We start from the raw sequence: 576,716 nt of genomic DNA, 5'->3' as shown, positions 1-576,716 counted from the left end.
ATTTTTTAATGAATAGCTATACTGTATTTGGTTTTGACTGATTTTTACTGTTGTTAACTGCTTTAAGTACTTTGGTGGAGAGGCAGTATATTTTAAATAAACGAAACGCTGGACTAGGGAAAGCTTTCGTTTATTTCTTGTTCAGAGGATATCCTTTCCCTCACGAGTTCTCTGTTTGCTATCACCAAATTGTTGCAAGATATATATTGCAATCCTGCTCACAATTATAATGCTTAAATTCTATTAAATCCAATGTGTCAGTGCCCAGGATTACAGCTTTTGATAACAGGGCTTTTAAATCTTGGCCAGTCCCCTTACCAACCTCAAATTCAAAGGCAATTTTTTTAAAAAAAGTGATGTACAAGAAAATTCTATCTAGTAGAAACAGAGATGGGCTGCGTGGAAGTCTAATAGCACTCCTCTGTATTCTGAGAATGTCTTTGTTTTCTCAAAGCAGGCAAATAAGCAATTCATCTTGCGCATTACTCCGGTCAAAGCACTATTTTCGCTTGTTTCCTTAAGCCTGATAACTCCACTTTACACTGATTTGCTTCAAGGTCGTCCATGGCCCAGTAATTTCCACTACTATTTCACATGTTCTGAGGATAACATTCTCCTTGACAGTTTGAATTCATCAAAACTGTATACAGGAATTCAAAATATATTCTTAATTTACACTTCTCAGTTAAAAAAGAACTGCAGAAGTGTTCTTGTTGTTGTTCTTGTTGCTGTTTTCTATAGTGTATATATGGAGCTCTATAGAGTATAACTTCCCAGGTCTCTGTTACAAGCTGCTTACAATATAAAATTTGACATATGGGATATAACAATGGGAAGAGAGGGACATGGTCAGGTGGAGATGAGGACAAGCAGAGGAAGAATACATGCCCATTCCATTTATATTAGGGTTGCCAACCTCCAGGTACTAGCTGGAGACCTTCTGCTATTACAACTGAGCTGACAGAGATTAGTTCACCTGGAGAAAATGGCCGCTTTGGCAATTGGACTCTATGGCATTGAAGTCCCTCCCCTTCCCAAACCACACCCTCCTCAGGCTCCGCCCCAAAAACCTCCCGCCGCTGGTGAAGCGGGACCTGACAACCCTAATTTATGTGTCTTTAGGCTTTGTTGCAGAACAGGATAAATTGTAGGGGGTTGTGCTAAAGGGGGGTTCAGCAAAAATGAGCTTTGAGGAAGGATCTGATGGACATGATTGTGGTAGCAACATTCAGATGTTCCAAGTACTAGGTACGTGGGACAACAAAGATTCGGTGAAGTTGTCTGGGGATACAGGAAGCTTTCTGAACACTGAGAGGGGAACTGGAGGAAGAAATGCCCCTATATAGTCAGAGATTAAGGACAGGAAGACCATGAAGGGCTTTGAAGGGAGGTACAGGGCATTTGTGCTGCATCCAAGGAGCTCCAGGAAGTCACAGTTGGAATTTAAGAAAGGGAGTCACTTGGTGAGAATACTGGGAATGATGGAACAGTTTGGTGGCAACATGCTGGACAGTCAGAGAAGAAGAAGAAGAAGAAGAAGAAGAAGAAGAAGAAGAAGAAGAAGAAGAAGAAGAAGAAGAAGAAGAAGAAGAAGAAGAAGAAGAAGAAGAAGAAGAAGAAGAAGAAGAAGAAGTTTTTCCTCTGTTTCTCTTCTCCTACCCTGTGGGGCAGAGTGGTAAGCTGCAGTATTGCAGTCCAAAGCTTTGCTCACGACCTGAGCTCAATCCCAACGGAAGCTGGTTTCAGGTAGCCAGCTCAAGGTTGACTCAGCCTTCCATCCTTCCGAGGTCGGTAAAATGAGTAGCCAGATTGCTGGGGGTAAAGTGTAGATGACTGGGGAAGGCACTGGCAAACCACCCCATAAACAAAGTCTGCCTAGAAAATGTCGGGATGTGACATCACCCCATGGGTCAAGAATGACCTGGTGCTTGCACAGGGGACCTTTATGTTTTTTACCCATCCTTGCCTTCCATCCCAGACAGGGAAGGGGCCTTAAACATCAGCCAAAAATACCATCAGAAACTATATGTTGGGATCGAAAGTCACTGCACTGAAAACAAGTACAAAGTATTCACCAATTAAGAAATGAACTTCACATTGATCATAAAATATGTTATTTGAAAATAAAATTAAAGATACCCAATGTAGCATGGGAAGTTTAGAGTAGCTTTATGTGTAATAGTAAAAAAGAAGAAGAAGAAGTAAGCAGTCAATAAACAAGTCTGGGTTTATTTTTATAGTCATAATAGTTTCATGATTTCCATGAAATCCATCTTAATGGCATATACAGAAATCAGTTCCCCAAAAAAAGTCCCCCTTGGTGAGTCAGTTTAGTAATATAATTATCAGCTGTTTTATAAGTCTAGTGCATTTTTATTTGGTCCAGGCAGCTCAATGTGGCCTACACAGATGTCTGTTTTATACTCCAAAGCCTGTGATGTGGCCTGAGATGAGAGCATATGACTGGCCCAAGTTAAATGAGCTTAATGGAAGAAGGAGAGTTGAACCTTGGTTTCCCACTAGAGTTGCCAGCCCCCAGGTGGGATCTGGGGTTTCCCCGGAATTACAACTCATCATCAAACTACACAGATCAATTCCCCTGAAGAAAATGGCTGCTTTGGAGGATCGAATCTATGGCATTGTACCCCACCAAGGTCCCTATCCTCCCCAGGCTCCGCCTCCAAACCTCCAGGAATTTCCCAACCTGGAGCTGGCAACTCTACCCCCCACCTCCACCCCAACAGTGGCCAGAGGGGACCTGGCCACCCTATCTCCCACAGTTTAGTCCATAATTCTAACCACTATACAACGCTGCTCCCAAATGGTTCAATAGTAATCAACTGAGCAAACAATTTAAAGTAAATCAGATAATACCCAGTCAACTAGTTTTAAAACTGTTTCAGAATCTGGCAATGACCATAACCTAGTCACATTATTCACTTTAGAAATCCATCCTCGAGCTCTGTAAGTGAACTAAAGAGGCCATGAAATTTGGCCATAGTTTCAAAGATCAAACGTCCACATGCTGCCTACCTAATGGACTCAAAAATGTATTTTTGTACCCAGAAACTCAAGCTATTTGCTTCTAGTACGCATAAGAATCTCTGCCGTAGAGGCAGCTAAGCAAATTGCACACCAAAACAAGCAAACTTGTAAATAAGGAAGCGCTTGACAAATTGGGTGCACCAGGCTGATAAGACATCTGGCAGCCTCCATTAAGCAATCCTAATCTTTGGGCATCCTCTGGAGAAAGCCACTCTGTCATTTCTAGTGCTTATAGCAGGACTCTTCCTTCAGCTCCTTAGCAAGCAAGTCAGTAGAAATGTACATGCTTTTGACCTTCAGTTTCCATGCTTGACTGGTATCAGATTCCAAAACAGGAAGCTTCAACTGTTAAAGCAAATGACCCAGACAGATACAAACTACACAGACAACTTCATTGGAAGACAGGAAACCAAAGGTCACCTCCGAGACACAAACAGTGGTCATAATGTTTGTCTGTTGCAGTCACTTGATGGTGACAAAAGTCAAGGAGGAACAAAACGTTAAAAAGTCATGCACAAAAAACATTGAACAGATTCTCGGAAATGCACTAATTGTGGCTTCTTAGAAGAACAGTTAACGTTTGCAGTTATTTTTAAAAGCGTTAATAAAAAAAGAAGCACTTTTTAGATGATTGCACAAGTGTGACATGCCATAAGCGCTACCACTAGGGTTGCCAGGTCCCTCTTCACCACCGGCAGGAGATTTTTGGGGTGGAGCCTGAGGAGGGCGGGGTTTGGGGATGGGAGGGACCTCAATGCCATCGAGTCCAATTGCCACAGCGGCCATTTTCTCCAGGTGAACTGATCTCTATCGGCTGGAGATCAGTTGTAATAGCCAGAGATCTCCAGTTAATACCTGGAGGTTGGCAACCCTAGCTACCACTTAGGAGTGACTGGAATTGGCATGTGTGACCTTTGGAAGAGAAGCTCTGCTGCACCATAAGGGATGCTACGGAGGGAGCAAATATAATTCCTGGGGCAATAAGGAGCTCTGGGCCTCAGAGAGGTTCTGTCCATGCTCTTAGTTCATTGGCTCTGTGCAAAAGGAAGCACTGTAAAAGCACCAACGAATGCTGGGGGGAGCCTCCTGTTTGCTCAACAGCCTTAATGCTTTGTCTTGGTGTACAGATCTTTCCTTCCTGTCTTCCCACTTCTGACTTTGGCTTTCCTTGTGGCCTTGGCTCCTGTCTAACAATCTGGAGCATCTCGGACTGCTTTGGACTTCTTTGGGGTACTGACTCCTATTTGATGGTTTGGCATAATATTGGATTCTGCGCTCATGTGACTGGATCTCCTTTTGACCTTGTTCCTACTTAAGGTTGCCAGCTCCGGGTTGGGAAATACCTGGAGATTTTTGGGGCGGAGCCTGAGGAGGGCATGGTTTGAGGAGGGGAGGGACTTCAAGAGGAACCTGGCAATCCTACTTCTAACTATACTGCCATGTGCCCTATGAATCATGTCTTTACCTATTCCATCTTTAAGGTACACAGAACTAATTAATATATCATCTTAGCCATGAGGTTGTAACTTCATCAAAACTTGATCAGCAATGTGTGCTTGTTAATTATGAGGGGAGCTGGATTGCAAAAGACATGACTGCATGGATGCCATGCCACCTCACTCCAACGTTGTTGGCGCTCCCAAACTCCATGGAAGAAACACTTCTTGCCAAGCTCTAAAATTGCCCTGTGTCACAAATGGAAGCCGCAGTCTGCCTCTCTCGTATGATCTTGAACATACACAGTTTGTATCCTGCTTGGTAAATAACATCCTTGTACTTTAAATGAAATCGCAGGAGTGAAAGAATAGAAGCCCTCATCATTCCCTCTGGATCCTTTGCGTCCAAAGACAATACCTCTGCGCACTGCCTCATTTCACATAGACAAAGCATGTTACAAGATGATCTTTACAGTTACGCTTAATTAACTACTGATTGCTCAATGAAGTTCAGTTCAGTTGGCTTGTGGAAACAACTCTGATTTCTTCAGAGCTACAACCCACTTGCTCAAACATGAATGTAACTTAGTTCTTTGGTGTCCTTTAACAGCTATGTAAAAAAAAAGAAGACGAAGAAGCTGCATGTTGCAAGCGCTCAGTGAACACCCATGCATGACAAAGAGAAGGTTCTGATATACAGGGGAAGAAGAAACACCACAGGGAGAGAATTCAAGCAAGATCAAACTAGACAGCGGAAAAGATCAGGTAATCAAACAATGGCTGGTCCATGTCGTTGAACACATAGGAAAATTAGCTTTTCGAGGCCAAACTCCTTGACACCTACAATACTACATCTGAATTCAAAAAACAATGTTATTCCCATTACATTATGTATTTAATTTATTAAAATTTTCTTAAAGCATTTATATCCCACCTTTCTTAAAGCATTTATATCCCACCTTTCTTAAAACATTTATATCCCATGGTTTAAAGCAGCAACTGACTTTTGCAGACACCATGCAGGAATGGTAATTTCAGAAGGGGTCCATTTGTATGAAACATGACATGCTCTGGTTGACCACTGTGTGAGCAGACTGCTGGACTTGATGGGCCTTGGTCTGATCCAGCAGGGCTTTTCTCATGTTCTTATGCTCTCTTCCAGGAGAATGTTTGCAGTTTGTCCATTACAAAAAACAGCTTACTCAACCATATTTCTGATTCTGTAATTTCTACCAATCCCTCAACCAAATCTACTTCACAAAACTAATGTGAGGTGGGGCAAACATGAGATAACCACGTTCACCCTGGAGGAACAGTAGGAATAAATCAACAGAAGTGCCTGGGTATGACAAGTATTGCATTTTAAGTACTATGAAGCCTTTTTGGTGGTGTTTTACATTTATTTTTAGGTGCATACATACACTGACATTGTGCTTTGTTTTGCAGGTGATAGGCAGCTACCTTCCTGAGGCTGACAGGCAGACAAGAGTCTGCCCCAGTGGAACGAGAGCAATCTATGACACATGACTTGATTTCTCTAGCCTTGGATCTGACCTACACAAGCAGTAGGACAAGCAGTAGGATGGGCTGCACACTTCAGACCGTACATGTGTGAAGTGGGGAGTGTAGAACACTTGCTCAGCAAACAGCAGATATGGCAAGAACCATTCTTCCTAACTTGAAAAAAATCTTACAAAAAACCTTTTTTATCTAGGGTAGCAGCACTCCAAAAGGAGCTTGATGTGCCCCAGGCAACTCTATCACCGCATTCTACTTCCTGTGTAGATGAAGCCTCGATGACAGTACATTGGAAGACTGACTCTCAGTGTGTAAACTGAACTGACTCCACTTGAATGTGATGTCACACAAAAATTCTATTTGTCATGTTGTATTTCTGACAGCTCCTTGCACATGTGCATCATTCCTTTATCATGCAGTCACCAGTTTTGTTTCTTTTTGGCTTTGTACAAATTTCATTCTCCCCCCCCCCCCCGCATTTCCCACAGATTTCATTCTTTTTTTTCCATTCCTTTTTCCCATTTGAGTACTTGGTGCTAGCAATAATGAGTTGTCTTTGCTTTACCTTAGCCTAGAACCAGTGGAGCAAAGGCACTGGCTCCTTTGAGAGACCAAACGCTAGTTTAAAATGGTGCAGGCTGACAGTCTTCATTGAGTTCCAAGTGAAAATAAAATGAAGAGATGGTTTTGCAAGTTCATACTGACCTGGTCAGAATTTACAGTTCTTTAGAAGAAAGAATGGTCAGAGCACATTAATTAAATTCCATACGGGTAGGCCTTGCCCAGGGAAATAGCTGAAGGATCTTGTTATTTGAAATACAAGAAAGATAGATTCCAGTCCAGCAGCACCTTAGTGGCCAACAAGATTTTTGAACTATAAGCTTTCGAGAGTTAAAGCTTCCTTCATCAGATACAAGTAGGAATGGCAATCCCTGAGCCCTCATACCCATTAGAAGGTGGGAGGGGTGTTGCAAAGAAGGGGATGAAAGATGTAGACATATGACAGTCGGAAAGCCCCTCACCATCTCCAGTTCCACTTAGCTCCCCAAATAAGAACATAAGAAAAGTCTTGCTGGATCAGACCAAGGCCTATCAAGTCCAGCAGTCTGTTCACACAGTGGCCAACCAGGTGCTTCTAGGAAGCTCATAAACAAGACGACTGCAGCAGCCCCATCCTGCCTGTGTTCCACAGCACCTAATATAATAGGCATGCTCCTCTGATACTAGAGAGAATAGGTATGCATCATGACTAATATTCTTTTATAGACTAGTAGCCATGGATAGCCCTATCCTCCATGTCCGCTCCCCTCTTAAAGCCTTCCAAGTTGGCAGCCATCACCACATCCTAGGGCAGGGAGTTCCACAATTTAATTATGTGTTGTAAGCCTGACAGTAAGACACACACACACAAAAAAAAAAACAACCCTGTAGTGATTTGTGTCATTGAAGAAAAGATTCATTTAGAAAGCACGTGAGACAACTAGTCAGAATCCAACTGCATTGCATTGTTTGGTTTTACATTCTGTATATCACAACATCTACTTTGGAAATATAGAGGCAGCTTTTCTGTATTCAAAATACCCTGGTTGACCACAACTTCATAAGCTAAAGCTGGGATACAGAAAAAAGGATTAAGATCAGTGTCAAATTCCTGAAAGATATGCTTTATTCATGAATTTCTTTAAAAGATGCCAATCATGCAAACTTCCACAAACAGTTGTTTTGTTTGCTTTCTTCTTGATAACATCCTCTTTTACATCAATGTCAGATGACAGGATAGTAGTACCAAGTGTCTATCAGGGAAATCAATCAAGCAGAGCTCCGAAAGCAGGGCCAACATTTGGCAGACTTTCACAATCAACTGTTGGCAGTGAATTGTGGCTGATCTAATACTTTGGTTTACTACAGAGGAGGCTGTTGTTTCCCACAGAATGTGTCTTGATGGTTTTCTCTCCAAGGCCTCTTTTCACCTCATTTGCTTTCCAGTTTATTAAGTCTCCATCTTTTCTTCTGATGGCTCTCAAACCTTGTCAGAATAGTTTGCTTTTAGCATAGCTTCACAACAAAACATGTTGAACCTTTCCAAGTGTTGAGAATATATTGTGCTCCCCCCCCCTCCCTTTCTCTAAGCGATTATACGTTCAGGTTTTTCCTCACAGTGCCCATTTCTTAAGGTGGAGAAAGTGCTAGAGATTTTCAGAATGTATTTAAACTCAGAGGAATAGCCATGTACTGTGTCCATGTTAGGCCCCTGGTGATCCCCTGTGCCCTGCTGGCATTTCCAGCCTCCACTCAGAACAGCGACTGGATAAAATTAAAATTTAAAAAGGCCATTGGCCAATTTCCCCCAGAAATGATGCCCGTCCTCACTAGGAATCACCAAAAACTCTACAGTTAACTGTAGAGTTTCAGCCAATTCCTTGGGAGATGTGATGTCACTTGTGGGTTTCCCTAGAAATGACATCAGACCAAGGTCCACCATCCATGTCCCCCACCACCACCAAGTCTCCTGCTGGTTGCCAAACTGAGCCTGACAACCATAGTACAACAGTCTTATTATACATTGAAGACTAACAGATTTATTGTGGAATAAACCCGGTGCTTGCACAGGGGACCTTTACCTTTAAGCTTTTGTGGACCCAGTTCAGCAGATCCATGGAGTAAATCATCAGTTAGAAGATCACATATATATAGATCAGATTCAGTAGTAGGATCATGGAATGCCACAGGCACAATCTGTTACATTTCTATGCAAAGTTCAACTGCAAACAAAATAAATCACAGTATTTCCTCACAAGAGGTTGTGTTATCCCAATTAATGCTATTATGAATGGTCACACAGTCTCTTATGTGCTTTAACTTTGCATAGAGAGCTCACAGACTTGCATTTTGTGGCATTTTAGGCCTGCTATTTATAGCATTAGTTCTCTGCCCTTGTAGGTATTTGAACATTTCTGCCAATTGAGAAACACTGCATACTTATAGGGAATTATGCTCTAATCACAAAAATGTATGCCACAGTAGATACGCTACAGTGCCACAAGACACATTTTTTAAAAAAAAAAATTAATCATCTCAACTTGTAAATAAACCAAGTAGGCATAGAAGAAATGCAGCCGCAAATACGGCTCTTTCCACAGTAACATCAGTTGAAGACTTCAAAACCCCAGGGAGTATTAAACTGGAAAAGTCTTGCAGTCTTAATGGGGAGAGGGGGTAAAGTCCATACAGAGCATCTAGAGTCTGAAGCGCTTGTTTCAGGTATGTGGTCCGCAGGAAAACTGCTAACACTGTTCCAAAATGAGCTAACAGGACTCAGGGAAATGGGAAATGCTGTGATGAAAAACAGCAATCTTAGCGCCAACCAGTCCCCACCTGTCCTTCTTGATATATCTTCTTAAAGTACTTCCTCATTAGCACTAAGAGCACATGGGAAATCTTGAAACTTCCAGGTTTACAGTCTCTTGGTCTTATGTATCTTGGCAAAGGTTTTGAGTTTTTTTTTAAAGATCCTAAATTTAACAAGCCTACTTTAGTCAGAAGGGGATATGCTAGATGTGGTGTATTGCCATGGAAATACTGTGTGTGTGTGTGTGCATTTTATTTCTATATTTTAATGTGGAGTTTTAAGTGTATGTTGCTGTAATCTAAAATGTACGTCTGTAGATTAAGAAAGAGGGTGAATGGAGTATGTTATGATTGGATGGCAGCTGTACCCTCGGGGGCAGAGTTGACTGGGTGGTTCAGAGAGAGGGCTTTTGTGTGAGAGTAAGGGAGCGTGAAAAGGAGCTTGAACGAAGAACTGTGAAAGAAATCTGTGGTCTCTGTGTAGAAGTTAGTAGCCTAAGTAGCAAGTTATGAAGTTAAGCTTTATGCAAGTTATGAGCCTGGGTGGCACGTTGGGAAGTTAAGCGTTGAGAAAGTTACTGGCCTAAGTGGGAAATGAAAAACAACAACAGTGTGACTAGGTCTACTTATAGGCTTGCCAGGTCCCTCTTCGCCACCGGCAGGAGATTTTTGGGGCAGAGCCTGAGGAGAGTGGGGTTTGGGGAGGGACTTCAATGCCATAGAGTCCAATGGCCAAAGCGGCCGTTTTCTCCAGGGGAACTGATCTCTATCGGCTGGATATCAGTTGTAATAGCAGGAGATCTCCAGCTAGTACCTGGAGGTTAAACCCAAAAACTCATAGAAATTGACTCACATGCAAATAACCCAAAATATAATGGGAATCAAAATACAAAAGTACCATAGGTTCAACATCAAAATTCCAAAAATGGTGTTTCACTGTTACAATCAAAGATGTTGACAAGGTAAGTATGCATTCAATCATAGGTCCTTATATTAATGGCATTAAACAACTTTTAACTTTTTAAAAACTTTTTATAAACTTTTTTTACAGGAACAACATTTCTTGTATACAACACATGTCAGGTTGAAGGGAAAACTTGTCCGTTTCTGTTCTTATGTCTTCATCCGTCCCTCTTCAATTACATACATTCATGGAATATCATCAATGGCCTGCAACCTATAGGTTGGTACAGTCTCCTATTAGGTAGGTACTGATCCTACTGCCTTAAAAGGCTAGTTTCCTGCAATATACAGCATACTGGTTCCTGGCTATGGTACTTTTGTATTTTGTATTTTGATTCCCATTATATTTTGGGTTATTTGCATGTGAGTCAATTTCTGTGAGTTTTTGGGTTTAACTAGTTTGTACACAGAAGTGTCAATTTTGATAGTGCCTGGAGGTTGGCAACCCTATCTACTTAAGGAACCATTACACGTATGTATATATCTGAAACCATTACACTTATTATCCATTACTTATAAATAAACTCTATTTATGTTGAAGAAAAACAACTGTTTATTTTAGAGTAAAGGATCCCCTTTTACTTCAGAGTCACCCCTGCATGTTGACCGTTCGGTCATTCTACCATCTACAGCTAAGCCATCCTGTTCTTTGGGTCCAACTAAGAATTCTAAGGCGAGAGCCTTTGGTGGCAGCAAAAATATGGAAGGCAAAGAGGCAGCATAACACACATCACATCAACACTACAGAGATGTGCCTTTACAGAGCTCACTCAGAGGGGCCACATAGAAAAGAGCAAAAACACCACACTAGATCAAGTTCCCAGATATGTTATGAACAATAATAATCTAACTGCTGGTTCCTCTGCTCTGCCAGTGGAGTGGATCATCGTTGGATCAACATTGACATTTGCTCCTCAATTTTGCCACAGTATGGAATATCACACAAAGGTACTTGCAAAGCATTGATAGCACCAAGACATGGGAAAGAAAGAGGCAAGGCCGCTTGCTCAGTAGATTATAAGTATTTCTGGTTACTTAGGGTTGCCACAACCGGCGGGAGGTTTTTGGGGCGGAGCCTGAGGAGGGCGGGGTTTGGGGAGGGGTGGGACTTCACTGCCATAGGGTCCAATTGCCAAAGGCGGCCATTTTCTCCGGGTGAACTCATCTCTATCGGCTGGAGATTAGTTGTAATAGCAGGAGATCTCCAGCTAGTATCTGGAGATTAATCAACACAAGGCAATCACTATGGCTTCTTAAACAAAAACCAACGATATCAGTTATTATAAGCACAATTCCTTTAGTCTTTTGTTTCTTCACAAAGACGTATGAACATAAAGTACAAATATACCGACAAAAACTTCAAAACAACATCAAGACAGGCTTCCGGTAACTGTCCTGTTTCATAAATATTTTCATCAGTTGGTAAGTATTAATTGGTAAGTATCATAGTTCATAAAGATTAATCCTCTATTTTCTTCTTTTTTCAGATTTCTTGCTGAAGAAGTAATGAGGAATACTGGTGCTCAATGGCCATCCCACAATGCTTCTATTCTAATTAAAAAAAACATTTTTACAACATGGTATCATTGGGTACTCTTTAAATATTAATATAAGCATGCAGCATAACAAAATCACAAATATTCATATTACTTACTGACAACTTTCCACGTCTTACATATTAATCAGAACAACTCCATGAGTCTATATTTTATTCCATGATGGGATACAATGGGGAGAGCGGGTGCGACATTTAAAGAAAACGCTAGTACCAGACACTTAATTAAGATTCAAGTTACAGAAAGGCTGAGTAGTCGCATGCCGAGTTCAATCCATTAGGAGTCATTGTATTGAACATTGTAATGAAGTGAGCCTCTCTCTGGTACCTGGAGGTTGGCAACCTTATGGTTACTGGAGGCCGACAGAATTCTAGACCAGGAGTATAAAAGCACAAGGTTGGCCTGGCTAGAGCAAATCCAGACAGGTCTGCCTTATTTTCTGAGCTTAAGATTTTCGTTTGAGACATACAAATTGCTGAGTTAACGCAGCCATAAATTATAGCATTTCACTTTTGTAAGATGGAGATGTGTTTTTCTTTTGTTGTATCAAACCCTTATTTTCCTTCTGAAAATTCTCCTTCTGTTAATCAGTCTTCCTCCCCCTCTTCCTGTCTTCAAAGCGTCCTCATTTTACCTTTCCTGTGCTCAGACCTCCTACATAAAAGCCTCAACTCCCATTCCGACAGCCACGCTATTGAACTGGACTAGCCACTCACCACCGGAATTAGCACCCTTGGGGCAAGTTACCACTCACCCTCTGCTTGTATCAGATAGCACGCAGTTCATGGTAATTGAGACCACTGGGGTTTCCCCACTCAGGATATACAGCAATAGCATTTATCGCTGACGAAACTCATGGTAGTGAAGCCACAACTCACGTATTAAGTTGTACTAAATGATACAGAGCCAGTAAGTAGGCAACTTGGCAGAAGGCTACCAACCTCCACAGTGTGAGAAGTGCATGTGTGTGTAAAGTGCTGTCAAGTCGCAGCCGACTTATGGTGACCCCTTTTGGGGTTTTCATGGCAAGAGACTAACAGAGATGGTTTGCCAGTGCCTTCCTCTGCACAGCAACCCTGGTATTCCTTGGTGGTCTCCCATCCAAATACTAACCAGGGCTGACCCTGCTTAGCTTCTGAGATCTGACGAGATCAGGCTAGCCTGGGCCATCCAGGTCAAGGCATGAGCAGTGCATAGACCAGCCTTTATCCCCACTAAACGTTTTGAAGACTGACTGCATGCTCAGCGGCTCATTTTAATGATGTATATTTTTAGCAACTCTGATTTGAGTCACTTACTCTCACTTACTACCATACTGAAGTTCACATGCACTCCGGTGACCACGTAGAAGTCTCACAAGCAGAATGTCTACCACATTCATATGAGCCAGAGTGATGTCGCCGATGAGAGTATCAAACTAGGAATTGGGAGATCCAGGTTTGAATCACCTCTCTGCCATGGAAACTTGCTGGGTGACCTTGGGCCAGTCCCACAAGCTCAGCCTAACCTACCTCTCAGAGTTGTGGTGAGGATAAAATGGGGGAGAGGAGAATATTGTAAGCCACTTCAGGTCCCCACTAGGGAGAAGGGCGGGGTGTAAATGAAGAAAAAATATATATGAGAGGAAGGGACAATTTCGTAAAAGCATCCTTTGTGATCATGAGATACTCACCTGCACTGAACTGAATGGGGGAACTAGTTAGAAACTCAAGTGCAGTGCGTTTGCACTGTAATGCCTGCAAAGCTTTAGACTGGAGGCATTTTGTGACATTCTTTTCCAGTACAACTTGTTTTGTATGTAGGAGTCATAGCAATTTTTCATAGTTAAATTCCCTCTCCCCGACATTTTTACAGTTGATTTCAGCCTTGGTAATGACTCACTTGTATGTATAGTTGCCAGCTCCCTCTTCGCAACCGGCGGGAGGTTTTTGATGCGACACCTGAGGAGGGCGGGGTTTGGGGAGGGACTTCAATGTCATAGAGTCCAATAGCCACAGCAGACACTTTCTCCAGGGGAACGGATCTCTATCGGCTGGAGATCAGTTGTAATAGCAGCAGATCTCCAGCTAGTAACTGGAGGTTACAATCTAAATTACAGCACTGGGGCCATCAAGCCACACATGCAGTACTGAATGCCAAATCTTTAATATTAAAATACACAGTCACTATAACTACTAAGCTATCTAACTAACCTACATCTACAAAAATACGTGCAATCAATGTGAGACATAATACAAAAGACTGGAACATAACAACATAGGCAATGCCAAGGTAATGTGCATATAAACAGTATCTATACAAGTCCCGAGAAAAGCTGCAAGTAGCGACTCCCTTGGCGCAGCCGCTGCTGTGTGTGATTTAAAGAGGCAGCGCCTTCCGTTAAGAAAAGTTATCTGCGGCTTGATGCGCCAATGAAAATAGTCCGCTTTCAAACACGGTACATGAAGCAAAATAGGGACGGCTCCAGTGAGCCCATTTCGATGAAAAACGTCTTCAGTAACTGGAGGCTGGCAACCCTACTTGTATGTGAATTCTGAATGCATATGGACATTCTTATCAAATTTAATTGGTGGTGTACATCTCCACCTTCTTTCAAGAAGAAGAAGAGTTGGTTTTTTATACCCTGCTTTCCTCTAAGGAGCCTCAAAGCGGCTTACAATCGCCTTCCCTTCCCCACAACAGGCACCCAGTGAGGTAGGTGAGGCTGAGAGTGCTCTAAGAGAACTGTGACTAGCCCAAGATCACCCAGCAGGCTTCATGTGGAGGAGTGGGGAAACAAACCCATTTCTCCAGATTAGTCCACCCCTCTTAACCACTACACCACGCTGGCTCCTTAGATCAGTGCTTATCAACAGTGACTAGCAAATTTGTTTGAAACAAATTGAAAATGCTGTCATGCCTCAGCCACCCCTCGATTAAGCAAGAGGATATCTTTTGCTTTTTTATCTCCTTTGCCAAGTTAACTTTTTTTTAGGTCACTTTCATTAAAAACAACCAAAGGGGACGTTCCCTTCTGAGCCAACAGAATGATGAAACGTTCCGCCTCCTGTATTTTCTGCGTAAATTGCTAAAGGCATTTGCCTCATATCCTTACATTCCCTTTCAATGTTGTGAGGCCAAAATTTGAATCTGAATCTGAAAGTAATTGAGGTTCACAAAGTAGAAGCATTGCTCTTAATCTTTTTTGTTTTTTTGCTCCTTCCTTTGTCTTCCCAAACCCATTTCATTTTGTTTTGCCGCCTACATGGTGACACGGTAGTAGTTCTGGCGAAACGTCAGGAAAGAAAATACCAAGACCACGGTCACACAGCCCGGATAACCCACAAGAACCAATAACCCACAAGAACTCTGACCGTGAAAGCCTTCGACAATATTACAATTAGCCGTTTGCCTCTGCATCGCTGCTCCTGTCCACATCGCCGCATCTGCAAGTCTGAGGTCATGAGAAAGAAGGTTTTCCAAGAGTTCCTTCCCACAGTAGGGTTGGTCCTCCCAAGATTCTTCCCATTACGCCTCAGAATTACTAAGCAGTGAATGAAGTAGCCACTCTGCGGGAACTCCCATTGTTAAAGGAAACATCTAGACTTTAAGCACAAAACCCAATAAGAAACTGCTGAACTTAAATTAATTGTAATCAACTGAAAGCAATCAGCTTGAAGCACACCTATCTTCCAGAGCTTTGGCCAATGTGGGGCCAGTGAGTGCACTGCCCCACCTGAAGCTGCGATTTGCCACATCAAGTGTTTTTTTCGTAAATAGACTTTTCAATTTTAACGGGGTCTCCCATTTAAAGAATGAGACCGTATATTTAGAATAGCAATTTTTCTAATTAAACAAAGAACTGTTATTCAACTTGTATGCTTACGATGCTAACAATTCATAGTCCCCAAAACATACTCACATTTGGACTTGGCAACACTCTGACCTGAATCAATCTTAAATCAGTCAACAGTGGCAGTATTTACTCAGAAGTAAATCCCAGAGCACAATGGACCTTGCTCCTAAGTCAGTCCCATTAAATCGGCTTAATGTGCTTCTAAGTAAACATGTATAGGATCATGCTACAAGTCTCAGTGCAAACAACACGAAAAGTTATCTCATCGCTTTCTATGGGATTTAGTTAACTTTAATTGAATTGGAGCCTCTGCATTGTATTGAGGCCTAAATCTACACGCCTTTAACTTTTTCCACTGTTTTCATAAGCTTTGTAAATTTTAGTTGTGGATGTTGACAAATAAAGCTGAAAAATACGCTGCAGTTTTAATTCTAGAGCTAAATGGTGCATCATTGTGCTAATATACACATTTTTGTCAACAGTACCTCACTGTTGGGCAAAAAAACACGTATTTGTTTCATCGTGTTGGAATAAACATATATCACATGAATAAAATAAGTGCAGAAGCAGTGTAACTGACAAATATTCAAACAGCCCCGGTCTTATACCTGTATAACCAAATGTATGGGAAGATAAAGGTGTGTGCAAATTTCTATTCAAATAAATTAAAAACCATATTTTTTCATTTTTCTCCCATGGACTTTTTTTCCAGTCGAAAAACTGAAAATTTTGTATGACAAATTTTCTCTTTTGGGATGACTGCTATACATTCTGAGGAAACTCAAAATGTATAGAATGAAGGTTTGTATGCAAGGCAATCCTTAATTTAAATAATTATAATCCCTGTATATACTGTATATGTAAACATATATTCAAGGATGAATTTATTTAAATGTGACTATGCTTCCAAAATTAAAAAGTATAATGGGCATGTGATAATACACCATTGAAGAGTTCACAGTTTTGAGTGTTATAAAGTTAAACTCTGTAGGACCAAGCTCCGTGTTACCTGTGACACAAATTCAATCAGGGGAACTGTGTCCATTTTGCTGCTGAACACGATATTCCCAAACATACTGGGGACTGATTTGGCTCAGGAGAGGAGGGGCTTCAGACTTCCCTCCCATGCCATTTTCCCAAGCCTAAATGGCTGCAGCCCCACCTCAGGGCAAGGGGATATGCCCCTCCAAAGCTATTTGGCTTGAGTATATTCACAATTTTGCTTACAGAAAACTAATGCATTGATTTTTAAAAAATATTTCATAAATATGCCAAAAAGTATCATTTTTGTGCTACAATGATGCATTTTATGTCGTTAAAGGAGTGCAATAAGTTTAGGTTTGATTTTTTTTAACGTGTTTATTGAGGAGGGGCTGTGGCTCAGTGGAAGAGCCTCCGCTTTGCATGCAGAAGGTCCCAGGTTCGATCCCCGGCATCTCCAGTTAAAAGGACCAGGCGGTAAGTGGTGTGAAAGACCTCTGCCTGAGACCCTGGAAAGCCGCTGCCAGTCTGAATAGACAATATCGACTTGGATGGACCAAGGGTCTGATTCAGTATAAGGCAGCTTCATGTGTTCAAGTGATGCTTATATTAAATTTTTTCTGAAAATTCCAGGTCTTACACACACACACAGCTTAATTTTGAAACACTTGCAGAAGTGTTAGACCTCTAGTTCTGCACACATAGCCCGTTTTATTGAATAACAAAACTCTGAACAAAACACCCATTTAAGCATGTAGCTTCTCCTCACCCAGCTACATTTAGTATATGGAAGCCCTCTTCCACATGCATATAGCTTCTAACTGGATGTGGGTGAAACTTTTTTCGATATGTTAGGCTTTTCACTGAATTTTTGTTACAAAACAGCGCACACTTTTAGCTTGTCATCATCTGTTATGGATGAATGGACAAAATACAGGCTTTCTTCCCTCTGTGACAGTTTATGGCAACATATGCAGCTGCACAGTATTCTCCTTAGCGTGTTTATGGAGCCAAGCACACTTTGCAACTGCCTTTGAACATCTGTCTGCAACAATTGTGAACACAGACAAACCAGGCAGGAGTAAAAGATGGGGATCCTTTAAAGGGGACCTGAAAAAAAGTAACATAAGTATGTGAGCATATTTTCATGGAGAAACAAGCATCAGGTTTCCAGTTGGAGCTTCCATGGCCTATTAAATCTGAAGATGCACGCTCCTAATGAGAACAGAAGATTCTCAAGTGTGTCTGACTGACAAGTCTCTTCTTCTCGGTTCCATCCATCACAGGAAGAAGATTCCCCCCAGGAGAGACAAATGTTTTATATTGAGTAACAGGATCCCACATCTCCCAAAGGTGTCAGATAAACCAAAGAAGCCGAAGCAAGGTGACAACAGGGGATTGTTGCTGTTGTTTGAAAGGCACCAGAGACAGAGGTGAGATGTAAGTTTTTAAACTAACAAATTGTGCAATAAAATGAAGTCTCAGTCAACACTTAACGTCACATCCCAGTATTCACGTTCTTAGAAAACAAATAGGAAGCAAGGAGACAATGAGTTATTGTCAAGGTTACTGATATTCTTCTACGCAAGTGACAACAGTATGGTCTGTTAAATTACGTTAAGACTAGCAGCAGAGCTATGCTTTTTACATTAGATTTTGGATACCAAATTATTTTATAAGGGTTTCAAAATAATAATGAGAATGAGAATGATGATAACAACACATGTAGGACAATATACGAAGCCCATGTGTGGCTTATAATGTGTTTCTAAGCAAGCATGCATGGTATATGCACACTGGAAAGCTAAAGGTCATTTTCTAGGCAATGGGCCATATCCAACCAACTACAAGAAGAGCACTGCTTGAAATGTTCCTCTGATTCCACTGCAGCTTGCTGTACTCTTTGAAAAAATACTAGGCAAATATCAGTAGGGTTGCCAGATCCCTCTTCGCCACCAGCGGGAGATTTTGGGGGCGGAGCCTGAGGAGGGCGGGATTTGGGGAGGGGAGGGACTTCAATGCCATAGAGTTCAATTGCCAAAGCGGCCATTTTTCTCCAGGTGATCTGATCTCTATCGGCTGGAGATCAGTTGAATTAGCAGATCTCCTGCCACTACCTGGCAGTTGGCAACCCTACATATCAGCTGTCTGCTGTTGAATACAACACACTGGAGTTTTATACACATTTTCAAACAAAAGTAGGGAAACACTGAGTGCTGTTGAATAACTTGATATTGTGTGTGTATTCACCTCACCTCCCCTTGCTTATCTTGTCTTACCTTGTTTTAATTTTATTCAGGCTTCTCTTATTGATTTTAATCCTACTTGGCTTTCTACTAAATTGTAGGAAGTAAACTCTTAAATCCAAGCTATATATATTCTGCATCATTTCTGTTGTTGCTGTTGTTGCTTAGCAAAGTACCAGCAAAGTTTGAGAATTTAAAATATTAAACTTAATGGTTTTACATTTTAAATTCCCAAATTTTGCTGGTTTTAATTGTATTTTTGCTGATGCCTTTTTGGTCATTTATTGCTTTTGACCATAAATTGTTTGACTGTTTTTAATATGTTGCTATGAAAGCTGCAAGCTGAATGTATGGGGTATAAATACATAAAATAAATAGAATAGCAGAGGGAATAGCGTCCGCACAAGGAAAATGAGCCTTTATAAGATTACCTCTTTTTTAAAAAAAATACTACTTTTTAACAACAAAGAAACCTAATCTAACTGCAGAAATTACGTTTCAAACTTCAGGGGTTTTAAAATGCAAAGACATAGGCCGCAATAACAAGATTTCAATAATTTAATTAAACACACCAGGCCAAAAGGATTATTCATTTATCAGTTTCACTCCATTCTGCAACCCCCGACTCGTCAGGCCTCAGCTTGCTATTGATCACCTACAGAAAACCTTTTTTTTCCTGGGCATTTTTATTGAATAGAATGAAATATACAACTAATTTTATGCAAAATAATTACCAAAGCAGACACCCACAGCAGAAATATGAAATGATGAACTACCAAAACCAGGAGCAAAATGGTATAGTGATCTATATCGATCTATGGAATGAGTTTTGAACAAATGGAGCCTATAGGTTGTTCGCCCTAGAGCATTTATAATTATTTTCGGGAACTGAGCCTTTAAACAGATTAACAGTAGCAGACTCATCATTCTGCTTGTTTGTGTGGAAAGAATTCCAAATTCAAGATACCCAGTAAAGTAGCTGTTCAGGGCCCAGGAAAATAATATAAAATGCCAAATATTAGTGTGCACGTCACACGGACAGGTAATTTTCTGGGGTGATAATTCCCAAATAGTAAAGCAGAACCCGGTGATGCATCACAAAAGACTTATGGGTGAGTTGCCAAGGCTGTGTCATCACAGAAGGTAGAAAATAATTCAGAAGCCGCTTCTCAGTAGGGATCCCTTCCATGCCAGCAGCAGTAGAGGGCAATATATTGGCAGAGACAGAGGTTCACAGCTGTAGACAGAGACAAAATAAAGAAGTTAGAGAAAGCTGATGGTGATACTTAAAATTGGCTGGAGCAATGCAATGCTTACAAAGAAATTGGGCCTGTAGGGAATTGGAGGGAGTGGGGGACAACTGGAAACTCCCTTTCCCAGTGTGGTGTAGCGGTTAAGAGCAGTGGAGTCTGATCTGGAGAACCGGGTTTGATTCCCCACTCCTCCACATGAGCGGCGGAGGCTAATCGGGTGAACTGGATTGGTTTCCCCACTCCTACACACGAAGCCAGCTGGGTGACCTTGGGCCGATCATAGTTCTCTTAGAGCTCTCTCAGCCCCACCTACCTCACAGAGTGTCTGTTGCGGGGAGGGTAAGGGAAGGTGATTGTAAGCTGCTTTGAGTCCCCCTTAAGTGGTAGAGAAAGTTGGCATATAAAAACCAACTCTTCTTCTTCTTCTACCATATCGATAGCATGAGACTACAGTGCTCTGGAATATGGTTGCCAGGTCCCTCTTTGCTACCAGCAGAAGGTTTTTGGGGTGAAGCCTGAAGAGGGAAGGGTTTGGGGAGGGGAGGGACTTCAATGCCATATAGTCCAATGGCCAAAGCAGCTATATAGCCATATAGTCCAATGGCCAAAGCAGTTGTAATAGCAGGAGATCTCCTGCCACCACCTAAAGTTTGGCAACCCTACTCTGGAACCAGTCCTAGACCTTGGCAGGTGTAGCAGTGCCTCCATTTGTGCAATAGTACAGGAACAAGAAGCTGTTAACCAAGCCCAGAACCTTAGCAGAAAAATAATATTTTTACCTTTCCCTTCTCAGGGGGAGGGGACAGAAGAATTAGGTTTAGGCAGACATCCTTTGCCCCTAATTTCGAGCCCCATTCTAGGATATTATAAACTGCTAGAGCAGGGGTGGGGAACGTCAGGCCCGGGGGCCGTATAAGGCCCGCAAAATCATTTGGTCTGGCCCTTCGTGGGTCCTGGCAGATCTCTAGCTCAGATCTAGCTCTTGCAGAGGAGTCATTAGCTATGGAGCTGCTAGGACCGCCCAAGAAACTTTGTTAACCCTTTCCCACTCGGGCCGTGGAGAAACGTATTCCCTCTGTACTACAAGAGGGCTGGGGCCGGAAGTGGAGACAATGGAGGGGTTAAAGGGGGCAGGGCCAGAATGTGCGAGGGGGGGGAGTTCTTAGCCAGTGTGGCCTCATTTCATCCCTGCAGGCGGAGGTAGCAGGAGCCTGATGTGGAATCCGGCCCCAACCATGCAGAGCAGGAGCAACTCCGGCGTGCAGCTGGACGGCTACGCCCGGCTGGTGCAACAGACCATCCTGTGCCACCAGGTGGGCGAGTGTGCCACCGGTTGGATGCCTGCCTGCTTGCCCACTCGGGTGGGGGGTCAACTGGGCAGCTGCCTGGTTGGGGCTTGGTTGGTACCCCCTCTCCCTTCTGGTTCTTTCCCCTCTAAGTCCTGCAAAGACGCATAGGGTGGGAAAGTGCCAGATCAGGGCGTTACTGGACTGGGCTCCTTCACCTACAAGCCCTGAGCGGCTTGTCTCTCACTCTGTCTTGTGTTTGCTGCCCTGCCTGAATCTCTTGGCCCAGCTGGGGATGGCAGAGCTCAAAAGCGAGTCGCTCTATGTGGCAGACACTTGGAGCCATCTCCGGTCGTGCCTCTTGGCTAAATGTTTGACCAAATATAGCAGGCTAATTTTGTATGGCCCGCGAATGATGTTATAAATATCCAAATGGCCCTTGGCAGAAAAAAGGTTCCCCACCCCTGTGCTAGAGAATCAGCCCCATTCACAGCTCAAAAAATCCTTGGGGGTTGGAAAGATGGAGAGAGAAAATGGCGGAATATGCTGTGATGGCAAAGCTAACTCACTTGCTGAACAAAAGAGCTGTTGGGGAGTGGCAGAGGAAATGGAAACTCAACTATGATTATGTGTAAATGTAATTTCAATATTTTGTAGCAGAACAATTAGAAAGGGATTAAGTTAGAATATTGCGGTTAGAACACATATATGTTTTAGTAACAGGATTTTGTTATCTTAACTTTGATTAATTTCATGCTTATGGTATAGGGTTATAAAGTATAAAGAAATAATTTTGCAATAGTTATATATAATGTGCTGGTAAGGAAAAAAAGTTGAATACTTTTAAAAAGTGGGAGATTAGATGTGGGAGAGTAGTGAAATAAGTAATGCTATAGTTTATAAGGAGCCCCGTGGCACAGAGTGGTAAACTGCAGTACTGCAGTCAAAAGCTCTGCTCACGACCTGAGTTCGATCTCGAGGGCAGTCAGTTTCAGGTAGCCGGCCCAAGGTTGACTCAGCCTTCCATTCTTCCGAGGTCAGTAAAATGAGTACCCAGCTCGCTGGGGGTAAAGGGAAGATGACTGGGGAAGGCACTGGCAAACCACCCCATAAACACAGTCTGCCTAGGAAACGTCGGGATGTGACGTCACCCCATGGGTCAGGAATGACCCGGTGCTTGCACGGGGGACCTTTACCTTACCTTTTATAGTTTATAAGACAGCATAAAGAATCTGAAAAATATAATGGGATCCCTTGTGTTGGATATTTCTATTACCTTAGTAGATACAGAAGATAGGTAACAGACTGCTCCTTTAGGAAGATTTGATATACTGTATGCATGTTGTGTAAGTATGTTGTGTTTGATTTTGTAATTTCTTTTTTCTGTAATAAAATTATTTTTTAAAAAGTCCTTGGGGAAGGTGAGTATTAATTAAGATCAGACAAAGTAGTCAGCCTCTGATTCCATTACTTATCCCCAAACGTTTTAGTTTCAGTGTGGTAAGAGCATTTTTAAAGGTTGGGAGAAATTAGCCAGAGATTCCTACCTTTTGGCACCCACCTCAGAACCCTTGATCTCCCTCTCCAGATTTCATAAACTGTGAGGGATGATAGCAAGCCAGTTCCCTCTGCTCTTATCTCATTCCCCCCCATCCCCCAACAGAAGCTCGACTGCTCTTAACAGTCTGTGCTTCCTGGCTGTCAAAGTGCATGCTCAACCCTTTGTCGGGCTATTGGGGGGAGGTGGATTGAATTACATTAAAACGTTTTCTGCATGCCTGGAGAATCCATCAGGTATCTAGAAACTCCCCACCTTGTCTGTGGGTGTCCTCACTGCAACGCCCCCTTGATAAACATGAGACCACCATTTCACTTTTATACATGGGAATTAATATACAACAGGGTGACAAATGAAATATGAAAACTGCATGGCTCATGCTGGGGAAAGGAAGGAAATGGGTTAGCCTTTGATCTTTAGAAGAAAGGAAGGTGGGATCAAAGCTGGCATCATGCCACAATCAGAGGCAGGCATAGCTTTCCCCATTTAAAGTATCATGCCTCCCTCGGGGCATATTTCCCATTCACAGTGCCCTCCTACCCACACAATGACCAGCAGACAGCTAAACTGTTCACCAAAAGGCTGATATTTTTGGTTCCCATTCTTAAATTGGCCATAGGAATGGAGTTTTAAGCTGTCATGTTGGATGAATTATTACGGTATTATTGATTGAATTCAGTCTTAAAGTCTTGCCCAATGTAGGTAGTAACAATAGGCAGATTCACTGTTCGGATAATTGGTGAGCACCAGGCAGCATCACTATGGTAAAAAGAGATTTGTGACAGAAAGTGCTGTCCAATTGCAGATGACTTATGGCAACCCTATAGGGTTTTCAAGGCAAGAAATGAACAGAGGTAGTTTGCCATTGCCTGCCTCTGCGCAGCTACCCTGGACTTCCTTGGTGATCTCCCATCCAAGTACTAACTAGGGCCAACCCTGCTTAGCTTCTGAGATTTGACAAGATCGGGCTAGCCTGGAGCCTCTTGGTCAGGGTGAAATGAGCTTACCCAAATGAATCAGATGTGCATTGCCCTCACTCAAGGGGACGATATGTATGGAGTCCTCACCAAGTTATCCTCACAGCAATGCTGGTTTAGGTTGAGAAAGAGAAACTGACCTAGGGTCACCCAGTGAAATTTGCACTTGGATCTCCCCAATCTTAGTCTAACCCCTATACAACACTGGCAAACAGTTATTTAGGCTTGTTATCCATCTCAACAACAAGGCTGAAGAATTGAATATTGCCCCCACACAATTGGAATGAAGATTTGAGAAACAGAAATTGGGTTTAACTAAAGACTACAGTTTTATTATACATGTGGCCTGCATCACGCTTAACTAGTTTAAGTAAACTCTCCTAACTCAGCCTAGGTATAGAGAGATTGATTGACTTTAACCAAGGTCACCCAGCAGGCTTCATGTGGAGGAGTTGGGAAACACACCATGTTCACCAGATTAGAGTCTGCCGCTCATGTGGAAGAGTGGGGAATCAAACCCGGTTCTCCAGATTAGAGTCCACCGCTGTTAACCACTACATCATGCTGGCTCTCATGTGTCAGTTTTTATAGACACGTGCCTTCACTCTTGATGAATGATGCCTCTGTACTGCGCAGTTACAGTTTTCTTAAAAGGCAGGTATAAATATTTTAAATAAATACAAATAAATATTCAGGTATCCAAACAGGAATGCAAAAAGTAAACCAGATTTAGCCCAAACTGTGCTGGTGAAATGAACACAGTAATTACCTTTGCAATTTCTGGTACAACTATGTTGCTATTGTGGCATGGTCTGAATGGGTGGGGTAGCGATATCAAGTTATTTCTATTTTTGAGGAAATCAGTGGGGGGAGGCAATAGAGCTGGCTTACAGAAGTAAAAACTACTTCTATAGAGTTATTGTCCACCATAACAGAATGTGCACATTCTCTGTGGTTAAGGATGTTGTAACTTTCAATTTACCATGCAAACCACACACCCTAGGAACCTCCCATAAGCTTGCTCAATTATTCACAAGTACCATTTAGCTATTTAGCAATTACCATAATGGTATTCATAGATGTTCTCCAAAGGACTGACCACCGCCTCTTCTGAAGAAAGGAAAACTGTTTATTTTAAATTGTCTGGGTTGGATTTGGGGGTGGAGCTAGAGGAGGCAGGGTTTGGGGAAGAGAGGGACTTCAATGGAGTATAATGCCACAGAGTCCATCTTCCAAAGCAGCCACTTTCTCCAGGTGAACTGATCTCTGTCACCTGGAGATCAGTTGTAATACCAGGAGATCTCCAGCTGCCACCTGGGGCTGATAACCCTACTTAGACCCAGAAGAACATTCAGCAGCCATCTTACCAAACATTCTGCAGGTTCTTCTTCCTAGGCTTCAGTACATGACCTCTGCTCCAAACATTAATTTTTCATTAACCACATAATACTTTTGTACACTACTACCATTGCAATGAGAAATAGAAAATAAAACAATACACTGGGAGACGACACGCGCACACCCCACTCTGAGTAATGTGTAATAAAACTTTCTCCTAACCAAATATCACAGTTATCTGCATTTTACTAACCTCACAATTGGCTTCTACTGGCATGAGGCCAGGAAACAGGAAATACTGTGGTATCTATTAGCTGTTAAAATGAGGTAAAGGGGCTAAATTAGCATAAAATAGTTTAGGTCTGACATAAACTAGAGATAAGTTAGCTCTTGAAAAGTACCTTAGGCCATTTATTAGGAATCCAGGCATGATTTGGCATGTTTCCTCACCAAATGCTTTATTTTTCTATGTGTCTTTCTGTACAAAACAAAGATGCACAGTGTACAGAATTTCCATATCACTCATCATCAGTAGGCTTACCAGGTCCCTCTTCTGCTCCGGCGGGAGGGTTTTTGGGCGGTGGTGAGGTATGATCGTGCGCAGCCGCGCCAACGCGATCACGTCACTTCTGGTTTATACCCAGAAGTGCCGCATCGCAAGGGGCTTTTTACCACTCAAACTGAGAGTTTGAGTGGTAAACGGCCCCTTGCGATGCGGGGCTTCTGGGTGTAAACCGGAAGTGGCATAGCACCGTGGGTAGGCACACGTGCACGCATTGCCTGCTGACCTTCAGCTGGTCGGCGGGCAGCCAGGTGGATTGGCGGGGGCTTGCCTGCCACCACCTGGCACTTATGAACAAAACTTGGATTGCAGTTTATAGTTATTCAACAGTGAGCAATCACTATGGCTATGGTTCCTTCAATTACATAAAATAAACCAATGATATCCAAGACAGTATAAATGCAATACTGTATTAGTCTTTTGTTTCTTCACAAAGACATATAAACACAAAGTAAAAATATTTTCAGGACCATTCAAACAGACAGGCTTCCGGTAGTGATTGCTCACTGTTGAATAACCACCTGGCACTTGGCAACCCTAATCATCAGATATAACTGGTGAGCATCAAATGTCACAAGAACTCCTTTAAAACAGATGAGAGCTACGCCAGTGAAAAGACTGGGGCCTCATTTCCAAGTGCTTTCAAGGGAGATGCACCAAATTATACACAAACACGCCATCCATAACAGGCTGAAATGTGATCTAGTCATTCTTACATAGCCTAGTATAAAACGTACAATAAATACAAGAACAGAAGAGCCCTGCTGGATCAGACCAGTTGTTCATCTAGTCCAGCATCCTGTCTCACACAGAGGCCAACCAGTTCCTCTGGAGGGCTAACAACTGGGCATAGAGGCTGAGGCCTGATGTTGCCTCCTGGCACTGGGATTCAAAGGTTTACTGCCTCTGAACATGGAGGTTCCCTTTTTTCACCATGGCTAGTGGCCACTGATAGACCTACCATCTTTTAAAGCTGTCTACATCCTGTGGCAGCAAATTCCACATTTTAATCACTCTCTGTGTATAGAAGTATTTCCTTTTGTCCATTCTGAATATACTGCCCATCAGATTCACTGGATGCCCTCAAGCTCTAGTATTTTTGGAGAGGAATTCTCTCTACCCCATGTCAATTCTCTCTACCCCATGCATAATTTTATAAACCTCTATCATGTCCCTCCTTAGTGGTTTCTTTTCAAAATTGAAAAGTCCCAGACTCTTCCACCTTTGTTCATAGGGAAGGTGCTCCAACCCCTTAAATATTGTGGCTGCCCTCTTCTGTACTTTTCCCAGTTCTGTGATGTCCCGCCACCAGCGGAAGGTTTTTGGGGTGGAGCCTGAGGAGGGCGGGGTTTGAGGAGGGTTGGGACTTCAATGCCATAGAGTCCAATTGCCAAAGCGGCCATTTTCTCCAGGTGAACTGATCTCTATCGGCTGGAGATCAGTTGTAATAGCAGGAGATCTCCAGCTAGTACCTGGAGGTGGGCAACCGTATGTCCAAGGCATGAATAAATCCAGTTAGAATAAAAGGTTAATCTCTTTTTCCCTTTCATACTACTGTTAAAGGCACAAAAGCCCTGTCAGATGGCAACCGTGAGGCAAACCCAGTTCAGAGGAATTATCTTCCTTGGTCATAAGTCCTACCCTCAGCCTTTGTTTTATGCATTCTGGTGTTTTTATTAGAAGAAAACAAAATAAATTATCATTTTAATGAAGCTGAGGCAAGCCTGATACTTAATCATCCTTTAAAATAAGCAAGCATTTTTTGTGGTCATTGATACCCTTTAATAAATTGCATAAAAAATGTAATCTACAAAAAATATATTTGAAAAAAATAGTTTAACCCTACATCAGACACAAGCCACAACTATCTATATTTACAACATTCTGTTCTTACAGCAGCTAAGGAAGGCTATCTTTTCCTCTCTTGGGCCTGAATATTTTGCTATTCAGTTATTTAGACACTATACTACTAACAAACAATCCCTGTGCGGCATTTGCACCAAAGATAAAGGTAATCTCTTCTGGTATTATGTTTTTCCCCCCAGTAAAATGGTATTGTAACTACAAGAAGGGCATGTTTGATGACAGCTAAAGATGCCACAGGATAATATTGACAGTGGGGTGTTAATTGGAATCAGAGTGTCTGAAAAGAATAAGCCACTAATTAACTTCTTATCAGAAGTATGTGAGAGCAATTTTCTTTTATCCAACCTAATATATTTATGACATTCACAAATAGCCTTTTTTTAGTGCTACAAAAGTCAATGACCCATGTACGGTGAAAATGCTGTCAGAATAATTTCCTCAAGACTTAAACTCACGGGGCTGGCTGCAGGGTGATATGAGCTCTGGCAATAGACAAGAAGAAGAAGAAGAAGAAGAAGAAGAAGAAGAAGAAGAAGAAGAAGAAGAAGAAGAAGAAGAAGAAGAAGAAGAAGAAGAAGAAGAAGAAGAAGAAGAAGAAGAGTTGGTTTTTATATGCCACCTTTCTCTACCACTTAAGGGAGACTCAAACCGGCTTACAATCACCTTCCTTTCCCCTCCCCACAACAGACACCCTGTGAGGTAGTGGGACTGAGAGAATGTGACATGCCCAAGGTCACCCAGCGGGCTTCATGTGGAGGAGTGGGGAAACCAATCCGGTTCACCAGATTAGCCTCCGCCGCTCATGTGGAGGAGTGGGGAATCAACCCCCGTTCTCCAGATCAGACTCCACCGCTCCAACCATTGCTCTTAACCACTACACCACGTAGATCTTTTTTCTCCACCACTACACCATACACAACATACACAAATACATGAAATCTCTCTTTCAAGCATAGGTAGGACAAACAAATACCCAGAGACTCTCTCACACCCAAATGCACACATGCAAAGCACAGAGAATGAAGGCTGCAGTGGTAGGTGGAATCAGCCAACCATTCCCCCCTAACCACACACACACACAGTGTGTGTAGTGATTACCAAACAGGGAGCTGGGAGACCCAGGTTCGAATCCCCACACTGCCATGGGAGCTTGCTGGGTGACCTTGGGCAAATAGCGAGGTAGGACTCTCAGCATAACCTGCCTCACAGGGTTGTTGTGAGGATAACATGGAAGACGGGGAGAAAGCTGTTGCAAGCTGCTTTGGGTCCCCATTGGGGAGGAAAGCAGGGTGTAAAAGTCTCAACAAAATATGAGCTTTTGCTCTGACCATAGAGCTAGCTTTGCTCACACAAAGGAGGGGGGCAATTTCTTTTTGCAGTACCCAGACCTCAGGACCTATTGTGCCGGCACATCCCCCCACTCTCAGCATAATAGATGGGAAGGGGGTAAAAATAGCTTTCATTGATTTGCGCTGTTGATAGAAATGTAGATCCAATCTACTATGCTGGCAGCGGCACAACTGGGATGTTACCATTATTATGATTATGATTTATTTTATTAATAATAAAAGAAAGCCCCTGAAAATATTCACTTGTTTTGTCAAAACTTCTTTAACTTCCCTTGAAATGCCTCAGTCTGGCCTAGCAGGAATCTCCAAAGCTCCATCTCAAATTTTGTTTGTGTTGAGATCCAGTAGCAACCCATGGCTTTAGGAAATTACCCTGAAGTCTTTTGCTAGTCTTATGGAGAATCAACCCTTGCAAAAGCCTGTTCTCCTGAAGGGGAGAGAAAGCTGCTCAGCTGGCTGGATCTCCTTCCATCCAGCGTTCTTTTCTCTACTTCCCTAAAAGCATTCTCTCTGAATAGCCACCACCACAGACCATATCAAAGGAATTCCCTGTCGTTCTTCTGCTGCCTTTAGAGCCGTGTTGGCGAACCTATGGCACGCGTGCCGACTCTGGCACGCGTAGCCCTCTCTGCCGGCACGCGCCCGGCCGCCTCCACTCCCCCCCCCGGGGAAGCAGCCTTCCTTCCCCTTCCCTTCCCGGGCTGGAGGCGAGGGGTCGAGGCGCGGATTTGCCTGGCCCCGCGCCACGGGCGGTCCGCAGCGACTCCGGATTGGCTCCTCACCCCCGAGGTCGGACTGGGAGGCGCTTCAGAACGGGGGCGGGGACAGCGGGCGAGCTGGCAGCGGTCGCCCTCAGGGCCCGCCTGCCCGCCGGCCCGCTGCAAAAGGCCCCTGAAGGCCGGGCCACCACCTGCGGCGCCTCCCCCGCTCGGCCAAGAGGAGCCGCTGCCGCCGCCCCGGTTCTGCCCAGCGCGCAGCCCAGCCGAGCGGCCTGCGAAGCGGAGCCGGGGAGCGGCCCGTGCGGTGGGGGGGGGGGCGTGCTGCGGTGGTGGCCGGCGGGACTTGCGCCCAAGCAGCCCCCGCAGCCTCTGGGAGGAGGAGTAAGAAGGCTCCTGGCCCAGCCAGCGCAGCACGGCCCTCTCTGAAGCCGCAGCGTGCAGGAACGCTGCGGCCCCTTTAAACCCCCTCTCGCCATCAGCAAGAGGAGGCGGGAGGCGGGAGGGAGGAAGACGCTTCCCCCAAGCCGGGAAGGCGAAGCGTCCCTGCACGCCGGGCAGCACAGCGGTTGAAACCTCTCTCGGCCGCCGCGGAGGGAGGGAGGGAGGGGGGAAGAAAAGGAAAAAGCCAGTCGCTCCCTCCCGGGGCCGGAGCATCCGCGTGGGAGCCGATCAGGTGGAGGACTTTTGTGGACTTGGAGGTGGGGGGTGAGAGGTGGGAAGGCTGAAGCCCGGTCACAGGGAGCCGGCTGTGTGTGTGTGTGAAGGCTTTTCTCTCTTTTCTTCCTTTTTCTGTCACTCTCCTATTCTTTCTCTCCTCTTTTTCTGTCTCTTTCCCCCCCTCTTTTTCTCTCTCCTTTTCTTTCTTTCTTTCTTTCTCTCTCTCTCTTTCCTTCTTTCCATGCTTCCTTTCTTCTTTCTGTCCTTCATTCCTTCCTTCCTTCTTTCTGTCCTTCTTTCTTCCCTTCCTTCCTCCTTTCCTTCTTTCTGTCCTTCATTCCTTCCTTCCTTCTTTCCTTCCTTCTTTCTGTCCTTCATTCCTTCCTTCCTTCCTTCCTTCCTTACTTCTTTCTGTCCTTCATTCCTTCCTTCCTTCTTTCCTTCCTTCTTTCTGTCCTTCATTCCTTCCTTCCTTCCTTCTTTCTGTCCTTCCTTCCTTCTTTCCTTCCTTCCTTCTTTCCCCTGCAGATCGACCGCAGGCTGCAAGCTGCGCCCCCCTGGCACCTTGGTTGCCTGGGCCCACCGCTGGCTGCCCTCCCACCTGGGAGGAGGGGGAAGACCTGGGGGAGCTGAGGCACCCTCCAAGCCTTCTCTGCATAGCCTCCCCTAAGGTTGCCAACCTCCAGGTGGTGGCTGGAGATCTCCTGCTATTACAACTGATCTCCAGCCAATAGAGATCAGTTCCCCTGGAGAAAATGGCCACTTTGGCCATTGGGCTCTATGGCTGTGCAGTCTTCCTCCCCAAACCCCACCCTCCTCAGGCTTCACCCCCAAAACCTCCCGCCAATGGTGAAGAGGACCTGGCAACCCTAGCTTCCCCCCACACACACACACCAGGAAATCTACGCCCGGTATGGCCCCCGAACGATGTTATAAATATGCAAATGGCCCTTGGCAGAAAAAAGGTTCCCCACCCCTGTTCTAAACTAAAACCTCAGTATTCAAGTTAAATTGCTGCATTGGCACTCGGCGATAAATAAGTGGGTTTTGGGTTGCAGTTTGGGCACTCGGTCTCTAAAAGGTTCGCCATCACTGCTTTAGAGGATTTGCATGGGCACTTCCCTGCTTTCCTCACCTTGGCAATCCCAGGGACTAGCACCTTGACAAGAGGGATGAGGGGGTTAGCTGCTGCCCCCCTCCTTCTCTGGGTAAACATGATCTGTTGGGGCAATTGTTGGGTCACAGAGTTCACACTACAATATTCAAAGTAAAAGGAATTCATTAATGAAAAGAAAAGTGCAGATATGCTGTGGAGAAACACATTTTTCTTTGGAGGTCTGCACTGAGCAAAACCTTTGCCTTTAGTTTTTAAAAGTTTCCCTCACTCTTGGTAGAGAACAGGTGAGAGGGGAGTCAAGTCAATTGCTCTCCAGCTGCACCCAACTAGGCTTTAGAAATGCAAATAGAAGGCCTGGCTGGATACAATCAGATGGTTGTCACACACCCACACACCTCTAGTTAGAAAGATGACATCTAAAAGGGAACAGAGGTTCAGAGGTTGAAAACCCTACAGAAGCCTTTTCCTGGAGACTTCATGAAAAGCTTCTTTGATCTCACCTGCTCTGCCTAGGGGATGGGCAAAAAATATTAAAACTCCTTGGCACAAGGAGGAGACTCTCTTTTGTGCTGATTCCATTGAGGCAGACAGAGCTCCCCCATGGGGCATACTGAAGGCAGCCATTGCCATGTGGAGGATGACAGGCCTGAGCAGAGTCTCCAAAGCAATGGGAACCCTTTAGAACCACTGTAACTTTTAAGTTTAAAGCACCTGCCTTAGGTTAACGTCTGCTAGGACATGTATAGAGAGGGACAAAAGAATTTTGTATGTACACTTTTCTTTTAGATGCCTTGCTAAGACAGTTGCTGTGCTGAGAGTATAAAAAGGTAAAGGTACTCCCCCTGTGCAAGCCCCGGGTCATTACTGACCCATGGGGTGACATCACAGACTATGTTTTATGGGGTGGTTTGCCAGTGCCTTCCCCAGTCATCGTCCCTTTACCCTTAGCAAGCTGGGTACTCATTTTACCAACTTTGGAAGGACGGAAGGCTGAGTCAACCTTGAGCTGGGTATCTGAAATTGATTTCTGTCGGGATCAAACTCAGGGCATGACCAGAGCTTTGGCTGCAATACTGCAGCTTACCACTCTGAACTATGTGGCATTTTCTTCTTAATAAATGCTTGGTAGCTTTTAACACTGGTAGAGGTTTTCTGTACTACACAGACCTCCACCATTTCGGACACGCTGTTTTAAAATGAGTGTCAAAGGAAGGGGGGGCAATCAATTGACAAATTCCCCACCCCCTACACTATTCACCTCACACAAATACTTTCAAAAGGGAAAATTGACTATGTGGATAACATAAAATGTAATCGAGCTGCAAGTGCCAAATGTCTACCTCCTATGTCCAATTTATATGTGCAATACTTACCTCAAGCAGGCATGCACAGGAGTCTTAAAAGAAGCCATCAAGTGTCTGGCCTGATATCCCAAAAGGATATAACTTTCTTTGTATTTTTGGATTAGCACTATTTAACAATATCACATCTGAATGGAACATAAAGGGAAGGCAGCATAGGCCGATCTCATCAGATCTTGGAAGCTAAGCAGGGTCGGTACTTGGAAGGGAGACCCCAAGGAAGACTCTACAAAGGAAGGCCACAGCAAACAACCTCCGCTTCTCACTTGCCTTGAAAGCCCCTTGCTGGGGTCGCCATAAATAAGCTGTGACTTGAAGGCACTTTACACACACATAGAACATAATGGTCACAGCAGGTAAACCCCTGTCCTTAACCCCAATCCCCCTTGTCTCTAGGGTCTTTACAATAGAGATCAGGGGAAATTCATAGATCAGCACCCAAAAGTTACATAATATCTTCCCCAAACTCCATCCTCCCCAGACACCCAGTATCTGTGAGTACTTGCAGCCCTAGAACGGTCTCTGCTTACTTTGGAGGTATCTTTTACTGACAGAGTATTCCACATGTGGGCACTGCAACCCCCAAAAGAGGGTAACAGTTTATTTCTTCTGACTAGGCAGGAGGCAACTGGAAAATGGTGGGATGAGGTTGCTTATTAGCAGTAAGACAAGGTATGTGCTCCTTCATAGATACGTTGAGGTGAGGTGCAAATAGGTAAGGAGTTTTGAGGGACATATCACTAAACACATCAAAACCAACACTAAGAAATTCTTTAAGTACATTAGGAGAAGGAAATCAGCTAGGGAAGCAGTTGGGCCATTGGATGACAATGGGAGTAAAGGAACAACAAGGGAGGATAAAGCAATTGCTGAGAAACTAAATGAATTATTCTCATCTTTCTTCACTGTTGAAGATATAGGGCAGATACCTTCTCCTGAACAGAGGATTTGGGGAAGGGAGAATGAGGAACTGAGGCAAATAGTGGTAACAAGGCAGGGAGTCCTAGAATGTCTAAACAAACTGCAAACTAACAAGTCACAGGGACCAGACAGTATTCATCCTAGAGTTCTTCAAGAATTCAAATGGGAAATTAGCAATGACTTATAAGAAGATATCCCCGAAGTGTTGGAAGTGTTACAATGAAATAGGCTCATTTCATCATATGTGGTAGACATGTGATAAAGCAAAAAAATACTGGGACATGATTTACAATGAAATAGGTTAATTATACAAAACAATGTACCTAAAACACCTGAAATGATGTTACTAAGTATGATACCTGACTCTATTTTAACTCAGAGATCATTTTTGATATATGCCACCACAGCTGCGAGACTAGTATATGCAGCTAAATGGAAGACAATGGAAATTCCAGACAAAAAAGACTGGATACAAAAGATGTTAGAAATGGCAGAAATGGCAAAACTCACTGCATTGATAAACCAAAAAGACAATGTACTATTCATGAATGAATGGGAGGCATGGAGGGTTTACTGTGAAAATGAACTTCAACTGGGGAAACTTAAAGGTTACTCATTGATCTGATCCATCTCTCAAAGATATTGTTGAAGAAATGAGATATATTAATTTTGTTTTTAGTTTTTAAATAACTTTTTTTACTATTATATACAAGGTTTAATAATAAAATTTTATAATCGCTACATTATATTTGATATAAAATAATGAAATAAGCATCTTTGGTATGAAATATTTGGTAACCATAGTAGTACGGATATTGAGTAAACTGATTATAATTAGTTCTATAAAGCATATTGGGATTAGAATCTTTAATACAAAAGAATGAATAGATTTAACAAGATGGAGGAGGATGAAGGGGGAGTTTTTTTTCTTTTTCTTTATATTTATCTAATAATAAGACGTATTTTCAAGAATAATGTATTTTCTTGTTTGCTTTTATTGATAAATTGTACGCATTGTTGAAATGTCTGTTTATAATGTTATAGAAAAATAATAAAAATTGTTTAAAAAAACTAATCTTTTAAAAACTGAAGGACAGTGTCTCTCAGTGTCAAGGGTGTAGGAAGAGTAATATATAGTCAGAAAGGGGTTGGGTTTGAGCTGAGTATTGTCCTGCAAAAGTATTGTCCTGTAAGTATCAAGATAATGTGCTAATGAGGGTATGGTATGTTAATATGGAACCATTGTATCCTGAAGTGATCTGTTAATGTGTGTAATCCAAAGCTAATCTGTATGGCTATTGTTGAATGTTGTCTTTGTCTGGAGGTTTTTCAGGGCAGGAAGCCAAGCCTTATTCATTCTTAAACTCTCCTCTTTTCTGTTAAAGTTGTGCTGATGTTTATGAATTTCAATGGCTTCTCTGTGCAATCTGACAAAATAGTTGGTAGAATTGTCCAGTCTTTCAGTGTCTTGGAATAAGACCCTGTGTCCTGTTTGTGTCAGTCCATGTTCAGCCACTGCTGATTTCTCAGGTTGGCCAAGTCTGCAGTATCTTTCATGTTCTTTTATCCTTGTTTGTATGCTGCGTTTTGTGGTCCCGATGTAAATTTCTCCACAGCTGCAAGGTATACGATATACTCCTGCAGAGGTGAGGGGGTCTCTTTTGTCTTTTGCTGATCGTAGCATTTGTTGTATTTTCTTGGTGGGTTTAAACACTGTTTGTAGGTTATGTTTTTTCAAAAGTTTCTCCATCCTATCAGTGACTCCTTTAATAAATGGCAAGAATACCTTTCCTATGGGAGACTGTTTTTCTTGAGTTTTCTGATTTTTGTTTGGTTTAATGGACTTTCTAAACCATCTTAATAATATCCATCCAAACATTCAGTTTACCATGGAAAAGGAAATTGAGGGTAAACTCCCATTTCTTGATACCCTTGTCATCCGTAAATCAAACCTTCAGTTAGGTCACAAGGTCTACCGGAAACCAACTCACACAGATCGCTACTTACACAAAAACTCCAACCACCACCCCCGACAGAAAAGAGGAATAATCAAAACATTAATGGACCGTGCAAGACGGATCTGTGAACCACAGTTTCTCAAGGAAGAAACTAACCATCTAAATCACGCACTGCTAGCAAACGGCTACTCCAAGAATGAAATCAGAAGGGCAAAAATCAGAAAACTCAAGAAAAACAGTCTCCCATAGGAAAGGTATTCTTGCCATTTATTAAAGGAGTCACTGATAGGATGGAGAAACTTTTGAAAAAACATAACCTACAAACAGTGTTTAAACCCACCAAGAAAATACAACAAATGCTACGATCAGCAAAAGACAAAAGAGACCCCCTCACCTCTGCAGGAGTATATCGTATACCTTGCAGCTGTGGAGAAGTTTACATCGGGACCACAAAACGCAGCATACAAACAAGGATAAAAGAACATGAAAGATACTGCAGACTTGGCCAACCTGAGAAATCAGCAGTGGCTGAACATGGACTGACACAAACAGGACACAGGGTCTTATTCCAAGACACTGAAAGACTGGACAATTCTACCAACTATTTTGTCAGATTGCACAGAGAAGCCATTGAAATTCATAAACATCAGCACAACTTTAACAGAAAAGAGGAGAGTTTAAGAATGAATAAGGCTTGGCTTCCTGCCCTGAAAAACCTCCAGACAAAGACAACATTCAACAATAGCCATACAGATTAGCTTTGGATTACACACATTAACAGATCACTTCAGGATACAATGGTTCCATATTAACATACCATACCCTCATTAGCACATTATCTTGATACTTACAGGACAATACTTTTGCAGGACAATACTCAGCTCAAACCCAACCCCTTTCTGACTATATATTACTCTTCCTACACCCTTGACACTGAGAGACACTGTCCTTCGGTGTTACTACTCTGAAGATGCCTGCCACAGTTGCTGGCGAAACGTCAGGAAAGAAAATTCCAAGACCACGGTTACACAGCCCGGATAACCTACAAGAACCAATGAACTCTGACCGTGAAAGCCTTCGACAATATTTTAATCTTTTAAAGTTTTTTGAAAGTGTCAGTAAGCATGTGGACAGGAATGAGCCTGTAGACATTGTGTATTTGGATTTCCAAAAGGCTTTTGACAAAGTCTCCCGCCAAAGACTGCTAAGCAAACTTCATGGTCATGGGATAAGAGGACAAGCCCTCTTATGGATTGAGAGCTGGCTGAAAAATAGGAAGCAGGGAGTAGGAATCAATGGTCAGTTCTCCCAATGGAGGGATGTGAGCAGTGGGGTCCCTCAGGGATCTGTGTTGGGACCGGTGCTTTTCAACCTGTTCATCAATGACCTGGAGTTGGTGGTGAACAGCGAGGTGGCCAAGTTTGCATATGACACCAAAATATTTAGGGTGGTTAAAACAAAATTGGACTGTAAATAGCTCCAAAAGGATTTCTTCAAACTGGAGGAATGGGCATTAAAATGGCAAATGAGGTTCAATTTGAGCAAGTGCAAAGTGATGCATATTGGGGCAAAAAATCTCAACTTCGCATATACACTGATGGGATCTGTGCTGGCAGCGACAGACCATGAAAGGGATCTTGGGATGGTAGTGGATAGCTCAATGAAGATGTCAACCTAGCTTGTGGCTGATGTGAAGAAGGCAAATTCCATGCTGGCCATAATTAGACAAGGAATAGAGAATAAATCTGCTGATATCATACTGTCCTTGTACAAATCTATGGTGAGACCACACTTGGAATACTGTGTACATTTCTGGTCACCACACTTAAAAAAGGTATTGCAGAGCTTGAGAAGGTGCAGAAAAGAGCAACCAACATGATCAGGGGACTAGAGCAACTGCCTATGAGAAGCAGTTTAAAAGCTTAGGGCTGTTTAGCTTGGAAAGAAGGTTGTTAAGGGGAGACATGACAGAGGTCTATACAATTATGCATGATACGAAGAGAGTGGACAGGGAGAAGCTTTTCTCCCTCTCTCATAATACTAGAACGCACGGTCATCTCCTGAAGCTGGAGGGTGAGAGATTCAAAACAGACACAAGGAAGTATTTCTTCACACAACGCATAGTTAAATTGTGGAACTTCCTGTCCCAGGGTGTGGTGATGGCTGCCAACTTGGAAGGCTTTAAAAGGGGAGTGGACATGTTCATGGAGGAAAGGGGTATTCATGGCTACAAGTAAAAATGGACACTAGTCTTGATGCATACCTATTCTCTCCAGGATCAGAGGAGCATGCCTGTTACATTAGGTGCTGTGGAACACAGGCAGGACAATGCTGCTGCAGTCGTCTTGCTTGTGGGCTTCCTAGAGGCACCTGATTGGCCATTGTGTGAACAGACTGCTGGACCTTGGTCTGATCCAGCATGGCTTTTCTTATGTTCTTATCACAAGAAAAAGTCAGCCTTGAGATAGAATTTAAAAAGTTTTGATACCAATGAACCTACTCGATAACATCCAGTTTCCTTTAACTTACCGGTAATAGTTTATTTTTATCAACACTGAGAAACCGTAGACAGACTACTTTGTTAGAAAGGAAAATATAACAAATGCTTAACTAAAACTTTTCTGTTTCCTGTCTCAGCTCATTTAGGTGGTAGATTTGGGGTGCCATTAATGACTAGCTGTCAGCAGGTCTCTGAAGAGGCAGCATATAAATTCTATAAATTAAAAAAATGACTTTATCTTTTCTCCCTCTCAGGCCAAAACCTAGAGTAACCTAGAGGGGCCTTCACCTATGACTTTGTCTAGTATTTAGGATAAAACATCAGAAGAGTATGAATTTTTATTCAAAGCAATAAATGGGATGCAGGAAAGGAGATACGAGAGCTGAATTTCCAGCAGTTTCAGGATGCTGATTATGGACGGAAGTAATAAGTTTGCCACAGAGTACCCAAAACTAATACTGCTCTAGGGATTCCCATCGGTGTTAATATGGCCATGATTTTTTAAAAAAAACTTTGCTGTTTCCTTTCTGCTATAAATCATATTCATGGGAGCAAAACGATTGTTATCACTCCTTGAAGACTCACTGAAGCCAAGACTCATCAGCCCAATACAAATGGAATGGAGACTTGCGCCACTCAGAGCTCTTAACCATCACAGCTAGCTCCTCTGAAGATGCCGGCCACAGCTGCTGGCGAAACGTCAGGAAAGAAAAGACCAAGACCACGGTACACAGCCCGGATAACCTACGAGAACCAATGACTCCATAAACTTGCTTAGGAATGACTTCATTCCTAAGTAGTCCGTGCGCAGGTAAAAAGCAATGAATGTAATTGTCGTAGGCCACCCCAAGCTGCCCTCCTCCTCTGAGGAAGAGGAGGAGTGGGAACCTGGGCCCATTCCTCCAAGGACTGCACTGGAACAGCAGGAACAGGCATCGGAGCCACCAAGACCCCTGACAGGGGATGAGGGCTGCTCCTTCTGGCAGCAAACAGAACAGCAGCAAGAAGGACAGGACTCCTCGCCTGCAAGTTCTCCCAAGCCGGCTGAAAAGCAGAGAATCAGGTCCCGGCTTCAATTAAGGGAAAGAAGGCAAAATGCCAAGTGGGCCTTGAGAGAGAGAAAGAAGACTATTAAGCCTAATCAGGAAGGAGTGGAAGAAGCTGGAGCTGTTAGGCTGATAAAAGGCCTGGCAGTTTGCCAGAGTTCTTGTGGGTTCAACACATGTTGAAGGCCATTGACTGAGAGAAGCAAACAGAAGAACCAAGCAACTGAAGCTGTCTCAGTTAACCCCAGCATGCAAGCTGTAGTCTGATCTGGTAAACAAGGAGGTTGTGCCGGTAAGTGCCCTTACTCCTTTGTCTGCTAATTACCTTAGCCTAGCCCTGTCCCCGGGAGAGAAAAGCCTGCATCAGGCTCTGGTCAACGCAGCACTCCCATTGCTGTTGTTGAAACCAGAGGCCAAGCCTCCAGCCTGGTTCCTGCCTGCATGCTACACTCCTGCCCTAGAACGACAGTAATTCTATTTTCCTTCCCCCATTTCCCTATTTTTTTTGTATCCTGAAAATATCAATATATTTTTTTTAAAAAAAGGAATGACTTCAACATTTATTCCCAGTTTATCTGATCTTATTTTTAACATGACACTTGGGTCAAAAACGCATGGTCGCTTTAGCCTCCTTTATTCCCTGTTTCAGCCAGGATTCAGCCAGGATCGAACGCATGCATTTTCGCCTGAAGTGCGTTAGATCCCGGCTCAATCCTGGCTGAAACAGGGAATAAAGGAGGCTAAAGCGACCATGCGTTTTCGCCCTTGGAGTCTGTGATCACTCAGGTTTTGTCATCCCATTTCAACATTCTTCTGGAGTGGATGGGGAACATAGGCCGAAAACGACGGGCGCTTACTCCGGTTTCTTCCCAGTGTCCTCCATGTTCCAGCCAGGATCAGTTCAAACCGGGTGGGGGGACAATCTGTGCGCAGAACCTCTCTTGATCCGTGGCGAGTCAGCGTGTTGATCTGCCCGTCAAAACAGAAAACTCCGGAGACATGCACTTCCTGGCCGTTCAGCAAAGCACGCGCCCGGTGGTGATTGGCCGACTCACTGACCAATGACAGCCCTGCGCTCCCACTTTTCAAAAAATTTGGAAACAAAAGGGGGTGAGGTTGCGCAGGGAGGGGTTTGGAGGCGTGCAGGACGTCGTGACACCGGAAGAATAGGCTCCTGTTCATCTGAAGCGAGCCAGGGGTAACGGTTTGGGTCCTCAATCGCTAAGATGGGTTCTTTTTAGGTCGACACAATGCTCGGCCAGCAGCATCCGAGGTCTCGTCCGTTTGCGAGAATTTGGTCCGGCTTGAAAATGGAAAAAAGCAGGGAGGAGACTAGGCGGAGACAGGAGTAAGTACTCATGCATTTTCGGCCATAGGTAGCCAGATCAACATTTCATAAATATGGCAAAACTCACTTTCTGAAATAAGAAACACCCATTATGTGTTGGCTACAGTGTTCTGTAAGTGTTCAGAGCCCCGTGGTGCAGAGTGTTAAGCTGCAGTACTGCAGTCAAAAGCTCTGCTCACGACCTGAGTTCAATCCCGGTGGAAGTCGGTTTCAGGTAGCCGGCTCAAGGTTCACTCAGCCTTCCATCCTTCCGAGGTCGGTAAAATGAGGACCCAGCTTGCTGGGGGATAAATGGAAGATGACAGGGGAAGGCACTGGCAAACCACCCCGTAAACAAAGTCTGCCTAGGAAACGTTGGGATATGATGTCACCCCATGGGTCAGGAATGACCCGGTGCTTGCACAGGGGACCTTTACCTTTTTTACAGGGTTCTGGTTGATCCTTTGAACATCTGCTAACACTGGTGGGAGAGGTGGAGGGGCACACTTTGGGGCATAAAGCCCTAATTTAAAAAAAAAAAAGGAACCTCACTTTCTGCTTTCCTTGCTGGCCTGAGAATTTCTGTTTGGTTGTGAAACCCTATAGTGTAACATGATATTAAGATGATGGAAGATGCTTTTGTAACTTGCTTGGTATTTACTTCTGCAGTTTGCAATCAGTTTGCAAGGCCTAATTTCCAGAGTTGCTAAGCAACCACCATTCTTGTTGCCGCCATATTATTATTCCCATTCTGCCGTTGCTTCAGTGGTTTCCTATTAGGTAATGTGTTTCATTCTTGGGCCATCTCACTGTGTTTCCGACTGAAGAAAGAAATGGTTTGACGACAGCAAAGCTAATATATGTGGCATGCTTTGAGCACATAGGGAATGGTTTCTGGAAATACCAGTGCATTATTATGCATCGTAGCTGAATCCCACCCTTTCCCCAAGGAGCTCGGAGTGGCGCTTGCAGTGAATATCCCTACTTTCTCTAATGTTCCCTCTGCTCTTCTGTTTATTGTGCATTACTAGACCAAGGGGCCTTGCTCTGCTCTGTCCCTCTCAAGTTAATTTTCCCAGGGTCACGTGATGATTTTTTCACTATGGACACAGCATTTTCTGGAGAGGTATTTTCAGCAATAGCTGGCTTTTCTTTAGTAACGCTCATTACTTACAATGCCTGTGCCTGCCAGCCCAGGGCTTCTCCAAGCGGCTTTTATTGCTGCCCAGTCTGATCTTGTTGTCCTGCCTTAATCCCACCAAATAACAGGCCAAATAATTGGGGAATCAATCACAGATTTTCCCAGAGTAAAAATATCAAACACATCCCCTAATATTACCTCAAACAGCAGGTTTCCAGAGATGGTGCCAAAAAAAAAAGATTATCAAGCAAGGCGTTTTATGCTAGAGAAATTGTCTGAAATCCCGACTTTATACATTAAATCCTTTATATTTTAGGCTACCTCCGTGACCTTCAGCCTTTCCAGACCCAGGAGCCGCTAAGTTATGATCATGAAGGGAAGTCATGTAACATTAAGAGTCACAGGATGGAGTGGGGGAGCCAGATATCATCTCACTGCTGTTAGGGCCAGAACCAAAAGAAGTGTAGATAGAAAACACAAGCCAAGCAACAATGAACCATGGTGACGATGAGGAGTAAGCAACCGTTTACAACCATGGAGGAATCTTCTTTACAGAGTAACATTATCTCACCAGCTGTGGTGATCTTAGATACAACACTTCCTATAAATACTGCTGGGAGATGTAGTAGTCTAGGAGAGGGTTGCCAGGTCCCTCTTCGCCACCGGCGGAAGGTTTTGGGGACGGCGCCTGAGGAGGGCAGGGTTTGGGGAGGGGAGGGACTTCAATGCCATAGAGTCCAATTGTCAAAGCGGCCATTTTCTCCAGGTGAACTGATCTATTTCGGCTGGAGATCAGTTGTAATAGCAGGAGATCTCCAGCTAGTACTTGGAGGTTGGCAACCCTAGTCTAGGACAGGAAACAGGACGTAGAAACGTGAAGTTCTGGGCTGAGGCTAGGCTGCCTTATTGAATGATGCAGCAGTTGTTATGCCTGTATAAGGTTTACAATAAACCTTATTTGTAATCTAAATTGGACTCAGCTGCTTGATACAACACCAGCCTGCTTGCAAAGAGAGGCAGAAGGCTTGGCACCTTCACTCTATGCAGTAGCTCCAAAAATGACAGTTCTAAGGGGGCTCATGACCTAAGGGGGTTCACCTGAGGTTAGAAGCCAATGGGTGAGGGAGAATCCAGAAATACATGTTCATTGTTCAGTCGCTTCTGCATCAACACAATTTGCATGCGTGAAATAGTCATCACCGATAGGAAAAAGACCAGAGAGAGAAAAAGAGAGGTCATGCTATTATAATACTTCTATTCAGTGCCGTTCATACATCGATGGATAATCTATCTATACATGTGGATCTCAAGAGTCTCTTGCATCACAGGAAGGCTTCCTGCACCTTTCGGTGCTTCCTTTGGGTGACTCTCCCCACACAACCTGTCAGTTGCCCTACGATTTCTTCCTAACACATGAAGTTTGCTTCAGAAAAAAGAATGTGTAGGATCAGGTGATAGCAACAAAGCTGATATTAACTGGTGCTATATGTTACAATAGAAATATGCATGGAAAATCATCATGAAGACGTGGACAAACAACAAATATAATAAGTGGACCAGCCTTCTGCAAAACCTCTGGAGCAAAGAGACATTATGAACTTGCTTGAATGAACCACCTCTAAGTTACACTGCTACAAGTGAAACAAACCCATTCTCCAAAGTTTAACAAACACCAGCATTAACTTAAATGGGGGAAAGTAGGATTGTGCTCCATTACAGGCACTGATTGTGCTCCATTACAGGCACTGCCTATACTAATCAGGTATATGCCCAAATGTTAGCTGGGCAGACAGATTTATATTCCTATTAAAATATTTATTGAGAAAGACTACAAGAGAAAACTACTCTGCATCACTGCTATCATTACATGTAGTAAAACAAATTGAAATGTAAGTGTGTATTAGATATAGGAGCCGGCGTGGTGTAGTGGCTGAGGAGTCGGACTAAGATCTGAGAAACCCAGGTTAAAATCCTCACTCTGCCTTAGACCAGTCACACACTCTCAGCCCCGACCCAGGCTAGTATTTGGATGGGAAACCTCCAAGGAATACCAGGGGCATTATGTGGAGGCAGCCAATGGCAAGCCACCTCCCAATGTCTCTTGTCTTGAAAACCCTACGGTGTCGCCATAAATCAGCTGTGACGTGACAGCAAAAAAAAAATAGGTATAGGCATTTACACATTTATCTGTACATCACATGGATTTCCCCCCACTAAAAATCAAAGTTACGACACCATACACACAACTAAAATATGTGGAAAATTTCCATGTTCATCACAGATCCCCTTGCATATGAAGGGGGGAATAAAAATGCGCCCCAAATAATAAGGTATAGGGAGAGGCTGTGGCTCAGTAGTAGAGCCGCTACTTGGCATGCAGAAGGTCCCAGGTTCAATCCCCGGCGTCTCCAGTTAAATGGGCTAGGCAAGTAGATGATGTGAAAGACTTCAGCCTGAGACCCTGGACAGCCGCTGCTGGTGTGAGTAGACAATACGGGCTAATTCAGGGTCTAATTCAGTATAAGGCTGCTTCATGTGTTCAAGAGGCGTTTTCCATCTCTGCCTGACTGATCTCAGCAGGTACAGCCCTGACTATAGACTAGGCCTATGTCCGACCTGAATTCCCCTAGCATGCAAGATGACCCTAGCGCCCCAGGGAGCTGACAGCATCATCAACAGCCGCTGCCTCTGGCAACAGCAGAACAGCACTCTCAGTCTCTCTTACTACAGGGACTCAAGTGGAAGTGGCCCATAGCCAGGTCTCCAGGATGTGTCGTTTAAACAGGTGGTCCTCCAGGGACAGCAGCCATCTGTCAAAGGCCTAGCTTTCTCCATGCCTTGTTCCTTACAGACTCCCATGCTGAGATGGGAAAGGGAGGTGAAATCAGCTCCCAGGGTTGTCCAGAGCCTATGCGGTGTGGCAGGGCTTCCAGCCCAGCCAGACACACCTCTAGCCAGATCATCAGAATCACGCGGCCAGCAAGAGGCTCACAGCACAAAGCCAGACACTGTGCAATGTAAATAACCGTATATACACAGTGCAGGAATGCGACACATGGTTTTCCCTCTCTTCCTTGTTCAGCCTATTGTGAAGGTCAACCAATTGACTTAGAAATGCAAAATTTTAATTATGCTTTATAAGTTTGCAAGTCATGACATTTCTATTTATTTCCCTCGAGTATATTTTAACTCACACACTTGTTACATATGGTTTACTGTGGAAAGTACATCATATTTATCACAAGAGTGCCAAGTTGTTATGTATCTAGACCTTTCCATGTACTACTTATGCAGTGTGTTTTCTAGGAAAAGGGAGAATAAATATGCTTTTGGATACATTATTGAATGCACTTCTGGAAATGAACCTCACTTTCCATTGTTTCCCTTACTACATACAACTAGATGGCCCATTGTTTTTATTTTCACTTGAAAACAGGATGGAGAGATGGAGAAATGGGGAGATTAACCCTTTCCCCTGTACAAAATTTGCTGTTTGCTGTTCTGAGGAAAAACTACAGGTAATTTACACTGGAAAATATATAGATACTCAGATTGAGGAGAAAGCAGCACAATATATCCCGTTTCTATTTATTTCCCGAGTAATAATTAATCTGCTACTAGTTTCCATTAAGAAATTTCAAAGCTGGAACAATAAAACCAGTGTTTCATATTGTAGTTACTTCCTATACCTCAAGTACAGCCGCATAGCAAATGCCATTCCAATAATCCAATAGCTACACCCCCCCCCCCAATTTGGGAGACCAGCCCATAAATCAGACATCTCTATTGTAAAGGATTTATCCTTCATTTGACGCTGTGGCTGCTTCCACATGGCGACAATTGTCCATGTAGCTCTCATTGCCTTTGGGAATGCAATAGCACTTCCACATGGCAGTTTTTCCCGCACTGGCTTCACCTCAGCTCCCCGTGGCTGCCACCACCACCCCATACCGCTAAACAGTACGCTAAACAGCTCCCCGTGGCTGCCACCACCACCCCGTACCGCTAAACAGTTTTTTCAGGCTTAACAAAATCTGCACTTGCTGGATCACTCAGCTCACTAAAGGTAAAGGTAGTCCCCTGCGCAAGCACCGGGTCATTCCTGACCCATGGGGTGACGTCGCATCCCGACGTTTCCTAGGCAGACTTTGTTTACGGGGTGGTTTGCCAGTGCCTTCCCCAGTCATCTTTCCCTTTACCCCAGCAAGCTGGGTACTCATTTTACCAACCTCGGAAGGATGGAAGGCTGAGTCAACCTTGAGCCGGCTATCTGAAACCGACTTCTGTCGGGATCGAACTCAGGTCGTGAGCAGAGCTTTTGACTGCAGTACTGCAGCTTACCACTCTGCGCCACGGGGCTCCTCTCGGATCACAACAGCACCCTAATGTTATAACAAGTACATTGTCATGATCTAATAGCTCTTCTGAACTCCTAGCTTTCATTTAAAAAAGACTCTCTAGCCATTTTCATTGTGCCTTTCCCCTTATATCTGTGCACTTACTTTTTAAAATGAAAACTGGGGATTCAAAGGCACCAGTAGATCACGACAATAGATTATTGTGCTGTGGTGATCTGGAATTGCCAGTTTTTAAAAAGCCCCTAAAAGACCTCTGGTGGCATGTGGGGGAATGGTGGCCAAGGGGGAATAAGGCAAGTAAAATGTCACCAATGTGGCTGCCACCTTCCAGAATGTGAACCTTTCAGTCCTCACAGCATGCAAAGGTGCTTTGACTGAGATCTTTCCAAAACGATTGTATCAAATCTTGCAAAATATCACATCAAAGCCAGGGAAAACCCCAAAAAGAGGATAATTGGGAACAACGTTGTACAGGTGTTCCAAAAAACCCTGCTGCAGATTGGCTGCCAAACTGAAGCAAAACCTCCACGTGGAAGCCACGCATGGTTCCATGCAATGAAATAAGTGTTCCTTATTTCAGAAATGGATGCCCTGAACGGTCGCTTACTTAAGACGTTCCCATTCAGTAACACGCTACAACAATTGGTTGGGATGCAAATTGCCCCTGCACAACCCGTCTTAGATTCTGTGGAACTCTCTAAGGTTGCGCCAATAGGAAGCTTGAATAACACCACTTGCCGTGTGGTGCGGGAGAAATGGAAAACACAAACCATGTGCTCCTGAGATGTGGTTGTTACGAGGGTATTCGGCGGAACCTGATCCATCCACTTATTAATTTAATGGAATCAGAGGAAGAGGTAATGACACTTCTTCTTTGGGACGGGGACTCTTTTTGTCTCTCTCAAGTTGCCAAATTTTGCTCTGCTGCAATTAAGATCCGTACGGGAAAGGTAATCACTGGAACTGGCTGATTTTTATCTGCTAAATTATTGGTTTTAAATTGTGACATTTTAAACAGGAGAGATCTTAATCTCTCACAGGTTGTAGTTGGACTTTTATTCTGGCTTTTGTCGTAAATAAATGTATTTGGTTTGATTTGAATAACACCACTTTTGTATAGGGACCTCCAGTGGTGAGGGATGCATCCTGTCCAGCTGCTAGTTATTTAGCTGACAATAGGTTTTGGTCTATTAATGGAACGCACGGCAATGCTTTTGACCAAAGCGGATAAGGGCCTATTTAGCACTGCAGCCCCTAGAAGGGAATTTACAATGATAATGCCTCCAAGTGGGTATTCTGTGGGGCGGGTTAACCATTAACACAGGTTATACATGTAACCGCTGAGGTTGGTAACAGATGTAATAAAAACAGGGTTTACAAGAACACTCTTCGATTGTACTCCAAGCCTACCTTCGCAGTGGAACTTGCAGAAGATCGTAATAGCCATCGTGTCCTTTCTGTTCTGCTGTGAAGACGGTTTCAGAGCAGGTCAAAGGACAAACTGTGAGTCCTATTTTCTGTTAGGTCTTCCCGGCAAACTGTTCATATATAGCTGGTGCACACTGTTTGGCTAGGGTTGCCAACCTCCAGGCTGGAGATCTCCCGCTATTGCAACTGATCTCCAGGGGACAGAGATCAGTTCACCTGGAGAAAACGACCACTTTGGAAGGTGGATTCTATGGCATTATACCCCATTGACGTCCATCCCCTCCCCAAACCCCTCCCTCCTCAGGCTCTACCCCCAAAATCTCCAGGTATTTCCTAACCCGGAGTTGGCAACCCTATGTTTGGCTGAACAGCATGGTGTTGGACTGTGATCTGGGATATCTGACTTGAGTTCCCTCTCTGCCATAGAAGCTTGCTTGGTGACCTTGGGCCAGCCTCTCTCTCTTAGCCTAACCTACCACACCAGGTTGTTGTAGGGGGAAAGTGGTATAAATAAAAAATGAATAGTGGGTCACAAGCTGTGCAGACCTGTTGTAAGGAGGTAGATAAGTAGCCCCTACCCATGCTTCTTTATTCCACCATAATACTCTGCATTCAAACACATGCAAGTGAAAGAAAACTAGGTGTGAAATGTGAGCTTTGGGAAGAAGTTGATGGTGCAAGGCAGATGCACTTGAGTCAACACAAATCAAAATTAAAATGTAGACATGAAATTGGGCATTGCCAGCATGGCCGCTGTGGTCTTATGATATCTGGGATCATACTGTGATGTCTTCCAGGGTTTTGTCTCATCTTTTTGGAACTGACTGAATGACCAAAACCTGAATTTCTCAATGGGGTCATATGAGACAGTGAAAGGTAGGGGTGCCAGCCTCCAGGTGGGACCTGGGGGTCCCCTGGAATTACAACTCATCTCTGGACTATAGAGATCAGTTCCCCTGGAAAAAAATGGATGCTTTGGAGGGTGGACTCTATGGCATTGTACTAGGGTTGCCAGTAGGGTTTCCATCTGCCAGGTAGTAGCAGGAGAGCTCCTGCTAATTCAACTGATTTCCAGCCGATAGAGATCAGATCACCTGGAGAAAAATGGCCGCTTTGGCAGTTGAACTCTATGGCATTGAAGCCCCTCCCCAAACCCCGCCCTCTTCAGGCTCCGCCCCCAAAATCTCCCGTCGGTGGGGAAGAGGGACCTGGCAACCCCTGTCCATTGGCGGAGGAGGGGGATCTTTCCATGCTTAAAATGAGGCCTAGGCCTCAAGGTCAGCAGCGTACTGATGTCACTTCCAGAAGTGATGTCATCACACAGGTGACGATAGGGGGAGACACTCTGGTATTTGGGCAAAAACTCTATGGTAGGAGCTGTTTTTACCCTAGCGTTTTGTCCAAATACCAGAGTGTCCCCCTTGTCGTTGCCTGTGTGATGACGTCACTTCCGGAAGTGACATCACCATGCTGGTGACGTTGAGGCCGAGGCCTCATGTTAAGCATGGTAAGACCCCCACCAGCCAGCTGGATAGTGCCGGGGGGGAGGGGGCCCAAAGCAGGGGATCCCCCCCCCAAGTAGGGTCTGGCAACCCTACGTTGTGCAGGCAATGGTGAAACTTCTTCCGCGCCTAAATCTCTACAAAAGGAAAGCTGGACCAAAAATAAGTTTGGAACCAAGTTTTAAAAATCCTGTTTTACCAATGAGCTGAAAAAGTCTAAGACAAAACTGCAAGTTAAAATAAATTGGCCGGGGGAGGGGGGGGAGAACTTCGATTCCTCTTCTTCGCTGTTAAAGGAAGTGTTTTGGGTTTGTTTGTTTTTAATCATCCATTTCAAGAAGCTTACAACTTGACTGGCAAAATATCAGGCACAATAAGATAAAACAGTGCCGTGAAAGCCCAAGGGAACAGTAGACCTTTTGTGCTAAACTTGCTTGGGGACAACTTAGAAGTCCTGTGACGGGAAACGATGCCTCACTCAGAGCTCTTACAAGCTAAACACACTGTAAAGTTGCGGAATTGCTATTTTAACCATTCATGTTTGGATTTTCACTATGGGACTAACTGCTTAAATATCATGCCTTGCAGCTTGAAAATAAAAGCCTGCGTGAGACTCATTATCTGGGCTGTCCTTTGAGAACTAACAGCTTGTATAATGATAACTTACATAAAGGGTGTAGTAAATCCTGCAAAAATACTAATAACCCAGAAAATGAGGCATGTTTCTGCACATGTATTGCACCAGGGGTAGGCGGTATTCCTCTGCAAAGGCCAGCTTTTGGTTGTCATTATATGGCAACCTGGGGTTCCACAGCCTTAGAAAAACCTTGGGTGGGCAGGATAAAGTACACGCCTGCCTCTGTACAATGCAAACGAAGTGATGCGGCACAGAACCTATCAAGGCCTTAGACACATGCCCAGCCCAATTGTAGTGCAATCCTATGCAGAGTTACACCTTTCTAAGCCCATTGATTTGAAATGATTTAGGATTCTGGGCCAAGCGCTTATGAGGATTCCACTTCTAGCGACCTTTGACAAGCCATTAGTCCTTTGGCCTGGCTTCAGATAACAAGTCTTTGGTGATGTGTTATGGAACGTTTATGAACATTCCAACTTCTTGGAAGTTTAAACATTTGTGATACACAAGGCCAAAGATCAGATGGGGGGGTAGTGGGAAGGGGGTTAACTAGAGGAGAGTAAATGATCAGCACTATCCAGGTGTTGAACTGTTGAACGTGTATGAATGAGCAAAGAATAAATAATATTTCACGTAATGAGACCCATGAATTTACAAGGCTCTTTGCTTATTTTACCTAATTTTGCAAAACTCTTGAGATTGTGCTTCTCTCATTTAACAGAATGTGCAAAACAGAAATGTTCGGGAAGGCATTTTTATGAACTGTCATATAATGCAATGAAGTGCCTGTGATTATTATTATTATTTGAATGTATGCTTTTGTGTTCAGTTTGCATAATTGCTCTTATGGAAAAGCTAGGCCTAAAGTATAGGAGCTGGTTTGGAATACTGTGTATTCATACGCACACACATGGAAGCTTTGGGAAGTTGGCATCCAGGAGCCATGAACCAACAAATCATGGCCTCTGTGTCTTGCACCGCCTCGCACCAGCAGAGAGCTCTGGGTTACATTCATCTTCAGGAATGTGGTCTCTGCTTACCAAGCTCACAAGATCAGGCACTGACTAAGTGACGCCTTCAGCCAATATCTATAGGTTGTGCTGGTTGGAGTGGGGTGGACACTTAATGTGCATTGGTGCTTTTGTGTATCAATCTGCTTGTCAGCAGACATGGGCCTGCCCTATGCAAAGGCATAAATGATACTGACTTTCCTCTGTTTCTCGGGTAAGTAACTCTGCATCTTATTTGTGGGTTATTTCACCCCAGGGTCTTTACTTAGCTAAATAAAGAACTGTTCCGTTAACCTCCTCCTAGTTGTCTTCATTGGACTCTATGAGACCACTAGGCATTTCAGCAACAGCTCAGGAGGTCACTTCTATAAGGGAAAGGGGTTCTAGTCTATCGCAATGTTTTGTCTTCTACCATTGTTGTTACCCACTATCTGCATTATGGTATTCTGTGTCTTAGGCAGGTTTTTCTCCCCCCCCCCTTTTTAAAATCTGCATCATTTTATAAATCTGTAATCCAAGTCCTACTACACTGTTTATTCCATGACTTATGCTGTCTGATTGAATTGGTGTTTCCCCCCTTTTTTAAAACACTTCGAGTCTCAGCGAGACAGGCTATAAATGAAGTATATAAAACAAAATAAAATAATTTGATAATCTCAGATGTTGAGAGACTTCTACTGTATCCTCCAGAAACAACATAATCTTTTTGGGCCTGTTTGTAGTCTGTTTAAAAAAAAAAAATTGTGAGTGGAGGACCCTTTTTAAATATTTCCGTGTGTCTCTTTGTGTCGTATCACAGCTTCTCAAAAGTGTGAAAGCAATCTTTTACAACGGTATGTTCTATATTTAAAACAAAAAAACTTGCAAAATAGCTTATTTTCTTAATCCACATTGTGCTGTTCACGTTAGTAAACATCAGACTATTTTCGAAAGCACTGATGCAGGAGAGTTGCTCATGCGAATCATGAAAACAACCAAACCCAGCCACTCGCAGACAACGGGCTCTCTGGATTCACACACGCACCCCAAGTTCAAAAATAAACAAACCCAAAATGAACCACTCCCTCTTCAAGATACTGCCTAATAAGAGCCAGTTTAGCTTAATCTGGGAGACCCGGGTTCGAATCCCCTCTCTGGCATGGATGTTCTCTGGGTGACCTCAGGCCAGTTGCACACTCTCCAGCTAACCGACCTCACAGGGTTGTTGATGTGAAGATAAAGTGGAGGAGGAGGAGAGAACAATGGGGCGAGCCAGTTTGGGTTCCAATTGGGGAGAAAAGAGAGACATAAATAAAGAACACTTCTTCCCTTCTGTCTAGCTGCTTCAGTAAATGCCAACTGCTTTAACTCTGAAACAGAATACATCTTTTACAAGCCTCGCCCCCTCTTTTCTTGCCTTTATCCTTTCTCTTCGATGCATCTCCTAAACCTTACTTGGAAAGAAAATGGTCTTTTTGCAGCCCCCCGTTCACTCTTGCCGTTTTGCTTTCTTTCACATTTCTCCTATGGGGAGGTTGAAGTCTCTGAAGCATGGCCCTGCTTGGTGACTAACCGCTAACAAGAAGGAGGACGTGTGGACAAAAGGCAGAAGGAAGGAGTGTCCTCAGGAGGAAAAAAAATCAGCCACAGCTGAATGAAGCTGGAGCAGTGAGGTTTCTGCTGATCTGTGCTTCCCTCTCTGTATGTAGGAAAGGAAACTGATAATAAAAAAGGTTGGCACTAGTGAACAAATTGAGATTCCTGCGTTCAGACACCACAACAAAACATAACCGAACCACAGTTAACAAGCCAGGTTCAAACCATAGTTTAGCATGCCACTTTAGCACACACCAATGAACTAGTTTTGTTGAGCAGCCTGCATTCAGACATCACATTAAACCAGAGAATAATTAAATCACGGCTGATAAACTGTAGATTATCATGACATCTGAGTACAGCTGCAAGGAAGGCTATACAAGTATGTTTCTGTTTAAATGAATGTGGGTAGAAAATAATATTTTATAGGTCAGGGTGGGATGTGAGAGCCCAGATTATAGAGCATTGTTCGATGCACCAAATCCTTCTGCCTGGCCATTCTTGAAGCCCCAGATAAAAAGTTCAGTTGTGAATAGAATAGAATAGAATAGAATAGAATAGAATTGTCTACCATAAGAACAAAAACCTGTTTGGGAAGAAGCACTAATCCTTATGACATTCTTTGATCCATAAATCCCTCATGAGTCAGTATCACAAGTTGTGATGATGGAGACGAGGTTGCGTTGCTTTTTCAAAATGACGACAATTTGTGGAGATGGGAATGTGTGTGTGTGTGTTAAGTGCTGTCAAGTCGCTTCCGACTCATGGGGACCCTATGAATCAAAGTCCTTCAAAATGTCCTATCTTTGACAGCCTTGCTCAGGTCTTGCAAATTGAGGGCTGTGGCTTTCTTTATTGAGTCAATCCATCTCTTGTTGGGTCTTCCTCTTTTCCTGCTGCCCTCAACTTTTCCTAGCATGACTGTCTTTTCTAGTGACTCTTGCCTTCTCATAAGGAGATGGGAATAAGTTAGCTTAAATGCAACCTCCACATTCAGAGACATGGACCTCTGAACGCCTGGAGCTGGGTACAAACGCAAAGATCCAGAAGCACAGGGTTGATAACGCTTTAAAAAAACAACAACGCTAGATTAAACAGAATTGTCTGGTCACACAATGATGTTTAATGCTAACATTTTCTGGTTTTATGTTAGTTCAGTCTTAACAATCCCTTTACCTTCAAAGTTTTGACCATAGGTCTTCAGAGTATTCCATACTGAGGAACAAATATTTTCAAACACCCTAGTAATTCCTATAGTAATATTTCCATTTCTGCGTTCCAAACACAACATTCAACAATTACATATCTGAGGTGATGCAATGTGTATTTTGAAATGTCAGCATGGTCTTGAAGAAAACTAATGGTGATCCCCACAGAAATACAATTTTTGAAAATTGGCATTCAGAAAATAAAATGCGAAATTTCACTAGCAGGACTACACAATTTGTATATGACATCCCCAGAACTCACCTATTTCTCTAATTATTTGGACAGATTTCTAGTTCAAACAGAGGAGACAATTTAGTGAGCTTTCAGATGATGTCGTTTGGGTGGGTGTTTACTCTGGAATGGGTGTTGGTTCATCTTGGCCCAATAGCACCATTGATATTGCTTTGTAAAGGGTCATGAAATCCAAAGCATCAGAAAGGGAGGCGCTCCAAAGCCATGACTTCACTTTCTCATTAATGTATCCCAGCCACCAATTGCAGCTTTTGAGATGTTTCAAAAACTGTAGAGTCCTTCCAGCTGGTAATGGATAAAAGCTTTAGGAGGTTAAAGGCTGAGATACCGTCATGTTGTGTTTTGAAAAAAAGGTTAAACAGCCCTCTCAATTAACTCTTGCTTCAAAGCCTGGGGCTATAAAGGAACTTGATTGGGCCAGCAAACTTTCAAAGCCTGCATCCTGTCTTTCTTTCCTGCCCCGGGGATCCTTTGTGGGGAACTCATTGTTAAGCAATGCAGCTACTCCAGCAGAAAGGAGCCATTTTAACAATTCGAAAGATGATCGAGTGTTGATGTCTCTTAATTTGAAATATTTACGAGACACCCAGTTTATATTCCCATATTCATTAAAATTCTTTGTATGCTTTGCATGCAGCTCAAGATATTCCCTCTTGAATTGCTATACCTGATGGTGGTTAGCATTCAGTGTATATCAGTTCCAAGCAAATGAAGCATCAAAGTCACTAAGTGCTAATGTACACGTACGTTTATCACTCACTATCTCATCACCCAAGGTCTTACAACTGAAGCTGTCAGCTGCCTCCCCTGGGAAAGCATTATGCATCAGGTGATGTCGGGATATTCTACCTGTAGTGTTAGAGCTGTGTGTGTTTCCCACCTGCACGTCTACACCTGATCTGTCCGGTAATAGGAAATTTAATGTGTGAACCCACCCTGTACACTGGGGGGTTTCAAAGAAATTTCCCCCTATTTTGAATGTGTTGCAAAACAATGTCACAGCCTTGTTAGGATAAGACAGATGACCAAATGAAGCACCCATGTATATTTGTTCACTTGTCCTTCCATTCACGGTGTAGGGGTGAACTGGATCTCTTCTCTTATTGCTGGAAACAAAGGCGCTTTGGAAAATAGACAAGAAGGAGATGGCAACAAGTCTGTAATCTACAGAGGGCTCCAAGACATGGGAAGTTTAGGGCTGGTTGATCCAGATGGGCAACTGCAACGGAATGCCAAGACTGACAGTAAGAGAAAAGCGGATATGTGTTAACAGGTTGGCAGTGGTGGATATTGCAGCGCTGAGCTATATACTACTTATTGTGTATCGTTACAAGCTTGGGAAATATGGACAACCATGGTGTGCATCCAGAAGAGGCAATGGTTTGGATCCCCCAGATCATTTCCACTGACAGAAGGCTTTCCGTCAATGGAGCACGACTTCCTTCCCTCCTCCCGTTTCAGAATGCTGCTCCTAAGGGGCAGGACCCCCAGCAATACCATTTCAGGGGGCATTTTAGGCTGCAGTAGGCAGGGGTGTGTGTGTGTTTGTGAAAAGAAGTTGCGCTCCTCGAGCGGAATTCTTTCCATCCACAGAAATGCTCTGTAGGATGGGTTCCAAGGTACAGAATTAAAATGTCTTGGTTTTTAGAAGATTCACACTATTGGATTCATTTACACCAAATATGTGAGACAAGTAACATTGTAGTCTTCAGTAGCAAAAAATTTCCAGGCTATGGTAGTCTTTTAAGTCTAAGACATCTCAGACACAGGATGAGGACTTGGGCTGTTTTTACAAATCAGTAGTAGTGATTGGGTGTGATACAGCAAGAGTAGCAGGAGATGGGAGTGAATGTCATGTGGGGAGACCCCTTAGTAGGGTGAATAGTATGGGCTAACCATGTTTCATAAAGATATGCTACACCAACCTTAAGTTCATGAACTGGTTTGCCTCAAATCACAAAGCTGCCATATTTTCACAACACGCCGAGATCGAACCACACTGGAGAATATTTATTTAGCCTCCTGCAGTAGAAGAGAATGCCAGAGAGATCAAGAATAGCCCCAAAAGCTGATGTTGACAAGGAAGCATGGGCGTGTGAATTTTTACCACTCTCCGTTTTAGTTCAGCCTAGGGCTGTACAGATTCAAAGCAATGCCCTTCTGTTTGTTTATCTGGATTTCTTTCCCATTCTATCCCAAGGAATACCCTTTGGCTTGGAAGTCTTCAAGAGCAATGGTAGGGTCTGTTTTCTTTGTAAGATACAATACTGGTGAGGAATGATAGCACTGCAAAAATTTGCTGGTGTATACAAGAACAGGGTGAGAAATAATGACAGGAACAAGAACAAGTAGTGTCAATACCAAGGCATGATTAGTGCAGAGGCCAACGTACAATATACTCAGAATACACCAAACTGCTTCTTTCAAACCTCCCTTTCCAACGTTTAATAGAGAAGTTCAAAATTGGCTTTTTCTCCAGGATGGAATATTTGTTCTGGGGTAAATAGCAGTGCGATCAGTATAAATTGCATAATTTAAACAAATTTGTGAGTACCGTATTTCTTTATTCTGCTACCCAGGAAGACCACCAATGAGTTATATAGGACCACGAAGGTCAGCTGTCTGAGAACTGGAAAGCCTACTCAGACCCCCCACACACACCAGCTTTGGCATTGCTTACATCATTGACCTCCAAGTGGTTCCCCCAATATGTTTTTTTCTGGTGTCCTCTTTCTTCTTCCCCAAAGTAAAGAGCCAATCCTAGCTATCCTTCATTTCATTAGAGCAGGAAGTTCTTCAGAAGAGCACTGGAGACATCCTTTTTGTTTCTGCCTAGAGCACCCATTTGGAAACAGCCACCTCCACCACAGGAACTTGGAACAGCTCAACATTTTCTGATTGGCTTCAGTCCCCATGGCCGCCATTTTGCTGTGGAGCCTACCACCTGTTCTCAATTCCAAATTCCAAAAGTGCCCACAGGTTCAATAAGATTGGGGACTCCTCCTAGCTATACCATAGTTTGCAGCTTCCACCAAGCCAACTTGCGTATAGCCTGTAAGCAGTTGGACCCCTCCTCCTGTTAAGGGGTGCCATGGAGGCACGGGGGCCAAAGACTAGCCTGGCTGGACAATGTGTCTGTGTTAAGTGCCGTCAAGTCGCTTCTGACTCATGGCGGCCCTATGAATGAAAGTCCTCCAAAATGTCCTGTCTTTGACAGCCTTGCTCAGATCTTGCAAATTGAAGGCCGTGGCTTCCTTTATTGAGTCAATCGATCTCTTGTTGGGTTTTCCTCTTTTCCTGCTGCCCTCAACTTTTCCTAGCATGACTGTCTTTTCCAGTGACTCTTGTCGTCTCATGACGTGACCAAAATACGACAACCTCAGTTTAGTCATTTTAGCTTCTAGGGTCAGTTCAGGCTTGATTTGATTTATAACCCACTGATTTGTTTTTTTGGCAGTCCACAGTATCCGTAACCCTCTCCTCCAACACCACATTTCAAAGGAATCTATTTTCTTCCTATCACTTTCTTTACTGTCCAGCTTTCACACCCATACATAGTAATAGGGAATACGATGGCTGGACAATATGGCTAGGTAATCTCCATTACGTCACCATAAGGTGATTTAATCAGTGCAGCTTTCCCTGGACATCCCTTCAAGACTGGTAACTGTCCCCCTTCCCTGAAACCCTATCCAACTTCCTCCCTTTTTTCTTAGATGCTTTGCATGTGTATGTTCTGCTTCAAATATATTTCTTATTTTTCATTATTATTATTCTTTAATAAAACCCATTTTAATTATACATTTAAGAGTTCTCACCAGGGATGATCCTAGTGTTCACAGGTTTTCAATCTCAGTTACCCCCTCTCGTTCTGTCTCCAGCTAATTCCTCCAACTTAAGTGCAGACTGTTTCTTCAGTTCCACTTTGCTAGCAGAAACAGTTGATTTATTGAGTCCTGGCAATCCTCTAGATATGGCTAGCAGGCCATATTTGGTTTGGTGAGGAATGTTGTGCAGGGCTGGCCTATGGGCTCTCCGCTCCAGCTGTGCAGACATATGTGTTAAAATATAAAATACACTTCCTTTTGTTGAAAATCAAAAAAATTATTAAGATGCTGAACTGTGTATCTGATACCCGGTGTCATCCTTTTCAGAACTGCAAAATAAGCTCATACTACACATACTTTTATCCTCCGTTTATAACTTCTCTGTGTGTGTTAAGTGCCATCAAGTCTCTTCCAACCCATGGCGCCCCTATGAATTAGTGTCCTCCAAGATTTCCTATCTTTGACAGCCTTGCTCAGATCTTGCAAATTGAGGGCTGTGGCTTCCTTTATTGAGTCAATCTATCTCTTGTTGGGTCTTCCTCTTTCCGTGCTGCCCTCAACTTTCCCTAGCATGACTGTATTTTCTAGTGACTCTTGTCTTCTCATAATGTGACCAAAATACGATAGCCTCAGTTTAGTCATTTCAGCTTCTAGGGTCAGTTCAGGCTTGATTTGATCTAGAACCCACTGATTTGTTGTTGTTTTTTGGCAGTCCAGGGTACCCATAACACTCTCCTCCAACAACTCCTCCAACAACTTCTAGAAAACGTTTTTCAGATTTAATTAGACAAAATGGATTGAGAGGCTTATTATGGCAGAGAAACCCACTCCAAACAGATAGAGCTGGATTCTATTATGAGGGTCACTGAGTTGAACATTCTTGTCTTCCCTCTTCCACTGCAGCCTCCCATGTCCCTTCCCCTTGCTGTCCCCAAGGTTCAAGGAACCCCACCACCTACAACAGTACTGGACACAGTGTGAGAGTCTGCAATGCAAGAAAGAATCAATAAAAATTACCCCTTCTACCAGAAGTGCCATGGACTTGCAGAAATAGGCCTTGGGATTCACTCAAGCCTCCAAGGGAAATACTTTACTTTTTACTTTATTATTAAATACAGTCATTGCCCAGCATAACAATAAAAAGAAACAATCACAATAGTACACAATTAGCGAGCTGTTTCACATAACATCAGTGCTCTCCGAAATAGGGAAATAGGGATGCCAGCCTCCAGGTGGGACCTGGGGATCCCCAGAATTACAGCTCATCTCCAGACTACAGAGATGAGTTCCCCTTAGAGAAAATGGATGCTTTGGAGGGTGGACTCTGTGGCATTGTACTCCACTGAGGTCCCTCCCTCTCTAGGCTCCATCCACAAATCTCCAGGAGTTTCCCACCCTGGATCTGCCAACCCTACCCCCCCCCATCCCCCATTGGTGGCCGGGGAGACCTGACAACTCTAAAAAGAAAGGCATTTTCCCTGCAGTATTCACTGTAGATACACAGGGTTGCCAGCTCTGTATTGGGAAATACCTGGAGATTTTGGGGCGGAAGCTGAGAAAGACAGGGTTTGGGGAGGGAGGGACTTCAATGGGTCTCTATCACTTGGAGATCAGTTGTAATCCTAGGAGATTTCCAGCCACCAGCTGGAGATTGGCAACCACAGGCTACCTGGACATTAGAAAATCTGATTTTAATCCCTTAACATTTATGCAAGATGGTTCTACCCAAGAATTTCTGAAGTTTATCCAATTGCCTGAGAGTCTTAAGATCACTGAGCTGAGATTAAGAACCAACAAGAGGTTTTAACCCATATGAGACAAAAATGGGAAGGGAAGTCATACCTACACACCATCCATCTTGGTACTTATGGTCTAAAATTGCATTTGCGTTTCCACTCTAATCTCCAACACAATATATATATGGTTTTCACCATTGCCAAAGGTTACAGCAATACCATTCTGGGCCCATGGAAAATCATAAACAATGGAGGCTTTCAATGTTTACCTGAAACTTGGTCTGTGTGTCAGAGTCCGACAAGTTGCCAGCATATTGCATACATGTCTCTTCCCACAAGCAAATAAGCATATCTAAGAAGCATTTGAAGGTGGGAAAGGGGTGCAGTGAAAAGAGTTGCCTTCCCATTCCTTAATCTGAAGGCAAATTGGGACCCCTGCAGCTGCTGCTTATAAAAATAAAATGTCTTCCATGCATCTCCTACTGGTTCATCTAGTTTGGCTCTCACATATCATTTTATATATCTATGTTTAATCTAGGACACTGAAATTAATCCAAGATACTTCCCTCTGCTTGACTTTTCCTCATACTTTTTCTTAAAGCTTACCTAGCGATAACTGATTGATTCCTCATTTTGCATCCTAGGCCTTTTATGCATGGTCTCTAATTGCACAGTATTTGCAGTCGAATTCTCAAAACACTATGCACAGGGGCTTTCTGCCCCAAAGAAATTCCAGGAGTACCTTGTGATCAATTATGGATCTCCAGTAAAAATGTGGACCTTCTGAACCATATGTGCATCTCTCCCCCACCCCACCTTAAAATGCTGTTTGGTAATTGGCTGTGGTGTCTTTTTAAAAAACATGTTGCCAGCCTCCACCAGCCCTGCAGCAGGATTCTTTCATTTGATCTGAATGAAGTGGCCATTTTACAGCCAAAGCAGAGAAGGGTCCAGACAACCCCCCACACCACCAATTTGTTTCTGCATAACTCAATGCAGGGGTCATAAGAACATAAAAACACTCACATAGTCATTTGTAACATTCATCTTCCATCACAAGTCTTACACTCGCAAACACACACAAAAAAAGGCTTTCATGCCTATAAGAGGACACGTATAAGGGGAGGCCGGCAAATCAGCCCAGCTCTGTTCCATCCTGCCAAGAACTGAAACTGACCCACACTCGCTGTGAAATTGACCAAATAAGCAGCTGCATAGATCATTTGTGGAATTATTTCACCGTTCTCTCAACTGTTCGATCTGAAACTGACCCACACTCACTGTGAAACTGACCAAATAAGCAGCCTTATGGTATTCCAGCATTATTCTTTCGCCAGTGCTTTCAATAATGGCTTCAAGGGGAGGGGTTGGATGAGGGGGACAGACAGGTGGGAGAGAGAAGCGAGAATGGGAATGGGGAGAAAAACCCAAAGTGACAAGTATACAAAGGGCCGGCTTTTGATTTGGGATTTGGGTTAAACTCGGGATAAAACAGCATCCTGAAAACGTGGAGAAAATAGGAGGGGACAGCAAGGCAACGTCTGAAGGTCGGAACATAATGCATAATTAAAACAAAGCCCCGAATTAGTGAGGGGGCGACCGTGACAGGAACAACCCATGTATAAAAGGACCTAGCCTTTTACAGTTTTTCTACTTCTGCGTTGGCTCTACAATATGCCTGATGCGTACACAAAACTTCCTTGGATGTCAGCATGAGCTGCAGGGCTAGATCAAGGGCATGGTAAAATAATAGAAAAATGCTTAGAACATCAGTGACATCTTTCATTTGAAGATGTCAAAAGGCTGATACCAGTTCCAAAATTAAATCCTGCAGCACCTCTGTGAGGCAGACATTATGATCCTCTTCTTGCAGGCAGATTCACTAATATGGAGCATGGGTAAATGACTTGCCTAAAGTCAGGTGATCTTATGATAGCAAATCCCAGGAATCAAACCCTGCAGCACAGGCTGACAAATCTGACCTCCTAGTTACTTGATCACAGGCCTGCCTATGCCACAGGGCATTGCATCCTATTCTACAGAACCGTTTCTGGGATTTTCAGTACTCGGATTTCATTGCTTTTACCGACATTCAATGTCAGCGTTGGGACTCGAAGCGCGCACACCCCTTATCTTGTGATAGTTTGCTTTTTTAGACTGTGTCAACAAGCAACTATTTTTCTCTTCACTAGATCTTTCCACAAGTCCTCCATCGCACTTTACCAAAAAGGGGAAAATTTCTTGCTCTGGAACTTTGTCAATCACACCGAAACAGGAAGTGAAATTGAAAGGAATGGTTTTGGTTTTTTTAGGTAAATGCCTTGCTGTGGAGCTATGAGAAGTCAAAGTGATACAATTTGTGGTAGGGATATGGGGTCTGTTTCATAAGGAGGGGGGCTGAAATTCACAAGATTATCTCGGAGAGTCAAGGTCCAAGCTAAACATGCCTGACCTCTTCCTTTAAACCTGAATAGAGAGAGCCCTTTAGCAAAGGGGACACCAGTGAGCGTTGCCCTAAAGGAAAGTCATCTGGAAAGGCCCTTAGTACTCTGTATGAGAAAAGGCCATTTATGCAGAGTCAATTTTGATGCTCACTCAAAGCTCTTTTTTTAAATGTGACTTTAAAAATGCCTATTCACGGTCCTGACGCAAAGGCCTGCTCCTTCATTCCTGTTTGCATAGCCATTAGCATGAGCATAGCTAACGCACCACTGTTATTTTGCATGGTTCCTTGAGGGGATTCTTCAGGGCAAAAACCAAAGGTCGCGTTAAACGGGCTCTTAAGTAATGCGAAGCAGGTATGCACCGGCTTTGCAGTCACTTCCGAAATGACGGTTCAGAGTGCAAAATTTAAAAAACAAATGTGGGGCAATTCAACCTGGAACGCACTTCTAATTACCATGCATAAATGGCCAAAGAGTAGAGCTCAGAACCCCCTTCAAGGCGGATGTAGTAGTTTCTCCCGCTCTGATTTCTGTTTGTTTTGGTTGCCTGGGTATGTTGCAGTATTTTTGGTAGTTTGCTGAGGGTATGCATGTGTGAATATTTGCTTCCTTGACTGAGGAAGTGACCAAGCCAGTGTTCGTGGTTCATCGGTTCACTGAGTTCAACTGTCTTAGGGCCCTTTGATTGGCCACGAACAAGAGGCCGGTTGTGAACTCCCAGAAGTGTCAAACTGTAGAGCAAGCTTCAGGCAATGCTAGGATATTTTCGATGCTCGGAAGCCTGCACAAAGTGTGTTGCCTATCTTCCTGCTCCCATTTGGGCTTCTGATACTGCTCTCCTGCTTACAGTGATGTCCTATCTTTTTGGGGTCTACCAAAACAGGCACTCTGACACTACTGTTATTTCCCAAATCCTCCCAAACCACTTATCAGCCTGCACTAAAACTATGGCAAGTTGCGCAATATATGCAAATTTTAGCATATTATTATGTAGACATTCAACTTTTGGAACGTTGTCCTTTAATGAGTTCCGTAGTAAGAAAAGCAGGAAGTGTCAAATACCTTTCCTTTCCTTTCAAGTTCCCATGACCCACAGGTCTTGAGCAGTTAATGGGGAGGTATTTTTTTCCCTATTTCTTTAAGAAAAATATGGTGGAGAGATACTTGGCCGCTGTCAGTGTTATACTTGGATCTCTATCCACCAGCAAAAAGGGGACCATTTTATCACCTGTTACAGTGGAGGTGTCAAATACGGTCAGCTTTTACAGGACCGATAAGAGAATTTCAGCATTTACTCAACTAAACTTTTTCTAATGACTGGCTTTTCTGAGAACTGAAAGGGAAACTTACAAAGCCATTCAGTTCTAGGTCATGGGTTCAAACCTTCCAAAAGTTATTGAGTTGTGAACCTGATTAGCATACCAACAGCTGCGTCATACTTCATGCAAAATGAATCGGTGGCCTCATTCCAATTCCTGCCAGACAGTGGTCCTTTCCCTACAACTCACACGTGGTCATAACTGGCACTCTCACAAAGGACTCATGTTTCATGGATATTAAATTGTTCTTTGCTTTTATCAAGATCATTTTATGAGGGTGAGAGACTTGATAGACGGGTGAGTCAGCTAGGGGGTTTCTTTTCTTTTCCAAAGAGTGCTAAGATGGGTACTACGGCAGAGGGAAACTGTGGCCTATTAGCTTTCTGCCAAAAAGCTGAACTGAAAATTTGTAGTACGTTTACTTAAGGCAGGCCTGTGCAACATGTTACCTGTGTGTGTGTGTGTGTGTGTAAAGTGCCTTCAAGTTGCAACCGACTTATGGCGACCCCTTTGGGGGTTTTCATGGCAAGAGACTAACAGAGGTGGTTTGCCAGTGCCTTCCTCTGCACAGCAACCCTGGACTTCCTTGGTGGTCCCCCATCCAAATACTAACCAGGGCCGACCCTGCTTAGCTTCTAAAATCTGACGAGATCAGGCTAACCTGTTACCTATCAGCCTTTTATTTCATTCCGCCATGTGCTTGACAACTACTCCTGGTTTTTACAGGTCCAAGCAGACTGCAAAACAAGACGTTTCTTGAGCCCTTAACGGACTGTCATATATGGCTGGTGGACCATGTTCAGCTTGATCAGTGGTAACTTGCAGTCTTGACTGAGAGCTACCTTTGCCCTAAATTTTCTGAGGAAGTGTTACTTTTTCTCCGACGAGGAGAAACCTAATTTCCTAAGCTCACAAGCCTCACGATAGGGTTCACCGCTTGTAGCAACGAAGAGCCTTAGCTCCCTTACGAAGAATCATCCAAGCGCTGACGTCTAAGGACACTCTAATGGAACGGGTGGCATTTGGAAGATCGCATGTATGACACTTGTGCATTCATGTCCGACATATCTGGAAGTAAACACCAACAAAGAAGAAAATATGTGAAGAGTTGATATGAAAAAGTTAATGGAGATAAGTGAGGTGCTTGAGATAACTGCTGTAAACTCAGAATATCAGCCATTTGCTGCTATTGCTAGAGCAAGGCACTGGTTCTAGTCATTTATGGAAATAATCTGTACATCACTCCCTAACAGAAATATGTCTCTTTAAAAAAAATAAATGAGTAGCCTGTCTTGTTGAACAGAAAGACACTTACAATGTGCCCCTCTCCAGATAATGGCATAATTGAGGGAGATGATTGTTTAAAATAGCTAGGCAGTCAGTGAGAACAGATTTATTTTGTCTACTGTATTGTGTACCAGAAAAAATTACTCCACATTTCCTGACATAAGTAGCAGGCTTCACCCTAAACGCTTGAATCCAATTTTAATGGGCAGCCTGATTCACATTACTGGTTATGACGCAGAAGAGTAATCATGAGAAGACACGTCCTTTTAGTGTTCTCCTAGTAAGAGTCATGTGAACTGTGAAGACCTTCCCTCATCAGCACCACCCCTTGGCCTTCAGCCGTTGCGCGGCTTCACTTCCCCGGGGTCTCTCCAGGCCTCAGGATAGGAAAGGGTTTCACCACCCAAGTCCTCTCTCTCTTTCCTGGAGCAGCGTTCCTGCAGAGTGTGGCACACTCCTCCTCCCTGGCCTGGTTGTGGAGCCACCATTCATGTTTCCTCCCCATCTCCACAGATCAGCCACACCCCTACACCCCTGGCCCCATCCCTATGGCCTGAGCCATTATTTGGGCCAGCGGATGGAACCTCACTCCCCCCAGTCTCCTACTCCATCCTTGTTGGCGCTCCCACTTTCTCTCACTGGCTGTTTCTTGGGAGGCCTTCATCCAGGCCTTCCTTGCCTGGCTCCTCTCAGGTTCCTGCATGGCTGTGCTCCTTCCATGTCACACATGAACACATGAAGCTGCCTTATACTGAATCAAACCCTTGGTCCATCAAAGTCAGTTTTGTCTACTCAGACTGGCAGCGGCTCTCCAGGGTCTCAGGCAGAGGTCTTTCACATCACCTACTTGCCTAGTCCCTTTAACTGGAGATGCCAGGAATTGAACCTGGGACCTTCTGCATGCCAAGCAGATGCTCTACCACTGAACCACAGCCCCTCCCCTGCCCAAGCTATCATGGTTGGGCTTCTGCTGGCTGTCTCCACACTTGCTGCTGGCCTGATGGCCTCTGAGGCTAGCTCTTGCCCTGCATCTTCTTTGTTGTCCTGTTACCAGGAGGTGACATCAACAGCCAACACCTGAAGCTCTGGGGCCCAGGAGGGAGCTGGCAAGCCCCATGCCTAGTTGCTGCAGCTGCCTGCTGCCGCGGGTCCCATCCTTGAGTTCTGATCAAGCAAACAGTAGCTGTCTGAGGTATGAGGGAGGTGGGTGGGTCCCACTCAGCTCTTGCAGCTTGGGGATAGGATTGCCAGCTCTGGGTTGGGAAATACCTGGAGATTTTGGAGGTGGAGCCTGAGGACAGAGTTTGGGGAGGGGAGGAACTTCAATGGGGTATAATGTCATACAGTCTACCTTCCAAAGTGGCAATTTTCTCCAGGTGAACTGATCTTTCACATGGAGACCAGTTGTTATTATAAGAGATCTCCAGCTACCACTTGTAGGTTGGCAACCCTAGTTGGAGAAGTTCCCGGTCTTGACACAGGTGCCTTGGCTGGGGATACCATACCCATATGCAAAGACAGCACTTTTCCGCTCCTATTTTCCGGTTGCACTTTGATCATGCTAACAGCCCATTCCCACTTTATAATTCAAAAACAGAGGCAGAAAAAGTGCCTGATGGTTCTGCTTCAACCACGATTACGTGAATCTGCTCACGAATCCAACAAAAATGTATTGGCAAGGACTTAAAATATTAGCACACTGGCATTTCCTGAAAACCATAAATGGAATGTATGTGCTCTGTCTGCATCTGCTGCCATTGCTCCACTAGTTGGCATCATTCCTAGGCTGCAATGTCACCCTTCCATCCCTTGTTCCTGCCCTTCTGTGGCCTCGATGTCGCTCTTTCTTCCCCACTACCGTTTGCTTCTTATGGACTTTATTGTTCATCCTTGCTTGGCTCTATTTGTACTCTTTGCTTTTTCTGTTTGGTCTCGCTTACCCTACAGAGCCCCTCAAGACACACATCAAACTTCCTTTATTTCAAGGTGAGTTCTGAGCTCAGAACAATGGCGAGAACCAGCCTTTGTTCATTTCTAAACACTTTTTTCATGTTGTTGTTTTTTGGAGAAAAATCCAGGCACATGAGTCACATGGGCTTCTTGAAAGAGTGTACCTGTGCTGCTAGCATTTAAAATGGCTAATAAAATGACACTGACTTTCTTCTAAAATAGCATTGCAAGTTAGATGCTTTAACTGGATTCTTTCTTGTAGCACAATCCTTGTAAATACATTGTTAGCTCACAAAATAATGGGCACTGCCATTTCGTGAACTAACAGAATTTGAGCAGATAATATCCAAAAATGACTCTCACTTATTAGGAAAAATTTATAAGCTTCTTTTGAAATATGACACAGAAGAAGAACAAGTGAAAATCAATATGATAAAATGGATGAAAAACTTTGGAGAAATGATCAATATGGATTTATGGGAAAAACTTTGCACTTCTGAAATGAAATATACTGTGTGCCAAGAAGTGAAAGAAAATTGGTATAAGACATTTTATAGATGGTATTTGACTCCCAATATGCTTTCCCAGATGACCACTTCCGGAAAAAGAGGCGCCTGCTGGAAGTGTCAAGACACGGATGGCTCCTACTTTCATGTTTGGTGGACATGTCCGAAATTACAAATATATTGGAAAAGAATTCATCGTGAACTTCAGCTGATGTTAGATACCAAGATAACATTTGATTCTAAATTTTACTTACTTAGTATAGTGCCACCAAACCTGCCTTTGAAATTCCAGGACGTTTTCAAATATGCCACAACTGCAGCCAAAATAGTTCTGGCAAGAACTTGGAAACAAACTCACATACCCGAAATAGAAGTCTGGAAAGAAAAACTGTTGGAATATGCCAGTATGGCTAAGATGACTTTCGAGTTAAATTTAAAGTTTAGTGAATTTACAGAGCAATTTGATGATAAGTGGGCGTCATTCTATACTTATATGAATTGCAACTAATTGAATGAAGTATGCTGGCTTAACTTTTTATAATAGGCTATGCTTTATTTTATATGTCTTAACTAACTGTTAAGTAAATTCTGGATTTTCACATAATAGAACATTAATATGACACAAGTAGAATAACTGAATGATATTTTGCAATTATTTTTAACGTAGAAAATGTTTTATAACATATCACAAATGACCAATAATTTTTTGTTGTATACAACTGAGTTTATTTTTTAATGCTGAATTGTTTATATAACGTCTTACCCCTCCCTTTTTTTCCTGTACCCTTCCAACTATATAAATAAAAATCTTATAAAAATAAAAATAAAAAATAATAATGGGCACTGCAGAGAATATTTCCAGAAGTTCTTTCCTTCCCTTGATCTATTCTCTTTTCTTTCCTTTTCTTCCATATATTTCACAGAACGTAGTTTGGTTAGCTACAACATATTGTGGCCCTGATCCGAAGTAACTGGAGTGGAACTGTCCGGCTTCCCCTTTCCTGCTACAGCTCCCGGCCTTCCCTGAAATCCTGCCAACAGGGGTCAAGAGACAATCCCAAGAATAGTGCTGGGGACAACGTGGAGTTCTTCATCAAGAGAGGGGAAACTGGCAAAAATCCCCTCCTTCCTTCACTGGTGGAATTGCATTTCGGCCAGTGGATCCAAGGCGTTATTTCCATTGGCTGGGCCATCTCCTGAAATTAATCTGCATTTTACAAAAATTCCCTCTTGTTAAATACCCAAAGTTGATCCTGGTTTTTGCAAACATTTCACAAGGAAGAATTAAGGAACTATTAAAAGGTAAAGGTCCCCTGTGCAAGCACCGGTTCATTCCTGACCCTTGGGGTGAGGTGACGTCACATCCTGACGTTTCCTAGGCAGACTTTGTTTGTGGGGTGGTTTGCCAGTGCCTTCCCCAGTCATCTACACTTTACCCCCAGCAAGCTGGGTACTCATTTTGCCGACCTCGGAAGGATGGAAGGCTGAGTCAACCTTGAGCCGGCTACCTAAAACCGACTTCTGTCGGGATCGAACTCCGGTCGTGAGCAGAGCTTTGGACTGCAGTACTGCAGCTTACCACTCTGCGCCATGAGGCTCTTTAAGGAAGCGCCTGGAATAGCCCAGACTAACTTGAGCTTGTCAGAGTTTGTAAGCTAAGCAGGGGCTGGCCATGATTAGCTCTTCGATGGGAAGACCTGGGTTGCTATACAGAGCAAGGCAATGACAAAACACCACTGCTCACCCTTGTCTTGAAAACCCCATTTGTCAGTTGTGAGTTGCCAGCATTTAATTATTAATCATGGACATCTATCCATTTTCATTAACAACCATTTGTGTTGCTGAAGCATTGGACATGTACTCAGGGCAAAACATGATTGATCAGCCACCCGAGTCCCGGAGGTCCCTGACCTACTGATGTGCGGCAACAGCTGCAGGATTCCCCCCCCCCCCAAGATAATCCTGTCCACCCTCCCTTGAGACACCGGTGACTCTTCCTCTTCCGGCCAGCCAGCAGAACACCTGTGCACAAGCCAGACAGTTGGGGTCCAGTCCCACTGCTGCACCTGCCATTGCTGCCTAGAAGGGGGGAAGCAAGCTGTAAGCCCTAGCAGCAGCTATGCTTCCCACCAGCAGAATTGCAATCTCCATAGGACGGATCCTATAGGTAAGGTTGAGTGAAAGTGAATGTCTCAAGGTCACCCAGCGAGCTTTATTGAAGAGGAGGGATTTGAACCTGGGCCTCCTCACAACTACAGCAGTCTGGATTTTTCATGTTCTGTAAAGTGTTCTCTCTCTCTCTGTGTCTCTCTCTCTCAATAGACAGACGTGTGTGTAAAGTGCTATCACGTTGCAGCCAACTTACAGTGACCCTATAGGGTTTTCAAGGCAAGAGACTAACAGAGGTGGTTTGTCATTGCCTTCTTCTGCAAAGTGAACCTGGTATGCTGACCATGCTTAGCTTCTGAGATGAGATGAGATAAGGCTTTGAACACATGAAACTGCCTTATACTGAATCAGACCCTTGGTCCATCAGAGTCAGTACTGTCTACTCAGACTGGCAGCTGCTCTCCAGGGTCTCAGGCAGGGGTCTTTCACATCACCTACTTGCCTAGTCCATTTAGCTGGAGATGCCGGGGATTGAACCTGGGACCTTCTGCATGCCATGCAGATGCTCTACCATTGAGCCACGGCCCCTCCCCTAGGGTAGGGTACGGGAGAGAGAGAGAGAGGTGTCATTCTGTCTTTTTAAATGGATTATTTACAGCTTTTGCAAATTTTTAAGTGCAATAGCTTGTTTAATCATTCACAGGTGTTTGCAGCAAAAATGAAGTACATTTTGTCACACATCCAGATAGCCCGGGGTGTGCGGCTCTGAAAACAAAGGAGACAAAAAAGTTCTTCAGAACTCCCCTAGCTGCTATAGAATTGTATGTTTTCAAATATAAATTGTATGTTTTCAAATATAAATATATATGCTGAATTGTTAAGCGCTTTATAACAGTAAAGTATTACCGAGGCAGTTTCTTGGCTTGATTTTGATTGTACGCCAAGCCAGTTAATCCCTCCCTAGGGATACCCTTTTGATGGCGTAGTTGTTTTGGAGCAAATTTGTACTTTGCGTATCCTGCACCTAACCGCAAAAAAACCGTTGAAAAATACTACACCCAAGATATTCGAGAGTGTGTGATTACCTAATACGTAGACCCGTGGTTTTTTGAACTGGGAGTTGCGCCAAGTTTCATGCACTGGAACTGTAAAAAACAAACAAGCGAGCATGTCCATGGTTATGGTGATCTGCACTCAACAGCGACAGGGGACCTTTTTTGGAAGAAGAAAAGAGAAAGAGGCAGGTACCCGTCTAATCATTAGGGTCCTCAGATGAACCAGTATTTCTTCCTGTTTTGAGCAGGGTGGCAACAGGCACAAAGTGTCCTGAACACAATCTGTACCCAAGATATTTTTAGCACGCCAAACCCTGCTCTTCTTTTCAAACCTTTTGTTTAGTTCAGAACAAACCACCTCAGAAGTGCAGCAAAGTTCTGATAAAGGCTGAAGCGCCCAGATGCCAAATGATAGTTTCAGAAACTTGCCCTTCCATATCTCAGTCTCTTTTTGCTTTTCCCGTTAAAATAAAACATGGAACTAAGATCCTCTAAATCAGAGCTTTTCGCTTATCAAGCCAAATGTAGCCCATCAGCCATGTACAGCAACACACACACACAACAAACCTCCAGGGTTTTTTCTCTGCTGTTGGTATTGTAAAAAACAGGAGGGGGGGTTGTCTGTCAAGCACCTGTCAAGCCACAATACCTAGCTAGTGGGGTGCATTCTGCTTGGTGGGTCAGAGAAAAAGGAAATTGCCTGTTAGGGATTATTACGAACGGGACTGGAAATAATAGGGCCAGTATCAAAATGTCATTCTGTGCTGCCAGATTTGGCATACTGCATAGCTGGCTGGTCTTCCCCTATCTCAGAAAAGACTATCCCTGAGATAGACAGCCAAACTGGCCTAAGATTGTGTCTTTTGCTGAAGTGCTTGAGGAAATCACTATATCTTTCAGGAAAGGATGTGAGGATGTGATAGAGTTGTTTGTTTTTGTTTTTTGTAATGTTGAGCACTGTAGATAAAGTGGATAGGCTAGCAATGATTCTTCCCCCCCCCCCCCTCATAAAGAGACACCTAGGTGAAATGGATTGGCAGTAGATTTAGGACAGGAGAGGAAGTATTTCTTCATAGCACTTATGGGACTGCCTGCTGCAAGATGTGGTGATGGTCCCTTACCTAGGTAAAGGTAAAGGTCCCTTGTGCAAGCACCAGGTCATTCCTGACCCATGGGGTGACATCACATCCTGACGTTTACTAGGCAGACTTTGTTTATGGGATGGTTTGCCAGTGCCTTCCCCAGTCATCTTCCCTTTACCCCCAGCAAACTGGGTACTCATTTTACCAGCCACGGAAGGATGGAAGGCTGAGTCAACCTTGAGCCGGCTACCTGAAACCGACTTCCGTTGGGATCGAACTCAGGTCGTGAGCAGAGCTTGGACTGCAGTACTGCAGCTTACCACTCTGCGCCATGGGGCTCCTGGTCCCTTACCTAGCATGGCTAAGAACCTATATTCAGTGGATTTGTCTGATTGCTTTTTAAAGCCATCCAGGTCTTTTACCTGGATGGCTTTAAAAAGCAGTCAGACAAATTCACTGAGGATAGGTTCTTAGCCGTGACTGAATTACTCTGACAGTAGCCGCTGCTCCTGTGCTGCATTAAAACCTTCCAAAATATAATCAAGATCAAATGGCTATTAGCTTAGCTTTGCACCAAATAAATGCCCCCAAAAGTTAAGTGTCCAATCAGAAATTGCACAATTTGTAATCCAACATTCAAACAGAATGACATTTCACAGGGCTTTTTTTATAGTGCAGTTCTATAGAGATAGTCTGGTTACAAAATGATTTCAATGGGCTTAGACTGGAGTAACACTGCATAGGATTGATTTCTTTAAAAACCCACTATTTTATTTATTTGTTTAAAATTATTGATGGGGCCATAGATTGCTCGTAACTCATGCCCATCTTGGTTAGTAAACCAAGATCCTTACTGGATCCTTGCTCTTCAAGATGGAGTGAACACACACAGTCAATCACACATTATGTCCAGCTGGGTGTTTGACTCTCCTCGGGGGGGGGGGGTTCCCACATGTGTGGCAGAGAGATGAGGTTTATCAAGTCTGATGACCCACCATACATGATTAGTGGACTGGGTTTGGCATGTGCATCACAAGTTGGGCAAGCTGTTTTGCAGAGCCATCCTAAACAGAGTCACGCCCTGTATTTGGGTAACAACTCAGATTGGCAACCTCCAGGTGGGGCCTGGAGATCTAGAATTACAACTGGTCTCCAGATTACAGAGATCAGTTTCCCCAGAGCAATGTCTGCTTTGGAGGATGGACTCCATAGCATTATACCCTGCTGAGGTTCCATCCTTCCCCGAATCCTGCCCTTCCCAGTCTCTATCCCCAAATCTCCACCAATTTCCCAACCTCCCCCCAAACAACCCCCAAACATAACCACTGCCCAAGGGGAGAAAATAACAAGACCAGAGTCTACCTTCTTTTGGAAGAACTAAAAATAGAAGGGTTTCACTTTGTTTAGGATGGCACTGTAAGAGACTTGAAAGTCATGGCCACCCTTAAAAACAAATTTTATGGAATGAACAATTACATAAAATTGCACTAGCTGCCCATTTCTTTCCAGGCAAAAATCAAAGTGCTAATTCCTACCTTTAAACCCCTAAATGGCCTGGGGCAAGGGAACTTGAAGTACTGCCTTCTTCCATATTCTCCAGCCCACCTGTTAAGATCTATTTCACAAGCCCTGCTCTTGGTGTGTGTCCCCCCACCTTCGGGGCTTTTTTTCAGTAGTGACACCTCGCTTATGCAATCCTCTTCCCCTTGAGGCTGGCCTGGTGCCTACACGGCACTCTTTTAGGCACCAGGTCAAAATGTTCATCCAGGCTTTCAGCTAAGGGGTCTTTTAATACCAGTTTAATGTGCTTTTAGCCTGAAAGTGTTATTTTAAGCAGTTGAATGGTCCGGGTTTTCATACTGTGTCTGTAATGCTGGATCTTAACTAATAACTTTTTAAAGCTCTGTTTTTATTATGTTCTACTTTGCAAGCTGCCTTGGGCAGGGTCCATGGAGAGGTGGCATAAAACTTTGCTAAAAAAATGAATAAATAGAGTTTAAATAAATAGAGCTTTAGAGTGAGGATGAAAACACATATCACAATTGGTAACTTGGATAGAGTTTCGGAGCCTAGCTCTTCAAGGTGAAGTGATAACATCATTCGGGGAATAAGTCCCTCTATTTTGACTTTGCTTTCCTAATCCTGAACTGATGTCAGTTCTGGAAAAGTCCTGGAAGAAAAAAAAGACATCCTGGAATTCCCACCTATGTAATCCTCCTAGATGAACTGTCAGCTAGACCTGGGGCACAAATGGAGACATGTTTGCTAGGAGGATTAACTGAGTTCTTCAAAGCATCTTGTCAGGGTCAGTTCAGCCTAAACAAGCGGTAAGTTATCTCACAAGCAAGCAGGTTTCCTTCCCAAACATAAACACTGCCCAAGGGGAGAAAATGACAAGACCAGAGTCCACCTTCTTTTGGAAGAACTCAAAAATACAGCCCAGCCCTTTAATCACAGAGATCTGCAGACAGCAAATTAGCTCACACAACACTCCTCCGAGGCACTTAAGGCAGCATAATCCCATTTTGCAGATGGATGAGTTAAGGCATGGAGGTTAAGTGCTTTGCAGGCGGGGAAGGGGGCAAAGGGAGCAGGCCGCAGAGAATAAGTGTCCTTTCTGCTAGACCACACAGTACATGGCATGTGTATTGTGCATGCCATTAGGCACCAGTGACTCAGAAACGCTCTTTGGACGAAGGGGAAGGGAAAACTGGGTCACAAAAACAAGTATAGCCAGGGAGTCACAGTGGGCTGGGGGCAATGCCTTTCCTCAAAAGAGGGGTTAAAGTGTAAAGACTGAAGCGGGGGGTACATTTTGCTCTCATCTTAATACCATACTTTACTTTTTCCCATTTACTTCTATAAGAAAATACAGGACCTATCCCTGCAGCTCCGCGTGCCTGCCAATCGCTGCAACTGGCATTTGACTGATATTTTTGTAAGTACCAGTCCGTTCGTAGCCTTTTAACTCAGTGGTGATACGGTGCGCCAAAAAGATCTAGAGAAGGCGCCGACTTTTCCATCAGCGGAAGAGTCCAGATATGTAGCCGCTCTTGCCGCCTACCTCTCCCAATTAGAGATCTTCAGATATAGGAGAGCATTCACCCTTGCCAGATGCCAAGTTCTTCCCTCGGCAGTTGTGAATGGGAGATACAGAAAGGTTCCCCTGAAGGAGAGGGTTTGTCCCTGTGCTCTAAAGGAAATCGAAACAACAGAGCATGTCCTACTGCGCTGTCCACTATATCAAGAGGTTCATTCTAAGTTTATCTCTCCCTGGCTTAGTCGGCAATGCATTTCAGCCATACAGGTCAGGAGTAGACTAAAATGTTGCTTATAGACGAAAACCCACAGGTTACAGTTAGAACGGACAAGTTTTGTGCAGTGGCCTGTAGAATCCGTCAGCTGCTGCTGAGAACATCGGAAGGTCAATAATTTTAAATTGTAGTATTTATAGTTTGCAAAGAGTGCAAACGACTTTTTTATGATTTGTATAAACTTGTGGGTAGAGCTTAATACTAAGGGTTTTAGTGGTAAATTGTGCCCAGCCCTGTGCTGGTTTTTGACTGTTTTTATAAAGATTAGATTAGCTCAGTGGTGTGATTTTTTTCTTTTCTTTTTTTGGGGGGTGAAGTTTCGGATAAAGTTTGTTGTGCGGAAAACATGACATTGCTCCACAATTCCATCTGTTCTAATTTCCCTATCACCAGCTTCACTGGGACTGAATCTGAAGGGGGTTATATTCTGAAGAGGGTTAGTTCATACTACCAAGAATCCTCTCTCCTTGCCTTCACTTCCATATCTAGTTTCGTCATAGAGGGTAGCCATATGGTAAGTAGTAGGACAACTAGAGTCAAGTTCAGTAGCCCCTCAGAGACCAACAAGATTTCCAGGGTCAAAGCTCCCTTCATTGTATCTGATGAAGGAGCTTTGCCTCTTGAAAACGTATACCCTAAAAATCGAATCTAGTTATATCTAGTACAGTTCCATTATTCTAGGGCCACCACTTATGGGATTCTGTTTGGACCATCTTCTAAGGCAGTGGTTCTCAACCTGGGGCCATATGGCCCCCCGGGGGGGGCAGGATATTCCAACGGAGCCACGGGTGAAAATTGCATAAATGGGGGGCCACGGCACGAGACTAGGGGGCCACAGAGGGAAGTGAGAAGTGAAGAAAACAAAGAAGTGACCGAGAAAAGAAAACAGAAAAGAAAAAAGAAAACAGAGAAGTGAAGAAAATAGAAAACAGTGGTAGAGGCTTTGTTCTCCCTTGTATGTGAACACTGTTGTTTATTAGCGTGTTGTATTCCCTTTTTGTGGGGTATTTTTTTGTAAATTTCAGTTTCCCAATAAGAACTGCATGTGGAACTATGTATTTTTCAAAAGATAGTAAACAGTGTATTAGCAATGGATGTAATAGTGCTCTGTATGTGTTTTTGTATATTTTATGTTCCTTTTTTTTTTGTATTGGATTATGATTTTATTTTTGTTTAATTTTGCGTTTTTTGTGTTTAATTATAAAAGCAATAAAATTTGTATTAAAAAAAAGAACTGCATGTGTGCATTTTGTGTGGCTGTTTATGCTTCTTTGTTCCTTGGCTATTTACAAACAAACTTTTAAATAGCTACCTTTCTACCGGTAGGACGGGGGGGGGGGAGAACGAAACAAGATCGGAAGGGGGCCGCCGTCGGAAAAAGGTTAAGAACCACTGGTCTAAGGGATATTATAAATCTGGAAAAGATGCAGAAAGGCACAAACATTTGGGGTTAGAAAAAAAGATTAATAAGGGAACCTGATAGGGGTTTATAAAATTAGGTCTGGTGTAGGTAAATCAGGAGCAATTTTTCCTCCTCTTTTGGGATATTAGAATTCAGCAGGTCCTCCGATAAAACGGATTAGCAGCCTTAGAACAGACCAACGCTTCTCCATACAATGCATAGTGAACGTTGGAATTCGCTGCCACAGGATGCGGTGATAAAGCAGGAATCTAGTGGCACCTTCAAGACTTGCTCCAGCACAAGCTTTTGTGAGTCAGAGCCCACCTCAAGCATCTCAGGAAGTATAGTTTCACAAAAACTCATGCTGGAATAAATGTTGTTGGTCTTTAAGGTGGCACAGAGCTCCCGTTGCATTCTGCTGCTACAGGTGACCCATCTGGAATTAAGAGGTGGGTTGATGGTTTCTGGCTTATATGGTTTTACAAGGAGGCTTGGATGAAGGTTCTCGGGCTTCTCTCTGTACCTTTCCATTTCACCGTTTCATCAGCTTTTGCTGTCTGGATACCAATTCCCTAAATACATCTTCCACATTTGCCTAACATCACATATACTGCTACTACTTCCACAGTATTCTTAGTAATAACTGGCACTGCCATAGAAATATAGCATCTAGCCAGGTTTTATAATATTTATTTCACTCTTTTGAAGCTTCCCTTATAAGTACATCAACTAAATCTGATTACAGACACTTTATTTGTTAGTTGATTGATTGATTTGCTTAAAGCATTTCTATGGTGCCTTTCCGCCCAACTCAGGGTCCCCAAGGGGGGTGAACGTTTCAAATATTAAAACACTGTTTAAAATACAAATATATATATATCAAACGTTTAAAACAATTTAATAAAACATATACACACATAAACATACAGGCACACTTTGGTTTATGTTTTATAGCACATTTTCAAAAGTTACTTTTCCAATTCAACCGTTTAATTTATGAGCTACTTTGCTCATCAGAGAACGATATAATTGTGTAATTGTTTAACAAGAATGTGTTAATGATTCATAGGTCAACAATACAATACTACAAAGGCACTTCAGATTTCTCTCTGGACATGTCACAGATTTTCTGAGGGCGAGATCTTGATTTCCTTTGGCCAGCAAAACACTGAATCCAGAATGCAATCCTGACAGTTGCTGCTTGCTCCTTAAGGCTTGTGGGATCACCATATGCTTTTGCTGAAGTAGCTTCATCTTTTATTGCTTTGGGAATCATTAACTGAAACACCCCTGCTCCTTTACTTTTGACATGTGACGTGACTGTTTTTGCCTTGGGTTCAGAGTAACAAAAGAGACTATGGATATCCCCCCCCCCAAGTAAATTCATGGCCTGCAGTTATCAATACATATTTCCTCTAGGACTTGCTGACTTTCCAAGAGTCGTGCAGTCCAAAATCCACAAAGCCATTAACTCTGGAGGAAGCTGTTTGAGGGTTCCTGCCCAAAGCACCAGTATTAAACACATTCAGCGGCAAATAAGTGTCGCTTCAAATATCTCGCATTATTGTCTACACAGAAAACACATCCAGACAGTGGGAAAGCATAAGCACTGGGCATGGTCTGTCTCATGTTACAGTTGCCCAACATGCAGTGAAATAGATCTATGAGCACTTGTCACGTTTTTAAAGATACTGAACCTACTTTATTCAACCATCTGTATAATAAAATTAGATTGGAATGGCTCCTTCACTGTCAGCCCATTTATTGTACATCTTGTACTAGGATTGCCAGGTGCTTCTCCGCCACCGGCAGGAGATTTTTGGGGTGGAGCCTGAGGCGGCCAGGGTTTGGGGAGGGGAGGGACTTCAATGCCATAGAGTCCAATTGCCAAAGCGGCCATCTCCTTCCGGTGAACTGATCTCTATCAGCTGGAGATCAGTTGTAATAGCAGGAGATCTCCAGCTAGTACCTGGAGGTTGGCAACCCTAGGTATAATGCCATACAGTCCAATTTGCAAACCGGCCGTTCTCTCCAGGTGAACTGATTTCTATTGCGTGGAGATCAGTTGTAATAGTGGGAGATGGAGCTTGCCATAGCAACCCTATGGAGGGCTATCTCTTGCCTCCAGTCTCACTCCCAGGCTTGGGTTCCTATAACTTCATGCTAACTAGCCTTGTGAAGGCAGAAGGTATGTTACTGCTATACCTTGAAAAAATGGGCATTAGGAGATATTGTATTGTACACTTGATTATATTAATCAAGCATGTATTTATCTTGCTAATATAGGACTTGTTGCTACCCATGGAGAGTATGTATGTTTGGAGTGTATGAGACAAGAAACTAGTACCAACTGGAGAAATTAAGGTAGCTTTTGCTATAGTAATATAGACCAATTATTTTTAATAAGAAATAATGGAGAGTCAGGTGGGAGTTTATAGTAATATTTTAATTGATGATAGGTGTCAGAATAGGAACTAAAGAAGAACCAGAAACGGCCATCGTCCTCTTCTGTCTGACATCTGTGGAAAGAGACACATGGATTATTAATCCTGTTATAGAATATGATATAGGATAAGAACATATAGGTCAACATTGAGATTAAATAAATGACATGCTATTTTGACTGGAATTATACTTACCTGTGTTGAGACTGTTGGAACCAGATTTGGTGGTTAATATAATATTTCACTGGTTGGTGTATATTTGTAAATATATATATATATGTATGCTGGTTGAGAAACTGAGTATATATTTGATGAATGAATATTGTTTCTGTGTCTATTTGGATGTAACTATACTGTACACAGAAGTGTCTATTTCAGTAGTCCCCAGGTTTGCATAAAATATATATGTGTTGCATTTTTTCTTTTAAAACATGGGACTACCCACCCAACCCAAAGTATCTCTCCAAATAGCAAAAAAAGTTAATAATTATTATTACAACAACAAAAACAACAACATAGATTAGCCAAGGGAAGGGAGGAAACCACTGTGTCAGCAAGAAAAGCTGGAGGGGGAACAGGCACTATTAGGCAAATCAGTGCTGAGCAATGGGCTGTATTGCCTGGTCACTGTACACATTATTCAGAGGCAAACCCCAGATTTGCCACTGAGGCCATTAAGAGCTTCCTCTTCAAGCTCCCCTCGTACCTCGACTTCTCTCCTGGCCTCGCAACCCACCTGCAAGAGAGCTGTGGCCCACTTTTAGGTCCCACAGTTTGAAAACCACGGGCTTGGACTTCCTCCCTATGATAACAATGTATTACAGGGCAGCATCCATCCAAGAGACTTTGTGTTGCTGAGTTGTAAGTGGGGAGGGGCTGTGGCTCAGTGGTAGAGCCTCTGCTTGGCATGCAGAAGGTCCCAGGTTCAATCCCTGGCATCTCCAGTTAAAGGCACTAGGCAAGTAGGTGATGAGAAAGACCTCTGCCTGAGATCCTGGAAAGCCGCTGCCGGTCTGAGTAGACAATACTGACTCTGATGGACCGAGGGTCTGATTCAGTAGAAGGCAGCTTCATGTGTTTATGTGTTCACTAGGCTTGCCAACTCCAGGTTGGGAAATTCCTGAGGGTTTTGGGGGTGGAGGCTGGGGAGGGTGTGGTTTGGGAAGCGGAAGGACCTCAGCAGGCATTTTCGTAACGTTGGTATTGGTGTAACAGACCGCCAATGGGCATAGATCATAATGCCCTTGGGAGACCACCACTTCCAACATTTACAGAAATACCTTAATGAATACAAATACCAATACAAACCTAGGTTGATACCTGCACACATAGTATTTGAGACACTTATACAAACCACTATTACAACAAGAACCTATTATACCAGATGTTTGAGTAATTGAGAATAAAATTTACAACACTTCCAACATTTACAGAAATACCTTAATGAATACAAATACCAATACAAACCTAGGTTGATACCTGCACACATAGTATTTGAGACACTTATACAAACCACTATTACAACAAGAACCTATTATACCAGATGTTTGAGTAATTGAGAATAAAATTTACAACATATACATATGCCTGGTTGGGTTTGAATTGTTTGAATTGTTTGTATTGGTATTTGTATTCATTAATGTATTTCTGTAAATGTGTGCAGGTTTACAAAGGGTTTTAATTAACCACTGATGAAGTCCCCATAGGCCCAAAACGTGTTTGGTACGTGGTTATAGTTATCAACCTCAGGAAATGCCATTGTGCTTTTTTAATGCTTTTAAATAATTTTAATTTTTATATAGCGCTTCTAATAAATTATACTTTCAGTATTAATACATAGACTTATATATATTTTCCTTTCACCCAACCTTGGGTACCCAGCTTGAAATTCAGTGGACCAACAAAAAGCAGACATGTAGCACACAAGCAACTTGCAAAATTCTTCTCCAGAAGGTATGATGAAGACCATACCAAGGAGTTGCATGACTTGTGAATGCCATTACCCACCTATGCAATGCCCAGCATATGGAACGTACTCCAGTGAAAAAGGCACAACCATTTTACAAGAGTTTGCAACCAGGAGAAGCATGTGCAACCCAGCAAGCAGGAGCTGCACACTTTGCACAAAGATGCAGATGACTAAGCAATAAGGACTATGAAGAATTGCTCATGGAAATGATGTAAGAAGGAAAGAGGCTGGGCGTGCTCTCCCCAAAAACCAAACGGAATTAGTTCAGCTGGTTAGCCGTTATCGTATTTTTCTTCCCGGACATCCCGTTGCAGATCTAGAAATAATCATTTTCCTGCCCAAGAACTTCGGTGAAATGGCTGAACTGGGATTCATTAGCAGGTTTCACAAGACTTAGCCCACTGGCTTGATCAAAAAACTGGGATTTATTATTCATTCCATGTCTAACGGATTTAGCACGTCTAACTAATTTAGCAAAATCTGGGGTTCCCCAGGCATTCATTAGTATAACCAGTGAAGGGTCTCTGCACTTTTCTTGATTAGGTTTGAATTTTATAGTTACATTTTGCATTGATCCCCGTTTTATTTTATCCTCCTACACAAAACATTTACATAGAGAGCCAACGTGGTGCGGCAGTTAAGAGCAGCAGGCTCTAATCTGGAGAACCGGGTTTGACACCCCACTCCTCCACATGAAGCCTGCCGGTTGACCTTGGGCTAATCACAGTTCCCTCAGAACTCTCTCAGCCCCACCTACCTCACAAGGTATCTGTTGTGGGGAGGGAAAGGGAGGTTATTGTAAGCCAAGAGGGCGAAAACGCATGGGAGGTTTTGCCTTGGATTTGCCGCTCTCTAGATGCACATTCCCCCCCATCTGAATTCTCAAAACTCTGCATGGGGCTTACTTTTGAGTTCTGAGAATTTGGCTGGGGAAAATGTGCATTTAGAGAGTGGCAAATCCAAGACAAAACCTCCCATGCGTTTTTGCCCCAACTCTTCTTCATAGCAAGGCTTCATGTGTTGCATCTGAAGGCGTGAGCATTAGTCCAGGAAAGTTTATGATGTACTAAATTTGTTTAAGGGACTTTACACACAACTGTTTAGGACTCCACTAGAAGCACCACGGACTAAAGCAGAGCGTGATCTAATCCTGTGGGGCAATATTTAAAGGCTGTTTATGCATGGGAGGTTTTGCCTTGGACTTGCCCCACTCTAGATGTACATTTCCCCCATCCGAATTCTCAAAACTCTGCTTGGGGGGGGGGATTATTGTTGAGTTTTGAGCATTTAGATGGGGGGAAATGTGCATCTACAGAGTGGCAAATCCAAGCCCAAACCTCCCATGCACAAATGGCCAAAATCTTGCATTCCTCTGAACACTGGCGGGGGGGTGGGGGGTGGCGGCGATCTAACAATGTACTCACACCTGTGGCACGACTCAAAGGTAGAGTATCCAGGTCCCTCTTGGTCATTGGAGGGAGGTTTTTGGAGCGGAGCCTGAGGAGGGCGGGGTTTGGGGAAGGGAGGGATTTCAAGGCCATAGAGTCCAATGGCCAAAGCGGCCATTTTCTCCAGGTGAACTGATCTCTATCGTCTGGAGATCAGTTGTAATAGCAGATCTTCTGCTGTTACCTGAAGGTTATCTACAACATTAACATTCAGCTGTTCACTTGTAGTTAAACCAAAAAATACAGCATAAGGCTATTAATAAAGAATGTCATTACAATTTTGTATAAGCGAGGTATTTTTCTTGTTTATATCATAATAAAGAAATCTTAAACATACATTGTGTCTTATTCTTCTATAATGTATATAGACTTTAAAGCAATGCAATATTAATGAGCTGTGTTTAAAATTTCATTTGATTTGCACAAGATTACATGCCATGTAAAAACATTTTGGTTAAAAAATTGTAAAAACATATATACATCAAAATATTGTCGAAGGCTTTCACGGTCAGAGTTCATTGGTTCTTGTAGGTTATCCAAGACCACGGTTACACAGCCCGGATAACCTACAAGAACCAATATATACATCACATCCTGACCTGGATGGCCCAGGCTAGCCTGATCTCGTCAGATCTCCAGAAGCTAAGCAGGGTCAGCCCTGGTTAGTATTTGGATGGGAGACCACCAAGGAAGACCAGGGTTGCTGTGCAGAGGAAGGCACTGGCAAACCATCTCTGTTAGTCTCTTGCCATGAAAACCCCAAAAAGGGGTCGCCATAAGTCGGCTGCGACTTGACGGCACTTTACACACACAGAGAATAAGACACAATGCATGTTTAAGATTTCTTTATTATAATATAAACAAGAAAAATCCCATGCTTATACAAAATTATAATAACATTTTTTTTATTAATAGCCTTATGCTGTATTTTTTTGGGTTTTATTACCTGGAGGTTGGCCACCCTACTCAAAGGCCATTGACGCACGGGAGGTTTTGCCTTGGATTTGCCCCTCTTTCGATGCCCATGGTCCCCATCTGAATCCTCAAAACTCAACCATCTCCCCCCTGGAGAGTTTTGGAAACGTGCATCTAGAGAGCGGCCAATCCAAGGCAAAACCTCCCGTGCATGAATGCCCAAAGCCTTGCCAGGGACCCAAAACGGGGAGCCCCTCTCCCCGCGCCCCGCCGCTCCCACCCGCCAGCCTGGCGGCTCCCACGGCGCATGCTCAGGCGGAGAGGGTCCCTCTTCGGCTCGCTCTCCCCTTCCAGCCACCTCCCTCCGTCCCCCCCCCTTCTCCAGACTTGGGCGGAGCCGCCCGCAGGCTGCCTCCCAGGGGCAGGGCGAGCTTATAAGGAGGGGCGGGGGGCGGCGGCGCGAGTGTGTTTGTGTTTGGGGCTTCGGCGGGCAGCGCGGAGAGCGGCGGCGCGATGGAGCCCGGCGAGGACGTGAGTGCGGCCGCGGGCGGGCGGGCGGATGAGTGGCGGGCGGGGAGAGAGGCGGAGGGGCGCGTGCCGAAGGGCGCCCACGGCCCCGGGAGGCGTCCCGCCGCCGGCCATGTGCGCCGGGTTGAGCAAGGGGCGCGCGGGGTTTTGTGCGCGCGGGGTGGGCGCCCAACCCGGGAGGATCATCCTTGCGCTTTAGGGGATGGTCGGTTGCACGCTTGCCTGGCGGACGGGTGGGGGATAAAACGCTACCGGCTGTACATAAATAAGCAAATAAATATCGATAGATAGATAATCTATTATCTATTATATGCTTATGATAGATCGATTATTATTATATGTTTATATTATAATAAAGATAGATAATTTATTATCTATTATAATATATGCTTATGACAGATTATTATTATATGTTTATATTATAATAAAGATAGATAATCTATTATCTATTATATATGCTTATGATAGATCGATTATTATTATATGTTTATATTATAATAAAGATAGATAGATAATAGATAATTTATTATCTATTATAATATATGCTTATGACAGATTATTATTATATGTTTATATTATAATAAAGATAGATAATCTATTATCTATTATAATATATGCTTATGATAGATCGATTATTATTATATGTTTATATTATAATAAAGATAGATAATAGATAATCTATCTATCTTTATTATAATAGAAACATATAATAGATAATAATCTATGTTTATGATAGATAGATTACTATTATATGTTTATATTATAATAACGATAATCTATTATAATATAATAATGTAATAGAAACATATAATAGATAATCTATTATAATCTATGTTTATGATAGATAAATTATTATTATATGTTTATATTATAATAAAGATAGATAGAATATCGATATTTACTTACTTGCTTACTTATTTACTTAGAGGTATATAGATATGTGGTGCGAAAACGCACGGGAGGTTTTGCCTTGGATTGGCCGCTCTCTAGATGCACATTTTCCCCGTCTGGATTCTCAGAACTCTGCATGGGGGGGGGGGGGGGCTTATTGTTGAGTTTTGAGACTTTGGCTGGGGGGTGGGGGCATCTGCATCTAGAGAGGCGCAAACCCAAGGCGAGCCCTCCCGTGCGCTTTCGCCCGAGGAAAGGGAAAACAAGCAGATCTGCGTGGCACCTTGGGCCATTCATGCCTGGGCGGTTTTGCTGCCTGGGGTTGGCCGCTCTCGAGATGCGCCTTTTCCCCACCCGAACCCTCCAAACCCAACCATCAGCCCCCGTGCAGAGTTTGGAGAATCCGGGTGGGGAAAAGGCGCATCTCGAGAGCGGCCAACCCCAGGCAGCAAAACCGCCCAGGCATGAATGGCTTTGAATAATCGCGCTCTGGTGGTTGCTGCTGGGTGTGAGCGGGAGGCGCGCCGCTTTTGCATTGCACGAGCCTGATTTGGAGGAAAGGCGCCCAACTTAGGGGTGCGGGGTGGACCGGTCCCGATCCAGAGCACATTTTCCTGGAGAGGAAGAGTACAATGCAATCAGCCCGACTTTGGAGGAGGGGGGGGGAGGTTGGTGTTGGCTGCTAACTTGGAAGGCTTTAAGAGAGGAGTGGACAGTTTCATGGAGGAGAGGGGTATTCCTGGCTGCTGGTAAAAATAGGTACCTACGCATACCTATTCTCTCCAAGGATCAGAGGAGCATGCCTATTATATTAGGTGCTGTGGGACACAGGCAGGATGGTGCTTCTGCAGTCCTCTTGCTTGTGGGCTTCCAGGAGGCACCTGGTTGGCCACTGTGTGAGCAGACTGCTGGACTTGATGGGCCTTGGTCTGATCCAGCAGGGCTTTTCTGATGTTCTCTCCAGGATGAGAGGAGCATGCCTATTATCGTAGGTGCTTTGGAAAACACAGGCGGGATAATGTGGCTGCAGTCTTGCTTGTGGGCTCCCTAAAGGCACCTGGTTGGCCACTGTGTGAACCGACTGCTGGACTTGATGGACCTTGGTCTGATCCAGCGGGGCCTTTCTTATGTTCTTCCATGCTCAGACATGTTTGGCAGTAGAGGGTAGTTTCAGCATTAACCCATTATGTGTTGCTTTGGATTCTTTCGTGTTGGGGACAGGACAGTGAACTTTTGCTGTGATCCAGAAAGTTTTAATGTTTTTCTAAAGTTATGTCTGCTCTGTATTCAGGGCTGGTGCCAGGCATTTTTGCGCCTTAGGCATGGCTGACTACTTGTGCTCCCCCACCCCCATGGCTAACCGAATTTTCAAAAACAGATGTCTTGTAGAAAAAATAAAAGCACCAAACTTTTTTATAAGATGTTATAGTTAATTATATTACATAGCACTGTTGTGGTACTTATCTTAAAGTAAAAAAATATAAATTTTCAGTTGCTTTCCCCCCCAACACACTAATCTTAGCTAGTTCCCCTAATGGTCGCACCGGCCCTGTCTGTATTGAATGGGTCTGCAAGACCAGTTGGGGGGCACCATTAGCCCAGAGAAAATCTTAGGCTCCCAAGAGAACAGCTGGGGGGCCACTCCCTATGTTGAGTCTCCACCGCCTGCTCATTCAAACAGCCAGCCGGTGGTTTCCTGAGATGTTTCTCTCGTTCCGCTTCTTTCTTTCTTTTGCTGTTGGCGCGCACAATTGAAAAGTTAGTTTCCCTCCTCCTCCTTGAGAGCAGTCCCAAGCGAGAGCAGCCTGCAGAAGGCAGAAGTTTTTACTCACTGAGGGTTTCTCATCTTGCCTGTCTGCCAGAACCACTTTGACAGGCTCTGGCTGATCTCCGCAACTGGGTGGCGATGCGCTTTGGGTGGCTAGCCAAAGGTTTAGGCACTGTGGAGCTTCTCCTTACTGGCCTCTCCCCCCCCCCCCAGATGTGTGTGTGTGTGAAGTGCCGTCAAGTCGCAGCCGACTTATAGCGACCCCTTTTGAGGTTTTCAAGGCAAGAGACTAACAGAGGTGGTTTGCCAGTGCCTTCCTCTGCACTGCAACCCAGGTATTCCTTGGTGGTCTCCCATCCAAATACTAACCAGGGCTGACCCTGCTTAGCTTCTGAGATCTGACGAGATCAGGCTAGCCTGGGCCATCCAGGTCAGGGCCCCACCTAGATAGACCATCGGTATTTTCATAGTTACTGCAGAGGCATTGTGCAGGGTTGTAGTCACAGCTCCCAGCTGAAGCCTCATTGGATGGTGTTTGCAAATCCATTATCAACTTGACACGTTGGAAACTGCCTTTTAGCTTCCAGCGTCCAGAAGAGAGCTTGGAACTGTTGCTCTTGCTTGTGGCTATGCAAGACTTTCCTTCACAGATTGCACTTTCCTCTAGTAAAGCCCACAAAAGCCACAAATGGATTGCCAGAGTGTGTTCTTTCGCAACCTGTGTGCAAGTGCGCTGGAGAGCGGCAATTGGGCAAGTGAATGTACGCCATGAGCGCATGCAGCTAAAGAACATAAGAAAAGCCCTGCTGGATCAGACCAAGGCCCATCAAGTCCAGCAGTCTGTTCACACAGGGGCCAACCAGGTGCCTCTAGGAAGCCCCCAAACAAGACGACGGCAGCATTATCCTGCCTGTGTTCCACAGCACCTAATATATTAGGCATGCTCCTCTGATCCTGGAGATAATAGGTATGCAGCATGACTAGTATCCATTTTAACTAATAGCCATGAATACCCCTCTCCTCCATGAACATGTCCACTCCCCTCTTCAAGCGTTCCAAGTGGGCAGCCATCACCTCATCCTGGGGCAGGGAGTTCCACAATTTAACTATGCGCTGCGTAAAGAAATACTTCCTTTTATCAGTTTTGAATCTCTCACCCTCCAGCTTCAGCAGATGACCCCACGTTCTAGTATTATGAGAGAGGGAGAAAAGCTTCTCCCTGTCCACTCTCTCCTAACCATGCATAATTTTGTAGACCTCTATCCCGTCTCCCCTTAGCCGCCTTCTTTCCAAGCTAAACAGCCTTAAGTGTTTTAACCGCTCCTCATAGGATATGCAGAGTGGCCCCATTGGACCACCTGGGCTCAGTTTTGTCTTGTGTGAAGCACAGACCATGAGAAAAAGTCCTTATATGTGAAGCATCTTCTAGAAAGCTACAGTGGTGTGAGCAAAATCAAACCTTTTGACACTTTTCAACCCTTGTCGCTGTGCCCTTTGCCATCTTGAGATACCCAACTTGCCTTCCTAGTTTTCAGCCTGTCCACTATTATTGCTTTTTTATGTTTACAGAATTAGAAATTAAGCATGGAGCTGTAGCACTCGGTAATGAAGCGTTCCAGTGGCAAAGCGTCGACAATAAGGGATCCTCTCTTTTTGTCATAAAAACATGTAGTCGTGGCACAATTTCCAGAATTCTCATTTTCTTAAAGAACCTAGTGAAAAGAGGGCCAGCATGGTGTAGTGGTTAAGAGCGGTGGAGTCCGATCTGGAGAACCGGGGTTTGATTCCCCACTCCTCCACATGAGCAGCGGAGGCTAATCTGGTGAACTGGATTTGTTTCCCCACTCCTCCACACGAAGCCAGCTGGGTGACCTTGGGCGAGTCACGCTCTCTCAGCCCCACCTACCTCACAGGATGTCTGCTGTGGGGAAGGGAAGGTGATTGTAAGCCGGTTTGAGTCTCCCTTAAGTGGTAGAGAAAGTCGGCATATAAAAACCAACTCTTCTTCTTCTAATCTAAACTTGGACTTTACAGTTTATTTCAGCAGAACAGCTCTTTTGAGATCAGCATTTGTAATCACTATTCTCTTACAGCTAGGGAAACGGGATTTGAAAGTCGTTAGCTTGACACTGAGCCCTTTTGGAATTTGAGCCGTACCAAGTAGAATATCGATATCATTTTTTAAATCCTGCTGTTTCTTCTTTCAAGGAGCTCCTACGTGGGTGTTTCCTGTTTTACCCTGACCACATCCCTGGGTGGAAGGTAGACAGAGAGAAAGTAAGGCTCAGGGTTGCCTGGTGTGCTTCATAGCTTTCAGACTTGGGTCTTCCCAATCTAAACCCACTATACTTAACTAAAGAGGCACTTCTTAGACATTTTAAGCACAAGCCTTGGGCTCTTGTCTCTCCCTGTCATCTTCTAACTGTTTTCTTTTGTCTTTCGGTTCTAGATGTCTACCGGACTCTTCATTATTATGCCAGAAAACAGTACTGATGAGCCAGGATCTGGTGACGACAGGGACTACCAAGAGGTGTGCTGGGAGCAGAACAACGCTGATTTCAACCGGATTTTCTTGCCAACCATTTTCTCCATCATTTTCGTGATGGGGATCGTTGGCAATGGCTTGGTGATTGTCGTCATGGGCTACCAGAAGAAGCTCCGGAGCATGACCGACAAATACAGGCTACACCTCTCCGTGGCTGACCTTCTTTTTGTCATCACTTTGCCCTTCTGGTCTGTGGACGCCGTCATCGGCTGGTACTTTGGGAACGCCTTGTGCAAAGTGGTCCATATCATTTACACCGTCAACCTGTACAGCAGCGTCTTGATCTTGGCCTTCATCAGCTTAGACCGGTACCTGGCGATTGTGCATGCTACCAACAGCCAGAGGCCTAGGAAGTTGTTGGCTGAGAGAATTATCTACGTGGGCGTTTGGCTGCCAGCTGTGCTTCTGACTGTGCCTGATATGATCTTTGCTAGGACGAGCGATGACGGCGGGAAATTTGTGTGCCAGCGGTTTTATCCTCACAATGACTGGCTGATTTCTTTCCGGTTCCAACACATTTTAGTGGGGCTCATCTTGCCCGGCCTTATAATACTGACTTGCTACTGCATTATCATCACGAAGCTGTCGCACTCAAAAGGCCATCAGAAGCGCAAAGCTTTGAAGACCACCGTCATCCTTATTCTTGCCTTCTTTACCTGCTGGTTACCATACTACATTGGCATCAGCATAGATACCTTTATCCTGCTCGAAGTCATCAAGAATGGCTGTAGGTTTGAGACCATGGTGAACAAATGGATCTCTGTCACAGAAGCCCTAGCGTTTTTCCACTGTTGCTTGAATCCCATCCTTTATGCTTTTCTGGGCGCCAAATTCAAGACATCAGCCCAGAACGCTTTAACCTCCGTAAGCAGAGGATCAAGCTTGAAAATCCTTTCCAAAGGCAAACGGGGACACTCTTCGGTTTCAACAGAGTCTGAATCTTCTAGTTTCCATTCCAGCTAACAGAGTTTTTCTCCTACTATCTGTAAAGATTCGGGACTCTTTTTTAAATCCATTTGGCAAGATTTTGGCGGAGGAGAAACCCCTCCAAGTTTATGTACAAGTTTATTCCCAGTTGGAATTGTATATATTTGCTTATAGAGTTTTGTTGAATTTAATGAGTGTATTTATAAAAAATGGACATGTTGACCAGAGAGAGTGTCTAGGCAGGACCTGTGAGTAAGTGAGTAGGTGAGAAAGTTTTACTGCTTGTCTGTCAAGCAGTAAAGATGTTGGAACTAAAACACTTTTTAGAGCATAGCATAGCTGACTTGTCTTTGTAAATAAAGTATTTCCAACATACCCGTTTGAAAGAAGGCTTAATCTCTCTGGATGTTTAGGACTCTGTCCTACGTTGCATAAGCTGTTTTGGTTTACACTAGTTGAATTTCATTGGATTCAGTGGATGCAACCCACATCCCGCAATGGCAGTGGCAAAACACATTGGATTGGACGCAGCTGGCTTGCTCCCAGTGGCACTTACAGCCAAAGTCTTTTCTATCGATGCTTTTCCAGTAACAAACCGGCTTGTAAACCTCTGCCTTGTAAAATTGTAAATAAAAGCATGTGGTTAAATCTATTTCAAATGGCCTTTCTTTTTTTTTACTTTACCTGGCTTTCTTGGTTTCTGCTTTGGATTGCAGTTGCACACCAGTTCTCAGTGAGGTCAATGAGTTTATTTTTATTTTAATCCAATGGCAGCCCCTTGCATTTCCAAACTGACGGTTTAGGGGACCCCCCAGAGCAGCCCGCCGTATGGCACAGGAGGCTGCAGCAATCAGGGGAACTCGCGGGAATCTACCACCCTCTTGTCTGGGTAGACCTTGAAGTCCTGGATCTCTCTCTCTGCTTGCACAGGAGTGGGGGGCGGGGGGGATTCCTGCTAAGTTCCCCATCTTGTTTCAACACCCCATACTATGTGGTATACACTCTGGAGGGTCTCCTAATCCCCGACAGTGGCTTGGGGCGGGGGGACTGCTGCAAAACCAATAGGAATTGTTTCAGTGAACTTGTTCCATGAATGGACATACAGTATCCGGCCCTTTTGCCTTTTAAGATTTTTTTGATTTTTTTTTTACCAAAGGCTGAATCAGAAATTACACATTTTAGACACAAAGGTGTGCCCCCAGAGAATTTTTTGCACCGATGGATACCTTTGATGGCATGTAATGCATGTATTGTATATGCAACTTTCTTCCTGTGAGCGTGGTACCTCAGGAAAAAAAATCGATTCAGGAAAGCCGGTGCGGTTCATGAGCTTTACACAACTGAGTTTATATATCCTGCAGGGGAAACTGACATCAGAAACAGCCTGGAAAAACAACCACCCAAACCGAGATCCATATCCTGGTTTGAAAGCTGTGCTGATCAAACAGGGTGCTCTATAATATTATGAAGTAGTTATATGTCTTTGAAGCTGAAGTTATTCTCCTTGCCAGAGAGTCTTGAGGGAGGGTGCCCTGCTTAACTCAACAAGCCGCTCCCTGTTTTGAACGAGACGGATGGTACACTTTGCTGTTCCCATAACTTTGCAGCAGTACTGCAAAATCGAACATCCCCCACTACGTTTCCCACACCCCATCTCTGTTTTCTTCCACCCACCTCTATCTTCTTTCCATCCATGGTTCATTAGTTTTGGCAGTATCCGGACACACACAGTCCCAGGTCAGGAAGAACACAACAGTGTTCCTGAGCCAGGAAGAATACCATGGGGCTGTTATAGTTGCATTTACTTTCCCACCTGTCAAGAGCATGGTAACAATCAAGGGGATAAGAGACTGTCATTGATCTGGGAATAGACTTTGCTCACCCCAGTGAAAGTTCGCAGTTAGCTAATTGCACCTCTCCATTAACAGTGGAACATGTGTTTTTCTTGTAGCATTTACAGTAGCCGTCTCTGCTTCCGTTAAATCCAATTGTGTCAGCTGCTGGAAACTAAATGGAGTGGAAAGTTGTCTGTATTTGTAATAAACGTAAGAGTCAGAAAAATCTCCTTAAGCCCCATAACCTCCACAGTGATCTTCCTGAGATGAGAGTTTAATGATTTTTGAGCAAGCTCACTTCGGATGAGCATTTTTGCAGGTGCTGTCTAGTAGCTGAGTATAACAAGACTGGCAAGCAGGACTCTTTGGAAAGGAAACTTTAGAGCAAGATGTGGGTGCAGAGTTGTCTGGGTAGTAGAACACAGGGTTGCCCATTGACCCATTTCCAGTAAGCACAGGGAAAAGGAATTATTTTGCACAACACAAAGCTTGCTTGTGGAATTGCCTTCTACATTGTGTGATGGCCGTTAGGTTAGATGGTTAATATTCATTACTAAACAATGGGGAGGGGGGGATAAAAATACACCTGAATGAAACCTTCATGGGCAGAGATTCCTAAATACCAGGTGGAGGGGGAGACAAAACAGGAGAAGGGTATTACCTTCATGCTCAGCTTGTAAGCTTCTCAGCTGGCCACTGTTGAAACAGAATGCCGCGTTAGATAGAGCTTTGGTCCAATCTGGCAAATGTGCTCTTACAGTGTTAAGACAATGTGAAATCAATCCCCTTTGCACCTATAATAGAATAGCTGGACATGATGTCTGCAAATACAGTTAGAAAGCTAATCCTGAAATCTCTTGCTTCTTCCTACAAAATGTAACATTTGTTTTCTGAATCTTTCATAGACATCTGCCTTGCAGTTGAGCATGTTTAAGATATCTTTTACCCACTAAAAGTGGGAAGGGTCATGACATGTGAATCAAGAAACTATGACACACTTAGGTGGTTGATTGTAGCCACTGGACAATCTGGAAGAACCAGAAGCCTATATAGCTCCCCACTCTTGAGTTCCCTTTGCTCCAAGAACACTAAACCATGCATTAGGACCACCACCACCCACACACACGGAGTCCATAAGGAAACAGTTTTATGACATTAAAGGTATTTTTATTAGTCATTGTTCAGGAAACACTCAAAAAGTCATCAAGCACAATCCAAAGGCCATCCCTATGTCACTTTCATGAGAAGAGAAATATTGCTTATGTATAAGCTTTTTCTACTGGATACACCAAAACCTCCCTTCTTACAGAAGTGCATGAAATTCAGGGCTGGCTTTAGGTTTTGTTGTTGTTACACAGGGCATGATGGGTGTGCACAAACTGGGAATACACCACAAAGGAATCATGGAAGATCTTGGGATATAATCTCAAACCATGTGAGAAACTAGCCCTGTTGAAACACCCTGAGAATCCTGACTCACACTCCTTCAGGGGTGGCCAGCTCACTGTATGAACTGAGAGTGCATTCTGAAATCCACTGTGACATTGCAGAGGGTTCTGGTGCTTGGGAACTCCATGCAGGAAGAAGTGTGGAAGCCCTAATGCGTATGTTGTTTCTGGAATTCAGAGGACACCCTTGGAATCAAGTCTTCCTAAACACTTGACAGGCCTGCCCTAGATGAGAAGGAACTCTGGATTACAGCTGTTGAGTTTAATCTCTCCACTGATATAAGGAAAAAAATCTCTTAAGACTGACTTAACTTAGTGCAAGAAGGTGCCAAAAGAAACACAAATGATTAACCATTGATTTTTAATGCCTTTAGAATTACATATGAAAGTTGGAATTCTCATAGTTCCCCTGGGGTGAGGTGTGTCTTTAGGATTTCCATATGTGACAATTTGACAGTTGTCCAGAGGGCAGATGTATGAGTTATTCTGAGTCCATAATTTCAGAAGCATCAGTTGTGGAAACAATTCAAGCTGAGATTTTCCCATTTATAATTTACTAATCCTTCTGGGTCAAATAGTGCCTTTTGAACATGTACTGAGTGCCTTATACTGAGTCAGACCACTGGTCAATCTATCTGAGAACTGTCTGCTTAGACTGGCAGTGACTGTTCAAGATCCCTGGCAGAGAGAAGTCATTCCTGACCTCTACAACCCGATATCCTTTACGTCGAGATGCTGGAGTCTGAACGTGGAACCGTGCGTACAAAGCACACAGACACAGCCCCCACTCTGCTTTGTACATACACATTCCTCATTGACAGTATTTGGGCTAGTAACTTCATATTGCTGCCCACTATAGATTCCCTTTTTCTACTTACTGAATCTGAGGCCTTTTCAGTTGTAAGCGCCAATTTACTTCAACATGAGCTCCATTTATTATATGAGTCTGCTACTAAGACATGCTCACCTCTCCACCATGGAATATTCCCTAAATCTGGTGAAACTGCCACGTATTTATATCAACTGTATACTCCAGAAATGCGCAGGGCTTTTTCTCTAGCCAGACAATGTATTACCATCAGCCTTACTAACTGGCCGTTATACTGGTGTCCCCCTTCCCAACAGAATGTGTCCTTGCTCTATGGAAGAGACGGAAACTATTCAACATCTTCTTCTTCGGTGCCCTCTGTATCACAGATTACGATTAAAACTCTTAAATACTAGTCTGATTCAGTTGGAGGGATTTTCTAACTGTTCAAAGGTTCTCACCCTTTTTAATAACCAGGACCCTAAAATCATAGAAATTGTGGCTTTTTTTTGTTGGTGTGATGGCAATTTTCTCTTCCTTTTAATAAGTTATGTTATGTCCTTACTGTACTTGGATGAATGTTGGATATGCCAGTAAAGATCTGAACTGATATTGCTGCCCTCAGAGACTTGTTTAGACAAGAGAAACTTAGGTTTTTGTTAGGTTATGTGGCCCACCTTGGGCAAATTACTGTGTCTCAGCCTAACCTACCTCACAAGGTGGGATGTGAAGACGATCTGGCTGCGACATCTGCCACCCCATTGATCGCCAGGGTTGATTCAGCTGATCTGGCTGGCTAGGCGGGTGTCCCCTACCTCCCTCACCGCTCCATGTGCCTCCCTCCAGAAGCTGCCCACTCGGTGGAAGAGGACAACCATCCCAGACAGAAGGAGTGTACCGTTTGTCGGTCAAGGGTATACTTCGCAAGGTGGTTGTGAGGGCAAATGGCTTCCTTGGAAAAACACATCTGCAGTAAACAAATGTTCCAGAAAGAGCTAGGGAAACTGAATTTTAAAAGAGTTTTGTTTTAAACAATTAGTTTACAATTAACTCTCATCGGCATTTTATTCCAAGGCAAACAAAAGCTGCAGGTTGCTTCCTCCTCAACTGGAGCAGCTTGGTTCCCACACTCCTCCTTTGTAATATTTGCCTTATCTGAGTCAAGATTCAAACATGTAAGGCAATGTTGAGAAAGATCTAAATTCTGCCTGCCTCTGCAGTGAACTCGCTTATTGTTACTGGACTCATGTTTAAACCATTTTATTTGAAATGAGGCTCCTCAGAAGGTCAGCAAAATAGTTCCATTGGCACCGAAGTTACACACAAGCAATTCACCCTAAATCAGATGCACATTTCTAATAAGCTTGATTGTAATGTATTCAAAAACGAAATTAACAACACGGTCGGTTCCGTCGAATTAAAATAACAAAGGCAACAGTCTGGCTATTCCAATCAATCATGGGCGGTTTATATAGTTTGTCTTCAATGTAGGTGCCTTTTGGTTAACAATCACACGCTTGCATAAATGTTTTTAAACCATACACTCAACAGTAGGAAATAACAGGTATGCAACCAAGCAAATAGGCAAATGAACTAAACATTGCTTTGAGAATAAATATTGTGTTTCGAGAAGTGTACATTATTTTTAGGGGGGAAATTGGTGCTTGTTTAAACGTACAAACTAGACAAGATCAATGGCTTTTCATATTGTCCAAAGCAAGTGCTATTCGGGGGGGGGGGGGTCTGCTCATGTTTCAGTAGAAGGAAACCTGATGATGCAGGAACTGGCCCAACAGGTGTCTCAGAGAGGTTGCTATGGGGCATCCTTTCAAAGTTTGATCCTGTGGGCTATGATAGTTCATGCTTGCATTCCGGGATGAATAACCCTGCCATGCAAGGGCACGTGGGTTCTACTAACATATGCATGGATTGCAACTCCTCCGCTGTCTTATGGCTGCCCCACAGGCAAACCCATGCAGTTACAATCCTAAGGGTTTGCATTGGTGGGCCACCCCCCTGGGCCTTTTGCTGAAGCAGGGCAACATCATAATTTACAGTCTTGAAAGGGCCGCACGCTGATCTCCCGGGGGAGGGGGTGTGTGCGCACATTGCAATGGGGTTTGTCCCTTGTAACAAAACCAACTGAGACTCCTGTGCCATGAGAGAGAGAGAGAGAGTCGTGAGTCAGCCTGAACTCTCCTCGGAAGAAGAGGAGGAAGGAGTGGCAGAGCAGGGTGATGCACCGGTGGAAGTCTTACCAGGGCGACTGGACCATAGGTCTGAACCAGCAAAGACGACAGATGCAGAAGAAGGTGGTACATATTGGGAAGGAGCAGAGGAACAGAGAAGGTTATCACCTCCAGACCATCCCAGCCCAGTTAGCCGGCAAAGATCAAAGGTTCGGTAGGAGAGGCGTGGCAGCGCCAGATTGCAGGCAATTGGTCGTAAGTGTTTGCAGGAGCCGACACCAGCGAGTGATGCAGAACAGCTGGCCCGGGAAGGGAGTGAGGAGGAACAGCCATAAATCTTGGGCTGGCCAGTCAGTCAGGGTGGGAACAACTTTGCTAATTACTACAAGCTCTGCTGCTCGTGCTGAGATCTCTGCGCACAGTATTATCTTGCTTAGGTGCCAGCTACCAGCTCCTGCCTTTCTGGCGTCCCTGCAGAACCTGGGAGGACCGACCCTAGACCTTGACGCAAAGGAACTCGTACTGGTGAGTGAACCTGTTCCTTGTTTAGAGTGCTGCCTTGGTTACGCACTCAGTCCACCCACACTACCGGGAAGAGTAAACCGCGACAGGCTCTGCTCCCCCCAGTACTCTCTGTTGCTGGGAGTGGAGTCAGAGGCCAACACCTAAGCCTGGTCCCTGACTGTACGCAACAGAGAGAGAGAGAGAGAGAGGCATGCACACAAGATTAGGTGGAATGCAATTGATAGCCTCAGAAGGCCAGTAATGGGGGGCGGGGAATTATGTTTGTCAATTCAGCAATTAACAGGGATTTTAAAAAAAATGGCATCCCACTTTTTTACAAGTTAGTACAGATGAAAACTAATGAATGAGGGTCGGAATTAACATTAGCAGAAGCATAACCCCCAGGACCAGTTCAGCCCCACCCTGCAGCCTACAAGAGGGCAGTCATCCTTGCAAATGGAAGGATCCTTTGGGGAGGAATTGAGCTCAGAAGACATCCTATGTAGCCAATCCTGCTGCCCTGCAGTACTTTAAGCTGCAACAAGATAGTGGGACCGCAGAGCTGAGAAAGAGGATATTGAACTCTCCTCCCCTTGCCCCACACCCTATAGCGGGAATCAGCGGATGCTTTACTATTCCCATCATTTTGTTCCCCTTAAGAGATTTGTGGAGAGGGTTAGTTTCAATCAGAGAAATTGTGCAGGATAAAGAGTTAAAATGGCCCCAGTTCAGATGGAGCCCGAGTAGCAACTCCATTGTGAGGCCAAAGTACACATTCAGAGCCTGAACTACAGAACTCCAGGTCCACATGTGATCTGGCCTCAAGGATCAAGGCTGAACAAATGCAGATAGTTTCCCTTTGATAGTTTCCAGTTCTGGTCCACTGAGCTCTTGCATCTGAGCATTGCTTTATGTTGCCAACATATAAATAGGTTTCCTGCCCTTTGGGGAAAGAAAGGATTTTTTCACAAAGAAACATTGGTCTGGATACCTAGTGGGTCCCTTCTGTCTCTAGAGCAGGGGTGGGGAACACCAGGCCCGGGGGGCGTTTAAGGCCAGCAAAATCATTCGGTCTGGCCCTTTGTGGGTCCTAGCAGATCTCTAGCTCAGAAGGACCTAAGACTGGCGATCCGCCCCCTCCCGCAGACAGGAATAGCCTCTATTCAAGGCGGATGTGAGTTTGTTTTGCAGAAGAGTCGTTAGCTATGATATCAGTTGTAATAGCAGATCTCCAGCTAGTACCTGGAGGTTGGCAACCCTAAATATAACCCTGAAGTAGGCCTACAGGAATCAACTCAGCAGTAGCAGAGAACTAATTGCTTGAAGAGTGCTGACAGTTTGAGGAAAGTCCCCCCCCCAACCCTGCACAGGGAGCCAATTGCTGTTGGAATTACATTGACTTCCAGTCTTGTCAACAGAATCTGTGTGGTTAGTTCATCTTGACACAGAGCAAACTGGCTATCAGCTCGTTGCTGCATATCCAGGAAATGCTTGCAAGACTCGAATGATCGTTTGGGTCAGCTCTGCGGCCAAGTGACTTTTCTATTTCACAAGAAATGTATGCAAGAGAATATGTAGCAGAAGAGAAACAACCGGTTTGCCATTCACTTGAATGTAACAGTCAACCTGACCCCCTCAACAGGATTCCTGTATCAGAATCAGATAACCTTTATTGGTATAATATTGATGGTCAAGGATTCCTGTAAATAAGGTCTGTGGGATTAGGAACCATTTTTAATCAATGAGAGTTGTCAGAAACGGGAAGCTTCTTTCCAATAAAGGAAAATAAAGGATAAAATATTATTAAATTTTGTTCTGTAAAAGAAGTAAATAATATTGTATTGTGCAGGGGGTTGGACTAGATGAACCTGGTGGTCCCTTCCAACTCTATAATTCTATATATTATTTTCAGAGCGAATTCCAGAGACCTTTACTACATATACAGTGCAATCCTAAACAGAGGTACACCCTTCTAAGTCCATTGAAGTGAATGGGCCTAGAAGTGTGTAACTCTGCTTAGGACAGCACTAATAGTTTACTATGGGAAAATGTAATTAGAAAGTCTGGCCTACTCTTTTTTCTTACTTCAGGATACACGTCGAACAAATAGCCAAAAAAGCAAGTACCCAACAGGGCTGCCTCCAATATGAGGCATGAAAAACAAACAAGTCTCAGAGTTAACTGGATAATTGAGATAAAATTCCCTGCACTAATAATTTGCATTGCAAAATGATTTATCACCCCCCCCAAAAAAAAATTCAAAATCTACAAAAATAAGTGTTCAGTTTGTTTTGGCTTTATTTTTAATGCCGGCCAGCAATTTGGAGAAGCCGCTTCATATATTTGGCTTTCTTACAGATAGATTAATTTCTGTGACGGGATAAAAGCCCCTCATGTAGACATTCTGCGTTCTATAGCTGGGGTAGAGAAGGGGCCATGGTTGCTGAGGCAGGCCCAGTCCCTCTGCACATCTGATGTCCGCTCATGCTGTAGAACATATACAATGTGCACACAGGCCTACACACATAGAAACACACACACCCTCAGCATCCATAAGTGCTATTTATGTAGCTGTTCCACTGTATGAGTAAACACTGGCGTGTAGAAAGAATAGGAGTTGCCTCCACAATTGCAGTTCCTCTCTCCACCCGGACATGAATGCTGTTAAATACCTTCTACGTAGAACTGTATGGCCATTTATTCATGGATAGGGTTGCCAACCTCCAGGTAGTCTGTTGGAGAAGGCAGCATGTGGCTCAATAGTAAAACTAAAGTAAACCCAAATTGAGATATATGTATGAAAAGAACTGCAAGGGTGATCAATTCTAAACCAAAACAATATTAATACACCAACATCAAATAATTAGCATACATCAAATAATTTGGGTTTACTTTAGTTTTACTATTGAGCCACGTGCTGCCTTCTCCAACAGTCTCCACTAGTTCCAGCATAGGTTGACCTCCAGGTAGTAGCTGGAGATCTTCTGCTATTATAACTGATCTCCAGCCGATAGAGATCAGTTCCCCTGGAGAAAATGGCCGCTTTGTCCATTGGACTCTATGGGATTGAAGTCCCTCCCCTCCCCAAACCCCGCCCACCTCAGGCTCCACCCCCAAAACCTCCCGCTGGTTTTGAAGTGGGACCTGGCAACCCTATTCATGGAAGCTTTTGCATTGGATTTGCCACTGTATGGATGCACATTTTCCGCATCTGAATTCTCAAAACTCTGCCTGGGGGCTTGTTTTTGAGTTTTGAGAATATGGATGGGGGGAAAGTGCATCTAAAGAGTGGCAAATCCAAGGCAAAACCTCCCATGCATAAATGGCATATGTGAACAGCTGTAGACGAACATTCAAGTAAGAAGTCTTGTGTCTGGGCTTCACTGATATCGATGCACAGATGGGCAGGTGCCGCTGTATTCGCCTGGCTGAACAAATTCAATGCAACGTAAGACAGGCTTTGCCCTATACAAAGAGTAATCATTGTGCAGGGCAAGTAATATATGAGTTGGCCACTATATAATTACCTCACTAATGGATAGGTATTGATTAGGCATTCGAAAGACAAATGCGGCAAGGATTCACCCGGTGACGCTGATACTGGGGTTTATCAATTAACGAAATGGCCAGCCCCACACATTTGTTTGAAAAAACCATTTTTAAAACGTTGTTTGGGAAAGGAAATAACATGAGGGCAGAAGGATTTCCTCAAGCCAACATAAAGTACCTCAACAAGAGGGAATTCAGTTACAGCATGAAGCACTGAAACCTAGGAAATGGCCTCCGGTATTTCCTCATTTTGAAGAACCCCGTGGCGCAGAGTGGTAAGCTGCAGTACTGCAGTCCAAGCTCTGCTCACGACCTGAGTTCGATCCCAACGGAAGCTGGTTTCAGGTAGCCGGCTCAAGGTTGACTCAGCCTTCCATCCTTCCGAGGTCGGTAAAATGAGGACCCAGCTTGCTGGGGGTAAAGTGTAGACAACTGGGGAAGGCACTAGCAAACCATCCCATAAACAAAGTCTGCCTAGTAAACGTCGTGATGTGACGTCACCCCGTGGGTCAGGAATGACCCGGTGCTTGCACAGGGGACCTTTACCTTTTTATTTGCCATTTAAAGCATGCCACTCCCTCATTTTAATGCCCTGTGCATTCAATGGACCATTGGCATGAAGACACCAATGCAGCTTTCAAACAGTTGCTGGTAGAAACGTCAATCTTGTTTGAAGCAGACCCTGTCACCCCCCAGTCCTCTGTCATTTGATGTGGTAGTGGCACTGTTTCTCCCATAATGTATTTCTAGATGGATATAAGTTCTGTGTAGAAATCCCCATATTCTTTATGTATCTATTTGTCACATAAAGAGGCCATGAGAATAAGATGGCAACTGGTGCTGATATGAACATTATCAAAGCTTTACATGAATCAGGGTTGGTTTAATTATGATTTCCCCAAGGTAACGATTTTTTTAACACTCATTTCTCCACCATAGTCAGCTTTGTATGACTAAGGGATTAATCTGAATGTTATGCACTGCCTTTCAAGGACTCTTCATAGTGCCATAGCATAGCCAAAAAAATCCGAATATAAACATGAATGGGCCGTAAGTGAGGATGGGATGGCCTTGCTACACATTACGAAGTCCTTGTGTTTTTTGGAGGATGACATGAGGACTTTGTGTCAGACTGGGATGAGAGTTTTGGGGTTCCTCAGACGCATGCCAGTCCTGTTTTGCTGGTGACCACTCCTGTGTTGTTTTCATGTCATTAAACTGTTGACTCTGTTGTGAAAATTGTAGCCGCATAAGCAATGAGATCTTTGCAACAGAACCAATAGCAACTCCTGAGGGAAATTTGATGATGCAAAAACAGGTTGGGCGGGTGGAAGGCTGAAGCTGTTTCTCCCATGTATCATCATCGCGAGCAGAAAAGGGCACAGAACTCCCATCACACATTTGATGTCATCCTTCTGTCATCCCCCAACAAATATGAGGACTTTTTAACTTTGGCCATGACCTCATGGACCTTACATTATCACGTGACCCATCCAATCCTACTGAATAAAGGATTCCAACCCTGAAAACACTCCTTATACATGCTCTATAAGCATGCCATGCCAGTGAATTGGCACCGTGATCAATCAATCATCATGACCCGTGAACACGTCTTCTTATACTGCCCTCTCCATCACGAGTCTAGATCTAAGACTATTCAAGAAACTCTAAGAAATAATACAGGGCTACCTGATAAAATCTGTATCCAACGACTACTGGAAGATAGTAACACACAAACTTCGAGATGTGTGGCTGAATTCTGTGCTGCTATCTATAAGGCCCGAAAGGATGTAATGTACAAATAGGTACAATTTGATAGATAAACGTTTTAGAAGCTAGTTTGCTTACCTTTTTAGATATGGGATTTTATTGATATATTTTATTTTGTGGACTTTTTGATTGTCTGATATTGTCTTATTACAAATTTGTTTCTGTTGATTAGATGTTCTACTTTTGGTCAAATGACCGTAAAATAAAGATTGATTGATTGAATCAATAATCATTTATTGCGTTCAAAAGACCAGTTCAGCACAGACTTTGAAACTCTACAACATTCAGTTTTCCTACCCCCACATAAAACATACAAATTCAGTAATATTTAAAATTCACACACTATGTACAAACCAGCAGATATGAGTCCTAAAAGTAAACTAACTAATAATCTCATATGTCCCCGTCCTGCTCTGGGGTAAACGTATGGCTCATTTTGGCCTTCCTAGTGATACACACCAGTCTGCAAAACCTGGCCACCTATTTTGTTATCTCTGAATTGGCACCATGATGCTCCATGTACCAGTGACAAGGTGAGTCCCAATCCAATATACAAATTGTGGATGAGAGCAGACCACCAGAATTCCTGTGCATGGTGTGGGCTTCACCCTCTGAGGGCAACCACTTTTGCATGACACATTGAGAATGAAGAGAAATCAAAACAAGGACACCAAACTATGGATTTCATCATCCCAATCTTCATGAATAAAATGGATTAGAACAGAAACTGCTTACTATGCAATCTAATCATTGACTATGCCACTGGATGCTGGAAAATTGTTGCAATGGTGGCAGGAGTGAACTGACCTCTCCACTTTGTACAGTTAAGGTAAAAGTTAAAGGTCCCCTGGGCAAGCACCAGGTCATTCCTGACCCATGGGGTGACATCACATCCCGACGTTTACTAGGCAGACTTTGTTTATGGGGTGGTTTGCCAGTGCCTTCCCCAGTCATCTTCCCTTTACCCCCAGCAAGCTGGGTACTCATTTTACCGACCTCGGAAGGATGGAAGGCTGAGTCAACCTTGAACCGGCTACCCGAAACCGACTTCTGTTGGGATCAAACTCAGGTCATGAGCAGAGCTTGGACTGCAGTACTGCAGCTTACCACTCTGCGCCACGAGGCTCCTTTTTGTACAGTTATCAGGTGACAAATAAGAACATAAGAACATAAGAAAAACCCTGCTGGATCAGACCAAGGCCCATCAAGCCCAGCAGTCTGTTCACACAGTGGCCAACCAGGTGACAAATGCTGGATCAATGTCAGTAAACCAGGTGAGTGCTAAAGCAGACGTTGTTTCAGTGCTCTCCTGAAATGATTGCCTCTTCATACTCATATTTACAAAGATCATTTACTGGTTGGTATTTCCTCCCATTTAACTCACAGATTTTCAAACAGGGTGAGAAGATGATATGCAAGAATGAGCAGAGCTTGATAAGAACAAAGCGGCCGTCCCTTGTATCCTCTCACATGCCTTTCACAGGCACAGCTCTGTTTACCTGTGAACAGCAGGCAAATATACCTCACGTGGAAGGCATCCTTGTTTTATTTATTTATTTTATTTTTTCGAATTTATTACCACCACCCCCATCCCCAGCGAACCAGGCTCAGGGCAGCTAACAATAATTAAAACAAAAATACATCCAATATAGATCAAGTACATCCTTAAAACAATAATCATAAAAACCATTTAAAACCCTAAACAGCTGGCCGTAACTATAGAATAAAAATTCTCAAAAATTGGCTCTGCTCTCTCTGCACCGCAAGGCTGCTCGCTTCCAAGCGAGAATTTTTATTCTATAGCCAAGCAACTGCATATGAAATTCAAGACGAATGGAAGAAGCTGCTATCGCAGCAGCGAAAACGCGAGGGTCATCCGGGCCGCGTTCTTGTCTTGCGCTCACTCTCGAGATAATTTATGTATTAGTTCAAGTCAATTTTGACTGATTACAACACTTCTGTGATAATTCTTGTAGAACATTGAGCAGCCTTTTGGAGCTGTATTGTATGTGCATGTGTTGTTGTTCGTTTGTAAGAGTTTGCACTTTCACTTATTGCACAGTTTTGTATAACAGATGTTTGTTTGCATTGCAAGAGCCTAGTACTATTTATTTCCTCAACCTCCAGGTAGTAGCTGGAGATCTCCTGCTATTACAACTGATCTCCAGCAGATAGAGATCAGTTCCCCTGGAGAAAATGGTCACTTTGGCCATTGGACTCTATGGGATTGAAGTCCCTCCCCAAACCCCACCCTCCTCAGCTCCACCCCAGAAACCTCCCGCCTGCGGCGAAGAGGGATCTGGCAACCCTACCGTAACTATACCTAGGCGCCACAGCAATAAATGTCAGCAGATCAGCCCCCCAGATTTCAAAGTGGGGGGGAGGGATGGGGAGGCCAGTAAAGATGGATCCTCTTGCTGCTGTCCTTAGTTATAGGCCTGGCGGAATAGCTCCCTTTTACAGTCCCTGCGCAAGTCCTTAAGGTCCCGCAGCGCCCTGATGTTGCCAGGAAGGCTATTCCAGCAGGCCAGTGCCAAAAGCTCTCTGGGGGGCATACCAGGAGAGGTGGTCCCACAGGTATCTCTAGGTTGGTTGTTATTTGAAATGTTCTGAGGGAGAAAACACAGTCCAGCCCTGTTTGTTGCTGAGGTGGGCATGCAGCCCATGAGCTATCTTTTATTGTGTATAGCAAAAACAGCCGTAGCAAATTTGCTTTAATGTTGTGCTGCTGTTGTTTTGTTTTAATGGTTTTAAAATGTCACTTTATTATGTGTGTTTTAATTATGCATTATTATGTTTTATTATGCATGCTTTATTATGTGTTTTAATTTGTTAGCCGTGTTGATGGCCCTTGAAAGGGCAAAAAGGTGGGATATACATTCTGTAAAATAAAATATAAACTAACATTAGAAACAAGTTTTTTAAAGTACACTGTACAGTCTAATGGGGATAACTAATCCTGTTTAAACCGTGGGTGTATATGAAGTTTGCAGTGCAAAAAGAGAGACCATGAGAGAGAACATCCTTGCAAGCTGTTCTGCCTCTGCTTTCTGAGTTTCCCCCTCTCTTTCAAGCCGGTTCCCACGGTTGTCTCTGCACATCTTCCATGCTGTTCTTTACACTGAGATTCCTTTCCCTTCTCCTAGAGCACCAAAGATCACTTCAGTCAATTCCCTATTGAAAGCGCACTCCTTCTGGCAAGCTTGTTCCCATTAATCCGGCCACAGAGAGAAGTCTTGTTGTAATCAGTAACATCAGGCCAAATGGTGCCCTCCCTTACTCTGGTCTAATATTCTTCTACACTAAGGACAATGGATTTGGGTACCAAGGAAACCACAAGCAGAATCTCCGCGTATTTTCATTTTTAAAATGACTGTACAAGCAGACACATCCTGCTTCCTTGTCCGTTCTTTTGGACTTCTAAGCAGCGTTCAGTACCATCAATCACGGTGTCCTTTGGGAACGGATAGCTGGATTGGGAGGTGGGGGTCAAAGGGGCTCCAGTGCTTCCATTTAAAGCTCAAAGTGTGAGATAAAAGAAGAGGGATGGTTTTGTTTTTAATTAGACTCTATCTAGCCTATGGTCCCGTTCATCATCTTTAGCTATATAACTGCCCTGTGTTCGCTAACAAGTTTGAATTAGACAGTCACCCTTTGAAATCCTTACTGTCAGTCATCGATCATTACCAAAATAGAATTAATATACATGATGTCAAAACATTAATGAATGTGGTCAGATATTTAGCCATACTGGTATGACTCTGTTGCATCCTGGATGGTTTTCAAGTGGGATTGCTGCGATCTGCCTGAAAAGTGGGGTGACATCCTGCTCCGCTTTGAGCACCTGTTCTGCTTCAGCAGATGGTACGAGGAGATTCTTGTTTGGCCTTGTGGCTTTTTTGCTCTGGAGTTCTGCAAGGTCAACTCTCTCCTCCACATTCTTTATTATTTATATAAAGCTGCTGGGGAAGGTCATGCAGAATGATGGAATATTTTGTCAAGCCCTCAGGGCCAGGGGCCATTTCTCTACCTGGGCATTCCATCATTCTCATAAGAACATAAGTAAAGCCCTGCTGGATCAGACCAAGGCAGCATTATCCTGCCTGTGTTCCACAGCACCTAAGATAATAGGCATGCTCCTCTGATCCTGGAGATAATAGGTATGCATCATGACCAGTATCCATTTTAACTAGTAGCCATGAATACCCCTCTCCTCCATGAACATGTCCACTCCCCCCTTAAAGCCTTCCAAGTTGGCAGCCATCACCACATTTTGGGGCAGGGAGTTCCACAATGTGACTATGCATTGTGTGAAAAAATACTTCCTTTTATCTGTTTTGAATCTCTCACCCTCCAACTTCAGTATTAGTTTTAGTATTATGGGAAAAAGAGAAAATCTTCTCCCTGTCCACTCTCTCCAAACCATGCATAATTTTATAGACCTCTATCATGTTTCCCCTCAGCCGCCTTCTTTCCAAGCTAAACAGCCCTAAGAGTTTTAACCACTACTCATAGGGCAGTTGCTCTAGTCCCCTAATCATTTTGGTTGCTTTTTTCTGCACCTTCTCAAGCTCTGTAACATCATTTTTTAGGAGTGGTGACCAGAACTTTACACAGTATTCCAAGTGTGGTCTCACCATAGATTTTTACAAGGGCAGTATGATATCAGCAGTTTTATTCTCAATTCCTCGTCTAATTATGGCCAGCATGGAATTTGCCTTTTTTACTCCAGCCTCGACAATAAAAGGCAGACACCAGGGGATGGCTACAATTCTGGCCTATTGAGCACTGCGTCCAATGACAGGGTCCCAAGTTCAAATTGCAGGTTACAGCCTGAAGGGGTAGGGTTGTCAGCTCTGAGTGGAAATAACTGGAGGTTTGCGGGGTGGAGCCTGAGGGGGGTGGGGTTTGGGAAAGAGAGGAATTTCAAGGGGGTATAATTAGGGTTGCCTGCTGTTGTGCCTCTACTGCAGTCATCGCCCCTGTGCTTAGAAGGCTTCACTGCAATTCTAGAAGGTAGATATAAGAAGGTACCAAGATCAGAGAGACTCTGCCCCTGCAAGTCGGAAGAAATAGAAACAGTTGAACATGCTTTCTAGGGCTGTCAATTCGGTTCCATCCGACATGAAAAACAGCCAAATTTCCCCCGATTCGGCGGTTTCCAGTTCGGATAGAGCCAAAGTCAAAAAAGGCAGGAAAACGACGAGCTGAATTCGGCGAGTTTGGGCGGACGCCGAATAAATTCAGGCAAATTCGGCATCCCTGAATCAGCATTCTCCCACGGCCAATGGTGGCCAAGCTGGGTCTTCTTCTGGCCAATCAGAGCAGGGATTCTCCCGTTTGAATTGGCCAGGAGAAGAGTATAAAAACTCCTGTCCGGTCCCGAGTCTGTATTCATTTCCTTCCATTTTGGGGGTTGTGCTCCCGAGAAATCCTGCTTACTCGAATAGGATTGGATTCGATTTACTTCTCCTCACTGCTCCTGCTGGAAGACATCCACACAGTTTGATTTTTTGGGGTTTTGTGTGGGGGGGGAAAGCAGATTCTCTGTGTGTGTGGGGGGAAGCAGTTTCTGTAGGTGGGGGGAAGCCAAAGGGGGGGGTTTGCCTGTTTTGCTGGAGGGGGTGCCCGCTCACCTCTGCGGGAGTGTGAGTTCTGCCTTTTTCTGCCAGTTGCCACCCTCACCTGGAGTTGAGTCAGTGCAGCGGTGTGGCGTGAGTCTCCCTCCGCTCGGCACCCAGGCCTCCTCCTCCTTGGTTCGTTTGTTTGGGGTTGAGCTGAGCCTTACTGGTTGGGGGGGTTGCCTGTTCTGCTGGGGGGGGCACTCGCCTCTGCGGGAGTGTGCGTTCTGCCTTTTTTGCCCACTGCCACCCTCGCCTGGAGTTGAGTACAGCTGTGCAGCCGTTCCCATTGTTTCTAATGGGCTAGCCTGTCATTCGTTTTAGTACATCCCATGTCAGTGAGTCTCTCTCTGTCTGGCCCATTCTTCTCCTTTGTTTGGAATTTGCGTCTTCTGGTTGGGGGAGCTGAGGGAGGGGCTTGATTGCCTCTGTGGAGTGTGATTTGGGGGGGTTACCTGTCCTGGGGGGGCTGATTGCCTCTTTGCTAGTGTGATTGTTGCTGTGGAAGATTTGAATCCAGCAGCATGAAATCTATCAATACTGAAGATACGCAATTTGCGCAGGTCGCACTTATGCTAGTAGCGTTATAAGATGCACTTTGGCTGTGTTGAAATGAAAAGATACGTTACCCATGCTAGTTACGCTGTTTACTTACGCTTTGAACGTTCTAGGATGCACTTTCGGTGTAGTATGAAAACTTTTCATGCTTGTGTTACATCGGCTTTAGAAGCCACGGACTGGCTTCTGCTGTGTGGGGGGGGGGGAGCCAAAGGGGGGGTTTACCTTACCTGTCCTGGTGGGGGGGCTTGATCTCCTCTTTGCGAGTGTGATTGTTGCTGTTTTCATTGGTTTCATAGTGAGTCTCTCTCTAGATGAGTCTCTCTCTGGATGCCCCAGAAACAATGGGAGGTTTTGCCTTGGATTTGCCGCTCTCTAGATGCACATTAAGGATTGCCGGCTCCCATTCATTCCAATTGGCGGATGGGGGACCCCTTCCAGATCCCATAACTCGGAACCCCCTGACCCAATCTTCACCAAACTTGGGGTTTCTTGCAAGTAGGGTCCCTCCAAGCTACCCTGAAAGTTTGGGACCTCTGCCTCCAAAAATGCCCCCCCCCGAGCCGTGGAAAGCCTCGAATGTGCTTTAAATGGCTTTATTCGGCCGAATTTATTCGGGAATGCTGAATTTCATGCCAAATTCCACGGATCTAAATAGGGGGAGTTCGGACTTCGGCATTTACTGAATAAAAACGAGCCAAATTTTGCCAAATCTGAATTTTACCGAATTTTTTTTCAACAGCCCTAATGCTTTCCTTAAGTGTCCCTTTAATGAGGAAGCCAGACTAAAGTTCATAGCTCCCTTACTCAAAAAAAGTACTGCTAGCTCCGAAGAGGGAAAAACCAAGTACTTACTTTGGGAGGGGGATGCCCTAGCCATAAAGCAGGTTGCTAGATTTTGTGCATTTATTTGTAAGACTCGCCACTTAAGAGTGGGACTCAGAAACTTAAATGAACACTAATCTTTTAACCTCTCGCCATGCATGGAATTTTATATTGTCATAATAAGGTAGAATTTGTATAAGTATCCCAGGTGTCTTTTAATTTGCTGTTTTATAAGAGTTTATATATATATTGTTGTCTGGCTTGTGCTGTATTAATAAATATTCATTCATTCACTGGCTGCCTAGTCATTTTGAGACCCAATTCAAAGTGCTGATTTTAGCCTTTAACAGCCTGAGACGGTAAGCTCCTAGACAGTTCTGGCTAAGTGCTATATTCATCTTCATCAGCCATGTTCTCCTGCCTTCAGATGTAGGGAATATGACTATAAAATCCCCCCGTCCTTCGCAATCTGCCTGCCACCAAAGGCATTTTTATTTAATCAAGACTTCAAATCCATCATTGTCAATTTTTACCTAGTAAACTTTATTTGCCTGTTCTTTATCTGGGGATTAACTGGGATGCTGTTTTAACTGCTAGTTTAACTAGCATTTTAATCATTGTTTTATTTTCCGTCCTAACTGCCGTTTTAATTTCTGCTTTTACTACCCTTAACAGCAGCTTCTGCTGTTTTAAACACTGTTTTAATTTCCATTTTAATGTTTATATATTTTGTTGTGCTAATGTGGTTTAAACGGGGTTTTTTAACTATTGCATGAATTGTAGGTATTTTGCTGTAAACCATCTCATGTATAATAATGGGGCATCATGCTGAGAGGTCACCCAGCAAGCTTCCATGGCATACTGGGGATTTGAACCTGAGTCTTACAGCTCCTAGCCCAGCACTCTAACCACTACATCACATGGTCACACAGTGTCTCTGAAATATGCTGTTTAAATAGTATGAACTCAGGACCTGTAGTCCATTGTTAAACAATGCATTGATCCATAATGGCTTGTGTATATGACAAAAGGGTAGGAAGGAGTTATTATTATGACTGAAATTTTAAACAATTTCTCTCTATGGAGCTTATTTCATTTTTCAGGTCTCAGGAAAATAATCCACATTTTAAAAAAAAAATCAAATATAATTTCCAATTGTTTTTCTAAATGTCAGATGTGCCATATGTGACTGCGAAGCCCATCTCATTAGAAGATGATTAATGGTTAGAATATGAAAAAAGGCATTTCAAAGCCTCAAGGCAGTCATTCTATCGTAAAAATGTCACATTGAGGTCAAAATTACCCAGTTTCAATTGCCCAAAATACTGATGTTGCTTTTAAAACGCAACAGTTCCTTTTAATGTACAAGCAGGCAAGAATGACCATATTCCAACAAGGGAACCTCAAGGGGAGTCTGCTCCAGTGCCTTATCAGCTGCCAACATGCTCAATGTGGCATCAACAATACAGTTATCAACAGCTTCGGGATGGATGCCTTGGATTCAGGACTCAGGTTTCTACTTCAGCGAGAGCCGGCGTGGTGTAGTGGTTAAGAGCAGTGGTTTGGAGCGGTGGGCTCTGATCTGGAGAACCGGGTTTGATTCCCCACTCCTCCACGTGAGCGGCGGAGGCTAATCTGGTGAACTGGATTTGTTTCCCCACTCCTACACACAAAGCCAGCTGGGTGACCTTGGGCGAGTCACACTCTCTCAGCCTCACCTACCTCACAGGGTGTCTGTTGTGGGGAGGGGAAGGGGAGGTGATTGTAAGCCGGTTTGATTCCGCCTTAGGTGGTAGAGAAAGTCAGCATATAAAAACTAACTCTTCTTCTTCGATGTGGACTGCATCACTTAGTAGTTCATTGCTCTATCACCGTTTCCTAAAGAGAGAAAAATACTGGAGTAAGAGAGTAAATAAGCTCTGTCATTCATCAGCTCAATCATAAGATGCAGATAGGTAAAGCAAGCTTCCAAAGAAGTCTCTAAATCCTTTCAGGTTTACATTTCTGGTGATAATTTGTGCTCTGAACAAACAAGAACTTGAACAGGCAATGGAAGATGATGCAAAAAGAAATGCGGGTGATGTCTGTGTGGTTGATGTCATATTCTTGATCACATCTTTCAAACCTGTAACTAACATTCCAGGGTGTACTACCACACATGAACTCCCTTATTAGTGATTACTATACAGGACCAACAAAGATCCTGAAGATGGGCAGAGAATAAAGCACACCAATGCTTCTTCATAAGTGGTCCAAACTCTAGACCAAGATTCTTTTATGTATCGCCTTTATGTTCCTTCACTTTCCTGCTATGTAATTCCTGTGAAAATTTATATGATAAGAGTGTTCATGAATTCTGGGTCACACACAAAGTGAAAGAGAACAGTGGAAGACCCTAGCTAGTAAATTAACACAATCATGCAGCATACTCACAAAATCCGGCAAAAGTATTGATCACACTTGCAGCCATGAAACAAAATGATGAAGATATGCATATAGTAGTTAAGGCAGATTAAACTGGTATTCTCACTCCCCTGTATAATGAAATCTTATTCTCAGATTCCACATACGAATCACACAAGATTTGTGGATGTGATCTGTTTTATCAGAGGAGTCTTGTGCCCACAGCTTTCCACACTGACATGATACAGTTATGTACCAGAATTCAAAGGCAAGAGAAGGGTGTGACCTCTGAGAATAATTGGAAATAATACCGACTATATAGAAGCATTCAGAAGCCTGGGAGGTTCCATTCTGTTGAAAGAAATTGTGGCTGTCGATGGGAGCGTTAAAGGAGTCTTCCATGGACAGAAAGGAAACAGTGTGAGGACAGCTGGTTACAGGATATTTAACAACAGTTACAGAATGAATGGCAAACATACCTCCGTAGAAATCACCCAAGGAACAGAAACAAATTCCTGGCCATTATGCAAATATGTTCCAACAAAATATATACATCATGCTCATTAGATTTTATTGCTGTGAGAAAAATGCGCACAAACCAGAAATGAGATTATTGCATCCGAAGGACAATGGGTAATATTCTGAGGAGGAACAATAATAGCCAATGTGATTGACATGTGATCATTTATCAGTCTTAAGTGGCAATCAGTGCCATCATAAACAGGGCCATTCCATAAGCATTGGGAGTTAATGAACTAAGAAGGTTCTGAGTCTGGTTAGCATGGCACTGTGTTGGTCAGGTATAAATCTTAATTAAACATGGCAAAAATCCAGATGAAAACGTTGAGAATGATTGTGAGGTGGAAATTCACCAAACATATTTGTTTCATTTATTATCAATACAAATATTAATGAATGAAATATACCCTCTGCCTTATAAATCAATCAATCAATCAATCAATCAATAAATAAATAAATGATATTCATTAGAAACCTTCTGCTTTTCCTTATGTTCCTCATCATTGGCATCTTTGCCTCTCCTACAGATGGCAGTCTTCATAGTTCTTGGGCCAAGAAAGAAACCTAGCTGGCTTTCTGATATACATATGTCCATGGGTCTAAACATAGCATGGTTGCCAGGTCCCTCTTCACCATCGGTGAAAGGTTTTTGGGGAGGAGCCTGAGGAGGAAGGGCTTTGGGGAGGGGAGGGACTTCAATCCCATAGAGTCCAATTGCCAAAGCAGCCATTTTCTCCAGGGGAATTGATTTCTATCGGCTGGAGATCAGTTGTAATAGCAGGCGATCTCCAGCTAGTACATGGAGCTTGGCAAAACATGGCCCTTCAAGGCTTTGTCTGCCATATCAAAAAGGACATCTGCACAAGGCTGTAAAAAGGTAAATGAGCTCAGCCCACATGCCAAGAAGTGCCAAGAACAGCACCTTTCACTGTCCTTTCCATAAAGCATTGCAAAAGCAAAAGGCAATGGATAGCTAACGTTAACAAGTGCTGTAACCACGGTGACATTTCAATCCTGAATCAGCAAACCCTGGCAAAAGGAGCTCAGCTGCTGTAAATGAAATTATTTTCTAAAGAGTGGAGTTAATCTAAGCAAAGGTCAGTCAGCTCAGGCCATTAATGACAGGCCTCTACCTTCATGCTCCCATAATATCTATAGTTACCTAGGAGTCGTGTCATGGCTAATGCCTCCCTGTTGGATGAAGGCAACCACAAGTCCCCTTTAAATCAAATTAGTGCTGATGATTACATCACTAAATCACGGCAAAGGCTCTCCAAGCGCTCTCATTGGAAAGGCTAATTTCATTTGAACTGTGCTTCTCTCGAAATGGTCCTATTTGTCTCGGGGTACGACCGCCAATAAATATTCAGAGTTTTTCCCCCCCAGTGCAATGGGACAGAAACAGTTAATTCTTTATCGCTTAGAACTGGTAAGTACATTTGCTCCAGGAGTGGCTGCAAGGGTTCGTATGCATTTTATCTGCTACTGTTACACAGCGCCAAACCCAATATATTGCAGATCATTTCCACAAGTAAAGGAATTATTTTGAGGCTCAGAAGATAAAGTAGGAGCAAAGAGGTAATGTTCCCCCACTAGAAGCTGCTATAGTTTTTTTTGCAGGATACTGTATGATCTTTTTTTAGAAAAAGTGTTGGGGAGGGGAAATGTCTGAACTCCTCTCATTCCTTACCCCTACACCCCAGTCCTATGAATTCTAACACAGAGGCAAAAATAATGGAAATTACTTCCTAATGCTTTCAAAGGGGTAGCCATATAAGTCCGTATCAGAAAAGTCAAAAGTCTGGGATTCTGGTGGCCAGGTTTTACCACTTCTAATTCATCCACAATTACGATGTCTTTGGGAACAGTTTTTATCTGAAGGTTAATGGCGCTGCTATGGTTCTCTACACCATTCCACAGTTTCTTTGATAACATCTTCATAATTGATAACATCTTCAGATTGATTACATAATTGATAACATCTTCAGATTCTGTGATAACATCTTCATAATTTGTCCCTATGAAAGGAAGCCTTTGAGAAATACAGGCACTTCAGTTTCCACCCCATCATCTGCCTGAGCCTGGACCACTCTACCAGTAGTTTCACTTTGTGGACCTCACTGCACAACTTCCTAATGGATATAGAAGCACCTTCTGGTGGAAACTCATGAACCCCCTTATAACTACAGGCTTTCAGCTACTGTCCTGAGCCATCTGCATAATCCATTGCCTACCATCAAATTCTTCAATGCAATTGCACCTGCTCCTTGTGGTCACACGTGGAGGATGTATATCAGGCATTCTCAGTACCTCAAAATTTCTTTTTTGTTTTCCCTAACTATTTTCCTTAGGAGCCCCGTGGCGTAGAATGTTAAGCTGCAGTACTGCAGTCAAAAGCTCTGCTCACGACCTGAGTTCAATCCCAACGGAAGTCGGTTTCAGGTAGCCGGCTCAAGGTTGACTCAGCCTTCCATCCTTCTGAGGTCGGTGAAATGAGTACTTAGCTTGCTGGGGGTAAAGGGAAGATGACTGGGGAAGGCACTGGCAAACCACCCCGCAAACAAAGTCTACCTTGGAAATGTCGGGATGTGACGTCACCCCATGGGTCAGGAGTGACCTGGTGCTTGCACAGGGGACCTTTACTTTTTTAACTATTTTCCTTGCAAGATATTTTTCCTGTAAGATCATTGCAAAATTACTGTAAGATTTTTTTTTTTTTTTTACCAGCATCACCTCTAGAATATCTGACGGGTCATGCTACAATGAGACTGTTAATGCAGAATGTAAATATTTACAGTATTTACTAGGGTTTTTTTTTCCAGGTATGCCATCAAAAAAATAAAGGAGGTATTCTTACATTTGCATTCAAGTTACAGTTATGTTCAATAACAATTGCTTTTGTGTGTGTACAGTGTTTTGAGGGGGTCATCTTAAATTCATGGTCACATTTGAGTAAATGTGGTATTACATTTGTGTTATGCCTTTTCCCCAAGAAGCTCAGCAGTGTATAAAAAATCCACCCCTTCATTAGTACAAATTGTATTACATTTCAGCCTGCCTTTCCGTCAGTTTGCTCAGGCCAGCGCACTGAAGAGTTTCCCATTTCTTCCCCTACATAACCCTGTGATATCGGTTCGATTGAGACAAGAGGCTGATCTTCAGACACAAGCTGCTGTGTCTGACTGTCTGATTCTAAATGTGAGAAGTCAGTTGTTCTGGGATCAATAAGACTTACAAGCGTGAACCATAAAATGGCGGTGGCAGTCTTTATTTTTCCATATAGCAGGGAACAACAGAACTAAATCATAACTGCCAAATGCATATAATGGAAGAGACACAAGCGCCATGTTTCTTCCTTATAAGATAATTCGTTTGGCTGTGGTAATCTTAGAGCAGTTCCACATTTTATGCAGTAATTGTACTGGCAGCAGTTTTAGCAGTAGCATTCTGGCGTTTCCTGCATCAAACATGCAAACATGTAAAGGATGACTAATAAACATTCATCCTTCAACCTCTGTGAATACATGCATGGAAATTTTGCCTGTGTTTATCTCCCATTATATACACAGGGGTATATTGTTCAAGAGACTTAGCGTGGTGTAGTGGTTAAGGTGTTGGAATAGGACCTAGGAAACCCAGGTCCGAATCCCCCCTCTCCCGTGGAAACTTAAATTGGAAGTGACTTGATGGCATTTAACAGACACACGTGTCCTTATGTTTGATTTGAACATTTAACACACACCCCTCCCAAATCCTCTCTGTTAGTGGCTCTCAACCAGTGGTACATGCCCCTTCCTACTGGAATTATTATGCTTGTTTGTTTGTTTGTTTGTTTGAAAGCCATAGTGATGAACTTTACTCCCAACTTTACTACTACAACCCAGGAGCTGAAATGGCTGTACGGTTCCTAAAAACAGCATGGGGAGGGCAGGAGCCCCTCTTCTTCTCCCCCCTCTCCCAGTGCTATGGCCCATGGCAGCATTAGGTCCCTGCGGCAATGTAAAAGTTCTTTGAAAGACTTTAAAATTGCACCCCACCTCCATGGCCACCTCCATTCCCCAGTTCCATGGGGAAGCAGGACCATGTTGTTTGGCCCTTAGGCAAAGACTTCTACTTGGTGGCAGTGGCGAGCTGATCCACACAAGGGTGGAGAGCGTGAGAAATCGACTAACCCTTCCCACTAGTGGGGCGGGCTATACTATCACCTCCCTAGGTGTTGGTTCATTTTTAAGCTGAACAGATGTCTTCAATGAGCAATCCGCAAGGGACAATCTCATCAGGAGCTGAAAGATGTCTTCCAAGAATCATTACCCACCCACCTGAACATGAGACAAAGGTGAGCCTTCAGCAACCTGCCAAACAATGAACAGTGTTAATACAACCGTTCAGTATCCTCATTATTTGGCAACTTGTCCTTCTCAGAGTGAAGTGAGAGAGAAATGAGGAGGTCCCCCTGACACAGAATAAAGATCCGCTTATCTCCACCCATAACTTTTCCACCTCCTGAATGGAGAAAAAAAAATTAGTAACAAGATATATGTTTATGTTTTCTAAAACTACTCTTCTTTTCTCACATTTTTTCCTTCCCCTGTTGACTTAGGGCCTTTCCAGACAAGCGTTTTTCATACAATGCATGTACACAGTTGTTACTCATTTGGATACAGGCGTCTTTCCTCAAGGTCGGACTTCTATTCGACATCTAAGTAGTGAATCAAAATGTCACATGCCTCTGCGAAAAACATTGCTGTTTTTCTAGCACTGACAGGTAGAGAAATCTCAAGTGTCCCTGTAACCCAAAGTTTTCCATAGTTTCAAAGCCTGTTTGACCAGAGGTGACAATAGAAAGAAAGAAAAAAAAAAAGGCATCGGTATCATGAGAACTGAAAGCCATTTCCCACTCTGTGAAAAGTATTGTCTGTCTCCAGTCCATCTTAAGATATATCTTTCTGCAGTAGCCAGGAAGCGGTGGCAATCTTTACTTAGGCATTCGTTTTGGGGGTCTCTGCTTGTACAGGACATTCCCCAGTAGCACCAGTGGGTTCTCACTGGTTACCATTTGTATCTTCCTGTGCTTGGGGACCATGTTTCTGCACCCTGAAAACTACAGGGGTGTATTTTGTTTTCCAAATTTATACTGTTCTTCTCAGGGCCCCTTGTAGCAAAGACTAACGCCAGAGGTTGTTTTCAAAAAGGTTATTTTGGGGGGGAGACCAGACATTTTTCTTCAACTTCTGTTCCACACTCCACTTCCCAGTATGCAAACCACTTTTTTTTCTTTTTTCTTTTTTTGTTACTGGGGAAAACTATGATTGGTGCAGTATGAAGTATGGAAAGTCAAAAGCTCTTGGTGTATTTTATAGGCAGCTTCCTGAGTAAAAATATCCATATCACCAGGACACGTGGTGGTGCCTCTAAGCACGCAGTGATACGCAGACATGGGTCGTTTATGCATGGGAGTTTTACCTGAGGTTAGTTGCTTGCTGGACCCACACTTTCTCATTGGGAGTCTATGCACCAGCAGTCTCCAAGCTCAAATCAGGAAGTATTGGAATCCCCGCCCCTTGAAATGTTGCTTCATGATTGGCTTTAGTGAGATAAAAGTTCCCACCGCCCCCCAACCCAATTGCCACATAAAAATGCATTTTAAGAACAAAAAACAAAACCAGAGCAATCTGAAAAGGGGTGGGGAAGAAATCCAAGCCTCGGTTTTAAAAAGCCTTTCTTCTGTTCAGAAAGAGCTCCGAGGAAGCAGGAAGTATTTGAATCCCCGCCTCTGGACATGCTGCTTTGTAATTGGCTGTGAGCTAAACTAAGCTTGCATGTCCCACACTTTGCCTTGTGCACGGGGATTTCACTCAGGCTGAGCTCAGGGGAGATGGAAGAATTGGGTTAACAGAGGAACGGGAAGGTCCAGGATTTGTGAAGGCTGACAGCGAGGTCATCTCTAATGGAGGGAAAACTCATGCATAACTCGAAGGAACAACCGAGACAGAAGGGGGGGGGTGAACGTGAGTGATAGTACCCATGCATAAATGACATAATTTGTTTGGCAGATGAACATACTGTCTTCAGCTGCAGTGACTTGTGATCCAAGCCTCAGATATTCTTACTTTGCTGTTCTCCACAGCTTTATGGCTGTTCAGCAGCTGTAATGATAGACTTCCATTTCCTTCTACCTTGCAGCCACTTTTGCCTATGCACAGTATGTACAACTGATTGTACCTAAGGGTCATGGATAGACATGTAATTAAATGATGCAGGTGATGGAACTTTCCATAGGGCTGGGCTGTGCGAAAATGAGCATGTATGAAATTATGTCAATAAGACAGACTTAAATGAACAGCAAAGAGTAAGACTTGTAAAAACATGGCCTGACTGATTTACTCACTCTTTATTTAAATAACTGGTTGCATAACAGCGTGCAGCAGCAGAAGAAGAGTAGGTTTTTATACCCCGCTTTTCTCTACCTTAAGGAGTCTCAGAGTGGCTTACAAGCACTATCTCTTCTTCTCTCCACAACAGGCACCTTACAACCACAATCTCTTCCTCTCTCCACAACAGGCACCTTGTGCAGAAAGTGAGGCTGATAGAGTTCTGAGAGAACTGTGACTGGCCCAAGGTCACCCAGCTGGCTTCATGTGGAGGAGTGAGGAAAGAAACCCGGTTCTCCAGATTAGAGTCCGCTGCTCTTAACCATAGGGAGCCTGAGGAGGGGGGGCTTGGGGAGGGGAAGGACTTCAATACCATAGAGTCCAATTGCCAAAGTGGCCATTTTCTCCAGTTGAACTGATCTCTATCGGCTGGAGATCAGTTGTAACAGCAGGAGATCTCCAGCTAGTACCTGGAGGTTGGCAAGCCTACTTAACCACTACACCACGTTGTTCCTCAATAACCATTCTATTAGGAGGGAAATCTGGGAAGCCCATTGGTCTGTGTGAACACGCATGTATGAAACGCTACCAGTTGCCCTGCACTGTAGTGTTTGAACGTGCAGAATATAACCCTTTGAAAAGGCTCAAGCTGTAACTCTTGTCCTTCTCCACAAGCCAGTACTGTATTGGCCAACGTTACAGGACAGTACATTACAAGGATTGAGATAACGTCCAGAAAGCTCTTGAAGTGATGTGTGCAAATTTTAATTATCATAATGTAGGCAAGCTGCACAGTACTTGCAGCATATATGAACGATACAGACATGTGACTGATATATGTAGGCATAGGTCCACATATCATGGTAGAGATAGAACCTGCATCAGAACGGAGCTACGATTTCGTTTTTGCTTTTTTTTTGAGGGAATATCAGAAGTGGTCCCGTGGGTCTTGAGCATTGCTTTAACAGTGCTTCTTCCCACGACACAAACAAAATGTGAATGAAGATCTACAGGAAATCAGGAGGAGCAGATATGGACCGATTACATCAGGAGCTGCTGTTTCCCTGACTCTGCCCTAGGGTGACAGGCAGGCTGTGGAACCAGAGGAGACCTTGCTGTTTTCAGAGAAGCCCCAAAGCTCCTATCGCTCGAGATAAAATCCTTTCAGAGCATCCTGCATGTTTGCAAACATCTTCTGATGATGCCTGGCACGATTCTCATTTCCTAGTTATTCGCTGGCTTCTTTAAATGGGACTCTTTCATGATCGGTAGTTTAGCCTAAGGAAATCCTGAGAGAACAATGTGTGAATAAACTGCTTGTAGTCTCCCAACCAGTCTCAAGACCTTTCGGTGCCACCGATTATAGCAGGAAAGCCTTATATTTCAGACACGGACCAATTCAGCACTGAATCTGGCAGGCTTAAGGCCATGAAAATGAGTTGACACCACACACACACACACACACACACACACACACACACACACCTGATATGTCTGAAAGCCAACCAAAAATGCAATCTACCTTGGTGTTTTGGTTCTTTACTTCCGCTCTCCAGGAATATTACAGTGCATTCCTGAGATCTAAGGGCAAAAGCCCTTAGGAGGCCAGGAAGGCACCGCGACGGCATCCGGGCCCCCCGCATCAGCAACCGGGCAACTAATGCTGGTGTTAGTGGCCCGAACACCGGCGGGAAGGCCCGGATGCTAGTTGCGGGGCGCTGTGCCACCCTGGGATGCCAACGGGGCCTTCTGGCGGGGTCAGAACACCGTCAAAGGCTGCGCCGGCATCCCAGGAGGCGGTCCCAGGGTGTTACAGCACCAGGCTGCCTTTAGGCAGCCTCCAAAGCCCTTTCGGGCCAGGAACGCCCGTTTTTATTTTTGCCGAAATATGTCACCTTTTAGGTGGTGTATCTCCCATGCAGACCTATGAGGGTTGCACAGATTTTTAACACCACGTTGCCTCCAAAGACTAGCGCAGGCATTCCTCTCAGGTCCCTCTTCCCCACCGGTGGGAGGTTTTTGGGGCAGAGCCCAAGGAGGGCGGGGTTTGGGGAGGGGAGAGACTTCAATGCCATAGAGTCCAATTGCCAAAGCGGCCATTTTTCTCCAGGTGAACTGATCTCTGTCAGCTGGAGATCAGTTGAATTAGCAAGAGATCTCCTGCTACTACCTGGCAGTTGGCAACCCTAACTGTAAGTCTCAGCATCTCTTTGGGGCATCTATGCAGGAAAGAGAGAGAGAGTTACCCCATCTGTGGCTTGATCAAAACTTCATGGGAGTCAAGGGAAAGATTGCTGTTAGCTTGGATCTGACTTCTAAAGGAAGGCCTTCCCGTTCAACATCCTTCCAGTTTCTTTTAGCCTCAGCACAACTACCTGACGGACTTTGATTTGTGGCAGTTTTCAGAATACTGGGTCTTTTCAGAAGATGCCCTTCACGATGATCAGATGTGGAGTATCTGCCTTCAAAAAAAAAACACCCACACAGTAAGTTATTCAGAGAACCACTGCTGCAAAGTAGCATCCGTCCGTTTTTCTTCATGAACGCTTTCGAACGTGATTGCTTACATTTCAAAATATTATTTAGGCAGCCATTAGGACTCCAGAACCAACACGTCTCCAGCTAGCCCCTTTCTAGCTATAAAAGCCAATATTCATTCCCCAATCGGACTTTTTCTAAGCTCATCTTTGTTTTGGATCCAATAGCTGAGCCATTTGTCCGAAGGGAAAAGAAAATGGCATCTGTATGTAATTTCCATGCTAACTTGGCACCGCCACCCACTTCTGATCACAGCCTGTACTGTTTCCCAGGCCCCCTTCCCCTGCCTCCAGCTGCAGGGCCCAGATGTCAGGCTCGGGAGGGTAGGCTTTCCCCCCCGGCAGCAATATCTAGGCTTGCTGTTGGTGCCTTTGGCTACTGGGTAGGTTGCCCAAGATACAGTAAAGGAATCAACAGACAGCAAGCCAGCATTCTTATTTTGATTTTTAAGTCTCTTTTCCTGCTACTTTAGTTACACAAGAAAAGCAGTGAAAGGACAATTACACTGCAATTTCTTTTTAATTGGTCCATTCTCCCCTTGACAGTTCCTTATCTTTCTCGTTAGTATCTAAAACCAGAAATCTGTTTATGGCTGACAGGAGCGCTGGTTCAGCATTCGAGTTTGGATCCTGAGGCAGATCTCCACTGGTGGAGGGCATCTCCATCACCAGAGTGGGACTTCGTCACTTGTCCCTCCTACCGCGGCCCCAAATGCCTCCAAAATAGGGTTGCCAACCTCCAGTCGTCTCCGCTTGGAGGAAGTCCTTTGAATCCACGTTTCTTTGCTTTCTCGAGTGTGTGGAACAAGTCGCTGTTCCTGTGCTTCACTTTTTTCACTGTCTCAAGCCATTGAATAAGACTGACAGCATTCCAAAAGCAAGTAGAGGGTTACCGCACTTGTATTCTCAGCAATGTATTAAGAGTTTGAAAATGTAAAAAATACTGTTCGCACTTTCTATGTATTCCCAGAAATGTATTAAGAGTTTGAAAATGTTATAAAAATCCTGTTCGCACTTTGTTTGGCCCCTTTAGCTGTGAAGACGTCTTCCAACCATTTATAAGCCGTAGTATCCAAAAACCCTTTTAAAGCGATGTTTTTTACAACGTTTTCAAACTCTTAATACATCGCTGGGAATACAAAGTGCGGTAACCCTCAAGGACTAATTAAGCCACAGGCGGCATGTGATTTTTGTTCACGGTGCTCTAATATTGTAGTAGTATGTCTATGTGTTGGGGGGCTTAGTCGCTTTAGGTATATATTGTATAATTTTCAAGACAAGTGTGTATTGTAATTCTGAACATAGCATATGATGAAGATTTGAGCAAACAGTGTGTTGCATTTGTGTTTAAATATTGTATGCTTTGGTGTAATAATTTGAGCCAACGTGCTGTTCTTGTTCTCAACTTTGTTATATTCAGCATAGGTTTGCCAGTTTCTATAAACCTCCAGGCACTAGCTGGAGATCGCCTGGGGATACAACTGATCTCCAGCTGATAGAGCATCAGTAAGGTAAATTTTATATACACACTCAGAATACCAGATGCAGGGGGTAAACTGTGTATGTGTGTGTGTGTGTGTGTGTGTAAAGCGCCGTCAAGTTGCAGCTCCCTCAGAGAGTATGGGAGTCACACCGCTTCCTCAGGCTGCAGGGGTATTCCTGCTCCCCAGTCCACTGTTTAGAACCAGGTTGGAGTGCTTGGATGCACCCCAATTTAGAAGCGTTTCTTGGACTCCCTCGGGAAAGTCCTGAGGAACGTGGCGCTGAGACCAGCTCTCTACCAGAAGCTTCTGAGATCTCCAGCCAATAGAGATCAGTTCACCTGGCAGCTTGGGCAATTGAACTCTATGGCATTGAAGTCCCTCCCCTCCCCAAACCCCGACTTCCTCAGGCTCCGCCCCAAAAACCTCCCACCAGTGGCGAAGAGGGACCTAGAAAACCCTACTCCAAAAATGCTGGTCCCGGGGTGTAGGGGACACACACACACCCAGGAACAGCAGGAGAGGAGCTAGAAGTCTGCAGTAGGAATGGGAAACTGCTGGAAATCAGACCTCCTCCTGCCAATAGAAATTCTTTTCTGGATCCAACTCAGTATCTAGTCGCCAAAGAGCAGTTTGAATATCCATCTCCTGTGCAGGAAAATACACATTTATACTCTCACCCTGAACACGTTTATTTAGATCCTGGAAGAAGTCCCATTGGTTTCAATGAAACATAAAAGTATCAAATGCTTAGAATCTCAGCTGCATATTCTTTTAATGAATTCCAGAATATTTATGTCTGATAGCCATGTAGCTGTGAAAAAGGTGATTTGTCCTGCTTCGGCTGCATGACAATTCAAAGAATGGAAAACAGGGCAGAACCAGCCAGCTCTTCCCTACTTGACAAGCAATTCCTATCCACATTGTTCCTACCATGTATTGTCAGCCAGCATGCTTCCTAGCAGAACCTACCTGTTCAGAGAAAGGGGGCAAGCGCTGTTGCTAGCTACTGAGCCATCACATCAGATCCATGATCCTGAGATCCTACCTGTCAGGCTGAGCTCCTGCTAACTGAACAGTGTTACCTTGCGTGACCTTTTTGCACAAGGCGAGGTTTACATGTGACAGCAGGGAGAGGCATCAAGCTGCACTCAGTGTGATTCCCACCTGAAAGTTATGAAAAAGAGCATCAATAAGGTAGATTTTATATACACACTCAGAATAGCAGATGGAGGGGGCAAACAGTGTGTGTGTGTGTGTGTGTGTGTGTGTGTGTGTGTGTGTGTGTGTGTGTGTGTGTGTGTAAAGTGCCGTCAAGTTGCAGCTGACTTATGGCTAATGCAGCAAGGGGCTTTCAAGGCAAGCGAGAAGCAGAGGTGGCTTGCCACTGCCTTCTTCTGCAGAGTCTTCCTTGGAGGTCTCTCTTCCAAATACTGACCCAGCTTAGCTTCTGAGATCTGACAAGAACAGGCTGTACCATGCAGCCTTCCCTCCACCGGGCAAACAATAGGGAGAAACAATATTCTGCTTTGGGCATGCCAGGATGCATCTGGCTGGCTGCCTTTGGATTATGGGTTGTGGCCAGCCTTTTGGTTGCTCATCAGATGGGGACTTGCCATCACTGTGTCCCGCTCCAGTCTCAGTCCCGGCTGCCACTGATGGGGCATGCTGACTCAGAATATCATGGAAGCAGTCCATGTGGCAAGCCCTTCTAGATCTTATGTGTGTTTGTGTTAAGTGCCGTCAGTTCGCTTCCGACTCATGGTGACCCTATGAATCAAAGTCCTCTAGATCTTATAGCAGGGGGAATTTAGTTATTTAAAATATTTATATACCCACCTTTCTCCCCCCCCAAAAGGAATCCAAAGCAGGATAAAGAACTCTCCATGGGGGGTGGGAGATACATTTATTATGACATTCTTGTGGCAATCACAACATGCGTTCCTGTCATGAGTTCTTTATTTGCTTTGATAAAAGATCTGCAGTTCGTCTTGAAGTTGTGCAGAGTCTAGGGCTCATCCCAATTTGGGAGGGAATGATTTGGAGCAGGGAACCAAAAAAGGCAAAGAAGATTTTAAACAGTCTCCTCTTCAAATTGCCTCTCTCCCAGTAGATGCTATCAGGATTTTAAAGTACATATTTGCATGTAATGCAAAATTAGGCCCTTACTTAGCGTGCGCCTGTCTATCTGGTACTTCTACAGCTCATGCAGGGTTGTCTAGCTACAACTCCCTCCCCCTTCGCAAAAACTCATGGTGGTGAAGGATGAGTTTCTGCCTAAAATCCCCAAGACTCCTATGATTATATGAAATTAGTTTCTACCTGAAGTCAGACCACGGGTCCATCTAGTTCACTGTTGTTGACTGGCCATGGTTCTAGAAGGTTTCAGGAAAAGAAAGAAAACCCAACACCATCTACCTTAGATTGTTCAGTCAAAGATGGCTACTCAAGGAAGTTCAGGACTTGTTACAAATCTGACTACTAAATCCAGTGCTAGAGCTCTCTATCTCCCAGCAGCAGAGCTCCATACTCAAAAGAAGGTTCGCCTTCTTCCCCCTCCCCATTGAATCCTCCTGACCTGCATGGCTGTTAGTCCACGTGGGTCCACCATCCCCAAGAATAACCTTTCCTAGGGTCAGACAGTGCCAGATTTACGTATAAGCTAAACAAGCTATAGCTTAGGGCCCCACACTCTTGGGGCCCCCAAAAAAATTTAAAGGAAAAAAAAAACTGGATGTACATTTCCAAAATATAAGATAAAAAACAAATAAAATAAAACCTACATATAGCAACAGTGTTTTGTGTTGTGTAGGCTCCTATGATGTAAGTAATGGGCCCATTATAAAATTATTTTAGAAAAATATTCATTTTTATTATGTAGTAGTAGGCCTATATTATTATTTACTAGTACAGTTCCCTATTACCCCCACTTGCTACTATAATACTATATATAAATATTGTTGTTGATAAGGGACAGCTGGACATATAAAGGGCCCCATTACCTTCAATAGCTTAGTGTCTCATCAAACCTAAATCCGGCCCTGGTCAGAAAAGCCATCACATATTAGGATAAACTGGCAAAAATGGATTTTACTACTTTAATTAGTGAGTTTTAGAAACTAGTCTTAATATTTTTATATTTAACTGCTGATAGATATTTTTAAAACTGTTAGGACACTTCTTCGGAAGTCGGGTGATGGGTCACATTTTTAAGGTGGGTGGAGGGTCGAAGGGGTATCTTTTTGGTCTTAAAAACTTTGTAACTACGAATGTATTAATAAGTATATATAGATTCTCTTTTGTATTATCTTTTGTTATATTTTTGTATTATTTTTATTGTATTTGTTTGTTTTTTTGTTTTATGTTATAAAAATTAATAAAAATTAATAAAAAAAGAAAAAGAAAGGTCTGCTGGAGGAAGGTGAACATGAGTAAGATCCATGACTATCAGCACCTCCGGTTGATGGATCACTGAATCCAACCCAGTGTTTTCTGGAAAATGCTTTACTTATTTATTAGAAGGGTGTTTTTTTCTGTGTTAGATGCAGCATTTGGTTTTTCTAATGATGACAACTTGTTTGCCTTTTCAAAGGCTATGAATATACTATAAACTTATTAATCACACGATGTCTGGGGAAGTCTGAGTCAGTCATGCAGCTCCCTCTGACTAACTCCTCTGAACCACAAGATCCAGCACCTGCTCGCTTAGTCTCCCTCAGCCCCAGTGACTGTTTTCCTGTAAACAAGCTGCCACGAGAGCTCATATCAGGCTTCCTAAATGGTAGTAGGAACCTTATAGTACAAAGAGGGGCATTTTGAGATGTCTGCTTTGAAGTGGCCATCTCAAGCGTACAATGGGGTGAGCGGGCATAAAAAAAAAATCAATGCAAAGGAGGGGATGAAACCAGGAACACCCAAGATAGCTTATTAGGATCTGGGTTGAGTCTTTGGTCTTTTAATGCCTGGGTTGGATCTCCCTGCTTGGACCTGGGTTCATCGTACATTAAAGTAACCCGGGTTTGGGAAAACTGTATGCATTGGCTGGAATGATCAGGGACAAAACTGTGTGCTCATCGAACCATAAATACAGAAAAACAGTCTCCCAAGCTCAAATCAAGTCCTACCCCTTTAAATGCTGCTCTTTAATTGGCTTACCGTGAGAGAAGATTTCCTTCCCCCCCCCCAAACCCAACTGCCGCATAAAAAAGCATTTTAAGAACAAAAAACAAAAAATGGAGCAATCTGAAAGAAGGGGGGAAATCCGAGCCTTGTTTTTAAAAAACCTTTCTTTTGCTCAGAAAGAGCTCCAAGGTAGCAGGAAGCACTTGAATCCCCACCTCTTTCCCCACTGCTTGGTGATTGGCTGTGAGAGATGCTAGCTGAGATCCAATCTATTGTCTTTGCATATGCATGTTCTCAAAGCTCAGATAGTGTGGAGGGGGACACCTTGAAGGGAAGACTCAATGGACAGGAGAGAAGGATTCTTTAACCTGCAAACCCTAGTAAAGAAAGATGACAGTCAGATGAGCACGCACCCCATGGGGCTCAGAACAGGATAGGCTGGAGCAGATGAAGCAGTTATCCGAGAGCAACACATGAATCACTGAATGTTGACCCAAGATGGCGGTACTTTGGCCAAGTTCAATGGAGGACAGAAGCATGATGAAGGGGCTTGTCCTGTTTGCATGGCAGTAAACAGGGCCTTATAGTAACAAATGCTTTTCAACAGAAACAAAAGATGCAAAATAAGGAAGTGATGTTACCTAGAAAGAAGCTTTTGTAACATCAACAGGAAAACCGCTCCATTTCGTATCAAATGTTTTTTTAAAAAAAATTATTCACAGGTATGCCTTATGCCCTATTAGTCCTTCCCAAGCCAGGCTGGTCACCAGCCAAGTCGAAGGTAAATCCCTAAGATCCTGGAATTACCACTGGGGCTTGGCTTGCTCCAAGCATATCTGGCCAAGTACTCGTCTCTCACCTCCTATTTTGTTGCTGGTAGACTAATGTCTTTGCAAGTAGATGCTGCATTTTCTTTTGACACTTGTTCCAAAAGAATTTGCCTACTGCAGCTCTATAATTAAGAAACTTCTCTGCAAAAATAATATAGCATTCCTATTGTCTAAGCATGAAAAATAACTGTTGAGATCTTCAAAAATTATGATATCGATTTAGAATCCATGCAAGTTGGGGAGGGGGGACATTTAGCAAAACACATTTTATTTGCTGAGAGCAACTGCTTATCGGTATTCCAAAGCAAATTGCTGTCACCACTAACAAAGAGAGGGAACACTTGAGGGGGGTACGTTTTCTGGAGGAAACACTTTCCTGGCACTTGATCCATCACAATCTCTTTGAAGTTCCTCACAAGTGATATATTCCACTGGAAGGATATCAGACAACTTTTGTTATGAATGGAAAAAAAAGGAGTGAATATTGCCTAACATCTTCTGAACGGATTAGATAATGGCATTTTCAAAGGGAGAGGGGAGGGAGAGAAACAAAGAACAAACTATCCTTTTTTTATTTCTCGGACTCTAGCAGATGAAAACTTTTGGCACAGGCTTGTAAACAACATTAACAACGTGTGTTCTTGGTTTGTTTGTGGAACAAGCGAGGGGAACCGAATCAGTAGCCCTCTGCAAACAGGAGGAGGAAGATAGGGAACTCCAAAAAAAAGACCCCGTTCCAGTTAATGCAATTTGTTTTCAATGGAGCCGCTGCTGGGATTCACTTTCAAATGGAGCCTGGTTATCGCGATTAGGGACAATGCTATGCAAACTCTCTGAATGCGCCCCCGAGGCTCTTGGTTTTTTTTTTTTTAAGGAAAACATCACACTTTCATATGAAACAGTGAAGCAGAAAAGACCTAACAGAGCTGCTTAGCGTACAACCAGTGAAAGGGAGTCATTAAGGACAGCTAGTCTGTTAAGGAAGCTCCATGACTGAAAGGAAAGAAGCTGGGCCCTGATATAAGAACATAAGAAGGGCCCTGCTGGATCAGACCAAGGCCCATCAAGTCCAGCAGTCTGTTCACACAGCGGCCAACCAGGTGCCTCTAGGAAGCCCCCAAACAAGACGACTGCAGCAACACCATCCTGCCTGTGTTCCACAGCACCTAATATATTAGGCATGCTCCTCTGATCCTGGAGAGAATACGTATGCATCATGACTAGGGTTGCCAACTGCCAGGTAGTGATCTGCTACACAATGCATACTTACCCCAACGGGGACGTTGGAGGCAACCTACAATATATTGATGGAAATATAGGAATATAAGAAGACCATTGATTGAAGGACTAATGAAGAATTACCAGTTAAGAATTTGAAACAGCTGTATCCTCATCAGGTTTTTGGCTTCTGCAAGACTTCTTGAAATTTTCCTGACATGCATTGTACTCTTTAGAACTTGTTATTTCTATTTGCACTTGATCACTTGTCACTTTGTCATGTTGTAGATCATGTTTGTTCACTTTGATGTTGTTTTTTATGTATCAATTAGTAGCTTATAAAACTATTTTTGCACTTTGTTAAAAAATTATCTCGCTCCTGTGCTAATTTCTTAATCTATTGATACTGGTACAGTGGTGCCTTTTTTCTCCCCAACTGCCAGGTAGTAGCAGGAGATCTCCTGCTAATTCAACTGATCTCCAGCCGATAGAGATCAGATCACTAGGGAAAAAATGGCCGCTTTGCCAATTGAACTTTATGGCATTGAAGTCCCTCCCCTCCCCAAACCCCCCCTCTTCAGGCTCCGCCCCAAAATCTCCCACCGGTTGAGAAGAGGGACCTGGCAACCCTAATCATGACTAGTATCCATTTTATCTAGTAGCACTGAACATCCCTCTCCTCCATGAACATGTCCACTCCCCTCTTAAAGCCCTCCAAGTTGGCAGCCATCACCACATCCTGGGGCAGGGAGTTCCACAATTTAACTATAGCAGTGGAAGGAATTGGCTGTGCTGTCCCCTCTCCCCTCCCGCACCCAAAAGAAAAACATCCTGGCCCTTGCATCTTGCGCCACTCCATTTACAGGTGTCTCTCCTTTCAAATTGCCCATTTGCAGCACTGATAACCAGCTGCTGAAAACTAGATCAGGTGGCGGAGAAAAAACTAATAATGATATATTAAGAATGGCCCTATGCTACGCAAGTGGGCTTAGTGCGCATGTTGGCAGTGCCAGCAAGCAAGACTTGAGAAGTATTTGCCAGAGCAGTGTGATGGATGGATCCTGAGGAGGGGCCATGTGTGTGTGTGTGTAAAGTGCCGTCAAGTCACAGCCGACTCATGGCGACCCCTTATGGGGTTTTCATGGCAAGAGACTAACAGAGGTGGTTTGCCAGTGCCTTCCTCTGCATAGCAACCCTGGTATTCCTTGGTGGTCTCCCATCCAAATACTAACCAGGGCTGACCCTGCTTAGCTTCCGAGATCTGACGAGATCGGGCTGTACCATGCTGCCTTCCCTCCTAGGAGGGGCCATACAGATCAGTAATACATATGCTTTGAAGGCTCTGTAATGTCATCACTTGTCATCACTTGTGAGCACGTAGAGTGTGCTCACCTCTATACCTAGGTCTAAACTTGCAGCAATCCCTCCCAATGTATTTTGATTTTCTGATAATCCCACGATACAGGTGACTATTTATGTTGGCTAGATTATGTTGGCCATTCCATCAGAAAAATTAATAGGTCATTTAAATAGGGTACCATACTGCGAGAGAGTATGTCAATGTGGTTCTGGCCAAATAGACGCTCTTCAGCATGCTCTGTTTAGCTGTGACTTGCTCTGCGAGGCTAGAGACAGATGGATAAAGCCTTTTATCAAGGAATCAGTCTCCAAATTGGACAATTTGAGGGTTATTTTTAGCAGGGGTGGATTTTAATATTACATTGGCAGTCGCCAAATTTCTTTCCCAGACAATCAAGATTAAAAAATATTAATTTCTTTTTAGGCTAGTTAGACAGTTACTTTTTCTTTTGTCTTATTTTGATATCAGCATGACATTGTTCAGGGCCGAATTGGCCATGTGAACAATATCATTAAAGTAATTTTTTTTGTCACCCCTTGCATAAACCTGGTTTAAGATAGTGAGCTAGGAGCCCCATGGCGCAGAGTGTTAAGCTGCAGTACTTCAGTCAAAAGCTCTGCTCATGACCTGAGTTTGATCCCGACAGAAGTCAGTTTCAGGTAGCCCACTCAAGGTTGACTCAGCCTTCCATCCTTCCGAGGTCGGCCAAATGAGTACCCAGCTTGCTGGGGGTAAAGGGAAGATGACTGGAGAAGGCACTGGCAAAGCACCCCGTAAAACAAAGTCTGCCTAGTAAACGTCGGGATGTGACGTCGCCCCATGGGTCAGGAATAACCCAGCGCTTGCACAGGGGACCTTTACCTTTAAGATAGTGAGCAAGCAATTGGCCAGTGGTTAAATTTGCAAACAAAAAATGGGGGGGGGGGACAAGCTTACCACAATCAGGTTGTCCAATTGTCCAACAGCACGTAGTACCACAGATTGAATTAACACCCATAGATTTAACTTTATAGCCTTTCGAATCAAAATTGTTGGACCCGAACAGCTCTCTCTTTCCGTCTCGGCTTTCAGCACAAAGAGAAAGGCACCAATGCCACATCAACCCTTCTGGCTCCAAGGGCAAGACCCCATGCATCCAGCATGCTGGATTAATTTTCTCAAGTACCTCTCACAATACATTAATGTACCACTGTGCACAAGCTGGAAATGGGTGGCTTAAAGGATAGCCCAGTCTCTGCCAGACCTTTTCATATGCTTAATAAGCAAACTAACAGGTGCTGGAAAAATGAGGCTACCCTATCGGATGCATGTTGAATTGACTTAGTTAAACAGTTTCCAGACAGATTAAAAACCTGAGAAAGAAGGACCCACATAAAATATCCACATATTGTGATTATTCCATGAATCTAAATGCTAAATAATAAACAATGCAGTAGCATTGAGGACTCCAGCTCTGTATTTAAAGATAACATTGCACGAAGTTCGATAATCAGGGTTTGAATGATACAAAATATGCTCTCTGCCTCTAAGTCTGCCAACCCTTAATGTGTTTCTCCGCAGCAACATATGGTATAGTCATTATTTAAAGACTGGTTCTAAGCGGTATGCATCTTCCCCATTGAAGCCAGTGGGGGAATTAGAATAGAAGACCCATCTGCTTGCCTGTTTTGACTCCTCTACCAAACCTCCAATGCTCAGTTCACCGCTGCATTCTAAATATCACAGCCTTTCTCTCTTTTCGTGTGGGGTTTTTTTGGGGGGGGATCTCCAAGCAAACAACAGGAAGGTGATTTCACTTGATCCAAATCGATCTTCCAATTCTTGTGCCTGTGTGTGTGGGGGGAGAATCAAAGGGACAAACAGCTGTGCTCCGCGTCATTCACAGCACAATGATGGCGATGCGGTGTCACGCAAGCAGCTCCTTAACCGGCCTTTCCTTTCTTTGTTTAAGTAGGGCTCTATTCATAGCCCACACAAAAATTATACCTTTAAAAAAAAAAACTTAGCCCATTAAAATGTAGAGATGATCATTCTTATTAGCTTGCTCGCCCCCTCTCCCCGCACAAATACAAATAAACAGAACTCTTGGGGAATTTTTATTTCAGTTAGTTTAATCCAAGCGTGTAAGCTGTAAAGGGAGGCATCAAAGGGCTGCCCCGCATGGTGCCTCTTGGTAAAATAATCATCTTTGATGTTGTTCTTTTGATAGTCCAGAGATCTCTGAGTCTTGGGTAAGAAGCAGCTCCTTTGGATTTGCTGCCATTGGACACGGTCTGGCCAATTCAGGAAAATTTCCCTGCCCCACATCTGCAAAGATCTATTGCTATGTAGTGACATTTATTGAGCGTTCTGCTTTTAAACGCTTCCCAAACCTGCCCGATACTGAAAATCAGATGAAAATCAGATGGAACTTAATCAGATGGGAAAATAAGTGGAACTTAAAAGACAATGCAGTGCTGACATTAAAACAATTGTGGGGGGGGGGGGGGAATCAAATGGTCCAGTCTCTTACTAGGGACAATTCCCAGTTTACTTTCTTGTGGCCCTGTACACAGTCTCACCACGAGCCCCATGGCGCAGAGTGGTAAGCTGCAGTACTGCAGTCCAAGCTCTGCTCACGACCTGAGTTCGATCCCAACAGAAGTCGGTTTCAGGTAGCCGGCTCAAGGTTGACTCAGCCTTCCATCCTTCCGAGGTCGGTAAAATGAGTACCCAGCTTGCTGGGGGTAAAGGGAAGACGACTGGGGAAGGCACTGGCAAACCACCCTGTAAACAAAGTCTGCCTAGTAAATGTTGGGATGTGACATCACCCCATGGGTCAGGAATGACCCGGTGCTTGCACAGGGGATCTTTACCTTTTTTTTACACAGTCTCAAGTGCCGGTGTCTGCATCTGTTCTATTACTTTTAAGGCACCAGATTAAAAGGCATCTTTCCAGGTGCTCTGACACTTGGCTAGGTAGGTATTCCCTAAGAGAGGGGAACTAGGGGGACAAAATTCCAGGGGCACCAGTTGCCTGGGGTACATGAAGAACAAAAGAAAGTGCTAGTGGTAAGTAACTATAAATTCAGCAGCCACTTCATGGAGTACTGCACGATCTATCTCTTTATTTAGAACCACTGTGTTCCACTCTTCATCAAAAAAAAAAGTTCCTGGCCATGTGCATTATTCCCCCTCCTCCATTTCATTCCTCACAACAACCCTGTGAGGTAGGTTAGACTAAGAGAGAACGACTACACCAAGGTAAGCAGGTTAGCTTCATGACGGAGTGTGGATTTGAACCTGGGTCTCCCCGATCCTATCCTTACATTCTAAGGGAGTGTAACATGTGATAGTCACTCTTTGCTACTACTCATAGGGTGTCAGGATTTGACAAATCTCCAAGCCTGATGCAACCCATGTCAACATCTTGGACCCATCCTGCACCCAGGAGATAAGGGCACTCTTTAGCAGGGAATCTGAAATTACAGCTATGGAAACCCCTCAGATCCTACTGAATCCAGGAACCTCGAGACACACCCCTTGATCCAGGTCTGGATTGTTCTCCAGCCTGCATTCACTGGCTGGATAGACTCCATCCTTCGTTGGAGAAGTGCCATTTGGCACAACAACACCTCCTCTCTCTCAGACCAGCTATAGAAGATGAGATGCCTCCTGCAGGTTCCTCCATGAAGGGTTGAGGTGCCAGGCCACTATTCACTCGTCGTCCGGAAGCTGCTGACTAGCACTGTCCGAGCTTCCTACAGCCATGTGGACAGCTCCCCTGCCACTCAGCAATTGTGTTCTTGAACCTCGTCCAGTCCTAGGCTACCTTTTGCTGCTGGACAGCTCCCTGGTCTGGCTGGCTGCTCTGCTCCTGTGGTTGCAAGAACTAGACAAGGGTTGTTGAGAGGGACCAGGTACACTGCCCTGAGCTCCTAGGACACATCGTGGAATATAACTGTGAGGAAGGGAACGGGATAGAAAATGTATGAGGCACACAGGAAAAAAAAAACAATGACTAGCTTATTCATGCTAACAGAAAGTCATGTGGTTTGTTTTTATATGAAGTCTGGGTGGTGCGAAGTGGTTCCCAGAGGGAAATCTTTGTTTGAGGGCTTGCGGTGGCCTTTGGTGGCCCTAGGTAGCTACTGTGGCACATGCAATTGTATTTGCACAGAGATTAACACAACTAGGAGGAGAGGAGAAAGAACTTTTGAATATCAGGTCCCGATTGAAATTGCTATTTATTTTTTTTAAACACCTTGGCCTTGTTATGTGAAGCATGAGTGGAATAGAATTAAATGAAAAGGGAATGGGGCCCTTTGTGAGATATGTTACTCTTTTAAGAATGTTTTCTCTTTCGTTATTCGGGTTTATTTTGTTTTCTTTGATTTTCTCCCCAACCTACCATCTAATACATTATGTATTTTACTGTAGGTTAGATTACTGTAATGTCATGTGCTGCTTTGAAGACTGCTGAGAAGCTTCAATAGGCCCCAAATGCTCTCTGTAGGTTGCTGCCAGCAGCTCATCACAGTGAACATCTACATCCTCTTCTACACATTGTGAGTGCCAGTTTTGACCCTCAAAGCCCTAAACCATACTGGTTCCTGGCGTCGGAAGGAATGTCTGCTTACACTGAGATCTGCCTTGGAGGCCTTTCTCTTGGTTCACTTGCCACATAAAGTAAGGTGGATAATGGTCCCTATGAGATACATATTACACCTACGTTACTAATGTATTGGCATACAAAGATCTCTTTGTTCATGACATCTTGTTTTTTCCTTATTTTGTGTGTGTGTGTGGGTGTTAAATGTTTGTCCATCATGATTTATTTGCTGCTGGGTTTTTTGAGATGAATTTTAATTGTAATGTTTCAGCTTTGGTGTATTTTACTGTATATGAAAATGGGAGGGGATGCATCTTCTCCCATTCCCTGGATTCTGTGATTCTATCATTAAACATCCTTGAGAATAGTGGTATTCAGCTCTTGGTTCATGACCCCCAAAACCTCACCTGCAAGGGTGTAAACCTCTACAAAGCTACCATTTTGCTGCCCTTTGGAAGGACTTGCTGCTAGTGTACGTGTATTGAACAATGCCACTACATCACCTGCGTCCCCTTGCCCACATGCTGAGAGGCATGGCAGGACAGCAAAGGAAAGTTATGCAGTGGTGGGGTGGGTTTCTCTATGGATCTGACCATTGGCTTGATCCTCACTATGGTACACTATGTGTGAGTGTTAAGTACCGTCAAGTCGCTTCCGACTCACGGCGACCCTATGAATCAAAGTCCTCCAAAATGTCCTATCTTTGACAGCCTTGCTCAGGTCTTGCAAACTGAGGGCTGTGGCTTCCTTTATTGAGTCAAACCATCTCTTGTTGGGTCTTCCTCTTTTCCTGCTGCCCTCAACTTTTCCTAGCATGACTGTCTTTTCCAGTGACTCTTGTCGTCTCATGATGTGGCCAAAACACAATAGCCTCAGTTTAGTCATTTTAGCTTCTAGGGTCAGTTCAGGTTTGATTTGATCTATAACCCACTTATTTGGTTTTTTTGGGTGGGGGGAGTCCACAGTATCCGTAACACTCTCCTCCAACACCACATTTCAAAGGAATCTACTTTCTTCCTAACAGCTTTTTTCAATGTCCAGCTTTCACACCCATACATAGTAATAGGGAATACAATGGAATTAACCTAATCTTGGTGGCCAGTGACACATCCTGACACTTCAGAATCTTTTCGAGCTCCTTCATGGCTGCCCTTCCCAGTCTCAATCTCCTTCTGATTTCTTGGTACACTATGGTTGGCTTTTATTTCTTTTCCCTGTCTCTCTTGGTCTGTCACCCATAGTCCTGGCCATGACACTGGGGGTCATATAACTCTGTCCTCTTCCTGTCACATGACTAGGGTTACCCAGAATTGCAATTGATCTTCAGAATACAGAGATCAGTTCTCATGGAGGAAACGGCAGCTTTAGAGATCCCTCCCTCCCCAAACTCTGTCCTCCCCAGGCACCTCCCCCAAATCTCCAGGAATTACTGAAGCCAGTGCCAGCAACCCTACACATTACTATGATGTCATGTGATTTCCTGTCACATATTTGCAGCTCAGTGGGTCTGGAAAGACTGAAAATCATGGTTCTAGAAGATGTTCAAGCTACGTCTTTGGCAGATTTTTCCATTGAAAAGTTCCAAAGCTGCTCAGTAGCCACAGCAAATAATCCAGTGACCCAGTGGTTTGGGAAAACGTAAATCACACTAATGTGTGTGTGTAATGTGCCGTCAAGTCGCAGCCATCGTATGGCGACCCCAGCAAGTGGTTTTCAAGGCAAGTGAGAAGCAGAGGAGGTTTGCCATTGTCTCCCTCTGCAGAGTCTTCCACGATGGTTTCCCTTCCAAGTACTGACCCTGCTTAGCTTCCGAGAGCTGTCGAGATAGGGGTTATACCATGCTGCCTTCCCTCCCAGTCATGGTAATACCACCCTCTAATTCCACCCTTGTGTTGAAGCCACTGCAGCCAAATATTTCACCACAACCAAAATGATCAGGAAAAAGTAAAGCACTGCCAAGTGTTTGCTATAGTTTTTGCACATATGAGTAATTTCTACTGAATGGAGCATTGCCATGGATGGAAAGATTTCTGCCCATAAAGGACAGCTTTCTTACCTCTCCCTCCTGCAGCACCCCAAATTGCACCCCAACATGCTGCTCTCAGGTACAGCACTGGGGGGGCTGCAGCAGGAGGAGGGAGGTGAAAAAGTCACATTCGATGGGTAGAAATCCTTCCACCTGTGAAAATGTGCCGATGGATCCAAGCCGGTAGGATCACGGGACACTGATAAAGAACTTCGAGTACCACTATTGTTAATATCCTCCATACAGTTACTTAGAGAAATCTCACTGCAGTCAGTAAAGCTTACTTCCAAGGAAACCTGCTTAGAATCAGGCTGTAAGCCTTCTGTTCACACCACCCTGTTAAGCAAAAGCATGACTGAAGAGCTTTAATTCAGAATTTCCCTCTTTTGTGAATTCACACACTAGTCCTAGAGCTATTTTGACATTGTTTTGTGCATGTGGTATGCCTGGCCCAACTGATAAGAAAACTGTAAAGGTCACGCCAAGATTAGGAAAGTAAAATGCATTTCCTTTGGGGTAAGAATTGCTAGGGCACCCACCTATCCTGGGAATATCTGATAGACATTACCATAATAGTTTTAAAAAAAACTGTCAGCAGATTGATTTGTTTTCTTTCATCAAACCCGGAGATTATTTCTCGTGACTAGAGACTGAAAGGGAAAGCTGACCTTCAGGTGTGCTCTTCTCTGATGGACAACTTACGTGGCTCATTTCCCAGGCATTGCCAGGGAAACTGCTTTTTGCACATCCCACTGAACCGCAAAGAATTCAAATGGGATGCCTGATGAGTGCACCCATGAATAGCCTGGAAGTTTTAATCTGGTTTTGAGTTAAACTAGAATATGTCATACGTTTGGAGGGTCATTGGAGCCAAAAAAGGATTGGCTTCTCTGAGTTGCTTGATAGATTAGAGCTGCAACAATAGCGTTCTGTGGATAGCTCCTGTTCACCCAGGGAAATCTGGGTCTTTCGGGCAGGGGGGGGGGGGATAATGCAAAATAAAATGCTTTCAATCACCGACATTGCACATTTTCAATTTTAGGCGGTTCTTTCTGTTAGGCATGAGATTTCCATTCTGTTTGTGTGACCATCTGAATTCATCTCCATCAATCCAGGTTATAATTGCTCACCTCTCGTTATACCAAATGTACAAACACAGCATTCTAACTGCCTGATCCAGTATATATATATACTCTGAAGGAATTCTGTGTTCAGGGTCAATGGGACAGTCCCAGGCAAATAGGAATAGAACTGCAACCTTAGTATATAAGGAACAGAACTGCATCTAGGGCCATTTATGCATGGGAGGTTTTGCCTTGGATTTGCCTCTCTATAGATGCACATTTTCCCCGTCTGAGTTCTCAAAACTCAAAAATAAGCCCCCATGCAGAGTTCTGAGAAGTTGGATGAGAAAAATGCTCATCTACAGAGCGGCAAATCCAAGGCAAAACCTCCCGTGCATAAACGGGCCTAGGACCAAAGTCTTGATTAAATGCTTGAAAAGACCCATCCCATCTTTCTTCCAATGAGCGGAGGGCCGTGCGCGTGGTTCTCCCATCCTCCCTTTTATACTTAAGACCCATCCCATCTTTCTTCCAATGAGCGGAGGGCCGTGCGCGTGGTTCTCCCATCCTCCCTTTTATACTTACAACAATTCTGTGAGATAGATTAGGCTGCTCAAAAAGAGTGACTGGCCTAAGGTCACCCAGTAAATGTTATGACTGGGCGCCCATTTGAATTCTGCCTCTAGCCCAACGCTCTAACCAGTAGCAGGAGGGGACGTGCACATTACACTTTTGGTCAGATGACCGTAAAATAAAGATTGATTGATTGATTGACATGCACATTAAATTGTACAGTACGACCTATTCCTATGCCTGATTGTTTGTTTAGATCAGTGGTTCCCAACCTTTTTTTGACCAGGGACCACTAGGACTTTTTTGTTCGATGCAGGGACCCCAAGGTTCAAAATAAAAAATTCCGAGAATTTGAAAATAAACTTTAATCATAACTGTTAGTTAAACATTAAACTTAGAATAATATTTGAATATATATTTTTATAATAGAGAACTTTTAATTGAAAATATTAATTTATTATGGGTTTATAACTTTGTTTCGCGGACCTTAATTTAGTTCTCGCGGACCCCTGGGGGTCCACAGACCCCTGGTTGGGAACCAGTGGTGTAGATTGATATAACCTGCCCCTCCTGAAGGCACGACACGGGTAACAGTTTAAAGCAAAAAAACATCCATTGTGCTGTCACTCATTTGGTCACCCGTCCCACTTCTAAATCAGCCCACAAATTGCCTTCAGCCATTTCTTGGGAAAGTCTCTCTCTCTGGCACACACTCGCAAATGAATATCACACTCACACACACAGAGGCACGACCTTAAGGGTCATAGCCATCCCCATTTCTTCCTAGCTATCTGGCTCTCCCCTGAGAGAGCTTTCTCCCCACAAAGGCCATTTCCCCTCTTTATCCTCTCCTCTCACGAGGAGGGTTGTGGCTGCTCCCAGGCTTATATCCCCATCCCTCTCTACTCGAGGTCTCCCCCCAGTCAGCTTTAACACAATGCCCCCATTCGACTGACAGCCACGTACATCTACCCCGAGAACGAAAGCCGATGTCTGCATAGCTGCATTGCTAATCATCCACCATTCCCATTCAGCTTCTCCCCCCTTTCCTTCGTGCCAGACCCGTCTGAATTGGTGAGCTCATTCTCTCCTCCCCTCCCTCCCCTTTTCTCTCCCTCTGTTCCCCTCTTTGCCCCTCTGTTTGCTTCAATGGACTCCTGCAGTTACTCAGGCATCCCGTTGCCAGGCAACTCTCAGGAAAAGGGAGCAAATGCCACTGGCCGCCGAGATGGAGCTGGCCCGTCTGCTCCAGCGAGGCGGTGGCCTAATTTTTGTCCCCCCTGAATGAGGTGCAAAAGGAAACTTCTCCCACATGGCTGGTGAGGAGTGCTGAATTTATTATTATTATTATTATTATTATTATTATTATTATTATTATTTTGCACTTCTATTTTGTTGCTTGGCTTCCTCCCGAGTTACCTTTTGCATCCCTTTGGGAACGGTTGAACTCGTCGGTGCAACTATGTGTTTGATTTGATGCATCCTGGATTGGAACCTAATACTTGTCAGCAAACAAAAGTTGCGTCTTTCCTCCCTATGGGAGATTTAAGAATATTTAAATTTCTTGACATGGAAATGTGCATATGAAATGACTCCGGTTTAAAAGGGGGCTGAAGAAGGAAAGAAACGATCGCCTCCCTCATCACTCATCTGTGAAGACTTCTTTCCAGTTCTACTTATTTTGAACTTTGGAATACGTGGACCTCAGGGACTATTTAGATATAGTTGTACAATATATTATTGTTGTTTTTGTCTATAAGTCACCTTATGCACTTTAATATATCTTGTTTATCATAGAGCTACCTTTATTTATTTCAGCCGTTCCTGTGCTTACTTCCTAACCTGCGGTAATAGTACAGGGGTGTTAATTTTGGTTGCTTAGCCTCCAGGGACTAGCCGGAAACCTTCCGCTATTATAACTGATCTCCAGCATAAAGATCAGTTCCCCTGGAGAAAAGGGCCGCATTGGCAATTGGACTCTATGGCATTAAAGTCCCTCCCCGATTCCTGCCCTCCTCGGGCTCCGCCCCAAAAAACTGCCACTGGTGGAGAAACGCACACCGAATCCACTTGCCTGAGTCTGGAATTGCTCGCTGGACCTTGCAAATGAGTGCCAGTTTTTGGGTAACAGTTGCCTGAAGTGGCAGCACGTATCATTAGCCCTTCTGAAGAAGACTCAGCATGGAAATGATCATTTCTTTTGAATTTGTTTGTTTTAATTGCAACTCCTCCCCCCCAAAATCCTTTTCTGTTTTCCATCACTCACAGGGCAATCGTACGCAGTTACCCCATGGGCTTAGTCTGGAGTAGCTATGCATACGATTAGCCAGTGAGTAGACTTCCTGGAATAAAACCCTCTTTTCCTTTTGCAGACAATAGGCTTCCCCCCCCCTAGCCCCTAACCTTCCATTTTGAAATTGATTCCAATTTTGTAAAGTAAAAGGGATGAATTGCTGTTGATTTTCTGGTTTGAATACCACATCCAGTGAACCCTAGTTTTTTCCTTTGAGGCGGGAATCACAACATCGCAAGGCTTGAATTACCACCGATCTGCACAAATTATATCTTCGGTGCACAATTTCACCATGAGTAAATGCCGTGATCCGTATATTTAGTCTTTTGGAGACAGAAGGATAACAGGCACTTCTCTTAGACTGCAATTCAGCGCACGTTTACTTAGCTGGAAGGGCCAAGCTAGGTGAGGTGTAGCAGATGTGTGAGCAGTCTACAGGTGACAGCACATTTTTTTACTGGAATATAGCCAAGGAAACAGGGGTGACTGCAAATTCTGTTGGAGCGGTGGTGGGAAGGGGTGTATTTAGCTTTCTCCATGGGCCACTTTTTCTTTCTGCATCAAAACTGCCCTACTCAGCTGCTTTTCCACTCACATGAGAAAAGAGATGGGAGGTATGTATCTAGGGTTGCCAGGTCCCTCTTTGCCACCGGCGGGAGTTTTTTGGGGCGGAGCCTGAGGAGGGCAGGGTTTGAGGAGGGGAGGGACTTCAATGCCATAGAGTCCAATTGTCAAAGCAGCCATTTTCTCCATGTGAACTGATCTCTATCGGCTGGAGATCAGTTGTAATAGCAGGAGATCACCAACTAGTACCTGGAGGTTTAGCAAAAACAGACAGTACCAAGCTCAATACATTAGTGCAAATAATATATATTAGTCAAACAGTGCAAACAGACAAGCAAGCTAACAAACAAAATCTGATACAAGACAGTGCTACCATACAAGGCTTGCAGACAAAACACCATAACATACAATGCTATCAGCATGAGTACCTGGAGGTTGGCAACCCTATATGTTTCTTTAGTCCTACTCTTGCTGTTCGATCACAGCTACTTGGTTGGTATGTGGATTATAATTTTGTGTGTGGGGGGGGTTCTTATCTTAGCCTGTATGTTTACCGTTTGTATTATAACTTTCATATTTTGCTCGCTGCCTTGGGGGCAATATTTACCAAAAGAAGGGATAAAACTATTTTAACAGACAAATAAAGCTAACACTCCGTAACAGCAAAACACCTAGAGGAAGGAAAATATCAGTCTTGTTTGCAGTCCTCAAATGGATAACCCCACCTCACCGATATAATAGTTGCAGCTGGTGCTGCTGTCAAGATGTTTCGGTGCTTCTATAAGTAACGGTTTCATGCTAAGCTTGCATAGCAAAAACAGGGGTGGGGGGAGCTTTCAGAGCAGCACAATAGTCCCAGATCCCCCAGACAGATGCTCCAGCTGACCATATTATATATGCCAATGGCCTTCCTATTATTTTAAAGATGACGCTGCAAATTCAGCCTGCTGCCAGCCTGCAACAAGTGAAATAATAGTCCAGTGTACACAGCTGTCTTCAAAGGGAAATGGACTAATCCTAGTGCATTTCCTTTCCTCAACTGGTGTGTAAAGAAGAGCCTGGGGGGATTAGAGCAAAACTGGGCAGTGTTTGTTCATTTCCCTCCATCTCTGGGCCTCTCGCCGCTAGAAAAGGAAACCAGCTAAGAGGGCAGGATCCTCGTCAATTTCCTTCTGCCAATACGCCCGGGGGATAGATTCAGTCCTCGGTGACACCTGGCCATATTGCAAGCTTTAAGGATGTCGCCTTTGGAGCGCAAGGACATCAGCTTGGCTGTTTTCTGAGAAGGAAAAGTCAGTCAGGGGGGAAATGCTGCCAAATGTCATTCCACGGGACTTCATGATAGTCTGCTGCCGGCGCCCTGCAAAGGCAAACGGGGCCAGTGTCAGGGGTCAGCAGCCATAACCCCAGGGCTTTTGTGGGGGGGAGGCTCTGCCAACTCATGACTGATAGGCTTCAAGGGGCACAAAAGAGTCACACTCCACGGCTCTCTTGTGCGCTAACGCCACAGAAAAAGGGGGATCGTCCCTAAGGCTGCTCTGGCATGCGGTCCTTTGGAGCGTTCTTCCATTTTCTGTGGGAGAGGCCCGCGCGGAGCCTCAGGAGCATGACTTTAAGCCCGGCTTATACTGAGGAGGCTTAAAAGGACGCGGAAGAGCCACAGTCCACAGTTGTAGGAAACCCTGAGGTGGCAGCAAAGTACAGTTCTTTCATCCTCCTTTCGCCCTGTCGGTTGGGGTAGGGCTTACAGGAACGCAAAAGGTCCTACTTGGCCATGATTGCTTCCAGATTTCCTACCAGCGTGATGATACAGGAAGAGTGATGCACCAAACGGTCGTGCTCTATTTGTGGGGCTTGAACAAAATTAAAAAGATTGCATGCGCTTGCAGCAGCTTGTGTTCAAGGTGCTGAAAGACCTACACGGGTCATAGAATGATGTATAGCTTGTTCAATATGGCAAAGGTCACCTGATGGATAATATCAAGAGATGAGGTCACAGCAGAGAAGGGTAAGGGTACTTGGTTCATTTCCTTAAAACTATTTGTCTTTCTTTTCTTTTCCTTCCTTTCTTTCATGCTACCACTATAGCAACTGCACTAGTCAAAAAAGCACTGAAAAGCTTTGAGATTAAGAGCAAAGCATTAAGAGCAAAGCAGGTTCAGATTATGCAAGTTGAGTATACCAGACTGAATATGCCCACTTGACCTTGGAAACCATCACCTTGGTCCTCTTGAAGAAAATCTGTTGCTTGAAGCAATCTTGGAGTGATATGATTTCTCTGCTGTTCCTCCTCAGCCATGGCAGAAGGAAGTGAAAAAGCCCAGAGGTCAAACAGTGGGGCAAAAAGATATAACAGGCTATCTGCTCTCTCCTCTTTCACCTATTGAATATTTGGGTTTTGCAACCATTCTTGAGGAAAATACATCTCAGGGCAGCTCAAGCAAAGCCTAGAACTCATCTAGATTTGCCTCAAGAAATTGTTTAAATTTCAAGTGGGTATATCACAGACTTGAAGCATTTCATGCCAGGCAAAGTCACAAAGGACACTGGGACACGTTTCCACTCACATGGTGTTTTAACGGCACCCCTGCAAATATTGCCACCTAAAATAAACATGCAGTGAAGATGGCTCTAGGGAGCTATGAAATAGACACTGTGGCAGCCACCAAATACCCCAGATCCTCCTCTGCTGGCCCAGGACATGTTCAGGCAAACCATGCCAAGGCTTCTTGCCCGTGCTGTTTCTACTATCGCAATGAAAGTCTGAGAGGAAAATCAGTCAGGGAAAAGAACTAGGACAAAAAAAAAACCCGAACAAATCTCTTCTCCTATATCATTCTTCAAATGGAATATAATACTTCAAGAAAATATGTAACTGAAATTCAAGCTGAAAGTCTAACAATGCAATCCTAAGCAGAGTTACACTCCTATAAGCCCATTGGCTTCAATGGACTTAAAAGAGGGAGACTCTGCTTATGTATGCTACTTAAAATATATTATTAGATTGTCAAGTATTGCTAGACTCCTTGTGGCCCACGGGATTTCCATAGTGGGAATCAAAGCCCAGACATGGACATTCCATATCAAACCCGGATCTCTTGCAAATAGAATTGAACAACAGCTGTCCTTTCTGTCGAGGGCTCATGGCTCTAAGTTGGACGTAGACACTGTCAGACACTTTGGGTTTGCCATAAAGCCACACAGTCTGCTAAAGAAGCCCCGTGCCACTTTGAATAGGCCGAGAGATAAGGAAGGCAGGGTAAAGGCCAGAGAGTTATGTGTTCATTCTTCCTCAAAAGGCTCCAGGGCCCCAGCCCTTCCTTCTGCTGCAGCAAACAGGGCTTCTACAGGAAGGAATCGGTCAACACTTCTAGATAATATCGAAAAGCAAATAAACCCAAGAAACAAAGGCACCTTACAACTGAGATTTCCACAGAGTTATTAAGCCTCCCCCCCTTCCTCCACAGTAGGGCCCTAAATAGCATTTGGGTGCTTAAATTATACTACACTTGCTTCGTTCACGTTTTGCCATAATATTTTTAGGATGTGCTTTATTTCTTGCTAAAGGTTTGGCTTTCTCAGACACAAGCTATGTGTTACAGAATGATGCAGTTGAATTCCCTGGCGATACATAGTTGGGGGAAAGAATGATATGTCATTGCACTACCGTTGCCTTGCTTCTCATCCACCACCGCCCTTCCTAGCAGTAGTTAACATATCACGTATTTTCTGCTTTTGGTTAGCTGCAGTGGATCCTTTGCTGCTCCTTGATATCCTACCAATTTTGGCGAAACAGGGCTGTCAACAAAAGCAATTATAATAAAACTGACCACATATGTGACTTCACAATATCATTTTAGTACAGGGCATTCTCCCTGAAAGATTAGCATTCTGCTGCTATCACATAGCTGTGGCTTAGTGGTAGAGCATCTGCTTGGCATGCAGTAGGTCCCAGGTTCAATCCCCAGTATCTCCAGTTAAAGAGACTAGGCAAGTAGGTGATGTGAAAGACCTCTGCCTGAGACCCTGGAGAGCCGCTGCCAGTCAGAGTAGACAATACTGACTGTGATGGACCAAGGGTCTGATTCATTATAAGGCAGCTTCATGTGTTCATGTGTTCACATGCATTGCATACAAGGTGAACTCTTGATCAGATTAGCTGGGATGGTGGTGGCTAAAATGTGTCTCAAGCAATGTGTCAAGCAACTTTGCTCGTGTTTAGTAGATACAAGGCCAGGTCAAGCCTAGGTAATAGTAGCATGTGCCCAACCATGCAGTTGATCCAATCCAACCATGCAGTTGATCCAATTTACAAAAGAGGAACCCCAGGAACAAAATCTCAGAGGGTTTAGTGGGCTGCAGCAGGAAGGTGAATCCAATTCCTTGCAGTTCTTGGAAGGCTGAATACACGCCAGTAGCAAATAATAACCTTGACTAACTGTGTAATCCTGGTGGGAGTGGGCAGAGCTGCATAGGAACCGGCATGACCCCAGCACCGGCATCCATACCACCATAATAAGGCAAATCATCCAAAGGATTGGTACCATGACAGGAAAACCCCAAGAGTGGGCTAAGGATGATGAAACAGTCCTAAGAGAAGGCACAGCAAGCAAGACATGAAGGGAGGAGCATAGTTGGCACATGGTTCTATCCCAGAGAGGTCATCCTTCAGATACGTGAGTCATGGGCCAAGGAGAGCTTTAAAGCTAAGAACCAACAGTAGGTAAGACCAACACCAGAAAGTAAAATGCCACACACATTCACACCATATACACATATACACAAGATCACACCTTTGTACTTGTGTTTATTACTCTGGAATAACTTCCACTCCTTCCATCCATACCAGTAACTGCACAAAAGATTCAAATCCATGCTTTCCACTGAAATCCATGCTTTCCAGCTATCCTTTTCTCATCCTTATTTACTGGGCTAGTGGGTACAACTGGATGGTTAAAAGATAACTAACCAGTCCTGGGTGATCTTAGGCATATGCTCCTAGAAGCTACAGGTTTTAAAAAGAGATTTTTGAAGGGGGAAATGGCTAGCTGAAGGTATAATCATTCACAATCAGAACCATACAAAAGTAATTTGCACTAAAGCAGCACCTACCCAATTAAAGAATTTATGTCAATGGATGAATCAGATCCTTATTCTTGATTGTTCCATGTATGATCAGAGGAACAATTCTTTTTTTTAAAAAAAAGTGATTACATGGCAACAGATCAGAACAATCACACGGAGCATCATTTCTACGGCTATCTCAGCCACACATTTTTAAAGGCATAATGAGTTAAAGGTCACTGTTAAGAAAGGAAAAAAACAAAGCATTGAGTCCATTCCAAAGGCTAAAGGGATGGTTAGCAAAAGAAGTCTTTCAAATGACATTTCACCGGCCTTTGCGGTGTGGGAAAACAGAATGAGCAATACTCCTCATGTAGGTCAATGAATTACTGAACCTCGTTAAACTGGTTTGTGTTAAAAAAAAAATTTCGCCCTCAGGTTCAGGAAATACAAGATGATGTGGTCAGTCTCCGGTAAACTTTCAGTAATGCAACTCCTGCCAGCATGCAGAGACCTTACCTTCAGATGGTTCCAGACAGAGAGGTTTGCTTGAGTTAGCAAATCTGACACCAGCAAGCTACATGGGGAATGTGTAGAGGTGTGTGTGCTGGTGACTTCTGGCCCAAAGAGACTACCAGGGCCAGCATGGGTGTCAAGCAACAGCAGCACATAAGCAACATCGATAGCACATGTCATTGTACTGCTACCTCTTCCTTTGAATTACTTCCTGTTTTGGCAATGTTGCTATTAGGGAAGTTATCTCCTGGAAACATCCATACCTCAGAATTCTCTGAGAGGTAAAGGGTAAAACATTACAATCTTTAGTAAAGAGCGATTACAACAGGGGTGGGGAACATCAGGCCCGGGGGCTGTTTAAGGCCCACGAAATCATTTGGTCTGGCCCTTCGTGGGTCCTGGCAGATCTCTAGCTCAGAAGGATCTAAGACTGGCGATCCGCCCCCTCCCGTGGACAGGAATAGCCTCTTTTCAAGGCAGATGTGAGTTTGTTTTGCTGAGAAAAGGAACCTTTTCTCCCCCTTGCAGAAGAGTCATTAGCTATGGAGCTGCTAGGACCATCCCAGAAACTGTATTAACCCTTTCCCACCTGGGCCATGGAGAAATGTATTCCCTCTGTACTACAAGAGGGCTGGGGGAGGAAGTGGCAACAATGGAGGGGTTAAAGGGGGCAGGGCCAGAATGTACACGGGGGGGGGGGTGAGTGTGTCCAGTGTGTCCTCATTTCATCCCTGCAGGCGGAGGTAGCAGGAGCCAGCTGTAGAATCCGGCCCCGACCATGCGGAGCAGGAGCAACTCCGGCGTTTGCCCGGATGGCTACGCCCGGCTGGTGCAACAGACCATCCTGTGCCACCAGGCGAGCGAGTGCGCCACTGGTTGGATGCCTGCCTGCTTGCCTGCACCGGGGAGTGGGGCAGCTGGGGCAGCTGCCTGCTTGGGGCTTGGTCAGCTAATTTTTAAGTTGATAATTTTGTATGGCCCGCGATATCCAAATGGCCCTTGGCAGAAAAAAAACGGTTCCCCATCCCTGGATTACAATGTCAGACTAGAATCATCTGGGAAACCCAGGTTCAAATGTCTACTCTGTCGTGGAAGCTTGCTGGGTGACTTCAGGCTAGAGTCTCTCAGCATAGCCTACCTCTCAGGATTGTTGTTGTTGAGGATAAAATGGAGGAGAGGAGAACTGGGGTGTAAGCTGCTTTGAGTCCTCAGTGGGGAGAAAAGTTTGATTCACGTCCAGTAGCACCTTAGAGGTCAACAAGGTTTTCAGGGTATAAGCTTTCGAAAATCTTATTGGTTTCTAAGGTGCTACCGGACTCGAATCTAATCGTTCTACTGCAGACCAACAAGACTACTCTCTGAAACTATCTCAATGGGGAGAAAAGTGGAGTATAAACAAACAAGCACATAAATAAATAGCTCCTCCTATAATTTACTCAGCCAAATATTAATAGCCATATTGCTAGAAGAGCACCAGATCTGTTCGATTTCAGGATTTGTTTCTACAAATAATACCATAACAATACTGAAGTACTGATAGATTGTATGAATCCCACTGGTACATGGTACAATTTAGTAAAACAGATAGTTCTCTGGTATTTTTGATATTTTTCCTTTAAAAAATCCCAGCAAGTTATGCCTGAAGGATACATGGGAGAAAAATAATTCCAAAAGAGAAATTGTGCTAGTCTATAGCAGCAAGACGCACCAGCAACAGCTGGTGACACCTGGGAGATGTGCAGCCTGTTCTGTGCATGTTTGTTCAAAAATGAATGTTCTGAACCTAACAAGATAGACTCCCAAGATTCATAAGACAACAGTCTAAGTAATTTATTATGGCACGGTATTTTTTTTTTAAAGCCAAGACTTTTTCACCAGGTGCACGAAATGGATATTTATACTAGTGATGTCTGTATCAGGGCACACAGAAAGGATACGCCATTATTTTCCACTGCACCTCAACCCTTGTGTGGTTTTTGTTTAATGTTAATCTGCCTAACAAGGTTGTGAGCCTTGTAAAGTAATCACTATAATAAGACGTGCTACAGAAATAATTAATAAAAACCTTTATTATTGCTATCATTCCAAGGCAGTATTGCAGTAGAAGGGGTCTTCCTGCTGTTGTCCTCATCAGCTCTAAGCTAGTGGGGAGAGACATTGAATGCAGTCAAGGGCTTGGTTATCTCCACCTGCTTTGCTACAGCCCCTAGTTCTAGCCCTTTTAAAGAAGCTTTCCCCAACATTGCAGGAGGAACAGGAGAGAAGTTGGTAAAAAGAGACCTGTTTTTGAGGATGTTGATAAAAACATTGTATAATCTTATTTTTAGCCTGAGAAAGGTTTACAACTCATGTTAAGCTGCTCTACGTATGTCATGTTAGGCTCTGACTGGGTTTTTAATGCCTTGGTTTTAATTAAAAGGATATTTCATTTTGTAAGCCACCTTCAGGCAGGTTCCCCGGCGAGGCGACCTGGAAACTTTCAGAATAAAAACGTTAACGTTCAGTCGTGCTCAGTGTAGCATAAGGGTATTTTGCTCTTCTAAAAAGATTTCTCCATAGCCTCTCGGTCATCGCGTTGATCCATATCCCCAACACGTCATTTAAACCTTATAACTCGGATGCCTTTTATGTTGTGCCTAAAGCACAGGAATTCAGGACAATGTAACTCCTTCCTCTTAAAAATATCAACAGGGGTTGGGTTTTTTTGTTTTTTGTGTTCCCTGGCGGACATCGCCTCACAATGCAGCTGCCGGACAATGTTTCGTTCTCAGCTAACCTTCTCGGCCAACTCCTGTGCTGCTTAATAAAGTGCGTTTGCCGTTTCCTTGCGTTGTTTTTTCCCAAAAAAAAGCTTTCTTTGAGGAGTCCTGTTTATAATGCGACGGGAGGAAGAAACAAAGCAATTGTGAAGTTTGTTAAGAAGTACTCCGTCTGTTATTAAAAGTGACCTTGCCACTTCCACTTCTATTTATTCTCTTTCCTTCCTACCGTGGGCAAGATCATGTCAAGTGAAGTTTAAGCTTTGCAGTTCCAAACAGAAGCAGGACAGGCATGAAAGCACAGGTGGTTTACACTCAGGCTTCGTCCGCACATGCAGCTGAACGAGGTGGGGATGAGAAGAAGATGAAGAAGATGAAGAAGATGAAGACAAAGAAGAAGAAGAAGAAGAAGAAGAAGAAGAAGAAGAAGAAGAAGAAGAAGAAGAGTTGGTTTTTGCATGCCGACTTTCTCTACCACTTAAGGGAGACTCAAACCGGCTTTCATTCACCTTCTCTTCCCCTCCCCACAACAGACACCCTGTGAGGTAGGTGGGGCTGAGAGAGCTCTAAGAGAGCTGTGACTAGCCCAAGGTCACCCAGCTGGCTTCGTGCGTAGGAGTGGGGAAACAAATCCAGTTCACCAGATTAGCCTCCGCCGCTCACGTGGAGGAGTGGGGAATCAAACCTGGTTCTCCAGATCAGACTCCACCGCTCCAAACCACCGCTCTTAACCACTGCACCACACTGGCAGTGAACTGTTGAAGAGATGGACTGTACTGCACTGCGCTACTTTCACAAGGTGAAAGATCATACTTTTAAATGTTTCCTCATTTTAAAAAATCCCTATAAGTAGACAATTAGCACAACAGGGTGGCTAGAATTTCTCTCTCTATTGCATATGATCATGGCATGCAGGTAGGGTTGCCAGCTCCTGGTTGGGAAATACCTGAAGATTTTGGGGGTAGAGCTGAGGAGGGCAGGGCTTGGGGAGGGGAGGGACTTCAATGGGATATGATGCCATAGAGTTTTCCTCGCTAAAATGGCTAAGTGGCCATTTTCTCCAGATGAACTGACCTCTGTTGCCTGGAGATCAGTTGTAACAGCGGGAGATCTCCAACCGCCACCTGGAGGTTGGCAACCCGACATGCAGGAGCATTCTAAAATGGCATCCCTCACCAGAGGTCTGTAGACCTCTCTGCTGCATCAGCATTTTACCACCCAATTCTACAGCACGTGCACACGGATTGTCAACTCCAGCTTGGATAAGGTGGCAGCTCTGGGTTGAGAAAAAGCTGGATATTTTGGGGGTGCAGCCTGGGAAGTGGGGTTTGGCGAGGGGAGGGACCTTAGCCGGGTATAATGCCATAGAGTCCAACCTCCAAAGCAGCCATTTTCTCCAGGGGGAACTGCTCTTGGTCGTCTGGGTATCAGTTGACATTGTGGGAGTTCTCTAAGCGCCACCCTGAGGTTGGCAACCCTAAACTTGGAACATTCCTGGAGGTTTGGGGTACTGCATGGGAATGGCAGAGTAGGAAGATGGGAGGGAGCCCAGCGGGGGATGCAATTTCAGAGTTCACCCTCCAAAGCTACCATTTCTTCCAGGGGAACCAAGCTCCATAGTCTTGAGGTCAGATGTAATTCTGGAAGAACGCCAGGTCCTACCTGGAGGTTGGCAACCTTATCAGGCATCAGATACCAGTATGAAAGCAGATCCTTAGGCCCAACATCTCTCCCCAGATACAAACAGCAGCCTGTATGTTAACACTGCACTCATTAGAGCATCGGAAATAAGTTGAGTTTAATCCTGTTATGAGTAAACCTCAAGCGGCTTTTCACTCACCAGATTTGCATTGGGATTTTTTTTTAAGTGTGTTGTTGAGCATTTGGTTGGACTCCTCATTGTGGGTCGTCCTTTCAAGTCAGTGCATCTTTGAGGGTTCAACCGAGCAGTATCAATAATAAAGCAAAGCATAAAAGCAGAGGAGGCCTTGCAAGTTTAACCAGAGCCATGATTCTTTGCCTGCAGGTGTATGTCATACCAGTCCCTATGGTCTATGCAAGGTGACTGCTGCTGCTTCAGTGCCAGAGCACATGAGCACATGAAGCTGCCTTCTACTGAATCAGACCCTTGGTCCATCAAAGTCAGCATTGTCTACTCAGACCAGCAGCGGCTCTCCAGGGTCTCAGGCAGAGGTCCTTCACATCACCTACTTGCCTACTCTCTTTAACTGGAGATGCCGGGGGCTGAACCCGGGACACTCTGCATGCCAAGCAGATGCTCTACCACTGAGCCACGGCCCCTCCCAACAAGCTTTGAAGGCAGAGCAGGGATTCGAACCTGGGTCTCCCAGAGCCCAGTCAAACACTCTAACCACTACACCACACTGGCTCTTGGCAGGGAATGAACTTGGGACTTGCTCTGTACGAGGCATCTCCCAAACTTCCCAGGGACGTGTGCAGCTTGCCACCCTGGTCCGTCAAGCCAGGCAACTCGGCTTGCACGGGGTGGCAGGGCGGCCCAAACACTATTGGCTGATGCCCTGAGTGGAGCAGGCACGGCCCCTGGCACGCAGCTGATAATTCCCTGTGGCGAGGGAACGTTCCTCAGCCTCCAAATCAATACGGAGCAGCATTTCACAAGGGAAGGCCGCAACGCCTCAAAGGGGCAGTTAATAGTCAGAGTTCTCTCTGCAGAACCTTAATTCTATTTTACTCAAAAGGCATGTTAACAAAAGTCTTGAAGTAGATTTCAAAATGATATAAAAACACAAGAAAACCAATAAATCAATAAAATAGTCTTTGGAAGTTTTAATAAAGAACTCACAAACAACATAACAGAAGTCACCACAGGTTGAGTAGCCCTTATCCAGAAATCCCAAAACCGAAATGCTTCAAAACACAAATGTTTTTGAGCTGGCTGACTCAAATGGAAGCCCATTCAGGCTCCCAACCTCAATGGGCCCGGCAATGCCCTCCTGCCTCTGCCCGGCTTTGGTGGCCCTTGTGAGTTGAATGAGCCGCCTTTCACTGCAACGCGAAGGGTCCTCCTGCTGCCGTGCCCCACCGAGGATCACCGTGGCCTGCCTGGCGGGCGACCGAAGCGGTAGGGTTGCCCACCTCCAGGTAGTGGTATGAACTACTCACTCAAACTGTACAGTTAAGCTACAAAAATAAACAGTAGTTGGCTCTGCAAACTGTGATATATTGTAATAAAACATCAACCAGTCGTTTAAACGATGTAACAGAACACAGTGAAACAGTGAAAAAGTGACTGACGATGACAATGTTGTATAGAAGAATGGGCCAAAACAAGCAACAAGTACAAGACAAGTGAAGATGGCGCAAGCAAACAAATGCAACAGCGAAGAGTCACAATAATTTCAAAATGCTCATGATAAGGAACAATGTCCAATAAAGTCAGCTTGGCTCTTGGCTGGGTGCTTGCGCAGTCAGGCAACTCGGAGGAAACGCCTTTCCGGATACACAGCAGCGCTTTCGTCACCAAAAGTGACTTCTTCAGCCTGATTGTAAACTGCAAAATTAACTGTAGAAATTTCTTATGGACTGCTAAAAGTTATATACTGACATAAAATGTCATGTTACCTTTGAATATGCAATGTAGCTTACTGCTTCAAATTTCTCTGCTCCCAAACAGGGCTGCTAACTCATTCTGGTTTGATCTTGTAATGAGGAGGAGTGTAATGGCATGGAAGTCCCTCCCCTCCCCAAACCCCGCTCTCCTCAGGCTCCACCCCAAAAAACTCCCTCCTGTGTCGAAGAGGGACCTGGCAACCCTACCAAGTGGGCTTGGGGCTCGATGGGGTACAGCGCACTGCTGGCGGGGCAAGAGGACAACACGCAGGGCAGTAAGGACAACATGAGCTTCCAGCAGCTAGCTGTGATCATCATCCTGTACATGTTGTACAGGGCCACCGTCTTCTTAGCCATTGAGCTGACCCACAAGCAGGAGACCCAGCAGCGGCATTCCACTCAGGCCCAGCTGGAGAACTGCTCACAGAGGCACAACTAGGGTTGCCAACCTCCAGGTAGTGGCAGCACGGAGGCTCATAAAAAATAAAGCATAACTTGCAAACTGGGTTTGTTAGACATTCATTTCATGCTAACACACCAAAAACACCAGTGCATATATACAATAAACAAACAACAATGTGCAATGCAATATACAGTGAAGCACAACAACATCTATGAACAACAGAGGCAGTAAGCCTCCAGATACAGAAATATCACCCCACAAACGTGCCAATGGCAAAAATGCTATATTTGAAAAACCTCAATGAGGGGTTGGGGATAGAGTCTAGACGTGCCCGCAGGCAGGGTCCAATTAGTAGCAGCTGGAGTATGTGTGGCTAGTCATGGGTCCACGTTTCGAGTGAGTAGCTTCTTCAGCTCAATATGATATCCAGACGTCCCGGTACACTTAAAAATGAATTGTGAGCAGTGTTGCCGGTGAGGACCGTTGCGCTGTAACAAGTATACATTATAATCAAAGCATACCAAAAGATACAATTGTAAATATTCCATCATTCCCCGTCCTAAACTGAAATGGACATGGCTTCCCTAGGAAATGCGTCAAGAGAGCGTATTGCAGTTAGCGCATGAATTCCTTCAAGGAATTCATGTGCTACCTGCAATATGCTCTCTTGACACATTTCCTAGGGAAGCCATGTCCACATATAGGGTTTCCAACCTCCAAGTAGTAGCTGGAGACCTCCTGCTATTACAACTGATCTCCAGCCAATAGAGATCAGCTCACCTGGAGAAAATGGCTGCTTTGGCAACTGGACTCTATGGCACTGAAGGCCCGCCCCTCTTCAAACCACACCTTCCTCAGGCTCTGCCCCAAAACCTCCCGCTGGTGGCAAAGAGGGACTTGGCAACCCTAGGCACAACCACAGCCTGACCAACCTGTGGGAGTTCCCGTGGGACTACAAGGTGGCCTTTGTGGCTGGCGGGATGGGCGACTGCGTTGGGATTTCCTCGTGAGCCTTTCTGCCCCTTAAAGGCGAGGGCTAGGAGCTTTAGTGGCAAATATTCCAAAATCTGAAAAATTCCCTTATCCAAAACACTCCTGGTCCCAAGCATTTCAGGTAAGGGATGCTCAACCTGTATAGGCAGAGCAACGAAGATGAGACCGTTAAAAACCACAGCAGTGCTTGTGTCTGGAGAGGGACTCTTCAGAGGAGGTCTCACAACCACCCGCTTCAATGTGATCAGAACAAATTGTCCTTCAGGAAGCATTAATTAACTTCCAGACCCAACTGTTCTCTCTGCGTCCTGCAATAATACAATGAACTTTGTGATAATTGCCCAACAACATGACCGGACTACCTAACAAAGCAGCTTTTACTTGGTATTTAACCTTTTTGGGACCTTTTTTTCCCCCAACTGTTTCTTGCAAAGATTTTATTTGTTTATTGTCTTTATTCCAGATCCAAATCCATCTGTTGTTCCTGAACATGCTTGTTCTGGCAAGGTTCACTTTCTACCGGCTTATCACCCATCATGGCTGTTGATAGAAACGATCATCACAATAAACCATATGCGTACTGTTCCTTATGCATGCAAGTCTGCCATTATAAAGAACTCTCAAAAAACAAATGTGGTCTAAATGTTCGCCAAGAAGCTTATATTACCGAGGGTGTGCACAGAGAATTTTATTCCAGATCAGCTTCAGCTCGTTTTCATCACTGAAAGTTGTGTTTGAGTTCCTTGAAAGGATTGTGTCATGTGTGCCGTGTTGTTGAATTCAAGTGACACTGACATTTGTTTCCGTTGGAAACCTATTTCCACCTGTAACTTTCCCACACGTGCATTGAATTAGGATATATTCTCAGAGGTTTTAGCCCTCACCCAATGAATTCTCCCTACCAAATTGCAGAAAGAGAGGAGAAAGCATTGCTATTTTACAGGCCAATCAAATTATCCCTTGTATAGTAAGTACACAAAGGCATAGGGATGAGGGTGCTCTTTATCTTCTCACCAATGAGATCCTGAAGCAAGCAGTGGGTGAGGGCAATAAAACCTGCATATACACACAATAACCTTAAGTAAAGGTAAAGGTCCCCTGTGCAAGGACCGGGTCATTCCTGACCCATGGGGTGACGTCACATCCCGACGTTTACTAGAAAGACTTTGTTTACGGGGTGGTTTGCCAGTGCCTTCCCCAGTCATCTTTCCCTTTACCCCCAGCAAGCTGGGTACTCATTTTACCAACCTCGGAAGGATGGAAGGCTGAGTCAACCTTGAGCCGGCTACCTGAAACCAACTTCCGTTGGGATCGAACTCAGGTCGTGAGCAGAGCTTGGACTGCAGTACTGCAGCTTACCACTCTGCGCCATGGGGCTCTTACACAATAACCTTGGGCTGGCGTAATTAATTTCAGGATGTTTCTTCCAGCTTGTGTTTGGCTTAAGTTACTTTCCAGTAAGCCAATGCCTGGACAAAATGAAATGCTTCAAGGCTTAGGAGGGGGCAGACTTTAGCTCCCTTTGTCTGTATGTTTCATTTTTGTGGGGGGGAATACACCCCTCCCTATGCCACTTTTGTTTATGAACTGAAAGCTACTTTTAGGTGAAGAAATCTTCCACTGCCTCTGTGAGTGTGTATATGTACGGGCTTTCTTTTGTACTTTTGGCAGGCTGCAAATTTGCTAGCCTCCCTTCTGAAGAGCAGATCACCGCCTGAGTGAAAGAGGAACGTAAAGACAATGGCTTCCATTCCCCCACTCCGTTCAGCAAAGTTTGAAGCCTTCTTCCAGCCTCAGGCACCTTCCTCCCTTGGAAGTGACTCTTTGGCTGGACGGAGGCATCAGACTTTGCTGAGCAGAGTGGTAGGTTACAAGCCTACAAGCCGCTATGGGGATATCGAAACTGATGTCAGAACGCAGCTGCACTTCTTGGTACTGCCAGAAAAACAATCAGAACTGACCTAGTTGGTTCAGGTGTGAAAAATAGAGGAGAGTTCATTTGAATTAGTTACCCGTGCTCGTTTTTCGTTAGTTACTTTCTGAAAGCAAATTTAAGGTGTAAATGCTTTTGATTTTGCATTAGATACGATCGCGAGCCAGCGCGATGTAGCGGTTCGAGTGCCGGACTAGGATCTGGGAGGACCAGGTTGGAATCCCTACTTGTAAGCCGGTTGGGTGAGCTTCGGGTAGTTGTGGTGGTCTCTCAGCCTTAACCTACCTCACAGAGTTGTTTTTGTGAGGATAAAAGGGAGAAGGGGGAAAATTATACTGTAAGCCTCTTGGTGTCCCTATTGGGGAGGGAAATGGGGTATAAAATAAATTGTGTGTGTGTGTGCAGTACTGTCAAGTCGCAGCCGACTTATGGCGATCCCAGCAAGGGGCTTTCAAGGCAAATGAGAAGCAGAGGTGGTTTGCTATTGCCTCCCTCTGCAGGGACTTCCTTGGTGGTCTCCCTTCCAAGTACTGACCCTGCTTAGCTTTCAAGACCTGGCAAGATCGGGCTATACCGTGATGCCTTCCTTCCCAAAAATAAATAGTGGCTTCTTGTTTATCACTGGAGAATAGTGAGGCCAGTTAGGGCTTGTAATGACCACCCTAAAGCCATAAAAAAGAAACAATGAGGAGGGCTGCTCTTGCTTCCTGCCCATAGCACCAAATGTATCTCAGTCCACCAATGACTAAGCGTGCTTCCATACAGCATTCCATACCCCTCCTTCATAGTGAACTGTCTTTGCCACAGGAAGCTCAGAAGCTCAACCTCACAACCTGACAATTTCTCTAGGGATTATGAGGAAAGGTTGAAGGAGCTGGGTATGTTTACCCTGAAGAGGAGAAGACTGAGAGGAGATACGATAACCATGTTCAAGTACTTGGGGGCTGTCATATAGAGGATGGTGCAGAGTTGTTTTCTGTTGCTCAAGAAGGTCGGACCAGAACCAACGGGTTGAAATTAAATCAAGAGTTTCCGTCTAGACCTGTGGTTCCCAACCAGGGGTCCGTGGACCCCTAGGGATCCGCGAGAACTAAATTAAGGTCCGCAAAACAAAGTTATAAACCCATAATAAATTAATATTTTCAATTAAAAGTTTTCTATTATAAAAAACGTATTCAAATATTATTCTAAGTTTAATGTTTAACTAACAGTTATGATAAAAGTTTATTTTCAAATTCTCGGAATTTTTATTTTGAACCTTGGGGTCCCTGCACAGAACAAAAAAGTCCCAGTGGTCCCTGGTCAAAAAAAGGTTGGGAACCACTGGTCTAGACATTAGGAAGAATTTTCTAACAGAGTGGTTCCTCAGTGGAACGGACTTCCTCGGGAGGTGGTAAGTTCTCCTTCCATGGAGGTTTTTAAGAAGATGTTAGATAGCCATTTGTCAGCAATGCTGATTCTGTAACCTTAGGCAGATGATGAGAGGGATGGCATCTTGGCCATCTTCTAGTCACGGGGGGGTGGGTGGTGGGGAGGTAGCTGTGAATTTCCTGAATTGTGCAGTGGGTTGGACTTGATGACCCTGGTGGTCCCTTCCAACTCTATGATTCTATGATTATGTTTCTGATGTTTGCGCTGCAGCAGAATCAATACTGGTTGCACCACTATTATTTTCTGGACCTAACCAGGGCCATGTCAGCACTTACCATTTGTGGCGCCGGCTTCCATGGGCTTTCCTTGCATGTTCCCACTGCAACTCACCCGAAGGATTCCGAGGACGTCTCCAGAGCGCAATTTCGCCGCGTTAAGCGCATCTGCTTATACGGCGAATTAAAAAAAAAAAGTCCTCCACACCTGGTGCCTTACAGTGGGAACATGCAAACTGTGTTCGATCCATTTCCTGCTGCCAGCCCACTTCCTGCTGCCAGGCAACCCCGCATTCCCCTCGCCTCCCTTACTCATGCTAGACCAATCGCCGTCCTTGCTTGGAGAAGCCGACTGGGCATGCGCGGGAGCGTGCCGGTCTGGGCTTATCAAAAGCAGCGGACAAAGGCGGCGCGGTAGGAACAGAAATTTAAACTCATTTTGGATGCTTTCGTACTGGATGCGTGTAAATAGCGAGGTAAGTTGCTGGTGCATTCATGGTCCAGATGTGGCATTTCCATGTGTATATTTTACAGGTAGGGTCCATCTGGTTATGGTCACTCAAGACCAGTTCACAGATTACAAAGTCCTTGTGGCTGCCACAAGAACTTTCAACTTAGATGTGTTCTGGGAGTTCTTTGCTTCTCAGACAGAGTTCGAAATGGCACAGCGGGAAGGCCCAAGAACTTGCTCCCCATGATTGGTCCCAATCTGAACTTTGCCTGCGTGTGCTTAGAAATGACATGGTGAGCATAGAACTAGTAGCTCACTTCTGATTGAAAGTCCTCATGGCAACCACAAGGACTTTGTAATGTGGTAAATCAGCCCTGTCAGCTTGGAGGTTGTAGGTCCCACGTTTTCTTATCTCGATAGTCTGAAGTACTGAGCTAGGACTAGCAACCTGTCAAAACAAAGAAGCAAACTGTACTATCAAGTCATCTTTTTTGTACTTTTAGAATGAAAATAAACAAAAAGCTACAGCTCAAAGCCCATCTTGGGTCTGCCACCCCGGGAGACTCAATCATATCTGTATAAGTTTTACAAACTTCAGTTGGATTTATGTATAAGGAACTTTGTGCAGGACTGCTTCTCTATTTTTAAGAAGTAGAAGGTCTTTCTAATCCACCAATACTGACATTTTGTGTTGAAGAGTAGAAGTGTTAGGTGGGATATATTTTAAATTCAGCACTTATCAGCTTAGATAGTATATCTTATTCAGAACATGCATTTCAAGTTCACCAGACACAAAAGAGTCTGAAATATAACCACAGGAGCATATTTAGTGAAGAGTTATTCACCGGCTGACGATTTCATATCCTCTGCGGTTAAATCAGGAAACAGAACCAGGTAAGGGCATTTACCTGGCATATCCTCTATAAACAAAAAGGTTGCGTGTTAAAAAGCTAACAAGTGTCATCACATTTGCTGCAACCATGAATTTATATAAGCAGTGCTTTGGTCAGGAAATTAATATATTTATTTAGCCAGAAAAAGAAAAGAAAGAAAGAAAGAAAGAAAGAAAGAAAGAAAGAAAGAAAGAAAGAAAGAAAGAAAGAAAGAAAGAAAGAAAGAAAGAAAGAAAGAAAGAAAGAAAGAAAGAGATATGACCCATAAAACAAAACAAAAAAGAATGATGATCAGTCATCATTCTTATCTGTGCTTCTCTATTTTATTCTTTGTGTATGGCAGGGGAAGGGGGAAAGCCATCTGCTGTATCTCAAAACACACTAGAAATAAGAGACCTGTTTACATGATATTTATCTTACAAGAACAATCACTGATGTCACTTCACCTTAGAATGTGTTACAAAGTTCAAGTATAAGATAAATGTTGGTTGAAAACAAGGGGAATAGCCCCTAACTAATGAGGGTATCTTTCCTTGACCCTTCCTTCTTCCTGAGGTCGCAAACACAAATATTTACTCACTTGGGAGGAGAGGAATATCCTCAATAAACTGAAGGTTCATCGCTTCCATGGGGGCTTACAAACAGATGGCAGCTAAAAAACTGCAGGTAAGTAAATAAATTAAATTCTGACTGAATCCAGACTGAGCAAATTGATTTGGGATAAGAAGTAAATATTAAGCACTACAACCATCCTGTGAGGTAGGTTAGGCTGAGAGACTGTGTGACTGGCCCGCATTAGAGTGCAATTAAGCATTAGAAAACCAGAGAGCAGTGCTAGACATTATGACGAAGCTTTTCCTTGCAATGTTATTGTAGGGGCAACTGCATAAGGGTGAAATCAGAGTCTTTACTTTCCCCCCAAACTAGATTATTCCTTGCTCATACCCCATGTGTGTGTGTGTAAAGTGCCGTCAAGTCGCAGACGACTTATGGCGACCCCTTTTGGGGTTTTCATGGCAAGAGACTAACAGAGGTGGTTTGCCAGTGCCTTCCTCTGCACAGCAACCCTGGTATTCCTTGGTGGTCTCCCATCCAAATACTAACCAGGGCTGACCCTGCTTAGCTTCTGAGATCTGATGAGATCAGCCTAGTCTGGGCCATCCAGGTCAGGGCTCATACCCCATAGGATGTTTTTTTCTCGGGGATGATCTAAAACCAGGATTAAGCCACCAAAGGAAATATTGGCTGGAGGAATACACGCAGGGAAGAAACTGTGGGTGCATTCGAAATTAAACACCCCTTTCACCTTCCAGTGCTCAGGTTTAAATGCCCCCCAAGTAGGGTTGCCAACCTCCAGGTAGTAGCTGGAGATCTCCTGCTATTACAACTGATCTCCAGCTAGGTTTGCCAACCTCCAGGTTGTGGTTGGAGATCTCCTGCTATTACAACTGATCTCCAGCCGATAGAGATCAGTTCACCTGGAGAAATGGCCGCTTTGGCAATTGGATTCTATGGCATTGAAGTCCCTCCCCTCCCCAAACCCCACCCTCCTCAGGCTCCGCCCCAAAAACCTCCCACCTGTGGGAAAGAGGGATCTGGCAACCTACCCTCAAGTTTGAGTTGGGAACTGGGGTTTGCTGAGATCATTCATCCTGTAAATTGCAATCACTTGTCTCTTCATTTAAACTCACCTTGTCTGAAAACTCCTGCACGACATACATTTTTTGGTTTCTTTCCCTCTTTTCTAACCTTCAGGAGAGGAAGCTTGGAAACAACCTTTGGCCTGCTGAATGAGATCTGGGTTCAGCTTCTGTTCCTCTGCAGATATTTTGCCAGGGCAAGACATGTGGTATGAGTGGAAAGGCAGACCCAAAGAGCTTTTTGGCCTTACCCCATGGCTTCTTGCCACGGACACTGTGTGAGCCGGGCCAGCTGATCCAGGACAAGCCGAGGATGTGGGGTATTGTTTTGGTCCCCCCATGTGTGTTATTTAAATTGTATTATTGTCATTTTCAAGTTACTTGGAGTCTCCACTGGGGAGAAGAGGGAGTTAAAATGTTTAAACAAATAAAAAAAATCCACTTTTTGATGTATAACTAATAAATTAACAAAAAGCAAAAACAGGGTGAAAGGATGGAAGAGGAGAGAAATGGCCTTATGTAGAGAACCATGCAATAAAAAAAGAACCAAACTCCAAATAACAGTAACTTTCTTCTTAAAAACTGAAAACTATGTGGAAAATTGTATCATGTGTTATCTAAAAACAACATGAAGTATGGACTTGCTACAATTATTATCGTGATAATGCACAAATGTCAACTTTTCTCTATCGTAGAATGTTGAGGACAAAATGAGATAGCTAAAAATATTTTCAGGTGCAAATATACGATACAGTACAGTGGCAAAAAATGTGAGCTAGGAAGTCCTTGGTTCAAATCATATGTCAGCCATGAACTTATCATAAGGCTCCAAGACTGAGCCTCAATCCTCCCTTCTACAATATGTAGGGTTGTCAAGTCCCTCTTCACCACTGGTGGGAGGTTTTGGGGCACAGCCTGAAGAGGGCGGGGTTTGGGGAGGGGAGGGACTTCAATGCCATAGAGTCCAATTGCCAAAGCGACCATTTTCTCCAGGTGAACTGATCTCTGTCGGCTGGAGATCAGTTGAAATAGCAGGAGATGGCCTGCTAGAATCTGGAGGTTGGTAACCCTAACAATATGAGACAAATAACCAATGATTTACCTTACATGGCTGTTCCAAGGAATGCCTTTAATAATCTATGCAAAGTGCTGTGACTGTAATGCCTGAAATAATTATATTCTATGGGAAATGTATTAGAAATGGATTTCTTGATTTAAAATATATTCTTTGTAATCAATAAAGTATAATCTGCACTTATGAATATTCCAGACTCAGCATATAAGAGTTGGCATCCATTATAAAGTCACACCAAGCACACATATGTTAAAGGCCTTGAGTATAAGACGCCCAGGTTTGCTTGTTAGAAGTTAATTAGAGAAGCTATAGAAGATCTTAGTATGCTCTCATAAGCTGGGGCCCCCTTCCCTCTTCGGGCCAGCTAGGAACACTCCCTTAGTTAGCCTTGGCAAGTGCCAGGATCCAAGATAAGAACTTCAGTAGCTTAGGATCAAAACATAGCAGCACCTGACACTGAAAACTCTTCTTGCTCATTAGTGGACATGAGATCATAACTTTCTCTGCAACGCCTTCAGTGCTGTTATAGGCTATTCTAATTTAGAGGTCCCAAGTATTGGGCAGTTGTATTACGCCTCTGTAACTACTCATTATCGAAGTCTATATTCATGCTTGCAACCCTTTGATGTGTGGTGTGAATTGCCCTGCGCTTCAGGCAATTTTCACCAGGCTTTTTGTGTGTTGGCCAATAAACAAACTGCTTTGAATCTTCAACTTCCAACTGTTTTATTGTGATTGAATATTGATACAATAAGACAGGCTTATCATGACCACTAAAAAAGGCAGTATAAAAATATGAAGTATTATTTTAGCATTTCCCATTATGATAGAGCTAATGTGATACACACATGCAAATGGCACTCTGCAGTTCTACAGGAACCATGGGAAGCAGATCAGAAGCAGACTGTTCTGCAGTTTATACTTCTCAAATGAAGTCTCTTGAAGAATGTCTGTTTCGCCTGTTTTTCTAATTTTCTCCCACTTCCATTTCCACTCCCACAAAATTCCTCAAGCTGTTCAGATAATGAAGCTGGTATTATCATTTTTCCTGAGAATATGCAGTTCTTCATTCGAACAGTTGCTTGCATAACCTCTTTGCCCGCCAAAAGCTACACAGCTTCTTCCAAATCCTAATGGCCTAGAGAGCAATGAACTCAACACCACTAGAGGAACTGGAGACATCTCACAGGAAGAAGTCAGATCCTTCCTAGGGCAAAACCTCTAAACCTTTCACGGGCGGGGAGAATATATATTATGTATTGATGACTGCACAATGACCTTGGTAACACAGGCAAAGCTTAATTCCTGGATATTTGGATCACATAGTTCTATACACATTTTCTAATTTGAGTAATTCTATATTCCTGTTTGCATGTGAAAACCTAGGGCAGGTAAGCATACTAACCAGGTCCCTCTTTCCCACCTGCGGGAAGTTTTGGGGGCGGAGCCTGAGGAGGGCAGGGTTTGGGGATCGGAGGGACTTCAATGCCATAGAGTCCAATTGCCAAAGCAGCCATTTTCTCCAGGTGATCTGATCCCTATCAGCTGGAGATCAGTTGTAATACCAGGAGATCTCCGCCTGTTACGTGAAGGTTGGCAACCCTACCAGTTATCAATCAACCAGTTATAAATAAAATATATATTTAAGCTGATAAATAATGAGATCAGTTCCTTTTCTAGATAACTGTCGGGATGCCACAAAGTTACTTTAAATATAATGTATGTTATAAAATCAACATTAAGATGGTAATAGGAAGCTTTCAAGAGTCAAGAAATATGTACCGCAATGTGGTGGACATCTAACTGTCCTATCTAAAACATACTTTATTGGAAGTAATAGTTCACATTGCGATGAAATGACACCTCAGCCCAAGGTACAGATTTGGAAAGTAAATGTTTAATGAGTTGTCTGTTGACAACCTAATGCCATTGTCGAGGGCGGACAAACGGTTGCAAAACAAATCAGTGTTGCTGGACTTCAGTCAGTCTGGGTATGGAGAATTGCTTTACAGCTCGTTCCCCAACAGAACCAATGAGTTTAATTTGTGGCCTCGGGAATGATAAGGCAGGCCAAAAGGGGTTAGATGGCGCTGTCGTTTGTGAAGAAAGAAGACTTGGGCAGATTTTGAAACAGGAAAGCTAAGCGGGGAGAAAGGAATTTGACTTTTTAAATCTCAGGCATAGTTAAGAAAGAGGCCAAGTTATGGCTTGGATGATAAGAGAAAGCCTAGAGCAGACACGAGAAACAGAAATCTAGTAATTTATAAATTATTCTACTTACCTCGTAACAGCTTCATGAGAGGTATGTTTCAGACCTATGTGGAGCAATTTGCATTTATTGCTCTTTATTTTTCTCTTTGCTCAGTAGCTGATATATTTTTTTCCTTTGGCTCATTTTCTCCCTTTTGGTAATCCGTGACTGTGCATGCACATATACTTTTATTACCTTTCATGCATAATCTGCACCCACATAAAAGCCTAACTTCACCAAAGCACACCAAGATACAATGAGAAAGTGGAGGGGACTCCTGCCTGGATCTGAATTATTCAACAAGCCAGATTCCCAAGGCTTTTTGTAAATCTAGCATTAGGGTTGCCAGTAGAGTTGACAACCTCCAGGTACAGCAGGTGATCTCCTGCTATTACAACTGATCTCCAGCTGATAGAGATGAGTTCACCTGGAGAAAATGGCCGCTTTGGCAATTGGACTCTATGGCATTGAATCCCCTCCCCAAACCCCACCCTCCTCAGGCTCTGCCCCAAAAACCTCCCGCCGGTGGCAAAGAGGGACTTGGCAACCCTTGTTGCCAGGCCATCAACGGGGGATGGGGGATAAGGTTGCCAGAACTAAGCTGGGATCTTTGGGGATGGAGCCTGGAGAGGACAGGGACTTAAGTGGGGTATAATGCCATAGAGTCCACCCTTCAAAGCATCCATTTTCTCCAGGGGAATTGACCTCAGTAGTCTGAAGATGAGCTGTAATTCCTGGGGATCCCAGGTCCCACCTGGAGGCTGGCATCCCCGTCCCGGATGCCTTGGAATAAATGGACAGAAAAGCCTGAGTTTCTTAATGGTGAAGAAGAGTCAAAACAAAAATAGAGACTTCAGATTCTAGAATACTGAACTATTTCTTAAAATTAGTAGTAGAGGCAGTGGTAAAATGATTATTATTGGGGGGAAGGGGGGAACTAAGTGAACTCCTCATTAGAGTCTAGTGGCTTGAGATCAGGCCACCAAGTTAAATTCTGCCAAGTCGATGGAGGTTCCTGCAGGGCTCTCTTTGCTACTTAGGTGTGCACCTACGCTTTTAAATCTACTACTAAAATGCAATATGTGAATGTAACCAACGTGTGCTTGCAAACACCTGTATCATACATGCACACCAGGAGCAGGATTGACTGCATGCCTGCACAATCAGCCAAAAAAAAAATCCTCAGCCCAGGTTTGTAGTCATAAGTTCCACTGATCTCAAGAGGTTTTTCTTTCTAGAAAAGGGGTGTTGATCAGGGCTGATTCACTGTTTTTACCATGCATGTTGCTCTACTTGACTTCATCGGATGTCCCTCTAACCATATCTCATGTTCCGCTGCGGCTATGATCGTCTATCAACTTCCCACCGGTGTAGGCTGCAGAGCAACAAAAATTATGGCCAGCAAATAAAAACTTCTTCCAATAACGATACTCGCAGTACAATAACTTCAGCACATGTGCCCTGAAAGTAAAATTTACAGCAACGTTGGATTTGATGAATCTTGATGAGGCAGCCTGGGTAGAGTTTCAGAGGCACAGAGATATTAGCTTCTCGAATGTGATCCTCTACCGGTTAAGTATGAAGGGGCGGGGAGGGAATCTGTGCACCAATACAGAGTCAAAGCAGAGGAGAACCGCAACTGGATGACTATAAATCTTGCCGCACACCGGCCACCTGTTTTACAGCTTATTATGGCGGGAACATGCTGAGAGAAGGTTACTTTAAAGGTTGGTCACGTTCTCCTTTCTTTAAAATTAAGGAATTCTATATTAATTTGAAAGTTATGAAATATGTCTAAGTACTTTAGTCTGTATGTGGGCCTGTTATATGGAAAAGCCTCAACCATTTCATTGCTACCTGGGTCAGAACATTATATAGCTCCTGGAAAATCCTTTTTATATGCTCAGTTTGCGCTGAATTTGCACTGAACTGTCTGTCTTCAGTAATAATCTGTAATTATATCTATATTTAAAAAGTAATCTGTTATTATGTATTATTTTAGATCCCCTGACAAAGTAGTGTGTGAAACATGTAGAGATCTTTGTGTGGAATATGATGTTTTCCCCACTGCACCATTATTTTCCTTCTCTGATCATCGGCATCTGCCAGAAGCCATGTCAAATACCAACGCTACCCACCTACCCTGAACTTAGGGTTGCCAACTGCCAGGTAATAGCAGGAGATCTCCTGCTAATTCAGCTGATCTCCAGCAGATAGAGATCTGATCACCTGGAGAAAAACGGCCGCTTTGGCAATTGAACTCTATGCCATTGAAGTCCCTCCCTTCCCCAAACCCCACCCTCTTCAGGCTCCACTCCCAAAATCTCCCACCGGTTGCAAAGAGGGACCTGGCAACCCTACCTGAACTTTATCAACCTGTGGGCACCTTCACAATTTTGACACAGTGTGGTGGGCGCAGACACAAAACAGCTGCTGCAGGAGACAGAGCCAGCCACACAATGGCTGCCACAGTTTACCTTCAGTGTCACAGTGAAGACCCTCGTGCAATGTGCCGGGGACCCCTGGAATACACTTTAAGATGAGCATACATTTTGCTGTTCGTCAATGAACCCAGGACAGCCTTATGAAGTGTTCAGTGCAATCCTAAACAGAATGACACCATTCTAAGCCCATTGACCTCAATAGACTTAGAAGGGTATAACTTTGTTTAGGATTGCACTGGTGGTAACTTACAAGTCTCTTTCACGAAAAGACACTGAAAATGGTCTTCTGGCACCTTAAATACTAAAAGATTTATTGCAGTGTATGTTTTATTGACTTGGTGTATGTGTATATGTATACACACACAGGAAAAAATGTAAACAGGGAGCCAGAAAGCCTAGAACTCAATAGCTATGGTCTGTGATATTTTTATGCAAACTTCAACTGTATGCAAGATAAGCACAATGCCCTTTCATAACAGCAGCATCATTAGTAGGGTTGCCAACCTCCAGGTACTAGCTGGAGATCTCCTGCTATTACAACTGATCTCCAGCCAACAGAGATCAGTTCACCTGGAGAAAACGGCCACTTTGGCAATTGGATTCGATGGCACTGAAGTCCCTCCCCTCCCCAAACCCCACCCTCCCCAGGCTCCGCCCCAAAAATCTCTAGGTATTTCCCAACCCGTTGCTGGTAACCCTATACATTAGTCATTATTTTGCATTCTATTTTTACAGGATGCTAAACACTAATTCCTTACAGGTGCTCTATAGTAAGTGGATCACATCCACCTTTTACCAAAATAAAAGGAAAAGTGTGCATCATTACATGTAGACCCGTAGCAGTGAAAATAAAAATCCCATACACAAAAAGCAACTTTTTAATGTTTGTTGTCTCAGTCACTCAAAAAATTGCTCAGGAATTGAGATCAGTATAAAATTAATTTACAGTGTCACAAAACAAAATATTCTTTGCTGCGCTCTTACTGGGATTATATTCTCTGATGCTGGAGATCCCCAGAAACCATGAAAGAAATGGCTCATTCTGCCACATCTGAATTTGACATTGTCTACTTAACAGCTTCTGGCTTGAACATTACTACCACGAGGCAGGATGAAGAATGAGGACAAAATCCAATTGGTTAAATAGTTCCAGCCATTTCGTGTCACCGTAGGGTAACAGGGGCCAAACTCGAGCCCTTAAAAGAAATCAGCCTATAGCAGGTGCACGGAGCTGTCAGACCTTGAAAGTTGTTTTGAAACCAGCCACCTGTTAGGGTAATTGTGTAGCTGCTTTTCCTGGCTTATGGGATTTTGTTTCAGCTGTTGTTCTCATGCTAACGTTTATTTCCTCTAGGAATCACACTGTCCACTTGCTGTACGCTGCACATTTCTTGTGACAGTCATCCTGCATTCTGGTTCACTCTGATTCACACAGGACGGGTTCTCAACGTTTTCTTAATTAACAGTGGATTTCTCCCCCCTACCCACTAATTCCAGGATAGCATGTCAGCAATGATATCTTTCTTGCCTCTACACTTCATTATGGCTCCCTGTTTTAATATTCGATCCATACCAAACATATGTTTGCACATAGACACAATTCCTGTCCAGAAGCGGGGTCTGTTCAAGACATCTTGCTATTCCAAGCGGCCACGGGACATGACCTGGGAGGTGCGTTTCAGGATGCCTTTGAAAGTTACAAAGATTCTGTGTGCAGCTCATGCATGGCAGTTGCCGGCGAAGCAACCGTTGGGAACGTTTCTGCAACTCGGTTAGCCCTGCCCAGAGATGTACAACATGGCTTATTTATATAGGTATAATATTTCCGCTCTGCTTTTCGGCACAAAGCATCCAACCTGGCAAGGTTCACGAAGAAAGAAGTCTTGAGGCAGGGTACGAAATGTTTAATACGGTCCCAGACCAACAATAAAAAACTTTTACATAATAGAAACAGTAGCTATATACATCAATACATCGATAAATATATAATCAAACATTCGTAGGGGAACTATTAAAAACATAAGCGTAACTAGAACACAGTTAAAACTCATTCGTTGGGTTCGACCCATGCTCGTCTAGCCTTCATGATTCGTCATCCAAATTTGGCCATTTTAAAAGTTAGCTCAGAGTCTTTAACTGAGAGCAAGTTAGAAAGGCGAGTCGCTCTAGTGCTCCCTGAGTGGTCAGCTATTACAAGGGAAATGTCTTCTCTTATTTTATTATAAATTTTGCAGTCATAAATGGCATGTTCAAGGGTCTCTATGCTCCCATCAGGCAGGGCGTGGAGGAGAGGGGAGCGGCTTGATGAACTGGGAAGTGATCCAGGCATGGGGAGCAGTGCGGTGGAAAGCACAAAGGTGAAAAGAGAGGTCAGAAGCAGATGAACTTCATTAGAATTTGAAAGTTGATGTTTGCCATCTCAAGAAACTAGAGCAGAGGATAAAGGAATGCATTGATGTAGTCACAGAAACAAGAATAGCCTGAAGCCAGAAACTAATGTAATCTGTACCCTGCTCTCCCACCAATTCTATTTTACATCCAGTTACCCCAACCCTTCCTATTGTTATTTTATTCTCCTAACTAAAAGGACTGCTGTATGTTTAACACATCTCTGGATGTAAACTAAATACTACCGTGGAAGGGCAGATAGGGATTAGGTGGTGAGGAAAGCAGAGCCAAGGCCTCCTAAAGACCCCGCTGGGATTTTATAGCACTACGCTGCTTTCATCGGTCTGCTTTCTTTAAAGCCGTCATAAATGCAGCCGTGTCAGAATGTCCATGCATGATTCATCAGATCTAATAAAACCCCAGAGAAATATTGCCGGTGAAACCAAATATGACCCATTAAATAGTCTTGGAGGTTAAGATGGACTGGTGAAATTATTAGGGGAAAATCTTTCCAACATTTTACAAACAGGAAGCATGTCTTTATATGGCAGCAATATGGGAACGGCATTTCTGAAACATTTGAACTGATACATATATGTGGAGCATGAGACTGATCCATTCAATCCACACACACCCCAAAGCTGTGCTTGCTAGGTCTGAATCTGCTCCATCCAAGATTAGTTTTGTTTTTTTCTCCTTCACATTTCCAAAAAGACCTTGGGATTCATAGGAATGCTGAGGAGACTGGCTCTCTCCGATTTAAATGCACTGCTCATCACGGCTTAGCAAGGAGCAGGGCATCCTTCTTATCAGAATGGCCCTTCAGAACCTGGTTTTAAAACCCAGTTGTTATCAGCCTCTTAATTGAAAAAGGATGCCTCTTTGTGTGAAGTCCTTTTGGGGGGAAAAGACTTCTTTGCTTCTTATCATAAGCATGCACTTCCTCAGAGTTCCTGTTTGAGAAGTTATATTAATTGAAAATGCTGTTTGTCAGAGGAAAAGCCTCCGTACTGAAGCTGTAAAACAAAGAGAATGGCCTGAGCTTTTAATCCTTTGAATAAGGTTTTGTTTCCCCATTGACTAAAAACGTCCTAAAGGAAACAAATAAATGAAAATCCAGAATGGACTTGGATTTCCCTACAAGTTCCACAGGGATTTGGAAAACTTTGTTACTCTTCTACAGGAGGAAAAAACTAAACTGCTGGCAAATTACATTCCTGCCAATAGCTGGGAATATATAAACAGCTGAACTTTTGCTTCGAGTGACGAAACAAAATTAAATGGCATTATTTTAAAATCTCAAAAGGCAAGTGCCTTTTCCTTGTATTAATATTTAGGAGAATATTGAGGGTTGCTTAAAGATAAAAGCTGAAATTTGAAAAGTTTAATTTGAGGCATCCTTTGGGCACATGCAGATTGGCCAGCACAAAACACACATCTGCCATGCCTCTGCCGGTTAGGGTAGGGGATTGGGGATTTGATTAAAGAGGGCCACATTTCCTTCTTCTACAAACTGTGTTGCAGAAGGGTACTAGGAAGTTAATCCTGACAATCAAACCATTTTAACCAGGAGTAGCCCAGGCTAGCCTGATCTCATCAGATCTTGGAAGCTAAGCAGGGTCAGCTCTGGCTAGTATTTGGATGGGAGACCACCAAGGAAGTACAGGGTCACTACGCAGAGGCAGGCAATGCCAAACAACCTCTGAACATCTCTTGGCTTGAAAGCCCTACGGAGTCACCATAAATCAGTAGCGGCTTGAGAGCACTTTCAACTACCAACAGTCCTATTTTTTTTGCTACAGCAGAGTGACATTGCTACCCCTTAGAAATTATTGGCAAACTACTTGAAATCATGACCCACCATGCTGGTAAAAATTCATGATCCTGATTGCTGGCCTTCCCCAGAGTCCCAAAATCTGATTCCTGAAGCATGCCCCTTCACCCTGCCTAATTCTAACACCAACCAAATATGCAGCTTTCCTATAAGTAAAGGCTTAATAGTATGGGACTTTCCAGTTTAGAAAAGAGGAAATGGGTGTATGTTAGAGGTTCATTAAATTATGCACAGGCTAGAAAGTGTGGAAAGAACTTTTTTCTCCCTCTCCTAAAATGCTTGGATTTAGGGGGCATTCAGTGAAGGTGACAGGCAGTAAATTTAGGCCAGACAAAAGGAAATACTTCTTTACTCAATGCGTGATTAAAATGTGGGTTTTGCTGCCAGAGGATGTAGGGATGGCCACAGGAACAGACAGCTTTAAAAGGGGATTAGACAGATTCATGGAGGATAGGTTTATCTGGCTACTAGCCCTGGTGACTAAAAAGAACCTCCACGTTCAGAGGCAGTGCATCTCTGAATTCCAGTGCCAGGAGGCAACATCAGGGGAAGGCCTTAGCCTCTATGCCCAGTTGCTGGACCTCCAGAGGAACTGGTTGGTCGTTGTGTGGGACAGGATGCTGGAATAGATTGGACCACTGGTCTGATCCAGCAGGGCTATTCTGATGTTCTGCTTTTCTATTCATTAACCATCCTTCTTCACCTAATTTGCCATGTTTTCCTCACGTATAAGAGAGATTTCCCCCACACTTTAATATAGTATGCTGAGGTTTTCCTGGAGTCCCCTCAACCTATCCCCACAAGTTATTAAATGTGTCCACATCAGAGCTAGACGGGTCAATTTAACATAATCTATGTGCTGTGCCCCATACCGCAACAATGCTTGGTTGAACGCAAACGTAAAACCAACCTACTGGATCCAGAAAGCAGACCAATATGATCCTTGGTGCAATTGTTTTCCTAGGTTCTGCCTGGTTTCATGCTGTGGGCTTCTTCACGAATATATTGTCCATTATTTTTGAGGTACAAGTAACATACAGTTTTCTGCTTCATCCTGTACCAGAGCCAGCAGCAGCTGAAAGCCTTTGATATGTATAATTTATCCTAAGGTTAAGTGGCAAATTAACTTACGTTAAGTACTTTGCTTGAACTTTTTGAACAAGGGTTTCCCCAGGGGAAAACTATTCATTCTGATTCAGCCCTCACACTCTGCTTATTTTGCTTTGTAACACTACATTTGAATTTTACATGTATACCTAAAAGTTGTGAGAGAAACCAAAAGGACTGTCATAGCTTGTGTAAACATCTTGACTACACAACTGCCTCATAAATCAAAATGTCCCTTATCTAAAACATTCAAGATACTAGCTCCTCTACAGTGTTACCCATCATTTGATGGTTAAACCCCCAGGAGGCTGAAGTTGGTTCCTTATTCCCAGTTCGTTCCCTATTCCCAGTTCCTTATTCACATTTCCTAGTTCCTGAATGATTTTGAGGACATTTCAAAAGCTCTGCACCCCAAGATATGGATTGGACCACCACATATCATACACCCCCACATTCAGGGGACTGTGCCCTTCCAGATGGCATATGCTGGGTCCTGGTCCAAAGTCTGGTTCTTGTGCCAGCGGCTCCCAATTGAGGTGCCCCCAGGACCAAGGCACATGCAGACCCTGCACCCCAAAATAATCTTTGGACCACCCCAAATGACACATCCCCACACTCCAGAGACTGTCCCCTCCAAGAAGACATACAGCGGTGCCTGGTCCAAACAGCGGTTCTGGTGCCATTGGCTTCTTTTTGGGTCCCCCCAGAAACCTGTATTGCAAAGAGGTTTTGAATAAGGAACTGGAGCTCTGCACCCCAAAATATGGATTGGACCACCACATATCATACACTCCCACATTCAGGGGACTGTGCCCTTCCAGATGACGCATGCTGGGTCCTGGTCCAAAGTCGCGTTCTTGTCCCAACAGCTCCCAAGTGAGGTGCCCTCAGGACCAAGGCACATGCAGACACTGGGGCTCAGCTGCACCCTAAAATAATCTTTGGACCACCCCAAATGAAACATCCCCACACTCCAGAGACTGTCCCCTCCAAGAAGACATACAGCGGTGCCCTGTCCAAAAACTGGTTCTGGCACCAGTGGCTTCTTTTTGGTTCGTCCTTCCACCCCAAAACCTGTATTGCAAAGAAGTTTTGAATAGGGAACTACTGTCCCCTGCAAGAGGACATACAGTGGTGCTTGGTCCACACACTGGTTCTGGTACCACCTGTTTCTATTTGTGGTGGCCCCTGAAAATCTTGTATTGTGAAGAAATGTTTTGGACATTTGTGAGCCTTCTGCACCCCAAAATTATGTTTTGAGCACCACATATCATACACTCAGAGTACTGTAAACTTCAAGGGGGTACGTGCTGGGTCCTGGGACAAAGGCCAATTCTTCTGCCAGCTGCTCTTAAGTGTGGTGGCTCCAGGACAAATGAGAAGTTATCAGCTCCCTTAGCATATGTGTTAAAGGTCCACTTGCAAGTCACTTAGTAACTGACAGCAGTTACCTAAGTAATTACTATTCAGGGATCTTGGAATCATTCCTTCTTCCTGGGAAAACTCCACCCAAAACCATTTCACTCATCTGGAAATGTATAGCTAATACTTAACAGTACTTTTTTCGAATAGTCTGGGTTTTCTGTGTCTCTGTTTCTATCACCTGTCCTTTCTAACTAAATGTTCAAAAGTAATATAAAAGTTCATTGTCCCTGGCAATGTTTCGTTGCCAGTGAAGGTTGTGTTAGAACAGTTGCAATGTCTAGTGTGCAAAGCTCTATCTCTCAGCTTTCCTATCCTCAAATGTAGTTCCCTCAGTGGTCCAATGTGGTGGTCCAATTCATATTTTGGGGTGCAGAGCTCCAGTTCCTTATTCAAAACCTCTTTGCAATACAGGTTTCTGGGGGGGACCCAAAAAGAAGCCAATGGCACCAGAACTGTATGTCTTCTTGGAGGGGACAGTCTCTGGAGTGTGGGGATGTGTCATTTGGGGAGCTCCAAAGATTTTTTGGGGTGCAGTGTGTGTAAAGGCATCTGTCCTGGGTCACCCCACTTGGGAGCCGCTGGCACAAGAACCAGACTTTGGACCAGGACCCAGCATGTGCCATCCCGAAGGGCACAGTCCCCTGAATGTGGGGGTGTATGATATGTGGTGGTCCAATTCATATTTTGGGGTGCAGAGCTCCAGTTCCTTATTCAAAACCTCTTTGCAATACAGGTGTCTGGGGGGGGACCCAAAAAGCAGCAAATGGCACCAGAACCGCTGTTTGGACCGGGCACCGCTGTATGTCTTCTTAGAGGGGACAGTCTCTGGATTGTGGGGATGTGTCATTTGGGGTGATCCAAAGATTATTTTGGGGTGAAGGGTCTGTATGGGCAAATGTCCTGGGTCACCCCACTTGGGAGCCGCTGGCACAAGAACTGGACTTTGGACCAAGACCCAGAATATGTAATCTCGAAGGGCACAGTCCCCTGAATGTGGGGGTGTATGATATGTGGTGGTCCAATCCATATTTTGGGGTGCAGAGCTCCAGTTCCTTATTCAAAACCTCTTTGCAATACAGGTTTCTGGGGGGGACCCAAAAAGAAGCAAATGGCACTAGAACCGCTGTTTGGACCAGGCACCGCTGTATGTCTTCTTGGAGGGGACAGTCTCTGGAGTGTGGGGATGTGTCATTTGGGGTGGTCCAAAGATTATTTTGGGGTGCAGGGTCTGTATGGGCATCTGTCCTGGGGGCACCCCACTTGGGAGCCGCTGGCACAAGAACCGAAGTTTGGACCAGGACCCAGAATACACCATCTCGAAGGGCACGGCCCCCTGAATGTGGGGGTGTATGATATGTGGTGGTCCAATCCATATTTTGGGGTGCAGAGCTCCAGTTCCTTATTCAAAACCTCTTTGCAATACAGGTTTCTGGGGGGGGGACCCCAAAAGAAGCCAATGGCACCAGAACCGCTGTTTGGACCGGGCACCGCTGTATGTCTTCTTGGAGGGGACAGTCTCTGGAGTGTGGTGATGTATCATTTGGGGTGGTCCAAAGATTATTTTTGGGTGCAGGGTCTGTATGGGCATCTGTCCTGGGTCACCCCACTTGGGAGCCGCTGGCACAAGAACCAAAGTTTGGACCTTGACCCAGCATGTGCCATCTCGAAGGGCACAGTCCCCTGAATGTGGGGGTGTATGATATGTGGTGGTCCAATCCATATTTTGGGGTGCAGAGCTCCAGTTCCTTATTCAAAACCTCTTTGCAATACAGGTTTCTGGGGGGGGGACCCAAAAAGAAGCCAATGGCACCAGAACCGGTGTTTGGACCGGGCACCGCTGTATGTCTTCTTGGAGGGGACAGTCTCTGGAGTGTGGGGATGTGTCATTTGGGGTGGTCCAAAGATTATTTTGGGGTGCAGTGCCTGTATGGGCATCTGTCCTGGGGCACCCCACTTGGGAGCCGCTGGCACAAGAACCGAACTTTGAACCAGGACCTAGCATGCACCATCTCGAAGGGCACGGTCCCCTGAATGTGGGGGTGTATGATATGTGGTGGTCCAATCCATATTTTGGGGTGCAGAGCTCCAGTTCCTTATTCAAAACCTCTTTGCAATACAGGTTTCTGGGGGGGGACCCAAAAAGAAGCCAATGGCACCAGAACCGGTGTTTGGACCGGGCACCGCTATATGTCTTCTTGGAGGGGACAGTCTCTGGAGTGTGGGGATGTGTCATTTGGGGTGGTCCAAAGATTATTTTGGGGTGCAGGGTCTGCATGTGCCTTGGTCCTGGGGGCACCTCACTTGGGAGCCGCTGGCACAAGAACCGGACTTTGGACCAGGACCCAGCATATGCCATCTGGAAGGGCACAGTCCCCTGAATGTGGGGGTGTATGATATGTGGTGGTCCAATCCATATCTTGGGGTGCATAGCTTTTGAAATGTCCTCAAAATCATTCAGGAACTAGGAAATGTGAATAAGGAACTGGGAATAGGGAACGAACTGGGAATAAGGAACCAACTTCAGCCTCCTTAAACCCCCCCTCTTCTTGGAGACAAAATGTACAGTATATCATAGCTAAAGAACCTATTATTCCACTACCTCCACATTTTATATCCCCCATTTATTCCCCTCCCATTTGACCTCCACACACCTTCATGAATAGGGTTGCCAACTGCCAGGTAGTGGAGGAGGAAAAAAGACACCTTTGTACAAATATCCAGGGGATAAGAAAATCAGTACAGGAGCGAATATTATTAAAAATCAACAAATTCTTATTGTGACTACACACATATATATTCCAAAAATAGTCACGTTGACCATCAACATACAAAACGCAACATACATCAAACACAAAAGGTGAGTAATAAATAGGGTGAGTACACTTCAGTCAATAATCTTTCTATGTTTCTTTTTCAACAGGAGCAGGTTTGTATGGACAAAAGGATGTCAATGGACAAAAGTTCATCGTGAGGATACGATCGTTTCGAAGTCTCAAATTCAAGAAAAGATGTCTGACACACGTCAGAACATTACCAGTACTTTCTTAGAACTTATCGTACTTGTAACATCTGCCATTATGGTGCTTCTTTTCCTTTACTTACATATTTTTGAAATAAAGAACAAATCAATGGTTCCTTGAGATAAGGAACCAGGTGCAAACCTAATTCATGGGCTCTTGCCTGTAAATTATGCCTGACATTCGTTCAATGGGAGCCCAAAAATGAATGCACTTGTAAAGGTAGGAATCACCTTTCCCCGGTAAGTCGATTTAACTTGAATCTTGTCTTGCTGGATATATGTTGATCATGAGACCGTAGCCTACAGAAGTTGTCTCTGCTGATCACTTATGCCTTCAAAGAATGAGACAAAGTTCATTTAAAGACAAGAATGCTAATGAGCCATGCACATCAGAGGTATAATTTCAAAATATGGTTAAAACATAGTAAGGGCCTCCATTTGGCAGAATTTGTTAAACGTTTGCTAAAAGATATACCCACCGAGACTATAATCTGTAAATTCATTCACTTACCTTTTTTTTTACATTGTCGTCTTCTTTTTTCGGGGGGGGGGTTTAGTTTTGATTTAAATCACAAACTGCTAAAATGTGTTCAGTTTAGCTTTGAGGTTCGTTTCCAGTGTGCCTGAGGCATAAATTATTTAGCACGCACACATGGCCTGTCATGTCTTGTTACTTAAGTGCAATACAGCTTTCATCCATGTATACCCAAGGGGCCCATCCAATTGTCAACTGGTGATGTCATCTCCACTTGGTAATCCCTTCTGAAGAGGGGTAGGGGTAGGGTGGGGGAAACAGTCAAGGCTCACAGCGGTCTGTCTCCTAGTTTAACCGTACGCAACAGCTTTGTTTGGAACCTTCACTGCAGGATCACTGCAGGTAGCAGCCCTATTAATTGTTTTTTGATTGAAAAGAATATGGCTCAGAAGGTGGTAACTGTCTTCTCTCAGCAGAAGGCACAGCAGATGAACTGCGTCAACTCTGTCCATTTGTCCCCTAGACTGAGCTAGCTGGACCAAAGTAGTTTGCCAGCCCCATCACACAGACCGGAAAATTTGCTTACATCTTTAGATAGATTTTAAAATTGAATTTCTGATTGAAAGGAAAACAAATATGCATCCAGTAATGGAGAGTTGATATGAATACTTATTCGTGGGGTTGAGGTTTTTGTTTGTTTGCTTGCTTTTGTTCCTTGCTTTGGTTTTCATTTGGGTTGCGGTAAATTTTTACTGAAGTTCATGCCAAAATGCGTGTTGATTGAGGAGGGGAAATCTCAAAAAATATGGAACTTCGGCCTAGGTAACAGACTATGGAAACAGACCTGTTTTGATCTAAGAAATTGTGATACTCTAGAAAAAAACCAATCACTCCTTTTTAAATATGGATCATTTGGGAACCCATAACAAGTACTGTGTCAGGTAAGAAGGAAAGGTTAAAGTGATAAGGGCTGGGGAAAACCCAACACACTATAGACATTTAGACTGTGACAAAATGCTTCTTCTGTCCACATGAGTTCTATCTGTGAAACAGTATTTAAAATCTAAGAGATCAGTCCACTTGAAAACAGGCCATTTAAGGCTGTTTTCTATTAACTACTCACCATGATTGCTTCAAGCACATGTAAGCAAATGCGGGGGGATCTGGTTGTGGGGGAGGGAGAAAATGTGTGCTCCCACTAGCAAGGGGATGAAGGAAAACAGGGCTCCTGCAGAACTACATACTCACGAATGGTACCTACCACAAATACCTTTTTTCTTTGCTGTCAACTAACTTCTAACTTATGGTGACCCCATAGGGTTTTCAAAGCAAGAGATGTTCAGAGGTGGTTTGCCATTGCCTGCCTCCGCCTCATGAGGTCTTCCATCCAAATACTAGCCAGCGTTGACCCTGCTTTGCTTCTGAGATCTGATGAAGTCAAACTAGCCTGGGCTATCCAAGCCAGGGCCCCCAAATACTTAATTTAATTTACAATTCACTAGGAAGAGGGACAAATGTTGCAGGTCAGTTTGTACAGATTCACTAAGGGTTGAGGTGTGGGGGGACTGCTAACAATAAAACGGGGGTGGGGGGACCCTGTAGATGAAGACAATTATTTAACATTCTTTTGCCTTCTGCTTCAAGCCTCCTGAGAGAGATAGTACCAGGCAGAAATTTACAGTGCAGTCCTAAACTGAGTCGCACCTTCTAAGTACATTGTAGTCCATGGAAGGGTGTAAATTTGTTTAGGACTGCACTGTTAATTTATGCTGCTGTGATGGTGCTAGAAGAGGCTAATGCTCCAGTAACTAATGCAGTACCCTATCCAAGGCAAACTCCCATTCAAAGCTGTGTTAAGCAGTTAAACAGCTATTCAGAGCAGCAGTCTCCGAGAGAAGGGGCTTACCCAAAAGCCCTAAGGATGAGGTGGCCGCCCCTCTCTATCCGCCAAAAGGACTGTTGCACAGTAGGGCTGCTCTATCCAGCTTCCTAAGAGAACTGGGGTCCGCCTGAGCTTGCATCCCCACCATATCCTAAGGGTCATTGTTGCTCTGCAATGCACAACAGTTAAATCTAAAGAAGACTGAACAATTATAGAAAAGATTAGAGATTACCGATAACTGCAAAATGTGTGTGTGTGTAAAGTGCGGTTAAGTCGCAGCCGACTTATGGCAACCCCTTTTTGGGGTTTTCATGGCAAGAGACTAACAGAGGTGGTTTGCCAGTGCCTTCCTCTGCACAGCAACCCTGGTATTCCTTGGTGGTCTCCCATCCAAATACTAACCAGGGCTGACCCTGCTTAGCTTCCGAGATCTGACGAGATCAGGCTAGCCTGGGCCATCCAGGTCAGGGCAACTGCAAAATAGCAGACGCTAAAAAAAAATTCAGCTATATTTACACACTGCTTGGATCCAAAATGGCTGGCAGTATAACTCCAGAAAGAGATCAATGAGTTTCCCTGTTCAGTCCACTGCAGGCAACCAAATATGAATCAGAATTCTAGAGACAATAACTGGAATAGTAAAATAATGCAGGTATATATGTAAAATGCAACATTTGCATTCAGAGCACCATTCTGTTTGCTCCATCTCTAAAAAGTACACAGGGTTGGATCCCACTAGTCCACTCAGTTAGGTGAAGAGCCTGGCACAAGGAGCCATTCTCTGGAGGAAAAGCCTCTCCGCAGGGTGGAAAGATCCAACCCACAGCAACCAAAAGCTTTCTGTAACGGCACATAAAATAATATGAGAAGAATACAATTTTCTGCATATTGAAAGGCAGAATGGCCTTTAAAATCCAAGGAGAACGATTTAAAATAAATGGCAGTCCTACACATAATCTTCATTGACCTCAGATGGACGTACTTCCAAGTCTTTTCATTTTGGATTGTCTCATCATAGGGTTTTCAAGGTAAAGGTTGGTCAGAAGTGGTTTATCAGTGCCTTCTTCTGTGCAGTACTAACCAGGGTTAGCTGTAGTGGAACTGCCGTTGTCTACGAAAGATCCTCCACCAGTGTCACCTTACACTACTGCTGCTGCCCAGTAGCTAACCTTCAGGGATTCCTCTGCCCCCAACCCCATTGGAACTGCCTGTTCTTTTCTGCGGATGTGGCCATTGATCCCTTAAGGGGGTGGATGCATCTTTGTCTGGTGTCTCAGCTGTGACCATTCCGTCTTGAGTAACTCTGCTAGGAGTTTAGTCTCTTGAGAGTCTAGACCACTTATGGTATTGCTCTCAGTTTCCCTGACACACACAAACCCCCTCACCACGTTAAGGTGTGCATCCAGAAGGGTGTGAATAAAGTACATGTGAATAAAATTATGTTGTGTGGCTCCAATCTTATGCACACTTACTATGCAATAAATCCCACTTAACATGAAAAGCTTCACTTTTGAACAAACTTACTCCTACTGAATAACTATGAGATGGACGCTTTGTATTAGCACAGTGATCAATTTACAAGCCGGTACACTTATGCTAATACAGCAGGAGTAAAGAGCTCATTCCCTCACAAGAAGTTGTTGGCCTATAGCCAATTCTCAAATTCAAAGAGAAAGAGCGGAGGATGTTAATCATGATAATGAAGAAACTCATATCAATCAACTTCGACCGCATCCTTCCCTCATAATTAACATAATCTACCCAGGCTAGAAACGAATGACATTTACCCTTGAGAACTTATCCACTGAACTTATTTCTAAGTAGATGCACTTTTGAATGGGCTGCATACTCTCACTTGACCTTGGAGTCCTTTCCCTCACATGATGCCCTCTGATGCTTTCCACCCTCTACTGCAACCAAACTAGGTGGTCCGGTAGGGTTCCCAACTGCCTGGTGATGGCGGGCAATTGCTCGCCAACTCACCAACCTGCCTGCGGCCCCTCAGCTGGCTGTCGGGCAGAAGTAGGCCAGCCGAGGGGAGGGGCGAACCGCATGTGCGGTGCACAGTGTGTGATTCCAACACTTCCAGGTTAATCCTGGAAGTGCCAGCGAAGCTCTAGCACTCCTCCCAAAAACTCTCGAATCACTAGAGCGTCCCATGTGATCCTGGCACGCGTACGCAGAACACTCACCCACAAACCCAGGCAAAAAAGGTTCCCGTCGGAGGCCAGGTAGGACCTGGCAACTCTACGGTCCAGAAATTGTTTGCATATAAGCCACTTTTTAAAAAGAAGTCAATTATGGACACTTTGTACAAGTGTTACTAAGTGCTACTAAAGTGAGTCACATCTGGCAATTCCCAATGTGTGAAACTATCCCCAAAGGGGAAAATGTACAGCAACGCGACCACTAACAATTATTATATAAGATTCCACAGCCAAGCATACATATTGGCTTTTATGCATAAATTATTCAATCGCATACAGCATGTAAATATAGTATCGTACAGTTGACAATCAGTGCAGCGTGGAATCTTATATAATAATAGTTAGTGGTCGCGTTGCTGCACATTTTTCCCTTTGGGGATAGTTTCATACCATTTCCTATCAGTACGCTCCTTGTTTTGTTGTAATTCCCAATGTGTGGCAAACATGGTTACAAAGTAGAGACTTTAAAGGGCTCCAATACCTTTAAGAGTTGCATAGAAGGGAAAATTCTGCCCTTTGGACCTTCTGTCTAGTAAGGTTTACAGTTCTGTGTAGTTGTTACTTCAGGGTATGTGCATTCTATCTAGCGACTAAGAGAAGCGGTGAAGTTTATCATTCAGACATGTATATAGGGTGGCCAGCTCCCTCTTCGCCACTGGTGGGAGGTTTTTGGGGTGGAGCCTGAGGAGGGCGGGGTTTGGGGAGGGACTTCAATGCCATAGAGTCCAATTGCCAATGTGGCCATTTTCTCCAGGTGAACGGATCTCTAGCGGCTGGGGATCAGCTGTAATAGCAGGAGGTCTCCAGCTAGTACCCGGACATTGGCCACCCTACATGTGCAGGAACTGAGGAGACTCCGCAACTCATGTCTGACTGTCATATAGGACACAGGGTACAGGGATTCTGGACCCAACCCATGTACACCATAATGTGTAAAGAGACCGCCAGGCCTGGAATACTGCCATATTTATTCCGGACAAAAGATGTGTAACAAACAGAAATTAAACTAGCAACCCATTTGCCATCACCACATCTATATGGTGAGAAAAACTGAATTTCTGGCAGTTGGGCAGCTGTTATAAAGATGTCTGTCAGAAAAAAGTGATACCCCCGCACTGTCATTTTTCATACACTTAAAAAAAAATCCTTAAATCCTATGCTCTTCTTCTTTTAATAGCATTTGTTCCCAAACAGATGGCTACAACCAGCTGCTTATCATCATTACAGTTAGGCCATAATTTTCTTTCCTATATTTCAAGTTACGGAATGTGTTTGGCTAAGTAAACACATCTATTCAGTCCCAATTCACTCTGATTTGTTTCAGCCATAAGCCATAACAAAATGCAAAGTACCAAACACAACTAGCATTGAAACATGAGGCAAAAATTGCAATAAAAACAAGGATCAAAAACGCCAAGCCTTACAATACTAAAACGGTAGTAATCCAGTTTGCATTCCGCAACCATCCGCAATAACATTGACAAATGTTTGCTACAGCCAGGGCATAGCTGTCTATATTCTCTTATCTCCTCTTTCAGTTTCAGGTTGTCTATGGATCAAAACAACAAAAAATAAATGTAAACCATCTATAATAAAATTAATTAAAAAACCCAGTGTCCTGCCACTGACCTGCATTTCCCTTATTGATTTAAAGATGTATATGGCGCAGACCCCATTTCATTAAGTAGTTGGGGGGGGGGGAAACAGTTTACAAATCACAGAGAACTTCATTCATCCAAATGACAGTCAGTCATATGGATTTCAAAATCCAAGTGTCGGGGCTTTGTGAAATGTGGCTACCTCATTATCATTCATCAACAGGATTTGTTTTTGTTGCTGTTGCATAATGAAGCAATATGCTTTGATAAGTCGGAGGAGTTTTTTCACATGTACTGCCCCAGACACTCACAAACAGAACAGGACTCTTGTCCCGCGAGTGAAGGGTGGGAAACCATGAAAGCGGAAGGGTTTTCTTTGCAAGGCAAGGAGAACAGTGTCGTTACGAACGCAATTCTGAGCAGCGTTGGGCCCTTCCATTGAAGTTAATGGGCGTAGAAGAGTGCAACTGTTTAGGATTATATTATACAACAACGAAGTCCTAACTGCTCATTCACAACACACATCTCTGCCATCTCCCCAATGGCACATTAGGAGGGAGCAATGGGGTGGGGCACAGAAGACAGGGGGTTTGAGTGTCTAGGAGAAAGGGGCTCTCAGCCTCTTGTGTTGGGATTGTTTTTCTTCTATTTTCTCTGATAGGGCTCAGACAGCTATGTTGGCACCCCATGTGGAATGCTGGTGGGGCAGCCCTTAAGACTGGGCTGCTCTCCTTTAGCTGATTAATCTACCAGGTAAATCAATTAGAACTTTGTATCATAGGCTGGGATCCAGAGGAGATCCTGAAAGTACACAAGGGCCATTTATGCTTGGTTATTCACCGCGCGATCCCCACGGAACTGCCCCAGGTCCTTTTTGAGTTCTTCATGATTTTTCTGTCCTTCAGGGGTCACCGTGCAGCCACCCCACAGTAGTTCCGTGGTTTCAGGAAACTCTTTTATCACGAATTTAAAGGTTGCCTCAATCCCAAAGCGAAGGTAATCGAGGCAATAGTCTCTGCTTCAGGGTTTCTCTCCCACCCCCCACCCATTCTTGCTTGTCCCGCCATCATCTAAGATCTCCTAGAGAAGCCATTGTTTCAAGTAATGTAAAGATCTCGGGAAAGGAGCCAGCTTCCCCCCCCCCCCATAGAGGTCCTCTCTGGTCAGTTTTATCCTCACAACTATCCTAAGATAGGTTAGGCTGAGTGTCATAACCCCCTCCGACCAGCTCACTGACTCAGTCCTCAGGGGAGAAGCCTGAGGAGCCATGGTTGGTGGCTGAAGAGGGCCAGAGGGAACAAGGAGGGCCCAGGACTGCAGCGGCCTCTGCTGTCAATGAACAATGATAATCTTGGTCTGTATCAACAGAAGTATAGTGTCCAGATCACGCGACGTGATGGTATCGCTTTACTCTGCTCTGGTTAGACCTCATCTAGAGTATTGTGTTCAGTTTTGGGCACCCAATTTAAGAAGGATGTAGACCAGCTGGAATGTGTCCAGAGGAGGGCAACAAAGATGGTGAGGGGTCTGGAGACCAAGTCCTATGAGGAATGGTTGAAGGAGCTGGGTATGTTTAGCCTGAAGAGGAGAAAACGTAGAGGGGATATGATAACCATCTTCAAGTAGTTGAAAGGTTGTCATATAGAGAATGGTGTCGAGTTGTTTCGGGAGGGAAGGGACTTCTATGCCATAGAGTCCACTTGCCAAAGCAGCCATTTTCTCCTGGTGAACTGATCTTTATCGGCTGGAGATCAGTTGTAATAGCAGGAGATCTCCAGCCACAACCTGGAGGTTGGCAACCCTATATAACACGCATATAGCATAAGATTAAAATATACAATTAAAACCATAAAACTTGTTAGCCTTGCTGCAGGACTTTTGCTTTAAAAGGTAGTAGTAAAAGGTGGAATACGGATTTAATAAATATATAAGGATATTGATATATATCAATCCCCAGTATCTCCAGTTAAAGGGACCAGGCAAGCAGGTGATGTGAAAGACCTCTGCCTGAGACCCTGGAGAGGGGCTGTGGCTCAGTGGAAGGGCATCTGCTTGGCATGCAGAAGGTCCCAGGTTCAATCCCGGCATGTTTGGTTAAAGGGACTAGGCAAGTAGGTGATGTGAAAGACCTCCGCCTGAGACCCTGAAGAGCTGCCTGCCGGTCTGAGTAGACAATACTGACTTGGATGGACCAAGGGTCTGGTTCAGTAGAAGGCAGCTTCATATGTTCCTCTATCAGAGGCAGGGGGGATGTGTGTGTTAAGTGTCGTCAAGTCGCTGCTGACTCACGGCGCCCCTATGAATCAGTGTCCTCCAAGATGTCCTATCTTTGACAGCCTTGCTCAGGTCTTGCAAATTGAGGGCTGTGGCTTCCTTTATTGAGTCAATCCATCTCTTGTTGGGTCTTCCTCTTTTCCTGCTGCCCTCAGCTTTTCCTAGCATGACTGTCTTTTCCAGTAACTCTTGTCATCTCATGACGTGACCAAAATACGACAGCCTCAGTTTAGTCATTTTAGCTTCTAGGGTCAGTTCAGGCTTGATTTGATCTCTAACCCACTGATTTGTTTGTTTTGGCAGTCCACGGTATCCATAACACTCTCCTCCAACACCACATTTCAAAGGAATCTATTTTCTTCCTATCAGCTTTCTTCACTGTCCAGCTTTCACACCCATACATAGTAATAGGGAATATGATGGCATGAATTAATCTAGTCTTGGTGGCCAGTGACACATCCATTTGGCTGCCAAAAAAAAAGAACAAGGAGACACGAGGGCGAAAATCTTATCCCTCTATCTATCTATCTATCTATCTATCTATCTATCTATCTATCTATCTATCTATCTATCTATCTATCTATCTATCTATCTATCTATTTTCACCCTTGTGTCTATATATATATAGACTCTCGCTCTGATAGGCGCACTCCTTCCCCCCCCTTTCCATTCCCAAGCAGCATCGCGTGCGACTGGTTTATCGCGAGATTTACGGATATACATATAAAGATAATAAATAAATAAATAGTTCTTTCTTTGTTATATATATAAATATATGTGTGTGTTTATTTATTTTTCTTTATTTATTATATATATAATAAAGAAAAATAAATAAACACATATATATTATTTATATATATAATAAAGAACAATAAATAAATAAATAAATTGTTATATATTATTGTTCTTTATTTATTATATATATATAAATAATATGTGTGTGTGTGCTTATTTATTATATATATAGAGAGAGAGAGAAATAAACACACACACACACACACACACATATATATAGAAAAGTAAATAAACACACACACATATATATTATTTATATATATAATAAAGAACAATAAATAAATAAATAAATTGTTATATATTATTGTTCTTTATTTATTATATATATATATAAATAATATGTGTGTGTGTGCTTATTTATTATATATATATAGAGAGAGAGAAATAAATAAACACACACACACACACACATATATATATATAGAAAAGTAAATAAACACACACACATATATATTATTTATATATGTGTGTGTGTGTGTGTGTGTGTAAAATAAAGAACAATAAATAAATAAATAAATAAATAAATAATCTTGATATGTCTATCCGTAAATCTCGCGATAAACCAGTCGCTCGCGATGCTGCTCGGGAATTGAAAGGGCGGGGGAAGGAGTACGTCTGTCAGAGCGAGCGGCGTCCCTCTCGCGGTGACGTATCTCCCCATCGGTCCCTCCCGTGCGTGCTGTACGTGCCCGGAAGTAGCGGGGTCAGGCACGCGGAGAGCGCCTTCACAGAGAAGCCAGTGGGGCGCCTCTTGGGGGGGGGGGTGAGACTGGAAAGAAACCACCGGGGGAGAGGGGGGGGGAGAGCCTGTGCCGAGCGGTACGGAAGCCTCTGAGGGACAAACTTTATTTGTTTTTTGAAGAGCGCTGGCGAGCTTTGTCCCGGCGCCTGGCGGGATGCCCGGTGTTGCAGCTCCCAAGAACCGGGAACGGAACCGTGACAACGCCATGGACCCGCCGCCAGCTGATGTGGGTCTCTGGAGGGGGGAGGTGTTATGTTCTTGGGAGGGGGAGGCGAGCCCTGTGTTCGGGGAGGGGGCTGGGCTGCTAGTCTCCAAGGCCAGAGGCTTGGGGAGGGGGCCCTGCCCCTTCTCTCCTCTCCCCCCCCACTACATTCTTCCCTCTTCATACACCCCCCCCAGCACATTTCCATGCAAAACTCTAATGTGGTTTTGACATGGCTTGCAGTGTGGGCGGTTATTCCTTATGACTGTCCCTTGCCCCCATGTACCCCCTTTAGTGTCTTGTCACCAGTCTGCAGATTTGGTTAGAAATTCTCATTGAACAGTCAATGATCCAGCTTCCACCCCTCCCCCTCCCCATTTCTATGCTTTCAAGGCCAGAAACAAACGGTTGGGGGGGTTTTATTGAGAGGCTTGTAAGTAGTTTCAACAGAGATTTGCGTGGGGTCTGCAGTGTATTGTTTCATCCTACGGTGGCACGATTTTTTGAAAGAAGAGGCAACTCTGCCCCTTCCCCACCCCCAGCTTTCAGATATAAAAGTGTCCTGAGTATGTCCGTTATGAGCAGGTCCTTCTTTCAAGTTGCTGTCAGCTCTTCTCCTTGATACAAGAGCTCCGTAGGAAGATGGTTTACATTTGCAGGCATTAACTACACCTGACCCAGTGCAATTTTAGGTGCATGACTGCATCGCTCAAGATTGTGTATTCAGGTCCTGTCACGAAGACAAGAACTCCATAGGAAGATGGTTTACATTTGCAGGCATTAACTACACCTGACCCTGTGCAATTTTAGGTGCATGACTGTATCGCTCAAGGTTGTGTATTCAGGTCCTGTCACGAAGAAGCGGCTGAGGTGTCATCACTTCCTTTCTGTATGTTGCATGCAATAGAGAGAGGTCTCAGTTAGCTATTTCTACACAGTGATACAGAATAAATGGTCTGGCCTTTGATTAGAAGCCCTGCAATAGCTCAGTAACATTTGAACAATTTGGGTGCCTTCATTCTTCTTTTCCCGCCAACTTAATTCTCCCCCACCCCCAGGTGCTGTTATTCTATAAACATACTTTACCGGTTTTTTTAGTGGAGGGAAAAGTGCTCTTTTCCTTATGTAAGGAGTCCCACAATGACAGGACTTCTGTTTCACTCATTGAACCTTGTAGTAAAAGGTCATCTTGAAAGCCATACAAATTTATGACATGTGGGCGGTTTGTATTGTATGACAGATAATTGCATCATATATATTCATGCACAATCAAAAGGAAATTGTTTGACTATTTCCTTGTTCTACTGTTTGATAAACTATATTCAGTTCTGTTTGAAATTAACAAACAAGACTTGGGGCAAGTTCCTGTTTGCAGTTCTTCATATTGGGCAGACTGTATACTATCCAAGTTATCTTCAGTCACTCCATCATAGGTATCTAGTAATTCAATTTGCTTTCATTACATTTTGTAGCAAGAAAACAGTCCCCCAAACTGAATTTAATTCTTACTAATCCACACTTGGGTAATCTAAGTCAGGGTTTGATAAATCCCAGGCACCATGGCGCCTAGAAATTTTATTGTGGCACCTAGTATTTTCAGCAGTCATTTGTTGTAAGTGCCTCTTGGTGAGTCTTAGTAGGAGTTTGTTTAGGTGAGGAACAGAGGTTAAATTTTTGTTGTGATGACAGCCAGGATTACCCTATATTTATTTATATGCTATGACACTTTTGTTACAGTTTTTAAAAAATGACAAGAAACTGAAGAGGTTCGTGTTATGTTTTGTGGTAGTAATAATTAGAAAGTATGTTCATTAAAATATAAAACAGACTGAGAAATAAGTCTAGTTCCTAAATTTTTGGGATGGATCATAAAGGCAAAGAAAGTTTGTCAAGGCCCGATCTAAGGTTGGAGAGCCAGCATGGTGTAGTGGTTAAGAGCGGTGGTTTGGAGAGTTGGAGTCTGATCTGGAAAACCGGGTTTGATTCCCCACTCCTCCACATGAGCGGTGGAGGTTAATCTGGTGAACTAGATTTGTTTCCCCAGTCCTCCTCCTCCTCCACAGCTGTATATAGTCTAAATTGACTGTGTGGGGTTAATGTACAAGAAAAAATACTGAAGATGAAGCCAGTAAGTTTCAATAATTTGTCATCGAAAATAGCATTTTCCATTTTTAATTCAACAGATGGAGAAGTTGAGCTTCTACTGTCTCCTACAGGATGGGAGGGGGGAGTTGAACCCATGGCCTGATGGGCTCAAGTTGAAGTAAATAAAGCAAAGCATCTGGTATGTTGCCCTGATCTGGATGGCCCAGGCTAGCCTGATCTAGTCAGATCTCAGAAGCTAAGCAGGGTTGGATGGGAGACCACCAAGGAATACCAGGGTCATTATTCAGGGAAAGGCAATGGCAAAGCACCTCTGTTAATCTCTTGCCTTGAAAACCCTACTGGGTTGTCATAAGTCAGCTGTGCCTTGACGGTACTTTACACACACACACCTGGTATGTACAGGCAGACTTCTGTTGGCTGTAGATATCCCAGGACACAAACTTTAAGGAAATGTCTGGGGCTCAGTCACTGTACCATATTGGCAGGCTTCATCCTGCTTACATTTTCCCATCAGTTGTGGTAGTTCTGCACACGTAGTGGTCCGTTTATCTTTATTTCTGGATTTTCTACATATATTGATTCCAGTGACTCTATTATAAATGGGGTTTCTGCTTACATTTTCTCTGCGTACATTACCCATATTACTAAAGCGAACAACTGATGTATTTTAATTGCTTGTTACCCTCTGCTGTGGCCCAGAAGTGCATGTTGGATAACTCAAGAAGCCTTGGCTTAACATGGAAGAATGTTTTTCTTACAGTTTTAACTCAGTGCCTTTTAAAAACTCTACTCAGTGTTAATCGTTTCCCTCTGCACTCCCCGTAATTTCGCTTTGGTGCTTTATACCATCATAGCTCATGTCAGATAACTCTCCTTCTCTGTATGCTCCATTGTGCCCTCCTTTTCGCCTTACGCCTATGGCGAGTGCTCTTTTCTCTTGTTGCACCGTCTCTGGTCTGCACAACTATCTTTCGGTACCACCCCTCAGACTTCTATTCGCTGTCATTACACTTGCAGACTCCCCTCTGTTCACCACTACGGGTACTCCTGTGTCCATAACTGAGCCCCTTTTTAATCTTTGCATTCCAGCGGATCTGTCTGCATCTCCACTTATCAGTTTTTTTCCTAGACTGTCGGGCATTTTGCTAATTCTGTATTTTCCTCCTTTATTCTTCCACCCCAGATTTCTATGGCTTTTCACAAATATGGTACCTGCAGTATATATTGCTCCTAGCAATTCATCCAGAGGGAGGCTCTTTGGGGTGGTTGGCTGGCTGAAAAACTGGGGCTCCACACAGTAGAGGATCAATGGAGACCTAGTAATGTGGGTGTAATCCCATGCTCATTTTTGATGGACTTGGGCAGAAGTCACATTCTCTCACAAAGGAATGGGCAGGGATTGGAAGCAATGAGTATTTGAAATTCACCACGGAAGAGCTCCTGCGGTTGACCTGCAAGCTTTGTGTTATGCAGGCCTTTTCTAGACTGAAAGTACCTCCATTGGAGGGGAAATGCTATTTTTAGTATGCATAATAAAATTGTTGGTTGCAATCCTCCACGTGTATACTTGGGAGTAAGTCCCACTGAACCCAGTAAACATGCAGTGGATTGGGCTACCTGCTCTTAACATAAGAACATAAAGGCCCTGCTGGATCAGACCAAGGCTCATCAAGTCCAGCAGTCTGCTCACACAGTGGCCAACCAGGGGCCTGTAGGAAGCCACAAACAAGACGACTGCAGTAGCACCATCCTGCCCGTGTTCCACCGCACCCAAAATAATAGGCAACCTCCTCTGATACTAGAGAGAATAGGTATGCAGCATGACCAGCATCCATTCCAACTAATAGCTATGAATACCCCTTTCCTCCATGAACATATCCACTCCCCTCTTAAAGCCCTCCAAGCTGGCAGCCATCACCACATCCTGGGGCAGGGAGTTCCAAAATTTAACTATGCATTGTGTGAAAAAATACTTCCTTTTATCTGTTTTGAATCTCTCACCCTCCAGCTTTAGCAGATGACCCCATGTTCTAGTATTATGGGAGGGGGAGAAAAACGTCTCCCTGTCCACTGTCTCCAAACCATGCATAATTTTATAGACCTCTATCACGTCTCCCCTTAGCCGCCTTCTTTCCAAGCTAAACAGCCCTAATCGTCCTAACCGCTCCCCATAGGACAGTTGCTGTAGTCCCCTAATCTTCCAGACTGATTATCCGGATGCAGCTTGCAAAATAAGGTATTGAAAAGTAGCCCTAATTGTGAGGACACTTGCCTCCTTATATTAAAAAAATATATACCTTTGGTCCACCTGTCAGGCGCAAGGCTGAGTAAATAATGAATTGTACTCCTTGGCTTTCAGTCTGGCTCCAGCAGACCAACTGGGAAATTGAATGCCTGAGTGTGAGTCCTTCACAGAAAGTGTTCTGTTCTCATCGGTTTATAGCGAATTGCTGTAGTTGAGAGCAAGGGCTTATATCTGCTATCATGATGATGCATGGATATATCATGGTTATTTCACAGTTGTCAAGCCACAAATAATTCTGTGATAAAAGAGTAGTTGGGGAAAAGTTGATCTCTAGGTTGATGTCATTTACAAATAATTCTCTTTTCTTCCTTGTGTAGTGACTTGAGTGCCGTAGCTCACAGTACAGCATAGAATGCTGTTTCTCACAGCTCATGTATTTTAAAGTGAGAAATGCGTGTATACTATACTTGATGGGATATGAATTTATTCGGTACACAGATGTGTATACCAGACATTGGGTCCTTCTTTGGTGAATCATGTCTACAGTATCTTTTCCAGACAGTATCGTGTGCTTTTTAGCACTCAATATTGTGTGTACAGCATTATTGCCCCTTAAAAGCTGGCTGTGCTCTAATGATGACTGCCAAGTCATCTCTGCGTCCATGACTGTAGGTGTTTTTTTCCCCATTTGACTGTAATAGTGTCAAGGCTTCTGGCACAATAACTTTCCTCTCCCTTTTTTAGGACTATGCGAAGGAAAGATATGGCGTATTGCCGATGATACAGTCTCAGGAGAAACCAGGTTAGTTTCAAGATTCTGAATAGCCCACAGAAGTCAGTTAAGTTGTAAGTACCACGATATGTAAGATAGCACCAATTATTGCATCAGTTTGTATATAAAGATACCGTTTCTAGCTCCAGAGGAGCCAGTCTGTCTGAGAAAGAAAGTAAGAGATTGTTCACTTCAGGCTCATGGTTTGCTAAGGATTGTGGGATTGAAGCCAAATTCTCACACATGAGAGAAATTCTATTCTTTGACTCTTAACTTAGACAAGAGAAGAAGACCTGGCACAGATCAAGGTGAAAATTAGGTGTCTCTCTTTTTAATACTTGTGAAGGAATAACTAGTTCACCAGCTAGTCACTCTGGCCATATGTGCGGCTTGTTTATCTCTATTACCTGTGATCTCATGTAAGCAACATATTCAGATGGCTATGTATTCAAACCACTAACTTCAATCCAGTAATTTTCACTTGCTGTTCAAACCAACAACCAAGATTTTAAAGAAATTATTTATTTTCCATTTTATTGTTATAATCAATTATACAGAAGTTCAGTAAATTAAATATCTTAATAGATATGTATTGATGACAACCAACCCCCAACTATGCATGATTTGTCCTAAGGGCTTTACGTGGAGATTGAAAAGCATGGGGGTAGATTTGCACCCTGTGGAATTCCACAAGATAGGTCCCACACTAATGACAACTGGTTTCCAGCAGCAACCCTTTGAGTCCAATCCATGAGGAATTATTTGAACCAGTTCAATGCACATCCCCTGATACCTACTTCTGCCTCCAGGTGCCTCAACATGACATGATCTACTGTATCAAAGGCCGCATATAAATCCAATAAGAGTAACAGAGAGGCTTGGCCTTTTTCTACACTCAGAAGGAGGTCATCAACATCAACTAGAGCTAGCAGAGCCATCTCTGACCTGTAGCCTGCCCCGAAGCCAGACTGAAAAGAGTCTAATGAGTTATCCAAGAAGACTTGGGCTGTTAGCCCAACAGTAGTCACTGTGCCATACTGACTCTGCATCTCCTATGTATGTGTTGCAAAACACTGTGGCTAACAAAGGGAGTTACCGCACTTGTATTCCCAGCGATGTATTAAGAGTTGAGATGCCTTGTCTTAAATTTGAGGATATAATTATGTCCTTAATAAAGCTCATAATTCTTGTGAGGCCTTTTTCTAGCCCAATCTTAAATTTCCGAGAACCATATGCTGCTTCAAATTCTTTGGGTGTTAGTGGTATACACCTTGAAACTGGCATTCCTAATTATTGTTTGCAGAAATCCCATACTTTCATTAGGGCCAGGGGTATGCCACTGCTACCTGGGTCTAAACCAGGGGTTCTTAACCTGTGGTCCATGGATCCCTAGAGGGTGCACAAATGGGTTTCGGGAGGTCTGTGAATAGTGCAAAAATTATTTTTGTCTTTGATTTTCCTCCTGATACTATGAGAATTGTCTTTGAATTTTTTTTTTTAATGATGTGACATGAACTCAGCTCAAAGAGTCTTGGAGAATTTTGCTGTTTCTTGATACAAACTTACCCACGTTTGGCAAAATGAGTTATGAGAGCTGCGATTACTACATACCTCTGTGAGTTTTCAGCACTTGTTTTCATCATCCAAATGAAAAGTCAAAATTGATTGGATGTCAAGGATGACATGTGCATTGCCACAATTTCAACTTCTTATTCAAGCCAAACAGCAGCAGCCTTCTCACTGTAATGGACATCTGAGCAGAATTAAAGTTTGCTTTTTATTTTATTAACACAATTTGGATTTGAATTTCTTTTTTTGCAGTAGCCGTTAATTAAAATAAATCATATTCAAACTTTTATGTGTCTGTGTTGATGTGAATTTTTCTGGGGAGGGGTCCGTATCGGTCATTAGATTCTTAAATGGTTCTGTGACCCAAGAAAGAACCCCTGTCTAAATAGTCCTTTTTTAGCCCTCCATATCCAGTTACTCTTTCATAACTATCTCACTGTGCAATTTCCCAGATAGTTTTTGTATAGTTATTGTTGAACCTCTTGGTGAGTGCTGCTAATCCAGGGGTGTAGTAATCTCTAACAATATCTGAGGCTATCAGTTCACCATTGTCCCTTGTCATTTCTTTTCATTTCTTAGCCCTCTTATAATTCCTTATGAAGTTATTATACATATTCTGAACTTTAACCACATTTGATTCACAATTAATGGAAGGGCAATGAGGACGAAAAGATTTTTGGATAATATTTTCATTTTGATTACTGTGATGCAGCTATCCAAGACAAGTAGTTTTTAGAGCAGTTATGACACTCCTCTTGATTTCTGAGCAGTTGGGTCCAGTTTCTCTGAAAAAACAATATCCAAGGACAGAGCCAGATATACATGTCTTCCATATAGAGCCAGATATATAATCTTCATCTTCCATCTCTATTCGTAATTGAACTGATTTGACACGATTCACCTTATAACCTGAAATGTTGCCAAATCTGCATAATAACTGACATCACAATCCTAAATGGGGGGGGAGGGGTAGTTAGGGTGTGCCAGACCAAAAAAGGAAAGGGAAAATGTAATTTTGTAAAAAAAAAAAAAAAAATACAGTGAAACTCCTCCATAGAGTTTCACGGGCCTTTGCCTGCCTTTTTGCTGGCACAAGTTGCCGCCAACTAAAGGGGCATTCCCGGGGCAAAAGGGCTTAGGGAGTCGACTAAAGTCAGTTCGGTCCCCGGGAATGTCTCCTTTTGTGGCAGAACAAACCCTTGCACCAGGGAAACGCTGCCAGCAAGGCTGTGCCAGCACCCAAGCCTTGTGCTGATCCTTCGCTCCACGGAGTGGCGTAAGTGGCCCTGCGCCAGCATCTGTGCCAGTTTAGTCAGCGTAAGTGGCACTAACTCTGGCACAGGAGTCATGCCAGCTCCAAACCCCTTTTGTGCTCCCCCAATAGGAGTGCCCTGCCCATCAGATTGGCAATAGAAAATTTAGTCTTCTGCATCCCAAATACAACGTTTTCAGCACAGAGTAGCTATTTTGTGGTTGTTCATGAAAATTCCCTAAATATTATGCTGCTGTTTTGCCAGCGTCAATATTTCGATAGCCGAATTGAACAGCAGAAGAAAACAAGGACAGCACTGTCTCGTACCCTTGTGCGACCAAAAATAGGAAGAGTAATTGCCATTATTAATTTTCTTAGCTTGGAGGAATTTATGTAACATGTTAATCCATTTGCAAAATGACTGCCCCAAGCCAAAAGCTATCAAAACTTCCTGCAGCTATAACGAATCAATTCTGTGAAATGCTTTTTTAGCATTGACGAAATAAAGCCCAGTGGGTTTTTTGTTTTTAACTAAGTTAGGGTGCTTTCACACATGCCGAATAATGCACTTTCAATCCACTTTCAATGCACTTTTCAGCTGGATTTTCCTGAAACAACTAAATCCACTTGCAAATAATCATTAAAGTGCATTGAAAGTGGATTAAAAGTGCCCTAAATCAGATTAGTAAATTGTTTTACATTCCATGTTATCAACCTCGCTTTCAAAAGGCCTGTTTAGTCAATTTAAGTATAACTACCTAAACTCCTGTTTAAGTGTTTGACAATACTGATGTTAAACTCTTATAATTGCTATTTAGTAATTACATAGGTAAATAGGATGTAACATTCTGGGGTTTCCCCCTTCCTTTTGTATTAAAGTTATATTAATATCTGGTCCTGCTTCTGAAGGAATTTTTGTATTTTGCATATATCCATTAACCTTCTCCAGGCATGGAATTATACCATCCAAGCAGGTTTTGTAAAACTCATTTGTAGGCCCATCAGGATGTGGATATTTACATCCTTTTAGATTCCTGATTGATTCCTTTGTCTCCATTTAGGAGACTGGTTCATCTAAGAGATCACAATGTTCTGTTATCAGTTTTAAAATTGTGATATTATGCATAAATGCTCTTTCCTCCCCTAGTTTGTTTATTCTCCTTTAAGTTAATTAACAATTTCCAGCCCCTGTTTGTGTCTCTCTTTAACATAGCTTGCTTGAGCAATTAAAAAAAACCCCACAAACCGTCTAATGTTACAATTTAAATGAATCTCAAACCATATATCCAATATCCTGTGTAACATTTACCTTGAAAAAGGAATTAATCTCCACATATCTTAATTAGCTCTTTGTTTAATTTCCACTGTCTCCTCTGGTCATTTTCTTTAAAGTGAAATCCTAATATAACTCATATCAGCATATATCATAGGGCCTACTGAGACTTCGCTTTCTCCGTTCTTCATTTTTGAAGATACAAACACATAGTCTATTAGAAAGGGTGTTATGTCTATGATCTGACATATTTATTTCCTTTAGCCAATCTTCAAACTTTTCAGGAATTTTATTATAACCTAGGTTTTAATCAGATTCAAACCAGTAACTTTAAACGCCCCAGCAAGTCATTTCTTTTCGTAAAATGGTATGAATTAAATTGTTTACATATACATCTATTTCTGAATCAGTCATGGCTCTGTCATGCCATCCCAGACTTCCCCTCATCCACTGGTCTAATCCTTGACTGCCTTCATGGATATCCACACTGCGTTAGAACTTTAGTTCAACCTTGCAAATAAGACAAATAGTTTTAATAAGATTTTTTACCAGCCCATCTGCCTGAATATACCTATGTGTTCCCTTTTCACCTAGAAGAATCAACTTTTCTTAACGTTTTCCTGCCTGGTTTCTGAGCTGCTTCGATAAGCAACTATCTGCAAGCCTGCTTTAGTTGTAGGAGTAACTTACAGAAAGTAGGCATATGACCTAAACTCCATAGTATAGGGTTTCCTTGTGAGAAGATGGGTTCTGTGTGCAAGCAGGGAATGACCTATGAATGTATGTTTTGTGGTGTACATTGTACTGCATTTGCAAAATGGAGCTTTGAACGAGAAACAAGTAAAAAATGTGGTTATTTTCAGAAAGCGAAAGTAAGCAGAGATGGAGGCATAAATGAGAATAGAGAGGCTGTGTGACTTGTCAGGGAACGAAAAGAGTTTAAAAGAAACAAGTAACTGAAGAATGCCCTGACCTGGATGGCCCAGGCTAGCCTGATCTCGTCAGATCTCAGAAGCTAAGCAGGGTCAGCCCTGGTTAGTATTTGGATGGGATTCCACCAAGGAATACCAGGGTCGCTATGCAGAGGAAGGCAATGGCCAACCACATCTGTTAGTCTCTTGCCTTGACAACCCTTCTGGGTCACCTTAAGTCAGCTGCGACTTGATGACACTTTACACACACAGAGCAGAAGAATGATGCGATGGGGAGATGCTGTGGTTGAGAGGACTGAAAATATTGTTTAACCTGTAATGGGGGTTGCGGAACCAGAAAACCAGGTTTCTGTCCTTGGAGCAAAAAAACACCAAAAAACCCAACAACCCTTAATATTAATTAACACAAAACCCTAATATTAATATTATGCCATCCACTAATACTTTACAATGTTAGCTTTATAACGTTATATATAATGTTAGTTGAAAATGTTACTTGAAAAACAGCAGAATTGCTTCACCCAGTTGGCAAAAAAAGGTTCAGCACTTGCGGGCCCTTTATATGTACAGTGCGGTTGTTAAATATAATAATTTGGACTGCATTGAAATGATCGTGTACCTAAATGTGTTTGCCATCTGCCTTTAATGAGTACTGGCCTATTATATCTTTAGTTATTTTTTAAAAGTGAACCTAATTCAAGATGGGGGTGATAACTTGATCACTAGGGATTTATAAAAAGGGCGATTCTATCCTTTTTTTAAAAAAATGTCTGGAAAAATTTGTAGCTTTGTAATTGGTGAGGTAATTTTGTCTGAATTGGAAAATCCATTTTAGTTATTAATGCTTCTGGAATCTGGGCTGCTTTCAGACATCGTAAAGAAGAGGTTGGATCCAGTCATCTTTTCTGATTGAATCTTGTCCAGTTCACCGCTTTACTATAGATCCTGTTCCACCTAACCTTTGTAAATGGAGGTCCCATGATCCCTAGCATAGCCCTTTTTGGGGATAAAATGTGACCCATCGTTTTGTTTGTACTTACAGAAGCTTTAGTTGAGTTCAACCCAAGTCACAAGCAGAGTCGAGTTAGCAATATGCAAAATAATGTTTGCTTGTTCTCATCCTTAGCTGTTCAAAGTGTCCTTTCTTGTCAAAGCAGCTCTCCTTCCCCCCCACCCTGTGTGTGTGTATGAAATGATTAGGGTTGCCAACCTCCAGGTACTAGCTGGAGATCTGCTATTACAACAGATCTCTAGCCGATAGAGATCAGTTCACCTGGAGAAAATGGCTGCTTTGGCAATTGAACTCTGTGGCATTGAAGTCCCTCCCCTCCCCAAACCCTGCCCTCCTCAGGCTCCACCCCAAAAACCTCCCACTGGTGGCAAAGAGGGACCTGGCAACCCTAGAAATTATGGCACGGGGGGAGAGACCCATGCTGTGTGCCCTATCATCTGCTCATACTTACTTGGCATTCTGTCCTGCATCATGGCTGTGTAGCCGTAGTGGGAGGCAGGTGGGAAAGGATTTCTTTTTTAACTCAGTGGGAGTGTTAATGCTTATGCCAGCATTTATTTCCTGTAGTAATGTTACATGGTGTGGGCTGAACAGACTTGAAGTGGCATGACTGAACAGATTCCACCTAGTACTGTTGTGGTATTAAGCTGATGTATCTCCATGTTGCTCCATAGTCACCCGTTATAGAGTGGCCTTAGGATTGCTCTATGAGAAAGAGAAGGCAGCTTTTCTCCTTTATGGAAAAGAAATTATGGCTGTGTGTGTGTGTGTGTGTGTGTGTGTGGGTATGTATATATATCATTTTAAATCATTTTATCTATTTTAAAATCATTGATGAATTTGTAGAACTTAAAAATTGCTTCCAATGTCCATTCCATCTCAGTGTAATTATCTTTATATATATGGCTGTAATTATCTTTATAGGAGCCCCGTGGCGCAGAGTGGTAAGCTGCAGTACTGCAGTCCAAGCTCTGCTCACGACCTGAGTTAGATCCCGACGGAAGTCGGTTTCAGGTAGCTGGCTCAAAGTTGACTCAGCCTTCCATCTTTCCGAGGTCAGTAAAATGAGGACCCAGCTTGCTGGGGGTAAAGGGAAGTTGACTGGGGAAGGCACTAGCAAACCACCCCGTGAACAAAGTCTGCCTAGGAAACGTCGGGATGTGACGTCATCCCATGGGTCAGGAATGACCCAGTGCTTGCACAGGGGACCTTTACCTTTTTACCTAATTATCTTTATGTATTTATGTAACGGAATTATAGGGAGACACTTGGCATTTCTCAGATGGAACTTCCCTAATACCATTTTATCTATTTTAAAAATCATTTTATCCATTTTAAAATCGATGAATTTGTAGAACTTAAAAATTGCTTCCTATGTCCATTCCATCTCAGTGTATAATACAACAGTGGAGCAGCTTGTAAGATGGTCAGGTACCACCGAGGAGTGGGAGAACTTGGAGGAGGCAGGAATTAGAAGAGTATGAAGTAGCCTAAGTAACAGAAGTACAACTCTGAGTCAAAAGTGCTGAGTATCTAGCAGAAAGACCATTTGGATTGGCCCATCTTAGTGTGTTAATATTCTTGGATGCATAGGCAGCTGAGAAGATTAAATGTCTTCAAATGTGAGGAAGAAAAAAGAATATTCTGATGCGAAAGTTCACTTTTCTGGCAGGGAATGAACCCCTGCAGTTTTTTAAAAGGCAGAAATGATTATGGGATAATGTCACAAGATTCCCCTTCAAGAAATTTATCTATACAATCTTAAAAGTGATGAGTTTCTCTCCCTCGTTACTGTCTGGGGAATCTGTTTTGGAGTTTCATTGTATGGAATGTTGCGCTTTTCATCTTGCATTTTATTAAATAGTTTATGCAAGGGACAATAGACTTTACAGTAAACTCCTCTTGTTTTCAAAAAGTCCAAAAATTATGAATTCCCTTCTGTGTTGACCACCCTAAAAAAATTTAAACACAGACAATTGACTTCTTAAACATATTTGCAAGTATTAATGATGTTTATACACTCAGCTTTGCAAGGAATTTTCCATGAATCTGGTTTTTTATGTAAATGTGAACAAGATCTGTACTGTATCTTCTGCCCAATTGCAATTAGTGTTGCCTCCTTTTTGATGACTGTGATGAAATAGCTTCATATATTTTATACAGATCGAGTTCTAGTCCGAATAAAGGACTTGACAGGAGAGAAGGCTGATGAAGTTGTTTGGGTTCGTGGCAGGATTCATACCAGTAGAGCAAAAGGTAAGATGTTGGGACTGGACTGTGTCTGCATGTGTTCTGTGTTTTGTTTTGTTTTTGAATAAAAAGATGTGAGCATCCTCCTTATCATGTTGCCTTTCAAAGCTGCTCTTGATCATTTGCAATCCACCCCCCACACACACACAAAGAGCACTGCAAAAATTGCTTTCAAGTAAGCATTCCCATCTGCACCGTTAAGCAGCAGGTAAAACTGTACGCTTATAAGAAAATTGGCTGATGGGAAATGATCCAGTGGCTAGTTTAACATGGTAGGCTAGAACTGTCCTTGGCAAGAAGATGGACTGAAGAGTGGGTATCGAGTGTGTGAACATTTCTGAGCAGCAGATCTGCTCATGGATAAGTGCCCTCTGCTTCTTGAAATGGTGTTGTTTGGGAAGTTTACTCAAGGGGAGATTCCCCCAGCATGCCACTTCAAGTGTCAGCCATGGACACTCGTTGGGAGTAGGCTTCCCCACAGATAGGTGACACAGAATATTAGTTTGTTTTGTAAGCATACTCATTTATAGTTAGGCATTCCAGTTCGAATCTTTTTAAAAATTATTTTGATTCTTCTGGAAAGGTATTTAAGCTAGACAAAATATAAGAACCTTTTGTCGCTAATGCAAGGCATCTGTAATAAACTATTTGCAAGTTGTGTAATCCCCCCCCTCTCTCTCTATCTATCTCTATCGCTTTTCATGAGTATTATACAATTTAAATGCCTTTAAAGTACCATGTAGAAATAAAATTGAAGCCATGCAGAAGTGTCAGTCATCAGACATTCTAGAATTTCTTTATTCCAGTGGGATAATAAGAATATGGCTAACTTGCATTGCGTTATGTGTTCAAAAGGAAACAGAAAACGCTGGAACGAATCGTGCTTTCATGTTGACATGAACTAAATATTTCAGCTCATTCTTTTTTTTTAAAAATGGAATTGCTTTTACAGTGGCCTCAAAGAAAACTGTTCTCTGAGCTTTGAGCTCTGTGGTTCGACTCATTCACACAGAGCCACCTGTCAGTCATTTTTCTTCACTGTGGATATCCAAGTTCTCTGGGAGATCAATTTCCAGTACACAAACTTAAGCAGGTTTTGACCTCTTCAGGTGACATCAAAGACTGACAGCTGTTCTGTTGATTTGAACTTTACCCGCCTCACAGGCATACTGGTTTTCTCTGGAACATTTAAAAAATATCCTTGGAATAAAATGATATAACAGTAACTTGAGAAACTCTGCTCAGTCTCCAAAACATTTTCCCTTTAATGCACTTGACTGTACTACTTTAGTATGGGGGGTGGGGGCTATGCAGTTAGGGAGAAAAAGGACATTAACTAAATCCTTTGGCTGATTCAATTAGTATTTAATTTCAGCTTCATCTTGTTGCAGTCTGGGTTAGGAAGCTGCAAGTGAAGAACACTTTATACATATAAGTAAAATTGAAATTCAAATTAACAAGCTTTGTGAATCTCCAACGTCAGATACATGAAAGACCGTCATATGAATATGATTGTCAGCATTCATTTGTGAATATCTGAAAAATGAGGTTATTATCTAAGTTTCAGAATTCATGAAATACATTTGGGATTGTCAGCATTGAGATTAATTGTTAATAAATGAAATTTTGGACATTCAACGTAACATACATTTCCAATCAAGATGTCTTGTGGCTTAGATTTAATCATTACTTCTTAATACATACATTTTTGTGTTTTGAAAGGTACAAAACTCTATTGGTATTTTTTCAGGGTTTTTTTTTTTTTTTGTAAGATATGAACTGTAAAATTGTATCTGTACCCTGTCTATGAAATGATGCAGGCCACTTGTGAGCTGCTGAGAAGACAAAGTGACGGGGGAGTCATCAAGAATTAAAATGAAGACCATACTTGAATAAATAGCCTTGTCAACTTTGAGTAGAAAATCAAGTTCCAAACTTGTTTGATGAACTTGTCTCACAACATTGTGGAATGTTTGTTTCCAGGCACAATTCAAGGTGCAGGTCTTGACCTTCAAAGCCATATATGGTTTGGGACCAACATACCTAAAGGACTGCCTAGTCCCTTATGAACCTGCCTGATGTTACGGTCATCTTCAGAGGCCCTGCTTCAGGTGCCCCCACCTTCTGAGATTAGGCAGGTGGAAACCCAGGAGAGGGTCTTCTCGATCATGGCACCAAAGCTCTGGAACTCTCTTCCTAGGGAGATTAGTCTGTCCCCTTTTCTTGCTGTTTTCCACCAGTAGGTGAAGCCTTTTGTGTTTCATTTGGCATTCCCTCTGTGACCCCTCCTTCCTAACCAATATTTTATGTTTTGAATGTATTTTAACTCCACTTAACTCTTTTTAAAGTTGTTTATTTAATGGTTTTATAATTTATTATTTATCTTTTAAATTGTTAACCACCTTGGTGTTCCTTGTAGTCAAAAAGGGCAAGAGTCCTGTAGCACCTTAAAGACTAACAAAAATATTTTCACGAAAGCTCATACCCTACCAGAAAATATTTTTGTTAGTCTTTAAGGTGCTACTGGACTCTTGCCCTTTTTGACTACTGCAAACAGACTAACATGGCTACCCACTGTGAATTATCTTGGTGTTCCTTTAAGGGCAGAAAAGCCGGATAAAAATTTGGTTAATAATAATAATTGACAGGGGTTATTGTTTGTTTTTATAGAAGCCTGTATTTATAACTTTACTAAGTTCTTCCCACAGTCTTGAAGTGCTTTATTACTTGTGTAGAAAGTACTTTGTCATAAAAACCAGAACCGAACTGAATCAGTTACTGTTTGTAGAAGAGGTGTAATTGAGTAGGGAATTTAAAGGGTTAATCTACAGCTTTTCTTTAAGCAGCATGATACTTGGGCTGGGGTCCCACCTAGAATTTCCACAAGTTCAAGAAGGGGGTGCCGTTTTCACCAATTCCCCTTTCGTGCAACAGCTCCAAATACCTTCAGATGGGGGACCCCCATGAATAGCTTGGGAAGAATCAGTGTGCAATATTTAGATATTATATTAAATTATCTACGTGCCCATCTATTTCTGGGCATAACTCAAAGTGCTGGTTTGTAGCTTTAAGGCCCTAAATGGCTCGGGGCCAGGGTACCTGAAGGACTATCTCCTTCTCACACTCTCCAGCCTGCCAGTTAAGATCTGCCTCTCAAGTCCTGCTCTCTTTGACCCCCTCCTAAAGAGGCGAGGCAGGTGGTGACTACAGGCAGGGCATTTTCTGTGGTGGCACCTTGCCTTTGGCGTTGAGGCTTGCCTGGCGCCTACTTTACTTTCTTTTAGGTGCCAGGCTCAGGCACTTCTTTTACCTGGGCTTTTAATAAGGGGGTTTATCAGCATTTTAATGCTGCTTGTGTTTATACTGTGGATTTTGCTTGGAAGCTGTCTAGAGCAGGACTCTGAAGAGGCGGCCTAGAAAATAAATGCCAGTAGCTGATAGGAGAGTTATGCCCTCCTCTGTTCATAAAGATGTAACCTACAGATATTATTCACAGACCCACATTCTGAAAAGTCTCCTAGGTAGCCTATGTAGTGATTAAAGCATTCCAGATGTGAGAGTCCTTTTTGCTTCTGCTGCCTGGGCTGTGTAATGTCTGATCGGCCCACAGTAACTGGGTCAGATCTGCACTGCTTGGTTCGCATGTCGTTTGTGTAAAATGGTTTGCCTAATTCTAATAGAACTCAAAACGACCAAAAATAAACAGCCTTATAAAATCACTACATAAGATAACCACCAGCAACATATACATTTATTTATTTAGAAGAAATTGAGGGGTGGGGAATAAATGGAGTAAGTTCTTGTTGCACGGAGCCATCCACGTGACTTTTTGTTTTTCGTATTAGCTGCCACCGGTGCAACTTTATAGTGGACAATTTATACAAAGCCTCTTGGTTTCCATTCTTTTTCTCAGCTTGCTGCACATGCCAGTAAATCTGAAATTAGTTTTTAAAGGATGTTTTAAAGGTTGCACGTGCCCATCTGTGTTCTTTGCTGTGTGATTGTTTTAAGTGCAGGCTTCGATCACAAAAAAAAAAATCAACTTATTTTTGTGTTCATTCAGAAAGCGCCCCAAGTAATTTGCCCCGACTGCACCTGCATTGTTCCTTCCTCTTTCTTTTCAGGGAAACAGTGTTTCTTAGTTCTACGTCAGCAGCAGTTCAACGTCCAAGCTCTGGTGGCTGTGGGGGACCATGCAAGTAAACAGATGGTAAAGTTTGTTGCCAAGTAAGTAAGCAATTATATCCTGTTGTCACAGTAAACAATGGTGGGAACCCTTGCTCCCAGGGGGCCGAGGCCATTTTCACACATCAACATAATGCCGTGTTTGTTTTTAAAATGTAGTTATTTAAATTGTCACTTCACTACAGTGCTGAATGCCTGATACTTACAAAAGATCAAATGGAACACAGGCTTGAAATTCATTCTGTCTGCAGACCGCTTCCATTTACTTTCAGGCTGGCTAGCAAAAAGGTTGGCAGCCTGAACTTGGAGACATGATTTTGTTGCACGGGCTTGCGGGGGGTGGGTGGGTAAAAGCTCAACTATTTTTTCTTAAATATTGGGTCTTCATTGTGTAATGTTCTGACTGATGTAAATGCAAAAAAATATTTTAGAAAATCAGTATTGTAATTCTTTTTTTTTTCTTGGACTGAAAATTGGTAAAAACATAATTTGTCCTTAGTCTTGTGTGTGTGTTAAGTGCCGTCAAGTCGCTTCCGACTCATGGCGACCCTATGAATGAAAGTCCTCCAAAATGTCCTATCTTTGACAGCCTTGCTCAGATCTTGCAAATTGAAGGCTGTGGCTTCCTTTATTGAGTCAATCCATCTCTTGTTGGGTCTTCCTCTTTTCCTGCTGCCCTCAACTTTTCCTAGTATGACTGTCTTTTCCAGTGACTCTTGTCGTCTCATGACGTGACCAAAATACGATAGCCACAGTTTAGTCATTTTAGCTTCTAGGGTCAGTTCAGGCTTGATTTGATCTATAACCCATTGATTTGTTTTTTTGGCAGTCCACGGAATCCGTAACACTCTCCTCCAACACCACATTTCAAAGGAATCTGTTTTCTTCCTATCAGTAAGACCTTAGTCTTACTGCCACTAAAAAGTGTTTTGTGTTTTTTGTTTCTTCCTCCAACTTTTGCTTTTGTTTTAGCAAGAACGTGTTCAAAGCTGCTTGCTTAGTCAGTAATTTTACTGTTGTATTCAGTACCAATTAAAGGACTCCAAACAATTTTCACTTTTAAAAGGAGAGAATCTCATTGAAGGTAGACTCAGTATCACCCGGAACTATGGAATTGTCTACCAACAAAACCCCAATCTTATTTTGATTGAGTTGTCAGAGACAAGGGAAGAGTAGATTTTCACATATTCTGGTAACACATTACTCAGACTTTACCCAGTGGTTTCATGTAAAAGGGGGCGGGGACCACTGGAATGCAATGTCTCCTTACCTCAGTCCATCATGCGGACTGAAAGAATATCATGGAAGCCTCTGAGACCCAGAAGAATTAACTCCCTCTGTCTCTCTTTCAGTACAGGTTTGGGTAATCAAGACAGTTGCAATGAACCCAAGCCAGAAGCCATATTGAAATAGATCCAGATAACTAGTGCTTTCCAATAATGCCTGAAATTGTACTGCCTCCATCTGCTTAAGTTACTTGCCCCCAAATCAGAGTTTAGAGAACAGTTGTTAGTTACTACAGTCATCTGGGTCCAAGGAGGGTTTCCTCCAGAATGACTTTAGTATCATCTCCTTCAAGATGGCTGGAACCACTCCCTGTCACTATTAGGTATTTGCCATCTCCTAGAACCACCTGGTCACATGCTCTTTGATTGATGTCAAAGGCAAGGATCCAACTAGCAGACTGTTGTCCATGCTTCTGTCCCCATCAGCCTGCAATAACTGGAAGTCATCGAAGCAATTGCAACCAGATGGTTCCACGGGGACATATTGCACTTACACAACATCCAGAGTATAGTCTTAAACTGGATCCGATATGAGCCATTTTTATCAGCAGATATTTGGAAAATGCCCTGACCTGGATGGCCCAGGCTAACCCGATCTCAGTAGATATCGGAAGCTAAGCAGGATCACCACCAAGGAAGTCCACGATTGCTACACAGAGGCAGGCAATGACAAACAACCTCTGCTCATCTCTTGCCTTGAAAACCTTGGGGAGTCACCACAGATTAGCTGTAGCTTGAAGGCACTTCCCACCACTGTTTGGAGAATAAGCCAAAATTGTCTGTCAAGGGTTGCTGTTGATCGGCATGGTTGCCCACATTCTTTTTGTCACTCCCCCTTCTGTTTCTGCTCCTAAAGTGTTTCAAATTTGTTTTATCCATGTTGGAACTATTTATAGTTATGCTTTCTTCCTATTGTTAAGGTTAAATCAGTGAGGTTACTGGGCTACTTATTGTACTTTTTAAATATTCCCAATTGAATTTCAGTCCTGATTAACTTGATTCCTTGGATGCCCTGTGCGACAAGGTGGCATTCATGAATATTTATCAATTTTTTAGTATTTCCAGATTTTAAATGTGGGTGCCCCTCCATGGCAAGAGTGTGTTCAGTGTTACGCGCTTGAATACTGTTGTTCTGTCTCTAGAACAGCCTTCATGCCAGGAGAGCCCACCTGTATTCTAAGTCCTGGTCTAGATGAACATTGCAAGTGTGAGCATGGCGATATGAAGACGGAAGAGATGCATCGTTCTCGTTAGAAACATTCAGGTCCTCCCAAATATTTCTTCTGCTGTCATAAATTCAGGATTCTGGGAAGCAGCTCCCAATGCAGTAGCATTCAATGCTCAGACAATTTCTATAGAATGGCATTTACAGGTTTTAAAGTTGGTGTAAATTGCTCAGTTTGTTCTTTTAACAGCTTCAAGGTCTAGTTTTGCTGTAGCTCTCAGACAACTTAATTGGAGAAAAGGTGGCGTTTTCTCTTCAGTTTGCTCTACTTGGTGTCCTTAGTTCTTTGGCTTCTACTGTGTTGTGAGTCCTTGGCTGACCTTTCTAATGGCTTCAGCTTCTCTTTTCAACTTTTGTCATCTTCTGTATACCACAAATCTACTATTGTATCTCCTGTTCCAGTCTCTGTTCTGGGGTCTTTTCTAACAAAGCGGTGTATTTTGCTTCTAATTATTAACTTGTCATCTCTGTCTCTCTTACACAAGCACCATAGGCAATTTGTTTGGCTGGCTAACCATTTCTCAGTTATGTCCCACCCCCCATGCAAAATGTACTCTACTTAACACCATGCATACTTTGTAGGGGACTTTCACACTGGTGAAAACAAAAACTTACAGTAATTTTCAATAAATACCAAGATGATAGTTCTTGTTTTCAATATTAGAACCATTACTTCCTTTTTCCTTCCCACAGTTGCTAACATGGGTTAGAGTCTACTTTCTATATTTAACTCAACATGTAGATGAAACAGCTGTAGGCCTTGCAAAGTGACATCAAAAGTATTGACTTATGTCATTATCTGAATAGTTGGGACACAGTCATGCCATGGAAGCTCACTGGGTGACCTTGGGCCAGTCACACTCTCTCAGCCTAACCGACCTCACAAGATTGTTGTGAAGATAAAATGGACCAGAGAATGATGTAAGCTGCTTTGGGTCCCCATTGGTGACCAAGGCAAGGTATAAATGAAGTCTTCTTCATGAGCGGGGGCGCTAATCTGGTGAACCAGGTTGGTTTCCCCACTCCTACACACAAAGCCAGCTGGGTGACCTTGGGCTAGTGAAATCTCTCAGCCCCACCTACCTCACAGGGTGTCTGTTGTGGGGAGGGGAAGGGAAGATGATTGTAAGCCGGTTTGATTCTTCCTTAAGTGGTAGAGAAAGTCGGCATATAAGACCCAACTCTTCTTCTTCTAACTAAAATAACTACCGTGTTTCCCCGAAAATAAGACACTGTCTTATATTTATTTTTCCTCAAGAAGACACACTATGGCTTATTTTCAGGGGATGTCTTATTCCGAGGGAATCAGAACTGTCCTTCCTCTCGGCTCCCGTTCTCCCCTTACCACCCCCTTCTGGTCCCGCCCCCAGAGGCCCAGGCGCGCTGGTTGCCGGGCCTTTGAAGTGGCCGCGGGAGACTGCATCTGCTCAGCTGGGCTCCTCCTGTCTTCCCCGCCCCCAGAGGCCCGGGCAAGCTGGTTGCAGAGCCTTTGAAGCGGCTGCAGGAGACCGCCTCTGCTGAGCTGGGCTCCTCCTGGTCTTTTCCACCCCAGCCCCGGGCGCGCTGGTTGCCGGGCCTTTGTAGCAGCCGCGGGAGACTGCATCTGCTCAGCTGGGCTCCTCCTGGTCTTCTCCACACCAGCCCCGGGGTGCCTTATTTTCGGGGTATGGCTTATATTAAGCAAATGCTTAGAAATGCTGCTACGGCTTATTTTATGGGTATGTCTTATTTTCGGGGAAACACGGTATCTGGTGTATTATGCAGTTTTGTTCTGTATTCAGTATTTCTCCCTGTTAAATCCTGCCTTTCTTCTTGGCAGATAGTGGTTCTAAGGCCATCCAGTCCCAGACAGTTACCAGGTCTGGATCTGGTTAACTTCAGCAAAATTATTCTCTGGGGATTTTGTGCTACACTAATAGCTTGATACATTGCTGCAGTTTATGGCCAAACAACTAAATGTACTACTTTTTTGAAAGGGAAGAAATCTGCCTATTAACTTCCTTTATGTGCTCTAAATCTATGTACAAAAGTGGGTGCTTAAAACAAATCGGCAAATCCTTATGAAATGAATGTGTACCTATTGACCTGAAAGTAACTTACTTAAATGGCTTTTATTCCCAAGCCTCTGAGTAGCTTCTGCTGTCTGCGACCATAATCCTGACAGCTTCTCTACTTGTGTGTTTGTACTTGCGCGTACTCAGTAAGGCTTTGGCTTGGATTTCACTTGAAATGCCCACAGATGAAAGGATTTCTATTCATGGAGTACAACTTTCTCACCTCTTTTTCTGCTGGCAGCCCAAAATGCCCCCATATGGGAGACCCCTGGAATAGTTTGGGGGCTTTTTAATGGAATACATCCAAGAACAATTATGAACATCTGGTTATATGAAAAACACATCTGTGGTGTGTGGAAAGAACCTAAGAGCACCTGAGGTCACACCAACTCTTGCCACTTTTTTTTGTAAAAGTTCCCACAGTGGAAGAAAGAGTAGTTCCTCTTTTTAGTGTTGGCACATAACAAAAAAACTGACGTAACTTTTGTGAGGCCAGGATTGATGTGCAGTTAATGTGTTAAACTGAAAATTCTTCAGCTTCCATGTGAAAATATTGTGTGGATATGTTTTTGCTACACTTCAAGAAATGTTCTCATTGCACACACGAAAGAGCTGAGGGGAAGTCCTATTGAACACGGATCTTAAGGTAAAGGAACAAGGGGAAGAGGGAAAATAAGGGGGGAAAGAAAAAAAGACAAGATGGCAGGGACTCGGCTGGCTCGGGTGATCCCAGCCCGCTAACAGCTTCAGCTGGAGCCTGGCTCTCCGGTCCGGTGCCCAGCACTTTTGGGTCCCAGTCCGATGGGGGGAAGATCAGATTATCAATCCCGATCTTCCCGAGTCTCCCGGCCTTCCGGGGACCCTCCTAACTGTAAGGGGTTGCAGTCAGTCAGAAATGACTGTAGTGCCCGATGGCCATGTTGCCCCACCCCCCGCACACACACAAAAATTTAACAGGCAAATTTAATCGCTGAAGGGACTTCAAGGTAGAGTGCAGCCCATGCCAGTGGTTGCATATGGAAAAGTTCAGGATGATCAATGTATCAATCAAGAGGGTACCCAGTGAAGAAGGGGGTTCAGTCCAGAGTATTAAAATAAGTTCATGACGTTTTGGGGGGAGGGTACAAGCTATTGCTTGAATATATTGGCAGTTCATCTCTTGCATTGCCCATATGTTTTAATACATGCTTTATGCTCAATAGCAAGTTTCCATATCAAAATACTATATAATTACCCAACACTACAGTGCATTCTAGTGAGAGCCAGCATGGTGTAGTGGTTAAGATGTTGGACTAGGTTTCCCAGATCCAAATCCCCACTCGCGTCATGGAAGCTTGCTGGGTGACCTTGGGCCAGTCACACACAGTCGGCCCTGACCGTGGCTAATATTGGGATGGGAGACTGCCAAGGAATACCAGGTTTATGACACAGAGGCAGGCAATAGCAGACCACCTCTGAACGTCTCTTGCCTTGAAAACCCCAGTGGGTCACCAGAAGTCAGCTGTGATGGCAGCAAAAAAAACCACCCAAAACAGTGCATTCTCCATGCTGTGAAAGTGTAAAATATTGTGGACTTCACAGTTTCAAGTGATTTGCTTTGTAGATATTTATGTGCCTGGAGATGGTTTCGTTTCTTTCAGAGTGGGTAGCCGTGTTAGTCTGTCTGCAGTAGTAGCAAAGAGCAAGAGTCCCGTAGCACCTTAAAGACTAACAAAAATATTTTCTGGCAGGGTATGAGCTTTCTGAAGAAGTGAGTATCTGAAGAAGTGAGCTGTGGCTCACGAAAGCTCATACCCTGCCAGAAAATATTTTTGTTAGTCTTTAAGGTGCTACTGGACTCTTGCTAGTTTCGTTCAGTTCCCCTGGATCCATTTGCACTTCTGACTTTCATATCACAGGAGTCCATGTGGTCTATCTGATATCTAAAGTAGTTGGGCTTCTGGTGCTAAAATAATGCTACTGGTCAGATTTGCGTGCAGGCAGATCACTTTATGTTCTTTATGTTCTTTGGTCATGGCCTGTACACAAACACGGGGTGGCAAATGGTGAAATTAGCTGACTCAATCAATAAGATACTTGCTGAGAATAATAGGCTGAAATTTTTTAAGCCCGTTTCTCAACTGCTGTGTCTGTCCGTTTTAACAGAAGGCTTCTCCAGAGCTTCAAGTTCCTGTCAGTCAAGCTGAGTTTGTGTTGGTGACCATCAACCATGCTATACACAGCTGATTTTTCCCTCTACTAAATGTGAGGCAGTTAAAATGTTCAAGGCTTAGTGTAACCTTTCTAAGAGGTGACATCAATCGATTGCTCTCTTTGTTAGCCCTTCTGCTGAGTTACAGCAAATAAGATATTGAGCCAGTTCTGGGGAAAAGTACATAAGGATTTTCAGGTGTATCTCAATACTGAAGGCAGTAGGGACCTCTCTCAAGTAGTTGGAGGGTGTTGACATGTTCATTTAGCAGCAATTCGTTGCTTTTGGGGTTTTTTAAAGTAGCCTTTTGTTCCTTTTCCAGAGCAGTTGGTAATGGATAAACTGTTCTAAAGAAATTTTACTAGTTGTAATTCAGTTTGCCTGGGCCCTGGGCCCTGGGTCAGTATTCCTACACATAAAATAATAGCTTTATAATAAAGCACACTTCCAGCGCCATCCTACAATTACCAATATCTGTTGTCAAACTTATAACTAGCTGCATGCGTTTTTTGTTTTAAATCAGCAATACTTGATACCTACCAAACCATGATTGGCTACTATACAATGTGAGATGTCTTTGGATTGCCTAGTAAATATTCAGGCTTTTGAATGATAGAACAGGAGATAAAGGAGATATCCATAGCTATTAAACCTTTTATTATTGTGCATCGGGACATAAGAGAAGGAGAAGAGGAGGTTGAGGGGGCACATGATTGCTCTCTTTAAGTATTTGAAGGGCTATCACTTAGAGGAGGGCAGGGAGCTGTTCCTGTTGGCAGCAGAGGATAGGACTTGCAATAATGGGTTTAAATTGTGGAAGGAAATGTACCGGCTGAATATTGGGGGGGGGGATTTACAGTAAGAGTTGTTCAGCAGTGGAATCAGCTACCGAGGGAGGACGTAAGTTCCCCCTCACTGGCAGTCTTTAAGCAGAAGCTGGCCAAACACTTTTCAGGGATGCTCTAGGCTTATCCTGCATTAAGCGAGGGGTTGGACTAGATGGTCTGTATGGCCCCTTCCAACTTTGTGGTTCTATATAGTGACAAACCACTATCACCATTCACCCCATAAACAGAATAATAAATTATAATGTGCCTTGTAATACCTTTACTCAACCATCTCTGATGGCACTTGTTGAAGCCTGAGTAATGTAAAAAGTACTTCTCAGTTTAAATTTTCCCGGCTCCAATAAACCATTTTAGGCAGCATCAGATTGACAGGCAAGAAAATATTCTAAACAGATTATCTCAATCAATTACTATTTGGTTTGATGTTTGGCTGTGAAGCTGCTTCAGCATTTTTTACGTGTTTAACGTAACACGTGGTAGGTTAATTAGTCTGTGGGTTTAACTTCCATTTGAGCCAGTAATCTAACAGACTCATCTGAAACTTTCATTAGAAGTGCTAAAGTATTGATCTCTATTTGTTAACATGGCCGAAGGTGTCCAATAGCAGTTTTGAGTTTCTAGTTTTAGAAAAACCCTTGCTCATTTTTTTTAATATTATTAAACAATGTAAATAAATTGAAGGCACATTTTGTATTCCTGCAGATTTAAAACACACTGGAATTCTGGTTCTTATTCTCTTTTGCCTATATTTAAGCTGAAGGAAGTTGAAAATTCATCTGGCTGGCCTCAAGATGAGTTGTCCAAAAGCTTCAGTTGGTGAAGTAGATACTTGAAGAGCAGTATGACTTGACTTGTTCCAGCTTATGTCATTAGAGATGCCAGATATGAGTAATGGGCCTGTGCCCAAAATATTTTTTATCATAATTAATACACAGGGAACCTCAATCACAGTATTCTTTTAGAGCAGCTGTTAATTTCCTTGAGTAGGGAGAAGGATGAAGGCAGCCCATGCTAACAACAGTGGGAACCCTTGGGTTCATCTGGCTGAAAGATGGAAGGTACTTAGTGAGAATATAAAGAATATTTTCATGATGAGGTTGGTTAATGTGCGTTGATGGTCAGCGGGACTGATCTGAATCACTTGAAAGTATAACACAATATTGAAACTGACGTCATGAAGGCCTGCACAACCAACACGAGGCTTACAGGCTGATTATGGCCTTCTCTGTGGCAACATGCAGCCCCACAGTGGAATTCCAAGTAGCTGTTGTTTACGGCGGTTTCCAGTCATTTTGCAGGGAACATCAAAGGCCTTCCCAAGTGCGGCAGAAGTGCCACATCCCTGCCCCAAACTAGGAAGAGAGAGGAGAGAGAGAGAGAGAGAGAGAGAGAGAGAGAGAGAGAGAGAGAGAGAGAAACAAGGGAAGGAAGGGCAGTGGAAAAAGAGACAGAAGGGAGAAACGGTGGAATGCAAAGCAAGAGGGTGTCCTGGCGAGGACAGATCCGCAATGGTGCAGAGACAGATGTGGACACTTGCAGTGCCATGCAGAGGGGAGACAGCAAGCGCGTGTGCATGAGATGGGGAAAAGACAGAGCACACACAGGGAGAAAAAGAGGAAGAACTAAGAGTTTCACAGCGGGCAGAGTTGCATATTAGGGGGTGGAGAGTTAAAGACAGGATGGGTTGAAAAGCATTGTTAGGACAGATAAAGGTTAATTTCATTTATTGAGGTTTAAATGTGGTCCTCCAACTTGAATTGTCTACCCCTGTGGTAATGTGGTTATATTAAGGATTTTCTAGTACTTCTGCGTGTGTTGGTAATTTTCAGGAGACTTAAAAATAGTCCGTGTTAGTATTTTTGACGAATGACAATGTATTTTAAAAGCTGTATGTTTGGATCTTTTCATCTCTGGTATGAAATTGTTTGGCAATAAGAGCTGAAATGCCACGACTAATGTGGGCCAGGGGGTTTGGTGCTGTTGAGCTTTGGGTTCATGCACTGTCGGAACCACCCCACACTAACTTCAACGATAAATGGCGATTGTTACCAGTGCCATCAGATCAGTAAGCTAAAAAATCAGTAAGAAAACCAGAGTTTCTAACTACAATCAAGCATTGGCTTTGGCTTGAAGGAGAAGCTGAAACCATAGTTCTTGTGCTGGGGTTTGGTTTGCAAAAGTAGTAAGAGGATGAAATCTCAGTGCATGAGGGATGAACATATGGCAGAAGAGCCCAATGTTTGGTTTCATAGAATCAGAGTTGGAAGGGACCACCAGGGCCATCAAGTCCAACCCCCTGCACAATGCAGGAAATTCACAACTACCTCCCCACTCCACACCCCTAGTGACCAGAAGAACTACCTCCCTCTCATCATCTGTCTAAGGTTACAGAATCAGCATTGCTGACAGATGGCCATCTAACCTCTTCTTAAAAACCTCCAGGGAAGGAGAGCTTACCACCTCCCGAGGAAGCCTGTTCCACTGAGGAACTGCTCTAACTAGTTTAGGTAGTGACAGATCACAGCTTAGCATTGTGACAACTGAATCCCAGGGTTTGAAGTATTAGTCTCTTTGGCACTGAAGAAACTCACTGAACCCAGAAAGAAATATACTTAGAAAGCACTTGTAAGGAGAGAATACAGTGCAGAGTGGAATGATTAAAGAAAACTGTGTATAGCGGAGGAGGAAGTAAAATTTAATCCATTGCTGCATTTCATGCCAAAAACTGAACACCTGCATTACATACCACACACGGCCCACTTGTCTGGCCCCTACCATCTCAGCCAGTGCCAAATTTCACGAAGCAAATAGGAAGCCAACGCAAATGAACAGAATTTTCCGTTGAATCAGGTGGCCCAGTGATGTCCTAGTTGACTTTTTAAAAAATGTGAAAATCGTTTGGATGAGGGCTAATGGAAATAGCTTCATAAGCTTTTTGGAATCGAGGTCTCAGTCAAGGGACTTGAATGACAGTGATTCACTGCCAGACCGTGCCTGTGGGGTTGATCTTGCGATATGAAATTGGCGGTCAGTGTTTTTGTACTGATGTAGCCGAGGCTGTAGATGTGTGGTTAAAACAGAAAGTCCTGACTAATACTCAAATAGCAGAGTGTGAATTGAGTGTTTAGCAATCAGTAACTGAACTGTTGGCTTACAGAATATGAACATGATATGCATTTCCGCTGTTGTGAGTGCAAAGTGTAGGGGTGCACTATTTAAACTAATTGGGGGAGGGGCAGTGCCGGATTTACGTATAAGCTAAACAAGCTATAGCTTAGGGCCCCACTTTCTTGGGGGCCCCCAAAAAATTTAAAGGAAAAAAAAACGATGTACATTTCCAAAATATAAGATAAAAAACAAATAAAATAAAACCTACAAGCAGCAGCAGTGTTAATTGTATTTCTGTTCAACAATTACTTTGATAAAATACATGTTATGTGCAAATGGCTTTAGATACCTATTAGGTCCATAAATTACCATATAGCATATATTCAACACAAAAAACAGCGGCAATTTGTTGTTGACAAAGGACAGCTGGACATATAAAGGGCCCCATTACCTTCAATAGTTTAGGGCCTCATCAAACCTAAATCTGGCCCTGGGGAGGGGACTTGCAATACCGTGTTTCCTGAGTCCCTTTGTCCTGAACTTGGGTTGAGGCTCAGGTTTTAATTCCAGTAGTATCTTACTCTTCCCGTACCCCTCATCTTTTAAGGGCGACTTTATGTTTTAAAAGTACGCATCTACAGTTGGATGACGTGGTGGAAAGTGCTTTCAAGTCACAGCTGATTTATGGCAACTCCTGATGGGACTTTCAAGGCTAGAGATGTTTGGAGGTGGCATGCCGTTGCCTGCCTCTGTGTGGGCTAAGAGAGTTCTGAGAAAACTGTGACTGGCCCAAGGTCACCCAGCCAGTTTCATGTGGAGGAGTGGAGAATCGAACCTGCCATTCTTTACCACTACACTATGCTGGCTCTACAGTTGCATGATGTCTGATTCATGGCTACCCTATCAATCAATGCCCTCCAAAACATCCTGCCTTTAACAGCCTTGCTCAGATCTTGCAAATTGAGGGCTGTGGCTTCCTTTATTGAGTCAATCCATCTCTGGTTGGGTCTTCCTCTTTTCCTGTTGCCCTCAACTTTTCCTATCATGATTGTCTTTTCCAGTGACTCTTGCCTTCATAATTGTCTTTTCCAGTGACTCTTGCCTTCATAATGTGACCAAACTATGATAGCCTCACTTTAGTCATTTTAGTTCTAGGGTCAGTTCAAGCTTGATTTGATCTAGAACCCACTGTTGTTTTTTTGGCAGTCCAGTTGCATGATAGCTAGGAAAAAATAAAAACAGGAAGCAGGAAGCTCTGTTTGTAGGTGGAGTGGAATATCAAAGGCAGTCATGAAGTGAGGGACTGAACAGATATCACTGCCTTGTACCAAACCTGACCATTATAGCCTCCAACTCAGTATGTGGGGTCTGTATGTGAAGGATGTGCACTGAGCGGCAGCCCCAACTCAGATTTTATTTTTGTACAGGAGTGTCATGTGAAACTCCTGTAGATCATCATGGGGGATAACCAAGTATGCAAATGTCACACTTCTTCCCACACAAAATCCCTTTTTGTGTAATAATACACATAAAGGGATTTTGTGTGTTAATAGCAAAACAGATCCTTGGAGTTCTCAGATTTTGGGTGAATATCAAACATCTTGTGGAAGGAATGTGTTTCTGATTCAAACGGTGGTACCTGTTTCATCCTAAAATGCCATTCATAGTTCTGTGTAGCTCTGTGAAAGTCAGCAAACTATTGTGCTACAGAAGCAGAATTTTATACCACCTGTGGTTAGAAACACCTTGTGGTAGTTGTCTTCAGAGTGTTTATAAACAGCTATATCCTGTATAATAAGACCTTCTCCTCTGGCATATAGTCTCCTCATCTTGGCTTGTTAATTCTCCTTAAGAACATAAGAAAAGCCCTCCTGGATCAGACCAGTTGTCCATCTAGTCCAGCATCCTGTTGCCCTGGCAGGCCAATAAACAGGGCACATAGGTGAAGACCTTCCCTTATGTTGTCTTCTCACACTGGGTTTCAGAGGTTTACTGCTTCTAAGTATGGAGGTTCCCTTTACTAACCATGGCTTCTAGCCATTGATGAACCTATCCTCCAAGAATCTGTCTAAGCCCCCTTTTAAAGCCACCCATGCTTGTGGCCATCACTTACCTCCACTGGCAGTGTATTCCACAATTTAATGACTCATTGAGTAAAGAAGCATTTTCTTGTATCTGTCCTGTACCTATTGCCCATCAACTTCATTGAATAAATTAGCACTGGTTCCAATACCAAACCTTGTGGGACCCCACTTCTCATCCTGCTCAATCATGGGAACTCTCAGATGATTTCTACTCCCTGCTTCCTGTGGTTTAACCAATTTTAAACCATACTCTTGTTCAGAATTATAACCATTCTATCAATGCTATTTTCTGTTCTCTCAAAAGTACTAGATCATTAATGCCCCACATGTTGTTCAGTAAGGGAGCCAGCGTGGTATAGTGGTTAAGAGTGGTGGTTTGGAGCGGTGGACTCTGATCTGGAGAACTGGGTTTGATTCCCCACTCCTCCACATGAAGCTAGTTGGGTAACCTTGGGCTAGTCAACTCTCTCAGCCTCACCTACCTAACTGGGTGTCTGTAGTGGGGAGAGGAAGGGAAGGTGATTGTAAGCCGGTTTGTTTCTTCCTTAAGTGGTAGAGAAAGTTGGCATATAAAAACCGACTCTTCTTCTCTTTCTTTCCACCAGCAGGCAAAACAAAACTTCATCTCTCTCTCTCCTCTTCTTCCATCTATGAATACAGTGCTTAGATCTGTACATCTTCCATAAAAACTTTCATCCCCAAAGATTTTCTGCCTGAGATTAGTCCTAGGATAGCAGGTGGTACAAATGGGATAGGAAGGAGGGCAAAGATGGCACTTTGCCATGACAAGATTTTTCTTTAATTTTCTCTGAAGTGTTTGAAGAGTGTTTGAACCTGATCTTGGAAACTGCCAAGCTCAAAAAATACAGCTCTATGAAAAAGGCACCTTTGGAAGCTGAGACACCTGCATGAATGTTACAAAATGGCTATATCTGATATTTTTCAGTGTGCCACCTACAACCAGTCTCACTGTTATAAAATGGAGGAATGAGTGGGTGCAGAAAAGACTTGTGAATTAGTCAAAAAATAATGGAAGAGTTGACCATGTTCTCTTTTACTTTGACAGCCTTTTTTGTGGTATTAAAATAAGTTGTGCTTTGAAAAAAATCTACAGAGCAGTTTCAAGAAAACCTGGCAGGTCAAGAAATGACAGTATTTTTTTTAAGAGCCTTCATAGCAACCTTAAATTTACATGGGGTGATTTAATGATGAGACAGAGAACCCTGATTCAAATGTATTGTTCGTTTTTTGCTGAAATGCCACTGATTGCAATGTTATCTTTTAAGGCAGGAAGGTTGTGGTGTTTTTCAAGTTCTTCATCATTGCTTAGCAGACTTATGGGAGCATGTTCATTCTTTAATCTACTATTTGAGTATAATTCACAGGTAGCCTGGTATTAATCGGACCTTGACTTCCTTGCTGAGTCTGCTTTGCAGTCTGTTTTTTCCCCTAGGCTCACCCTCGTCACTGAATAAACTCTACTTATTTATTAATTAAAATACTTATATCCCTCTTTTCCCTCCATATAAGGAGGCTCAAAGCAGCTCACAACCCACATTCACCTAAAATAGGCACAGCACAAAATAGTAGTCGCAAATGTGTTAATGACTGCTGTCGGTTTTCCTTTCTGGAAGAAGAAGGATAATTACAACTATCCTTCCACTATAATATCATCTATACAGGGCTGTCCTTTGAGAAAGCTTTGGCTGGCGATACCATCTGCCATCTTACAGATGTAATGAGATAGGAACACATTCAGCTAGTGATAAGGTAAATTTCTTAGGTAACTTCTAGGCCTGCTTCAGGGTGATAGTCTTGATTGATAGACTGTCATAGCCTGTGTCTTACCTATATTGGTAACACAACAGATTTATCCATATTGTTCTATCCTACCACTGTCAAATAAGATTGACATGCTTCTAAGATCTACCAGTTATCTCCTTGGTGGTGTTGAGGAATAAAATATTTTCCTAAGTATTTGAACCAAGAATGTCAGGATATTTTGTTTCAGCTTTCTTTTGTTTGCAATGTCTTATTAAGCGGTTGCATTTTATGATTTGCAAGCTGCTTTGAGCACATCTTAAAAAATAAAATTCAGATGGATAGGCTGCATTGTGCCTATCATAACGTACATTTGATATTTGTGAATGCAGTTGACATTTAAAGTCTTTTCCTCAAGCTGACCAACACTAAGCAGGAGGTAATTTACTCTCTGTTGACAAGAATTTTGAAGAATGTTACTGCTTCTTACCTGTATGGTAATGTGTAGACTGATGGCAACTAGGGGAAAACAAATATCCCTCACATTAATATCAGTCATTTGAGGTGTGTGAAAAATCTGGGTTGAGAACCAGAGAAATCTACTGATGGAGTGCATAGGGGTTTGACTTTGGATGCGGAAAACCCAGTGTCAAATCCTTGCTCAACCATGAAGCTCACCAGGGGAGGTGGGCTAAAGCTGACTCCTGATCTGAACCTACTTTGCTGGATAACTGGGAGGGAAGGTGGAATGAACTGTAAAATGTCTTCTGTACATTGAAAAGTGCCTTAGAAATGACATGCCAAAAAATCATTGAGAGAAGCTCTGAGAAGACGGAAATGACAACAGGCCCTTCCCATACTAGTGTACCTTTTCTTCATTTCTTTTTAAGATGGGGGTTCTGACCTTCTTTTGCCTTGAGAGAAGGTACCTGCACACATCCTGAAGATAATCACATGACAAATAAGTTTTTTCAAACTCAATGTGTACATCACGTATTTTTCCTTAATGCTTTTCCATTCCTGAGCTAACAGAACGGCCAAAACATACAACTTCAGATTCACCCCTTGTCTAGGCTTTATCTGCACCTGGCTTTAAAAACTGTTGCTTAAAAACACACTTGATTATATAATAGCCCAGTGGCCTTTCTCACTGGCACATAGAGCATTACTTCTTATTTAACATTTCCCAGACTGATGAGGTAATAACTGACTCGGTAATACTGAAGAAATCTCTTTGCAGTTCCCTCTTTTCAGGCTTCCACCCTGGGTTAATTTATTATAGCTGAGAAATTATTTAGAAAAGACCTCTTTAGCCCTCCTTAATGATGTATTCTAAATACCTTTGACATTATGCTCCATTCTTTTGTGGTGGTTCAGCGTTTAAATTAAAAACCAGAGCTTTACGGCCGTCTTCATGGTCCTTCAGATTACAGATGAATACTTCCCATTGCGCTGAGATTATCAAAAGGACTATTTTTTATTGACAGTATTAACAAAGAGAGCATTGTGGACATTGAAGGTGTTGTGAGGAAAGTGCCACAAAAAATTGGAGGCTGCACTCAGCAAGATGTCGAGCTGCACGTTCAAAAGGTAACGGTTTTTAATAACAAAATTTAAAAGTGCCATGGCAGTTAGATTTTATTTTTGCCATTTCAAAGGAGGTATTCCCCAAGAGCAGTTCTACTTTGCAATACTACTCATGCAAGCGGGTTGAGACACATGCAAATACCGTGAATTGGATTAAAATGCAAACAGAAATAACCACGGATCAGTTCTTTTTTCAATGAGATAGAAAAAGGTGGCGAGAGATTCTTGTACCTTTTTTGTTGCCTTTTTAAACAGCTGGTTCTAGACTGTATTTTGAAATGTAAGACCTTTTTTCCTTTCAGAAGCCAAATATGCAGACCAAACAATTCAGAATTCACGTTTCTTGTTTATGATAACATTTTATACCTAAATTTTAGCCAACTTCCTGGCAAGCGAAGAAGGGTGGAATCATTTAACTCATGTAGATTATGGGCACAGTAACAAACATCGCACCACAATGTTTAAATATTGGCCTCGTGGTGATGGTGGTAATTGTAAGGGCAAGATGGTGAATGTTATTAAAAATGCTGGAAAAGGGAGGAAAGGGTAACCCACCTGAGACAGAGCACCTCTCTCATTGTTGTGTAGGAAAACATAGGTTGGGACTAGTGGGGGGTGTTGCTCTCGGCCGCGATCATAGCACTTCTGGTTTACACCCGGAAGTGCTGCATTGCAAGGGGCCTTTAACACTCAAACTCGAAGTTTAAGTGGTAAACGGCCCCTTGCGATTCAGCGCTTCCGGGTGAAAACTTGAAAGTGACACATTGCCCACTGACCCTCAGCTGGTTGGCAGTCAGCCAGCCAGGTGGATTGGCGGGGGTTTGCCCACCACCGCCTGGCACATGGTAACCCTAGTTGGGACACGTGGCTTTTTCGCTGCTATTCAACCAACTGCACCTGGAAAAAAAAAAAAAACTTCTATACAATTATGAAAAATAGAGATACCCTGCACTTCTTTGCACATTGTTGCCCTAAAGAGAAGAGAAGAAAAATGGGCATAAACAACAAATAAATAAATGGTGCACTTTGGGATTGAAAGTAGAACCTAGAGCTGAAAAGGTTAAAGACCATTGGGAGAGGCTGTTGAGAAGATCTCAGTTGCTTCCACAGACATTCTTCCATTGTGGTGTTAGTGTGTTAGCTTTCTTGTGCCTTTTCCCTCTCCTTTTAAAGTACCCTCTGGATGTTTAAAACCCTGGTATGAGACATCTGCCTCTCTATAGCATCTGTACTGCTACAACATGTATTGTTGGATTTTCCTTATTCGCTCTGGGGGTGGGGTCAGAAGTTAACTGTTCCTTCTGCAAATTCATTTCTGGCTCCTCTTCTTGTAACAATCACGTTGATTGAGCGCAAACTTCAGTTATTTCTAGTATTAAAAGATAAAACAAAACCAATGCTGTAGTAATATGTGCTCCTTTATTTCCTGACAGTAAATGATTATGCAAATGTTGTTTCATATTTCTGCCAAAACTATACCTCTGTAAATCATACACTAATTTTCTGCTGTGCTTTTATGCTTTTTGTGTGTGTGTGTTTCATTCAGATCTATGTGATCAGTTTGGCTGAGCCGCGACTGCCCTTACAGCTGGACGATGCTGTTCGCCCAGAGGTGGAAGGAGATGAGGTGAATTTTTGTTTTCAGTGTAAAACAGTGTGTGTTTTAAGGAAGTAGATGGTTAAGCAAGGAATTTAAATTTTAGAAGCTACTGCATTGCATACTTTGTTTATGGCTTTGAATTAATCTTTCTAGTATTGTCCAGAATGGCATGTTTTCCTGTTAGTATTTTCAGTACATAGATTCAGAAAATGGTGCATGAACACATCAGTATGCATAAAACTGCCTTGTACGGAGTCAGACCATCAGTCTGTCAAGATCGGTGCGCTGTTCTTTAGGGCCTCAGGTAGAGGTCTTTCACCATCACCTGTAGCCCGATTCTTTTTTTAAAAAATTGATGGTGGCAGGAGTTGAACCTGGAGCCTTTTGCATGCAAAGCACATGCTCTACCACTGAACCATGACCCCTACTTGATATTAGGGAACACCCAAGCATGGATTCAAAACAGGCAGGGGGAGGTAGGAATACCTTGTTTCATGAGTGGATTTGCTCGCGATAGTTAGGAGCCAAGCCATGCTGTTACCTGTACCCTTGACTAGTTTGAAAACGTTATGCATAAGTATTTAATGATTCATAGTGTTGAGGCTCCTATCTTCAAAGGAGGGTATGAATTCCCAGCTGTCATTCTATCTTTTGGTGGTATAGTGGTTTGGATAAAATTTCCCTATGTTCATTATGAATCAGTTAAAGGTGAACCACAGCTCCTAATAAGTGCTTTAGGTAAAGGAAGTCAGAGATTCCCAAACTTGGTTGTAGTGATCCTCCAGAAAGACCTGTTGCAGTTTTGCCAGACATAATCTTATACCAAAACCAAGCAGATAGAAGTTTCTCATTCTTAATCCACCTGCCTGGAGTCATGAATTAAAAAGGAAGAGAGGAAACAAAGTGAATGAAGTTCCAAGGGGCAGAAAGTCAATGATGATTGTCCCATCAGCCCTTGGAGCAAATAAAGAGTTGTGCCCATATTCTTAAGGAACCGTTTGGTCCATCCCAGTTGGCTAAGCTGGTCTCACACCTTTTGCAGTACTGCAAAGGAGGATGGTTGACTTATCTTACACTTGCCCGGTCTTTAAGTATCATAAGAACATAAGAAAAACCACGCTAGATCAGACCAAGGCCCATCAAGTCCAGCAGTCTTTCACACAGTGGCCAACCAGTTGCCTCTAGGAAGCCCACAAACAAGACAACTGCAGCAGCACCATCCTGCCTGTATTCCACAGCACCTAATATATTCGGCATGCTCCTCTGATCATGGAGAGGATAGGTATGCATCCTGACTAGCATCCATTTTAACTAGTAGCCATGAATACCCCTCTCCTCCATGAACATGTCCACTCCCCTCTTAAAGCCTTCCAAGTTGGCCGCCATTACCACATCGTGGGGCAGGAAGTTCCACAATTTAACTCTGCGTTGTGTGATGAAATACTTCCTTTTATCAGTTTTGAATCTCTCACCCACCAGCTTCAGCAGATGACCCCGTGTTCTAGTATTATGAGAGAGGGAGAAAAGCTTCTCCCTGTCCACTCTCTCCAAACCAGGCATACTTTTATAGACCTCTATCACGTCTCCCCTTAACAGTAGCACCTTGTACTGCAGATTTTGTGTTAAAGCATCAGACCTGGAGCCCAGAAAGCCCCTGTTCAGAAACACCCTTAGTGAAGACAACACAATGCACAGACCATATAGCATGCCCCCGCCTGCGTGCAGTCGAGTTGCTCTTTCAAACTGCAAGACACTTAGCAGGTGTCTGTGCCTCAGGCATCAAGCATCTTTGGTGTGGGCGGCAAACCAAATGCAACAAGGCACATGATTTCTTTTGCTACGTAAACATCATTTAAAAAAAATAAGTGTGGTTTTCATTGTTTGTTCTTTTGCAACTGTTCAGGAAGGAAGAGCTACAGTAAACCAGGATACGAGATTGGACAACAGAGTGATAGACTTGAGGGTAAGGAACTCACTAGGTTGGCTCTGAAATTGAACAGACAGTTGAAGAGTATGGCAAAAAGAGTGTTTGTAGCAATTCAGAATGCCAAAGGATGTGTTCACTTGTTTGCTATACATTTGCTTTACTCTATATGTAACTGCATGGTAACGAAATGTGTCTGCTTGATTTAAACTCCTTGGATATGTGACATGAAATGGCCTCCTCTTGTGGCAGAGTGTTGATCTGGATAGATAGATAGATTCTTACAGCCCATTCCTGAGGTTGGGAGCCAAATGGGCTTAGGAGGCGCCATGACCCCTACACCGGCGTCCGTGCCACTTGCGCCTTCTAAACTGGCACGGACGCCAGCATTGGGGCTCTTATGCTAGACTTCCTGGATTGCGGTGGCAGCACAACTCTCAGACGCTGGTTTGGCCTCCCGCTAGCATCCTCCCGGCACAAGTCCTCATGCTGGCATCCCAGGAGGCTTTCCCGGGGCATTCTGGGGAGTGGAGCTGCCATTAGGCAGCTTCCTAACCCCTTTCAGCCCGGTGTGTGTGTGTTAAGTACCATCAAGTCGCTTCCGACTCATGGTGACCCTATGAATGAAAGTCCTCCAAAATGTCCTATCTTTGACAGCCTTGCTCAGATCTTGCAAATTGAAGGCTGTGTCTTCCTTTATTGAGTCAATCCATCTCTTGTTGGGTCTTCCTCTTTTCCTGCTGCCCTCAACTTTTCCTAGCATGACTGTCTTTTCCAGTGACTCTTGTCTTCTCATAATGTGACCAAAATACGACAGCCTCAGTTTAGTCATTTTAGCTTCTAGCGTCAGTTCAGGCTTGATTTGATCTATAACCCACTGATTTGTTTTTTTGGCAGTCCACGGAATCCGTAACACTCTCCTCCAACACCCCATTTCAAAGGAATCTATTTTCTTCCTATCAGCTTTCTTCACTGTCCAGCTTTCACACCCATACATAGTAATAGGGAATACGATGGCATGAATTAATCTAGTCTTGGTGCCCAGTGACACATCCTTACACTTCAAAATCTTTTCTAGCTCCTTCATGGCTGCCCTTCCCAGTCTCAATCTCCTTCTGATTTCTTGGCTGCAGTCTCCCTTTTGGTTGATGGTGATGCCCCCTAAAGCTACAGTGGTACTGCACCACCTCTTTTCGGCGCAGCATCGCTGTTCTCTACGGGGCTCCCCCCCCCCCATTTTCCATGCTTTTTTAAATACCTGCTCCTCTCCTTATTTAAGATGTATTTATTTCACTACTAGTCAGAGGAAATACATTGAGTGGGATGCTGAGAATATCTGTTGCTGTAACTGAAAACGGAAGTTTAGGGTTAACAGGAGGTCGAGGTTAAGTATCCAAAATACACCTTGTGATGAGATACTGTTTTCACATATTTCTGTTCAGAAAAGTATTTTTAAAAGGTAAGACTTGAATGTTCTTCTGTTCAAAAGCTCTTCTACCAAGCCCTTCTACCAAGCATGGTTTTGATCAGGGCTGTTATCTTGATCAAAACCATACTTGTCCTTGATCACTGGGTTGTATTTTTGAGTCTTCATCTATTTATAAAACGAGCCTTGTGATTTCAGCGACTGCAAGCTGATGAGTTACCTGCCAGCAGGAAACAGCTGCGGCCTGTCTTTTCAGCCACTCTGCACTTCTTTCCAGACAAGTGCCCAATTAATAGGTGACCTTAAGGCACATTTTTGTTCTGGTGCTTGTCTTGAAATGGCTGTTCCTGGTGGTGGTCTATTTGCCTACAGTAGGCAATAGACGGGAAAGAATTGGCTAACTTCCACATTGGCTGGCCATCCGAATGGCACTAAGTCCCAAGCCTTCATTGGCTAAAGTGCCAAAGCAGCGCCATCTCCAAGACTTGCAAGGCTGTGTGTGAAGGAGGTGGTCAGGTGAGTAGGCTTCTGACAGTTCCCATCCTAGCATCTGTTGAGGAGTATCACTGTCCTACCATGTGGCTGGAGCTCCAGGGCCACCGTGTGGTAAATTTAGGCAGCCGCTACCCTGCAAATCAGGAGCCCCATGGCGCAGGGTGGTAAGCTGCAGTACTGCAGTCCAAGCTCTGCTCACGACCTGAGTTTGATCCCAACGGAAGTTGGTTTCAGGTAGACGGCTCAAGGTTGACTCAGCCTTCCATCCTTCCGAGGTCGGTAAAACGAGTACCCAGCTGGGGGTAAAGGGGAGATGACTGGGGAAGGCACTGGCAAACCACCCCGTGTCTGCCTAGTAAACGTCAGGATGTGAAGTCACCCCATAGGTCAGGAATGACCTGGTGCTTGCACAAGGGGACCTTTACCTTTTACCCTGCAAATGCTTGACTGCCTCCCACCCTGGGATCTAACAAATGTTGGGAGAACAATCAGCATTTGTTCAAACATTAAATCTCTGTTCCGAGGTTATGATTACCTTGTAGTGGTGGTGTCCTTCCAGCTTTTGCACTGCAGGCTTAGCCTGATTTTCTCAATTGCAACCCATCCTGCTCTGTCAATACCACAGTCAAGGTCATAAGCGAAGTCTGCAAGTGGAAGTGATCAAATGCTTATGAATGCCAATCCCTGAACCAGCAGCATAAGATACTGTAATACTGCAGTTCTTCCTGCTGCAAAGGTTCTATGTGGTTGAAACAGCTTTGTCTGATCAGCCTTATCAGTGATTGTTCCTTATCTTTCTGGAAGCAATCTTCTATTTGTCCCTTGCGTCGTTGTGTGTGCTATATGAATAAAATGCATCGGAAACTGCCAATGGTAGCAGTTTTCCTTTGTCGTTCTCTAAAAGACCAGTTCTCATTAAAATCGGTGAATCTTTTTCAATAAAAGAAATACAATTTTTTGTGAAAGGCCACCGGAAAAGCAGTCAGGCAAGTGGAGAGTGCTGGCTTTATTTATATTTTTATTTTAATGTTGTGACCCACTCTGAGGCTGGCTTGCTGGGAATGAGGGCAGGCTATAAATACAATAAATACATAAATAAATATTTTAAAATTCTTCTATCCAGGCAGGGAAATCTGCAGGATGATTATTTGGTTGAGTCCCCCATAAAAGTGAAAAGTTTTGCTTGTGTGTTAGCAGCAGCCTCGGGACACATTTGGGAGAGAATCCTCAAATTCCTTTGTCAATCAGTTCTATCTGATGTCATTTAAATACCCATTTAGAACAAAAGAGAGACTGCAACCATGAAATCAGAAGGAGATTGAGCCATGAAGGAGCTAGAAAAGATTCTTAAGCATAAGGCTGTGTCGCTGGCAACCGAGATCAAGTTAATTCATGCCATTGTATTCCCTATTACTATGTATGGTTGTGAAAGCTGGACAGTGAAGAAAGTTGACAGGAAGAAAGTAGATTCCTTTGAAATAGGGTGTTGGAAGAGAGTGTTACGGATACCGTGGACCACAAAAAAAACCTAATAAGTGGGTTCTAGATCAAATCAAGCCTGAACTAACCCTAGAAGCTAAAATGACTAAACTGAGGCTATCATACTTTGGTCACATTATGAGAAACAAGAGTCACTGGAAAAGACAATAATGCTAGGAAAAGTTGAAGACAGCAGGAAAAGAGGAAGACCCAACATGAGATGGATTGCCTCTATAAATTGCGAGATCTGAGCAAGGCTGTTAACGATAGGACATTTTGGAGGACACTGATTCATAGGGTCGCCATGAGTCGGAAGCAACTTACGGCACTTAACACACTCACATAGAACAAGAGGCTAGGTTCTGTGGATGAAGCCCAGTTATCCCCGGCTTTAAAAAAATCCTCGTCAAGAGAGAAGCGAAAGAGCCAGATTTCTAAGAGCAAAGCGATAAATTGATTGTGCATGAGAGAGGGAGAAGACTTCACAATGATATTTCTACATCTGGGGGAAAATACGCTGAATATTAGACAGTCTACTGAGTTCGTATGTGAGTAAAAACTGGTGGTGGCAAGAGAAAAGGAGGGCAGAAAGAAGAAGGAAAACATGTTTCTTATGCCTCACCCAGGCCTCATGGCTGTTTTGTACATCTCACTGTTGGGTTTCATACATGCTTTCGCAGCTGTATTAAAGATATTGCCTGTCACAATTTGGAACATCAAATCAAGCATGGGAAGTTTCATGAAGGAAGGAGAAACCTATTTCCCCCCCCCATCCTTGTTGTCTGCTCCAGCTTTCCCATGACCCCCCCACCCGCTCTCCCCTTCCAGTCCACCACAGCGTTCCTTCTCCCTATCCCTGTTGTTACCTTCTGCCTGCAACCAAAGTGTTTTGTGTACAATTCTGGGTTGTTACGGCAACCCAGAAAGTTGCCTGGACTCCAGAGGGTTTTTGTTTTGAAACATCTGCAATGCACAAAAGTTACTATTAAGGTTTTTTTTGGGGGGGGGTTCCTCCATAAATAAGGTGTTTTTTAAGTCAGGTTTTTCTATGAGCCTTGGGTTTGCAGAACCCTAAATTGCAGCCGTGAATGATTCTGTTGTGCATATTTACCTTTCTCTACAAATGATTGAAGAGCCCCGTGGCGCAGAGTGGTAAGCAGCAGTACTGCAGTCCAAGCTCTGCTCACTACCTGAGTTCGATCCCAATGGAAGTTGGTTTCAGGTAGCCGGCTCAAGGTTGACTCAGTCTTCCATCCTTCCGAGGTCAGTAAAACGCACACTGGCAAACCACCCCGTAAACAAAAGTCTGCCTGGTAAACGTCGTGATGTGACATCACCCCATGGGTCAGGAATGACCTGGTGCTTGCACAGGGGACTACCTTTACCTTTACAAATGATTAGGTACAGGGATTAATAGATGACCCAAAGCTTTAATCAGGAGCAAGTTTTAGGATTGCCCCGATTTCACGTACTTTTTTCAGATCATTCATACTTAGACTCGTAGAGATAGTAAACCTGAATCTGAGCCATGCTACTTCAGACTGCAAGTGGAGGTTGCGTGATGGAATGTCCTTCCCCATGAAAGCATTGTGTACACATAGAGAATAAGTCATTATGGAGTTCTTGTTAATGCCTAATTGTCTATGTCCAGTGTTGTTGTTGCTGTTTGCATGGAGGAGAATTCATTCTGAAGCGCTGCAGTCCAAAGGCGGGTTTGCCATCTTAGTGAGAAGTCGGCTTTAATGTGCGCATTGAACTCAGTGCATCGGCATTCAAATTACACAAAGATGTTGCAGAGTGCTCCTTAAGCTCTAACAAAGCACTTATTTCCACATGGATACCTGAGAATGCACACAGAAGAGATACACTTGAAAGGGAAGGTAAAATATTGCCTCTAGCATTCCAAAAGCAATATTCATTTTCGCATTTTATGAGCAATAGTATATAACACCGAGGCTGTAGTCTCACACGTTATTTAAGACTTGTTTTTGAAGCTTAAACTCCAGAGTGTTTTTAAGATATTCTTTATTGCTTAGTATAGTCTTGAATTCCTTACTGTACTGTTGTACGTATATTATAGAAAAATCTAAAACATTCAGAATAATACAAAATATTTCTCTAAAGTTTGTCTCATTGTTATGAAAACTTGACGATCAGTTAATTGGACATGGCAGCAAGAATAAATGCTTCCAAATGACTTTAATGAAATGTGGTTTTCGGGTCTCTGTTCTCTTGATGGAAAGTCAGGTGTTGGGCTGAGAATTGTAGAATTCCACACCTGGGATACAGGTCTTTAGCTCTCTTTTCCTTTACATTCAGGTGGCTGTTCTTATATAATAAACGTTCAGGGGATATTTTCAACAGGTTTGCACAGTTAATATCAATGCAGGAATGTCTAACTAGGGATTGTAGAATTCCACACCTGGGATACAGGTCTTTTGTTCTCTTTCCCTTTAGATTCAGGTTGCTGTTCTTGTGTAATAAATGTTCAGGTGATATTTTCAACAGGTTTGCAGAGTTAATAATCAGTGCAGTTATATCTAACTTGGACTTAAAATTCCAAATCCGCAGTGACAATGACTTGGATCCTATACCTTCCTTCTCCTTGTGTTCCTCTTTGAATATTGCGTAGGCAGTCCTTTGATGTGGAATGTGCTTCTGGTAGGTGTTTCTGTTCATGTAAGATGAATGTGTTTCAAGGAGCTGGAAGGTGCCTCCCACAAGGTGAACATGGTCTCTGATGGAGGACCACCTTCGTAACAGATGAAGAGAAGCACAAGCAGAAAAAATGTGTAGGACCCAGGGCAAGAGATTCTAAAGACACAACAGAGAGAGGTAGAATTTTGCAGGTGGTTTTTTGTTTAATATCTCTTGTGTCTGTGCCCATTCATGAGCCCCATGGCGCAGAGTGGTAAGCTGCAGTACTGCAGTCCAAGCTCTGCTCACGACCTGAGTTCGATCCCGATGGAAATTGGTTTCAGGTAGACGGCTCAAGGTTGATTCAGCCTTCCATCCTTCCGAGGTCGGTCAAATGAGTACCCAGCTTGCTGGGGGTAAAGGGAAGATGACTGGGGAAGGCACTGGCAAACCACCCCGTAAACAAAGTCTGCCTAGTAAACGTCGGGGTGCGACATCACCCCATGGGTCAGGAATGACCCGGTGCTTGCACGGGGGAACCTTTACCTATGCCCGTTCTTACATTCACTGTCATACACACCCTTCGTTGGTTGTATTCAGTGATTATGATGTAAAATTGTGTGCTTTTTGTTGACCTTTTAAAGCTGTATAATGGAATGGGAAAGGGAGTTGATTTCACACATTCATAATGGGTGTTCTGAAGTCTTGCATGTGTGTGCGAGGCTCACCTTGGTGTGAATGGAATTCTACAAGCGCATGAAGATCTGTCCTGCGCTGTAGCCAGCAGTGAAATGGCCTGGAAGATGGGGGCTGTTATGGGAAAAGCAGGAAAGTGTGTTGTGACCCTGGAAGATGGGGGCTGTTATGGGAAAAGCAGGAAAGTGTGTTGTGACCCTTTGTGTCAATAGGCCATGTAATTTGCCTCAGCGGAATTGGCATACATTTCCTCACACTTACTTAATTGAAATGAGAGATCCCAAGCAATAATAACCTTGAACCAAGAGGACAGGCGGGATATAAACGTTTTAGTAAATTTTAATAAATAAAATAAATTGGGCAATAGAAGTTCAGGAATTGTTTATCTCCATTTTGATAAACCGCGCCTCTCCTTTAAGGCTGAACTCCCTTAGGTTCCAGTTCCCGTCTTTTACAAGGAATCTTGTAATACATTTTCTTGAATGGCAAAAAAAAAAATTGTCTCTATCAAATTGGTTTTCTGCAGCAGAATAACTTTTATAGCTTTTCTTGAAAGGTGCCACAGCAAAGATGTATATAATTCTGACAGTTGTGCCTCTGGTATCCCTCAGCACATGTAGCATTGAGTATTTGACAAAGTCCAGCGAAGCTACTGAAAATTACATGAGCGATTGAAAGTGGTGGGGGTAGGGTGATGGATAGTTGGGCAGACTTAAAAAAAAGTTGTCATTTTTAGAGCATGCCGGTCACATCCTCTTGGCACACCAGCTAAATTTAAAAATGGGATAATTTTGTTGGCTAGCGTTACTTTGGTGTTGGCTGAGATTAAGTTGATGGGAGATTAAATTTTGCCAGTGCATTGATTTTTATGTCATGTTTAAAATGGTTGAACCTTTCATGAATCTTCAAGACAGTGAAAGATATGGCTGGAACCCAGTAGTGACTGAAGACTTCTTATTGATAGTAAATCTGTTGAGATTTTAGTGTGTATCTGAAAGTAGCCTGCAAAGATGCTTTTTCCTCTTCTAATTCAACTTACTTTGGTAGCAGTAGCTACTTGGTAGCCTACATGAAGTAATATGGTGCCCCATCCAGCTCTATTTCAACAGACACCTAAATCACATTTGAGCCTTAAATGGGCACATTTGGTGGCAGCCTGTGAAAGAAAAGTGGCGTTTGGAAAGGCATGGAAATCCAGTTTCCATTTTCCTTGCATTTTCCAGCATGGTGTAGTGGTTAAGAGCGGTGGTTTGGAGCGGTGGGTTTGATTCCCCACTTCTCCACATGAGCGACGGAGGCTAATCTGGTGAACTGGATTTGTTTCCCCACTCCTACACACGAAGCCAGCTGGGTGACCTTGGGCATGTCACAGCTCTGTTAGAGCTCTCTCAGCCTCACCTACCTCACAGGGTGTCTGTTGTGGGGAGGGGAAGGGGAAGTGATTGTAAGCCGGTTTGAGTCTCCCTTAAGCGGTAGAGAAAGTCGGCATATAAAAACCAACTCTTCTTCTTCTTGTTACACAAGTCCTGTCATGCAGTTTTTATGCATTCAGAAACAGGGGAGCCAAGGTTGCCTTCAGTACTGGGTGCTCATTCTACATCTAAGCAGCCATTGTCAAGCTCTCAAATACTAACTCAATCCAGACATAATGCTAAACCATAGTTAAAAGAGCGTAATCGTGGTTTGGTGTGACTACAGTTTGTGATCATTCAGCTGACAAGAATTGGACACCGCAATTTGAAGGACCTTTACAAACAATAACTTGTGTTAATGGTGGTTCTCAGTGATGTCCGGATTGACACGTTATGGCTGCAACTGATGCTCCACCACTAGAGGAGGCAGGCATGAATTTATGAGCCTGAAGGTTTAGCAGGTAAAAATGAAGGCAGCTTTAAGCCATAGTATTCCCGTCGTATGTTTGGCAACATAAACTGCGGTTGGTGCAAATTATGGCTAGGTATGAGGTTGTGTGCAGTGGCTTCCAGCACAATCTCATGCCTATTTACTCAGAAATCTGTTGTGTCCTAATGTGTTTAGAATTGCATCATTAATATTCAAAAGACGATGTAAGTACTGGAGTCTCTCAGACTGAAGTACTGAATTCTCCCAAACGCTGGGTCAAACATAAACGTTGGGGGAATAGAGTTACAAGGTACAATGACTACCTGTTGGTGAGGAACTTATGGAATACAAGTAGGGTTGCCAGGTTCCTCTTTGCAACCAGCGGGAGGTTTTTGGGGCGGAGCCTGAGGAGGGCGGGGTTTGGGGAGGGGAGGGACTTCAATGCCAAAGAATCCAATTGCCAAAACAGCCATTTTCTCCAGGTGAACTGATCTCTATCAGCTGGAGATCAGTTGCAATAGCAGGAGATCTCCAGCTAGTACCTGGTGGTTGGCAACCCTAAATACAAGAGAATTTACAGAGGAGGCTGCCTCTGAAAGAAAATGATGGATTTTCATCTGCTTAGGCTGCTGTGCCCACAGCAGTTTAAATCCAGATGCAGTGTAGAATATTGGCGTGTAGTTTGAAGTGATGGATTCAGTCATTTAGTTTTACGCTGCTGATTCTTATCCTGCTACTTTCATTTTTTTCCACCGTTGTTTTAATCCCCGTAAGCTGCCGTAGGAGCTTTTAGCTGGGAGTGTAGGATAAAAATGTCAGAAAATAAGTAGGGGAAATTTGCCAAAGATCAGTCTGTGATATGAAGATTTTGAGAGACACAACCGTGATGACTTTTCATTGCAACTTTTTTTTAACGTTATTGCGTGCAACCTATATATCTGACAGCTACTGAACGAGTAACAAAATATATTCAGGTTGTCATAAAGACCCTGAAAGCCAAGTTCTTTGTATGGTTCAGTGTTCCTGCTGTTCATTAAGATGGGAATATATGTTGTTCAAGTCTAGAACAAAGATTGAGGCCATTTCACGAGAAATACCAGGCTGCAGGTAATCAGCTGTTCTAATCTATGTTTCTCTTTCATGAGTCTGTGGGAACATTGAGTGCATTGTAATAAGTATGTCACCTGCTGTGGTTCTATCTACTTCACATGGTTCTACTAGAGATGTCCCTACAAGCACTATCTAGCCTTCATTTTTTCCCCTCTGACAGGTTCGCTCGAAACCCTGAGTTTTATGTCTTGAGAAACCCGGGGTGGCTGCAGTTAAGATATCCGTTGGTCAAAAAGCCACGCAAGATTGCCTCCGCCGCTTTTCTCTCTTGCTGTTTGACTACAACGCTAACTTTCCCGCGAGGACGAGTGCTAGTTTAAGTAATATGGTCTGCTGTGTCAAATGGTTGTTTTTGTTTGGCGTTCTCAAAGGATGGTTATCTCATTTGTACTGGCTTACGTGCGTCTGTGGCTTGGTGGCGCATCATGCGGAAAACCACACACCTCCTCAGCCTGACGGAGAAGTCAGGCACCTTGGAGAAAGAACAGAGCGCTATGATGCACATTGTTTAAAACAACAACAAAAAAGACAACCTGTTTCAAGTACAGATGTGTAAAGCTGTACACTCTCAGCGTGTTGCCCGCTCGAGCATTTGTGGGTTTTGATATTCTCAACACATTTTTCAATGGTACTTCGTTTTTGTTCACATTCAACCTCAAGACTGTTAAATCTATCTAGTGTGTGCGTATCTTAACCGTTCCACAAGTAAGCAAGCCCTGTGACCTTTAAAGAGTATCAAGCTTGTCCTTTATGTCAAGAAAATGTTGGTTGGAGAAAATCAGAGGAAGGTGTGTGTGTGCGGGGGCTGTTTCTGCCTTCTGCCAGGCATAAGCGTCTGCCATATCTAATTTGTTTTGTAGAATTGGGTGACTTTTCATAGTCCCTTTGGATACATTCTAATGCAATTTAGTCAGTGTGTTCGTGTTAAACATACTTTTAACGTCTCTGTGGGTCTTCTTTTGGTTCAATGCAGCATAAACTTCAGAGCAGAGGCAGCTTGTCAATGGCAGAATGCTACAAATGTCATTCTGGAGAAGATTCTTGTATCTTAAAGTAGATCTCAATGCTGTACTTAAATCTTATTACTGTGGAAATGGTTTCCCCTTTGCCACAACTGTAAAAACAGGTCTTCAGCTGTTACTCCTTTGGATGCTATCCTAAGTAAATCACGTTTGAAGGCTTTTCCTTGGCAGGTTCTTGGGGCTTAAAGCATCCTTGGGAGAATAGCTTAATGATTTCCATTGTCCTGACCAAAGCAAACCGAGTCCAGCAAGAGAAATCATGTTAAGATTCATAACTTAATTTTCTCGCTTTTGCAGACCTCCACGAGCCAAGCTGTCTTTCACCTCCAGTCTGGTATTTGTCAGCTTTTTCGAGAGACACTCATCCGCAAGGGGTTTGTGGAAATTCAGACTCCAAAGATTATTTCAGGTGAGAACCTTGTTCTTCACAATGAATTGTGGAGGATGGCAATGTGAGCTGAACGTGTGACCATGCCAGAAAGCATTAACTGTTTTTTTTAAAGTCATTAACCCCTCACGAAAGCCGTGTAATTTTTGTTTAGTTCTAGCACTCTCCTTTGAAACAAAAGCTGCTTAAGAAGGGCTACACTGTGTGTACAAGCTCCGTCCGTCTTCAGTCTTATTACAGCGTCTTGCATTGTCAATTTTTCAGCTTTTAAACCACAGATCTGCAGTAAGCAGTTAATCCACTGGATAAGAAGCAAATCTGGCAAGGAAGAACTCATTGGCTGAGCTGGGCCTGCAGAGGGCTGCTAGTAAGCCAGCCACTCCTCTACAAGCTGTTCACTTGACCCTTCTCAGTGCCTTACAGCCATGTAAAGCCATAATGCTCTAATCGAGCACTATATAAACATGGATTATGATCTCCGCATGCTTGCTGTCATTTCTTCCTCTCACAAAGCACCGCTTGAATGTGCGTCTGCCTGCCTTCTTTTCTTCAATAGGTGCTTGAATGAGTTTGTGTTTTTCAGACACCACAAAAAGGACCTTTTGAGGAGGAGGTAGAATGTGTTGGAAACATGAACGTGTGAAGCTGCCTTATACTGAATCAGACCCTTGGTCCATCAAAGTCAGTATTGGCTACTCAGACCGGCAGCGGTTCTCCAGGGTCTCAGGCAGGGGGTTTTCACATCACCTACCTGCCTAGTCCCTTTACTGGAGATGCTGGGGATTGAACCCAGGACCTTCTGCAAGCCAAGCAGATGCTCTACCACTGAGCCACGGCCCCTCCCCTGTTCTCTGCAGGTTTGTGTGAGAGGCTAGCCCATTAACCCAGTAACCCTTAAGCTACGCCAGATAAACCAACTAAATCACTGCATGACTTTATAGAGAGAGATTGTGTGTTAAGAGTTAAGTTTTCATGTCTGAAAGCTATAAAGAAAAGCTGGAGCTTGGCTGCGTGTAAAATTCAAGGAATCAAAACAAAACTGACAAAGCACGTCCTAAACCTCACATGGATTCCCCTGAAAACAAGGACAGTATCCATGTAACCCTCCTTAAGGGGGCCAACCCAAATGACAGATGATTCCTTTCGAGAGAGCAGGGTGTTCAGTACCCCATTCAGAGCTTGCCTCTAAGTTAGGAGGCTGAAGTTGGTTCCTTATTCCCAGTTCGTTCCCTATTCCCAGTTCCTTATTCACATTTCCTAGTTCCTGAATGATTTTGAGGACATTTCAAAAGCTCTGCACCCCAAGATATGGATTGGACCACCACATATCATACACCCCCACATTCAGGGGACTGTGCCCTTCCAGATGGCATATGCTGGGTCCTGGTCCAAAGTCTGGTTCTTGTGCCAGCGGCTCCCAATTGAGGTGCCCCCAGGACCAAGGCACATGCAGACCCTGCACCCCAAAATAATCTTTGGACCACCCCAAATGACACATCCCCACACTCCAGAGACTGTCCCCTCCAAGAAGACATACAGCGGTGCCTGGTCCAAACAGCGGTTCTGGTGCCATTGGCTTCTTTTTGGGTCCCCCCAGAAACCTGTATTGCAAAGAGGTTTTGAATAAGGAACTGGAGCTCTGCACCCCAAAATATGGATTGGACCACCACATATCATACACTCCCACATTCAGGGGACTGTGCCCTTCCAGATGACGCATGCTGGGTCCTGGTCCAAAGTCGCGTTCTTGTCCCAACAGCTCCCAAGTGAGGTGCCCTCAGGACCAAGGCACATGCAGACACTGGGGCTCAGCTGCACCCTAAAATAATCTTTGGACCACCCCAAATGAAACATCCCCACACTCCAGAGACTGTCCCCTCCAAGAAGACATACAGCGGTGCCCTGTCCAAAAACTGGTTCTGGCACCAGTGGCTTCTTTTTGGTTCGTCCTTCCACCCCAAAACCTGTATTGCAAAGAAGTTTTGAATAGGGAACTACTGTCCCCTGCAAGAGGACATACAGTGGTGCTTGGTCCACACACTGGTTCTGGTACCACCTGTTTCTATTTGTGGTGGCCCCTGAAAATCTTGTATTGTGAAGAAATGTTTTGGACATTTGTGAGCCTTCTGCACCCCAAAATTATGTTTTGAGCACCACATATCATACACTCAGAGTACTGTAAACTTCAAGGGGGTACGTGCTGGGTCCTGGGACAAAGGCCAATTCTTCTGCCAGCTGCTCTTAAGTGTGGTGGCTCCAGGACAAATGAGAAGTTATCAGCTCCCTTAGCATATGTGTTAAAGGTCCACTTGCAAGTCACTTAGTAACTGACAGCAGTTACCTAAGTAATTACTATTCAGGGATCTTGGAATCATTCCTTCTTCCTGGGAAAACTCCACCCAAAACCATTTCACTCATCTGGAAATGTATAGCTAATACTTAACAGTACTTTTTTCGAATAGTCTGGGTTTTCTGTGTCTCTGTTTCTATCACCTGTCCTTTCTAACTAAATGTTCAAAAGTAATATAAAAGTTCATTGTCCCTGGCAATGTTTCGTTGCCAGTGAAGGTTGTGTTAGAACAGTTGCAATGTCTAGTGTGCAAAGCTCTATCTCTCAGCTTTCCTATCCTCAAATGTAGTTCCCTCAGTGGTCCAATGTGGTGGTCCAATTCATATTTTGGGGTGCAGAGCTCCAGTTCCTTATTCAAAACCTCTTTGCAATACAGGTTTCTGGGGGGGACCCAAAAAGAAGCCAATGGCACCAGAACTGTATGTCTTCTTGGAGGGGACAGTCTCTGGAGTGTGGGGATGTGTCATTTGGGGAGCTCCAAAGATTTTTTGGGGTGCAGTGTGTGTAAAGGCATCTGTCCTGGGTCACCCCACTTGGGAGCCGCTGGCACAAGAACCAGACTTTGGACCAGGACCCAGCATGTGCCATCCCGAAGGGCACAGTCCCCTGAATGTGGGGGTGTATGATATGTGGTGGTCCAATTCATATTTTGGGGTGCAGAGCTCCAGTTCCTTATTCAAAACCTCTTTGCAATACAGGTGTCTGGGGGGGGACCCAAAAAGCAGCAAATGGCACCAGAACCGCTGTTTGGACCGGGCACCGCTGTATGTCTTCTTAGAGGGGACAGTCTCTGGATTGTGGGGATGTGTCATTTGGGGTGATCCAAAGATTATTTTGGGGTGAAGGGTCTGTATGGGCAAATGTCCTGGGTCACCCCACTTGGGAGCCGCTGGCACAAGAACTGGACTTTGGACCAAGACCCAGAATATGTAATCTCGAAGGGCACAGTCCCCTGAATGTGGGGGTGTATGATATGTGGTGGTCCAATCCATATTTTGGGGTGCAGAGCTCCAGTTCCTTATTCAAAACCTCTTTGCAATACAGGTTTCTGGGGGGGACCCAAAAAGAAGCAAATGGCACTAGAACCGCTGTTTGGACCAGGCACCGCTGTATGTCTTCTTGGAGGGGACAGTCTCTGGAGTGTGGGGATGTGTCATTTGGGGTGGTCCAAAGATTATTTTGGGGTGCAGGGTCTGTATGGGCATCTGTCCTGGGGGCACCCCACTTGGGAGCCGCTGGCACAAGAACCGAAGTTTGGACCAGGACCCAGAATACACCATCTCGAAGGGCACGGCCCCCTGAATGTGGGGGTGTATGATATGTGGTGGTCCAATCCATATTTTGGGGTGCAGAGCTCCAGTTCCTTATTCAAAACCTCTTTGCAATACAGGTTTCTGGGGGGGGGACCCCAAAAGAAGCCAATGGCACCAGAACCGCTGTTTGGACCGGGCACCGCTGTATGTCTTCTTGGAGGGGACAGTCTCTGGAGTGTGGTGATGTATCATTTGGGGTGGTCCAAAGATTATTTTTGGGTGCAGGGTCTGTATGGGCATCTGTCCTGGGTCACCCCACTTGGGAGCCGCTGGCACAAGAACCAAAGTTTGGACCTTGACCCAGCATGTGCCATCTCGAAGGGCACAGTCCCCTGAATGTGGGGGTGTATGATATGTGGTGGTCCAATCCATATTTTGGGGTGCAGAGCTCCAGTTCCTTATTCAAAACCTCTTTGCAATACAGGTTTCTGGGGGGGGGACCCAAAAAGAAGCCAATGGCACCAGAACCGGTGTTTGGACCGGGCACCGCTGTATGTCTTCTTGGAGGGGACAGTCTCTGGAGTGTGGGGATGTGTCATTTGGGGTGGTCCAAAGATTATTTTGGGGTGCAGTGCCTGTATGGGCATCTGTCCTGGGGCACCCCACTTGGGAGCCGCTGGCACAAGAACCGAACTTTGAACCAGGACCTAGCATGCACCATCTCGAAGGGCACGGTCCCCTGAATGTGGGGGTGTATGATATGTGGTGGTCCAATCCATATTTTGGGGTGCAGAGCTCCAGTTCCTTATTCAAAACCTCTTTGCAATACAGGTTTCTGGGGGGGGACCCAAAAAGAAGCCAATGGCACCAGAACCGGTGTTTGGACCGGGCACCGCTATATGTCTTCTTGGAGGGGACAGTCTCTGGAGTGTGGGGATGTGTCATTTGGGGTGGTCCAAAGATTATTTTGGGGTGCAGGGTCTGCATGTGCCTTGGTCCTGGGGGCACCTCACTTGGGAGCCGCTGGCACAAGAACCGGACTTTGGACCAGGACCCAGCATATGCCATCTGGAAGGGCACAGTCCCCTGAATGTGGGGGTGTATGATATGTGGTGGTCCAATCCATATCTTGGGGTGCATAGCTTTTGAAATGTCCTCAAAATCATTCAGGAACTAGGAAATGTGAATAAGGAACTGGGAATAGGGAACGAACTGGGAATAAGGAACCAACTTCAGCCTCCTCTCTAAGTTTGCTATCCCTTGATGAGTAACGGCTTGAACCCTTTGCTTTTCAGCTGCCAGTGAAGGTGGTGCCAATGTCTTTACTGTCTCCTACTTCAAAAGCAGTGCCTACCTGGCTCAGTCCCCACAGCTTTACAAGCAGATGTGTATTTGTGCTGACTTCGACAAGGTTTTCTGCATTGGGCCAGGTGAGAGTGCCTTGTTTGTTTTGCCTTGGTCACTAATGCAGCAGCCGTGATTCCGGAGCAAGGATGCGCTCAGTGTTGGAGCCGCGCAGGTAGTGAGGCTTGCGAGTCCTTCTCCCTTCTAATCTGCAAGCCAAACAAAACTTCGACACCCACGGCTGCTAATCCATATGGCAGTTTAACGGGGCTTTGCTAGTGGAACAAATATGATAGTCAGCAGGAATCAGAACTAGGAGGAGAGCAATGCTGCTCTCTAGTGGCCAGTATCATACAGCAGCTGCCTCTGGAGTGATTGGTAGGCTAGTTAGCTTACTGCAGGCCTGCTAAAGTGGAGGTTTATTCATATATGGTATCATTTTACACTGCTCTGGTTAGACCCCACCTAGAGTACTGTGTTCAGTTTTGGGCACCTCAATTTAAGAAATATGTAGACAAGCTGGAACGTGTCCAGAGGAGGGCAACAAAGATGGTGAGGGGTCTGGAGACCAAGTCCTATGAGGTTTAGCCTGAAGAAGAGAAGACTGAGAGGGAATATGATAACCTTCTTCAAGTACTTGAAGGGCTGTCATATAGAGAATGGTGCAGGGTTGTTTTCTGTTGCCCCAGAAGGTCGGACCAGAACCAACAGGTTGAAATTAAATTAAAAGAGTTTCCAACAGTTAGAGCTGTTCCTCAGTGGAACAGGCTTCCTCGGGAGGGGGTAAGTGCTCCTTCCCTGGAGGTTTTTAAGCAGAGGCTAGATGGCCATTGTGGAGAGAATTTCCCTTTCCCTTCCCTAGGTCTTTTTACATTGGAATCTCTCTGCCTGCTACTCACCAAAGCAAAGCCAGAGAATGTGATAGGAAAGACAGACCTTTTACATGCAAGGCACTCTTAAACAATACACCATGACGTATAACAATGAACCATCCAGTTTATTAAACTTACAAGAGAAATATAAGGCAAAGAAAGAAGCAAATACTTGACTGAATATATAAGACAGAAATTAACATACCCACACACAAGTTGATGTACAGACAAACAGTTACAGAGGCCTCTGGGTCACTTCCAAAGAGAGAGACAGAGATGGCAACCACTCAATGGGTCTGTGGTCTCTCCGTGGAAGGACAACGGGCTGGCATCTTGGAGGCTCTTTTATAGGCTAAACCAAGAGAGACAGAGTCTCAAAACGGCCCCTCCTTACAAATTTTCCCGGAGATGAGCTTTCCACAAATTGACTACTCTTTTGGAAATATCTTGTTCTCAGAACTAGTTACTCAGTTCCAGAGTCTCTGATACTGTTTGTTCTATTCGTTGACCAGCGTACAAAAAAACAATGCCGTAAGCAGACAACTTGCTGCTTTTTTTAAATGACCTTGTTACTCTAAACATATTTCTTTTGGGCACCTAATGTGCTTTTTGGTTGATTAGCTCTTTAGTAATGCAATTTCCTATATCCTTTGAGGTCAGAGGCCTAGTTGAAGCTTGGGGTTAGCTAAAAGTCAGGTCTTCATATGGCTTTTACGCTACAGATTAATAACCTACAGATTAATAAAATTGGTTCTTCTTAACCCAAAGTAATATGTTTAAAAATTCTTACCACAGCCATCTGTCAGCAATGCTGATTCTATGACCTTAGGCAGTTCATGAGAGGGAGGGCATCTTGGCCATCTTCTTGGCATGGAGTAGGGGTCTCTGAGGGGTATGGGGGGGAGGTAGTTGTGAAATTCCTGCATTGTGCAGTGGGTTGGACTAGATGACCCTGGTGGTCCCTTCCAACTCTATGATTTTATATATTTCTGGAAATCAACACACACTGTGCAACACATTTTTATGTTCTGATTTTCACAATATATTGATTCAGTTCAGTTTATTATTATACAGCCATAGACCATCAGATAAAACAGGATTGCAGAATTGGTTGATAAATAATAGAGCATGTAGACAAAATACGGCTAAAATGACAATATGTAAAATGACAAAACATTACAAAAATAATCCAGTCATAAATATTCCTAAGATTAATATAAAACTAGTCTGAAAGGTTCTGGACAATAAAGATCCCATGCTCCCTGGGCTATTGCGTAGATTTCGTCCAGCTCTGCCTTATTTTAATTGCTAGAATGTATTGATTCTGTTTTAGTGGTAGAAGTGTTATATGCTTTTTCTGCTCTTTTCCCAACTCCAGCGAAGCCCCTGAACCATAACTTATCCAGGGCCAGGCAGCTCTTCACATAGTAGAAGCACATGCACACTTGTGTCACACTGAATATAGGAGCCGCAGGACATGCACGCCCCGACTAGATTCCTTTTTTATCAAAGGACAGAGATTGTGGATACAGGCGCCAGTGTGGAGTCCCTGGCTCATAAGTACCATAAGAGGTGTGGAGCCTGTGGCCCCTCTCCCACAGTGCTGCTCTGGGTTACCTGAGCTGGAGCTGTTTGCAAGATACACCAACTATTTAAGGCAGCTTTGCATCCCCTTGTTGACTTAATGTCTTGCTTTGTAGTTGCAGAGCTGTTTGGTGGAATTGAGCCCTGCAACCCATGTGTGGCAGTGACTCGAGGCCCATGCCGCTGATAGGCCGCTACAGCACTGCCATGAACCGTGGTGTCTGAATCCACCAAAAATGCTTAAGCCTTAGTGCCCAAGCCCAGGCTGTAGAAAGTCATGAACACTTGAAGCCTTGATGAATATCCAAAAACAGTTGCTACAGAGAACCACCTTCAAGTACTTGAAGGGCTGTCACATAGAGGAGGGTGCCGAGTTGTTTTCTGTTGCCCCAGAAGGTCGGACCAGAACCAACAGGTTGAAATTAAATCAAAAGAATTTCCGTCTAGACATTAGGAAGAAATTTCTAACAGTCAGAGCGGTTCCTCAGTGGAACAGGCTTCCTCGGGAGGTGGTAAGTGCTCCTTCCCTGGAGGTTTTTAAGCAGAGGCTAGATGGCCATCTGTCAGCAATGCCGATTCTGTGACCTTAGGCAGAGCATGAGAAGGAGGGCATCTTTGGCCATCTTCTGGGCATGGAGTAGGGGTCACTGGGGGTATGCAGGGGAGGTAGTTGTGAAATTCCTTCATTGTGCAGGGGGTTGGGCTAGATGACCCTGGTGGTACCTTCCAACTCTATGATTCTAAGTCTTGCTGATGTCCCATTGAAGCCTGCAGGGCTGCTGCCTGACTTCTGCGTACCATCTGGTTTTCAAACCGTACCCTGTTTGAAACCAGTCTTTTTACCTCTTGTTTGTCAGCGTTGCCATGATTTTTAAAATTTACTTCTGAGGTTGGTACTTAGGCTTCTATTCTGTAACTGGTTCGTAACTGGTAGAACAAGTGTGATAAGGAAAGGTGAGCATGAAAGTTCAGAGAGGTATTGTTTGTATCATATTATCCATCATGATGTTTGAAAAGAGCTCCTCTCTTGTGTGATCTGTCCTGCCTGATCACAACAGTGCACCTAGGTGCTACAGGCTTTCTTCCTTCGCTTGAATTGCACGGGTAGACTCCTTTCTTTAAGATACGTCACATTTTTATTTTCTAGTGTTTAGAGCAGAAGACTCAAATACTCATCGACATCTGACGGAGTTTGTCGGTCTGGATATTGAAATGGCATTTAATTACCATTATCACGAGGTGGTGGATGAGATTGCCGACACCATGGTGCAGATATTCAAAGGACTCCAAGAAAGGTAAATGGGGCTTTTCCCCCTGTTACTGTAAAACTTTTTTTTAAGATATTTTATTAACATTTTCAGGAAAAAAACACAAAAATTACATATACACACATTCACACAGTTTGTACTCCTTCGGGGAGTCTGTCTCTTCATTTCAAATATCCTAGACATTATTCTTATAGTCAACGTTTTTTGTTTTTTTAAATAAGTTCCTTCTATCCTGTATAGTAAGTTTTATAAACTAATCTTTATCTCTAACAATCTATCTTTTCTGTTTAACATATTCAAAATAGCATTCCCATATTTTTTTGGAAGTCTTCAGTTGTCTTTTCTTTTATCAAACTGGTCAGTCTGGTTACTGTAAAACTGAAGGGATGTGAGAGTGCTTTTTTTTCTGCCATCAAGTCACAGCTGTGGTGTTTTCAAGGCAAGAGACATTCAGAGGCAGTTTGCCGTTGCCTTCCTCCACATCACGACCCTGGTGTTCCTTGGATCTCCCATCCAAATACTTGCCATCGGGTCAGGACTATAAACAGTTTATTCAGCAAATACAGCTTATGCTTTGGAAAGTCCAGATACGTTTTCCGGCCAGCGCTTGAAATCCTTTGTTGGACTGGGCATTGTTGTTTTTCCCCACTAACAGACGGTGTTTATTGTTGTTACAGCCAACGGCCAGCATAGAATTACAAAATAATGCAGCTACATATTTAGCATTAAATGAAAAGAGAGAATAAAATGAGATGTCCTAAAATGGACAAGTTAAAATACATTTATCAACATATTAAAATACTAAATATCCCCCCAAAAATACATGATACCATGCTTCCCCCATCACTCATCATCTGATGCATCGCAAATAATATAACCTTTTTTGTTTTGAGCATTCCTTTTGGTAATGGCCTTCCAACAAAATTTAGCTACATCATAGGATATAGCAGGATTTTTATCCTCGAGCAGAAATTGAATAATTAAACTCTCTTTGGTTATAGATTGATGTAAAAGGCCAAATGGTTGTAACCAGGGTTCTACTGTGGATCTTCTAAATTCCAAATACAATTCACAGTGTAATAAAATGTGTGACAAGGACTCTTCCACTCCCGCTGTTACATTAGCATTTTCTCAGCTCTCTAGATTGATTTAAGAATCTGCCTAGGAGAACAGCCGAGGGGAGGGCATCAAATCATACTCTAGAATGCCCATCACAGTTGGGGTGAAGTAATGTTGAAGAGATATGGGGCCATGGCTTTGCCACCCCAGAATAATAAGTCTTTATACACCCCAACAAGTTGTACAATCTCCGATTGAAGCTCCATACCACGCAAGTGTTGGTGGACTATAGCTTGGATTGGGGAAGTCCCAAAGCGTTGCATTCTGTGACAGGCTTGCCATCTGGTAGAGCGTTGACTGCTAATGTGTGAGGGACGCCTTGGACGGTGCGCATAGCAAACTTCAACTTTCTACATCTTGTGGAAACGGCTAAATATCTGACTGCCATTAATCAGCAGGGTCAAGCATCTTATGTGTGTTGGAAAGAATGACAAATCATTGTGTACCTAAGAGCTGTGGAACTCTGGGTAATCTACTGATAGGTGAACAGGGACATGTGTTAGCCAGTGGAGTTCAGCGCCAGTCGTTCTGATGACAATTACCATAGCATAAGATTGGAGACAGAGATAGCTGTGCCTGTTAGTGGCTTGTAGCCATGGTGGCTGAGGAAGGAACGTTTCTGTTCACAGGTGTTACGTCTTGAAATAAAAAATGGAGGATGGCTATCTATGTGTCTTGTGTGCAAGCTTCTCTTGGGCATCAGACTAGCCACTGTTGGATATGGAATACTGGATTAAGCGGACCTTTGGTCTGATACAGCATGGCACTTCTTTCCTCACTGGATAGTCTTTCACATTTCATGCATACAGATAACATCCTTCAATTATTATGTGAGAAAAGAAGGGGGGGATAGTGCATTTTTAACATGCCTGATGTCAAAAATAATAAATACTGTTCCCTCTTTTTGGTACAAAAAGTCAGAAAAGGAGCTGCTTGTCTTTTCCTGGTGCTAGAGTGAACCCTTGTGGTGAAGGATGATATTGCTTTTTGGGGGTTCTTGATTTGTAGAAAAATGTTTTCTCCACGTGCAGGTTCCAAACTGAAATTCAGACAGTGAACAAACAGTTTCCGTGTGAGCCATTTAAGTTCCTGGAGCCAACCCTGAGGCTGGAGTACCGGGAAGCTCTGGCCATGCTTCGGGAGGCTGGAGTAGAGATGGGGGACGAAGATGACCTCAGGTATGGCCCGATTATTGCGATTGGCTTGGGTCATCTCCTGCAGATAAAACAACCTCCCACCTTTGTTTGGTCTGTACCTCTTGAAAATGAACTCGTGCTTTGCCAGACTCTCACATAGGCCTCAGTCCTGACTTTAGGAAGTGCCGTAGATTTATACACAGACAGAACAATGGAGCTTATGTGAAATAGAGAAAATGTCATGTATGAAAAGCCCCTGTTGCAGTCATCTCTCCCCTTCAGAGAACCACATTGAACATCTGGAGAAAGGACCCCGAGCACAATTCTACCTTCTAGGCATGGGGAGTGGACTTGGTATTGGTGGCTTTAAGTAAATGATGAAACCAACAGCCCTTTCCTCCTTTAATCCTTCTGAATCAGTGAGGTGATTGATCCTCCCCCATAGCAGCAACAAACAGAAGTGTGGCTTCTCTTGCCCTCAGTCAGGTGCCATCTAGTGAAAGACTAAATAAAATCCTTTTATTCACTCTGGGATTACTGTAATGCATTCTGGGAACATTAAACAAATGAGTGATCTGGTTTAACTGACCGAATGTTTTGACCCATCCAGTTAACCAACAGGTGCTTGAGAGCCTACTGATTAGATTTTTCTTCCACATAAGATTAAGAAACCTGACCCTTCAGTTTGTTAGTAATTTTCGGGCGGGGGGGGGGTATGGAGCTGACCATTTAAATGCTTGTTTACTTTGCAAAGGTGCCCCATGAAGTCACTGGGTCTCAAGTCCATGTTAAGTGTACATAGGATTGCAGCGTTAGGAGTAAGCATTCTTGGCAGGAAACTTGGCAAAGAAAAAACTACACCGTTTACTCTTATGGTATAACAGTTTCACCAGACTGAAACGTTGGTGTTTACATTTGTAGCATTTACAAGTGGATGAAGGATTGCAGCCAAGCTTTGTAGTATATCCAATGTGACAGATCAATCCTGGAGAACGGGATAGGCCGAGGGAAAACAATTTTTCCTCCTACTCCTGGGAAATACAGTGCAAGTGGCAGTCTCCTTTGAGATGGTTTAACATTTAGAGAGGAGCAGCGTAAGTTCTTGTAACCTCTGAGGCATGAGCAGTAGAAGTCCTCTAATGCTTTTTTTTTTTTTTTAAGTACACCAAGTGAAAAGCTCTTGGGCCGTCTGGTGAAAGAAAAGGTAATCCCCCCCCCCTCCCGGCATGCAATTTCACTCCTTAAAGTAGCAGCAACGTATTTTTCATACCAAACACCATTTGAGTAAGTAGGCTGGTCACAGAGAACAGTAGTGTATCTTTGTAGAATGTCTTTCATGTAGAACATGGTTATGCTTTTATCTCCTCTGATATATTGTTGTCTTAGAGCCTGCATGATAAACATTTAGGAAGGTTGGAAAGTAATGGATTGACAGCCACTGATCTTGAAGCTTTGTACAAAAACCAGTTATCAGCCCTACTGAAATGTATCATGTAAAAACTTGTGTTTCATCTTCAGTTACCTTGGATTGATTTTATTTCTGCTGTTTTGCAGTATGACACAGACTTCTACATTCTGGACAAATATCCCCTGGCTGTAAGGCCTTTCTATACAATGCCAGACCCGACAAATCTGGTATGTAAAGCTTTCTGTGACTGGCAGAGTTTTTAAAAAGCGAAATGCTACTAAACTTTGTAGATCATTTCTACATCCCTAGGGCTGATTTTTGTGCCATAGGTTCTCCATAAAACCAAATGCTGAGTGGGTATGGCTTATTCTGGTAAAATGTGCATTTTTCCTCTTTGCGATGCCATCTTGCAGCGTACTTGCTTAATATAGTTAGCTTTGCTTAGGGGCAGATCTGGGGCTCACTCGGAATATGTGTAAGTACTGTGATTCTGTGCATTGCTGTTCAGAAGGACAGCTTTATAATGTCAAATATTCAGGTTCCAATGCTAGTAGGACTGTTTTTCTCGTGACACTGGATTGGATCCAATCCTTGTTTTCCATCAATGTAAGGCACTTCCACACACCCCAGGGGGGGGAGGGACGACAATTCCCCATTCCAAACTGTTTCTGAAGGTCCCCTTTCCAATTACAGTGTTCTCCATGCCGTAGTGGTTAAGAGCTGCAAACTCTAATCTGGAGAACCGGGTTGGTTTCCCTGCTCCTCCACACGAAGCCTGCTGGGTGATCTTGCACTAGTCACAGTTCTCTCCGAACTCTCTCAGCCTCACCTACCTCACAAGGTGTCTGTTGTGGAGAGGGGAAGGGAAAGGCGATTGTAAGCCACTTTGAGACTCTTTAAAGGTAGAGAAAAGTGGGGTATAAAAACCAATTCTTCTTCTTCTGTTCCATTAGTCTAACTCCACTAAGAGTACTTTAGGCCCATCCCAGTATTAGGAGCCATCTCCGTTCCAAGCACTAGTGCAAGAGCCGTGCTCTGGTTGTTTGTGGTTCTCTGCTTCTCCTGCCTAACACCATTGTAACTCTCAAGAGGCTTTCTGGGGCACTGCAAGATTGGAGAGGGGGGAGCTGCCCTGCCCCCTGGCATTAATTACCCTGTGCTATCCTTCCCTAGCTGGCGAAGAGCACAAAACCTGTGCCCCTAGTGAAGTATCAGATAAAGGGAGATGGGTAGAAAGGTGTGCGCACTGTGCTTATCTGAATACTACTCTAATATGTTAAGTGTTTATGCTGCCCTCTGTTATAAACGTTGTAAATGTCGCAGCTGTTGGGTTAATTCTCATCTTCAGTGTTTTATATACTTAATTGGAGTGCATTAAAAATTCAGCCAATTTGGAAAAACAGCTAATGAACTAAAAGTAAATAGATTAGTTCCAGCGATGAAAATTTTCCTGCAGAAAAGTGAATAAACATTAAGAGCCCTCTAGCCTCTTGGACTATCTCCACTTTATCTGCTCACTTTGGCACCTACTATACGGTAAGAGCTGTTTAAAGTGATCCGAGAATGGTGATATAGGATAAGAACTGTGGCTATGTTTCAGTGTACTTAACGTTAAAGTTTATGATAGGATATGATTTTTTTTCATGATGCTTGTACTAATGTATGCCATAATGTTGTTGTTATGCCAATAAAGGTTTATGTATGTGTGTGTTTAAAGTGTTGATCCTCATAGTGCTGGTCCGATCCACCAAAGCAGTTCTTATTATTCATACAGCACCTTCAGTGTATTATATAGAGCACAAGTTGACAGTTCCCTCTTACAATAGAAAACTGGCCCTACCAAAGACAACAAAGTGGGGGAGGAGTTAGTGTATGTAAGCGAGGGAAGAATATGTGATAACTTAACTTAAAAATCTTTAATGGCATAAGTAATATTACAATTGTTACAGAAGGTTCATAAAATATGCAGTCATTAAGATAAAAACATAGGCCAGTAAATTCCAATAATAGAAATTACAAACTTTGGGCTTTTTGAACTGTCATCACATCCACTAGCAAACTGGCAACATCTATAGTAACCTCCGGATCTGAATCATTCAATAAAAATTGACGTTTTACTGGGTAGGTAGGTGATATTTGGAAAGAAGCCAATTTTTTAACCATTTCACACGGGGTGTTTCATATAGAGGGCAGACAAACAGAATATGATCAATTGAGTCCAGGGAATAGGTATCACAGGGACAAATCCTTTCCTGGATTTGTATTTGTTGATACCTTCCATATAGCATCCTTGAAGGAAAGGCATTAACCCTAGCGAGAGAGAAGGCTCTGTGGAGGGATGGGATGTCCAAAGTATGAAAATAATGGGGAATATTGTCAGTTAAATTCTTGAGACCCAACATTGCTGGGGAGCAGACCAAGGGTGAACAATATGTGTTGATTTCAGTTACACGTGCACAGGTTTACTTCCAGTAGGGAAGGGAGAACAGGGTTGGACTAAAGCAGGGGTCCCCAACCTTTTTAACCCCGTGGGCACCTTTGGAATTCTGGCAGAGGGTGGTGGGCGCAACCTCAAAATGGACGCCCCTGGAGGCGGAGCCAACCTCAAAATGTAAGGGAGTGAGGTTATGCAAAAATCAAATAGCAAGCTGACTAACAAGGATGTCCAACAAAGATGTGTACATCCCTACGTGTGACCTGCCAGGTAGCCATCCACTTACTTCTCCATTGCTAGCTACTAAGATACACCTTCCTGCCTGGGAACTAAGGTCACAGCGAGAGGCCTGCTTGCCTGACCCATCGACCAAAGCAGCCCATCTGGGTGGGTACACGAGAGAGGGCTTTCCCAGTGGTTCTGGAACAACCTCCCCAGGGAGGTGCACCTGGAACCCCCCTCACTCTTGTTCTTTAGGAGGCAACTGAAGACAGTGACGTTCATGACGGCATTTGATTACTTCTACTGCCTACCGACCATTTTAAACCATTGATTTTTAAGAAGCGGTTTTAATGCATTTTATTTTTATGCCGTAAGCCACCTCAAGTTCCTGTGAGGTGGAAAGGGGGCTAATAAACGTTTTAAATACATAAACTTCTCTTTTCAGAAAATCTCCAATTCTTATGACATGTTCATGAGAGGAGAAGAGATCTTGTCCGGAGCTCAGCGAGTTCACGATCCGCAGCTGCTGACTGAGAGGGCTCTGCATCATGGCATTGGTAATGCTTTAGTTCTATGTCCACAGTAAGAGGGTACCAATCAGATTTCATAATGCAAGGTCAGGGCACATGGCGGCAGTGCGGTTGAAGGGGGTAACAGAAGTCTTGACTTAAATGTGCAGCTGTAGGGGCTTGAGGGTTCTCATGCTAAGCCAAATGTTTAAACAATACTCGTGTGCAACGCCTTTAGACTGCAATGTGGAGACCTGGTGTAGTATGGCAGCTGAATGGCTACGGTGCAGATAAGAAGTTTGAGGCCTGAATTTTCTCACTCCCTTGAATTCACTAGATGCTTTTTCTCTCAGCTACAGCTTCCCATCCACACGTAGAATCATAGAGTTGGAAGGGATCACCAGGGTCATCTAGTCCAACCCCAACCCCCCCCCCCCCCGCACAATATAGGAAATTCACAGCTACCTCCCCACCCCCAGTTACCCTTAAACTATGCCCAGCAGATGGCAACAAAACCCCTTTAGGATCCCTAGCTGATCTGGTCTGGAGGAAAATTGCTTCCTGACCCCAAACTCATTATTGACCTTCCTTATTAGGGTTAGGGTGGTTGTTAGGATTATCTCAGCGTAAAGAGCATTAAGCTATTTGATAATTCTAAAGGGCAATATAACAGCTAAGACTATTACTTGCAAGAACATGTTAGACCTCATTTTTTAGTTCACGAATCGTTCTTATATTTGTTGAGGTTTTCTTTTCTTTTGGGGTTGTGTGAGTGTTTTGGTGGGGAATTTTTTTTGTTCACCTAATGTCTTCTTTAACAGGGCACTTTATCCAATATGGAATGTAACAGTGCTAGAACTTTGATAGACATAAATAGCCTTCCCCCATTTTGCAACTTCTGTGCTGCAGAAGGAAAAGAATTAGCAAGTTCTGATATTGATCCAATCCATGTGGTCCCCTGAGCCCAACTGAGTCTCATGCCAGGAGGGAGGAACACAGTTTAGATGTGGTCTTGGACTTCATGCCCTCGTTTGCACAACCCAGTTCTCAAAATACTCATTTAGTTTCAATAACTCGCTTACATCCTGCCTTTCATCCCAAGTAGAAACCCAAAGTGGCTTGCAACAAATAACATAAAATAAAGGATTAAAGACTGGGGTAGCAGGCCATTGCATGTGCCTCCCCATGTGCCTGATACAGTACATAGGTGTACACATGCATAAAGCATAAAACAGATTCATTCTTCATCCCTGAAAATTTAAAATGACTACATGAAGCCCTTCTTTGGATGCCTTCATCTTTGAGTACTAGGTCAAGGGCTATTTTGGTAGCAGTCTCATGGGTGGGTACTTCATCCCAAAGGAAAGCTACACTGTTGTGAGCCATTTAGTAAAAGCTATAACTATCTTGTTCGTTCCCTGGGGCTTTGTGCCTTAGGCCTGTGGGGAAATGCATCCTGTTTTGTGATGCTTTCCTTGATTGATTTTTGTTTTTAATGCTGAAGAATTGTTGCCTTCAATAGCTTCACTGGTTATGTTGCAAGTGAGTTTGATTTTGTTCGTTTGCTAAAATGGGGTATAAAGATAAAAATAATTGGGGTGGGGGCAGTCTGCACAAGGCTGTTTCTGAACTTGGATCCTGCAAAGTGACTTGTCTGCTGAGACTGAAGGGAGCCATCGCTTTGTTCAAACAGCTGCTTCTCTGTCCGGCAAGAGCCTTAACGGGCGTTCAGCCACCGAAGCAACTTGCCGCAAGTAAATTGTTTCAGAGAATTTTCTTCCAAGTCGTACGTTTCCATTTTGTGCAGCGCCTATGTATCAGTCTCACGTCGATTACAGTACAGCCTCATCCATCCTAATCATCGAGGGGCTATCAAAAGCTGTTCCGATAAATGGGTGTGATTGATAGGGTTACGTGGCCATATGGGTTTATGCGCAGGGGGGGCGCAGAAAGCGAATTTGGCTACATTCAGGCTTTTCCAGATGGTAATTTTTTTCGCTTGGTAAATGTGCAGCTGTTAGTCCCTGGAGGGAGATCAAAATGTATTTATTCCCCTTAGCTAGACTGTCATTCCACAGAAGAGGAAAAGAGCAAGGTTACCACCATCTAAGCAGTAGCCTGCTGTTCTTTTCGTTCTTCTGGGGGTTCTTTGAAGTAGTGAGCATTTCCCATGCCAACGCTGCAGCACACATCTCCAGTTAATTTTGAGAAAAGCCATTACAGGCTGTTCTTCCTACAAGGTATTGGCCTGCCAGTACCAAATGCTCAGCTTTGTGGGGAGGTGACCAGAAACAGCTTTAGCTTTGGGATTATTTGGATTCCTTCCTCTGTATAAGATTCTTTTTTTTTTTCATAACTATGCTTCTAGTGAGAGATTTATTTGTTTAGCCATAGGCCGTTACAAAATATCGTTACATATGTACAAAAAGCTTAAAATGCTTCTAGTGAGAATTAGACCAGTCGTAAAATAAAATTATTTCTTTTTCAGATTTAGAGAAAATTAAAGCCTACATCGATTCCTTCCGTTTTGGTGCGCCTCCCCATGCAGGTGGCGGAATAGGTAATGTAGCTGCTTTCTAAGATCTGTTCTAGCTCTAGTTTAACATCTGATAGAGAGGCAGCATTATGATGACTGCAGTATTTCGGAACATAGGTTTCACAGGGGGCGTGTGTGTGATCAAAGTTCTAAGCTACTTATCTTTGAAGACTTATAAAGAAAGCTGTTTTGGAAGCCCACTCATTAGCTTTCCACTTCTCATCAGTGGGATATAGAGTATTGAGAAAATGAGTCAATTTTCTTTTTGAAAATAATTTGTTACCTTTATTCAAAAGCCTATAAGTTTTATACTCAGTGTTGTTGCTGTTGTTTTTTGGGGTGATGCTACTCTAATCATGCAATCCTGAAGAGGGAGCCGAAGTGCCATAGGAGCCAATGTTCGTGCCACTTTGTGCCGTGAAGCTCAGTAAAGACAATGGTTGCCAGTCTTTTGGCAAGTGTGGTACAAATCATGAGCAGAGCACTGTGCGGCGCTTCTTCTTGAGACCATGTTCAGAATCCCAGGAGATCATAAATTTAGTGTTTAGGTTTAGTGCTGTGGTTGTTTAATGGTGTACCTTTCTGTTATTGAGTGTCTCTGTAGAAGTGTGCACACAACTCAGTCTTTTAGCTGACTGGATTGAAATTTAATTTTTACAGGATTGGAAAGAGTCACCATGCTGTATCTTGGCTTGCACAATGTCCGGCAAACCTCCATGTTCCCGCGTGATCCCAAACGCCTAACACCTTAAGGAGTCTTGAGTTTGCAACCTCGGTCCTTGCTCTCAACAACCTCATACCCAGCATAATGGAAAGATGTCTAATCGACTAAAGTGCCACAGTGACAAATGTTCAACTCACATATTACTAACATCTTAAAGTCAAGTATTTTAACTGACCTGGATTCTGTTGTAGACCATGTCATCTTTTTAATGAGAACATACTTGATGAAATTGAGAATAATATTATCATGTTGTGCTTTAGGAAGTTTCTGAACACTTGAATTTTAATAATATTCCTAGTTGTGTAATAAGGATGAGTTTTCTTTTTTTAACACATGATGACAAAACTATAGCTCTCACGCAAGAGACTTGGAAAGTAGCCAGTTGCACAAGGATTATTTTGAGAAGCAGACGAGAAATGATGGACTCAGTTTGAACGTACTAAACTGTAAACACAGGTTGCAATAAAGCTCCTACCTATAAGGTGTCCTTTTTATTCCCTGTGTTAGAATTTGTCTCATTCAGGAGCTAAGATGTGACAATTCACTAATCCCATAGTTCGTTGTGCTTGCAATATGTATGCGAAGAAACGGTCTTCCAACCCACCTGGGTGATTAAATTCCTCTGTCTTGGACCGGGGACCCTGGATAAATCCCCTTGTGGTATCTTGATCCAGGCTGGGTTTGGACTCTTATGCACACAGTAGAACACACCAATGAAAAGCAAAGGTTCAGGCTTAAATATGAGGCAAGCAAGGGGGTGCATTAAAATAACAAAGTCTAACTTGCTAGCATACACTTACATGCATGAAGGCAGGTGAATCGGGATAAGTTAAAGCATCAGGTGGGAGACACTTCAAGATGGTTTCAGACCCATTGCTGTTCCCGATGCTATCGAGGGTCAAGCATTGTTACTCTCCCTGCTTCAGATGGTTATAGACTCCTTTGTAGGAAACTGGACCACTGACCCTCGATAGCATCGGAACAGCAATGGGTCTGAAACCATTCTTGCAGCACCTCCCACCTGATGCTTTCACTTATCCCGATTCACCTGCCAATCAAGGACGGGATTCCAAAGGTGATTCTGGAAGATGACCGAGACTCCCCCACCAATCCCATCTGACCTAGCTGATGGCAGCTCAAGGCAGATCGCTTTGAAATGCAACGCTCTTCTTCATTGATATCGGAATCCCCCCCTCCTTCCCGTGTTACCCTTCACACTTAGGTAAAATCAGGATGTAGGATGTTGCTCTAAGTCAGGGGTGGGGAACGTCAGGCCCGGGGGCCATATAAGGCCCATGAAATCATTTTGTCTGGCCCTTCATGGGTCCTGGCAGATCTCTAGCTCAGAAGGATCTAAGACTGGCGATCTGCTCAAAAGTGAGTCGCTCTACATGGCAGAGAGCCGTCTCTGGTCGTGCCTCTTGGCTAAATAATTGACCAACTATAGCAGGCTAATTTTTAAGTTGATAATTTTGTATGGCCCACGAATGATGTTATAAATATCCACATGGCCCTTGGCAGAAAAAAGGTTCCCCACCCCTGCTCTAAGTTTATGACCTGACCAAATGCTGGCTTTTAACTGTAAGACTGGTTTACCCAAGGGTGACCATCTCTTGAGAATGTAACGGTAGTTTGAACACTGAAGGGGAGGTTCATGGCTACTAGTTAAAATGGATACTAGTCATGATGCATACCTATTTTCTCCAGGATCAGAGGAGCATGCCTATTATATTAGGTGCTGTGGAACACAGGCAGGATAATGCTGCTGCAGTTGTCTTGTGTGTGGCTTCCTAGAGGCACCTGGTTGGCCACTGTGTGAACAGACTGCTGGACTTGATGGGCCTTGGTCTGAACCAGCAGGGCCTTTCTTATGTTCTTATTAGTAACCCAAGGATAAGTAGCAATCCTCCATGGCACAGGTGGGATTCAAACCCAGATCCTTGTGTGACATTCTACCTGCTACACCACACTGGCTCTGGTAGCTTAAAGAAATTCTTAAGCCCCCTTACTTCTGTAAAGCGGGACATATTTTCTGTCCTCCCTACTCATGCTGCCTTCTTGCCAATGAGGACCCAAAGCAGTGTATACTGTTCTCCTGTCCTCCATTTCATCTTCACAACAACTATGTGGAGTAGAAAAACAAGAGTTGGTTTTTATATGCCGACTTTCTCTACCACTTAAGGAAGAATCAAACCGGCTTACAATCTCCTTCCCGTCCCCTCCCCACTAGACACCACCCTGTGAGGTAGGTGGGGCAGAGAGAGCTCTAAGAGCTGTGACTAGCCCAGCTGGCTTCATGTGGAGGAGTGGGGAATCAAACCCGGTTCTCCAGATCAGAGTCCACCGCTCTTAACCACTGCACTACACTCCTTCTTAGATGAGGCTAAGAGTATGTGAGGCTCTTCGGTGAGGCTAAGAGTGTGTAACTGGCCCAAGGTCCCAGTGAGGTTTCATGGCAGAACAGGATTTGAACCTGGGTCTCCCAGATCCTCTAGTCCAAAACTTTAACTTCTATACTGTGTGTGTGTTAAGTGCCATCAAGTCGCTTCCGACTCATGGCGCCCTCTATACTACACAGGCTTTAAAGGGTCAGGGCAGTTGCAACAGGATATTTTCTACTCTCCCTGGCTGTGCTGCCTGCCCTTCCTGATTTCTTGTGAGTAAAGATTTGCTTCCATTGCAAATAGCAGAGTAATGTTCTGGAGCTACAGTGTGCTAGGATGTTCTAATTCCCTTTTTGACATGGTGGAGAAATGGGGTTTACTTTGGAAGTTAATACTGTACAAAACCTTCAGCTTGAATTTTAAAGTTGTTCTGTCTATTGGCAGAGAACCCGGGGGCGGGGAGAAGTCAACTGCTCCCCAGCCTCTTCCGACCAAGCTTTAGAAATGATAAGACCAGTCCTGGCCAGAGACAAGTGTTCAGCTCGATCCATCAGCTGAAAAAACCCTAATATCTAGCAAGAGATTTGGAAGACTTAAGGTTCCAGAAAGTAAGCTCTTCAGGAAAACTGAAGACTTCACGAAACTCAAGACTTCAGGAAAAGCAGAGATAATAAAGCCCTTTGGCACAGAGGGGAGGGTCTCTTTTTTTGCTAATTCCATCCAGGCAGATGGAGCTCTTACCTGGACTCCTGCTGAAGGCAGCCAGTGCCACGTGGGGGACTGCAGGCCTAAACAAAGACGCCAAAGTACTGGGAACCTTTTAGAACCGCTGTAACCGCCAAATGAAGGAGCTTGCTTTGGAATAACATTACTTAGCTTAGGGCATATACAGACAGAAGAATTGCATGTTTGCACTTTTCTTTTGGATTCCTTGCTCAATCCATTGCAGTGTTCAGAGTATGTGCATGGGCATTTTCTTACCAAAACGTAAGGTAGCAAGATCAGGGTTTGGTGCCACTAGGTCCAATAAACCACACCAAGGGTGAAATGGTATAAAAGTTTATTTTGATCACAAATAGGCATCTGCCGAATTAGCAAAGAGCAGAAGCTCCGACTCCATGGCTGCCACTTTCTTATATACGTCGGGGCGCCTACCAACATACAACCTAATACGGATAACACTACATATGGAACATCTAATTGGTTATACTCAGCGTACAACCTTACACATGCGCACAAGCTGTTGCTATCCCATAATATGTTGTGTGTATGATGATTATCATATTAGTTCTCCTAATATGCTTGCTTTTTAACATGGTAATGAGACCTTTGGCAGAATTGCTTCATTTTCAAGCAGTTGATTGTGGTTTTGCTGAAAACTACATTTTCTCTCATCACTTCTTAGCATGTACTCCTGGCTCATCCTGTGTATTTTTCCACTTGAGCTCATTCCACACACTCTGCATTTTGGTTGATCCTAATACAAGTGGGGGGGGGTCCATTTTTTTTCTAAAAATCCCAGCATTCTTGTGGGCCACAATCTCTGCCAACTCTACATTGTCACCATTCTTATCTAGAATTGCAACTTGAAGACTAATTTCATAACTCTTGAGTCATTGAACACTGGGAGGCAATGTACTTTGTTAAAATCTGAATTCTGGATTTTGCACCATTATTTATTACCTGGCCTGCTTTTTAGATGTTCCCCAGCTCCTAGCATCTCATCTGAATTATGACAGCAGGAAGCACCAGTATATTTATGCTCAATTAATTTAAAAAGTTTGTATCCCACCTTTCTGCCTAATTAGGACAACTGCACCTTCATGATTTTTCGGGAGGCATCAGCAGTAAAAAAGATGTAGATGCAGTGGTCTGCGCAAATCGTAGAGCTTTGGAAATTTCAGTTTGAGCAAATGGTACTTTGTTGTTTTGTGATGAGCTTGTATAACAGATCATTTATTCCTCTGAAACAAAGGTGACAGTAGAAATTGAGAAGTCTCCATGTTAAGCTGTGTGAAACCTTCCAGTTGATGAAAAAGCACGGTAGGCAGCTTAGCTGACAGAATGGCTCAGAATACCAAACACCAGAATCTTCCCAGAAACACTGGTGTCGTTTTTTAAAAACATTCCTTGTGTCCGTCTCTGGTTGTACTTAAGCTGCTAAGTGGCTTATAAATAACAGCTGATCACTTCCGATTTATTACCAATAAATCCAGGATCCAAAAAGAGTTGTATGTTCAGCTAATCCAACTGGAATCAATCAAATTCAATTACCTTTTCCCTTACAGAGCTAGTAATGTCTCTGGAAGATATCCTTTATTGGATCCTACATCCTAATAAACAACAAAGTCACAGACTACTGATTCATGCTGAAAGGTTTTGGGGAAAGCATGTTGCAGAACAAATTAAACATAGATTTCCCTCTACTCTCACACTTTGCAATTCACCCCATGCCTTACACATGCATCCCACGGGTGTGGCAATGTCCTAGGTGTGTAGTTTGCAGCTGTAGTGGCATACTGCTGGACTTGATTTTTCCCAGATGTCAGTTATTCATGCTGGCTGCAATGAAGACTGACTAAGCCAGAGGTGTCAAACATAAGGCCCGTGGCCAGGATCCGCCCCCTTGAGCACTCTCATCCGGCCCGCGAGCCAGCTGAGGCAGGGATAAACAAATATCTTCTTCCCGAAGAACACTACCCAGGAATCTGAGTTTCTTAGCCCCTTTTCCCCCTTTGTGGACAGCTGCCACCGCTATGCTCCATCTGGCCGCTAGATGTTGCTGCTGGTTCCTCACTCGATCTCTGGGGCCAGGCGCCACTGTTGTTGTGCTGCCTCTTGGCTGGCTCTCAAGCGCCTGCCTTATAGGGTCGCCAGTCCCTCTTCCCCACCGGCGGGAGGTTTTTGGGGCAGAGCCTGAGGAGGGCAGAGTTTGGGGAGGGGAGGGACTTCAATGCCATAGAGTCCAATTGCCAAAGCGGCTATTTTCTCCGGGGAAACTGATCTCTATCAGCTGGAGATCAGTTGTAATAGCTGGAGAGCTCCAGTTAGTAATCTGTAACAGCTGCTGTCCTGGATTCAGGATCACAAGACTGAAATAAAACCCACCTTTTTTTCATTCTGATAGCTCCTAAGTGATAAGGGTGCCTGTCTTTTGATCAAATGGGTAGCTGTTAAACAAGAGTGGCATGAGAGTGCATGAAGGCTCTTCACACAGGACAGCAGAGCCCAGCTTTGTTCCAGTGAAGCAAACCGGGCTGCTGGGGAATTTCCTATTACCCTGATTTAGTTATATGTGTGTGTAAAGTGCCGTCAAGTCGCAGCCGACTTATGGCGACCCCTTTTTGGGGTTTTCATGGCAAGAGACTAACAGAGGTGGCTTGCCAGTGCCTTCCTCTGCACAACAACCCTGGTATTCCTTGGAGGTCTCCCATCCAAATACTAACCAGGACTGACCCTGCTTAGCTTCTGAGATCTGACGAGATCAGGCTTGCCTGGGCCATCCAGGTCAGGGCGATTTAGTTATGGCTGCTCCAAAATAAAATCTAATGTGCCTAGGTCCATTTCAGTCAGTGTTCCGGATGAAATCCAGGAATTAACTGTTCTGCCCTAGTTCATTGGGAGACTGGAGATAGAAAACAGATCTTTCTTTTAACCTGAACCAAGCAGTGCATGGGAGAAACGCACTGACTGGGTACTCCACACCTGGGCAGAACTGAGATTTTGGTCAGGTGTCTGGAAGCAGGGAATTGTAGGTTATGAGCTGGTGTACTTGAACCAACAAGAAAGGAGGTTTAAATAGATCCAGTGTGGTGGTTATTGTCAGATTAGGATTGGGAAGACATGGGTTTGAATGCCCACGCTGCCATGGGAGTTTACTGGGTAACCTTGGTCAGTCACAGATTCTCAGTGTCAGCACTGTGGTTGTGAGGATAAAATGGAAGAGAGAATGATGTGAGCTGCTTTGAAGAAGAAGAGTTGATTTTTATCTCCCGTTTTTCTCTACCTTAAGGAGTCTCAAAGTGGTTTACAACTGCCGTCCTTTCCTCTCCCCACAACCTCACCTTGTGAGGTAGGTGGGGCTGAGAGAACCGTGACTAGCCCAAGCTCACCCAGCAGGTTTCATGTGGAGGAGTGGGGAATCTGATAATTGGGCACACTTTCCCACCATGAAATCTCTGCCTAGTGATCATATATCCACAGAGAAGTACTGGGGTGGGTGGGGAAGAGAGAATTCTGAACTCTTGTAGCCTTGTTTGCATTTTAAGTAAAAAATAATATCATTAATTGACTTTGCTTGTGTCTTCTGTAAAGTTCTATCTCCGATACCTGGCATTACATTTTATGGTATTTATTTATTTATTTGATTTGGTACACATGGCCCGGCCCGACCAAGTGACATTTAGGTCATATCTAGCCCTCCTATCAAATGAGTTCTACACCCCGGGGCTAGGCCATTGATTCTTAAACTCTCTCCCTGGTGTATTTTCACTAGGCTCTTGCAAGATAAACTGCAAATTATTCTCTCCAAGGGGATGCCGCCAGAAATGAAAGCCCCATAACAAGTTCTCCTTTCTCACTTCAATTGTTAGCCTTACAATATGCTATTCTATTCTATCTGTGCCTCCATACCCCCCAGTGCCTGTTCCTTATGGCTATAGATAAGTTCATGAATGTTCTCTATAATGATAGTCATCTGCATGGGAAGCCATCCTTATAGCTTTGTGGCTGTGTAGGGAGGGATCTTGCCACGTGGACATCCTCTTGAAAAATGAATGACATCCTCTTGAAACATGAATGTACACAGTGCTCCTTGTCTGAGACAAGGATCTAAACAAGGAAAGAATATTGAGGAGATGGGGGTTTACTTGACACTGTCATTACATTCAGAAGAGAGAATTCAGTTTTGTTGGGAGATTTGTATGCATATGTTAAGGGCGGGCGGGGGAAAGTAACTACAGTCAGTAGAATAACTCCAAACCCAAAATTCTCAAGCCATATCATAAGAAAAAGATAAAAATGGAACAAAGAGTTGAGAGTTGGGTTGCAGAGTGGAAAGCAGTTGAAAGGATACCAGGACGTTTGTACAGGCAACATTTCCTTCCTGTAGTATGCTGGTCATACTTTCAGGAGCATAATAAAAATATCAAATTGTCTGTAGCACTCTTATTTTAGTTTTTTTTTTTTAAGTTCTGTCATGTAGATTGAAATTACCAGTACTAACTGCATATTGCAGAGCCTAAAGAAGGGTGGGGAACGTCAGGCCCGGGGGCCATTTAAGGCCCGCAAAATCATTTGGTCTGGCCCTTTGTGGGTCCTGGCAGATCTCTAGCTCAGAAGGGTCTAAGACTGTTGATCCGCCCCCTCCCACGGACAGGAATAGCCTCTATTCAAGGCGGATGTGAGTTTGTTTTGCCGAGAAAAGGAACCTTTTTTCCCCCTTGCAGAAGAGTCGTTAGCTATGGAACTGCTAGGACTGCCCAAGAAACTGTATTAACACTTTCCCACCCAGGCCATGGAGAAACGTATTCCCTCTGTACTACAAGAGGGCTGGGGGCAGAAGTGCTGACAATGGAGGTGTTAAAGGGGGCAGGGCCAGAATGCATGTGGAGGGGGGAGTTCTTAGCCAGTGTGTCCTCATTTCATCCCTGCAGGAAGTAGCAGGAGCCTGCTGTAGAATCCAGCCCCGACCATGCGGAGAAGGAGCAACTCTGGCGTGCAGATGGACAGCTACGCCCAGCTGGTGCAACAGACCATCCTGTGCCACCAAGTGGGCGAGTGCGCCACTAGTTGGATGCCTGCCTGCTTGCCTGTGCCGGGGGGGTGTCATCTGGGGCAGCTGCCTGCTTGGGGCTTGGTCGGCTAATTTTTAAGTTGATCATTTTGTTTGGCCCACGAATGATGTTATAAATATCCAAACGGTCCTTGGCAGGGAAAAAGTTCCTCACCCCTGGCCTAAAGCCTGCTCTATAATATGCTTTATTAAAAGGAATCTAAAGACTTGTGAAGACAAACTCCACATTAATCTTACCCTTACAATTTGACAGGTAGAAAAAATAGATGTTCAAGACTTTCACAGTAATTTAAATTACTAGCTCAGCTAGTATTCTCCAGATGCCATCATAACTACAAGCCTTCCTGGCACCAAGCTCCGCTTAACTAAGAGGGGTTAGAGGATCTACCTGCAAAGATGAGATAGTGCGTCGTTCACCAGGCATATTTGGACAATAGTTCTTTAATACTAAGTATCAATTCAATACACAAGAATAGACTGTGGGGAAAAAATGACAACTGGAACTGTTAATGGGTAGGCAGAACTCGAAATAACAGCACCATAACAGTTAATCTAAACACAGGAACAGCCTCACTTCCATGCCGCACAAACCCCAAGAATAAAAACAACACACGCACTCCTTCATAGAAACAATCAGATATACGTAGGCGGTTTACACAACAATAAAGCTAAGTCAGTAAATTCCTAAGAACATAAGAAAGGCCCTGCTGGATCAGACCAAGGCCCATCAAGTCCAGCAGCTTGTTCACAGTGGCCAGCCAGGTGCCTCTAGGAAGCCACCAAGCAAGACGACTGCAGCAGCATTATCCAGCCTGTGTTCCACAGCACCAAATATAACAGGCATGCTCCTCTGATCCTGGAGAGAATAGGGCCATTTATGCATGGGAGGTTTTGCCTTGGATTTGCCACTCTTTGGATGCACATTTTCCCCATTCCTATTCTCAAAACTCAACAATAAGCTCCCATGCAAAGTGTTGAGATTTTGGATGGGGAAAATGTGCATCTAGAGAGCGGCAAATCCAAGGCAAAACCTCCCATGCATAAACGGCCTAGGTATGCATCATGACTAGTATCCATTTTTCCTAGAAGCCATTCCTAAAAGACTTCTCAGATTTAACTACCATTCCTCTATCTCAATTTATCAATGCATTTACCTGGGCTGAATAAAGACCTTGCATTCATGGCTCATTACCAATGCTGATTTCTCCACACCCATCTCTCCCCTGGACATCACAGACTCTTCTGCATACCACACCTAATCCCATCACGCCTGCTATTCACATCTACATACTGTTCACATTTACATACTAATGCTTGTCTGAATTCACTTTCCTCTACTTAAAGACAGACGGATTCACATTCTAGCTGTATCTGAAGAAGGGAGCTGTGGCTCACGAAAGCTCATACCCTGCCAGAAAATATTTTTGTTAGTCTTTAAGGTGCTACTGGACTCTTGCCCTTTTCTAGAAATTTTGTGAGTCTTTAAGGTGCTACTGGACTGTGGCCCTTTTCAATTTACCAGAAAGTCAACTATTCCTTATAGCTACTTTTTCTGCCGTTCTTAAGCTTAGGATAAAAAAAAAAAAACACGCAACCCCAGACTACCCCCCCCTCACCGTCCCCCGACAAAAGATCCGGTTCACTTTGCTTCCGCCTCCTCCTCCTCTTGGCGTCCCTGACTTCCGCTTCCCTGCGTCGCATTTGGCGCGAAACATTTTCCCGGGAGACGTTCGAAAGAGGCGGGGCGTTTCTGGCGGGAGTTTCTGATTGGTCCACGCGGCCCCCCTGCGTCGCATTTGGCGCGAAACATTTTCCCGGGGGACGTTCGAAAGAGGCGGGGCGTTTCTGGCGGGAGTTTCTGATTGGCCCGCGCGGGCCCCCGCCGGTGGCGCGAGCTCTCGGCCTTTGTCTGCCGGAGCGAGCAGGGGAGAGCGGCGATGGATTTGGTGGCGGCCGGCGAGGCCGGGCTGGCGGCGGGCGAGGGGCCGGCCCCGATCCGCGACGAGGTGGCCGAGAAGTGCCAGAAGCTTTTCCAGGACTTCCTCGAGGAGTGAGTGGCGGCCGCGGCGCAGAGGGGGCGGGAGGCCTGAATAATCCGGCATCTCCCCGCGGGGTGGTTCCGCACCAGCGTTTCCCTTCGCCCGCACCAAAGTGCAACCCTGAGGCCATTTATGCACGGGAGATAATTCCCAGTGGGTACCCGTGTTAGTCTGTCTGCAGTAGTAGAAAAGAGCAAGAGTCCAGGAGCACCTTCAAGACTAAGAAAAATATATATTTTTTTTAACTCAGACCCTGCCAGAAAATATTTTTGTTAGTCTTTAAGGTGCTCCTGGACTCTTGCACGGGAGGTTTTGCTTTGGGTTTGCTGCTCTCCAGATGCACGTTTTCCCCCATGCGATTGTAAATTGGTAACTTACCTGTTTTATTTGTGCTGGTCGTTGACTGGAATAAAATTTCTATGCCATCATCATCGTAAACCTTTAATGGCATAAAAAAGTATTACAATTGCTACAAAAAGGGATCCTAAAACATAAAATCAGTGAAATAAAACCAAGAACAATATAATCAAATATCAGAGCTTGCACGTTTTTGCACTTTCATCACATCCGCTAGAAAATTGGCAACACCCTCAGTAATCTCCGGTACTGAATCATTCAATAAAAATTGACATTTTACTTTATTAGACAGGTGATGTTTTGAATATAACCCAAGTTTTTAACCATTTCCCACGGGATGTTTTGTATAGAGAACAGTCAAACCGTATGTGTTCAATTGTATCCAGGGAGTTGGAACCACAGGGACAAATCGGTTCCTGTATTGGGATTTGGTGGTACCTTCCATACAGCATCCTTGATGGAAAGGCATTGACCCTAGCAAGAGAGGATGCTCTACGGAGGATAGGGATATCCAATAAAATTTCTATTCTATTTTCCCCCATGTGAATTCTCAAGCAATCAGCTCCCATGCAGAGTTCTGAGAATCTGAATGGGGAAAATGTGCATCTGCAGAGCGGCAAATCCAAGGCAAAACCTCCCGTGCATAAATAGCCTGAAAGCACTTTCCCTGTTGGATAAAACGAGATCTACTTGCTCTCTAAGGCTACAACCCTATGTATGACTGAGCCTGATTAGATCCAGTGGACCGTTCTACAGAGTATGCGTGGGATCTGGCCGTGATGGTACCGGGGGTGGGGTGAATAGTGTTCATTCACCGTTTGGGGGGACGCTAAAACTGAATCGAACTGGTAAAGTTTCTTTGCCAGACTCTTGTAGCTCACGGCCCTTCCCTGCCAGCACGGAGACTGTTCTCTCGCTTTCTCTGTCAAATTGAGTTTACACTTTGCTGTGCTTTATTACTGGCCTCTGTTAGGCCTTTCTCCCAACAGTGGTAGTTGTAGCTGTATTGCCCTGCTTTGTTTCCAGGATTACAGCGTGAGCTGTAATTTTCTGTTTTAGGGGGAAAGCGCTTTGAATGTTTCAGTCTCTGTATACATGTACAGCTCCATCAGTCCACTGATTTCAGTTTAAGGCTTCTGAAGCTTATTTCTGAAACAGCAGATACAGAATCAGGCTGCAGTCTTATGCCTATCCTATGCAAGAGTAAATTCCTGTTGAATTCAATGAGACATACGTGAATTTAGGCCTTAACGCTGGATTTAAAAATCACTTGCTGCATTTCTTTTGACGTGCTGTAATTGCACTAATACAATTTAATCCTTTGATGGGGGCTGACATTTTATTTACCTGATCAGCTGAATTTCACCTTGCAAGCATGATGATGATACTATAATTTTCAAACTGTACGTTTAATATTTAGTGTGTGTAAAAGGAGTGTTTTAATCACAGAGGACACTACCACCTGGATACATATACTATACTACAGTTTGGTTTAGCACGATAAAGTGTCTTTTGAATTCATTAAAGAAGAAACTGTGTTCTCACTATAATCTTGTATCCCTTTTTAATAGTCATACTATATAATGTACATAATGACTGCTTATAATTGCTGCTTGGGAAATGCACCAGCAGAAGCTATTCCTTAAAGTCCTGATTTTTTTTCCAGATTCCAAAACAGTGATGGAGAAGTTAAATACTTGCGTGATGCAGAGGAGCTGATCCGCCCAGAGAGGAACACCTTAATTGTAAGCTTTGTGGATTTGGAGCAGTTCAACCAACAACTTGCTACTACAATCCAGGAAGAATTCTACAGGTAAGACTATCCCACAGGTTAGATAGCATTATCGTTTAAAGCTAAATATGCTTTATTGAGTTGTTGCTTAACTATCACCAGCTTTCACCATCCTGGGCTGTATTTCAAGAGGGTTGCGGTAATATTTATTTGCCTAATTTATACCTCACTTTTCTCCCCAATGGAGACCCCAACAGTTTGCATCATTCTCCTCTCCTCCATCTTATCCTCACAACAACCTTTTGGGGTAGGTTACAGCGAGAGTTTGTGACTGGTCCGAGATCAGCCAGCCAGCTAGCTTCCATTACAGAGTGAGGATTCAGACCTAGGGTCTGTGGGATCCATGTCTAACTACTACATCTCACTAGTTCTGTTTATCAGGGGAGACAGGGCCCTTTCTTATAAATGAGTTTGCTGGGTGTTTACAGTCACTCTCATGACATGTTCTTGGGATCTGTGTATCAGAGTCAGCGTAGTGTCGTGGTTAAGAGCAGTGGACTCTAATCCGGAAAACCAGGTTGGTTTCCCCACTCCTCCACACGAGTGGCAGACTCTAATCTGGTGAACCGGGTTTGATTCCCCACTCCTCCACATGAAGCCAGCTGGGTGACCTTGGGCAATTCACAGTTCTCTGAACACTCTTAGCCCTGCCTATCTCACAAGATATCTTGTGGGGAGAGGAAGGGAAAGAGATTGTAAGCCGGTTTGATTCTCCTTAAAAGGTAGAGAAAGTCAGCATATAAAAACCAACTCTTCTTCTTCTTCCCTGTCCGGTTGTTAAATGGTCAGGAGTGACAACAAAGGTCAGCACTGAGGACGGAGCTGCAGGTCTCCAGTCCATTGGAAGCTGTCCCTCTTTGCAGAAGTGGTGCTCGGTGTGCCAGCTGTTCCAATCGAAACACTGTCTGGAAACACTTTTTTAGTAGTGTTTTTATTTCTGGCAGGGAAATGTTAACAACGTAAAGTATATTCAAGGATATTAAAAAGTTTTAACCAGGAGCCCCATGGCACAGAGTGGTAAGCTGCAGTACTGCAGTCCTAGCTCTGCTCACAACCTGAGTTGGATCCCAATGGAAGTTGGTTTTAGGGAGACGGCTCAAGGTTGACTCAGCCTTCCATCCTTCTGAGGTCGGTGAAATGTGTACCCAGCTTGCTGGGGGTAAAGGGAAGATGACTGGGGAAGGCACTGGCAAACCACCCCGTAAACAAAGTCTGCCTAGGAAACATAGGGATGTGACGTCACCCCATGGGTCAGGAATGACCCGGTGCTTGCTCAGGGGACCTTTACCTTTAAAGAGTTTTAAGGCAAGAATACTACCTTTAAATTATTAGCAAATTTGGCCCTCAAACGTTTTGGAGAGTTTTTTCTTCTGGGAAGAGGAGGCAAATGGCTCTGTTGAGCTAGGATTTTACATTTATGCTTGCCTTTTTTATCTCGCATCCATGTTCAGGTTTTATTCCAGTACATGACGAAATCTGAAAATGCATTATATATGCCTCTGACTTGAATCACGTGCTCAAACATGTTGCGTCACTGAGAATCCTCTCTCGTCTTTTAGAGTCTATCCTTTCTTGTGTCGGGCTGTGAAGACTTTTGCCAAAGACCATGGAAACGTTCCTCCCAACAAAGACTTCTACGTCGCTTTTCAAGATCTACCTACCAGGCACAAGTAAGAAATATTCAGAACATTAAATTAAGCTGACACTGTAAATATAAATTAAGGTATTAGTAGTCAGCATATGATGAAGCAATGAGGTATTCTGTTTCTGAAGATGCTTCTACATGGGTCCTCGTTCATGATGAAGAGCGCTCATTTAGTACTGCTGAACTGTCATATCACAGGGTCACAGTGTTGATACTTTGTCTTGATACCTTGTCGTGGCCAATCTGACCACCTGGATCCACACCACAGTAACATCAAGACCGTGTGTGTGTTAAGTGCCGTCAAGTCGCTTCCGACTCATGGCGACCCTATGAATGAAAGTCCTCCAAAATGTCCTATCTCAGCCTTGCTCAGATCTTGCAAACTGAGGGCTGTGGCTTCTTTTATTGAGTCCATCCATCTCTTGTTGGGTCTTCCTCTTTTCCTGCTGCCCTCAACTTTTCTAACCATGACTGTCTTTTCCAGTGACTCTTGTCGTCTCATGATGTGACCAAAATATAATCGCCTCAGTTTAGTCATTTTAGCTTCTAGGGTCAGTTCAGGCTTGATTTGAGCTATAACCCACTGATTTGTTTTTTTGGCAGTCCACAGTATCCGTAACACTCTCAAGACTAGGCTACTATAATGCACTTTACATTGGTCTCCCCTCAAAGCCAACTTGGATACTCCAGTTGGTGCAGAACTTAATGGGTTGGCTATTATTAGGAGCTCTTCAGAGCATGCATATTAGTCCCATTCTGCAGTCACTCCATTGGCTGCCCATCAGTTGCCGGGCTTAACTGAAGATATTGGTTATCACATAGCCTTGGTCTCATATATGTGGGGCTGCCTCTCTCCCTATGCTCCACCATGACAGCTTTGCTAATCTGAGAACTGACTGCTGGTGCTATCCTGCAAAGGGGCAAAATCAAAAACTGCTCATACACGTGGTTTCTCCTGTTGCTTTCTGCAAACTATGTAAAACTGAATTATTCAAGACAGCTTTTCTACACAGGTAATAGGGCTACACTGTACAGAATGGATTAGAAAACTACTCGGGTAAAGGTTTAGGGACTGCTGGCTATATAATGTGTGCATTGTTTGTATCATTTTAATACTTACACTTCTCTTCAGTTCTATTTTCAGGTTTCTGGTTGGGTTCCAGATTTCTACAATACAAATCCTATTGCATTTGTTTATTGGACATCCCATCCTTTTGTTTGTATTGACTTACTGTGTGCAATCTGCCTTGAAGTCCCAATGAGAAAAGTGGCCTATAAATAACATAAATAAAATAAGTCTGCCGTAAATACGCTAGTGGGTGCAGTGTACGGGCTAGAGTGAAAGGAGTGGGTGGTACAAAACCCTGTTTTCAGGAACTGTACCCCTTGTTTCTGATGTTGCCAGAAAGTCGAACCAAGAATATGGAAAATTCCCCTGCTGTATGCCCTCACACATGTGGAAATGAGTTTTCCTCACCTTCTATAATTTGTAAATGGAAGCTTAATAATTCTGTTTCCATTTTTAAATAACATAGGCTGAGAGCAAAGCCGTTTTCATATGGCTAGGGGTTTGTTAATTTTTTTCCACATCTTATTGGAAGTGTGGCCTTGAAGCGTAGCTTGTTTGTGCCATTTGTATTAAATAACCTCAGCTGAGTGCATTACTGCATATAATCTCATATATTATTTTCATTTGGGATTTGAATCAGGTTGAATAAAATACCCTACTGAAATCTTAAAGTCATGGGGAACAGTGCTAACAGTTAGCAGCTCTCCTCCCAGCTCCCTTTGTCAAAGCCTGATTGCGTACTTGGCTTAAATGTCGTGGAAATCAACGCCGCAGATGCATCTGTTGGCTAGCAGGTGAACAATGTGAGCACAGCTGGTACTTGGCTCTTGGTATCTACTGAACAGCTTGTACTTGCCAGTTCTCACTTCCCTTAGGCAACAATGGGTTGGAGTGGTACATAAGCAGCCCTTATCTGATTGCATGGATCCTGGCTTGAAACGGAAGGGCTCTTACGCTTTCATTTTCTCCCTGCAGAATTCGAGAGCTAACATCCGCCCGAATTGGTTCACTAATGCGTATCAGTGGGCAGGTGGTCCGCACCCACCCAGTTCATCCTGAGCTAGTCAGTGGGACATTCCTCTGTTTGGATTGCCAAACAGTTATAAAAGATGTGGAGCAGCAGTTCAAGTATACACAGCCCAACATCTGTAAAAACCCAGTCTGTGCCAATCGGAGACGGTTCCTCCTGGACACCAACAAATCCCGATTTGTTGACTTTCAAAAGGTAATTCATGGATAGTTATTTCCACTCGGGTTTCTTGCCAATAGCATTTTTAAGGTACAGACAGGATCTGATAGCAGGCTGATCTTTCAAGGGTATCTTCAGCACATCGCTGCAAAATTAGGTGGTTCTTCTCCTATGAAAATCTATTGTAAAATCCTGACGTGTGTCTTTCAAAACAGACAGGGTTTTCAAACTTGGAAATTGGTTTGTTTCATAATTCAAGTAAAATATGATGCGTGTGTATAATTTGTCTTTCGAGCCATCATGCATGTTATGTAATGGGAAAGCTATTCAACTATCCAGTCTCCCTGCAACACCAAGGGAACAGCATGTAAGATGAGGTTCTTAATGTTGACATGAACTGTTGCGCACAGTTTGTATGCCATCTCCTCAAAGTGCTTTTAGCATCTGGGCATTAACAGTTTTGGAATCCTCAGTCAGAATGTTCATTTCATTGGTCAGTAGGCTTAAATGAGATCACCCATTATTTCTGCAGGCACAAAGTGCAATTTTGAAAATTGCTGTTTTTAAATTCCTCTTCACTTTTTATAAAAGACTATCAAGAAAAAAAACAGCTTTTAACTCAGACATTGGTCATCACTGCGCAATACTGCTGCTGATTTGGGGTTCTTCTCTGCTGCTTTTAATAGCAACTTCCTCCACCATTACCTAGAAACAGGCCTCCTTTCCTGATGGTGGTTTTTTTTCCCTCGCGGATTGCCCTCTGCCCAGTGGTGATGTTCAAACATTCAAGGTGGTCTGCTAACAGTCCTGCTGCTTTACTTTCTTTCATCACTTGTTCTTGATTGATGCAAGAAGAGAGAACCCAAAAACTCCCAAGTACCTGGATCAATCACCTGGGCTTCTGCAAGAAATGTAAAAATTCTGTGTTCCTAAAAAACTAGAGGTGGTGCTAGAATCTTTTCACTGTTGCTTTTAACCCTTTCAGATAACTGTTGTGCGCGTTCCTTTTCCGCAAACACATTTAGTATTCTTTTCTTTCCCGTTACAGGTTCGTATTCAAGAAACGCAGGCTGAGCTGCCCCGGGGGAGCATTCCTCGCAGCGTGGAGGTGATCTTGCGTGCTGAAGCTGTAGAATCTGCTCAGGCTGGGGACAAGTGTGACTTCACAGGTTCCCTCATTGTTGTGCCTGATGTCGCCCAGCTCTCCACCCCAGGTTGGTAGACGAGCAAAGAAAAGTGGCATCTGTGGAGTGCAGATGGAGACTTGCGTGTTGACCTGCACACTGCATAAAAGGCTCCTCAAACAGAAAGCTTGCCCATCAAGGGTGAGGCTAAGTTACTGCTCTTGGTGATAGTAGTTCACCATATACAGAAGGTTTTTAACATACTTGCATGCAGTCATCCATTTCTGTTTTGAACTGATGCAGTTGTCGAAGGGCTAGAGGTTAGCGCAGAAGTCCTAAAATGACCATACATTCTTGGTCTTGCTGTTACAGGTGTAAGAGCAGAAACTGGATCTCGCGTGAGTGGGAAAGAAGGTTATGAAACGGAAGGTATCAGAGGGCTTCGTGCCCTTGGAGTCAGAGAGCTGTCCTATAAACTGGTCTTTCTGGCATGCTACGTTGCACCTACAAATCCAAGAGTAAGCATTACTTTTCTTGAAGATGGTGGGATTTTGTGTACCTGGGTGTTGTTTTTTTAAAAGGTAAAGGTCCCCTGTGCAAGCACCGGGTCATTCCTGACCCATGGGGTGACGTCACATCCCGACGTTTCCTAGGCAGACTTTTGTTCACTGGGTGGTTTGCCAGTGCCTTCCCCAGTCATCTTCCCTTTACCCCCAGCAAGCTGGGTACTCATTTTACCGATCTCGGAGGGATGGAAGGCTGAGTCAACCTTGAGCCGGCTACCTGGAACCGACTAACGTTGGGATCGAACTCAGGTCATGAGCAGAGCTTGGACTGCAGTACTGCAGCTTACCACTCTGTGCCATGAGGCTCCTGGATGTATTTTACCATCGCTAATTTTCTGAGGCTCACACTTGGCAGCATTTTCCTTTTGTTAATTTCCTTGGGTTAACATACTGGTGTTTACACTTGTATCTTTCCACCTTATTTGGAAACTATCTTTACATATATTACTTTTAATGTAGATCATTGTTTTCAAGCGAGGTTTCCTTAAAGACTTCAGTTTGGTTTTTTTAAGTTCAGATCATAATACAGTTTTGTTCTTCACCCTCTCAAACTGACTGTTCTTGGTGGGTTTGTGTTTAATTCAAACTTGGTATTGCCAAAACTAATCTCACAATGACTCTTGCTATATCTTTGACTTTTGGCAACACTTCTGTGCTGGATTCATCCATGCAGCAGAATGAGATGGCTAAAGTGTGCAGTATAACCTGTAGTTGAATACCATATTTTTGAATGCTTCCATTGTGCAAAAATGAGCACAGCCTCTGGAGAAATTTGGAGAACTGGGTTTGATTCCCTGCTCCTCCATATGAGCAGTGGACTCTAAGCTGGTGAACTGGATTGGTTTCCCTACTCCTACACACGAAGCCTGCTAGGTGACCTTGGGCCAGTCATAGTTCTCTCTAAACTCTCTCAGCCCCACCTACCTCCCAAGGTGTCTGTTGTGGGGAGGAGAAGGGAAGGTGATTGTAAGCCATTTTGAGACTCCTTAAAGGTAGAGAAAATCGTGGTATAAAAACAAACTCTTTTTCTTCTTCACCAACAATCTTTAAGTTAGGTTAGCATGAGAGTCACTGGTCTAAGGTCACTGAGTGAGCTACTTGGCCCAAACAGGAGTCTGAACTCAGATTTCCACAAACCAAGTCCAACTATACCACGCTGGCTTTCAAAAATGTTCTCTACCACTGGTTAAAGTTCACTATTGCCTTGTTCTTTTGCATGTGTATATCAAATGCTTTATATTCTTCTTGGGGGTAGGAGTGGATGTGATAAACTCACTGTTATGAACATTTCCCATCCTTGCCTCACAAGCTTAGGTATTCTAAGTTTTCTAGATTTTTAATTTATCATGCTTCTCTCCCCCCCCCCCATCTTCTTTGTTTAGTTTGGTGGGAAAGAGCTCCGAGATGAGGAACAGACTGCAGAAAGCATTAAAAACCAGATGTCGGTCAATGAGTGGGAAAAAGTATTCGAAATGAGTCAGGATAAAAATCTGTATCACAATCTCTGTACCAGCCTCTTTCCTACTGTACATGGTAAGATCTAATCATAGGATCACCTGGCATTCATAATAGTAGTGGTGGCTGTTGGTTACTACAATTTCGAACAGCTTTTGAGCTAGCTGAATCCCTCGTGGAATTTTTAGCCTCCATAAAGATTTAGTAATCTTTGTGAACAAGAGGATTCAAAACAGCTAGAATGTTTGAATTACAGTTGCTGCTGCTGTTTTGAGAGGCTATTTAAGAAAGCTATAGATAGATCTTTATAAAGAAACTGTCCTTAGACAACACAGATCTGAATAATTACAGGCCAGTGTCCAGTCCTTATTTTGGGTGGAAATATTTTGGAAACAGGGTAACTAAAGAATTCCAGATGTTCCTGGATGAGACTGAGTATCTAGATGCTACTCTGTCAGGATTGAGGCCTAGCTATGCCTTGGGCACCTAGTTAGATGATCTGTGCTGGCTGACCCATGGGGAACTGTATTTGTACCAGCCTTGACGGATCTCTCAACAGCCCTCAGAACCATCAACCATGGTATCCTTTTGGGCTGCCTGGTAGAGCTGGGCCTGGGAGGATCTGTGCTCCACTGGTTCTTTACCTTCTGGAAGGTGGGTACCACAAGGTGGGGCATAGATTAATTTTGGCCCCTTAACTTGGGGAGTACTGCAGGGTCGATCTTGACCCCAGAGCTCTTTTAACATCTGTAAAACTGCTGGGAGACATCATCCAGGGATTTGGAATAGGCTGTCATCAATATGCGGATGACACACAACTTTGTTTCTCCTTGCCATACAATTCCAGGAAGTCTGTAGAAGTGATAAAGCAATATCTAGATTTTGTGATGTACTGGATATAAATTGAAACAAAATCTAATCAAGGTGACAGGGCAGTGGATGGGAAATGGAATTTGTCCAGTTTTGGGTGGGGTTACACTCCTCATAAAAGATCAGGTATATAGCTTAGGGGTACCTTTGCACTCTACGTTGTCCTTGGACAAATAGATGTTGGAACCTGCTTGGACCTCTTTGTTTATGTCACTCATTTCTGTTCGAAAAGAACACCAAGGGTGGCTAACAAATATAAAGCATCCTAGCAAAATTCAAACAAATAATCGATTATTAATAACACCGCACCAAATTGTAGCCCTGTGAAAGCAGGTGGAAAAGCTCATTCCCTAGTATATGAGTTCTCCCCAGGTGAAAGCACCAGGTTGCAGCTCCTTTCCCAGGTTTGAGCAGCCAGGAATGGTGCTGAGCAGGTGGAAAATCTCCACTCACAGTGGAAAGTTCTCCCTAACTGAGGTTTCTTTGCCAGCTGCACCCATTTCTGGAGAAAGCCGATCTTACCACTATTACATATCCAGAATTGACTACTGTAATGTATTCTGTTTTGGGCTGTCCTTGAAGATGTTTGGGAAGTTACAGCTAATACAAAATGCAGCCATTACTGGGACAGGCCACTGTTGTTTTATGTTATTCTATTGCATTATGAACTCTTTTGGGGATCTGGATACAGTTGAAAGGCAGTCTAGGAATATAATTAATCCAACTGGTAAATAAGCATAATGAGAACCACGGTCCGTTTGCAGAAGACTCATTACCACTTTCAAGACTTTTCCTGCTTGTTTTCTTCCCCGACATCCTGTTAACCACAGAACGCTCCCCGATCTGCTCAATAGCTGCCCCCAAAAGACAACAAATCCTTTTTGCACGCTGTGTGTGTGTGTGTGTGTGATCATGAGCAGCAGACACTTCTGGCTTAGAATGTTGTCATGAGATTGCAGGCTTGTGATGTTTACGGAGTCCGGTAACCTTTGTAATCTAATAGCACATCATAAGCTTGGACTTTGTTCGCATACACTTTCAGCTGATTTGTTCCTGCTGATGGCCATGATAACCACCCCCAGTTCCAGTAGCTAAGCTTCAGTGGCTTTGAACTGTGGGCTTTGTCTCCCATATTGTAGAGGGTGGCAAAGTCAGAGTGACATTTGAGGATGTTTCTGTCTACGCGCTCCACCAAATTGATGCCGCCCAGCTGTTTTTAAGCTGTCTTGGTGTTCAGACGAAGAAACGGTGAATGCCCAAAGCCTTGTTTGGAGCCACCAATGTTTTAATGCATTTGGTGCATTTCCAGACAGCATCTCAGATGCAAGCTCTCTTGTATTCAGTAAAACCAACTCCGAACTGGAGTTTCTGTAAAACATTTCCTGAGGGTAAACTGTTACTCATTGTGATCCAGGTAATGATGAAGTGAAACGGGGGATTCTACTCATGCTCTTTGGTGGAGTTCCCAAGACCACAGCCGAAGGCACTTCGCTGCGTGGGGATATCAATGTCTGCATTGTTGGTGATCCAAGCACTGCCAAGAGTCAGTTTCTTAAGTAAGTGTCAGACGTGCGCTCATACATTGAACAGGAGAGTTGCCTGAGCGAGTTAATTGGCTGCCTGCAGGGATATGTATGGACTAATTTTGGAAGAGAAAGGTACAAGTTATTTGTATCATGTTATTCAGATAGCCACTGGGCTTTCCCTGCTTTGGAAATGTAGTGCACAAGTGAAATCCATAAGCCAGTGGTACCATTACAACTTCTGCCGACGTCACACATCCGCCTTTTTCACCCCTTCAGTTTGTATCCAAACATCCTCCTATAAGCAGGTTCTGTACATTTGCTCTTGGTTCAGAGTCATGTGCCAAATGGAACTGTGATCAGATCAAGATTTACAGGCCTTGTCTATTTCCTATACTTTGCCTATTTACAAACTTTATAATTTTGAAAAATGCTGCTTTTCCCTGCCTGAAGATGGTTTTGCAGTTCAGTTGCAAGCTAGATATGTTTAACATCTGACTTCTTCAGCTGTACTTTTGGGATATTAAAAATAGTAAATTGCGGTAGGTAGCCCTGGTAAGAAGATGAGGGCACTGTGAAAGCTGCATTGCTGTGTTTGGAAACTGTGATAACTGGATTTGACCTTTGGACCATCTGCCTCTGTAACCTCTCTCAGTATTCCGTATTCTCTGATCCATTTCTCAGATGAATCATGGAGGAATGGTTAATATCAGAACTAGATTTCAGGTTTGGGTAGTCATTGGTGTTAATGTGGCTAACGGCTAACTCCCAAGAATGTCTCCGACCTTTAGGATGAGCGAAATTTAAAAAGAGAGAATTCGTAATAAAGTTAAACCCAGCCTTTTTCTTTAAACATTTTTTAAGTTAAAAATATTCTGTCAAAGCCCTGACCTGAATGGCTAGCCTGATCTCGTCAGATCTCAGAAGCTAAGCAGGGTTGGCCCTGGTTAGTTCTTGGATGAGAGACAACCAAAGAATCCCAGGGTCGCTGTACAGAAGAAGGCAATGGCAAACCGTCTCTGTTAGTCTCTTGCCTTGAGAACTCCATAAGGGGTTGCCATAAGTTGGCCATGACTTGCCGGCACACACACAAATACATACTATCAAAGATGAAAAGACACCCCCCAAAAACCCTCTGCCTTCCAATTTTTTGCTTTGTTATCCAGTTCATAGCCTTTGCCCTTTCCAGTTTGTTGCTGCTTCAGCACCATTTGATGGACCACAACAGCGATGGGTTTTTTCCCCTCCACCCTTTCCCCTCCACCCCAGCCAATCTGATCACATAGAAGAAGAAGAGGAGTTGGTTTTTATATGCCAACTTTCTCTACCACTTAAGGGAGACTCAACCCGGCTTACAATCACCTTCCCTTCCCCTCTCCACAACAGGCACCCTGTGAGATAGGTGGGGCTTGCCCAAGGTCACCCAGCTGGCTTCGTGTGTAGGAGTGGGGAAGCAAATCCAGTTCACCAGATTAGCCTCCGCCATTCATGTGGGGAATCAAACCCCGGTTCTCCAGATCAGAGTCCACCGCTCCAAACCTCCGCTCTTAACCACTACACCATGCCGGCTCTGACTATGATGACACAGTGGAGCTAATAAGGCCTGGCTGTTCCGTCTATTCCGATGTCTTACATTGTGCAATCTTATGCAGAGGTAACCCACTAGAAGCCTGTTGGTTTCTGCTTAGGATTGCACTGTTAAGCTCCATAGGCAAAATGTTGCTGCTGCTGCTTTTTGGAGAGAGGGGGGTTGTAAAATTTCTGATGCAGACTGTTGAAGTAGCCTGATCCCTTATTTATCAACCTGACAGGCACGTGGAAGAATTCAGCCCCCGGGCTGTGTACACCAGCGGAAAGGCCTCCAGTGCTGCCGGCTTGACTGCTGCTGTGGTGAAAGATGAAGAGTCCTATGAATTTGTCATTGAAGCCGGGGCTCTGATGTTGGCAGATAATGTAAGTGTTCTTACTGGATCTGGGGAACAACAGGACTTCAGCTGTCTTCAGCACTCTAAATTTGTGGCAAGGGGTAGAGGGCCGTCACGTTTTGTCGTCGTTATCCAGGTGTGGAAGGTGATAAATCTAAGATCTTCTTTTTTATATATAGGGAGTGTGTTGCATTGATGAATTTGACAAAATGGACCTGAGAGATCAAGTTGCCATTCACGAGGCAATGGAACAGCAAACTATCTCCATCACTAAAGCAGGAGTTAAGGTAAATGGCTGCATTGGCTTGGATTCCTGTGTAGCTGTAACAGCTTGATGAATACATGATGCTTGGGAGAGCTTCTCCAGGGAGCTTTTGAGTCAGTCCTTATCTTCTGCCACACCTTCCTGGGAATCAGTTTTATCCCATCAGTAAAACGAGGGAAACTTTCTTACGTATTGCCACAAAACCCTCCTAGGAGATCAGCCTGGTGTTGTTACTTTTGGAGTTACTGCCTTCAGAAATAAATAAATAGAAGTTAAGCTCAGTAAAAACTAATGGCTTGCAGAGGAAATAAACTGATACTTGAAGAAAAGGTGATGAAGATCCTGGGATGCGTAATCTGTGATCCTGTGCATGCTTATTATGGAATAAGAGCAATTGAATTCTGCAATACTTCTGAGCAAACACACATAATGTCAGGCTGTGCAGCGGCATCTAGTTAAAAGCACATCGCTTCAATGAAGTTGATGAGTTCAAGCATGTGTCAGCTATAGGATTTCAGCGAGACGCCCCCATGTATAAGATGACCCTTTTCCCCCCTTAATTTTGGTTAAAAAAAATAGTGGTTTTATACATGGGGGCATCTTATACACAGAAAAATACGGTATTTTTTCAAGGGACTGCTCCCATAAAATAACCAAGAGGCTAGTTTGCTAATATTAGTCTTTCGGTTAGTTTCCTAATATTAGTCTTGACTGATTGAATATTAGTCTTTATAGATTTCAAATGGAAATGCTGTAATAAATCTATTACTGTAACTATGTACTGTTGTTCATGGACAACCATTCCCCGTTACGATTGTGGGAGGTGGTGTGCCTTATCAGAAAAAAGTCCGAGCCTGACTGGAAGAGATCATCCTGTTTTTCTCAAAACTGCATTTCTTCCTGTAACAATTCTGCTTGCTTAGAAAATCTTTCTCTTCCTTATCAGGCTACTTTGAATGCCAGAACTTCCATTTTGGCGGCAGCAAATCCGGTTGGCGGACGTTATGACAGAGCCAAGTCTCTGAAGCAGAACATAAACCTGTCTGCCCCCATCATGTCCAGATTCGATCTTTTCTTTATTCTAGTGGATGAATGCAATGAGGTAAAGTAGAATATGCAATTGAATGTAGAGTATTGTAAATCAAACATGCGCCGAGTATGAAGTTACAAAGAAAGATAAAACTCTGTAAATATATAACTCCTTACATAACCAGATGTGGGGTGGAAATGATTTTGACTGTGTCTGGTATTCTTTCAGCAGCCCACTATGGGGTAGATTTTATAAAATTCAGAAGCTTACAAGTCAGAATATTATGCAGGGTTTTTAAAAAGTGTAAGGCGTGTTCTGTGTTGAGGTGGAGAAAACATCAAAGATGTCCTCTCTTATTGAGACTGGACCAGAAGGTCGGACCAGAACCAGCGGGTTAAAATTAAATCAAAAGAGTTTCCATCTAGACATTAGGACGCATTTTCTAACAGTTAAGAGCAGTTCCTCAGTGGGACAGGCTTCCTCGGGAGATGGTAAGCGCTCCTTCCCTGGAGGTTTTTAAGAAAGAGGCTAGATGGCCATCTGTCAGCAATGCTGATTCTATGACTTTAGGCAGTTCATGAGAGGGAGGGCATCTTGGCTATCTTGTGGGCATGGAGTAGGGGTCGCTGGGTGTGTGTGGGGGAGGTAGTTGTAAAATTCCTGCATTGTGCAGGGGGTTGGACTAGATGACCCTGGTGGTCCCTTCCAACTCTATGATTCCATGAACTGTTGCCAATGTGATTACCCTATACAAAATCCAGTAGAGAGACAGCATTAATCCTATTGGCTGTCATTCTGCTGGGCACTGCCCTGTTCATCTGTTTGTCAGTGATCTTGTTTACGCCCTTCAGAACAGGATAATCTAACCTGAACTGTTGCCTAGGTTACAGATTATGCCATTGCCAGGCGCATCGTGGATCTTCATTCCAGAATAGAAGAATCAATTGACCGCATGTATTCACTAGATGACATAAGGAGGTACCTTCTCTTTGCCAGGCAATTTAAACCAAAGGTAATGAGAATCTTCAGAACTGGAGCACAACATGGTGTGGCACAATGTTCACTCACTAATCCAGAATATGGTTGTGGTTACGTCAGCTGTGACATATTTGCAGTTATTACTACAAACCCAAGTAGAGTACAGCCACTTTTATATAGCATGGCCTGTAAATTGGGATCTAATGGGAGTGATGGTGGTCTGGTTCCATTGTCTGATCGAGTAAACAGCTTTTTTTAAGTATAATTTGAACTGATAGGTGCCCCGTGGCGCGGAGTGGTAAGCTGCAGTACTGCAGTCCAAGCGCTGCTCACGACCTGAGTTCGATCCCGACGGAAGTCGGTTTCCGGTAGCCGGCTCAAGGTTGACTCAGCCTTCCATCCTTCCGAGGTCGTTAAAATGAGTACCCAGCTTGCTGGGGATAAAGGGAAGATGACTGGGGAAGGCACTGGCAAACCACCCCATAAACAAAGTCTGCCTCGTAAACGTCGGGATGTGATGTCACCCCATGGGTCAGGAATGACCCGGGGCTTGCACAGGGGAACTTTACCTTTTTTACCTTTAATTTGAACTGAATCTCTCCTTTGTGCTGCTCTAACAAGTGACAGTGTAAGTTATTAATAAAAGGTTGGATCTTAATGCAGAGGGAGAATCCAGTTTGCTGTGGGCAGTCGTCATGGGATTGTATGGAAGCAGCACATTGCCACTCTCGCAGTCATCACTATTTCTTCTGCCAACAGATTTCTAAAGAGTCTGAAGACTTCATAGTTGAGCAATATAAGCGGCTACGCCAGAGGGATGGCTCTGGTGTTACAAAATCATCCTGGAGAATCACCGTAAGACAGCTGGAAAGCATGATTCGGCTGTCAGAAGCCATGGCCCGGATGCATTGCTGTGATGAGGTAGGCGAGCTGGATGGGATTGCTTTTGGCATGGCCTTTCCTGGAGTGCTGGCAGATGAGGATGTTCCTGGCTGTTTTCTTCTGTTAAAATGTCCTACGTCACACATAACAGAAAGAAATTCTGCTGGAGAAATTCATATTCCATATTATTAGTCATTATTTTAAAAGTATTCAGTTAAGGTTAGACCTCTGGTTAGACCTCACCTAGAGTATTGTGTTCCGTTTTGGGCACCACAATTTAAGAAGGATGTAGACAGGCTGGAAAGTCTCCAGAGGAGGGTAACAAAGATAGTAAGGGGTCTGGAGACCAAGTCCTATGAGGAAAGGTTGAAGGAGCTGGGTATGTTTCGCCTGAAGAGAAGATTTAGAGGGGATATAATAACCATCTTCAAGTACTAGAAGGGCTGTCATATATAGGATGGTGCTGAGTTGTTTTCTGTTGCCCCAGAAGGTCAGACCACAACCAACGGGTTGAAATTAAATCAAAAGAGTTTCCTTCTAGACATTAGGAAGAATTTTCTAACAGAGCGGTTCCTCAGTGAAACAGGCTTCCCCGGGAGGTGGTAAGTTCTCCTTCCCTGGAGGTTTTTAAGCAGAGGCTAGATGGCCATCTGTCAGCAATGCTGATTCTATGACCTTGGCAGTTCATGAAAGGGAGGGCACCTTGGCCATCTTCTGGGCATGGAGTAGGGGTCACTGGGGGTGTGTGGGGGAGGTAGTTGTGAATTTCCTGCATTGTGCAAGGGGTTTGACTAGATAACCCTGGTGGTCCCTTCCGAGTCTATGATAAGGTACTCATCTTGTGTGGTTGAAATTACTTATACCTGTGCCAATTTCAGGACGCAAGAGATATCAAAATGACATGTTTGGGCCCAAGGTTTTGAGTTCCATGGCCATTTGCCTGATGAAGAATTCTTCAATATTCAAGCTTGTATATTCCTATACCAGCATCTTAAGATGCCGCCTACCAAGATGTTGGGTAGCTTCATTTTTGCATAAGCGTCTTGTATTAGTAATTGACTTCGTTGGAACCATTAACTGGCTCTTAGGCAGGCAGAGAGGGTGGGAAATTGGTTAATGAAAGCTTGTTTTCCAGTGCTTTTACCTTCCATGGAAACCTAACAATACTTGCCAACACAAACTCGCTAAAGAGCAATAAATGAAGAGACTTTAGTGAGGCTTGGAGAACTGTTGTAAGCAAAGAATGTATATCAACCATCACAGGAAATTTAAGGGTTGATTTTGGATAAAGCCCATCAGTTTCTTTCAAGAGATCAAACATGCATCCTTCTGACACTTGTTTCCAAGGGAAACAGTTTTTTGTATCTACGGTCGTCTGACTCTTAAACATCCTTACCAGGTTCATCCAAAGCACGTGAAAGAGGCCTTCCGGTTGTTGAACAAATCTATCATCAGAGTTGAGACTCCAGATATCAATTTAGACCAAGAAGAAGAACAACCAATTGAAGAGCCTGAGGCTCAAGGTGGAGTGACTGGTGGGTATTTGGTGGCAAGTAAGTCCCAGATAATGGTGGCCACTTCATGTGACGTGCACAGGATCTTAAAGTCCCTTGCTTTCTCCCCAGTGGTCCCCTGATTACTAAAACACCGATGCCAGAGAGGTTGCAGAACTCACATAGACAAAAAGCCACCCAGGGTCGCAGCGAGGAGGGGAAACAAGACCAAATCGCTGTCCCTTTCCTCATCCATCAACAGTACTTCTGCTGATGCAACAAATTCCATTGGAGCAGATGTAGTAGTATAATTTATTGCGGTCCTTGACCAGTATTACAAAGTTAAAACTTCATTAAAACAACAATAATTCAATACAAAAGAAAAATAGCTACATGAACATTTGAGCTAGTCAAATTAGTTTAGAACTCTGCATCAGCTTTAATATTGTTTCCCTGTGTCTTACGTATCCCAAGACAGAATCTAGCTACTGGTTTGGATACCCAGTGGTTTCTGTCAGAAAACAGATATTCCAGTTTAGCCGCATCAGATTCATCAAGAACTCCAACTAACACTGGCTGGAAGTATTTTGATCTGGCCTCCTTGTAATATGGACATCTCAGAAGCAGGTGCTCCGTAGTTTCCACCTCCCCCATCGAGCATAAACATAATCTTTCTGCGTATGAAATCTTTTTGAATCCCTACCAGCACGGCAAAAGGAAGTGCCGCACACCTTGCCAAGGTAAATGCCCTTCTGCTGTTGTTGAATTCTAGTTTAGTTAATTAGGCTGCCGGGGCAACCACATCTTTAATGCTCAGCTGACAGCAGATGCAATGGCCACCCTCCTTTCTCTTCTTCACTGCAGCCACCCCAGCCGCTTGGCTTTTCGTACCACGTGCTATTCCTGCAAACTGTCACTGGCATCTGGTGGGTTCAAAGGGGTTCCCAAAACAGGCAGCATGGTTCATGATTACATTTACGGCCCTTTGTGCTGCATTGCTTAACCTTGGTCTAATGTAGACATAAAACTTTCCACGCTTACAGGAGATGGAGACGCTCCAGCCGTGAATGGCTTGGTGAATGGCATCAACGGCCACTCAGATTATTCGAGCAAAGACGCAGCACCTAAGGTTTCCCTGAGACTTAGTTTCCCTGAATACCGTAGAATCTCTAACCTCATTGTGTTGCATCTGAGGAAAGCGGAAGAAGGTAAGTGCAGACTTCATCAAGGCTTTAAGGAAAGTCAGAGAACTCATGAGGGCCACACCTGTCAGAAGGGAGAAAGTCAGTGCTGAAATGTAGCCTGTATCATCATGGGGTGGGGGTTATCAGTTAGGTGGAGGGCATCCAGACTTTGATCTGGAAGCCCTAGAATGGATCTTGTGCTGAAAAGTGTTGTCAAGTCACAGCTGACTTAAAGCAGCCCCATAGGGTTTTCAAGGCAAGAGAGAAACAAGTGATTTGCCATTGCCTTCCTCCCCATAGCAACCATAGTCTTCCTTGGTGGTCTCCCATCCAGAGCCAGCGTGGTGTAGTGGTTAGGAAGCGGTGGATTCTAACCTGGAGGCCTTGATTTGATTCCCCACTCCTCCACATGAGCAGTGGATTTTAATCTGGTGAACCGGGTTAGTTTCCCCACTTCTCCACATGAAGCCAGCTGGGTGGCCTTGGGCTAGTCACAGCTCTCTCCGAACTCTCTCAGCCCCACCTACCTCACAAGTTGTCTGTTGCGGGGAGAAGAAGGGAAGGAGATTGTAAGCCAGTTTGATTCTCCTTAAAAGGCAGAGAAAATCGGCATATAAAAACCAACTCTTCTTCAAAAAGTAGCCAGGGCTGACCTTACTTAGCTTCGTAGATCTGCCAAGATTGGGCTAGCCTGGACCATCCAGGTCAGGGTAGGTTGAAGTTGTACCCCTGATGTTGCCTTGTTGTGTGGTTGTGGCTTAAAGTGAAGGTAAAGGTCCCCTGTGCAAGCACCGGGTCATTCCTGACCCATGGGGTGACATCACATCCCGACGTTTACGAGGCAGACTTTGTTTACTGGGTGGTTTGCCAGTGCCTTCCCCAGTCGTCTTCCCTTTACCCCCAGCAAGCTGGGTACTCATTTTACCGACCTCGGAAGGATGGAAGGCTGAGTCAACTTTGAGCCGGCTACCGGAAACCGACTTCCTTTGGGATCAAATTCAGGTCATGAGCAGAGCTTGGACTGCAGTACTGCAGCTTACTTCTCTGCGCCACGGGGGTTGTGGCTTGTGTGTGTTAAGTGCTGTCAAGTCGCTTCCAACTCAAGGCGACCCTATGAATGAAAGTCCTCCAAAATGTCCTATCTTTGACAGCCTTGCTCAGATCTTGCAAATTGAAGGCTGTGGCTTCCGTTATTGAGTCACTCCATCTCTTGTGTGGGTTGTGGCTTAGCCCCCTGTAAAATGGGGCATAGTGGTGCCCTTCCTTGCTGAATTGTTGCAATAGGTGTTCGAATTTTTTTTAAGACCTACAAGAACAGGGAGAATGGTAGTGATGCTTCTACTAAGCAGCTATGTTTCTCCCCTACCCCCTCCCCATGAAACAACTGCCGTAAGAGCCCTGTTGGGAGGGTGAGCTGGACGGTCCTGAGTTTACATGTGTGAGTTTACTGGGGGGCCTTTGGCAAAGTTACTGTTCTCTTGGCTTCAGCCCATCCTATCGTCTCTGCAACATGGGGATAAAACCACTGGCCTGCCTTCCAGTGTAGTTGTAAGGACTAGACAGGATTTACTTGTTCAGACATTTATACCCCATCTTTCCTTGTTCTTCAAGGCTGCTAGATTCAAGGATAAGCCGTACAGAGTGTTTTGAATACAAAGAACTATGTAACTTTATATCAGCATTTTTTAAATTCTCCTTGCAGAAGATGACGATAGTGCCTTGAGAAGAAGTGAGCTTATCAACTGGTATCTAAAGGAAATTGAATCGGAAATAGATTCTGAAGAGGAACTCATCAATAAGAAGAATATAATAGAGAAAGTTATCCATCGCCTTACCCACTATGTGAGTCTGCTTTTGGTCTACCCCGTTGGGGCTCCAAAATGCAATTCTGAGCACCTTGGATGACCAGCGTGATTAATTGTGTAACACAATTTAATGATGTGGCTGTTTTCTACCTTAATCCTGTTCAAGTTTACTTGGCAATAAATACTTCTGGTTCAATGGGGATTATTCCTAGGCAAGTGTGCATAGGATTGCGAGCTAAGGCCGGTTGGCTGTAGTCCCTTTTACAAGCATGTTTCTTTATTTTATTTTATTTTTTTAAAGGCTTTGCACACTTGAATAGTGGAGTCTATTTGTATTCATGAATGCAAGCAGGGGAGAGCGCAATGTGTTAATTACAATTAAGGTATCAATCCTAAATAAATGCAGTTCAAATAGGTGGTATTTACTTTCCAATCAATGTGTTTATAAGGAAGTAAAAGAATTGCAGTTGTGTAGCCTCACAGTCTGAAAAACATTGCCTGATCAAGGACTTTCTGTTTCAGGACCACATCCTCATTGAACTCACCCAGATTGGATTGAAGGACTCGGAAGAAGGAGAAAGCTGTGATGAAGACCCGTACTTGGTAGTTAATCCAAACTACTTGCTGGAAGACTAGGGGCTATGAAGCAATGCCATGTGACCCTCCTACGAGAGACCAGTGCTCGCTTCACCATTGTACATAGCAGGCTAATTCAGAAGGGCTTTGCCACAGACTTTATCCTCTTGACCTTTTACGAATGCTGTGGCTGCCACACTTCCATATTTCTACAGATGTGTGTTGCGCAGATAACAGTCTGTGCCCCTCTTTCAGGCCAGGAGTCCTGGGACCTGACTAGGGAGCTATTTAGAAAGAAGATAGATTATCCAAAAGCACCAGTGTTTCATTTAAAGGGAACTTTTTACATTGTTTGGTTAGCTCCTTTGTCAAATTTTATGCTATAGGTTTCCTCCCATCCCCCCAAAAAAGATATCTTATTTGTACTAAATAAATAAAGTATTCTCTATTTACCTGATTCAGAATTAATTTCTGTGTTTTGATTGTCTCTTAAATAGGGTTTTATTGGGTTGTTTTCAGCTAGGGTGGTAGGCATTGAAAAGGAGAGAATGGGCAGGTGGGATAGAATTAAAAAGCCCCCAGTGCTGGTTCCCACAAATATCCTTCCTGGCCGTGCTTCAGCACCTATGTTGTTTGAGTTGCTGAGATTAACCTAAAAGAGCTCAGTCTTTTTGTCTCAGGCCTTTGTTTCCCAAGTCCAAGAGTTAAAGTCTTAATATTCTGCTACTCTTTTAAAACATGATCTCCCCACTCCACCCAACCAATGGACACTCTAGCAGCTTGATGTTACATTAGGAAACATTGCAGGGAGAAAAAGGACTAATGCCCCCTGCTCCCATGCTGTTTTCAGGATCAGATTTGCAAAGCCCTTCTCCATTTAGTCAAGAAAACACAAAAGCCAGGGAAAAGCAATCCCAGAACTCCCAGCCTAACAGGTGGTCTGGCCGTAGTGAGATTTGAACCTTTGCTGTCATTATCTTGGTGCTTGTTGCTGATAGGCAACTTTGTATCTCTGTAATAGATAATGCAAGTTAAATGTTAATTTTATTATCTGTGATTGAGCATAAATGGGGCTTGAATTCTTGTGCCACTTGACTAGGAGACATGGAGTTGGCTTGGAAAGTGTTTTTGCTTGTTCTGCTTCCTTTGCACTGTCTGGGGGGAAACTGGAAACTTGCAGAGAGGTTTGTTTCTCTGGCTGGGCCTCTTACTGATGAGTTAGTAAGTAATTTACACTTTGAAAGTGGACATGTAGGAGAGCCAGCCTTTTGTTCTGGAATGGTGCAAACACAGTATCTTTGCCAGTGGCCTACTCTCTCTTCCCTGCCTCCATACTTTGCCCAACTCTATGCAAGTGGTGTGACTCACTTTAAGATCTTCTTACCGTGGACTCATATCCTGCCGGTGGGGAATGCCCAGAACCCAAATGAGACTAACGTTGAGTGCTACAGACAACTCCTCAGCACTCTGAGAGCGGCAAATCTTAAATCGGTTTTAATTCTACATCGGGAATATCTGCCAAAGTCTTTGGATCGGTCAAAGACTTTCACTGATCTTTTTGCGGAATATGCAGACTTTGTCTTTGGATCTTTTGGTGATTTGGTTGACACCTGGCTCACTTTCAGCAATCTGCCTGAGACCACAGAGGGATTGCCTTATGACGACCTACTTTCCCCATCTCTTCAGGCCCTAGCTTCGGCACACAGGAGAGCTTATCAAATCTACCATGAAAAATATGCTTCAGAAGGTAAATGAATGGGATATTTGTTCTAGGGTGAATGGGGCCAAGCCATAATGGCCAAGGAGAAACTTGGTAGAACTGACCTTCACCTCATTGAGGGGGAGAGGTACTTCAACAAAAAAAATAATTGGTTGTATACGTTTGAGAGCGCGTGTGTGTATAAGTGCCATCAAGTCGCTTCCGAATCATGGCGACCCTATGAATGAAAGTCCTCCAAAATGTCCTATCTTTGACAGCCTTGCTCAGATCTTGCAAATTGAGGGCTGTGACTTCCTTTATTGAATCAATCCATCTCTTGTTGGGTCTTCCTCTTTTCCTGCTTCCCTCAGCTTTTCCTAGTGTGACTGTCTTTTTCAGTGACTCTTGTCGTCTCATAATGTGACCAAAATACGATAGCCTCAGTTTAGTCATTTTAGCTTCTAGGGTCAGTTCAGGCTTGATTTGATCTATAACCCACTGATTTGGGGGGTGGGGGTTGTGGCAGTCCACGGTATCCACAACACTCTCCTCCAACACCGCATTTCAAAGGAATCTACTTTCTTCCTATCCGCTTTCTTCAATGTCCAACTTTTACACTCATATATAGTAATAGGAAATACGATGACATTAATTAACTTAATCTTGGTAGCCAGTGACACATCCTTACACTTCAGAATATTTTCTAGCTCCATGGCTGCCCTTCCCAGTCTCAATCTCCTTCTGATTTCTTGGCTACAGTCTCCCTTTTGGTTGATGATGAAGCCAATGAATAGAAAGTCTTCAACAACTTCAATTTCCTCATTGTCAACCTTAAAGTTGTGTAATTCCCCTGTAGTCACTGCTATATATGTGTTCTGCATTTAAGCAACAAAAAAGATTTAACCTGTATACTAACAGGCAGGGGGAGAGGGATATTTATGGACAGAGAATATGCAAAGAACTGAAGAATACCATGGGCCAGTATAAATAAAACCCTGACATGATACACCAACTACTCTTGACAGATGTTGCCACTCCATCAACATCCTTTGATTGGACATCAGTTACAACTCCCACCTAAGTAATTGACAGATAAATTCAAAAATGGCACTAGAGTAATGCTTTGATTTAGGACCAACTGCCCCAGATCTTTTCAGAAGGCTAGTTAATGGGTTGGGGAGAGCCAGGTACCAGGAGGATGGAAATGCAAGGGAAGAACTAAGTAGACATGCCTTTCAACAACCTGGAGTTGCATCCAGCTTCTCTTTGGAAATATAAAACCAGCTGAAACCACCTGTGCTAATGAGAACACACAGTTCCCCTGGAAGGCAGAGAGAAGGAATGAAATATGTGACCCTCTTTATATCAGTGTTAAGTGCACCAGCAACAGAAGCCAAACTGGGTAGTGCATGACAGGAGAGGGTGCAGCCTTCTGCAAGCCAAGCCCTGTTGCTAGTTATGTCATCTCTCAATTGTAGAATTTTTTTTCTTGGATGGCTATCTTTTTGTATTTTCACAAAACAAAGACTTGTTAATTTCTCCTCTGCTTCCCATCCCCTGGAGATCAATTGTAATACTGGGAGACCTCCAGACCCCACCTGGAAACTGGCAACCTGACCCAGTCAGCTCACTTTAGGGACTTTTCACATGGTTTTGGTTGCAGAACTACAGTATTTTTTCCTCCAAGCGTTCTCATGACATCTTTTCCCTTTTTGTTATATTTCTGTGGTTTCCACATTGTTCCTCTGTGTTCTTTCAAATCGGGTGGTTTGAGAAAGCACATAGAAATGATAGGGAAACCATGAAAACACAACAAATGGAAAACAGTGTGATAAAGAAGAACCACTGCAGTTCAGCACCCAAAACGTGGGGAAATCTGGGTGTGAAAAGGCCCTTAATGTCCTAAGCTTCCACAATTCTATCTTCAGCTTGTTTTCTTCCTAGCGGTTTAATCTCTCCTTCAGTGTTTTCAGAAAAGGAATTCTTCTCTCCACTGAAGCTCTTCAGTGAACTTGGCATTCTGCAATTCTCTTATCATTTCCTGGATGACCTCATCAAGTGTTTCTGTACCATGTGTATGTTCATCACACACTGCTCCACCTTTCTATCCCTGGACTTTCCTCCATATTTTGTGATATTTCTGCTTCAACTATTTCTTCACCTTCTCAACTTGGGGATCATGCAGAATTGAGATAGTCTCCAACAGGCCTTGGGGGAATATGCATATGTTAAGTGCCGTCAAGTCGCTTCTGACTCATGGCGACCCTATGGATCAATGTCCTCCAAAACATCCTATCTTTAACAGCCTTACTCAGATCTTGCAAATTGAGGGCTGTGGCTTCCTCTATAGAATAAATCCATTTCTTGTTGGGTCTTCCTCTTTTCCTGCTGCCCTCTACTTTTCCTAGCATGATTGTCTTCTCCAGTGACTCTTGTCTTCTCATAATGTGACCAAAGTACAACAGCCTCAGTTTAGTCATTTTAGCTTCTAGGGTCAGTTCAGGCTTGATTTGATCTATAACCCACTGATTTGATCTATAACCCACTGATTTGATCTATAACCCACTGAATATGCATATAGACTAGGCAATAAATACAAGTCCCTCTTCATGGGCAGACAATGTGTGGATTCACAGTCAATGTGCACAATGGCGAGTTATGTACATTTGTGTTCAACTGCACCCCGAGCTGTAAGAGTTCTTTCTGTCATGGTAAATAATTTTAAATTAAAATTATGTGATTTCTCCTTGTCTTCCAGATGGAAAAGTATCCATTGCTGTAGATTTTAGTGATGCTGGACTGGTGCTACCAGGATCTTTCTTGGCTTCAGTTTTGGTGATGCATTTTATTTTCTTGACAATCTTCCAGCTTGCAATTTAGATAAATCAAAGTGGAGCCTTCCAGTTGATAGGGGCAACAACTGAGCACTTGGACTAAAAGTCAGAACAATACAGGATTTTTCCTAGTAGTTGGTGGGTCTGTCTCTCCTATAAAGGGATATCTAAGAAAGACATAAGGCCTGTTTCCAACACAACTGTTTCCTTACACAGATATGTAGCCATGCCCATTTTGCTACGTCTATTCTTGTGGAGACCTGCAATTGGTAGCAGTTTTCCTGCATGAGTATACCAGTGTAAAAATATTATTATATAGGAAGTGGGCTTAAATTTAAAAACCAAGACTCTGCAAGTAGTCACACAAAAGCACTACCGATCCCAATGGGTCACACACCTATGCAGGATTATATCTCACCAACCCTGCAGTAGTAGTTTATTGCAGTTGGCCAAAGGTCATTACAGTCTGACTATAAAACAATACATAAAATGCAAATATTAACCAAAAATGCTAAAAACTACTTTAAAATAATGAAGTTATGATTTCCAAACCAGCTATGTTTTAGTCTCCGTGTTTTTAATATGAGATTGAAGCGTATATCTGGAGCGTTTTGATGTCTGCACAACTCAGACAGAAGACCTGACCTTATCTGTATGTCTAAGAGACAATTAATATGTTAACTGCCTGGGGTTGTGCAGATCATTTTTTTTCTTCCTTTTGAATACAACAGGGTGGGCTGGGGTTAGTGTGGGAACAAATCTAACAGATCGGTGCAGTCTGGAATGATAAATTATTTTGTGGAATCGCAAATCTTTCTGCTTTTAAAATGCTTTGTGTTACATTTTGTCTTATTTCCAGGACTCTCTAGATTTTCTCTCTCTCAATCTCCAGTACAACTGTCAGAGGGAAGTACATTTCCAAAAGATGCTGAATGAATTACAGGTAATCATGAACAACTGTTACTTCATAACTTTCGCTAGACTTTTTATGTGGTCTGTTATGCAAATCCAGTCTATCTGTTTGAATTTAGGGCATTTATTATTAGAGATGTTTTCTTAGTTCTCTATTTTAATGTACAGGGTCTCAAAAGAAAAAAAATGTGGTGTTTTTTGGGGGAGTGGGATTCAACAAACATACCAAAAGACTGTGCAAGTGATAACTTATTGCAGTGAATGCAACACTCTGCATGATTTTACTGATTGTATTACATATAAGAACATAAGAAAAGCCCTGCTGGATCAGACCAAGGCCCATCAAGTCCAGCAGTCTGTTCACACAGCGGCCAACCAGGTGCCTCTAGGAAGCCCCCAAACAAGACGACTGCAGCAGCACCATCCTGCCTGTGTTCCACCGCACCCAATATATTCGGCATGCTCCTCTGATCCTGGAGAGAATATAATTCTGGTGGTGGCCCCGTCTTGAAATGCCTGTATTATTGTATTAATTTCCAATGACAATAACACAGTAGGAGGTTGAGAGTTCAAAGCAGTCTGTTTATTAGGCCCAATATACATACCGGGTGAAAACTGCCCCAAATGCGCAGGACAATTCACACCCCGAACAAAGGATTGCAACAACATGTATAACTTTGGGTCAGGGATGTTAGATTTCACTGCCCATTGGTTGTCTAATTAATTTTAATTAGCATAGTGTATAGACATTGGCCGAAGCTGTCTCTAAGCAAGCACTAGGTCTTGTGATCGAGGAACCACATTCCTAAGTATGAAGGTAAGATGCTGTTTTTTTTCTACTGGGGAAAGACCGTACCAGGCCGCAATGTAGCCTTTTGTTCTGGCAGCTTATAATGGCATCTGCCAGACTCATGCTAACTTAAATGATTACACATTAGGGCATCTGTTCCAAGGATCAATACTTCACCCCTTATACCTGGGGCTGCATGTCAATTACATATATGTGCTCTCACATGGCATTGTGCTAAATGCTAACCCTTATATTCTGGGCTTAGCATTCTTATAAGTGCGAGTATGCGGACTGAGCATAAAAGCATACATTGCCAATACATTTCCCATAGCATATAATGATTTCAGGCATTACAGTCTCAAGAGAACAACCTTAAGAAACAGTGAGTGCGGCTGAGTTTTGGATATAGTGATGACCTCTAAGGAATGCACACATGCAAGCAAGTCCATCAATGTGCCTGATCACAGTAATCTCACCTTCTACAATATAACGGTCCACTTCTCTGGTCCACTTCTCTTTGCAATTGTAGAGATAAGTGGGAGGGGAAATCCTAAAAAGTACTCCTACATCTAGCACTCTGTTTAATGCTTAACATGATCACTTTGGGGATCTGCCCCAGGAATAGGAAGTTGATGCATAGAGACGCTGATCCAGTATTCTGGGAAAACTCGGAGCCCTGATAATCTCATGATTAACTCTGGGGGCAATATCACACTTTTTAAATGTGCAGGAGGATAAGCTTGCCTTTTTGGAATCTGCTTCCATCTTACCCAGCAAGAGGTAAAGGAGGGCAATCCTTGATTGTATTTTAGCTATGTGGGGAAAAAGCATTTTGGGAGGAGCAGCTTTTGTCCCACCTGATTGCCACTCTGTACCTACCGAAATATCCCTGCCTGTACAGCAGTACTTTGGAGAGCCCCATGGCGCAGAGTGGTAAGCTCCAGTACTGCAGTCAAAAGCTCTGCTCACGACCTGAGTTCGATCCCAATGGAAGTTGGTTTCAGGTAGCCGGCTAGGTTGAGTCAGCCTTCCATCCTTCCGAGGTCGGTAAAATGAGTATCCAACTTGCAGGGGGTAAAGGGAAGATGACTGGGGAAGGCACTGGCAAACCACCCCATAAACAAAGTCTGCCTCGTAAACGTCGGGATGTGATGTCACCCCATGGGTCAGGAATGACCCGGTGCTTGCACAGGGGACCTTTACCTTTACCTTTTTACAGCAGTACTTTGGATCTGATAAATTCAAGCCATACTTTCTCTGGTTTTACAGCAGATATCAGCTATATTTTTATAGATGCCAAGAATATATGGAATTGTCAATGATAACATTTATGTAGCTGAATGTCTTTTTATTTCTAGCATGTCACGAAAAATATGGAAATGTTGCTCTTCACTTTAAAATTCCATGAATGTTCTTCCATGCACGAAGATCCATTTGCAACAGTGGCTTCCATCTTTAGTGGTGAGTGCCTTCTGATCGGAGGAACTGTGATCTTGAGTTAGGAAAGGGACTTAGGGAACAGGTGAACTACAATAAGGGCAATTGAGGCCGGCTCCATCAAAGAGAGACCTGCTTCTGATTCCAACAAAGATGGGATTTCATTGAAAACAACAAAGAGTTCAAGACTAACAAAGCTTAAAGCCTGTCAGTCTGTATAGGAATTCATTCTGGAGTCTCTCTTTGAAACTTTTTTGTAGAGCTATGGGAAGTCTGTTTAGGAATGCCTAGGGAAGCTGTGAAATAAAAGGCTTTAAAGCTGCAAGACAGGATTCAACGTAGTTGGCTAAATTCCACACCTTTCACCTACACTGATATTTTTTAAATGTATCTTCCAGCCATCAACAAAGATAAAGTATGGGCAACAGGGTATGACGTACAGGACTTACTGGACCGCTCATCCGTTCACACAGCTCGGTATATATTTCAATTGTTGAATTATTTGATTTTTAAAAAATGATACTCTTGTGCAATTATGACTGTAGCCAATACTTGGGAGTAAACATCACTGAAGACACTGGAACTTACCTTTTGTGAATATGTGCTCAGGATTGGACCCCTAGACTATCAAATAATTCAGACAAACAGCTGTTTTGTATTATTTGAAAAAGTTTGGTTTTCCCACAAATTACTGATGCTGCTTCTGTAGCATGTATGATAAACCCATCACTTGGTTGATCTCAAACTCTTTCTAAACAAGGATTGTGGCATTTAAAATCAGTGAATTGTGATTATAATTTACATTCTCTGGGATCATTTATTATAATTTACAACATTATCAGGAACTGAGATTTTCAGGGTTCCCTGGGACCAATGTGTACGTATATTACCATGGTTTGGCTTATATGAATGAACCTGATGGATCCTTGAACTGGACTCCAATCTCCCCCTCTAATTTTTACCTCTTAAAAGTCTCCTTCATTTTTGTGGCAAATCTGTGTTTACCAAATCACAAACTATGGTTTGTTCTCTTCCTTCCAAACCAGGAAGGTGTGATTTTAAATCCTAGCTTGGAGGAAAAGACAATAAGTTATTTGTGATTTGGCGAATCAGTCAGCAGTGGTTTGCTACAGAAGTGGAAGAATTTTCTTCTTTTTTTAACCATGCATGAAGAGAGAGGGGGAAGGAGCTCGTGATCCTAAGGATTTCTAAGGATTATTCATATAATGACAAATTATGATTTGTCATTATGTTTGAACCAAGCCATTGTTACTCACTATATTAGCATTCTTCTCCAACGCTCTTCCCACTTAACGTTTGTGTTGGAAGTAACAACTTGATTAGGATGAGGACTGATGTTGCTGAGAAAACCTGGAGCTAAACCGTGGCAGAATAGTTTTTGGTGGATGTTGCCATGGTAATGTATGAATTGGGGTTTTTACAGCCAGCTCCAGCCCCCTCTACAGTGTAAATGGCCATCTGGCCCATTCTGATGGTAACGTCAAAGTCCATTAATCAGTTTCATAGTGTCACCTGCTCATATACAGTTTACCTCATTAGGTTGCTTCAGCCAGATGGTTGGACTGCTCATGCATATGAAAGAAAGTGCCTTGCAAACATTTATATACCATAGAATTACTCCAAATCTGCTAATCCAGTTCAGCAATGTGTTGGCATTCTTGTGGTATATGTGTAGCTGTTTATCCAGGCATCTCATTAACAGGCTTGGGATATCCTGATGAGTCACAAGAATAATTGTAAATTTGGGTAACAGTGACATTCATGTACACATTTAAGAGTTAGTTAATAAGAGATCTACTGTGTGTTAATTTGCATGGAATCTGACTTCAAAAAGTATTTGGACTAGCAGATTTCATAAGTCTTGTTTCATTTGCTAGATGAATTCAGTGGAATAGTTAGGGGGTTTATGTTTCAAGTTTGTTTCCAGCATGAAAATTCAGCCAATTATTATAGTGATACAAGTTGGTGATATTTTGCCAGTTCTATCAATTTTACATGGTTGAATTCTGAAACCTCTGTGAACAATCAAAGTTCCCTCACTCAAATGTCACAGATGTGGTTCTACTTTATGGGCATAAACAGAAATGTAGCTATCACACATTTTAATTATTTATATATGTTCATATCTTTTTTATTATTTAGCTTCCACACAGAAAATTTAGCCAGCCAACAGAAGACAAAGGAGATGATAATACCTGCCCTAACCCACCGTTCATCCTATCAAAACACTTGGGAGAAATTTGCTAACCAGTCTGCGTTGGAGAGAGATTCCTTTTTGCATGGTGCTTTTCCAGATTATTTCCTTTGGGGTACATCAACTGGATCATTTAATATTGAAGGAGGCTGGGAAGAGGATGGAAAAGGAGAGAGTATTTGGGACAGATTTGGGCATCAAGGCTATGTCCACATGAGTCAAACAGCCAATGTTGCATGTGACAGCTACCACAAGATAGACTATGATGTCTACCTGCTCAGAGGCCTTCAGCCAAATATCTATAAATTTTCTCTATCATGGCCTAGGATTTTCCCCAATGGGAACAGGAACAGCTTAAACCCTAAAGGGGTAGATTACTACAACAAACTCATAGATAGTTTGCTGGATTCTCATGTTGAACCCATGGTAACGTTATTTCACTGGGACCTACCACAAGCCCTGCAAGATCTTGGTGGCTGGCAAAACGAGAGCATCATAAGTGCTTTTGTAGACTATGTGTCGTTCTGCTTTGCCACTTTTGGGGATCGGGTTAAACTCTGGATTACCTTCCATGAACCCTGGGTCATAAGCTATGCCGGCTATGGCACCGGGCAGCATCCTCCAAGAATTGCTGATCCAGGAATGGCATCTTATCAGGTAACAACAGTGCAGCAGCTTGCTGCAATTTAGGAGATGTAATGATTCCATGAAGATCATAGCTGCTTCTTTCTCCACGGGCGGGACTTATATTGACCTAATTATCAGAGGGCATGAGAGGAGCCATGGGGAAACAAGACAGGATGTTGAAGGGAGATGGTTATGTTTTCTAACCTATAGTATTGAAAAACTTTCTACAAGCATGCACTGCCCCTTGAATTGGTTTGTTCATCCTACTTAGACACCCCCAACCCTACCATGGCATGTAATTGGAATGAAAAAGCTAGGTAGCATTTCAGACAAAAGGCACATTCTAATTTTACCTTTTGTGGCATGGGAGCTATTCCAGCATTTTGCTTGGTAGTCCATGTCATGGCTTCCTTGTATGCAAGTGCCATCCCTCCCCAGAAGTGGAACGCCACTGATGTGGGAAGAAGTTATAGCATGGACTCTTCCCATGTGACCTTATTTATTTATTTCATTTATAGCCCACCTTTCTCCCTAATGGTGACCCAGAGTGGTTTCTTTCCTTTTCCTTCCTTTTTTCCTTTTATCCCTTAGAAGCTCCTTGATCCATTGATCTTGAGCACCATATATCCAGTGTTTGAAGGATATAAGGACTGAAAGAAATCTTGCCACTGACAATGTAGCCTTGGGATCCCTATCGCTTAGTAGAAAAGGCATTATGTCAGACACAGAGGCATTAGATTTGTATGTTAAAAGGGGGGAGATATAATGTGATCGAAGTTCCTCGTAAAAGTGGCATTCCAAAAGGGCATGAGCTAGTGAATCGATAGAGCCAGAAGAGCAAGGACAGGTCCTGTCTGGATATGGTATATTCAAAATTCTGCCCTGCATAACCATAGAGGGGTTAGCATTCAATCGAGCTAAACAGAAGGCTCTAGAAAGATGAGGAATTGTAAGCAGGCAAACCACATAATGGTGGTATTCTGAAGAACTGAGATGAACAAACGCTGCGAGCACGAAAAGTAGTGCTGTTATAATCAAGCTCTTGAATGAGCTTTTTAATTTAGGTGAAAGCTTCAGTCAGAGTGGTTTCTATTGTTCTCTCTATCTTATTTTCACAACAACTCTGTGATGTCAGCTAGGCTGTGTGTGTGTGACTGGCCTAGGGTCACCTAGCAAGCTTCTGTGGCAGAGTGGGGATTTGAACTTGGGTCTCCCAGAACCTAGTGTGACATTCTGACCACTAACACCACGCTAGCTTTGTAGACCTTGGACTACTGAAGTTCTCAAATGGCTTCAGTTTTCATGTGCGATCTGGTGGTCAGAGTAAAGAATGTTAAACCTATATGTTAAACAGTAGATTAGTCTAGCAGAAGTACCATTTCTGGTGATTCTTTCTCCTTCAAAACCTTGCTGCAATGCAGTACAATAATTGATTCCTTCAGTACAATGGAGCTGTCCAAATATTTTGCAATGTAAGGAGGAAGAAAAGGGTATTATTGTGGCATTGTGTTTCTGGTCTTAACAATTATTCAAAATGTTTACAGTTGTCAAAGGTTTCTAATACTGAGGAACTCTGCAAGTAAATTCTAGAATATAGTGGGGGTGGATGTTGGCATGCATAATTTCACGGGCAAGCCCATCATGAAAGTGCACTCGCCATAACTTTAACAAACACATTTAGGGGCTGTGGCTCAGTAGTAGAGCATCTGCTTGGCATGCAGAAGGTCCCAGGTCCAATCCCCAGCATCTCCAGTTAAAGGGACTAGGCAAGTAGGTGATGTGAAAGACCTCTGCCTGAGACCCTGGAGAGCCGCTGCCGGTCTGAGTAGACAATACTGACCAAGGGTCTGATTCAGTATAAGACAGCTTCATGTGTTCATGTGCTCATATCTTTTGTCCAAGGACTGGAGTCAGGGTGGGGTTGCCATATTCCCATTCTCCAAATTTGAATGGTCTAATTTACATATTATGCAAATTGTTAATTAAGCACATTATAATTGTGCTGTCTACCAGCTGCTTTACATCTTCTCTACTAAGCTACTACCAAAAAAAAGCTGTGGAAGGAGCATAGAAAATATATCTTTACCTGACCCTTCACTCATGCCAGGATTTGCTCAGGCTCTCTTCCAAGGCTACATCAAATCCTTTCTGGGAGAAAAAGACCGAGCAAGACTCTGTATCCTGTAGTATCTGTTTTTCTTGCCCCAGCAATGAGCCACAATTAGTAATTGACTCAGGACAGATTTATTCAATGGGGAAAAGGGATAATAACCATAGGTCTACTGTCAGGCCTGTAATAATGCCCCTCCTCTTCCTCCTTAGTTGTCTAGGAGTCTTCTCCTCTGAAAAGGGGGCACAGATGCTCTGGAAGAGTATCCAGTCCTATTTTGGGTAGCCCCCAGAATGCTGCAGTCCCTTCAAAATGTATAAATGTGTTTGAAAGATTTTAGGCTGCATATTTCTGTGGGATGAATATAAGAGAGGGAAGTGGGGTAAAAGAATTCAATCTTGGGGGAAAGAAAAATTAGTGAGAATTTTTAAAACAATACATGATATATGGTACTGTCTTAGAAGCAAGGCTAAGCAATGGGTTTATATTTATTAGTTTATACTTCACCCAAAGCCCCCAACTGCCTTAATGTGATTCTAACCAGACTATTGCCTACTCAGATTATGAATATCTAATAACCTTATATCAAACCAAGGCAGTTGGGTAATGGACAATTGTGGAAGAGTTTTACAACAAATCTCACATTACATCAACCTTGTCATCAACCTTTGCATGTTGGATGGATTATTGAACATTTCCATCAGCCTACGGAGAGCTTTGCATTGGTCTCTTTTAAGGATTATTTCCAACAAATGAGAGTGCATCATAGTTATTACCTGGAATATGCACTTGCTAACTTTTAATTTCCCAAACCAGAATATTTGGACTTTCAAAAGGAAAAGGGGATCTTGAACAGGCTGGAATGGAATCCTTGCTAAGACAGCTGAAATAGTCCAGTAGCACCTTTAAGCATATACCTGTTTTTACCTAAATTTTTCTATGCTGTGGCCTACTTCTTTCAGATACCAGAGCTGGAAATGTATAATAAGCCATCAAGGAGAAAGTAGAATTTTGTATCTTCTTTTTAAAAGGAACAGAACCCTATATTACAACTGTACTTGACATATCTATTGAGAAGTTGGGTAAACTTCCCAAAACTTAGTTATTTTGATTTCAACTTCTTTAGTTACTCAATCCTACTGGGTTATGTTAAACCCACTGAAAGTTTTTAATGCATAAACTAAATAGAAGTATGCATGTGGTCACACATAAACACACACAAAGCTGCTTTATACTGAATCAGACCCCCCACCCCGGTCCATCAAAGTCAGTATTATCTACTAGACTGGCAACAGCTCTCCATCCTCTCAGGCCGAGGTCTTTCACATCACCTACTATCTGATCATTTTATCTGGAGATGCTGGGGATTGAACCTGGGATCTTCTGCATGCCGAGCAGAGGCTCTACCACTGGGCCACAGCCCTTCCCTGTGTGCATTAGCACATCATCCTGGGCACAGTCTCTCTCAGAGCCCACAAACCCTACAGCGGCCCATACTTCACCTAAGTATCATTGAATTCCATGAGGAAATGTCTTGGGCTGCTAGTGTTCATGCCATGTACTGAAGCTGCCTTATGCTATCAGATCATTGGTCTATCTGCCTCTCTGCTCCAACTGGAATTAATCTCCCAAATCTCAGGCACACGTTTTGTCCCAATCCTGCTACCTGAGATAAACTGCAGCTTCCAAGGAATGAATGTGGGACTTCTTCATGCAAAATGTATACATTACCTCTGGGCTATACTCAGTGGAGTAACACTCTCTTCTCTTCCCAAAAGGTGGCTCATGTTATTCTCAAGGCTCATGCGGTAACATGGCATGTTTACAACAACCAGTATCGTTCCAAACAACATGGAAAAGTAGGAATAGTGTTGAATTCTGATTGGGCTGAACCCAAGTCCCCAGGGAATCTTGAGGATGTAAGAGCAGCAGAACGCTACTTGCATTTCATGTTGGGCTGGTTTGCTCACCCTATATTTGTTAATGGTGATTACCCAGACATTCTGAAATCCCAGATTCAACAGAAGAATCAGCAGTGCTCAACTATAATTGCCAATCTCCCCATGTTCAGTGACAAAGAGAAGCTCTTAATTAACGGGACAGCTGACTTCTTTGGTCTTTCCCATTACACTTCCTGGCTTATCAGTGATGCCTCAGTCAATCACAACTGCACTGCAAGCTATGAGAATATTGGGGGCTTTTCCCAAGATGTTGACCCTTCTTGGCCTCAGACAGCATCTCCATGGATCTCTGTAGTCCCTTGGGGGTTGAGGAGATTGCTGAACTTTGTGTCTCAAGAATACACAGGGACAAGAATCCCAATTTTTATAGGAGCGAATGGCGCACCAACTGACGAAGACGGAGATGATTTTATTAATGATGCAAAGAGACTGGATTACTTTCGTCTTTATATCAATGAGGCTTTAAAAGGTAAGGAAAATTTCATGACTTGGGTCAGCAGACAAGTGTGAAGCAGAATTGAAATTAGCCTATTCAGTTATAGTCACATTGAACGCATGAAGCTGCCTTCTACTGAATCAGACCCTTGGTCCATCCAGGTCAGTATTGTCTACTCAGACCGGCAGCGGCTCTCCAGGGTCTCAGGCTGAGGTCTTTCACATCACCTCGTGCCTGGTCCTTTCAACTGGAGATGCCGAGGATTGATCCTGGGGCCTTCTGCATGCCAAGCAGATGCTCTACCACTGAGCCACACTAAATCAAGTAATTAATTGGCTTCTTGTTATGATTCCTCCCCAACATCACCAGATTATCCATGTTCTAGTCATTCTCTAGGCCAAAAAATATTATACACGGGGGAAAGGGTGTATTCAGGAGAAATAAGAAATAATCACTGTTTGAAAAGGACAGATACAAGTGTGCAGTGACTTTCGCACATTAAAAAATGCTGAGCATGCGGCTTAACCCACTGAAATAAATATTGCAATATTTTGAGAATATTTCAGGAAAGTAACAATTCTGAAGACTGACTAATGTAGCTGGATCATATACAATTTGAAAAAAATATGTTTAGTGCAATATACCATTAAACATATTTTATGAATTTGGGGTTACCACACTTTGTATTCCCAGCGATGTATTAAGAGTTTGAAAATGTTGTAAAAAACATCGCTTTAAAAGGGTTTTTGGATACCATGGCTTATAAATGGTTGGAAGATGTCTTCACAGCTAAAGGGGCCAAACAAAGTGCGGACAGTATTTTTTATAACGTTTTCAAACTCTTAATACATCTCTGGGAATACAAGTGCGGTAACCCCCTTTGTTAACCACAGTGTTTTGCAACACATACATAGGAGATGCAGAGTCAGTATGGCACAGTGACTACTGTTGGGCTAGGAACTGAGAGAACTGGATTACACTTCCAACTCTGCCATGGAAGCTCAATGGGTGACCTCAGGCCCCTCACTAGCTTTCAACCGAAAAAGATCCCTAATATTCTGGGGATCAGATGGGATTGGCAATATCCAATATCATTCCTGCCTCTCCAATACAATTCTGGATTTTGATATTAACACTCTCAATAATATCAGAATGGGGAGGCGGGAGTGGCTATGCAGGAGGGAATGCTCCCCAGCTGGTCCACAGTGCACGTGCCTTTCAAACTTCAAAGGGCCATTATTTTCAATGGATGCCAGGTCTGCCACCCATAGGAATTAATGGACCTTTAAAGTTTAAAGTGCAGATGTGCTGCTGATCAGCTGAGGGAGTGCTCTAAGTAATGGGCAGTAGATCTGGCTTCTGGAGTTCAAAGGACAGGTCTATCACCGCCTTGGGCTCTAGTTTGCAGACTGAAGCGGGGCCTACTTCCCCACCATGTTCTACTCAAGTCACTCAAACAGGATGGGATGCAGAGGAGAGATGGCACTTGTACCACTTCAGGCTCCAGTTTACATCCTGAGGTGGATGCAAACTGTAGCCCAAAGCAGGGCCTGTACCTTCTTTCCTTCCCCCGCCCGCCCTACTGTCAAGTAGAATGGGGTGACTCAAGTAGAATGTACCTATAATGGAATGGAAGCAGATTTAATGGAACCTGATTGACTCCTCCAGCAGACATCCGTTTCATCACTTGAAGAGCTATCATGGATATAGTGGAAGGGAACAGAAAATCTGTAGAGTTGCCATGTTCCCACTGGGGGGTGGATCTTCTGCCCAGCTGGTCCTTCCTGCTACCACTCTGCTAGACAGTAGGATAAAAATTGGGGGGGGGGAGAGAATGGAGGAGCTATTGTTGACGTCACTTCCAGAAGATATGTCATTGCAAAACCATTGATGCTCTATCATTCAGTCAAAACTTCATGGTTAAACCATAGAGGTTTGGCTAAATGCTAGAACACTGCTATCAACATGCTGATGTCCTTTCTACTTGCACCAGAAGTGATGTCAGTGCATCACTGGCGACATCATTACAGCACTGATGAGCGCCCCCCCCCCCCCATGAATCTCCTGTTGGTTGCCAACTTCATACTGGCAACCCCTAGATGGTGGTGACTTTCTGAAATACTTCAATTGTTTAGATATCTTATTGGAAATGATTAAAATCCAACTAAATTGCATTTTATTTACTGACAGCTATAAATGTAGATGCCATTGATGTTCAGTCATACATAGCCCGGTCTTTGCTTGATGGTTTTGAAGGCCCAGCAGGCTATAGTAAAAAGTTTGGCCTCCATCTTGTGAACTTTGAAGATGCAAACAGACAAAGAACACCAAAAGAATCTGCCTATTTCTTTTCCACTGTTATTGAAAATAATGGATTTCCTACTACACTGAAAAGAAAGTATATTCAGCCATTAACAAAGGACATGTCCATGCCTCCTAGGTTGCCTGGCTTACCAGCTTCTGAAGTTCCCTCAAAAGCAAAAGTGGTCTGGGAAAAATTCTCAAGCCAGACTGATTTTGAAAGAGATTTGTATTTTTATGGCACCTTCCCAAATGATTTCCTGTGGGGTGTTTCCACTTCTGCCTTCCAAATTGAAGGAGGTTGGGACACAGATGGGAAGGGCCCTAGCATCTGGGATAACTTTTCTCATGTTCCAGGGAATATTAACAACAATGATACTGCAGATGTAGCTTGTGACAGCTACAACAAAGTAGATGAAGATATTTATTTACTGAGAGCCTTAAGAGTGAACACTTATCGCTTCTCCCTTTCGTGGCCTCGAATTTTTCCCAATGGAAGGAACGATTCCATAAATAGCTATGGTGTTGATTATTACAACCGGCTGATTGATGGTCTGCTTGCTGCAAATATCACACCAATGGTCACTCTTCACCACTGGGATCTACCCCAAGCTCTGCAAGACATTGGTGGCTGGGAGAATCCGATATTGGTCGAGCTATTTGATAGTTTTGCAGACTTTTGTTTCCGGACCTTTGGAGACAGGGTGAAGTTCTGGATTACATTTAATGAGCCTCTCATGATTTCATGGCTAGGCTATGACGTGGCCGTCTTCCCACCAAACGGGAAAGATGATCCAGGTTATGCGCCCTATAAGGTTACTCATACAATATTGAAAGCTCATGCTAGAGCCTACCATACCTATGATCAGAAATACAGAGAGAGTCAGAAGGGTGTAATTTCTTTGACCCTCAACATTGATTGGGTTGAGCCAAAGACACTTAGTGATCCTCGGAATGTGGAAGCAGCCGATCGTTATCTGCAGTTCATGGGAGGATGGTTTGCACACCCAGTTTTTAAAAATGGTGACTACCCAGATGCAATGAAGTGGAAAGTGGGGAACAGGAGTGAGCTACAGAACTTGCCTTCTTCCCGGCTTCCAGTTTTCACAGAAGAAGAAAGACAATATATCAGAGGCACAGCTGATGTATTCTGCCTGAACTATTATACCTCAAAAATTATAAACCACAAGACAACCAGGCTAAATCCATACTCTTATGAGCATGACCGAGAATGTGAGTTGGAGGATGATCCTTCTTGGCCTACCTCAGCAATGGAAGGAATGAGAGCAGTCTCCTGGGGCCTTCGGAGGCTGCTGAACTGGATCAAAGAGGAATATGGCAACCCTCCCATTTATATTACTGAGAATGGGGTTGGGATAAAAACTACGTCTGATGTTGATGATACCAGCAGGATCTTTTACTATAAAACTCACATCGATGAAGCTATGAAAGGTACAGTTGTTTTATTAACTAAGTAGTTGTGTAGGTGTCGTTGCAAAACAGCTTTAAAGCACACCAATGCAATCAGAAAAACCAATTGTGTATAAATTTCTGATTTTCAAATAGTTTTCCAATGGTGAATTTTTCAAAGATGGCTAGAAGAAGCAGTAAGATATGTGTATATGTAAAGTGCCGTCAAGTCGCAGCTGACTTATGGCAACCCCGTAAAGTAAGAGATTAACAGAGGTGGTTTGCCATTGCCTTCCTCTGCAATGTGACCCTGGAATTGCTTGGTGGTCTCCTATTTAAATACTAACCAGAGCCCACCCTGCTTAGCTTCTGAGATCTGATGAGATTGGGCTAGGCTGGGTCATGCAGGCCAGGACCATAACATACGACTTACAGTTATTAACAGTATAATCAATTACAGTTGTCATTAGCCAAATAATCAAAAATTGATCAAAATATTTAAAAGATGGGCAGCAGTAATGGCCTAACAAAGTCTAGAGATATTCATGCCCAGGGCTGGATTTACAGTAGGTTTGATGAGGCCCTAAGCTATTGAAGATAATGGAGGCCCTTTATATGTCCAGCTGTCCTTTGTCAAGAACAAATTGTTGCTGTTTTTTGTGTTGAATATATACTGTATGGTAATTTATGGACCTAATGGGTATCTAAAGCCCTTTGCACATAACAAAATATGTATCTTATCAAAGTAATTGTTGATTTTGGAAATGTACATCCAGTTTTGTTTTTTCCTTTAAAAAAATTTTGGGGCCCCAAGAGTGTGGGGCCCTTTACATAAATCTGGCATTGTTCATGCCTCTCCTTGAGGCACAGAATGCTAAGGATGGGGAGAGAGGGATTGGTCTCCTTACCCATCAAGTCCAAGATGCCATAAATTTTAAATGGCTCTGACACCCTTTCAAGGTAAAACAATCCTGAGGTCGGGTTATTTACGTTGGAGAGAAAGTACTACTATCCTCGAATCCTGGAGTGGGAGTGGGGAAAATATGCTCATCTGACCTCAGCCCACCACCACCCAACACACATACAAATATACAGCACAAGGGATTAGAGGTAAAAAATATTTTCCTGAATTTGGGAAATGTATGGTTGTAAAACACAAGGTAAAACCAAGTATTGAGGTTTTCCCCATCTCAAGCTGCAATCCAAAATTATTCAGACATTACACTGAAATCAGTGTGACATGCTTCCAAGTAAATGTAGTGAGGAGGATCAGGCTGCAAGTATTATTATTGCTTTGCAGAGTTGGAATGTGCATATTTCATTATTGACATTATTTATTACATTATTGATTAAAACTTCATTAAAAATAGTTGTATGACTGATTTGGAGGTGTTAGAATGATCTGTGTCTCTAATTTCAGTTGGAAAAAAAAGAATCTATTATTTATCAGAGTTTGAGAAACTTCTATAGACACTACCCTTTTAGCGGCTATGTAAGGTAACTTAATGGATCTTTCCCCTTTAATACAGCTTATTGTTACCTTGATGCTTTACATATTTTGCGTGTGTTGCTTTAGCTTACAAAGTGGATGGGGTGAATCTTCGTGGCTATGTTGCTTGGTCTTTCATGGATAATTTTGAATGGCTAAATGGTTATGATCCAAGATTTGGGCTGCACCAGGTCGATTTTAACGATCCGAACAGGCCAAGAACCCCTAAACGATCTGCCGTATATTACGCTGAACTCATACGTAAGAATGGAATTCCATTTCCAAAAGAGGAAGAATTTCTTTACGGAGAATTTCCGAAGAACTTTTCTTGGAGTGCCGCATCAGCAGCCTACCAGGTTAGAAAATTATGCTTTAATGCACAATATCTGTTGTTACATGGAATCTATTCAAAACTGCCATTTTGACATAAGAATGTAAATGGTGTAGGAGAGATTTATTTATTTACTTACTTTGTTTATACCCCACCTTTGTCCCCAATGGGGATTCAAAGTGGCTTAGTTGGTTTTCTCCTCCATTCTGTCCTCACAAACTATCCTGTGGGGTAAGCGTCAGAGGAGTAGCAGTGCTGGCCTGCAGTAGAACAGTCCGATTCAAGTCCAGTAGCACCTTAGGTCATTTATGCATGGTCACTTTAACCTCCTTTATTCCCTGTTTCAGCCAGGATCCACTTATTCAGTATGCACGCTATCTCATTCCTTGGAAGCTCAATGCTGCTTCGATGCAAAACGAACCCGGCTTTTCCCATTCCTCCTCTGGCCTGAATTAAACCGTTCATCCTGGCTCATTCCGGAGTCACAGAGTGTGCATACTGCATTAGGGGGAAACACAGAAGATTGGCTTCTCTCACAGCCAATCACGAAGCAGTGTGTAAAGAAAGCGGGGATTCCTGCTACCTTGGAGCTCTTTCTGAGCAAAAGAAAGGCTTTTTAAAAACGAGGCTTGGATTCCCCCCCCCCTTTTCTTTCAGGTAGCTCCTTTTTTTGTTTTTTTGTTCTTAACATGCTTTTTTATGCGGCAGTTGGGTTTGGGGGGAAGGAAATCTTCTCTCTTGGTAAGCCAATTGCAGAGCAGCATTTAAAGGGGTGGGACTTGATTTGAGTTTGGGAGACTGCTTTTCTGTATTTGTGGTTCAGTTAGCACACAGTTTCGTCCCTGATCATTCAAGCCAATGCATAGTTTCCCCCAACCCGGGTTACTTTAATGTGCGATGAACCCAGGTCCAAGCAGGGAGATCCAGCCCTGGCATAAAAGACCTTAGAGACCAACAAAAATTTCCGGGTATAAGCTTTCAAAGTTTCCTTTGTCAGACATGAGTAGGAATGGAAATCTGAGTCTTTTTATCCCAGTCAGAAGGCAGGAGGGATGTCGTAAAGGATGCAAAGGTACAATGCACATTGCAATCAGCTTGATTAAAGCAGAGGGGAAATACTTGGGGGCAGAAAATTAGCACCTGTTGTGAGATAAGAATCTTGTGTCCCTAGCCAGCCCTGGAGGATCATATGAATAGGGGCACTTATCTTATCTCACTACAGATGCTAATTTTCTGCCCCCAAGCATTTTCCCTCTGCTCTATATGCATCCTACCTTTGCATCCTTTACAAGCATTCTTTGCAACACCCCTCCTGCCTTCTGATTGGGTTAAAAAGCCTCAGATCTCCATTCCTACCCATGTCTGACAAAGGGAGCGTTGACTCTCGAAAGCTGATGCCCGGAACATCTTGTTGGCCTCTAAGGTGCTAACGGACTTGAATCTACCTGTGAGGCAAGAGAGAGCTGTGACTAGCCCAAGGTCAGCCAGCTGGCTTCATGTGTAGGAGTGGGGAAACCAACCCGGTTCTCCATATCAAACTCCACTGCTCCAAACCACCACTCTTAACCACTACACCACGCTGGCTCTCGAGCTTTCAGTGTGAAGATACCGTCAGGCGGGGGGCTGCAAAGACTTCTTAGAAGATCCCCCCAAATGATATTTAGTTAGTTAATGGTCAGCCTCACTGATTAATTTGTTTCATTCAAGGTTGAAGGTGCCTGGAGAGCAGATGGGAAAGGGCTCAGCATTTGGGACCAGTTTGCTCACACTCCACTGAAAATCAGCAATGACGAAAATGGAGACGTAACCTGCGACAGCTACCACAAGTTGGAGGCAGACTTGGCTATTCTGAAGAACATCAAAGTGACTCATTATCGCTTTTCCATTTCCTGGCCCCGCGTGCTCCCCGATGGAACCACCAAGTATATAAATGAAGCTGGTCTGAGTTACTATGAAAGGCTTGTGGATGGTCTCTTGGCAGCCAATATCCAACCACAGGTAAAAGCAGTGATTTAGAATCCATACAATCTGTGTGTGTGTGTTAAGTGCCGTCAAGTCGCTTCTGACTCATGGCAATCCTATGAATCAGTGTCCTCCAAAATGTCCTGTCTTTGGCAGCCTTGCTCAGATCTTGCATACTGAGGGCTGTGGCTTCCTTTATTGAGTCAATCCATCTCTTGTTGGGTCTTCCGCTTTTCCTGCTGCCCTCAACTTTTCCTAGCATGACTGTCTTTTCCAGTGACTCTTGTCTTCTCATAATGTGACCAAAATGCGATAGCTTCAGTTTAGTCATTTTAGCTTCTAGGGTCACTTCAATCTACGTGTGGAAAAGAAGCTATGCTGGCAATCAGATGTTTAATTAGATTACATTCAGGGCCCATCACAGCTTCCAGTATTGAATATCTCAGAAATGTTGACAAGATGAGATTGCTTAGAATAAGTTTAACAGAGTGTGTGGAATTTTTATAACCGGCCCTGGGCACCACAACAATATGGCTACCATGAGGGGCCAAGGTAATCACGAAATGTTGGGGAGGTAGGAAGTCAAGTATCTTCCTACAAAGCAAGAAATTGTTTCTGAATGGAAGTGGGAATGGGAAGTGACATAGTAGCACAGATAATACTGACATTAAAAGGAAAAAAACACTCTCCCACTGCCGCTAGTCCCCAGGTCTCCCATCCAGGCACTGATCAGACTCAGTTCTGCTTCGCACGCCTACACATTGTGCCCTGGACTTTTTAAAATTTACATCTACCCATCACTTCTGTGAGGTGGTAGATTTGGCTGACGGAGAGTATCTTGCTGAAGGTCGCCATGCGACTGAGCAAGATTTGCAGTCCGCTCTCCTCAGTTCAAATTCATTCCATTAGCTTTGCCTTAATTAACTGACAAATTAAAAGGTTGTAAGACTGTGCCGGGTGAAGATAAAAGAGGTTGGAAACTGTTGCTATGAGTTTATTCCAGGGTTGATTATGGGAATCAAAGTGTCTACCTTTGGCACAATACCCACCAAGAGGCAGAGCGGGCTAGGTCCGAAGCTTCCCTTTACTACTGCCAATTTCCACCGCTATATGACCTGAACTCCAGTAATAATGGATGGCCCCATTTACACTACACTTGGCAGGTCTTCACACCAGTTCTGTTCCACAATACATTGTGTACCATGGCCCTTTCTCCCCTCAATTTCCTTGGCTGGGTGTACAGGAGTGGGTGGGTTGGAGAAGGGAGCGCTGGAGAATTTTCAACATTCAGTGACCTTGTAAAGCTGCTTATGTCATTACGTATCTCTAGGTAACTATTTACCATTGGGACCTCCCTCAGGCCCTTCAAAACATTGGAGGGTGGGAAAACGAGACCATCGTTCAGAGGTTCAAAGAATATGCAGAGCTTCTCTTCGAGAGACTTGGAGATAGAGTGAAATTTTGGATAACTTTAAATGAGCCCTATTCCATTGCTAATATTGGTCACGGCTATGGTGTGAGTGCTCCAGGTAAGGCTACCGTTTTGCTGCCTCTCTTTCTTACCTGCGGGCGGGATGCTGGGGTGGGTAATCCAAAGATATTCAGTGCAAGTTACTGACATTTCCAAACGCCTAGAGGTCCTGTACATTGGAATCACGTGGAAGAGTTCTGGCTTCAATTTTGGGTTTCTAGCTGTGTTGCCTGCAAAAATGGGAAGGGGATCTCCGTAGGATTTATTGCAGTTCTTCTCTTTCCTTTATCCTTGTCCCAGGTATGCTGCTGCTGTGCCAAACAGGCCATAATGTGCTCTGCCATTCCTTCTGGGTGGGCATTTTGCGGTGCCTATCATCCATAGATCCAGTAGCCTGCTGTTACTTAGGCCTTCAGCACGCAGGCCACTTAAAGCTGGAATGGTGCTGTGTGGCGAGGGGCAGCTGGGGATCAACAGGTCATAACATGCTTGTCAGTGATGCGTGGGTAGGTCTCAGTTTACCAGGATTAGCTGGACAGATGGCATTGTGTTCCATATGGCAGCAAGGACACCCAGCAACAGTACAGAGAGACAGGGAAGATGTGGAAGCCCCAGCATTGGGACTGTTGCTGCTGGGGAAAAACAAAACAACCCCCCCACCCAAAACTAAGCATCTTGTGGTGGCTTAACAACTGTTAAACATTTGGGGGAATATATCTAGGGTTGCCAACCTCCAGGTACTAGCTGGAGATCTCCTGCTGTTACAACTGATCTCCAGCCGATAGAGATCAGTTCACCTGGAGGAAATGGCTGCTTTGGCAATTGGACTCGATGGCATTGAAGTCCTTTTCACCTATTCTTCGTTTGAAGACGTCGACCTTGGATTGATTGTTACTGTATAATCTTCTACTTACTTTGTATACACTTACCTTGAGTTAAAATTGATGTGTTATTCACGTTCTATATAGTTTGTTGTCAAGCTATGATATTTGTGGTCCGTCCTGTGCTAAGATTCTAACCCTTGGGAATAGCGCAGAGGTGTTTATTTTTGTTTGCTCAATCTCCAGGTAGTAGCTGGTGATCTCCTGCTATTACAACTGATCTCCAGCCGATAGAGATCAGTTCACCTGGAGGAAATGGCTGCTTTGGCCATTGGACTCTATGGCATTGACGTCGATCCCCAAACCCCACCCTCCTCAGGCTCTGCCCCCAAAACCACCCACTGATGGTGAAAAGGGGCCTGACAACCCTACATGTATATGAGAAAGTGGGCTGTGGCTCAAGAAAACTTTTGTCATGATAAAGTTGTTAGTCTTTAATGTGCCCTGAGACTGTCTGGGTGCTGACAGTCATGCCCCACCTCCGCAATCCTTTTCAATCCTGGAGACACTGATTCACGCTGTTGGGGGGCCCACAGGACCATGTAGGTGAGGGGACTACACTGAGAAGGGAGATGGGGGCAAAAGCCTGCCTCTGATATTAGTGGAGCTGGCACTTGCAGAAGGGGGGGGTTACCCCCTCCTCAGTGCAGCCCTCCTTTCCCCTAGGGTTTGCCAACACTGGTTTGGGAAATTCCTAAAGATTTAAGGGTGGAGTCTGGGAAGGGCAGGGTTTGGGGAGGGAAGGTACCTTAGTAGGGTTGCCAGCTCTGGGTTGGGAAATACCTGGAAATTTTTGGGGAGGAGCCTGAGGAGGGTGGGGTTTGGGGAGGGACTTCAATGCCATAGAGTCCAATTGCCAAAGTGGCCATTTTCTCCAGGTGACCTGGTCTCTTATCGGCTGGAGATCCTTTGTAATAGTAGGGCATCTCCAGATACTACCTGCAGGTTGGCAACATTATACCTCAGTGGGACGTAATGCCTTAGAGACCACCCTCCAAAGTAGCCGTTTTCTCCAGGGATATCAGTAGCTTGGAGATTAGTTGTAATTCTGGGGCAACTCCAGGCCCCAAACAGAAGTTGTGAAACCTACCTCCCCATCTGGGTGGCTAGTCATCCAGATTTTGCAACCCCAGGATCAGAAGGAAGCATCCCCAACTCATGCACCAATCGATTACAGGATCCAACCCTTTGTTTTGACAAATTGTATATTTCTGTAAGCAGTGGTTGCCTGGCACCTGACAACCAATGGGAGACTTACTGGCCGTAGAGCCTACCCTCTAAAGCATCTGTTTTCTCCAGGGGAACGGATCTCTGTAGTCTGGGGATGAGCTGTAATTCCGGGGGATCCCCAGGCCTGACCTGCAGGCTGACACCCCTACCTACCAGAGTCCTTCACAGAAGCTTGTTAAGAGAGCTTAACCACATAAATAAAATTTGGTCTAGAATTCCTTTAGATTCTTGTATCCTGGAACTATAATAAAACTTGAAATGGACACCTGAATATTAAAACCACCTGATAAATATCAAGGGCATCACCTTCAAGGGACCCAAATAGGAACCAAACAGGACAGGTGCTGAAGGGTACCACTTTCCAGGGAACCAAATGGGACAACTATTGTATTGAACGGTTAACTATTAATTGCTCCCTGTTCCCTGTTGCTTCGGCTAGGAATCTGGGTTGCAGCATAATCCAAATCTGATTTCACTGTCTTCCTAGGAATCTCTTTCAGACCAGGCCGGGCGCCGTACATAGTGGGGCACAACTTAATCAAGGCCCATGCAGAAGTTTGGCATCTCTACAATGAAACGTACCGTCCAAAGCAAAAAGGGTTGATTTCTCTTTCCATCAACGTTGAATGGGCTGAACCAAAGAACCCTTACAAGCAGGAAGACCTTGATGCTGCCAGGCGATATGTCCAAGTAACAGAATGACTCTATATCTTCCAATATTTATTTTGTTATTTTAATTGTTCTTAATAGTGACACAAACACACTAGATTGGATCCCACAAATCTGTTCTGCTATCGTTGGTGCCTTCCTCTAGCTCAAGGGAGCTTCCCGGTATACAAGAAGTTCTTTTGCAGGAATACCCTCTTGTGCCAAGGGAAGTTGCCACTCTAAAGGGAACAGATCCCCGGGGTTCTAGCCCCGTGTTCATCTGCATCAGTAGGCATTTGTACAAGCACCTTAACTTACCATTCTGCAGGAGAGAAATACATACACAGTATAGTTGCCAACTCTGAGCCTGGAGATTTGGAGGTGGAGCCTGGGGACGGCAGGGTGTGAGAAGGGGAAGGACCTCAGCAGAACGTAATGTCATACGGTCTACCCTCCAAAGCAGCCATTTTGTCCAGGTGAACTGATCTCTGTGGTCTGGAGACCAGTTGTAATTTTGGGAAATCTCCAAGCCCCAGTTTTAATTTTGGGAAATTTCCCAGCCCCCTTCTGGATGCACACCTTAACGTGGTGAGGGGGGTTGTGTGTGACAGGGAAGCTGAGAGCAATACTGTACGGGGTCTAGACTCTATCAAGAGACTAAACTCCTAGCAGAGTCACTCAAGACAGAATGGTCACAGCTGAGACACCAGACGAAGATGCATCCACCCCCTTAAGGGATCAATGCCCACATCCGCAGAAGACAACAGGCAGTTCCAATGAGGATGAGGGCAGAGGAATCCCTGAAGGTTAGCTACTGGGCAGCAGCAGTAGTGGAAGGCGACACTGGCGGAGGATCTTTCGTAGACAACGGCAGTGCTACTACGGCTAACCCTGGTTAGTACTGCACAGAAGAAGGCACTGGTAAACCACTTCTGACCAACCTTTACCTTGAAAACCCTATGATGAGACAGCCCTGACCTGGATGGCCCAGGCTAGCCTGATCTCGTCAGATCTCAGAAGCTAAGCATGGTCAGCCCTGGTTAGTATTTGGATGGGAGACCACCAAGGAATACCAGGGTTGCTATGCAGAGGAAGGCACTGGCAAAACTACCTCTGTTAGTCTCTTGCCATGAAAACCCCAAAAGGGGTCGCCATAAGTCGGCTGCGACTTGACGGCACTTTACACACACACACACCAAGCCCCACCCTAGAGGTTGGTAACCTTAGCATACATATATAAATACAGAAAATGTTAAAGACTGTATAGAGGTACAAGATGAATCAATCCTTGTATTCCTCAAATGAGAGTTTTGGGCTTAAGGCAGTCAAGGAGTCCCACTCATGCCTTTGCCGTGATTCTAGACTTTGTATTATCTGGTTGTGGTTATAATCACTGAAAAATTTTCTAACCATATCTAATTGCTTTCCAATTCCCTCACCCCTTACGTTCACAACAATCCTACTTTGAATGACTTACCATAAAAAAAAACCTATCGGATCTTATAGGCAGTTTCTATAATTAATATTTTTAGTTAAGCCCAGAAGCTGCTATTGAGCAGTTGTCATAGAACACAATAGACAAATTAAAATAATAATAATAATAGAACACAATAGACAGTGGCATCCATTAGAATAGGTCTTTAAGGCACTTTTATCACTGTTGCTGGGTTTTTTGGGGGGTTTTTGATGCAAGGTTTGCATTTTATGGGCCAGGACTAAGCCGTAACCATTACAAGCAAGATTTGGTCAAATTTTGTCCTATTTATTACTTATCTGTTCTGTTTCACCAAGCTAAATCAAACATTTTTCTGGGTGGTCAGGAAAGGAGTTAGGAGGTCTTTGGTTTGGATAGAATGTTTCTGTATTGTCTTTAAAATAAAAGGGAAGGGGGGGCATATGACTTGTTTTTTAATGGTTTGTTGTTTTTATATCGATAACATTATTTTAATTGTATGCCACCCCGAGCAGGACTTCGATGGAGCGGCGTAGAAATCTAAGCAAATAAAATGCCAATGCCTTTTAACTTGTGCGCCGATAATGCTAGAATTCTTTGCGGCAAGGTCAGACTTTTACTCTCCCAATGCAATTGTGGTTGCAAACAGGCCTGGCGACAAACATCCTGTCCCTCTAATATAGGTTTAGTGTGACCAAAACAGACAGCGGAGGGTTTTCTTGGCATGGAGGTAAATGACCACTTGGTAGATAACTTGCCATGTTGCCTCTATTAAAGGGACAGGAGTTTTTTTTCTGCAGGCAGTTGGCAACCCTAAATGCAATGAAGCCTTATTTTGTTTCCTGGGCCACGTTTCATCCACGTCTGTGCTGGTATCTGACCAAAAAACACACAGACCAGGCCCAGCATGGAGTCAATTACCATTGCGGTATGTGCAGGGCCGGTGCTACCATTAGGCCAACTAGGCAGTCACCTAGGGCACAGACCTCAAAGGGGCGCAGAACTGACCTGCGGGGCAATTTTTTTTTTTAATTAGCAATTTCAAGTTTTGTGTTTGTATTTTTTCTACAAGACATTTGTTTTTGAAAATTGGTTTGCAATGGGGGGCACAAGTAGTTAGCCTTGCCTAGGGCACAAAAAAGCCTGACACCTGGCCCTGTCTATATGCTGTGAAATGTTTGCATGCACTCTGTCTTTAAAACCACCTGCCAAAGATACACCCAAAGGCAAAATGTGTATCTGCAGAATTAACTACTGTTGGTTCAATAACAAGTCCTGGTTTCAGAGACATTACTTCATTTTGTGTGTGTGTGTGTGTGTTAAGTGCCGTCAAGTCGTTTCCGACTCATGGCGACCCTATGAATCAATGTCCTCCTACTTCATTAACATCCTTTTAAAAAAAGATTTTCACTGTCTTAGTTCTTCGCTGGTTGGTTCGCTCATCCCATCTTCAAAACTGGTGACTACAATGAGGTGATGAAAAGGAGAATACAAGAGAGAAGCCAGGGACGATCACGGTAAGAGACTGGCAGACCATGGACCATGATAGCTCCTTATGCATATTTTTGTACAGAGGCACACCACAATTGTGGCTGTTGTGATGTAGTACCATAGGAAGAGGGTGGCAGGGGAGATGGACAGAAGAGCCAGCCAGTTTGGATACACCATCCATTCTAACGGTGGTGGGTGGGGAGATGGCGGGGATCGTAACTAATACCCATCATACTTCATAAGTAAGGTTTTAACTGTAAACAGATGAAACTGCATGATACTGATCAGGAACATTGATTTATCAGAGTCAGAACTGTCTACTCTAACTGGCAGCAGCTCTCCAGGGTGTTGGGTAGAGGGCTTTCACACTACCAACTATCTGATCCTTTTAACTGGAGATGCCAGCGATTGAACCCATGACCTTCTGCATGCAAAGCAGAAGCTCTGTTATTGAGCTGGGCCCCTCTGTGTATTGTATGAGGAGGGCTGCACAGCATTTTAGGAGAAAGAGATCGTGTGTGCCGTGACCAATTGTACAGCACTGAAGAGATAGTACCCGTTTGCCACTCACCCTTTTGCTCCAATGCATGCTAAACAGGGAGTGGTTTCTGTCCAACATCTGCTGCATTTCTTGCTCTTTATCTTGTCCTGGCTATGATTGCCCTCATATCCATTGTTCGTAGAAGAGGCAGGGCCGCAGGCATCAGAAGGGCCCACTGACCCCGCCAGAAAGCTTTTCTTTGCCTGCGTGTCTTTTCCCCTTCTTGGTCAGCTTTCCTCCTTTGGTGGGTAGCCTGTGTTGTTAGTTCTTCTTCCTTCTCAGGTTTTTAGTGGGGGTATGCTGTGGCTGCAGGAAGGAGGCCATGGCAGGTGAGAGGTACACAGAGCAAGGACTCTCTCTATAAAAGTACCTGCAGAAGAAGGTGGGCACTCAGCCTGTTTAAGCTGGACTGAATTTTTTTTTAAAGAGAGTGAGATGTATGGGAGGAAACAACCCACATTACCAGCAGGGAACAAAAGGCCATGACATTTAGTCTTCTTGCAAGGGTTGATTCTGTTTTTTATGCATGTTCACATCAGGACATAAAGGTACACAATAGGAGTACATTTGGACATGTGCTGGCACACCCTTCTGACTGATTGGACTGTTTGTTAACATTTCATGATATCACAGTAGTTCATAAAAGGGATATACCAACCATTGCCATAAAGTCTTAGTGGCAGTGTAGAATTGAATGCAGCACTTTTGCCCTTTGGATAATGCACAGACATTCTATAGTCCAGTTAGACTGTGTTTATTTGATCAAGGCATAGCTTCCCTGAAGGACAGTGTCCCACTTAAAAAAGGAAATCAATGACAATATAAGTCTCCCACTCCATTTATTGTAGCCCATGCGAGGCTCTTTTTCCCTTGACACTTTTCTTTGTGTGTATGATGCAGACTCCCTGAATTTACTGAAGATGAAAAGCAGAGGATTAAAGGCACCTTTGACTTCTTTGGCTTGAATCATTATACCACCGTATTGGCATCCAATTTAAACTATCCTGCTTTTATTTCATCCTATGATGCTGATAGGTAAGAGGTAAACATCACTCCATACTACAGCAGGACCTGTGTACTCCTCTAGAACCCGTGCTGATCTCTATTAGGGCCGAATAGTGAAAGCTCGACTTAACACAAGCCTAGCATCTCTTAGGATCCCATTGCTGGACTTTTGTAATGGAGATTTTGGTTGCCAGGAGAGTACTTGTCAGAAACATTTGGCTGTAGTGTGAAAAGTCTGCTCAGAATTTTATAGTATGAGCCTTTCATCTAATAGGAACCTTGCTGCAGTTTAACTTTGGTAGGAATACCCATGTTGAAAGAAGCCATACTCTATCCTCAGAAGAATATGGTGGTGGTTAAAAATACTTGCTAAATACTTAGTGAATTATAGAAATTAGTCCTTTTTTAACATCTTTACATTATATTAGTAACAAATATGTTTAAAACTGTCAAGACACTTCTGCAGAAGTCAGGTGAAGGGTCACATTTGGTGGTGGGTGGAGGGTAAGGGGGTATCATATGAGATTTAACAATGATATATCTAAAAATGTATTAATGAATATGTATAGATACTCCTGGATTTTTTTATTTTTTTTATTTTTTGTTGGTTATAATAATTGTTAATTTTCTTTTTATGTTATAAAAATTTATAAAAAATGTATAAAAAATAAAAAAAATACTTGCTACATCCCAGTTACATCCCAATCTAAACTATCAGTAAGAATGTGAACAGATTACAGGACTCAGAAGGTTGCATGGTATAGCTATCATTGCTATGTTTATTTTTGTTGTCCTGCAGGGGTCTCTTGATGATATGGCATTTTCAGGTATCTATAGCACTTCTAGTACATGGAAAACAGATTGTCACCACAATCCATGTGTGGAAGTGACCTACCTTGTTGTTTGGGCAGCATTGCAGCAACAAAAGTGTACATTTTACTTTGCCTTTACAAGCACCTGTATTTCACTGACCTTCCCACCGTGTTAACTGCTGTCCGCTCTTATTTATTTGTTTGTTTATTTCTTTGTTACATTTCTACCCCGCTCTCCCCAACCCGAAGGTCGGGCTCAGAGCGGCTTACACAGTCTAAAACCCAATAAAGCAATAACCCATTAAAATAGTTTAAAATACAATTTAAAATAGCCCAATAATGCTCCTCAATGGCACCAAAACTCCAGAGACAGAAATTTGCAGGTAACAGATGAATCTAACCACACCCTAAGGTGGTATAGAAGGGGTGATGCTCTGCAGCGGGGAAGGACTAGGGGGGCCAGCAATTATAACGAGAACCATCGCTGGCCTCAACCACAAGCCCGGTGGAATAGTTTGGTCTTGCCGGCCCTGCGGAACTCCTGAAGGTCTCGCAGGGCCCTGATCTCACTCGGGAGGCTATTCCATCAGGCAGGGGCCAGGGCCAAAAAAAGCCCTGGCCATGGTTGAGGCCAGCCGGATACTTCTGACGTGGAAGCAGGCGGATTAGCAGTTATCCAGGACACACCACCAGAACTCCTTGCTTTATAGAAAACAGTGTTGTTTAATTTACAGTGCACAGATACAAAAGACAAACCGTCACGTACACTTCTCTCCACCAGACTTCCCAACACACAGTTACATAGGCTTAGATACAAAACTCCACCTGAAACCAATAAGGCCACCTGTAGACCTGGCCACAGTATTACATCATCCTTACTGCTTCAAACCGGTTAGTTGCAGTTCACCCTAGAACCTGCAAGGCTATTGCTGCCTCTTGCATCATCCTAGATGCCTCTGATCTGACAGCTACCTGTCAGCTGTCTCTGTCAGATTATTATGGGCAACTTGTTACTCTGACAACTTCTTGGGCCAGGGATCCCTAGCAAGTTGGTATTACGTGAACGTAAGCTTCTCTGGGGAACATTCTTGACCTGTAGACACTAGTATAGAGAGGCAGAGGTACAAATGCAGTCTTGTCCCATCTGATAGAAACAGCAGCCGTTTTCTGTTCTATTTGCCAGGGGTGTTGCCTCAATAGCAGACCGCAGCTGGCTGGGCTCCGGCTCCTTTTGGTTGAAGGTGACTCCCTTTGGCTTCAGAAAGCTCTTGAAGTGGATCAAGGAAGAATACAACAACCCACCTATTTACGTGACTGAGAATGGGATTTCAGAACGTGGAGATGGTGGCTTCAACGATACGTGGAGAATACATTATTTAAAGAGTTACATCAACACAGCTTTAAAAGGTACAGGGCTTCTCGCCCGTATTGCCGTTGAAATGTAGAGGACTGTCAATCTCCACTAGTGTGGTCTTTTCACTTTGTTTAAAGACAGCTTAGGGAAGGATTTTGGGTGGAAAAGAAGCAGACAAGGCTCTTCCCTTACCCGTAATTTCTCTGTTCTGAATCACCCCCAATGTCTCGCACACCCCTGCCCTGAGGTGTACATTTTGAATAATGTGGGGAGGAAAGCTACCAGAGAGAATTTGGAGAGAAGAAACAGAGAATGAAGAAAGAGTTAAACATCCCTACCTCTCATGGCCAAAATCTTATTGTCAAGCTGATTTTTAAAAATGATAAAAACAGGTTTCTGGGCACCCTTGCAGATTTCTTTATGTTGCCCAATTGCCTGATCATCTGCTAGTTACCATTAGCTATCGAGTAAAAATTCATAGCATGTTGTAAACCTGCATTTTTAGATGTACTGTTCATGCTGTAGTAGTAGCATCCTGGTTCAACCTAAGCCACAAGAGGTGCTGTGTAATGTAACATTCAGGAAGTTAGATGCAGTATGTTATGCCTTTCTGTTGGAGGCGAGCAGTGCAGTTTTGTTCCAGCTCATCACTACCATGGGCAAAAAGGCACATATTAGTGGTCTGAAATGATGTCATCCTCAGGTGGCCCTAGGCAATTGCCTAGCGCACTAGTTGTGAAAGGGTGCTGACCAGCCCTTTCGCCCTCCCACCCATTCACGGCTGGCCACTGCTTCCCTGCCATGGCAACGGGGCATTCCCTAGTGGCGGCAAGTAGGGACCCTGTTCCCTCCTTCAGTTAGGGAGGTCGGATGGGCCTGGCCCTCTTCCACCTTACTTCTGCTACGTCTTGCTGACTTGCCTAGTGGGAAGGGCAAGGTGGGCAGCAGCGTCTCTCCATGGGCTGAGAGGAATGGGCACAACCCTCCCAGCTCCCCACAGTGCGGCAGCTTGGCCAGCCTTGCCCAGGACCTCCAAAATCCTTGGGCCAGCACTGGTAATTTCTATTGAAGGGACACGGTGGACATTGTATGACACAGCTATAGTGGCACAGTGCTGGGCAGGTGGTAACAATAACTGCCGATGGTCGGCTCCCAGCGTGTATTCAGACCTCATGATAAAAATTGGTTTGTTTAAAATGTGATTTGTGCAACACATTCTTGGTAGTCTACCAGAGGCAAGTTAACAAACCCTGGCTTGTGAATAAACGTTATTTAGTTTCTTGTCGCCTTTCCATCGTCCAGCAGAAAGGACACCCTCACCTGCCTCTGTGGTCAGGTGGTTGTCAAGGATTGATGATCTCTAACTCTGGTCTGTGAATCTGGATGTCGATTACAACCTCCCTGATTTCTAAACCGCAGTTTATTGTGATGTCTCAATATATAGCCCTGGTGTTTGTGTGAGGGAACATGTAGATTTTGAACATAGTATAAATTCAGGTTAAAAGTGCTAATTTTTATACAGGATCACGCTGGCCATACAGATCCAAAGATTTAATGGCACTTAGGTTTTCTTAGAATGCTATGGTTATTTCTACCAATCCCTCCCTCTTGCTACAGCCCCCTAAAATTTTATTTGTGGAGGTGAGAAGGTTTTTAGGAGCAGCATAAGGGGCAAATTTGGAGGCAGGATTCAGTGGTAATTGCGACTCACTTTGAAGGAAACCCAAATGTCCTTAAATCTTCGAAATGTGTGGTTGGATATACGTACTGGATATACTCTTCTTCTGGAATAGTTGCCATATTCAGGCTCCATGGTTATATTAACTACTATGATGTATATGTACATTCTTTCTACAAAAACGCATAACAGAACCGCCCCATCCCTCCAGACCATACATTTAGTACAAAAAAGGGTTAAAGTTTTTAAGGGATAATCACGTGTATTCAAACCTGTGATGTCAAACATTTTGTGAATGAAATGTGTAGAAGTCTCACTCTAACTATTGTTACAAGATGTGTACAACCACCAGCTACTTACTATTGGACCATACACTCACAAGCCTATACTGTGAATCTTCTCCATTTTGTGTGCCCGCACAGGAGTTGTGCTTGATGGCGTGGATTTGCGAGGCTATACCGTGTGGAGCTTGATGGACAATTTTGAGTGGACAATGGGCTTTGCAGAAAGGTTTGGGCTGTATTATACCAACTACACACACCCAGCTTTACCCAGGACTCCAAAGGCGTCTTCAAAATTTTATACATCTGTCATTCGCTGCAACGGCTTTCCAAATCCAGCCACTGGGCCTCATTTGTGCCTGGAGTCACAATCTGAAGGTAAATTACCAGTATGGATGGACAGTAAAAAAGCACCTCAACATTTTTGAAGTTATATTCGTTAATTGTGCATGCAACGCACCGAGCCAGCTTCTTCAAACTTCTCTTCCGGAAATAATTGTCTCATTATGTTAATGATCTGATTGAAGGAGGGATGGTGGCACGGGCAGTCACAGAACTTACTTATTTCAGCCTTGCTCCCTTGGGGTTTTAGTAGCCTGCACCTGTGAATGTGATTCTGAGTGGGGCTATTCTTCAAGTTTAGATCCCCCCCCCCACAGCAATGTTGTCAGAAGGGGCTAGGGCAGGTTGAACTGGATACAAGACAAATGATCAATGAAGAAGCTATGTGGCGAGAGCTCTTCTTTACCTAATCCAATCCATCAAGTGCTTATGCGTGTACTGCAAAAATTAATATACAAGACCTTATAGGACAATGCTCTTACAAATCACATTTCCCTGCCATTTGTTGTTAAGCTTCTTACCCCGGAATATTTCAAAACAGGCCAGATAACTGCAAAAGCTCAGGCTTAATTCTGATTCTTCTTAAGAACTTTTTTTGGGTGGGGGTTGGGTATACTATTAATTAAATTCAGCTCTCTAGCATAGTTTGCAGAGCCTCGACTAATGTTTGGTATATGGGCATAGAAGAGAGGGCTACTGGTACTGTTCTTTTTTTACCCAAAGCTGTTTCCTCAAAACCTTTTGCTATCAGCTGCAGTACTTAATTGTGCAGCTTGAAAAGACACAAGTTGCAATAGCCTAGGTATGCTCAGCCACTTCCCCCTGAAGCAGTTATATAAAAACACTAATGCACTCTTGCATTGCTTTATTCATTTTATACAAATTTGCATAAAAGACTTTCAACATAGATTGAAGCCAGTTTTCAGAGTGGGAAGAAGAGGGCTCCCCCCAAGATGTAATGTGGCTTCACATGCTTCTTACTCTTAACCTAGTGAGGTAGTAGGAACAGGCATCCTTTCCCCAGAGCAATGTAAGTACAATACAACACAGAACTAAGTGTCACAGTAGAATAATTGTTATCTTTGCCTAACATGGTCATTTAGGGCTCTTGAATAGTATGGCTGAGAACCCCCTTTCAGAGGCTCTAATTCAGTAGTTTGCCTACAATAAGTGTTTTCATGTTAACCACCATTCCTCTTGCAGGTACCACCACTCCTACACCTACCATGCCTACACATACTGCAACTGCAGAGAAGGTGAACTTTTTGGGACTGGAGTTGGCTTTATCTGATGCAAAAGTAGCCCTTTATGTGCTGTTTGTCCTGTTGCTACTGGTTACAGCAGGGCTTGTTCTTTTTTCGTATTCCTATAGAAGGATGACCAAAAAAGTCCACAAAAGAATTGCCCTGGAGCTAAGTAAAATGTAAACCGTATTATGATTTTAATATCTATTGTGAAATGTATCGATTTTAAACTGGTCTAGATTCACAGTTTCTAAAACAGCTGTGCATGAGAGGCAGGAATGTACACTTCTTGGAATTTTTCTTCAATAAGCACATGAGGTGGATATGTATTAACATGGTGATCAGGAGTTACTGGACATTGCTTTATGCTAACCCAAAGAGCATATCTCAAGTTTACTTCAACAAAAATTATGCGCGATGCAAAGAACACAAAAAGAGATGCTAAAACGATCAGTCAGTACTTGGATCCCAGTGCCTGAAACAATGAAGATAATTTAGAGTATGGCTGAGTTAGGAAACTGTTTTGCTACTGACTAACAGGAGTAAGTGACCTCTGCACTAAGCATATGTATATTTCTGTTTGAAGTCTAGCTAGGCCCTGTAAACGTGTTATGCAAATAAATATAAACGTTGCTTATGGTTGCCAAGTTTAACTGCTTCTAAGTGCAAAACAGTGGGAGGCCAAGGGCAGTCAAAGCTGAGCTGTGAATCGGGGTTGTACTTCTTGACAACTTGTTGCCTCTGAATTAGAGGGAACTGTAATGATCTTGCTCAGCAACCCACTCTTAACGCCAGGGCGCTAGGACAGCAAAGACCGAAGAAGCAAATTGGGCTGCTCATGACAATGTTTTGTACAACAGTCTTCCAGGTTCCATAGTAGATCCCCATTCTTACTTATGGCTGCCTTGTTTGTAAAGTCATGGTCATTATGAGCTCTTTGCCTTGGCTGAGGCACCAGTTGATACTTCCTGTATTCCCATATTCCTTTCTGCTTCAAAAGGTTCAACTTAGATTAGAAACAGTACACAGATGTGATAATAATGCAAAGATGGCAGGAACCAGAAAATATGATGAAGAACTTTTTCTAAATAAAGATCTTAGACTTTACTGGAAAAACCTTTATTGAATGCTTAGAGATTAAAAACCTATTATAATTTGCTTGTAGTTGCAGAAGCACTAAAGAAAAAAATAAGTTATCCAATATGCTCATTGTTATGGCTTCTGCTAGTCAATCTCACCTCTTAAAGTCTGGGATTCTGGTTTGTTCCAAGATCAACAGAGATAAAAAAGTGCCTTTGAGATGACAATAGGGCTTTTAAGAATGAAATTCTGAAAGCGAATGGAAGATTAGGATTCTTTACATTCTTTGAGCCTTTGGCAGTAGTTACATTCCAGTATCCAGCTTTACACTTGAATTAACACCTTGCAAGTGCCATGACAGGAAAAAGGTGGACCTCAGGCAGCACATCAGACAAGCCCACTTGAGCAGAAGATTTAACGGAATTAAATCAAATAAGGGGAGGAAAAACTCAGTGATCACTATGCACAGTTTACTTGCAAAACTACATTTGTTGAGTTGAATTTCCATTCCAAGTATTATTGTCATCTTCACCATCATCTTGAGTTCTCAGTCTATAGATTTTGCCTTCTTTTTTGAATTCTTCGCCCCGCTTTTCCAGTACTCGTTTCCTGACCCCTTGCCTAAATAAGAAATGCCACCTGAGAACAATGTCCTACAGTAGTACATCAAAGCAGCATTCATTCAGCTATTCTTCCATGCTATCCCCACACCACGGAATTCATGATGGTTGTACTGAAAGGTAACTGGGCAGAGTTCACTCACACGGTCTATGCTTTTAAAATTAGCACAAACTTTAAAAGATAGTACAACAAAGGTGAACATGTACTAGCCTCCACCAAAAGAGGAAGCCTAAAGAGGCATGCAACAACTTTTGGATTCCTCCTATAGCCCCATAAAAGGCAATTACAACAGGTTTAATCACAGCTAAAAGGAGATTTGGGAAAGAAAAGTAAAAACGTTGGACAGACAGACCTATCTTCCTAATAGTTAACAAAGATTATATTGTCCATGAAAGGCAGTTTTAGGACCTCCTTGGGGCTTTCTCACTTGTACTGTGGTTTTCAGAAGGTAAGAAATAACAGACCACCTTCTCCGATATACCCCCCCGGAGAGTTTAGGAAAACAACTTATTAGTGATCCCTGGCCCCAGGACTATCCAGCTGCCCTCAACCTGGGCCAGGGCCTTTTCGGCTCTGGCCACAGCCTGGTGGAACTCTCTAATAAGACCCCGGACTCAGTTCTGACCTGTGGGACTCAGTTCCACACGGCCTGTAAGACGGAGATGTTCCGCCAAGCATACGGTTGAGGCAGCAACGGTTTAGTAGATCAGTTGGCTTCACTTCCCCCTTTCCTTTCCCCCTCCCCTTTTCCTCTTTGTCCATTCCCTCCCTTCCTCTTTTCCCCTTCCCCTTTCCCTTTGCTGAGCCCGTATTTTTTTCCTGTTTCTCTTCTTGTCTCCATTCCCTGAAGATTGGCTGTTAGGTCACTGCTGGTCCTCGGTCTATGACCATTATGAACCCACTTCACCATCAGGAAATTTTTTAGTACTTATAGTAGGTGTGGAATTAGTTGCCATTTTGACTCACTTGTAAAATGTTTTAATTCAGTATTTTAATTTTATTTACTTATTTTATTTGTTTTTCATACTTCTAACCCACCCTCGCCAGGCCAGGCTCAGGGCAGGTAACAACATTATTTTTTTTACAATATAACAATAAAAATAAGAAATATGTTTTAATTTATATCATATTGTACAATATATTTACTTGCTGAAAGCCACCCTGAGCCCGACTTAGTTGGGAAAGGGCAGGGTATAAATAAAATAAAATAAAAATAAGACATTTTCTGATGTAAGGAGAGAGACACCCATTACTTCTTCCCTTCTTCATATTCCAACAGCAATGAAAGAATACTCCATCTCTCCTCCAAATTCTGTGCCCATCACAGGACCTTTGACTGATCACAGGCTGACTAGTAAGTCAAGCCACCATCCATAGACTCAGTGACCTTGTACTGGCTTAATCCCATGCATATTTCATCTGTGCAAAATTGCACTGAACGTCAAAAGGTAGAAGGCACCTTATTCTCCCCTGAAAACATGAGTATCTTATGCCAACAGGGTAGCTCTGGAGTGTAAGAAAATTCATTCATTCGAAACAATTATTAGCTGCCTATCTTCCTTACTGAGCTCAAATCACAGTTTAGGACATCTTTAATCAAGGTAAAAAGGTAAAGGTCCCCTGTGCAAGCACCGGGTCATTCCTGACCCATGGGGAGATGTCACATCTCGACGTTTTCTAGGCAGACTTTGTTTTGCGGGGTGGTTTGCCAGTGCCTTCCCCAGTCATCTTCCCTTTACCCCCAGCAAGCTGGGTACTCATTTGACCGACCTCGGAAGGATGGAAGGCTGAGTCAACCTTGAGCCGGCTACCTGAAACTGACTTCTGTCAGGATCGAACTCAGGTCGTGAGCAGAGCTTTTGACTGCAGTACTGCAGCTTAACACTCTGCGCCACGGGGCTCCTCTTTAATCAAACAAAGTCCTAAATAAAACCGTCTTCAGATGCCTCCTAAAAAATCTAAAGAGAGGAGGCCAGGCGACTCTCCCTGGGTTCACTGAAAAGGTCCTCCCTTGTGTACCCACCAAACAAACTTCCTTGATTGATGGGATAGTCAGGAGGGCCTCTCCCTGTGATCTTAATTCCCATGCAGGAACGCATGGGAGAACAATCCTTCCGATACCCCAGTCCCAAGCCACGTAGGGCTCTAAAGGTCAAAACCAACGCATTGAATTGGGCTTGGGAGTAGTGTAATTGCGGTAGCATTGGGGTCATATGCTCCAGCAGTCTAGCCACAGCGTTCTGCACTAGCTGCAGCTTCTGAACCCTCTTCAAGGGTTAGCGCCAAGTAGAGTACTTGCAACAGTCCAGTCTCAATGTAACTAAGGCATGGATGAGTGTGGCTAGATTTGACTGACCCAGGAAGGGATGCAGATGATGCACCAGCTGAAGCTGGACGAAAGCACTCCAGTCCACCGGGTTTTTTAAGGTGACTGCTGTGTCGAGTAGTACTCCCAAGCTGTTAACCTGGCTTTTCAAAGGGGAACTTAACCCCCTTCCAAGACAGGAAAGATCTGAAGTCCCTGGTCTGCCTTTCTACTGAACTGGGGTAACATAAGGTAGCATGCTAGTAAATGCACGGGTACCTGCTTGACTCTGTTGTGTTAGATGAAGGATTTGAGTGTTCCTGCTGATGAGGTCTTTCTGAAGTCTGGGAAGGAGGAGGGCTGCTGAACAAGAAGTTGCTAATAAGTCGCCAGACAGCCATCAATGGGTAAAGGACTGTGCCAAGAAATTTCCAAAAATCTCCACCAGAAGACTGCACGGCTGCTGTAGCTGATTTTCCTGCCTATTTGTGAGAACAAAAAACACTGAAAATCATTTAAGAACTGCAAATTGGACACAGGCTCCAGAAGAAACTCAGTACCTTTGGGCAGACAGGAGTTTGTTCGCAGAGCACTTGCTGCACCAAGACGATCTGTTCATGGTACAATTTAAGTGTTTCAATACTTCTTCTCTTTATGAACAAGATACACTTACCGGCAACAGTACAACTGAAGCACTTGGGGCAAGTTCTAAGTCCAATAATTTTTTTCCATAATCATCTTTGGTAAATTCCCTCCTGGGAAACATTGTAGCCAATGAGAAATTACCATATGTGTTGCCAACTGTCTGTAATGACACAACAAGCTAGTTAAATATCAGACATAGAAATGGGGGGGGGGAAATGCTAGACTTCCGAAGTAATTCCAAAATTTCATTTCAAATTAAGAGGTTTTGAAGGGGGGAAAGCATTTAATATACACACAACTACCCCCGATGACCACCTGCCTGCCATCTTTCTGAGTTTGCATATGACCCCCCCCCCCCAATGGAAACTGCTGCCGTAGGCTCATCTGGAATATTTGGGGGACACTGAAGAATCCTAATTTGTCACCATGCCAACGCAAAAGCAGTACACCTGGCATAATTTCATTTAAACAGACATTATTAGCAGCAGATACCAGCATGTTTTCTGTGAATGTCCTCTGCCACCAGTTAATATTTATTTAGTTAACATTTATTAAAACTATTTATATCCTACCTACTGTCTTTAGATAATATCTGGCCAATCTCTTTCCTAGTGAACAAGACTAAAGATCAGTCCCTAATAGACAAACACAAACCGGGGGCATGTGAATAATTGGGGGGGGGGAGCGTGAGGGAGACCGTCTGACAGTGCTGCCACAACCTACCTCACAGGATTGCTCTAAGGATAAAGTGGAGGTGAGCAGAACAATACGTGCCCCCCCGCCGAGTTTCTTTGAGGCAGGGCAGGATAACAACGTTGCTAAAACACAAAATTTCTTAAACTGATGGGGTCAGCAGGCTGATTCTTGTCCCCATACCTGATCATCTTCCTTCCTCCCAATTGATCCTCAATTATTCTGAACATTCCACCCCTTCCAAAGTTTCTCCAGTCTTTATCCAGCCATTCTGGGAAGATTATCTCCCCCACACTTCGGTTAATTAACATTACAATTTTTTTGTATACCTGAGAAGTCACTCAGAATAGGTACAGACCCTTGATCTGCTTGTGTTGGTTTCCTCATCCACACACCCAAGTCAGACAGTTTACTATTTTATTACATATAGTGATAAACACTTCTCTGTTCCAGAGGCTACCAGCTTGCTCTAACTATTAGTAAAGGACACAATCTTCACTCCAATGCTCATTTACCTGGGCCGCAAACTGTCGAGCCTCTTCCAAGTGGGCGTCTACAGGGAAGTTGTTAGTAATGGACGATCCATCTGGGAGGCGGAACTGAATTCTTGCTATAGTACTAGGGAAGATACATCAGGTTCAGGATGATGATGATATTTTTAAGAAACATCAGCAGACTTCACAATTCCTTTTAAACCCTTGGTTCAAATACCAGGTATATTACATTGGGAAAGTACATCTTTTGCATTCGTTTCAAGCCAAGAGTCACATTATGTGAGAATTGTGTAGCTCGAGTAATGTGCAATGCTACAATGTACAGAACAAACATTCTCTGCCAAGAAAGCTAAGGGAAGGTAGAGAAGGCAAAAGAGGCAGCTGATTATATGGCGCGAGTGTGAGATGCGAAGGATTAACTGCTGGTAGAAAGCAAAGAATGCAGTCCTAGAGTAGAACTAGGGAGGCTTTGTGGGACTGGATAGATACAAAAACAATTCACCTTCTCTCTGCCTGCAGGGTTTCCTTCCTGGCCTCCATCTCAGCTTGCTGTGCTTGGAGAGCGGCAGCCTTTGCAGCTTCTGCTACTTCCAGTGCCTTTGCATAACGAGAGGCTCTTTCAGCACGATCCTTTGTAAAAATACAAATATATTAGGGCACAGGTTACATAGGCTCTGCTGGGGTCAAGTTGCCTAATACAGCTGAACTGATAAGAAGGATCTGGGACAAAAATTATCCCCAATTTTATATTAAGCATAAGACTAATTCAAAATTCAGTTCTTCTTAATGCACCCCTCTCACACCGGGAGGGACCATTAGTTCCCACATTTTCACCTAATATAAACACTATCTTCTGTCGCCATGTGAGAGCATATGCTGAAGTATTCACCATTTCCCCCCCATCACAAGGTGATTTTATGCTGTCATCTGGGGAGGAGATAGATGCAAAATGTCTGCCAATATGTTTTGCAGGTATTTTGAAAGACTGCTGAAATAATGTCCCATCTATTTTTTGTACTGAACCATTCACACATACAAACACAATCATATGGATGTCAGTCACAAAATGACTAAGTTTAATCATTAAGCATGCCAAGATATTTAAATCCTTATATTAGCTCTTCAACCATTTAATTGGGAGTATTATCTGTGATTTCACTTGATTTATGCGTAATTTGAAGTTTAAGAGTATTCTCTGTTATATTGGAGAGATTGTGAAGTGATGTATTGTTGTAGTTTCTTATTTGGTAAGATAAGATACTATCATTAATGAGTACACACCAAAGTAATTTATGATGCTCAATTTATGATTATTATTTGGGGCCATCTATACTGTGGTTTTGTTGCTAAAAACGGTGTCAAGACAGAAGAACCATTCTGAACCATTGCTACCTCGGCTACATCCATTTTGTTTCCCCTAGATGCAGCCAGCATTCAGTAACTTTCCATTCATACACAGACTGATTCTCTCATAACACCAGGTGCAGCTTGGACCGTCAACAGGGCCTCGCTTATCAAGGTCACCCCGCTCACACCACTCATAACTCAGTGAAAACATCTGTGTGAGATGGGGTGTGTGAGATCGCTCCTTTCCCCTGAGAACCTTATTCTGGTTTAATCCAGCTGAAGCACCTAGAGTTCTCCCTAAAGGTCATCCTGATTGGGAGCTTAGAGCCACCTGTTCCTACTTCACGTTCGCATACGTCTGAGTAGGCCAAAGTGCCACCATTCCTTCTTCATTCTTGCTTGTCAGCATATCACTTTGACTAATGCTTAGCTGAACAAGATCTATAGCTTTAACATCCAGCATTATGATGTATCAACCTAGTGAGTATGTAGATAGCTGGACTTCTTTGTTTTATCTTGCAATTGCCTCTGACTATGTAACTTATCATTTTATATCCTTTTTAACCTATAACTGTGAGTTTACTGGCTTAACCCAGGACCACTCAGTTACATTACCAGCACAAAGGCAGGGTCTCTGTCTTCATAAACACAACTCATGATGAGAACAAACATAAACCACACACACACAAACAAAAAAACCCACCAGCCACCTATTTCTGAGGAAGTACATTTAAGATCACTTCGTCCATCTCCTAGTACATTAGTGATCCTTCCAAGGATTTACTACATTTAACCTGATCCACACTGGAACGCTTACCAATGCAATCTGCTGTTTGATACGTTCCCTAGCAGCTCTGTCTTCAGCTTTTTCCCTGCTCTTTTCCTCCAACATGCGTTTTGTCCGTTCTTCTTCCTGTTTTCTTTTGTATTCCGACATATCTTTTCCAGTTTTTCTTCTTTCAATTTCTTTCTTAATTTCTTTCTAAATAAAAACACACCTTTCCTAAGCATTGAAGAAACACCGGGGTTGCATCCTTCCATTCAAGGTGGTGAATTCTTCAGAGGGCCCCCCTCTGAGGGGCAAGAGGTTCTTCTACCACCGTAGAGAGGTAGGATTTGTTTTTATTACATTTATTATTTTATTATGTTGTTATTTCCAGTTCTTTCTCATAGAGACTCAAGGCATATACAATAAAAACATTACACTATCATTTATCTATAAAAAATACAACAGTATCCACTTCACAAAATTCCCTCCTTAAAAGTTCCATGCCACACATTCTGTGGAATTGCATTTATGTGGGAGCTTTCCTGATCTCTGTAGTCAAATGACATTGCAGGCCCTTGTTACTCTGCTAGCCCAAACCGTGAGCTGTTAGACCCCGACGAAGAGTTCACCTCACCAGCTTGATCACACTCCTTCCGTTTCAAAAACAGGATTTACTATCTCACCAGGTGGAGATAGAAGGCTAGAAACAATAACGTCTAAGATTTAGGACAGGGATGGGGAACCTTTTTCCCACCAAGGACCATTTGGATATTTATAACATCATTCAGGGGCCATACAAAATTATCAACTTAAAAATTAGCCGACCAAGCCCCAAGCAGGCAGCTGCCCCAGATTAACACCCCCCCCCCCCAGCACAGGCAAGCAGACAAGCATCCAACTGGTGGCACAGTCGGCCACCTGGTGGCACAGGATGGTCTGTTGAACCAGCCGGGCGTAGCTGTCCAGCCACACACCGGAGTTGCATGGTCAGGGCCAGATTCTACAGCCGGCTCCTGCTACCTCTGCCTGCAGGGTTGAAATGAGGACACACTGGCTAAGAACTCGCCCCCCTCACATATTCTGGCTCTGCCCCCTTTAACCCCTCCATTGTCGCCACTTTCGCCCCCAGCCCTCTTGTAGTACAGAGGGAATACATTTCTCCACGACTCGGGTGGGAAAGGGTTAACACAGTTTCTTGGGCGGTCCTAGCAGCTCCATAGCTAATGACTCTTCTGCAAGGGGGTAAAAAGGTTCCTTTTCTTGGCAAAACAAACTCACATCCGCCTTGAATAGAGGCTATTCCGGTCCGCGGGAAGGGGCAGATCACCAGTCTTAGATCCTTCTGAGCTAGAGATCTGCCAGGACCCACAAAGGGCCAGACCAAATGATTTCGCGGGCCTTAAAACAGCCCCCGGGCCTGATGTTCCCCACCCCTGATTTAGGAGGTCCCCATTGCTGAGGGGCTCTCAGCCCAGACTTTTCTAGGCTCTCTCCCTTTGTCCTCTTGGGCTGCATCCATTACCATAAGAATGGCTGCTCCACCAAACTCTGCAGCTTGGAATTTAGAAGCAATTGGAAAAGGGCAGATGGGAGGCCCTTTTGACCAAACTATCTGTAAAGGTGAGAGCCCCGTGGCGCAGAGTGGTAAGCTGCAGTACTGCAGTCCAAAGCTCTGCTCACGACCTGAGTTCGATCCCGACGGAAGTTGGTTTCAGGTAGCAGGCTCAAGGTTGACTCAGCCTTCCATCCTTCCGAGGTTGGTAAAATGAGTAAAGTGTAGCTGGGGGTAAAGTGTAGATGACTGGGGAAGGAAATGGCAAACCACCCCGTAACCATAGTCTGCCTAGTAAACATCGGGATGTGACATCACCCCATGGGTCCATAATGACCCGGTGCTTGCACAGGGAACTGTCTTTACCTTTTACCTGTAAGGGTAGCTTGAGTTTAACCCCTAAGCATCCAAAAGTGTAAACAAACATAATTTTAAGTTTGCTTTAAATAGGATTCTTATTCAAGAAAAAACTCAGACACTGAAATTGAAGTTAACCTACCTGTTCTTCTTCTTTCTTTTTCTCTTCTTGTTTTTGTTCAAGTTTTTTTGTTACTCTGGAGTTGAAAAAATACATACATAAACTGAGGAAGAAACCTATACTATGAAATGCCCTTTCCTGGTAATCTTTAAAAATTAAACTTTCATTCCCATCTTACTCATGTACAATATCACAAGTAGCAGCTTCTTTAAACTCGGCAACTGGCAAAGCTTTCTTCCCTCATGCCTTAGATAGGAATATCTTTCATTTTTGTTATGTGCAGTACATGATATAATTCAGGTGCTCTCAAAGGCCCATTCCACTACTGAGAGCTGCCACAAAATCTCATCATCTCCTTCTCCTTAATTCTTTCTCATGCCCGGTGCAGAAGACAAACATGCCCTGAACTAGGGCAAGAAGGGAGAGAGAACTGAAAAGTATCAGGTGGCACTTTCAAACACCCATACTTTTTTCTTAGCAGTTTTTTAAAAAGATATTAACAGAATTACTGTTTTGATCGTATAACAGTTTTTCTTCAATTGTATTTGTACAAATGTATCAATGTTCTATGAAAAATTTGCCAAATTCAACATTTTATAGAAAAACAGTGAAATCTGCAATAAATAAATAAATCCCCAAACAAACCTTTCTACTTTGGCAGTAAGGTCATCTGTAGTCGGTGGTTCTGGTTCTGCTCTTCTGTCATTTTCCTCAGCAACCTCATTTGTCTGCACCAAATTTATTTCAGCTTAAGATAGTGTAGAAATCAGATGGGAAAGAAGAGGGAGAAGGAGAGAAAAAACTTATTGAACATTTACTATGATAAAGGAGAAAAGTAACTACTGTATAAAATTTAGAAAACTCCTGAACTGTAAAAATTCAGCTACAGAAACAAGGAACCAGTATTATAACTGCATCACTATTTAGAAACAAGCAGGTAGGCAAGAATGTGCTTAATCTTAAGGCCATCACTGCACATAGCTGCCATTATGAATGCTTCTGATCTGGATACCAGGTCCTTTATTTTTACAACAAAATTAATCACTTAGGGCCAAACTACATACTATGTTTTTTAAAGAGTTGAGTCTGGCTTTCTCAGTTCAGACTCGCTCTTCCTGCAGCTGCAGAGCTGCTGTGGAGAACTGCTCTTTAAAGTACTGCAGGGGCCCAACTTAACTCAAAAGCACAGCATGGAAGAGAAAGTGGCTTGTGCCCCGCCCTGCTGTTTTCCTGAACTGAAACAGCCCAAGGGTTTAGTTGACCCATTTTGAAGCCACACAGGCAGTTTTAGCTCAGGAAAATGGCACAGGGGGAAGGCACGAGCCCCTCTTTCCCCCATGCTGTGGTCCGTAGCCAAACTGGGTCCCCGCTTTGCTTTAAAAGCACTTCCCCAGAGCTAGTGTTACACTGAAAAACACACACAATGTGTAATGTGGCCCATAGCTTGCATTACCACAAATGCACATACATAATTAATGCACCAGTGATATGCCATCCACTATCTTCATCACGATGTCACTTTTCGCTCTGTTGTGCTCCTGGTCCTCTAAGAGGAGATGCAGCTCTGAAGTAATCTTTCTAGATGAGAAAGGAGTATGGTGGGGACAGGCAAAGGTACGAAGGAGGACAGGGTGCAAGTGAGTGAAAGCAACAGGAGATCAACAAGGAGGACGTGAGAATGGTTTGTTCCAGGTAACTGAACAGCTGAATTAGTGGTGCAGTTAACACCCTTTAGAATACATATGCATTTTAAGAAAGCAGAAATATTTCAAAAGCAGCTTTATTAATTACTATTACTTACGAGGTGAAGATACATGTAGGCTTTCAGGCTGTGCTTCAATGGACTCAGATGTTTGCGATCCAGAATCATCTGTGATGTTATAGAGAGAGGACGAACATGAAGCAGGACTTTCTAATGCTTCATTTTTTAACATGTGCATCTAAGGAAAAAAAGAAGTATGCACAGAAGTTTCATAATTCAGGAACACTGCTTTTGATTCCTTTTTTGGTGAAAAGTGCAATAAGTGCTAACTTTTCAAGATCACAGTTTATACATGATCCTATCTAATCTCCAAACAGTAAAAGTAGGGCCAAATTAAATGAAACACTGGAGATCCATGATTGGAACTGCTGTATATTTAATGGCAGTAGTTGAATTAGAAATAAGATGCAAGATCATTCTATTTTCACCATCAACGCAAATGGGTAAATGGAGGAGTAGGGAGTTACATTGGATAAAACCCATGGGTGGCTGCCATTAATAATAATTTAAAGAGATAGGAGATCCAAAGATGAGTTGCCAGTGTCTCATCTAGCTATGTCACCCTATACAGCAAAGGTTGTAAGAATGCACTTGTGCAGTTCTCACCATTTAGAAACAAATGTCCTCCCATGGCTTCCCTAAGTGTATTTACCAAGGTTGCTAAAACACAAAATTTCAGATGTGTACCCAGGAAAGTCTTCTAAGGTAATTTCTGCATAGGCGTTTTACCTGGGGTTCATTGCTTGCTGGACTCACACTTTCCTATTGGGAATTTCTGCACCGGCAGCCTCCCAGGCTCAAATCAAGTCCCGCCCCTTTAAATGCCACTCTGTAATTGGCTCACTTCGCCCAGCTTGCTATGAAAAATAATCACCCCCCAAAAAACCCTACTGCCGCATAAAAAAGCATTTTAAGAATGAAAAACAAAAAAATGGAGCAATCTGAAAGGGGGGGGGGAATCCAAGCCTCGTTTTTAAAAAGCCTCTCTTTTTTTGCTCAGAAAGAGCTCCAGGGTAGCAGGAAGCACTTGAATCCCCGCCTGTTTCCCCACTGCTTTGCGATTGGCTGTTTCTCTGCTTTTGCATCTGCACTGAATTTTGAGCCGGGCTGAGCTCATGATAGAGGGAAAAGTCGGATTAGCAGAGGAAGGGGAAGAGCCGGACATTGTTAGAGCTGGCAGCGAGTTCATGTCTCATGGAAGGAAAACACATGCAGAATTCCAAGGAATATCTGAGTCAGACAGGGAGCGAACGTGAGTCCAAGTACCTATGCATAATAGGCTTAAGTGTTAATTGTCTCATAATACTTAGCAAAAAAAAACCTGCCCCTAAGAAATTTTTCTGGCGCTTGGAAATTTTTTGTTAAGTGCTCGAAGAGGTGTTGGGGTTATCAGCTTCTGACCAGACAGAAAATTTCCTTTAAATTACAAATATATTAGTATATTGCCAGGGCTCTGTGGAATGGTCATAAAGTTGTCAGCTGTGGGTACTGGAGATAATGCAACACAAGTTAAGGGAATTGCAATTCCAGACTAGTATTTATAACTAATAAGAAGGAGTTTTTATCCCACCAAATGACTCATCTATTCCCATTAAACTAAAGAGGCCAGGAAACTAACAAGTTTTGCTTCAGAGAATGAAAACAAAACTCATCTGCTTAGCCCCAGGCCAAGAAAAATATTTTAGACCTCTAGCACAAGTCCTTTCCCGCATGCTGGTACATTTCAATCTCTTTCCACAACACAGGTAAACCTCAACAAATAACCTAATAAAAAAATATTGTTTTTATATTTTTAAAATACCCACAAATAAAATCACCATATATAACTACCACTAAAAATAAATTCTGAGCTCCACTGAAATCCAATCCATCTGGGTGACTTCAAGGTTTTGGCAAAATTACAGTGCCACTGAGATACTTTTTGCTACTGTTTCCACAGTCCTTTGCCATTCCCTGAAAGAAAATTTGGTAAGTGATAATCTGCAGAGTGATCTGGAAAGGTGACTATAACAGCAGCTGTAATATTCATAGCTTAGCCTAAAGTATAGAAAAATGTATTCTGAAGTCTGAGTTCCACAAGGACATAGCCCCTGTTCCCACAGAATCCCTCTAAACCTACCTGTTAATGCCACCAAAAAGACACCATGTTAAAACGGGCTAATGAAAGCAAGTGGCGATAAAGCAGGAATTGAAAGGTAGAATAAATATTTATTAACAAAATGGAAACAGGCAAAAAGCCCAGGTATACAGAGAACAAAACTACCTAGTGTAGGTTACAAGAAGCCACTATTCCAATTCTTCGTGTCTTCCTAACAACTGAAATACAAGCGTCACTGAACTCCCAACGTTGACAAACAAGTCAATGAAAAAAACAAGTTCAGCAATTTAAACTTGTAACTAAGCAAAACATCCATGACATTAAAAATACTTTCTTACAGTGAGCCAGGTCATAGAGGTTTCAATAATTCAATAGGCATAATTACTTATTCTGAACTGTACAAATTAAACACAAAAAAGCGTTGTTTTTAAAAATACTTCACTATATTGTAAAAGCAGGTCTGTCACCATGTGTTACCTGTTGGACTTTATTAATTCTTGTAATAAGTTCCTCTGCAGAAACACTGCCAGCAATTACTTCCAAAGGGATTCCATTGTCTCCTATAAAGAAGCTGGATGGAACACATACTACAGGATCTATGTGGTAATAGTTGAGGAGATATAGATATATACACACACACACACAGCATTTGTAATACTATACAAAAGTAAACTGGAAAAGAAAGAAAAAACCACACTCTTATCTATTTCTCAACTGTGAGCAGACCTGCAGATATCTAAATCTGTGGATTGGGCTCACTGAAAGAAAAAGAGATTTTTCTCCAAACTCTCTTCTTCTCCAACTGAAGCAGCGGCTCCTAGGGCCCTGCAAACGACCAGGGGCCTTGCTACCAATATGGCAGCTCCTGGGGACCCTGCTGGATACGAGGCTCTCAGGAGCCCTGCTGCCAATGCTGCAGCTGAAGAGGTCAAGGTAAGGAGGGAAGGGGGAGGAAGAGAACATAAGAAAGGCCCTGCTGGATCAGATCGAGGCCCATCAAGGCCAGCAGTCTGTTCACCAAGTGGCCAACCAGGTGCCTTTTGGAAGCCCACAAACAAGACGACTGCAGCAGCATTGTCCTGCCTGTGCCCCACAGCACCTAATATAATAGGTATGCTGCTCTGATACTGGAGAGAATAGGTATGCATCATGACTATTATCAATTCTGACTAGTAGCCATGGATAGTCCTGTCTTCCACATCACAGGCTAACTTATGAATGCTGCTTCTTGCAGGCAGCTTCCCACATGGATAATCTCTCTTCCAGTTTTTGATGGGAATCACAACACGCTAAAAATATAACTGAAAACGCAGAGAGGAAAGGGGAGTGTCAAAACTAAGCAGGAAAGGAACAAAAATGGTGGCCATAAGCTTCCACTGAAAACAATGGACAAAATCCTACTATTTGTACCCTAACATAAGGAAGCATGCCAAAGACAGCACAACTTTATGGCTGCACTGATTCATTTTTACATTTCTGGAACAGGTTATTAGTGATCATTTCTACTATAAAAATGCTTATTTCTGAAACTCTATTCAAAGGATACAGATCTGTGAGAACAGCAGGCAGGTTTCACTGTGTAAAAGAGAGTACTTGTTTAGCAAATGGCTAACATTCCAGAATTTCATAAAATTATCATGTCATTATACACAAAGCTTGAAAAATCCTTCTGAGATTACAAGGAATTAATTTCTGTTTCTATTAACCACTGCACTGGATTTATACCATACCTTGAGAACTCCAGGATTTAAAGGAACATTTACTACATATAACCAAGTGCTTCTTTTTCAAAGGGAACAGTCAACGGAAATGGGGCTATATGGATTTTCTTCCTTTTTTAAAGTTCCACAGTACATGTCCTACAAAATCATATTACAATACTATCCAGTACAAAATATTCATCAAAGGGAAGAACAAATGCATTTCATTAGAGGGTCAAACCAGATACTCTATGTATGGTTTAACAGTCCTTTTTCTTGGTAAAGTTGTATAAGAAAAGGGTAATCAGAAGGAAAGAGAGCACTTAAACTGCTCTAGCAGTAATTCTGGTCCAAACTGCTGTCCAGCAGCTTTTCTTCCTTGCTGGGAAGAAGGCACACACATATTTGAAACCCTGTGAAAGGTGGTCTGGTTGGGTGGAGAGGAAGCATGATTTGGATTGGAGAAAAGGTGACTGAGCAAAGGGTTAAGCACTTTGCTTTTGTTTCTCTGATCTCAATTATCACCTCCTGATTCAGCTTTTTGCAGAATAAAAGGGACACGTGGCTACAGCTGCAAGTTTGTTTGTGATGTGTAGCTGAGACACCAGTCTTTACATTTCATTATTATTATGTTTTTTTACTTTTCAAATTGTAAGGTAAGTATCAGTGAGACATTATGTTATGAACACATGAAGCAATTTTAGGCCAAAACCCATTCAGCTCTACACAGTCTAATGACTGTGCAGTCTTCAAGCAGCAGCAAGACAAACACTCGTCAGGGAGGCTTTAGGCTGATCCTGCATTAAGCAGAGGATTGGACTATGATTCGATGACTGGCAGTGACTCTCCATAATCTCAGGCAGAAAAGAGATCCTTTAATTGAACATGCTAGGGACTTAACATGAGAGCCAGCGTGGTGTAGTGGTTAAGAGTGGTGGTTTGGAGTGGTGGTCTGATCTGGAGAATGGGGTTTGATTCCCCACTCTTCCACATGAGTGGTGGAGGCTAATCCGGTGAACTGGATTTGTTCCACCACTCCTACACACAAAGCCAGCTGGGTGACCTTGGGCAAGTCATGCTCTCTCAGCCTCACCACCTCACAGGGTGTCTGTTGTGGGGAGGGGAAGGGAAGGCAATTGTAAGCCGGTTTGATTCTGCCTTAAGTGGTAGAGTAAGTCGGCATATAAAAACCAACTCTTCTTCTTCTCCTGCAAGCAGCAGCTGAGCCATGGCCCCTACCATTTTGGATAACAATTATACAAGAGAAGGTATGAACTAGAATAAATGTACAGTAATAATTGTGTTTTCTTAGCTTTCACTTAATATTTTTTTTAAGTTCTCCAAACGCAAGGTCTCTCCACAACAACTACGTCTTGAATACAGAGCGGTATTTTAATGAGTGAATTACTACTGAGAAGCAAAAACAGGAGCAGCAAAAGTTGCCAAACCTTTGGGTATCAATTTTAATAGCCACAAAGCCATCTGCTGCTGCCGCAGTCACTTTCTCATCCTCCCAGCTGGTGCTCATCTCGGTGGACTGTTCATCATCCCCTGGGGAAAAATAACAATTTTTTTTCAGATATGCTAATCTAGATTAATTACGCTACAACATACTGGATCCAGTTTAAAGTAAGATTCAGTTCTGCTCCCTCCCCATTACTTTGTAAACAGCACAACATGGGAGCAGGAAAAACAACCTGAAGCTTGCTTAGATACAATTTTCTTTTTGCAAAATTTATTTAATATTAAATATACTTACTAATTTAATATAAGGGATCATAACTATCTTGCAGAATGCATTTTAAATGATAAAATTGCTCTCCTTCCTTACAAGCAAAAAGGAACATTTTAAAATATAACATGTATTCTACCATAAATATTTGCTGAATTAGAATTTAAGAGTATATTTAATTGTATTAATCAGGACTTAAACTGACAAAGTTACAGCTGTTTTGAATGGTCACTGTGCCTGTAGTTTTTGAGTTTTGCATAGATATTGTAACTAAGTGTACTTTTTTTGCATTTCATGGCCTTTTAACTCCACTGTTCACACAATTTTTCCTTCTATATGCATGTGTGCTGCTACATTTGCGACTGATGAAATAGGCTTTAACTACAAAAGATTATGCTACAATCTAGTAGTTAAGAGAAAAATATTCCTTTTTGGTTTTACCACACAACAGACTAGTGAATTACCCATCCGGAAATAATTACTTAATTTTATCAATACATCAGTAGGGCTTGTGGGTGTGTAAAGTTGAAGCCAACTTAGGGCAACCCAGTAGGGTTTTCAAGAGCAAAAGACTTAAGGAGATGGTTTGTCATCACCTTCATCTGAAAAACAACCCCATGTCAAGAAATTAAACCCCTTTAATTTCTTGTTAATATTTTGCCTCAGGGTTTAGTCCAACATGGAATTAAAACTTGTGATATTAACTTGTAACAGCTAGAAAGCAGGCTCTGATTTGCAAGGCTGAGAACGGCTCCATCTCCAAGTAGATAAGCCAGGTGTCTCCAGTTTATGGCATTCACTCCTAAATTGCCAAAGACATCCTTCCCACTTAATTGCATACCATTCAATTAATGAACTTTATTTTGTCACATGAATGGGCCAGGAGATAAATATGGACTGCAGATCATATGGCCAGAACCAGATATGCCATTACCTTAGATCATATTCCTGAATTCTGACTGGGTTTTTGAGCTCATCCCATGCTGAGTTTCAGAAATAAATATGGCACCTTTTGCTTTGTGGGACTATGGCGTCTTGAAGTACCTGCTGACACTATGGCCCATCACGCTGACCTCTTGACTATTCTCTAGGCTGAGATGCTGGGCCTCTGAAACTCTGATCCTATGCTGAAGGATTTCAGCTTATGGAAACAAACTCTTTGAGAACTCTGGTAACAGCTATGCTTTTGAATTCTGGAACTTTGCCTTTGAACTGTTCTTGTTTAAATGTGTAGTTAGATCTTTGCAACTTAGCTTTCTTGTTTTGCTGATTCACTGCTCACATATTTTGTCTTGTAACCTGCACATCTTTTAAATAAATTTCCTTAAACTTTGATTTTGTGGTCTTTTGACTCTTGGGTGGTTTCAATCTATTTCTAGTTCCTTAGACAAGGTGGTACACTTCCAGAACTCTATTTTAGTCAACCCATGTTGTGGGTGGTCTACTTTATAAGGCTGGTTTTTCTTGATTAAGCCTTAGAGAGGTTGGAGGCTTGCTCTTTGGCTTCTAACTGATTTCTGTGATTGAGAAAAGAGCTGGTGGCAGACTACCTTGCTGGGTTGTGAGGAATCACACCCCAGACTTGTAAATTGTGTGACAGATGCAGCCCCTAAACAAGAACTCATACGGCGGTTTGCCCTGCAACTTCTCGACACACTAGTATTCCTTGGTGATCTCCCATCCAAGTACTAACCAGGGCCGACCCTGCTTAGCTTCTGAGATCTGATGAGATCAGGCTAGTCTGGGCCATTCAGGACAGAGCCAGTAAGGCTTAGTTCAGGATTTTATTTTCACCTCCAGTGCTGAGTGTTGGAAGAAAAGTTACCTCTGAGCATATACAGAGTACCTTTCTCTTGCCACTGACCAACACATTTCAGGAATAGGTGGCCTTAGCACTTAGGCAGAATATTCAGCAATACGGGCTGAGCCCCAAACCTTTTCCTTTAAGAAACCTCCATTCCTGATTTTCTTCCCATATATTTTTTGCCTATTTCCAGCCACTTATCGGAAGATAGACAAACAACTGACCAGATCGGCTGAAATGGCAATTTTGTTTCCTTCCCAGTATCCTTGGAGTGTATTTCTTACCCCAGTTTATATATATAAACTTGGCAGAACGCAAAGAAAACTGGCCCTAGAACTTTTTCCCTCTTAGGACACTGTCACCTACAGAGTAGTAAATCATGCTCCCAAAGTACAGCCTGTTATCACATACAGATTGCTTTCTGTAAACAAAAAATAAAATAAAAGCCATTTAGTGCATTTTATTCCACCCGTCCTCCAAAGAGCTCAGCATGGAATACATTTTTCTCCCTTCCTCCCTCATAGCCTTAAAAGTCTGCAAAGGACGTTAGGCTGAGAGAGAGTGACTGGCATACAGAGCCATGATCAGCTTCACAGCAAGATAGTTTGAACCCAGGTCTTCCCTGTACCAGTCAAACATGATTTTTACTTTTTCTTCTCTCTCCCTCGCCATCTGTTTTTTTGGGGGAGTTTTGCGCCATCTTTGCTTCTACATTCTGTCTCAGACTGTGACCAAAGATTCTCACCCAAAGCACCTGGCTGTTCATTCATGCACAGACTGAACCTTCTGACAGGGCTATAGTTAGCAGGCTAACTAACACACACACATCACCCCTATCAATACCTCAAACCTCTGACAGCAAGGAAAGGGCAGCGTTTGACTGGTGGCAACCATATGACAGGAGGGAAGGGGGCAAGTGGGCAAACCCCATAAGAAAAGCCCTGCTGGATCAGACCAAGGCCCATCAAGTCCAGCAGTCTGCTCACACAGTGGCCAACCAGATGCCTCTAGGAAGCCCCCTTTCACACAAGCAGATCTCCCCCTGCATCTCAGAGACCCTTAGATAAGGACAGCAGGGTGGGGTTGGAAGATTGTCACAGTACTATTATCTGCATCCACCTTCAGCATTCCACAAGCAGAAAGGCAGCCTAGAAATGTCTTAAGTAAATGCGACTGGAGGGAAAATGCTAGAAACATAACGACTGAAAAATACATAAATATAAAAGTTCTCTTCAACATTTTTGTTCCATTATTTTGGCTCTAAATATTATTTCAGATAGCTTATCAACGGTTGATTAACACCAAAATATCCTTAAAATGGCCACTACCAGTTTCAGAAATACATGAAGTGACTTAGAGAAAGCGCAACATTCCAAATTATTTGCAATATGAAGATGTGCTCTTTAAAATAAGTGTTAGCCATAGTCCAGCAGTGGCTGTTAGTGGTTAAAAAAAAATTCAGTTATTCTGTTTGCAATTGCTGCTTACATTCCAACAAAGTCCTTCGCCATTTTCAAAAATGAATGTATCCATTATTTATTTAATAATATGCTGTCTTTGTGAATGTAGGGGGGAAATTAAAATAAAAAAAGCAATAATGTACTTTGACGACAGAAAAAGACTTATTTTAGAAGCACTTTTGCTGATAATTCCCCCTTGACAGATTTACAAAGCAATTAAATATATGCATATTTATGCACAGTTATTTGTAATGGAAAAGTTATAGTCTCTAATATAATAGAACTGTAACACTCGTGCAGAAACCACTACATCACTACTTGCAATCTTTAAAAAAATATGAATTAGATAGCTAGACTACCATTTTGTTTCTAGTTTCAGCTATAACATCACGGCTTCCAGCCAAAAAGAAAAAAGGGCAGGAAGGGAGGCAGTTTCATTACCAGTGGTTCTTATTAAAAAAAACAAATGAAGTTGTATGGAAAAGCATCATGCGCAGCATCTGCATCTTTATTTCCATTCTAAAAAATAATGCAGTTGTCAGTGACTGATATCCTCATTCATATAATATCTTAAATCAAGGTAATTCACCGTGGGTAGCCGTGTTAGTCTGTCTGCAGTAGTAGAAAAGGGCAAGAGTCCAGTAGCACCTTAAAGACTAACAAAAATATTTTCTGGTAGGATATGAGCTTTCGTGAGCCACAGCTCACTTCTTCAGATACAGCTAGAATGTGAATCCATCTGTCTTTAAGTAAAGGAGAGTGAATTCAGACAAGCATTAGTATGTAAATGTTAACAGTATGTAAATGTGAATAGCAGGCGTGATGGGATTAGGTGTGGTATGCAGAAGAGTCTGTGATGTCCAGGGGAGAGATGGGTATGGAGAAATCAGCACTGGTAATCTCTCCCCTGGACATCACAGACTCTTCTGCATACCACACCTAATGAATTCATTACCAATGCTGATTTCTCCACACCCATCTCCCCCCTGGACATCACAGACTCTTCTGCATACCACACCTAATGAATTCATTACCAATGCTGATTTTTCCACACCCATCTCTCCCCTGGACATCACAGACTCTTCTGCATACCACACCTAATCCCATCACGCCTGCTATTCACATTTACATACGGTACTAATGCTTGTCTAAATTCACTCTCCTCTACTTAAAGACAGATGGGTTCATATTCTAGATGTATCTGAAGAAGTGAGCTGTGGCTCACGAAAGCTCATACCCTACCAGAAAATATTTTTGTTAGTCTTTAAGGTGCTACTGGACTCCTGCCCTTTTCTACTACTTAAATCAAGGGTATCAAACGTAAGTCCTGGGGGCTGGATCCGGCCCCTTAAGAGCTCTTATCCAGCCCGCGAACCAGCTGAGGCAGCCACCACCCCCCACTCTCGATCTGGGCTGGGGAGGCATGGCCCGGCCCCTACCATGTGACGTTTATGTCATATCCGGCCCTCGTAACAATTGTGTTTGACACCCATGTCTTAAATCAAAGTTCTTCAGTTACTGATTTAGTAGGATTCCAGCTGCCAGAGAATCTAGTCCTTCAACAGAACTATGTTCTAAAAACAGTCCAGCTACCAATATGTTGTCAGGAGGCAAAATGTTAAATTCAATCAACATAAGGCATGCAATTTCAGGGGCAACTTAACTAGCTCTGTGGACCCAGTAATACTTTAACATGCGTTTTTCTGATAACAGCCCATGCAAATGGGAGTTTGAAAAATTCTCATTCGTTGAAGATATGCTGCTGAAAGTCCCTGAGGATGTCAAGTATCTGGATGTGCTCTTCTCCAGATAGCAGCCACCGTTTAGAAGCAAAAACTAAACATCAGTAAACGTAACACACTTCTACATCAGCAACTGAACAAACCCCACTTATTAAAAACTATGTAAAATGGGGAGACGGGACACTTTCTAATACCTACTAAATTATTATCGCCCTAACCTGGATGGCCCAGGCTAGCCTGATCTCGTCAGATCTCAGAAGCTAAGCAGGGTCAGCCCTGGTTAGTATTTGGATGGGAGACCACCAAGGAATACCAGGGTTGCTGTTCAGAAGAAGGCACTGGCAAACCACCTCTGTTAGTCTCTTGCCATGAAACCCCCCCCCCCCCAAAAAAAGGGGTGGCCATAAGTCGGCTGCGACTTGACGGCACTTTACACACACAAATTACTATCAGCCCAAGCATAAACTGTTGGGACAATCCTATGGAGTAACTCTGTATAGAATTGTGCTGTTAATCAGCCATTCAGTAGGTTATAAATTAGATTAGGACTTTTAGGAGGCTTTGACAATTTATTTGCTGCTTCGTTCCCCTCCCTCCCCCGAATCTTATTTGGCTTCTTATAGTGCAATCCAGTGAAGAGCAACTGATGAGATGAAACTTTATTTTTTAAAAAGGAAGAATACAATCATTAATTTAAAAAATGTGCATAAAATGTATTTAAAAACTGTAGCTAGAATACACAGACACGTGGAAACATAAATAACTTTTCAGCACACCATTTTATGTTCCAGCAATCCAGAACTGTAAAATCAAAGTGTGCAATGAAATGTAATGTTGTTTACCTATTAGTTTCCCACTCTGACTGAATTTATTACAAATAACGCTGGAGCTCTGAAGAGAAAAATAATTGCTATGTATTATGTACGTGTTTGCAGAAACTTAGAGTGGCATGTTTGAATAAGATGCCTTTTCAAGTAATTGTAACATCTGAACAGTGCTTAAAAACAGCTCTGTAGTATTGAAAGGGCGGAGGCATAGAAAATAGCTGGGCTGAGCACACTGCTACCAGAGTGACAACCTGCATATTCCAGAATTACTTCCCAAGAGGGAACAGAGAGAGAAAAATACAGAGCTCAAGTGTGTAGATTTCCCACAGCGGTGGTCATCACCCAACTCAAAGTGCGGAGGAGACACAGAACATATATCTTGTACAAGTTGACTATGGCTAATTTTCACAGGTCAATTTACAAAGTGATACATTAACTGTTTGAAACTTACAGATTTTGAATCTTATCATGGTTTTAACCTGGAACCATCAATCCTATCATTTCTTTTTAAAATAAACCATTTAGCATCTTAAAATCAAAATTTACATATCTTACAAATAACAAAATCCATACAGCAAGATTACAATACTTCAAAGAAAACATTGGGTCGGATACTATCCTTGTGCTTGAATTGTCCCGAAATACTTATTTTTAAAAGTCCATTGATCAAAGAACTTGTCCACATATAAACTATTGCTACATAAATATTATTTATAGTCTTGTTAATTTGGTCAGATATGCTGTCCTCCACACTCTACATAACCATTTTGAGGTTGTGAGGATATCTATGTTTCCAATTTGCAATACATATTTGTGAGTGAATAATAAGTTTAACACTGGGGTAGACTGGGAAGCAAAAATGGTGCTGGAAAGAACCCCAGCTTCTAGCCTGCCCCCAGACCCTCCCCCCAATAAAGGGGGGAAGGGGCAAACGATTACTCTTTTGCTACTGCCACTGTATGCTGGATGCCCTGTCCCAACCTGGTGTGGGGAGGGGGAGCTGCTGCGAGCAAGGTGGCTGCCCTGGGTCTCTGTGGGATGGGGAGAGTTGCCACAACTTGCTTGTGTAGCCAGTCCCCTTGTGGCACCCGCAGCTTACCTGTCCCGTACAGGGCTGGAGAGGCCCGCTTGCTTGTGGTGGTAGCGGCCGTGAGTGCCACCCCGCACAGGTCTGCTTTAAGAGATGACATTGCCAACAGATCACCAATTGGAATCTCATATCTACCTTTGAATTTATATAGTTAGGTACAACAGAAATAATATTTTAGAGAAGTCTTCCTTGCTTTCTGTTGAAGATCCAAAATCTTTTTACTACTCTTTGAGAAACCCAATACCGTTCTCCTATGGATCACAGATCATAGATATTTGTTCTCGCAGAGCTGACAAGCTCTACAGCAGTTGTGTCGAACTCAGTTGTTACGAGGGCCAGATATGACATACTGTATTTTTCCGTGTATAAGACGATGTTTTTTTCTTTAAAAATTTAGAAAAAAATTGGGGGTCGTCTTATACACAGAAGGTCACTGCTCTCTTCCCCGCCTATCAGCTGACGGGCGGGGAAGAGCCCAGTTGCCCTGGCCGGGCCTTCTGATGGTCCCCGCCCGTCAGCTGATGGGCTGGGAAGAGAGTGGGTGGGGAAGAGCCTGGTTGCCCTGGCCGGTGTCCAGCCTTCTGATGGTCCCCGCTCTCTTCCCCGCCCATATTTTTCCGTACACGCCTCCGTGTATAAGATGACCCGATTTCTTAATTTTGGGTTTAAAAAATAGGGGCTGTCTTATACATGGGGGGGTCTTATACACGGGAAAATACAGTAAATGTCACTTGATCGGGCCAGGAGATTGTGCTGCAGTAGAAAGGGGGAGGGGCTGGGGGCAGGCTAGAAGCTGGGGTTCTTTCCAGCACCATTTTTGCTTCCCAGTCTACCCCAGTGTTATGTGAAAGGCTTGCTGATATTAATCAGTATACTGCTATTTAAAAAGTATAGGTTTGTAGACCCACAAGCTCATTATTATGAACTGCTAATATAAATCGAGAATTTTTAAGAGAGGTGGCACCTTTCTAAGACAAAAGACCTAAGAATATAATCTTTACCCATTGACAGTAGTTTAAGAAGTAACTGCACATTGTATTGCCTAAGGCCTCAGAATGGTTATGTAGAGTGTGGAGGATAGCATATCTGACCAAATTAACAAACTATAAATAATATTTATATAGCAATACATATTTGTGCAGTGAATAATTATTGTGATCCTATGGTCAATAAAGGGGGGGAGGAGCAAATGATTACTCTTTTGCTACTGCCATCGTAAGTTGGATGCCCTATCCCAACTGGGTGTGGGGAGGGGGAGCTGCTGCGAGCAAGGTGGCTGCCCTGGGTATCTGTGGGATGGGGAGAGATGCTCCCCCCCCCCAGGAACAGTGTTGCAGGGGGCATTTGGGCTGCAGCAGGAAAAAGGAGGCAAGGAAGTTGCATACCATGGGCTGAAATTGTTCTGTCAGCAGAAATGCTCTGCAGGATACGATCCAATGGCTCTAATCCAGGGGTGGGGAACCTTTTTCCTGCCAAGGGCCATTTGCATATTTATAACATCATTCGGGGGCCATACCAGGTGTAGATCTCCCGGTGTGGGGGCGGAGAGGCTAGGGTTGCCAGGTCTCCAGCCACCACCTGGAGGTTGGCAACCTCAGGGGAGGCCATACAGAGAAGGCCTGGAGGGCTCTCCCGGTCCTCCCCCCCCTCCCAGGTGGGAGAACAGCCAGCGGTGGGCCCGAGCAAACGAGGCGCCAGGGAGGCGCAGCCCGCGGTCGATCAGCAAGGGAGGAAGGAAGGAAAACAGAGAAAGAGGAAAAGGGAGAGAGGGAGAAGGAAATGGAAAGAGGGGGAGAAAGAAAAGGACGGAGGGAGACAGACAAACAAAGAGACAGAAAGAGAGGGAGAGAGAAAAGCCTTCCCCCAACACACACGCACACCCGCCGGCCCCACATGACCTGGCCCCAGGCTCCATGCCCTCCCTGCCCCAGTCCACAAAAGGCCCCCTGAAGCCCGATCGGCTCCTGTACACATGCTCTGCTGCCGGGAGCCGCGGGCCTGTTTCCCCCCACCTCGCTGCTCAACAGCCAACAGGCAGCAAGAGGGGCTTACAATGTGCCCCAGCATTCCTGCAAGCTGCGGCTATAGGGGGCAACCTTGGGGGAAGCGTCCCTCCCCCTCCTCTTGCTGACCAACAGCCGTCAGTCGGCGAGAGGAGGTCCAAAGGGTGCCCCTGCAAGCCGTGGCCCCAGGAACACCCTCAGGGAGGGCCGCCCTATGTCGCACCTCCACGGCGGGGCCCCGGAGCTCCCGAGGGCCACAAAAAATGTCCTCGGGGGCCGCATACGGCCCCCGGGCCTGCGGTTCCCCATCCCTGCTCTAATCCAACCAAAATTAGACACTTTATAAAGTCCTGTTGATTTCAGCTGAAGACAGATAAACTTGTCCTTAACTCTGTCATTGAAATCAATAAGGCAGTAACATTCTTGCATTGACTGGACTGTATTCTGTGTGCTTGGGTGTGAGTACTAGTCAGGTTGCTGCTGCTACAGTAATTACTACATAAGCCTGTAGAGCAGGGGTTTCCTGTATGGGGACCTTTCTGCAATGAGCGAAAATCTGAAGGCACACATTTCTGTTCCACGCCTAAGAGCAACCCAAAATATCACCATGCATGTTAAAGGTCTCAAGAGATGGGGTTACCGCACTTCGTATTCCCAGCGATGTATTAAGAGTTTGAAAATATTATAAAAAATACTGTTCACACTTTCTATGTATTCCAAGTGATGTATTAAGAGTTTGAAAACGTTATAAAAATTACTGTTTGCACTTTGTTTGGCCCCTTTAGCTGTGAACACGTCTTCCAACCATTTATAAGCCGTGGCATCCAAAAACCCTTTTAAAGCGATGTTTTTTCTTAATACATTGCTGGGAATACAAAGTGTGGTAACCCCCATCGCTTTAAAAGGGTTTTTGGATACCATGGCTAAAAAAAATGGTTGGAAGACGTCTTCCCAGCTATAGGGGCCAAACAAAGTGCGAACAGTATTTTTTACAACAGTTTCAAACTCTTAATACATCGGTAGGAATACACGGAAAGTGCGAACAGTATTTTTTATAACAGTTTCAAACTCTTAATACATTGGTGGGAATACACAGAAAGTGCGAACAGGATTTTTTATAACATTTCCAAACTCTTAAAACATCGCTGGGAATACAAAGTGCGGTACCCCCCATCGCTTTAAAAGGGTTTTTGGATACCACGGCTAAAAAAATGGTTGGAAGACGTCTTCCCAGCAATAGTGGCCAAACAAAGTGCGAACAGTATTTTTTTATAACATTTCCAAACTCTTAATACATCGCTGGGAATACCTAGTGCGGTAATAGCCAGACTGTCGCTAAACACTAGTAAATTGAAAAGACTGCAGGAAAGACACCGGTCTGAAGCCTCGGGGCAAAACAGTGTGACAGTACCCCAGAGATCTCCCGGTAATAACTGGCTTCCAGACTGCCAGGGAAGGAATTTCTGCCTAGCTACAAGCCTGCTCTGTGCACTGGGTCACTGGGCTAAGAGTCATGGAGTGTCAGAGTGAACGATAAACAATGATAGGAGATTGGTTCTTGTGGGTTATCCGGGCTGTGTAACCGTGGTCTTGGTATTTTCTTTCCTGACGTTTCGCCAGCAGCTGTGGCAGGCATCTTCAGAGGAGTAACACTGAAGGACAGTGAAGGAGAGACACTGTCCTTCAGTGTGACTCCTCTGACGATGCCTGCCACAGCTGCGGGCGAAACGTCAGGAAAGAAAATACCAAGACCACGGTCACACAGCCCGGATAACCTACAGCAGGGGTGGGGAACCTTTTTTCTGCCAAGGGCCATTTGGACATTTATAACATCATTCGTGGTCCATACAAAATTATCAACTTAAAAAATTAGCCTGCTATATTTGGTCAGACATTTAGCCAAGAGGCACGACCAGAGACGGCTCCGAGTGTCTGCCACATAGTTTCTCCACGGCCCGGTGGGAAAGGGTTAACACAGTTTCTTGGGTGGTCCTAGCAGCTCCATAGCTAACGACTCTTCTGCAAGAGGGGGGGGGGGAAATGTTCCTTTTCTGGGCAAAACAAACTCACATCCGCCTTGAATAGAGGCTATTCCTGTCTGCAGGAGGGGGCGGATCGCCAGTCTTAGATCCTTCTGAGCTAGAGATCTGCCAGGACCCACGAAGGGCCGGACCAAATGATTTCGCGGGCCTTAAACGGCCCCCGGGCCTGACGTTCCCCACCCCTGACCTACAGGAACCAATGAACTCTGACCGTGAAAGCCTTCGCCAATATAACGATAGGAGAAGCTGGACGAAACTGCCAGCTGTCCTGAGTCGCCTTTCTGTCCGTAATGCAATCAGAGAGGCATAACTTGTTGATGTATCGTCATAACTTGAACTTGGATCAATCTCTCTCCCCCAGTATAACCGGGACTCGAGAGGTTTCTGCCCGTTAGGGCAGGGGTGGGGAACGTCAGGCCCGGGGGCCAGATAAGGCCCGCGAAATCATTTGGTCCGGCCCTTCGTGGGTCCTGGCAGATCTCTAGCTCAGAAGGATGCTGCCCTGCCTGAATCTCTCGGGCCCGGCAGAGCTCAAAAACGAGTCGCTCTCTGTGGCAGACCCTCGGAGCCGTCTCCGGTCGTGCCTCTTGGCTAAATGTTTGACCCAAGGTAGCAGGCTAATTTTTAAGTCGGTGGTTTTGTATGGGCCGTGAATGATGTTAGAACTATCCAAATGGCCCTTGGCGGAAAAAAGGTCCCCCACCCCTGCGTTAGGGCCTCGGAGTCAGCAGCTGCAAACCAACTGTTTCCTTGATCACGGTCTTGGGTCTCCCTCTCCCCACCCCCCACCCGCGAACCCCTGTTTACTGCGACAGCCGCCGCGGCCTGGCTTCGCGTCAAGCGGCCTGCGACGTTTACAGTTGCGTGAGGGCCGCCTGGGCCCAGGCCCCGCGACGAGAAAAGAGATAATTTTGAGGTGTTTTTTTTTAAGTAGCGGGAGAGGAGGAAGAGGAAGGGCCGCCGCACGACAGCCGGCGGGGCCCCCGTGAGGCAGACGCGGACGGGCCCGTACCTGTCACGAACACCACGAAGACGGCGCCGCGCTGCTTGGCGGCGGCAATGGCGGCCGGGATGGTGCCAGGGAACCACAGCATGATGGCGGCGGCGGCGGGGGGGGGTCCGCGCGCGGCTGAACGATGCGCGTGTGAACGCGGGTGTGCGTGTGAGGAGATACGAGTCGCACGACGCGCGCCCCCGACCGCCGCTCCGCCGCCGCTCCGCCCGTTCTACTCGACGCGCATGCGCGTCACAAACGCCAGCCTCGCTTTGGATTGCGATGACTCGGGCTTCGCCAGCGCCCCTCTCTCGTCTGCCTCCTGGCGCGCTGCGCATGCGCCCGTAATGCGAACAGGGTGGGGCGTGGCGGGCATCCGGGAAACGCGGACTGGGGGGTGGGTGGGGAATCGGCAGTCTTCCTGTCTCTGCGGGATGGGGTTGCGCGCTGAGAGGGCAAGGTAAACCCAGCCGCGATTCGCGGCCGCACATTCCTCTGCCGCGCCTCTGGCGTTTGGCGGTCGCAGATTCAAGGGGGTGGGAGAGAACATTGCTAAACTTAGGGCATTAGTAAATCAAAAGGAGAATACAGAATTTTTTTTTAAATAAAGTTTTTATTGTTTTCTCATTTTATACTTCATAATCATTTTCCAGTAATTCTTAACAATATAAAATTGAATCTATAAAAAATTCTAATCTAAAAAATAACACATAATTGACTTCCCCTTCACTCTCTTCTGTCCATGATTAGATTGTATATACTTTTGCTAACAATATTATACTTTTGCTTACAATATTGGAGAATACAGAATTTGTGGGAGAATGGGAGGCATGGGCAATATATTGTCAAAATGAACTTAAATTGGGAAGCATTGAGGGTTATGTTTTGCTCTAATTCAATTGGTTAAGGTAGAAATATTACTAAGATTAAAGACTTAGATTTTAAGAAACGTAATCTGATTAATATATGAAATTGTATTGAATTAGAAATTAAATCATTGAAGGTTATGTTTTGCTCTAATTCAATTGGTTAAGGTAGAAATATTACTAAGATTAAAGACTTAGATTTTAAGAAACGTAATCTGATTAATATATGAAGTATTGTATTGAATTAGAAATTAAATGCAAAGGTGACAATAAAGTTATCAAAAAGATAGAGGAGGAGAGAGGGGAAGTCAACGTAAATATATGAACTAATTAGTTATATAGAATAGAGAAATATTGTTTATATTATATAATTATCTTAATGAATGATGGAAACTATTGTACTATAAAAAAACTATAAAAATGTTATTTAGAAAAGGTGGTGGGAGAGAACAGAAGGTCGGGGGAGCAGATTAAAAAAAAAAGAAGCCTGGCATTTATTTCTTTAACAAATGTGGTGTCTCACCACACCGACTCGGTACTGTGATCGGCTTTGCTTTAGGCCAGAGCGTACAGACAACTATAACCAGGGCCGGGGCCGGTCATTTTTGCGCCCTAGGCAAGGCTAACTACTCGTGCCCCACCCCCCACTGCTAACCAATTTTCAAAGATAGATGTCTTGTAGGGAAAAAAATAAAAGCACAAAACTTTTTATAAGGCGTCATAATTAATTATATGCCGTAGCACTGTTGTGGTACTTATCTTAAAGTAAAAAATATATACATTTTCAGTTGCATTCCCCCCCAAGAAACTAATCTGTTGAGGCAGCAGACCTGTAAGAGTTAAAAATTGAACATTATTATTAAAACTCCAAATCTAGAAGGGCCCCGGAAAAGATATATTTGGAATGAAGAAACAGGCAGTAAAAGAAGCCAAAAAGAGATTACAGTTTAAGCCAGACAGTGTTGTTTGTTGGGCTCAAGGTTAACTAGAGTTAGAATGTACAAGGGGGCGCCAGGGTGGCTGGTATGTCAAAAGGAGGAAAAGATTAATTGTAACTAGATAGAAATACCAGGTGCACTAACAATAACTCTAAACAAGTATTATCTAGACCAATGAAAATATTGCTGCATTTCTGTAAACCAATGATTTTCCTTATTTTTGTAAACCAATGAAAGTTATTCTGATTTCCATGGATCATCCCCTAGACCTCTGAGCCCAATGAAAAGCTATGATGTAATATGCGTAGTTAAAATATTATAATGAGCTTGTAAAAGGTGATAAAAGTCTAAACCCACCTTTGCAAGGTGCTCCAAGCTCCATTTTGAAAAAGCCTCGAAGGGCAGAGTTTGGAGACTCAAACAGCTGTTTGGAATAAAAGAAATGTTCTTCCGGAAAGTGGCTTTGAGTCTGTGTTTGAAATCCAGCTCCTAAAATCTGGCGAGAACGCTGTTTAAAACTGTGCCCCTCAGGCCAGATCTGTGCCCCTCTGAGGTCTGTGCCCTAGGCGGCCGCCTAGTTCGCCTAATGGTCATGTCAGGCCCTGTCTTTGCCTTAGCAAAGCCTTAGCCTGACTTTGCTCCTGCTGGCTTCTCCTTGACCAGGCCTGAGGTCGGCTGGGCGTCAGGCCCTGGTCACACGCCTCTGGTTCTCATACATTCGTACAGTCTTATGCGGCTATCCTGAGAACACGCATCATGATTTCTCCTGACTTGCTTTGCTTTGCTCCCCGCCGTTACAGTCTGCAATGCTTTTTAACCCTGTATTCCAGCCCTGATTTCCCATTAGCAGCCTCTCATGCCTAGAGGTCGCCAGCTTCTGAATCTGCCCAATATTGCGCCTAATAAAGTCTAAACCTGTCGCAGGACCTCGTCTGGACGGGTTTTGCTTGAGGGACGCTAAGGGCAAACCCTGAGTCTGACATTAGGCTGCTAATCGGAAATCAGGGCTGGGATACAGGGTTAAAAAGCATTGCAGACTGTAACGCCGCTAAACATCTCCCCTCTCCCCCCACAGCTTGGCTCCTGTGGCTTAAGCAGCTTTCCCCCCCTGGCTGTCAAATTACATCTGACTTAGGGTGACCCCTGGCGGGATTTTCAAAGCGAGAGACATTCAGAGGTGGTTTGCCGTTGCCTGCCTCCGCATCGCGACCCTGGGATTCCTTGCAGGCCTCCCATCCAAATACTTGCCATGGTCAATCCTGCTTAGCTTCTGAGATGTGCCAAGATCAGGTTAGCCTGGGCTATCCGGGTCAGGGCAGCTTTGACAGATACATGGCCAGAAAAAAGTCCCAATCTGTAGGTGCTGCATGGAGATCTTCCAGAATGTCAACGGATTTCCAGACTGCAGAGGCCGGTTTCCTTAGAGAAAAAGGCTGCTTTGAACAGTGGCCTTTATAGCATTATACCTCCCTTTCTCAAACCCCACTCTTCCTAGGCTGCACCCCCAAGTCTCTAAGAATTTCTCAGCTCGCTGTTGGCAACCCTACCAAGAAGTGACCTCCCTTTGCCCTGTTAGGGAAAAAAAGTATCAAAATCTAGCACCAAAAGCAAATACCTTTTACTTCTTGGAAGAAGGTGAACAGTAAAGCCCTTGGTACTTTTGGTATCAGCATTTTTGCAAGTGAATGTACTTGGTTCACTGGAAAATTCCTGCAGATTCAGGGGTGGGTTCTGGGGAGGGCAGGGTTTGGGAAGGGGAGTGACCTCCGCAGGTTATCATGCCATAGAGTCCACCCTCTAAAGCACCCTCTAAAACATTTCCTGCAGGGGAACTGATTTATATCATCTGACTGGAAATCTGTTGTAATTCTGGGAGATCTCCAGGCCCCACCTGGAGGCTGGAAACCCTAATCCACTTTTGAGAGGAAAATATAGACATACCTTTCTGCAGCTACTGAATTTACCTAACTCTACAATCCTTTCCACTTCTAATAAACCTCAATAAGCTAGTGTGGTGTAGTGGTTAAGAGCAGTGGTTTGAAGTGGTGGACTCTAATCTGGAGAACTGGGTTTGATTCCCCACTCCTCCACATGAGCGGCGGAGGCTAATCTGGTGAACTGGATTTGTTTTCCCACCCCTACACATGAAGCCAGCTGGGTGACCTTGTGCTAATCACACTCTCTCAGTCCCACCTACCTCACAGGATGTCTGTTGTGGGGAGGAGAAGGGAAGGTGATTGTAAGCGGGTTTGATTCTTAAGTGGCAGAGAAAGTCGGCATATAAAAACCAACTCTTTTTACTTCTTCACAAACATGCGGGAGATGAAACTGCATATTTAAATTGATCTTTCTGTGGTTCTGAATGTTAGTAAGCAGATATTAAAAACTAAATCTGTTAGATGGATGCACAGTGAACTAGGGATAGTGGGTTCTATTTTAGCAGCATTCTAAAAATTCTGAGAATCTTGCAGGGGGATCTTGCAGACTGGCTGCAAGACTTGCAGGAGGATCTTGGAGACTGGCTGCAAGAATCTTGCAGACTGGCTTTAATGCCTTGTGAGCATATTCCACCGATTAAATCATTACTTTTCCGTTATAATCACAAGACAAACCTTGAACAAGAGATCACAAGACAAACCTAGAACAAGAGATCAGACCATTTAAGTACAGGGCCCCTTTCTTTTGGAAGATTAACCCACAATGCACCATGTTTATAGAACTTTAATACCAACATAACAACATTACCCAGTTCAAGAACTAGACTGAAAAACTCTCCATCTCAAATTCACTGGTATGGAAGCTAAGGGATGTTCTGTTTGATTGGATGGTTTGTATGATCACTGTATTTAATAGTAAGCATTTTGCCCTCATGCCAGTCACTTAAGCAGAAAAACTAGACCACCCACAAACAAGAAGATACTTTAGAACTTCCCACATGCAGAAAAGTATGAGTTTGTAAAGTAACCTTTCCATGATTCTTCACAAGACTCCAGTTGCTAATGCATTACTTTGATCTTCCTGTGGGGTGCCCATAGAGACATTTGCATGATTCCTAAGCAGTCGGACACCCACCCAAGCTTACAGGGCTAATATATATAATACTATCATCTATATCTGAAGTTATACAGTTTATTCAATGGTATTTAAAATAGAAATTCTGCCATATGCCAGAAAATGTGCAGTGGTATACTTTAGCAAATATGTTGTCTAGTGGCACTAGATGTATACACATGGCATTTCAGTGTACAGAGATACGAAGAATGAGCACACTGATCCTGCCTCCTGCATATAACTGACCTGGCCTTTACAGATGCACTTTCCTGAATGTGGGCACAGCACCTCCATTTGTACTGTCCATCCTAGTGATAGTTTCTAATCAGGAGCTAATAGGGTGGATCCTACCACTCTACTGAGCAAAGTTCATTTGTTTAATCATTAAAATATTTATACCCCACTTTTTATTTTGGCTCAAAGGTTTGAGGTCTTCCTCCAACTTGAGTGGCTCTTTTATTGGAGGGAGGCTACTTAAGAGGGTGGTTGGATCCACCTAATGCATCTGATTATGGGGGGAGGATATACGTGCATCAAATATGTACGCTGTGCCCATGTTCAGGCAAACATAATAGAATGGGGCACAAATTAAGAGAAGCAAGGTGGGCTACAGCAATGATGTTGACATTAACACACCGTAATGTTTGAACTCTGGTTTAGTTAAATTTGTTAATCTTGCTGGATATTTTGATTTTTAGTTTTACTGTTGGCATTACTTTAATCTCTGTTGCTACCCACTTTGGATTCCACTATGTGGGAGAAGACCCAACAAGAGATGGATTGACTCAATAAAGGAAGCCACAGTCCTCAATTTGCAAGACCTGAGCAAGGCTGTCAAAGATAGGACGTTTTGGAGGACATTGATTCGTACGGTCATCATGAGTCGGAAGCGACTTGACGGCACTTAACACACACACACGGGAGAAAGCCAGGATAATAAGTGTTTCAAATAAATAAACTTGTAAACAAAATCAATTAAAATACTCTAAGGTCTTGACTTGCAAAAAGTATACTAAAATACAGCCTTTATCAAACTGTAATACGGATTCCCCACCAACAGAAGTCAGTGACCAAACTCACATTAATGTTTAATATAATCATTCCTGCTTAAGCATCTTCCTTGTACAAAGATCAAATATGTCCATTTAGTTTTCAGATCACTCTCTCGTTTTTTAAAAAAAGTACACTGGTCAATCTTGTACTTGTAAACATTTATTTTTTTCTGAACTGAAGAAAGGCTTGCATCAGCACACATTGTACAGCCTTGCAAATTATACAGAAATTGAAAAAAGGTGTCTCCTTTATATGTGCAATGAATCATTTGATGTCCAGTGATCCTCTACAAATGATGAAAAAAACATTTAAACCACTTTAAGAAGTTTCCAGCACTTATCAAATGCGATTACTCTTACGGTAAAAAAAAAGAAAAAAAGAAAAAAAGATACATATTGATGGGAACACAATTAAAGTGCAAACTTTTTGCCATTTGGGGAGTCACATTTAATTTCCTCACTGTTTACTGAAAATAAATGGGCTCTAGTTAAAATTTGGTGCAGTGTCCATTTTTCCTTGTAAATATGTATCCTGTCGGGACAGAAAAAAAGCTGCTGAAGACTAGAATTTATTGGCAGTTACCGTTCACACTTCCTACGTAAACTTTGAAAGGGAAGGACTGGAGAAGGTTTTCAGTAGTTATTGTTGGATTCCATTATATCGGAAGAGGACCAGATGGGAAGAGAAATATGCCATTTTTCTTGCCTTCTATGTTTAGGTTCAAAATGCAGTGGAATTCCTTCAGAACTCTCCTCTCTTTCCCTCCCCTCCCAGATCCCTGCCCTTAAACTGATAGAAGTGTGCTGGCTGTGTGCAAAGGGATTACAAAATACAGGTAAGAATGTGGGTTTTTTTCCTTATGAACAAATGTTTGCTGTACAACAGAGCTTTGGATCTGATACAAGAATTCGGAAATATAAAACGAAACTACTACAAAAGGGGCATTTTTAACAGCATTCTTCGGAGAAAGCTGCTTGTCCGTTTCATGTCACAGCAGGGTTTTTTTCTTCTTTTTGGGGGGAAGCTGCTGATGACTTAACTGCAACCCCCACCCCCACCTTCTACCTGGATCACTGGGTTTATTCTTCAAAGACTGTGACATCCAAGGAGTCTTTATGAAGACAACAAAAAAACCCATAAACATCAAGCCAATCAAGTAGAGGAGATAAGGGCATGGAAGTAATAAAGGCTGAATGTTCAATGGCGTGGCTGCTATTGAGAACTAGCCCTTTCCAGAATGTGAAAGTCGTAGTGCTTCTTGCTTGTTCTCAGCCTAAACTTGTTCAGTGAGTTACTCTGTTTCTTCAACGCATTTTGGGCTGCCGACATTGTTGGAAACGTTGCTAGAACCGTGTATGTAGATGCCAAGTCACTAAGTTTGGAAGGTTCAGCGTTCACATTACTGTCTCCACTGCCGCAGTAGCGATGGTGGTGCTGCTGCTGCACTTGTACGGACTGTGGATCCCGTAACCACCGAATCTTGGCACCAACTTTAAGAAGTTCCCCAAATAACTTTTCTGCTTCTGCACGAGTAATTCCTTCTGGCAGTTCAGTGATTTCCAAGACTTTTCCTACAACTGAAGACAAATGGAAGATTAAAGAGAGCTTACTGGATGAGGCCCACGGTAGAAGAAGAAGAGTTGGTTTTTATATGCCGACTTTTTCTACCACTTAAGGCAGAATCAAACTGGCTTACAATCACCTTCCCATCCCCTCCCCACAACAGACACCCTGTGCGGTAGGTGGGGCTGAGAGTGTGTGACTAGCCCAAGGGCACCCAGCTGGCTTCGTGTGTAGGAGCGGGGAAACAAATCCAGTTCACCAGATTAGCCTCTGCCGCTCACGTGGAGGAGTGGGGAATCAAACCTGGTTCTCCAGATCAGACTCCACTGCTCCAAACCACCACTCTTAACCACTACACACGCTGGCTCTCAATAAACTGTTTATTTAGAAACACCCACCTATGCCTTTTTGTGTTTGCTTGGCAGTCAGTTACTGCCTTGTCCCTTGGCCTATTACTATTCTGATCTGATTATGCCATTCAACATTCACGAAAGTCAATGGGACAGCTACTTAAAAAAATGTACTGCATGTAGTGATGTAGTGCATTACCATACCTTAAGACTTCCTCAGTCACTAAGAAGTTCAGCTAAAAACTGCTGGAGTTCTGTTTTGCCACAAGTTACTGATAATCACACACCAAGTTTAAGCCGCTATCAATGTGGCACAATTAAAGTGCTTAAAATAGGATGTGCAAAAGTTATAGCTATATACAATAACTGACACAATAACTGACACAAAGATGCTACTGAGGTGAGATTCCAACTATGGCATAAGCAGATATTATGGACCAAAGTTTTGATTTAACGGCATAGTAGGCGACTTAGATCCAAGCTCTTGTACTTGGATGCCACCATGCATTAGGATTTAGCCATCTCTAGTGGGTACTTTTTAACATCTAAAACAGTGGTTCCCAACCTTTTTTTGACCAGGGACCACTAGGACTTTTTTGATCGGTGCAGGGACCCCAAGGTTCAAAATAAAATTCTGAGAATTTGAAAATAAACTTTAATCATAACTGTTAGTTAAACATTAAATTTAGAATAACATTTGAATATATATTTTTATAATAGAAAACTTTTAATTGAAAATATTAATTTATTATGGGTTTATAACTTTGTTTTGCGGACCTTAATTTAGTTCTCGCGGACCCCTGGGGGTCCATGGACCCCTGGTTGGGAACCAATGATCTAAAAGATTATTCTAAATCCACACAATATACCTTTTCCTGCTGCTTAAGATGCATCAAAGAGAAGTGCTACACAATAAATCACACACCTGGTTCTCCCGCACCAAGATCTGCTGAAGCAGCCTTCTTAGCTGGTTTTCTTCCTCTGTTCCCATGTCTGCTTCCAGGCTGACACTACATACAGAGGAGAAAAAGAGTCAAGGCTGAAATTTGCCTCTTCTCCCCCTCTCCCATATACACTTGCCATGCTGCTGCTTCCCTTTATTAGGGAAAACATGTAGAACAATCTGAATCTGATCAAGGAGTATACTGCTGTTATTCCTTGCAAATAAATTCACTCAACAGCAGGAGGGACAGCTTACAACAACATACATTTCAAAGAAGAAGAAGAGTTGGCTTTTATATGCCGACTTTCTCTGCCACTTCAGGAAGAATCAAACCGGCTTACAATCACCTTCCCTTCCCCTCCCCACAACAGACACCCTGTGAGGTAGGTGGGGCTGAAAGTGTGTGACTGGCCCAAGGTCACCCAGCTGGCTTCATGTGCAGGAGTGGGGAACCAAATCCAGTTCACCAGATTAGCCTCCGCCGCTCATGTGGAGGAGTGGGAAATCAAACCCGGTTCTCCAGGTCAGAGTCCACTGCTCCAAACTACCACTCTAAACCACTACACCACACTGGCTCTCATTCACTGTATTGGAGCATAGTGAATGCACCTCTCTGGGATTCAAGTGACTCACTGTTAATGCTCCTCCCTTAAGAGGAAAAATGTATACTGTTAACCTAGGGCAAGGAAAGCCTTTTCATCCTAGTCATCAACCCCCCCCACCAAACCCTGGACTGAATGGGTCAAAAAGGACATGACCATGTCAGGCAACACAAGTAGCGCGATAGTATTTCAAGGACCAAGAATGATTCTATTTCTGCAATATTAGCTACAATGGTGTACTCTCTTGCACACACTGTGGTTAGCATCTAAAGGCCTGTTTTGAGTTCTGCAGTTGCTCATGCAGCACTCAGTCCCCACAAATCCATCTTGCACTAGGAAAGAGAAACACTGAGTTGGATCCAGCAGACCATTTCTGCAGACGCAGTCGGTGGGGTGGATTTTACCAATTTCCCCTTTCAGCTGCAGACCATCTTCCCCCCTCATGCTATTCCCAAGGGCCTCTGTCCCTCAAGAGCAGGCTTTGAGTGAGTATTTTGGGTTTCAGGTGAGAAATTCATGCTTCTATGTCTCTCAGCAGAAATTACGGCTGGATCCAAGCCATTAACTGAATTGTTTGGAAATAACTTATACTCTTCAATGCATGGTTAACAGTACAATGTGGAAATGATGTCCTTCTCATTTGGTCATTTTCCTTTAAAATGTTTTCATCAACATGCCTTAGCAGGAAAGCAACTTATTTCTAATATAACATTCATTTCCTCATATACATGGGGCTGTCTTTCCTGTGGTGGTTTTTTTGTCCCACCTGTGGGCCTGCTATGTGTCCATGTAGCAGAGATGGAGGATTGTACTGCAGTGGCTGACCAAGCAATGGGTATCTGGTGTCACCTGAAGACACAGAAAGAAATTTGTTTTCAGAAAAGAAATTTATTTTCAGATAAACAATCACATACAATCTGCTGTATATACACAATAAAGATCCAAGTATGTGCACAAGGCCCTGACCTGGATGGCCCAGGCTAGCCTGATCTCGTCAGATCTCAGAAGCTAAGCAGGGTCAGCCCTGGTTAGTATATAGATGGGGGACCATCAAGGAAGTCCAGAATTGCTATACAGAGGAAGGCACTGGCAAACCACCTCTGTTAGTCTCTTGCCTTGAAAACCCCATAAGGGGTCGCCATAAGTCGGCTGTGACTTGACAGCACTTTACACACACACACATGTGCACAAGACAAAGATTCCAAACCAAAGCGCTGGGACTGTCAACCCAATTACAGTTTATTCTCTTAAAAGCTGCTTTTTCACAAACTGACAAGTCAAATCTAAATAAATTTCCATAGTACAATACTTCAATGAAGGTGCACTTTAGAGAAACTTGAAAGGAAGCATTTTTTGCGTGGGAAGCCAGATAATTTACAAGGTAACAAAGGCAAACTGCTACAAGCAAACTCCACACTGATTTCAAAAACAATGACCAAAGAATATTCCTATTTACAACACAGCCTAAAAAAAAAAGACTTAAAAAACCCTTGTTCAAGACTCAGCGGTACTGTTAAAGACCCAGTTTAAAATACTTTAAAAAAAAGATTGAATCTAAAAGTTGTTTGCTGCCAATAGAGAATTTTCATTGCTTGCCCCCTTCCTACAGCAGACCCCCTTCTTTGCTCCTCACACCGTTCCTGGGGGTCTCCACTCCCCCCTCCCCCCAATGATTTCAGTGACCTCAATGGTCCATAGCAGGAAGGGGAGGCAGGAACATTCCTTTTGGCTTACAATAGTGCTTATAATTGCCAGGAAACATCCTATGGATCCAACCACATGTTTGTTTCAGCATAAACTCTAAACTTCTGCCATCTTCATTTTTTCCAAAAACAGACTATTTGCTAACTTTGGTTACAAAAAGCAGAATGGAATGCCATTTCCATAAGACCGGTCACAGGGAGCCAGCCCATCAAAAGCACTGTGTTTTTCAAGGACTCCTCATCTTTGCTCTTTGTCACAACTGTTAATTAATAGGGAGTGGGAGGATGAGGGGGGAGGCAGAGGTATGTTTATTGTAAGACTAAGGCTTTAAATAGTGTTTGAGGACAAAGGATATCAAACTGACAAAATAACTCCTTTAACTTGCCTAAAGCCCAAGCAGTAGGTGGACAAAATAAGTAAGGTTTTGAAATTGACCAGAGATCTCATATTAGGTATAACACAAAGATATCAGACTTTTAAAAAACCCTGGAAAATGTGATTTGGTGTAACCACCCACCCTTCCCCCTTAACTGTGATTCGGTGTAACCACCCACCCCCCTTAACCTGTAGTAAAGTAAAACGTACTCTTAAGAAGAAGAGTTGGTTTTTATATGCCGACTTTCTCTACCACTTAAGGAAGAATCATCCCGGCTTACAATCACCTTTCCTTCCCCTCCCCACAACAGACACCCTGTGAGGTTGGTGGGGCTGAGAGAGATCTAAGAGAGCTGTGAGTAGCCCAAGATCACCCAGCTGGCTTCATGCATAGGAGTGGGGAAGCCAACCCGGTTCACCAGATTAGTGCCCGCCGCTAATTCAAGTGCTTACCTTGTCCAGGGATGAAAGTTCTAGAGAATGGGGCCACAAGGGGAAGAGGTGTTAATGTGGGACGGATGTTCTTCATGTTTGACAGTTGAGCTGGTGCTGGAGACTGGGCTGGAGAGGTAGCTGGACTACCTATTTGTGGACTGTGCTGTAACTTTATGATGAAAAGAAAGAAAATATACGTGAGCGGGGTAACCTTTTCCATTTATATGGGAAACTCAGTACAGTCAAGTTTCTATATTTATCCAGTGCTTCCAAAGAGATGCTTCTTTGAACCTGCACTATGATTATGATGCACGAAACGGCAGTCTAGGCAAAGTTGGCATTTCTTCTGAGCGTTAAGTTCAGTGGCCTTAGAAGGGTGTCACTTTGCTTAGGATTGCACTGTAAAACTTGGAAGATATACAATACCGTTCTGCCTCTTTTCCTATATAATAGAACTAGGACAGGGTGCTTCCTGGGAGCCCCCTCTTGTTAGGATCGATCCCAACGCTGGGGTCTCTTTTTCCTTGTTGCTGCTCTGCTCCTTCCTGTTCTTCTGCCAGTACGGCTGAGCCTATTCCTGCTTCCCCAGCCAATCCTACAATGGGTGAAGCATCTGGAGTCACAGAACCAGGACGTGTCTAAAAGCCAATGTACACGTACTGAAACAAACTCCCACAAATAAAGAAAGAACACTTTTAAAAATGCTGATTTACTGCTGTAAGTCTCTCAGCTGTTTTCAATAAATACAATGTTCAAACAAGAAAACAAAGGATTCCTCGGGAGGTGGTAAGCTCTCCTTCCCTGGAGGTTTTTAAGAAGAGGTTAGATAGCCATCTGTCAGCAATGCTGATTCTGTGACCTTAGGCAGATGATGAGAGGGAGGGCATCTTAGCCATCTTCTGGTCACTAGGGGTGTGGAGGGGGTAGCTAGTTGTGAATTTCCTGCATTGTGCAGGGGGTTGGACTTGATGGCCCTGGTGGTCCCTTCCAACTCTATGATTCTATGATTCCATGAATTGAGTAGCCGCAACATTTCTCAAATGTTTAAAAAGAAAGATTTTTTTTTTAAGGCTGAAGTCTTCAATACATAGGGCAAGGCATACCTGTGTAGAGCTGTCCAAAGCACCAAAATCTGTTGACTTCTGCCCTCTTTGATGGTCACAATAGTATTTATTTTGTTTCCACTGGGGGGGTGAATGGGGTCGAGGCTGATTGCTGGGGATATTGAGTTGCATCATTACCATTCCTCCTCCTGGTGGTGGTGCTACTGCAAAAATTAGATTAGGAAATAAAGAGGTTTACATTTGTAAACTACACCTTCCTGAACGCTAAGAATTAGGTAATAATGCAATTTGAACAGGCAGTGCAGGAAAGCAAATGCTGAAGACTACTTTCAAAAAATGTCAGTTGGCTGATGAAAGAGCCATAAAGTGAATTCTGTAACAATTCAGTAAAGACAACCAAGATGTGTTCCAAATGCTTTGATCCGTTTAGAAACTGGCATGGTGAAGGTGGAGGCAAGGATTGTCCTGTCCTCAATTTATCTCTGGCTAAAAATTAACTTCAACCCTAAGGGCCTTCTCCCACTGATCCTTTGTGACACCTTTAGGTCAAAATGGGTGATAGCCATAGAAGACAAATTAAATAATTTGGGTTTTACACCCCTAGCACTACTTCAGTTAGGGTGGGAACAAGCTAAGTTAATTATATCCCAAAGGATTAAAGACATAGAGAGACAAGCAGATTTAGCAAGGGCGCTTCTATTCATGGCACCCTTCCATTCTAAATACATCCTAGCACCAGCAGCCTATCTCCACTATTTGTGTGTGTGTGTAAAGTGCTGTCAAGTCGCAGCCGACTTATGGTAACCCCTTTTGGGGTTTTCATGGCAAGAGACTAACAGAGGTGGTTTGCCAGTGCGTTCCTCTGCCCAGCAACCCTAGTATTCCTTGGTGGTCTCCCATCCAAATACTAACCAGGGCTGACCCTGCTTAGCTTCTGAGATCTGACGAAATCAGGCTAGCCTGGGCCATCCACTATTTAGAGATAAATAATTATAGAAAGGCCTTTACCCTGGCCAGATGTGCAGCCTTACCTTCTGCTATGCTAGAGGGGAAATTTAAGAAGATACCCTGGGAGGACAGATTCTGCCCCTGCAAATCAGGGGACTTAGAAACTATTGAGCATGCCCTCCTGAACTGCAATTTTTATACATTACCCCACTCGAAGTTTATTGAGCCCCTCTTATTAAGAATGGGACCTGACAGGGCAGGAGAAAGGATTGAGACACTTCTACCAGGGGATAATCCCTCAATCACTCTTCAGGTTGCGAAATTTTGCATGGCAGCAATGAAAATTCGATGCCATAGAACAGCCTCTTAGCGCAATTGACAGATGTGTCTCGGTTGTAATTTTTTTTTTTAGTGTTATAAGACTTAGACTGTAATTCTTTGCTTGTAAGAATTTATTAGTCCATGTTTCGTGTTTTATCTTGTTTTATCTGGCTAAGGGCCATAAATGTTTTATCTGGCTAAGGGCCGTAAATAAATTATCTATCAGTAAAGACAGCAAGTTCATTCTGCATATTTCTACAGCAGAGGACAAGGACATGCATCTCACGGCTTTTTCGGGAAATGATTGGATAGAAAGCCAAAAGCCATTTTACAGACCTTCCAACCACTTCTTAACATGCTTGCAGTGAAGCAGTATAAATACTAATGCCTAAAACAGCTGTTAAGAGAACTGCAGGCCACTGACTCTAAGAGCAACCCTGAAAGGGGGGCGCGAACTGGCACAGGAGCCAGCATGAGCCCTGCACCCGCATGAGTGCCACTTGCACCAGTTAAACTGGCACTAACACTGGCGCAGGGACACTTATGCCAGCGTGCAGCTCAGCCGCCGGTACTGCATTTCCCTGGTACAAGGGCTTGCGCCAGCATCAAAGGGGGCTTGCCCAGCCCTTTTGACCTGGGAACGCCCCCTTTAGCCGGCGTGAACTTGTGTCAGCAAAAAGGCAGGTGTAGCCCTGTGAAACCCTATGGAGCAGTTTCATAGGGGGTTGTTTTTGGGGGGTACTTCCTAACTACTCCCCCCACTCAGGATTGTACTGTAAATCTAACTCAGGGGGAATATGTAGTATATTCTCTCCAAAATCCCAATGTTAATTAGAAATTTTCAGAGGACTGTCTTTATTTGGTACCCTCTTAATGCCAGAGAATATCTAATATTTCACATGAAGTACTAATAGTTCTCTGGAATGGTATTAGAAAATTTAAATAAAATATGGTCCACATCAAAACTGATACAGAAAGAGTTTCTATTCAGCCATCTAGGTGGAATACCGGTGCCCCCATTTCTAGCTATACACTGTTGTACATTTGTAGTTACACATGGTCTGCTCACATTCTCTCATATCACTGCATGTGTTGTATGATTTTATATTAAATAATTATCCTTCAGGGAAAAAAAGGGTCTGTTTTCTTGTGTTCATACAGTGCTCCTACAATAAGAATCCTAGTGGTTCTACCAAAAACCAAATCCAAATATATTCTGCATAATGCTTACTTTCACTATCAATGCTTACTACAGAGGCAGTATTCCAGATTGAGTTGAAATACTGATACCAAAAACCCTGTGAAACGTTCTGTAGAGTCGCCATATCATAGTGCGGCATCATGGAAGTAATCTACCAAAGCACTTGTAGTGGACTTCATCCATTCACTTTTAACAGGATGTAGTGGGTACCCTCAAGGAGCCCAGTGGCGCAGAGAGGTAAGCTGCAGTACTGCAGTCCAAGCTCTGCTCACGACCTGAGTTCGATCCCGACGGAAGTTGGTTTCAGGTAGCCAGCTCAAGGTTGACTCGGCCTTCCATCCTTCCGAGATCGGTAAAATGAGGACCCGGCTTGCTGGGGGTAAAGGGAAGATGACTGGGGAAGGCACTGGTAACCCACCCCGTAAACAAAGTCTGCCTAGGAAACGTCGGGATGTGACGTCACCCCATGGGTCAGGAATGACCTGGTGCTTGCACAGGGGACCTTTACCTTTTTAGTGGGAACCTTCAGAAAAAGGCACTTCACAAGAAGGGCCAAACCAGCTGATTTTGCCCTCTGACTACATAAGACAGTGGGATCAGCTGCAGGAATGCAACTAATTATGGTAAGGTGCAACCAAAACCAATCAACCGGAACAAGTGGTGAATCAACTGCAGAAAAAAGGTTGCACTGAAACAAATGAAGCAGGATTAATGTACCAAATTTAATGCGTATATATAAGGTCTGACCCTCCACCAGAAAGAAAAGGACTTCAGCTCAATTTTTCCCCAAGATTTCCTTTTCACACCTGCACACTGTTGTCCTTGGAGTTGCTGGGAGTTACAGGGCGATGTTGTTCTAGGAAACTGTATCGGCTCCGATCCTGGAGGCTGCAGATACGCTACTGAGGAACTGCAGGAGGAGGGAAAAAACAACTTTACACTGTACACTTCAGCATTACATTTTCTGCACTTGCTGCAACATTTCAATATTCCCAAAGGCTCTACATATTAATGAGGGGAAAGAATCTGGCTGGTTCCAGAAAGCTTTAACTGGCAGGCACGTTCTCATTTCTCCAGGCCCGGCAAAATGGCTACAGGTGGGGTAAACTAGCTACTTCATCCCTACTCCCCTCCTCTCCAGCTTAAAGATGTTAACCATCCTTAGCACAGACTACTGCTTTGGCTGGCATCTCCAAGGACACGTTAGTGTCTCTCACCTTAGCTGTGATGTGTCAATTTATAATTAATCAGGGATGTGTGTGCTTTCTGTTCTAAGGGAAAATGAATGCTACTTAAATATAAATTAACATATTTAAATATGAATGGAACATTTGCCATGGGGGGAGGATTCTATTTTGCTCTCTCTCATTTCCCTGTGGATTACTCATGGAGTGACTTTTGGAAAGGTGACCAAGCTTTGAAGATTCCAATAATGTGTTGATGGCAAATGGCTGTCTTTTAAAGAAAATAAAAGTAGTTTTCAAAAGCAAGGTGCACTAAGCTCAAAGGAATCCTAAATAATCAAAAAGAACTGATACAAGAACAACCTACAGGCACAAATGCTTTTTAAAAGGTACCGTATATACACCTTGTCATAACTGAACCAAGGTGGCCTCAAATTTTATTTTATTCTGCTTTTGTGGGAAAATCAAAGGGCAGGAAGCTATCAAGGACACTGCAGTCCTGTTCAGCTTCCCAAAATAATGCTTAGAATCCCCTCTCATGTGCACAAACCAACTGAAAGCATTCTTATCAGTCTTCTCTTAACTCTGTGTTCAATACCACGGTCCCACAGCGAAACCACAAGCATATGTAGCCCTGCCTACGGATACACTACTCCCCCCCGCACTTGACCATTATGGAATAAGTCAATTCACACTGATTTAGAAACCCACAGCACTGCTATGGGAAGAGACTGAGCTCTGTTGACCTTACTTCCTGGAGGAGAAGAACTACTGAGTGGCACTCCATCAGAATGACAACAGGCTACATGCTCTATAAAAACTACCTGAACAGGCCAAGTTAAAGAATTTCATCCCCCCTGAGGAACCGCTTACGTCTTCATGAGCAATGTGTGTACAGTACAAGATCTTCCTCTAGAAATCAGGGGATTTGTTTTGGCAGTAACATGCCCAGAGATACCTAAATGCCAGAGTGGCATGTCAGACTAGAACCATGGAGACCTGCATTCAAGTCCTCATGTTGCATGAAACTTTCTGGGTGAATTTGGGCCACTAATATACTCTAGAATCATAGAGTTGGAAGGGACCACCAGGGTCATCTAGTACAACCCCCTGCACAATGCAGGAAATTCACAACTACCTCCTCCCACCCCCAAACCACCAGTGACCCTTACTCCATGCCCAGAAGAGGGCCAAGATGCCCTCCCTCTCATCATTGGCCTAAGGTCATAGAATCAGCATTGCTGACAGATGACCATCTAACCTCTTCTTAAAAACCTCCACGGAAGTAGACCTCACCACCTCCCAAGGAAGCCTGTTCCACTGAGGAACCGCTCTAACTACTGCTGCTGCTGCTGCGCCCACCCTACTCTCATTCTAACCTACCTTTCAGGGTTGTAGTGAAGCTAAACTGGGGCATGGAAGTTCGTATATGCTGCTCTAAGCTCCTTGGAGGAAGGGCAGGATAAAAGTGTACCAGAAAAACTTAGGATTGGCCATCTTAAAAAACAAAACCCTAACACGCCCTACTTTTGTATCTTGTTAATCTCATAGAAAGAAAAACAGTTGTCTATTTCACTATTTTTCACTGCTAGTAACCACATCAACAACTCTGAATATTGCTGGAACAACAATAATTGTTTTCTTAACTATCACTGATTTTTTAGTCCTTGGAATGAATCCAGTTGTAGCAATGGCCTCTTCTTGATAACTCACACTAGCCTGGATTCAGATATGTTGCCAAAACATAGCTTGGTGTTAGAAGAAGGGCATGCAGCCTCTTTGCCTACCTACACTTTGCAGCTGTTGGGAAAACACGTTTTAAAAATTTTGTTTGGCAAACTATGATTTGCATTTCCCCACTAAACCAGAATTACAAGCCATGGTCAAACTATGGTTTGTGATTTGGGGGTTCTGCAAACTTAAGATTCCAGGTTTGAACAAAATGGAAAACTGGATAAATACTACATTTGTGCTAGCCATAGATGACCTGACTCCTGCAAAACAGGAGGAGCTTGGGGAAATGAATCTTCCACTTTTCCCTAAGCCTCTCTAAAAGCCCCTGCTGAGATCAGGGAACTTTCATGTACAATATGTCACGAGGTGCAGCAGGCTGGTGTACGGGTAGAGGATTGAAGAAATCAGGTAGAATCCCTCTCCCACTCTTGTGTAAGCTCCTTCCATTTGCTGGAATTACGCTCCAGCCCTATATGTTTTATAAGTATGTCTCAGCAATCTCACTATGAGAATCTGTGAACATGATAATGGAAAAGTACAAACAGATTTGATGCGAACATGCTTTCCATAAACTGATCTGAAATATAATTAGTTCTGAGACTAAATTAGTTCGCAATATTTTATCCCAATAGTCTTATTCCTTTAAAAAAAAATAGCTTCAGTATCAACTGCTGTTAAATCTATCAATATTCAAACAAAACGGATTTTGTGCATTTCTTTCCTTTGTACACAAGGAAATGTGTATAACAGAACAAAACTGAGGACAGAGCAATCTCAGTGATGCTGGGATAATGGAAGAGCTGTCATAAAAGAAAAATGAAAGGTGACAAGAAAGCTTTGACAGCAGCACCACTCTTCTGGATTAAGATTAAAAGTTATTGCAAGAAGCAGTCTTCATTTTTTCCATTTTAGCTGGTTGCAAATGGAAATATTTCAGACATCACACATGCTCAAACAGGCCACCTACAGGCTCAACGTAAGACAATGACCCCCATCAGTCATCTTGCCTACTTGTTCTGGGACTACAGCCAAATTGTTAAGCCACAATGACAATGCTTTTGCACATCGATACTGATCGATGCACAAGTCTCTTTTAGGACCGAGCTCGGGAGAACAGGTCCTGTCCGTTTTCCAAAAGGAGGCAGATAAACGCAACGCTGGTTGTCTGACAGTTTTGGTGCCACATGGCTACCCGCCCCTTCATCAGTGAAGTGGTTACAACCTGATTCTTTTATGCCATTACAGGTTTGATGTATGATGTTGTGAAGTGGTTTTGCAGCTCTTTTAAAGTGGAGTTTCATTTCATTTAAAACAATATTTAAATCAGTAAGTCTTCATTCTGTGTGCGTGCTTGCACGCATTTTGCGGGTGATGGGAATCTGGAACCATTCCACCGAGGAAAGAAAAATATAGCAGTTTCTGTTGAAAGTATCGCACGCCAAGTATCCCTGCTGACAATCTCTAGGGACACATGTACAAGCTGCACAGCACAAAAACAGGGACCCAGTGCAGTTTCCAGGAACACCCCCCATTTTTATTTAAGGGGGGGGAAGAAGAAGAGTTGGTTTTTAGATGCCGACTTTCTCTACCACTTAAGGGAGACTCAAACCGGCTTACAATCACCTTCCCACAACAGATACCCTGTGAGGTAGGTGGGGCTGAGAGTGTGACTAGCCCAAGGTCACCCAGCTGGCTTCATGTGTAGGAGTGGGGAAACAAATCCAGTCCACCAGATTAGCCTCCGCCGCTCATGTGGAGGAGTGGGGAATCAAATCCGGTTCTCCAGATCAGACTCCACCGCTCCAAACCACCGCTCTTAACCACTACACCACACTGGCTCTCAAATCAAGATACTAAAGCAAGTTTAAGCCAACAGCCTCCTAGATATCAGGCATAATTTCTGTGCTTGCCACAGCTTCCTTTTCTGCTCCATACTTTTCTACTATATCTTCAGTTCTTTTCTCTGCCACATCCTACCTTTTTCCCAACAGAAGTCCCACAATAAAGTCATACCCCTAGAAATGGCGCTTACATTAAACAACACCACCACTCATGTTACTGGTGAGTTCTTAGCCTTCTCAGGAGATAACTTATAAAGTTGCTAAATTTTGTCTGTGGGCATGTGGGATACAAAAGCAACTGACTAAGGCTTAGCGATGTCTGGTTGATGGGGAAGGGCTTAATTCTTCTCTGTTTTCCTCTCAGTTTATGTGTACTATCTTACATTTGCCATATCATACGTGTTTACTTTCATTTTAACTATCTGTTAATCTTCAGGAGCTGATTTTGTATTGAAATAAATTTTGATGGTGATGAGTTCTTAGCCATTGAAAAGAGAAGATCAGCACTGAGGATACGTACAGATAATGCCAAGTAGACCAAGGACAAAAAAAAACCCCAACTAGAAATGACAAGACAGCTCCAAGGCCTAAGTGTTAAAGTCTTAAAGACTTAGAGACTAAGTCTTAAAGACAAATTTGCTGGGAATTTAAAATAATTTTAATATTTAACCAGCTCAAGAACTGCAAATACTTAGATCCAAGAGCAACTGGACAGCCACTAAACTCAGTATGATCAAAGCATGAGATGACATCTTAGCCTACTATTTGCATTGCTCACTACCATGAGAGCTTGTCATATCTTTTTAATGAAATTTTGTTCCATAGACATAAAAACCTAGTGCCACCCGTAAGCGAAATTGTATTAAGAGTCCTTGTAAATAAGCAGAGCTACTGAGGACCAAGTCTGACTCACCTTAAATTATTTTGTTGTCCAGATGGAATAACACTGTAATAAACTGGCATGCCTGATGTGGGTAGTCCTTGATTAGACTGACCGGGAATAACAACTGGCTGCTGATATGTCTGCTGTGACATTCCTTGGGAACCTTGAGCCATTGAAACCTAAAGATTGGAAGCACAGGGAGACACATCCGATAAATTTGCTTTTCAACATGGCACATGATGCAGTGGCACAATGGTGGAGGGAAAAGTCCAAAGCAAAACAAAGCAGAATAATGTAATTGTAGCCAAAGGCATTAGGCCTACTTTGCACTAAGGTGAGAAACCGATGTCTGGCTTACACTGCTTCAGATGGCAGGTAGGTACTCATCTGACCAACTGCATCTATATACAAACAATTCCCTTCACATTGAAAAACAGGATTCAGAGAAGGATTCTAGCCTAGCATTCGATCTAGTTTTCAACATGCAGAGGCTTCAGTCACCTGAGTCTCAACCGGCACCCTGAAGTGGTACAAAGTAGAGACAGGTTTACCAGAACAATGATAACCAGACATAGCACCATAGCCAAGCACCAATGGAAATAAGAGAGAACAGATGAGCGTAACCAGGCCCCAGTGGGGTGTGTGCTCATTATCAAGATGTGGTCCATTAATGCAATTTTAGAAACAGTTTTTTTCTTTCTTTTCATGATTCACGAGGTTATGTTGATGGGACTGGACTGCAATGGAAGGTCCTGCATTACAAGTTTGTACGAACAAAGAAATGATGCTTGGACCCTAATCACAACATATAAGATAGCACAGAAGATTTTCCATGGTCTCACAGGACCCATTACAAGCTCCTCCTCTTCTTCATGAACTGCTGCACACATCTCATCTCCTAAGTCTCTACAAATGAGACTGCTTGGGGTGCAGACATGCAGGCACATAATACCATCTTCCTTGTGGCCTAAAGTTTCTCTCTGGAGGCTTATTTCTCATGCGATTGCGTTATAATGAATTAGACCATTAGGCTATCAAGGTCAAGACTGTCTACCCTCTTTCTGGTAGCAGCTCTCAGGAAAAGGTCCTTCACATCCCCTATTACCTGAACTGGTCACAAATCCATATGTGACTTAAGGTATTTCATTGTAAGAAAAGAAGTGATCAGGTTTCTTACTTTAAGAGATAGGCTGTTACCGCACTAGGTATTCCCAGCAATGTATTAAGAGTTTGAAAACATTATAAAAAATACTGTTCACACTTTCTATGTATTCCCACCGATGTATTAAGAGTTTGAAACTGTTATAAAAAATACTGTTCGCACTTTGTTTGGCCCCTTTAGCTGTGAAGATGTCTTCCAACCATTTTTTAGCCGTGGCATCCAAAAACCCTTTTAAAGCGATGTTTTTTATAACATTTCCAAACTCTTGATACATCGCTGGGAATACCTAGTGCGATAACAGCCATAGTTTGGCTACATTTCAATCGAGACAGCAGAGGTATGATGAGGAAGTGCCAGGGGAATGCCTGCTAAAGGATACTAATACACAAAAAGCAAATGAAGTACTATGTTTCAGTATGTCAGTTTTCTAAAAGCAGGATCACATGACAGCTTCTTGTAATGCTTTAGATCATCTCTGGGAGGCAAGCAGAGAAAATTTCATCAATGTTTGAAATCTAAGTTGATAATCACAAAATTTTTATATATAAACCAAAATTATCTCTCATCCACCCAACTCAATTCAAAAAGGTCGCATAAGTTCATAATAATCTTCTTTCAGAAGTTCTCAAACTCCATAGTTCTGACTACCGGTCACCTTGGAGCCTGAAAATCACAAGCTTACCTGATAAGATGGCACGGGAGGATACGGGACAATCACGCCTTGGATCTGGTTTCCAATGTTGTTGGGTTGGCCACTGACTAGGTTTTGGTTTTGAGATTGCTGGACGCCAATTAAACCCTGGTAGTTTTGCTGCTGGTTAGGCATAACTTGGTAACCTGCAATTATACAAATATTTTAACTTATTTTTATAGGGTTTTTTTTTAAAAAAAGAAACCAGTTTTCTTATTTTGTTTGTACTCAGATGCCCTTTAGCTGTTACACCAGCAGTGTGGAAGTTGCTTCTCCGTGGGTTCATCCAATGGTGCTTCTATTACATTTAAAGCCCCATAATTATGTTGGTGGGGCCCAACTGCATTATGGCTTTGCAACACACTGGTTGCCAAGCCAAGTAATAACTATGTGGTAAGGACCTGCACAATTGGCCCCATCCATATGATGGTGGGCCCTCTCAAACGTTATAGCATCATCATTTCATGAACCCATGGAAAAGTAGCTTCCTTGGTCAAACATCTGAAGGGCAAACCAGACATGCAAGACTGTTTTGTTGAAGTACATAATTCCGTCATCTAATTTATTAAAATGTTTTTATCCTGTCATTCTCCAAAGACTCAAGGCAGATAACCAGTAGTATAGAGAAACATGATCCTGATCAAAAGTCTGTGGCAACTATTATGTATTATTTAGCTGAATGGAAGTAAACCTGTATTGGCTTTTCATACAAATGGCAGATGCTAAAGTGAACTGCCATTTTTCACTTGTTCTGGAACTTTCTTATCTTGCAATTACAACCTACAAAAATGCATTGATTTCAATTAAGCTGAGGTATTATAATAACGATAAAAATACCAAAGAATTTGATGCTCGCTGGAATTCAACAATTTTAAGGCTGGAGAAAGCATTCTAATGTGTAAATTGTAGAGAGGGAGTGATGTAATAATAATGCAGATTTTAGTTAGACAAAAAGAGTATTGTTTGATTAAGTGCTATGGGTATTTTAGTTATTAGAACTGTTTTAGTTTTGTTTTGTTTTTAAATAATTTGTATCACCAGTATTTGATTTTTTTAAAGTAATGTTATATCTCAGTTTTTTCCTTTTTCTTTTACTGTAAGATTAAATGTTTCTAATAAATTTAAAAAGAAAAAAAGGAGAAAAGGAAAAAAATAAGAAAAAATGCATTGATTTCAAAATTACAAGACTTTGAACATATCAGTTTCTTTTATTTTCTCCCCTTCAGCATTTTTGCTGTCAGTTACAGACTGTTTGGTAGCCATGAGTATTTCAAAGTTGAAGACAAACACAAAACGGAATCCTTCTGCCATTGTTAAGTATGGCTCAACTGAAAGTAACAGAACTTTTACAAATACACTAAACAGCAATGCCAGACAGACTACTCATCTTACTTGGAAGCTGTGGTTGACAGATAGGGATGTGTGTGTTTACCTGGTCATAGGTTTCCCTTATTGCATGGGTTGGAACTGTCCTAAAGATAAAACATAATGTGGACATTTTCTGCAGCAGGAAAAGGTTTTTTTTTTTTAAATCATCGGTTCCATTCAATAATAGCCTGGAAGTATAATGTGCCCTCAACAGCACTCAGAAGGCAGGGTCAGGACCTACATTCTCGTTGACCTGAAGAGCTACCCCACAGTTTTGAGACCAAGAAGTTAACCAAGCACCTGACAAGTGTACAAATGCATTCAACTGATACAACACTGGAAGTAACTCAAGCTTCTGAATAAAAAGGAACTATTTAAATAAAATTAATGCAAAAGCATAACGATTACTTTAGGTGTGCATCCTCTTATTTAGAGAACCCGGTCAACACCAAAAAACAAAACATGAAGTGAGTAAGTTCCATCATCTTGTTGACTGAATATTTTAGGAGCAAGTTTCCCCCTTTCCAATGAAATGACTGTCAAAAACATTTAGCCTGTGCCATGTACAAAAAATAATTTTAAAAGTCAGTATTACTATAAAGGGTTCCTTTGAAAACAGGACACAGTCAGCATAGCCCATTTCCCAAAGACTAAGTTCTCTTACCCGGGAAAAATGAGCCTTCCCATCTACCAGACACCCCTTCCCAACCCAAGTATCTCCTTCCCTCTCCCAAGTTCTGTGTATTAAAGAGAACTTGGGGTGGGGGGAGGAAAGTACATGCTAGGTGAGGAACACCACCTTCAAATCCACTGAAGTTAACACAGAAGAATCAGGGAAGAGACTTTCAAAATATGAGAGAAAATAAATGGCACCAAGCAGTTTGAAATGTTACCTAGCACAAACTTCTGGTACCTTGATGAGTGAAGCAAAAGACTAGAAATACATAGGAGCATAACACATTAAGGAGTCAGGGTTGAAAGTTCCAATGCTTTGAAAGCATTATGTCCATCACTACATACGGTGCTTTATTTGGAAGAAGGTTCCTGCAGCTTTAAAGGCTATGTAAGAGGCAAAAATTCAACACATACAGCCCTCCATAGTACAAATGGCAGCTTGTACTGCTCAGCCAAATGAATTTCGCCTGCTATACAATACTTTAAAGGTCCAGGAGGATCCCTTAGTCACAGTCCAGTTCTGATGGAACACAATTCAATAATCCTTCAGTGAATCTCTGCAGTTTCATACTACACCTCTGTTTCAGTTTTGACAAGGTCCACAAATGAATTTAATGTCTTAAGAGAGGAAGGGCGGAGGCAGGAGAGTCACAACGGACACAGAGAAAGAGAAACACCACCCCGGTAGTTTATTGAACATGGACCTAATGAGCTTTTGATCTTTCTGGAAACAGGATTTACAGTTCACCAAATATTCAGTTGGTGAGAGTGGGGAGTACTAGATTATATGGTTGCAATGTAATTTTGTTTAGAGTCCTCAAAATCCAGCTGGCAATTCAAAATGTCACACACTTAATAGCATACTATTTGGGGATGTTTAGAAAGTTTCTGTGTGTTTCAAAAATGTAAACCTAAGGCAAAATTGGTTTCCAAAAGACAACTGCATTCCCATTTCTAAAGTTGCTCAGTGATTGGCAGAGAACACCAGAAGCCTCTCACCTTGGTGTGATCTAAGCTGCACCACTTCAGACTTATATGCTTATAAGCATATAAGCCCAGTAAGTATGTCACTTTGCAGCTTTTCATTGTACCCAGAAGTTTAAATTAGTAGCTTTTTAGAATGCAGGTGGGGGCAGTGCTATAGAGAGAGCAGCAGTCAACCATATAAGCCCTATGGGCTTATATAGTTGACTGCTGCTCTCTCTATAGCACTGCCCCCACCTGCATTCTAAAAAGCTACTAATTTAAACTTCTGGGTACAGTGAAAAGCTGCAAAGTGACAAACTAGAGAGACTGATAACACACGAACACTGCACTTAAACTCCCAATGTAATTACCTTTCATATGATTGTGAGCCATGACCCTTACAAACTGCAAATTGTTTTTTTTTAAAGATGTAAATGCAGATTAAGGTGTGATTACCATCCTACACAAGCCATCTTTACCTTCTCAGTTAATGATACTAATGAATCTGTAATGACTTGGCTCAAAATATAAATCTGTAATGCTCACATATATTACAAGGCAAGCATCTCCCTGAAAATATTTTACATTAGTTCATAACACCAAGTGAGTTTCTGCGCACAGGCACACGCTTTAAGTCTATTTTTCGTTCCAGTTAGAGACACCAACTGCCACCTAAATGATAAAACCAGCCTTCCAAAGGTGATCTGAGGCACCATTAAGCAGTGAAGTCCAGTGATTCTCCGGACTCCTGGAAAAACACCAAGAACTGTGCCAGCGTTGTGGGGGGAGGGCTTGATTTATTCTACAAACTGGACTTGAGAATAATTTCTTTGCATCTGGTGCAAGCTAGTAAGTTGCGTATGTTTCAAGCTAGTAAATTGCATATGCTTCAAGCTTAATGGGTTTTTATTTAAAATAGTGGGTTTTTCTTTAATTAAAAAAAAACATTTGCATTTCAATTCCCTCCAAAGAGGCTAAAGGCAGATCACAACATATGCCAAAAAAGGCAAATGATATGTCAGGGCAGCAGAGAATGCAATTTTTAAAGCCACCGAAATTAACAATAAGAACTTTGCACAAATAAGAGACCCTTAAAAAAGCTCACTCAATATCTCATGTCAATACATCGAACAGACATAACCTCCTCCAAAACGTTTCATCAGAAGGCTTCCTAAAAGTTAACAAGGGGGCAACTCTGGGAGACTCTTCCAGAGAGCACAGTTATGGATCTTGCTTCCTCGGGTGCAAAGTTCACTCTCTTTGGCCTGTCGTTGCTAGGCTCAGTGCTTGAACAAAGGTACTAAGGAGGCTGATTTTTGTGTGTGTGGGGACTTTATCCAGTTTGGACTCCTTCCATCCAACCTAGATCAGCACCAGGGCAGTGCCACTGCCACCACCCCAGAAATCTCAGGAAGGGGTATTTTCCCTAGTATAATACTAGAAGAGATGGTCCTGGGTCCACCTTTATTAGGTGAGCATGTGTGAGAGAGGAGATGAGTTCACACGCTCTTTCTTCCGGGTTTCTCTGAGGAATGGGTCCTGCCTGTGAACTCCCAAGATTTCAGGACTGGACAAACCTAAAGACAAGGCAAACAGGCACACGGCTGAGGACTTATTTTTAGGATAGCAGCAGGGAGCCCCCTCCCCCTTCTTTGGAAAAATGACAACTGAGGAGCTTGGTTTCCCTTTCCCGCCACAAACCAGTTTACCAGTAATATTCCCACTTATGTATCAGAGGCTTGCTGGTTGATCCTCCAGTTTGAGTTTAGGATCATTTAGCTGGGTGTCTCAGAGATAAGAGCATGGCCTTCCATGAGGGAAAAAGTAACAACTCAGGGGATGCTCCGCTGCTTGTTCTCAGCCTTCCCAGTTCGTCCATCACACTAAAACAGTCATTCTGCCCCCCTCCAGTGCAGCTGGGATCTGTTTATTCCAGCAAACCAATTTGTATTTATTTTAGTACCAGTGCAATTCCCGTTCCTATCACATGCTGCAATTGAGAAGGTCTAAAAAGGGACAGAAGCACATCCTTACAAGCATTCTGTAGCCCTGGGGTTGGAGTAGCATGAATCAACATACCCAGCTCAGGTGAGTCTACAAGGGAAAAACATTTCTGTGCCAGAGGCAACAGGGAAAAGGCATGCTTGACAACCATACCAACTTCCTTCTCTGGATCAAGAAGCATTCCCATACTCTATGTAGGGCTTCTTCTATGGCAACCAGGAAAGTATTTGAACTGCTATGTTATGCAACACCACATTCAGCATTGAATCCTATATGCACAACTGGAAGTAGCTCATGTAAGAAGAATATCTCCCCTCTCTCCTTTTCCCCACCAGCCCTGCCAAAGAACCCTCTGCTGAGTGCTAATGGATCCTTGTAAACAAAGTGGCCTGAGATAAGGGCTGCAGCAAGTCTGGCTAAATTGTTATTTCAAGGCAGCAAGAGTGAGAAACCTGATCTTCTCTAAATTCAACTCTTTTTATGGCTGCTCCCCTGTGCTGTGTAGCACTTTGTTCTCAAGGGTCCGCCATCTGTACAGTGCTTCCAGGATGTGCAGGGAACTACTAGGTGAAGGTGAGAAAGATTCTCTTGTGCAAGCTCCTTGCATTCTAAAACAATCTCTTTAAACACAGTTCACTCTTAATGAGCCTTGCAATTCCCCTCCACCCCCCAATAAGCTAGATGTCTGGATATATTTGGCCACCTGACAAGCTATGCGGAAAAAGACTGCTACGCTGAGTCGTGACATTAGAACTCAAGCCACAGTAGCCGAGAGATGAATGCATGGAATGCTCCAATTGCAAACATTTTCATTTCACGGGGACTGCAGTGCAGCTGTGAAAATTATTCACTGTTTTCTGGCACTTTCACACAGATAAAGCAGAATCAATTTTCCCTGCTGGGAGAAGGACGAGGACAATATAAATAGACTGCTAACATGGTTTTCCCCATGGGATTCCAAGGTCTGGTTCTATTTTTAGCTTCCCTCTTCCACCTCAGCATTCCAAGTGGCAGGAAATAAATATGGGGGGGGGGAGGTTTGCACCTGCCGAAACAGACTATTTTATAGCAGTGCACCAAGCAGTGCAAAGGCACTCAGTCGTCCCCAAAACTAGCAACTGCAAATGACGATCTATCACTTGCAATTTTATCCTCCCTCAATAATGGAAATGGCTTACACTGCCAAGACCCACATCCAATACCACTTAGAAGGGGACATCGCTCACACTGATGAAATGAAAACCCGAACACAACAGCATTATGAAAAGACAGAAAACATGCACGCCAAATGGATCACAGAAACAAAATCCTGTCGGAGGCATTATTGACCCCATGACTAACTCCCGAACGTCACTTCCCTGATACTTCTAATGTCATTTATTTAAGGACAGACAGTGCCAACTTTTTTAAAAGGATGAACGGTGCATGCTCCTTGACCAGAAAGCAACACTTCAAGACAGACACACCTGAAACCCCTTTAAAAAAGAAGCCAGGAAGCAGCTGAAAAAGAGACCGGTTCACTGTGAGAAATGTAACCCTCTCAGACAGTGTTACGGCCCCGAATCCAACAGCTCATGAATAAAGGCAAATCTATTCCACAATATATTCCACATTCCATCATACACATCCCATCATTTGGTTTGCCACACAGATACACATATCTCTTGTTTACATTTACCCCCCAAACACAGGTATTTTAAAAGTTGACAGACATTATAAAATATTTTGATGTTGAAAAGAAAAATCCACAGGTCACTGAACATAGTAATGACTGACAGCTAGCACTAACATTTGTTAATGTTAGTTTTGTTTTCTTATGGCGATAGACACTCACACCCTCAAACCCCTTAGGTTTTACAGAGCACTCATTTTAGCTTATATTTACCATTTTCTGTGTATGTAATTGCCATCAAGTCACAGATGATTTATGGCAACCCAGTAAGGTTTTCAAGGCAAGAGACTAACAGAGTTGGTTTAACATTGCCCTCCTCTGCATAGTGACCCTGGTATTCCTTGGTGGTCTCTCATCCAAGTACTAACCAGGGCTGACCCTGCTTAGCTTCTGAGATCTGACAAGATCAGGCTAGTCTGGGCCATCCATTTTCTACTACCCCCAAAAGCCCTGAACCACCTGTCCATACAACAAAGAAGATTCTAGACCGGTGGATTCTGATCTGGAGAACTGGCTTTGATTCCCCACTCCTCCACATGAGCGGAGGAGGCTAATCTGGTGAACTGGATTTGTTTCCATACTCCTACACACGAAGCCAGCTGGGTGACCTTGGGCCAGTCACGCCCTCTCAGCCTCACCTCCCTTACAGGGTGTCTGTTGTGGGGAAGGGAAGGTGATTGTAAGCCGGTTTGAGCCTTCCTTAAGTGGTAGAGAAAGTCGGCATATAAAAACCAACTCTTCTTCTTCTAGCTGAAACCAACATTTGGCCTAGGCTTGTGCTTAATCCCAAACAAAATAAGAATGTGACTAATACCTTTAAACTTCAGCATCTGGGACCTAACCCAGTAGCAGACCACTGACTATGCACCAGTTTGGAAGCTTCTGGAACTGAAGTCAGGATGAGCTTGCACTAATTCTTCCTTTATTTCAGCATCAGTTTCCTAGGCCCAAGCCTGCTTGGACCCACCGACTGACATGCACAAGATACCTTCCACATGAGGACACTGCTAAGTAACACCAATGTCCACATTAACATCCACAACATATAGGCATGGGAATCCTACTCACTATGCTTCATGTGACAGGCAGCAGGTATTTTTTTTCCTATCAAAGTAGTAAAGATAAGCCAGGATCCAAAAAGAATCCATGATCCAACTTGTTCTGCACTCCCAAGGGGATTACAGGCCTGTGCTTCCTCAGCAGCTGCCCCCACTACAAATGGGAAACCATGTTGGAAACTGAAGTAATTTTTTTTTAAAAATCAAACAAATCTGAATCTGGTCAGCTGCTAAGTGTTTCCAAAAAGCAAGCTCGAGGATACATGAGTTCTTGGACATGCTTGGAGTATCTCAGTGGATAAAATATTTAACCCAAAGACAACAACCATGTAGGTTGGAACAACATAGATTCAGGCTGTGATATGCAAAATAGTAGGAATGCAATCTAAGTCTCCACATGGATGGATAAACTAACTTATAATGGTTGCATTCCCTTCCACAATAACAAATATAAGCAAAGAATGTAGACAACTGTTACGCCAAATAGAGGGGTCTGCTTTTATTATTAGCTAGGAGACTGGTAGAACTTTGCAAGAGGCTGGCGTGGGAATCTTTTGAACCTATTTTTATGCGGATGGGCGCATCAGAGGAAAAGGTTCCCAATAAAGAAGCTTTTATAAATGTTAAGGGTTTTATTAAAAATAATCAGGTTTGTATGCACATTCACAGAAAAACACACAAATCCCGATACATACAGAACTAGGAAAATAAAGGTATGAGGGGATAGGCACAAGGATTAGAGGTTCCCAGGGGAAGGTATATTTGCTGATCCGAGGAGCAAGGTCCAGAGAGAGGCAGCTGCATGGAACGTGTAATGACCAGCGTTCCTCGTAAGGAAAGTGAAGGAAAACTGTACACACAAGTACAGGGCTCACATTTTGGATCCAAGGGAAAACACTCGCAATTTGCCATGGTGAACAGAGAGATATTTATACCCCAAATAGGAGTTGGTAATATGGTTTCACTATGCCTGGCAATGTCTGGTAACAGCCTGTCATTGCCACCGGACTAAAGGCGGGATTGCTCTTGATGAGTTTAGTAGTTTTGGTAAGAAAAGGACAGGGGTGAGATAGATTGAAAATAATGCCTAGGTACTTTGGGCTGAGTGCCCCTAAGTATCGGCTATAGACTTCCAGATGAGGGTGAGGTCTAGGGACCTATCTGTCAGGGGAAGGAGAGGGTGAGTCAGAGGGCTTGGCTAGCAACTTGATGGGTTTATTTGTGTCTATCCCGATTCTGTGAATACCGTTCCATCTCTGGTAAGATTACTGAGGTGTGTCTTATCTGCTGCAGGAAAGTGCTAAACAAATGCTGAAGAAGTCTGGCTTCTGTCCTTTTATTTCCAGGTTGCACCTGGTGTCCTCTCAAGGGCAAACAAGCCTGAACTTGCCCAGTCAGCTCTGTAGCAAGGCACACAAGATGGTTGCCAGGAGATCCCATTTTTTCTCTGGCTGTACAACAGTGTTCCACCCCTGCACACTTGCTCCAGTCCTGAACACTTTGTCTGGTGTACCTGGGTAGCCTAGGGCTCTCAGGTGGCCACAACACAATCTGCACTGTCTTTATTGTTGGAAGCACTCAATCTGCAACATAATTATATTCCTCAAATTTATTAGATTTGAAAAGCATTTTTTAATTTTCTGATGTAGAAAACTGCATACCATTTTTTTTCTGGAAATCCATGCCCTTTATTACTGCTATGATGTGTAATTAGCATTTGAAGCACTTTTCAAGAAGTTACTGGCACAGAAAACAGCAATGACCTTACTTCATTTTTATACAAAAATCAATCAAAAACTTATTGTTTTTTTAATATTCTGGCACAAATCGGGACTCTGGCAAGCTAAAAGTGCCAGAATAGAAAGTTGGATATTCCAATAACCAACCTGACCGTTACGCATAGGATGTTCTACGGGGCCAACGTAGGTGCAAGGCCTCACCCAAAGCATTACCCCCTGTATCTCAAGCTTCCCTTTGTGCAGTGGTCATGCAGCTCCAATCTGTGACCCTAAGAAGCGATAGTCCTTCTCACATTGCCAAAGCCTTTTGTCCCACGTTTCCTGCTATACTACTTTAGCAAATAGGGAAATATGTTACACACGCTGAAAACACAGATATTGCCAATGGCATGACCAGCCGCAATAGCTTCTAGTCATTTTAGAGATGGCATATCTAAGGGGCTCTCAACAAAACAACATTTCGGAATTCAAACAACATATTTAAGGAAGTCCAGCTGCAAAGGCTTAGTCCCTTTCAAAACCAGGTCACCTTAAGGACCTGAAACATATCACCACAAATAATTGCTTACTTCTAAAAGGATTCCGTGCATGGTTGTCAAGAGTTCACGCATACAAGAGGACAGACTATTGCTGGACTACAAACCTTCTTGGCAACAGAAATCAATCTGAAAAGTAAAGTTGTCATCTGTACTGATTTACTAGCTACAGTATGATTCAAGAAAAAGCACAACTGAAGGGAACAGCTGAGAGAGTTCAAGAAGATATACTCTTAACACAGAGAAATAACATTAAAAACCAAGAGCAATAAGAAATATATTGGGATTTAAATCACTCAGGATTTTAAGCACTCATGATCTGGTAGACTTGTTCAGAACTTCTTTAATTAAGGTCTCAAAAGCACAATGCTTGAATACTGCAGGTAACCTATTTTTTTTAAATTAAGACTTGCATATATTCTTAATAGGATTTAAGTCTTTTGAACAGTTTTAGTCAATTCAGCATTTTGTTAGAAATTCTTCACCTGAGAAAGAATGGGTTTTACACCACCATCTCCAACATTGCGTTTCCAAGCAAAAAGTTATTTCCATCCTCCCTAAATCTGCACTCCATCACTCATCAGGGCAAAAAGGCACGGTCGCTTTAGCCTCCTTCATTCCCTGTTTCAACCAGGATTCAGCCAGGATCCAACGCATGCGTTTTGCTGAACGTACGTTCGATCCTGGCTGAATCCCGGCTGAAACAGGGAATAAAGGAGGCTAAAACAACGGTGTGTTTTCGCCCTCAGACTCAAAGCTGAGAGAATTAACAAAAGATGGTATTTTTACCAAGTGTAAGCTGGATGAACACTTTAAAGGTCAAAAGAATTCCTTCAGTCCTTACAGATTTTTCATATCCTTGCTCTCTGACCATACCAACTACCTGAACTGTACAAGCATTAGGAGAAAGACCCCCCACACCCACACAAACCTGTCTGCTGTGCAGGCTGTGGCAGTGGCTGGTTTTGCTGTGTGTTGTAATGAATGGAAGTAACTGGCCGATATTGTTGACTGGAGTGCGGATACTGGCCTGGAGCACAGTAACAGGCTGGCATCTAAAAAGAAGCAACACGTAGGAGATTCATTTAGATATATATACTTCAGACATGACCCAAAGCACCAAACGATGGCAGGTCCATGAAAGGAAACAAAAAGTCTGGCGAAAGACAAAGGTTTAACTGCCGCTTCAACATGCGCTAGAGCAGCTGGATCTAAAGGGCGCCCTTCCATTAATAAAAAATGTACCTTTGGATCAAGCACTGTTGCTTGATTTCTGCTCGTCAATTACATATTGCTTTATTTAACTGCAGAAAAAGAAAAAAATAGCTCCATGGTGTCATTAATGCAGGAATTTCTTTTGCAAGCCTTAGCAATAAAACCCCTTGCTTAATGCAAACTATGGAAGAGAAGTAGTTTGCCTGTTGACACATTTAAGGAAAACACACACACACACACACAAAACAAAAAAGAGCCAACAACTCATTCAGAAGTTTTTAAATTAATTTCCCAATTGTTCTTTCAGTACAAAAGGACTGCAACTAAAGAAAGAATGGTGGGGAACCCCTACCTGCTATTTAATGCAGCTCTTTTAAGAGCATGCACAGGAACTGCAAACATTTTGCTGGACTAAAAAAAGGAGTAAATGCACTGAAACAACCCCACAGTTTATTATGTGCTTCTAGGCAAAAGCGTAAATGGCTTCCCCCCCTTTTTTCTAAGAGAGTGAAAGAAAAGACACACACACACCTCGCCCCACACACATAAAGCCAGGCTGGCTGATATTTCAACGCAAACTTAATCCGTTAATCAATGCTATTTCTGATATGGTTTTGCAACACCTAAAAGCTCTCTCTACCTGTGGCATTGGTTGCTGCATATATCCCTGTTGCTGAAGAACTTGCTGGTTGACAGGATGGCTGGACGCACTGAAATTAGGAGTGGGGACCGGTTGACCAGGCGGTGGTGGAGGTGGTGGTGGAGGAGGAGGTGGGGCAGTTGCTATGATAAAACCAGGCTGTTGAGGAGGCTGAAGGACAACTGTGGATTGGAACATGGTGGCATGAGGATCAGCAGCTTCCCCAGATGGCTGTCGGGAGAGACTCATATGGCTGAACTGGGGTCCTAGGTTGTCTTGCTGAAATTAAGGAAGACAGTAACCGTGATTCCTGTTCTGAACCAAGGCAGAGTTGCTTGCTATACAGTTAACTAAAACATGAAGTAGTGAAATATTCTCCTATCCGGTTAGATTGGGTTAGCAGTATTCTTTTTTTAAAAAATAGAATGAATGCTTTAAGACAGTTGACATCTCAGTATCAGCAGTAGGTGGAATAGTGGAGAAATTATACACATTCTATATCCACTTCAAGAAACACGATTTTATTTACTGTTTGTAGCTATTGGTTGTACTTGGTAGTATTTTCTGATGTTACTCTAAGGATAGTAAGGAAATATTCACCAACGAAAGGTGAATATATAATACTGGGGAATTTTAAGAAGAATTTTTTAGCAATTAGTTAATTATGAGAAAATAAGTAGACTGTAGTGGATCCTTTATTGTGAGTTCCTTAGGTATGATGTTCAGTCTTCTGCATTTGGTGACAAAGCTGATGTCGGTCTGTACCTGTGCATGTTACAAGGTTGATGGATTTCCATTCTGTACAGCTAAATGTGGTGCCTCCCATGGAAACAGATCACGATGGGTAGCCGTGTTAGTCTGTCTGTAGCAGCAGAAAACAGCAAGAGTCCAGTAGCACCTTAAAGACTAACAAAATTTCTGGCAGCTTTCGTCACAGGACTCATGAAAGCTCATACCCTGCCAGAAATGCTGTTAGACTTTTAAGGTGCTACTGGACTCTTGCTCTTTCTACTACCGCAGACAGACTAACATGTGATCTATGAGAAAATTGGTTTTGGTTCAATTATGAGAAAGAACAGAATGGTGAGTTTTGTCTTTGCTACCCAAATGAAGTGTTACTTGTTATAATAGTTTCAGAGGGTAGCTGTCTGCAGTATCTGACAAAGGGCGCTTTGACTCTTGAAGGCTCAGACCCTGGAAATCTTTTTGGTCTCTAAGGTACTCCTGGACTCCAATCTAGTTACAATAGACAATTTTTTAAACTAATTTAAAACTAAGCTGGAGCAGAGCTGCATATGCATGATGTGTAGCACTTGGGATTCTCATTGAGGATTAGTATGGTACAGGTACTCAATGAAAACCTAGATTCTTCTCTCCACTATACCTTCCCGCATTCCTCTATTTTCTAAACTTGCCGAACTAGAGTGGAACTGAACAGTACATGGACTAATGGCTGTCACATTCAATATCTTTTGATAAAACATACGAAATGTGTATGCTAATGTATTTCATTGCTGCGATGCTAATTCAGCATGCTTTAAGGGGTAATGTCAGGAGAAAGCCTTAACTTTCCCTACCCCAGCTCTCCCCTTCATAGGCATTTCCACAGCAAAATAAACGGACATGTCTATTTTTGAGAGATTAAGTTGCATGTTGGTAAAAATTAACCTTGGGGGTATCTCTTAATATATTATTGAATTCAAATGCTATTTGGCTGATACACAGGTAAAACAAACATACCATATTCAGTTTTATGCTGGTCTATTTGCGGAGGACTTCTGAAAATAAGTTATCCAGGATAATTAAACACCAGATGGAGGCAAGTGGACAAGCCTCCTCCTAATGAAATGCAGTGGCAGAGCGACACAGCTAAACTTGACCTCCTGGCTTGCCGTAGAAAAAGCACTGTGCTGGTCTGAGGGGTTACAGTCAAGGTGGATGCATGCAGAACCTTACCTTGGGACAAGGGGCTGGACCTCTACAAGTCTTAGGAACGCAGCTAAGCTGGGCAAGAAAACTCACAAGGTAACAGGCAAGGCCCCAGCACCCATTTTAGTTCAAGCATTAGTGCACATTTGAAAGCTTTTTATTGTCATGGGAGATGAGACAACATAGAATACCCTGAGAGGTTAGACAAAAACAGCAAGGAAAAAGGAGGAAAGACACAAAAATTCAAGGGGTATAATGAATACTGACTGGCTATGAAGAGTAAGTGCAAAAAAATCCCTCAAGTTTCACTTAGGACACAAATCCCTTGAGACACAAAGCCGTTAACTTGCAGGTAAGCCTGCCATGGACTTAAGACAATGGGCCCACTTCTCCCCCTCAACTTTTTGACCTCTTACCAATAGTCAATTTGTACTGAATACAGGAGCCAGTCAATATTTATGTGACACATGCACATCCCAACATAAAAGCTAATCTAGTAAAGACTCTCTCATGCAAGAAGAGGTGAGTAGAAGATAATATACCACAGTATATTGCTGGGTAGATGAGACTGGCAGGAGCGGGGGCGGATAAGAGACTGTGGAGAACTGAACAGGCTGTGAAGAAGGCTGAAGAGGTCGGATAGGCTGAAGAAGTAACAGTTGAATACACACAGTTAACAGAGTAAAAAAGAAATGAAAATGGGAATATTTCTTTTTGTGTACAGTCATATTAAAAAACACCCCAATGTTCAATTGTGCAACTGAACGCACATATAACACATGGTTGCGATTACGTACGGTAAAAAACCTAATAATGGACATTTACCCATCAAGAGGAATAATTTACTTTATAACTTTTAGAATGTCACACAGCATGAGACTGCAAACTTGTGATTTCTTTTAATATTTAAGGACCAAACAATACATACAAGTACACAAGAACAACAGGTCGTCTCCCAGTTCTAGGCAAAGGGGGCTCCCTGGACCAGGATTTGATCCAAGAGTCATAATCACATTTCAAGCACAACTTTGCTCTCTTTCAACATGTTTCTACAACAGTTTCCATTTTTTTCCTCATCCAACTGCAAGAATGCTTAGCCAATCATTGTATATTTGACATGTGCACCTGTGGTAGGATGTGATTGGTTGCTGGCTGCTGCTGAGGTGGCATGGGAGGAGGTGGTTGCTGAGGAGGTCCAGGCACTTGGTTTCTAACAGGTTGCTGAGGCATAGGAGGATTATACACGACTGGAGTGCCATCTGGATTTATGAATGGCTGACCTAGAGGGTCAGGGGCAAAATACACACATTATGTAGCAAAATGCAATCTACGAGCAGAATACAAATACTTGCTTTAGAACATTCCCTATTTTCAAAATCCAGCACTGTGTTACAGATTATGTTTCAAGGGAACCAAAGAATTGCACAGCTGATGTTAAAATTAGTGTAACAATGGAAACTCATTGGCCTTTCTTTTCGGGATGGGTAAGAGATTAAGTTGAAGGCTAGAATGGAGAGAAAATGCTGATAAAAGTATCCCTCCATCATAATTTTTTTTAAAAAAAGAATGACAGTTACAGAAATTCCTTAACCGAATTTGGAGCGACTGTCGAGTTTTGAAGAATTCCTTTAAAATTCTCAAAGGACGTTCAACTCATGTGCGGTGGCACTAAAGAAGAGCAATTCCTGGGATTCCGGTGCCACAGCTGACATTAAGTGACTTTTTCAAAGGGCATCTCAGAGTAAGATGAATATTAATCAAGTGAAGCCCAATGGGCCGACTCTCTAGTATTAGAACTAACAGGGGAAACAACTCACTGAGTGAAGACGTTAGTACAGAAGAACTGTTTAGAGGCTGCTAAGTAATTTTGCTATATTTTATATCCCTGCACTTTCTACAAGAAGGTCAAAGAAAATTGGGATTAGTTACCCAGGTGGTTCTGGCAGCGTTCAGGACCACACCCTGCTTAGTTTTGACAGTTAAGCCAGCCTTAAAGCCACCTTCTGGACCACCAACAGGTGTGTGTGTGTTAAGTACCGTCAAGTCACTTCTGACTCATGGAGACCCTATGAATGAAAGTCCTCCAAAATGTCCTATCTTTGACAGCCTTGCTCAGATCTTGCAAATTGAAGGCTGTGGCTTCCTTTATTGAGTCGATCCATCTCTTGTTGGGTCTTCCTCTTTTCCTGCTGCCCTCACCTTTTTAAAAAAATATATTTATACCTATTTTCTAACTCTTGATCAACTTGCACCTGTCTTGACAGGCACAATGCAAAGACAGCCTTTTAAAAGTGTAACCACCACATCTGTGTGGGTGGGGAGACCGCACAGGATTTTCAAGAGAAGAGACGAACAGAGGTGGTTTACCATTCCCTGCCACTGTGTAGCAACCCTGGATGTCCTTGGTGGTTTCCCATATCTAACAATTATTATATTTCTATAATTTAATATGAATGTGTTATTTAAAGACACTGCACCATTAAGAGCTTCTCAAAAACCAAAGAAACCTTATTCAACACAAAACACTTCCATATTCCAGATCATCTGTACATCAGCATGCACTGATACAATTTAATGAATTCCTCCGCGGAGACATTAAAACGCACGCCACTGCAAAATTAAAAAGGGAAGAGCGGGGAAGGAGGGAAGAAAGCAACCACTGTGATGCAAAACATCATTGATACATTACTGCAAATCCATTAATTAAAAAAAAAAAGACATCCACATCTGGATACCAACCTGTTTGAGGGTTGATCAGAATACTTCCAGGTGGTATGCCTGCCGCTTCCAAGGGAAGCAAAAAGAAGCTACTGCTAGAAGGCGCCACTTGCCCACTCATGCCACCATCAAAGGAAAGAGAGCTACTAGTGCTGACCGTTGGATAGACGGCAGATGTGCCAAGAGAAGGCTGGCTGAGAGCTGAGACTGGAAGAGGCTGCTGGGTGTGAGAAAGAGAACCCGTGGATGACCCTACACTACTAGAAGACTCTGAACCTAGGAAAGGAGCAACGAGAAATTGATTTTACCTAGAGACAGAACAATTCATGCACATTTCAATATGCAGGTTCTTATTCAATGCTTATCCCCATTTAATGCACAGCCTGGAACGACAGTAACAAAGCAGCGTCTCCCCCGCGCCCCAATGCTGCTTCTCCCCCTCAGATATGCATCTACTCCAATTGCCACACTGTGAGAATGAGGGCCTGTCCTAAACAACACAGGCCTTTGCTCTCAGGCCATGCAGATATAAAAGCGGCCAAGCAGAACAGCGACCCACCATGCCTGCTTTTTCATAGATCACAAATAGAAATGGAGATAGCGAGGCTGAGAAACATGAGGCAGCTGAAGCAGGCAGACGCTCCACCACCATACAGATAGCCCCACAAGGAGTTTAATAGGAAAAATCTTCACACCAGAATGAATGAAATAGAGTGGACAAAACAGAGTTAATGAATGGGAACAAGTGAGCAGAAATTAAGCCATGTTAAATTAAAATAGTCAAATTAAAATGCTTCCCCTAAACTTGGGCTCTCTTACATCTTTAGTAAAGCAAAAATGTACTCAGGTACATAAAATGAATGCACATATTTGAGATCAAAGAAAAAATGCTTCTACAAAACGTAGAAAGTCATGCAAATCTGGGATGAAATTACAGCTCTTATTTTAAATTGATCCAAAACAAAGAGGAGTGTTGTGGCACCTTAAAGGGCTAACATATATATTGTAGCTTATGAACCTTTAAGATTCTCAAAACAATTAGTCTTGAAGGTGTCTTAACTCTCCTTTTTATTTGTACAGCAACAGACTAACACATAGCCACCCCACTAGAATTTGCATTCCATTGACCCAAGGATTTGTATAATTTTTTGCATTAGGAACAAATTCTCAGTTAAGATTGCATTTTTCATCTTCACACAGCAGATTAAAAAGGAGTTATCAATTATTCTTTCCTGTTCTGGCCAAACTGCAAACTTCAAGGGTGTCCAGATCATGCTATAGCACTGACGGATCTGAGGAAACTATTTGTGTTAACTTTAACTGCACTCCAGTCAAGCCACTAGCTATAAACTCTCTGATTTGATGATTTGTTTTTAAACAGTATCATCTTCAATATTATGTGGAGGAGAACCTTGACTGACACCAGCATAATTAAGGATAAGAATAATCTAGACTCAGTTTTTAAAGTTTCTTTATTCTATGAAATTTGTACAGCAATAGTCAGCTAAGTACATTAAAAAGCACATTAAAAAGTTCTTTTAATTTTTGTTTGCTATATTGGATCTATGCAGAATCGGAGTAAGCAAAGGAGAGTTGTGGCCCATTAGCAAACCACTATTTCTGCCATACCACCAAGTGCCTTATACCAGGAATTCTGGTGAATAATAAAATTCTAAATAATGATGATGATGATAGGCCTTAATCTAATCTAGCAGGGCACCTTTTAAAGCAACAGCATATACCTCAGTAACATTCAACCTGATCATGTGGTGGATCTGATCTAGCACAAGCTGAGCTGCACTAGATGAACGGAAATTTTCTCGCCTCTCCCTTCCTGGTACAGCCCTCTGAAACTGTGGGGCCAGCAGACCTCCAGAAACAGCATGGAGGTGAAGGGGAAAAAGAACCCCCAACAGTATTCCTCCTCCCACTTCCATGTACAGAAGTGCCTTCTGCAAGTGGCAAAAAAGAAGTTAGGCTCTAAGCCTGTCAGTACATGGTCTTGCTTTGTAAATTTAAACAGATTAGAGGAACACTGACTTACTGCAATCCATCCTTTGAGCAGAAAAAAAAAACATTTTCTTATATAATCCCCCCACACACACACACAATTTGCGTGAGTGCTCACTTTACAGTAGAGAAGATTCTGAAGAACAGGTTTAAAAGTTTTATTTGATACCTGTGAAATGTGGTTAGGATACCCGGAAGGAAGAGAGGTACATCCGAAGTGCAAAGGAGGGGAGGCTGGCAACAAAGAACCACGAGTGCCTTACTTCTCACCAGATCGTGGGGACAAGAAGGGCTCTTGGGCATTGGAAATGTATTCAGCAGGGTTTCAAAGTCATGAACACTGCTGGCTCAGTCTTTTCTAGCCAACCTCATACATTTCCATTCCTCCAGCGTCTGATGATCACTACATTGGGCCACATCTGGATTCAACATCACTCGTTTTGCGTATATCTACTATGATGCATGATTAAGAGTAAACACCAAGCTTTCACGAGCTAGGTAGGATGCACAATTCAGCGCCGTCCGTATCTCTGCAAGTCTTAAACCAATGGTTTACAAAGATGCTGAAGACAAGAGATGAGATGAGATAGCCTTGTGTAATTTTTAAGGGAAAAGTTCCAAATATATGCTTGGCACCATTTTCTGAAGGGTCCCCACAGAACACTTGAAATTAGACCTGTGAATGCCCACCGGGATTCCCACATTCACATCACAAGCAGGTTACGGTTTTCCTCAACAATCAGTCCATCTCTGACACTGTCAAGTGAGACCACAAATGGTGTTTAATAGCCATGCTCTGACTCCATACATGCAGGAAATCAGAAGTTTAAGAATGCTAGAAGCATTTTTAGATATCAGCTCAATATCTTTTTCTAAAGCTTGGGAAGCTTAAAAAAACCCCAACCCCTCCAATAATATAAGAAAATTTACCTTAAAGCTTTAAGGTTGCTTTCTTTCTTTTAATCAGGAAGCTGAATAACTATAAAATATAGTCAGTGCCCTATGCTTCTGGATGGAAGAGGTTGTTACCCCCTAGCCTCACAACTCCTAGATAGCCTCAACAAAGCAAGGCAGGCAATGGTTCAGCTCACTAGATCACCAGCCCAAATAACCATTCTGTACCTCTATCTCATCACTCTTTTGGTCCAACAATGAACTCCTAGCCATCATGCAATCCAAAAGAAGCTTTTACCTACAAAATCAAAACTTGTTATAGAATAAGATGCTATTTGCCTCTAAGCGTAGAAGAAATAAGGAACTGCCTTATCCAGAGTCAGGAATTGGTCTACTTCACCCAGCAACATGTATCCTGATTGCCAGCAGTTCTTCAGGGTCTTGTTACTACTTTTCCAACATCAGATACTTTTAACTGGTGATGCCAAGTATTGGACCTTATACATACCAAAAATGTGTTCCCCAGTACCACTTGCTTGCACTCTGGTTTTTCCTTAAAATACAACTTGCCCAAGCAACCTATGATAACACAGTAATATAAGAAATAGCCTGGGTATGGTCACACATGGTTAATGTGGAGCAGAAGGCAGGCGTGACTTGAGATCAAATCTTTGATCAGCTATGCAACAACAAACTGGGCTTAACTAGGCAAATTATAATGTTTGTGCTTTCTAGCTGGTATTTTCTGCATACCATTTTGCACATGTTTCACAAATTCTTCATTAGCCGCAGATCAAGTTGTCACTTTTTTGTTCTGAATTGTGCTACAGATGCTCTCTTCTCTACATGCATTTTAATAATAGTTTAATTAATTAATTTAAAATAATTTAAACTAAATGTAGTTTAATAATAGTTTTTTTCCTTTTAGACCTCTGATGAGTTCTTCCTCTTCTTTTGTTGCCACCCCATTTTTTAGGTCTCTCTGCCTCCCAGGACCTGAACCTTCACTTCCTTGCATGTGATTAAATGGAATTTGGCAATTAAACTCTTCTTTGGAACCTCTGGCCTCTAATTTGTGCCTCTCCCTCTATTTTCTGCCTTCATTGTTTCCTGCCTTATTCTTGTACTACTTATATGGCAAGAATGTGGGAAGGATTTTTTAATCTAATATTTGTACAGGTCTGTTTTTAAGATACTTTATTATTTATGCCCTGCATATGCTTACAAATAATATTGCCATTCTTCTTCCACCATCTTGTTGATAGAACAGTTAAACTGCTATTTTACAGTTCATATTAACTGTTGTCAGAGAACCTTATCATGGTCACTGGGCAGAAGCTGGGCCAGGACAGCAGAAAACCTGGGGGCGGGGGGGGGGAGGCGGGGGCAGCAGCAGCGAGTTTGTTTCTGCTTGCAGGCTGGGGTTTTGCCGGGAAGACCAGGGCAGTAGCCAGCCGTGTTCCACGGCTGGCTGAAGCACGCCCCCTGGAGCAGGAGGGCGAGAAGTAGCGGGGAGTCGGCTGCGGCCGAGGTAGGTGCGGGGAAGAGCGGGCCGGGGGCGCTGCCTTCTGCCCCGCCGTCCGCTTCGGAGTCTCCCTCGCCGCGGCCGGGCTGGCTTCGTGGAGTCCGAGAACTTTTGGCCGGGCATGGCTGCGGGGCACCGTGTGTGTGTGTGGGGGGGTGCGTGTGCAGGTGACGATAGCTTTTCTCCTCATTTGTGCATGGCCATTTATGAATGGGAGATTTTTCCTTGGGTTTGCCACTCAGATGCACATTTTCCCCATCCAGATTCTCAAAACTCTGCATGGGGGGTTATTGGCCATTTATGAATGAGAGATTTTGCCTTGGGTTTGCCACTCAGATGCACATTTTCCCCATCCAGATTCTCAAAACTCTGCATGGGGGGTTATTGGCCATTTATGAATGAGAGGTTTTGCCTTGGATTTGCCACTCAGATGCACATTTTCCCCATCCAGATTCTCAAAACTCAACAATAAGCCCCCCTGCAGAGTTTTGAGAATGCAGATGGGGAAAATGTGCATCTAGAGAGTGGAAAATCAAAGGCAAAACCTCCCGTGCATGAATAGTTGTTAAAAGGTGTTTTGGCTGTCAAAAGAAATCTCAATCGTTGTACTGTTGATATTTGGCTCTGTTGACTAATGAGTTTGCCGACCACTGGGCTAGTTCAAATCCAGTTTGTATGAGATTTTACACACTCAGTATAGCTATCATCTGAGAATGACTTGTAATTTTTCCGATAGACCACAAAAGTCTAAAACAGTCTGAAGGAAATGCTTTCAGCAGTTACTGAGGTCACTGGTACATCCCAGGAAACTTGCCAATACTGTTTAACAAAGCTTTGAAACCTAAATCTAAATCATGCCAGGGAGACCTGTTGCAATATCATAGAATCATAGAGTTGGAAGGGACCACCGGGGTCATCTATTCCAACCCCCTGCACAATGCAGGAAATCCAACCTGCAGGAAATCCAACTACTTAATTAATACCCCCACACTCAATTAATAGAACCTTCCGCTCTCTGGACAGTAGCCATAAGTCAGGCACTGTATTTTGTATCTTTAGCTTACGTTTTTTTTGTGAGTAGTTTCCACTGGCCCTACACTGATTGTGTTTAGTGATATTCAGTCAGGATCAGCTCCATTAATGCTAACCCAGCATGTGCAAAATATATGCTTGCGTGAAATAAAGTAATCCAGTTATGATTTTTTATTTTCTATTCAGTACCATTAGTGATTGACTGAGCTCACTCCTTCGCTGAAGGGCCCTAGAGAGCCCATAGAATCAGTAATACTGCAGACACTTCTGGAGGGGGAAAAAGAACAGGTTACCTTAACCACAGCTAGGTTCTGTGCAACAGCTTTTAAAGTTCGCCTTTCAAAGGTTTCCTCAAGGATGGGTCTAATTTTAAATTAGGGAGATAAGTAAAATCTAACTTGATGGATTTGTATTTTTGTATTTTAAATTAATGCACAATTGTGACAATTTTATCAAGTATTCTTAGAATGGCAATGCCGTAATAAAAATCTGTTCTGACTGGGCTCACAACTGCTGCTTCCTCTCACTTTATCTACCTTAGACAAGAATCATTTCCTTTTTTACTTTTAACACAACATAAACCTATCTACCACCAACTTACTCATCTTATAGTTAAAAAGGAGAAATGTTTCATAAATGCACCTTTTTCCAGTGATTTTTCAGGCGACTTCTTTTTAGTATTTTCTGCCGTTCTAAAGTGGCCACAGTCCCAGGACATATACACAGACACCTCATCTTGTCCTCTGCCTGGGATTCATGTTGTGTTTCCATTCTGAGCCTCTTTTCAGTGCAACTGGCTAAACCTTCCATGCTGTATTTTTCTTCTTCAAATCACCCTTCTTCCTTGCTCTAACACCGTCAAGCCGCCTCAAAGGCATACAAAGTTAATCTGCAATGAGAACAGTGCCTATGCAGGAGGCATTACCCTCACTCGGAATTATCCTTGTCTTCAGGAATGAAGACAGCCCAATCAGATTGGCTGCATTAACGGCTTCACTGTTACTAGGAAGATGAAGAATGAACTGATTAGGACTGAGATCTCCAACAAACTGGTGAGAAATGGGGAGATTTTGGTAGTCTCCATGGAATTTTTCAACCCTACGGAAGCTCCTTTTTCCACAAGGGAAACCTGTGAATTGCACAGATCCATTTCATTGGATGGCAGAGATCAAATTTCAACTCTGAGCCCAAAAATTAACTAAGAGTGCTTTCATATTTGACTTTCCTCAGTTTGTGTTTGATTTTTTAAAAAAAAACACCAGTGCCTCTGACGGTCCCTGAGCTGCAATGCAAATTTTGAGGGGGGTGGGGAGAATGTATGACTGAGCTATATTTCTGGTATGCAAGTTTCAACACACGTTAGAAGTCGCTGTTTGTATGTAACTCATACCTGTCTTCGATAGCCTGCCTGTGCTCTTGCTGCTTCCAGAGCTGTCGCCCCTTGTCAGGACAGAAATCCCACTGAAGCTGCTGGCTTTGGTCACAGCTGGCTTCAGATTGCGAAGGGAGCTGTCGGAGTCGGTGCTGCTCCACGGGCGGGGTTCAGAGTACTTCAGCTCATTGTCTGTACTGCTCTGGAGGCTGTTGGCTGACCTCCCTGAAGCATCCTTGTTGACTCTGCAGATCGTGAAATTCAGATCAAAAACAACGATGAACAGGCACCATAAACAGAAAAGCAATAAAGGAAGAATGAAACACATGCAGAATACTTTGGGATTTAAAAATTAAGTACCTAAATATCTGCCGCCTTTGCTGGGTACTACTGGCTTCTTCCTCTTGGATTCTGTTGGCATGTTCAATAAAATAGTACCTTAATATTTTATTCATTAAAAGCAAATAGCAACTGGTTTAAATATTGATTTTTCCCCCTTACCTTTTGTCAATAATATAATTCTCTTGGGAACACAGCGACTGGGGAAGAAACAGTATAGCATAAAAATCACCATTGGTAACTATTTGTATCATGAAGTCCAAATGTGTCAGATACTAGAGAGACAAGGAAGAAGAAACACAGAACACGCCAGAAATTTAAGTGGCCCTCTGGCCGCATACGTTGTAGGAAACCATGGAATGGCTAACACCAACGAAATAATAGTCCATGTTTTAAGTAGCCTTTGGCGTCAAAACTATGTGAATCTTTCAAGTGCCTATTTAACACAGTAAAGGGAGTGAGTGGGTGGGAGGGAAACAGGAAGGAGAACATGACACAATCTGATCTGCAAAATGCCTAGCCTTTTCCTGATGCTATGCACAAGAAACGTCTTACAACTACAGATTGACAAGCAGAACCAAAGAATAAAAACAGCCCTCGTACATTCCTTTCATCAGTGCCCTTTTCCCTTGAACACATGAAGCTGTCTTATACTGAATCAGATCATCGCTCCATCAAGGTCAATATTGTCTACTCAGACTGGCAGAGGCTCTCCAGGGACTTGGGCAAAGGTCTTTCATATCACCCACAACCTTTTAGCTGGAGATGCTGAGCATCGAACCTGGGACCTTCTGGATGCCAAGCGATGGTATACCACTGAGCCTCAGCTCCTCCCCTAAATGTCTGATAACAAGAGAACAATCTACCAAGGCTGTTCTGGTATTATTGGTTATTTCCCCTAGGACAGTAATCAAAGGATTAATGCAAAGAAGCTGTTATTCCTACATTGTGATAATTTCCCTCACCTCACCCCAAGCTCAACTGATTGCTACTGCTCTTAGGCAAAAAAACCTGAATTATCTGCTGAGCTTCAAGCAATTATCTGCTGAGCTTCAAGCAGTTCTTTTAGCAATTATGCAAACACTGAACTCAAACTAACAAATACAAGCAGGGGGAAAGTTAGCAAAATCCATATGGAGAACTATGCTGTCTTTACCAGGAGAGTGGAGAGTAGTGCGAGGGGAGAGGGGAGAAGGAGCAGCATGGCTACCTAGCGAGAACAGCACAAACTATGCTCACCCCCATACTTGAACTTTAGACACATCTGCATGTCCCACGCAGCGTTTTTGCAAAACTGACACCTCTTTAAAATAATTTGTATGTTTAAAAGTAATAAGCGGAAAAAGTAAAAAACATTAAGTCTTAGGCGCCAGTCCCATGTCTTACTATCCCCCAATTTTAAGTTATTTCTAGTACAAGAAGTTAATTTATTAGGAATGAAAGTTCTGAAGTTGAGTTTGGCCTTGAGGAACTACATAAATTTTGCCACAGGATGTCATTAATTAAGGAATCAGAATGTGGAGAGTCCTCAGGTCTAATCCAAATGAATTCTTCAAAGGGTCTGCTACCATTTAGCATTATTTTCCTTGCTTGAGGGACTAGACATTAAAAATAGCAGCAAGTGGGTTGTGGCCTGTTAGTACATTTTACTGTTATTACTAAATAAATGTTGAGCAGCAGCAGAATTTTTTTAAGTCATACTATTCCAATCATATGAAAAGTAAAGAACTGGATTAGCGGAAATTTCTTTTCCAAGTTTTATGAACGCGGTTGGCTCTTAAGAAGCTTTTCTGTTAATGGTGGTAGTTTCCTTCAGCCCAAAGAGCCTCATACAGACACAAGACTTCTGCTCGTCTTATGTTGGAGGAAACCATCCCTAATAGCATAAAAGTTCTGTAGGGACGAAGCCACTTGTTGCCACACACAGTCAACGATGCTATGAACATTCCTTGTAATAGAATACCTACATCTTGTGCAAATATTCGTTCTCTAGCTCTCTGGTACTCTTCTTCTCGTTCTTCTATAGATTTGCTTCTTCTGTCATCTTTTAATCGTATTCGCATCTAAATTAAATAAGTTATTAATTGCCAATCTCCACTGCACAGTACAAGTGTGTTATTAAGACAAGTAATATGGGTTTTAACATTTACCTGGTTATCATCTTTGTCTAGACTAGAGTTTTCTCTTTTAAGGATGTACCGTTTTTGAAAATCTTCACTTTTTTCATCTTTTATATGCTCAGAGAACTTCTGGTCAGGTCTTTTAAAAAAGATTAAGGAAATGAATCAGTATGGACAAGAAGAGATTGTTTCCAAGTCTATACATCTTTAGCTTTGGGGAAGATAAGTCCTTACATACATTTGCAATATCATACAGGATATCAAAATGACTCACAGCTTTTCTGTAAGCAGTATTTATAGCTTTCAAAAGAGGGTCTTTAAGAGCTGGCATGCTCAATTCATGTTTATATTTCTTTGAGTAGAAGAGCCTGGGAAACATAAAACTGACTACAGCTAAGAGCATAATAATAAAAGCATAATTTTTAGTAATGAGAACATTTTGGGCCTCTTCCACGAAACAGGAATTTGGGATGGAGGAAATCTTCCTTTGCTTCTGAGCAGACTGTAGTTACAGAGCCAGTAGGATAGGGCAGAGAGGACACAGCAGAATCCCTGACTTCTGAAAGCAACTTGAGCTACTCTGCAGTTGGATCACGGCCCAAACTAACCACTGGGTAACATGAGAACTGCTTCAATCAACGTTACTAATTAAAGGCAAGGACCTAAAGAAAATTCAGGTGCACATTTAAAAACAAAACAGAAATTGCTGCCAAAGAAGTGTACACAAAAAAACCCTTCCATTTTGACAGACCTTTTTCCAACCAACCTTTAGATGCCCAAACTACTTAGCATCAAGCAAATGTTGTACCGTGACACTTTTCTAAAAAGGTGAAAGATCACTGAGCATTGATGTGCATTAACACAAGTGTTCATCTTTACCTCTCCTTAGTCAGAAGGCAGTTGTATAAAAGCAGAATCAGGTTCTCTCTTAATTCCTGAACTCTCTTAGGATGATTGTAAAAAGCACTCCCAAAATCTAACTAAGAGTTACTGGATGCCCAAATGTAATTAGCAGGCACTTCAGAGAACCTTTAGACTGTCTTACCTCTTTTCTCTTAAAGGTCCCTGAATTTACTGCCCTGCAATCACCACTCCACTGAGTCGTCCCAGTGTGCACTGGGTTGATGATGTCATTAACAGCACTGATCGGCACTGGAGCGGGGAATCTGCCTATGAGGAAAAGGCAAGTTGGGTTTTATTCAATATGGAGTAGATCTCCAAGGTTTTCTTTCTAAATTCTTATTTTATATCTCGAGCGATTTAAAATAAGAACACCGAAAACCTTTATTTTACATAGTCTATTGGTTATATGAAATGCCTGCTAATTATTACTAGGGCTTCCAGATACCAGCCTAGATTTTAAAAAAATATGAAAAAATTCATCTATTACTGTAGTTCATTATTTATATCCTCAAAATCTTCAACCACCAGTTGCCAAAGTAATCTATTTAAGGACAGACACACAGTTTCAGGCACAGGTTTTAGTAGGCAAATAAACGCTGTCATCTACTGCATAATAAACGTGTCTTAAAAGTTTTCCTTTAAACAAATGTTTTGTCATGTTCCAGTTAAATTTTAGAGACTGAAAAATAGAGATATACAACTCAGGTCAGTATAAATTATGTGTTTGTGACCCAATAATTTGTATATAAGTAAAGGCACATTGATACAGTTGGAGTTCTTTGGAGATTTCTCAACAGCTCCTCTTGCCAAAAAGGCGCACAGTGGCTTGCCTCTCCTGGAATGAGAGAGGTTATAAAGAAATCTTTGAAGAAACCTTCAGCTGCACTTTCAGCTTTCTTACTCAAGCTTTCTTTCTCAGTGACTCCCTGCATGATTAAGCTGATCCACATTGTAAGTTGCAGTGAAGGCCGCCTCCCATCCACCCCTCATGTTAAAACGTCATACTATGGAAGTGTTTCTAGGGTTCTACATAAGAACAAAATGGGAACCAGCTATCGGTTTAGTCCAACAATCTGAAAAAATGCTAAAGGAAAACAGAGAGGAAGGGTAGTTGTCAGATGAAATCACTGCGTGGTATTTGAATTCTGACGCTCCCAGTGGTTTGTCCAGTGTTCTTGTTGAACCTGTGAGATTACTCACATTTTATGTTACATGATGACAGCTTTCAGTTTGGCTACCATGCTCCTTTCCCAATATTGCAACATTTCAGCCATTTTAAATACTGTTTTTTAATTGTTAGGAGGAAGAAAACACACACACACACACACACAAAGAAAAATAGGCAGTTCAAGGATAAATTGACATAATCCAAGAACACTGTTCATTTGCTTTGCCTGCTATAAGCCCTTTGATAGTAGCCTTTGTAAGAAACTTTCTATTTCCCAGATGGTAGTTACTACGGTATAGGATAGTTTCAGGTGGGTAGCCATGTTATGTCTGTGGTAGTAAAACTAAATTAGACCCCAGTACCTGACAATGTGAGCCTTGACTCACAAAAGCTTATACCCTGGAAATTTTTGTTGGCCTTTAAGGTGCTATGGTACAGGAATAAGAGTTACTTGAAACAATTCAACAATTTTACAGTAGATTTCCAGACAGATGATGGAGAATTTACTCTCTCTCACTCCCCACCCCCGAAGAAGAAAAGGATCGTGGTGTTGTTGTTATGGTTCTTACATTAGACATTAGTGGTTCTCTTAAGAATACTGAGGATCTGGAGGAAAAATTTATTCACATGAACACATGATGCTGCTTTATACTAAATCAGATCATGGGTCTATCAAAGTCAGTACAATATACTTGGACTGGCAACAGCTTTCCAGGGTCTCAGGCAGAGGTCCTTCATGTCACCTACTGCCTGTTCCTTTTACCTGGAGATACTGGGGACTGAACCTGGGACCTTCTGCAAGCAAAGCAGATTACCACTGAGCCACAGCCCCTCCCCAATTCAAAGTTGCAACATATGGGGAAAACCTTTTAAAGACCTAGTGCAACCATGTTTTAAGGATTGTTTCTAACCAGTGAGGTACAGAAACTATTTTAAAATGTAATTAAATGTCCTCTAAGGGGTAAGCCCCCCTTCCTTTGGTCAGTAAATTAAGACGTGCTATCATCCAGATTACTGGACATTTTTTAATTAAACTAACAAGAAAAAACAGACTCCATCCTAACTTACATTCTTGTGTTGCTGGTTTTATTAACTATAACCGACTTCCCACTCTGGTCCACGTTGTGCTCCAGTCCAAAGTAAGCAGCCACTCTGTGCAATAACATTCTGTGATAAGAGGTCATGGGGGGGAACTTCTTGCGCGGGATTCTGAAAGAAAGCAGGAAGTTTCAGTTTTATGCACATTTTTTCATAATGTATTAATAAATTTCTTCAAAACTTGTCATTTTTTTTGCCATCAAGTCACAGCTGACTTATGGTGACCCTAGTAGGGTTTTCAAGGCAAGAGACATTTGGCAGTGGTTACCATTGCCTGCCTCTGTGTCATGATCCTGCTATTCCTTGGAGTTCTCCCACGTCACAACCCTGCTATTCCTTGGAGGTCACTTGCAGGGTCAACCCTGCTTAGCTCATACTTACTCATTATTACCAATGAAATCTAAAATTTCCTGTTCCAACTTCAGCAGCATCATTCTGTCCCTAGAAAACAAAAATAAAAGGGGGAGGGAATGAGGCAATCAATAAGAAAAAAATCCCCTGCCGCACTAAGCACAGTATTCATTTTAAAAAGATTCACCCAAATTTTAAGCCCATGGAAAGGAATACTGCAGTTTATAGGAGAAATAAATGTATTTTATTATTTGCTTTGTGCTATCCCCACTCCCAACACAGCTGACTGATTAAAAAATTGCTTTCACTTGGCTCATTTGCACACGTTTGGGCAGCAACTTTAAAGTGTGCTTTCATTAGTCCAGAACCCTAGTCATGAAGCACAAGTCCATGTCATGCTTCAAGGCAACAACCACCTAAACAAATTACTTTCATTTCCAGCAACAATAACTATGATATACACATTTATTCAAAGGTAGCTAAATACAGGTACAAGGAACAGAAATAGACTTATGCAAAACTAAGCTTAGGTAAGATAGATTGCAGACATGGTGAACTGTAGATCTTTAAAGGCTTCACACATAGGGTCCTCAGGGGTATTATTTGAGGCATTCAACCACAGAGGAAAATAAAATGAACGCTAAACAAATTAATACATTCATTAAAATACAGTTTAATTGTTTTTTAAAATACCTGGGATTGTTTTTTAACGTATTTACTAAAAACTCATGTAGATCTATACCAGTTGAATCTGTGTATTCTTGACTAGAATCTGAAATAAAATCCAAAAGTTGTAGAGAATGAATTAATTCTTTTAACAAATGCACTCCTACTGTGACAGCTGCCTTTTAAAAAGTAACTAATTATCAAGTTTAGAAATTAAAATATATCTTTTGTTTTGTTCATTAATCATAAGGATCCACACATAAAAATCTGTACTTCAGAAAAACAATACTATCACATTGTAAACTGATGCCATGAACCCACCAGTACCTATAGCACACACGTAAGAGTTATTTTTTTCTTCATCTTCCTTTTTATATTCCAGCAACACTCCAATGCTTTTTTGCAGGGGAAGAAAAACCTCTTGCAAATGCATGCATGGATTAGCGGCTCGCCTGATTTTGCAAATCAGTGTTCAACTATGTCATATGTAAAAGGATAGATGAAAAATGTTCTCAGTCAAGGCAAGAGACAGCATAGGTCCTGAGTCTTTATCCCTCTGCCATCTACCTCCTGGGGATCTTGACCCTGCCTCTTTGTTGCATTTAAAACTAAAAAAGTGGATGAAGAAAGTAAGTCATCCTGGGATAGCTTAACTGCTCTAATTTATTTTGATGTACACTGTCTATTTGGTATGATCTGTCAGTGCAAGTGCCACAAGCAAAGCATGGAACAACATGGGTGGAAGCTGGGTATAAGGTAATATTGTTTGGTAACTTCTGAAAGATATTCTTAAAATCCTTCAGAAGGGAAGAGTCATAACTATTAGAAGAGGAGACTTCACTGTTGCTAAAGGTTAGAGAACTAGATGTAATTTAAAACCAGATGATGAATAGCAAACCTCTTGATAACATTTTCCTGGGTAATTTGTCAGCGGACTTTTCCTTTTCAGTTTCATCTTTCAAGGGTTTCTCTTCTTTGTCAAATGATTGTGTTAGCTGGATCTGAATTTTCTCCTGTTGAAAGCAAAAATCAACCATATTTTTTTCAAGAAAAATATCCGTTAATGAAACTGTGTCTTTTTCATCTATCTACAACTATATCAGAACACACTACATGTTGAGTCACATCTGGTAAAGCAATCAGACAGAATTGTCTTTCTTAAAATTAGTCAATTCATACACATGAGAAATGGAATCATTTAATATGCATCTGAAAGAGACTTCAAAGGAAATAAGAAACTATTTTTGTTCTTGGTGCAATTTTTTTTGCCACCCACAACCCAAAATTACACAGAGGTGTGTTTGGTACACAATACAATTTCAGACAATATTTATCATTATTTTTAAATATAAGCTATGTGAAAACCTTCCCACTTAGTGAAAGCCATTTAGTCCTAAATTTCCAAAACGGAGGGGGGGGAATCTATTTAGAAGATACTTTTATATCTAATTCTGAACTGGGCTCTAGATTATTGGTCAAAAATCCACAAATGGGATCAGGAATAGAGGGATTTTTCTACAAACATGAGGGAAGCCCCGGGTTTTCAGAAAATGTGAATGCTACAAAAGTGCATATATATGGGGGTTAAATCCCCCCCCCCATAATAGAAGAAACAGCTGTGGCTTTAAGAGATGAATACCAACTGAGATCTCACTATGGGGGCTCCTGTGTGGTGTAATGAAAAAGTCAGGTGTGGGGGGAAGCTATAGAGGTGGGAAATGATACTCCCCCCACCATTTGTCCCTTGCTTATTTCAGAAACAAGTATAGAGTACCTCCCTGTAGCATCTTCCAACGGTTTCTGATTTTGATGATTTAAGCAGTACTGTATAGCAATCTTGTATAAAAACTGAACTGTTCTGATGGAAGGGAAAGCATCTAGTCTCAGATTCATAAGCAAAATAACATATATTGCGCCTCATATTGAATTATCCGGGGACATGCAGTTGCAGGCCTGTTGGGATTTCCATTGTCTTATGGCCTAGTTTGAATCTCACTTTTATGCATACATGTTTTGTTCCCACAGGAATGCAGAATTTTCCTTTTTTCCCTGCTTGGCGCCTTACTGATCAGAACAGGTTATGTTGTTTACACATGTATCTGTCAAAATTTGTCCACATTTCCCATTACCATAAATTTTGGTGTTCAACAATACCTCTGAAAAAATTCAAGTTTATAATCTTGCCAAAGAAGATACCAGATTGTGGATAGCAAACAAACAATTGTTGATTTGCCGCCATCGGCATTCCTCATTAAATACTTCCGTTTAAAATGTGAAGAAGGTCAAGTACTAGTAGATCCAAGTCCCCCTGAGTATCATAGTATTAATATCATAATTTGGGTTGTATGAACAATTAAAACACTTTGGTGGGGTGTGTGTGTGGATATTCAGTTTTCAAAATGAATTCCAGATCCAAAACCATGAAAAGCTTACAGCTAGCTCAATTAGCTCTATATAATAGCCATCATCTTTCACCTATCAGTTGGCCTAAAATATGCTGAAAGTTTTTGTATCAGCAAGAACAACATGAAGACATGCCTTGTGGTAAACAGTTTTTGGTCTATATACAGCACTGGTTCCCAACCAGGGGTCCGTGGACCCCCAGGGGTCCACGAGAACTAAATTAAGGTCCGCGAAACAAAGTTATAAACCCATAATAAATTAATATTTTCAATTAAAAGTTCTCTATTATAAAAATATATATTCAAATATTATTCTAAGTTTAATGTTTAACTAACAGTTATGATTAAAGTTTATTTTCAAATTCTCGGAATTTTTATTTTGAACCTTGGGGTCCCTGCACCGAACAAAAAAGTCCTAGTGGTCCCTGGTCAAAAAAAGGTTGGGAACCACTGATATACAGAGACTATGTCACTCAACAGCATTTTGGTCATCCTCCATATGATACCATAGCATCAGGCACTTAAATAACATGCATCATTACTTCTTGCTCTTTAATATCCAATGTATCACTCAAACTACCATTAAATTCCTCTGGATGGCTACTATCTGACTAAAAAGAGCAACCGAATCCAGACATTCTCATACCTTAAATCACACTACTTCCCTGGTCTCTGTATCTATTGTGACGTGGAAATTATCGTCAGAAAAGTGTGCGTGAATAAAACCCATAGCCTGAGGCTTTTGGAGAAGTACATTAAATGATACCTAATGAAGGGAACTTCGACTCTCAAAAGCTTATACCCCGATAATCTTTTTGGTCTCTAAGGTGCTACTGGACTTGAATCTAGCGATAAATTTCAGAGGCCACTCAACACTACCACAGTTCTGCTCTTGATAAAATGATTTTACTATATAGTCTCTTGTATAACTCAAATGCACAAAAAAATTTCTTCCTTGAATTTCAATGTAGGAATCTATGATCTGCTCCATCTCCTACCACCATTATATTACTTAACAAATGTCAAAGATGAACAAGCAGTATACATTCTAAATTGATACAACACAAGGGCTATCCAACTGCATTTGGATCTGAAAAGCAGAAATTGGATTCTTAAAAATCCTCATCTTTGTATCATGTATGCATGATTTAGATCAGCTAAGCAAATCTCAATTAACATGGAATAACAAAGGAAGCAGTAATCCCCCCTCCCCAATAGTTCTAGGCATCCTTTCCCACTGGCCAGGGGTTGTAGATAACTACATTCCTGTTAAGTAAGTCTAGCAAGCACAGATTTTCAATTCCATATATGATCTTCTCTTAATTTCCTAATACTGGATACATGACTTTTCAGCTCCTCCCCATACCTACTAAAAATTCCTCCAAGCAGTTTCTTCTTGAGAAGAAGCTTGAGATCTCCCAACCCTTTTCTATTACATCATGGAACCGAGACTCTAAAAACCTCCATTCTCTCACACAAGTATCTCTGGAAATTCACTAGAGCCCTCTTATGCTCAATAACTTTTAGCCCCTGCTAAGTCCTGTGCCCAACAAAGACTGCATTTCCATGTTTTGAATGGTTTAATATGACTGAATGGGAAGGGGGAGGGAAAAGATCCAAGTGTGAAACTAATTCTTGTTTAAAGCTTTAATTTAATACTTAGCATAACTAGAGGGATCATTTTGCCTTCTCACAAAGGAAAATGTTAACATCCAGTCCTTCCTTTAATAGAAAAATCACCTTTTCTTTCTTTAGAGAGTGTGAAAACATTGCCTTGCGTATTTCCATAAAGCAGGGGTAGGGAACTTTTTTTCTGCCAAGGGCCATTTGGATATTTATAACATCATTCGCGGGTCATACAAAATTATCAACTTAAAAATTAGCCTGCTATATTTGGTCGAACATTTAACCAAGAGGCACGACCGGAGACGGCTCCGAGTGTCTGCCACACAGAGCGACTCGCTTTTGAGCTCTGCTGTCCCCAGCTGGGCCCAAGAGATTCAGGCAGGGCAGCATCCTTCTGAGCTAGAGATCTGCCAGGACCCATGAAGGGCCAGACCAAATGATTTCGGGGGCCTTCTATGGCCCCGGGCCTGACGTTCCCCACCCCTGCCATAAAGGCTGTTCAATTCATTACATTAGTCAAATGAGCACATACTATGGGCCTGCAAAAATTAATTTGGAAGTGTATAAAGTATTCCTCCCTCCCATTGGTACACCTTCACAGAGCACATGTTGTGGACCAACTGCAGTTCCCCAGTTATGGCCCCAGCCCATTTCTAGTTGCCTGCAAATGACTTACTGCACCAGAACGTGGACATGTAATGAAATGGATCTCTCACAGTGTAGACAAACAAATCTACCATTAAGGTAATGACCTTTGCATAATAAGAGACAATTTCTCATGAAGGGACTCATGAGCAATCAAGCTCTGCAATGAACCGCAGTGCCAACTTTGTTCCTTTGTATATTGTGATAATGCTATTACTGTACTAGACCTAGTAATATATTAGTCATGCCATCAAGAGCTCTTTCACCTGTACATTATCAAGTATCACCATATGCCGTCACTTGCTTACAATGCTCTTCAAGGAACATGGGAACAAGGAAGGTGATTCAGAGGAAAGAAGAAGTCACCCCTCTTGCTTGGCTTTATTGATTCAATGGACTTTTAAAATGCAATGGCTATTCAGCAGGGGGGAAACCACAGCGTTTTTCATTTGTTCCCTTTCTACCATAACAATTAACAACTGAATGCTTATAAAACCAATGAACCTAATACAAATGGGGTCAGCATGGTGTAACAGTTAAGAGTGTCACCATGGGGTCAGCATGGTGTAACAGTTAAGAGTGTCACCATGGGGTCAGCATGGAGTAACAGTTAAGAGTGTCACTCTTTCAGCCAAAGCAACCATACAGGGCCTCTCGTGAGGACAAAATGGGAGGAGAACTATGTGCGCTGACCTTAGTTTCTTGGAGGAAATGCAGAATAAAAATGTATACACATAATAGTTCTGATCTGTTATTTTTCACCTTCTGGATTTTAAGCACCATATGATGCCATTCATATAAACCTCTGTGCAAGAGAATTAATAGGCAAGCCACAAGAAGAATGCAGACAGAGGAATCTACCTAAATAATCATAGCTGCTTTGCAAAATTAAGATTCATTAACGAATTCTAATGAAAATGGACAGTTCACTACACAAAGAAATGTTGTACCGTGAAAGTTCATTATTTTCAGGGGATGGAGTGTATTAGAGTGGGTTATGCCTTCCACTTACTCAGTAGGTAAAAGTATTCATATAAGCTGGTGAACCCGTCCCCTGGAATTGACACAGCCAAGGAAACAAAGGGGGTTACTGCATTTGTATTCCCAACGGTGTATTAAGAGTCTGAAAACGTTATAAAAAATACTGTTCGCACTTTGTTTGGCCCCTTTAGCTGTGAAGACGTCTTCCATCCATTTATAAGCCGTGGTATCCAAAAACCCTTTTAAAGCGATGTTTTTTATAACGTTTTCAAACTCTTAATACATCACTGGGAATACAAAGTGCGGTAACCCTCAAAGATGTGAAGAGAAGACTTTCAACAAGTCAAACCTCAATGGACAACAGATAAAAATGCTCTTAGAAGAAAGGCAAAGAAGAAAAGGAAGTAGTATGGCTCCAGAGTACTCTTGGGGATTTTGCTGTTGTTGGTCAGAAGACAATGGCATTGGTCAGAAGACTGGAACATGCAACTCTTTGCTGGAACCATCCTGATACCTATACTCCTTCATGTGGAGAGATATTTAGTCACCCCTACTGTATCTCCACTGGAATTCATAAGGCAAGATCCACCCCTCAACATAGCTCAGAATTGGGAAGAGTAGGCCCCCTCCGAATATACTCCATCACTGAAGGTGTTCGCCTCCATCTGAAATTACTGCAAGTGTTCAGTAGTCACACACCTAGATGCTAGCAGATTCTGTTGAGACTATTCACCTCTCACACCCTTCTTATCCTTAGTTCCATTTGTATGCATATCTCACCCCCACCTAACTCCACTCAGCCTGATAAAGTAGGTCACACAACTCTCGTCCATTCCTCAATGAGCTGAAATTCACACTAATTAATTCTACTGCTTCAGTGCCAGGGAACATTCCCCAATATTACCGGAATGTGTGTTGTAAATCTTGGCTGTGATGCCAAGCCTTCAATATTAGTCACACACATAAGTATTCCAAACTATGAGGTGACTTTAAAAACCAAAGAACATTGTACAACTTGCCCACAAATCTTACAAGAATTTGTTTTTCCTTCCGCCCATTAATTTCGACAATCTATGTCAGGGACAGAGCACGAAATACACAAAACTTCCCTCCAAAGTACATCTTTTTAATTGCTAAAAAGAGATCCTTCCTTTTATCCCTTAGAAGCTCCTTGATCCATTGATATTGAGCAGCATATATCTAGTGTTTGAGGGATAGAAGGACTGAAACAAATCTTGCCACTGACAATGTAGCCTTGGGATCCCTATCGCTTAGCAGAAAAGGCATTATGTCAGACACAGAGGCATTAGATTTGTATGTTAAAAGGGGGGAAATATAATGTGATCGAAGTTCCTCGTAAAAGCGGAATTCCAAAAGGGCATGAGCTAGTGAATTGATAGAGCCAGAAGAGCAAGGACAGGTCCTGTCTGAATATGGTATATTCAAAATTCTGCCCTGCATAACCATAGAGGGGTTAGCATTCAATCTAGCTAAACAAAAAGCTCTAGAAAGACGAGGAGTTGTCAAATAATATGTATAAGCAGGCAAACCACGTGGTGGTGGTATTACGAAGAACTGGGATGAACAAACACGGTGAGCACGAAAAGTAGTGCTGTTATAATCAAGCTCTTTAATGCGCTTTTTAATTTTGGTGAAAGCTTCAGTTTTCCCAAGATCTAATAACATATCCTGCGAGAAGCCCAACAATGACAGTTTCTCATCTAAGATTTTTTGCCATGAGGATTTAAAAGGGTCGTGCTTCAGAGAAGCTAGAAACCCCTCAGTGCTAAAGCACAGTTTAAGGTGTAGTTTAAAAACGGCCAACCATGCCCTAGCTTTGAGTGACATTTGGCCAAACTCGGAATGCCAACAACACATTGAGGGGCATTTAGGAGTTTTCGTAAGAACTGAAGCAATGGACGATCTATAGATTCATCGACAACTGTTATCCAGATGGCAACACCAAAGAGAATAATTGGGGTAATTTTTAGATTAAAAACCTGAATAGCCCCTGGAATATATTTGCCACCTTTGGTGTGGAAAAAGTTGACAAAAAAAAGAGATCCAGTGCAACACATCAGCACAGATTGTCCTACTACTGCAGCTAGAGTCACTCTTGCAAGAAGATGGAAACAATCAACCCTCCCAGATGTGGAGGAATGGAAGGGTAAATTAATGGAGTATGCTACTATGGACAAAGTGACTTATATGATGAATACAACTGATGATGCGACCTACAAACAATTTTACGATAAGTGGAAATTATTTCATAGATATGTTGAGGCTGAAGGCTAACCATAACAATATTAAAAAACTAAACACTACATAACAATAAGTTAGTTTTTCAGTGTATAGTAGAAAAACGTCTAGCTAGTTGTAAAAGATTTTTATTGTTAGAATGTATTTACATTTCTGTCCAGATTATAGGTAAAAATAAGAGCTATTATGTAGTCCGATTAACTCCCTAAAATGCTGTTATGTTATGTTATCTTTTTTGTATATCATAAGATGGATTCCCCCTACCTTTTACTCTTCCCTTTTTTCCTTTTGTATCCAAATAATAGAATAAATAATACAAAATATAGATGGTTTATACACACACATATTCACATCCACGCAAGCACTTTTGCCAGTCTTTTGAATACTCCCAAAGAACTCCCATGTTCCTCTCTTTCAACCAAACATTCTTAAGAAGCAACGTTTGAGGTCCCACACTTCATTTTTTTTTTACCTGCACATCCTGTGAAATTTCAGCTGTGGGGGGTGGAGGAGATTCTTCACACACAGCCAGGCTCCGAACTAGCTTTAACTTTGTACTTGACTGAAGAAAAGTATTTACAATTAAAACTCTACAGCCCACAGAGGTTTCCCCTCAAATTAAACTTACTGCCAAGCGCATTAACGAAACGGATCGCATTCAAAATTGTCAACTACTTTCAATACACAATCTTTCTTCCTTTTTGGGTGGGTGGGGGGCAAATGAACAAGCAGTTAAAACTCTGAAGCCATCAAGGTATCAGCGGAAAGCAACTTCAGTTAATTAAAAAAAAAAAGTAAGCAAAGGAACAGCAATATTTCCTGCCTCTAGCAACAAGAAGCCACTATAAATATAAAGGCAAAGCACAAAAAAAAACAAAAACAATTAAGCAAAACCAAAAAACCAAAAGGTACTTTATTGCCAAAAAAGAACAAAACTAAAGTCAATACAGAGTTTCACAAAATAGCAAGGCTTCATCAAGCATGAAGACTTCCTTCGCATGCCAGCACACAAGTCTACTGTACCTTTGACCTTTTTCCTGTCTGTCCAAAAGACTGCGCTGGCCGCTGAATGGTGAGCACAACAAAAGAGAGTTTGTATTAAACTTTATATATTGCTGTATGAGGCATTATTCAATTCACTAGTGCACACAGCAGCGAGAAAGCAATTTTATAGTGACCATTAGTTACAGGATGATCCTTCCATTTAACCAGATGTTTCCTCCTGCCAGAAAAAAAGGGCAGACCAAGGGGGAGGAGGGCAGTGTGCGCAGTCACCTCTCCCACAGGGCGGGAATGCTGATAGTCAGCTAGAGGGGTCATGCAGAACGCCAGCCCCAGATCAAGGCTGCAGCCCCAACAAGAAGGTCAGCATACGGAAGGGCTCTTGGGACCAGGAAGAACAGCCAAGGCAGCCTCCCCCCGAGGACAAAACCCCTGGCCATGATCCCTGGGAGGCAGCGAAAATGCAGGAGGGTGGAGCCGTAGGAAATGCCACCCCAGGCAGCAGGATGGGCACATCAGCGAAGGGGGCGGGATCCTTGGGAAAGGCTCTCCCAACACCTGAGCTGGGTGGGTGATGGGCACACAAGGGAGAAAAGGGGATTGGAAGCGGGGGTGGGGCAATCCTCCATATAAACCAAGGCTCCTGGGAGGCTGAGGAGGAAATGGGCCGGGAGCTTCCATGCTCGAGGGAACCTAACAGTCAGGGCAGGGAGACTGCAGGGCTTGGTCATTCTTCCCAATGTCCATTGTGAGGCCATTGCACTCCAGACCACTTCAAGAAGCAGCGGAGTGGAGCGCCCACGAGAGGGCCCTAAGGGGGATGGACCTAACAGTCTCTTTGGAGAGAAAAGCAGGGTGCAAATATTTAAATACATACATACACTGGATGGCCCATTTCAGGGGCATTTCCACCACCAGCCATATGATACCTCAGATGTACACAGCCCAATAATTCTTTACTGTCTTCCACTTCCAGTGTAGCGTGGTGGTTAAGAGTGGCGGCTTGGAGTGGTCGACTCTGATCTAGAGAACCGGGTTTGATTTCCCACTCCTCCACATGAGCGGTAGAGGCTTATCTGGTGAACTGGATTTGTTTCCCCACTCCTACACATGAAGCCAGCTGGGTGACCTTGGGCTAGTCACACTCTCTCAGCTTCACCTACCTCACAGGGTGTCTGTTGTGGGGAGGGGAAGGGAAGATGATTGTAAGCCGGTTTGATTCTCCCCTAAGTGGTAGAGAAAGTTGGCATATAAAAATCAATTCTTCTTCTTCTGCACCCCACCCATAAAATACTGAGTTCAATACCCACATGATGCTGGGGAAACAGTGCAGTGGTCTATACCTTTTTGGAGGGGATATCTGCAAAACCCTTTCACACCTGATTCATTACAGATGAATTAATCTTATTTCCATGGAACCCCTGAAATAAAGACTAGCAAGAAAAAGGTTCTTTGTCAACTGTCGACGGCAAACCCTGGAATGCTTGGCTCACTTCACAAGCAAGATGAAGAATTTTAAGCTTGCAACTAGGTTTCTAAGTTCTGTGTTTCACTTCTCCAGTTCTACTTGTTTACTTGGGCATGCTTAGAATATACTTTTAAAAACGGGACCTGAACCCTGAAACACTTTCTGGCTAAGCTTCCCCCATAAACCAGCCACTCTGGTTTAACATCCCACAAAAGCAGAACCATCTTTCTATCTCCAACTTGTACACGCCAGCCACTGAGATTCCATGGCTGTCCTGGGGCAATCAAGGCCAAAAGAGTTTGAAGTGCTGGCAAAGAGAATAGGGTCCAAAGCTGCTGGGGGTCATGCATAGAGCGTCTTTAAATGCAAATACTCCACAGTGGATCTGGCACTCATTTACACACCTCACCCTTTGGTAAGAAGGCCAAGTGCATTCATGCTCATCACTGTGGAAATAAGAAAATCTAGCTTCTCTGCCAAGGAAGACAGACAGAACGCTGACGGCAAGGTGGATGGTCCATGAACTGATTTGACAATTCTTTTCCTTTGGCATGCCTGAATAATCCCACAATCCTGCTAGCCATCAGAGAAAAGTAGAGAAGGCTCTCATGTTTGAAGCAAATTTTGGAGAACCAGTCAGCCCACTACAATACACGATCTGTTTGTATGTCCAAGAATAATTATGAAACAAAGAAAACTATGCCAGATAGCCAAGTTAAGTCTTTGTAAACCTCTGTTATACCCATACTACCTGGTCCAATTCTGACCAATAGTCTCTATAATTCACTTTGAGTATCAATGGACAGAGACAGACTTGCAGCACTAGAAGGGACAGACATGCAGCACTAGAAGGAACACAAACAGTTTCCTCCAACTCAGAGAGGTTTCACACAATTAACACTGAATAAAACCCTAAAAAATGCACCCTACAGCAATCACGAGATCAGATCACAGAGCAACTGTGGCATAACATAATAGGCAAGGCCAACTTGTCAATCATGAGCACAGCCGTTAAGTACTACCCTCTTGTAAATCCTGTGATAACACCAAAGACTCACTAGCAATCAAGCTAAACTAACAGTACAAGAAGCTCGAGCTGCTTTCCTTTAAGATGAAGATTACAAACTGATATTAATTCAAAACATTTGACCATCAGGATGGCCCAGGCTAGCCTGATATATCTCATCAGATCTCAGAAGCTAAGCAGGGTCAGCCCTGGCTAGTACTTGGACGGGAGATCACCAAGGAATATTAGGGTTGCTATGCAGAAGAAGGCAATGGCAACCCACCTCTGTTAGTCTCTTGCCTTGAAAACCCTACTGGGTTGCCATAAGTTGGCTGCAACTTGACGGCACTTTACATACACATTGACCACACAAGGAAGTGTTACAGTGGAAATCAGTAGATACTTAAGCGGTAGATAGAGGCTAGTAAGTCTCTGAAAGATCTTCTTTGTTAAATGGGGAAGAGAGAGAAAAGGTCTTCATATGCTCATTTACACAAGACAGTGATTAGGTAGATCTTTAAAGAACTGTATAGCTCCTAGCCTTTCAAGTGAAAGGAAAGAGGACAGCTTATGGGGTAAGTTCCTTTTGCTGGACTGATTGGCAGAACCTGTTCTACTTTTGTATGCAGATAATTTTCTAGAAGTGAGACTGTGACTGTACAACTATGTCTTTCTCAAATTATAATCCTGATTGTAAGCTATCATGGACTAACAGAAAAGTGGGGCATTTTTTTAAAATTAGTAACTCAGAAAAAGTAGATTGCACTGTCAAGACTGAAATACCTCCATTTGTTGGCAACACTCCCCACCAGACTGGCCAGCACTTGAGCCAACTACTTTGGTCAGATCCAGATTTTATAGAAATCTAGGCAAGAACTGCAGTGGGCTGGAAAAATAAGTGTGAACCCCTGCCGACATGAGCAAAGAAGTCCTACAAGTAAGAGTGGATGAGGACATTAAGGCCTTTGTATGTGATAGCCAATACCTTAAACTGAGCCTGGTAACGAATGGACAGCCAATGGAGCGTCTGCGCAATGGGAGTAATATGCATGCTCTGTATAGCTTCCGCTAATAGCCGAGCCTTGGTATTCTGGACCAGTTAAAGTTGATATTGCAGGGAGACCAAAGTACAGTGCATTACAGTAGTCTAGTCTCAGTGTTCCTGTGGCATGGATCCAGGTGACCAGGTCAGCCATATCAAGGTAAGGGGCCATATTACGGGCTAGAAAGCATTTTTTGCAGCTGCATTAACTTGCTTCTCCAGTAATAAAGCTGGATCCAGTATGACCTCAATGCTTTTCACTGAGTCAGCAAGGGTCAGCTGAACGCCATCAAAAGTGGGGAGAACAATGTCCTTCAAGGCCTCTGCCTTCCCAACCAGCACTACCTCTGACTTTTTAGGGTTTAGTTTCACTTTGTTCACTTTTAGCCAGTTTACCACTGTGGCCAGGCAGCAATTCAGTTAACTACTGTAACCAGGAATACCACACATTACCAGGATAAGGATATATATCATAAGCCTATTGATGACAACCAGCCCCCAAACTACAAATGATTTGTCCTAAGGGCTTTACATAGATATTAAAAGCATAGGGGATAGAATTGCGCCCTGTGGAGCTCCAAAAGGATAGGTCCCACATCGATGACTACCGATTTCCAACCGCAATCCTTCGAGTCCGATCCATGAGGAATGATTCACATCCCCTGATACTTACTTCTGCCTCCAGGCACCTCAACAAGATGACATGATCTACTGTATCAAAGGCTATAGATAAATCCAATAAGAGCAACAGAGAGGATTGGCCTTTACCTACTCTCAGGCGGAGGTAATCAACTAAAGCTAGCAGAGCCATTTCTGTCCCATAGCCTGGCCTGAAGCCAGACTGAAAAGAGTCTAGAGCAGATGAGTTATCCAAGAGGACCTGGAGTTGGTTAGCTACCGCTCTCTCAATTACTTTGCCCAGAAAGTGCAAAAACTTAGAATCTCCAAACATTGTAAACAGTGGGGATAGAAGATCCTGTACATCAAATTTCAAACTACCTCTTTCCTGATGGCAGAGCCATTGGAGGACCCTTGCACCTTCACTTATCTGAGCAAAGCCTTCTGATGGTGCTGCCTTGCAAAAGATTAAGATGGGCTACCGCCCTCCACGCACATTCTTTGTGATGGCTCCCAAGTTGTGGAGCAGCTTGCCTGAAGAGATGAAGAAGGCTCTCACGCTTCTATCATTTTGCAGAATGCAAAACAGAAATGTTCGTGATGGAGGGCATTTTTATAACAAGATTAGAACTATAGCATAATGGAACAGCTCAGGAGGTTGGTTTTACAAGGGAATAGGATTACAGTCCATTGCAACATTTATATTACGTTATCACTTCTTACTGCCTTGACTTCTACCTTTGTAACCCACTTACTGCATTATGAAATATAATGCCTTAGATGGGCTTTTTTTTTTGGTTTGCATTGTTTTCCAGTTCTACTACATTATTTATTGAATGTCTTTTGCTCTGTGATAAAATTGTTTTCCTACTTTGTAATCGACCTTGAGTCACAGTGAGAAAGGTGGGCTATAAATGGAGTACATGAACAATCTTGCTTGCCTGTGTGCTCTGGATTCTGTCATGCACTTTTGACCCAGCCTCACTTGCTTTGAGTTTACTGTCTGGACGTGCTGCTGGATTGCCCCCATTGGACCCCTTCCCAAGTGCCCTTCCTCAGACCTCCAAACCCTAAACTGAGGCGCATGCCTGAGCACCGACAGAACTGAGCCATTCCCAATGACTCCCCAACGCATAAAAGGATTAGTATTTCCCCTTTTCTCTCTCTCTCCATTAAATGTAAGGTAAAGGTCCCCTGTGCAAGCACCGGGTCATTCCTGACCCATGGGGTGACGTCACATCCCAACGTTTCCTAGGCAGACTTTTGTTTTGCGGGGTGGTTTGCCAGTACCTTCCCCAGTCATCTCCCCTTTACCCCCAGCAAGCTGGGTACTCATTTTACCGACCTCGGAAGGATGGAAGGCTGAGTCAACCTTGAGCCGGCTACCTGAAACCGACTTCCGTCGGGATCGAACTCAGGTCGTGAGCAGAGCTTTTGACTGCTGTACTGCAGCTTAACACTCTGTGCCACGGGGCTCCTACTCTCTCCCTTATCCTCTGCTTACTCCTCACACCCCCTTCTCTCTCAAGGTACAAACTGCTCCATGGGGGCAAAGATCAAATACTGGTGGGGGGCAAAGACCAGGTACTCGTATTGATAAGTGTTGTAGTAATTTGTGTGGAAATTGCCCTGCCTGAATGCACGTAGTGCTCATACTCCTCAAACAATGCCCAATTATTCCAATTCATCATTCCAACTCATTCAAAGTCTTTGTTTTCCTTCCCAAGCCTGCTTTGGCGCTCCGTCCCTTTTCATTCTGGTCCCAAATCTCTGGGTACACAATATTCATTACTTTCCACTTGAGCTTGGACCTGACTCCTGATCACACAGACATGAGAGCTTTTGTCTGCCACCATGAACACGTTTGGTTACACCTGGAGGGCGATCTTCCAGGACCACCAGCAGCCAGAACTTGCAGATCCTCTAAAACAAGGATTCCCTACCAGAACAGCATTAATAATTTATCTCAAAACAAACAGAGCACCTGCATAAACCAAGGCTTTCACAGAGTAATGCTGTCTTTTGACTATGGATACTACATACAGCCTTTGCATATTCAGTCCACCAAGTCTGAAGGGTCCTCAAAATCAGCTGGTACAAAAATCTTATTCATAATACACATGTGCTTCCAATAATCTCCAATTCAGGAAAGTACGCTTTGAAGTAAATAGAAGACACAATCATACAGGATACATTTTACACTATTATATGAGCTGGCTGATAAGGATAAAGCAAGATTGAAGGTTCAGGCAATCACTGTATTACTGAAATTATACTTGGTGCGAATTTCTCATAGACAGAATGGGGGCAATAATTGCTAACGATACACTTCCTTTTCAACAACGCCACCTAAAAACAACTTGGCAAAACCCTACTTCGATCAGCTATAAAACCTCAGACCACTTAAACAGCAGTATAATTGATCTGCAAATCATCTTTGCTACTATTAATACCAGGATCATTGAAGCAAACTCAAATTAATGTTAAAGTAGGATGTATCCTTGCTTACAATGCTATCCTGATGATTCAGTCCCGGTGTTACTTAACGTCTTCAAGTAGAACCAAGATTATATATTCTGAAGCATCTATTCTTGTATAATAATGATTTTGCTAACCTATTCAGCTCTGAAGTAGAGTTCCTCACAACAGCATGAACAAACGGTTGGTGTTCCTATGTATGAATTGTAACTGAGTTATTAAAAAAAAAGATGTAGCTTATGCTCACGAAGTGTTTTGGGAATGCTTCATGATGGCTTTTTTGCCTTTTCCTACCTAGCATTCTAACAGCTTTTTGGAATGTAGATGTAATGCTAATGTGACAGCTGTTCAAAGAGGCTTGGCATCCAACATCTGGAGCAACAGATGACGCGTCTTGCCAGATGCAGCACATACACAAGGAAGTTTAAAGATCGTGTTGCAGTCTACGGTAGCAAATCTTGCCTGCTTCCATGCAAGTACTATGCAGAAAACATTCAAGGACATTGCAGTATAGGAATAAGTTGTTGAATTTTTAATGCATTTTTATAGGCCTAGGCAAAGAACGTTTAGCTACCAGCAAAGTATCCCAGAATATTTTCAAGCTGGTGACAAACTAATTTAAAATTCTGCAATCCAATATTCATGGCATTTTAAAAGTGCACAGTGATTCACTATGATGCAGTGCCACTATGCAATATGAAGAAGTCTATTATGAGTCAAAGAATGACATCTGATACTGAAATAGAATATTTGGAGATTGGTGCTTACTGTTGCTACTGTTGGCAGTTTGCCTTCTGGTGAAATTATAACAGTAACAATAAACAAAGGTTTACATAGAAGTCCTTCATTTTTATGGGCTAACATCTTGTGATAGTGTCTCTTAGCGATTCACTGCTGGAGGTAAGATAGTGTCTCTTAGCGATTCACTGCTGTGGCAGAATGATCACCAGCCTAGCTAAATGGAACTGCTCTATGTAAATACAAATCATTCCTTCATTTGCTTACATTGTTGAAATAACTACAACAAAAACAACTATCTGTTCAAGAGCACCTCACATGCAATATATTTACCTTCATGCCTGATGCAGCTGAGAATCAATAGCAATATTTGCATTTAAAATGGGTAGCAAAGGGAGGAAGGACTTGCATTTCCAATTTGCTCTGTAAATATTGTTCCCTACCCAGATGGGTACACCTTTCAGCTGCCATCTGAAAACTGGGTGTAGGTGGCTGCTTTCAGCTTACTTTCAGCTTAAGAGACCTGCTTATACAGCACTTTTTTGAGCTAGAATATGTAATGTCCTCACAAATGAGATTGGGGAACAAAGATAATCAGGACACTTTCAATTTCGAGGCTGTGTAGCTAACGCTGGGATTGAGAGACAGGATTGGAATTCTGTTAGTGTGCTGACCACCCCAATGCCTACCAGAGATGGTTGTGGGGATGGTGCTGAGGACCCCTAGGCTGGTTGTCCAGGGAACTTTAACATTCACACCAAGGTTGTCTTGTCAGGTGCATCTCAGAATCCATGGTCTCCATGGCACCCAGGTAGTAACTGGTTCTACATACTGGGCAGGTGACATTCTTGATCTGATATTTTGTTCTGGGTGGGAGGAAAATGATCTGAGGGTAGAGGAATCAATGACAGTTCCTTTGTCATGGACAGAGCACTACTCACTCGAGTTTAGACTTGCTCGGGTTTAGACTTGCAGGGATACCAAAACTCTGCAGGGATGGGGGATGTATTAAAATGACCCACCCCTGGAGGCAGGTGGATCTGAATGGTTTTCTGATGGCTCTAGGGGATCTTTCAGTTGATATGGCTGGTGCTTCTGTCGATGTCCTGGCTGACTTCTGGAATGAGGAAATGACCCAAGCAGTTGACACAATTGCTCCTAGGCACCCTCTCTGAGTGTTAGAGCCCAGGTAGCCCCATAGTTTACTGAAAGGCTGCAGCCAGTGCAAAGACAAGGAAGACAACTATAGCAATAGTGGAAAACAGTTTGAGACAAATCCGATAAGACATGGGCGAAAGCTCATTTTTTAAAGTGTACTCTGTGGTGGTGATGGCAGCAAAGAAACAATACTGTTCTGCCACAATTGCATTTTCTGTTGCCATCTTCCCCAAGACCTTTTTGTTTCGTTTGGTGTTCTCTCGGTGATTTCACCTTTTTGCCCAATTTTTTATGGTTGTTTTTATGTTTCTGTATGTATTTTAGTTCTGGTTTTAATTGCTTTAATGATGTGCTTTGGTTTTAATGGTTTTTAGGATGTGATTTTACTGTGTGTGTTTTTAATTTGTTGGCGACCTTGGTAGCAGAAACGAAGGGCATAAATTTCATAAAATAATACAAATAAAACATTTGGATTCCATACTGACAAGTGCAGAATGATAAAAGCAAGTGCAGAAGTGATAAAACAAAATATAACAAACTGAAGTCTAATTTCCAAGCCTCCTTTTCTGCATGGCAGCCATTTTTGCATGGTGTCAAAAACACAAAGTAGCTTGTCAAATCAACATGAATAACTGAGAAGAAAATCTTTACAATGTCACTACATACTCCTGGCAGCAACATGATAACTTTCTCCACGCGGCTAACCTGTCTGCTCCCATGTGGTGTTTGTACTGCAGAACCCACTTTAAACTGTATTTGATTAAGTCTTTTTAAAACAGAGAGAACTGCATCATAGCCTATCCTGCATCACTGGTAAATCACAGAGGCATCAATTTGATTCTTCTCTTTCTGTTCAAAGCAAAGTACACTAAAACACACGATGCCTAATACTCAAATCAGAAGCTGCAACATGAAACAAGAAAACAAACGAAGTCTGGGACAACATCCTAAAAACAAAAGTAAAAAGATAGTTTTATGCTATATAAATATTTTAGATTTTTAAAATTAAGCAGAATAAGCATCAGAACAGCAGATCTGCACAAAGAACCAATAAAAGTTCTTGTAGGTTATCCGGGCTGTGTGACCGTGGTCTTGGTATTTTCTTTCCTGACGTTTTGCCAGCAGCTGTGGCAGGCATCTTCAGAGGAGTAACACTGAAGGACAGTGTCTCTCAGTGTTACTGTCCTTCAGTGTTACTCCTCTGAAGATGCCTGCCACAGCTGCTGGCAAAAAGTCAGGAAAGAAAATACCAAGACCACGGTCACACAGCCCGGAAAACCTACAAGAACCAATGAACTCTGACCGTGAAAGCCTTCGACAACCAATAAAAGCTTTTAAAAACATAATTGCTTATTTCATATGAGTTCTGGTCCATCAGTAGTAGATTTTTTTAAAATTCAAAACTTCTTCGTGGTTATAGCCAATGGAGTACAAAACAGCTAAATATGGAACTACAACCTAGGGCCTGTTCACACACGTTGATGAATCACAGTTAATTTCCTGAAGTTAAACGAAGTATGCATGCCAAGGAGAAATCAAGTCCATGATAGATATATTGAATAATGCGCTTTCAATACACTTTGCATTTTACTGTGCAAAACAGCAAAATCCACTTGCGAACAACTGCTAAAGAGCACTGAAAGCGGATTGAAAGTGCATTGTTCGACATGTGTGAAAGGGCCCCTAGAATGGAATTTAATTCACCGCACACAGCATCTACAGAGATGCTTACATTAGAGGGTTTAAATCCCCCCCCAAATTAAATAAAACGTTGTCTGTGCATGGCAAGCAATGCAGCTAACATTGGAAGCTGGAGAGGGGTGCGCTGGCATCTACAGTGGGGCCTGGGAGCCACTGCTGGCCCAGCCGTGGCGGCAACTGACACTGGGAGAAGCCACGGGCCTGAGCACAGTGGACGTCTGGCTACCAGACCCTGCTGCTGCTGGGCTCCAGGGTGAGTAGTACGGCCTGGAATCATGCCGGACGGTGATGGGGCGGAGATGGGATTCCCCCCCATGAGTTTCGTAGGCCCACATTTGTTATCTATATATCTAATAGTGAAGTGTGGCCCCTATCTGTGGATATCTAAATCCACAGATCGGGCCCACACTAACAGTAAACAGATTGTCCAGCAAACTTGGGGGACCACTCCCCCCCTGGTTTGCAGAAAATTCTGAAATTGGGGGGGGGGAAACATTGGCGAGGTTGAATTCCTCCCAAAATAAAAGATCGTTCTCTGCCCAAGCACAGAGAACGCACCTACCTCCTGCGTGGTTGTTGGGGGCTGCAGCAGAGCCTAGGAGCCACGCCAGACCGAGTGAGAAAGTGAGGGGGAGATGGGATTCCCCCCTCCCATGAGTCTCAAGGGCCCACACTTGTATTCCCTATTTGGCAGATTTTATTTCACGTGCTCATCTTCCTTATACCTACCCTTTTCTTAATTATATCCTTTCAGATACTGCCAATTTTATTGCTCCTATACAACCCTTTCCAGAACTGGCAATATGAATTCCTCTAATCAGTGAACAGTTTGTCACATGACCACAATCAAGCTGTTTCACTTCTAGCCCTCCAATAAAGAACCTGATTATCTATTTTTGAATTGAAGATACAAGTGATAACTCCTTATTTCAAGGCAGAAAGCAATTAAAAGGTGAATCCCTACTTGTTAAAGGCTCTGATGGCAAGTAGCATGATGCAGGCAGGAACCCACCAGGGGGGGGGGAGAGAGAAGGGTATGACGAGAGCCAGTACTGTATGTTCCTTTTTTCCTTTTCCTTCCTTTATTCCATTCTTTATGCTCGTGAACCAATAAGCAAAACAAATTCAATACATTCCATAATACATAAATAACCATATGTACAAAAATATAGTATCTAAACAGTACAGTTAAAAAGAGGTATCATTAAAAACCATAGATAAAAATTTTGCCACAGCGAGGATTACATCTGGGTCAGTATCAGCCAATAGCTTTGCCACTATATCTTGCTTTAGGGCAGGTCCCCACCTCTGCATGTATATTCTGATCCATTTGTGACTGGCGAGATCATGCTTTTTACAATCTACAAAAAAATGCCAAACAGTGTTCAAACTCCCTGATCCACAATCACAAAGTCGCTCGGAAAAGGGGAACCCCTGAAAATCTGCCTGCTAGCTCCCCCAATGGCAGTGCATTTAACCTGACCTTGGAAAAAAGGACTCTGTATTGGGGACAGTTAAAAATTTACAGTAAGCAGGTGGAATCTTTGGAATCGGGAGGCCCAGAGGGTACGAGCATACCCTGCACACTCTGTAGCCAGTGCTCCATTTGTCAAGCTGCAACATTCTAGTACAGTATGTTTTGTTTCGTATTTTTAAAGTGTGGGACTAGGACTAAAGAGAATCCGATTCCACGATCCTCATTCAGTCATGAATCTTGCCAGGTGACCTCGGGCCACTCACTCCTTTCATTCTAACCTACCCCACAGGGTCACTGTGGGAATAAAATGGAAGAGGGGGAAACTACGCACACCACCCCAAGTTCCTTTAGGAAAAACAGAACCAACAGATGTAACAGTTGGATTCATGGATCTGATGTCGGCACTAAATTAGTTAAAAAATCAATGAATATTTTTTTTAAAGGTCAGAGGTGGGCTACCATAATTCAAGACTTTTTGCTTCTAATTGCAAGATACTGCCTGTAAAACAAAACAGGAATTGAGACAATAAGAAAACATAGTTGATACTGCAGGATGTGATGAGGTTACTCAGAGAAACCGGAAAGAACTGATATGGCCACGGAACCAAGCATATCAAATGCAGCTCTGTGCCACAAAGGTCTTCATTCAGACAAAGTTGATGAATTACTGTTAATTTTCTGAAGGTAAACAAAGTATGCATGCCAAGCAGAAATCAAGTCCATGATAGACATTTCTTTTCATTTTTTTAAGTCACTGAACTTATTTTTGGAAATCTGGTTAACTTCACAAGTAATCCAGCAAGAAATAAGTAAAAGGAGAACAAACATAATTTTTTCTGGTCATTTGTGGAATTTTCAGTTGTTGATAATGCAATCATGTTCTAGAGCAAAGCTTCTTAAACTGTGGATCGCGGCCCCATATGGGGTCACGAAAAATTTGACAACAGTAAAAGGTTTATTTATGATTATCAGTAAACGTTTGATTTGTATACCTATTTTATATACCCGTGATCGCATAAATATTTCTTGGGCAAAAAGGGGTCGCGAATGGAAAACGTTAAAGAAGCCCTGTTCTAGAGCAACAAGAAACTCATGGCTACCCAAAATTTCCCCTATTTCTGTTGGGGGGGGGAAAAGGACTACCTACCTTCAGATCTATTGGACACTACCGCAAACATCAGCAACACGAAAAGAATACAATAAGGGAAAGTGAGGAAAGAGAACTACTAGATGTATTAAAAACTGTCCTGGCATCTAGCACCTAGCAATAAAAAAAATGTAAAAATCCCTCAAAACTTAAGAAGTGCGGCTAATATTTTTTTTAAAAAATGCCACACTTTATATACACTAGAGTAAAAATATAAAAGAAATTTCTTACCTGTACATCATTTCTGTTGTCAGTACACCTTTCATCTTTTTCCACTTGAATTTGCTCATGACTTTCTGATTTAATGAAGTGTTCCAATGCAGTATTGTCTTTTACGGCTGCCTCTGAACCTTTCATTGTATCACCTTCCTCCTTTACAGTAACAGCATCAGTCATCCTCATTAGAAAAGGTTAATTTAAAAAATCTACAGGAAATAGGGAGCCTTTAGAAGAGGGGGAAAAAGATAGAACATATTTAAGCTGCTCTTTTTAGGAGGTATTACGTCCTGTTTGAATCATATTAAGTTTTAAAAACTGCTTTTGGAAGGCTTTCCCTCCATGAATGTCACTTGCATCATGAATGAGCGCAGAGTGCAATATTTTTACAAGAGCCAAAACAAAGGCTGAAAAGCCAAATTACATCAACCTTGCTTAAAACTAAAAATTAGGCATTTTTCTTGATTAAAATTCAGATATGATCTGTCAAGTCAACTGACCAACACTAGGTTCATTAAGTAACTGTAATGTTTTATTTGTGCCAAGAACACAGTATGTAAAAATTAAGACAAATAATTTAAAGCAACCAAAAAGCGAGAAAGTAGCCCAGGTCTAGACAGTGGATAAGCCTATATGGAGTCTTCAAAAGGATGTCATATGTGGCATTCACACCTCCCATAGTAAACCTGTGCTACAAATCGTACGTGTAAACGTACGGTTGGCTTGCCTCCAACAGGAAAGGCATCATCCCTATAACACTGCCTTCTATGCCTACAAGGGGCAGTACTACTTTGCAAACTGTGTACTGTGAATTCAGGCAAGGCAAATTCTGCCTTCTCCTCCGGGGACTCACCTTGCACCATGGCAGCAGCAAGGCAGGTCTAGCTGTAGACGTGCTTCACAGGTTGTCACTTGTGAAAGCACCCCCTACACCCATGGTGTGATGCTGCCACCATGTGATGGTACCACCTGCATTAGCTCCAAAGCAGGCTGCAGGAACACTGCCTTCGGAGCCTGCCTGACTGGCTGAGGCAACGCAAGGGGAGGGCCCTGATCGCATCAAAACGCCTCATGCTCCACTAGGACGAAGCAACGCTCCCCCTCCTTTAAAATGAGTGTGGATGGGAGACTCTTAGCGAGATGTGCTGCTTTTCAAGAGCAGTTTCAAGTTTGAACAGGTCTTGCCAGGCATTTCTGTAGCCCACTGAGTGAAATACATAAGGACAGCTGTGGTTAATTTAAAAAAAACAAACCACTTCAGAGCCTGGCTTCAAAAAGCTGGTTTAAGAAAGCCCACCTAATGATTTAGAGAGCTGTTCAAAGGATCCACAAACTGTAGTCAAATTAATCTGTGGTTTACTGTTGAATAGTCCCAATCTCTTAACCATCGTTAAGTATCACGGGTGAGCTGCATGCACATCATCGACCCACTCCCTTCCTTTCTCCGAAGCAAGTTCTAACAACCTGTGCCCTAAGCGGCATTCATGTTAAGCTACAGCAAACAATAACCCCGTCCACTCTTAAACCATGGTTTGTTAAGCCAGCATTTTATTACCACAAGTATTTGCACTGATGCAATGCAAGTACAGTTACGGTAGTGGGAGGAAAATCAGATGCGATCCCATGACCTCCGCTGAAAAACTTATGTAAGCCCTTGCTCTAAACTAGTGTTGTGGATTCTTGAAGTTAAACTGGCCATACATAAACTCTGAAAAAGGGAAAAAATAAAAATTGACTGAAGCTACTGTTAAAACAAGGAAAAGTAATTCTTACTCAATTCCAACTTATACTAATTAGAACAGGTCGGAGCTTCACCCCTTAACATTTGGAGTGTTTCCCCTCCCAGTATAATAATTTCTTGACACTCATGCTGAAGAACTACAAATGTGAATCCTTAGACTTTTCCAGTCCCCACCCCTTCCTGGGCTCAAAGCAAAAGATTTCTGCTCCTCTTCAAGCAGATAAAAACAGATAAATGCTCCAGATGACTTGCCTGATGTATCCTGTAGATCCACGACTGCGGTCTTCCACAAAAATAAAATAAAATAATCCAAGGTTCTTTTTCACGGTTGTCAACCAAGATGTTAGTTGTGATGAACCATCTGGAATCTGGCAGGAGTCCCATGTCCTTATCACCACTGGAGACTCCTGGACTGTGTTATACTGTCTGGCATCAACAATATCATCCCTTTTAGACACCTAAAACAAGTATTAAAAGGTTTTTCAAAGAATCCAAGATTTTAAACAATACTAAGCCCATTCCTCCCCCTTTTTCCCAAATGTATATTTGTCTACACAACTTTTCAGAAGCAATTTCAAGAGACAATTTAGCAAGTGGCAGTGAATAATACATATTTATAAAAACTAGTGATAAGTAACAAAACTAGGCTGTATACATTTGACGTACATTCAGCTACAAGGAAACTCGGCTAATATAACCCAATTTTTTTTGCAGAGAATAATCCTTCATTACTTCATTCCTGAAAATGCTCCCTTCTGTAAGGATATGCACATTTTACTGAAATTTAAAGCAAGTGCCTCTCAGCAAGGACTTACAAATTGGTAATACCTCCCTTCATCTCTCCCTCATTCAAAAATGTCCTCAGGGGGAGGAATATGAACACCATCTCTCTTGCCAATAAAAATGACAGAACCAAGGCCCAGAGCAATAACAGTACAAAGCGTTTTAAACTAACATTTAGGTAGATCTTCCTCCCCCCCCGCCCAAGACACTATCCGATGCAATATATTAGCCGAGTGGCTGACGGAACTGGAAACAAAGCACTAGCGCTGGCATAAGGGCACGCACAGCTGACCCCGCTGCAACCAAGGCCAACCCTGCTGCTTGCGCAAAATGAGTCATTGGTACTTCTGCCCTTGCCATGTACTGAAGTGCTATTAAAAGGAATGATGTAGATCTTTCAAGGACAGCTTCCTCCAGCCTTCTTTGGTAGTCCCTTTTTACCGTTTGTAACCTGTGAGGGTTCTGGAGACCAGTGAAATCTACACTGGACATATTCTAGTAACAACTGAAGACAAGCACTGCCCCTGCACAATGCCTACCAGATTCACTATGTTATTTATTAACTTCATTTATAGCCTGCCTTTCATGTGAGTCAAAGATTCTGAAATATAAAAGCAATGCAGGCGGCATACGTGAGACATTCAATGAACAACACAACAGGACTTCCATGATTATATCAGAAGAATGCAGACATAAAAATATTAACCCATGACATACATGAGCAATGTCGAAAACTACAAAAGCAGAAAACAAGGTAGGAAAAACCAAGATAATATGTACAATAAACGGTGCAACACATCTCAAACTACCTTTATAAAAACTAACACATGAAGCTTCCTTATACTGAATCAGACCCTTGGTCCATCAGTTAGTACTGTCTGCTCAGACCAGCAGTGGCTCTCCAGGGTCTCAGGCAGAGGTCTTTCACATCACCTACTTGCCTGACCTGGATGGCCCAGGCTAGCCTGATCTCGTCAGATCTCAGAAGGTAAGCAGGGTCGGCCCTGGTTAGTATTTGGATGGGAGACCACCAAGGAAGTCCAGGGTTGCTGTGCAGAGGAAGGCACTGGCAAACCACCTGTTAGTCTCTTGCCATGAAAACCCCAAAAAGGGGTCGCCATAAGTTGGCTGTGACTTGACGGCACTTTACACACACACACACACTTGCCTAGTCCCTTTAACTGGAGATGCCGGGGATTGAACCTGGGACCTTCTGCATGCCAAGCAGATGCTCTCTCCCCTAAAACATTCAATTATACTACAACCCTATTTCCTTCATAAAATTCCTTCCTGAACATTTCTGTTTATACATACTGCAGAATGGCAGAAGTGTGAGAGTCTTCTACCTCCTCGGGCAAGCAATTTCACACGGTGGGATGTGCAACAGAGAAAGCCTGGTTAGGGGCAGCTGCTGTTATTATCCATTTGCAGGATGGCACCTTCAAAAGACTTTGTTCACAGCAGCCAGACAGTGGCTCAAAACCTTTCCTGCATCACCTGAAGATTTAGATGAGATATAGAGCATGATGACCAAAACTGAATTATTTCTTCTAAGGGCTTTGCAAAGAAATTAAATAGTATGAGGAACAAGATTAAACCTTATGAAAACCCACAGAGCAAGTCCCACACTGATGACATCTGGTCTCCCAACAGAAAACCTCTGCATCTTGCGCATAAGGAACAATTTAAACCAATCCATAGCACATCCCTTGGTATCTTCCTTTTGCCTCCAAATGTTTCAGCAGGCATGGTCCACTGTTACTGGAGCTTTTAACTTATGTACAGAACTAAAAAGATTCATCCTTGATCATCAGCCTATCAAAAATTTAATAATCCTGCAAATACCAATTAGATCAGTCAGCTTGCTTAAAAAAACAACAACCCTACATGCTCAGATGCACGAACTACTATAAAAGCAGAGGAAGAGAGAGACTCTCAGAAGAATGCAATTCTCCATAAGAAATTCACGTCCCATCCACTCCACAATTTTCCATCGCTGGTACAGTCAAAATGGGAAACAGGAAACAATCCAGCTCTCCACGCTTGCATCAAGAATGGTCTTCCATAAATCCATGAAGCAGCTGTTGTTGTTTGTCTGGGTGATGCTTTTCTAAACATAATTTTTTAAAAATAAAAGAAGCAGCTGTACACAGAGGCAAACCATTGGTTTATCTAAGTCAGTATTGTCTACTTGGACAGATAGCATCTCTCTACATAGAGGTCTTCTGTATAACCTAATCTGACCCTTTTACCAGGAGATGCCAGGGATTGGACCTGGGGCATTCTGCATGCAAACCAAATGCTCTACCATCGAGCCATGCCCTCCCCATCATCTTCTCCTCAGTTACATAATTCTTCATAGCTCAAGAAACACTGAGCATTCATGGTTACGAAATTCTGTGTTATACGCAAGATATGCTAAGATGACAAATTTCTGTCTTAAAAACTGATTCTGACAATGTAAGAGAAAAATGTAAGCCTCCGCTAATATTTGCAAAAAAAGTTTTGCAAAACTAGAGTCATTGTTGAAAAGTGTTCTTATTTTACAAGATCAAAGCTATAAGTGAGGACCTTCACACAAGGTAGTATTTACCAAAGGATTCTCTCTCATAGGTTTGTTCATAAGAGGGCTTACAGCTGCTGATCATGTTACTCTGGGCATTTTCTGTGGTAAACTGGCCAAATCATCAGCTTCATCATATCGCTAGCAGCCATATGACAATTCCATATTCCTGGTGGTTCCTGGCCAATGCAAAAAAGCATGATGCTGCCAGTGGGCAAGAATTTATAAACAGTACAACAAAAGACTACAGAAGTTACCATGGGAAATCTCTGAAATGGCATCCTCAAGAAGAGGGTAACTTGAATACCCATTCTCAGTTTAAAATGGGATTATCTATCAAGATTATGACACCTAAAGCTCTTCTTCTCCATGGGTACAAGTAAGGACTGGGAAATACTGCCATAGCACTTCATTATTTCTAATGAAATGGCACACCTGCTGCAGGAATTTCCATAGAAACATACCCTGGAACCCTAAACCCCTCACCCATGTAGGTGCCTTCAAGACAGAAAAATGAGGGGGAGAAGAGAAAAAGATGGTTCAGGGCATGATAAAGCAGTCCTGAGGGAGCTTTTTTCCTCCCCCCACCCTTTTTGTGGTTGTTATGATGAACTCTGATTAAGGGTTTTGAGATACTTCTACTGGTTCTGATAAAGAGATCACACATTTCAGTAAATGCACAATTGGTGATGGAAACAGTCTCCCAACCATTCCTACAGGGCACTCAAGGAACTCACATCAATTGCGTTGTCTCCCACTATACAGTTAGGAAAACTGTAAGCGCAAGACAGGGAAGAGGATGTTTATTTGGTTGAAATTTAGAGGGAAGATGTGGTTGATCTAACTGTACACTGTACATGCCTTGGAAAAATGCCTTCAGATTTTCATTTTAGAGGAATAAAATTGAACAGGGTCAATTATGATAATGCATTAATACGGCCTGACCTGGATGGCCCAGGCTAGCCTGATCTCGTCAGATCTCAGAAGCTAAGCAGGGTCAGCCCTGGTTAGTATTTGGATGGGAGACCGCCAAGGAATACCAGGGTTGCTGTGCAGAGGAAGGCACTGACAGACCACCTCTGTTAGTCTCTTGCCTTAAAAACCCCATAAAGGGGTCGCCATTAGTCTGCTGCGACTTGACGGCACTTTACACACACACACATTAATATGGCACTACTGGAGAACTGAACGTCTGCCATCGTCACCTTATATTGAGATATGCTGGATTGAGATATATTACTTACCTGTATCTTGTTGTATTATATTGTATATATTTATTGTCACTTTTGCACTTTATTCACTTATAAAATTAAGCATTGCATATATTGTTTCTGTGCTGTTTTGGTTCTCCAATCGTCACCTTATAGGCACATAATACAGAGCATATTTATAAATAACAAACAAAGATTCGTCAGTGAAATTTATTCATGCATTCCATGAACGCTGATCAGACTTGCAAATGAATATGAAAAAAAAAAAAAAAAAAACAGGGGAAAGTAGCTCTACAAGAACATGAGGGGCTTCAAGTACCTGTTAAGTAATCTTGCCTTGAACAAGATAAACCTGTAATCTCTTAAGCAGCTTGAATGGAGACCACACAAGTCATCCAGCTGCTATGTGTTTGCACTGTATTTGAATGGTACCAAGCAATTCATCAGAACTTCTGAACTCCTGAGAGAGCTGAGCTGTTTGGAACTTGTACAAGGTCTCTAAGGGCCAAACTAGACATTATGGCCCTGAGTCTGCCATGGGGACAAAGTGCCATTTTAGAACTCGGATGTTTATTTTTCAAGATGCTATGGCAGCCCATTTTCACTGGGCTGCAAAGGAGACAGCGGCAAAGGAGAATGAGGGGCTCCTGTCTCCGCCAGGCTGTTTTCAGAGCACCTCATATCCCTGCATTGTGATCCCCAGCAGGATCAAGCCCCTGCAACATTTTGAAAAGTTAAAAACCAAGATCTAAAATGGTGTTGTGTCCAGGGTGGATAAAAAAAATAAGTCTTACTGACTAGTGATTTAAATCGTTATTTAAATCGAATCCACCCTGGCCGCGTCCCATTGATGGACTTGGGATGCGGTATTGTCTAGTTTGGCCCTCAGTGAACATTTTAGCTGCAAGGCTATTGGAATCTGGTTTCCTACGTTAAAGTTCAGTGGTCAATACCACGCCGCCTCTCATATGAAGTTTCTTTCCCTCTAGTCATATTCTTTGATGGAAGTCTACTTAATGATCAACTTGAAACTGCTTTCCTTAAGAAAACTATTACAGTAATTTTCTTTACATTAATATGCTCTTTGAGCATCTCAGCAAAGCTGAAAGCAATACTGTAAGAATTTTAGACCCCATTCAGGAATTGACAGCCACATCAGCAGAAGAGAATGGATAGTTCCAATGGTGATGGGGATGGAAGAATCCTTAGGGTAGCTACTTGTCAGCAGCAGTAGGGGAAAGTGTTGCTGGCAGAGGATCTATTATAGACAATGGCAATGACACTCAGCTAACCTGGTTAGTACTTTGCAGAAGAAGCAATGGTAAACCGGATCATCTGGCACCTTGAAAACCCTATTATGGGACAATCCAAAACAACCACTCAAACAGGAAACAAACAAACAAATAAATATAGAGAGAGCAAAAGAGCGAGCGCTGGAAGATGGAACCCCCCAGGTCAGATGGCACTCAATCAGCTACTGAGGAAGAGCAGAGAACACTATGAGTACCACTATTCTTAATGTTGCAACTGAATTAAAACGGAAAGGATGTTCAGTTGTTGATGTGAATGGATGAAAGTCCAAAGCAGTTCTACACATCTAATAGAAACATGGAATGTAAGAAGTATGAACCAAGATAAGCTCGAAATCGTAAGACGAGAAATGGAACATTTAAATATTGCAATCCTGGGAGTGAGTAAAGTGGACTGGATTAGGATATTTTCAGTTAGAAAATTACAAAATGTTTTACTCTGATAATAACAAACACAGAGTTCCTCAAATAGTGAGGCAAGATGTAGCACAAGCAATCAAAGGCTATAATGCAAAGTCTGATTGAATAATATCAATCAGACTTCATGGAAAACCTATCAATATAACCACCATTCAAGTTTACGCCCTAAGTACATATGCTGATGAGGAAGAAATTCAATGCTTTTATGTAATTGTCCAGGAAGAAATTCATCACACACCTAAACAAAATGTTTTGATAATCACAGATTATTGGAAGGTAGAAGTAGTAAACAAAACAGAATCGCATATTGGCAGAAAATTTGGACTAGGAGCATGAAACAAAGCAAGAGAGCGACTCATAGAATTCTCTGGAGACAAGTTGTTCATTGAGAACACATGTTTCAGGCAACCAAACAGATGACTGTATACATACACAGCACTGGATTGCCAATACAGAAATCAAATAGATTATATAATCAGAAGCAGAATATGGAGAAGCTCTATTCCCTCTGCTAAAACAAGACCAGGAGCTGATAGTTAATATCAAAAATTAGAATAAAGCAAAAGAAAAAACCCAAAACATTCAAGGTGCCAATATAAAATCTGAACTCTTCAGGAATGCTGTTCAAAGATCATGCAAAAAATTGATTTGAATTACTAAGTTCTGGTTCCTGTTCACCTGAAGAACCATGGGTTGAAACCCGAGCTATTATCAAGGAAGAATGTGGAAAGACTATTCCTGTAGCCAAAAGAAATGAAAAACCTCAATGGATGACTGATGAAAACTCTTGAAATTGCTTAAGATAGATGAGAAGCAAAAGTAAAAGGTCACAGAAACAGAATGCAGTGTTCGAGCAACTGGTACATAGAAACAAAGAGAGCTATTATAATAACCAGAGTAAAGAAATACAAGAAAACAATAAAACAGGAAGAACTAGACAAAACAAAGAAAAGATGGAACAATATACTGAAGAGGTATCAAAAGGATGAGAGATTCCTTCCAAGAATAATCTTCTGAAAAACCACCTGCAATTTTAGAAAGTGAAGTGAAAGATGCACTGAAAGGAATTGGGAGAAACAAATCCCATCCAAATACTACCCAGGGTCAGGGCTGAGAGTGTGTGACTCGCCCAAGGTTACCCAGCAAGCATCCATAGTGCGAGGGGAGATCTGAGCCTGGGTTTCCCAGATCCTAGTCCAACACCTAAACCACTACACCATGCATACATGGTTGGAAACAGGCCAGTGCCAAATTCTAGAACTTAATTCTGATGTCTTTACACACTTAACTTGTGGTATCAACTGAAACATACTCAACCGGGTGTGTGGTGCCCAAAGTACATGACGACAACTAAAAAGCTTCTCACTTGGAGATATTACAGGCTGACTCTGGGGTGCAATGTTGATATAAGCAAGGATTAGTTAGTGCAAGCTGCTGAATTGCAGAGGAAATTACAGCAGAGGGCAGTAAAACTCTTCAGCATCCCAAATCATCGGGATCCATGCCTTCTGCTCAAGATATAGGAAGTCAGAATCCCCATTATTATAAATTATCAAAATATCTACCCAGCTCAGGTGTGTCACGCCACTTTTTTTTACTTTTACTAACTAGTTTACAATCCTATGCACACTTACTGAGGAATGTTCTGCTGAACATAGGACATATCTGAGAAACCATGCATAGATGTGGGCTACACACACACACACACACACACACACTATTATAACATTCTTAGTTACATAACATTTTATTTCATAGCACTGTAAACAAATAAGTATCACTGCAATGGAACACATTTACAGACTCAAAGATGAAGGAGAAATATTTTACAGGTGTACTGAGTCAGTGCACTAAGGTGGTTTACAAGAGGCTTTGCTAGTAAGAGATGTATCACTTCTCTGTGACTGTTACTGAAATAAAGTGATACACAACGAACAAAATTCAGCAGAGGAGAAAGTTCCTGCAGTGTTTTAACATAAACACTTTTTTTTCTGCAGCAGGAACAATTTCCACTTATGAGACTTCAAAAAGTAGCCAGAAAACGCATATTACGTCAATCACAGCTAAGGACTCGTATATTTCAAAACACACTACATACCTTAAAATGTAATTGATTTTTCTGGAGTCTCCACCTAACCTGCTTTATCTGCACACACAACACCAAGAAAATGCTGCACTATTGTTATTGCTGTTCTAAAATGCATCTGAAACTAAATACATTACACCAATAACACTAAAAAGACTAGACACATTAGACAGAAAACCACACCCGACCCGCTTCCTCCAGTAAGCCCCTGGCCTTCATGGGACTAAAGAGCATTAGAATACCCTGAAAGCTATTCATTTTGGAGAGAGTCTTTTCTCTTCCAGGAAAAAAACCAGGAGAGTCACAGCCGAAACTTTGCCTGAACTCTACTTGGCCGGTATGTGTCAAGGTCCTAAGATCTCTGTCTTCCATCACTTTATTCTCATTTTCTAATGCACAACTTTAATTCCTACTTCATCAGTACCCAGGACAGCAAAACAGACCACAGAAGCCAAGTTGTGTTACCTTAATTCCACAAAGGGCTTCTTTAATGTTATCTTGAAGTCTTGGGGGAAGCAGTCATTGTGAGGGCTGTTCTTATGATGCTTATAGACCTTTTGCAGAAGGGGTGGGGGCAACAAAGGACAACAAGCCAGATAACCTGTCATCCAGTCTAATTTACAGGATTCTCAGTGCTGGCGAGGCCTTGGGGCAATTCAAGTCAATTTGCTGTAAAGAACATGCACTCATGGCAGTCCCAGGTGCCGTAGTCTTTTCTTTGCAGCTGTAGCTGGTTACACAACAAAATGGAAGTAGGGGAGATATAAGCCTTCCATATTATTTGGCTCTTTTATAGCCACGTGCACCAGAAAACTGAGCTTATGTTGTTCAGCTGGGATGGTACCACCTCATTTAATACAATGCAGTTGTTACCGTTTGGATGCAAAAGTACAGTTAGGACTGGTGAAGTCATTTCTGCTCTCATGTACATGCAGGCTCTCATGTACATGCAGGCTTGATACATGGCCTCTAAAGCAAACTATATAACCAGCTTTATTGTCACAGGAAAAATTGCTTTAATTTTGCATACCCTTTGGTTTTTAACAGTACTTAAGAACCTACCAATCAATCTGTTCACTAATTAGATCCTAAGGTAAGGCTGACTATTACTCTCCCATGTAATACCATAGCTAAAGCAGTAACCATGGAAATGGGAACAGGAAAATGCTAAAAAGCTATCTATTGCACTATAAATACCATCTTCTACATAAATCAAAGCTGAACATTTGTACTTTATCATAATAATTCTCTTGCCTTTGTGTCATTTCTCTCTTCTTCTCTCTGACAGACAACTAACAATGGCTTTTCTGAATGGTACTCTTTAAAAATACAGATCATTAGAAGTTGTCAACAAAAAGAGAGCAAGTTACACCACAAGACAGTTTAAAAAAAAAAAAAAAAACCTCTATATTTTAAGATTTCACAAGGAACATAAGACAGAAAGCTCAGTGGCATGGTAAACACGCTATAAGGAACTCGGACTGACCATGGTTCCCAGATGCAGGTTTACCATAGGTTTCTAGAAAAGTGCCATTTTAGAAAATCTATATCTGATTTAAACAAGTCATTTCCATAGCAACATATAACAATAATGGTGGGATAAATCTTTTACACAATCCAGGAGGCAATTTTTTTAAAATACAAAGCTATGTAATCTTATTTTAGACTAGGCAGTACCACTCTAACAATTTCATAATATTCTACCTGCGGTTCTTATACCGCTGTCAGTCCTATACTGCACAACATGTTTCTGAACTGGCTAATACAAAGACTGTTTCATATATTACAGCACGGACAGAATTACGGCCTTTTCCTCATACCAATGAAAGGATGTTTGGTAAATATGCTTCAAGAAACAGGGGCTGACTGAGGCTCCCAGCTGAATGCATTGTTAACTATATAGGTTTTCTTTTACCTTTCGTACAAGGAGTTCACGGAAGTGGATACGATTCTCCATTCCTCCATTTTATCTTAACAACCCCTTGAGGCAGGTTAGACTGAGAAAATGTGTCTGACTCATGCTCTCCCAGTGAACTTTCTGGACAAATGGGAGCTTGAGTCTTTGTCTTCCCACTCCAACACTCTTACTGCCACATCATGCCAGGTTTACACCTGTTCTTGAGAAATCAGTCAACCCATAGTGACACATATACCAGGATCCGTCTTTCACTATCTAATGCATGAAATGACATCAGCTCAACAATAGCTCTTCCTAGTTATGCAGTCCTTAATATCTTGCCTGCCCATGTTTCCCCGATGGTCTCTCTCCATTACCACCAGCATGGGCCAAATGCTAAGCAACATCTCTTTGGTTCATCTAAAAATGTTTCATCAACGATTATGCCCATGCAAAACAGAGAAAAGTGGAAACAATAGAACATGTTCTGCTGCAATGTCCCTTCTACAACGACATAAGATCGCAGTGCATTCTCCCCATATTGTCATCGTTTCCTGGGAGATCGGAAGAAGCTAAAGTTTCCCTTCTCTTGGCAGACTCCTCTCGGGAGATAACCACTCAAGTATCCAAATTTTGCCTCCGGTCTAGCGGGATTCCTAAACGGCTGATTGAAAACCTTTCCCCATAGAAGATCTTTCCTCCTCTTCTTCAAATCATCCTTCCCAGGACCATCAACTTTTATTATTTAAACCTAACTCTGATTTTTATTCAGAGCTAATAGTGTATTGAAATAAAATTTGATGATGACCTTAAAATGTTAAGGACAGAACCCACACCTCTGGGGTGAACGTCTAGTACTACCTGCTATACCACGGTGGTTAACATGCCTCTCACCAGCCTCCCATCTCTCACGCCAGACTTCATAACCTTATCTGCTCAGTCAGAACATTGTACCTTTGGCTCAAGGACAAAGAACACAGACAGCAATTATCTTCCACTACTGAACCCAAAACAGTTACTTGTATTTTGACCATATTTGCATCTCTCCCACAAGGAGCTTGGGGATTACATGCATCAGGTTCCCCCCATTTTATCTTCACAGCATCCTGTGAAGTAGCCCATGCTGAAAAAAAGCAGCTTCTTCCAAAGCCACCTAGTGACCTATGGGGATTTGAACCCAGGGGTTGCTGACTCACCTCAACTATACTGGCTTCTCACTTTATTCTAACTTATTCCATCCTACTATTTACACAAAGCCTTACTCACTAACACAAAGATTACATACAAAATCCCTAAACCACAGGAAAATACTCTCTTAAGCATCTCAGCACCATTCTCTTTTTCTATTTTAATCTTCAGCGGCTGTCTCCTTTAGACTAGACAATATTTCTGCTAAGGATCTCCAATGGGGTAAACTCATTCCGGTATGTAACAAGACAAAAAGTATTCAGTGCATCATAAACATAATTTTGCATACTATCATTTTTTTAATTCCTAAAGCTACTTGCAACTTTACAGGGCAACATGCTTTTTTTAAAAAGTGTAATTATTAGAAAAGTCACAATTATATAATCAGCAGCAGCACTGAATAAGGATTCATGAGACTGAACCCTTACAGATGCCTGTAAAGCATCTTCTGAAAACCCCATAAGGAAAGAAAAATCTACAACTGAAGGTATTACCAACATACTACCCATCCCTAAAAACCAACCTAAACCTACTTTTACAAGGTAAAATGAGAATGCATGCTTTTCTCCAGTTTTTAGTTTGCCATGAGAGTATAAAATGTCTAACTACATAAGAGTCAAATTTATGTAAAACAGTAATTTAAAAGCAAATTGTTTATTAACAAAGAGAGCTATTCAAGGACAGTCAGGTATTTGGTTTGTTGTGGCTTTCAAACCAAATTTAAGATTAAAAATAGAAGTACAGTAGTTTTAGCAGCTGCCATACTTCAAACATTTATGGCTTACCATACTTACAACTATTAATGCCACATTTTAACACTTCATTCTCTTATACCCCCCTGCCCCCCGGGCACTGTGTATTGGTGTTTCTGAACATTAAAGACAGCGCTGTAGTTATTTACACGACGATAATCATTTTCTGGTTTATTTTCATTTTATTAATTTTATCCTCATATATTAAAATGCACTTAATGTGGGCATAAATCCCCAAAGGTAAGCCCCATAAAGCTAAAAGGATAACTTTCTAGCAAAATGCTCCTTTAAGGTGAGTACCTGAAACAAACAATGCACAGGATTGCACCCCTATGCAATTTTGGTGGCTTGTTACAGAAGAATGCATCACATCATTCCGTAAGCTAACATTAGTCTTGATTTTCATGTCACCATTGACCATTTTATGACTAACCACAACATCAGATTCAGTGAGAAAAATGAAAACATTTTAAATGCTTTATAAGCAACATTTCCACAAGACAAATGCAAGTAATATTTTTTCTTAGGTTTTATTTCTTTAGTTTTATTTTGACAACATTTCTTTAGTTTTATTTTTTTTAGTTTTCTTTTGACAACAGTGCAAAAATGTAGGTGCACCTCAAAAATATTTTTCTAAAGATATACTGTTTCTCATACACCTTTGGTTTGACCATGACTAATTTTAACATAAAGCCTTTAATCTGCTCCTGGCTATCAGCTACTAAATCTATATTAGTTACTGAGAGACTAAAGAGAAATCTTCATTTATGTCCAGGATGACTGAAGCATGCAAAACTGTAATGAATCTTAGTCTACATACAATTTATTATATGGAGAATCTTTATTGATTATAGAATAGAAAAATTTTACCCTTGAATATAATCTACAGAGTTTCAAAGTTTTAGATCAGCATTAGATTATTTCATAGATTTGTAGACCGTAAATGTAGGTATCATTAATAATTTTAATCAGTTCAGAAGGGTCAAATCGTTACCCACATTTTCCCATTACATTATTTTTTGCTTTTCCCCTGCTACATTCTGCAATATTACTCTGATCTTTGGAGGTCAACATTTTACTAGAGAGAGAAAAATGTACACAATTAATCTTCAAGAAATCAACAAACATACACTTCCCAAGAAAATCATTTTGTTACCTATACAGACTTTGTTGCATGATCACAACAGTGCAATTACTGCATATTTAATCTCTTCATAACTTCCACAGGATGTCAAGATATGCTCAAACACACAATAGAAATTTTTATCCTCCACAATGAATAAGCCTGACTAATTTGAGAATTCCATGTAAATAAATTAGCTAACTGAATAGCTTTGCCTACACCCGAGAAAAATAGGACATTAACAAAAAATGTATCAATACAATAATAGTAAATCACTGGATTATCCACAAATTTCAGTAGACCAGAACACAGGAAGAAGGAAGCTATGCATATTTCTACATATTTCAGCAAGGATTTTTGTTTACCATGTTATGAAGTCATCTCAAATTGAGGAAAGCTTTCTCCATGATGAACAAGACATACAAGAACAACCATACCTGCATCATGCTGACATTTAGCTTCACTGGATAAAGGTTTTGATCGTATTGTTTCCATAATATCACTACTTCAAGATTCTACGGGGCTCTGTTAAAGAAGAGCATAAATCATACACAGATACACCGTTGATTACTCAGACATTTGGCAGGTAGCAGCTAAAGCAGTCAGTTAAGGCACTTGCTGAAGCCTCAGCCATAATAGAAAATCAACAGCTGCATGTTGTGATGTCAGCAAAACCTTCACCAGTTGCCACAGAGGAAAAACTGAAATGCATCAGCAGCTACATTGAGCTCTTCATTAGCAATTCAGCAGCAAGCAATGCAAACGCCTTGAGAAACTGTGAGTACACTGTGAAATGGCTGCGGAGATTCTGAGTCAAATATACTAAGCAACCAACTACAGGATTCACCCCCCACTAACTGCCCCTCTCCCCAAAATAACCGAGGGAACCCCCAAAAGTGCACCTATTTATGCTTAAGAGAATACCATTTTACTTTTTCTTGCCAGTTCAAGCTACATACAGGGATATATCAAATATTGCCACTTTAGATGGCTGCAATGTACCGGTATTTACAAAGCTCCTTTATACCAGTGACTGTTGGGAAGCTTACAGAAAGCAGTACCTCATTTTGTACTTGACTTAGTAAAGAAACTGCTCATGTTATGTCAGTTTTTTATTCCTGAGAAACATCACTGTTATAGCAGCAAGAGAAGAGTCTGGGGGAAAAGACTCCACATACTGATTAACATCAAGGTTTTGAATTTTGGCCAGCAGAAATATAGAGGGTTCCAATTATCAGTCTGCTACGCCCACCTGCCATGGGGAAGGAGGGTTACTGAAATGCAACCCATTTCTCTTCCTTCTGGCCCTAAAGTCAATGGAGTGAGGTGGGAGATTCAAGCAGCATTTTTAACTCTATTTTTTTTTTTTTTTTTGCTGCTGCTGCTGCTGAGATATGTCAAAATAACAATGTGTATTATTTTAACATGCTATCAGTGGCTTTTTCCTGTGCTTTTGCAAGAGAGTAAAATACTGTTGCTGGTCTTAAGACTCTAGCAATCAGTCTAAGTAATTGGTTATTGCTGCAACAATGATCCTATGACTTGGGCCGTAAAGAGATTTTATTAGCAATGGACAAATATACAGCATTTTTGTTTGATCGAGGTACATTCAGAGCAAAAGAAATGGCTTTTCCCTAGAAAAACATATTAAGCACCATGTCCAATGTTGCTGTTGTTTTTTAAAGACACAATCAAACAAATTCATGAAGCTCAAACTATTCAGAGATGTTATAGGGCAGGGTCTAAAAGAATTGTAAAATGAGTTCAGTCTTAGAACCAATTACCAATCCCATGATTTAGCCAGACATATAACAAAGATATCTTCTGAATATTCATTTTCCTCTCCCCTAAGTCACCCATTGAGCCCCGTGGCGCAGAGTGGTAAGCTGCAGTACTGCAGTCCAAACTCTGCTCACGACCTGAGTTCAATCCCGACGGAAGTCGGGTTTCAGGTAGTCATCAGCTCAGATGTTGATGGGCAGAATGTTAAGAAGCAAACTTCCAGTAACCACTGGGTTATTGCACCCTAAAATACTCAGTGGGGTGCGAGAAGATCTTCAAAGAGCTTAGGATAGGCAAAAATATGTTTATGATCATACAGCAAAACCTCTTACAACCTGGAGGTTGGCGTCCTGCGGCTAAAACAGAAAAGTGTAATCAGCCCCAAACATATTGAGTGGTGACTCCAGATGGGCGTGTTTATCAGGAGATGTGATGTCTCTTTAAGTAGAGGCTGTCTACCAGCACATCTGAAGAGTGTTTATTACCTTAATAATTTGGGGGCACTCAGTCACTGTCCCGGTTTGCTAGCTGATTCGGTTTGGTAGCCTTCTGCCACAAGCCTTTTAGAGATGTCAATAAAGTAAGTTGTTTTCTTTATGGGATGCCTGGTTATTTCGTGAATACCTTCGAGGCCTTTATTCCTGATCAGGGCATTACACCTTCTCCCTCCAAAATTCAACTCTTCAGTTTGACCCCTTGATTGCTGTCATTATTTTTTGGCGTTCCATTCAGCCTGTCTGAATTCAACTGGTTCAGAACGGGGGGTAAGAGGGCAAAATCCAGTCCATCACTCCAGTCCACTCCACCATTAACTGCTATCTCTCACTGTCCTTGGTAGTTCTGATCTATTTGTAGATATTAGCTTCATAATTGAACTAAATTTCTATACACTGTTGCAAACTGTGCCTGTTTATAAGTGGCTCACTGTAAATATTTTCTAAGTGGTCGCAGTGCTGTCATTTTTCTACACTATTTGTAGATATTAGCATATGGGAAGATGAAAAGCTAGACCATGGGTTCTCAACAAAGGGAGAATCCCCCCCCCGGGGGGATTTTAGGGTTCCGGGAGGGGGGAAATTGTAACCACTATTCAGCAAATATGCTGAAAAATTATTTGGAATGCACCTTTTGAATTAGACTATCTTGGGAACGGGGGAATTATATTCTGAACAATGGTGAAAGGGGGGGATGGAGCAAAACAGGTTGAGAACCACTGAGCTAGACCATAATTCTTGAATGCTCACCAGTCCCAAAAACCATGCCAGTACACAGTTCTTAATGGTACAGTTTATTCTGATTTTGTTCCTTTTGCACAATTATCAGGTGCGATAAACACATGTATCCTATTTATTCAAACAGATAGATGTGGGGTAGAAAATTTTCTAGTGCTTACTTTCTCTGGAAAAAAATGTCCTTTTCTAAAGATTGTTTGCCCTCACCTGGATAGTCCAGACTAGCCTGACCTTGTCAGATCTCAGAAAGTAAGCAGGGGTGACCCTGGCAAGCATTTGGATGGGAGACCTCCAAGGAATACCAGGGTTGTGACATGGAGGCAGGCAATGGCAAACCACCTCTGAATGTCTCTTGCCTTGAAACCCCCACCAGGGGCTGCCATAAGACACATGTGACTTGACAGTAAAAAAAGAAAAAGATTGTTTCATAAAAGTAACATCAATGAATGGATGACATTGCTAATAAAAGACTAGGCAAGCTTAGCAGTTTTAAATGTGTAAATTATGTTTTTCGGGGGATTATCCCTAGGGATTGTGCGACAGAGTACATGTTTTACTGATTTGTAAACCTGGGATTGGGAGGAAGGATATAACCACAAATACATACAATAATCCAAGTTTTTCTTTTTAATCAAGTTTCCCCCTTAAACTTGAACAATGTAAGGGAAGAAGTCTTTAAATTTTTACAAGTATAATTTCAATAAAAACCATTTCCATACATTTTGAATTTGAACATAAACCTAACTTGATTTGTTCCTCCCTCCCAACAAATATTTTTGTCCAATGATTTATTGCTATTGGGACATTACAAAACAGAAATGAGGTAAACAAACTAAAAGCATTCTAAATGGGTTCATTCTATATTTAGGACCGCTTATAAGGCCTTCCTAACCATATATGCTTCAAAGGCTGCCACCCGGTCTTACAATAAAATATGAAATTAATGTAGATGTTTCTGTGATCAAGACTTGCAACAAACTGCTAGCTACAACTCTTGTTTAATATAGTAGTCCTCTGGCAACAGACCAAGAAAACTAAGTAAGAGGGAACTTAGGCTACATGGTATATATGTTCACATAATGAAGCCTTCATTTTGTGATATGTCCCCCATCCCTCAAAGGATCATACATTTTGTACTAAATTTGTCATCTGTATTGGTAAATTCAGGTAATCATTCTTTAACAATTATAAATCTGATGGCTAGAGGCTCAAAAAACGCCCCAGTAGTCTACATTCCAGTACACATGAATCAAAAAGAGCTGCAGAAGATGAACCAAGTAGGTTAGAGTATTATAGGGCAACCTTGCTTTGCTGTTGCTATATGGAAGAAGAACTGAACTTCTTAACATATGTACAAGACACATGTTTATAACAACCGTTTGTCCCCATCTTTTGTGGATATTGGACACAGGCACCACAACACAGAAACATTAGTTGGTTTTCAAAGCAATATCAAGTTTCAAATTTACTCTCTGGTTTGACAGAGGTGCTCTTGAAATGTATTTGGGCTTTGTTGCAAGACATTAACTTAATTGGACCCAAGATTAATTTTCTTGTTTCCTGTGCCTATGAGGTTTTTGTTTTTTTGTAATTTATGCCAGGGTTGGCAGGAGTTAGGCTGGCTTACTACCAGTAGGAGTACAAATTGTTACTGAAGTTTCTGTATCTGCAACTAGCACGGCTGGGAAAACACCAAGTCCCAGGACCTACCATAAAATCCTTAGGCACACATACTACCCAACAGCTGGGAATTTTATTAGCATTCTTAAAGAGAAAAACTGCAACCACATTTTGGAAATTAACAAAACCACTAAAAAGGCAACCTGGGGATATAACTGAGCCATAGTCCTCTCGCCTAAGAGATTTGTTGCACAACATCATAGGAAAATATTTCAAAACTAATCATTGCAATTTGGCGCCCTTGTCTTTTTTATTTCTCCCATGAGAGAATTGGGGGCAGGGAGAAAAGAATGTCACACAGCAGGATAAAGGCATCTGGCCCTTTCCTGACCACCTTAGAGAACCTCATGCATAGTGCTGGGGATAGTGGTTCCAATGACTGGTTTTAATCCCCCAAAATCCATATGGTCAGAATGTAAGAAACACCTTGCTAACTCTCCAGAACTAGAACTCAGAATCAAAAACTTAAGGTCTCGACACAGCTCTCAGACAACATCTAATCACTACAAGTTCATAATTAAAGGGATCATACAAAGGGATTATACAAAGACAGAATGTTATTCCTTTACCTATAGCCCGCCTTCCTCACTGAGATTACCAGCTACTACATGTACCAAAGCACAAGACATCATAGAGGGCATACTGCATCGAATGGAAAAACAGGAATAGACAGCTATCACCATATTAGGAAGCAAAAATTGGAGCCAGCACACCTGGGTCGGTTTCAGTCAAATCCTGGCAGAGGCACTATACCCTTTCACTGCAAAAACCGTATGTAAGAGCATCTGTTATAACTGTTATTCCTGTAGTAATAGACCTAAACACTAGCATTTTAAATAAAAAAGCAGTAATTGAATACCATCTATGTAAATTATACAAAAGACCCAATAGTACATAAATTCCATCTTGCGCTAAACCCACATATTATGCTAATTACTGATGAGAAGTAGAAATGGAAGTGGGAAAGAAGAAAGAAAGGATGAAGCTATTCACCTCTTTGTAAGATACAATGTTAAATATTTTATAAGAGCACCACAGTATTGCTAGACGCAACAAAATGTTTCAACAGTTATTTAATCACTTAGAAACGGGTTCACTGCCCTTCAAAAGATGTGCCAGAGAAATCTGCAGATATAGTAATCCCAAAAAGAATGAACACTGTGTTGAACATACTTCCTTTTCCAAGATCAATGACTTTTAATCTTTAAGTAAAAGATCACTGTGCTTTTGAATTCTTCCACAGCAATGGTCCTTTTTTGAACTCCAGCAATTTTATAATAATAAAATTCATAATAACCACATTAGACTCAGGCACAGGTGACCTCCGCCCAACCCCATGCTCAGAGCTTCACAGCTGAGGGCCAACTCACACTTTGCGCCAGTGGTCCTGAATAGGAAACCTGAACACGAAAGTGAGATCCCATCTGCAGTACAGACATCCTGGGAATCAGGGACTGGCTATGACATTCAGACACATGTTGATAGCATATTTGAATACATACATTTCCCTCAAAAATATTACATTTCTCCTGCAAGTTACAGCAGCGCAAGATAACAAATGCAACTACCACCATGAAGCATGAACGGGTTCTAAACAGATTTCAACCTGTATCTTTCTTATCCAAGGCAAACATTCCACGTTTCCCATCACACTGGCCTTCATTCTCCTTTGAAATATGTTTAAAGGACTTAGATACTAAAAAGAAAACACAGTAAACAACAGATGCTTGAGACAGAAATCCAAGAACTCTTCTGATGCTCCTCTCTGTAAGAAAGGCACACAATTTGAGCTAGAACATCTATACAGACCACAGCTCAAAGCTATTTAAATGCTGTTGAAACCAACTTACACAAACAAACCCAACCATCTCTTATTTTCTTCATTTATAGTCCACCTTTGTCACAGAGAGTCAAGGCAGATTACATAATTAAATACAATGCAGTCAGAAGTATAATAACGACAGCCATTAAATATACTTAGAGCCAATGTGATATAGTTGTTGGGAGCGCTGGGCCAGGATCTGGAAGACCCAGGTTCAAATATCCTCTCTGCTATGGGTGTGTGCTGGGTGACTTTAGGCCAGTCACAGAATCTCAGCCTAATCTACCCCGCTAACCCACAGGGCTGGTTGTGAGGATGAAATGGAGGAAAGGCAAATGATGTAAGCTGCTTTGGGTCCCCAGGGTATAAGTTAAGAAAATAAAAAAATTGATCAACAATGCAATAAAATGGGATTATGAAATAAGACAGCAAGGCATTAAAAACACACAAAGACACAAAACAGTTCTGCATTAGTTTTACTCACATGACAAATTTTGGATTCAACACTTGTACTGCCTGCTACCCACCCTGTAACAAATCTTAAAAAAAAAAAGGTAAAGGTAGTCCCCTGTGCAAGCACCGGGTCAGGAATGACCCATGGGGTGACGTCACATCCCGACTGTGTTTACTAGGCAGACTTTGTTTATGGGGTGGTTAGCCAGTGCCTTCCCCAGTCATCTTCCCTTTACCCCCAGCAAGCTGGGTACTCATTTTTCCAACCTCAGAAGGATGGAAGGCTGACTCAACCTTGAAACCAACTTCCGTTGGGATCGAACTCAGGTTGTGATCAGAGCTTGGACTGCAGTAATGCAGCTTATCGTGAGGGGAAGTAAATGGAACAGATAAGGACATCCTAAACACTGCTGGAAGTATAGGCCCATTCCTATTACATTTTCCAATTCTGAAAACCAAACACAGTAGAAATTACTTCCATCCTTGAAAGTAAGTGATGCAAATGATGCAACTCCACCTGCAACAGGAAGGAATATATCTATCCTGTATTAACTGAGCCTCCCCCCTTTACTGCTGAGTATTCCACCCCATGTATGTTTTGATGCTCAGAAAGACTAGTTAAAATGGATACTAGTCATGATGCATGCCTATTCTCTCCAGGATCAGAGGAGCATGGCTATTAGGTGCTGTGGAACACAGGCAGGATGGTGCTGCTGCAGTCGTCTTGTTTGGGGGCTTCCTAGAGGCACCTGGTTAGCCACTGTATGAACAGACTGCTGGACTTGATGGGCCTTGGTCTGATCCAGCAGGGCTTTTCTTACGTTCTTATGTAAAGACAGGGAAACCAAAGAGGAACAAGCAAGTGGAGGCAGGCACTCATTTGCCTATGATTTTTTTTTGTGTGAGTACTTGACAAGGATGCTCACAAAACCCCTTAGTCTTCATGACAGGAATACTCAAGAAACACCTTTTTTCTAAAACAAAAACAAAAAAGGAACCAAGGCCATCACTAATTTCCCAGAGACAATTAGTAATTATGTGCTAGTAAACAGAAAAAGCTTGCAGCTAATTGCACAAACTACCTGAAAGCAAGCGAGGGGGAAAAAAACATTTGATCATAATAAGCTGAAGAACAGCAGAACACAGCTTTAGCAAATTGGATACGAAAAACAATTCAGGGGGAAAGAAAATGCAACTGACATATTATATGAAGAAAAAGCGGAAGCAAGTATCAGCTAAAAAGCATAATACTGTCATGCGTTTAAAATACATATATGAGAAAGAGAAGCCATTATTTGCCACCTGACCACAAAAGTATTCAGATGTGGGGCAGAACATTTTCTATGGAAAATTGGCAGTGATGTTTTAGTGGGAAAATCCATTTCTAAAGATTTGTTGTTGTTAATTGTATGAAAGAATGAATTGATGTCATTGCCAATACAACATTAGGCAGGCTTACCAGTTTCAAAACGGCAATTAATGATTTTCAGATGATTATCCCTAGGAATTGTGAGCACCTGCAGGATTTATTGATTTGTAAACTGGAGGGTGGGGTGACAGAGGAAAGACATATAATAATAACCCAAAATTTTAAAAATTCAAGTCATGACCACATCTACACAGCCAAGCTAAAATACTTATCCTATCTCAGACTACAAGCGAAAGAGAAAGCAAAACCAAGATTAAATTTTGTTTCACTTTCAGCAAACATACAGAGAACTTCCTTGAACTAAGGAAGTTACAAGCAGTTGCATAACATCTGCTAGCTTTGAGGTGCTTTTTTTAATGAAGACTGAGCTGGGGGATTGGGGGAGAGGGACTACTGTGGCATCATTATAGTGAAAATTTCTTAAAGAAGGAAGAAAGTAGGTGGATAAAAATATTGCAGGCAGGAGTGTGGTAACAATACATCGTGAATGAACATTTAAGAGCACGTAGAAACATAAATCTAAACAGGAGAAATACACACTAAATTATCTTTAAAAACAATTTCCACAAGGTTTAAACCACATTTGATTATTTCCCCCTAAGATTTTAATTAAAATATTTTGAAACACAACATCAGCAGGAGACAGTTCTACATTTTGTTTACTAAATATATTAAAACAGCCACCCTAAATTATAACATTTTCCATTTCGTATTTTTTTCAGAAACCCCACTCCACAAGTATATTTTAAATTAAAAATTACTAGAACATCTACATTAAAGTCACTGAAGTCAGAAAGTTGGGAAAACACATAATGCTCACCAACTAAAAAAAAAGAATGCAGTCCTACATACGTGTGTGTGTAAAGTGCCACCAAGTTGCAGCCGACTTATGGTAACCCCTTATGGGGTTTTCATGGCAAGACACATTCAAAGGTGGTTTGCCAGTGCCTTCCTCTGCATAGCAACCCTGGTATTCCTTGGTGGTCTCCCATCCAAATGCTAACCAGGGCTGACCCTGCTTAGCTTCCGAGATCTGACGAGATCGGGCTGTACCATGCTGCCTTCCCTCCACAGGACTACAAACTTGGAAGTAAATCCTATTGTGCTCATTGCCATTCACTTCTGAGTAACATTCACAGGAGTGGGCTAATCTGAGACACTCTTTTAGGTGGTTTATGGACTGCACATTAAATCAAAGCCTTCTCAGAATTCAATATTAAACAATCAGGGCTTTGATTAATGTTTTCCACCCAACAGCCAATGCAGCCAAATAAATATGCTGCTGCATTCTACTTTCTTCTATTAAAAACTCTTTCAGACATCTCTCATGTACAATCAGAAGTACAACAGTTCCCACAAAACCCATTTAAACCAAGATACCACACACACCATCAATCTTTTGAGCAGACAGAAGTTGCTTCTGAGAGCCAGCATGGTGTAGTGGTTAAGAGCGGTGGTCTGGAAGGGTGGAGTCTGATCTAGAGAACTGGGTTTGATTCCCCACTCCTCCACATGAGCGGCAGGGGCTAATCTGGTGAACTGGATTTGTTTTCCCACTCCTCCACATGAAGCCAGCTGGGTGACCTTGGGCAAGTTTCAGCTCTGTTAGAGCTCTCTCAGCCTCACCTACCTCACAGGGTGTGTCTGCTGTGGGGAGGGGAAGGGAAGGAGATTGTAAGCCGGTTTGTGTGTGTAAAGTGCCGTCAAGTCGCAGCCGACTTATGGCAACTCCATTTGGGGGTTTTCATGGCAAGAGACTAACAGAGGTGGTTTGCCAGTGCCTTCCTCTGCACAGCAACGCTGGTATTCCTTGGTGGTCTCCCATCCAAATAGTAACCAGGGCTGACCCTGCTTAGCTTCTGAGATCTGACGAGATCGGGCTAGCCTGGGCCATCCAGGTCAGGGAATTCTCCCTTAAGTGGTAGAGAAAGTCAGCATATAAAAACTAAGTCTTCTTAGAAACTGTAGTCCTAAAAACATTCACCTTTTACTCTAAATCAATTACATTCATTTTAACAGCAGCAAACAACATTAGGTACTTCCATAAGTATTATTCAGTACAGCATTCTTTACCACTCCCACTTAAAAGGAAAACAATAGGAATACACACTCCTCCTTGCCCAGGGGATCATATTCAGTTAAATTATGTAGAGGATATTCCCAAGTGTTGCTTGGCACAGCTTCTCACATGGGAAGTTGCTGGGCTCTGTGATGGATAGAGAGACGTTGAAAAAAAGCGGAGGCTTGGATCCTCTGCAACATAAATGGAGCTGCACCATCTAAGGGCTGACTTTCCCACCTCCTCATCCCCACCCACCCCACTGCAGTCATTTATCCCCCACTCCATATTGTGCCCTCATGGGTCAGTGGACTCAGGAACACCAAAAGCTGCAGTAAGGTGGGAAGGTATCAGCAAAAAAAGCCCTCTCCTCCCTTGCAAGCTGAATGGCCTACCACAAATGCAGCAGGAGCATGGGATGCAAGTCACAGCGTTCTTTCTCCCTGCCCCCACCCCCCATTGTAGCTTTACTATACTATCACTAAAGAAAATCTAATGTTCCTGTTTCTTCCTTATTTTAATCCTTTAAAACCAAAGCAAGATTCATACATGACTGCCAAACCATAGTTTGGCCATCATGAATGGGCTTTGATCTCAGATGCTCCTTGTTCCACCACCCCGCCTCATAGTTCAGGCAAATCACAACTTGCCATATGGTTCAAATTGGTTTGCCCAAACCAGAATGAAGGAAGGAACTTGGAGCCCTCAAGGGGAGGAAGGAGCATGCAAATACAAAGACTGCTCACAACGGTCAGAGCTACTGAATCAGAATCAGGCAAAACAGTGCAGGAGTTAGTGAATTACTGCATTGCAATTTTCTGCACATCTGGGAATAAGTCTTGATGTACCCAAGTATGACTTACTTCAGGGTCAACATGCACAGCATCCTCCTGTTACTGGCTCCCTAAACTGAAGAACAGCTTGTTTTAACATGGAGCCTAAAAATAGGCTAAAACCACTACTACAATGGTTCTTTGTCATTGTACAATTGTCACAGATCGATTACCATTTATCACTTAAGGACATAATTTTCAGCATCTCCCATGAAAAGCAACCCAGTGCCACCATTTTTAAACTACAGTATTTTCATTTCAGTTTAAGTATCGAGACTGTCCTTAGGGCCTTCTCAAGCAAGAGAAGGAAGTGCTTTAACCAGTTACAAGGTGCAATACAAATCTAAATAAATTGTTTTGAAAATGTTAAAGTGCACTGTATTATCCAGCTAAATGTATTGGGATCAGCAAAACAGGAGAAAGTGGTAGTTTTCTACTATGGAATACAAAGTTGATGACTGACCAGATAAGATACCTGTTAGCCAACTCTTCCAAAAAAGTATTTTTTATTTTTATTTGATGTATACCCTGCCCTTTCCTGGCAGAAGCTGGGTTAAGGAAAACTAACAACACAATTATACAAAGCAGTCAGTATAAACAAAGACATAAATCATAAAAACATATATACACAATCATTACTAGGTATGATTCCCTCTCATATACAATTTAAAATCAACATAAAAGCGGGGGAAGAGAATGAGATGACAACTAGCAATGAGCTCACAACTACAGCACAGTCTATGATCAGATATACAGTCTTCTAGCATCCCTCCTATCTCATTTCAAAGGGAATGGCTCACACTTCCTTTGGATGGGATACCACATTTGTACCATTGTCAGCAAAAGGAATCCTGTGAAATCTAATGAAGAAATTGAAGCATAAATAAGCCCACTAATACACACTATTGCACCCAAAACTAAAGGGCTCTTTGGCTGTCTAGCATGAAAAAAAGATGCTCAAAATGTTAGAACAGCAGCAGCATCACCAATGAGTCACCAAAAGGAACAGATGAAGAGCGGCTATCAGCAGAGCTATTACATCAGAAAAATAACTTGCTATGGTAAAATGAACAAAGCCAAGACAGCGATAAATGAATTGGTTATCCCAGCACAAGTTTGCCTATATATGGTACCCGTGCTTAGTGCCAAAGATGATTAGTTGCCTTAATCTTGGGTAATGAAGCCATGGTTAAGCCCAACCTCTAGAAAACGACACCATTTGTCACTTAGCAAGCCGAGAAGCTGCCTTAATCAGAGCAAATATAACACCTAATAGTGGGTTAATGCAAACTCACTACCAGTTTATGGCCAGTGTTTACTCATGATTCAGGCAGGATGCTTAACCACAGCTAAGGAAAACAAATCACGTCCAAACATTGTGCCTTCATAGGCTATTCTGAATTATCATGGAATTAAAGAGATACAGACTCAGGCTCCAGCCCCACAACATCCACTGTATGGAAGTACAGTCCAGCCACTTCATAATTCCATAGTAAACACATCACTAGAATTTAAAGGACTCTCATGGAATGCATATAAGGGCTTCTTTCACAAGTTTCAATGCTCCATATGATAGGTCAAAGGAATTATTTTGGTCGTAAGAAGCAAAAAGGAAAAAGACTAAGAGGGGAGTGACTCATATATAGCACAAAGTTGCTCAGTTTGTGGTAATGACTTCCCAAGGACAGACAGACGTTGTGTCACACGTCTAGCAGAAAATTATGGCGATCTTAATTCATAATGCAGCGAGATTATATATAAATTTTACTTCTATTACCACAGAGGTCTCTCACACACATGCACACACAGAGAGAAACACTGGTGTTTGATTTTTGTGAAGGCCTTCAGCTAAAGCAATGAACTTGAAATTCAGCCTTAACAATCTGGACCATTTAAACAGGGTTGAGAGTAGGACAAACAGACACACCACAGTAGGTTCTTTCCAGCTTTGCTACTGAGCAAAGTTTCCAGAAAATCAAACGCTGGTTCAAAAGACATCAGACCTGCCTCTCACTACTGCTTCCTATCACGAAGCCAGGACGAGAAAGCTGTGTGTCTTCTCTTTCAGGCAGTTTTGTTTACCCATCAGCCCAGGAAGAGGTGACAGCATCAGAAGCAGGCAAGGGGGTGAGTGGGCAGAGCGTGGCAAGACTGTCTTGCTCGAATGTTTGGCTGGCAAACATGTCTGCCAGTTCAGTGGCAAAACTGAGCTTGCAGAAGAGCTGAAGAACACTACCTCTTTTTTGGATACTACCTGTAACACATAAGCAAACTAAATAAATGCTAGTAATTCCAGATGGGTAGCCATGAAAGTCTGTCGCGGCAAAATAAAGCAGGAGTCCAGCAGCACCTTAAAGACAAGCAACATCTATTTCAGAACATGCTTTTTTGAGTCAGAGCTCACTTTGTCAACTGCGTGTTAATTTACATTAAGTACATTCTACCCCTCTTCGTAGTATGTACAACCTTTGCCGCACTTTAACCTTTTTGTTGTTCTTACTTAAGGGAGGAGGAAGGAACAACAACAAAAACCACCGTCACTTAAACGCCTATTTCTCAGTTTTTTTGATCCTACGTGCAGTGTCACGGCAGGGCCTTCAGAACAAATACTCAAAAAGGCAGCTCAGCTTGTCAGAGATAGTACAGCAGACCTCTGATGTAACAACACATGAATTCTCAGAGCACAATCCTCTTTCCTGGAGTGGGACCCTCCACTCCTGCAGGAGCAGCTAATGCTTATTCATTCAAACATAAGCCTAAGACATTCAAAGAAAAGCTCAGCAACAGTATTATGACAACTGCTGACACAGCATAATTCTAGGCAAGATCAGCAGTGGTGAATAGACCATGGATAAATTTTAATTTTGCTTCATTTAAGAGGGGCAGTTTGAATATATGCATCCTTATTTTAGGGGGGTAACACCTGCTAACCACACTTACAGGTCCCACAACCACAGTTGCATGAAACCACAGGAGGCTGAGGTTAGATTCTGTCTACTTTTAGCCATTTTCCCCAGCATTTAAGAAAATTACAGGTATGCATACCCTTTGGCAGTTGGCTTGCTCCTATATTCTGCAAAGTAATTCAGTTGAAACCCACCCATAACATTTCCCCAAGCAAAGTTCCTATACAAGTGTGATACAGTGCATATTAAAGGTAAAGGTAGTCCCCTGTGCAAGCACTGGGTCATTACTGACCCATGGGGTGACGTCACATCCTGACGTTTACTAGGCAGACTATTTTTACAGGGTGGTTTGCCACTGCCTGGTTAAAAGGTTTGCCTGGACTAGGACAGATTCAACATGGTCACACACTAAACCACTGGTTCCCAACCAGGGGTCCATGGACCCCCAGGGGTCCGCGAGAACTAAATTAAGGTCCACGAAACAAAGTTATAAACCCATAATAAATTAATATTTTCAATTAAAAGTTTATTATAAAAATATATATTCAAATATTATTCTAAGTTTAATGTTTAACTAACAGTTATGATTAAAGTTTATTTTCAAATTCTCAGAATTTTTATTTTGAACCTTGGGGTCCCTGCACCGAACAAAAAAGTCCTAGTGGTCCCTGGTCAAAAAAAGGTTGGGAACCACTGCACTAAACAAATTCACCTTGGCAGCTTCCCCACATCCCCCCAGACATACATTCTGTTGGCAAATCCTGGCGCTCCTCCCCTTTCCCTCATTGGCATTGGAAGGGCAAACAGGGAAGATGCACAGGCATGAAAAAAGAATGGGGATCCCTTCCATCATTCATATAGCCTTTTTCTTTTCTTGAATAACCCCAGGGGAAAGCCTTGGTGCTATTATAGGGAATAAGAGAAAACTAGTCACAGATCACCCGTCTACAGCTACTAGCATCCCACTACTGCAACCTTTTCCCCACCTACTACAAGAATACAAAAAACTGGCCTACACCTTGACGTGAACATTCTCTTCCTTGTGATAGCTTTATGAAGGATTTGAAGCAGACTGAATGCATCCCAAGAATCAGTCTGCCAGAGAACTATGGACAAGAAAACCCAACAACGTGTACTTACCGGTTTCACTGAGCTCTACCACAAATGAAGTCCAACCCCTCCTCTTCTAAAACAAACAAAACCACCATCTTCACAGTGCAATCCTATGCAGAGTTACTCTAGTCTATGCTCCTTTGAAAGGAATGGGCTTAGACTAGAGCAATTCTGCATAGGCCTGCGCTGTTAATTATATCTAAGCACTTAGTTGCTTCTTGCTTTTGGTCCCAGCCATTACAGCGAGCTGCATTTTAAAATTAAATGTCACACGGAAAAAGCTGCTAAAAGTGAACAATGATGTAGCTCATGTCCTGTTCCATCTGGACTTCAGCTCACCCAGTGCCAGACACAACTATGAACAGGAAGAGTAACATTCTGGCAAAGGCAAAACCATACTGACCAGCTGTTTTGCAGTAACCAATACAGCAATCTGATGGAGTTTTGACTCTCAAAAGCTTATACTCTGGAAAAAATCTTGTTGTTGACTAAGGTGATACTGGACTCAAATCTCACTGACAGCAATGCCATTTTTTTTTAAAAAAGAGAGAAAATAAAAGCCCAGGAGAAACCAAAGAAACACCACGCCTGTATACCATGCAATTTCTAAACCCAATCTTTAATCCCTCCTAACTAGCATCATTGCTTAGTGCCTTCACTGAGTGTTATTTTTAGAATGATTTGTAAAGGATATTTTAAAATGAACTCAGCATTGTAACAACTGTGTGTTTGTAAAGTGCCGTCAAATTGCAGCCGACTTATGGCGACCCCTTTTGGGGTTTTCATGGCAAGAGACTAACAGAGGTGGTTTGCCAGTGCCTTCCTCTGCACAGCAACCCTGGTATTCCTTGGTGGTCTCCCATCCAAATACTAGCCAGGGCTGACCCTGCTTAGCTTCTGAGATCTGACGAGATCAGGCTAGCCTGGGCCATCCAGGTCAGGGCAACAACTAAACTTACCCCCACTAAAAAAATCTTGCATTTTTTAGGAAAAATTCCCAGAACTGTATAGGCAATTTAACTAGAAAAATATTTTTGGGAGGGTTACAGAACATGTTCCTATTCCAAGTCAGTTCAGACAAGGTGTCAACATAGCAACAAGAAGTACGTTCCATTTTGTTTCTGGAAACTGGTAACATACATGGAAGATACCAAATATGCCACCAAACATCTGGGACCATCAAGGGTTCCCTAATATATCTTAGATATCCCATCAGTGTAAGATTGAAGATGAAGAACCTGTGGCCATTTGAACATTTCTTATCCATTTCTTTCACATTCCAAGGACAGATGGTGTTACTAAATGCTCTTCCATCCCAACCTCACATCTATCTGGTAATTCCATGGTGTACCAGGGTTTAAGCCCCCTTAGAGCCTTGCAATTACAAGACATCCTCTCAACAGGCTCTTGAAACTCTGGCTTCCCAAACCCCATGATAATCAGTACAGAAATATCTAGCCCTTGAAAGGAGGCCTTCTGGATAGTTCAGCTATGGTTTCTAGATACAAAGACACACTGACGACAGGTCCAGGGAGTAAAAGTGCATGGAATAAACTGGGTTTTTCCCCCAGGATCTAAGGATATCAAAAAGTCAGGAAAACATTTCCCTATGTGTTTTAGAAGCTTGTGTGTGTAAAGTGCCATCAAGTCGCAGCTGACTTATGGTAACCCTGTAGGGTTTTCAATGCAGACTACAAAAACACAGAAGTTCCTTCCTCCTAGTCACTTCATCTGACACATGAGGTGTTCTCTTGGCTTTATACTCTGTTTTACTCTCACCTATCCAACCCTGTACTGTAAATAATGGCAGTATTCATAGCTCAGTGTGTTTGCGTGTGCATGTGTGTCAAGTCACAGCTGACTTATGGCAACCCTGTAGGCCGGTTTTCAAGGCAAGAGACATTCAGAGGTGGTTTGCCATTGCCTGCCTCCATGTGGGCTGAGAGAGTTCTGAGAGAACTGTGACTGGCCCAAGGCCACCCAGCAGGCTTCATGTGGACGACTGGGGGATCAAACCTGGTTCTCCAGATTACAGTCCACCGCTCTTAACCACGCTGGCTTAGAAGCTTATAAAGAGAGAAATATATATTAAATTTATAGTTCATTCTCAAGCAGACTCTCATCCTTCTAAAAGTATTGAAGTCAGTGGGCTTAGAATGGAATAACTCTGCTTAAGCTTGCAGTAAATATACTCAGCACACTTGTTGTTTGTACCAAACTGCTTTATAAAGAGGTATGAGGTAAAACTAAATGGATGCAAACCAGAGAGAGCTAAGGGAACTCTGATTCTATGATCTATGCTGGAGTGGGAGCAGGATAGAGAAGAGAACAGATAGAAGTACCAACATCCATGCGTGGTGGGCAGTGATATTTTTCATTGCAAACCCTGAGGTTATAATTCCTGCCTGGGAAATACGCATTTGCATTTATTGTGTGTGTTTTTAAACAGCATTTAAGCCATAACTAGTCCCAAGGTACTTCACAATAAATTTTAAAACCAAATAACATACAATTAGAAATCACTAAAACAATAAATACAAGATGCCATTTTGCTTCTTCCCCCACCTCCGCAACATCAAGTACAAATAACTAGAGCAGTAACTCAGTGTAAATCAAAGGCCCTCTGGAACACATAAGTCTTCAGATCACTCCAAAAGGCTCTCAGGACTGGGGAAACACTTAACACCTGGGAAGAACATTACAGAGGTGAGGGGAAAGTGGCAAAAGAAGTAGTTATTTTGGGCTTACTCAACCAAACTTTAGTTAAGGCTTGATCTCTAAGAAAGGAGCCTTGTTTCTTCCAAGCTCTGACAATACAGGTTAAGACAGCCCTTTACGTATTCAGGATCCAAGCAATTTAGCCCTTCGAAAGGTCAAAAACAGCACCTTCTATTGAGCCCCCCAAATAAAAGGGGTGCTGTAGGACACTGAAATATGAAACTCATACAGATTCTATATCCATCTAGAGACCTAAGTATGGGTATGTATACACACACTTACTATTTACACATTTTAGACACAGGATATGGATACACACAATTTATATTATGCATATCTACATTTATATATGCGTTATGTACAGAGACAAAAAGGATCCTGCTGAGAGTAGGGAATCTCCCCACGCATTATAAGCCATGGGTGCACCCACCCCCCACATTCTACACCCAGGCTCTGACAGTACCGGTTTAGACAGCCCTTTAGGTATTCAGGATCCAAGCAATTTAGCACTTTGAAAGGTCAAAAACAGCGCCTTGTATTGAGCCCCCCAAATAAAAGGGGGCTGTAGGACACTGAAACATAAAACTCATACAGATTCTATATCCAGCTAGACCTAAGTATGGGTATTTGTGTATATGTATACACACACTTACTATTTACACATTTTACACACAGGTTATGGATACCCACAGTTTATATTATACATATCTACATTTATATATGTGTATGTAAGCACACACTTACTATTTACACATTTTACACACGGGATATGGATACCCACCGTTTATATTATACACATCTACATTTATATACGCGTGTGTGTATGTATGCACACTTACTATTTACACATGGGATATGGATACCCACCGTTTATATTATACACATCTACATTTATATATGTGTGTGTATGTATGCACACACACACTATTTACACATTTTACACACGGGATACAGATACCCGCTTATATTATACATATCTCCATTTATATATGCGTGTGTATGTATACACACACTTACTATTTACACATATTACACACAGGGTATGGATACCCACAGTTTATATTATACATATCTACATTTATATATGCGTGTGCATGTATGCACACACTTACTGTTTACACATTTTACACATAGGATATGGATACCCACCGTTTATATTATACACATCTACATTTATATACGTGTGTGTGCATGTATGCACACACTTACTATTTACACATGGGATATGGATACACACACTTACTATTTACACATTTTACACACAGGGTATGGATACCCACAGTTTATATTATACATATCTACATTTATATATGCGTGTGTATGTATGTACACACTTACTATTTACACATTTTACACACGAGATATGGATACCCACGGCTTATATTATACACATCTCCATTTATATATGCACACACTATTTACACATTTTACACACGGGATACGGATACCCACCGCTTATATTATACATATCTCCATTTATATATGCGTGTGTATGTATGCACACACTTATTATTTACACATTTTACACACGGGATACGGATACCCACCGTTTATATTATACACATCTCCATTTATATACGCGTGTGTATGTATGCACACACTATTTACACACGGGATACGGATACCCACCATTTATATTGTACACATCTCCATTTATATATGTGTGTGAATGTATGTACACACTATTAACACATTTTACACACGGGATACGGATACCCACCGTTTATATTGTACACATCTCCATTTATATATGCGTGTGAATGTATGTACACACTATTACACACGGGATATGGATACCCACCGTTTATATTATACACATCTCCATTTATATATATGCGTGTGCACGTACGCACACACTATTGACACACGGGAAGCGGATACCCACCGCTTATATTACACGTATCTCCCTTTATATATGCGTATGTGCAGAGACAAAAAAGAATCCTGCTGAGGGTAGGGAATCGCCCCACGCATTATAAGCCACGGGGGCACCCACCCCCTACATTCTCCGCCCCTGCCCAGGGGTGGTCACTTCCCCCGCGCCCCCCCCCCATCCCTGCAAGGCCGGGGGCGCAAATGCAGCAACGGCGTCCACGAGGCACGCACGCGCTCCCGTCTGCGGCAGGCCCGGGGAGACCGGAGCGGCGGGGACGAGGGCAGGCCGGCCGCGTGCGCGCGTGCGTCCCTTCGCACGGGTTCCCGAGCTCCGAAGAGCGGGCTGAGAATAGAGGAGGGGGGGAGGGGTGTTTATAATGGACCAGGATGGAGGCGACTTACCGCAGTGGCTCGAGCCTGACGGACGAATGGGCGGGCTTGGGGGAGGCGGAAGTGGGGGGGGGAGGAAAAGGCAAGGCCGGCTCGCTCCGGGGGGGGCTTCACCCACGCGGGGGACTCAACCCCATCCCCAGCCCCCAAGAGCGGCTCCGGCTCCTCCTGCTGCTGCTGCCGCCGCGGGTGCGCTGGAGAACCGCCCCCCGCACGCCCCGGCCGGCGAATCGCGACGCGCCCTGCCGGTGACTGGCACCCCGCCCATCCACCCAGGGCCCGAAGCGTCGCCGCCGTCGCCCGCCCTCTCCGTCTCGCCCCGGGAACGGTCTCCTGAATGGTGCGCGTTCGGCTCGCGCAAGTGGGGGGGGAAGAAACGCCCAGGCGAGGTGGCGTCAACCAATCGTCAGCCGCGGCTCTGTTGAGCGACGGCAAGCAACTACCAATAGGGGAAGTCGAGACCGGCATGAGGCATCCCCGCCTACTGATGTGAAAGCAGCCAGTGAGGTTGCAGCCTTGAAGTGACTGACGGTTCTCCACGCTAATGCAGGTAGGTTTTCAGAAATGTTCCAAAATGGCATGGGAGCTGTTTGCTCTGAGCAAATCTCGAGGCACATGTGATGGACAATGACCCTTGGGACTCCTATTGATGTTGGAAGTAAAGAGCCATTAGAGATTGGGAAGAAAGGACTACAAATCCCAAGATGCATTTCTAACATACTGCAGCTTTATTTAATGGGGGGGGGGGGGTCCTGGGATTTGTAGTAGTACATCAGAACCTTCTCGTAGAACTCTTTTCACAGGTGCTTCTAGCACTCTTCGAACCCCCTTCCTATAATTTACACCGCCTGTTATTACGTTTACAAGGTTACCATGTAGTAGAAAAGAGCAAGAGTCCAGTAGCACCTTAAAGACTAACAAAAAATATTTTCTGGCAGGGTATGAGCTTTCGTGAGTCACAGCTCACTTCTTCAGATACTAGAAAAGGGCAAGAGTCCAGTAGCACCTTAAAGACTAACAAGAATATTTTCTGGCAGGGTATGAGCTTTCGTGAGTCACAGCTCACTTCTTCAGATACAGCTAGAATGTGAAATTTCACATTTAAGGTGCTACTGGACTCTTGCTCTTTTCTACTACTGCAGACAGACTAACACGGCTACCCATTGAATTATCTTCAAGGTTACCATAGCTCGACAAATACCCCCACCCACCCTGACAATAAATCCTTAGACAGAAACGTCTTGTAGCTCCTCCCCTTTCAGTAGGATGATTCTGATGCCAAACCCCGGCAGCATTTTTTTTAATCATCTCCATACCTCCTATTATTCTAATAGGCCACGGCCCCTTTGAACTTTTGATTTAAACATTCACGGGGTCGCTCTGCACGCCTTTAGAAGGTGTGCACTAAATCAGGTTGGTATCCTGTGCACGCTTGTTGCATCACCAAGTCTCATTGCATTTACCAGAACTTCTGACTTAACGCTGCATGCGCCTACAATTGTCGCTCTCTTGCTCCTAATGTCTAACTCCCCCTTTACGTTCTGCTACATGCCAATGCCTGAGAACTGTCAGCGTCGCCCTTCCTCAGAGGCGGTCACCACACGCACACCCATTCTTATTGCCTTTCCATGTGTGTGTATTCTAGCTACAGTTTTTAAATAAATTTTATGCACATTTTTTAAATTAATGATTGTATTCTTCCTTTTTTAAAAATAAAGTTTCATCTCCTCAGTTGCTCTTCACTGGATTTCACTATAAGAAGCCAAATAAGATTCAGGGGGAGGGAGGGGAACAAAGCAGTAAATAAATTCTCAAAGCCTCCTAAAAGTCCTAATCTAGTTTATAACCTACTGAATGGCTGATTAACAGCGCAATTCTATGCAGAGTTACTCCATAGGATTGTCCCAACAGTTTATGCATGGGGTGGTAGTAATTTGTGTGTGTAAAGTCGCAGCAGACTTATGGCGACCCCTTTATGGGGTTTTCAAGGCAAGAGACTAACAGAGGTGGTTTGCCAGTGCCTTCCTCTGCATAGCAACCCTGGTATTCCTTGGTGGTCTCCCATCCAACTACCAACCAGGGCTGACCCTGCTTAGCTTCTGAGATCTGACGACATCAGGCTAGCCTGGGCCATCCAGGTCAGGGCCTTTCCATGTACCATATACTATACACTCCACTGCTGGAGCCTCAAGGCACATGCTAACCAGGCACACTCTTTACATCCTCTTGTTGTTGCTTCGTAGGCCATGCACCCGCATTTCTACCTAGTAAGGATTTGAGCTGCCCATTCATTCACAAACGTCCATGGAAAAGAGACTGTCTATACCAGACAAAAAAGACTGGATAAAAAAAGATGCTGGAATTGACTGAGATGGCGAAGCTTACAGCTTTGATAAACCAGAATGATAATGTACAATTTTTGGGGGAATGGGAGGCTTGGAGAACTTATTGTGAAAAACAATTTTCAATGGGATCATTTAAAGGATATTCTTTGATCTAATCCCTTATTTGTACTTTGTATTAATTTTATATTAGGTATTGATTTAATAATATTGTATAGGATAATAGGTTAAAAATAATATCGGGGATAATATCCATTAGCAAAAGTTAGCTAATCTATTTCTAGATGGAAGAGGGAGAGGGGGAAGTCATTCTACTGTCAAATTAGTGATACTACTTTTTTATTTTTATTATTACTATTTAGTATTGGATGTTGTTTTTATGCTGATATACTAAATGAAAATAAAAAACTATTTTAAAAAAGAAAAGAGACTGTCTAAATGCACGTTAACTACCTGCTAAGATCGCGCTTAGTAGATCTTATGCATCCAATGCGAGATGGTCGGACTCAATAAAGGAAGCCACAGCCCTCAGTTTGCAAGATCTGAGCAAGGCTGTCAAAGATAGGGCATTTTGGAGGACTTTCATTCATAGGGTCGCCATGAGTCAGAAGCGACTTGACGGCACTTAACACACACACACACACAGAATGGCAAATCCAAGGCAAAGCCTCCCGTGCATCAATGGCCCATGAAGAGGCATGATTCACGCCAGCTGGGAGTCCGGCTATAGAAATAGAAAAGGGCAAGAGTCCAGTAGCACCTTAAAGACTCACAAGAATATTTTCTGGTAGGGTATGAGCTTTCGTGAGCCACAGGCTGTATCTGAAGAAGTGAGCTGTGGCTCACGAAAGCTCATACCCTACCAGAAAATATTCTTGTGAGTCTTTCAGGTGCTACCGGACTCTTGCCCTTTTCTACTATTGCAGACAGACTAACACGGCGACCCACTGTGAATTATCTTTATTGGCACAGTGCAATCTGAAGTATATAAAAAAGGATAAAAGTTAAGAGTAAAATAAAATTAAAGGAAACCCTTCCTTAATGTTGTGATTCGACTGCCGACTAGATTCCCGCCGGTTGACTACTGTCGTCAAAGGTTTTGCAACATTTTTGGTTATCTCAGGATCCTTATCAGCTAATAGTAGAAAAGGGCAAGAGTCCAGTAGCACCTTAAAGACTAACAAAAGTATTTTCTAGTAGAAAAGGGCAAGAGTCCAGTCACACCTTAAAGACTAACAAAAATATTTTCTGGTAGAAAAGGGCAAGAGTCCAGTAGCACCTTAAAGACTAACAAAAATATTTTCTGGTAGAAAAGGGCAAGAGTCCAGTAGCACCTTAAAGACTAACAAAAGTATTTTCTGGTAGGGTGTGAGCTTTCGTGAGCCACAGCTCACTTCTTCAGATACTGTGACTCACGAAAGCTGCTACCCTACCAGAAAATATTCTTGTTAGTCTTGAAGGTGCTACTGGACTCTTGCCCTTTTCTACTACTGCAGACAGACTAACACGGCGACCCACTGTGAATTATCTTTATTGGCACAGTGCAATCTGAGGTATATAAAAAAGGATAAAAGTTAAGAGTAAAATAAAATTAAAGGAAACCCTTCCTTAATGTTGTGATTCGACTGCCGACTAGATTCCAGCCGGTTGACTACTGTCGTCAAAGGTTTTGCAACATTTTTGGTTATCTCAGGATCCTTATCAGCTAATAGTAGAAAAGGGCAAGAGTCCAGTAGCACCTTAAAGACTAACAAAAGTATTTTCTGGTAGGGTGTGAGCTTTCGTGAGCCACAGCTCACTTCTTCAGATACTGTGACTCACGAAAGCTGCTACCCTACCAGAAAATATTCTTGTTAGTCTTGAAGGTGCTACTGGACTCTTGCCCTTTTCTACTACTGCAGACAGACTAACACGGCGACCCACTGTGAATTATCTTTATTGGCACAGTGCAATCTGAGGTATATAAAAAAGGATAAAAGTTAAGAGTAAAATAAAATTAAAGGAAACCCTTCCTTAATGTTGTGATTCGACTGCCGACTAGATTCCAGCCGGTTGACTACTGTCGTCAAAGGTTTTGCAACATTTTTGGTTATCTCAGGATCCTTATCAGCTAATAGTAGAAAAGGGCAAGAGTCCAGTAGCACCTTAAAGACTAACAAAAGTATTTTCTAGTAGAAAAGGGCAAAAGTCCAGTCACACCTTAAAGACTAACAAAAATATTTTCTGGTAGAAAAGGGCAAGAGTCCAGTAGCACCTTAAAGACTAACAAAAATATTTTCTAGTAGAAAAGGGCAAGAGTCCAGTCACACCTTAAAGACTAACAAAAATATTTTCTGGTAGAAAAGGGCAAGAGTCCAGTAGCACCTTAAAGACTAACAAACGTATTTTCTAGTAGAAAAGGGCAAGAGTCCAGTCACACCTTAAAGACTAACAAAAATATTTTCTGGTAGAAAAGGGCAAGAGTCCAGTAGCACCTTAAAGACTAACAAACGTATTTTCTAGTAGAAAAGGGCAAGAGTCCAGTAGCACCTTAAAGACTAACAAGAATATTTTCTGGTAGAAAAGGGCAAGAGTCCAGTAGCACCTTAAAGACTAACAAAAATATTTTCTGGTAGGGTATGAGCTTCCGTGAGCCACAGCTCACTTCTTCAGATACTGTGACTCACGAAAGCTCATACCCTACCAGAAAATATTCTTGTGAGTCTTGAAGGTGCTACTGGACTCTTGCCCTTTTCTACTACTGCAGACAGACTAACACGGCGACCCACTGTGAATTATCGACTATAGAAAAACACGGGGGGGGGGAGCAGAGGGATGCATCCAAAGGCGCGCAGGCCCCACCATCTTTATTTAAAAACAGACACGCTAGCCGTCACGTGTAAGTGACTCTGTAGCAGCTCTGCTCCTGTTTTAGAGGTCACTTCCGGAGAGGCGAGCGCGCGAAAAGCCTGGCGGTGGTCGCCGCCGCTGCAGGAGGAGCCGCTGCTGAGGTGAGTGGGGTGAGTGGGGGAAGTGGGGCTGGAGCAGCCTGTGCCGGTCTGCAGCCCGCGGGCCTCAGTCGGCGGCCGGGCCCAGCAGCTGGGGCGAAACCCGGTCGCGTTGCCAACTTCCAGGGGGTTGCCGTGAACAACCGGCGCGAAGGCTCAGCACGCATGCGCGAAAACCAGGGCTTGGTTCTTAGGGTCGCCGGGTCCCTCTTCGCAACCGGCGGGAGGTTTTTGGGGGGCGGAGCTTGAGGAGGGCGGGGTTTGGGGGAGGGGAGGGGCTTCCGTGCCATCGAGTCCAACTGCCAAAGGCGGCCGTTTCCTCCTGGTGAACTGATTTCCATCGGCTGGAGATCAGTTGTAATAGCAGGAGATCTCCAGCCACCACCTGTAGGTTGGTAACCCTAGGTTACTACCTACTGTTTAATTCTTCATGTTTAAGATAGTTTATTTAGGTAGGTTGTTATTTGTTATTTCTTATTTTTGTTGCATGGCATGATTTAATGCCTGTACTGTGTATTATTATTTTTTCCCCGTTGGGCATGTATTTGTACACTCTTGCATATATGTAATACTAATAGTAAAATCAAGTGTTGATTTTCTTGCATAAATTTTGAGCCTTCATGCTGGTTATTTATTTTAGCTGTGACTAATATTTCAGCATAGGCATTTGTATAGGGTTGTAACTTCCAGGTGGTGGCTGGAGATCTCCCGCTATTACAACTGATCTCCAGGTGATAGAGATCAGTTCACCTGGAGAAAATGGCCGCTTTGGCCATTGGACTCTATGGCATTGAAGCCCCTCCCCTAAGCCCACCCTCCTCAGGATCTATCCCCCAAAATCTCCAGGTAATTCCCAACCTAGGACTGGCAGCCCTAAAATTCAGAGACGTGCAATGTGCAGTCCTAAACAAGCTTGTTGTGCCTCTTGAACCCCATTGACTTGAGTGCGCTTGGAAAGGTGTAAGTGCACTTATGGGTAGGGTTGCCAGGTCCCTCTTCACCATTGGCAGGAGATTTTGGGGGCGGAGCCTAACGATAGCAGGGTTTGGGAAGGGGAGGGACTTCAATGCCTTAGAGTCCAATTGCCAAAGTGGCCATTTTCTCCAGGTGGATTGATCTTTATCGGCTGGACATCAGTTGTAATAGCAGGAGATCTCCAGCTAGTACCTGAAGATTGGCAACCCTACTTATGGGGCTGTTATAGTGCCTTACAAAGCAGGACTACTTCAAGGTGGGTCCTGAGAGTACTCCCGGAATTATAACTGATCTCCACGGTACAGAGATCAGTTTCCCTGGAGAAACTAGGAGTTTTGGAGTGCAGGCTCAACAGGCTTGTGGCATCGCATCCCTGTTGAGCTCACTACCCCCAAAATGGCAGGAATTCTCCAAGCCAAAGTTGGTAGTCCTATTTATTTCCTATTTATACAGTCTTTCCTTTTATTTCAAGCTCATCTGACCAAAGATCTTGAGTGCAGCATACACAAGATAAAAACAAAATTTACAACATTATAGAATGTTAAAATATTGTAGACAATATAACTTTAAAATCATCCTGTGTACTCAATAAGGCTTCCTCCTGGGAAAGCGTTTTTAGGATTGAACTGAACATGATTTGAGGACTGTTAATATGGATTAATAGTAAGGTTGTGCCAGCTCCGGGTTGGGAAATACCTGGAGATTTTTTGGGCAGAGCCTGAGGATGGTGGGGTTTGGGGAGGTTTGCCATGGAGTAGACTCAGCCTTCCAGCCTTCCGAGGTTGGTGAAATTAATACCCAGCTTGCTGGGGGTAAAGGAAAGATGACTGGGGAAGGCACTGGCAAACCACCCCATAAACAAAGTCTGCCTAGTAAACGTCGAGATGTGATGTCAACCCATGGGTCAATAATGACCCAGTGCTTGCACAGGGGACCTTTACCTTTTACCAGTTGCCAAAGCAGCAGTTTTTTCCAGGTGAACTGATCTCTATCGGCTGGAGATCAGTTGTAATAGCAGAAGATCTCCAGATAATACCTGGAGGTTGGCAACCCTAATTAATAGCTACAGCACTCTAGTGGGGTAGGCATGTTAGGCTGAGGGAGTGCAAAAAAAAAAAAAGTTCTGTGGTGCCTTAAAAGCTAATAGGTTTATTGTAGCATTTGTTGTAAACCTTCTCAGTGTTGCTTACTTAATTGATAATGATTAATAGTTATTAATATAATGATTAAACTTGCAGCCCTGCTCTAAATCTATACACCATTATTATATATTTTCAACTATTTGGGCAGGGTAATGTAGATTTTTCTTTTTGCATGTTGTGTTGCAGAACAAGTTTATTTTTGCGCATATAAAATAACTGGTTGTTTGTTTATGCCAAATGTATGAGGATTTGGGTAACTGTTTGTTTGCCCAGTTCAGGGTAGGGAGGAAATAGCCCTCTGTGCTCCACTGGCCTAGTAGCAGCAAATACCCCCATGAGTTCTGCAGTGAGCAAACCATGTATTACAGGGACTAGGACAGTATTTGACCATTTCAGAAAACACACCTGGTCAAGCATTTTTAAAGCAGGAACTTTATTAAAACAACAGACAAGGTGTTTCAATCCCCAGCGTGTTTAATATTTGCACTCATTACAAAAAAAATTCTAACTATTGTTGTGAAGTGATGGGCAAGATCCATGCTACTGCAAATGGAGGGAGTTTGTTGAACCAGACCTTTCCCACCTTGCCCTTCCCCAGCTTCCCCATATTCCTCCAGAGTAACATGCTGTGTGACCTCTGTGTAGGGCAGCTGCAAGAAAGGAGAATTGGACGAAACTCCTTGCCACTCCCACATGAGCTGCGAAACCAACTGTGGACAACCTGAATGCTCCAAAGAGTGAGTGGAGGTCTTTAGTCCAATTGTCCCCCTTCTTGTTGCTTGATACATTACTTTGGGGAGTCCTCTGATCCTCTGCAGCAGCTTTATAGGGAACCCATAGGACTGCCATGAGAAGGGGAAAGTGGGACAGCTCTGCTTTGCCTGATCACAGGAGCTTGGACCCATCTCACTGCAAATAACTTGCAAAACAAAAGTAATGAATGTACAGTTTAATGAATTTCCATGAGTGGCCCTAGGCATTGACCTCTGGTACTGATGACTGCTTGTATTCCTGCTTCAAGAACCCTGTAGGACAGTTTTGCCTTGCTACACTTTTGGCCACTATTGCATAGGGAGGAAACTGTCCTCTTTTCTGCCCTTTGTGGCAAATGGCACCAATGAGTAGAGGAAGGCTAAAATACCAGCTATATGGCTGCATCCTTGGCTTCATGGAATATTTGATCTAGGTAATTTGATAATAATTGACTGGTCAGTTGACCAGTGTACCAATCCCAGTAAGGACTGATTGGTTTATCTTATAAGCATTGCAAAGCACATTCCATACTTTTGCTATCATTCCCTTAATTCATTTTACTGCTTTTTCCAGATGAAAATTTCCATTTGTTAATTTAATGCCAGTGAATTTGAAAAAAATATCCACTGGCATTAAATTAACAAATTTGAAACTATTAATACATGGGAAACTAATACTCCATGCTACTTTTCTAGAGCTAAACTTGCCTAAAGGATCCAGAAAGAATCTTGGGTTCTGCCACAAATCCATCCCGGAAATGCTGATTCCCCCTTATAGTGGGATGGATCCAACCATTCTCCATGAAGTTGTTTCTCCAGTGGAGGAGACACTGAAGTTGGATGAAGGCTTCAAACTTTGCTTAGTGAAGCGGTAGGATCCACTCCATTGTTTCCGTTTCTAGGCATTCACAGAATCCCAGCCTGTGAGCAGTGGTTGAGATGTCCAAAGTGGCCCAGCATTTCCATCCATAGTAGAGATGGGTTTTTTTAAAGCAACTTGAGACAGGTGTTGGAACACAGACATTCATCACGATGCAATAAAATTACTTGTAAGAAGATTGGCTATTATAGGCTATTAAATTTAATGACCCGAGCTTACAAAATACATCTTGGAGTTTTACTCAGTAGTAATTATTAGGAACAGAGAATTGCTTATGCTGTCAGAGTCTTCTGCTGCCCCTTATGAGAGGAGGTCATGGCTTGTTAGCTTTTATTGTGTCAAAAAACCAGTCCCACAAAAAAGTGAGAATGGCATCCTAAAGGGTCCCTAGATGTTTATTCTTGAATAGCAAATTAGTCTGCTTCTGTTATTGAAAGTAAGCCCTCTCATACTTGGGTCTGGCTGTTCTGGTCTTCCTGGGCCAGGTCATTGGGATGAAAGTTGCTGTTGCGACTGTTCCTGTTATTTTGGCAACTGTGATTGCAACTTCTCCTAGCCATAATCTTCAGAAACTCTCCTGCATAGGTGTTGGCAGCATGCTGTACATCAGAGGTCCTCAACCTTTATGATCCCGTGGGTGCCTTTGGAATTCTGACACAGGGTGGTGGGTGAAACTACAAAGTGGCTGCCTCGAGAGGCGGATCCAACCACAAAATATCAGGGAGGGTAAAGGTCCCCGGTGCAAGCACCGGGTCATTCCTGACCCATGGGGTGACGTCACATCCTGACTGCATTTACTAGGCAGACTTTGTTTACGGGGTGGTTTGCCAGTGCCTTCCCCAGTCATCTTCCCTTAACCCCCAGCAAGCTGGGTACTCATTTTACCGACCTCAGAAGGATGGAAGGCTGACTCAACCTTGAGCCGGCTACCTGAAACCATCTTCCGTTGGGATGGAACTCAGGTCGTGAGCAGAGCTTGGACTGCAGTACTGCAGCTTACCACTGTGCGCCACGGGGCTCTATATCAGGGAGTGAAGACATGCATAATTCTAATAGTAAGTCTTCAACCATTCAGATAGAAGCTGTGTTGAACAGGATGCCTTTTTAAATGAACATATTATTTCAAAGTATTTTCTTGCATGCACACAGCTTACCTTTAATTGCACAACAAATGTGTTGTGGTGGCAGCTAGTGCCAATCTGCACAGCCAGTCAGAAGCCCTGCCAGACAAAAAGCCCCACCTGGCCTTGCCCACTTTCTGAGAACAGTTGGCGGGCACCAAGAAAGGTGTCAGCGGGTGCCACACTGGGAATTCCTGCTGTACAATGTGGACTTCAAATGTACCAGAACCTGGGAAAATGTTCTGCTGACTTGGCTATATACTATTTAATGGCAGTTTATGGGCTTTAATCATTAGCTGGATGGCTTCTCAAATGTCACAGAATATATTTTAAAAAATCACAAGTGTAACATTCAGAATCACAATGACTAATTGAAATTATACTAGTTATTTGCTGTCACTATGCATATAGAAAAACTCCTCTTGCAATTGAAAAGGTGTCAGTTCACTTAAGCAAAGGAATATGGATCCTAAATGATGTAGTATCAGCCCCACCTACCTCACAAGGTGCCGGTTGTGGGGAGAGGAAGAGACTGTGATTGTAAGCCACTTTGAGACTCCTTAAGATAGTGAAAAGCAGAGTATAAAAACCAACACTTCTTCTAGTTTGTCCTAATCTTGTAGTACTTTGAAACAGTGTGAGAAAAATTATTTTAAGAAATATTTAGTATTATTGGTTTAAAATTAAATGTGAGCTTGATACACATATATAGAAGTGTATGTATAATCTCTTAAAACTAAATCTATGTCCCTCTATCAAAACACTTCATTAAAGCCTAGTTTAGCAAACTGGGACAAAAATATCTGGCTCTTCAGCCCATGGTGCAGCTGCAATCTATTTTATTGTGCAAATTATGAACATTTAAACTTTGCCAACCAAAAAGCATGGGCATTTCATTTTCATTCCTAAAGAAACACTGCTCTGCCTGTTAAATACCAGCCATTACTTTTATATAGTTAGTCTGCGTGTAACTGATTTTGCTGTATAAAGCAAAAGCAAAACTGAAATCCTTAATTTCACAATCTCTAAGCAGATATAAACTCTGTATTGCAATTGCCAAGAGGGCTTGCATGACCGGAGGATTTGCAATGTGCTCCGGGGTAGTACAGAGGCTCTATTTAGTTACAAACCAATGTTTAAAGCAGAAGTCCCGTAACATCTTAAAAGACGAACAGCGCCTATTCCACCGTAAACTTTAATGAGTCAGAGCTCACTTCATCAAATGCATTGAAACCAGTTAGTATACAGACTTGTTCAGGAAGTATAGAAACTGGGAAGTTATACTTAAATTGGTTATTTCGATTGCATTGGTTTAGATCAATCTGCCCTTCTATAATCAGCTTATTCCAGCCTGCTGATGCTGTGAACAAGAGATGAGCATCTCTTGACTCTGCCATCTGTTTAAAATCATGTCTGAGGAGTACCAGTTAATTTGCAGAAGCGATAACTGAAGAACCTTTGTCCCAGAACACCAATACAAGAGGATGAGAGTGCTGTCTGCCTCATAAATTTGATGTAAATGATGGTGTCATTTCTTAATCTAAAAATGGTGAGCTATTTCAACAAAATAAACAGTCTTCAATTAAAAAAAGTAAAACAACACCTTATTCCTGATAGTGGTACATTAAAATGTTGGTAATGTAATCTGTGCCCTGACCTGGATGACGACCTGATCTCGTCAAATTCAGAAGCTAAGCAGGGTCAGCCCTGGTTAGTATTTGGATGGGAGACCACCAAGGAATACCAGGGTTTCTGTGCAGAGGAAGGCAATGGCAAACCACCTCTGTTAGTCTCTTGCCATGAAAACCCCCATAAGGGGTCGCCATAAGTCGGCTGCGACTTGACGGCACTTTACACACACACATACACACACAATGTAATCTGTTAACTGCTAATCAGTTAGGATTTTTCAGTTCCCCTATACTTGTTATTTTATAATGCATTATGGAATGGGCTCACCTTATCTGGATCCTTTTCTAGTTTCCTCACTGCTCAGTGTCTTGTAATATGTAAAGCAGTTATTTCCAGTCTGTGGGGTGTGCAAGAGCTGTTGGTGTGTGAGCCCAAATCCCCAATGTACAGAGAAGCTGCCTGCTGAATCTCTGTATGGTTTACTGTTCTGGATTCTCTCTATCAGCCTTCGAGAGGAACAGGTGTGACTGAATTGTGCAGAGATGCTGCAGAATAACACACACATACCCCAAGAAGAGGCTGTGCATTATGATTGCATGTTGCTCTGTGCTTCCCTTTTTATAATCAGGAGGTATTCTCAAATCAGTGACTGATGCAGGAACAGGTTGCAGCTAAAGTCCAGTCTACAAGAAGCCAGGGTTAGTTTTGTGGTCTATTGACAATCACCAGGTGTTGCGATTTTATTGTAAATATTAGTAATCAAGAACAAAATTGTACTAAATCTTGCTGTGGGGCATTTGGTGACATGAACATTAATTTCAAAATGTAATTTATTATCATGAAAACACTGAGCATTGAAGTAATGAATCGCTTCCTAATTTTTCTTAGACTGAACATGGCAGGTGTCATCCAAGAAACTCCTACATGTGGAAGATCTTGTTCAGATTCTGATGTTGGTGAAGAACTGTCTTTCCTACCTGAAAAACTAAAAGAGAGGCTACTTCCTTTCCAGAAGAAAGGAATCACATTTGCAATGGAGAAAAGTGGCAGGTAAAATTAACTTAAATTTCCATTTCTAGGAAGGAAAAAAAGCCTGACTTACTGCTTGTGCCATTGCAAATACTTATTTAAATGTGACAATGAAATATTCTCTGAATGTTTAGAACCTCTGATTGTATGACATTTGTAACCCAAATAGTTGCAGTTGAATCCAAAGGCTTGTTATGTCTATGGAAATGTTCTTAAACAATGAAAACACTAGTTATGGGTTAGTAGGAGATGGGAATTACTTTAGCAGTACATAAATATTATGTTGGCAATTCAGATAATTGACTGCACAAATATTTAGGGTTGGGGTACCAGTAATTTTCATAACCAGCAGTATAATCCAATGTATCAATAGAATGAATAGCAAACCCCTGTTATAAAGGACAATTGTTTGCATTCAGAAGTGCTCTTCTCCCAGCATAACAACGCATTCCAGTGGAACACCACTTCTGTTGATGGAGGAGGGTGATTTTTTGCCGACTTCTGATTCCCACTGCAGATCTTGGTCCCTCCCCCCCTCTGCTTTTTGTGAAGGTCCCCGGAGAATCTCAGGTTTAGTGTACTGTAGTGTGAGGAGACAGGCAGGAAAGTTCCTTTCTGCTTGCTTTGCTCCACTCATGGTATTTTGTATCCAACTCATAGACTAGAGGTTCCTAAAGCTAATGTCCTTGCAAAGCAATAATTAGAGTAGTTAAGCTAAATATTTATTTGGGAACAATACTATTACTCTTCTTTCCCAGCTGTGTTCTGTAGACTGCAAAGTTACTGAGCAGGAAAAAGGTAGTTTCAAGGTGTTTTATAGTAGGCCCCTATCCTACTGCTTCACTGACCCATTGGAGGAAAGGCCACTTAAATTGCAGGAAGGCCCATTAGGCTGAATGAAGGCTTCAGACTTGGCTCAGGAGAGGGATGGAATAGAGATCAGGATCCATGTCATGGTTTTAGGATCCATATCATGGACAAACCATGACAAGAACGAATGAGGAGGTCCTTGTAGCTTAATCCCTTTTAGGCTTTTCATTTATAGGCAAGAAACAAACTGTAGTTTGTTGAACTCGTCAGTTTCAACTTCACAGCTAATTTCTGTTAGTTTAAAACCAAGAAGTCTTCAATTTTAGCACAGTGTGTAAAGTAAGGAGGGACTGTGGAAGCCCAAAATTTTCCTGGCTTGTTTTCATCACACAGTGGTTTGTTCATCGTGTCTGAGTGCAGCCTTAATTTTATCTAACAGTAAGTTAGACATGAGCAGCCCAATTTGTCCAGCTTAGCCTGAGCTTGCAGGGTTGGCCATGGTCAGTACTTGGATGGGAGACCACCAAGGAAGCCTGGGGTTGCTGTGCAGAGGAAAGCAGTGGCAAACCACCTCTGCTCCTCTCTTACCTTGAATATGGCTGGGGTCGCCATGAGTTGGTTGTGACTTGATAGCACAGTTTTCTTCTAAAAATGTTTCATGTCTAACTTAGAATTAATAAGTAAGAGGGTTGCCTGATTTAGAGTTTCACCAATGGCTGGTTACTGTAAATCTCCAGATCACAAACGTTTTAAAAATTCTTAGCTATGTAATGTAAACAAATGGGAAGTTTAGAAGCCAACCAATTACTCTTTTAAGGTTGACTGTACCTGTTAGTACTGGATGTGCTGATATTGCATAACAGTAATGGTTTATTTTGTATTCCTTCAGAATTGCTTATATGTCTCAGGCATAATAAAGTTCAGGCAATTTGAGACACTGCGTTGAGGACAAGAGCCAATTTATAGAATCAACAGAACCAGGTGGCAAAGCCTTTGCTGAACTCTGCCTCTGTGGGAAGTAGGCTTGCACACAGAAAACAAGCATACTAGGGAGAAAGTATTGCCAGCATTTTCCCTGGTATGCTCTGTACAAAGAGTGTTTTTCCCCCCATGCAGGTTTATTGGAACAAACACCACCCCTATATACATAAATGCAGCCTGAAATGGTACTGTCCAGGAGAGGTTTTGTTACTAGATTTTCAGTTGGCAAGCAATTTTTACAATGATCAAGGATTAATGGCTCTTCACTGGTTACATATGAATTAGTACTAGTTTAAATGTTCTTGACCTCATTTTGCAATAATAATTTTCAGTTTGGAGACTGCTGTGAATGGCACTAAAAACTCAGCTGAGCTTTTTCACTGTTAGATATTTTTTGCCACCTGATGGAAGTTTGACGCAGCCACTCCTGTACCTTTCTGTGAATAGAAAGTACTCTGTGTTGCTGTCAATATGACACCTCGCCTTGGCACCAAACTCAGTTTTGACATGCCACGTGCAAGTCATTTGAGGTTCTATTTTTGGTGAAGTACCCTAATTCTTGCAAGACAGTAATCTTCAGTACAGATTTAGGACTGCGTATTGTGATTAATGACATACAAATGAAATGGTTGCTTGCACATTTTTAAACGTACCAGGCTCGCATTCCTTAAATAACCCCAGTATGAGAGAGATGTTAATGCTAAAGTGTTGGCTTGTGAGTAGGATGCAAATTATATGCTGGAGTGTTATATAAAACTGATTCACATGAGTGGGTGCAAAATCCTAGGAAAATCTGGAACTCCACATTGAGGGGAAATCGTGTTCTTCCTCTACAGTATGTTCTGTTAGAATATGTGAGCCTTGTCTGTTAAAAGAAAAAATCTTTAGTATAAAAGCTAGTTACATTGTCTGCTTCTGTTAGCTTTATTTCCATTTATTTAAGTTGATGTGGGCACCCTTGAACAATTGTGGAAAGGTAGGATGTTAAAAATTCTTTAATTAAATGGGCATATAAGCAAACCATGTCCATGGATGTAGATGATATCCTTCAGCCTTTTAGCATCAAGTTTTATATGAGGACCCAGACTTTGCTAAAGGCTGGCTGGTCATCTTCACAATTAGCATATGTTGTTTATAGCTCTTTTTTCCTTGTGGCACAGTATATAATCAGGATAATAAACCATATAGTCAAGATTACTGTTTTTTGTCTAGGTGTGCAACAGACTAGATCTCGTCAGATCTCAGAAGCTAAGCAGGGTCAGCCTGGTTAGTATTTGGATGGGAGACCACCAAGGAATACCAGGGTTGCTGTGCAGAGGATGGCACTGGCAAACCACCTCTGTTAGTCTCTTGCCATGAAAACCCCATAAGGGGTTGCCATAAGTCGGCTGCGACTTGACGGCACTTTACACACACGTGCAACAGAGCTGCTTGTAAAAAAAGCACATCTGTATTTCTATAACCATAATGCATAGTTCAGTGAATATCTCCAGCTTTACCTTTTCCATTTTTGCAAGAATAAATGCCATAAAAAGAACTAAAGAGGACTCAACAACTTATGCTTTAGTGCCATAGTGGATTAGATACTTGCACGTCTTTATAGAAGGACTAGGGTTGCCAGGCTCCCCCTGGCCATCGGCAGGGGTTAGGGTTGCCAGCTCCAGGTTGGTAAACTTCTGGAGATTTGGGGGTGGAGCCTGGGGAGGACAAGGACCTCAGGGGATACAGTGCCGTAGAGTCCATCCTCCAAAGCATCCATTTTATCCAGGGGAACTGATTTGTGTAGTCTGGAGATTCTAGGCGATCCCCAATCCCCAGCTGGAGGTTGGTATCCCTAAGAAGGGCTGAAGCCTTAATGCCTTTGGAGATTCCTTTGAAGAATTATGTTAGTAACTCAGAATGCATCATGGATTTATAAATAAAATTTGTGGAATTTGACTTTACTGCTTTCCATCATTTGATACAAGCGGAGAGGTGCATTTCTTCTGCTTTGGTTTTGCTACACCATGTTTTGTTGGTTTTTAATGTAGGTAAGAGCACACCCTGGTTCAACAGTCACAATATGACTTCTGCAGGTTTTTCCTCTCAGATATTTTACCTAATGCCTGTGCTCCTATTGGTTCTCTTTCAGACCACTCAGCTCTTCTTTCATACATCTTGGATGTGAGGCGGAACAGCCAAGACTACTTGTGGTTCTTGGCTTTAAAAGTATAGTAATGTTTCATTACCTACCATCCTTCAGGATGAAGGGCAACAAACATGGCTGTTCTCTGAGGCAAAGCCTTCTTCAGATGAGCACTGCTTTCATTATGTCAGTTAGTCAAGCACTGCCTTATTATGTCTTTCATTTTTAATTAAAGAAGTACTCTTCCTTGGGTTTTGTCTTTTTCCATATTGGCAGGGGTGTTGTCAGAAGTTTGTATTTTTTAAAAGAAAGGCTACAAAATGTGATGGTAGCTTCCTTCCTTTCTTAATTTCCCCATAGGAGGAAGAAGAAAGGATGAACTTGGGTTCCACCCTAAAAATTAGCTTCTATTGACTGACTTTGATTAAAAACACACAGATATGGGCATACTTCCCCATCCCAGTAATGTTAATTATTTTGTATTTATATGTTACTAATTCAGTACAAGAGAATCAGCGTTGTGTAGTGGTTATGAGCAGCAGACTCTAGTCTGGAGAACCGGGTTCAATTCCCCACTCCTTCAAATGAAGCCTGCTGGGTGACCTTGGGCCAGTCACAGTTCTCTCAGAACTCTCTCTGCCCACACAAAGGCAGGTAATGGCAAACCACCTCTGAACGTCTCATGCCTTGAAAACTCTACAGAGTCGCTATAAGTCATAAGAAATAGGGATGGTATAGCCATGTTCCACCATGTTGTATAGTGGAGAAAGTGGTTGTGTGTGTGTGTGTTAAGTGCCGTCAAGTCGTTTCTGACTCATGGCGACCCTATGAATGAAAGTCCTCCAAAATGTCCTATCTTTGACAGCCTTGCTCAGATCTTGCAAATTGAAGGCTGTGGCTTCCTTTATTGAGTCAATCCATCTCTTGTTGGGTCTTCCTCTTTTCCTGCTGCCCTCAACTTTTCCTAGCTTGACTGTCTTTTCCAGTGACTTCCAGCAAGTGGTTACAGTGTCAGAATAGGATCTGGGAGACCTAGGTTCAAGTCCCCATTCTGCCTTGGAAGGTTGCTGGGTGACCTTGAGCCAGTCACACCCTCTCAGCCAAACCTACTTCACAGGGCTGTCATGAGGATAAAGTGGAGCTGAGTTAAACCATATAAGCTGCTTTGAATCCCCATTGGGGAGAAAGGCAAGATATAAACAAACTGACTAAATTGAGGCACAGTAAATGCTTGTCTTCAGGGAGGAAATATAGGCCAGAATTCTTATTGGAAGTGTAATATGTGGGAGGGTGGCAGCATCGGAGCTTGAGGGAAAATAAAGGGAAAGAAGGCTGAGATGGAAAGTAGGGCCATGGTAATACGTTGCTATTCACATGTATGCCCACACATGCTGTAATGTAAGTGGTCCAAAATATTTTATTTATTGACCACCTTTTAACTAAAAAGTTCCCAAGGCAGCTTATAAAACAATACAAATCTAGTTAGCATAGTGCTACAGTCTGTGCCACATCATGCTTACTGAAGGAACTCAAAGGCCTTCCAGAAAAGGCAGATTTTCAAACATTTATGGAAGGCTGTTAGGGGAAGCAGCCATTCTCAGTGCCAGAGGAATATTCCAAAGATGTGGAGTGTGGGGAACCAGTTGAAAAACCATGCCTCCAAGGTCCCCACAATGGAACCTGAACTGACCTCAAGTCTCAGGTTGGTTGATATAGAGGAAGAGAGTTGTTAGTGTATCCTGGGCTTAAGCCATTTAGGGCTTTAACGGTCAAAGCCAGCACCTTGTAGTGAACCCGGAAACAGGTTTGAAAATCTAAAACAATTCGGACCTATTTATTTATGAAATATATATCTTGCCTTTCAAGTCCGACCAGGATCTCCTTAAATGCTTCTAGGTTGGGGTGGGATTCGTACAGCTGGTCTCCTGACTTCCCTAGCAAATTTAACAGTTTTACATTTGTTAGTGCAATTGGCTTTAAATAAGAAAACAATTTTCTTAATTTTTTAAAAAGCCTTTAGCTCTATTTTAAATAATTATCTATTGGTTATGGTGTATTCTCGGTAGTTGCATTCAATAGGACATGAGAGTATTTTTCTTTTCTGACATATTTGGCTGCATGAGCCGAGTTTATAGCCTGAAACAAAATGGAATGCCTCATCACTCTGATTAGCAGTTTTTGGATATAGTTATTGTATAGTTGCGTTAGCAGATGGTATGTGAATAATCTAGTCCCAATTGGGTAACAATCAGTGGAAAGGAAATGAGTAATTAAACGTCAAGAACAAGATGTCCTGCTTGTAGCAGTCAAAATATGTGATAATTCAGGTCTGTGCCTCAAAAATGTTAACTGAAGATCTGCTTCAACAGCATATAACCTTTCCAGCAGCGTGGGCAGCTTGCTCTGATTTCATTAATATAGAAAGTAATGAGGAAAATCATACAATTATAAGTCTGGAGGGGAGGGATTTTCTTAATAGAATAAGTAATATAATGTTAACAGTATGCTACCAGGAAGTCATAAGGAAACTTTTTACATGGCCCTTATAATCTTTTCATTCTGATTATACTGACAGATGGAACAGTTATGCTCGATAGCATCATATTCAATGCTGGTAATTAGATGTTATTTTTCTTTCTAGATGTCACTTTTCTCAGCAAGTTTTTACCACGTTTTTTCAAAGTTTTTAATGGGCTGAAAATGTTCTTGCAGTGTTAAACGCCATCTGAACTATGATATAAATGCCATCTGAACTATGATATAAAATACATAGCTCACAATGGTGTAGTGATTAAGAGCAGTGTAGTGGTTAAGAGCATGGTGTACTAGTTAAGAGTGGTGGTTTGGAGCGGTGTATTCTGATCTAGAGAACCGGGTTTGATTCCCCAGTCCTCCACTGGAGCTGCGGAGGCTAATCTGGTGAACTGGATTTGTTTCCCCACTCCTACACATGAAGCCAGCTGGGTGACCTTGGGCTAGTCACAGCTCTCTCAGCCCCGTCTACCTCACAGGGTGTCTGTTGTGTGGAGGGGAAGGTTTGAGTCTCCCTTAAGTGGTAGAAACAGTCGGCATATAAAAACCAACTCTTCTTCCCTGCTATCCGAATACATCATAATGCAGCTGGATTCACATCCTAGTCCGCATGACAGCTAGACTTAGCATTGCCAAAGTGTAAGAAGAAGAATCAGCATGGCGTAGTGGTTAAAGTGTCGGACTAGGATCTGGGAGACCCAGGTTTGAATCCCCACTGTGCCGTGGAAGTTTGCTTCCATATACTCTCAGCCTAACCTACCTCACAGGGTGGTTGTGAGGATAAAATGGAGGAGAGGAGAATGATGCAAGCGCTTTGGGTCTCCATTGGGGAGAAAGGCAGGATATAAAGTAAAGTAAATAAAATAAAATAGGAATTCTTATCCTGAAGATACATTCACCTTCAGTTGGAATGTATGTTTCTGACAAGTCAGACCTTGACCAGTCATTGTTACTGCAGTCTTACTGGGGATCATTTACAATGAACTGTTTTGTAAATAACTGATAACAAATGTTCAAATAGTGCATAGAGAAGCAATGTAATTAAAGTATACCAAACAAACTTTGATCATCATAATTTTTTATGAGGGGATGCTGTTGAAAGGTAACACAGATCTCTCTAGCACAAGTAGAGTGGTGCATGCCAAGGTATGTGGAATTGGGAGTTTAACTACATGCTGAATTTTTGGGCAGTGGGATTTTCAATGTTTGGACTGCAGGCCTCCGTGCCACATCACACAGCGCTCGCCCTCGATTTCAAGTGATTTGTCATGCAGGATTGTAGGAGGAATAACAGGTTGCTGTTAATGAAATAAAAGTCAAAAGTCTTCTTTAGCACATGGAATTGGTTGCTTAGCTGTTGGATCCTGGGCACCGCTCATACTCAATAATGGAAATTGTTGGTGTGTTCAGCCTATTTGCTAAAGAATTATACTTTTTAAAATGCTCCATTTAATTGTATTCTTGGTTATCTACTAAACTTTAAATTTTGGGTTTTCCCCCCTCTTAGGTGCATGATTGCAGATGAGGTAAGACGCTTTCTGGACATGTCATCTGTTCTACTCTAACAATTTGTTTTGGATTGTTTTAAGCGAGTACACACCTCTCTCTCTCTTTCTCTCTCCCCCCCCAAAAAAATATATATTTACATGTGAATAAAAGATTAAAGGGGTTCTGTAGAGATAAATCTGAAAGTGGAGTCAATCTAAATGTAAGTCTTCTGATATATAATTTTAAAATAGATTGAAAATGTTACCATTGAATAAGAGAGTTTCTAATTTAGTTCCAAGGCCACAGACACAAAAGAGTTAACTTCTCTTGCGACTTGGAAGGCAGGGCCAACAGAGTGTTATCCTTGTAGGAGAGGAGCCCTTCCTAATTCTTGGCTCTTTCTAAGGACCAGAAGGGTGGTTGCCTTGTCCTTTTCTTTGCTTGGAGTCTTTATTTCATTTTAATGTTAAAGTGGCAGAAGGCTTTTGCTTATTCTCATTCATGACCTAATCAAGGTAGTCTAGAGCTTTTATACCTGGGTAAGATCTATCTGTCTAAAAGAGGGTTTGCAAGAAGCAGATCCCTTTTTGTCACATCGCCTCTGGTTGCCCCCCCCCCCAATGAGTGGGCATCACAGAACGTCTGCAGTGCTCCCATGCCTGCCAAAGCAACAGGTTTCTTGCCTGGCAAGTCCCAAGAAAGGCAGCAAACTTTAGCTACTGCAACCTTGCTCACTTTTGCTGTTTTCTACATTTTTTTGCCGTTTTTGTTGACTTTAAAGCAGCTTTCAACTCAGTTTCAAGAGTGCGCCTTTGGGAAAAGCTTGAGCACACATCTATAGACTGGAGGCTTTTAGTCCTCCTCAGAGCCCTGTATCAAGGCACCAATCTCCGAGTGAGATATAGCAAACAGGGTCACCTCTCGGACACCATAAAGACCTCTAGAGGTGTCAAACAGGGCTGCATATTAACCCCTACATTGTTCAATTTTTACATCAATGATATAATTAAATTCTTCCAAGATTCCAATCTACATCCACCAAACTTGGCTCACCGACCAATCCCTATACTGCTTTATGCAGACAATGTGGTCCTCCTTTCCAGAACCCTGATAGGGCTTAGGAGAGCGCTAAGGAAACTGGCCACTTATTGTGCCAGGGAACTCCTCAATATGAATTACCAAAAGACCAAGGTCATAGTCTTTGGTAAGCGTCCCAAAGTTAGAACCTGGAAAATAAATGACCAACAAATTGAACAGGTTACTAAGTTTAAGTATTTAGGAGTGATTATTCAATCATCTGGATCTAGGAGTGCCCACTGCAAGCATGCGGCCGAGCAGGGCCAAAGATCTGCGAACTCCATTCTTAAATTTCATCAATCCAAGGGTGGGCACTTTATACCAGCTGCTCTGAAACTTTTCGCTGCAAAGACCTTGGCCTAACTTATGTATGGCTCGCTCCTAGGGATTCCTGAAACATGCATAGTTTCCTTAGAGAGGGTTCAATCTAAATTTTTAAGAACCATTCTCCAGCTTCCCCAATGCGTTTCTAATTCTATGGTTCGCTTGGAAACAGAGATGCTTAGAGCGGAGGATAGGATCTGCATGGCATCCATTACAAAATGGCTTAAACTTAACAAAAACCCTCAGGGATTGTCGTCATTGATATTATACGACAAATTTCAGTTGTCATGGCTTGTAAGTGTCCAAAGTAAATTAGCACATTTAGGTTTTTCTACCCATTTTATATTAGAGCTAAGCTTAGATCAGGCTATAACATTAGTTAAACAGAGAGTTAAGGACATTGGACGACAATTGGACTTGACTAGAACACCATCCTTTATTGCCCCAGCCACAACTAGATACCTGTTGGTGCCAGCCACATATTTGCTTTCCCTTGAAACAAATAGACATAGAAGAGCCTTCACACTTGCCAGATGCTCAGCTTTGCCCTCAACTTTACTAGAGGGTCGTTATAAAAAAAATCCCCAGGGCTCAAAGATTTTGGCTGTGTGGCAGTGGGCAAGTCGAAACGGCGGAACACATTCTACTGTTCTGTCCTCTTCATGTAAATGCTCGTGCTGAAATGATTTCTCCGTTGTTGGTAAGATTCCCAGGCCGGGACTCAGAGGATAGGGTCATGAAACTGTTAAGCTGCGAGAACCCTCAGGTTACAACTCAGGTTGCCAAATTTTGTGCTGTCTCTATGAAGCTTTGCAGACGTCTGCTAGAATGACGTTATTGGCACTTATTCCACTTTTTTCTACTTCATTCACTTTTATGCAAAGTGTTCTTAAAATTTATATAAATATGTCCCTTTTTAACACTTTTTATATTGTCCATGTGAGGTTTATTGTTGTATAGTTTTTTACTGGTCGGATTGACTGTACCAATAAATTATAGACATTAACTAAGCTCAGCCTATGATAGATTTAAAAGAAAATGTATATATCTTCCAGAATTCTTTTATGATTAAGTACCTTTAACTTGCAGAACCACCATAATTTTATGAAAACAAATTGACCAAGGTTCCAAAGGGCTCTTTCATACAGCAAATAAATAGCTAGAATCTGTGATTACCATTATATTTTATTGTACTGTATGGGTTATTCAGATTCTGTGAAATGCACCACAGAAGCAGTACACTGAGATCTAGTTGTGATTTTCAGATAAAGAAGCTCAATGGACAGTGTGTTTTCCTCACTTTCCTATAAAGAGGTCTAAATGTTCTTTCAATTTATTATATCTTAGATGGGTCTAGGGAAGACTATCCAAGCAATAGCAGTATCTTACTACTACAAAAATGAATGGCCTCTGTTAATAGTGGTGCCCTCATCTCTGAGGTACCCTTGGGCTGATGAGATAGAGAAATGGATTCCAGACCTCTGTCCAGAGGATATAGTCATCATTCAGAATAAAACTGACACCTGGTAAGTATCGTGTTTGTAGTTTTCCATGTTCACGCTAACAGTAGCTGTCAAAAGGAGCAAGAAATTGAGTTAACACCTTACTTACAAGCCTACTTCACTGGTGAAGACATTATTATTTAGAGTGTTTTTTCACAAATGAAAAGACTTGGTCCAATATCTGCTTTGTCTTGTATTGGTTGAGTGACCCATGCTACCCTTTTCTTTAGGTGGTTTGGTCTGATAAATTATTCATAATGCAGGAACATCTAGATTGACTGAAATGTAAAACAAGGAGTTGTATTAAGTTTATGACGCTTTTCAGGTGAACAGACTGAAATAAAATTTAGCTGAGTCCTGTATAGCAAATGTAGAATATGGGTTTTATTTCTTTCATATGGGTTAAAAATAATTAGGAATGTCAAACACTTAAAAACATTTTTAATTTTTTAATCAAATACAGAAATTGGCTGCATTCAGACATCATGATAAACTGAGACTAAACATAGGTTTGTCAGTGTCTGACACAAAGATGGCTTGTGTTGGAATATTTCTCTTGCTTTTCCCAGTTGCTGGTTCTCACACATCTAGCTGGATTACAAACTTCCTGCTTTGATCAATTTCTAATCTGCCATTATGTCCAAAGGTACAAACTGAAGTTTGATACTTCCCACACAAGCTGGGACTGAATGCAGCCATTTTGATATTATCATATCTTTAGTATGTGCCACTTTAGAATATTGAAGGAAGGGTTCCAAAAATTACAACTGAATCTTGACACCCTAACCATGACGCTATGTTTTAAGGTTCTAAATTAAGCATGTCATATATACAGATTTCTATGTGCTATGGGTATATTATTTCAAGAGATTGCTAATATATTGAAGATTGCATTTTTAGCCAGTAGTCAACTGTTTCCTTTTTCCACTTCTAGGAGAATTCCTACAAGCAAAGTCACCATATTAGGTTATGGACTGTTAACTTCAGATGCGCAGACTTTAGTGGACACTATATACAAACAGAACTTCAAAGTAGTGGTAGTTGATGAGTCTCACTACATGAAAACCAGAAATGCAGCTCGTAGCAAGATTTTACTACCAGTTGTACAGAACGCCGTTCGGGCTATTCTCCTTACTGGAACTCCTGCTTTAGGAAGACCCGAAGAGGTTCTGGATATCACTTTATCTTTCTAAAAGCAAAGCCATGCATGTTTTCTCACTTGGGAAACAGTTTTTTAATCTACAGTATAATTCAGATAGTTATATATTTGACTGGGGACGCAATTGTACCTTAAGAGCTTGTGCAGATAGGAATTCTTTTTGGAGCAGTGGGATTAGCTTTCTATTGTACAGCAGTACAGGAGCACCCTTTCCATAGAAAAAGGAAGGTTAGAGAAATGGTGGGCCATTTCTGTAGTAGAAGGAATAACCTTGTACTGTTTGTTAAATAATTCATATGATCATGCAACAGCCATTGTACTAAAGATTTCTTTAAAACCTACTACTATGTGTATGAGCTGTTTAAAAACTGTTCCTAGACTGACTGAAGTGTGTCCAGGGGAGTTCTGTGAGTGATGTTAGAAGCCCCATTCTTCAAATATCCTTAATGCTCACCGCTGCTTTCAGAATAGTCCTCGTTGCATTCCTTGGAAGCATCTTTATAAAATGCATTTTAACTGTTTTACTTACAGCTCTTCATGCAGCTTGAAGCACTTTGCCCAGGAAAATTTGGGACATGGACTGAATATGCAAAAAAGTACTGTGATGCACGTGTCAGGTACTTTAATTGTTTCATCTCCACTTGCACGCACATATACCGCCAATAGTTTCTGTGAGGGCCTGCCTGGTCCCACCCACATTGGGTAAAGGAACATTGCTGTCCACCAGTCAGCATTCCCTCTCTCTAGAAGAAAGGGCTTGCTGGGCCCCAGAGTAGAGAGGTTGTATCCATCTGATTCCTCCTCCTCTCCATGGGCACCCTCTACACCTATTTGTCCTTGGCTTGGCTTGCCATGAGAAGCTCTGCCCTCATGGGATGTCAGGATCACCCATGGCTGTACCCATCTTGCCAGACAACCACTTGCCTCCCTCCCTACCCGTGTGCTGCATCACAGCATTCAATGGCCCAGCTGTTTCTTCGCTGGTCCCACTGGTAGGAGGGGCAGGAGGGGTCCCACACCACCAAACTAGTCTCAACCAGGCCCCGTTGGAGGGGGCAGCGATTGAGTGCCAGGATGGTTGTCACTGGTGGAAGAGATGAGACTAGGGACTGTGCTGCACTTGGATCTGGATAATTAGTTTAAACCTGGACATATCAACTAACTTTTCACTGCCTTCCTCTTTCCGCAGCAGCCCCCTATGAGCCATGAAAAGGCATTGCCAGGGTTCAGGAAACCCTCACAGCCAAAATGCTATGCAAGTCAGGTGGCTGCGGTGAGGAAGGGGGTTGGATTATTGCTGTATTGCCTCTCAGCCATAAAGTATTCAAAGCAATGCTCAAGATAGTTACATGGTAATCACAAACAATCTAAAAGCAGCAGTAATCATGGTACTGAAACAATGAGCAATTAAATTAGCAGCAACAACTTTTAAAAGTACAGGACAACTGATTACCGTATTTTTCGCTCCATAAGACGCACTTTTTTCCTCCTCAAAAGTGAGGGGAAATGTCTGTGCGTCTTATGAAGTGAATGCCAACTGGGCTCGTGCGCGTCGGGAAGGCGCGAGCCGGCGTTCCCCTCCCCGACGGCCAGCTGGGAGGCAGGCGTGGCGCACAGAGCCGACTGGGCGCGTGCGCGTTGGGATGGCGCGAGCTGGCATTCCCCACCCCGACGGCCAGCTGGGAGGCGGGCAGGGCCGTACAGAGCCGGCTGGGCGCGTGCGCTGGCTCGCACCGTCCCAACGCGCACACGCCCAGCCGGCTCTGTGTGGCCCTGGCCGCCTCCCAGCTGGCCATCGGGGCGGGGAACGCTGGCTCGCGCCATCCCGATGCACACGCGCCCAGCTGGCATTCACTCCATAAGACAAGTTTTTAGAGGAGGAAAACAAGATTTTTTCTTGTTTTCCTCCTCCTAGGTGCATCTTATGGTCAGGTGCGTCATATGGAGCGAAAAATGTGGTAGATTATAACATATGAACTCTAGCAGCAAATACAACAGGCTGCAGTTTAATCGCACAGTAAGAGCTGCCACTACTTGACCAATACAAGGGTGTTTTTATTTGGTCCCTTAAGCATAGCAGAGGTGGTGCCAGGTACCCATCTCAGAAGTTCTCTGCTCAGCTGGAGGGATGAGTTAAAAATAGGGGGAGAATTCCACAATCACGGTGCCACTATAGAGAAGGCCCTGGCCCTTGCAACCTTTTATTTCACTCAAGTAAACAGAAGCTCATGCTACAGTGATGCTTATGATGTTGTAACTGTTAGCCGCCCTGAACCTGGCTTTGGCCAGGATAGAGGGCGGGGATATAAATCCCAAAAATAAAATAAATAATCTAATCATAATATTTTCAACATCGTCTCATCTTTTCTCCAGGTTTTTTGGTAGAAGGCGGCAATGGGACTGCAGAGGAGCATCAAATTTGGATGAACTGCACCAGCTACTAAGCAATGTAATGATCAGGCGACTGAAGAAGGAAGTTTTAACTCAGTTACCACCTAAGATTCGGCAGCGCATCCCTTTTGATCTTCCCAGAACTGCTGCTACGGTAATGTGTTACTAACTTAGTGGTTTTGGCAGCAAGTACTCCAATAACTATGAAATTATAAATTTATTTTTGTGGATAGAATGAATACGTGTATAAACAGGCAACTGCTATACACATCTGGTCTGTATCTGTGCTGTCGTTCTGTTCAGCGTTGCTTCTGTCATGGAAATATGAAACAGAAACTCAGGTACGGATGACAAAGCATTGAAGATCTCTGCAAAGCAGAAGGATGTTGTTATGTTTTAGGGCAAATCTGTATGTTCCATGATGTGGTCTATGATCAGATATCACAGCATGCACTTTAGCATGCACTTTAAATTTAAAAAAAGCTGCCCTCAAGGATGGCCAATTTGGATCAGGGCCATAATGCTGGCTTTTAGATGGTGCAGGTATGGAATCCTCAAGGACCCGCAGGGGGCATCTCTTTTTTCCTATATTCCCCTCCCCCAGTATTTTCCCCCCACTTCCCTCAGAGGTCCCATACCTTCTCCTCTTTTTCTGTTTTCTTCTCTCCTTCCCACCCACCAGCCGACCTATCTTTTTTCTGCCCCTCCCCTGTATTCAGCTCTCTCTCCTTCCCTCCCCCAATAGCCTCTGCCTGGGAAAACTGCGGCCCAGGTGTGCGATTCTGGCCCATTCCCAGTAGCACAGTGGGGAACCAGTGAGTACTTGTGAGGGGCACCTCTTTCCCCCCTGTAACCCCTTCCCTAAACTATTTCCTTTTCCCCTTCTCCTGGTAGCCCCCATATCCTTTCCTTGCTTCCTCTTCCACCAACCAACCAGGCTACCTTTTATCTGCCCCCCCCAACTTTGACTATATTTACTTAATTTATACCCTGTATTTCTCCACAAGGAGGATCCAAAGCAGCTTACCACATTCTCCTATCCATCATTTTATACTCACAAAAACCCTGGGAGGTAGATTAGGCTGAGAATGTGTGACTGACTTAAGAGAGGACACTTTTAGTCATTGATTTATGATCCAAGCTGAATAAACTGTGTTTTTTCTTCTTGGCTTGTTTTAGGTTCTATACTTGGTAAGAGCATGTGACTCTGCAGTGATATTCTTCTGTGAAGGAACTGGCATCTTCAGGGACTATTGTTTTCTCTTCTCAGTAGCAAAAGTAGGGTGTGATTCAGAGAAACAGTAATTGTTTTGGCCTTTCACATTTTTGTCTCTAAACATTGTTGTTCCCTCCCATGCAGGAATTAAATGCTAGCTTTGAAGAGTGGGAGAAATTAATGAGGGCTTCAAGTTTAGATTCTACAGAAAGTGACTTTTTCCAGGTGATGGGTCTCATTACGCGCATGTTTAAACAGACTGCTATTGCTAAGGTAATCTTAAAGCTTCTTGTAGTTGTTGACATTCATTTAAACCATGTTTTTTCTTCCTATTATTATAATAATACATTTGCCAGCACAGAGTTTTTCCAGGGTCTTTATGTTTCCTGAGAATTCTGCCTAACGTAAAACAACTGTTCTGCCATTGTATTATCCCCAATTTTAATAAGTGTTGTACTAGTTGCATCCTGAATGCAACTAGGTGAGAGGGCTGCCTCAGTGTCCCTCTCTAACTCTCAGGCAGTGGCTCAGGAACCAGCATCTGCTTCATCACTGGTAACCGGAGACAGTGAATCTCCCCTGGCCCGTTATTTATTCGCTTACTTCATTTATACCTCACCTTTCTCCCCAGTGGGAAACAGGAAGTAGCTTACATGGTTCTCCTCTCCTCCCTTTTATCCTCACAACAACCCTGTGAGGTGGACTGGACTGAGAGTGTTGATAGGCACTGTGCAGTCAGAGCCATGGATTCTGATGTGGGAGTCCATCACAGCCATTCCTTTCAAAGGTGCCAGATTGTTCAGTGGCTGTGCTGAAAAGAGGTTTTGGCAGAAACCTGACAAGAATGCCCCTAGGAAGGATGGCTGCAAGAGCCCCAGGCTTTCCGCACAGTTCCTTCATCTGTTCAACTCCAACCTTGGAACTCACGGCTTCAGGCATTCTAAGCCTCCTTGGTCACAAAACCCCAGCACTATAAAGGCGTTGATGCCCAAATAGCGTCTACCATATAAAAGAATCTTGTGCTGTTAATGAGCTAATAAGTCAGTGTGTCTTTATCTAACAATAGCATCTCAGAGATGGGGGAAAGGAAAGCTTTTTATTTTGTATAGCAAAATAATGAACTGCATTGGTTTATCTTTTTATTCTCTTCCTTTTGTTGTGGAAACGAAACTCCTAACAACTCCTTATCTTTCAGGCAGGAGCAGTAAAGGATTATATCAAAATGCTTCTTGAAAATGACACTCTTAAATTCCTAGTCTTTGCACATCACTTAAGCATGCTCCAGGCATGTACAGAGGCAGTGATAGAAAGCAAGGTAGGTTTACCTTATTTTATTAGATTCCTAACCTTACAGTAGGCTAATTGCTGTTCTGAGATGGATTTGGGCAAGGGTGAATGTATTGAATGGTAAAGCTAGAAATTGCACTAACACTTGCAGTTTTCCAGTGAGCATATACTTGTCCAAAGTCAATAATTTCTCTTAATGTAGTGCCGGTAATTGTTTTATATATTTCGTATGATGCAGGCACGCTATGTTCGAATAGATGGAAGTGTACCTTCAGCAGAAAGAATAAACCTTGTCAATCAGTTCCAGAAGGACCCAGATACTAGAGTGGCCATTTTGAGCATTCAGGCTGCTGGTCAGGTAAGGGCGTAAAATGTGCTCGGCCTCAGTTTGAGGCATAATATTCTAGGAAAGTCAGTGCTTTTGGAATTGTTAGTGCATTTTTATCTCTATAGTTGTCTGATTTTTTTTCCTTTATGGGACACGCTGAAGGGTAAAACTCAGTTCTATAATTTGACAGATGTCTTGGGGCCACTTCATAATTTAAAAAACAGTTAAAACTGCTTCCAGAAGCTGCATTAACTATTGCACAAAGGTGGAAGATAGTAATGCCCCTTGTCATTATGCCAAAGGTTTGGGAGATTATGATTATGCAGAAATTTATGGAACAGGTCAGTGTATCTTTAGGAAAACAGCTAGACAGTTGTTTATCGCCTAGTCTAGGAACAGAAACTGATTCTCATCATAGTGGTGATGCAGTTTGAGTCCATATGGATAGTTCAAAACCTTAAATTAATCCTTGAGTCAATCCACAGTGTATACCACTCTGTTCCACTATATACCATTGTTCCATTTAATAATAAACCAGATGACCTTGTAGTATAGTGATTAACGTGTTGGATTGGAATGGGGAGATCATGGTTGCCCTGTAGTTGCTGATGGGCTACCCTTATGAGTCTTCCCTCAAAGTCCGAAAGGGTCCAGCCCCCTCCCCTGCCTTTTAATGAAGAAAAGCAAGGGTTGAACTTGCAGTACTGTTGTGATTGCCTAGCAACAGCCACAGAAGGCATTTGTTTCTTAAAGCTACTCTCGCTGCTTCTATTATTTTGGGGTAGATTTCAGATTTTTCAGCAAACTAGGGCTTTTCTCAAATTTGTAGAAAAATCTGTCTTGTCTGTTCATGGTTCAAATCTGTATATTTAAGTATCCACAGTTTTGACCATGTTGAGAATTAGATATATATGACTGGAGTGATATGGTTCCTGCAGTCCGCTCCAGTAAACGCTCTGGCCACAGCATTCTGTAGCAACTGTAGCTTCCAGATAGTCTTCAAGGGTACTCCCACATAGAGCACACTGCAGTAATCTAATCTAGATGTTACCAGCGTGTGCACTACAGTGGCAAGATCCTATCTGTCCAGGAAGGGCTGGAGCTGGCTCACCATCTGAAGTGTAGTAAGCAGCCAGGCCTAGGTGAGTCTTGCAAGTCAGGTGGTATGAAGTCACCCAGGTCTGGCTCCAATATATCCTCCCTCAGAGGCCAACATATGCCTGGAAAGGACCCTGACACATCCTCCTGCCTTTTACTCACAAACCAAGCCTGGAATGCTGTGGTTACCTAGCAACAGCCACTGAAGGAATCTGTTTCTTAAAGCTACAGGAGTTCTTCATCATTTTATTTGTTTAATCCCACAATGTTTTCTTTTTTCTTCTTCTTTTTTTAGATTTCAGATTTTTCTGCAAAAAATCTATCTCGTCCATTCACTGCTCCAATTACCAGATTTATGTATCCTCAGATTTGGCTGACTTCATTATTAGAATATACAAGTGGGAGACCAGCAAGGATTTGCAAGGATATCTCATTTCCCCTCCATCCTTTTTCCCTTTCCTGAAAGCCCCTGTAGCTTCTCCCCCTTTCCTCCTTTTTCTTTTCTCTCTCTTGTCTTGAGTGTTCACCACTCCAGTCTCTAGATTAAAGTATCCTCAGATGAGGCAATATTTTGCTGTTAGGGAAAAATATATATAAGATTTTCTGGTACCTGGGGAAGGGGGTGGTTTGGGGGGAAATTTTCCATTAGCTATCCTCCTCTGTAGTTCTTCAGACCCCCCAGCTTGTTTAAAATGTGAGGAATCTGACTTAAATTCATCCAGATGCTCGCTCCAAGCATTCTCTACTTTAACCTATTTTTCCTCATTCCACTTCTTAGCTTCTTTCAGCATTCAGACCTATATTTAGCAAAACTGCAAAGTACATGCCAGCATCAACAGCTTGCAAGCTGTTGCCTTAATTTTCTGTTCCCAGCTCATTCCTGGTCTAAGTATTCCGCCCTTCTGCAGGAAGCCCAAGGTAACATCTTCCTGTTATCTGTTAGCCAGTTCTGCTATAGTGAAATGTAACTGCATTAAATACCTTTTTCTTCAAGTGACTCTACTTTTCACGCTGAAATCAACTGCCTGCTTAGTATATCTCCAAAACCTTCAGCAATCCTTAAGAAATAAGCTGTATGAGGATCATGTCAGTTTGCCATATGCCATTTTGAAAAATAAGGAGATATGTTTTGTTCTCTTCGCTATATTTAGGGTTTAACTTTTACTGCTGCCACTCATGTTGTTTTTGCTGAACTGTATTGGGATCCCGGACATATAAAACAAGCCGAAGACAGAGCACATCGGATTGGGCAATGCAGTTCTGTGAACATCCATTACCTTATTGCAAATGGGACACTGGACCCTCTTATGTGGGCAATGTTGAACCGCAAGGTATGATGATGCACGTAAACATTAGCAGTCCCCAGGGTCAAAGCCATAACTCTGGGTTCCTACCATTCCGCCTCCTTGCACTTTGAGGCTGTGCACATGTTAATACCCTTTCTTTCCTGCTCCACCCAGCTCCTTGTTGTTTTTAATTACATCCAATAGATTCATAGGAAGAAAGGCATTGTACATCTGATGAATGGGCAGAGGGCAGGGGTCACTGGGGGAGTGGGGAGGAGGTAGTTGTGAATTTCCTGCATTGTGCAGGGGGTTGGCCTAAATGACCCTTGAGGTCCCTTCCACCTCTATGTTTCTAAAAAGTCCAGAAAGAATTACTTATAGAATTCAGTTGACTGCTGCATTGAAGTGAATGAGTCTGTGTTCTTTGTAAACAGGGGTGTGAAAGTGTTGAACAGACAACTGATCATAACATTTCAGTAAATGTTACCATATCTTTCTAGTAAAGAGTGTTGTCAGAAATTAAATTTCCTTACTACAATTTTAGTTCTACAGGTACTCTTGTACATGAACAATAAAACAAAGAGCTAGCTGTGGTTTCTAAAAGGTCAGTTACATCAGAGCATGAATTGAGATCAATCAGAACAATAAAATAGATTATTACATCATGGTTCTCAGCGTACGTCTCTAGAATAGCTCACAATTGAAAACCACAGTATAAAAGTAATTACTATTAAATCTTATAAACAGCATGTCCTATAAAAATGCATTTTACAAAAAGTTCACTTTGGCATATGCCAAACAAATACCATCAACATACTATACTGTTAGATGCATTAGATACATTTATGGACTGCAAAAGCCTTTCTAAAAAGGATTGTTGTAGCAGCTTCTCAAGCATGAAAAGTGAGCTTAGGAGGGCAAGACCTCCTTGAGCATGGAATGCCATTATTAGTGCACCACCAATAATAATGAAAAAGGAAAAAAATAGGCCTAGTAGCCACCTGCCATGGTTCAATTGGCAGAGGTACACACCCACAACAGGGTCTCTGCAAACGATCTAAATGCAGGGGGCAACTGTAGGCAATTCCCTTTAGATAACCAGACTGTTCAGCTTGTTAGCATTTCTTGGAATGTGGTCTTTACTTTCACCAGTCAGGTTGAGGCAAAGGATATCTTGTTCCCATCCTGCTGCTGTATGGCAGTGGTGTTCTACCAGCTCTCCAGCCACCTGGATATGGGGAAGAATTGATACAGGGTGAGGGAGAACAATAGTGACTGGACATGATGGATCCCTGAGAATAGTGGGAGGGAGTATCTTGGAGAAGCTTCTGCCCCCCAGCTAACACTGGTGTTCTCAGATACAAGTAATATTTATTGTAAGTTCCACCACGTGAAATAATGCTTTTGAATTCTCTTCTACATATAGGCAACAGTTACTGGCACCACACTAAATGGCAGGAAAGAAAAACTGCAGGCTGAAGAGGGCAGTAGAGAGCAATGGAATTTCCTGAGTTTTGCTGAAGCCTGGGCCCCTAATGAAAGTCTGAATGACATAAAAAATGAGACTTTATTCACCCATGTAAGAGTATCCATAAATATAAGTGTTTATGATGTGTTTATTTGGTAAAGCGCTATTAAAATCTCCAGACTCGCATTGTTGCTTATGTTAAACTTGCCTGCGTGCCATAAAGACTAATGCCATGTTTCTTTCTTAATGTGTCTTTTTGGAGGGCTGTTGTGAGGAATGAGTAGTACCTGGATTGTACATTACATGCATGAATGGTCTGAGGCTGGCTACATCTGAGTAACTTCATCATTGATTAAGAAAAATCTAAAATAAATAAATAAAAATTGACAGTGTACCTTTTTTGGTAATCAACTGTAGTCAGGTGCTCCAGCTGCTTAAATTCTATTCCTGTGATCCAGAGACCTGAACCCATAGAAGGGTACCAGGGTACCACTGCCAAAACTAAATCTGGATCTTTCCTATTCTGTAGACAAAACAAAAAATGCTTTCATGAGGTAGGTTGAAGCCTTTTGCATGCCTGGTTGTGCCCCTGAATATTTTCCATTTAAACCTCCTTTCTCTTGCTAATAACCTCCTTGTTTTTGGCCCAGTCATATATGGGAAACTTTTTGATATTTAACAAAATTGGTTCATGGCATTTGTGGAAGATTTTGCCAGGACTCTTTCTTCCCTAAAGGTATACTTGTGAAAATGCATGGGTGAAAGGAGTGTGTGTGTGTGTGTGTGTTAAAAGAGTGGTGGCGGTTTTTCTAAGCAGATGTGAAGCTATTGTAAGTTCATTTCAGACTCCCTTAAGCTGCTTTTAACAGACAAATACAGTTTGAGGCAAATACAGTTTTTGTATAGAAAAATCAATGATATGTCTTGATACAAATGGAATAATGCAGCACCTGTCAATGACGCTAGAATTGCATCAGTTTCCTGGTCACTATCTTGAAAGTGTTAGTACATCCTTCAGACTTTTAGCAGAGTATCCTAGCAGACTATGGGGTTTTCATGAGTTTAGGTTTAGCTTAACTTTAAAAATTAGTGACACGCTTCTTAAAGCATTAGCTGTATTGCTGTGGGCTAGTGTGATTGAAGCATTTGGTATGTTGTCTGAATAATATTTGTTGTAGCCTGTGACTTCAGAGGCAGCTAGTTTAATGTTAAACACAGACAAGGAGATTGCCATTATATTGCTAGATCTGAATCGTCACCTGATTTTAGAATTATTATTCAACTGCCTAAAATGGCAACAGCTGGTTGCCTAATAGGCATTACCTCTTTAGTGAAGCTGCAACTACCTGTGTACAGCATTATTTTTCTTATACAGAGAACTGGCTTTGGAATGAGAACATAAGAAGAGCCTGCTGGATCAGACCAGTGGTCCATCTAGTCGAGCATACTTTTTCACACGGCGACCAACCAGTTGCCTTGGAGGGCCAAACAAACTGGGCATAGAGTCTGAGGCCCTGCCATACTGCTGCCTCCCAGCATGATATTTGGAGGTTTGCTACCTCTGGATATGGCAAATCCCCGCAGTCACCAGGGCTAGTAGTCTTTGACAGACCTCTCCTCCATGAATGTCTAACCCCATTTTAAAGTTATCTGTCCTTGTGGACATCAGGAATGATGTGGCTCAGTTTAATGTAACACTTCAGCAGGAAGATTGCTTACAGTTGCTATCATGCACAGTAGCCAATATGATTCCAGTTGTGCTATGCTAATCACAACTGAGATTAAACTGGTAACTGTGTGGTTCCTTGGTCCAAGCAGGTAGTGCGAATAGCTTGTACTGCTCCTGTATCCGGCTGTGAAAACATCTTCAGCCTACTCTAGAAGTAAAAGATATTGACTTGCAAAGGTAATAGGATTTTAGAAGGGCGGGGAACATTAACTTTACTGGGGTAACACGTAGCAGAGCATTTTTATGTAGCTCAGTAATTTAGTTTGTAAGAGCCCCGTGGCGCAGAGTGGTAAGCTGCAGTACTGCAGTCCAAGCTCTGCTCATGACCTGAGTTCGATCCCAACAGAAGTTGGTTTCAGGTAGCCGGCTCAAGATTGACTCAGCCTTCCATCCTTCCGAGGTCGGTGAAATGAGTACCCAGTTTGCTGGGGGTAAAGGGAAGATGACTGGGGAAGGCACTGGCAAACCACCCCGTAAACAAAGTCTGCCTAGTAAACGTTGGGATGTGACATCACCCCATGGGTCAGGAATGACCTGGTGCTTGCACAGGGGACCTTTACCTTTTTTAAAATTTAGTTTAGAGACTTTGGAAGTAATGAAAGGTAAAAGCACGAGGTAATTCCACAGCCTTTTATGTGAAGCTATACCCTCACAAGGTAGAATGTAAATCCTTCCCCTCTGAATTGCTTACCAGATGTGTTAGTATGGGAAAGCAAGTATAATAGAATATATATTTTGAAGAGTGGTAGTTTCATTTCAGTTAGAATATTGAGTTGTATCATATGTTTTTGCCCCTATTTACCCTTCCATTGAAGATCCACACATTGCACCAACTGCTGTTCATGGTCCTCTGAAACATGGGGGCAGCATTTCAGGGGCATGTGGAGGATTACATGCAAGGGGGTGAGACATGAAATGTCTCTTCTGCAAGTAGACTTCTCCTTTTAAATCACTGGATCCAACCCATTGTTTTTCACAGGCTGCTTTTAAAAGACGTTTCTGAACAAAAGCTTCTTCCTACTAACGTGCTCCAGGTGGGAATGTTGCAAATACTCATCAGGGAGATAATGGATTATGAAGAACATGTTACTTTCTACATAACATTTATTTGATATCTGTGTCTGTTCTAGTTTGAGAAAGAAAAACAGCATGATATTCGGGCCTTCTTGTCACCAAAGCCAAATGCTGAGAAAAAGAGGAAAATGGCTTCTTGTGATAAGTCTTCGGATTGTAGTCCCGATTCTTCTCAAGCTGCAGAGGATATAGATTATGGTGACTACTTGGACTCCGGGGAAGCAAATGATGCAGATGTGGTTTGCAGTGAGGCAAAGAGATCAAGAGCTTTAGAGTCCTCTACCCCAAAGAGCACTTCTAAGAAAGGGAGAATATCTCTGTTTGAAAAAACAAACTCTTCTTACATGGAAGAAAATACTCCAGTGGACAATGCTGCTCAGCCGTTTACTTCAAGCAAAGGATCTGTTTCAGAAGCAGCCTGGCAGTGCAGCCTTTGTACTTACTGTAATAATTCCTTGCTACCTTACTGTGAAATATGTGAATCTCCCAGGGAACAGAAAAGTAAGTAAACGCCCAGTGTAAAGCTTATTGTGTTTTAAAGAGTAAAGCTTTATTTTAGTAATGGCATTAAATAAGACCTAAGATACATGAAGAGAGAGACTTGAATACTTTCTGCAGGACAATGATTCAGCTCAACCCAACCCCTTTCTGACTATATATTACTCTTCCTACACACTTGACACTGAGAGACACTGTCCTTCAGTGTTACTCCTCTGAAGATGCCTGCCACAGCTGCTGGCGAAATGTCAGGAAAGAAAATACCAAGACCACGGTTACACAGCCCGGATAACCTACAAGAACCAATGAACTCTGACCGTGAAAGCCTTTGACAATAACTTGAATACTGTTCGGCACACTGGCATTTTACTACTTGTACAGAAAGAAGGTATCACTATCATTCCTTTTTGTTTTACTATCCATAGGTAAACAGAATAAAAGTCAAATGAGCAGCTCTGTCCAGAGTGAGAATGAAACGGCAGCCTCGAGTACTAGAAACCTTAGTGGTGCCAAGGCGACTGATAAATTTGCCCAGAAAAGAGAAAGCTCAGGACTTCAGTCTGATGAAATCCAGGATGGAGCAGTCATTGCTGCAGAAAAGCACTCTGGTCATTGTGAGCAAGGGCTCAGAGAAGGTAGGAAAAACTAACTTTCCTTCTGGAGCAATTGAAGAAGAAGAAAAGTGGGTTTTTATATGCCGACTTTCTCTACCACTTAAGGGAGACTCAAACCGGCTTACAATCACCTTCCCTTCCCCTTCCCACAGCAGACATCCTGTGAGGTAGCTGGGGCTCAGAGAGTTTTAAGAGAGCTGTGACTAGCCCAAGGTCACCCAGCTGGCTTCATGTCTAGGAGTGGGAAAACAAATCCAGTTCACCAGATTAGCCTCTGCCACTCATGTGGAGGAGTGGGGAATCAAACCTGGTTCTCCAGATCAGAGTCCACCGCTCCAAACCACTGCTCTTAACCACTACACCACTATCAAACATTTTATTGTGAATCCTAGCCTGCAAGAGATGAGCACAGGTATAAGCTTTCCAAAATCTGAATATTGACCACATGTCTTTGCAAGATAACATGTTTATATAATATGTAACACCAACCCTAAATCTGGGCTATTTGTGTTCACAAAAGTATTACCCAGATGGGGGGAAAAATCTTGCAGGATGTCTGGACGATTAAGATGTTGAGAGACAGGAAGTTTCAGAGATGGAGGAACAATTGCCAAGAACAAGATGATAAACATAAGATAATACTCACAGTTGCTTTCAAGGATAATAGCAGGATTGCAATTCATATTACATCTATGTTGACCATTTTGGTGGGTATTATGGAAGAAAGTTGAGAAAGAGCCTTTCCTTGCTGGTAACCATCATCCGCAACTCCGGGACTTCCTGAGAACATCTAGACTGACCCACTGAGAAGGTATCCTTCTAGCACTGTACTAGATCAATAACAAAGAACTGGGTAGTAACCCTGGAAAACACCTTATACCAAAGTAGTGTTCATGCAATCTAGCACGTTGGGAAAGAGTTCAAGGGAAATATCCCAGAGAAATAGATTGTGCTGAGCAAAGCCAAAAATGTGTCTTTAAAAATGTTTATTAAAGAGAGGGGGGAAAGTGGTGGGGAAAGGGCAAAACAAAATACAGGGGAAAACCACTCAAGAGCACAGCACACAAACTTCCAAATAAAAAGTAATACAGTTGATCTAACGCAGCTAAATGCACATTTAGGTAGGGATGCTAGGCTGAAAAGGAGTGACTGGCCCAAAATTACTCACAGACTAGTCTCTGGGAGACCTGGGTTTAAATCCCCACTCATGCCATGGAAGCTCGCCAATGACCTTGGGCCAGTCACGCTCTCTGAGCCTGACCTACCTCACCGGGTTATTGTGAGGACAAAATGGAGGAGAGGAGGACGTAAGCTGCCTTGGGTCCCCATTGGGGAGAAAGGTGGGGTACAAATGAAGCAAATAAATGAAGGAAAGCCTGGATGGAAAGCCCAGGTGCTTACCAGTTCTCCTGATTCTCCAGTGCAAAAACCCTTTAATTTGAACAATGGCAGCCAATAACAAGCACTGCCTTTCAGTGGCTGTACCCACCTATTGAAAGCGTGTACTGGTGGGTGCCAGGGAACCCTGCTCTATCAAAAGGAAACATAGCGGGTTTTTGGTAAGCGGCCCAATGTATGCTCCAAGAGGTATGGCATGCATACTGGCAGGAAGATATTCTCGACTACCAAGGGAACAATGCATGTGCATTTGTGGATCCTCAAAACCGGAAGACTTACCTCATTATATCCTTTTTTGCCCCCTGTATGATGGTCCTAGGGCCAAATTTTCAGCAGGAATATTATCTGTTATTACGGTATATTCAGATGAGGATAAAATCAGATTTCTGTTGTCTGACATCAATGTTCATGTAGCACATAGGGTTTCTTTGTTTGCCCTAGCAGCAAAGAAAATAAGATCTAAGGTTTCTGAAGGAGTTATTAATAAAGTTTAAAACAGTGAGTGAGTACATTCTGGTATCTGTTATAATATTTTAATCGCTGACTTGTTTCATATATATTACTGTATTACCATGTCTTAGCCAACTGTATGTATGTACGTACTACTGTTCGTTGTATTACTATGTTTTAGTTATTTGTGACGGCCCACACCCATATACAATAAATTTTCTTGGTCTTAGCATATTTGCTGTAAGGGTACAAAAGTACAATGGTTGCAGTAATCAAGTCACTTAATTTTTCTTTACAGAGAATCTAGAGGATTCACGTTCCTATCCAGTGTATAAGGGCTTCCTGTTCTGCGCAAGTAGGAACACTGATAGAATTCACATCTACAGAAAGGTAAGCAATGTGTTTATTCAGCATTGTCTGGGGGCTCCTTCTCCCCTCCCAAGCCAGTGCCTGCCCAGAGTACAGCAGTGATGTAACAGTGTATGTGTTACTTCCGTGTCCCATTATTTGCATTTCCTGCTGTATATTCGTAGACCTTTGACTGCCCATACTCCATTCAAATTAGCATCCAAGTGACCTCTGCTTTTTCCTCCTTGGGAGAATACAAATATGCATGGACTCTGAGATAGTGTCAAACTTATTCCAAGAGATCATGGAGCATTGATCTGAAAGGGATGAGCATCAGGATAATTCGCTGGGGAGTAGTGATATCTCACTTCATCATGACATGTCAATATATTGTTTGATGTGTTCTATATTCTGCTAGGGATTCGAAAGTAGTAAAAGTGATGGTAGCCCTATAAGATGCATGTTCCCTTTCAGACCTGCTGTATGGGAAGAAGGATACCTTTTAATGTGGCAAGTAAATCGAATAGCTTTGAATAATCTAGTAGAGTAATCCTCCCTGATTTTTTTTTCTGGGATAAATATACCAAAACTTAGTGTGTGTTCATGTGACCATTATCCTTTGTGTACTTGCCGCTGCTTGATTTTCATTCATGTACTTTGTAACTGTTTTGTGTGACTGATCAAGGAAGCTGCTGCTTAGCAGAAAGGGTTTAACGCATTTCATCCTGCAAAAGGTTAAAATGTTGCCATCATCTTTCTGCCGGTCCCTACCGTATGTCGTTGGCTTATTTGGGGTTTCTAGTCAATATTCATACTTTGCAAAAATAATTATCAGCAAAATAGAATGATGTGGTGCAACATCTGTGAGGGAAATAAGAGGGGAGTTTGGCTGAGGGAAAAACTACCCTAAAGATACAGGAGTATGTGTGTGTGTGTGCGTGCACATGCGCTCAGGAAGGTTTAGGGTGGGAAAGCTGAAGAGAGGAGGGAACCAAGGACTTTGAGAGGGGAATACCGTATATACTCGCGTATAAGCCGAGTTTTTCAGCCCCAAAAATGGGCTGAAAAAGCCGGCCTCGGCTTATACGCGGGTCAATACGGGGGGGGAGGGGGGAGGAGGGAGGGGGGAAACTTACCGCCGCCGGCGCCGCCGGGCCCGTGCCGCTTCCTGCCGCCGGGAGGGGCCTTGGGCAGCCTCCTGCAGCCGCAGGATGGCTGCCCCTGCCCTTCCCGCCCCCCCGCCGCCATTTTCCCCGGGCGGGAGGGGCCTTGGGCAGCCTCCTGCAGCCGCAGGATGGCTGCCCCGGCCCTTCCCGCCCCCCCGCCGCCATTTTCCCCGGGCGGGAGGGGCCTTGGGCAGCCTCCTGCAGCCACAGGATGGCTGCCCCGGCCCTTCCCGCCCCCCCGCCGCCATTTTCCCCGGGCGGGAGGGGCCTTGGGCAGCCTCCTGCAGCCGCAGGATGGCTGCCCCGGCCCTTCCCGCCCCCCCGCCGCCATTTTCCCCGGGCGGGAGGGGCCTTGGGCAGCCTCCTGCAGCCGCAGGATGGCTGCCCCGGCCCTTCCCGCCCCCCGCCGCCATTTTTCCCGGGCGGGAGGGGCCTTGGGCAGCCTCCTGCAGCCGCAGGATGGCTGCCCCTGCCCTTCCCGCCCCCCCGCCGCCATTTTCCCCGGGCGGGAGGGGCCTTGGGCAGCCTCCTGCAGCCGCAGGATGGCTGCCCTGGCCCTTCCCGCCCCCCCGCCGCCATTTTCCCCGGGCGGGAGGGGCCTTGGGCAGCCTCCTGCAGCCGCAGGAAGGCTGCTCCGGGTCCCCCTGGGCCTCGCCGCCACTTCCTCCCGCCGGGAACGGCCTGGGGCAGCCTCCTGCAGCCGCAGGAAGGCTGCTCAGGCCCCCCGGGCCGCGCCACCGCCGGACCCTCGCTGCTGGAGAGCCCTGTCAGGTAAGCCTGCGGGGGGGGGGAGGGGTTATAAGCCGACCCTCGGCTTATACGCGGGTGCCTAATTTTTCCCCATTTTGGGGGAGAAATTAGGTACCTCGGCTTATACGCGGGTCGGCTTATACATGGGTATATACGGTACCCAGAATTGTTTTTGGTCAGAGGAAGAAGGCAGAGTGATTGTTGGAGGAATTAAGGGGATTAAGAACGGGTGGGTGGGGAAGACCAAAGAATTTGGGAATGAGAGGGCGAGGAGAAGGCAGCATTTGTAAGAAAATGCCCCATAGAACCTAGGGACAGAAGGAAGCATATTGGGGGCAGTGTGCCTGCAGCCTGAGGACCCAAGATGGCAGCAAGAAGAAGGAGTCCAAAATAACATTTAATGTTATTCCTCCAAATCCCTGGCTGAACATATAGTGCAAATATCAAAGTAGTGCCTGTTCTTTGCCAGATGGATAGCTGCAGCAGTCATAGAATCATAAAGTTGGAAGGGACCACCAGGGTCATCTAGTCCAACCCCCTTCACAATGCAGGAAATTCACAACTACCTTCCCCACACACACACAGTGACCAGAAGATGGCCAAGATGCCCCCCTTCCCATGAACTGCCCAAGTTCATAGAATCAGCATTGCTGACAGATGGCCATCTATCTAGCCTCTTCTTAAAAACCTCCAGGGAAGGAGCACTTACCAGCTCCCAAGGAAGCCTGTTCCACTGAGGAACCGCTCTAACTGTTAGAAAATTCTTCCTAATGTCTAGATGGAAACTCTTCTGATTTAATTTCAACTCATTGGTTCTGGTCTGACCTTCTGGGGCAACAGAAAACAGCTCAGCACCATCCTCATGCAGAAACCTAACCATGCAAAAGTGTTTTCCAAGTCTAGCCACCCTGCTCAGGTTCCTGTGTATTCCCCCCCAAGAAAACTGGCCTGTGGCACGTGTGTGCCCTCTTTCCAGCTGGCACAAAGCCCAAACATTTTCTGCCTGGCATTTGTACCCAAGTACAGGAAGTGTTGTAAGAAGCAGCACTGAAGTCACTGAAGATAAATGTGTTCAGGCTCCCCCACCCCCCACCCCGTGCACCAGCTTTCTTACAACTGTATGGGAACTGAATGCCTTCCTGATTTAGGACACTAACAGAACTTTTCTTTAATTCATCCAGGATGGAGAGCCCTTGAATTGTAACTTCATTCCACTGGATATAAAATTAGATAACTGGGAAGATTTACCAGAATATTTTCAACAAAAGCAGAATCGTTCATCGGTAAGAGCAACTGAAATTCTTATTGCGGCTATAAATAATTCCAAGAGTTGATGTGTGCTTGTGCTATTCCATTTAAGTAACAAAATGTTCTGCTGTGATGTCGGCGTTTTGATTATTGGCTAACCTCACATATAGCTTAATTGCTTTGGGGAAAAAGTGGAATCTGTTTCTTTGGGGGGGAATCACACCTCTCTTGTCTTTTGCAAATGCATAATTTAACTTCCATCTGTAGAATTAGTAAGTGAATTCTATTGTCAGAATAATCTTTTAGAAAAGTTGTACTTTGGTAATTCAATAAGATGGGTAGAAAAATATAAGTGATGGGATTCATAGCACCCTGACAGAAAGACACAGAACAATTTTTTCTTTATGGTTTTTAAGCCTGTGAATACAGATGACACTCTGTATAGAGGGGGAAACAATCTTTTTTTCCTAATTCCAATTATGGCTTGGTCCTGTTCCTGTAAACAAGAATGGTTCTTTATCAATTGCCAATCACTGTACTTCCAGAGCATGTATGGAATAATTAATAACAGAAAATATAAATATTTGAATATTAGGCTTGCCAACCTCCAGGTACTAGCTGGAGATCTCCTGCTATTACAACTGATCTCCAGCCAATAGAGATCAGTTCCCCTGGAGAAAATGGCTGCTTTGGCAATAGGACTCTACGGCATTGAAACCCTTCCCTTCCCCTCTCCAAACCCCACCTTCCTCAGGCTCTGGCCCAAAAACCTCCCACCAGGGGCGAAGAGGGATCTGGCAACCCTATTGAATATGCCTAATTAACACAAGTGTGTGAATGTAATACACATTGCAGGCACAATTCTAAAAGCAATTTCCATTTGCATTTTTGGAAAACAGCTAAAAATTGAAACTAGCAGTCTCTTATAATTCTTCCTTATTTAGCATATACAATTTTAGTTGCATTTATGCATGGTCAAAGGGAGATGCAATACCTGGAGGATCCCTATACCATCATATTACTTATGTGTTGGCCTGTGACTTCTAGTTAACCTAGAATCTTGTAGAGTTGTGAGACAAGGGCAAGAACAGAGAGGTCCCACAGGGGTTCTGCCTTGGGAGAAGGTGTTTCCAATTTAGGATGCTGCAGGATATAGCTAACATACTGTTTCACACACACTGGATAATGCACTTTCAATCCACTTTCAGTGCACTTTAACGATGAACTTTCACACAGTAAAATCCAACTGCAAAGTGGATTGAAAGTGCATTATTTGGCATATATGAAAGCACCCTTATTAGTATCTTGTAGGTCACTAACAATTTATCAGCTTTTGTTCTGGCTTTCCCTCTCACTGACAAGTATTTGTTTTGTAAAATGGCTCCTTTTGCATTTTAATAGTTAATGCTTAATCTGATTGCCACAAGCATGACTGTTAATGAAATAACAGTGTGACCCCCATGTAAGTGAAGTGAAGGACAAAGCTATCGCTGACAGTAGGAAGCTCTAGGAAGGCCATTGGGAATACGTTAATGTATATGAGCCATTCTCAACAATAGTTAGAGGTAACAGTCTTTTCAGCTGCTCAAGATTTTCAGAACCTCAAAAGTGGTGGAATACTTGAAACTTACTCGGTGACCTTGGGCCAGTCATTCTGTTTCAGACTAATGCACTTCACAGGATTTATTGTGAAGATACAACGTAGTAGGGGGAGAACTTCTTTCAAGCTCCTTGATAAAATGTACTAAACAAATAGAAACCGTTCAGCCAGATAAAAGTTGATCCTGATACAGAGAGAGTCACTGGTGAAAAGACAATGGGGCGCTCAATTCTGAGGCTCAAACCAAGTCCTCGTCTACTGGCTACATATTTTAAAATAAATTCTATACTATTCCATGATAAATATTTGTGGCTGTTTTTCTTCTAGATACTGAGGTTTGTGAGCGAATGGACTAGTCTCACAGCCATGAAGCAAAGAATTGTCCGGAAAAGTGGTCAAATATTTTCTAGCCCCATTCTTGCTGCTGAAGACACACTGTCTAAACAACAGGCCAAACTTGGCAGTACCAAACGGTTTGTGTTCGTCTCCATTGTGTGGTTCAGGGATCCAAAGTGAATCATGTTAAAAGTAGTTGAACTAGCATTAGATTGTTAATGTACTTTAGGAAGCAACTCGTTTTCACTGTGTCTGTCACAGTTTAACCATTTTGTGCTCTTTTAAAATAGGGCCCTGCAAACTACAAAATAGAAAGGAGTCAGAAGAATAACCTGGTGTTGGTACTTGTCCTCAAGGACAGCCCTCCATGCTCTGATTTGTTGCATTAAAACTAGGGATTATCCTTTCCTGCAGTTCATCCCATTCTCCCTTCCTAGAAAGCCATTCTGAAGATCCGTTGAAGTTTGCAAACTCTGACAGAACAGAACTCTAGGAGAGGGAGCGATTCATTGCTCCCCACCCCCCAATTTAGCCTATTTTTCTTCAAGAAACTGTAGAGAAAATATTTCTTTAACTGCCATAGGAGATTTACTTGGTGATCTCACAATGTATGGGCCTTGCCAAATGTGTTTTCATGGTTTCCTTGAGGCTCTCCAACATTAGAGAAATTGAGGGAACTCAGTTGCAAAGGTCTCTAAATTGCACCAGTGCATTCCAGTAACACAAATATTTCTTTAAGTGCTAATTTGACTCCAAGCAGCAATTCTGCCACTTATAGAAAGTAGGGAATTCATGCTGGGAGAGCAATTCTGGACTCCTGAAAGCTTCGGTAAGGGGCAAGATTTTCTAAGGGGCAAGAATTGTACTCCCAGCAGATATTCTGCCACTTACAGATCCTTCTCTGCTAGGAGTGCAATTGTGGACTAAATAAAGCATTTTGTAAGAGGGAGAATCACCTCCTTAAGTGCTGTGGGAGTCCACTTGTACAATCCTGCAGTTTATTTGGGGCCGGGCACATGCGCTTTCATGGCTTCCATAGGAGTCCTCGAACCCTAGAAAAGCCATGGGAGTGCGTTTGCCAAAGTGATGGGAGTGTGTTTGCATTCCCCTAGTGCTTGTGGTCTGTGTAGAAACTTGGGGTAGGGTTTACAATAAAAACTTCGTTTGACTGCTCACTGGTGGTAGTGTGGAATGGGTTTCAAGCCAACAAGTAGGAATGGGGAAACCTTGATTTGATGGCAGAATTCCTGATAAACAGCATTAGTAGAAATCAAGATGCCCTTTGCAAAAATCACCTGTACAATCCAGTCAGCTAATTAAAGTCATAGTAGCTCAAGATGCACATATGGAGCAGTTGCTGATATTCAACCATGCTGATTGTGGGCTGGCCCAGGCATATTATTTCTCTTTGATTTTCTATGTGATAAAACTTCAGGGGGAAGAGAACATTGATAAACCTTAGCAAAAAAATTGCTAACAGGATAAAAACTTCTGACTCCACTGCTCTGTGTTCATGAGGCAGAATTTTTTTTTATCACTCTATCGTAAGCCTTTGTACCATTGCAAAACATTAATAATCTTACTGAGATAACTTCTTAAAGCTCATCTGATTGCCCAGACTGCATGTGAAAAGTAGATAATACTCTGGAGAAGACTTTTTCTAGACACTTAACGGGTTTGGCAGAGTCCAGTTTTTGTTGTTGGCTGAGCTACAGGCCAAACTGGAATATCAATGTGATTCTAGGTACATGACAAAAGAGGACGTCGCCACAGCTTCAATCAAGAAAGTGGACAGTAGTGGGGGCAGTGTTCGTTTAGTTGCTAAAAAATCTGTGGTTCCCTTGAAAATCTCTGCTGGTGAAAAGGACCAACATTCTGCAAAGTAAGTTTAACAGTGCCAGTGGCCAAGGGGTAGGACAGGATAATATATCAACAACAACCATACCATTTTTTTTCTTTAGATCGCAATCGTCTCTTTGTTGAAACGTTAAACGCATAAATTACACGCCTCCATTCCTGATAGTTTTGAAATGCAATTCCCAGAAGAGTGTTAAACTCACTGGAAAACAAAGAGGAAGTTTCATAACTATTTCATTCAACCACTTCTCGATTTCATTATGAGGAGAAAAAGCTCCTTCAGACAGACCGTAGTTCAAATCAAATTCTGAAAAAAGGAATGCAAAACTGTGTGTGTGATACACAGTATGCCTATTGAACCTGTTTCTGCATAATTGCCTAACTTGCAGAATTTGCTTCAACATTTTACAATTTTAGTGCAGAATTTGGAAGATTTTGGTATCATGGTTAGGATGTCTGAGTCTGCATGTATAAATTATTGCCTTTTTACTGCTAAAAGTAAAGTAACTGCTGTCAGGTTCTTTTTTATCATAGGTTGGCTTCAGTAGATGGAAGTTGCTCAGACTTCAGTCTGAGTCAAACAGGTGCTGTGAAGGATACCTCTGCAGGGAAAGGCTACTTGCAGGCAGTAGACATTGAAGGGAATCCACTTTGCCTCAGTTGCCAAAAACCAACCATTGTGCTTGATCAAACATCCACCTCTACTGCCTGGGACACACGATTTTGTTCTCACAAATGCCAGGATGACTTCTTAATTCGCTCAAGTCAAAGTTACTTGAGAACACAAGTATTTGAAACAGAACATGGTGTTTGCCAGATGTGTAGTCTGAATGCTCAGGAACTGTACCTCACGATCCGAGATGCCCCAAAGAATCAACGTAAAAGTCTTCTGGAGAGCTCTTGGATGTCCAAGCTTCCTCTCACACAGGTAAAATGAGTTAGTGTACATTGACAGCATCATTCTGGAGATGGCTTCTTAGATGTGGGGTTTAATTGGTCTTGATTGAAACAGAAAATTACAAATATTTAAGTGTGTGTGCTCTCTTGAAATTAAATCACAGAATGTTCAGACAGATAATTCCGCTATTTGTTTCTAGTCCAAGCTGAACTTTTGCCTCTTCCAAAATATAATTGCTTATATCCTACCACTCTTCTCAGCTAAGTTTAAGGCCTTCCTCCAGTAGAAGAGGCTCTTCTTCCAGAAGAAGGATGTGTACTCAGCTGAGAGGGAGAGTAAAACTCATTTGATTTCACTTGAGAAATATAGTGTAACATAGGATATCTTGTTCAGACAATCATTTAATGAGGAAGTAATGTACTTTCTTTTTGTTTGCTGAGAGTGATGGGATTGTTACCCAGGAAACGAGGTACCAAGACAGGTACCTCTAACCCACCCCATACCTGGTTTAGGTACCTTTTAAGTACAGACAAGTGCATACTTGGAACAATATTTTTATGAAATATGAGAGTCCAACACTATTAACCATCCCTTATTAGGGTTCAAAATGAGGCTTTCCCCACCTCTTAGCATCTTATGCATGTTCAGGGGTAATTGGATTAAGGAATTTTGGTAATGCTGTCAGTGGTCCCCCCATGCAGTCTTCATAATTTGCTAAAAAATCTTGGGACTGCTATTTTTAATTGGAAGATAAATTGTATGTTTGTATTGCGGCAGAGACCAGTTAAGAAAGATGCTGATTCTGTCAAATCAGTGGTTGTTCCAATGGAACCCTCTTATCTCCCAGCACTTAGTGATAAGAGTTGTGGTCACAGAATATTCAGAGAAAACTCAGCTATTTGTTTCTAGTCCAAGCTAGAAGTTCTGCCTCTCCCAAAATTCCTTTCCTCTTTATTTGAACCATCACATTCTCTTCATAGCCCTTCACTCGTAGAATCAGATGAATCTTAACTATTACAGCCATTTCTAGGAGTGGTAGGCTCTAGGGATGTGCATCACAAAAAGAATCAGTATTTTTTGGATCTGGATATTAGGAAGCCAAAAATATTGGTATTCCCAGTTAACCAACTACTGGTTTGATATTTAGATCCGGGTATTTTTCGGAACTCAGATATTTTTCAGCTCCATGATTCCCTTTGGAGAACCTTTCCAGAGGACTAGAGGAGCTGTTTTTTAAGATTTTTTTTTAACCATCAAGTCACAGCCGGCTTATGGTGACCCTGTAGGGTTCTCAAGCAAGAGACTAACAGGTGGTTTGCCATTACTTGCCTCCATGTCACGCCCCTGGAATTCGTTGGAGGTCTCCCATCCTAATACTTGCCAGGGTTAAGGCTGAGTATGACTGGCCCAAGGTCACCCAGCAAGTTTCCCTGGCAGAGTGGGGATTTGAACCTAGGTTTCCCAGATCCTAGTCCTATACTTTAACCACTACACCACATTGTTTCTCTTATTTTTAAGCTAATGGCACCTAAATTGGAGTGGAGCTATTGGTGCCTGTCCACTAAATAAGCCCCAAGGTTTTAAGTGAACGGGATGAAGGAAATGTCTCCAGTTCACACTGCACAGCCACAAGATCGAATATCAAAGCTGTAGCAACTCATCCTCAGCATTTTATTGCAGTTGAATGAAATTATCAAGAACCCAACTGAAGGTCACTTTTGGCAAGTGGATCATATCAAGCCAGTTTATAGTGGGGGAGGACAGTGTTCTCTAGAAAACCTTCAGACGTTATGTACAGTTTGCCACAAAGAGGTGAGTATAAATTGAATGTTGCAATGGGTGGTGCAACCTCACTGCCTTTCTTGTGTATCCATTTACTGCTAGGAATTTTTTTGAGTTTATTGCAAATAACTAGGTAAGGGTTGGTACGGCATGAACAGATAGCTTAGGCCCTGGCATCTCCAATTACAAGGATCTGATAGTAGATCTGGAAGACTCTACTTGAGGCCCTCAACAGCTGCAACCAGTTAGAACAGACAATATTGACCTTCATAGAGCAATTGTCTCACACTGTAATGCAGCTTCATGTAATGAAAGCTTCATTAGGAGGCAAAGAACTAAGAAACTGATGTCAAAGTAGTCTGCTCAATTAGTAAGAATACAAGGTTTGACCTAAAACTTGATCTCCTTTCCTGTCATATTTTTTCAAGATGCAATAATTACTTTTCAAGTTGTGTTTCCTATTGTACAACAATATTGTGGTAAACAAAACAAGTTTGAGTTTACTACCATTTCTTCTTCTTCTGCAGAGAACAGCAAAACAAGCTAAGGAAAGAAGCCAACTGAAGAGAGACAGTCTAGCTTCAAAATATGGGTCTGACATTACTAGATTCTTTGTGAAACTGTAAAGCCAGTCCCCATATAGGAACACGTTGATATAAATCATGTACTCTAACTTGATATTGAGCTTCTGTAATAAGGATCAGTGTCACATACCATCAAATGTTTCATGCGTCAGTTTCACATTTAGATGATATTAGAAAAGCAGAGTAATAGTTAAAGTGGTTAAGATAATCTATGGAGTTTGTTTTATACTTATTTTTAAACAATTGTAATTACATTAAAACATGTTGCTCTATAGACTACTATCACTTTTTTGTACTGTGTGGACGGTATCATTGGATCTTGTGAAGTTGCCACATCAAATTTGAACCTTAAGCCATGGAGTTACAGTTTTTGAGCTGTTGATGACATCCGTGAGCATGATTTTTATCCATTCCGTGAAATCAGCCTCTGAATGCAGTACTATGTTGGCATTTCAGAGTGCAGTAGATGCACAACTCCTTACAAAACTAGAGCAAGCAGCATCAGTCCATTAAAATAATCCTTTACTTATTACATCAGTACATACATAAACAAGCCAATGTTTGCATGATGACAATATAGAAAGGTAAAAGCTAGTGGTCCATATAGTTTAACTAGTGTGCTGGTGGTAATCTGAAGCCCTTCACGGCCATTTATTTTTACTCACAGAAACTGATGCGGGGCAGTTATTTTTTTGGCCGGCTTCAGTAAAACACACAGGAATTAGTTGCATTTTAAAAGCTACATTTTACTGGAGCTTTCAACAGCTTTAAACCTAATTATGTTGGCATCATACAGCTAGTGCACCGCTTTGTAGAGAAGCGTAAAATACAATTGGCTTTTAAAACCTTGAATTAGAATACGAGTTGCAAAAGTACTTAAATTGTACACTTGACCATAATAAATATAGTCCTGTCATAGGTTCTTCATTGTCTGCAGACTTCCTCAGTCAGAAAAAAGCTCAATAGCAATCCTGTTCCCACAAAAAGTATTTACAAAGCTCTATGCAGTAGCTATAATTAGACAAGAGAGTTAAACAAACAAACATTTTACATTGGTTCTTGTAGGTTATCCAGGCTGTGTAACCGTGGTCTTGGAATTTTCTTTCCTGACGTTTCGCCAGCAACTGTGGCAGGCATCTTCAGAGTAGTAACACTGAAGGACAGTGTCTCTCAGTGTCAAGGGTGTAGGAAGAGTAATATATAGTCAGAAAGGGGTTGGGTTACTCTTCCTACACCCTTGACACTGAGAGAGACTGTCCTTCAGTGTTACTATTCTGAAGATGCCTGCCACAGTTGCTGGCGAAACGTCAGGAAAGAAAATTCCAAGACCACGGTTACACAGCCCGGATAACCTACAAGAACCAATGAACTCTGACCGTGAAAGCCTTCGACAAAACATTTTACAGTTCTGCAAAATATCATTAATGTATTCATAATGTGTTCCTTGTGCCAAAGTTAGCATTTGGCCTGGCTTCTGAGGAAGCTGATCGCTAATTACAATAGGATTATCCTAATCCCCAAAGCTACACTTCTCAGGACACACACTTCCACAGCAAAACAGGGCTGCTACATTCCACCATAAGATGGAAAGTGCAGGGGGGGGGAGACACAGTAACATCAGAAGAACGTTGTATCAGATGAGAAGGCCCCAGCAAGTCGGAAGTCTTCTTTTGTAAGAACACTGTACATTCGCTGAGGCAGAGGTTTAGAATAAGGGGCAGGCCGAGGGATAATGGTGCGTAATATAACCTCACGCCCAGCCGGTGATGGAAAATCTGCAACTGATCCCGAATTCAGCCTTTTCTCATCAGAGGAGCCGGACCTCTTCAGTTCTTCATCGAGTGGCAGCATCGTGGGTGCCTAAAAGGAATACAGAAGTCTTGTTACTGAGGCAGCCTTCATAAAAGTGTTTAAGCTGGAGAGCTGCGGGGTAACTGAGACACAATGGCAACATGGCTAAGTGTACAGCAAGACCCAAACGATAACATTGGCACATATGCAAGACAAACAAATGAACATGCCAGTGATAGCGGTATTCACTGGATTTCTAAACTTCAACGGAAAAATATACGTTCTTTCATTTTAGAGCCTCTTGTGCAGCTAGATTACAGGGACCTTATTACCAGGCAACCCTACACAATGGACCACAGCCTATACCACTGCCAGCTGCTAGAACTGGGTCTTCAACTACTTTAGCCTCCTCCCAAAAGACTTTAAAAAATAATATTAAGCTTAAAAGCATCATTGTCATACTGAGTTTCCAGCAAATTACACCAACTGTAAGAGTATGTTTCAATTTGCCAACATTTTGGTCAGTGTTATGGAAAGGAATATTAACAGGCTGGACTCGCACCACTTTCAAAAGCTTCTCGTCGAGTAGCGTATGGCCACTGGCAGTGGGATCCCTCTACATCCTGCTCCTTCAGATTTTTAATGAGAGACTGAACCGGGGATCTGATGCATGCAAAGCACATGCTATGGCACTCTCCCAACTGGCCCAAATTAACCATTGGGACTCTATACCAGGCTAGCACCAAGTGAGGGGTGGTGAATGGACTTAACTAGTGAGCTCATTTCAGAAAGCAGCTCCATGCAAACAAAAAAATTGACTTTCTTGGAAAGTGATTGGATAATTATGGCAGACCAGTTTAGGCAAGCATTTTATCAGGAAACTTTCATATTCAAACTAAAGTAGTTAAGAACCACTTTCCACAATGTGTGTCAAAAAAGGGTTTTTGGACAGTTTTGGTATGTGGTTATAGAATATTTCCACTATACGCTCCGAAGCTAAAAAAAAAATCTCCCCTTGTGTGGTCAAGTCAAATGCATCAGCCATATTTCCAGACAACAAGGCAATGCTCTAAGAGACGTTCCAACTTCATAAAGCTTCTCGGATTCTGAATATATACCCACTTAAAGCTCCAGTTTTTTTGCAACTTTATTTTGAAACCTGACACTTAAAAAGCCTTCTTTGAAGTTGGAAAGGAGAAATTATTCTAACGTTTTGAATGTGCAGATGAGCGGTATTGGTCAAATCGTCATTGTACTAAGCTAGCTTTAGCATTCATTTCTATGCACCTATATGAAGTTAGGTGGGTAACTAGAAAATGAGGGAAAAAGCTAATTACCTCCTCAGAAGATTCAGTCAGCTGGATAAGAGAGAACACCAGTGATAAAAGATAGAAAGAGAGGCAAGTCAGAGATGACTCACGGGGTTAGACAGAGGTGTCAGAATGCTCTGTTCAAAGGCAACATGCCCTGCATTCAAGGAGTATGTTGCTGTCAAGGGAACTACTGTGACACACACTCAGAAAACATAGCAAATGTAACACACTGACACACAACTTGTACACAGAAACCGAAGTCAGCTTAATACAAGTCAAATCGATCTGAGTTTTACCCATGCATATGCAACTTATGCAACTAAAAATGCCTGATCCAGCAACTTCTGATGGACACAGGAATTCCCCATCAGCAATGGCGGCCCTATTTCCATTGCAACAGTGGTTGCACTCAGTGAAATGAACATGGCAGGTCCATATGTGCAATAACGTCTTTTGCATTAGAGCTTGCAAGCACAATCTGGATCAGGCAGTTTGTACTGATGTTCATCTTCTGTCCTCCTTAATAAAACATCCCTCCTCCAAACGCTTTAAAAGAAAGTTTGCCTAGCTTTAATTTGCATCAGTTAATGCACCTGAAGAAATTAATCTTAGCAAATGCTGCTGCCAGAGAAAGAGCCACCACTAAAAATTTTTAAAGACAAAACTATTTTCTAGATATTCTTGACCCAGACACACTTTTCTTGCAAAAACTCAAAAGTTATTGTGTCTAACTTTGCCTTTATGACCCACTGACAGTCTAGTGCTTGACAGTCCCAAAAGAAAATTAATCCCCATTTAATGTTTACTATTATAAGCAAAAGTAATTACTCAAGGGAACAAACGTATTCCAGAAACAACAGGATTTTTCCATTAGCACTGCACCCTGTGTCATGTTATGTACTGGAGAATACAATGACTCCCCCACCTAAGAGTGCATTCATACATGCTGAATAATGCACTCTCGATCCACTTTCAATGCACTTTGCAGCTGGATTTGACTGAAACAGCAACATCCACTTGCAAACAATCATTAAAGGGCATTGAAAGTGGACTGAAAGTGCATAATTCAGGATGTGTGAAAGCAGTTTAAGTTTCTTCAGCCTTACTAACTTTCATTTCTTCGCCCCAATTGTTCTGAGTTTTTTGTTTGTTTCTGCTACAACTTAGATTTCTTTCTGCTAGAAAAGTATTCTAAATGACTACTAGTTGCCCTTCTTCCAAATGCAAATTATATTAACGGACAGCCTTAAAGTCACGTAGCTGTGGTTGCTTGAACTTTCCACAATGAAGAGATGCTACCTTCAAGCAAAACCTTGAGTTCTCAATGCTTCCTGCTAATACAGTACTATACTTCCTCCAAGGGTGGGATAGGTACCTTGGACTATTTGGTGCACTTACATACTATAAAGTAAACAGACAGACAGCGGCATTATTTTCAGACATGCTGGATGTTGGTGCTGCTGCCACTTTCATAGTTTGGCTGCCCCACAATCCAAATTGCCATGTGAATTATTATTTTTTTGAAACGAAGTAATATGTTCCTAGCTAGTCTTGGTCAACAGATCATGGACTGACAAGTCAGGAGACTGCAAGGTGGTCTCTCAATTGCTGTTTCTTTCAGATCAGCTATGTCCACCTTCAACGACATGCTGCCATTTCTCCTCAAACAACTGCAGCACAAAAGTGGGTGCTGGATCATTAACCTATGTTCAAAGGATGGCAGTGCAGCAGCTGTTTGCCATGAGTATCCTACCTCTGCCCCCTTGCAATAAACACATTTTAGGAGCTGAAAACTGGACTGGGCATGAAAAGCTTTTGCAATGCTCTGACATATTTTGGTATCTTTATAGAAGACGACGAAGCAGAGAGGCAAGACTGTAATTTACATCAGAGGGTAGATTTCAGTTGATAGAAAAAACTTCCAAAGGCTTAAGAGCAATTCAGCAACTGAACCAACCGCCTGACAGGAGGGCCTTTTTCTTCACTGAAGCAGAGGCTGGACAGGCATCTGTCATGGATGCTCTAGCTTTGCATTTGCTGCATTGAGTGGGGGTTGGACTAAGAGTCTCCTTCCAATTCTATGATTCTAGGTTTATAAATGCTTAGGAATGGCTAAAAATCTTCACAAAACAATAGAAACTTCATTAAACACGTTGGTTCTGTTACATTTATTTATACTGTGCTTTTCTTCCCCAAAGGGCCTCAAACAGCTTACAATATCCATCTCCCCCTCCTCCGTTTCTTCCTCCCAATAACCTTTAATGTGAGACAAGTAGGCCAGTAGACTGTGACTGACCCAAGCTTGCCCAGTCAGCTAAGCTTCCCCAACAGAACAGGGATTCAAACCTTGGTCTCCCAGATCCTAGTATGAAACTTTAACCACTGCATCACCCGGTTTTCCATAGAGCTATCGTTTTTCTGAAAGAAACCCAACGATCACTGGTTGCTGAGACTCAGATCTTCAACCACGCTAGAGGAAGGCAACTTCCCTGCCTCTCCCCTCCTTACTGAAGCCTTCTTTGGCCCCTGAAATTGCTCTCCTGCAGGTCAATGAGAGCCAGCATGGTGTAGTGGTTAAGAGAGGTGGTTTGGAGCAGTGGACTCTGATCTGGAGAAGCGGGTTTGATTCCCCACTCCTCCACATGAGCGGCGGAGGCTAATCTGGTGAACTGGATTTGTTTCCCCACTCCTACATATGAAGCCAGCTGGGTGACCTTGGGCAAGTCACAGCTCTCTCAGCCCTGTCTACCTCACAGGGTGTCTGTTGCGGGGAGGGGGAGGGAAGGTGATTGTAAGCCTGTCTGAGTCTCCCTTAAGTGGTAGAGAAAACATATAAAAACCAACTGTTCTTCTTCTTCAATGGGCCCAAAGGAACCATGTGCAAAGCAAGCTGCAAGTCTGATGTGGAGAAAAGGTTGTACTCAAAGGGGGAGGCGGGGGAAATCCCAACCATCTCTCTCCCCTCCTCTGCAGATAGAAAAGCTGTTGTCAGCAGAGCCGCGGTTACACCAATGGGACAGCATCTTAGGATCCAAGCCTACATGTGCATATGTGGTGCAAACATACAGAACAAGGCACAATCATTTTGCAGTGGGTCTACAGAGCAGATGGAGGTATACTGTGCAGGCTGATGCCATTTGAGAGCCAGCTTGGCGTAGTGGTTACAGTGCTGGTCAAGGATCACGGACCACCCAGGTTCAGATGTCATACTGCCCGTGAGGGCTGTGAGGTAAAATGGAGGAGGAAAGATTAATGTTATGCTACCCTGAGCTCCTTGGAGGAAGAGCAGGATAATATACTAAATAAATAATGTGTAAAATACAATTACATTTTACTGGGATTTATTTGTAAACACCTAAATACTGATTTGGGTCAGTAGTGCAGCTAGGTAAGTTTTTACTCTGGGCTTACCCCCCCTTTTAAGATGGTAAAAATGTACTTCGAAATGGAAAGTACAGCCTAATTTTGGTGCCCCACAAGTTGGGGCAGAAGTCCAGGGTTCCAACATCTTGCTCTGACAGCACCACTGTCTGGGGTAACCAGTTACTCCCCAAAACAACAAATGTCCCTCCCTACCACGTTCAACTAAAAGAAGCTGGATAAAGGATGCTTTCTCGTTGCAGTCTACAACAGAAATAAATTGCATGTAACAAGGAATCCAAAATTACTAAAGTAGGCTAACAAGAGACTTTAGCTTCATTTAATAAACAACATTTAAAATAAAACAACAGCATAAGAGGCTGATGTAGGAAACTGAGCATCAGAATCTAATATTGGTGGGCAGCATCAAAATTAGCAGTTTGATAAAATGATGCCTGCTTCCCAACTTCTTCTGCAGTAGTTTGTCTAAAAAGGACATGCACTTAAAGATACATCAATTTATGACCCCTCAGTTTCACTTACAGAATGGCCAGTTAACTAGGCCTGACACTGAAAGTGGAAAGTAATGTGAAGATAAATATATAATATGACCTTCCGGAAACACCTTATTATTACTGACAGGGAAATGAACGCTGCTATCTCATTTCATAGCCACAGTTTTTATTGCAAGGGTTTCTCTACTGCGTTAAGGAATGGCATATTGTGACTCAGGCTGATTTCTGCTCCAGCATGAAAAGCCAGTCCCACTTAGATCTGTTACATCCTCAAAAGTAGTGAGTCAAGTTAATTTCAGAGAATTAATTAAAAACTTTACGAGATCTAGCACAGGGAGTGGTAGCTGATAGAGTCTACGGGAAGATACATGAATTGTGCCAAACTACCCAGCACTCTAAAAGCAACAAGGGAAAATAACCAAGTGAAAGGAAGCATGGCTACATGTATCTCCTCAAGCTGCAGTGCTATATTACTTCACACATAATTAAACATCAATCACAATGTAACATAAGCAATAATGGGAAATTATGCCACCTTTATGTTTGGATGCAGAGTCGCATGTCATGTTATCAATAGAAAAATTCCTGCTCTCATAAAAACGAGCCCATTAAACTATGCTCTTACCAACCAAATTTCAGTCCAGTGAGCACTACATTCCATGTGGAATTACTGCCACATCTAACTCTTGTTGCAGAAAACATAGGCTTGAATCCAAAGAACTACATGTGCGCAGGTCTTGGGGCTTTCCCATTCCCCTTCTTGCTACAGCGCCTCACACTCCCAGAGAAGCCACTCAAGGAGCAAAGGACTCTCTGGAATGTGAAAGGTGGCGTGAATGGCTGCAGCCAAAGGGGAGACGGGGAAATCCCTGGCCTCAAGCACAAAGGCAATGTGTATTCCGTTTGTGCAAAAGTCACTGTAGAGTCAAGGGGCTGAACTAGATACTGTAGAGTCAAGCCATAAGGCAAGCTGCTTGAAAAACTAGAGGCCTGCAGCTGTAAAGTGCCTGGTTATTTAAGATCATTTTGTAAACTTTAATCTTCCTCTCTTCTGCAGTTCACAGCCATGTGCAACTCTCTGCTCCGCACATTCTGTAACTCTTCCCTCAATTACTTCTCCTGGTATCATTCCTCTTCTCAACCTCCTTCTCTAGGACATCCTTGCTCCTCAAGTCCTTCTACCCTTCCTCCCCAAACCTACTCTGAAGTCTCAGCAGATCCTGAGGTTACTATACACACTATAACATCCCTGAATGTACTCATATCATAGTAATGATGAAAAAAATTCTAGCCATTACAAATCACTTGATTTTGTTCTCGCAGTCCAGGAACCATATCATGTCATGTGAATCAGCCAACTCTAACCAACCATAATGTTACACAACATGCCTGAATTTTTAGTCATTCCAAGCAGCAGTGAATGTAAAACATCAATAACGTAAGTTTTGTCAAATACTGCCATTCTTCTAGTCAGCTGAAGATTCAAAACAACCAGAGGCCCTTGTGTTGGGAGCACCTTTCAAACACACACACACCCTTCTCAACAGAAACAGTGGGATCACCTTACATTAGAGATGTTAAAAAGTTCAGCTTACCCTCTGCGCATTCACAAAAAGTCTATGGATTATAGTGCCGGCAGGCCCTCTTCCAGCACCAATGACAGATACCTCTGGCTGTTCCAAAAAGCTATTTACAAAACTGACAGTAATAAAAAGCAAGAAAGTCAGTGAAAGTTATGTTATTTCCTTTTCCCTTAAAAATGATTAGCTCTTTAAAATCTTTTCAAAAGAATATAAATATTGCTAGCAGCTCTGAAGGTACTAGTCACATAATTCAGACTAGCTAAATTAGGAAAAATTCATGCGTGCACATATGTGCTTTCTTATCCCTCCACTGTTCTTTTGTGAATGAATGGCAGGTAAAAAGCATCGTCTTTGAAGAAATATGACACTTCTCTGGTGTTTAACCTTTGATAGCTCATTCTCCTGTTCAGGCCATTCACTTATGCATACAGCTGCAGGCATTAGACCTTGCATGCGCATGGACCCGCCAGTCTAAAACAGGTCAGCATTTTTTAATTAGATCTTGTGTCATTTCTTGGGTACCAGCGGCAGCAAACAATTATCATGCAACGTGTGCTAAAACTTCTCAGCCTGCATCTCCATCTCCATTCTTTGAATAATGCCTTGCTGCTACTCAATACTGATTGAAATGGCAGTTCTTTGCTGCTTCACATAGGGCTGATGCAAATCTAATTCTTGATCCCTTAGCTATAGTGGGAAAAGGTACTAGCCATATGACTGAGCATTTCTTCTCTCCAGCCTCTCCTTGGCCATGCACAAGTTGTCTCTGCACTCTTAGCCTTTCCCATGGATTAAAGTTAACCTTGGCAGTGATATCAACTGTGATTAATGCTAATGAGGGATCACTATTAGCCAAGATTTGAAATCAGCTTGACAATATCAATTGTCTGATGTGATTGGTTTCTTTACCTCCAAGTACACTATTGAGTGTGGGAAGTACATGTGAAAGCACAGGAAAGAAAATACCAAGACCACGGTTACACAGCCCAGATAACATACAAGAACCACATGTGAAATGTTTGGGAGCCAGGCATGCAATATATATCAATGGCTGCCCAGCCTTAGATATACAAATAATTATGTAACATATACTTCTGCAATTAAGGTTCAGTAAAAGGTAAAACAAGAGAGAGAGAACTTCTGAGGGAATTTCAAAAAGATGGCAATGGCCATCACATTTGCTTAGTGATCTCCCCAAAGATGTCAAACAAAGAGTACAAGGAAAGAAAATTCCAAGACCACGGTTACACAGCCCGGATAACCTACAAGAACCAAAGAGTACAAGATCACTCACTTTTCTAGATCTTTGCGTTCTTCCTCTTGATCACATTTATCTATCCCAAACTTTGCTTTCAATGATCTTGCCCGGGCAATAGTGGCTTCCACACTCATAATCTGAGCAATGATTTCCTATGTGCAAGAAGGGGGGGGGGAAACTGTTTATCTAGAGCTGCATCCCTTGCTTTCTATTAGGTTCCCAAACTAAACGTTAAGGAAAATCTGCTTACTTCCATCTTTTTGTCTTCCGGGTTTGGAAACCGGAGCACTTTACTGGAGTGGGTGACTATCTGCTTAATTATCTTCTTTACTGAAGTAATATCTTCCAGTGATTCTGTCAGAGGAACATGAATCAAGGGTATTGTAGTCACAGTTTTCTCTTTATTCCAAACATACTTTGCACTGTTTATCAAGAGTTATTTACCTTCTTCCTTTACCTTGAGTACAGCTGCGTGAAGGACACAAGGGAGGAGGTGCCGGGCAAGATCTGCTGGCTTCTGAACTGCAAAATAGTGTAGCACCTAAAGACATTGATAAAAGCATCACATCACCACAATAATTACGGCATCATTAGCCAATCAGCTTGATTCTGCATGGCATATCCCACCATTTCCCCGCTTACTTTAAATACAGCTCAAAAACTGAATGGCAACTAAGGTACTAGAAAGAACTCCCGTACTCCAGTAACAACTTCCTATATACTTGATGGTCATCATGGGAATTCTATTAACACAGGATAAACTATTTTGTATTGATTTTGCATGGCCTTTGGGCTAAAGAGGTTTTTTGGACTTGGTGGGACTTCAGACTCTAAATCTGCAACCGAGGAAGTCTAAGAGCAGGAAAGTGCTGCATTCCAACCAACAGAACAACTTTGCAGATACTCCTGCAGAGGTATGAATTCATCAGTCATTTTCGGAAGTCTGCTGCAAGAACAATACCAAAAGCGAGAGCACTTTTTGCAGCGAACAGGTGAGTAATGGCAGGAAGGAGGGAAGCAGCCTAGACCTGATAAAGAATGTGGGAAGCTGAACGGAGGGCATTTGAAGGAAGAACCACTGCAATTACTGACAAGAGAAAGTTACAAAAAATCGTGCTCACAAATCTCTCCCTCTGACATTTTATTCCATATTTTTTTCAAATTTTCCTCAATTCAATGAATGTCTTCTCATAAGTCTAGCTCTCACCCTTAGGCTGGAGCACCATTGGTGCCTGTGTGTGTGGAAGGAGACAGGATGGCTCTGGGCAATTGCACCCAGCACTGGCTCTCAGCCAGGTGGCTCCTGGGCAGTTTTCTGCAGCCCTGCCCCCACTGGTCAGCCGCATGGCTGAGGGAGGGTGGACAAGTGGACCTGAGGGCTACAGGTTCTAATCTGGTCCACAGTTCAAAAAGAAGGGGCTGCAGATGAGCTGGATGTGGCCTGATTCTCCCCAGCACAGTGCGTCTCTGTCATCCTTCTTTCCCTCGTCACCATGGGTTGGTCCTCACTCCAGGCAGAAACAAAATGATTTCAAATACTGAAGACTCTCTTTCCAGAAGGAAACTGGACCATTCAGTCTCATATTAAAAGTAACCGAATAGTTTATATTTATATCTTAAGCAATAATAAAGGGATTTAGTATACTTCATGTAGACAGAGCCCTGACCTGGATAATCCCAAGCTAGCCTGATCTCGTCAGATCTTAGAAGCTAAGCAGGGTCGGCCCTGGCAAGCATTTGGATGGAGACCTCCAAGGAATACCAGGGTTGTGACACGGAGGCAGGCAATGGCAAACCACCTCTGAACGTCTCTTGCCTTGAAAACCCTACAGGGTCGTCATAAATCAGCTGTGACTTGAGGGCACAAAAACAAAACAAAACATAGATGGAGTACATCATTTTAGTGTGACACATTTTAAACTTCACACTGGCGAAGCGGCTGTCTCTTTTACCTTCTCCGCCTCTCGAGTGTCATCAAAGAGTCGCCTCTGCCTTCTCGCTGGAATCGGCTTTGCAGTCTCCCATGCTTCAACCCACATGTTACTTGGGATCTTCATTCGGGCGCTCAGCTCACCCTTAATGACTACATTTCCTTTTTCATCCACAGCTTCCTCTTCAATGTAATCCCGAGGCGAGTACCATCTCACAAAGTCTTCCAGACAACAACCAGGGTTGGCAGCCTTGGGGAGAAAAGAAGCAAACAGATTTTTTTTTGCTCCTAGCGTACACTTTCCAAAACCTGGTTAACAGGATTGGCTTTTATAATTTGTCAATTTAAAATAGTTCATGTTTTTTTTAAGTTACCAGCAGTTGTGTTTCTTGTTCTTTTTAATTAGTTAACTATATACTATGAATGAGTTCAGCAGCTGAGAGTAATTAGTAATTATTGCAGACCTCCTGTGAAGCTTTTATTTAAAAAAATCTACAGCCACCACTGGCTTCACTTTAAGACTAAGGTATTTTAATCAAAGAGACTAGCTGGTTAGGTAAAGCACAACTGTGTCTCAGTTGTTGTGTAAGTGTTAATACTAGAAGTCTACCGTGTCCACAGAATTTCTATTTCAAAAAGGAGGGGAAATAGTCCTGTTTAGTTTCAAATGATAGATTTATTGTCAGTGAGTACATAGTCAGACACTAACCAAATTACAATATTATAACACTCCTCAAAAATGGTGAGCTGAACTTTTTAAGCCACATATTATGATATTGTCCTTTGGCAGAGAAAGAGTCGAATAAAACAAAAATGATCATTGATTTAAATAAATTATTACTGAAAGAACCTGTTAATAGTTCCATTTGCATTGTTTATGCTGTATTCATATCATTAAGACAAGACCATGGAATTTGTAAGTCAGTATTTACCTTGAAGGATTCCATATCTGACAGCAAACAAGCACTCTGCATGCGAGCTCGAAGATGGGCTCCTTCTGCTGACGTTCCCAGTTTAGCCAAAACTTCAGACTGTTCTTCTAACAGGTCTTCCGTCATAGGAGCTGGTTCCTAAAAGTACAAACACAGAAGCTTGTAAGGGGACTCCTCTTGACTTCTCTCAGTGGGGTACATACAGCCAAAAAAACTTTCAACGAAATGTCTTCAGCCCCATTCACAACCTAAATCAGACCAAAAAAAAAAAAAATAGTTTCACGCTCATTTTGAAATGTATAATTGTCAGGGTACCTGTGCAAGCAACTAATCTGGGACACACAGGGAGACTAACAGATGACCCAACATTTCAGATAAGAGTAATCAGAATGGTAAAAAACAGGTTTTCATGATCAACAGTGTCATTTGATGGAGTCGAGAACCACTCTTATTAGGCATGGACATTTAATAGTGTCTGATATAAAGGAATAAAGGACTTATAGCCAACAACTGTGCCCATTTCCCTATCCCTTTGGCAGACTTGAAATTCCTGGAAAAACATATAAACTCCCAGAATAGCAACCTGTATCTAATCACATTCCAAAGGCAATTAAGTTTTCTTAAGAGAGGTGGTGATTCCCAATGATTCTGCCCTTCCAACTGTTTCACAAAACAGCAAAACATCCATTTAAATTAGTGAAACGGATTCTGAAGAAAGCGAGAACTCCTTAGGGGTGGCAGGAGTTCCCATCCTGTAGATTCCTTTAAGAGGGAAAAGGGGGGGAACAGGCTTAGGAGTGCCACAAACTTAACATTTTTATACTGTCACAAAGTTAGATGGTTCCCAGAGTATGGTTAGGGGGCACATGCTGGAGCTAAGAAGGTCTGTTCTGGTCAGTGCCTTAATACAAGACCTCCTGAGAATCACCTGTAAGCCACTTGAGTTCCATGGTGGAAGACAAGATAGTATATAATTAACGGGTAATCATGGTGGTCAGGTTTTCAGGAAAGAGCATCACAGAGGGATATCTAAGTTAGTCTGCTGCTACCAAAACAAGAAAGTCTTGGGGACACATTAACAACTAACAAATGATTATGGCTAAGTTTTTTTTTGGGGGGGGGGCAGACTGTACTTCCTTAGACACATGAATAAAACAGGGGCATCCTTTCTCACACAGTTCTAACTGTGGACAAAGCCTGGTCCACATGATTACAAAAGAAAAGCATTTCTAAGCCCCACTGATTTCAGGAGGCCCTGCTGCCCTTAAGGTTTACAATGCCAAAGTTAATGCACAATTACTGTATGGTATACCCATCTGGATCAGAGCACTAGAATATCCCCTGGAACGCACTCAAGCGAAATTTCTCAGGAAAATAATGGGCATGCCCCGCTGAGTACCATATGCGGCATTGTGTTTGGAAACAGGCCAAATGCTACTTGAAACCAGAGCGTGGCTTACCACCTTTAAATTCTGGCTACACCTCCACTTTAAATCAGACTCCACTTTAAATCAGACTCCTCCTCTCTCATTCACCATAAGCTCATGGAGTTGTATGCTTCCAATTGGCTCTCACACATTCAAAGCAAAATCAAATCTATTGGCCTGAATTTTGATTCCCTACTCATGCTCTCTGACGTAGAAGCTTTCCAGATGATAAAACACAGACTTTTAGACATAGGCCTTCAGGATCTATATAGGGCTGCTAATAAAACCTGCTAGCCACTAAACCTAAGGATACCTTTTGATGTTCACCAGCCTTCCCCATATGTGTCTTATATGTATGATCCATCTTATCGCAGAGCCATCTCCCCAGCTAGGTTTAATGTTTTGCCATCTGCATTATTCGATGGAAGATTTAGCAAAATCCCTCAGTTAGACAGACTTTGACCCTGTGGCAGTAAGTGTGCTGAAACAGTAGTCCATGTTTTATTTTATTGTAGTTTCTATTCAGAAATTTGTAATGAACTACTAAGCTCTTTGCATACACATAGACTGAATGCCTGATTCCAGTAATGCTTCCTTTCTTTTGAATAATTGTTCACCCCATGTTCTGGAGAAGGTAGCACAATTTTTAAAGATTGCTATAGAACGCTGCAAATTATTTAAATAGACGGATGTGTGAGCTCACAACACTATCTTATGCAAGTGTCTTTTAACCATTTTATAAGGTTACATCTCAAATATTTATATTTTTACACGCTACCGTATGTACAGTGATTTTATGCCAATAAAGGATGATATGACTGACTGATTTCAGGAGGATATATTTAAGCATTTACTTTTCTTCACCTGTTAAAACCAATGGACATTTAAAGTACTTTATTTTGGCTGGATCACACTCTATCTTCCTAGCCCTGCTTTTCCAGACAGAGTTACACATCCTTTGAGCAACTATGAAAATATGGAAGTAGAGTTCAGAGCAGTCAATTCATACACGTGTTTCACCAATGCCCTGCACATCACCACACTTCAGATGGTGAGTCATACCTCAATATATGTAGAAACATTCATGACACAAACCTACCCTGGTGGGGAACCAAACCCACCAGTACCTAACAATTATTCATATGTGATCATCTTTACAGTTAAGAAGTACAAGCCCAGCAGAAATACTTTCTAGCTACCATCTAACCTGTGTTACTGGGACATAGAGAGGTTCCCCAGGATGGAGCAAAGTCAAGTTGCCATGCTGATGTAGACGTCCTTCTGGCTTTAAGGGTAAAGTCTCTTTGCTGCCTTCTTTGGCAACCCCTTTTTTCACATTTTCTTGTCCATTTCCCTTAAGTTCTTCTGTATCACTCAGGCATTCAAAAAATTCTTCTTCGCTATCACTCCACGACTCCCAAGACTTCCCCACTTCTCCCTTTTCCTTATCACTCTCCTTGTGATAATCTCTGTCTTGTTTTCCAGTGTCACTGGACCCACGGTCAAAACTATTTGATTTTTTCCCCTCGTCTCTTTCTTTCTTTCTTTCGATGCAGCAATTTAACATCTGGAACAGAAAGCACAAATTAAATTAATCTGCAACAGCAACATTTCCACTTATTCTGCAAAACATTTCATATAAAGAACAGCAACGCAGAGGGTTATAGCATATAAAATATTAATTTTCCAAGCACTTAGGAAATACCAATGTGGAAAAGCTGTTCTATCACTAACTTATCACTCTCGTAACAATTTTATATGCTATCCCAAAAAGTACAGTAAATTGTTGGACACATTTTACTATTCTTGAAGCAAAATCTATGGATTTTATTTTATTTTTAAGAACATAATTAAAATTCCATTATTTTGTGTATTACTTATCTTGTTATAGTTACCTGAAGTTTCTGGTGCAGTAAACAACATCTCAGATCTGGAGCACCACTGGCTAACCTAACAAGAAGTTACATTTATATTACTACTACAAATATCAGAATGTTTCTTCAAATTAATACTTTCTGCAAGATTGATAGTCACATCACAACGTCCTTTTTTGGAAGCAGCAGCAGCACCTACTTCAGAGAGCCATAACCAGTTACAGGCTACAAAATAGCAAATCTCTCAACATCTGCCTGTAAGTACATAAAGGATCACCTTAAACTGCCTCTAGTGCTTAACTGCAAATGGGATGCTTGTGGGCCAGGCAAAGCTTTTCAGGCTAGCTTCCCTCACAGCCTACTGACAGTGCAATCCTATGCAGACTTACTCCCACAGTCTAAGCCCACTGAAATGAACTGCTTTAGACTCTCCTTAAGACTGCACTGTGAGAATCTAAAACTTTGGAGGTCCCTGAAGAAAGGGTGGAACCATTCCTACTAGCCTATGTGGAATTCCTACTAGCCTATGTGAGACCAACTTAACGGGCTGCATCAGGAAGGCCACTGAAGTAGCAGCAGAATTTTGAATCTTGGGTCACTTTTAAATGGGGATCACCTACTGCAGCCCGTTTGCTGTTTAGAACCACCCCAACACTGACAAAACTCACCCTGGAATAAAGACGTTATTCTCCCATCTGTACCGCATTTCCAGGACAAATTCCTGCCAGAGATGTGCAACTCCTTTGACCCCACCATGGTAGAAGTTGATCATACAAAGGCAAAGGGCCAGTTTGTAAGTAAGACTATCCAAAGGAGCAGATTTGAATTGGATGTAGAGATTCTAGAAAACACACACACAATGGAAGGGAGGAGATCAAGGACAGTTATAAGATGGGAGAGGGGGGTATTCCAAGAACCAATACATGGGAACACAGGCAGCAGAATTCAGCTGTACCTGGTGGATAATTCAGTCTACTTAGAAGTAGAATAAACACAGCTACTTTATTTAAAATATTTCTTGAGAAACCGAGATAACAGACACAATGAGTTTGCAAATGACGGGTTTGCATATTTTATTTGAAATACGATAAAAGATCTGTGTGTGAGAATACACACACACATGTTGAAGTTCCAACCAGATACTTTTATAACTGAAAGTCATTAAAATTTGGCATGTGTTTATCACATATAGTTTTAACTTACATAGTCTTCGTTGTCTGGGGGAGGAAGGTTTCCTGTTGAAGTGCTAGTTCTGGCTTCAGATCCATCTGCTGATTTGTCAGCAGCATCAGGGAATAAGTACTTGAGGAGAAAAATACATACTGGTCAACTTTCAAATATATGTTTCTTGGACAACCAGACAGTTTGGCAATATTCGCTGGAGTAACACTCTGTTTTAAAAGCCTGGCTATTAATGACTTGGATATTGTCTGGCTTCACAAGAAACCAAGCAGTTCAAGCTGTCACAGGGGGCATGTTTGCTCCAAGCCCTGGCCCCCACCCACCACCAGGCTTCTCTGCACTCAATTAACCATGTTAGCTGGCTTCCCAACCCTATCCCCATCCCCTCGGTTGTTACTTTCTTCTTCTTTCCTATTTCTTGTCCCTCCCTTTTTTTCTCTCCCTCCTCTTTGACTGGTCATCTTGTCACTGTTACCAATGTTTAAAGGCACCATCTAGAATTTTCTTTTTTTTAATTTAGAATTTTAAATTATAAGGATTTTAAACACAATTTATATTATATTTGCTAAGACTGCTTGTATTATTTGTTGTATTTTACCTCCTACCAATATCTGGCCCTCATAACAAGTAAGTTCAATACCCCTGCACTAGAGCTTACCGGAAATTCAGAATCCTCATTACAGCAATAGTGATGGAAAAGCACAGAGGCAACATAATACCAAAAGGTATAGCCAACCATGGCTACTCTGCTCATGTATTTCTTCAAGTAATGACTAGAATATTGCCATTAATAATAACCATTATTTTGGCTTGAACAAGATTGCAAATTCAATTAGAAACCAACATCATGAAATGCAACATAGTACAGTTTACTTACCAAGAGAATAGTATTGAGGACTTCATTATTCAGCGGTGACTCATCTACACCCCTGTGTTTACGAATCTTTTTCTTTGCAGTGTGAACCATATTTGTCACCGACAGTTTATGGATTGGTACTGGTGCTGGTTCCGTAAGCTTTGACAAAGCATGGCTTATATCAGCAACCTCTATAAAATACCAGAGTTGAACTTATAAATGTTACTGTGATCTGCACTTGTGTTACCAGTACTTTACTTAAGTAGACTTCCTGGATCTGTCCTAAATCATTTTTAGCAAAACAGATATAATATACAACAAAACTACATTGCTAAATCAAACTAAGTGTGCCATCTACTTCTGCATTTGCTGGTTAGGGTACTCTTGAGTAACTAGTCTGAAAAAAATGGAAAACAAGTTTAGCAAGTGGTAGAAGTGGTTAAAAAGATTAAAAATATTATAGCCCTATAAAATATTTGAGATTATTCAAGATTTGGAAAGATAGAATAGGTAATGTAGTAATTGGAAGGGGGGGAATGAAAAGAGTATAAAGTGAATTACCCTGAGAAAAGGAGGGGAAATGTGCACAAGCAATCAGTTCCATCAAGCTCCTGCTTCAGTAGTAATAAAGATATAACAGTTCACAGACCAAGAAACTTAACTTAAAAAAAACACAGTTTATACCTTTTCCTTCTTCTTCAAATGCTGATTTTCCAAGAATCTCATCAGTTGATTCCTTCCGAAGACACAGCTTGAAAAATTCAGTAACAAAGTCACCTACAAAAGGAAATAAATCATCATCCAAATGTACGGTCTGAACCCTGAATATTAATTTTCCTTTGGTTTAATCCACATACACAGCATTAATCCGGGTGCCCCCACTGATGAAAGTGAAGTGGGCAGCCACCAGAGACAGGTGATGTCTCCTCTGTGGAATGCCATCCCTGGCATCCACCCTATTGGTTTTCAGGTGCCAAGCTTAAACTGCTTAATTCACCCTGGCTTTTAATTAAGTTTATCCTGTCCTAGTAGCTTTTAACTAGTCTGCTTATTTCCCCACTTTGAGAAAAGCTGTGCAGGGACATCGTACAGAAGGGCTCAGAGAATACTATCGTCAGAGCCCAAAAGCTTTTGTGAAAATTCAAAAAAGGATGTCTACCAATGAGAGGGGGGCCAAAGAAGAAAAGCTCTACATAGGAAGTGCTATTTGTTGATGTGGTGACAGACGTTTTGGTCCTTTTGAGGCCAAGATGGAAAAGAGCTGAAACCTCAAACTTTAAGGTGAATGACTAGAGGTCATTCCAAACTGGCTGCTATTTAGGGCAATGATGTACCTGTTCCTGAAGAGATACTGCTCTCATCCCCCTCCTGGTTACAGTGGCAACAACCGCTGTTACTACAGTGGCCTCTAGAGTAGCTCCTGGTGTATCACTCATGCCAGAGGATTCTTGCTATTCTATTCACTGTTCCTAGCACCAGCACCTAGCACAAAGCCAAGGAGAGGTTTCTGGGATCTCAAGAGAATTCTGGGGTGCATTGTTCTGGGTCTCGGAGCGTGCCAGGTAGCTGCTGCTCTGTCATATGCCTTCATCTCCTTCTTGGAGCAAGGCATATTGTAACTATCAATGGGTTTCACGAGTGCTTTAAGCTGTGTATCTCTACTAATGCAGGCTGCCAACATCTTCAGTGAGTGGGGCCTGCAAGTCACTCTTAGTGGGGGTAATTCATCCAGCCAGTAAAAAATGGCTGTTCTTTATCGTTGGTACTCACATCTTGTCTGCAAGACTCGCACTGATCATCGCTTAAATTGTTTCAACAACAACAAAAAAGAGATTGGTTGCTTACTCAATAAACACTGTGGATTATCTGCTTTTCGGACTCTCACAGACCACTGAGGGGCTTGCATGGGATCCAAGTCTCTAGAACAACAAAAATTACGATTACTTTTTACTGGCTTTACCAAAACCCAAATTTGAAGAAAGTATCCTTAAAACTTTTAGGCCAATCCTCAGCACATGGGCAGCCCAATCCTAATGGGGGGGCCAAACCACATTAGGAGCCGACGTTAGTGCCACTTGCGCTGGCTAAAGAGGCACTAAAGCTGGCACTGGGGCGCTGACTCTGGCCCTGGGGAAGCAGTGCGGCAGCACGAGTCTCAGGCACCATCACATCCTCATCAGTAGCGTTTTTCTGGTGTAGAGGCTCGCGCCAGTGTCAAAGGGAGCGTTCCCGACCCTTACAGGTTGGGTACACCCCTTTTGGCAGGCGCAGAGTTACACCTGCAAAAAGGCAGGTGTAGCCCTGTGAAACTCTATGGACAGTTTCATGGGGTTTTCCTCGATATTGTGCCCGGCACCAAGACGTCTGGAGACGGTGTGGTGGCACCATCCCTGGGAGTGCTGCAACTGCCCCCTCCCATTAGCATTGGGTTGTTGGTGTTGCCAGAGTTTAACCTGATTCCTTACCACTTATTCAGTCCTTACTCTGTTCTGTCTAGCTCTACTAATGCTGCAAAAGCATTCTGTATTTTCTAGATCGGGGTCCCCAACGTGGTTTGCAGACCACACCAAATTCTTCAAAATGGTATAAGGTAAAGTGGATTGTAAAAAGCTCCAAAAGGATCTCCCAAATATGGAGAGTGGGAAATAATATAAGAAATTAGGTTTAAAATAATGGACACTGTGTCGATCATCATCATCATGAATTTTACTGCATTAGCAAAAAGCCATAGCAGGTAATCCAATTCCAACACAATACATATATATAAACCTGAATCTTTAACAAATGTCCTAAAAAGTAGAATACTGCATAACATTGTTAGCATTTAATAACATCAATTTAAAACTCAACTGATAGCATACAGGGGATTTTTTTTGGATTGCAAAAGCCAAAGACAAGGGAATGTACTTACGAATAAACATCATTGTCCACAATTATACCTTCTGTTAAATGTGGCCAAGTAGTTGCTAAATGGAGTTCACTGAAATACCCAAAAAGTACACTTTTTTGATAACAGAGTAATGGAAACTACTATATAACCACAGATTAGGAATTACTAATAAAAATGTATTTTCCATTCACATATAGACACACAGATATCCTTTTCATTATCTTCATTTTGACCGTAAAATATATTCTAAAATTAAGAACATTTCAGCAACACAGGAATTTTACCATATGATAGTACATACTTTTTCAATATTCCAAATTCTGACTCCTCTATTTTATGCCTGATAGCAGTTTTGATTGCAAAAAACAATGACAGAATAATAGCAAGGGGCTCTTAAACTATACAATCCATGGGATAAGAAAAGTTGTGTTTGTATAAAATTATTACTTTTTCTTTACATTTAACACAAGTAGGGCCCACTTTTTCTGGTTGCTATTTGGATGCATTTTAAAAGGGAAATTGTATCAATCATGAATGGTGTACATTCATATAAATAATATTTCTCTCCATGTGTTCAATAAGTAGGTATTTGTATGCATTTATCGATGGAATCAGAACAATATTTATTTCATTTACACCCTGACTTTCAGCCTTAATAATCTGAAAATGCATAACCCCTAGTATTTTAGCTCATGAACAACAATTAGACTTGCAACATTTTATTTGTCAGCAGTATTATATTTTCATGATTACATAAGCAAACAATCTGCATGGAAAGATTTACAGGTTTCGCTCATTCCTTCCCAATCTGCAAAAGCAACCTCACTGGAGTATTTTGTCTGAATATTTAAATGACACCAAATTTTACCTGATAGGATCCTCACAGGCACCAAAAGGTAACTTTCCAAATTCTAGCCCTCCAACTTCTCCTCCAACCAAAGCATCTATATCTACAGACAAAGCAACATTTTGAATAACATTAGCAGCAAACAACTGTTCAATTCACTACCAAATAAAATATTTCCAACCCAGACTTATCCAAATGGAACACAGGTGAAGTAGTCACCATTAACAGTCTTAGCATCCTAGACCCAAGAGAAATAGGTTTAAAAAAAATCCAGACATCCAGAATTTTCTTAAGGACTTATTGCTGGCTGAAATCTAGGCAATGCTTTAAATTCACTACACAGTAACTTTTCGTATAAACAATTCAAGTGATTTACATACTTAACAAACAATTATTGTACCCAAACCCCACTGCTAAACTTGGATAAGTTTGGGACACTGTTTGCGGGTCCTGTACTGCAACTCTTCAATGCCAGGCCAGTTAAAGAGTGGATTGGATCTTACTGCTGCACACTAGCCAGTGCAGATCAATAGTGCTGGAAAACCACATACAGTGAGCACACTGGGCCAACCTCCCTTTCCTAGCTAATATTGCATGATGACAGCCAGAATCTGTAGGGTGTGCAACTGCACAGAGAGCATCAGCAACACTGCTGAAGAATGATCTAATAAGCCAACTTAACCATTGTATCCTGCCAAAAATTTAAAGAATGTAAGAAGAGAAAAAAATAAAGACTTCTTCCAGTGTTTGGGGAGGATATATTTGGAGTCATTATGGGAAATCATGATCAAATGGAAAGAAAACCAAGGGGCTTACTCTTGAGTCAGAAAACAGCAACTGAGATCAAGAGTAGGCTAAATTATGCAGCCAGCTCTATCAAGGGTGTTTGTTAAAAAAACGTAACAGGTTACTTTTAACACTGACAAACAAACTAAATCTGCATTTCAGAATCATGTTCCAATAGTGATGAACTATATCTTGAAAGGTAGATGCTTCTAGTCATTTAATGTTACCTTCATTTTAATGTATTTATCCATTTAAGAATATTTCTATGACACAGGAACTACCACATACATCAATCTATGTAGTTCAGTGTTAGAAAGTCTGATAACCGTTTTCTACCACAGAGCCACAGTACAACCATTTTACCCATTTGTTTCTCAACAACTGCCAACTGCCATATCATATCACAAACTATTTTTGAAAATCCCTCAGTTTCAAAAGCAGTTCTCCACAGAACGCGGAAGGCAGATGGGGGGCTGCCATTGGGAAAACACAAAACTTTGGATCATTTTCTGTATTTCATTCTACAGTAGATAACCATACCTGGCCCATACAAACGTCTTACCTGGTGGCTGTTGGGGCCAGAAATATTGCTGCCAGTCCTGAAGGACATATGTAAGTCTAATACTTATATTAATTGGAGGCAGTGGAGTTAATGGACAACCCTAGAAGACAGATGTAAAGAAATGCATCAAAAACTGGGACCAGGTTAAACATATTGTATCTAGATCTTTGCTATGAAGGATACATTTTGTTGTATACTCTTCTCACCAGATAAAATTCCAGTTAGATCATCCTTCACTGCCTGAATCACTTGGAAGTTCAAAATAAATGGATCACTATTAAAGTGGGTCAAATATAATAAACTGGCACAACGAAATGCTAGCTTACTGACTATGTGCCAAGTTTCCCAAAACTTTTTGGTTCAGAAATACTACTACTGTAAGTACTGTGGACAACAATAGTGTCCAAACCCTATCAAACATCAACCTACTTCTGAGGCTCACCAAAGTGCCATCAGCTGTCTGTGATTATGAAGGAAGAAGGAATAAAAGGTTTCTGTTTTCAAAGAAGGGAAAACAATCCTCACTGCTTTCATATTCCTCTAGATCATGGGCTAGGCAAACTGTAATTCAAAGATAATGACTAAGTACTGCTTCAAAAATGTATGTACATCACTTGAGGGCTACCGCTAAAGGTGTGAACTGAGCAGAATCACACCTAAAATTACACTGGATGATATGGCAATTACCAGCTCAAATACACAAGTCAACCTTTGGTGCTGCTACCAGGGCTGGTGCTACATTAGGCGAACTAGGTGGTTGCCTAGGGCGCAGACCTCAGAGGGGCACAGAACTGGCCTGAGAGGCACAGTTTTAAACAGATTAGTTTTTTTTGGGGGGGGGAATGCAACTGACAATTTATATTTTTTATTTTAAGATAAGTACCACAACAGTGCTATGGAATACAATTATTAAAAGTTTTGTGCTTTTATTTTTTCTACAAGACATCTGTTTTTGAAAATTGGTTAGCAATGGTGGGGGCACAAGCCTTGCCAAGGGCACAAAAATGGCTGGCATCGGCCCTGGCTACTACAATGACATCATGAATACGAAACAACTTCTACACATCTGCCATCTACTCTTCTACACATCTGCCATACAGAAAGGACAATACTCTAAATATAACATAATAGTAATATTTGCATGATATTCAGGGGAGGGGAAGGAAAACTAGAGGCAAAACAAGCATTTAGCCCAGTGCCAATTGTATTTGCTCTGTGATCACTCCATGTTTTTAACAGCACTGTTATTCACTGAAAAGGCACTGAGCTTGATATAAATGAGAACATTTAAGTAATCATGATCAGGACAGGTTGTGTGAGATCCATTTTCATGAAGCCTGATTCACAGTAATCCTCTTAAATCTAACAGTTATACTGTTCACAAATCTGCTTGCTTCAGGAGATCTGACTACTGTTTTAATAAGGGGTCCTGTAGTCTGTTCAGGAAATCTTCCTCTGGTGTCATTTATAGAGGTTTAAGTCTGTGTTGCCAGAGCCTAAACAATCATACTTGAGCAAGTTGTCTATGTCAATGTGGGGAGGGGGTTAAAAGTATTTGTATTGGTAAGACCCAGAGGAGAAAGGGACAATTTGAAAAAATGAGGAGTGAGTAAACATAATTATATTTTTTCTATCCCTGTCTTGACCTTCATACCCGTTTTCTTAGCTGGCACAAAAGACATCTGAAACTGAATAGGCTTAGAATTATCATCTACCAGCTGCCTATAATCATGATGAGCAGCATTTTCCCTGGACAGATGATTTCTACCTCCATCCTGTTTTGGAGTAAGTTTGCCAAGAATATGCTGATGACACTCAGCCCATACATTACTCTGAATAAGCCACTAGCTGCTGTAGTCTCTGTCCTGGCCCACTGCTTGAATGCAATGGTCAAGGGACTGAGGGAGGCAAAACTGAAGCTGAATCCAGGTGAGACAGAGGTGATGCTAGCAGGAGGGCTACTGCTTTAAACGGGGTTGTTCTTCCTACCACTGATGGTATGCAGCTTTCTCTTGGGAGCCTTGCTGGATCCTGGTCTCCTAGCGGAAGTGTCCATGACAGCCAAAAAAATTTTTTCAGCTACATTTAGCTAGGAAGGTAGTTAGTTAGGAAGGTAGCTCCCTATTTCAGATACCAATCTGGCCATACTGATCCACGCTTTAGTAACCTCTAGGCTAGATTGCTCTAATGCACTCTACGTAGGGCTGCTCTTGAATATGTTTCAGCTGGTGCAAAATGTGGCAGAGCTTCAAAGGTTGAGCTATCAAACTAAACAACATAAAATAATTACATTTATTTCTAGGTGATCACAGCAAAATTGTTAAAAACACAGGGCCTGGAATGCAGGCTACGTATAAAAATCAGTTATAAAATTCTTATGCACAATTGATATAACAATGTAAATGACCAATGCTTAACCAGACGTGTTTCGGCCTGAGTAGACCTTCCTCAGTGGTCATAAATACATAAAATTATAAAAACACATCCAGAAATAGACCTATGAAATATTTTTATCTAATATTTTGTGTGGCATGATGTGAATTCTTAACTCAAATTGTGGGTCTTGCCACATGTTCACACAATCTGATGTAAAATGAACAATGCTTCCGGATGTGTGCTCATCAACCCATTCAGATTCACCACAGGTTCAAGAAAAACAAAAGGTGTAAAACAGGTGCTTAATTCAGCATGCTCTCATGGCAATATGGAGCCAGTTTTTAATTAGAGTAACACATCAAAATTATAATTAAAAAGGGTTTCTTCATCATGGCTGCATTTATATGACTTAACATACTAGAGATTCTTCTCTTGTTGTTTCTTGACATATCTGTGGATTTTTACAAGTCCCATGAGTATCAGATCAGCACGAAATACCAGAACTTGTGAACTCAAATCTGTGTTAGCCTGCACTACAGAGAGGTTTGCATACAATATCACAACAGTACCAACTTTTGCAAAGAAAACAGTTCTCAGCATACTCATGCAATACTTACAATCTTGGATTTGAAGATGTCCAATAGTCCTGACACATGAGTATACTGACTGGGCACTTTGTGAAGATGAACCATTTCAAAATCTGTTCTAACTCCAGGACCCTGACACTCTCCAACATACATCCTTCGCCATTTGTGTTGAATTTGCACAAATAATGGCACTTGGCTGAAAAAAAATATACAAAAATTTAAGTGTTAAAAAGTGTTCTCATCTTTTACCCTGATATTGAGAATAAAATTATATCCCACTGTTCTCCACTGTTCAAAACCTGACAAACATCCAGCTGTGCTGTAAGTTTATTACCTAAGCATAAGAAAAACAAATCATCATCAGAAAGGTAAAAAAAAATGCTCAATGTGCCACATGACAATCACATGCAACTTGCAATGTGCCACATGACACTGTATTTCACTGTGTACCTGGCACAGGAAAGCATATGCACATTCAACAAAACAGAATGTGTGCGCACATACATTCAGAGAACTTCTGTTGAGATGGGGCCGTGGTTCACTGCCATAGTACCTGCTTTGCATGCAGAAAGTCCCATGTTTAGTCCTTGGCATCTCTAGTTTTAAAAAATCAAGTAGTGGGTGATCTGAGACCCTGGAAAGCTGAATCCTCTCTGAGTAGACAATACTGATTAGTAGCCACTCTGAGTAGACAATACTTGACAGACCAATGGCCAGCCTTGGTATAGGGCAGCTTCACATGTTCAGTTTTTTCCCCTGGCTCTAGATGAACATCAGACATTGTCTCTTTTGGCCACCAAAACTGCCAAGATGAACTAGGCCATACTGTCACTGGTGACAGATGGGAAGACTCTTCCTAACAGGGACAATCACATTTGGCTCAACAGAGCTATCCAGCATATTTCCAGGAGGGCATATTTCTTGCTTCATGGGACTTGGAGAAAACCAAGGAGCTGAACATCTACAGTGCATACAAGAGCTAGCCACTGTCTCACAAAGGCGCAAAATACTGTTTGGCACCGCAGCCAATTTTATCATGCAAGACTGTGACACACAACAACATACACGTGGTTTTCACACACACATGCCGACACACCCCAGGACTTCCGGTGTAAGAAACCATAACTTCTAAAACAGCCCTAAATATAAAATATATACACTACTATAAAGTGAAATGCTATTTTAACAACATGATTTCCTATGCCATCCAAAATTTCTAACAGGAAAGAATGCTTAAGACATCAATCACATATGCCATCCAACTAGTTAGGTGCACCCAGTTGGGATTTAGGCTTATCTGGCTTGAGCAGCAGGACCAAAGAGACATGCCAAACCACATTTGACATGGAATGGGAGTCCATTGTTGAGAAGAAAAAATAGTTTTTTTAAAAAAAACCTGCTGAAGCTCCTCATGTTACACTTTAAATTCTAGATATGATGTTTCGGCAGACTTCAAATGTGTTTAACAACATATTGGAGGGGGGAATTGTTTGCTGATTACAGTCTGATACATTTGGTTAAAAGTTAGTAGCTTGGATCCAAAGGTGCGTGAAAGCATTTTGGTTCACACACAGCGGAAAGGGAAGACTTTTTGCAAATTCCCATTGCTGCTGCAGCCTCCGGTACTACCTCACATGCAGCTGCTCAGGATTTCCCAGTGCTCACAAGCGGTTTTTCAGAAGGCAGCACAAGGAAGCAAGCAGCAGTAAAGCCCTGTGTCTATGTGCCATTCACAGTCTCTGGCATCCAAGCCATTGTCTTCTGAACTAATAGGCTAATACAGGGGGGAGTGTCTGAATTATTCTACATCAGGCCTGCAATAATGAAGTGAGGGAATAGGGAGGAGAAAGAAACTGAATCCCGTGGTGCTATTCATTGCTCAACTATGTACTCTAAATACAACAGACGTATAATGTAAGTAACAAAGCCAGTTTGTTGCTTTGTATGATTCTGCTTTTCTGTACTCGTCTTGGAGTTATTTCAGATTTAAAATGCGTGGCTCTATACTCATCACTGCCATTATTTGAACAATATTTTCTCTCACTAGGAAGAATGTTCTACAATACAACAGGCCATTAACATTAATAACTGCAGAACTTTACTTACCACCCTGTATTTCCCAATGCAATAGAAACCGAACTTAGGAGGAGGTTACATTTAGATTCACTAAGAACAGCGTCGTTATTTGCTGCTGGTGCAATGACCACAAATTCACGCAAGCCATACCTAGAAGAGAAGCAGTAAGTTTCAGTTACAGATGTTAGAAGTTAAGATATTCAGAACAATTCTTTGTCTTTAGTTATTATTCAGACATGAAAAATCTCAAATCTCTCTCAAATTGCTAAGTCTAATTACACTAAACACTCGTTTTGACTCCAATCCAGTCTGAAATCACTGTTGCTGGATGATGTCCTACCAACTGCATGCAAATTGTGCTGGCAGGCACAGATCTCCTCTCTGTTTCTGTTCCCCCAGCAGCTCCATTTGATACCCTAAACAGCGGGTGCCAGAGGCTGCAGGACCCACATAAACCAAAACCCGTGCAGGGGGTGGCTGCCAGCAGAGCAGGGAACAATTTTGCCCATTGTACTCTCATCACTGCAGCCTCCCAACTCCCATGGTTTTTAGCCTTGACATAAATTTCAGCATCAACTTTGGGAAGTGGGTTAAAAGGGGCTACTGGAGGAAGGAGAATATATGGAAACCCATGTACCATTTGCTTCATATTCATGAGTTATTGCATTATAAACATTATCTTAAACTATTTGGATGTTCTGGGTTACAGTCGCTCAATGTCACGAAAGTATATACGCTGTAATTTTAACAGTTATCAAAAACAACACAGAACATTTCAATATAATATACATACCATCTCACCAGACAATGTGCTCTGGGAGGAAAATCATTGTTCATACACAGTAGATCTTGCATAGCAACCGGAAGAGCATCTGTGAAACCATTCACAAGGATACAAATATCAGATGTCTAAACTTACAGTCTGGAGGAAAATGTTACATGTCAACTTAGAGCAGTGTCTACTCTAACAGGAACTATTTAACAAAAAATAAAGACACTCTTTTGCTATCCAGCACTTGACCGTGATTGACAAGGTAGCACTAATATTGAAGGCGTCTCCATTTTTATTTTTTATTGCTTCTTGTTCCTAGCATATCAAGGGTGCAATCTGATACCAACCAACCAAACCCTCTGAAGCCAGCAAAGAATTCTACACTGGATGAAGACCAAGGCCTCAGGACCCTGGCCTGAAAGAGCTTCTCCCCTCCCCCTTTCTTTTTTAACATCCAGCCTGACAAAGGTTTAGAGAACTTGAAAGTTTGTACGCTGTGTTGTGTTATTTTGGTTGGACTTGGATTCTGATATGCACCAAAATGGTTACCTACTTTTTTTGTTTATAAAATGCACTGTCCAACATCAGTAATTAATATAATGTCCTAAGACATAATGTTTGACGCATCAATTTGGGCATTTTCTACCCAAATGTAATTTTCTACCAAGATTAATTTTCTACCTTCTACTAACTCCTCTTTGGAATCCTTTTCACTGGATTCTTGCACAAGATAATGATGTGTGACAGAGAACTGGAAATCAGCAAAAGAGATCTCATCTGATCTTTCCTCCCATGTTTCTGTGGTATACACTCCCTGTATATCAAATGGGACAAACATATTAAGTCTATGTTAATTGCAATACAGTATTAGTATATATTTCACATGAAAACAATTCTGCCATTACTTTGAGAGGTTTTTTTACAAAACTTTTTTTATAAATGGAGCTGAAATCTCAAAGAAGAGGAATACGTTTCTATCTCCTTAATATTATTTATTTAAAATATTTATTAGTCACCTTCCTCCCTTGCAGGATTTAAGGAAGCTTACAATATAAATAAAACATTATAAAAACACAATAAAAAGAACAATTATAAAACGCATACAAGTAACAGTTAAAAAACTTCAATTAGGATTGCCAATAATAAAAGCTAAATCAATCAAAATGCAGTTCTAAATAAAACTGTCTTCAACTGCCTCCTGAATATCACCAATGGGGGGCCAGGCGAAGGTTGTTTCATAACGGTGGGGCCACCACAGGAAAGGCCCTCTTTCTCATGTACTCACCAACAAGTGTCTTTAATTGGTGGAACAGTCAGGCTTAATAATTAATGATCTTAATTCCTGGGCAGGAACATATGGGAGAAGACAGTCCTTCATATAACCTGTATTAAGCTCAGGACTGGATTGGTAGCCAGTGTAATTGCTGTAGTATCGGGGACAGATGTTCCTGCTAGCTGGCCCAGACCAGCCGTCTAGTCGCACTAGCTGCCGCTTCCAAACACTCTTCAAGGGTAGCCCCAAGTAGAGTGCGCTGCAACAGTCCAGTCTAGATGTAAGAAAGGCATGGATCACTGTGGCTAGATCTAATTTACCCAGGAACAGATGCAATTCATGCACCAGCCAGAGCTGGGCAAGCACACTCCGAGCCATAGCAGCCACCAAGCAGCTCTCCCAAACTGCGAACCTGGCTTTTGAAGTGGAGTATAACCCCATCCAGGACAAGGGAGATCTGAGGTCCCTGGTCTGCCTTGCTATTAACCCAGAGAACCTTTGCCTTGTCAGCTCATTGTTCTCATCCTGTGCATCCAAATTAGTACCATTTTACATTTAAGTGTTGTCTAATTACTCACTTTACTATTTCTTCACACGGTTAAAGATTGCAAGTGGTCTGTGACGATCCCTAAATAATTCAAAAGCAGATATTCTCACCTTTTCTAAAGGTTTGCCTGTAGAAACACCAATAAGCTTCCAGTCATTTAAAACCTCTTCAACTCTTGAAATAAATCTAATGAAAAGGGCAAGTTTTAAAATTATTGTAACACAATGTGTGCATTGCAATTCTGTTTTCTAAAAATAAAGATAAGAAATTAAAGTCTTCTACAGTCATCTAGAATGACAATACCAACAGGTAGAATCCAGGTCTGGAAACTGTAAATATACACATATTACACAGAAGGCGGTGTTTGCATGCCATGTATAAGCAGTGTATTTTAAATCACCTGTCAGAAACGGTTAAGAACTTATGGTTCAATTTACATCTGAAATATACCTATGCGTTGCTTCATAAAACCACAAAATGGCATGGAACATGAACAAAGCAAGATATCTCATTTCATTTCCTCCATAACATTATATGCACGTACGTGTTAAATGCTATCAAGTCGCTTCCAAAATCTAAACATGCTTACTTCAAACAGAGTCCCATGGAACTAGCTAAAATCATTTAAGAATACTGGAATGTGCAATCAGCAACTACGCTTTCAGTTAAGAGTTTGATTTCCAGGTCAGCAAAATCATTTAACCAGCAACAGAATGACCGCTTTCTATACTTCCTGATCAATCTTAAAACTTGTGGCCAAACTTGACAAGCACCCAGACTCTAGAGCAGCGGTTCCCAACCTTTTTTTGACCAGGGACCACTAGGACTTTTTTGTTCGGTGCAGGGACCCCAAGGTTCAAAATAAAAATTCGGAGAATTTGAAAATAAACTTTAATCATAACTGTTAGTTAAACATTAAACTTAGGATAATATTTGGATATATATATATATATATATATATATATATATATATATATATATATATATATATATATATATATATATATATATATATATATATATATATTTATAATAGAGAACTTTTAATTGAAAATATTAAATTTATTATGGGTTTATAACTTTGTTTCGCAGACATTAATTTAGCTCTCGTGGACCCCTGGGGGTCCATGGCCCCCTGGTTGGGAACCAGTGCTCTAGAGCAACAGCACAAAAATCATGGCAGCAATGCCGTGATTGTCTCCCAAGAATTACAGCACGGGTGTATTTTCCTTGCCCGTGACCGGGAGGTTGGCAACCCTGCGGAGGGGGGGAGGGGCAGGCGGCAGCCGATGAGGAAACGGTCCCGGGCGCCTCGATGAGGGGAGCCGGCAGAGCGAAGCCGGCGCTCCGGGCCCAGGGGAAGAACCTACCTCTCCCACTCGGAGGCGGTGGTGAAGTCGGTGATTTCAAACACTTCGGACTCGGGCTGCGAGGAAAGGAAAGGGGAGGAGAATCAGCGGCTGGGTGGGGCCGGGTGGGGGGCTCTCCCCTAGCCAGCCGGGGGGGCTTAAAGGGGGCGGGGGGAGCTCAGCAGGCAGACTTACCTCACTGTCGGCCGCCATCTTGAGCCGCCACTGGGCCGGAAGGCGGTGCCGCGCGGCGAAAAGGACTGTGGGAAAGAGGCGCCCCTCCGCCCCCTTCCGCGTCCCTCTTTCCCACAATCCTTTTCGCCGCCTGCCGTTCATGCACGGGAGGTTTTGCCTTGGTGTGTGTGATGTGTGAGTGTGATGTGTGGGTGTGTGATGTGTGGTGGGTGTGGGTGTTTGTGGTGTGGGTGTGTGTAGTGTGGGTGTGTGGTGTGAGTGTGGTGTATGTGATGTGTGGTGTGGGTGTGTGTGTGGGGTGGGGGTGTGTGATGGGGTGTGTGGGGGTGTGGTGTGGGGGTGGTGTATGTGATGTGTGGTGTGGGGGTGGGGTGTGTGTGGGGTGGGGTGTGTGTGGGGTGGGGGTGTGTGATGGGGTGTGTGGGGGGTGGTGTATGTGATGTGTGGTGGGGGGGTGTGGGGTGGGGGGTGTGATGGGGTGTGTGGGGGTGTGTAGTGTGTGGTGTGGGTGTGGTGTATGTGATGTATGGTGTGGGGGTGTGTGTGTGATGGGGTGTGTAGGGGTGTGGTGTGGGGGGTGTAGTGTGGGGGTGTGGGGTGGGTGTGGTGGGTGTGGTGTGTGGTGTGTGTGTGTGGGGTGTGTGTGTGGGGTGGGGTGTGATGTGGGGGTGTGATGTGTGGGGGTGTGGTGTGGGTGTGTGATGTGTGGGGGTGTGGTGGGGGGGGTGTCAAGGTAAACACATGTACAGACAAAACATTTAGTTGAGAATACTGTTGTTCCCAGGCTCTCCTTGCTTAACTAACATACTTTTAAAAAAATTAATTTCCATACTTATTATTGGGTTTAAAACTAGGCATTGAACTGTGTGTGTGTGTGTTAAGTGCCGTCAAGTCGCTTCTGACTCATGGCGACCCTATGAATGAAAGTCCTCCAAAATCTCCTGTCTTTGGCAGCCTTGCTCAGATCTTGCAAACTGAGGGCTGTGGCTTCCTTTATTGAGTCAGTCCATCTCTTGTTGGGTCTTCCTCTTTTCCTGCTGCCCTCAACTTTCCCTAGCAGGACTGTCTTTTCCAGTGACTCTCTTTAGATGCACATTTAGGGGGATATACTAAAACTAGGAACACCGCTTGCCCATAGACAATACATAGCTACTCATAGAGAGTACATGCTTACCCATTGGGAATAGTGGAAACCACGCAGTATAAAAATAAATTAAACAGGAGGTTTCTACACTTCACACTATTTTTACAGCCACCCTTAATGAGAGAGACAATAATTGATCATTAAGTAATTATTAAGATCATTAAGACCATGCGTACCGTTTTGAAAGGGACTGCCGTTTTTGTCATATTTCCCTGTCTTTTTAATTAAAATGGCAATTTTGTCCTGTTTTGCACCTCATTACACTTCCAACGTTTGCTTCCTTCAGTTCTGGCATTTCTTATGATGCATGCAGGCATGGCTAGGTAAATTCTCATAGGAAAAAGTACTCCAATTGGGTTACATTATTACATAACCCCTGTCCCTTTTTTGCCATCCCAATGTCCCCTTTTTGTCTCAAGGAAATATGGTCAGCCTATTAAGATAGCAACAAACTTGTTCTTTTTTGGCGTGAAAGGAGTACAGCACCGGGGTGGGGTCTTGTATGTGGCGAATGGAAAAGAGCCAGGCAACCATTGTGTACTAGAAGCTCATTTTCAACCAACAGGTCATCCAAAATCCAACACCTGTCAGAATTCCCTACCTGAACACAGGTAAATAGGTACAAAATATGGAATGGCAGCCCACAAAACAAATACCGACTTGACAAACATATAAATCTCTGGCTCAGTGTAAGGCAGCTTCATGTGTTATTGTGGTAGAACCTGTCACATAAGGGAAAGTGCAGACAAGAAGATCAGATAGTAAATGTGTCGCTGAACAAATGGAAGAGACATCTTGCTGTGGAAATTGGAACAATCATTGCATAGTTACGGATGTAAATGAGCTGGTAAACCTGTGCCTAATAGCAGATGTGGGCTGTTACCGCACTAGGTATTCCCAGCGATGTATCAAGAGTTTGGAAATGTTATAAAAAACATCGCTTTAAAAGGGTTTTTGGATACTACAACTAAAAAATGGTTGGAAGACAGCTAAAGGGGCCAAACAAAGTGTGAACAGTATTTTTTATAACATTTCCAAACTTTTAATACATCGCTGGGAATACCTAGTGCGGTAACGGTTGCACAAATTAATACTCGTATAATATAATTCCTTGCACATAGAAAATCAGCATGTCAGGGAGAAAGATAATACTCTAGCCTAAGAGCACAACACTTTTTATAGTTCTAACCACAGGAAGCTGGGAATAAATTCTTCATGCAGTGGATTCAACATCTGTGATATCTGTATTATCCCAACCCCCAATTAATAACAAGTCCAGGGGATGGGGAATTCACATCATAAAAGCAGCAGGGGAAATGCTTAAAATCCTTCTGTCCCTCCTATAATTGCAATGTGAATTAGATCGTGTACAAATTAACTTCTTTATCTCCCAGGGGATCTTGGTCAAGAAACTCCTGCATCACAGATAGTCTAGCCTTGAAGTAATTAAAAGTTTAATATAAATTCAGGTCTACCTTACATCCCAGTTCTGATACAGATTAAGTGGCAGGCTCTAACTATTACAGTTCAGCCTTGGTTTCTCCATTTAACATAGCAAGAAAAGGCATGTATTTTAGAGGATTATTGAGAGAACAGACAAATAAGCACTGTGCACTTTTAAATATGTCAAAGTAGGTCTCCAGAGAGGCACCATATATATTTTCTAAATAAATCCCTTTAAGTAATTTTCTGTAGCGCCAATCCTCAAAGAGCTGCGGAGCAGTTTGAGATACAAAGGCTCTGATTTGTTTTCCCAGAAAGCTGAGTCTACTTGGCTGGTACTTCGCCATACAAAATGCCCAGTGGAGCGTTGTCTTGGTGACAGCATGTAAACTAAACAGTCTGAATGTAGCGCTGGCCACCGGGAGGTTTTTATGGTAGAAAATAAAAGGTTTAAACCTTTAAAATAGAGTGGACTCTGCAATCAATTCCAGAACAGTACTATGATTCTGCTTAGGTCCAGTAAATCTGCACAACTGTAGCCTGCCTGTAAATGTGGGTTTCTTGACTGCTTGGACTGATACTGTTGGGAGAAGCAAATTCTTGGTAAGCTGATACCCTCATTGGTATCCCACGTTGCTTGGATTTATATATACAAGACTCCATAGATTAATGAATGTGTTTTTTTAAATATAAATGTTTACATGTTGAGATGAAAAATAATGCTTAAAACCATAAGCTACAGCAGCCATTTGACAAACCTGGGCCTTCTAGGGTTGCCAACTCTATATTGGGAAATTCCAGGAGATTTGGGGGTGGAGCCTGGGAAAGATGGCGTTTGGGGAGGGACCTCAGCAGAGTGTAATGCTATCGAGACCGCCCTTCAAAGCAGTCATTTTCTTCCAGAAAACTGGTCTCTGTAGTCTGGAGATCAGTTGTAATTCCAGGACATCTCCAGGACACCGGGAGGGTGGCAGCCATATTCCAGACAGTTTTTAAAACCTTTGTTCTACTGATAGCAACTCTATCCCAAATAGTTTAAAAAATCTCTAGAATATAATAAAATTCATTGAAATCCTCCCCCTGAATTTCCTGATGTAACACTAAGGCTGCAATCCTGGAGGAGGAGGGGCAAAGAGGAGCCAGTGTGACCCCGTGCCAGCATAAGTGCCCATTTAATCCATGATAAGGGGGCACTTACTGTGGGAATTGAGAGAGTGAAGACAAAGACTCGGTATCAAGGAAAACAGACCTCTGGTCTCAGAGCTGCGTTTTATTTATAGCAAGTAGTAAATAACAGTTGCTTGTAACTTGCAACTGTTGTGAGTAACCATGGTAGCGGCATAGATAGCAAACTAGGTCAGCCGAGCATATATGGTGCAGGAACTAGAAGCCTTTGTCTATTGTTCTACCCCCCCCCTCTACGGAGGAGGGGCAGCCTCAGTGACGTGGCCTGCCAGCCATCACCTGACTGCCCCACCAAGGCCGTGCATGGTATAGCGGCAGTTTGCCAACTCGCTAAACACGGCCTAGTGGTCATAGCGGTGGTCTGCCAGCGTCGCCAGAGGGCCACAACCCTACACTTCCCCCTTTTTCGTTTTAAGCTGATGATATGCATAATACAGAAAGTGACGTTGCACATGCTCCTTAGAGAAAGCACACATATTGTAAAGGCTCGGCAGACACTGAATAAAGCATCCCAAGGCAGTAAAACCAGCAATGATTCCAAGTAACGCTAAAAAAGTTGCTCGCATCCACCCAAAGTCAGGTAGCCAGCTGGTCAACTAATCAAAAAGACCAGGAGCTCCGGAAGTAATAACATTGTTAGTGAGCATATGACGCAATTTCTCCAGCTCGTCCTCAATGGTTTTGTTGAGGTCATGGAATGTGACTTTGCAACCTGCCTGACCAACAATTTTACAAAACCCACCTTGACGAGCCAGGAGAAAATCTAAGGCAAAGCGATGCTGTAAGGTGATTTGATGCAATTCAGAAATCTCTTGCTGTAAATCATGAATTAAGCGGCTTGTAGCATTAACAGTCATTTCTAACCTACAAGTGAGGCCTAAGATGGAACGGCGGTTCTCCTGGGCAATGATCCCTGGGTAGCTCCCCAGAGTCAAAATCCCAGTAAGACCAGCCCCTATGGCGCGACCTCAGTCGCTTCCCCCACTGAGTTGGGCGTCCACAATAACCTCATCGGAACACCCGGGGCCAAGAGGGCCGCTGCGGCACGCCTCACTTTGTGAGTGGCTAAAGGTGTCCCAGAAGCATCCAGGACTTGGACTGGCAAGGTAAGATACCCAAGAGCTGCACACTGATATTTCCCAGGATGACAGTTGGTAGCCCACCCTGACCCCCAAAAGAACCAAAGGTTGGGGTCTCGGATGAGCCAATTGCCACAAATGCTTCCGGATGTGAGCAGGGAAGCCTTTGGGGAAAACATCGGTAAACGGTGATACAACTGTTGTGTGGTAGTGTTCATGAGATGGAGATTGGGTTGGAAAGAAGAGTTAAAGGTACCCCAAAGGTAAAAACGGTCAGAACAAGCAGTATAATTGGCTGCATTATTTCCCACATCTGATCAGCAGCAGTCGTATAAGTCCAGTGGGAAAACAGAGGATTGCTAGCATAACATCAGAAGCACAACCCAGGTAGGTAGCGATGAAAGCGAAACCTTTGGAAAGGAGTACTGTTCCAGTGAGGGTCAGTGGTGGAGGCAAACAGCATGGAGTGGTTCAAATGTTGTAGTTCAGACAGAACCAGTTCAGGAGAGTTAAAGGGAGTAGGCAAAAAGGACATAGCAGAGGCAGAGAGAGGAGGCTCATAAATCAGAGAAACGTTCTTGCCATGAAAAGCAAACATGTAAGAAGCATGATGAACCCATAAGTTCGGAGTAGAGGACTCATGCTTGACCCCCTGCACCCCAGAGCTCAGGAGGCATAAACATAAGACGATCATAACTGAGTTCACAGTCAGCTGGGCAAACACAGCAGCCAGAAAGTTCTCTGGGGTCATGGGCAGGTGCTGCTTAGCCAACTCCAGTTGAGCTTGCTCAGACAAGCCTTTGAGGGCCCCCCAAGTTACTGGAGGGCTCAATCTGCGACGACCACGACGCCTCTCGGCCATGGGCTCAGGGTCCACCAACTGAAGGCGGAAGTGAGGAATCAGGTTGGCCGGAGGACTCGGGTCGGGGGGAATCAGGTTGGCTGGAGGACTCAGGTTGGGGAGATTCTGCTGCCACGCCATGAAGATCAGGGCGAACACACCGTGCAGGCACCCACAACGGTCCAGTAGATGTTTGGACTGCGGCGTAGCCCCGGCCCCACGTGATGAGAGGCACCGGCCCGTGCCAAAGGGGGTCGGGGAGACGGCGGTAGCGCACCAGGGGCTGTGGCAGCGGCTTGTCGGCCTGGAAATGCCGCTGAGTCCTAGTAACAAATTTTGAGTTAAAAGAGAGAAGGTTAAGATGGTTGAGGGTAAAGAGAGCCTGAGCTAGTAGGCCCTCTCTGTCCAAGAGGGAGAGGCCAACTCCCCCTTGTTTTTTCAATTTTGCAAGCATTCTTTTGAGAGTGCCAGTGGCACGTTCCACGATGGCTTGGCCCGTGGAATTATATGGGATGCCAAAGGTATGGCGCACTTGCCACCGATCACAAAAGGCAGCAAAGGCGGAGGAACAATAGGCAGGGCCATTGTCCGTTTTCAAAGCAGAGGGAACACCCATGACCGAAAAGGCATGAATTAAATGGGTGCAAACGTGCTTAGCCTTCTCACCCTTTTGGGGAGTGGCAAATAGGTAACGAGAATAGGTGTCCACAACCACATGGAGACATTTCCAGGGAGCAAATGAAGAAAACTGAGTAACATCCATTTGCCACAATTGATTGGCTCCAAAACCTCGAGGGTTGACACCAGTGGAAGGAAAGGAAGCCTGTCCAGAACACTGAGGACATTGCTGAATGATGGCAGGGGCTTCTGCAAGGGGCAAGTGAAATTGGTTCGCCAAGGCTTTGGCGTATTTGTGATGCATGGCATGGCTCTCAATGGGGGAGAGAGCTGCATAGGAAACAAGGGAGTCAGCCCGGGCATTTCCTTCAGAGATGATGCCAGGAAAGGGCTGACGACTGCGAATATGAGCAACAAACAGCAATTCAGTGCGCTTTGCCAATTGATTGCGCAAAGCAATGAACAGACTTAGGAGATTGTCATCACAGGAAGGAGACACGTAGCTTCCTTCCACCTGAGAAATGACATTACACACATACAAACTATCAGAGATGAGATTGACTGCATCATGAGGAAAAAGACCAATGTGACAAACATGAAACAAATTTCCAGAAGTATTTGAAAAAGTAAAAAAAAAGGACTAAGCAAAAGAAAAAAATGTGGAGATTTTTTATAATTTCCATTAATTTTAGTATAGAATTGCAAAACGCAAAAATAAAATGGGCCCATACAAAGGGACCCTAAAAGGACAAAAAGTGTTAGAACTGCAGTTGACTTAAGCACAGAAAGTTATTTCCAAGGAACAATAGAACCTTTTAAACAACTAATTCTTTGGTCAGGAGATGCTACTGAAGGTCTTTGCCGTAGCAACGGGAGGGGAGTACAGCGAGCTGGCTGGCATAGAATTGTTGCAACTTTAAGAATGTGAACGTGTTTGTGTGCTGTTTAGGCACACTGAGTGAAGTGTGTAGCAGAGAAACAGAGAGCAGGAGAGAAAAAGAGGGGGAAAGGTTTATGGCATGCAGATCCAGAGGCCAAAGTGCCCTGGGTGTCACACCCACAAAGACAGCATAAACATTCAAATATATACATTTTAATGGCTGGTGGGAAACTTCTGCAGTTATTTGCTTCGATGCAGATGTAGTCCAATTAAACATAGTTACCACTGTAGAATCATTCTTTATACAATCCATTTCTTTCACTGACTTTGTTATTAAGATTCCATCTTACCACGTGTACCATGAGCTGCAGTCTCATGTTCCCACCTTCCTTTGAAGAACTACATTGTAAATTCATTATTTTCTCTACACTATTTGTACATATTGTAACCTTCATAACTTCCACCAGAATATGGACATGGGGGTGTCTCCCGGAATGGCCTGGAGAATCTCCCGGAATGGCCTGGAGATTCTCCCGGAATGGCCTGGAGATGTGATTTTTGAGCATCTGGTGCATGCTATTGCCGTTGCAGACACTTATGGATATTTTGGGAGTGTGAGGTGACCTAATAAGTCCACAAAAATGGACTTATAGACAATGTGACTGTTGAGTTTTAAAGGCAAAATATTTTTGATCCTGAGGTTGTAAGGTCAATGATAGCCATATTACGAGGGATCATGTTCGGGTTGGGCAAGCCACACTGTAAGGCACCCATTGGTTTGATAATTTTATTGATGGCGCGCAAATCATGCAGTAAACGCCATTTGCCAGATTTCTTTGTTGATGACAAACACTGGAGTATTGTAGGGACTAGTGGAAGGAACCAAATGACCCTGCAACTAGGCGTTGCAAAGCTTCCAATTTTTCACCAGGCAGTGGCCATTGGTCGATCCACACATAGTCTGTTGAAAGCCATGATAAGGCAAGGGCACGAGGCTTAGTCATTAGTGACTAAAGTAGCCTCCTATTGAGACAAAAGGTCTCGTCCCCACAGATTGACTTTAAGTGGGATGACAATTGGAGTCACGTACCCCACCTGCTGGTCAGTTGTGGTAGTGACAAGGAGAGGCCGAGCACTTTGTTGTGCCGGCGTGGAACCCCCCCACCCCCCAGACAGCAGCTGACCGTTCTAGAGGCCAGGAGGGGTCCCAATCCTGAGGGGTGATCACAGAAACATTAGCTCCAGTATCGAGAAGACCTCTTAATTTTTTACCTTGTACCTTATACTCACGAATTGGCTTCTGGTGCCAGATGTTCTCGGTGACCAAGGCAATCTGTAAGGAATCAGAAGAAAAATCCCCCTTGTCCACTCCCGAGGGCGGGAGCGGCACAAGGTGTGCACAGGAAGCACCTTCCTTTAAATTCAAAGGAAGAGCGCTCCAACACTGCAAAACAACAAATACAATTGTCCTGGACCACAACCTTGTCCGGTTGCACATTGATCCCCTGTTGCTGGGCTGCACAGGTATGTAAGGCCAGGTATGTGCCAGGAGGAGCCTCAGCACGCATGGAAACAAGGGCAACCTCACCAGGGAGGGTTTGTTGAAGTGCTTGTGCAACATAGAGTTAGGAGTGTTAGCACCACTCCCTCGGTAGGCTCCCCCACCGGGGGCTCGGCACTTACTCCTAAAGTGATTGGGCTTTTGGCAGTGAAAACAGTGAGATGGCATTTTTAAGCCGATTTACAAAACTTGCATATGACTCATTGGGACTTTGTTTCAAGGCAGAGAAAGATTTACGCAGGTGGATCTCCCTCCCACTCTTCGGAAAGATCCAGGTCCCCATTACAGCGGGCTGCCTGGACTGCCAACGCCACTTTTGATCGAGGCGGTGGACAAGCGGGAGAAGGAGATAAGGGAGCCAAAGACGAGGCTGCAGGGAGGAGAGCCGGATAGGGGGGCGGTGTCACCTCCATAGCAGGTTTCAAGAGCATGTTGTCCGCTGGCGTCCCAGCGCAGACAGCTCTATAAACCTTTTGCCAGGCAAGAATATATTGCACTGGTGCATGGGGCTCACCCTTCAAGTCCCTTCCTATCTGCTCCCAGTCCCCTGGTTTGAGAGTGCCTTCCTGGGGATACCAGGGACACTGACAATCAATCTCCCGTAGGAGATCCTTAAGGTCTGCTGTCGACACTGAGTCCCCGTTATGTCTCACCAATTGATAAAGTTCTTCAGCATGCTTTACCTGCTCTGAAGATAATGTTTCACCCATACTTACCAATGGGGGCCGAAGCCGAGGGGGCCGATGAGCCGTGGGAGCCAAAGAGCTGAGAGTACGCGTAAACCTTTTCCAGTCGTGGTAAGCAGGCGAGACCCAGTGAATCACGTCGAATCACGTCGGCGGCACCAGATGTGGGAATTGAGAGAGTGAAGACAAAGACTCGGTGTCAAGGAAAACAGACCTCTGGTCTCAGAGCTGCGTTTTATTTATAGCAAGTAGTAAATAACAGTTGCTTGTAACTTGCAACTGTTGTGAGTAACCATGGTAGCGGCATAGATAGCAAACTAGGTCAGCCGAGCATATATGGTGCAGGAACTAGAAGCCTTTGTCTATTGTTCTACCCCCCCCCTCTACGGAGGAGGGGCAGCCTCAGTGACGTGGCCTGCCAGCCATCACCTGACTGCCCCACCAAGGCCGTGCATGGTATAGCGGCAGTTTGCCAACTCGCTAAACACGGCCTAGTGGTCATAGCGGTGGTCTGCCAGCGTCGCCAGAGGGCCACAACCCTACAACTTACACCATCACGGGTGGCATGCACACCGGCGCTGGGATGCCACGCCAGGGCTCAGGTGCAGGCGCTGCCTCCTGGCAGCATTCCAGTGGCACAAGTCCCCACGTCAACGTCCTGGGAGGCGTTCCTGGGGGTGGAGCTGCCTTAGGCAGCTTCCTAACCCCTTTGGCCTCGAGAACATCCCGTCCCACAGTGGCGTAGTTATGACATCTTTGTTGGTGTCGGAGCCTCGCTGTTTTCAATCGGGCATTTTCCTTCTTTTATAATTCCTTTTATTTCATTTTTGGTGGCAGGGAAGCCTCTGTGGAGGCGGCGTGGCTTCGCCGCTCCCGGCTGCTTTCTAACTGCCCCCTTCCCTTCCGGAATGGGCTGTAAATCTTAAAAGGCCAGGATAAATAGGCCTGCTTTTCCCATGCAGAAGGAGGTGATGGCAGCCTCAGGGGGGTGGTGGTGGCAGTTTTCAGTGCTTCTGAGAAGCATGAGAAACCCTCACCAATAGATAACCATCACAGTAGAGTGAAAGCTTCTATCTCCTATCTTTGCTTGCTGTGCTAGTTTTCTTAGATTGTTTATGCATGGGAGTTTTTCCTGAGGTTCCTTGTTTGCTGGACCCACACTTTCCTGTTTGGAATCTATGCACCAGCAGTCTCCAAGCTCGAATCAAGTCCCTGCGCCTTAAAACGCTGCTTTGTAATTGGCTTACTTTGTAGAACTTACTGTGAGAGAAAATCCCCCCTCAAAACCTAATTGCTACATTGAAAAAAGCACTTTAAGAACAAAACATTGAGCAATCTGAAAGGGGGGTGGGGAGAAATCCAAGCCTTGGTTTTAAAAAGGCTTTCTTCTGCTCAGAAAGAGCTCCAAGGAAGCAGGAAGCATTTGAATCCCTGCCTCTTTACACGTTGCTTTGTAACTGGCTGTGAGAGAAACCAAGCTGGCGCTTTGCCTTACGCATGGGGATTTCACCTGGGCTGAGCTCAGGGAAGAGGGAAGAATCGGGTTAACAGAGGAATGGGAAGTCCCGGGATTTGTGAGGGCTGGCAGTGAGGTAGGGTTGCCAACCTCCAGGTACTACCTGACAATCTGCTGTTACAACTGATCTCCAGCCAATAGAGATCAGTTCACCTGGAGAAAATGGCCGCTTTGGCAATTGGACTCTATGGCATTGAAGTCCCTCCCCTCCCAAACCCCACCCTCCTCAGGCTCCGCCCCCAAAATCTCCAGGTATTTTCCAACCCGGAGCTGGCAACCCTACAGCGAAGTCATCTCTAGTGGACGGAAAACTCACGCATAACTCCAAGGAACAACCGAGACAGACCAAGGGGCAAACATGAGTGAAAGTACCCATGCATAAACGACCTTAGTTGCAGGGAGGGGATTTTTGGTTTGTTTGTGTGTTTGTTTTTAAACCTAGGATAGCATTCCAAAATGTTACCCTCTACTTGCAGTATGACATAGTGCAGTCCTTTCTTCCACCTCAATGTTTGTGCCGCCTCATTCTCCTGGATGTGTTAAATCAGTCCTTACAGAGCTTGGATTTTAGCCAGTTTGTCCAGCAGTTACAGTGGCAGAACCTCGGTACAGTTAAGAGGATGCCTTGCAAATAGGAAGTGCTGCCCAGCAATGTTGTGTTGGACATAAATAATTTAAGACTACAAGCAACACCTTGAACTGTGCCCAGAAACATTAACCCTGAACCAGTTGTAATAGTGTCAGATGACCTGCCTCTGTCACCCAGGGAGCTGCCATATTCTGCATTAGCTGAAAATTTAAAAGAGTTTCAAGGGCAACCCCATACAGATCACTCTACACAATCCAGTCTCAGTGAATGGCAGTTATTTTACATCCTTGTCAGGGAAAATAAATAATTTTCTGAACATAAGAAGAGCCATGCTGGATCATACCAAAGGCCAGTCTAGTCCAGCCTCCTGTTCATATGGTGGCCAACCTGCTATGTCTAGGAAGCCCACAAACAGAAAGACTGCAACAGCATCTTCCTCCCTGTACTCCCAGCAACTGGTTTTAAGAGGCATATTACCTCCGGTACTGGATGGAATAGATATCCATCATGATTAGTAGCCATTGTCCTCCATGAATATGCCCACTCCCCTTTTAAAGCCTTCCAAGCTGGTGGGCATGACCACATCCTGTGGCAGTGAGTTCCACAAATTAACTATACGTCGTGTGAAGAAATACTTCCATTTCTCTGTCCTGAATCTCCCACCCTTCAGCTTCAGCCCTGGGTATTGTGGGAGGACAAGGATTTTCTCCTTGTCCACTCTCTCCACACCATGCATAGCTTTATAAACCTCTACCATGTCTCTCCTTACCTTTTTTCTATGCTAAAAAGCCCTAAGTATTTTAACCAATCCTCATAGGGCAGCTGCTCTAGCCTCCTGATCATGCTGGTTGCTCTTTTCTGCACCTTTTCAAGCTCTCCAATATCCTTTTTCAGGTAAGGTGACCATAACTGTACACAATATACCAAGTGTAGTCTCACCATAGATTTGTATAAGGACAGTACAATAGCAGGCCTTATTTATTCCTTTTCTAATTAAGGCCAGCATGGAATTTGCCTTTTTCACAGCAGCTGCACACTGGGTCGACATTTTCATCAGGCTATCCATTACCACCCCAAGGTCCCTTTCTTGGTCTGTTGCTGCCAGCTCAGATCCCATGAGTGTATATGTGAAGTTGGGATTATTTGCCCCAATATGCATTACTTTACACTTGCTCACATTGAATTGTAGGGGAAATACCCAAGCCCCTGCAAATGCTTTAGGCTGCCTGGACTAATATATGAAACTCAGAGAATCGTTTGAAATCAAGATATATAGTTCATTTTAAAAAAACAATAATATAAATAACAATATCATCTGTGCAGAGGGGAGAGAAAAGGTGGTGCTGACCCCTTTGGGCAGACGCCAGTCCTTTTCTCTTGCTAATTAGTGGGCATCTTAGCAATTATATAGACACAAGTAAACTACATTCTCATAAATTATTACAAAATCTCAAAAGCTAATAACAGAAACATCCATACTTTCCAAGTTTCTGTCCTGCTGGCCAAGGACAGAAAGAAATGTCAAGTTGACCTTCTTCTTGGTTATACTAACAACTCTTAAGACGAATAACTTATTTCCTCCAACTGTTCCCAGCTGTTGTTTTTATACAAGGATATCAGCACAGAGTTTAACTACGTCTGCTATTATGTTGTATAAAGTTCAAGAGCTATACTCTAACTAAACTTTGGTTCATGCATAGAATTCTGGGTTTGATAAGCCTCAAGCCACAATTCCTCTTGAGAATCTCATTTGCCATTTTAACGCCCATTTCCCCAGATTGAAGAGATCCTTTTGGAGCTCTTCACAATCCATTCTTCTCTTAACCACTCTAAATAATTCGGTGTCATCTGCAAACTTGACCACTTCACTGTTCATGCCTAACTCCAGGTCATTTATGAACAAGTTGAAAAGCACCAGTTCCAATATAGATCCCTAAGGGACCCCGCGGCTCACTTCCCTCCATTTAAAGACTGTCCATTTATTCCTACAGATGCGGCTAGTGTGATCTATCAGTTTTTTCAGCAGTACAGGAAAACTTTGAAGTCCCTCTCCAGAAAGTAACTAGGGCAGTAATCACATTACTGAATTACAACAAAAATAAACAGGTGTCTTGTGGCACCTTAAAAGCTAATCGGTTTTTATGCTAGCAAAATGATACCATTCCAGAGACCATTTGACTTGCAACTCTTAGCTAAAACTAGGGTTTTGGTTTTTTTACATTTTGTTGCCTTTCTCATTTCTCTGACTTTTCTCTGTTGTATAAATTGATTGTTTTTATCTGTGAACAGTGTGTGAACCATCTACGGGCTTTGGCACAAGGAGGTGAAAGGGGAACAAATATTTTATTATTAAATAAAAGACACCTTAGCTACTACAATAAAATAGGAGCATCAAAAAATTCAGAAAGATCCCAGGACTACAAATGAGAGTGTTAAACCCCATATAGCATTGTTGTTTAATTTTGTAATTCAGTGTTACTGCACTATTGCTTCTGTGTATTATGCTGTCCTTATTGCACTGTTTTAAATTGTGTGATCTGCTTTCAATCTCTGAGAGAAAGGCGGACTATAAATGAAGCAAACAAAGCAAATGATAAAAAGGATCCAAGGTTATATAACTACTACTTGACCTGCTGGGAAAGGGACTGGAATTTATAGATATGCTCCCCTCATTACAATTACATTCATTCAAATCTCTTTTTAAAATGTATATAAATACAATGTTTGAAAATACACTGTGGCCTGTGGTTTGTAGCCACCCTTTATGCCATTGTAAGGCAGGTGTTATTGGTTTTGCTTGCGAAAGGGGAGTGCATAGTAACTGAGACGTTCTTTGTGTGGCTGATCGCCATGTGTAGGGAAACATCTGGCATCTAAAAAAAGTGAAGGTGAGCCTCCACATGCAGTTGAGACAATAATTAATACAGGCAGATGACCTTAACTACTTTGGTGAGTACAGAGAAGCATTTTTCCTGATATGCACTTAAATTTAGATTTGCTAAAAGTATTTATTTTAAAGTTAAGTTCTAGATTCCTCTTTGCCTTAAGAGATGTGTCAGTTGTTAAAAAGAGTACACACTCTTTGCATCAGGAAAAAGTCAGGGAATACCTTTTATTAGGACCAAACAAAATAATAAAACAGTAGGCAGGATTTACATGACTTTTTTTAGGCATCTGCATAACTTGCTGCTTCCAACCTCTGAGTGTTTTCCGCTGAAGAAATACTTCAGAGGTAACGGCTGCCTGCCCGAATTCTTCTTTTCACAGACGTGGCTGGGAAAAGTACAGGATGAGGTGTCTCCAGAGAGGCAACAGAGCTCAGTGATAGCGGTATCCTTCCCATGTACATGTTTAGTTCATGGCATGTTCCGTTAAAGCAGTGTAGATACCAGGACAAGGACATTCCAGTTTTGTCTGTTGCAGCAAACACTAAAAGGAGCATTGTGCTGTCTTAAGACCAACAGATTTATTGAAGCATAAACTTTGATCGGCTAGAGATGCACAAAGTGAAGCTTCAGGCCACAGATATCTGGGGCGGAGAGGGGGGAGTTGCAGACTGTAGAGGTAAAAGGCTATAAAACATATGCCATTTCTATGTAAAACTCAAAAGAATGCAAGATAAGAACAGTGACCATAACAGCTGTAGTTGGTGATAACACAGTTACCTTAAGCAATTTAACACCTGAAGTAGCTGGCAGCGGCGTCCCATCTGCATAAGCTCTGGTTAATGCAGTTAATCCAATTCATAAATTCGAATGACCTGGCACTGTGGAGAACCACTGCCTGTCAGGATAGACAGTACTTAGCCAAAATAAGTCTTGTGCTTCAGCATGAGAGATTCTTATTTCCCCAGTTCTAGGATACGAAGTGGAAGAGAGGCGTTTTTTAAAAAATTACATTCCAGCCCTTTCGGATTGTACATTCAAATTACAATTGCAGAAGTGCAAAAGCGACTAACAGAATTATGCAGTGTTACCACTTCTAAGTCCGTGGTCATAGGATAGTATAACTCTGCATCAGATTGTACTGTACATGTGCCTTTGTAATGGTGCTCTTCGACTGTAAAGAATATCTGGCACTCCCTCAGAACACCGACTGGACGGGACTGTGAAAATTATATGCTCTGAAAAGCAGACTAGACGTTCAGAGCAAACCTGAAAGGACCCCCGCTCCCCCCAAAAAAGCTGCCTTAGGGATTTAAGTAAGTGCCTCAAAATTTTGTTTCTGCTTTTGTGGGCCAAATTAAGTAGTTTGTATAAGAACAGTGATCAGGGGAGAAGTTTGTTCCTGTCACTTTGGACGATAGAACATTTGAGATTCATACAGGGGAGAAGGAACAATTAGAAAATATGGGGAAAGTGAGTTAGAGAAATCTAACAAATTCATCCTCTCAAATTATTCAAGATTTTATAATAATCCAATCAATCGCCCTCTAAGTTGCCATTTAAAACTCCCCAACTCATAAGCGCAGTAGACCAAAGAGCACGACTGCCTTTTAATTATGTATAAACTATTCACTAGATTGGACTTCTGGGTAAATTCATTCTCCTTTAGATATGGAGAAAAAGGCTTGAAGGGTGCCCCCCCCCCAAATCAGTGTAAGTTACTAAATGTATCTTATATGCTTAGCTAAAAAATGTGACAATCAGATTGTTTAAAGCACCATTTATTCTGCTCGCCCGCCCCCACCCCCATTTCTGGACTATTTCCTATCACTGAAAGTAATGAGCAATTGCTGCTCACAGAGAATCCTGAATCACAGCCAAATCACTCAAGATTAGTATATAAACATACCTGGATAGGGCTGCCAACCTTCGGGTAGAGCCTGGAGTACTCCTGGAATTACTATTGATTTCCATACTCAGGAGATCAGTTCCCCTGGAGGAAACGGCAGCTTCGGAGGCCAGACTCTATGGCATCACTCTGCAGTATATTGTTACACACATTACCCAATATCTAAATTTGAATTCAACTCCAAGTAATCAAGCTTTCCAAGCACATTCTTTCACCCTGGGTAACTATTGCATAGCCTTTGGATGCTTCAAAGCCCAAGAAACTAAAGCACTGTTACAAAGCAACAATATAAAACAAGCTGATATAAAAAATGAAGGAGCCAAAAGGAAAACATGTCAGATGATGGTAACCTCTGAGAATGTTTGTGTTGAAAATCAAGACTGTGGTTTTGACCGTCCTCATGTACATGCCTGCCCAAGTGAAATGGTACACCTGTAGGAAGACTATGAATGTCATCCCTTAAGGCACCCTGAAAAATTCAAACACAAAAACTGAGGGGGGGGATTAGCAATCAGGAATGCCCCTAAAATACATCCAAACAAAAAAGGATCCTCACAAGTGAAACTAGAGCGCAATAACAGTGTAAAAAAAATGTCTACTCTTGAATTTAGAAATACAGATTTAGATGCAAGCTGGTCAAACAAAGGCATTGGCCTTTCATTAGTCAATACTGTGCCTAATGCTTTAATGGATTTGGAACTAGAAAGCAGTATTTGTACAACTGTAGGCTTGAGGGTGGTAGAAAATGTCAGTGTCTCTGAAGCTGCTGAGGGTAACATTGGTGAAATGGCTCCCATCATTCATATTACAGTATTAGATTAAGAGCCACCTCAAATTCCCCAAGCTTCTAGATGTTGTGTACCAAGAAAGATCAGCCCCCCTAGTGTGCCATCTAACCTGGGCCACACCTTTAACATATTTTCTCTCAAACAGAATGATGGACATGAAGTCAAGAGAAAAGGACCAGATCTGTTTTAAAAGCTAAAACATGTACTAAGATGCCTCAAGACTTCATTATTCTGGGCAAGAGTTCCATCCAGCATCAGACAAATAAAACAAAGAATCCCATTTCTCATGTCCAAGGACAGTCTTACAAAAATGCTGGAGTTTCCTCAAAGTTTCAGAAGAGACAACCTCAGCAGGTGAAATGCCATTTTGATCAGAGTAATCAGAAGCCCCCAAAGCAGCTGCTTCCCTGTATTTCCAAAAGCTCTGTGAGCTTAGAAAAAGCCGTCACTCCACTGTCCATCAGACTAGGACAGTCTACCGTGGACTTCATGGATCTGAAATACAGTGACATGTTTAAGGAAATACATTCCAATGACAAAGGCCCTGGTATTTATGAAATGTTTGGGACTCCGGTCTACTCTCGTGAGCCTACAGGACATGAGAACAGGCGTTGCAGGAGTGTGCATTCTGCTCCAGCTGGGAGACTCAGTGCCATCAAGCATAAATCTAATCATCTCAGCAAGAGAAACAGCAGAGCAAGAAATATCCAGAGGAAAACATATCCTAAACCACCCAAGAATTCTCATGGCATTAAACAGAAGCATAAGGATGTGATGCCGAGAGAGGCATCTGATTTGGAGGATACTAACCAAGAGCAAGGTGAAGGCATAATCACTTCCAGCACAGATGGGCAAACGAACATTTCAAGGAATTCCACACCATTTTATGAAGATGATGCTCACAGGCTTCCAGTTTCCACAGAGTTTCCGCAATCTGCTAAACCAAATGAAGTTGTTCCTAATTCACGCTTAGCAGCTATTGAAGAAGTCTCATTAGAACACTCTTCAGATGTTGGTGATGATTGTATTCATAGAGTATTTGTTACCAGCATCCAGGAATTACTTTGGCCACAGGTTAAGGATCACGCAAAGCATGCTCCTTTTTTAAGCAGTGCAAGAGAAACCAATGAAAACAAAAATATAAATAGCAAATGCATAAAGCACAGGAGAACGAAAGCCCCCAATTGCCTTGTGGACCAGGAAGCAAGTCAGGATTTGTGCAGTGGGGGTGATCAAGGAGCACCAACTACATTTTCTTTGGTAGAGAGAGAGCCAAGCTCACCTGAACAAAATATCCAGCAGGGAAATGTTAACTTAACAAATGCATCGCCTAAGTGGACTTGCCATTCTACAAGCCCATTTCCCCAGACATATCAAAATATCCTGAGCTGTACCAACAGTGAAGAAATAACAGAGGACTTGTGTTGCTTAGCAGCGGAATCACTGTCTCTTGATGGTGCAAGTGGTTCCAGAGTACTTATGAAGAATGAAAATGGTGAAGCACAAAAGGGATGCACTGGGAATAAAGAAGCCACTGCAACAAATGTTGCCATGTCAATTATTGATGTTGATAATAAGGTGAGCAGTCATTAATCCTTTCTGGTCAACTGTTTATTTGATAATGACAGTGCAACAGTGGAGGTTCAAGAGGGTTCAGGGTGTTTTAGAGTCTCTATGTCCCGTCTCATGCATAAACTCACTTTGGGCAGCTCACCTTGTCACAGGCTCAGGTTCTCATTTGCTGTTTGTTTTTATTCTTTGTCTCTAGGGAAAAAATGAAACGTGGCAGAAAATGGACAGCAATCATGCCAATATTATTTAAAAGTTCCAGTCATTTAAATGTACATCATGTTAACTCATAACATCTCAAACATATGGCTAAACAATGTCCTAGAACATTATCCAGAAATTAATAAAACTAATTGCTCAAGAGACATGTATGTATATTGTCAGACTTCTCAACTAGACATCAGATCCTTCAATACCATTCTGAATTTGGTGTTAGGAACTTTCCTCCAAAGGGAAGCAATGTTCACTTTAGCAGCAGATAAACTGATAATGAAGGAAAACAAAAGGAAGGAATAATGGGCATCCTTGCTCCATCCCTTCATAATGAAAAATGTTCTGAAACATCACCATCTGTCAGCACTTGTGCAGAAGGCAAGTGGTATATTAATCCTTTCCTTGAAACGTTCTCCAGGATTAAAAAGTTACACAAGGTGGCTAATGTATGACCTTTCAACATATTCAAAAGCCTTCTCTGCATTCATAACACAATTGTATAATCTTGTTTTGAATTATTGATCATGCATATGGATGATCAATAATTCAAAACAGAATCGTTGATCATGTATCTTACTTGCTTCTGTTCTTTATAAACCAAATTTCATCAGATTTAACATAGATGTTAATTTTTATTTGCAATCACAGTGGTCCAAATCCTTAAGTCTTGATTAAATAATGTGATAGGTCTAAATGACTCAACCCTTGACAAATCTTTACCAACTGTAGGAATAACATCAATGTTGGGTTTATCCCATGACTTAGGGAGTGTCTTCAAGTGGGACATCTGATTAATAGTTACCACCAATTGATTTATTATTAAATTCTTCTTAATCAAGGATATTGTGTGCAAAATGCACTACAAACTTTGTATTGTACATTCTACATGATGTATACAATTATCAAGGCAAATCACAAATTATTTTGTGTTATTTCACACTCAGTCTATATTGTATACTTCTCTACCATCTCTTACAGAATTGCTGTCCAACTGTCCTAGAGCCCAACAGGGAAAATAGATTTTTCAATGCAGTAATATTTTCAGAAAGCAGCTTAACTAATGAAGATACTATTATGTGGACCAAAGGTGAAATCCTTGGAAAAGGGGCCTATGGCACAGTAAGTTGCAGAGGGAGTTCATATTTTATGGTACATTCCCATGCCACAACTGTATTCATAATAGTTCTATTTATTGCATTTCTCAAAACATTTTGGTATATAGTAAGACACCTAGATTCAGAATGCTTGTTTCCCAGTATCTCAGAAGTAGGTATAAAGTTTCTCTCATCCCTGTGGCTGGCTTTGAAGGGGAAACCTGGATGAGGTCTTAAATTCCCTGCTATATAAATATTTATGGCTGCAGTTAGTAAAATGCTTATCACTTAAGGCTTGCATTTGTTTCCTCCCATTAATGTTGAATTATGAATTATGTCCATTGGTTTACATGCAAAAACAAGGAAGTAAAAGTAGTTACAGCCCTGATCTGGATGGCCCAGGCTAGTCTTATCTCGTCAGATCTCAGAAGCTAAGCAGGGTCAGCCCTGGTTAGTATTTGGATGGGAGACCACCAAGGAATACCAGGGTTGCTGTGCAGAGGAAGGCACTGGCAAACCACCTCTGTTAGTCTCTTGCCATGAAAACCCCAAAAGGGGTCACCATAAATCAGCTGTGACTTGATGGCACTTTACACACACACACAATTTACAACTAGTGGCTCCTGATCTTAATATTGCAGCTAACCTGCCTGAGAAGCCAGGTTTTGTATGTACCTGAGCTACATGTGTGATTGCAACTTCTTTACTCATCCCCATAGAAAACAACAGGATCCAGGATTAGAAAAATAGAGCAAGTTTTGGCACCATTTCCAATTGTTTTCCAAATTCAGCTCTTCATTTTGGGGAACCATGAAGTTCTACCAGTGAAAGAGATAATGGACAAGAACTGAGGGGTTTCATTAGGGTAGGCAGGAGGCTTTTTGTGTATGTTAGCAAAGTATACAGAAACGTATTGCTCTTTTCCACACCTAATGATGCTGCACAACCAATCAGTGCACAAACCCTGCATGACTATAGCCCTTTGGGAGCATTATAGTTCTTGTGCTTCTATCCTGCATGCTATGTGCAATCATCTCAGTATGTGAAATCACTGTTTTGTTTAATGAAAAGGGAAATGTGCAGGTTCAGTATGTGCCTCCTGAAAACTAGATTTTCAGGGGTATGCATTCACATGAACAATAGCTGCCAAATATGCACATTGCCGTTTCTAGAAAATGGCGATCACACATAGTTCTCTTTCACACACACACATACAAAATGAGCTGACATTTAAACATAGTTTAAATTCTACATGCCCCTGCTATATCAGACAAAATTCTATTACTGCCTTCGATTCCAGTAATGCTTCCTTTCTTTTGAATAATTGTTCGCTCTATGTTCTGGAGAAGGTAGCACAATTTTTAAAGATTGCTATAGAACGCCGCAAATTATTTAAATAGACTGATGTGTTAGCTCACAACGCTATCTTACGCAAGTGTCTTTTAACCATTTTGTAAGGTTATATCTCAAATATTTATATTTTTACACGCTACCATATGTAGTGACTTTATGCCAATAAAGGATGATATGACTTGACTTGACTTCTATTACAGGCATAAATTAAACTAGATTAGAATTCTGTAGTATTCTGTAGTAATAATTCTGTAGTATTAATATTAGAAATATTTTTCAAGTGTTAGTTCCATTTTAAACAGGAAGTTATGATTTTATTTATAGGTGTATTGTGGACTTACAAGCCAGGGACAATTAATAGCTGTGAAACAAGTAGCCCTGGGTGCCTGCGATCACGTTGGGACTGAAAAAGAATACCAGAAATTACAAGAAGAAGTTGAGATTTTGAAAACTCTTGAACACATTAACATCGTGGGGTACCTGGGGACATGTTTAAAAGATAACGCTGTGAGTATCTTCATGGAGTTTGTTCCTGGGGGCTCAATTTCAAGTATTATCCACCGTTTTGGGCCATTGCCTGAAATAATCTTTTGTAAATATACAAGACAAATTCTGCACGGAGTTGCATACCTGCATGAAAACCATGTTGTGCACAGGGATATTAAAGGCAACAATGTTATGCTTATGCCAAATGGTGTGATCAAGCTCATAGACTTTGGATGTGCGAAACGTTTGGCGTGTGTAAGTCTGACTGATGCATACAGTGAACCACTCAAGTCTGTCCACGGCACTCCTTACTGGATGGCACCGGAAGTAATAAATGAATCTGGCTATGGAAGAAAATCAGACATCTGGAGCATTGGTTGCACTGTATTTGAGATGGCCACAGGAAAACCACCACTGGCATCCATGGATAGAATAGCAGCCCTGTTTTATATTGGGGCCCATAGAGGACTGATGCCTTCAATACCCAGTCATTGCTCAAGAAAAGCAGCTGATTTTGTCCACGTATGCTTAACTAGGTAAGTGTGCTTAAGACTGAGACATAGCTTTAAGGATAATACTTAATGCAATGGTTTTTTTTTTGTCTAAACCAAAGATTGTGATGAAAAATGTGAACAATACAATGTAAGTTGTGTAATTTTTGAAGTGACTTACTAAAGGTGACACTTGTCTAGGAGAGGGGAGGGGCTATGGCTCAGTGGTAGAGCATCTGCTTGATATGCAGAAGGTCCCAGGTTCAATCCCCGGCATCTCCAGTAAAAGGGACTAGGCAAGTAGGTGAAAGTATAGACCTCTGCCTAAGACCCTGGTGAGCCGCTGCCGGTCTGAGTAGACAATACTGACTTTGATGGACCAAGGGTCTGGTTCACTATAAGTCAGCTTCATGTGTACTCAGTTGGCACTGCACTCAGTGATGAAATGTTATGACTGAATTGGGGTCTCATGAAAAAAATAAATGTTTAAAATAAATGTAGGAATTAATTATCTTATGGGCATCGAAAACACCTTAATTTTGTAGAAAGACCATTAGCTTGTCCAAGGTCTGTTACACAGAAATATTTAACGGGACTGTAATAAGGATGCATTTTAGGGTTATATCATATTGTGTGCATAAATTTTAATAGGTACCGTGTTGAGTTGAAATGTTATATCCTCAAGACAGGATGAAAATATTGTGTGATTTATGGATCATCCAACCACTAGTGTATCAAATGCTGATTTTTCCATGTTCTCAACAGCTTCTTCTGGCACCTGGAAAGATCTTTCCTAGTGTAGCCAGACCTGCGTAGAACAACAGCCATGTGGTTTGGTGTATGTCAGGGAGGAGAGGGAAGGGGGTGAAACCAATCCTTCTGTATCTTCTGAAAGTAAAGCTCCCTAACTTGGCTGTTCTTCCATGTGGATCCCACAATCCTAGTAATAATCTTTCCAGGGATCAGAAGGGAGGCTGCTAGAATACAGGGAAATGTGAAAACTCCTTGAGCCTTGTCTGAACATGACTATAAGCCTATTATTAGTGTCAAAATAAATATGTTATAGACAATTACATAGCAATATAGGCAAAACCTGTAACACAAAACAGCCCTGAGTTCATTTACCATCTAGCTGTTAAATCACTTGCCCACAAAATCTTCTCTAATGTTTTTCTTCTTGCTTTTAATTATACTTAACACAGGGACCAGCATGAGCGGCCTACTGCTCTACAGTTGCTACAGCATCCATTTGTAATGGGAAACACATGAACTTTGCAACGCTTTGTGTCAAACAAACGTCAAGATCTGCTATTATTTAAAGGTTACATGACTTGAATCAAACCAACATTTCCTTTCAGTTTCAGAATAAGTCAGACAAAACTATGGTAAATATCAACAATTATTTGTTATTAATTCTTAACATTATGGGATGTATATATACTTTGTAGATAGATCCTAGACCTTCACCTGCCCGCTATCGATTATCTTCCCTATTCCCACTGATGCAGCAACTATAGCAACCCCAAATATGAGAACTGGTTGTTTTGGTAACATGTACTAATGGGTGCTATAGTCCACTTGAAAACCCTCAGAAACTGTGTTAAAGGGAAATCATCATGCACCAAGGCAAAAAGGTAGTTATCTCAGGTTAATTTTTTCATACAAAATTCACTGACATATGATTGATGACATTGATCTACTGAGCTATGAATACTCATTTTTGAAACCTTTACTTAGTATTTTCAATATGGCAATCATAACATAGAAAATAATAAATTGGTTTGAAATTTATAGTTTCCCTCCTCAATATAAGCATAAATCACTCTTTCCACTTTTTCTTACCTTTAAATCAGGGATTCTCAATCTGTGTGACAAAGGAACTTACATTTTATAGGAACCAACTGGCTAGGACATTTTTATTTTTTAAAACGATCGACTGTGTTGAAACTAGAGCAGCAGTATCTAGTAAATATAGATCAGGAATATTGTCGAAGGCTTTCACGGTCAGAGTTCATTGGTTCTTGTAGGTTATCTGGGCTGTGTGACCGTGGTCTTGGTATTTTCTTTCCTGACGTTTCGCCAGCAGCTGTGGCAGGCATCTTCAGAGGAGTAACTGTCCTTCAGTGTTACTCCTCTGAAGATGCCTGCCACAGCTGCTGGCGAAACGTCAGGAAAGAAAATACCAAGACCACGGTCACACAGCCTGGATAATCTACAAGAACCATAGATCAGGAATATTCCTGTTTTCAAGAAATAGCAAAAATAGCAACACGCTTGTTAACACTTCTGATATATGGGAGCAACGGCTATGGTATTTGTCAGTGGGTAATGATCATTATCAGCATGCAGAACAGTCTTTTGCAAAAAGATCTTTAGACCAGAAAATAAACTCTACAAACACTAATACATGAATATGGGCTCCAGACATCACATTATCCTTTGACCAGGACAGGAAGGCACACATCTGAATTACCATCTAGGAAACATGTGCCTGGCCATGGCACCAAGGCACTAAGCAAGAGCCTCTGATTTATATCTCTGCCTTTGGTCACAATGTTATTATTATGACATTCATTTTGGTCTATTTTTGAGACTATGAATGTACTATTTTTAATGTCTAGGGCCTTTCTGTATGATTAATATTAATGTTATTTGACCACTGAAGGTGGCCAATGGGCCAAAACGTGTTTGGTCAGGGTCAATAATGGTCCTTTGCATTTTTGCATATTTGAGAGGCTATCATTTGGGCCAGGATATGTTTTTTTAAGGAATATTGTAATAAATATATATATTCCTATATTTATTTAGATTTATACTTTAATGTATATTGAGCCTATACATTTATATTGCCTTAACCTTTTTGGCTCTTAATTTAAGTAGGGTAGGCACCATAGGAGCCTCAAGGGGAAAGGCATTCCAGAGGTGAGATATCACCACTGAAGAAGAGTTGGTTTTTATATGCTGACTTTCTCAACCACTTAAGGAAGAATCAAACTGGCTACAATCACCTTCCCTTCCCCTCCCCACAACAGACACCCTGTGAGGTAGGTGGGGCCGAGAGAGTGTGATTAGTCCAAGGTCACCCAGCAGGCTTCATGTGTAGGAGTGGGGAAACAAATCCAGTTCACCAGATTAGGCTCCGCCGCTCATGTGGAGGAATGGGGAATCAAACCCGGCTCTCCAGATCAGACTCCACCACTTCAAACCACTGCTCTCAACCGCTACACCACCCTCTGGCTCTCGTGGTGTATTTGGAAGGGGAAGTACTACTCATATCTCTGGCCACTAGTGGTCTCACCTCTACAGGCCACAAATAGGTCACCTTGTGAGGAGGATCTTAACTGGCAGGCTGGACAGTATAGGAGGAGACAGTAATTCAAGTACCTTGGCCCCAAGCCATTTGGGGCCTCAGGGGGTAAGAATCAGCATTTTCAATTGTGCCCAGAAACAGACAGGCTGTTAGTACAGTTTTTTCAGCACAGTAGTCTGGCTGCCACATTGTGGACCAATAGAAGTTTTCAAAGGCAGCCCCATATAAAGCATATTACAGTAAGCTAACCTGATGTGATCAGAGTATGGATCACTGTGGCCAGATTACTCTTTTGAAGAAATGGCATATAAACTGCTGCTCATATGCTACATGTCATGGAGGTGTTACCCCATAAACATGTCAACATATGTTCAGATGAACACAGGGAATTAGCTTACATGTTTGCACAGAAAGCAGGAAAATATTTTTACCCAAAAAGGAGGCAGTGAGTAGCATGTTCAGCACTAAAAGGACAGAGACCAAATTTACAGATTCAAAAAAAAAAATACAGACTTTATTGGGGGGATTTGGTACAATATTTGGGAGGGGAAACTTATCCTAAGCAAATACTAAATCAGTCATAGACAAATAGCACATTCCTATCCAAACAGAACAATATCACAACATCAACCAGAAATCAATAAGAGCGACTGCTAAAGTAGAGGTGTAAATGTGGAGAAAATGGGGAATAGGACAAAGAAGGGGGCCCATTGCAGCAGAGGTGCCCAGTCTTCCAAGTGTGAGGCTACAACTACCAGAGACACTAAAACTGCTATCTGTCTGTGTAGTGCAAGTGTGGGTTGGAAAATAAGGGGAGAAAGATTAAGACTGGAAGAAAAGATGTATCTTTCGATATGGGTTACCGAACTTTGTATTCCCAGCGATGTATTAAGAGTTTGAAAATGTTGTAAAAAACATCGCTTTAAAAGGGTTTTTGGATACCACGGCTTATAAATAGTTGGAAGACGTCTTCACAGCTAAAGGGGCCAAAGTGCGAACAGTATTTTTTATAATAGTTTCAAACTCTTAATACATCGGTGGGAATACATAGAAAGTGCGAACAGTATTTTTTTATAACATTTCCAAACTCTTAATACATTGCTGGGAATACCTAGTGCGGTAACAGCCTTAGCCTGCATAGAAATCAGGATGGAAGGAGGAGGGATCCTGTGGATTGGAAATTTCCATTGCTGTCCAAGTAGGAGCCAATATCAGACTCAAATTATTGGCTCTGAAGCCAAGCTATAGTATTTGGGGGCATAGGATAACATGGAGTCTTTAACTAAGGATTGCAAAAAAGGATTTAAGAATGGCCTGGAAGTTGGATTATCAGAAGAGCACTAATTTAATTAGCAGGGAAGGGCAGTAGACTGGGGAGCGTCTATGAAATTAATGGAAACTGGTACAAGACAGATTTCCAGATTACAGGCTTGATGCTGAATCACACCTGTGGCAGGAATTTTGGGACAATGGGAGATTTGAATGGAAAGTTCCCAGCTGTCACGAGGCACTTAAATGTCCAAATTGCAATAGTGGTGATTGCTTAGCACATAAAGGAAAATACTGGGGAGTAGTCTTTGTGTTCTAGCCTGGTGTGATTTGATGGCTTTCTCCCACCCAATGACTTTTTCAAGAATTGTCGTGGCATGCAAGATTACTGCTGCACTGTTTCAAGTTACTGCAAAATCCATCTTGAGTGACATAATATGGCATTTATTCCTCCATGCTCTGTGCTTGCCTTGGGCCTTACAGTTTTAACACATCCAGTACATAAATTCAGGCTGGGAGTGAAGGGTGCACAGATCAAAGTGAGGGAGGCTGGTAACAGAGGAGACCTGACCATCCAACTCTAGGCCAGTTCCAACCCCAAACTGTGAACCTACTTCCCTTCAGGGAAAGTAAAGCTCCCTCCAGGAAAGGCTGATTCATCAATCCTCAAGCAGCTCTGTCACTGATCAATAGCACCTCAGTCTTCTCTGGACTGAACTTTAGCTACTGGCCCTCATCCACCTCCTTGCCTTCTCTAGGCATCTATTCAGGACTTCCACATATTCAACTCAGTTGTTAGGAATAAACAGAGCAGGGTGCCATCCACATTTTGATACCTCAGTCCAAATTCTTGGACTATCTCTTCCAGTGATTTCATGTAGATGCTAAACAGCCACAGGGAAAAGTCCTCCAATACATTTTACGATTTGACAGCCAAATAAAAGTGGAACCACTGACGCACATCACCCCCCTATTCCCAACCCTGCCAGCCGTTCCTGAATGTTACCATGGTTGATGGTACTGAAAGCCACTTAGAGGTCCAGGAAAATCAAAAGGGGATGCAGTTGCCATGTTAACTCTCCTGCCAAAAGCTTGTGAGGAGAATTAAGGCCTAAGAATACAAGTAGCGCCTGCTGGAACAGATCAATGGTCCACCCAGTCCAGCATAATGTTTAACACAATAACCAGGGGGGCCAAACAAATTGTCCCAAATCCATGCCTGAATCCAGACTGAAACAGTGTTAGACAATTTTCCTCCTCCAAGACTGCTGGAAGCAGTGTGGCTTCAGGTAGTTTGGCACAATTTATCTAGACTTGGTCTTTAAAAAGAAAAATATTCAAGATCCCACAAGGTTTCTGGTTGTTGTTTTTCCCCAATCACAGCTTTGACAGTTTAGATCAGTGGTTCCCAACCTTTTTTTGACCAGGGACCACTAGGACTTTTTTGTTCAGTGCAGGGACCCCAAGGTTCAAAATAAAAATTCCGAGAATTTGAAAATAAACTTCAATCATAACTGTTAGTTAAACATTAAACTTAGAATAATATTTGAATATATATTTTTATAATAGAGAACTTTTAATTGAAAATATTAATTTATTATGGGTTTATAACTTTGTTTCGCGGACCTTAATTTAGTTCTCGCGGACCCCTGGGGGTCCACGGACCCCCGGTTGGGAACCAGTGGTTTAGATCAATGCCTGATAATGTCAGGAATCTATTAATAAGTTCTCTCATGGCCAAGGAATAGGGGTTTCAGTGCCCCATCTAGCTCTTTCCCCGTCTATAAGTAATATAAGTAGATATAACTGTAGGCGTCATGCAAAACACAGACATAATAGGTCAAAGAATGCAAATCTTCTTGGCAATGAATTTGGGGGTCACCTTGGCACAAAACTCTGATTAAGCTAAAAAAGATATATACCTAGACCACAATTATCACATTGCTGTAGAATTAATAGTTTCCTGTGTATGTGCACGTGCAATCTTTTGCTATTTGTGGAATGTAGAACTGAATCCTGAAAAATCTGATTCCTGATTCTCCTTAAGAGCACACGAGCACCACAAAACAGGAAAACACACACAAAAGATGAGAATCAAGTAAGCACATCAGGCAATTTATTGATTCCAACAGATAGAAATCAACATATCTTGATTTATTAGCTCTTCATTAGATGAATGTAAAATCAATTCTACTTGCTCCAAACAGAGTTGTTAACAGCTAATATTTTTTAAAATACTCCCCAGTTGCCCATTGCTTACCTATACCCCTTGTTAACTTTGCAAAACACACAAGTTAAACCATTCCAAACCCTACATGTAGTAAAAGTTGACATATAAAATAAGCAACTTGCATTTATTGTACTAATTTGCATAATTTACTCTGGACATCAGCACCTGAGTAGTTATTATGCAGAACACAGGTTTTGTTTAAATAGGACAATATATAAATTAACACCATTGAGTTATTTGCTATCATTTCTCTAATAAAACCCACAGTATTTTATCATCATTTTAAAATGTTCATTCTTCAAGTTATTATGGTGTACCAACTGGAGTACTGCATGTAATCCCTATGCTGCTATTAAATTCACTTTGCACTGGTCTCCAGACTAGCATAACCCATCTCATGAGGATTGCTATGGGAATAAAAGGGGACTGCTCACCTACACTAGTCTGAATAATTGTACTATTTTACAGCATTACTTGTTTCAAGCTTTTTTTACATGTTCAACATGTACGCACTTGAAAAAAGTCAATCTTAATTTGCATAAGAAATTTTATTAGTTTTCTATGCTGCTCCAGTAACGGTCACAAAATACAGCTCCATCTGCTTGTGTAGTAGAAATTAAAAAGGAAATAATTGAGAGTCAAACTCTTCAAAGCTATAGAAAAGTTTCCGCTGAAAGCAGTTATGTCCCTTGAGCAAATCCCACAAATAATTTTGCTAGTACTTAAAAAATCCAGCAAAATCAAGCTTGCATATGGTTACCCCTTTATCTTTTATAATCAAAATCAACAAAAAGGGAGCTGCTAGGTAATGAACACCCTTTGCTGGGCTTTTTGACAGGGATGCCTGTGTATGAGAGAGGGTATACAAGTAGCTATTGGGCAGTGGGGAGCAGGAAGGAGCTGAGGCTCAGCAGAAGAGCCTGTTTCACAGGCCAAAGTTCCCAGGATCAATCCCTGGCATCTCCATTTAAAAAGGACCAGGCAGTAGATGGATGTGAAAGACCTCTACCTGAGACCCTGGAGAGCTCCTGCCAGTCTGAGTAGACAATACCGACTTTCATGGACCGATGGTATGATTCAGTCAAAGGCAGCTTCATGCGTGTTCATGTGAGGGGCAACGTCTACCCACAAAAGCCCCCACCTGCAAAATATCCACTCAGATCTCAATACCAGTATAATAATTAAAAAAACCCAGCCTTCCCATTCATTCTACAGTTTGTACATGTTTGTTTCACAAAATGCTGCCATAAGAATCTCATTACATAAAAAAGATCACAAACATGCGCCATTAAACTCTGAGTCAAGGTATGAGATTAAAAAACAGACACCAAATTTTAAGTGTAAAACTGAACAATTTCTTGCTTTCGTTAGGCAGCTTGCTAGTCTCATCAACAGAAACCTTCAGCAGGAATACAGCTAAGGCATACAACAATGAAGTGATAAATCCCCACTCCACACTATGCTAAACTACAAATACCTAATTTACTGTTAGGTTCCAAACCACACATCTTCTATTAACTTCTATTATTTGACAATTCCTCACACTATTTCATGCTGCAGCACAGAATTAAGGTCGCTGAAAACTGTATCCCACAGAAAGGATATGGAAGAGCCTTGCCCCCCAACATATTTTGCACAATGAGCGTTTCATATACAAATGCTGCATGTATTTACAATATTTGCAATATTCACCGATATTAGGTTTCTCATACTAGAACATTCTCAAGTCATGCATTTCCCTTTCATTTTCTGCATCTTGTATAATGAACCTGCTTAATCCCATCTCACCCTTTCTGCTCCGGCCCTTTTTCTCCCTTTGCACTATCCTAAAAGAGCAATTATGCCACAAGAAACTCACGTTCAGGATTTCATTCCTAGCATAATCTTATCTACAATATTCCTTAAGTGCATGTATCTGATTGATGGGGAAAGATATTGAAACATTTCTATAAAAAGGAACTTTAAGTAAAAAGTTGGCAGCACTATCAACTACCAATTATGCGGGGATCGCAAAAGAAGGCAAATGCACCATCTAACATGATTTATTTGCAGAAGAATAACCCTAACAGCTATAGATAAACTGACTCTAGGGAAGAAAATTTTCCACAGAAAAATAAAGCATTGGAAAATTTTCCAAAATTTCCATCATGGCAAACTACAAGGTGGTACAGTGAAACTGTAACCATATATCAACTGCTGAGGCTAAACAAAAGCTTGCAAACACTTTAAAGTCTTAGCATATACATTTGAAGCAGGGTGTACACCATGGTTCATATCAAGCTGCTTCTTGTTACGGTAGAAACTTAGTACGGAAAGCTGAGATTAATCCTTATACCCCACTCATATTGGTTTCAGATTCCTTACTAATAATAATCACCTTTCCACTGTCTAATAAGAATATTGGCATATACTTTCCCCAAACCACTCCAATGTTAAGATTTCAGACTTCAGTAAATATTCTGTGAATATCTTCTTAGAGCCTTGGCTGAAATAATTTATTTTAAAATTGCAATCTTGCCATTTTTTCTAACGTTTTTCTTAAAATTGAGATTAACTATTTATATTTTTCTATAAATTAAGAACACACATCTTAACAGACCTACTCAAAATCCTGCTCAGGTCTACTCAGTGGTGCTCACTCCCAGGATGGTAGTGTTAGGACTGCACTGTAAGAAATAAACCATGACATTTTCGCAAGGTGCTGCAGAAAACGTATTCAAGTGTTCGATTAACAGTGATACTCAGAACCGACTTTCGTGGTGATCCCAGTCTCATCAATTGTTTATCTCCAGCCAGCATTTTAGAGTTCTGTGGTACATCTGAAGTTTGATCCTTACAGGCACAAGTTCCAATTAAAATTATGCTTGCATCGTTTCAGCAGAGTTTTGTCAAACAAGAAGAACAGGGATAGAGGTGGAAACCTTTTTTTGATAAGACCTTGCAAATACAGCATGGAGAAGATATGGCAGATCCAGGTCCCATCCTGTGGCAATGTGCTGCAGTATAGGATTGGACAACCTCAAGAAATTATATCAAATTATTTCTGCAAATTTAACAGGCAATTGCTATACCTTTATTAATTTCTACATCTGTATTAGAACACACGACCATTATACCATACCTTCATAAAGTAGTGGGTAAAATGCATTCCAAGGCAAATCTATATGCTTGTAAGCAAATACCGTGAAGCTTTGTAAATTAATTTTATTTAAAGTAAACATTTACTGGTTACCTTCTTCCTACTGGCCATCACAATTTAAGACATTGCAATTTTAGCTTACACTGTATGGCAATTTCCCCCCAGGATTTAAAAGCACGGATGAGGTAGAAAGGAGTCTAAAAAGGCTAAAAATATGCAACAATGCAGGATTTGAATATCACAATACAGGGTTTAAGAAATATTCTTTCAATGTAGAAAGTTACACAGGTAAATAATTAACAGTTTTGGATGAAGCAGACGGCAGGGCAAAGGGCTAGATTAAAATCTGAAGACACATTATTTATAGTATCCACATTCAAGAAGTGTTAAGAAACACACCCATCGTTCAAAATAAACGTATTCAAGTATGTAGTACAAAGTTT

General features: G+C 42.8%; 9 protein-coding genes across 13 annotated transcripts; 6 read left to right on the top strand and 3 right to left on the bottom strand.

Annotated features, from left to right (window-relative positions):
* Nucleotides 1-88,278: 88,278 nt before the first annotated feature.
* CXCR4 (C-X-C motif chemokine receptor 4) lies at nt 88,279-89,340 on the top strand. The gene has a single exon (XM_056861316.1). It carries the CDS (start codon nt 88,279-88,281, stop codon nt 89,335-89,337), a length of 1,059 nt encoding a protein of 352 aa, XP_056717294.1. The 3' UTR covers nt 89,338-89,340.
* Nucleotides 89,341-185,919: 96,579 nt separating this feature from the next.
* DARS1 (aspartyl-tRNA synthetase 1) lies at nt 185,920-253,115 on the top strand. Its single transcript, XM_056861103.1, has 16 exons — nt 185,920-185,991; nt 191,063-191,120; nt 199,292-199,384; nt 203,503-203,605; nt 219,608-219,710; nt 221,254-221,334; nt 223,211-223,270; nt 234,236-234,347; nt 239,225-239,359; nt 242,877-243,024; nt 245,148-245,294; nt 246,414-246,456; nt 246,807-246,887; nt 249,762-249,873; nt 252,314-252,385; nt 253,022-253,115. The coding sequence occupies exons 1-16, from the start codon at nt 185,920-185,922 to the stop codon at nt 253,111-253,113; spliced, it is 1,512 nt and encodes a 503-aa protein (XP_056717081.1). The 3' UTR covers nt 253,114-253,115.
* Nucleotides 253,116-263,200: 10,085 nt separating this feature from the next.
* Nucleotides 263,201-285,201, top strand: MCM6 (minichromosome maintenance complex component 6). The gene is made up of 17 exons (XM_056861471.1): nt 263,201-263,313; nt 265,326-265,472; nt 267,011-267,121; nt 269,141-269,390; nt 270,403-270,568; nt 270,851-270,996; nt 272,427-272,577; nt 274,784-274,925; nt 276,704-276,845; nt 276,997-277,104; nt 278,029-278,184; nt 278,996-279,124; nt 279,850-280,011; nt 281,372-281,507; nt 282,509-282,673; nt 284,352-284,491; nt 284,977-285,201. Exons 1-17 carry the CDS (start codon nt 263,201-263,203, stop codon nt 285,088-285,090), a joined length of 2,478 nt encoding a protein of 825 aa, XP_056717449.1. The 3' UTR covers nt 285,091-285,201.
* Nucleotides 285,202-286,134: 933 nt separating this feature from the next.
* On the top strand, nt 286,135-322,158 carry LCT (lactase). Its single transcript, XM_056861169.1, has 17 exons — nt 286,135-286,777; nt 289,488-289,564; nt 290,423-290,506; nt 292,624-292,726; nt 293,101-293,179; nt 294,890-295,574; nt 299,433-300,084; nt 302,242-303,804; nt 305,339-305,607; nt 307,290-307,580; nt 308,875-309,073; nt 311,614-311,816; nt 314,647-314,744; nt 316,160-316,294; nt 318,260-318,483; nt 320,531-320,767; nt 321,935-322,158. Exons 1-17 carry the CDS (start codon nt 286,135-286,137, stop codon nt 322,156-322,158), a joined length of 5,766 nt encoding a protein of 1,921 aa, XP_056717147.1.
* A 1,376-nt stretch (nt 322,159-323,534) lies between these two features.
* On the bottom strand, nt 323,535-351,313 carry UBXN4 (UBX domain protein 4). Its single transcript, XM_056861514.1, has 13 exons — nt 351,232-351,313; nt 338,968-339,070; nt 337,366-337,394; nt 336,297-336,415; nt 333,761-333,899; nt 332,605-332,707; nt 331,981-332,035; nt 329,978-330,142; nt 328,316-328,443; nt 327,835-327,937; nt 326,655-326,786; nt 326,261-326,463; nt 323,535-323,676 (listed from the first exon to the last, which is right to left on the bottom strand). The coding sequence occupies exons 1-13, from the start codon at nt 351,311-351,313 to the stop codon at nt 323,538-323,540; spliced, it is 1,500 nt and encodes a 499-aa protein (XP_056717492.1). The 3' UTR covers nt 323,535-323,537.
* Nucleotides 351,314-358,148: 6,835 nt separating this feature from the next.
* R3HDM1 (R3H domain containing 1) lies at nt 358,149-441,671 on the bottom strand. 5 transcript variants are annotated; one of them, XM_056861116.1, is made up of 27 exons: nt 441,596-441,671; nt 428,078-428,283; nt 426,100-426,311; nt 413,057-413,098; nt 412,506-412,595; nt 405,019-405,133; nt 404,148-404,226; nt 403,485-403,544; nt 403,074-403,214; nt 399,965-400,073; nt 399,782-399,877; nt 397,977-398,014; nt 397,836-397,886; nt 397,494-397,720; nt 390,664-390,918; nt 389,050-389,204; nt 388,467-388,568; nt 385,996-386,274; nt 385,072-385,195; nt 374,114-374,268; nt 372,300-372,448; nt 367,434-367,537; nt 364,197-364,360; nt 363,112-363,262; nt 361,346-361,428; nt 359,960-360,044; nt 358,149-358,698 (listed from the first exon to the last, which is right to left on the bottom strand). In XM_056861116.1, the coding sequence occupies exons 3-27, from the start codon at nt 426,268-426,270 to the stop codon at nt 358,334-358,336; spliced, it is 3,390 nt and encodes a 1,129-aa protein (XP_056717094.1). In that variant the 5' UTR covers nt 426,271-426,311; nt 428,078-428,283; nt 441,596-441,671; the 3' UTR covers nt 358,149-358,333. The 5 variants fall into 5 exon arrangements, with proteins under 5 accessions (XP_056717094.1, XP_056717095.1, XP_056717097.1 ...); XM_056861117.1 differs by lacking the exon at nt 388,467-388,568 and having other exon boundaries at nt 441,596-441,670; XM_056861119.1 differs by lacking the exon at nt 390,664-390,918 and having other exon boundaries at nt 441,596-441,669.
* A 32,472-nt stretch (nt 441,672-474,143) lies between these two features.
* ZRANB3 (zinc finger RANBP2-type containing 3) lies at nt 474,144-511,756 on the top strand. Its single transcript, XM_056861168.1, has 20 exons — nt 474,144-474,331; nt 482,266-482,284; nt 484,995-485,173; nt 486,084-486,315; nt 486,840-486,925; nt 488,682-488,853; nt 490,060-490,188; nt 491,111-491,230; nt 491,441-491,560; nt 493,780-493,959; nt 495,341-495,493; nt 498,242-498,686; nt 499,109-499,318; nt 501,444-501,535; nt 504,591-504,692; nt 506,585-506,730; nt 508,338-508,475; nt 508,985-509,378; nt 511,029-511,160; nt 511,658-511,756. The coding sequence occupies exons 1-20, from the start codon at nt 474,144-474,146 to the stop codon at nt 511,754-511,756; spliced, it is 3,336 nt and encodes a 1,111-aa protein (XP_056717146.1).
* A 1,564-nt stretch (nt 511,757-513,320) lies between these two features.
* Nucleotides 513,321-544,065, bottom strand: RAB3GAP1 (RAB3 GTPase activating protein catalytic subunit 1). Its single transcript, XM_056861121.1, has 24 exons — nt 543,996-544,065; nt 543,822-543,877; nt 542,562-542,637; nt 541,313-541,445; nt 540,653-540,731; nt 539,890-540,009; nt 537,814-537,979; nt 534,821-534,920; nt 533,494-533,575; nt 532,647-532,715; nt 531,581-531,654; nt 530,420-530,512; nt 529,757-529,926; nt 528,901-528,999; nt 528,366-528,538; nt 527,719-527,773; nt 527,031-527,390; nt 524,397-524,534; nt 523,487-523,714; nt 521,979-522,075; nt 521,785-521,888; nt 521,571-521,686; nt 520,289-520,391; nt 513,321-513,574 (listed from the first exon to the last, which is right to left on the bottom strand). The coding sequence occupies exons 1-24, from the start codon at nt 544,011-544,013 to the stop codon at nt 513,332-513,334; spliced, it is 2,952 nt and encodes a 983-aa protein (XP_056717099.1). The 5' UTR covers nt 544,014-544,065; the 3' UTR covers nt 513,321-513,331.
* A 16,857-nt stretch (nt 544,066-560,922) lies between these two features.
* MAP3K19 (mitogen-activated protein kinase kinase kinase 19) lies at nt 560,923-567,594 on the top strand. The gene is made up of 5 exons (XM_056861167.1): nt 560,923-561,141; nt 561,330-562,697; nt 563,880-564,020; nt 565,673-566,370; nt 567,528-567,594. Exons 1-5 carry the CDS (start codon nt 560,923-560,925, stop codon nt 567,592-567,594), a joined length of 2,493 nt encoding a protein of 830 aa, XP_056717145.1.
* The last annotated feature ends 9,122 nt before the right edge of the window (nt 567,595-576,716 follow it).

The sequence above is a fragment of the Euleptes europaea genome, chromosome 15 (genome assembly GCF_029931775.1).
Source record: "Euleptes europaea isolate rEulEur1 chromosome 15, rEulEur1.hap1, whole genome shotgun sequence".
Classification (NCBI taxonomy): domain Eukaryota; kingdom Metazoa; phylum Chordata; class Lepidosauria; order Squamata; family Sphaerodactylidae; genus Euleptes; species Euleptes europaea.
The sequence above is the reverse complement of the archived record's forward strand: the minus strand, read 5'-3'. Positions and strand labels throughout refer to the sequence as shown.

Coding starts and splice junctions, on each gene's coding strand:
- DARS1 (XM_056861103.1), top strand. CDS start 185,920: ATGCCCGGTGTTGCAGCTCCCAAGAACCGGGAACGGAACCGTGACAAC. Junction 219,711..221,253: donor TCGAGCTGCACGTTCAAAAG/GTAACGGTTTTT, acceptor TGTTTCATTCAG/ATCTATGTGATCAGTTTGGC. Junction 239,360..242,876: donor GGTTTTCTGCATTGGGCCAG/GTGAGAGTGCCT, acceptor TTTATTTTCTAG/TGTTTAGAGCAGAAGACTCA.
- RAB3GAP1 (XM_056861121.1), bottom strand. Junction 531,655..532,646: donor GTGGACAATGATGTTTATTC/GTAAGTACATTC, acceptor TTGTTGTTCTAG/AGACTTGGATCCCATGCAAG. Junction 524,535..527,030: donor TCTATGTCCCAGTAACACAG/GTTAGATGGTAG, acceptor TTGTACTTTTAG/GAACCAGCTCCTATGACGGA.
- R3HDM1 (XM_056861116.1), bottom strand. CDS start 426,270: ATGAGGATGACTGATGCTGTTACTGTAAAGGAGGAAGGTGATACAATG. Junction 412,596..413,056: donor AGACAGGAAAAAGGTCAAAG/GTACAGTAGACT, acceptor ACTTTTCTTCAG/TCAAGTACAAAGTTAAAGCT. Junction 404,227..405,018: donor CAGGAAAATGTTATCAAGAG/GTTTGCTATTCA, acceptor ATTTTATTTCAG/ATTCTAGTCAAGAATACACA.
- ZRANB3 (XM_056861168.1), top strand. CDS start 474,144: ATGAATCGCTTCCTAATTTTTCTTAGACTGAACATGGCAGGTGTCATC. Junction 498,687..499,108: donor ATCTCCCAGGGAACAGAAAA/GTAAGTAAACGC, acceptor TACTATCCATAG/GTAAACAGAATAAAAGTCAA. Junction 506,731..508,337: donor AAACTTGGCAGTACCAAACG/GTTTGTGTTCGT, acceptor ATGTGATTCTAG/GTACATGACAAAAGAGGACG.
- CXCR4 (XM_056861316.1), top strand. CDS start 88,279: ATGTCTACCGGACTCTTCATTATTATGCCAGAAAACAGTACTGATGAG.
- MAP3K19 (XM_056861167.1), top strand. CDS start 560,923: ATGTCTACTCTTGAATTTAGAAATACAGATTTAGATGCAAGCTGGTCA. Junction 562,698..563,879: donor TTATTGATGTTGATAATAAG/GTGAGCAGTCAT, acceptor CATCTCTTACAG/AATTGCTGTCCAACTGTCCT. Junction 566,371..567,527: donor GTCCACGTATGCTTAACTAG/GTAAGTGTGCTT, acceptor TACTTAACACAG/GGACCAGCATGAGCGGCCTA.
- LCT (XM_056861169.1), top strand. CDS start 286,135: ATGGAGTTGGCTTGGAAAGTGTTTTTGCTTGTTCTGCTTCCTTTGCAC. Junction 289,565..290,422: donor CTTTCTTGGCTTCAGTTTTG/GTGATGCATTTT, acceptor TCTTATTTCCAG/GACTCTCTAGATTTTCTCTC. Junction 307,581..308,874: donor CAGCCAATATCCAACCACAG/GTAAAAGCAGTG, acceptor ACGTATCTCTAG/GTAACTATTTACCATTGGGA.
- MCM6 (XM_056861471.1), top strand. CDS start 263,201: ATGGATTTGGTGGCGGCCGGCGAGGCCGGGCTGGCGGCGGGCGAGGGG. Junction 269,391..270,402: donor GATTTGTTGACTTTCAAAAG/GTAATTCATGGA, acceptor TTCCCGTTACAG/GTTCGTATTCAAGAAACGCA. Junction 274,926..276,703: donor GCCAAGAGTCAGTTTCTTAA/GTAAGTGTCAGA, acceptor TCAACCTGACAG/GCACGTGGAAGAATTCAGCC.
- UBXN4 (XM_056861514.1), bottom strand. CDS start 351,313: ATGCTGTGGTTCCCTGGCACCATCCCGGCCGCCATTGCCGCCGCCAAG. Junction 339,071..351,231: donor CTTCGTGGTGTTCGTGACAG/GTACGGGCCCGT, acceptor ATTTTTCCCCAG/GGGATGATGAACAGTCCACC. Junction 327,938..328,315: donor ACCCTGCAGGCAGAGAGAAG/GTGAATTGTTTT, acceptor TATCTTCCCTAG/TACTATAGCAAGAATTCAGT.